The sequence below is a fragment of the Myxocyprinus asiaticus genome, chromosome 48 (assembly GCF_019703515.2).
Source record: "Myxocyprinus asiaticus isolate MX2 ecotype Aquarium Trade chromosome 48, UBuf_Myxa_2, whole genome shotgun sequence".
Lineage (NCBI taxonomy): Eukaryota > Metazoa > Chordata > Actinopteri > Cypriniformes > Catostomidae > Myxocyprinus > Myxocyprinus asiaticus.
Genome location: NC_059391.1, coordinates 28210646 through 28680645, shown reverse-complemented (window position 1 = coordinate 28680645; position 470000 = coordinate 28210646). Strand labels below are relative to the sequence as shown.

Here is a 470000-nt window from a genome sequence, read left to right as displayed (position 1 = left end):
CAGCACAGCAGGCATGTTGTCATGACTATAAATAGATCTGTGCGCTGGAATGAAACGTGCATGTTTTCGCATTATAGTGTGATTCGCGTGACACCGAATCACTGGAATGTTTCGGGTTCAATAAAGCAATAAGAGACTCAAGCAAACGTAACGTGGCGTATTAGAATGTGTTTGTCAGCATTTAACTACGGGCTGTTTGATTCCTGAACATATTTATTTATTTATTTATTGACTAGATTCCAGCCTTGACTTAAAGGGACAGTTCTCCCAAAAATGAAAATTCTCTCATCATTTACTCACTCTCATGCCATCCCAGATGAGTATGACTTTCTTTCTTCTGCAGAACACAAACAAATATATTTAGAAGAATATCTCCGCTCTGTTGGTCCATACAATGCAAGTGAATGGTGACCAGAACTTTGAAGCTCCAAAAAGCACATAAAGGCAGCATAAACGTAATCCATATCTTCTGATATGGTAAGTGTGGGTGAGAAACAGATAAATATTTAAGTCCTTTTCTACTATAAATCTCCACTTTTGACCAGCCCCGACCAGTAGGTGGCTGAATGTGAAAGTGAAAGTGAAAGTGTAGATTTTCAGTAGAAAAGGACTTAAATATTGATCTGTAGCATGATCAATTTTAGATCAAAATTTAAACCTTGGAGCCTAAAACATGTTTGAGCCTGGATATATGGATGCTGGACTTTTTTAGTTTTGTTTTTTTGCAATCTGTTTTTTCTCCCCACTGCCCACACAATAAACAACAGCTGTGATCAATATGACAGTGAGATTTCCCCATTAGCTGATCAACACACCGGTTGACCTAAATGTTTAACATCCACTAACACTGCCTACAACATACAGAAGGATTAATCTATAAATCTTATCATATGGATGTGAACTTTATTTCTTTTGATTTTGATTCTTTCATACCAAACAACAAAACAAATATAAGTTCTAATACAGTCCAATAAAAATAAAAACACACTCCCGAAATCTAAAGCTTTAAAGGGATAGTTCATCCAAAAATGAAAATTCTGTAATCATGTATATTGAAGGTTCATGTTGATCCAAACCCATATAATCAATCTGAGAGCTTTGAGAGCGATTTGAGAGCTACGGTGGAGGGGAAGATTTTCAGTGAATAACACTTTAACTTTGGTCTTTTCCTCACAAAAAAAGCTATCATATGACTTCAGAAGGCTTGGAACATAGCACATGAGTAATATGGACTACATTAATGTTGTTGGTTTTTTTTATATCTTTTTTTTTTTTTTTTGGAACTTGACAGTATAAATCACCTTCACTTTTGTTGTATGGAAAACCGAAGCTTGGACATTCTGCCTAACATCTACTTTTATGTTTCACGTAGGCAAGAAAGTAATTCTGTTTTGCAAAAACACTAGGGTGAGTAATCGATGACAGAATTTTCATTTTTGGGTGAACTTTAATGGTTTAATCCTTTGATATGAGGATGTAAAAGAGTGGTTCACTCACTTCCCTTCCTGATTTTGGTCTGGAGAAGTGAGATTTATGGGAAGAGAGAGTTCTCAGCTCAGTAACGTGACTAGTCTCGGCTCTGATGTTAGATCTTTTTGCTGTGCTCAGAGTCCCACTGTCTGCATGTTTAATGTCCAGTATTGTAGGGATGGTGAGGTCACACTACATTCATTCTTGTATTAACCAGAAATGACAGATCTAAACTGAATAGTGGAGCTTTCACAACACATTATAGCACTGAAATAGTCCTCTGAATGTTTGTCTGACCCGTGAAATGACATAGATAGATATCAAAGCAGTGAGCACCATGTGATTCAGTCAAAGTTTGTTTGTGTGTTGAGGTGGAAATAAATTAAAGGAATATTCCAGGTTCAGTACAAGTTAATAACTACAGTCTAATACAGTCTTTAGCGACTAATAGGCAGGCAGGATCAGAGATGGATCAGGCTGGCTCTGGTACATCTGTGCACATTTCACAAAAAATAAAATAAACGACAAAAAATTCATCAGAAATACTGTAGCATCATGCAACGCTACACCAATCGGATTTGGGTCAGATCACTCCAGCCAGTGGTGATAATCATCTATATTTGGGCACAGAGTCACCATGCCCTGTAATTACAGATGGCCACCAGGAGATGGCACCAAGTACATGGCACAGACTCAATGATGACTCAAATGGCACAGAATGAAACTCATTCTGTGAAATCTCATTACTAAAATCATGTCTGCATGCTATGCGAACCTTTAGTCATTGTTGTGTTTGCATGTGTAATTAGTTCTTATGTACAATTATTATGTTTTATTTGTTTGGAGAGCCTTTTGGACACATGGAGATGTTTTTGGAAACTAGAATAAGTTATATTTGTAAAGCTATAACTTTTGATTGCTCTATTGTATTAACACAGACTTTTACTCAGTTACAGGTGATATTATTGGAAACAAAGCAAAAGCAGTTTTTTGGAGCCACCTTATTTACACATTGAGGTATATAATATAAAATCAGAAAACAATAAGAGAAAAGTACATTTTTGCTCAAGTTTTTAGATTTTTCGGCAGGTTCTTAGGCTGAGAAACGCAGAATTGATCATAATCTATATCATTAAAAATTTAAGCCTTTAATTTTGAGTATGCCACTGAAACGGGAAATCTTTAAACACCTTCAGAGCCTAAAGGGTTAAGCTCAATCGACAGAATTTGTGGTAAATGTTGATTACCACAAAACTTAATTTTGACTCAAAAATCATGGTTACAGCAAGGCGTTTACAATGGACGTCAGTGGGGCCAGTCCATAAACCTTTAAATACTCTCTGTTTCAAAAGTATAGACACAAGATGTAAACAGTGTATATGAAAACTGAAAAAATGTTTTCTTTTTTAAGTAAGCAAGGGACGAGTCAAAATTATTTTCTGTTATGCTACTAATGCTATCAATAGAGCTTAACTTTTTCCTTACCTGTTTGACTTTCTTTCATCTGTGGAATACAAAAGAATAATTTTTTGAAGAATATCCTGGCCTTTATTTTCCATATAATGAAAGTGAATGGGGCTTTTATGCTATAAAATGACAAAAAGCATAACAAAAGGACTCCATTTAACTTGCGCACTACACAGGGATTAGAAACTTGGTTCATTCTGAGTAAAAACTGAATTTTTAGGTTTTTTTTGCTAACACTCCGTGGCCTCCTTTCTAAATAGAAGCCGGTTAGAATGAAAAAATAGAGATGTTAATAACACTCTTTTTTAAATTAAAGTACCCTGTGTTTCTATCAAATAACCATTTCTAATCCCTGCCGATATATTCCAAATATTGTACACTCAAAAAAGTAATATTAAGATTGACACATTTCAATTTCATAACAAAATTCTATACAATGACATTTTTAAAAGCCTAAATAGTTGGGGGCCTTGGTATGTCAGCGAGTAAAGACGCTGACTATCACACCTGGAGTCACGAGTTCGAATCCAGGGTGTGCTGAATGACTCCAACCAGGTCTCCTAAGCAACCAAATTGGCCCGGTTGCTAGGGAGGGTAGAGTCACATGGGGTAACCTCCTTGTGGTCGCTATAATGAGGTTCTCGCTCTCGGTGGGGCGTGTGGTGAGTTGTGCATGGATGCCGCGGAGAATAGCATGAAGCCTCCACACACGCTACGTTTCCACGGTAACGCTCAACAAGCCATGTGAAAAGATGCACGGATTGACGGTCTCAGATGCGGAGGCGACTGAGATTCGGATTGAGGCGAGTCACTACGCCACCACAAGGACTTAGAGCACATTGGGAATTGGGCATTACAAATTGGGGAGAAAAAAACAACTAAATAGTTAAAAAAAAGTTTATTAAAATTGCACAATTAAATTTGATGGGATTTTATTATGAAATTAAAATGCGTAAATCTTAAAAATATGCTAAAACGTTTTTTTTTATTTTAATTTTTTTATGTGAAAAGTCACACAATCGCTTTAATGTGTGGAACAGACTGCAATCTTTTTGGTACTTCAGCAAACCATCTTCTTTTGTGTTCCATAGAAGACAGAAAGTCATATGGGTTTGGAACGACATGAGGGTGAGTAACTGATGACAGAATTTTCATACGCAGTAAAACAAACATTTCCAGCAACAACAGCAAGTGACTAAAGACGTCGTAATCAAGTGAGGACAATATGCGGTTCCCCATTTCATACTCATTGACTTGTGAGGCTATAGAAATTGGTTGCCTTGGAAACCCTGGTAGCAATGGAGGCAATTATCTTGGATCATCTGCGTGAGCATCATGCTCTCTTCTTCTCTTTAGACGTACTGTACGTTATGACTCATCCGCTGATGATGCTGTCTGTGGACCGTCAAGAGGCGTTTATGAACTCAAAATTCCTTGAAGCTGCTAAGATGAAACGTATATCTTCTTTGTCCACACTACAGAGTGATCAATGCTGGTAAAAGTGCACTTAATGAGGACCAGGCGTGCTGTGAGGTGGTAGAGCTCAGGAAGAGACCAGCTGACCCGTCCAGCCCCAGTTACACTCCCACCGGCAGGAGGCGCTCCTCACTGCCCAACGGAGATATTCTGGAAACCATCGAGAGTACGGTGTGTTCCTCTACTTTTACTCTATCTTACTCATTTAAAGAGGAATCATATTTTGCTAGATCTTTGAAGATAAAAGAGTTCATTAAGCAAGCACTAACTTTCAGAACTCAACACTAAACTGCATCGTTCTGAACGAGATGTATACATTAAAACAAGTGTCCACATTTACACATTAACAATACCTATTGTGTAATCAGAAACTCGCCCCGTCCACTGGCAATGAGGTAATAAAGATCAAGCCGGATAGATACTATTACTCCTAAACAGCAGAAGAACTAATGTTAAGAATAAAATGTGGTTGGGGGCCTGGGTAGCTCAGCGAGTATTGACGCTGACTATCACACCTGGAGTCGTGAGTTTGAATCCAGGGCGTGCTGAGTGACACCAGCCAGGTCTCCTAAGCAACCAAATTGGCCCGGTTGCTAGGGAGGGTAGAGTCACATGGGGTAACCTCCTCGTGGTCGCTATAATGTGGTTCTCGCTCTCGGTGGGATGTGTGGTGAGATGTGTGTGGATGCCGCGGAGAATAGCGTGAAGCCTCCACACGCACTACGTCTCCACGGTAACGCGCTCAACAAGCCACGTGATAAGATGCGCGGATTGATGGTCTCAGACGCGGAGGCAAATGAGATTCATCCTCCGCCACCCGGATTGAGGCAAGTCACTACGCCACCATGAGGACTTAGAGCGCATCGGGGAGAAAAGGGGAGAAAAATCCCCCCCAAAAAAAGAATAAAATGTGGTAAAGTCTTGCACTGTTTGTGTCCGTGTGTAGCACCTGCCACTCTGCAGATCCTTCTGAAGAATCCAGAAGTTAGAAATGAGTGGCTGAACATTAAACAACATTGCAATGCATTTAATTAAATTGGCAATATTGTAAATTAAAAAGTAGAAAAGTTTTTTCACAGGTAGAAAAACACTGAAATAATTACTAGTAAGATTTACTTTTCGCAAGTTTTTGCACACATTTTTTTATTTTATTTATTTAAGTAAATTTTAATGGATAAAATTAAGTCAAATCTACTTAACTTCATGAGTTAATGGGTCAATATTGATTAAAGTGAGTATATACATGGTACTTAAATAAACCTTACAAACACGTTTAATCATATACTGTACCACATGACATACAGGGAAGTTTCATGCATGCTACTTAGACTAATTATCACATCCTTGCATTACTGGGGGTTGAAACGAGATACAGAGCTGTACACACACACACACACACACACACACACACACACACACACCTCAACACTTTGCACAAAACACGATGACATCCAGCAGATCATTTTTGATCATGAACGGGCAATTTTGAGTTGAAAATTAACTTCAGACAGCACAAAACAAGATGTTACCAAATGTGACAACAAAATTAACAATATAAATGGTGTAAAAAACCTTAAAAACAGTGAACTGATGCAAGCGCATCAGTAAGATTTACTTGTTTTAATTACCTGTGAAAGTTACTGAAATTAGCAAATAATTATGGCAAGGTGTGACACATGAGGACACACTGTAAAGATAAAAACAATCATAAATAAAATACATTTATAAGCCAGAGCATTATCTTTTACGTTTAAATGTAGTTTACTTAATAATTTCAAGTTCACGTTTAAATTAACTCAGTCGAAAGTACTTAATCTTTTCTGCTATATTTAATTCACCACAGAATAATTTTTTGTGACGTTATTACATCTGATGAAAAATTATTATATATTATAATTTAATAATTATTTTTATTATTATTTTAGTTTGTTGTATTTTTATTTATTTTTTTGAATAAATTGCATGAAGACCAGTTTATTTAAAACATTAATTTATTTTAAAAAAGTACATTTATTTAGTTTTGACATTTATTTAAAAATTAAATAGTCCATTTTGATTTTGTGTTGTCTTTTAAACATATTTTTCGGTAACACTTTACAATAAAGTTCTATTTGTTAACATTTGGAAATGCGTTACACATCATGAACTAAAAATAATTACTTACAACATTTGTTTATCTTAATACAGTGGCATGCAAAAGTTTGGGCACCCCTGGTCAAAATGAATAGTTAAGTGAGTAGAAGATGAACTGATCTCCAAAAGGCTTAAAGTTAAAGATGAAACATACTTTTCAACATTTTAAGCAATATTAGTGTATTATTTTTATTTTGTACAATTTTAGAGTGAAAAAAAGGAAAGGAGCACCATGCAAAAGTTTGGGCACCCCAAGAGATTTGAGCTCCAAAGTCTCAGACCTTAATTAGCTTGTTAGGACTGCGGCTTGTTCACAATCACCGTTTAAGGCCAGGTGATGCAAATTTCAAATCTTCATACAGACTCTGACTCCCAACAATCAGCAGCCATGGGCTCCTCTAAGCAGCTGTCTAGAACTCTGAAAATTAAAACAATTGATGCCCACAGAGCAGGAGAAGACTATAAGAAGATAGCAAAGCATTTTCAGGTAGCCGTTTCCTCAGTTCGTAATGTAATTAAGAAATGGCAGTAAACAGGAACGGTGGAGGTCAAGTTGAGGTCTGGAAGACCAAGAAAACTTTCAGAGAGAACTGCTCGTAGGATTGCTAGAAAGGCAAATCAAAACCCCTGTTTGACTGCAAAAGACCTTCAGGAAGATTTAGCAGACTCTGGTGTACTGGTGCACTGTGACACCTGCACAAATATGACCTTCATGGAAGAGTCATGAGAAGAAAATTTCAGCATCAGAAGTTTGCAAATGAACATCTAAACAAGCCTGATGCATTCTGGAAACAAGTCCTGCAGACTGATGAAGATAAAATATAACTTTTTGGCCGCAATGAGCAAAGGTATGTTTGGAGAATAAAAGGTGCAGAATTTCATGAAAAGAACACCTCTCCAACTGTTGAGCACGGGGGTGGATCAATCATGCTTTGGGCTTGTGTTGATGCCAGTGGCACAGGGGAACATTTCACTGGTAGAGGAAAGAATTAAATTAAATACCAGCAAATTCTGGAAGCAAACATCACACATCTGTAAAAAAGCTGAAGATGAAAAGAGGATTGCTTCTACAACAGGATAATGATCATAAACACACCTCAAAATCCACAATGGACGACCTCAAGAGGCGCAAGCTGAAGGTTTTGCCATGGCCCTCACAGTCCCCCGACCTAAACATCATCGAAAATCTGTGGATAGACCTCAAAAGAGCAGTGCATGCAAGACGGCCCAAGAATCACCAAGAAAATGGGCGAAAATCCCCCAAACAAAAACTGAAAGACACTTAGCTGACTACAAAAAGCATTTACAAGCTGTGATACTTGCCAGGGGGTGTTACTAAGTACTGACCATGCAGGTGCCCAAACTTTTGCTTTTTTGTAAAACTGTAAAAGATTAAAATAAAAAAGTAAAATTGCTTAAAATATTAAAGAAATGTGTCATCTTTAACTTTAAGCCTTTTGGAAATCAGGCCATCTTTTGCATGCCACTGTAAATGTTATTTAGAAAATATGGTAACACTTTATTTTACAGTGTCCATGTTACACTTATTAAATGCTACTGTTGCTAATTACAACAGTAATAACAATAATAATACGTAAGCAGCTCCATAAAATAATAACAGAGTAATTACATGTAGTTAACTAGTAATAACACACAGTAACATAAACAATAAAGTGTGACAACAATATAATTGTTCATGGTTAGTTCATAATGCATTAACTAATGTTAACATTAAGCTGCCAGCTTTTTTTCCTTCTAAATTGCAGTTGTGCATGTTGTTATTTGTATCGGTCTGTGTCTTTAGGAGGTAAAGGAGCTGGACTTCCACTACTGGGCGCTGTTTGACGGTCACGGCGGTTCCGGCGCCGCCATCTTTGCATCCAAGTTTCTCCACCTCCATATCGAGGAGCATCTCCAGGAAGTGTTGGAGATCCTTCAGAATCCGTCCCTGCAGCCGCCCACCTGTCTGGGGGAGGAGAACATCATACACCATCTCCACCCGTCTTCCAGCTGCTCCCAGCGAGGGTTGTCCCGTGCTGTGTCTCTCCGTGGGGCTGCAGGGGCCCCGGGGTCTCCCAATACCATTGCCCCTCGGTTCTTCATAGAGAAGAAAATCAAACAGGAGAGTTTGGTGTTGGGAGCCATCGAGAACGCCTTCAAGGAGATGGTGAGTCTTTTAAGTGGAAGTGTAAATATTTATTCATGGGACTTTAAAGGTGATTTTTGATGTTAAAAGACTTCCTTGTATGTTGCATCCCAGTTTAACGTTGTGAGTCAATACTGTCAGTGCGGGAGAGTAAATACAACATGAGGGAGAGTAAATGATGACAGAATTTTTCAGTTTTGGGTGGACTATTCAGGGTAGAAGTCTTTATTGTAGTACACTCACATGGCCACTAGATGGCAGGCAAAGATTCTATATGGGGGATTTCAGTCATTTATGTGTTTGTTTTACTAGTGTTTATTAATACTAGTGCTTCTGTATGTTTGTGTGACTGCAGGATGCTCATATAGGCAGAGAGAGATCAGTGTATTGTATCTCAGGTGGATGTACAGCTCTAGTGGTGATGTATTTACTCGGTAAACTGTACGTGGCCAACGCTGGTGACAGCAGGTGAGAACCCGCATCTGACATTACACCCATCCACAGGTTCTACAGCGTGACCAGTCTAGTCTGATTCCTGAATTACAGAGTTTCATTCCTTTTGAATCTACAGCGCAATTAGTGTAGTCTGATTGTTGAACAAATAACTCTTATGAGTCGGTTCTTTGAATCTTCGGTGTGACCCAAGTAGTCCAATTCTTGAACAAATGACTCTCATGACTTGGTTCATTTGAATCTACAGCACTACCACTGTAGACCAATTCCCGAACAAATGACTCTTATTAGTCAGTTCTTTTGAATCTTCAGTGTGACCTGTGTAGTCTGATTCTTGAACAAATGACTCTTATTAGTCAGTTCTTTTGAATCTTCAGTGTGACCTGTGTAGTCTGATTCTTGAACAAATGACTCTTATTAGTCAGTTCTTTTGAATCTTCAGTGTGACCTGTGTAGTCTGATTCTTGAACAAATGACTCTTATGAGTCTGTTCTATTGAAACTTCAGTGTAACCTGTTTTGTCCGATTCTTGAACAAATGACTCGTTTGAGTCGGTTCTTTTGAATCTTTAGTGTGACCATTGTAGTCCGATTCTTGAACAAATGACTCTTATGAGTCGATTCTTCTGAATCTACAGCGCGGCTAGTGTTGTCCGATTCTTGAACAAATGACTCTTATGAGTCGGTTCTTCTGAATATTCAGTGTGACCATTATAGTCCGATTCTTGAACAAATGACTCTTATGAGTCGGTTCATTTGAATCTACAGCACTACCACTGTAGACCAATTCCCAAACAAATGACTCTTACAAGTCGGTTCTTTTGAATTTTCAGTGTGACCATTGTAGTCCGATTCTTGAACAAATGACTCTTATGAGTTGTTTCATTTAAATCTACAGCGTGACCAGTCTAGTCTGATTCCAGAACAAATGAGTTTCATTAGTCAGTTCTCTGAATCTACAGCGCGGCTAGTGTTGTCCGATTCTTGAACAAATGACTCTTATGAGTCGGTTCTTCTGAATATTCAGTGTGACCATTATAGTCCGATTCTTGAACAAATGACTCTTATGAGTCGGTTCATTTGAATCTACAGCACTACCACTGTAGACCAATTCCCAAACAAATGACTCTTACAAGTCGGTTCTTTTGAATTTTCAGTGTGACCATTGTAGTCCGATTCTTGAACAAATGACTCTTATGAGTCGGTTCATTTGAATCTACATTGCGACTAGTGTAGTCCGATTCTTGAACAAATGACTCTTATGAGTTGATTCCTTTAAATCTACAACATGACCACTGTAGACCAATTCCCAAACAAATGACTCTTATGAGTTGTTTCATTTAAATCTACAGCGTGACCAGTCTAGTCTGATTCCAGAACAAATGAGTTTCATTAGTCAGTTCTCTGAATCTACAGTGCGACCATTGTAGTCTGATTCTTGAACAAATGACTCTTATGAGTCGGTTCTTCTGAATCTACAGCGCGGCTAGTGTTGTCCGATTCTTGAACAAATGACTCTTATGAGTCAGTTCTTTTGAATCTACAGCACTACCACTGTAGACCAATTCCCAAACAAATGACTCTTACAAGTCGGTTCTTTCGAATTTTCAGTGTGACCATTGTAGTCCGATTCTTGAACAAATGACTCTTATGAGTCGGTTCATTTGAATCTACATTGCGACTAGTGTAGTCCGATTCTTGAACAAATGACTCTAATGAGTCGGTTCATTTGAATCTACATTGCGACTAGTGTAGTCGGATTCTTGAACAAATGACTCTTATGTGTTGATTCCTTTAAATCTACAACATGACCACTGTAGACCAATTCCCAAACAAATGACTCTTATGAGTTGTTTCATTTAAATCTACAGCGTGACCAGTCTAGTCTGATTCCAGAACAAACGAGTTTCATTAGTCAGTTCTCTGAATCTACCGTGCGACCATTGTAGTCTGATTCTTGAACAAATGACTCTTATGAGTCGGTTCTCTGAATCTACCGTGCGACCATTGTAGTCTGATTCTTGAACAAATGACTCTTATGAGTCGGTTCTTCTGAATCTACAGCGCGGCTAGTGTTGTCCGATTCTTGAACAAATTACTCTTATGAGTCGGTTCTTTTGCATTTTCAGTGTGAACTGTGTAGTCCGATTCTTGAACAAATGACTCTTATGAGTCGGTTCTTCTGAATCTACAGTGCGGCTAGTGTAGTCCGATTCTTGAACAAATTACTTTTATGAGTCGGTTCTTCTGAATATTCAGTGTGACCCTTGTAGTCCTATTCTTGAACAAATGACTCTTATGAGTCGGTTCATTTGAATCTACAGCACTACCACTGTAGACCAATTCCCAAACAAATGACTCTTACAAGTCGGTTCTTTCGAATTTTCAGTGTGACCATTGTAGTCCGATTCTTGAACAAATGACTCTTATGTGTTGATTCCTTTAAATCTACAACACGACCACTGTAGACCAATTCCCAAACAAATGACTCTTATGAGTCAGTTCTTTTGAATCTACAGCACTACCACTGTAGACCAATTCCCAAACAAATGACTCTTACAAGTCGGTTCTTTCGAATCTTCAGTGTGACCATTGTAGTCCGATTCTTGAACAAATTACTCTTATGAGTCGGTTCATTTGAATATACATTGTGACCATTGTAGTCCGATTCTTGAACAAATGACTCTTATGAGTCGGTTCATTTGAATCTACATTGCGACTAGTGTAGTCCGATTCTTAAACAAATGACTCTTATGAGTCGGTTCATTTGAATCTACATTGCAACTAGTGTAGTCCGCTTCTTAAACAAATGACTCTTATGAGTCGGTTCATTTGAATCTACATTGCGACTAGTGTAGTCCGCTTCTTAAACAAATGACTCTTATGAGTCGGTTCATTTGAATCTACATTGTGACTAGTGTAGTCCGATTAGTATTAGTTTCATTCTATTCTGAAAGTTCTATTCCGATGAGAGTCATTTGAGATGAACTCTGTATTCGTTTGTGTCAGGGCCATCATCCTCCATGCCGGAGAGATCATTCCCATGTCCAGCTCGTTCACTCCAGAATCAGAGCGTCAGAGACTTCAGTTCCTGGTGAGAGAAACGAACACCAGTGCAAATCTGGATTTTACACACAACTCTGAACCAGTTTATCACAACAAACAAACAATGTTTGTGGTTTTAATTTCTCTCGCAGGCTCACTTGCAGCCTTCCCTGTTAGGAAATGAGTTCACACACTTGGAGTTTCCTAGAAGAGTCACTAAGAAAGAGGTCGGGAAGAGAATGCTGTACAGAGACTTCACTATGGACGGATGGTGAGTTTCTGTCACGTCATTGTTTTTTTATTTGGTGTACTTCCCACTTACACAGGATGAGTCTGATTGACATGTAAAGCGACCAACCACAGTTCCTTTTGATTTTATGTGACTTTTGGGTGGGGGGGTGGCTTCCTGTGAAATAGATGATGCCACAATAATAAAAAAAAACGAAACAAATAATTGTGTTGTAGTTCTGGTCTGTGAACGACTTCATAAAACACACAAAAGCATTGGTGGAAATGTGTTTAGACTGTCTGTCTGCATTGAGATTTGCATTTGAACTGTTTCTGTTGCTGTTTGATGTTTGTTGGTGTTTTACGCAGGGCTTATAAAACCATTCAGGAGGAAGATCTGAAGTTTCCACTCATATATGGAGAAGGAAAAAGGGTAAGACAGCATTGGTCGATGGTCAAGATCGAGCTGTATTCAAGTAGAAACAAACTATAAAGTGGAAATTTATTGGAAACAACAACTGTTGATTGTTGACAACATGAAACCAAAATTGACCTAATTTAATTACTTCATAAAAGTTTGTGTGCGTGTGTGTGTGTGTGTGTGTGTGTGTGTGTGTGTGTGTGTATTATTCATCAGTGCACATTATTCGAAAGAAAAATCATAAATGTAACTTTCTTTATCAATGTCTGTGGCTCGTTTGGAAGGCTGCAGTATACCGAGTGTCCTCCTTTAAACAAGCCTCGTTTAAACGAGACGGCCTTCGTAGGACAAACGGAAACGGAACGTAACATGGTTGCTATGACAGCACGCCACTCTTTAACAAGCGCGAGTGCTTTGAGCGAGACGGTAACAAATTCCCTTTAGAAGGGAATGTATGAGGTACATTTTAGGAGAGTTATAAAGAAGTAAAGAAAATGTCACTTTTAGTCTAATACTTTATTTTAATTATATATTAATATAATTATACATATTATATACTCTGCACCCATCTACTGAGGTACTTCAACTTGGGAATTAACATTACTTGCGTATGAGCATCATATTTACGGGCAAATTGGCGTCATTTTTTTTTAGACATTTCCGTTGAAGCAAAGAATTGTGGGTTATGAGGGCCCACGTAGGATACTCCTCATGCATCCTCCGAATTCCCGTGAAAGAAGGTTGCATTCGAAGTGTCCTACTCGCTTTTCTGAAACAAGACAGCCTCGATGATGTATGCGGCCGACAAATGCGACCTCCGGAGGACACAGCCTTCCAAACGAGACACAGCCACTGAAACATCTTTTCTGCTGATCTCATCAAGGCCTAATGGGCGGAGATAAATCATATTAACCAATGATGTCATAGCACACTCTTAGCTCATGTCCTGATGGGTCATTTCAAATCCCACCCACATTATTTCTCACTATATATTTTGTTTCTTTTGGAAATGGGTCGATGACGTGACGCTCATTTGTTCTTTTTCTTTTGTCTGGATCTAGTAAGTTGTCTACTATGATGAACATGTTTTCAATTTCTGAGTTGAAAGTCATTTTGATATTTTTTTCTGCGGGTTAAAGTAAAACATTTGGTATAACCATCCGAAAACAGTACATATTGATTAATTAATTAATTAATAAAAATCTAATTAAAAGTTGAAATTCTTGAAAAATTAAATGTTGCCATAAGTAGTTTGGACATTTTTTTTATTATTATTTCTTAAATAAAAACTTGCAGAATGTATATATATATATATATATATATATATATATATATAGTATGTATATATTCAATATTTGAAAAACTTTTCTTCACCAAATCAAAGTCAGGTGGTGCAATCAATTTTTTAAAAATGAAAAGGCTCATTTTGTTCAGGTCAGATGAAGTAACCCTTATAAAACCTCTAGATATTTGTGACTCAAAAATTCATTATATTTGTCAAATATTTTTTACCTTGAAAATATATTTGAAAACTTCATGTCTGTAAATGGACAGTTCAAATTCTGTCATTGTTCACTCCATTTTTGGGCGAACTGTCCCTTTAAGAAATAATTACAATGTCAAAACAAACCGTTGTACTGTATGAACGCAGTTTATCACGAGCTGGATTCTGTCTTAAAGACTTTATATCTCTGGACGTTTGGACCCATCTGAGTCTGAGCTTCATTAGATGAGAAAAGGTTAGAAACAAACTTAGATCAAGGCAAGTTCAAATTCCGTCTGATCTCAAATCATCTTCTGATGTTCAGAACTAACTGCTCTGAGATTTAGCGTGTCTTTGTTCTTAAGTAAGGCAGATTGATGGAGAAGGCTTTGCCTGTTCATTTCAGAGCTCACTTTGGTAATGGGTCATTAATTAGGGCCGTTTTTTGACACTAAAATCCACTGAGACTGAGACACCGGCACGAGGACACACCTCTCACATTTCGCCAGAGAATATCTGTAAAAGTCGTCAGTTTAAATCTAGTTCTCTCACTCCTCTCAGAGGTGTTAATGAGTGCTGGCTGTTTAACACTGTACTGAGATCAGTTTGTCTGCTGTCCTCTAATTGGTAAATCCAAGAAACTGAACTCCAATCAGCTCAGTGGAGGTGACAGCTTCACAAGACATCTGTTGAGTGTATCTGCTCGCTTCGTCTCCGGTTTAATTATATTCAGATGAACTCACTTTGATGTTTTAGGGCAGCTTTTATTATTGTTTTAAATTTTAATCTTATATTTTTTTTAATGTGTTTTTATTTTTAATTTATTCTTTTTATTTAGTTGTTTTTAGTTAGTATTTATTTTGACGTATGTTTTCAGTGTTTTCTAGTATCAGTTTAGTTTGTTTTTCAGTATAATAATAAATAAATAACATTTTTTTATTATTATTTTAGTTTTGTTCTAGCATTTTAGGGCTCCATGTGGTGCCTTGATCCTGCAATGGAATAAAAACAGAGGGAATTCTGAATTTTTGAGTTAAGAAATAAAGTTGCAATTGCAAAATATGAGTTGTAATTGCAAAGTACAAAATCACAAATGTGTGATATGATTACAACTGTAATAGAAATAACTGGGACTGTTTCTCACAATTGCAAGTTTATATCACATAATTGCAACTGTTTTTCACAAATATAAGCTTATTTCACACAAGCGATTATTTCTTACAACTGCGAGTTTATATCACGTAAGTGCAACTATTTTTCACTATTGTGAGTTTATATCACGTAAGTGCAAATATATTTCCCTACTGCAAGTTTATATCACGTAAGTGCGACTATTTATCACTATTGTGAGTTTATATCACGTAAGTGCGACTATTTTTCACTATTGCGAGTTTATATCACGTAAGTGCGACTATTTTTCACTATTGCGAGTTTATATCACGTAAGTGCAAATATTTTTCCCTACTGCAAGTTTATATCACGTAAGTGCGACTATTTATCACTATTGTGAGTTTATATCACGTAAGTGCGACTATTTTTCACTATTGCGAGTTTATATCACATAAGTGCGACTATTTATCACTACTGCAAGTTTATATCACGTAAGTGCGACTATTTATCACTATTGCGAGTTTATATCACACAATTGCGACTTTATTTCTCACAATTATGAGTTTATATCACGTTATTGCGACTATTTCTCACAATTGTCAGTTTGTCACAATTACGACATAATTTCTCACATTTACGAGTTTTCATCACACAATTGTGACTATTTCTCATAATTCCAACAATTTACGAGTTTATAATACACAATTGCAACCTAGATCTCACAATTGCAAGTTTATATTATGTAATTGTGACTTTTTCAAAATTGCAAGTTTTACATAATTGCGGCTATTTCTCGTAATTGCAAGTTTATGTTACAGAATTGTGACTGTTTTTTACACCTGTGCGTTCATATCATGTAATTGCGACTATGCCTCACAATTGCGAAAATTTTTATATTTTATATTATGCAGTTGTGACTTTATTTCTCACAGATGCTAGTTTCACATAATTGCGACTATTTCTTACAACTGCAAGTTTATATCATGCAGTTGCTACTTTATTTTTACAACTGTGAGTTTATATCACATAACTGCGACTATTTCTCACAATTACGAGTTTATATGACTTTATTGCGACTATTTTTCACAATTGCCAGTTTATGTAATTGTGACTTTTTTCTCACAGTTGCGAGTTTATATTACGTAATTGTGACTATATCTCACAATCATGAGTTAACATCACCCAATTGCGATTATTTCCCATGACTGCAAGCTTATATTACGTAATTGTGACTATTTCTTACAACTGCAAGTTTATATCATGTTATTGTGACTATTTATAACAATTGCTAGTTTGTCACATAATTGCGACTTTTTTTCTCAGAACTGCAAGTTTATATATATATATATATATATATATATATATATATATATATATATATATATATATATACAGTATATATTTACATTTCCCATGGCCGTCTAGTGTTATCAATATCTGGTGGTATTTTCATGATTAATGTAGGCAGGTTGTAAAGGTTTTAAATAATTGCTTATATACTGTGTATCAAAATCTGAAATGAATTTGTAGCCAATTGAATGTATTGTAGTTAAAGAGTCATAAAAATATCTTTTCATAGTAAAACTTTAATTTTAGTGAATTTCATATAGTTTAGTTTGTTTTCCGATGTTTATGTTTACATTTTATTTCAGTTAACGTAATGTTTTCAGTTAGGTTTTGTTTTATATTTGTTAACTATAATAGCACTGCTTCTGCAGGACTCACGACACACACACAAGAGGAAATATGAAAAATGCCTCAACGGTGAGAAAGAGAGCCACTGACACGAGTCTGAGACAGCAGACGGTTGAGGGCTTGTGTATTATTAAACAGTAACACTATGAACAGTAACTGGCATTCTGGGAAAGATTTTCTCTCTCATACTGTGCACGACTCACTTTTGTGTGCCTGAATTCCCAGTGTACTACAGTGGAGTTTACAAAGAGGAATCCTGCTTTTATATGAAGTGACTCAAAGGAATATAGACTTGTCATGACTTACAGTCAACATGAATTTACAGTTTACTGTTATACATGTTCTTTGTCATATTGTGAATGATTCATCAGTGCATGTTATTCCAACTTATGATTGGGCAATACAGTATTATAAGATAAGTGATGTTAAATTGTGTGTGTGTGTCATGTAGGCACGTATGTTGGCCACCATCGGTATCACACGTGGACTAGGCGATCACGACCTGAAGGTTCACAACTCTGAAATCTCCATCAAACCGTTCCTCTCCTGTTCACCAGAGGTCAGACATCTTTAATTTATTCTGCACAACACCCCAGAAACATTATCATTCATTTATATACTGATATTATATATTATATCACTATATGTTTAAATTAACTTACAACAACGTACCATGAAGTACTGTGGTGTTACCATGTTCTCTTATTTTTTTGGACATGCAGTACCATATTTTTTTAGGCGCACCATGGTAATACAATGTTACCGTTATAATATCATGTTTTTGGATGTAACCATGGTAATACCATGTTTTATGTTCCATGTTAACACCATATTTATTACCATGGTAATACCATGTTTTGAGACATGTACCATGGCAGGCCATGTTCTTTTGCATGTTACTATGGTAATACCATGTTTTTGGACATATTATCATGGTAATACCATATTTTTTCTTTACCATGATTATACTGTGTTTTATGGACATGTTACCATGGCAATACCATGTTTTATGTGGACACGTTACTATGGTTATACCATAATTATTACCATGTAATACCATGTTTTTGGACGTGTTACTACGGTAATACAATTTGTTTTACAAATACCACATTTTATGGACATGTTACCATGGCAATACCATGTTTTATGTGGACACAATACTATGGTTATACCATAATTATTACCTTGTAATACCATGTTTTTGGACGTGTTACTACTGTAATACCATTTTGTTTTACAAATACCACGTTTTATGGACGTTACCATGGTAATACCATTTTTTATGTGGACATGTTACTATGGTTATACCATAATTATTACCATGTAATACCATGTTTTTGGATGTGTTACCATGGTAATACCATTTTTTATGTGGACAAGTTACTATGGTTATACCATAATTATTACCATGTAATACCATGTTTTTGGACGTGTTACTACGGTAATACAATTTGTTTTACAAATACCACGTTTTATGGACATGTTACCATGGTAATACCATTTTTTATGTGGACATGTTACTATGGTTATACCATAATAAATACCATGTTTTTTGGACGTGTTACTATGGTAATAAATTATTTTTTTTTACCATGGTATTACCAAGTTTTTTGGACATATTACTATGATAATACCATGTTTTATGTGGACATGTAACTATGGTAATACCATATTTATATCTATGTAATAGCATGTTTTTGTACATGGTACTATGGTTATAATTTTTTTTGTACCATAGTAATACCACGTTTTATAGACATGTTACCATGGTAATACCATTGGGAAGGGAGAGTATGCCATATAGCTCTATGGCATATTATTAATATGTAGTCATGGAGTAAAAATAATACCTTCACAATACCAAAAAAGTAACATGGTACATGTCCAAAAGACGTTAATACCATGGTGTTTTTATACTTTAAGGATACTTTCTTTTTTGTAAGGACCATGTACACCATGGGATATGCTATTATCACGTGATACATCACTGTACCACTACCGTACTTTTTGCAAGGCTTTCTGGGTGTTGAACTAATGAACTATCCTCCTTTACTTGTTTAGTTCTTCTCATCCTCTCGCTGCCTCTCAGACAGTTTTATCCCCCTCAGAATAAAGTTCTCGTCTTAAAGTAGTACAGATTCCTCCCCCAGTGACACGATCTGCTCCCCTCCTCTCGGCTGCGCACTCAAATCATCTGAAGCGTGCTTGATCTTTAATTCACACACTGTGCAGAGTTCAGCCATGGTTCAGCTTGTTTTTTCCGATTTTCACTCCTCTTTGATGTTGTTCTTAGTCCTCCTCCTCCTCGATGCACTTTTCCCCTGTTATGCGCTTGAGTAACGTGTATAAGTATGTGAAGTATGCATGCAGTGTGGACTCTGTGGCGGGGTCAAGTTGCTTATTTCCTGCTGGTTAAGTAAACACTGGTGACTGGGTGAAAAGTCAAGACCCGGTCACCGAAGAAGTCCTGACGCTTGCATGAAATGAACTCTCCCTCAGTAGATATTTTCATGTTAAATGTTTATTTGAGATTGAATACAACAAATAGTTCTTGCTCTAAAATCTGATTGGATGAGCCATGTTTGAACTTGTTTTTAAATGGCCAATATTCACACTTTTCGGTGGAACACAAAAGGAGACGTTAGGCAGAATGTTAGGAACAAAATCAGTCACTTTTGACCTTCATTGCGTCGAGGATGAACCATGTTGTCATCCAACAGGTGAAGGTGTATGATCTCTCTCAGTACGAACATGGTGTTGATGATGTCATAATCCTGGCTACAGATGGACTGTGGGATGTGCTGTCCAATGAGGAAGTGGCAGAGGCAGTCACTGGTTTCCTTGGAAACTGTGACCCTGATGACCAACACAGGCAAGTTGTTGAGCTTTGACAACCATCTACTTGTGCAACCCTGAAGATTACACACTGCTTTGAAGATGTATCAATATAAGAGTTTGTTTTTGTGCACATTTAAGGAAGACTTCCCCAGCTTAATTTTTTTAATTTTGTTAATACTTTTTCTGGTGAAAGAAATACATAAATGATGATGGAAGCCAAAATATTGCATTGATTTTGGAGCAAAACGACAGGTAAAAAAACAAACAAATCACCTTAGAAAGATGTCAGCATCATATTTCATTTGTACACAGAGATTGTCAGGTCTACTACTACAATCAGTTGACTTTAGCAACTCTTGATGCATTATATGCCAATGGTGTGAGTCCAAAATGGAAAATAACACTTTTTTGTGTTGCTTTTCCAAAGTTGGAGTGCCTATAACTCCAGAAGTCTTAAAGATATCTTAAAATCCTTTTAGATCCTGGTTTAGAACCAACTTTCCTTTTTGTATCTTCATTTTTAAGGCCCTCTATGGTTCAATCCCAGAGATATGGGGCTCTCAATGTCAAATCAACCATATTTCAGTAACTTCACCAGCTGAAATGTTTGGTTTTGTTAATACTTTTCTGGTGAAAGAAATACATAAATGATGATGACTACAAAATATTAAATGTCATGGATCAATATTTACAGAGTAATGCATTATTTTGTAAAGGGGGATCAAAATGAAAATGTTCACTTTTGCTTTTGTAGTAAAACTACATGTAAAAAAAATAACCTTAGAAAGGTGGCAGCGTAATTATTTTATTTTTACACATAGATAGGTAGGTCTGCTACTAAAATCAGTTGACTTTAGCAACTCTTGGTGCATTATATGCCAATGGTGCGAGTCCAAATATAGGAAAAACACTTTTATTGTGTTGTTTTTCCAATGTTCGAATGTCTGTAACTCCAGAAGTATTAAATATATCTTAATATCCTTTTAGATCCTGGTTTAGAACCAACTTTCCTTTTTATATCTTAATTTTTTAAGCCCTCTATGGTTCACTCCCAGAGATATGGGGCTCTCAATGTGGCTTCAGGCATACAGTAAATTTTACCCATATTCAATGTTCGAAAACCAAATGTGGGTCACATACTATGAAGCTATGATTTTTTTAATGTATTTTTTGGTCCAACAAAACAAAGGTCTGAATAACAAGTAATGTTGAAACTAGAAATGAGCCTTTTTATTCGCACAAAATCTCGATTTTCATTATCTCTTCAGTTAGTGCCAAACCTATATCTAGTTTTTGAATTTCAGAAACGTACACCTGCAAAGCTCTGGAATGCATCATTAGGGATCCAAACACCAAAGATGCTAAGACTGTATTTGTACTGATTTCGTCATTATTCTTTTACTGCCCTAAAAATGTCTGGGCGTCAGAGACCGTAAATTGTAGAGATCCCAAACTTGGTGAAATGGTCCCAAATGGGCCCACTAATCAGGCGCTCGTACACACATCCATCCAGTGCTATGTGGCACAATAATTAGCACATTTATGTTTTCGCTTATACAGCGCACAAGTTGTAGACTTGTTGTTAATGACTCATTAACAAATTTTCTGCACAAAAGAAAACCCATCTTCCATCCTCTGTAATTTTTCAGGTACACTATGGTGGCCCAAGACCTGGTCATGAGGGCCAGAGGTGTCCTGAGCGATCGAGGTTGGAGAATCGTTGGAGACAAGCTCGGCTCTGGAGACGACATTTCAGTCTTCATAATTCCTCTAATGCACGCCAACATACAACCTCAACCAAGCTGACCAATCGGGAGGCAGGACACCAACTAAACATGGCCAAATTTGTTCTTCTCTCAATCTTTGGATGGTCATACATTGGCCTGCTGGATTTGGAGAATGCTGCTGTGTGTTTGACCTCATTTGAAGTACAATTCTGTACAAGACTCACTTACTTTGAAGACCCACGCCAACGTTCCCGACCTCTCTGGACTCGTGGATTGGTATGCAAGTTATAACATTGCACAGTGACTATAAGGAGGGTCATTTGGTTCTTTGAGGTTCTCAGCGGACAGATGTAAACCGTCCACAGTTTGTTTATCTGTGTAAAAAACGTCATGGCGGCTCGATGGAACCGATCATATGTTGTTTTTTCTTTCAGGATATTCATTTATCCTCTCAATGTTTACTTTGCGGTTTGTGTTTTTTGCTTTCCCCCCAAATCAAAGCAATTCTGTCCGTAATTTGTATATGCTGTACAGCAGAATGATTCTTAAGTTACTGTATATGGAAAAAAAATCGTTATCATATTTGGTTAGTTTTACCAACGCTTTTTACAGTATTTTTACCTTAGGTACCTACGCTAAACTAAAAACTAATATTATAAGATCTTCCATACCAAGATTATTAAAGTTTTGAAAATGTTGCAATTTTTTTTTATTTAATTTTGTATGTTGACTTTAAATTTAATTTTTCATTTTTATGAGTACGTTTTAAGTTGAAAGTATTTTTTTGTATTTTAGTGCATAAGTATAGTTTTCGTTTTCATTCTTTACCGAAATCCCCTTTTTTTTTTGTCTTACGACAATGTTTCTTCACTGCTAGTTTTCACGTCCTCACCGTTTAGCGGTAACGTTGATCCATACATCTAAGTCCATGTCCAAACTAATACATTTTCGTTTTAAAGCATATTAACTTCGCTACGTTTATACCTCTCGTCATACACACTAGAACGGCACACTAGAGTGTATCAAAACCGCTCTCCATTGCCGCATACTTTGGAAATGATGCCGTTAGGAAACTGAAAATGGACGTCAAACTCGGCTCTGGCCATATCCACTTTAATACGTTTTCATTTGAAAACGAATACATTTTGCTACGTTTACAGCTCTAATCCACATAAGAACAGTGTTTTCCCACGTTTCGAAAATACTCTCCATTATCGCATACTTCTGGACAACGATGACGTAAGGAAACTAAAGTCAGATCAGGTCGCATCCACACTAATACATGTTTGTATAAAAAACATAAATTGTGCTTCGTTTATACCTTTTGTCCACACTAGAATGGTGTTTTCCGCCACCGAAAATGGAGCGTTTTGAAAACGTTCTCCATTATCGCATACTTATCGTTTCCTTGTTTTCTTAAGTATGCAATAATGGACAGTGTTTTCGAAATGCTCCATTTTCGGTGGAGGAAAACGCTGTTCCAGTGTGGATGAGAGGTGTAAATGTAGCAAAATTTATGCGTTTTCCAATGACAGCGTTTTGGTAAGTTTTCAGGTACTTTAAGCAATTTTTGGAAAAATTCTGCGGGCGAAGGCCTGGAAGATGTGGAGTGCGTGTGAAACCAGCAAAAATTTTGAATATTCAGTGTATCTCTGTACGAAGCACCGCCCACACAAAGGTCACCGCCAAACCATGGCGTGGTGAATTCTCCTCTCGAAATTCACCAAACTTGAACACTACGTGAATTCACAATTGGATGGATTCCCATTGAGATGGCTGTATTTCGCCCAGGGAATTTCGCCGTGCGAAGGTAAATTGACTGTGCCTAGGCAAGATCCACACTAATACGTTTTGGTTTGAAAACACATTAATTTTGTTACGTTTTCGTTTCAGAACACGTTAATTTTGCTACATTTACCCCACTGGAACATTGTTTTCCTCCACAAAAAATGAGTGTTTTGAAAATGCTTTCCATCGCTCACCAGGTTCCCTCCCTCCAGAAACTTCTGATGCCCCCGCCCTGACTGACAGTGAAACGATTAACGTTGCCCCCCTCCTTAATATACAAGTGCCCCAGCAAAGATCGCATCCCTGTCCATTCTAAAGATGACGTTAGAAAACATAAAAGCATAGTTTTCAAATGAAAATGATTAGTGCGGATGTGGCCGTAAGATTTTTCGAATAATTTTAGGATGTAACATTGTTGAAGAACAATAAATTACCTCATTTGTCAGAAGAAAAAGTCACATGCGCAGCGACGGTCTTTCTTTTACGCTCCGTTGCGAATTAACACCTACCTGCAATCTGTTCTCCTGAGCTCCTGTGTGGAAGGTTTTTGAGGTCTGACTTACATAAATCATGTTCACAGTGGCACCTTCCTCTTCGACAGCACAAACCCGCTGCGATCATTTGGGGAGGCTTTCGTTTTCACACACATACACAACATACACACACTTCCTCCCCAAGAGAGTGGCCATCTGGTCAGCACAACCTGAGTGCAACCAAAACAAGACTAATTTGGCCATAGATTCAGCAGTGTGTGTGTGTGTGTGTGTGTGTGTGTGTGTGTGTGTGTTGTGGGTTCTTACACACTTTAGTGCAGTCATTTGAGCGGGTGGACAGCACTGCAAGGGCATCACATGCTTACTTAAGGAGAGCTTTCTGGAAAGTGCACAAACATGGACTGCGAAAAAGATCCATAAACTGCTTGTTGAGCTCCATTTATGTTCATTGAAATGCCTCATGGTTTTTACTAATAAAAGCTCATTAAAGATGTTTCATAGTCACGATAAAACACGTTTCTCGACAGATAGTTGCATATTTTGTTTCATGAGCATCCAGCAATGTTGTCTGAAAATAAACAAAGATCCAAGAGAAAAATGTATGTATAAACGACAGTGATTGCGGCCTCAAGTCCCATGATCTTGGTGAGTTGATGTTCAAATATTTCCATGTATTAAATGGATGGTTTAAAGTCAAGGCCATCCAAACAGCTGTGATAATATTCCCAGCCCAGACCACAAAGTTCTGATATCTGAGCAACTGAATCATCTACCTTTGTTCTGAACTTTGCATCTGAAATTAGGCATGTCTATAGAACATGCTTCAATTTATGAACATCAGACGAATAACTACAGATACAGAACTGCATCTCTGGGCCATGCACCCAAAAATACTCATAGATTTACATAAAAGACTTTCAGACGGCGTGCTCCATCAGGATCAGACGAGATTAAATATAGTGCTGGGATATTCAAAGATGAGAAGAAAGAATGAGGTCAGCATATTATCTGTATTAATCATGCATTTCATCTTTGAAATCTTTAACTTTGGCCACATACAACATAAACACCAGATAATAGTCAGATAGATTTATAATCCCGAGTTTCCCACTCACAATTACGAGTTTGTGGTGGCGTTCATGTGCACTCAACTCGTAAATACAATCATTCCAACATGACTTGAATGCACCAAGAATTTGCATTTCTGAGCTTTTTTTTTTTTTTTTTTTAAACAGAGTTTTGGATTAATGAGTAAAATAAGGTCTGTACATTACTTTAAGATACTTGTATGTTTAATACTACAACATAGCACACAGTCATACCTCAAACGTGAATTGTGAAGCCATCGTGTGTTTCAAAAAATGCATGTTGCTAACAAGTTGCTAAATAAGGACTATTAGGGGTTTCCATTTCGGAAGGCAGCTACACTCACATGCTTGTGGTATTTGTAGTCTTTATCAAGCAACTCATTAACAACATGCATTTTTATTTTTTTAAACACAGTTGCTTCACAATTCAAGCTTGAGGTATGACTGTGCAATTTATGTTATAGAATGAAACATCCAAGTATCTTAAGCAATCCCAGCCAAAGGTTACGATAAAATTATCCAACGTAGGGCCTATTTATTACGACAGATGTTGGGGTTTTAATGTTATAAATACGTATTTTCCAAATGTTGCAATGCTGTTTTTATCACGTCCACAAATTACTTCATGTCCTTCAAGGAACCTACTTACCAGATCCAACATGGTAGTTCACGTGCTGTTGTCCACATGTTTTTTTTATTTTTTACCTTACTATGTTATCTTCTAAAGCAAAGGGTGTATGTTTACCACAAACCTTATTTTACTCATAAATCTAAAACTGGCATTATAAAAACCCAAAGGAAACTTTTAAGGGAACCCATGGAGAATTAGCCTTCCGGGTACACACTGACGTCAGGGCTGAACAGACCTACGTCATTCAAATGATCATTTTTACATGCACTTTCCTAAATATTTGAACTATTTGAATCCCAAAACGTTCCGAGAACGTTATGGTATGGTTACAAAAAAATAAAACCTAAAAATAACTTTTCTAGAACATTAGGATAACGTAAAAAAAATATATAACTAAACGGGAACCATTCGCTAACATTATATGTTGGGTTCAATACAATACCGTTAAAATGCTTAAAATTGTCTATTTTTATAATTCATTTGCACTGAGTGGTGTAACATGATGAATGTTATCATAATATCAGACTACAACAGGCTGGAACACGTCAAATCCATTCCTGGTAATGGCGTTAGTACCTCGTGACGTCACGAACGATGGTTCTACCTTAGCGGGGCAGAAAAAGCCACGTCACACCTCTCTTCATAGCAACAGTAATGTGCCATACATGTACTACACACCTCAAGAGCAAAATCAGGTCTCTATTAAAATTAATAACCCCACCCGTCAGGTTCCCGAGGGAAATATATGCATTTCTGCAGTGCTCGACAGAAAAACACAGTTTTTAGAGGGAGACTAGGGCATATGACCAGACTCCATACACTTACTACTCAAATGTTCATTGCAGTAAAATAAAAATAAAAAGTAAAACAGCAATTTGTCTTTAAGCAACATACGTTTATTTCATTTAAATCAGACTTACCATGGAGTACACATTTGCACAGCTCTACAACTCTCAAAATAATGACTTTATCACACACACACATATGAATATATAAAACATAAAGCATCATATTTTCCAGAAGATTTGGATTCCAAAGCGAATGAGAAGAGAGTGACCAGCACTGGCAAGGGAGTAGCTTGCGCAGTCATCTCCATAACGGGCAATGTCGCATCCCAACCAACAGCACAAACTACTACCTCAGCCAGTACACGGCAAAACGGCTTTGAGAAGCCGAAAAAGCGTCCGAAATCGCATCCGAATGAAAAGAACTCCAGGAATCCTCGTGCTTAACTGATGCGCGCAGAGAGTACGAGGTGAATGCATGTAGTACTCTCGTGAGCGCGCTACACTCCCTTTAGCTGCGTCGCTATAGGCTGGGAGAACAGCCAATGGGGTGTCACAGGGACACCGCCCACGTCGCGCACACCCACTTCGAGGCCACGCCCCCAGCTGACACGAGCTTGTGAGCGTGTGAGTTTGAATGAGGCGATTTCTGATTGTCGTATGCGCTGTAGAAACCTACAACCAGGACATTGAGACATTTCTAATCTTAAATAGGAAATCAAGTTGGCATATAACACATTTTAGTTTCTTGACACTAAGAAGAAAGCATGACTCGAAGTTAATTTTAATTAGACGTGTAGCCTAGTGAATTTAAAGGGACAGTTCCCACAAAAATGAAAATTCTCTCATCGTTTAGTCCCAGATGTGTGACTTTCTTTCTTCTGCAGAACACAAATGAAGATTTTTAGAAGAATATCTCAGCTCTGTAGGTCTATATAATGCAAGTGAATGGGTGCCAAAACTTTGAAGCTTCAAAAAGCACATAAAGGCAGCATAAAAGTAATCCAGTGATTAAACCCATGTCTTCTGAAGTGATATGACAGGTGTGGGTGACAAACAGATCAATATTTAAGTCCTTTTTAGCCTCATTAGTCTGCATTCAGCGCTTCAACTTTGATATATTTTCATATTTGAATGTGCATGTAATACTGACCAGCATTGGAGCTATTTGGATGTAGTCAATGCAAAGCAAGATATTTAATTAATAACCAGAGAAGCAATCCGTTTGATGTTTATAGAACTGTACCATTTATTATTGTAAAATGCGACTAAAGATGACATGAAATGTTACAGTAAGATCTTGCATAAAATTCAATGTTGAAAAAATTTCACACTCACTCCCTCCCTCCCTCCCTCACTCACTCCCTCACTCACTCCCTCACACCATGTATTTATTCAAATTTTTTTCCTGTTCACTCATTTTAAATCCCTTTTGGATTTGAACTCATTTTCCATCCAAATGCGGAATTCTTAATTACATCGTTAACACTATCACCAAACACTGTACATGGGGGGGGGCGGGGGGAATGAAAAAACCATAAAAACAACAAACACTGCAAATTTAATGTTGCAGTTAATGCATCGTTAAAGTCGGCCAATAAGAGTCTCCTGTCAGCTCTAGAACGATGGGATCTGGAGCCGTCAGCCGACGGTTACCATGACGTTTGCCTTGGCGATGGGGGTGAATCTCAGTCCTCACACGTGCGTATGAAACAGTCACATTCATGTTTGCGGTGGAATAAAAAACATTCAGTCACGATTCGCCGTTCTGCACTTTGGAGACAGGCGGCTGCATGAAGTCTTTGAAGGGCCCCAGGGCGTCTTTGAGGGCAGAGCTTACTTTAGGAGACGAGCAGGTGATGCATTCCACCAGCGTCGGGTACAGCGCGATCACCTGAGCCCAAACGTTACCGTCCACTAACGACCAGAGAGAGAAATATAGCGAAAATTAGCAAAAACAACACACCATTGGCTGCGTCTCTAAACTTAGTGTGCTTCCTAACTAGACAGAATTATTTGGGCATGATAGGCACATATTTTTTATTCTGCTGTTTAAATGCACCTATGTTGTGCAAAAATACTGTCTAGGTGGGCAGCTTGCTAGATTTGAAGACACAGCGGGTGACTACTTCTGACTGAATATAAATGTCTTAAAGTTGCAAACACGTTTCACGTTTCTTTTATGTAAATGCAAAACTTCATAGCTGTTTTCACACAGCTTCATTTAATCACAGTTCAGGGACAAACACATCTCACCGTTCTCTGGTTGAGTCTTTTTAAGGGAATCCATGAGTGTGCTGATGGCCTTTAACACAAAGATGATCTCAGTCACTTGTTGCCTTGAGGATAAAAAAACAATAAAAAAAAATGAAAACAACTTAGAATCAGTTGATGTAAATGTTTTATCCTTGCATGTATACTCATGACTCATGTACTCACATTCATTAAAAAAAAAAACATCGTTACTGTATTACTGTAATGTGAATTTTGACATATAAGAGGTCATTGTTCTATAACAACAAACTGTAAGTTTCAGAACTGAAAACTTCCTCCTTAATAGAAAAAAGATCATTTATTTAAACCAGGCTGTTGAAACGGAATTTGTGGAACTTGTGACGTCACAAGGACCAAATACATCTGCATATGACTGCTTCTTCAGCAAGACATCAACGCCTATTTTTCGTCATTGCACCTTTGGCCCCGCCCACTTGTGCTCAGACAGTCACACAGGTGAAGAGGAGAGAGGACCGGTCATGAGAGATTCAACTACACTTTTAAGCAGACTTACACAGGACACCTTCATGTGCCTATCTGGATTTAAATGTTTTTTACATAAACATGCACTAGACGAACAGCTTTGACCGTTATCATTAATCTCACGCCGCTTTTAAATTATGCAATGTCAAGTTGGGACTCTAAAAAGGAGACCCCCATCCTGTTTCATCTTGCTGTTGTACTGTTTTGAAGGCATCCTGGACCATTTTTAAACCCATCTGTGCTATTTTTAGTTTTAAGTCTTTTGTGCACATGCACTAGATGGACATCTTTGATCATTTTGATGCATTTCCAGCGATGTATGCTACCATTTAAGAGCGGTACAAGCACGACTTTCTCATTCTGCTGCTGTCAATGACTGTGAAAACAAACACGGAAGATGTGAGATGTCGCTCCGGTGAAGACCAGCATCTTTGCTTTAGCCTGTTGAAGCCGATTGAAACACTCAACATCAGCGTATACTGTATTACATTTGCATATTCAGAAAAGTTTTTGCGTGGATTGTATGTTTTCGTCTGATATCAGAGTGGATTGCTTGTGAACCAGTCACAATATGATTCAAGCTTTGCAAATGAACTGCTATTGAAAGATGTGGCAGTTAAACACTACCAGACCCGTGAGTAAACAGTTTCATTAACAAATGTTTTCAATGTCATAACTGTTTTATATTTGCTGTGCTTGAGTGAACATTTTGATACATTCAGATGAAATGTGTTTGGTGTACGTTATGTGTTAACCCTGAAATTTAGTTTTATAAATTATAATGTGAAGCTTGTTCATTTTCTTCCGATTGCATTTTAAATATAGTTGCATATAAGGGGTTGCACGATGTTAGCCAATCAGAACAGTGGGCGTTTACACTGAAGTCTTAAAGGGCCGGACATCTTAAAACAGAGCATTTCAGACAGTTTTAGTGCAAACAAATAAATATAAATCATTTACTAACATTGATAATAAAATAAAGAGTACAGTATGTAAAGACCCCTTTAATGTCAAGTGGTAAAACCATCAAGTAAATGGTATTAAAATACTTTCCTTCCATACTGAATACACAAGTGTCTGTTAGTCAGTCTATTACAGTAATGTGAATCATCATTGGCAATAATGGCAATTACACGTAACAGTAATGAGAAAGATTTGTCACAACTGACTCATTTAAGAGTGTTTTGGAACATTTGATGAGCAGCGCCCGCGTGTGTTCACCTGGGCAGCGGGCAGCATCCACTGAGTCTCTCGTCCTCCACGTATCGTCGCAGCACGTCCTGCGCTCTCTGTAACAGCACTGATAGCGCCATTCGCGAGATGTAGCCCTCCTGCGGCGTCGATACCTTATTACTGAATGAGAACTGCAGGAGCGTTTCGAAACACACCTTGGAGAACTCCTCTCGCATACGGATGTCCATCTCAGCCTCTGTACGGGGACGAGAGGAGACACAAATTCTTGTTCACATTACTTTTTGTGATCTCTATGTAGGTGGTTCAACAAGATTTGTTAAGTATTGTTAAAACATTATTTGTATCATCTTTCTGGGCAAATACAGTTTAATTTCTTGAGAAACTTGTTAGAATGTTTCATGTTGTCTTTAAACATATATTTAACTAGAGACAAGTGAAATGACATGTCAGGCAACAGTATAATGATATACCACTTCCATAAATACTGTTAAATTGCTTGTAGCTGTACATAAACACACAGACCTCTCAAATTGTAAGAACATGTGTCACACTCCCAAATCAGGTAATGACTTTAATATTTCTTCACTCTGTACCTGTGAATGATGATGACTGGGAGTGTATTGATCCTTTATTGAGCATTCTCATGATCCGACCCACAAAATCTTTGGGAATGAAGTTGGCAAAAGGTAAAATCTCAGTGCTGATCAAATGCACCACCTACAGGACAAAAAAAGAAATTCATTAACGCAAAGGCTCTGCAAACTCTGTAAATAAAGCAGGATGATATATCATTTATTTATACACTAAAAATATATTTTAGTTAGGATCACTACTTTATTTTAAGAATGTGAAATGTCAGAATAATAGTAGAGAGAATGATTTATTTCAGCTTTTATTTCTTTCATCACATTCCCAGTGGGTCAGAAGTTTACATGCACTTTGTTAGTATTTGGTAGCATTGCCTTTAAATTGTTTAACTTGGGTCACACATTTTGGGTAGCCTTCCACAAGCTTCTCACAATAAGTTGCTGGAATTTTGTCCCATTCCTCCAGACAGAACTGGTGTAACTGAGTCAGGTTTGTAGACATCCTCGCTTTTTCAGTTCTGCCCACAAATGTTCTATCGGATTGAGGTCAGGGCTTTGTGATCACCACTCCAATACCTTGACTTTGTTGTCCTTAAGACATTTTGCCACAACTTTGGAGGTATGCTTGGGGTCATCATCCATTTGGAAGACCCATTTGCGACCGAGCTTTAACTTCCTGGCTGATATCTTGAGATGTTGCTTCAATATATCCACATAAATTTCCTTCCTCATGATGCCATCTATTTTGTGAAGTGCACCAGTCCCTCCTGCAGCAAAGCACCCCCACAACATGATGCTGCCACCCCCATGCTTCACGGTTGGGATGATGTTCTTCAGCTTGCAGGCCTCACCATTTTTCCTCCAAACATCTGGCACCAACAATCATCCATGCGATTATCTAATCAGCCAATCATGTAGCAGCAGTGCATCGCTTCAGGTAATGTTCACATCAACCATCAGAATGGGGAAAAATTTGATCTCAGTGATTTGGACCGTGGCATGATTGTTGGTGCCAGATGGGCTGGTTTGAGTATTTCTGGGATTTTCACACACAACAGTCTCTAGAATTTTCTCCGAATGGTGCCAAAAACTAAAAACATCCAGTGAGCGGCAGTTCTGCAGACGGAAACACCTTGTTGATGAGAGAGGTCAACAGAGAATGACCAGACTGGTTTGAAATGACAAAGTCTACCATAACTCAGATAACCGCTCTGTACAATTGGTGCTGTTTTGGCATCATGAGGGGGACCTACAGAATATTAGGCAGGTGCTTTTAATGTTGTAGCTGATCGGTGTATATTTTTGCATTTTTTTTATTTTATTTTTTTATGCATTATGTTAATACATTTTTTGCAAATGTCTTTTATATATTGATTTTACTGTTTTAGCATTGTCCCGGAACCAGGCTTTTAATATTAAACTATGAAAATACATTATAAAAATACAAATTATTGCATGTTTAAACTATTATCATCCAAACAAAGGGTGAAATAGACAGAAACCGTTTCAGTATTTTCTAACTGTATTTTTTAGTTTCGTAAAAGCAGGTTTTAGGACGTTTTTTTTTCCTTCAATTTCTTTCCCCAAAGGTGCTATAAACAAAAAATATTATTTTTATAAACAACTGTATGCATAAAACACAACTGAATGATAGAAAATACGATTGAATGCACATCATTTCTGTATTTAAATAAACATATATTTAAGCACATTTGTACTAAAAATCACCTAAAAATATGTGAAAATGTGCAGAATATGTGCATTATCCATTGACAAAGCTGTCGGTAGATTGGTCGGCCAATTAGGCATATTTATCGTTCGATAATCTCAAAATGGACAAATACCATCGGATTAATCGTCCTGTCTGATGTATCAATTTATAGCTATTTTAAAATCTAGTTTAAACAGCATTTATCAGCAATAATTCTGGATTTCCAATTCTGTATCTATATGAGTTTGTTTCACTATGCAGTAATATCTGAGTATCTAGATGAACATGAAATTACCTCAACATCTACAGCTTCATTCTTCTGGAACTCTTGAATGGACAGATTATCAGGAGGTGTGCTGAGAAACACGAGAGCAAGAGAAATTTAGATTTACAGAGGATATTTTTATGTATCATGACGTCATATTGAGATCTGTAAATGTCGGGCACCTTTTAGTAAACAGGAAGTCCTCAAAGGCGTTCGCCAGCTCTGGCCACATGGTGTCAAATTTGCCTGAGGATGCTTGTTGCCGGGCAACAGGGAGTCCAATGGAAAGCACTTTGAGTAGCGAGGAGACGGCGAGTTTGCAAGTGCTCTCAGCAGGACAGGCGTATTTCAAACCCAGAGGAATCCTCAGAGTCTAAAGAGACAAGGACAGGATTCATTTCTTTGAACAATTAATGTGTTTAATGTGCACTTTCCTCTGCTTTTAAACATGCACTGATAAGCCTGTTGCTTAGCAAACAACAATTCATTGGATGACCGTGATGCTCAAAATGGTGCAAAAACACAAATGGTGGCATGACATAAACATCCATTTTCCCTTAAACATTCATGTAAATTTTAACCAAAAATCTTGATTAAAGCTGTGAATAAATAAAGCTGCCCTTTTATAATTGTTGAGGTTAGTCAGCTTTATAAATGTCATCAACATAGCTGAATACCTTGATAATGTTCTGAAGGACTTTCTCGTTAATAATGGCTTTATGACACGCCGTTTTATGATACAAATCCACAACCACCTCCAAAGATCGCTCCGCAAACGGCACATAGTTTAAGGCAACCCACTCCGCCTGAAATAAAGAGAGAAATAAAGAAAACCTTTAACCACTTCAACACTGATTATTCTTCCATAACATTTTATTGAAATGTTCAAACATAGTCTGATGCTGACCGTATCATTTGATAAATACTGCTGTGAACAGCAATTACAGGAGCCAAATACACAACAACACAAAAGCAACATAAGAGTGAGAACATTTGTTTGGTCACAGCACCCCTAGTGGTGAATTTAGGAAAACAAGTAGAGGGCTACTCAACTTCGGAAAGGTCAAGGGCTGCAAAGCTGGATCCCTGTACCCTTGAGGGCCGCATTCATAATTTTAATGATTATATATATATAGATATTTACAATTATAGGTTAACATTTTTATAGGAAGAATGTTGGAATGATAGTTAACAGGATAGTTCACCTAAAAATGAAAATGTTCTCACCTTCAAGCCATCCCAGATGTGTATAACAATATTTAAGTTCTTGACTTTTTTACTATAAATCTCCACTTTCACTTTCAGATGTAAAAATTGAAACTAAACAGGCACCACGTGTGGCGTACAGATGTGAAAGTGAAAGTGGAGATTTATAGTAAAAAAGGACTTAAATATTGATCTGTTTTTCACCCACTCCTATTATATCACTTCTGAAGACAGAGATTTAACCACTGGAGTCTTATATATTACTTTTATGCTGCCTTTATGTGCTTTTTGGAGCTTCAAAGTTCTGGACACCATTGTATGGACTTGCATTGTATGGACCTACAGAGCTGAGATATTCTTAAAATCTTTATTTGTGTTCTGCAGAAGAAAGAAAGTCATACACATCTGTGATGGCATGAGGGTGAGTAAATAATGAGAGAATTTTCATTCTTGGGTGAACTATCCCTTTTAGTAATTATTTTAATCATAAGAGTTGTAACCGTTCGATTTTCTGATATAGATCAGTTCTGTTGTCACTGTGATGACACCATGAGTGTTCAACATCACATACACCAGAGATGTGTTCAAAAACAAGAGTGATTTATCCAAAATTAGCACCAAAAATCCTTCAGTGAAGTCATAAAGATTTGTTCACCCCCAGTGTTTTGCACCAAAGTAGATCACTAAAAAGCATTCGCGTGAAGGCGTCTCAATGCTGTCACTGCAGGAAAAACTGTTATTTTTTCCTGTAAATACTGTTGTCATGACGAGTACATATCTCTGATGAGCTATTTAAGGGATTGGACAGATTCATGGTGTGTTGTGTAACTCTCAAGTGAGATTGTGAGCGCGCATGTTTGATTGACAGACTGCGTGTGAGCGCACATGTACTGTGTATGAACGTGCGCGCAGACCGACCGCCACTCTCATAACATCAGCCATGTTCAGATATTATTTGTTGTTTTTATGTATCTATTTGTATAACATCCTCTTGCAGTTGAATTCCCTCTCTAACTTGATTCAGCAATGTAGAGAACTAGCGTAAATCCTCATGAAAATGGACACCTCACAATTCATACAGATTTGATAGGCTGCCGATAAACATATTTCTGATGATTATATCATAATACGGGCCGCAAAAGATTGCTCGAGGGCCACGTGTTGAGTAGCGCTGCTCTAAAGGGTCCTTTGCATCACTATGATCAAGGACCGGATCCATTATCAGATTGAAGTCTCCGCCCAAAACCATATCATGAAGGATCCCAGCTGCTTATAAACACAACAATCCCAACTAGCATGCATGCTCACGAGAAATCCAACGGTCCACGCACGCTCACGAGAAATCCAACGGTCCACGCACGCTCACGAGAAATCCAACGGTCCACGCATGCTCATGAGAAATCCAACGGTCCACGCACGCTCACGAGAAATCCAACGGTCCACGCACGCTCACGAGAAATCTATGAGATGGCACCACGAGGCGCCGTTCACCCGCAGAACGCAGGCTTCTGGTGGGCACATAAGTCTGAAGTAGTGAGTTTAGATAGTGGGGTGCAGAGCTAATGGTTGTTCTGTAAGCAAGCATCAATGCCTTGAAGTTAACGTGAGCAACCTCTGGCAGCCAGTGTAATTTGATTAAGAGAGGAGTGACGTGTGCTCTCTTGGGCTCGTTGAAGACCACTCCCGCTGCCACATTCTGGATCAGTTGCAGAGGTTTGACAGTACATTCTGGAAGGCCTGTCAGAAGAACATTGCAATAGTACAGCCAGGATAGAACAAGAGCTTAGACGAGGAGTTGTGTAGCATTCTCCGATAGGAAGGGCCTGATCTTCCTTATGTTATACAAGGCAACTCTGCATGATCGGGCAGTCCTTGCGATGTGGTCTGTGAAGTTCAACTGATCGTCAAACACAACTCAGAGATTTCTGGCTGTCCAGGATGGTGTAATCGTTGACGAGTCTAGCAGAATGGTGAAGTTGTGATGAATTGCTCGGCTCACTGGAAGCACAAGCAGCTCTGTCTTAGCAAGGTTGAGTTGGAGGTGGTGATCTTTCATCCAACACGAAATGTCTGCTAGGCAGGCTGAGACTCGGGCTGCTACCGTCATATCTTCAGGCTAGAATGAGAGGTAGAGTTGTGTGTCATCAGCATAGCAGTGATAGGAAAAGCCATGTGCCTGAATGATGCTCCTAGTGATGATATGTATATGGAGAAGGGGAGCGGTCCAAGCACTGAACCCTGAAGCACCCCGGTAGCTGCATAAATGTTTGGGATCTCCCGAGCTACTTCACGAAGCTCGCTGCCACTATCGACTGGACCTCTGCCATCCTGATCCTGCAAGGCATCCAATGCGTGAGAATATAAGTGCTTTTTAATGTCCCCACAGGCTGACGATTTCGACTTAATGAAGACTATAGCTTGGCGTGGGCATGTAAAAGTCTTGCAACCGTCTTTGATGTCAATTCTCAGCTTAGCAGGAAAAAGCAGTGCGAAGAACACCTTCTGTTGGTGCAGTAATTTCTTACACTCTTCGAATCCGTCCCGCTTCGCTTGAGTCGATCTAGCAAAGTCCAGAAAAACCATGATGTTGTGGTCCTCCCAGCACAACTTGCCTTTATTCCTCGTCGCTCGCAGAACAAAGTCTCTGTCAGCCGACCGCAAGAATCTTGCCAGGATAGATCGGGGTCTGTCACCCGCCTGGGAAGCTGACCAAAAACTCTGTGGGCATGCTCAATTTTGAGCTGGCGGTCCGCTGTGTTGATCAAATTCGGAATAAGCCCGTCCAAAAACTTCACCATATCTTCTTGACCTTCCTTTCCCTCTGGAATTCCAACGAAACAAACATTATTACACCTGTTCCGATTTTCCATATCCTCTCAATTTTCCCACAAGCGTTGGTAGCAGGCGGGTTAGCCTGTAGCTCTCTTTCGTCCGACTCTCTTTCGTTTTTCAACATCGTCCATTCTTGTGATCAGGGTGGAAAGTTTCACCTCCATCGATGTGATCACTCAACATATTTCTGCGAGGCCCTCCAAGTCGGTCGAGATTTTCGTTAGCACTGCATAAATGTTCGAGATATTCCGAAATGTACAAAGTTCTGCGTAATTATGCAAAATGGTTTTGTTGAGATGCAATTTAACCTCAGGTTGAGAGTGCACTGCATTGTAGGATACATCATAGTGCTCATTTTCGCAAAAGTAGAAACTATTCTGTGCTTTCTATAAATACAAAACATTTGTAAGTTGTGCAGAGTATACATATTGTTAAGTGCAACAAAAGTAAGAGTTGTATGCAATTCTGAACACAGAAAAAGCTATAGCACAAAATTCAAAAGTGAAAAATGCTAAAACATATGCAAAAATATGAAACATTGGTGGTGCTAGAGGGTTAGAGATAAAGACCCCAAAATTGGCATTACTGAAGTTTAGACCTACCTCTACATGTGTGCCAAATTTCAAAACTTTACAACATACTGTTCTCGGGTATTTCCATGGAATAACAGCAACAAATAGGTGTTTAATGCAACACTTGAGTGTTGTTTATTTGCCATTTTGAGTCACATTAATTAATGAATGTGGCTGATGGAAAAGAATGGCGAAAAACAGATGAATAAGAATATGAAAGAGAAGTTTGTCTTTAAGAGTTAAGTGGAGCTGAGAGGGAAGTATAGAAAAAGATAGAGGAAACAGTGGAAAACAGTGAGAGTGAGGAGGAACTCACAGTTGGATCTACAGTAGATCCGTATCAAGAACAAGAGAAGACTAATTTCCTCGCCTGATGTAATAAATTAATAAATAAATTATCCAAAGTGTCTAAAGGACTGGTGGGTGATATAAGCAACAACAAAAAAATCAAGATACTCTTAAAAAGTTTGGTCAAAAACTATTTATATTCAAAAATACACATTTATATTGAAAAACAAGATTGGAATGCCCATTCCATACTACGTGGAATAGTTTTCCACTATTATGACCGAAACACATTATTTAAAAATTTCCAATGGTAGAAAAGTGTCTGTTGGTTCATAGTTACAACCAATATATCGTCCACCCATAGTTTAAAACTGTAATTAAAATCGTTAAAATATTTGCCAGAGTAAAAAGAGACAAATACATGAATGAGAAAGGAAACTGTTTTGTCTTAAGTAATTAAACATGACTAAAAGTGTCAAACATCTTCCAAGACATCAGAGAAAGAAGAAATGAGCCACTGAAACTAATTCTAAAGACCAAAACTATTCAAGAAAAGCAACTGAAATATTGTAATCCAAGAACCACAAACAAGACAAGACAAAAGGACAAAAGATACTGCAGTAAACCCAGCAAAACTGAAACAATCTTGGTCAGCAAAGGTCCAAAACACTCCCAACTCCCTGAACAAGCAGATCTGGAGACTGACACACAAATGAATGTTGTGTGATTTTAGGATCAGAAAATGACATTGATCGAGACAAACAGCAGGAAACCAAACCAAACAAAACAAAATCCAAGAGCTTCATATCACAAAATGAAATGACGCTCATCTGAGGTAGAAAACAGAAGAAACTCACCTGGTTGTATTTGGCATTGGCCACATGTTTGGTCTCCATTTTCCCGTACTGAGGAGGTTTACAGGAAAACTCCACGAAGAGCAGTAGCTGTTCAAAGATGACAGGATACATCACCTGTAGATTCTCAGAACCCACACAAATCGCCTGAAATAAAAATGCAGACAAAGTGTCAATTAAGGCCAAAGCATACTTGGGTTGTCAAATGCGTGACACAAATTTTGTAATCAGCACAGTCTGTGCGAACTGTCCGCTTGTGGCCCAGATTTTCTCGACACGCAGGCAGTTTTCGTCTGTGCATATCGTCGGCTTATGTGCATGCCGTTGACTGTAATAAAAGAGTATCACAAAGCTGTCATTGTGCGCATGCTTCTAACGCTTCCGTATTCACTTCTGGTCAAAAGAGTATACTTTGAAAGGCTGAGTGCAGGACTGTTCGCAAGATGACCCGGAACGCAGAAAAACTAAGTACACCAAAGCCTTTAGTCTCTCTAAAGTATCTCTAAAAATGTAACGGGCCTTCTCAACTCAATTCTTAATGCCGTACAATGCCAGTAGCACTTGTTTCACTTCATTTTTAACGCACTACATACCTTCTGTAAGACGTCGAGGGCAGTCAGCACAGCTTCCTGTAGACTAGTGAGCACCGCCTCAGTGTAAGAGGGCAAGATGAACGGCGAAGCGTCAGAGCTTATGGGGACCGACACAGCCCCATGCAGTATCACCCCTAGCTTCTTTAGATCATCCATGCTAAAACCTCCCGCGATGTGCTGGTACAACGCTGGAAAAATCTGTATTAACGCCGTCAGGAAAGGCTGACTGGGTATAAATGCTAGCTTATCAGTTCCACCACTAGGGGGCCGCGTGCACTCTGTGCCTATCAAGTACCACGTGTTCCAGGCTGACCACCAGAGGGCACAGTCATCCTGCTCCTCTCCAGGGGGCGGAAGCTGAAGTTGGGCAACGTAGCGCTGGGCAAGTCGCTCTGCGAGGGAATCAGATCGCACTAGGGGTCTTCCCGGCCCGGTGATTTGGAGAGATTCCAGAAGGACAGGGGGAATGTCCACAGCGCCAAGGGCGTCTGGTTTATCCAAATCTTTAACGGGTGTGACTAGCTGTAGGATCTCCTGGAAGCTCTTGAGGGCTGCAAGGGAAACTTCGTTGTTCTTGCTGAGGGCCGCGGACTGGATGTGATCCAACAGAACTTCCCAGGCTTTGAAGAAGTCACCTGTCAGGGACACATTGGGGGGAAAGCAACAATCTTACATCTAGAACCAAGTTCTGAAATCTGTCTGTGAGAAGTCAAGACTCTAAGATCTGTCAACACATACCCAGATTCTGGAGCAAGTATCTCCTAGTGTTGAAGATCCGAGCTACGCCAGCGAGTGTCAGAACCCACGTCTCCGCCCACTGCTTCTCTGCTGTGTCGCGTGAGTGGTGGATGAGGATGTTGCCGCCCCCTGATTCGATCTTCTCCTTGTCGGCTGTGGTGGAGGACTTCCTTACACAGTCCAGCAGAAGAAAAAGAACCTGCAGAAAGGATTTAGTGTTGCACAACATTTTAGCACAATAAAGCATAAGGGGTCACTCAGATCGAATGTGTTCTACAAACAAAAAGCTAGACACTTGTTGCATTCTCAGCCTTGTTACAAGGGGCACTATACCGGACATTACCGTAAACATTTGATCAGTTTTCTCTGTTAGGTCAACTATTGTCATGGCAGGGCAACAGTTTAAAGAGAATCTTGCTGATCTTTAAACATGTATATAACTAGCTTCCAGTATAGACATCTGTTTTAGTGCCATAAGCATTTTGAACAAACTGATTCAGTCTGATTCACTACCTTCCAAACCACAATGTTCCAGGTTGGTGGTTGTAGCAGCGTTCCATGAGCAGCAATGGTGGAGAACATCGTCTGGCCGGCACTTTTCCTCACGGCCGGGCGCGGGTCAACGCAAAGCTCGCCCAGCTTGGCGTACAGGCACAACCACAGGCAGTCAAAGGGTGGAGCAGGGTGGAACGGTCGGTTCAGAGGTTCACCTTTATCTTGAGCTTGTTTCAAGAGAACAGCTTCCTCTCTCTCCAGCACCTCTGTAATTGTTTCACCTCTTTGGAAGAAGTAGTCTGAGATGTTCCACTGCAGACGGGGAGGGGGAGACTTAAACTATCCACTCATACTTTAATCATTCATCCATACTTCCATCTATCCAATTATCCATCCATAATTATCATTCTTCTATCCATCCATCGAACTATCAACTGTACATCCATCCATCAATTATCCATTCATTCATCCATCCAGTAATCATTTAACCATCCATCCAACGTCCTTCCATCCATTGATCCACCAGTCATCCATCCATCCATCCATCCATCAGTCCAATTATCTATCCATTGACCCACCCATCCACCAATCATCCATCCATCCAACCTTAATTTTACAAATCATCCATCCATCTATCCTTCATTTAACCAATGACCCATCCATCAACCATTCATCCATCCATACCTCAATTCACCAATCATCCATCCATCCACAAATCATCCATCCATCTATCCATCATTCATCCATTCACCCACCTATTCACATATCATCACATAGGCAAAGAGATATACACATACACACATACATATATATATATGTATGATCAGCCATAACATTAAAGCCACCTGCCTAATATTGTGTAGGTTCCCCTTGTGACACCAAAACAGTGCCAACCCGCATCTCAGAATAGGATACTAAAATGATATTCTTCTCAGCACAATTGTACAGAGCGGTTATCTGAGTTACCGTAGACTTTGTCAGTTCGAACCAGTCTGGCCATTCTCTGTTGACCTCTCTCATCAACAAGGCATTTCCGTCCACAGAACTGCTGCTCACTGGATGTTTTTTGTTTTTGGCACCATTCGGAGTAAATTCTAGAGACTGTTGTGTGTGAAAATCCCAGGAGATCAGCAGTTACAGAAATACTCAAACCAGCCCATCTGGCACCAACAATCATGCCATGGTCCAAATCACTGAGATAAAAAATGTTCCTCATTCTGATGGATGATGTGAACATTAACTGAAGCTCCTGACCCATATCTGCTTGATTACATATACATGATTGACTGATTAGATAATCGTATGGATGATTGTTGGTGCCAGACGGGCTGGTAAGAGTATTTCTGTAACTGCTGATCTCCTGGGATTTACACACACAACAGACTCTAGAATTTGCACCGAATGGTGCCAAAAACAAAAAACATCCAGTGAAGGGCAGTTAGTCTACGGTAACTCAGATAAACCGCTCTGTACAATTGTGGTGAGAAGAATACCATCTCAGAATGCTATTATGAATGATATATATATGAAATGAATAAAACCTTCAACATAATTCTATGCCATCATAAATATCGATACATAAACATCTCACCAGCAGGCCTATGGACGTCAGGCTGATATTCAACTCTTGGTTTTGAAGACCAAAGCTTCCGGCTACATCCACCACAATCTGGAGGCACATGCAAGGCATTGTGGGTAGGAAGTCAGTCACCACCAACTGCAGGCACTGGAAAGCTGTTCGGATGAGTGATTCACTAAAGAAGAAAAAGACGAGTTCATGACACATTAGACACTTCAAGGCCAATAAACCAAATGTGAGTTTAAGAATTTACTGAAGGCAGTACATTCAATGTTTCTTTCAAGAACCATTTTAGCGAGTCTGTGTGTCTCACCCCTGGTCATTGCGGATGGCTCCAATGACACCCAGCACCAGAGGCCAGCCCGGGCCGAGACCATCTCCCTGGTTCTGTAGAATTTGAAGGACACACTCCAGTTGTTTCTGTCGTATGTCTGTGTGAAGCACGTTTGAAAGCTCCTTCAGAGGATTCAAAAGCAGCAACTGCAGTCTCTGAAGATGAAAGATGATTGGTTCAATATGTTACAGCACCGTACAATCACTAAGCAAGATTTGTTTCAACTTTAATTCTACGTCAATTAAACTTTTAAGGTGCCTACACATCTGGCATCAATTAACCAATGACAATTTCAGAGAGGCGTGTCAAGTTGGGCTTTCGGAAAATCCAATTCGCTGACCTGGCTCTAGCCACACCCTCAAAATAGATTGCATTCCTATCTGTCAAACACTCTGCCAGAGCTTTCTCCAGTGTGCTGCATGTTTAAGAATAGATTTTAAGGGGGCCTGGGTAGCTCAGCGAGTATTGATGCTGACTACCACCCCTGGAGTCACGAGTTCGAATCCAGGGTGTGCTGAGTGACTCCAGCCAGGTCTCCTAAGCAACCAAATTGGCCCGGTTGCTAGGGAGGGTGTGGGGTACATGGGGTAACCTCCTCGTGGTTGTGATTAGTGGTTCTCGCTCTCAATGGGGCGTGTGGTAAGTTGTGCATGGATCGCGGAGAGTAGCATGAGCCTCCACATGCTGTGAGTCTCCGCGGTGTCATGCACAATGAGTCACGTGATAAGATGCACGGATTGACGGTCTCAGAAGCGGAGGCAACTGAGACTTGTCCTCCGCCACCCGGATTAAGGTGAGTCACTACGCCACACGAAGACCTACTTAGTTGTGGGAATTGGGCATTCCAAACTGGGAGAAAGGGGATAAAATAAAAAATAAAAAAATAAGAACAGATTTTAAAATCACACTACTTTCCGATCAGGTCAGATCAGAATTATTACCTGGTTTTGGGACAGTGGCGGATCATGTTTGTAAGACAGTCCGGCTTTAATCAGAGCTGTGATGGCCTCCGCGCCCCACTCCCTCATACGACTATTTGGATGCTGACAGACCTAAGAAAATAATGTCACAATGCAAAAAAGCCTTAAATATTCCCAAAAATGGACATTATCTTTATGTAAAATATAAATTCTTATTTCTTTCTTTGATTTTGTGGTGAAATATGACCTGGACAAAATGTAAAATCACAAATGGAGGGTGATACATATGATACAAAAGAAAGAAAATAGGCAAAGCAATGCAATACAGAACTAAAAAATACTTATGCAAATTTAAGCATTAAGTATCCATAAATGATGCAAATGTCTCAGCAAAATGTTTCGCACTGATTTGTAAAATCAAAAAGAAGAGACAGTGTTTGTGCTTATTGGAATAGGAATGTGTAGATGACAGATTGGTGTTTTGTATGGATGTAAAAATGAAAACTTTGTAGCAAGACAGCTGGTAACATGACACCAAAATCATGTGGTCATCTTTAATCACAGCTTGAATAAGAGTGACAGGAACATTTGAAATGTTACAAGGACTTGACAATAATGCGTTACATAAAGGGTGGTGGATGAAAAAAGTTAGGAGCCAAAGTTGCTCATCAGAAAGAGATTAATAAAGTTTAGAACTTACCTTCTACAAAACAGACATGTCCCAAGAGACAGAGAAGGGAAAAAAAGACGGATTAAGACAATATGAGGACATGAATACTACTTTAGCAATTACACAACTACAGAAGAAAGTTACAGCAGACAGGGACAGATGAGACTTGAAGCAGGAACAACAAGAAAGGTCAAATAACCTCTTGCATACGTTGCATTAGTTCTACTGATATTAGTAGTATTAAATGAGCTCTAAAGTTAATATTATTTCAGAGGTGAACTTAACACCGTTCTCTCGCTGGTCCAGTTAAACTGTGTACCAGTGTTGTGTTTTTGATGTGGGTTTGGTCTCTGGTCTCACCTCAAGTAAATGAGCCGTCAACGGTCTCCACAGAATCTCGATCCGGTCCATATTGACCAGCCCCGTCTCTAAAAGCTTGGCCACCGCAAACAGAGATGGCTCCTAACCGTATGAGAAGAGACGTCATAATACAGACAACGAAACTTAATCTCACAATATCCAGGAGTGAAGTAAGTACTTGTCTTTTTGTGAGTATATGTAAGTACTTTTTACATTATACCACATACATAAATATCTAAAGGCTGTTTGATAAAGGGTGAACATACCTTGCTGTTTCCGTAGGCCATTTCCATGGCCTCCATAGATAAAGAGCACAAAGCGTTGATCAGGTGATGCAGAGAAACATCATCCAGGTATCTACAAGCACACACACACACAAAAGTAACAATTAACCTATTATAAAAGTGGATTTTTAAAGTGTATAAAGTAATTTCTTAAAGGCACTTGAATTAAACATAGTGAATTCTTACTGTGAGCTCTCAAATAGTCTGGAGAGGATATTTGAAATGACAGGTAGATCAGTCATCACTGCTGTCGTCAAAACCTGACAAAGAGGAGAAATAAACAACGTCAAACCTACAGCGAGATGTTCCAGATTTAATTTATGGAAATGTGTGGCAATGCGAGGTGGACTTTAAGGCTGTGTCTCAAAATCTAGTAAGCAGCATACTAAGACATCACAGGCACCTTTTGTCCACATCATACTGTAGGTGATCTCATTTTAGTGTATTCCAAGACAACAGCATTTAAAGGTAGGGCTGGGTGAAATGACAATATGGTATATGTTGTGCTGACAATATAAAGTGTCTATTGATGTGTAAGTCGCATTAAACATTTAAATGAAATTCAGCGAATTCGATGACATTAATCTCGCATTCGGTACTTCATAAGCACTAAATATGCTGCACACCTGACACGCGCGTCTGTTATTCATGCAAATGTCGCGAGCGCCATTTATGGAGCACGCAAGTGCGCGTGACTCCAGCATGCTTCATTAAAATTGTCAAATAAAGTGCTGCGCAGCAGAACATCACAGATCTGAGGTATTGCTTTAATACATTATTATTATTATTATTATTATTATAATTTAATTACATTAAACGTGATCTTTTTCCCCCATTTCAAGCATCCATTTAAAGCGAGATCTTATTTTGGTGTTTCTGTTTGTTTTTTAGGGAAAGTTTCTCACCTCCAGGTAAGCAGTTTGCTACATGGCCCTGTGTGATTATTAAACCCCAAAAAGCTGTGATTTAATTAAAATAAATATATAGTCTGTATGTGCTGCACACTTCGGAGTGCTCCGCTCACTGATATCTACTACACACACAGATGATCATGATGTGTTTTCAGTGTATGAGCGGCCGGCTTCACACATTCATTTTGAAGCACGCGTCACATGTAGATCATGTATTTATTTAAATCGCAGCCTTTTATGGTTTAATAATTACACTTGGACATATCGAGATTTTTATTTGATTAATTGTGCATTTAAACATTTATTGTCCCAAATATGTCACATTTCATGACATTCATGTATTTGTACATACATACATACACACACACATATACATATATTATATATATATATATATACACATACACATATATATATATATATACATATATATATATATATATATATATATATATATATACACACATACATATACATACATATATATATATATATATATACAGGTGCATCTCAATAAATTAGAATGTCATGGAAAAGTTCATTTATTTCAGTAATTCAACTCAAATTGTGAAACTCGTGTATTAAATAAATTCAATGCACACAGACTGAAGTAGTTTAGGTCTTTGGTTCTTTTAATTGTGATGATTTTGGCTCACATTTAACAAAAACCCACCAATTCACTATCTCAAAAAATTAGAATACATCATAAGACCAATAAGAAAAACATTTTTAGTGAATTGTTGGCCTTCTGGAAAGTATGTTCATTTACTGTATATGTACTCAATACTTGGTAGGGGCTCTTTTTGCTTTAATTACTGCCTCAATTCGGCGTGGCATGGAGGTGATCAGTTTGTGGCACTGCTGAGGTGGTATGGAAGCCCAGGTTTCTTTGACAGTGGCCTTCAGCTCATCTGCATTTTTTGGTCTCTTGTTTCTCATTTTCCTCTTGACAATACCCCATAGATTCTCTATGGGGGTCAGGTCTGGTGAGTTTGCTGGCCAGTCAAGCACACCAACACCATGGTCATTTAACCAACTTTTGGTGCTTTTGGCAGTGTGGGCAGGTGCCAAATCCTGCTGGAAAATGAAATCAGCATCTTTAAAAAGCTGGTCAGCAGAAGGAAGCATGAAGTGCTCCAAAATGTCTTGGTAAACGGGTGCAGTGACTTTGGTTTTCAAAAAACACAATGGACCAACACCAGCAGATGACATTGCACCCCAAATCATCACAGACTGTGGAAACTTAACACTGGACTTCAAGCAACTTGGGCTATGAGCTTCTCCACCCTTCCTCCAGACTCTAGGACCTTGGTTTCCAAATGAAATACAAAACTTGCTCTCATCTGAAAAGAGGACTTTGGAACACTGGGCAACAGTCCAGTTCTTCTTCTCCTTAGCCCAGGTAAGACGCCTCTGACGTTGTCTGTGGTTCAGGAGTGGCTTAACAAGAGGAATACGACAACTGTAGCCAAATTCCTTGACATGTCTGTGTGTGTTTGATGCCTTGACCCCAGCCTCAGTCCATTCCTTGTGAAGTTCACCCAAATTCTTGAATCGATTTTGCTGGACAATCATAAGGCTGCGGTTCTCTCAGTTGGTTGTGCATCTTTTTCTTCCACACTTTTTCCTTCCACTCAACTTTCTGTTAACATGCTTGGATACAGCACTCTGTGAACAGTGTTTGTGGCTTACCCTCCTTGTGAAGGGTGTCAATGATTGTCTTCTTGACAACTGTCAGATCAGCAGTCTTCCCCATGATTGTGTAGCCTAGTGAACCAAACTGAGAGACCATTTTGAAGGCTCAGGAAACCTTTGCAGGTGTTTTGAGTTGATTAGCTGATTGGCATGTCAAAATATTCTAATTTTTTGAGATAGTGAATTGGTGGGTTTTTGTTAAATGTGAGCCAAAATCATCACAATTAAAAGAACCAAAGACTTAAACTACTTCAGTCTGTGTGCATTGAATTTATTTAATACACGAGCTTCACAATTTGAGTTGAATTACTGAAATAAATGAACTTTTCCACGACATTCTAATTTATTGAGATGCACCTGTATATACATATATACACATATACATATATATATATATGTGTATATACATATGTATATATAATGTATATACATATGTATATACACATATATATATATATATATATATATATATATATATATATATATATATATATATATATATATATATATATATATATATATATATATATATATATACACATATATACACATATATATATATACTTATACATATATATACATATATATATATGTGTATACATATGTATATATATATATATATACATACACACATATATACACATATATATATATATATATATATATATATATATATATATATACTATATATATATATATATATATATATATATGTATATACATATATATATATATATATATATATATGTGTATATATATATGTATATACATTATATATACATATACATATATATATATATATATATATATATATATATATATACATACATATATATATATATATATATATACACACATATATATATATATATATATACACATATATATATATATATATATATATATATATACACACATACATACAAATCTGTTATATACAGATAGTGCAAAGGAATGTAATGGCAGAAGAGTTAGGATATGTTTGATAAATATAAATAGACTAAGCTGTGTATTGCACATTAATTATTGCTCAATGGGGCAATTTAACTGTTCATGAGATGGATAGTCTGAGGGAAAAAACTGTTCTTGTGCCTGATGGTTCTGGTGCTCAGAGCTCTGTAGCGTCGGCCAGAAGGCAAGAGTTCAAAAAGGTAGTGGGCAGGGTGTGTGGGGTCCAGAATGATTTTACCAGCCCTTTTCCTCAATCTGGAAGTGTACAATTCTTGAAGGGAGGGCAGGGGGACAACCAATAATCCACTCAGCAGTCCGAACTGTCCTTTGTAGTCTTCTAATGTCCGATTTCGTAGCTGAACCAAACCAGACAGTTATTGAAGTGTAGAGGACAGACTCAGTGACTGCTGAGTAGAACTGTATCAGCAGCGCCTATGGCAGGTTGAACTTCCTCAGCTGGCAAAGGAAGTACAGCCTCTGCTGGGCCTTTTTCACAATGGAGTCATTGTGTGTCTCCCACTTCAGGTCCAGTGAGATGGTAGTGCCCAGGAACCTGAATGTCTCCACTGCTGCCACAGTGCTGTTTAGAATGGTGAGGGGGGTCAGTGTTGGGGTGTGTCTCCTAAAGTCCACAATCATCTCCACCGTTTTGCACGTGTTCAGCTCCAGGTTGTTTTGACTGCACCAGACAGCCAGCTGTTCAACCTCCCTTCTGTATGCAGACTCATCGTCATCTCGGATGAGGCTGATGGCAGTGGTGTCATCTGCAAACTTCAGGAGCTTGACAGAGGGGTCCTTGACAATGCAGTCATTGGTGTAGAGGGAGAAGAGTAGTGGGGAGAGCACACATCCCTGAGGGACACCAGTGCTGATCATAAATGTGCTGGAAGTGAATTTCCCCAGTCTCACTAACTGCTGCCAATCTGTCAGAAAGCTGGTGATCCACTGAGTGATAGAGGTGGGAACAGAGAGTTGGTGTAATTTAGTCTGGAGTATAGCTGGGATGATGGTGTTGAAAGCCAAACTGAAGTCCACAAAAAGGATCCTTGCATATGTCCCTGGTCTGTCCAGATGTTGCAGGATATGATGCAATCCCAAGTTGACTGCATCATCCACAGACCTGTTTGCTTGATAAGCAAATTGAAGGGGATCCAGAAAGGGTCCAGTGATGTTCTTCAGGTGGGCCAACAACAGTCTTTCAAATGACTTCATGACCACAGACATCAGTGACGGGTCTGTAGTCATTAAGTCCTGTGATTTTGGGTTTCATTGGGACAGGGATGATGGTGGAGCCATAGCTTTTTTTTTAACCACTCTAATATCTTTTGTCAGTGTGTTTCTGGCCTGACTGTGCAAGATTTTATACCCACTTCTGTATGCATCCTCTTTGGCCTGACGAAGCTGTCTGAGTTTTGCTGTAAACCATGGTTTGTCATTGTTGAACGTTAAATAAGTCCTAGAAGGAATGCACATATCCTCACAGAAACTGATATACGATGTCACAGTATCTGTGAGCTCGTCCAGATTGATGTCTGCAGTTTCAAAACACTCCAATCAGTACAGTCAAGGCAGGCTTGTAGTTCCAGCTCTGCTTCATTGGTCCTTATTACAGGTTTAACTGATTTTAGTTTCTGCCTGTAGGTCAGAAGAAGATGAACCAGACAGTGATCAGAGAGTCCCAAAGCTGCTCTAGGGACAAAGTGATATGCATCCTTTATTGTTGTGTAGCAATGATCCAGTATATTTCTATCCCTGGTGGGGCATGTAATGTGCTATCTGTATTTTGGCAGTTCACAGGTGAGGTTGGCTTTGTTAAAATCACAGACAATAATAATAAGTAAGTCCGGGTGTTGTTGTCCCGTGTGTGTGATCTGATCAGCCAGCTGCAGTGCTGCGCTCACACACATTTGTGGAGGAATATAAACACTCACCAGAATAAACGAGGAAAACTCCCGCAGTGAGTAGAAAGGCTTACGTTTGATAAAGAGCGCTTCCAAATTAGGACAGCACATCTTCTTTAACATTGTTACATCTGTACATCAACTTTCATTGATTTAAAAGCATGTTCCACCACCACTCATTTTCCACGTTAACTCCGCGATGCAATCCGCTCTGAACAGCTGGAAGCCCGGCAGATGTAACACGCTGTCCGAAAAGGCTTCACTCAGCCAGGTTTCTGTGAAGCACAAGGCAGCAGAGTTTGAAAAGTCCTTGTTTGTACGGGTGAGGACATGTAGTTCGTCCATTTTGTTAGGAAGAGAGCAGAGATTCGCAAGATGAATACTCGTCAGCACTGTTCGAAAGCTGCGCTGGTCAAGCTTCCCTTGCTTGCGTCTCACAGTGAGCTTGAGCAACACAGCCTCGCCTCTGACTAAAATGTCCAGCAAAACGTCAGAATAGTCAAAAAAATGGGAGAAGATTGTCTGGGATGTGCTGCCCGAATGTTCAGCAGTTCATCCCTGGTAAAACTGATTGGAAAAAAATTACTAAACACAGGACAAACAAACAAAAACAACAAAAGAATTGGAGAGCTCCACACTAAGGCTGCCATCCGCAGCGCCATCTTTTATATACACTATATTGCCAAAGGTATTCGCTCACCCATCCAAATAATTGAATTCAGGTGTTCCAATCACTTCCATGGCCACAAGTGTATAAAATGCAGCACCTAGACATGCAGACTGCTTCTACAAACATTTGTGAAAGAATGGGCCGCTCTCAGGAGCTCAGTGAATTCCAGCATGGTACTGTGATAGGATGCCACCTGTGCAACAAGTCCAGTCGTGAAATTTCCTCACTACTAAATATTCCACAGTCAACTGTCAGTGGTATTATAACAAAGTGGAAGCGATTGGGAATGACAGCAACTCAGCCACGTAGTGGTAGGCCACGTAAAATGGTCAGCGGATGCTGTGGTGCATAGTGCGCAGAGGTCGCCAACTTTCTGCAGAGTCAATCGCTACAGACCTCCAAAGTTCATGTGGCCTTCAGATTAGCTCAAGAACAGTGCGTAGAGAGCTTCATGGAATGAGTTTCCATGGCCGAGCAGCTGCATCCAAGCCATACATCACCAAGTGCAATGCAAAGCGTCGGATGCAGTGGTGTAAAGCACGCCGCCACTGGACTCTAGAGCAGTGGAGATGCGTTCTCTGGAGTGACGAATCATGCTTCTCCATCTGGCAATCTGATGGACGAGTCTGGGTTTGGCGGTTGCCAGGAGAACGGTACTTGTCTGACTGCATTGTGCCAACTGTGAAGTTTGGTGGAGGGGGGATTATGGTGTGGGGTTGTTTTTCAGGAGCTGGGCTTGGCCCCTTAGTTCCAGTGAAAGGAACTCTGAATGCTTCAGCATACCAAGAGATTTTGGACAATTCCATGCTCCCAACTTTGTGGGAACAGTTTGGGGATGGCCCTTTCTTTTCCAACATGACTGCGCACCAGTGCACAAAGCAAGGTCCATAAAGACATGGGTGAGCGAGTTTGGTGTGGAAGAACTTGACTGGCCTGCACAGAGTCCTGACCTCAACCCGATAGAGCACCTTTGGGATGAATTAGTGCGAAGACTGCGAGCCAGGCCTTCTCGTCCAACATCAGTGTCTGACCTCACAAATGCGCTTCTGGAAGAATGGTCAAAAATCCCCATAAACACACTCCTAAACCTTGTGGAAAGCCTTCCCAGAAGAGTTGAAGCTGTTATAGCTGCAAAGGGTGGGCCGACATCATATTAAACCCTATGGATTAAGAATGGGATGTCACTTAAGTTCATATGCGTCTAAAGGCAGATGAGCGAATACTTTTGGCAATATAGTGTATAAGCGTACTACGATCGTGGAATTATTGAAAATTATTTTACATACTGAGGTGTAATGGCCGCATCATCACCATGCTACCACCTTTAAAAAGGGTTAGGTACAGAAAACTATATTAATACTTGTACACGTTACAAAAACTATGTAAGCGACACAATCAAACAGTTTTATTATACTAAAATATTTTCTAGGACAAATAATTATTTTCCAGGACATTTAGAAAAATGTAGGCATTATTCTCATTTTCCATGACTTCTTCATGACTGGAAAACTGCAAAATTCCAGGATTTCCAGGACGCGTGGGAACCCTGATTTTAGGTCATCATTTTTGGTACGTTCTAACTCCAAAGTGGCGCATCGATAGCCAAAAATTCAGCTGACTCCAATGATGCCCACAAAATGCTCCTCACTAGGTTTTGAGACAGCCAGAGTGTAAAGTGAGCTGAGAGGGGCTGATATTGTATCTTTCACACCGTGCTGGGACCCTCCACAGCCCGTCCAGGTTTCAGAACTCCACCAACAGCCGGTTTCAGACCCAGAATCCAAACCAGATGCTAAAAGAGACACACATGTGAGGAAACATGGTTCACATCAAATGTCTAAACGATGCCAAATGCTGTAAATAAAAGGTCAAGAAGTGTGTGTGTGTACCTGTAGTGTGGCTAAAACCAGCTGCCAAGAGGTTCCCAGATAAGCACCGTGACAGTGAGCCAAATTCAACAGCGTCCGCATACACTGAATGTTTTTCGCTGTGAGCTGAGAGAAATGAAAGCAGAAAGAGACAGACGTCTTGGATTATTAATCTCGACTAACTTTTCAAAATTCCTCTGAAATTGGCATAAGCCAAAAATCTATTTATATGCACAATGGATTAGGGTTAAATTGTTAAAATAAGTCTATAGTCTGTAAAAATTATGTGTCAGGATGCAATTTACCACCACTGTCCCCTGTGGCTGTGCAGCAAGCGGTTGACCCACTGCCACCACCTGCTGGTGAGACTCACTTGACGGACTGACCATTTGTACACTTTGACCCTGGATAGAGTACACTACACACACACACACACACATACACACACACATTAAATCAACATACACTTAAATGCACACACAGGCTCTTAAGGCTTTCGGCTAGGTTAACATTGAATAACACTGAACAAAAATAAAATAAAATGCATCGCCATTAACGAGAAGCAGCACTTGGTTATACTGGATCTCCCGTGCGAGGGTTACTGTCACATTCACTCTCTGTATTCCATGTGTTCACGCTTGCTCCCACTTACTGAGTAAAGCTTGCCTTCAACTGCCGTATACTGCAAAGTAATGACAGCTAAGGAGCACCCAAGTGGGGAGGTGATTGCCACGAGCAAAGGTTTGTTGTGGAATCTCAAAAGGCATACATCTAAAAACACAATAATGCCTGTTCACATGTGGGAAGAAGATCCAAATGTAATTATTGCATGGCGCTTTGAAATACTAAATTCTGATTGGTCAATGGCGCCATCTAGTGGTCTGATATTTCTGAGTTACAACTGCATATCCGGAAGTTGAGACTTCTCAGTCATCTCTCCAGCTTCTCGGATTACTCTGCGATCTCTACAAGTAAGTTAGTAAAATAATTTGATCTCAAATCAATATTTCATGTCCATTTATTTATTTAATTGGCAAGTAGTCTTGAATAAGAAGATGCATAATGAGAAGTCAGACGGTCTCTAATTACGAAACACAATCCAACAGAACTCAGATGCAATCCCGCGGTGGATCTCAGCTGTTCAGCAATTTATTCTTCTCACATAATTTACATAATTTCAACGCAAATCAATCTTTTATGTCCATATATTTATTTATTTGGTTAGTAGCTTTGTAATAAGAAGGATAAAGTACAGTCAGCCGGTTGTTATCGCAAAATAAATCCCTTCAGAGTACTCCGCTTCGCATCGGGGTCCTGATCACCCTGTCAGGGTTTATTTTACAATAACAACTGGCTGACTCTACTTTATCCCTTATATAATACAAATCTCTCTCTCTCCCCTATTAAAATATTTGAAAAATCATATCATTCTTATTTAATGCATCGCCATCTCAACTGTATCATGTCCTGTATTAAATAGAAATGAACACAGATTTATAGGGCAAGGTTAATTTATAAATTAAATAAAGAAAAGGCAATAATAGTAGTATATATAATATACATATTTCTAATATATATATATATATATATATATTTATATATTGTTTGGTAATTTATTCATTTTATTTTATTTTTTTCGTTTTGGTAATATTTTTGTTTTTGTTTGGTCATTTATTTATTTAATGGTTGTTGTTTTTTGTTTTTGGTAATTTATTAATTTTATTTATTTATTTATTGCTACTATATATATATTTCTTTGTTTGGTAATTTATTTATTGAATTTAAATATTATTTTTATTTTTTTTTGTCATTTATTCATTTGATTTATTTTTTTATTGTTTATTTTTTTGGCAATTTATTTAATAATAATTAAAAAAAGGTAATTTATTCATTTGATTTAATTTATGGTTTTTTTTTTCTTCATTTTGATAAAAAAAAAAAAATCTTTTTTTTTGTAATTTATTTATTTAATTTAAATGTTGTTGTTTGGTAATTTATTAAATCCAGAGAATTTTGCTGACATGTTTCAAAAGTAAGCTATTATAAATAATTTAATATAGACTTTGGATAATGCTAGTGCTCCAATAAAGCACATTGTAGCTTTTCTCCTAGTAGTGTGTTTTTATTTTTCGTATTTATTTTAAAAGCATACTGCAGTAACTTTATAGTGGAATGATAGTTAGGTGCAACTTTTGCCATGGAGTGAACACAGAGTGAGGTTTCTCTTATCAGTGAGTGTCGAGAGGGGAGGGAGCGGGGAGCGGGAAATGGACAACCCGGAGTGGAGCTGGAGCGATTAAATAATACTTTGAGTGCGGAGAGGAAATTGTTGCCGCTCCATTCCACTCACATACTCTGATCCAGACAGAGAACAACAACCATTTTTTAAGTGTCAGTTGGTGTAAAAATGAGTTGAGTCTAGACTGTGCAGCTGATGAGTGTCAATACAACTCAAAGTAGATATCAATGTAAATAAGGTCAGGCCATCGCTTCATGTCATCTTCCCACTCAGGTGAGGCAATTTTACTGATTTAATATGCTAAATCCACTAAAAACAAACAGCAATGCAAATGGAAACACTGACGAAATCAGGCTTCCATTATGAATCAAAAAATAATACTAAAATGCAGTAAAAATGAAACAAAAATTGTCCATTGATGCAAAGGAAATAAAGAATATTAATGAGCTTAGTAAAACTAAATCTCTTTCACTCTCATGTACCTTTATTGGAGAGGTTGGTGGCGTTGCTGCTCAGGATGGTCAGGGCGTAGTGAGGTGGGAGAGACGCTTTACAGATTGCAGTAATAAAAGCATCACGTGGAGTCACCAAACCCAGTCGCCCGCACAATGATGCCATAGACAGCTCCGCCTTCAGGATGTTCTCTGTGGCCGTCTCGTCCGTACTGGCATGAACAAACATCAAATATCATCAATAGAGCCAGCGGATATACAATTCGCTCTTCGGGATAATTAGCTGCGTTAACATAATCGCAACAGTTTCCTTAGCATTACTCTGACTACTTCAGTGTAAAGCTTAATTAAATGCATTGTTTGATGTGAATGGCTTAATATGTTTAAAAACAAAGTGTGTGTGTGTGTGTGTGTAGTACCTGGCATCTAGTAGAAGTGAGAGCGCAGCTAACAGTCCACACCAGCAGGCGTTCACCATCTCTTCCCAAACCTCATGAGCCACTACAACACACAAGCAGATTGTTTACAGGATCAAAACACACAAACAGAGAACTTCACATGACAGGAGCCGAACAATAACTTATGACATAATGAACATGTCCACATAGAAACAACTTCAGCAGAACTACAGAGAAAGCTCAGCAAATTCCTGTAGATTTGAAATGCTGAGTGTTTGTTTTATAAAAGTTTTGGCTCCAGATTTTTTTATTTATTTTTTTAAATCCCTTAAACCAACACCAACATTTCTGACTGTTACTCATCCTAGAGCTTTTAAGCTACTTCCACCAAACTCGGCACAGACCTTCAGACTTGTTCTGACCCAGTTTGCTATTAATTTTCTAACTCATTGGAATGATGGTGCTCGCACAGCGGACGATCAAATACCCCCAAAATCCCATAGACTTACACTAATGGAAAGTTCAAACACCAAATGTAAAAAATTCAAATGTAAACAAACCCACAAAAGACCATAATTGTATTCCTCTCTGTCTCTTTCTCTCTTGCATCTATCTATCTATCATCTGTCTATCACTCATTTCTTTCTATCTATCTATCACTCATTTCTTTCTATCTATCTATCTATCATCTATCACTCATTTCTATCTATCTATCTATCTATCTATCTATCTATCTATCTATCATTTATCTATCTATCACTCATTTCTTTCTATCTATCATCTATCTATCACTCATTTCTTTCTATCTATCTATCTATCATCTATCACTCATTTCTTTCTATCTATCTATCTATCACTCATTTCTTTCTATCTATCTATCTATCTATCACTCATTTCTTTCTATCTATCTATCATCTATCTATCACTCATTTCTTTCTATCTATCATCTATCTATCACTCATTTCTTTCTATCTATCTATCTATCATCTATCACTCATTTCTATCTATCTATCTATCTATCACTCATTTCTTTCTATCTATCTATCTATCTATCACTCATTTCTTTCTATCTATATTTATCTATCTATCACTCATTTCTTTCTATCTATCTATCTATCACTCATTTCTTTCTATCTATCTATCTATCTATCACTCATTTCTTTCTATCTATCTATCTATCTATCTATCACTCATTTCTTTCTATCTATCTATCTATCACTCATTTCTCTTTCTATCTATCTATCTATCTATCACTCATTTCTTTCTATCTATCTATCTATCTATCTATCACTCATTTCTTTCTATCTATCTATCTATCACTCATTTCTTTCTATCTATCTATCTATCATCTATCACTCATTTCTATCTATCTATCATCTATCTATCACTCATTTCTTTCTATCTATCTATCTATCACTCATTTCTTTCTATCATCTATCACTCATTTCTTTCTATCTATCTATCTATCTATCTATCATCTATCACTCATTTCTTTCTATCTATCTATCTATCTATCATCTATCACTCATTTCTTTCTATCTATCTATCTATCTATCACTCATTTCTTTCTATCTATCTATCTATCACTCATTTCTTTCTATCTATCTATCTATCTATCACTCATTTCTTTCTATCTATCTATCTATCTATCATCTATCACTCATTTCTTTCTATCTATCTATCTATCTATCACTCATTTCTTTCTATCTATCTATCTATCACTCATTTCTTTCTATCTATATTTATCTATCTATCACTCATTTCTTTCTATCTATCTATCTATCTATCTATCTATCTATCACTCATTTCTTTCTATCTATCTATCTATCACTCATTTCTTTCTATCTATCTATCTATCTATCTATCACTCATTTCTTTCTATCTATCTATCTATCACTCATTTCTTTCTATCTATCTATCTATCTATCTATCTATCTATCTATCACTCATTTCTTTCTATCTATCTATCTATCACTCATTTCTTTCTATCTATATTTATCTATCTATCACTCATTTCTATCTATCTATCTATCTATCTATCTATCTATCTATCTATCTATCACTCATTTCTTTCTATCATCTATCACTCATTTCTTTCTATCTATCTATCACTCATTTCTTTCTATCTATCTATCTATCATCTATCACTCATTTCTTTCTATCATCTATCACTCATTTCTTTCTATCTATCATCTATCACTCATTTCTTTCTATCTATCATCTATCACTCATTTCTTTCTATCTATCTATCTATCATCTATCACTCATTTCTTTCTATCATCTATCACTCATTTCTTTCTATCTATCTATCACTCATTTCTTTCTATCTATCTATCACTCATTTCTTTCTATCTATCATCTATCACTCATTTCTTTCTATCTATCTATCTATCTATCTATCTATCTATCACTCATTTCTTTCTATCTATCATCTATCACTCATTTCTTTCTATCTATCTATCTATCACTCATTTCTTTCTATCTATCTATCTATCACTCATTTCTTTCTATCTATCTATCTATCACTCACTCATTTCTTTCTATCTATCTATCTATCACTCATTTCTTTCTATCTATCTATCTATCACTCATTTCTTTCTATCTATCTATCTATCACTCATTTCTTTCTATCTATCTATCATCTATCACTCATTTCTATCTATCTATCTATCACTCATTTCTTTCTATCTATCTATCATCTACACTATATTGCCAAAAGTATTCGCTCATCTGTCTTTCTATGCATATCAACTCTAAGTGACATCTCATTTCTTAATCTATCTAGGGTCTAATCTGACGTCAGCTCATTTCTTTGCTATCTATAACTATCTATCAACTCATCTGGGATGGCTTTCTACAAGGTCTAGGAGTCTATCTATCGGAATGTTCGACTCATTTCTTTCATATGCGTATCTATCTAGGTCACTCACTCATGTTGGACTATTCTATCTAGCTCGTAGTCTATCACTCTATTTCATTTCATAGGTGCTCTATCGGTTGAGGTCTATCTATCACTCATTTCTTTCTATCTATCTATCTATCACTCACTCATTTCTTTCTATCTATCTATCTATCACTCATTTCTTTCTATCTATCTATCTATCACTCATTTCTTTCTATCTATCTATCTATCTATCTATCTATCACTCATTTCTTTCTATCTATCTATCTATCTATCACTCACTCATTTCTTTCTATCTATCTATCTATCACTCATTTCTTTCTATCTATATTTATCTATCTATCACTCATTTCTTTCTATCTATCTATCTATCTATCACTCATTTCTTTCTATCTATCTATCTATCACTCATTTCTTTCTATCTAATCTGATGGCTATCATCTATCACTCGATTTCTTTCTATCTATCTGACTCTATCACTCAGTTGTCTATCTATCGTATCTATGCTACCTCATCTATCCACTCATTTCTTTCTATCTATCTATCTAGTCTATCACTTCATTTCTGTGTCTATCTATCTATCTATCACTCATTTCTTTCTATCTATATGTTATCTATCTATCACTGACAGTTGTCTGTTGACTATCTAGTAGCTATCTATCTATCGACTGCATTTCTTTCATATCTATCTATCCTATCACTCATTATCTTTCTGATCTATCTATCTGATCATCCTGATAGCGACTCATTTCTTTCTATCTATCTATCTATCGACTCATTTCTTTCTATGCCTATCTATCTATCATTCTATACACTCATTTCTTTCTATCTATCTGATCTGGATCACCTCATTTCTATCTATCTATCTATCTATCAGCTCATTTCTTTCTATCTATCTATCTAGTCTATCTATCACTCATTTCTTTCTATCTATCATCTATCTATCACTCATTTCTTTCTATCTATCACTCATTTCTTTCTATCTATCTATCACTCATTTCTTTCTATCTATCTATCTATTTATCCATCATCTGTCTGTCACTCATTTCTTTCTATCTAGCTATCTATCTGTCACTCAATTCTTTCTTTCTTTCTATCTGTCTGTCTATCTATCATCTCACTCATTTCTATCCATCCAACCTTTGAGGTAGTGTCAGAAAAGCACTATATAAATGTAACGTTCATCCATCCATAAAATTTTTTATGTCTTGACAAACTTTACCCATCTAGTTCTAATCATTTAATTTTTTTTCTATTCATTTGTTCTTAATCATTTTAAAATATTTGTGTATATACTTAAACTATTTTGGTTCAGCTCACCTAGACAGACAGACAGACAGACAGACAGACAGACAGACAGACAGAGTACTAGTACTCTCAGCACATTTTAGCGTATTTATCATATTTAAACCCGTTCCACAGAGTTCTGCAGATTTTACACCAAAATCAGCGCAGAAAAAAGTATATATATATATTTGGTAATTAAATATGCATTCGACAGTTCCCACAATGTCTGCATAAATTCACAAGCACGATCAAGTCCAACAACTCTTGCAATACCCCGTGTCACTGCTATCAGCACAGATTTAGGACCCATGGAGACAGTCTCCACAAATACTTCCACATTCGAAGTCATCAAACAACTGTTCACTCACTAGATTCCTGTTGGTTGTTTGCTCTCTGTGGAGAGTTCACAGGCTCCGCCTCATCTCTCGTAGCGGTTTCCTGTTTCTCTTTGGCTCTCTCACGATCAATCATCGTCGTGATGCCCCTCACCAGGTCTAACAGAGCGCTGAATGCCACAGACATGGCGTAACCTTCAGGGATTGAGGGCGGCTCCACCTTATCCAACATCTCCAGACTGAGACAAAAATATTACATAAAAAATTTAAAATAATAATAATTGCATTATGCAGTTGTGTTGAGGGTAAAGATGTATTATTATATTTATAATGTGCACGGATGAATTGTGCACAATTTTAATTCATGTTGCCTCTGAAATTTCTATGCATGTGTTTAAGTAATCGTACAGTATGTTAAGTGTGGCTAAATATTTTGTGTGATCACTTACTATGTGGCTTTAGCACTGCCCTGCACACTGACGTTCATGAGGGGGATCCAGGTGCCCCTGTACTCAAACGCTGCCTGTAAGGTCAAACCTCCACCGGGACCTGCGACACCTGGACCTCCCTGACCAGACGCCTGTGAACCCGATACTGACCCAGCTGACAGAGGCAGAGAATTTGACTTTTAAATTAAGTAATCAGTCACAGGTGTACCACACATACTGTACATAACAACAACAATGGCTGCAGCACAATCTGCGTACATTCCATCCTATACAGTATGCAGGATGGTGGATTCTTTGTGAAAGCGTGTGTATCTCTGACCTGCAGTTGTGCTGGTGGATGATGTGCTTCCTGTGTTGGGAAGGTTGAAGAGCGACTGGATGAAGGAGCCCAGAGCGTTGACGATATCTCTGAAGACTTTAGTGGAATGCTGCTTCATATCATACGACTGACAGAAAGACCTGCACGTGCACGCACACACACACACACACACTATAATATACTGTAGTGTTTGTGTAAAATGTGACTGGCTAACTAGCTAACCATCTGTCTAATTGTGTAAGATCTAACTGACTGAATATGTATTTGTGTAAAATTTTACTTACTAACTAAAATTTACTAACTTACTAACCTATCTATCTGTCTGTCACTCATTCTATCTGTCTGTCTGTCTGTCACTCATTCTATCTGTCTGTCTGTCTGTCTGTCTATTTATCTCTCTGTCTATATATCTATGTGTGTCTGTCTGTCTATCTATCTGTCTATCTTTCCATCTATCTATCTGTCTGTCTTTCCATCTATCTATTTATCTGTCTATCTATCTGTGTGTGTGTGTCTGTCTGTCTGTCTATCTATCTGTCTGTCTGTCTATTTATCTCTCTGTCTATATATCTATGTGTGTGTGTCTGTCTATCTATCTGTCTGTCTGTCTATTTATCTCTGTCTATATATCTGTCTGTCTGTCTAACTATCTCTCTGTCTATATATCTGTCTGTCTGTCTGTCTATCTGTCTGTCTATCTTTCCATCTATCTATCTATCTGTCTGTCTGTCTATTTATCTGTGTGTGTCTGTCTGTCTATCTATCTTTCTGTCTGTCTGTCTATTTATCTCTCTGTCTATATATCTGTGTGTGTGTCTGTCTATCTGTCTGTCTATCTATCTATCTGTCTGTCTGTCTATCTTTCCATCTATCTATCTGTCTGTCTGTCTGTCTGTCTATCTATCTTTCTATCTATCTGTCTGTCTATTTATCTCTCTGTCTATATATCTTTGTGTGTGTGTGTCTGTCTGTCTGTCTATCTATCTATCTGTCTATCTTTCCATCTATCTATCTGTCTATATATCTATGTGTGTGTGTGTGTGTGTGTCTATCTATCTATCTGTCTGTCTGTCTATCTTTCTATCTATCTGTCTATATATCTATGTGTGTGTGTGTCTGTCTGTCTATCTATCTGTCTGTCTTTCTATCTGTCTTTATATCTATGTGTGTGTGTCTGTCTGTCTATCTATCTATCTGTCTGCCTGTCTGTCTATCTATCTGTCTGTCTGTATTTCTATCTGTCTGTCTATTTATCTCTCTGTCTTTATATCTATGTGTGTGTGTCTGTCTGTCTGTCTGTCTATCTTTCTATCTATCTGTCTATATATCTATGTGTGTGTGTGTCTGTCTATCTATCTATCTGTCTGTCTATCTTTCCATCTATCTATCTGTCTGTCTGTCTATTTATCTCTCTGTCTATATATTTATGTGTGTGTGTCTGTCTGTCTTTCTATCTGTCTGTCTTTGTATCTGTCTGTCTGTCTATATATCTATGTGTGTGTGTGTGTGTGTCTGTCTGTCTGTCTATCTATCTATCTGTCTGTCTATTTATCTCTCTGTCTTTATATCTATGTGTGTGTGTGTCTGTCTATCTATCTATCTATCTGTCTGTCTGTCTATCTTTCTATCTATCTGTCTATATATCTATGTGTGTGTGTGTGTGTGTGTCTGTCTGTCTGTCTATCTATCTATCTGTCTGTCTATTTTCCATCTATCTATCTGTCTGTCTGTCTATTTATCTCTCTGTCTATATATCTATGTGTGTGTGTCTGTCTGTCTTTCTATCTGTCTGTCTGTCTATATATCTATGTGTGTGTGTGTGTGTATCTGTCTGTCTGTCTATATATCTGTCTGTCTGTCTGTCTATCTATCTATCTGTCTGTCCATCTTTCTATCTATCTACCTGTCTGTCTATTTATCTCTCTGTCTGTATATCTGTGTGTGTGTGTCTGTCTGTCTGTCTGACTATCTATTTATCTATATATCTGTCTATATCTCTCTGTGTGTGTGTGTGTGTGTGTGTGTGTGTGTGTGTGTGTGTTTCTCACCGCAGTAAATGTGGTTGTACACACAATCTGTGCACAGACTCCACAGCTACAGCTCTCAACCACTGTGGCTTCTCTCCATCCAGAAACTTCACCAGCAGAGAGAGGAAGATCTCACACTCTGTCACCTGCAGGACACACACACTCAAATTAGCCAATCATAATAGAGCTCACTGACATCTTCTTAAAGGTACAGCAGCAAAACAGCCCATTTAATTGTAAGGGTCAGTGAGAAGGTAGAAACTGGCTGAGAAAAACTAAATTCGGACTGTTTTGGTGCAAGACACCTTGACTAACATTATAAGTGCACGACAGGGGACAAAAAAAAAAAAAAAAACAGATTAAATAGTTTCTCACCAGGAGGCTGTAAAAGTGTTTAATCAGGACTGAGACTACCCGCAGCAGTCTCATACAGATGGGGAAATAAGGTTTCTCGACGGGCGCTGGAGATGCCGCGCTGCTGCTGCTGCTGCCCTGACGGAACTTGATGTTTGGAGAAAAGAGCTTGATGACCAGCGGACACACGCGCTCCTTCAACAGGAAACTGAACTCCTGGTGCTGCAGAGAGAACATCAACAAGGTCAACAGCTGGATGAGTGCGTAGAGCGGAATGCGTCATCTCCTCTTGATTATTTATCATGCTTATTTTAGGAATATTGTGGAATGTTTAATGAGACAGTGTTGTGTTTACCTGCAGGAAAACTTCCGGAAAGTCGTTTAACACAGACTCCAGCAGCTCCAAACCAAACGTGCGTGTCATCTCTGTCATTCCCACTAACCAGTAGGGGGCGTCAGCGTTCACTAACTGACACAAATCCTGCAGAAAGGGCAACATTTCCCAAACAGAAAACTCTGAAAAACACTTCAGATTCTAATTATACTTTATTTAAACTAATGTCTCAAAATCTAAAATCTGATTGGATGAGCTGTATTTGAAGCCATTGTAAAATAGCCGATACACACACACACACACACACACACACACACACACATATATAACATGGGTGTATTTTAACATACATTGCCATTGCTGCCGTTCTATAAAAGCAACAAGGCTAACTCAAGTAATTTTTTACTATGGTTAACGGTGTTTCTGCCACTCTGCCTCACATCTAATATTGAATGTATCATTTAAAGAACACTTTTTTACTCTTTATCTTCAATCTGATGCATCTACACTTATCTAATTTTTGAACAATACAAGCAATTTTTCTAATCTGGACACTGATTGGCTGTGAGAGAAAGAGGTGTCGCCCCCCCGGTGGTCGCACCTGGAACAGCATGTAGGCGTCTTTAGCGCTGGGTCTCAGGGTGCTAACAGAGCGGCGGTTACTGTTGCCCAGGACAACAGGGGGCTCTTCCGTCAAACCTGCGGTGAAAGAACAGTAATGAACTATAACGCAAAGTGAACATTTTTAACAGACGTTATCATGCAAAAAAGTGACTCTCACCTTTAAATTTCTCATCCTCTGCAACCATTCGTTCGAACACCACGGTAACAACCTGTCTGACGGTTGCAGCCGCCGTGTTGTTGGTGATGTTGTCTTTCGTGAAGTGGAGTCGGAAACACAGAACGATGGCCTGAGATGAACACAAAAGCAGGGCGGTGAGGGAAAAACTGTACATTTCAGATTAAAACTGCAACAACGAGCAACAAGACACTGTGTCACATGCTCTGCCACAGTGCACAGAAATATTCTTTATTTTTTTTGCTACTGTACCTTTAAGAAATTCTGTTTTTTATTTAAAGGTGCACTCAGTAAGATTTTAGCTGGCTCTTACTCATCCCATCGCTCCCAGTCGTAGGTTAATTGTGGTTTTGGACTCTATATTGACACGTATAACGTCAACCCGGATACTGGAAGTTTGTTTACTAAGTGCTCCCGCTTCACACCGAAGATGCAGTAACTCAGTCAACTGCATGACACAGTGTCACGTTCTGTCAACATGGCAGCGCCCATGAGGGGGCGACCCGCTCAATGTAAAATTAAACAGCTTTTATTGGGTATATTTTGCGTGCGTTCCATCTAAACATGCTCTGTTTGTGCGGTACCTTTGACAGAACTTCATCGTGAACTACTGTGTTAGTTGTGAGGAGCACTAGAACCGTCTGCAGTAGTTTGAGCTCCTCCAGTCCGTTCTCCATTAGTTGCCATAACATGTTAATAATGTTCCCTGCTGCTGCCTGCACACACACACCCGCACACACATTAATGCACTAAATATCTTCTATTAAGGCTCTTCGTCACTCATTAAAAAAAAGAGCAAAAACTTATGTAACAATATGTTCAACAATAAAGATCACTGTGTGTATCTGTGCATTTCCTCTCACCTCAGACACGACCTCATGTGACATGAGTCTCTGAATGGCGGCGAGACACATCTGAGTGATTTTGGGTTCTTTGGTTCCGCAGCCCATGAGGAATGGCTGAACCACCTCAGAACTGTTCTCCTTCAGCGCTGGTCACACAGGAAGCAACAAATTAATCAGGGTGATTTTTGATGGCATTTAGTGTTTTGGAGATAAAAACCAAAAGGGTCTTTGGTCTCAGTATCGTAAGCTCCAACCCACGCCTATTAGTCCTAAATAATCAGGACTACTATTTTCTTTTAAATATTCTTTCAAAATCAAAGTCATTATCCACTAAAAATCTTTTGCCGAAGCTCTGAATTTCACATCTGCATTGAGAGAAATAAATGGCCAGGTTTGACGTCAATGAAGGCATCATTCTCATGTGTGACGCAACCGAACGTAAATGAGACATCTAATACAGAGATTGATATCTAATACAGTCTTAGCTCTATTACGAGCTGTGTTTTTCTGTCAATCAGGTCATTGTGTCAGCAATACTCAAGGAAATACACAGCTACAACATTACATGTGCTCACCCGCAAGGATGTCTGTGTTTCTAGCAGCAATAGTTTTGATCTTGACGATGCCGGATTCTGCAGCCTAAAGAGAGAGAACAAACATGTTCGAGATTCTTCAGAGAAAAACTGACATACTGGAAAAGCATCACATGATTCTGTTACTGTATTCATCAAAAAATAACAGTGTGAATTATGTCTAGCTTTATATCTAGCCAAGCATTGGTTTTGCTGCATTACAGTACAATAATTACTGTAATACAATCATTTAAATCAGCAGAAATTACAAACAGTACATACAATATACTACAATACTACAATACATTTTACATTTATTGAAATACTTCTTTCGCATCACAGTAATCAGAATGAGATTTTCCATATTGCAGTAATGAGAGTTTAGGGAGAAAATGTGGATAACTGACATGAAAATAAATGTATAAATGAAATATTTTTTTAGAAATGTATAGAAATGCATGTTGCAGCCTTATGCTAAAATGCTTTAAATTGTTATTTTTCCACATCAGTCTACACTCCATACCCCATAATGACAAAGCAAAAAACTGATTTTTGATAACTTTGCAAATTTATTAAAGAGAAAAAACTGAAATATCACATTGACATAAGTATTCAGACCCTTTTCTATGACACTTGAAATTTAGCTCAGCTGCATCCCATTTCTCTGGATCATCTTTGAGATGTTTCTACACTTTGATTGGAGTCCACCTTTGGCAAATTCAATTGATTGGACATGATTTGGAAAGGCACACACCTGTCTATACAACGTCTCACAGCTGAAAATGCATATCAGAGCAAAAACCAAGCCATGAGGTCAAAGGAACTGCCTGCAGAGCTCAGAGACAGGATTGTGTCGAGGCACAGATCTGGGGAAGGCTACAAAAAAAAAAAAAAAAAAAAAAAAATCTGGCTGCATTGAAGGTTCCCAAGAGCACAATGGCCTCCCTAATTCTTATATGGAAGAAGTTTGGAACAAACAGGACTCTTCCTAGAGCTGGCTGCCCGGTCAAACTGAGCATTCGGGGGAGAAGGGCTTTGGTAAGAGAGGTGACCAAGAACCCAATGGGTGAAACTTGCAGAAGGCCAACCATGACTGCAACACTCCACCGATCTGAGCTTTATGACAGAGTGGCCAGACAGAAGCCTCTCCTCAGTGCAAGACACATAAAAAAGCACCTAAAGGACTCTCAGACTGTGAGAAACAAGATTCTCTGGTCTGATGAAATGAAGATTGAACTGTTTGGCCTTAATTCCAAGAGTCATGTCTGGAGGAAACCAGGCACCGTTCATCACCTGCGCAATACCATCCCAACGGTGAAGCATGGTGGTGGTAGCATCATGCTGTGGGGGTGTTTTTCAGCAGCAGGACTGGGGGACTGGTCAGGGTTGAAGGAAAGCTGAACACAGCAAAATACAGAGATATCCTTAATGAAAACCTGGTCCAGAGTGCTCAGGACCTCAGACTGGGCCCAAGGTTCACCTTCCAACAGCTGACCCTAAGTCCAGCAGCCATATCACCCTGTAGCTCAAGACTGGTTGCCCACTGAAGCTAAGCAGGTTTGAGCCTTGTCAGTACCTGGATGGGAGACCTCCTGGGGAAAACTATGGTTGCTGCTGGAAGAGGTATTAGGGAAGCAGGACACTTCTCGGAAAGTGTAGAGGTGTAGCCCCAGTGTCCTGGCCAAATTCCCCCCATTGGCCCTTATCAATCACGGCCTCCTAATAATCTCCATCCATTAATTGGCTCTATCACTCCACTCTCTCCTCTCCACCAATAGCTGGTGTGTGGTGAGCGTACTGGCGCACTATGGCTGCCGTCGCATCATCCAGGTGGATGCTGCACACTTGTGGTGCTTGAGGAGAGTCCCCTGTTCACTGTGTACAGCGCTTGTCAGAAAAGCGCTATATAAATGTAACATTCATTCATTCACTAGCAGAGACAGGCCACTTCTAGTTAAATGAATGGGAGAAATTGGAACGCCCAACCAAGAATCTATAGCACCTAACGGTCAACGGATGTAGAAAGGAAGTCCCGCCTTACAGTTAAAAGAGCCAATCACCTTTTAGATACAGACATCGCCAGTCAATCAACTTGCTAATGCACATTAGCTATGCAAGTTGGAAAAACTGCGTGTTTTAGCGTAATATGAGGTAAATGCTCCAGAGAGCGTTCCAAAGATGTCCAACAGTGGACTGACTTGCTAGAAAGGCTTTGCCTAAGCACACAGCCAAGACAACACAAGAGTGGTTTAGGGACAACTCTGTGATTGTCCTTGAGAGGCCCAGCCAGAGCCCGGACTTGAACCCAATCGAACATTTCTGGAGAGACTTGAAAATGGCTGTCCACCGACGGTCCTCATCCAACCTGACAGAGCTTGAGAGGATCTGCAGAGAAGAATGGCAGAAAATCCTCAAATCCAGACGTGCAAAACTTGTCGCATCATACCCAAAAAGACTTGAGGCTGTAATCGCTGCCAAAGATGCTTCAACTAAGTACTGAGTTAAGGGTCTGAATACTTATGTCAATGTGATATTTCAGTTTAATATATATATATATATATATAAATTTGCAAAGTTATAAAAAATCTGTTTTTTGCTTTGTCATTATCGGGTATGGAGTATAGATTATAATTTAAATCATTTTACATAACATAACAAAATGTGAACAAATGAAAGGGTCTGAATACTTTCTGAATGCACTAATATATATACAGGTGCATCTCAATAAATTAGAATGTCGTGGAAAAGTTCATTTATTTCAGTAATTCAACTCAAATTGTGAAACTCGTGTATTAAATAAATTCAGTGCACACAGACTGAAGTAGTTTAAGTCTTTGGTTCTTTTAATTGTGATGATTTTGGCTCACATTTAACAAAAACCCACCAATTCACCATCTCAAAAAATTAGAATACATCATAAGACCAATAAAAAAAACATTTTTAGTGAATTGTTGGCCTTCTGGAAAGGATGTTCATTTACTGTATATGTACTCAATACTTGGTAGGGGCTCCTTTTGCTTTAATTACTGCCTCAATTCGGCGTGGCATGGAGGTGATCAGTTTGTGGCACTGCTGAGGTGGTATGGAAGCCCAGGTTTCTTTGACAGTGGCCTTCAGCTCATCTGCATTTTTTGGTCTCTTGTTTCTCATTTTCCTCTTGACAATACCCCACAGATTCTCTATGGGGTTCAGGTCTGGTGAGTTTGCTGGCCAGTCAAGCACACCAACACCATGGTCATTTAACCAACTTTTGGTGCTTTTGGCAGTGTGGGCAGGTGCCAAATCCTGCTGGAAAATGAAATCAGCATCTTTAAAAAGCTGGTCAGCAGAAGGAAGCATGAAGTGCTCCAAAAGTTCTTGGTAAACGGGTGCAGTGACTTTGGTTTTCAAAAAACACAATGGACCTACACCAGCAGATGACATTGCACCCCAAATCATCACAGACTGTGGAAACTTAACACTGGACTTCAAGCAACTTGGGCTATGAGCTTCTCCACCCTTCCTCCAGACTCTAGGACCTTGGTTTCCAAATGAAATACAAAACTTGCTCTCATCTGAAAAGAGGACTTTGGACCACTGGGTAACAGTCCAGTTCTTCTTCTCCTTAGCCCATGTAAGACGCCTTTGATGTTGTCTGTGGTTCAGGAGTGGCTTAACAAGAGGAATACGACAACTGTAGCAAAATTCCTTGACACGTCTGTGTGTGGTGGCTCTTGATGCCTTGACCCCAGCCTCAGTCCATTCCTTGTGAAGTTCACCCAAATTCTTGAATCGATTTTGCTTGACAATCATAAGGCTGCGGTTCTCTCGGTTGGTTGTGCATCTTTTTCTTCCGCACTTTTTCCTTCCACTCAACTTTCTGTTAACATGCTCGGATACAGCACTCTGTGAACAGCCAGCTTCTTTGGCAATGAATGTTTGTGGCTTACCCTCCTTGTGAAGGGTGTCAATGATTGTCTTCTGGACAACTGTCAGATCAGCAGTCTTCCCCATGATTGTGTAGCCTAGTGAACCAAACTGAGAGACCATTTTGAAGGCTCAGGAAAACACTTTGCAGGTGTTTTGAGTTGATTAGCTGATTGGCATGTCACCATATTCTAATTTTTTGAGATAGTGAATTGGTGGGTTTTTGTTAAATGTGAGCTAAAATCATCACAATTAAAAGAACCAAAGACTTAAACTACTTCAGTCTGTGTGCATTGAATTTATTTAATACACAAGTTTCACAATTTGAGTTGAATTACTTAAATAAATGAACTTTTCCACGACATTCTAATTTATTGAGATGCACCTGTATATAAACATTTAAATTATTTCTAAATAAGTATTTCTAAAATTACTTTGTTTCTACATTTTCTTGCATGTCAATTAACCACATTTTCTCCCCAAATAAAAAAACAAAAACAAAAAACATAAAAAGTATATTTCAATAAATAAAAATTCCATTTATAGTTATTTTCCATGTCAATTAACATTTTATCCTTAAATTCTAATTACTGTAAGGCGAAAAAATCTCATTCTATTAAGTGATGCAACAAAAAAATAACAATTGAAATATATATAAATCCCAATTCCAAAAAGGTTGGGACAGTAGGAAAAATGCTAATAAAAACAAAAATGAGTGATTCATAAATACTTTTCACCCTGTACTATATTGAAAGCACTACAACTAGGGTTGCAGCGGTATGAGATTTTCACGGTACGATAACCGTCTCAGAAAATATCACGGTTTCACGGTATACGGTATTACACACTTATTATTATCAGTTACAATGACCCTTAAAGGAGTGAAAACAGAAGAACTATTTTTTTTTGGTTGAACAAATGCTTTATTATAACTGAAACTTTAAACCTTTTCTAGAAAAGTCTCACTAGAACTGAAATTGGTCACATCAGTTTTGAGGTCTGCGCTCCGCAATATGGCACGGGCGCGCCAGAGAGAAGAGCAGATCATGATTGCGAGCTGGTTCCGTTTCACTCGTGCGAAAGTGCAGATGAGAAGCCTTTAGCTGATTGCAAGATTATCATTAACTCTGCCTCGGCAGTCCTAAATAGGCTATCACCGAAATATCTTCAATGGGAGAACCATGACATTGTTCTTTCCCTGCTGTCCGCGACCCAGTCCGAATAGACCTGCGACCCACCAGTTGAGAAACACTGCTCTAACTCACACACACACTCACTTATGTCATACCCCCTCGCCTCGCTTCTCTCTGACATTTTCTCCGCTGCATATGTGTGTGTGTAGCGCAAGTTAACGAGTCTGACAGGCAGTCGAGGATGAAAGGAGATGCGCACGCGCAGGTGAGATTCTCCGTCCGGTTGCATTTTTTTTCTCAATGCCGTAGATAAGCAAATGTACGTGGTATGAAAACCATCAATTTTCATACCGTGGTATACCGTGAAACCGGTATACCACTGCAATCCTAACTACAACAACACATTATTTGACATTTTACCAATTTAATTGTTATATATATATATGGGCAGCCGGTATACAGTTGTGCTCAAAAATTTGCATACCCTTCAATGTTTGGCCTTGTTACAGACACACAAGGTGACAATGGCAATTAAAGGTTAATTTCCCACACCTGTGGCTTTTTAAATTGCACTAAATGTCTGTGTATAAATAGTCAACGAGTTTGTTAGCTCTCACGTGGATGCACTGAGCAGGCTAGATACTGAGCCATGGGGAGCAGAAAAGAACTGTCAAAAGACCTGCGTAACAAGGTAATGGAACTTTATAAAGATGGAAAAGGATATAAAAAGATATCCAAAGCCTTGAAAATGCCAATCAGTACTGTTCAATCACTTATTAAGGAGTGGAAAATTCGGGGTCATTCGGTAATATCATCGAGCCACTCTGCGGAGATCTCAAACATGCGGTTCATGCAAGACGACCAAAGACTTTGCATGACCTGGAGGCATTTTGCCAAGACGAATGGGCAGCTATACCACCTGCAAGAATTTGGGGCCTCATAGACAACTATTACAAAAGACTGCATGCTGTCATTGATGCTAAAGGGGGCAATACACAGTATTAAGAACTAAGGGTATGCAGACTTTTGAACAGGGGTCATTTCATTTTTTTTCTTTGTTGCCATGTTTTGTTTTATGATTGTGCCATTCTGTTATAACCTACAGTTGAATATGAATCCCATAAGAAATAAAAGAAATGTGTTTTGCCTGCTCACTCATGTTTTCTTTAAAAATGGTATATATATTACCAATTCTCCAAGGATATGCAAACATTTAAGCACAACTGTATACACTTTTTTCCAAATCGGATTATTGAAACACACTCCAAAAAAGTTGGGACAGTCGAGTGTTTACCACTGTGAAACATCACCATAAGTTTAGCAAGTGGAATTTTCCCCCTTTCATCCATTATGCAGGTCTTCAGCTGCACAACGGGGGCCTTCGTTGACGTATTTTGCACTTCATAATGCACCACACATTCTCAATTAGAGACAAGTTGTCAACAAGTTATCTTTGTGCATAAAGAGCAAAGCTGAAAACCACTTCTGAATGTGCGTGATCTCCGATCCTTCAGATGCAACTGTCTTAAAAACCGTATTGTGTCTGTAATGGATATCATGACATAGGTTTACTGAAGTATTCCCGAGCCATTCTCAATCAACAACTTTTGTCACTGCATCCACAGATGCAAGTTAAGACTTTACTATGCAAAGGAGAAGCCATACATCAACATTGTCCAGAAGCGCCACTGACTTCTCTGGGCTCGCTCTCATTTGAGGTGGAAAGTAGAACAGTGGAATCATGTTTTGTGGTCCGATGTGTCCACATTTCAAATAGTTTTAGGTAAAAAAAAACAGACGTTGTGTTCTCCGGGCCAAAAAGGAAAAAGAACATCCAAGCTGTTATCAGCGTCAGGTGCAAAAGCCAGTGTCTGTCATGGCATGGGTAACTTGCACATCTGTGAGGGCATCATTAATGCAGTAAGATATGTAAAATTTTTGTAGCAACATATACTGCCATCTAAAGGTAAAACATCAAATACTGTGGTGTTGTAGTGCTTTCAATATAGCACAGGGTGAATATAATTTATACAAATCACTCATTTTTTTTTTATTCGCATTTTCCATACTGTCCCATCTTTTTCTAATTCAGGTTGTATATATACACAGTATGTGTGTGTTTTGCATGACTAATTAGAATGATATATTTGTTTATTAGAATCCCGGTAATGACAATTTGGCGAGAAAAGGTGGTTGGTCAATTGTCGTTAAAATAATGTCTCAATGCAAAAAATAAATATATATACATATATACAGGTGCCGGTCATATAATTAGAATATCATCAAAAAGTTGATTTATTTCACTAATTCCATTCAAAAAGTGAAACTTGTATATTATATTCATTCATTACACACAGACTGATATATTTCAAATGTTTATTTCTTTTAATTTTGATGATTATAACTGACAACTAAGGAAAATCCCAAATTCAGTATCTCAGAAAATTAGATTATTACTTAAGACCAATACAAAGAAAGGATTTTTAGAAATCTTGGCCAACTGAAAAGTATGAACATGAAAAGTATGAGCATGTACAGCACTCAATACTTAGTTGGGGCTCCTTTTGCCTGAATTACTGCAGCAATGCGGCGTGGCATGGAGTCGATCAGTCTGTGGCACTGCTCAGGTGTTATGAGAGCCCAGGTTGCTCTGATAGTGGCCTTCAGCTCTTCTGCATTGTTGGGTCTGGCATATCGCATCTTCCTCTTCACAATACCCCATAGATTTTCTATGGGGTTAAGGTCAGGCGAGTTTGCTGGCCAATTAAGAACAGGGATACCATGGTCCTTAAACCAGATACTGGTTGCTTTGGCACTGTGTGCAGGTGCCAAGTCCTGTTGGAAAATGAAATCTGCATCTCCATAAAGTTGGTCAGCAGCAGGAAGCATGAAGTGCTCTAAAACTTCCTGGTATATGGCTGCGTTGACCTTGGACCTCAGAAAACACAGTGGACCAACACCAGCAGATGACATGGCACCCCAAACCATCACTGACTGTGGAAACTTTACACTGGACCTCAAGCAACATGGATTGTGTGCCTCTCCTCTCTTCCTCCAGACTCTGGGACCCTGATTTCCAAAGGAAATGCAAAATCTACTTTCATCAGAGAACATAACTTTGGACCACTCAGCAGCAGTCCAGTCCTTTTTGTCTTTAGCCCAGGCGAGACGCTTCAGACGCTGTCTGTTGTTCAAGAGTGGCTTGACACAAGGAATGCGACAGCTGAAACCCATGTCTTGCATACGTCTGTGCGTAGTGGTTCTCCCCCACATTTTTGAATGGGTTTTGTTTCACAATCCTCTCCAGGGTACGGTTATCCCTATTGCTTGTACACTTTTTTCTACCACATCTTTTCCTTCCCTTCGCCTCTCTATTAATGTGCTTGGACACAGAGCTCTGTGAACAGCCAGCCTCTTTTGCAATGACCTTTTGTGTCTTGCCCTCCTTGTGCAACGTGTCAATGGTCGTCTTTTGGACAACTGTCAAGTCAGCAGTCTTCCCCATGATTGTGTAGTGTACAGAACTAGACTGAGAGACCATTTAAAGGCCTTTGCAGGTGTTTTGAGTTAATTAGCTGATTAGAGTGTGGCACCAGGTGTCTTCAATATTGAACCTTTTCACAATATTCTAATTTTCTGAGATACTGAATTTGGGATTTTCCTTAGTTGTCAGTTATAATCATCAAAATTAAAAGAAATTAACATTTGAAATATATCAGTCTGTGTGTAATGAATGAATATAATATACAAGTTTCACTTTTTGAATGGAATTAGTGAAATAAATCAACTTTTTGATGATATTCTAATTATATGACCAGCACCTGTATATATATATATATATATATAATTTATCTTAAAATAGGCTTCATTTTCTTTCTGCAAAATATAATTTCTGGACATGTTCTTTACAGGTTTTGTAAGATTAAATAAACCACTGACAGACAGCCTAAAACCTCTAGTGGATTTGTTCAGTGAGTTTCAGATGTTATGAAACAGATGTTCACAAGCATTTTTCTTCAGAAAAGACCTTAAAACCACAAACTTCACAGAAGCCAAACTCCAACACTCTTTTAGACTGGACGTGTATGGTACTTTGATCATAGTGAAAGAAAACAACTTTAAAACTCTTCAAAAGAAAGTGTTGTTGTGGACAGACAGAGTCTAAGATAATACAGAAGTATGGTATAGAAATGTGTCCATGTCGAGCCGTGCAGCCCACTGCGACTCACAAATACACAGAAGGCAAATTCACAGTCTTCAATGACTCCTTTGTCCCACAACAGCAGAGAAACACACACACGCCACTGATGCTCAACTGCTTTTTCTTCTACATTGACCACTGATGTAGAGTGGCTTGAACAGTAGGGGACCGCTGCATTTAGTGCGTTTAAACTGCGTTTAGTTACCACAGTAAACACTGTCAGGGTATTTTAGAACGATGTTCCATCCGCATAGGCGGATGAATGCATGTTCAAGAACCGTTAAAGGTGCTGTAAGTGATTTCAGACGTTCTACTTCTATGAAACTGAGCTGTTGAATTAGCCACGCCCGCTCTTTCCAAAACCCTGCACTCCAAAGATACCAAAATGAGCTTTATTGAGAGAAGAAACGGTGGTTAAAAACAACAGCAGCATAACAGCGCCCTCAACTGACAACTGTAATGAACAACATGGCATAAAAATGGCATTATGCCTCAATAATTTGCTGCAACTACAATACAATGAGAATGTGCAAAATGACTGACAGGTCGAATTGTCAACATGGTTAACATCAACAACAATATATGGGAAGCGTGTGTTTTCTATGTAATTTTATTATTTGTGTTTAGCATTGTTGACCCAATCCAAACAGGCCCATTCTTTAGTCATGACCCACCAGTTGAGAACTACTGCTCTACACTATGTTTAGCCGGTTGATTCAACTCTCTCGATTTCTTCTCGTCACATCTGATCATCTCTCTTCTAACTTCACACACACTCTAGAGATCCTTCAGGCTGTTAAAGACACTGAGACACTGAAATAAAATAAACACACAGCTGTCTGTCTTCTCTGGAGGGGACGGGTTAGACAAATCTGTGTCTGGTGTCCTCATCTGATGAGGTGAAGTGTGTGATGGTTTCTAAGCTCAAGGTGGCATGTTCTGTGAGAAAACCACCTTCTGATGTTTCACCACAGATCTGGGATCTGAATGCTTAAGATTTCAGACAGCAGTTTACCAGTATATCTGCCAGAGGTAGACATGACACGTTTAAACAAACAGTGCAATGTTTTGAAAGTGAATATTCTTTTGAAAGAACACTCTTCTCATGATCCTTATCCCGTTATGATGCCACAATCATGAAGATTTCGGTGGAAGTCATTTTTGCGATTTAGAATGGCATCAAATTATTATCATAAGAGCTTGATCAATTGGAAAAAGCCTCCAAAAATGTCCCTTTAGACTCAAGATTTTGCAGATGTTATCTTTGAATTTACCAACTTGAATTTCAAAGAGTTAAAATCACATCAAATATTTTCAAATATTTCAATTCACATTTAATTTGACGCCATGTTTCAATTAACGGTTTTGACCGGGGAGGCAGTTTTGCGTTGTTGATGTTGGAGTTTGTCTACTCTAGAAAAATGCTGTTTTACATGATATGACATCATCATCCCGGCATCATAGAATCACGTTACTATACCTACATTTTTATCAAATTATCGTTACGCGGCTCATTGTACGCATCTCTGCAGTTTCCTGGTGAAATGAACATTAGAGGCGCTACAATAACAATGACTTTTATTGGGACCTGGGAAGCTCAGCAAGTAAAGACGCTGACTACCACCCCTGAAGTTGCAAGTTTGAATCTAGGGTGTGCTGAGTGACTCCAGTCAGGCTTCCTAAGCAACCAATTGGCCCGGCTGCTAGGGTGGGTATGGGGTAACCTCCTCATGGTCGCTATAATTTGGTTCGCTATCGGGGCGTGTGGTGAGTTGTGCATGGATGCCGCGGAGAATAGCATGAGCCTCCACACGCGTTATGTCTCCGTGGTTACGCGCTCAACAAGCCACATGATAAAATGCGCAGATTGACGGTCTCAGACGTGGAGGCAACTGAGATTCATCCTCCGCCACCGGATTGAGGCGAGTCACTACGCTACCACGAGGACTTAGAGCGCACTGGGAATTCCAAATTGGGAAGAAAAGGACAAAAAAAGACTTTTATTCACTTTCACACAAATCACGAGTAAAATGGCAGATTATCAGTTCATAAACACTTACTTTTCACCCTATTCCTCACACAATGCCATCTTATGACATCTAAACACTCATTTTAATGTTTGCATTACATAACCAACTACATTTACAAGCTTGTTCGGGTGCGATCAAATTGTGCGGTAGCTCGTCTGAAAGACAGGGCTCCAGACTAAAACTGAAACTGATCCAAATGGCTGTTTTAGTCGGCAAATCACTGAATTGCTCATTTTACATTGTTGTTCAGAAACAAGATAGAAAGGTGAAGAAAAAGCAGACAGCTGATAACTCATTAATCGGAGGTTTAATAAACAGTATACATAGATGAGAATATAAGTTTGCATTCCCCTTTTGTCTCATAAATGTTCACACCCCTTTCATAATTTATACAAATATAAGAAATAAAAGATTTATTTATTTATTTAGTACTGCCCTTCAGAATCAGAATCTACTCCAATCTCAATCAATAACTACCAGAAGAACAAAAGTGGAACATATACGGGACTTTTAATTATAAAGAAACACGAAATACACATGGGACTCTTATTTTGAAAAGTCTGCAGTCCCAGTTGTGAACTCACTGATGGATTAGTGTGAAAGTGAATCTGATTCAAACTGCTAACCTGAGCTCCTGAGTTCAAACCTTCAGTTGTTTTCGGGTGATTTATGAAAAAGAGTCATTTGTTCACGACTCTCTCGTGCTGGGTTTGTTGTTGCGTGCAGCGAGCTCGTCACAACATAACGGGTGAAAAGTGGCGTGAGACACACTAGTGCGCGCTCTAAAGATGTATTCAATAACTCACAAGATGATATCTGACGAAACTGCATATGAACGCACACAACCTGACTCATCTGTTTGAGAGAACAATTAACTCGCTTTTAGCGCCACACAGTGGACATTTCACCTCGGAACTGCCACGATACGGGCCATGAACCACATAATGTCGTTCGGCAAAAATGTTGCTTAAATTGAATGATTAAATTGGGCAGGATGACTTTTTTTTTTTTACCCAATTTGGAATGCCCAATTCCCAATGCGCTCTAAGCCCTCGTGGTGGCGTAGTGACTCACCTCAATCCGGGTGGCGGAGAACAAATCCCAGTTGCCTCCACGTCTGAGACCATCAACCCACGCGTCTTATCACGTGGCTTGTTGAGCGCGTTGCCACGGAGACAGCGTGTGTGGAGGCTTCACGCCATCCACCACTAAATCCGCGCTCAACTCACCACGTGCCCCACCGAGAACGAACCACATTATAGCGACCAGAAGGAAGTTACCCCATGTGACTCTACCCTCCCTAGCAACCGGGCCAATTTTGGTTGCTTAGGAGACCTGGCTGGAGTCACTCAGCACGCCCTGGGATTCGAACTAGCGAACTCCAGGGGTGGTAGCCAGCGTCTTTTACCACTGAGCTACCCAGGCCCCCCTGGGCAGGATGACTTATTTAATTTAAAACTGATTCATGATACATGGTATTAAGTATTCAAAAAGACCAACCCATAGGGGTTAACAGCTTGTTTTTGCCATGACCTTTCGTTGTTTATGTACTGTCATTTCTTCAAATGTTTTATCTGAGCAACAGGGGGCTTGCTTGACCTCTTGACCTGCATCGTTGCTTAGCAACAGAAACCTCTTGATTCCTAAATTACAGTGCTGCAGGTTCATTAATCTCGCAGTGATTTCAGCTAATCTTCAAAAACACAATTGCCAGCTTAACTTTTAACTAAAAGCATGAAATAAAGCAAACCCTTCTGGCAGTACAGAGATGTTTGAGATGATAATAAAACAGTGAGTAGACAAAATTTTTGGGTGAAGCATTCCTTCGTTTATTTATTTTTTTCAGTAAGAATATCAATGGTATTTTCATATATACCGTGGTATAAATAGCTACCATACTAAGCCTTACTAGGCCTGTTCACGCCAAATCTGTGACGATTTTGAGAGACAAACTTCCGACGGAAGGTTTACTCACACCGACTCCGTAAAAAATGAAAAAAATATTATTTTACCCTCGTACAGTAGGCGGCACTGTTGCTGTACTACAAACATTTATACCAGTCTCCTGCCCACCCTTCAGCTGTCAATACTAGAGATTAATATATTGAACGCTGTTAAAGCATTTATTTACCTAATCTGGCATAACTGTTTCATTATGTTCTTTCCATGGTGTTGATGTATTTTGAAGAGTATATAATCAGTTTTTTATGGGAGTGAGATGTCATAATCGGACCACTCTCTGTAAAAAAAAAAACTTTGGATTGTTGGCGGACGATTTGTCGGACCCGATGTGAATAGCGCCATAAGAATGCATTGTTGCCACTCAAAAGCTCTTTCGGAAACGAACAATCGCACAGGCCTTAAGCATGTTCAAGCAATATTTCTGGGGCTGTCCTGAATTATGATGACGCACAAGACAATTCACCTGTATTACCAATGTCGTTGCATGTTATTTGCATATGCATCCTGAGATAGTCTAAGATCCTATGCAGCGATCTCATAGACAACACTATTGTTACAAACAGCTCCCAGATGACTGACAGAAAAAAAAGGTGAGAATTCACAATTTGCATGTGTTCCGCAAGACACGATCCCTCACTGCACGAGTGGGCGCCAAAGTGCAAATTAACTTCTGAACACAAACACAAATAAGACACGTGCATCGCCGGCATTTCTTTCATCTGTTCTTCAAAAAATAATCAGGTGTGTGTCTAGCGGCATTTCTTGTTGACAGTGGCGGATATATGTGCAAAAATTACCTGCCACTGCGCATGAATACCCTGGCTGTTAGATTATAAATATTGCGGGGGCGTGACATGTAGTTTACGGCATTAAACAGTTTGATAAGCCTTTTTATAGCTAAACTATTTATTAACCAGCCCTATTACAGACCCACCTACATTTACACATTTATTCCTAGTAGGGCTGCAAGTACTGATTATATTCATAATCGATTAATCTAACAATTATTCTGCGATTATTGCAACGATTAATCGTTAGCTCTTAATCGATTATTCAGCTTGTGCCCCAACTTAAAAGGTTGTATTAAACGTGCTTACTAACAATAAAGAGGACAAAATCATCTTTTAAAAATACCTCTATAAATGACATTCACTGAATTAAAGGGAAAAATACTTTTTATTAAGTTTAATTCAGTAAAGAAATTCACTGCAAAATCCTATTGTTATCAAGTGTTTTTGTCTTGTTTTCCATCCAAAAATCCTTAAAAAATATAAATTTACTTGAGAAGCAACATATAAGATATTTAGACTTGCTTTAAGAGAATGTATCTTAAATATAAGTGTATTTTGTATATAAGTGTATTTTTTCACTTGGTTATATTTCTGCGAGTGCAGTAAAGACAAAATATACTTCTATTCAAGATATATTCTCTAAAAGCAAGTCTAAATATCTTATATGCTGCTTCTCAGGTGAATGCATCATTTTTAAAGGATTTTTAGATATTTTAAAATATTTGTATTTTTAATATTATATTCAACATTCTCAGATAACGATTTTGTCTTCTGCAGTATAGCTGCTAAAGTAAATGTACGTTGTTTTAAAGGAGTTTTAGACATTTATATTGGAAAACAAGCCAAAACAAAAACAAATCAAAAATGTATTTTGTTGCCGTGTATAATGGGGCGAAGACTACCCTATCTCACCTTTCTGTTCACTTCAATCCATCTTTAACTCACAAAAAGCTCTCTCTAATTTTAATTTTTTTTTTTATCCCCTTTTTCTCCCCAATTTGGAATGCCCAATTCCCACTACTTAGTAGGTCTTCGTGGTGGCGCAGATACTCACCTCAATCTGGGTGGTGGAGGACAAGTCTCAGTTGCCTCAGCTTCTGAGACCGTCAATCCGCACATCTTATCACGTGACTCGTTGTGCATGACACCGCGGAGACTCACAGCATGCGGAGGCTCATGCTACTCTCCGTGATCCACCCACAACTTACCACACGCCCCATTGAGAGCGAGAACCACTAATCGTGACCACGAGGAGGTTACCCCATGTAAATCTACCCTCCCTAGCAACTGGGCCATTTTGGTTGCTTAGGAGACCTGGCTGGAGTCACTCAGCACACCCTGGATTCAAACTCGCGACTCCAGGGGTGATAGTCAGCGTCAATACTCGCTGAGATACCCAGGTCCCAAACTCTCTCTTGTTAACAAAGCCGCGTATTGCCAAGTTTTATCACAATAAGAAATGCACAGTGACACATATATTATGATACAATAAGTCATGAGTCATCACGTTATAATCTAGCTGCATTAAGCGTGCGAGCTTGAGGGATGACCATCCCTGTGACAGAGTGTGCATCAGCCAGGTGCAGTTTCAATCTCTCCCCCTTAGATCGGGACATTCGCGCAACTCATAGAAGAGGCGCTGACCACACAGAGAAATGCCAGTTTCAGAGTTTGTAGTTATTTACATGATCTGCTTCCGTATTATTTTAACTTTAATAAAGGATGCATTAAAGATGTAACGCCGGGGTGTTTCCTTTCAAGACGCTGGACACGCAAGTTTTACTTCAGTGGAGCGTCAGCTCCATCTCCACTTATTCCACAATGAGTGTGCTTCTGTATTTACTTAATACAGTATTTTTGCATTATAATTACCTCATACTTCGTGATCTACATCAGCTGAAGCTGTTTGGAAAGTTTAGAGTGCATCTGGACTGTGATCTGTGTAATTCTTCCTCTCCTCAGTCAGTCGTGAACTGCAGTGCTGCTCTCACACGTGATCATTAGTCTATCTGATCTCATGTTACGTTAAATGAGATCAAACGACTATTTGACAATGAACATTTTTGTCGACAATTTTTTTTATTATCGATGTTGTCGATAATGTCGACTAATTGTTTCAGCCCTAATCCCTAGTGATTAGCCTCCACGGTAGCTCACCAGATAGTGCTGGACTTCGGCCTCGGTTTGAGCCTAGCCAAACAAGCCAGCTGGCATGTGAGACGAAAGTGTCAAAGAAGCAACACAAAATTACGTGGTTGCTACAGAAAATTTGCTTTTCACATTTGATTTTAGGACACTACTGGTTAGGTTTAGGTTAACGTTTTAGGTTAGGGAGGTACATTTTACTCCATCTAACATTCACCTTAAAGACCTTGTCTGATTACGACAACATTTCACTTGCTTTTGCCGCCACCCACTGGACATTTTACTTGGAAACTGCAGCCAAACGTGTAATGTCGCACGTAAATTCATTTGGCAAATATATTGCCATAGTCACGTAATGTTCATGAGACCAGGCTGAAACTGACACCTATAAACTCCATCCTGCTTCATAAACTGTATTTAAGGCCACCAAAACTCCTGAATCCTGAGTTTCCCTCCAAGACAATGAAATCCACAAAAATTAGGTGTCTGTTAGAAAAAAAAACTGTTGCTTTTTCTGGGTAGATGAACTAATGTAATGCTGCTAATCGTGAGGGCCCTGTTTATAGCCATACATTTTCAAGGAGAATTCAGTACACAGAAACCACAAAACTATGTCCCGTTATGCCCTCAGAGTGCTTAAAAATGCAACGTTCAAAAATTTGACTCATATAACCAGAGAGACTCCGTCAGCAACCTCAAAACCAAAACACACATTGATGTTATGAACCATCTTTGGACATCTTTGACTATGTTCAGAAGTACAATGCCCTTTAAATCCATGATAGTAGCTTGTTCTCCAATTACAAGGATAGAAATATTTGAAACAGGCAACATAACATCTGCTGAAAAGATTTCCAGATACAACAAAAAGTGGAATTTTTGGAGCAGCAGGCATCTGTGGTGTAAAGTGCTGCCCGAGGCGTAATTCTACAGACACTTAGTGAAGTAGTTGCACACCGAGCTTCGGTTTATAATGGAGCTGAACGTCATCAGATTAACTGTGGATCATGAATACACTTTCGCTTGATGGAAATTCCCATTTAACGTGAACTACTTCAAGACACTGTTAAACAGAGACACAAATTAATGTCTGATATTTTCCTGTTTCCCGAGATAGAGTTATGACTACCATGATAAGTTTGAAGTCAATAAATAAATGAATTATTAGCCCTAAATGCATGGGTGTTTCCCCAAACATACATTACATACTGGGGTCTTTAGCGACCTGGCACATATATCCATCACAAATGGATCTACAAAATGCCCAGATAGTGTCAAATAGAACGGCATATATCCGGACATATTTTGATGTTTTATTTTTCATATATCAAAGAGATGATGCAACAAATCTAGAACAGGATTTATTACTTCCACACTGAAGTTTCATGAGACACAACTGGCTGTCAAACACATATTTAGGTACAAATAAATAACACATAATCTAGTACACACAAATGATAATAGTCAAATCATCCTGTTCATGTGTTAAACTTGCTATAGTTTACTTCCATGTTGCTTCCTTATCAAATATCAATGTCAAATGTAAATCAAATCAATCACTGAAACATCAGCACCACCTTGAGTAAGAAATAGCATGTATAATACGTACAGTACTGTATGTGTACTTGAGGTAGACGATATATAGATTTTACCGATTAATCGGTGCCGATAGTTGCTTTTTGGCACAATCGGTTATCGCCAAAAATCTATTCCGATAGATGCCAATATTTTTTTCCCCTATTTTTTTTTTTTTATCCCTTATCAATAAACATCATCTGGTGACATACGCACATACAAAACTCTTCATCTGATGAGTATATAGGCTATAAAAAGCTTAATTTGGTAAATATTTACATATAGCGCACTGTAACGAAGCCAAGTCTCTGTCATTTCAAAATAAGAGTCCTCTGTGTATTTAGGGCTTGTTTATGGTTAAAAGTCCCGCGTCATGCACCAAAACATAATTTTACTGGTTATTATTGGGATTTTGGTTGCACAATAAACTGCTTTTGGGATTTTACTAATTTTGAACTCTCGTAGCCTCAATGTCTGTGCCCTTCATAGTAAGGAAAGACTAAGATTTTTTTTTTTTATTATTTAAAATCTATCGACCTCTAATATTGGATACTGATAATTCAACACTGTCACTCAGAAAAATCAATGTGATATAGAAGTCATTTGTATAAATATCATAGTCATCTTGCATTAAACAAATAAATATACTGTATATCCTATGATAGTTAACTTATAAAGATATGAAACAATCATAAAAATATGATTTATGGAAGCTAAAAGAAAGCAACACTATTACATATCTAGGGGCTCTAATGACCCTGTAAACTTTTCGTACTCAAGGTATGTTTTTTCCGTGCCAATAATGTGAAATGTTCCAAAGCTTTTTGTAGCCAAGATTTTAAGGTTTGTACCTACGCAGAAATTGACTTTCAAAAACAAAAATAAATACGTTTGACAACTAGCCTCTATCTATTTTACTTACTGTCAGGTTTAGCCATGTAAAGGTATGCATGTCATATCATCAAATTAAGCATGTAAATTACATACAGTTGAAGTCAGAAGTTTACATAAACCTTAGCCAAATACACTTAAACTCAGTTTTTCATAATTCCTGGCATTTAATCATAGAAAATATTCCCTGTCTCAGGTCAGTTAGGATCACTACTTTATTTTAAGAATGTGAAATGTCAGAATAATAGTAGAGAGAATGATTTATTTCAGCTTTTATTTCTTTCATCACATTACCAGTGGGTCAGAAGTTTACATACACTTTGTTAGTATTTGGTAGCATTGCCTTTAAATTCTTTAACTTGGGTCAAACATTTTGTGTATCCTTCCACAATCTTCTCACAATAAGTTGCTGGAATTTTTCCCATTCCTCCAGACAGAACTGGTGTAACTGAGTCAGGTTTGTAGACCTCCTTGCTCGCACATGCTGTTTCAGTTCTGCCCACAAATTTTCTATCGGATTGAGGTCAGGGCTTTGTGATGGCCACTCCAATATCTTGACTTTGTTGTCCTTAAGACATTTTGCCACATCTTCAGAGGTATGCTTGGGATCATTGTGCATTTGGAAGACCCATTTGCGACCGAGCTTTAACTTCATGGTTGATATCTTGAGATGTTGTGTCAATATATCCACATAATTTTCCTTCCTCATGATGCCATCTATTTTGTGAAGTGCACCAGTCCCTCCTGCAGCAAAGCACCCCCACAACATGATGCTGCCACCCACATGCTTCACAGTTGGGATGGTGTTCTTCGGCTTACAAGCCTCACCCTTTTTCCTCCAAACATAACGATGGTCATTATGGCCAAACAGTTCAATTTTTGTTTCATCAGACAAGAGGACATTTCTCCAAAAAGTAAGTTCTTTGTCCCCATGTGCACTTGCAAACTGTAGTCTGGCTTTTTCTATGGCGGTTTTGGAGCAGTGGCTTCTTCCTTGCTGAGCAGCCTTTCAGGTTATGTCGATATAGGACTCGTTTTACTGTGGATATAGATACTTGTTTACCTGTTTCCTCCAGCATCTTCACAAGGTCCTTTGCTGTTGGTCTGGGATTGATTTGCACTTTTCGCACCAAACTACGTTCATCTCTACAAGACAGAATGCGTCTCCTTCCTGAGCGGTATGATGGCTGGGGGTCCCATGGTGTTTATACTTGTGTATTATTGTTAGTACAGATGAACGTGGTACCTTCAGGTGTTTGGAAATTGCTCCCGAGGATGAACCAGACTTGTGGAGGTCCACAATTTGATTTCTGAGGTCTTGGCTGATTTCTTTTGATTTTCGCATGATGTCAATCAAAGAGGCACCGAGTTTGAAGGTAGGCCTTAAAATACATCCACAGGTACACCTCCAATTCAGTACACCTCCTATCAGAAGCTAAATTAGACTTGACATCATTTTCAGGAATTTTCCAAGCTGCTTTAAGTCACAGTTAACTTAGTGTATGTAAACTTCTGACACACTGGAGCTGTGATGTAGTCAATTAAAAGTGAAACAATCTGTCTGTAAACAATTGTTGGAAAAATTACTAAGTAGATGTCCTAAACGACTATAGTTTGCTAATATTAAATCTGTGGAGTGGTTACAAAATGAGTTTCAATGACTTCAAACTAAGTGTATGTAAACTTCTGACTTCAACTGTATGTACATACATGCCTACCTATATATTGATATGTGCAATGCGTGGCACTTAGATCTATATTAGAGTTTAGGCTCTATGTACACACAAACATGCACATGCATGCAAACTGTACATATGCATATGCAGTCCATTCAAGCTCTTGATTGTCATTGTACAGGTACAACGCACAAATGTATGCATACATATACACTCCTACACACTAATATTATATATTAATACACACACGGACACAGAGATGTGTACATATACACATATATAGATGTCAGTACCTCTTTGACTGGAGGGAATTTCTTCTTGCACTCCATAGACAGCGAGCGCAGATCCGTCTGCATGTTCTCCAGGAGTTTCTTCACCGCTTCAGGACTGCTCGTCGACATCTTTACACTCATTCAACACTAATTACACTCTAATTAACGACTAAGAAATGAAACTAAACTGACCGATGCGTCGGCTCCAGCGCGAGACATATAAATAAACCCTCAGTGTCACACACATCAATAAATGTGCCTCTGTTCAGCCGAAAACGCGCTTGTGTGCCATAAATATGATCTTAATCATGCTGATGTATATTATCTATATGATCCTGATGACATATCTGATCTATATGCACGCTTAACGCCGCAGTTTCATAATTTTTCCTTCAGTCCTGGATGCCATAATGCCTGTGCGGAAAATGACACGTCACGCGCACGCGTCACTTCCGTAAACACTAAGCAGGGAGGAGCTGTGGCACCCCCACGTGGCCGTTGAACAACGGTTCATTGATTTAATTGGCTGCGCTCCCATAAACTGGCGAGGTGACAAGAGGCCGTTCTTTTTGAATGAATGTCTATGGAGGAGATGCCTTTGTGAGGAAACAGCTCATCATTTAATGAACTGACCGCCTGTCTGGTAATCTTCAACACGTTTTACATTAAAAAATCCTTTAATAATGAACTATGTGTGGAGTTTACTATAATAAAATTGATGTTTTATAAGAGAATTCACGGACAATTTTGCGACAGGTAGGTGTCAGTTTACGGCTCTCCCTATTCATTTGTATGGTATCCGCAAACGTTGACTCACTGTTGTAACACGCATTACACACATAACACACATATTGTTATAATACATTATATTGTTATGTTATATTATATTATATTATATTATATTATATTATATTATATTATATTATATTATATTATATTATATTGTTATGTTATGTTATATTATATTGTTATATTATGTTATGTTATATTATATTATATTATATTGTTATATTATGTTATATTATATTATATTATATTGTTATGTTATGTTATATTATATTGTTATATTATGTTATGTTATATTATATTATATTATATTGTTATATTATATTATATTATATTGTTATGTTATGTTATATTATGTTAATGTATATTATATTATATTAGGCTCTATTATATTATATTGAATCAAATTTTGTCATTGTGCAACAAAAAGGCAGCTTTCTCATATAAAAAAATTGTCATTACAGACTGAAATCACAATGAATCTTTTACATAAGCTTACAAATAAAATAAAAACACAGAAGGAAAACAAAAACAAAAACAATAAAATAAAAAGGTTATAAGTGTTCTGTTATACAAAAACATTCTTATCTAAGAGAAAATGTAAATATATAGCTTAGGAACTTTTCATAATTTTTAATGCATCAAAATACGGGGACAGCTATATTTTAAAAACATTCAGATGGGGTGTGTTTTTAAGAATATGTATATAAAAATGTAACAAAAGCATCAGATTATTTAAAACTAAATAGAAAAATATCTCCCAATTTATTACACCAAATTTGAAAATATTTCAGGAACTAATAGGTATAACATATTTTTATTTATTTATTTATTTACTTTTTATCCAGCTGTATGCAATTCAACTTTCCAAAAGGTCTCCTCAAAATTACAGTCAAAACAGTTAAACTGTTTCGACATCATTATTACACATTTTTCTTTGTATGAATTAACAACAATAAATCTCACTCTCAGAAATTTGTTTAATGAACATATGTCATTCATAATTTTAAAGTGTATCTCTTTGCATTTGGGAGTGATATGAATTATATTATATTATAGCAGAGATTATTTTATTTATTTAAACCTCCGCGGCTCTATCAGATATGTTAATATAATATAAAGTAACATAACATAACAATATAATATAATAAAATATAATATAACATAACATAATATAATATAACATAACATAACAATATAATTTAACATAATAATATAATATAATATAACATCACATAACAATATAATATAATATAACATAACATAAAATAACAATATAATATAATATAACATAACATAACAACATAACATAATAATATAATATAATATAACATAATATAATATAACATAACATAAAAAATAACATAATATAATATAACATAACATAATAATTATAACATAACATAACAATATAATATAATATAACATAACATAACAATATAATATAATATAACATAACATAACAATATAATATAATAAAATATAATATAACATAACATAAAATTATAACATAACATAATATAATATAATATAACATAACATAATAATAACATAATAATATAATATAATATAATATAACATAACATAACATAACAATATAATATAATATAATATAATATAATATAATATAACATAACATAACATAAAATCATAACATAACATAATATAATATAATATAACATAACATAACATAACATAACATAATAATATAATATAATATAACATAACATAACAATATAATATAATATAATATAATATAACATAACATAACAATATAATATAATAAAATATAATATAATATAACATAACATAAAATCATAACATAACATAACAATATAATATAATATAACATAACATAACATAACATAATATAATATAATATAATATAACAATATAATATAATATAACATAACATAACAATATAATATAATATAATATATAGTAACATAACATAACAATATAATATAATAAAATATAATATAATATAACATAATATAATATAACATAACATAATAATATAATATAATATAACATCACATAACAATATAATATAATATAAAGTAACATAACATAACAATATAATATAATAAAATATAATATAACAACATAAAAATATAATATAACATAACATAACATAACATAACAATATAATATAATATAATATAATAGTAATATAACATAACAATATAATATAATATAACATAATAATATAACATAACATAATATAATATAACATAACATAACAATATAATTTAACATAATATAATATAACATAACATAATAATATAATATAATATAACATCACATAACAATATAATATAATATAACATCACATAACAATATAATATAATATAATATAACATCACATAACATAACAATATAATATAATATAATATAATATAATATAATATAATATAACATAACATAATATAATATAATATAATATAATATAACAACATCACATAACAATATAATATAATATAAAGTAACATAACATAACAATATAATATAATCTAATATAATATAATATAACATAACATAATATAATATAACATAACATAACAATATAATTTAACATAATATATTATAATATAACATAACATAATAATATAATCTAATATAACATCACATAACAATATAATATAATATAACATCACATAACAATATAATATAATATAATATAACATCACATAACATAATAATATAATATAATATAACATCACATAACAATATAATATAATATAACATCACATAACAATATAATATAATATAATATAACATCACATAACATAATAATATAATATAATATAACATCACATAACAATATAATATAATATAAAGTAACATAACATAACAATATAATATAATAAAATATAATATAACAACATAAAAATATAACATAACATAATATAATATAATATAACATAACAATATAATTTAACATAATATAATATAACATAACATAATAATATAATATAATATAACATCACATAACAATATAATATATTATAATATAATATAACATCACATAACAATATAATATAATATAATATAACATCACATAACATAACAATATAATATAATATAATATAACATAACATAACATAACATAATAATATAATATAATATAACATCACATAACAATATAATATAATATAAAGTAACATAACAATATAATATAATAAAATATAATATAACAACATAAAAATATAATATAACATAACAATATAATATAATATAACATCACATAACAATATAGTATAATATAATATAATATAATATAACATCACATAACAATATAATATATTATAATATAATATAACATCACATAACAGTATAATATAATATAATATAATATAACATAACATAACATAATATAACATCACATAACAATATCATATAATATAATATAACATAACATAACATAACAATATAATATAATATAACATCACATAACAATATAATTTAACATAATATAATATAACATCACATAACAATATAATATAATATAATATAATATAACATCACATAACAATATAATATAATATAATATAACATAACAACAATATACTATATTATAATATAATATAATATAATATAACATAACATAACATAACATAACATAACAATATAATATAATATAATATAATATAACATAACATAACAATATAATATAATATAATATAAAGTAACATAACATAACAATATAATATAATAAAATATAATATAATATAACATAAAAATCTAACATAACATAATATAATATAATATAACATAACATAACAATATAATTTAACATAATATAATATAACATAACATAACAATATAATATAATATAATATAATATAATATAATATAACATAACAATATAATATCATATAATACAATTTTATTATATAATATAATGTATTAATTTGGGGTTTTTATACTTTCATTTTTTAAATTGCTTTATTTGTTTATTTATTTATTGCATTGCTTAACATTTAGATTTATTAATTGAGCAGAAATCAAACAAGAGATCAAATAAACTTACATTATCTTCAAAATAACTTAATTATGCAAAGTTTGTGTTGCAACCAATTTATTGCAACAGCTATTTGCTGAGATGATCTGTTCATGGCAACAACAACAACAACAACAACAACAAAATCTGGATTTAATGGATTAATCCATCGTGTAGATAATACTTTTATTATTATTATTTCTTTAATTGATGTAATGTTTATACATGAGCAATATATCTGGCTAAAGAAATGTAACACATTTACAAGTTCACAAAATCCAAACTCAACCGCTCTGTACAAGGTATTTACATATAGATTGCTGGTGGTTCACATACTCAGTACACTTCAACACGTCATACAAGTAATTAAATATGTACCAAAAGTGAGGAAAACAATGAAAAGGAAAAATTGATTGGTCCTCAGTTTGCAATCAAGTTGATTTTCGCAGGTGTTAAAACATGTATACCTCTATACTGTTTGACAGTGAATGCTAGATGACAAACTAACACTGCATTAATAAAGTTTCAATATGACAGTACAAATACAGAATCATGGAATACAGAAATGTATGATTTATATTAGCTGACATCCCAGAATACTGTCAAATGCACAAGAATTATTGATCATTAAGCTAACACTGTTAATTTTTTTTCACCTCAAAACATACAATTCAAACTGATTTCCATTCATTGCCTTTAATACTTATCCCATACTACGATGTGATGAAAGTTCTAACGTTCATAATTTCTAACTAAATCATGTTGATGTGAGTAAAAAAAATCCTACAGATTCTACTGTATTTATGAAGCATATCCATATGGATTCTAAAAACATTCATTTGCTTCCTCAGAAAGCAGATGCATTGATTGTTTTAACCGAAACAGTCGTAAAGACATTCCCATTTCCATTTCTAACACCTAGCTACTATTTCAATTCTGTTCCACTCTGACACCTGCTGGGCAAAGGGTCTGATGGGATGTCCTGCCAAAACAATGCAGACACCCCCTTCTAATTAAACAAGTTTGGCTAATCTAGTCATTTCTGTAAGGTGAAATCTTAATGCTATGACGTACAGTGACATTCTAGACAATATTGTGCTTTCAACTTTGTGGTAATAACTGTTTGTGGAGGCCCTTATCTGTTTTGAGCTGAACATGACGGAAGTCAGATTCAATCAAAAGAACCGACTCATAAGAGTCATTCATTCGGGAATAGCACTACACGGATCATGCTGTAGATTCAAACGAACCGGCTAATAAGAGTCATTTTTTCTGGAAGCAGACTATACTGGCCGCGCGGTATCTTTCGCGCTGTAAATTCAAAAGAATAGACTCAAAATAGTAATTTGTTTGGGAGTCGGACGACACTAGTTGTGCTGTAGATTCAAAGGAACCAGCACATAAGAGTCATTCATTCGGGAACTGAATTCACTGGTCCCGCATTATGTTTTACATTGTAGATTCAAAAGAGTCATTCGTTAGGGAATCGGACTGCACTTGTTGCGGTGTAGATTTAAAAGAACCAGTTCATAAGAGTCATTCGTTAGGGAATCGGACTGCACTTGTCATGGTGTAGATTTAAAAGAACCGGTTCATAAGAGTCATTCCTTAGGGAATCGGACTGCACTGGTCGCGGTGTAGATTTAAAAGAACCGGTTCATAAGAGTCATTCCTTAGGGAATCGGACTGCACTGGTCGCGGTGTAGATTTAAAAGAACTGGTTCATAAGAGTCATTCGTTAAGGAATCAGACTGCACTGGTCACGGTGTAGATTTAAAAGAACTGGTTCATAAGAGTCATTCGTTAAGGAATCGGACTGCACTGGTCGTGGTGTAGATTTAAAAGAACCGGTTCATAAGAGTCATTCGTTAGGGAATCGGACTGCACTGGTCGTGGTGTAGATTTAAAAGAACCGGTTCATAAGAGTCATTCCTTAGGGAATCGGACTGCACTGGTCGCGGTGTAGATTTAAAAGAACCGGTTCATAAGAGTCATTCCTTAGGGAATCGGACTGCACTGGTCGCGGTGTAGATTTAAAAGAACTGGTTCATAAGAGTCATTCGTTAAGGAATCAGACTGCACTGGTCACGGTGTAGATTTAAAAGAACTGGTTCATAAGAGTCATTCGTTAAGGAATCGGACTGCACTGGTCGTGGTGTAGATTTAAAAGAACCGGTTCATAAGAGTCATTCCTTAGGGAATCGGACTGCACTGGTCGCGGTGTAGATTTAAAAGAACTGGTTCATAAGAGTCATTCCTTAGGGAATCGGACTGCACTGGTCGCGGTGTAGATTTAAAAGAACTGGTTCATAAGAGTCATTCGTTAAGGAATCGGACTGCACTGGTCGTGGTGTAGATTTAAAAGAACCGGTTCATAAGAGTCATTCGTTAGGGAATCGGACTGCACTGGTCGTGGTGTAGATTTAAAAGAACCGGTTCATAAGGGTCATTCGTTAAGGAATCGGACTGCACTGGTCGTGGTGTAGATTTAAAAGAACCGGTTCATAAGAGTCATTCGTTAAGGAATCGGACTGCACTGGTCGTGGTGTAGATTTAAAAGAACCGGTTCATAAGAGTCATTCGTTAAGGAATCGGACTGCACTGGTCGTGGTGTAGATTTAAAAGAACCGGTTCATAAGAGTCATTCGTTAGGGAATCGGACTGCACTTGTCGCGGTGTAGATTTAAAAGAACCGGTTCATAAGAGTCATTCGTTAGGGAATCGGACTGCACTGGTCGTGGTGTAGATTTAAAAGAACCGGTTCTAAAGAGTCAATCGTTTGTGAACTGCCCTACACTGGTTGCGCTGTAGAGTCAAAAGAACCAGCTTATAAGAGTCATTCGTTCAAGAATCAGACTACACTGGTCACGTTATGTGTTTCGCACTATAGACCTTGTTCACAGTAGCGACATCTTAAATGTTTGGGTGGGAATGAAAATGAGACTGTGATGGAAAGACTTACAGTTGAGTTGTACTGTTTTTAAAGTGTTTTAGATCTTTCCCATCTTTTTTTTTTTTTTGATTTTCTGCCCAATTTGGAATGCCCAATTCCCAATGTGCTCTAAGTCCTCGTGGTGGCGTAGTGACTCGCCTCAGTCCAGGTGGTGGAGGACGAATCTCAGTTGCCTCCTCGTCTGAGACCGTCAATCCGCGCATCTTATCATGTGGCTTGTTGAGCGCGTTACCGTGGAGACGTAGCGCGTGTGGAGGCTTCACGCTATTCTCTGCAGCATCCATGCACAACTCACCACACGCCCCACCGAGAGCGAGAACCACATTATAGTGACCACAAGGAGGTTACTCCATGTGACTCTACCCTCCCTAGCAACCGGCCAATTTGGTTGCTTAGGAGACCTGGCTGGAGTCACTCAGCACACCCTGGATTCAAACTCGTGACTCCAGGGGTTCCCATTTCCATTTCTTTTTTTTCTTTTTTTTTTGGGGGGGGGGGGATTTTTCCCCTTTTTCTCCCAATTTGGAATGCCCAATTCCCAATGCGCTCTAAGTCCTCGTGGTCGGATAGTGATTCGCCTCAGTCCGGGTGGTGGAGGACGAATCCCAGTTGCCTCCGCGTCTGAGACAGTCAACCCGTGCATCTTATCAAGTGGCTTGTTGAGCGTGTTGCCACGGAGACATAGCGCGTGTGGAGGCTTCACGCCATCCACCGTGGCAACCACGCTCAATTGACCATGCGCCCCACCGAGAACAAACCACATTATAGCGACCACGAGGAGGTTACCCCATGTGACTCTACCCTCCCTAGCAACCGGGCCAATTTGGTTGCTTACGAGACCTGGCTGGAGTCACTCAGCACACCCTGGGATTCGAACTAGCGAACTCCAGGGATGGTAGGCAGCGTATTTTACCACTGAGGTACCCAGGCCCCTCATTTCCATTTCTAACATCTAGCTACAGTACAAACATCTAAAACAGTTGACAAAAAAAACTCTAGAAAACATGAGTTGTGGAAAATTAGATTTGATCTAGGAGCTTTATACAGTGCATGCTATTATCTATCCCTCACAGCCTTGTTATCATTCCTGTCAAAAATCAAAGCGATACTGTGAATAAGGTCTAAAGAAATGGTAGAGATTAAACACTGTCAGAGTATTCTATGGTGTTCCGTCTGCATTGTGGGAAAATGCACGTTCAAGAACCATCAACAGAAGCGAAATTCCTGAAAATCAAACGGTTGTTTTTTATCTTTTTTATTTTTGTTATTTATCCGAATAAGCACCGGTTCTCAGTTCCAAACCCTACCTTTGGAATTAATTGGAACGCCGACACCAAGCCAGGCCCCATCACCCAACATCACTGCCTGATCCCACTTTCTCTAAGCAAAATATAAATTCTCATTTCTTTATTTTTTTCTATTTTTTTTCAGTGAAATATGCAAATATGCATAACATGCTGTGCCTACATTTTTTTCCCCCTTGAATTTACTTTAGAAACGTCACATTACGGAAGTAAAATGGGTTTTGAACATTGTTTCATGTTCACATTCACATTCCATTATCCATAATATTCACACTAACAAACACTTCACACTCTCTTGTCTTACAAGAGCAAACATGAAATCAAAAGAAGCTCTTATAATCCTCTCATAGACCAATGGAGGTCAAACATCACCCTGGCGTCTCTGTATAGTTTATTTGGCTGCCAGTATTGTGAGGTATCATGGGAAGTTTAGAAGGACCACCCTCTGGGAAACACAGAGTGGTCCATCACAGTTCCAGTTCGGGGTGGGGCTAACAGTGTGACTCCTTCTCACTGACGGGGAAGTACCCGTCTTTGGTCGGGGCACTCCGCTGGCGAAGACTGTCGCCATCGGCTGCAAAAATGGCCTGAAGTTTCTCCTGCTCGCGTTTGGTCTTGGCCAGGTCAGGAGAGGGTGTGGTGAGCTCATGGAAACGCTGAGGACAAAATAAAGAACAGAGGGAGAGAAATGGGTATGTTTGGAATAGCATCCTAGCATACTTCCCATTTAATTTTTGCAGTATGCAGAATGTATATTGTGCACAATGCGCTAATTTTCTGTATGCACAGAATACTCGGATTACATTTGCTGAAATGTGCAGAATACAACCAGAGCACATTGTGTAAAATACTGTACCTACAATGCAATGTGCTCGATTTGACCTTTTTTAAACATTTCCTAACTCATTATTTGATTAGACAGTTTTAAACAAAATTGGATAAGAAATGCAAAATAATGGTTTCTGGCATAATGACATAATGGCATGAATAAATAAGGATACATTCAATATATTTATTATTATTATCATTATTAATATTGCTATTATTATCACTAGAGATTTTTACACAAAATTGGATAAGAAATGCAAAATAATGGTTTCTGGCATAATGGCATGTATAATAATAATAATAATAATAATAATTTAATAAATATAATAACAACATTAGTACAAAATTAATTACTATTAATAGTATTTTTTTAGCAACATATTTTTGTATTTTAATATTGGATTAAAATACAAAATGATGGTTTCTAGTAATAATAATATGCATTATTGTTATCATTATTATTATTATTGTTGTTGTTGTTGTTAATTATATACTGTACTGTATAATAATTTATTTTATTTATTTATTTTCAATATTAATAATAATATATGAATAATCCATATTATGTTTTCTGTGGTCTAATAATGTTATAGACTTCTGTCGTACAACAGAAATAAAACTATAATTAAAATCAGTTCTAATTATCAGTTCTTGGAAGTAAGTGACCTTTATTGGTAACACAACAATAAATGGGTTCCTCTAGCTGTGTAACGGGAGCCAGCTGGTACATGATAGCTGTGCAGTGTGTAAACTTCACTCCCCTGGACTCAAGAGGCGCACTAGCGACTGACTGTAGAGGCTGTAGCCTTTAGCCTCCTCGTTACCACGCCCGCCTCCCACGCCGGCTGACGCCGGTTCGAATCCCGCTCTGAGCGGGTCGAGCAGGACAGGTTGCACATGCTGTGGTAATGTTAAGACCAAGGGTTCGATTCCCATGGAACACACAATCTGAGAAAATGCATACCATGAATGCACTTTAAGTGGATTTGGATAAAAGTGTCAGCTAAATGCATAAATATAAATGCATTAAAAAGCATTATCAGTCGGACTCTGCAGTACTGCACAGTATGCAGTAAGCATTATGATAGTTCTGAACACATCCTTATAAAACACTGTTCCACAAACGTGTCAGAAAGTATTAAAATGTGACTTGTTTCTCTGTTACGTCCAGGTTGCCAGATTGAGACAGCGCCACTCACCTCTCTGAGAGAACCTTTGGCTGTACTCATCTTAGAAATGACCCACAGCGGGATACAGACCATCGAGGAGAGAGCGAGCAGCCAGCCAAGAGCGTAACCCCACCATGGGTACACATACTCATTATTGTACTTCAGAGGAGTGTATTTGATCAGGGAGAATGCAAATGTACCCTTCCAAGAGAGAAACAACGGTGAAAATCAGATTAGAGAAGTTTATAATTGAACTAAAAATGTAATCAAATAGTGTTGATCTGTCTTTAAAATGAAATAAACACTTGAAAGCAGCACCGTTTGCATTAGAAACGACAAGCTCTTGTGCAGTTACAGGAGCTATTTATACAATACAAGTACTAATATCTTTACAACTGTAACAACTCAGCTTCTTCAGAAATTTTCTCTTGTTCTTAGTATTCGTCCTTTGGCTCTCCCTAATTTGGCTAGCTTCTACCATGAGACGGATGGAGCTTCGAAGGTAATTAAACACTTACAAAACATGTGGCCGGGGTGAAGAACATCCAGCAGTATTTAATATACGGCCCAGGGCGATAACCGATCATATCCTCGATGTTATCATAGAATCGATTAGCACCTGAAAAATAAAGTTTGATAGGCAATTTGTTTTAAAAAAAAGCACAAATCTGTGTTCCAGTGAGACACTTACTTAATTTTTTGAGGGTTTAAAGGCAGAAATATGAAGCTTATAATTTTATAAAAGCACTTACATTCATTCTTGTGTTAAAACTGGTGTATTATTTGGGCTGTAAAATGCATAAGTAAATCGTAATTTTTACTGTTGTTTTAGGGTTTACGGCGTTACGTCGTCATGACAACAAAGTTGTAAAATTGGATTTAACTTTACACAGATGCGGTTAGTAAGTGATTTTATGACACTAAAATCATGTTAACACACATATTGTTTACGTCTTGTGTTATATTTTAAAGGGACAGTTCACCCAAAAACCAAACATTTTCACTTGCATTGTGAGGACCTACAGAGCTGAGATATTCTCCTAAAAATCTTCATTTGTGTTCTGCAGAAGAAAGAAAGTCACACACATCTGGGATGGCATGAGGGTGAGTAAATGATGAGAGAATTTACATTTTTGGGTGAACGATCACTTTAACATTTACGGATTAGCCCCCATTGACTTCCATTGTAAGTGCCTCACTGTAACCCAGATTCTGGCGTTTTTTTTTTTTTTTTTTTTTTTTTTTTTTAAATAAACAAGGGACAAGTCTAAATGATTTTTGTGGTAATCAAAATTATGCCACAAATGCTGTCGATTGAGCTTAACTTGCATTGAACCCGGAATATTCCTTTAAATGTCCAATAAACCACTCATTTACAGGTGTATGGAGAAACACAAACCAGAACTGACAGTACAGAAAATACAAAGATATAACAAGCACTCCTACCGTATATCCAGGCAATGCAGACTGTCTCAAAAATTGCAACAAAGAGCAAACACATTCCACTCGCTGCGTAGTAATCAAACAGCTGGAAGACATACATTCCACCCTGAGAAAGAGAGAGATGGTTGGAATGGTTTACAGTATGAATCTGTTCAGAAATGGTGAATTAGCCAGTGACGGTCAGTGAGATATGAAGCTAAATAAGTCTTTGAAATGTTTGGATGAGATTAAACTGACAGTATAGTATTCTAAAACATCCATATAGAATGTGACCGTTCTATCTGGCCAGACATTGAGAAATGTACCATGGTATGAAGTTCCTTGCAGTAGCATGTAAATACTGTTCCAGTAGTGTTTTTTAAGGCATGTGTACTACAACAGACCTCAAACACATCCACATGAGTGTAAACAGAGCTGCTGTACCTCTGTGAGCATAATCAGACCCACGAGGAAGGACACGACGGCCACAGCGAGGATGAGTAGTTCTCTGCGGTTCTTTCTGCGGAACACAGACGGGTACATGTCCACCATAGCCGTGACCAGACTCTCCACACACACAAACTGGACCGGGACAAAAAGAAGCAGTTCAGAACTGTTCGTAAACTGTGTGTACTTCAGTAACAACTGTTAAAATATCACACTGTCAAAGGTTAAAATATGATGTAATATTGATACTGGTTCTTGCCTGGCTGTCTAATCCCAACAGAACAATCATTATGAAGAAGAAACAGGCCCACAGCGGTGAGATGGGCATCATAGACACAGCCCGCGGGTATGCAATGAACGCCAAACCAGGACCTGAGAGAGACCAAGCAGAAAACAAAACAGAAACATTACCAATATATTTCTTTCTGTGCAGAATATATTGGAAATACTGTACAGTATATGTTGTAAACAACACTGTTGAAGGAAATATGTATTTTCAAATTGAAAGTATATTTTGGTCCAATTTTCAATATCAAAATATATTACAAAATGTTCAACAGGTGTGAGAAAAACAGTCAAAACATTGCGATGAAGCAACTATTTTGTAACTTGCTCAAGTGTATTTTTCAAAATAAATTTTGGACAATATTTGGGATTATTAAAACAAAACAAAAGGCCACAAATATGTCTGGAAATATAAATATTTATTTTAAAAAATTATATTTTAATTATATACATATGATTAATTTTTTTTTTAATATAAATATATTTTACTATTTATATTGGTAATATATATGGCAATTTTTTTTAAATAATTAAAGATATCAAATATATCATTATTTATTAATTTATAAATATTCATTATTCATTCATTAATTAATTTATGTTGTGTATGGAACAATTGGTGGAAGCAAGTTAGCATTTACTCCTGTCGTGTCATTTTTGCCGTGATATTGACATTTTATATAGAAATTAACATGATGTTCTCTTTACAACTTTATTTGATTGGTTACACACTGATAAAAGTGATAACCTGCAATTGTTACCTCAAGGATCTACAAGTATTTCTACTTGATCTTACCCATAAAAATAATTTTCGTGCAACCTAATTTGTAATTTGTCATTTTTTTTAGGTATACCTCACACAAATTCTTTTTTCAAGTGCCTGTAAATATTTTTAAAATGCATTACTAAATTTGCGAATAAAATACTGCTCATCATATTGCTAGTCTGAAACTTTACAGCTAACCCTTGACCCCACTCACAGTTAGCAATCTATTCTGATTAAAAAGGCCTTGACATGTTTAAAGACATTGGTCATTTACACACAAACTGACCTCGACAAATGTGTAGATTGGGAAAGAGAGAGATCAGTTTGTGTGCTAAAGGTGAATTATCCTGAAAAACCTGATTTGCAAGTTTTTATTGTTCACCAGTGGAACTGCGATGATTCATTTGCAAGGAAAATTACACAACTCAAAATGTAAGACACAAACATATAAAAAATGATCAAGTCAATAAGAAGTCAGTAGATGACATTAAGTCCCTATAAGCATTTTCAGTGTTGATTTTGGGGGAAAATCAGCCGAATAAGTTTACAAATGAACATGCAAGAGCTGTGGGGTCTGTATAATTTTATGAATGATGGAATTTCCAATAAAAAGCTGTTCAATAGCCTTTGCCATAAATTAAACTGCATTTTTTTCTGTTTAGAGACCATGAGTGACCTAGTGCTGAAGTGCAGACAAAGTGTAGGAGCTCATTTTCGGCATTTCAACAACGTGTCCTGTTTATGCAACATCTAAATGGAAAAATGCTGCTGAATTTGCCTTTAATGGAGTTTGAGCCAAAGCAATTACTCAACAACATTGCTTGTAGTATCAAGTGGCGTGGGAGTCGAAAAATCAAGAACTTTATCAAAATTATCTTGATTTAGCTAGCTAGAAAATGCTGCTAATATAAACAGCATTGCCGACACTGTGCATCCAGTTTCAAATAAATCAAGGCCTGACATTTTTCAAACTAGTAGTGGACTACTATATATCCGGCACAGTTTCCGATGTTGTACCTTTACCGGAAAAGTGGTTTGATGTATGAAAGTGGCTGTTGTATCTCTGTGACTGTGACAGTGATTGTCCAAACACATGGGAACGGTGAAGTGCCACCTACCAGATTCTGCAACTTCTGAAATCGGAACGTTTTGCTCGTAAGACATGAAGCCGAGAATTGAGAAGATGGCAAAACCAGCGACAAAACTGGTTCCGCTGTTGAGAAAACACAAGGCCAAAGAATCCCTATATACAAAAAAGAAAACAACTGTGTTAGGAAAAAGCGGTTGGCCATTCAGGAAACATGGAAGTAACATTATGAAATAATGGAAGTCTGAAAGTACAGAGCCATCACTAAAGATATAGACATGATGTATTAATATCGATTGTGTGGTCACAGGTGTATTTGTGAAAGACGCTGTTGAAATCAAATATTATTATTATTACTATTAGAACTTAAGAGTATGAACTATCTGTTTTATCAGAATTAGCACTGGGGAGAGTTGACACTTTTGTTATTGTATATTAACGAATAACAAAATCGCTGAGCATAAGGTAATGTTTAGCTCAATCCGGCCTTTGACTTGGCAAGACTTGGAAATGGGATTGACGTCACTACTCTGTTCTATATGAATGAATGAATGAATGTTACATTTATTTAGCGCTTTTCTGACACTACACACAAAGCGCTTTACACAGTGAACAGGGGACTCTCCTCAACCACCACCAGTGTGCAGCATCCACCTGGATGATGCGACGGCAGCCATAGTGCACCAGTACGCCCACCACACACCAGCTATTGGTGGAGAGGAGAGAGTAGAGTTAAAGAGCCAATTAATGGATGGGGATTATTAGGAGGCCATGATTGATGAGGGCAAATGGGGGGAATCTGACCAGGACACCGGGGTTTTTAATGACCACAGAGAGTCAGGACCTCGGTTTAACGTCTCATCCGAAGGACGGATTACTACTATATATAGAGCTTTCAAAAGGCATATCAAACATGAAAATTAAATGCCACTGGCAAATATGTGAGTTCAAATACTAGGAAGACCCAAAATTAAGATACCAGTTTTGTCTTAATCTGTAACCCCAACATTTACTTCAAAACCTTCTCAGAACTGTGTATCTCTGATGGTTTTGTCACCTGTAGCAGTTGTTGTTGTATTTGTTGTAGCTGCCGAGTGCGGTAAGGCACCCCAGACAGATGGCATATGAGAAAAATATCTGTGTGCCCGCATCCATCCATACCTGAAATGACAAGAAAAGAGATTCCAAGTCCTTCAGCTGAATATTTCATCATTTGTTTTACTTCGCCCTGGGTATACTGTGTGTGTATTGTGAAAACTCTATTGTAAGGCATAGTGTCTGTCATATATTTCTTATTGTTTAATCTGTTTATCTCGATGCATATGTGAAAATCTAATAAACTTTAACAGCTTGTTGTTTTTCAAATTGGTACTGAGTTTTGCCTGTCAGTGGATCAACAATGTAATCATATATCAAATACCTACAGCATTCCTTGTCATGTTTTTTTTTTTTTTTTTCAGCCAAACAATTCAACATGTGCTTAGAGGACATACTGAATAACTAAATAAAATCCCCATGACATTAAAAAGCAACAACACAATGTACACTGTAGTAGACAGTCTCAAATGTTGTGTAAGGTATCTGTGAAGTCTTAAGCTGCATTAACCCACAGTTTTGCTTCAAGGCAAAACAGATGAAAGACGAGATGCTTTTGTAGGATTCCTGAGCTTTTGTAATTGCTGTTTTAGAAGCCTTAAAATGGCTGAAACAGGTTTTTACATGCTCTAGGAAAAACGTGTTTAGCATGTCAATCTAACAGACTGACATGAAACACAGTGGGTTTGTGTTTTCGTAACGTTGGCAGCTCTTGTGTTGCCACGGGTGATGCAGATCTGTCAAAGTTCTTATTAGTCTTAACACAATCACGTATGAAGCCACATGTGACATGCCCACATTAGTGGGGTAACCTTTGCACAATAAAGAAGTTCATTGAAGTAAATTTGAAGAAAATAGTGACCTTATGGACATTCGCATCATAAAACCCTCAAATTTGGTAAATTTGCAGCAAACTTGCCATGTGGTTGCTTAGGTGTTCTGAGTGGTTTAGCATGTTAGCATATTGCTGTGCAGTTATTAGATTGTTCTTGAGTGTTTTTTTAGCATGCTACCATGCTGCTATAATTTACTAAGGTGTTATGAGTGGTTTTAGCATGTTACCATGTTGCTGTGCAGTTGCTAAGGTAGTATGGCTGTTTTTCTACAATGTTAGCATGTTGCTATGCAGTTGAAGAGGTGTTCTGAGTTGTTACCATGTTGCTGTGCAGTTGCTAAGGTAATATTGCTGTTTTTCTACAATGTTAGCATGTTGCTATGCAGTTGAAGAGGTGTTTTAAGTTGTTACCATGTTGCTGTGCAGTTGCTAAGGTAATATGGCTGTTTTTCTACAATGTTAGCATGTTGCTGTGCAGTTGCTAAGGTAGTATGGCTGTTTTTCTACAATGTTAGCTTGTTGTTATGCAGTTGAAGAGGTGTTTTGAGTTGTTACCATGTTGCTGTGCAGTTGCTAGGGTGTTCTGGGTGGTTACTAGTTCGTTCTGAGTGGTTTTTTGTTTTAGCATGTTTGCATGTTGATGTGCATTTTCTAAAGTGTTATGAGTGGTTTTAGCATGTTGGCATGTTGTTATGCTATTGCTATGGTTTTATCACTGTTTTTCTAGAATGTTAGCATGCTGTTATTCAGTTGTACAGGTGTTTTGAGTTGTTACCATGTTGCTGTGCAGTTGCTAAGGTAATATGGCTGTTTTTCTACAATGTTAGCATGTTGTTATGCAGTTGCTAAGGTAGTATGGTTGTTTTTCTACAATGTTAGCATGTTGTTATGCAGTTGAAGAGGTGTTTTCAGTTGTTAACATGTTGCTGTGCAGTTGCTAAGGTAGTATGGCTGTTTTTCTTGAATGTTAGCATGTTGCTATGCAGTTGAAGAGGTGATTTGAGTTGTTACCATGTTGCTGTGCAGTTGCTAGGATGTTCTGCATGGTTACTTGTTCGTTCTGAGAGTTTTTTTTTTAGCATGTTGATATGCGTTTACTAAGGTGTTATGAGTGGTTTTAGCATATTGGCATGCTGCTATGCAGTTGAAGAGGTGTTTTGAGTTGTTACCATGTTGCTGTGCAGTTGCTAAGGTAATATGGCTGTTTTTCTACAATGTTAACATGTTGTTATGCAGTTGCTAAGGTAGTATGGCTGTTTTTCTACAATGTTAGCATGTTGTTATGCAGTTGAAGAGGTGTTTTGAGTTGTTACCATGTTGCTGTGGAGTTGCTAAGGTAATATGGCTGTTTTTCTACAAATTTAGCATGTTGCTATGCAGTTGAAGAGGTGTTTTGAGTTGTTACCATGTTGCTGTGCAGTTGCTAAGGTAATATGGATGTTTTTCTACAATGTTAGCATGTTACTATGCAGTTGAAGAGGTGTTTTGAGTTGTTACGATGTTGCTATGCAGTTGCTAAGGTAATGTGGCTGTTTTTCTACAATGTTAGCATGTTTTTATGCAGTTGAAGAGGTGTTTTGAGTTGTTACCATGTTGCTGTGCAGTTGCTAAGGTAGTATGGCTGTTTTTCTACAATGTTAGCATGTTGTTATGCAGTTGAAGAGGTGTTTTGAGTTGTTAACATGTTGCTGTGCAGTTGCTAAGGTAGTATGGCTGTTTTTCTTGAATATTAGCATGTTGCTATGCAGTTGAAGAGGTGATTTGAGTTGTTACCATGTTGCTGTGCAGTTGCTAGGGTGTTCTGGGTGGTTACTAGTTCATTCTGAGTGGTTTTTTTTTTTAGCATGTTTGCATGTTGATGTGCATTTACTAAAGTGTTATGAGTGGTTTTAGCATGTTGGCATGTTGTTATGCTATTGCTATGGTTTTATCACTGTTTTTCTAGAATGTTAGCATGCTGTTATTCAGTTGTACAGGTGTTTTGAGTTGTTACCATGTTGCTGTGCAGTTGCTAGGGTGCTCTGGGTGGTCTTATGGACATTCGCATCATAAAACCCTCACAAATATATCTAGAGTTACCGCAAACTTGCCGCAAATTCACAACTCATTATTTTCACATGCAAATGAGCTTTGCGGATAGCTTTGTTGCCAAAGGTTTGCTGCAGGTTCACTACTATCGGTAAAGAGCTGCAAACTTCAACAGCAGAGCTCATTAGCATGTGAAAATAATGAGAGGTAAATTTGCAGCAAACTTGCCATGTGGTTGCTTAGGTGTTCTGAGTGGTTTAGCATGTTAGCATATTGCTGTGCAGTTACTAGATTGTTCTTGAGTGTTTTTTTTGGCATGCTACCATGCTGCTATAATTTACTATGGTATTATGAGTGGTTTTAGCATGTTACCATGCTGCTGTTCAGTTGCTAAGGTAGTATGTCTGTTTTTCTACAATGTTAGCATATGTTGTTATGCAGTTGAAGAGGTGTTTTGAGTTGTTACGATGTTGCTGTGCAGCTGCTAAGGTAGTGTGGCTGTTTTTCTATAATGTTAGCATGTTTTATGTAGTTGAAGAGGTGTTTTGAGTTGTTACCATGTTGCTGTGAGTTGCTAAGGTAGTATGGCTGTTTTTCTACAATGTTAGCATATGTTGTTATGCAGTTGAAGAGGTGTTTTGAGTTGTTAACATGTTGCTGTGCAGTTGCTAAGATAATATGGATTTTTTTTCTACAATGTTAGCATGTTACTATGCAGTTGAAGAGGTGTTTTGAGTTGTTAACATGTTGCTGTGCAGTTGCTAAGATAATATGGATTTTTTTTCTACAATGTTAGCATGTTACTATGCAGTTGAAGAGGTGTTTTGAGTTGTTACGATGTTGCTGTGCAGTTGCTAAGGTAGTATGGCTGTTTTTCTACAATGTTAGCTTGTTGTTATGCAGTTGAAGAGGTGATTTGAGTTGTTAACATGTTGCTGTGCAGTTGCTAAGGTAGTATGGCTGTTTTTCTTGAATATTAGCATGTTGCTATGCAGTTGAAGAGGTGATTTGAGTTGTTACCGTGTTGCTGTGCAGTTGCTAGGGTGTTCTGGGTGGTTACTAGTTCGTTCTGAGTGTTTGTTTTTTTTTAGCATGTTTGCATGTTGACGTGCATTTACTAAAATGTCATGAGTGGTTTTAGCATGTTGGCATGTTGTTATGCTATTGCTATTGTTTTATCACTGTTTTTCTAGAATGTTAGCATGCTGTTATTCAGTTGTACAGGTGTTTTGAGTTGTTACCATGTTGCTGTGCAGTTGCTAGGGTGCTCTGGGTGGTTACTAGTTTGTTCTGAGTGTTTTTTTGTTGTTGTTTTTTTTAGCATGTAAGCATGTTAATATGCATTTACTTAGTTGCTATCTGTGGTTTAAACATGTTGGCATGTTGCTATACAGTTGCTTAGGTGTTCTGGGTGTTTTTGAATTTTTGCTTGCAAGCATGCTGCTGTTGCTAATGTTTTATGACTGTTTTTCTAGAATGTTAGCATGTTGCTGTGCAGTTGTAGAGGTGTTTTGAGTTGTTACCACGATGCTGTGCAGTTGCTAGGGTGTTCTGGGTGGTTACTAGGCCATTGTAATAGCACACTTCTACAAGCCGCATAATTTGAGGCATGCATGGTGCAGGACGAGTTGAATACTTGAGTGTTAGGAGTTTGTTCAAATCACTAACTATAAGCAATAATAGCTTACCTTAGCAAACACCACTAATAAATAAATGTAGAATATATATATATATATATATATATATATATATATATATATATATATATATATATATATATATTGTACACAGTATTGCAATATAATTTAAACATCCGGAATGTATTGTGTATTAGAAACAAAAATTGCTGTTTGTTGAAACCGTGTTCTCATGGCTACAACTGGTGTCTTTCTCTGAGAAAATTGTTCACACTTTCACACATCTGTCATCTGAAGTTGAGAGCCACTGACCTTGATTACTGATGTCTGAGTGAGATGCAACATTTTGAGAATTTTACCTGTGATGCTAAAGTTTTTAGAGCATTGCATCCCCGATTTGTCTAACTTGTCTAGTTGTTCACGTAAATGCTGAAGCGCTTATTAAATTGGCCTCATTTTTGTACTTGTAAAATCAAAAGATGCCAACACAGCAAATGTTATTTCTAAAATCCAACCAAAATGCTCTTTCTGTTGAAAAACTGAAAATATTAACTTTATTAATAGATGTTCCTGTTGTAGTTGTGAACGATTCATCAGTGCATATTTTCTTAAGAAAAATGTTTGTCTTTGTAATCTTTCATCAAGTTGCAGTAACTTCCGTCTCTGCAACAATTTCCCTTTTTTGCTGAGGTTACCAAATCATTTTTTAACAACCCATCATAAAGAGACCATACTTACAAAAAATTTAGAGTTCTGGCAGACTTGCTGCAAATTCGCTACTCATTATTTTCACATGCAAATGAGCATGCTGTTCACTGCAAATGTTTGCCAGAAGTTTGCATCTCCTCACCGGGAGTAGTGAACCTGCAGCAAACCTTCAGCAACAATGAAGAGTTTGCCGTCAAGCTCGTTTGTATGTAACAATTATGAGTGGAGAATTTGCGTGAGTTTGCAGCAAGTCTAGATGTTTTGTAAGGATGGGGAGCCCCACTCTCCCCGGTTACGCTTACTGTGTGTGGGGGGTGGAATTTGGACCCCGTCCCGGAATCTTTCACCGCCCATCACTTCTTGATGTGTAAAATCAAGTCCCACCCAGCTTCTCGTTTCCTTTAAAAATGCATCACATTACTTAAGTCAAATGGGTAATGAACAAATTACACACATACAGCTTAAGATTAAACAGAAATTGTTATCTCTCAAATCCAGACAAAATTGCTCTCGTTGACTAGAAAGAGATTTTCCCGAATTAGTTTTACGCAGTTTCATCTATAGTTCAAAATGCTGATATACATCTGGGTGGCCGAGTCAGATCATGTTCTCAGATATCATGTGGGGTGTGTTTCTGACACATCTGTGAAAAGGAGTTCAAAGGAGGGCAGAAAACAGCACTTCCCTGCTGAGCATTCTGCACTGGGTCACGACTAAAGCACCTGGGTAGACAAATCACGTGACCTTTCAACTCAGAACACTATGTTTAAGAAAAAACAATTCCGTTTTGTTCCGAAGGAATTACCAAACTCACGCTTTGAGAAAATATTGTGTCCTTGTTGACTCTACTGTCCCTTTCTAGCCAAGCAAACCATGGTACCACTGTACAGTCATCATATCAGATGGTAGCATAAAAAAAAAATGAAATGGTCTTAGCTGGTTTAAGATGGTCTCCCAGCCTGACTAGCTGAAAAGTGCCCAAAGTGCTTTTAAAACAGGACAATAGACCTGCCTGATCAGGTTTGGAGACCAGCTAAGACCAGCAAACCAGCTTAGGCAGTTTTATTAAGCAGGAAATACCATGGTACTTCTTTGTAAGGGTAGAAGCAAAGCTAGTTAGGAAAGTCACTATTATCCTATTAGTTAGTTACCATACTTTAGTTTAGTTAGGATACCTGTGGATCAGCTAACCTTCCCAGATCGGGATAAAGGTAGAACTGGATCCCACGGGACGCTCCAGGCAGCGTGACCCCTCTGATGAGTAAAATCAACAGCATCACATACGGGAAGGTTGCTGTGAAGTACACCACCTGTTGAGTAACAGGAAAACAGCATGAAGCTACTTGCTAATTGCTAACTATTGTATCTTCAGATATAGTCAGGACGATTCTTGATAGACAGACAGATAGATAGATAGATAGATAGATCATCAGCTATTAAAAACACAAATCATCTGACCACTCTAGATGACAACATGAGGTGATATCGCCCAAACAAACATATTTTGGAGACGTATCATAAATCCAGTTATCTATTTCAAAAGGTATCTACACATGTACCTTGCCAGTGGACTTTACGCCCTTCCAGATACAGAAGTAGCACAAAACCCAGGCCAAGAGCAGACAGAGCACCAGATCCCAGTGTAACGTCCCAATCTCATCAATTCCAGAGGAGATCCTTAAAACTCTTCGTCTGCCATGAGTAGAACACATGTTAGCGGTATCTTGAACATGGATAAGCAAGCAAATTAAAAACTTTGTATATGTAAAAAACAAAACTCAACAAAAATGAAGAAAAAACATGAGGTCACCACCATGCAAGAAAACAGATACCAGCAAGATACTTAAAAAACTCACTCCCAAAATTCAATCACGGGTGATGTTGCGTTTTCCACGTAGTTTTGTTCAACGGATCCATTTCGTCTTTGGAACTCCACGCAAGAATCTAATAAAATAAAAGTAGCGCAATTGGGACATTCAAGACTTTATGTTGCTTTAAGAAACTCTGGTTTTTGAGCAATGAGCAAAACCTTCAAAATGACAATGTAGAGGAGAATATATTAACATTAAACTGTATGGATAGTTAATCAAGACAAACTTTGAAAATGCTTGTTAAAGCCTTGTCTAAAAATCTGAAAGTTTGAAGGCTTTATGTACTTTGAATACTTTAGTAGATATACAGTGGATGGATGGATGGATGGATGGATGGACGGACAGACAGATGGGTGTTTGGGTGGATTGGATGTTTGGGTGGATAAATGTATAATTGTTTGGATGGACGGATGGATGGATGGATGTTGAGGTGTTTGGATGGATGTTTAGATGTTTGGATGGATGGATGAATGCTTGGATGAATTTTTGGATGGATGGATGGATAGATTAGATGGATATTTGTTTAGATGTTGCGTAGATAGATAGATGGATGTTTAGACTGATGAATGTTTAGATTGATGGATGGATGGATGTTTGGGTTTGACTGGATGTTTGAGTGAAAAAATGGATGAATGTTTGCATGGATTAATGGATGGATGGGTGGATGGATAGATAGATGGTTTTTGAGATGTTTGGATGGATGTTTGGATGGATAGATAGATGGTTGTTGAGATGTTTGGATTGATGGATGATAGATAGATGGTTGTTGAGATGTTTGGATGGATGGATGGAAGGATGTTTGGATGGATGGATGTTTGGATGGATGAATGTTTGGGGTTGAAGGATGGATGGATGTTTAGATAGATGGATCTTTAGATTTTTGGATGGGTGGATTTGATGTTTTGGTGAATAGATGGATGGATGGATGGATGTTTGGATGGATGGATCACCTGTATTCCAGGTGTTGTTGCAAGAAGACCATGGGAGGTTCCAGGAGAAAGAGTTGGACAGGTAAAATATTCCCCAGGCCAGAACTATTATATAATAGAAATTCAGCAGAGCCACAATGACCTGTGTTGCATATCCAATACCTACAGAGAGACATCCCATAATCATCGTCATTGTGAGGTACAGCAGAATATCAAAATACTTTGTACTCTTTAAAAGGTTCCAAAAATGGTTGTATAATGAAACTTTAGAACTTCAATAATCTCTAAAGTATAATGAAGCAACTCAAGAACCCCTCAATATACAGCCAAAAATGGTTCTTGATAAGAAGATAGTTGTTTAGTGTAAAGGTTCTGTAAAAACATGTTACGTTTCAGTTATGTTACATTATATTAAGATAAGAAACAATGTTTCACCTTCAAACAGTGGGCTGATCTTTCTCCAACAGGTGACTCCTCCCTCACTTGTGTACTGACCCAGAGCGATCTCCAAAAAGAACACGGGAATACCGCAAGTGAAGAGGAAGATCAGGTATGGGATAAAAAACGCACCTGGAAGAGGGTTATAATATGCAAATGAATGGCAACTTTATCACTGGAAGACAAAAAGAATTAAAGAAATAATAATGTACTGCACTGTGGTCAGTGATGATATCAGATGGTAGTACCATGGTATTTTCATGTATACCATGGTATTACCATCTGATATCATCACTGTACCATGATACAGTTTTTTAAGGATGTTGAAATATACAATGATTTATAGATAAATACATTAAATACCATATTGTTATAGCATGTTATTTATGTGGTACCTTATGGTACTTAAGACAATACCGTGGTATTACCATCATGGAAATGTCCAAAATCATGGTAATTGTAAAGTTTTTTCTATTTTCTGGTTTTACTAGTGCTGTCAGTCGATTACAAATTCTAATCGCAATTAATCCCAGATTTTGAAAGTGCTGGAATTTGACTCTATATATTTATTTTCCTGTCAAAATGCATTTATTTCCTTCTTAGGAAAGAAAACAAGACAATATACTCTGACATGCTGGCTTATGCTTTATTAACGGTTAGTGCGTTAATTGCGATTAAGACAAATTAAACTTCTTAAATTAATGGCATGTGTTAACACGTTAAGATTGATAGCTCTAGTTTTTACACATCTTTCATCTCAGGATCGGAGCACGCAATGACAACAGTGTTGCATTTTGAGTGAAATTTGCACAAATATCTGCAGCAACTTTCAAAGCCTTTCCAAAGGCCTAAAGATCTCTTCTGTATGTCTGTATGGACACATGCCAAGGGCTGATCAAACAACAGCTGTGAACCTTCACCTCGTGAACTGGTTATGCTTTCATCATGCCAACAGTTAGATCAAAAGGTCAGATTCACAGACACATTTGAACACGTGTTCAGATACGCTGAACACACTTGGACCGGGTTAGAAATCTTCGTCTAACTTTTGCTAACTAGCTGATTAACTCTAAACAATAAATTAATTTGTCAGTTATATTCGCAAAATATTATGCTTTGATGTTGGCTATGTTTGCAGTAGCATACTAGCATGCTAGTTTGACTGTTTCTGCAGCATATAGTATGTACACTCTGCACAGTATGTGAATTGTCTGTATGCATGGAATTCCCGGGTGCCAGAATGTGCAGTATGCAACATACATGTAATGATGATGTCATGTGACAACAACTGTTTGAAACAGTAATTGATGCATACTGCATACAGTACTGTTTCGCTTATTATTTTGATTAAAATCTATTCTAAATGAACCCAGAACTAAAAGAACCAGAGTTTAGCCATCGGAAGGTGTCTCGGCCTGTTGACCAGACATAACTCATATTCTCTCTTCAGTCAGGTAAATCAAATCATTGTCGTTCCCTCTGGGGTTTTAGACATTAGTACCAATTCTAATGAGTCAGTTTGTAAATGAGTCCAGTACGAAATTCCTGAAGTTCTGAAGATCGGTCCGGAGTGTTTCCCAGAGCGAGGGCTGGTCTGAAATCCCACAAATATCTGTTCCCACCCTTGTTCCACCTCTGGCTCTCAAGTGGTTTTGGTACACTGGTTAAGCATGCACACTTCAATACTGTTTACCTGCAAAACCCCTTCAGCATGAGTCATAGCAGCTGACAGTGAGATGTTACCCACATCAACTGTAATGCAAATGTTTTAATGATAGAGTGTCTCGAACGGTGTGTGCTACCAATGTCAATAAACAAAATGTCAGATGTTTTATTTGTTCTATTTTCATCTGTTTTATTTGTTTGTTTCTGAACAGTCACTAACGAGAAAGTACCATGGTATTAACAAGTTGTTTTTTTTTAGGCACGTACCTTGGTGTTCCTTTGTTTATTTGGACATGTAGCATGGTTCTACCTTAGTTTATTGTATGTACCATAGTAATACCATGTTTTTGAACTTATATAGCGCGGTATTACCCTGGATTTTTGGACATGGTGCCATAGTAATACAACAGTTATTTGGATATTTACCATAGTATTACTATTTTCTGGACATGTACTAGGGTAGTACCATGTTTACTTGGACAGTTACCATAGTAATGACATCCCTTACAAAAATCGAGAGTTCATGGCAAATTTTTCACATGCAAATGAGCTTTACGGCAAACTTGCAGCAAGCTGTCCATTGTTGCCAAAGGATTGTTGCAGGTTCACCAGTACCAGCGAAGAGCTGCAATCATCTGGCAAACATTTGCGGCGAATCACAAGCTCATTTGCATGTGAAAATAATGGCAAATGTGCAGATTTGTGGCAAGTTTGCGACTGGTTTGCCAGAACTCTAGATTTTTGGTAAGGGATATTCTTTTGGAAATGTACACTGGTAATAAAAATATTTTGGAAATCTACTATGGTAATACCTTGTTTATTTGGACAGTTATCATGGTAATTCCATGTATTTCGTAAATGTACCGTGTTAATATCATGTTTTTTTTTTTTTTGGACAGTTACCACTAATTCCATGTTATTTTTTGGAAATGTACTGTGGTAATACCATGTTTTTGGACATATACTATGGTAATACCTTGTTTATTTGGACAGTTACCATGGTAATACCATGTTTAGTAAATAAACCATGGTAATTCCATGTTTTTTTGGAAAAGTACCGTGATAATACAATGTTTTTGGACAAGTTTTTTGGTAATACCTTGTTTATTTACTATAGTAATATTACTATGATAAAACGACATATACTGTGGTTATATCATGTTTTTTTGGACATGTACAATACCTTGATTATTTGGACAGTTACCATGGTAATGACATATTTGTTTGGAAATGTACCATGGTAATACCATGAGTTTTTTTGGACATGTACTATAGTAATACCTTGATTATTTGGACGGTTACCATGGTAACGACATATTCTTTTGGAAATGTACCATGGTAATGCCATGCTTTTTTTGTTTTTGTTTGGAGATGTTCTACGGTAATACTTTGTTTATTTGGACAGTTACCATGGTAATGACATGTGTTTTTTAAATGTTCAAAAGTAATACCATGTTTTTATTGGAAAAGTACCATGGTAATACTACATTTTTGACAATGTAAAATGGTAAAAATATGCTATTTTTAAAGTACCTTAAAGAACCATATGAATAATCTGTTACATGAGTATTGTAATCAGTTAATACCACAGTATATACAGTAGTAAAGTACCATGGTCCTGCCACAGTATTTTTCAGTAAGGACTGAATCTCCACGCCTTCTCACCTCCACCGTTCTTGTAGCAGAGGTACGGGAAGCGCCAGACATTTCCCAGGCCGATAATCTCTCCAGCGACTGACAGCACAAACTCCAGCTTGTTACCCCACTGTCCTCGGTCCATCATCTTCTCCTCCGTGTTTGGGACAATCTCCAGTGGCCGGTTAGGACCGTTAGATGGGTCCATTTTGGTCGCAATCTCTTTCTCTCCTGCTGAAAAATAAAAGCATGCTGAATACATTACAAAAAAACAAACAAAAGTATTTTTGTCTTGTTTTTCGAGAAAAATATCCAAACATTTCTCAAACAAGATACATTTACTTGAGAAGCAAAATTGTGTAATATAATAAGACTTGTTTTCAGTGAATATATTTTTCTTTCCCATTGGAAAATTGTTTGTTTTAAGCATAAACTTTACAAAAGATTTATGCTTAAAGCAATAGTTTACCATGAGGGAGAGTAAATGATGACAGAACTTTCATTTTTAGTTTCCTTAGAGTACAAAACTCACTAAATTTTGCTTCTCAGGTAAATGTCTCTTGTATAAAACATGACAAGAATGCTGATTAAGAAAATGTTTTATTTTGAATACAGAAGAAAGCAACAACTGCTGTGGTGTGTTCGGTCAAAAGACAAATGATGAAACAAACAGTATGTTCTCTGTTTTCATTCACAATGAAAGAGCCAAAGTCTTTTTCTTGTAACACATAAAGATAGGAAACCGTACACACCCATTCTGAGTTGATGTTTCTATGAAAGGGGCTTATAAACCCACTTGAACACAAGACGACCTGTGTAAATGTGGTGTAATAGTTTTCAGAACATCCACTTTTGTGTTCTACAAAAGAAGGTCATACAGGTTTGCAACAACATGAGGGTAAGTGAATGATTTTTGACTGAACGATCCCTTTAAGCATCTTCTGAAAACAGAAGAGTAACTGTTATTGTGACTTCAAGACCTTCTACACGCAGGTTCTCACGCATGTGAGACAGGGCTTGATGCATCTGTATGCTCTCAGGGCCTCATGCACGTCATGATAGCGACAGATCACACGAGCTTTGTGGGGTACGGCGGTGAAGGGGCCTCTCTCTGTGTGTGGAACAGAAGACCCACTGACTGTGTTCAAATCTGTCAGATTGAATTAATGGGGCGGACCCATCGGTGCATTTCAGAATCCGCAAAATCACAGCAGGAGCACAAATCATAGACATTAAAGGGAAAGTTTACGCTAAAACGGAAAATTCTTTCATCAGTTACTCACACTTATGTCACTCCAAACTCATAAGACTTTCTTTCCTGGTGAAATGAACACTAGAGGCGCTACAGCAACGACTTTTATTCTGATTATGATTAGATTATCTGTTCATAAACACTTACTGTTCACCCTGTTCCTCACACAATGCTATCTTATGACATCTAAACACTTACTAGCGCATGAATCATCTTAATGTTTGCATCACATAACCAACTACATTTACAAGCTTGTTCGAGTGTGATCAAATTGTGCGATAGTTTGACTGAAAGAGTAAAGGAGCGGGGTATGAGTCCTGAAGAGCACGCAAGCCCAAAGTGTTATAGAAGCACCACAAAATGACGTGGTTGTGTTAAACGTTTGCTCAACAAAGGTGAAAACGCTTCCCCTATCTTTTGTTGTTGACGTCAAAGGCCGTGTGTCCAATCAAACTCTACGGTATTTTGCTGCAAATTCAGTAGAAGCTGAAATTAGACCGATGTCAACATGGACAGGTTGTGTGACATGCCCTCATCCTCAAAAAACCAAGAACAAAACTTCATAGCATAAAATAAAATACCACCCAGACTATATTAAACTTAGGTTCAGTTACAGTGAGAATAAACATTGGTTTGCGCCAAACACAATATATTTTGTGCGCTAAATTATTGGTTTCAGAGAGGATGAAACCATCAAAATTCAAGACACATTTACGAACCAAACTTCCCATGACTATGTCATGTTAATAATTATTAACACACTCAACTAAACTGTCCTCTCTCTCATGTAGCTCTGGGAAAACCAGAGCTACATGAGAGAGCGATAGCGCGATTTACATAAATGGTTTAAAAATGGTTTTTGCCAAAGTATAAAATTAGTTACTAAAATTAAAACTACAGTTGATTTGCCATTTACCAACCTGTATTGTTTAAAACATATGAATTTGTTTTCTTAGTTTTTAAAATTACACTTGTTTTCAAATGTTTTGGTTTGTAAACTCATTGATTCATTGACCGTAATCCAGAATTGAGAACTGCGTTTTCCTCCATCGAAAACTGAGACTTTCGAAAACCCTCTCCATAATATACTACACAAAACATTGATGTTAGGAAACTGAAAAAGGAGGTTTCAAACGTCAACGTTTTTATGTGGCATCTGAAGTTTCCATTTGTGGTTGATTTTCTAGTGTGGATGAGAGGCGTAAACGTAGCAAAATGTATACATTTTCAAACGATAATTGATAGTGGCCGCCTTCTTGAATTCATAAGATAACTCAATTCACTTTAAAAGTAGTTACAACTGAAATGGGTAATTCTTAAAAACACTGAACTATTTTTCATCATTTAATGTTTTATTTCACAGACATTTTTGTTTACTTTTGTATGATAAACAATTTGGTATGTGTTTGGCCACCAACTAATGTCCAACGTAAAATCTGGATCTTGAAGAAAACCCATTTGAGACTGCTTCAAGGCCTCAGGCAAAGGGTTCCAGTGCTCAGGGGTCAAAGGTCAGGGGTCACTTTCTCAAGGGAGAAACAACAGTTCCCGCCACATATTTGAAGTTTCAAACAACAAGCATGGTGGACATCCCGCAGTTCCAGAGGCCTTGAGAGTGTGCTCTCTCTCTTCCTTTAACGAAAAACGGCGAACGCCAAAAAGCTCCTCTACCGCCACAGTTGGTCAGGGCAGTAAAAATAGACTCTTACGTTACCAAGCCACTTGAGGGAATGAAAGCCAGTCAGCATGAGGTAGAACAGGCTTCTGGTTTGGAAGCCATTTGTTTAGAAGATGATCTCAGAGCAATGCAGTACGGACACTGTCTGCTTCGGTTTTCACAAGGCCAGAGCTTTGTTCCACAGAGTTGAGCTCAACAAATGAGATCTCTTCAACATCTCAATTGGTTCTCCAAGACACCAGTGAGATTACATGAAGGAAGTCTCTAGCATCTCAGGAAAACACCCCAGTAATCTCATTTGTTTCTCCTCTAGAGTTCTGGAAGAAGTCTCATCAGTGTCTCAAAGTGTGCTCAGATTTATCAACAGTGTTGGGGAAGCTACTTTGAAACCGTTTCTTCACAAGCTAGCAACTCAAAACTAAAAGTAGGTAAACTACAGTCAAGCTACTCTTTTAAAAAAGTAGTTAGTCACACTACAAGCAACTAACAAAATGTAGCTAACTACACTGAAGCTAGTTAAAGAAGAAAATATATAAAACCAACATGACAGATATATATTTAATTAGGGTGATTCCATAACCATGATTTTACTACATAGTTTAACCATGGTATTTGTAGTAAAACCAAAGCAATCACAAAATTAACCTTGATTACTGCAGGCATGGTAAATACAATAGTACTATAGTAAAACCATTTTACTATACGTTTTAAGGGTTAAACTCATAGGGTGACAACATTAAATTGAACATACATAATACTTAATATACATTAATAAACTAGAAAACACCCTATTTTATATAACTGAACTGAAATATAGTGAACAAAAACAACAACAATACAATAAATCATTCGCTTCAAAAAAGATGCACTGTCTCTTTAAGGCTGCACAGTGGGCTCAAGTGAATCAGTGAATCATTTACGTGAACTGGTTATGTAATTTAGATAAATCGTGTGAAAGAACTGACTCGCTAAAATGAATCAGAGATCCCAATGCAAAATATAAGGGAATCGTTTATTTTAACCCGTTTATTTTACCCGATTCACTTAAGTGATTTGGTTTTCCCAGAGCTACATGAGAGAGAGGACAGTTTAGTTGAGTGTGTTTGATTACTCGCTCGGCTTCATTGCAGCGTTTGCGATAAAATATGACAAAAGTAGTGTTTTGTGAATCTAAAGCATCACTCGTTGGAAAATGCCGCTTGTTTCTGGAAAAACGACACTATTGTGAATATAGCTGAGCTACTGTACTGTTACGCTACTGAAAAATATAGTTAAGATAGCGTTGCTACTTTTAGTTAACTACACCCAACACTGTTTGCCAAGATACCAAAGTCTGCCATCAAAAGTCAATATGAACTCAAACATGTCTCATCAAGTTCTTAAAAGACCGAATGATCTGTGTCAACAGCTGTCAACAATATGTCAACAACTGACATCTATTTTTACTCCTCCTAAGAAATTATAGGCAAAACATCCAAGACAGTTGATACTTGAAATTGAGAACGCAAGAAAGCCACAAAGTTTTACTAAGAATCTAAGAAATAGATCTTAAAAGAAATAGAAACATTGTCAGTCATTGTGCAAGATGAATGTAAATGGAGAGAACTGTTAGTGTTTAATCATGTTTTGTTGTTTTGAGACTTTGTTACTATATGTGCTGTTGGAGTTTTGGGGGTTACCATCATTGTGAAGAGTGAAGCTTGAGCTTAGCTTGAGGACAGGTAGCTACATGTTGAGAATGTCTGACCGTACTTCTTTACTTATTGAGCAATTTTTATGCTAATCATAGCATAGTGTTTCCAATTAACATGCAATTAGCATGCTAGCATTCACTCTCCAAGCTAGTCAATCACAGAAAGAAATTCATTTCAGTTAATTTAATGTCTAATTTAGTTAACTAAATTCAAGTAAGTACTTGTATTTTTTTAGTTGAGATTACAAGGTAGTTTGAATTCAATAAAAATAAAAAATAAAAATTTTAAACATGTGGAACCACTGTCCATGATTGAATCAAGTTCAGCCAAAGAGTTACTTTTTTTCAGTGTGCTTCACTTAAAAAAAAAAAAAAAAATCTTTGTATTTACTTTGATTTAACCATGTACATCAGTTCCACGTGAATCACTTAAAAGGATAGTTCACCCAAAAATGAAAATTCTCTCATTTACGCACCCTCATGCCATCCCAGGTGTGCATGACTTTCTTTCTTCTGCTGAACACAATGAAAGATTTTTAGAAGAATATCTCAGCTCTTTAGATCCATACAATGCAAGTGAATGGGTGCCAAAATTTTTAAGCTCCAAAATCTACATAAGGGCAACATAAAAGTACTCCAGACGACTCTAGCAGACGAGTAAAGACGCTGACTACCACCACTGGAGTCATGAGTTCGAATCCAGGGTGTGCTGAGTGACTCCAGCCAGGTCTCCTAAGCAACCAAATTGGCCTGGTTGCTAGGGAGGGTAGAGTCACATGGGATAACCTCCTTGTGGTCGCTATAATGTGGTTCTCACTCTCGGTGGGGCGCGTGGTGAGTTGTGTGTGGATGCTGTGGAGAATAGTGTGAAGCCTCCACACCCGCTATGTCTCCGTGGTAACGCGCTCAACAAGTCACGTGATAAGATGCACGGATTGACGGTATCAGACGCAGAGGCAACTGTGATTCGTCCTCCACCACCTGGATTGAGGCGAGTCACTACGCCACCACGTGGACTTAGAGCACATTGGGAATTGGACATTCCAAATTGGGGAGAAAAAGGATTGTGCTGGCTTAGCACATTTAACAAGCTGCAATCTAGTAGAGTACACATGTTTAAGACTTGTTGCAGGAAGGGGTGAAAAGAGGGCATGTCGCCAGAACCACTACCCGCTTATTAAATCTCTCAATGATATTGTCTTGATGACAAAAAGCTGGAACATGCATACAAATATATCATCAAATACTCCAAAACCACATATTACTGCACACTCAATATAGGGCCAAGTGCTACAAGAGCACCCATAAGTCAAACCTAAATGTCACAATTCTTTGGTTTGGTTGCTCTTGATTTGGATTACTTACAGAATTGACTCGCAAACAAATATTGCTTGGGTGTACTTGCCGAAAGCTTGATTTACAAATTGTAACTAATGAGTTTTTTTGGTGATTGTGCAGTGTATTGTCCAATCATTTGAACAGAACAACACATACAGCGAATAAGGAGATGGTAATGGAAAATTCCCAGAGAAACAAACTGCATAGCTGAAAAAGTCGACATATATCAAACTGTGACAGATTCGTGTAGATGCATGACGAACAGAATTCCTCTTGCGCTGAACTTTAGAAGTTGCATCCATTTTGACAGTACCCATCTACAGTATCTTGACAGTTACTGTATATACAGCTGAGATTATGTAATGAATCAAGCAAAAATTGAAATTGCACTATACACTTTGCACATATAATGAAGGTGCTTTGACTAAAGACTTTTGAGCAATTGATGTTCTACTGGCATGTACAGAATGACAATAATGCAATAAACATGTCAGATAGTTTGATGACATCACAGTAAACAAGATTTATCATAAATCTAGTTGTTGCATGTGCAATAAAGAGTTTCACTGGTAACAATACAAATGTGCAAATCTGTGCAAATCTTTAAACTGATAGAGATAAAACCATATTTAAAGGCATTTTAGGTGATTTTAAGAAAATAAATTAAATGTGACAAGATTGACAAGAAACGTAAGATCTATTTAAAAAAAATCACCAGCTGAAGCAATGAGATTTAATGGCGTGCAAATAGACTAGTTTAAGACTCTGTGTCTCATCTTGAGTTTTAAAAGAGATCTCAAAAAATGTCTCAAAGTTTGCTCAAATTTGTCAAGATACAAAAGTCTGCAGTCAAAAGTTTAAGATCTCGATATGAACTCAAACATATTCAAATGATCTGAGCTATACCATCCACATTCATTTTATAGCTCTATACTTTTACTGTATGTCAAAACATCCACTGACATCATGAATTACATCATTTAGAGGTAATCTAGTCTTGAAACTGGTTTTGATAAGAATCTACTGCATTAAAACTTGCTGTTGCAACTGCATTTTGAATGAAGAATTTGCATTTACTTGAAATAAGTCAAGCACACATGTCAAGAATGTATTTATAATGAATGCATGTATTTTTCTCCAAGCTACAAGGTAAACATTGCGGTGAAAAAAGCAGGAAAATTGTGACACAGCTCACCTTTCATTGAAATGTTGCGGTGTTGCTGACAGCTCCAGTGAAGTGGCTTGTAAATTCTCAGGTTTTGCTCTATAATGTGGAGAGTTTCTGGCTTAGTGGAACCAGTCTGTCAGCCCTGAACGATCCAAGTCCAACTCCTCCCCTCCAGCACCTCCCCCTCGCTCCCATTCACAAAACACTGAAGACCCGTGAGGCTTCCAAGGGGAGATGTTGGATTGCATAACATCGTCACCCAGAGCTCATTCTGCCTGTGAAGTTTTTTTCTCTCTTTGAAGAAGGACGGCAGAGAAAGGAGACATTATGGTTTGGTCTCAAAAGACCACCCTGATCCCACCATCCACTCAGGAGATGAATACATGTGTGATCAGACTTTTGGGATAGACTCTTGAATATTGGTTTCCATGCTTTATAAGAAACATAACCCTTACATTGAGATGAAAACTTGATGATCAACATTTAAGTGGTATTTGTTAAGGCAAGTATCAACATTTAGTGCATAACTCATCCTGCATTGTTTGTGCTATGGAAACGATTGCTCAAATCATGCGGCTTGTTGAGGAAACGTGTGATAATATACTTTTCTAAGCAATCGGACTAACGATTTTCACCTGGCGAACGATAAAAAAATAAAAAATAATAATCCAGTAGACTTACATTGGAGCAGGGTCTCGAGCAGTATTTAAAGACCAGAATATCATACAGACTTGGGGTGGACTCTTTTGACTTGGGCCAATAAGCAACCATCTAGCAACCACAAAACAACACACTTTAAAACCACGCATATTTTCTAAGCCCCTGCTTAGCAAAGCCCTGACCACCGAGAACACCTTCCCAGCCATCCAGCAACTGCAATCACCTAAAAACCCAAGCAAATGCATAGTACAATAAAAAGCAAAAACATTCAGAACACCTGAGCAGCTGCATAGCAACGCCCTAGCAACCATCTAGAACACCCAAGAAATTTTATAACAATGCACTTAAAAACCACTCAGAATACCTTAAAAAACGTTTATCAAAGCCATGGCAACCACCCAGAACACCTTAAAAAGCACCAAGAAACACCATAGCAACCACCTAGAACACCTAAGCAACTGCATAGCAATGCTGTGGCAACCACATAGAACACCTTAGCAACCGCATAGCAATGCCCTAGCAACCCTCTAGAACACCCTAGAAACTTTATAACAATACACTTAAAACCACTTACAATACCTTAGCAACCGTATAACAAAGCCCTGGCAATCACCCAGAACACCTTACCAACCACCAAGTAACATCATAGCAACCACCTAGAACACCCAAGCAAGTAAAGCAACTACATATCTAAAAACCCTAACAACCACAACGCAATGCCCTGTTAACCACCCAGCAATGACCTAGAAACCATCTACAACACCCTAGCAACAGCATTTCTGCATCCTAAAAGCCACTTAGTACACTTTAGCAACCGCATAGCGATGCTCTGTCACCCACCCAGAATACCTTAGCAACCACTTAGCAATGCCATAGCAACCACCTAGAGCACCCTAGCAACCCCACAGCAACACAATAAAAAACACTCAGAAAACCTAAGCAACTGCATAGCAATGCCATGTCAACCACCGTAGAAAAACTCCAGCAAACGCCCTAGCAACCAACTAGATCACCATTTCAACCACACATCAGTGCCCTGGTTACCACCCACAACACCCTAGCAACCATCTAGAACACCCTGGCAACTGCATAGCAACATTCTAGCAAACATTCTTCAGAATGCATAAAAATCTAGTTATTGAAATCCTACGTTTTTCTAGATTTTTTTTTTTTTTTTAATGGTCTGTGAATTCAAACGGTTGCTGATTCATTCCTTTAGTCTCCTCGTTCTTTGTGTCTTCAGTCGTTTCTTGCATACTGATGTTCCAGGAAGAGTCCTTTTTTTCGAAGTCGCTCAGTGATGCCCAGTTAGAGGACTCTATTGAGCGACTGACTAAATAGATGGTGGTCTGTGGTGGTTAATTTGCTGCAGTATTTTCGTCTTGTTTTCAAGTAAAAATCTAAACAACGAGATACATTTTCTTGCAAGTCTTGTTTTCGGAGGAATCTAACATAATTTAGTTATGTTTATGCTTAAAACAACACTCATTTAAATTTTGTTGCTTAGTGGTTGCTTTTTAATTATGCCTTAATTATGTTCTCAACTTTGCTCAATTTAAGTATACACTTTATCTCAGATGTTTCTTTTAAAATTTCATGTAAATAGACACAAGTGAACCAATTGTTGACATACAGTAAGTGTAAAGAGCTATAAAATTAATGTGGATATCGTAGCTCAGATCATTTGGTCTTGGGAGAATCTGATGAGAAATGTTTAAGTACATGTTGAGATATCTGACTTCTGATTGCAGACTTCTTGGCAAATCTTTGCACAGTTTGAGACATTGTTGAGATCTCCTCCAGAATTTTTTTTCCCCCTAGGAGTAATAGCTGAGAAATAGGACACTTACCTGCCCTGTACTGTGCTAAAGGCCAGTAAAAGTACACAAAGTTCTTCAATTCCAGGTGTGTAAAGGCATATTGACATATCGTAAATGGCACATTCCTACAATTCAGTGACATTCCGGCTTTGAAACTTTTGAAAAATAAAATATACTTTTACAAGTTTCTTCATGTTTCATCATTACAGGCACATATTAAAGATTGTATTAGTCATATTGGCCAAGCTAAATGACTAAAAAAATCCAGATGTCCATCCATTTAAATGGGTAGCATCAGGTTGGACAATAACAGGGTGGACATTCAGTGGATAAATTAGCCATTTCATGGTCTGTGATTGATATTTAGCAAAACATACTTGTAAACTTATATTGATGATTTTATATGTTAACATAAATGCTCTAAATTGAACTTTTTAAATTACATTTATTTCCCATTTATCGTCCCATAACACGGTGGACATGTTATGCTTGACCACATATGATTAACACCACAAATGAAGGAAAACATAAATAAAACAAAAGAGTTACAAACTTCAAATAACTCAAAATAATTTAGCAGAACAGCTAATGTCCACCTCTAGTGTGTATGATGTCATTTCATAACATACTGTATATCTTCAATGAAAGGTCATTGTATCATGACATAACAGGGTGTGCAATAAATCAAGGGTCACACAAAAAACCTCCACTATCAGTGTTAAAATTACACATTTACCACAAATCAATATGTTAGTGAGAGGATGTAATACTAATCTTAACGGACACAAAAACACATTCAGTGTGAACGTCCCCTACTAAACTTAAAATGAACAACGCTTTAATAAAACGACCATGAAGAAGAAATAAAGGGAGAGAAAAGGCTGAATATGAAAATGGTGCATTTCTCTTTGGATTAGTATCATTGTTTTGGCAGTAAATAGTGTTTATCCCATGAGAAATGTAAGAAAATCTTCGGTCAAGTGTCCGTGTAAAGCACCAGCCAATATCTCACACAACTCACGCGAAAGGGGTGTGTGTTTCAGGTCAATTTCTCTCAATTTGTGACACATTCTCAGCAGTTTGGGTGTGAGGCGCTAAAATACGGGACGATTCCCGTATTCCCGGACGATTAATTACGGGACGATTCCTTATTTTAAGGGACGTTTGGCAACATATATTTTGCTTATTAATTTGACCTGATACTACTACAGCATTCACTCACCGTCATGAATTCCCTCAATCAATGACAGTGGTGAGCGATTGTCAGGGGAATGGTAGAATTCAAGTGATAATGCACCAATTACAACAAAGAATCGGCAGTTTCAGAAAACACCATCGAATACAGTTAAAGGGAAACTAACGACAATAGATTATGGACTTCTGAAGAAGCAAAACAAGTGGGTGTACTGAGGGTATATGCAAATTTGGATCCTTAGAAGTCGTTATATGCAAACAGCCCTGGAAAAAAGTAAGCATATGGCGTATATGTGTGTATGGTCCCGACTACACCACTGCAGTACATACATATGTATGTATGGGGGGATCTGATAAAACCTGTCAAAAAAATGTCCAAGTCACAGTTCAAGCCAAAAATAATAAAATAAAATAAATGATATCTTTCCTAAAGAAAATTAAGCCTGTTTTAGAACCATTACATCATGGTATATGGTAATATTTGTTATACTGCCTTTATGCTGTTTTAAAAGAAAATCATTGCATTACAGTAAGAATATCGCTGTATTACAGTAAAGAGAATATAATGTGCATCATCATTAACAATAACTCTTATTACAAAAAACATTCATAATCAGAAATACATTCAAAAACTATTGCAGTAACATCATATTTCATGTTACAATAGGTCATTTTTCACCCCAAAACCAAAAGGAATAAAAAAATAAAGAAAAGATTTTATTTCGTGAGTACTGTATCTTTTTATTTATTGTTTTACAATAAAATACACTAATAAATGTTTTTTTAATTTACTTTTATTTTAGTTAAAATATATCAAGGGCAGTACAAAAAATACCTATGGCAAGCCGAATTGACTTTTAATCACATGCAGGATATGAATTGTTAATATCAACAATTCAGTTTTCACTAGTTAAAATGCTAATTCTTGATATCTAATTGCATTTATACAATTATGGATATCTAATATTCCAATTACACATATGAAGAATGCACTTGTACTAGTAAAAATAATCATTCTTGATATCAACAATTGAATTAGTAAAACTAATAGTAAAAACTAGTAAAAAAAAATAATAAGAAGAACTAGTACAAATTGCTAATTTTGTAATTTTTTTCACTAGTGCAATGTTTATTTCTGATATCTGTAATGTGATTGTAATTAGTAAAAAATAAAAACTTTTAAGCTATCTTTAATTACGCTCTAATTTATAGATATCCGAAATCCATTTGCAGAAATCTGAAATATCAAATCTAACATGTTGAAATACATTTACAGGGATCAAAAATGAGCAATTTAACGTATTTAACGTTATTTAGCTTTTTATATCAGGAATGGATATTTGTACTAGTAACAATGTAATTATTGATATATCAAATTATAATTTTTACTATAAAGGAGTGCATTGCCTATATGGGAAATTGGAATTTCAACTAGTAAGAATTAATTTTAGATAGCCTAATATTTAGATTGTATTTTGAACAGGAAATATGCGAAAATATGTAGTGAAAATGCAATTACAGATATCAAGGATTACTGCTTTTACTAGCTGAAATTCCACTTTTTATATCAAGAATGATGTTATGATGTAATTTTTTATATCAAGAATTCATGTTTTTACTGATATCAAAAATTGCCATTTTAACTAGTGAAAATGATTAAACGTCGATTTAGCTTGCCATAAATACCACCATGATTTATACATATTTTACATTGCAGTGAATAAGATTCACTGTAGACTTAATTTTCTTAAGCGACAGATAATTTGTTATTTCTTTATTCTGATTTTAGGCCGAAATATGACACGGACATGTTCTTGACAAATTTAGGAGATTCACCCAAACCAAAACTCAAACATGTAATTTGCACCCTGAATCCATAAGAAACAAACCGAATTTAGATCTTCAGGCAATGCCATGCTTGTTAACATACAGTATATGCCACCCGTAAACTATCTGCACAGCTTCTGTAGCAGCCAGCACATGTTCTGAACAAGAACTAAACGGGGGAGAGAAGAAAAAAAAAGTTCTTATCCAAACTAATTGTTCTACAATGTGATTCTGAAACATTTCAAATAAAAAGCAATGTTTGTCTTGCCCCTTCTCCCAAATGTTGTCTTCATCACTTCCACAGATCACTGGAAGTCGCTCTGTCCCTCTCAGTTAACATCACCTCGTTTTAACCATAACAAAAGCGGCACTAATTATGAGTTTGAACATGCGGTACGAAGAGTCCTGTTGTGCAGTTAACGGTTGTGCTGTGCAACCACAGTCCCATGCTTGTGCAGTTGGAGACTTCTTGCATAAAAGATTTTGGCAGAGAAAAACAGCAACAAATGAGATAGAAAAAAGCAGGTGTGTAGCCTACTTCAGAGTAAATGAAAGAGGAATGTGTCGAAACTGTTAATGTCACTTCTAGTACTAACTGACGCAATGCAATTAAATGAATCTTACTGTAATTTCTATGATCAATACCAGAAATGTCCCATATTTCTGGCAGGTGGCAAAACTAAACATGCTTGTGTTGTATGAAAGAATTTCTGGGCAATGGCATAGCCAAGGGTGGACCGGGGTGGGCCACCCATATTATACCCAGGACCAACCAGAATATTAGAGATGATTCTTTGACTTCAAATATATATTTATAAAATAGTTTACAAATGCATAAATTCTGATTTCTGAAGGTGTGAAAGAACTGTTTGAATGCCCTGCTTCTCTGTTTTTTTTTTTTTCTTGGCCCATCTATTTTTATTGAGGCCCACCCAAAATTAATTTAGAGATGTAATAAATGTAATATAACGTAGTGATTAACTCAACCCCGTCACAGGTTGACAGTGAAAAAATTGACAGGGTTGTGTGACGGAGTTGTGTTTTGTTTTTTTGCTCAAAATGGCCACTGTTCGAGGGGGCCTGGGTAGCTCAGTGGTAAAATACGCTGGCTACCACCCCTGGAGTTCGCTAGTTCGCTAGCTCGTATCCCAGGGCGTGCTGAGTGACTCCAGCCAGGTCTCCTAAGCAACCAAATTGGCCCGGTTGCTAGGGAGGGTAGAGTCACATGGGGTAACCTCCTCGTGGTCGCTATAATGTGGTTTGTTCTCGGTGGGGCGCATGGTGAATTGAGCGTGGCTGCCGCAGTGGATGGCGTGAAGCCTCCACACGCGCTATGTCTCTGTGGCAACGCGCAATGGCATAGCAACGCGTGGCAATGCTCAACAAGCCACGTGATAAGATGTGCGGATTGACTGTCTCAGACGCGGAGGCAACTGGGATTCGTCCTCCGCCACCCGGATTGAGGCGAATCACTATGCGACCACGAGGACTTAGAGCGCATTGGGAATTGGGCATTCCAAATTGGGAGAAAAAGGTTGTCTGTGAGTTGTCAAGCTTGACCATACCCATCTGACAATATTAAACTTCAAAATATGAATACAAATGATGATGTCAGTTTCTACAGATAGGCTGTTGAAGAAAGCTGAATGATGTCACTTCTGGTTTATAATGTCACATATGAGTGGAACCAACATTTTTATGGGCTGAAAATAGTTGGTGTAATGGATTTGAGATCAGTCTGATGGACAAAACTTTATATATTTATTAATTAATTTATTGGTAAAATATCTTCCTCAGCAAAGGAACTCAAATAAATGTTTACTTTAATTACAAAAAGTATAGACCAGAGGTCACGTTTTATTATTTTCTAGGAACAAATTCATTGAAGTGCCTCAGGGACACGACGAAATACTTGGTATAAGATAGAAAGAAGACGTTCTTTTATGATAAAAGTTACTTTAATGCAATAATTCTTTTAATTCATATTTGGACTTTAGCATTTCATTTTAGTGAACCACCACTGCTGAAGAATATACCCTTCAAGAATATACCCTTCTTTAAAACAGATATTTAGATACATGCTCTGTTTAATTTCGGTCTCTTTATTAATTCTTTAGGGGGTTGTCTGACAAGGTTTTTCAACTTGTTTCCAAAGTGTGAAGAATTCCGTACGGACCTTCGTTGGTTTATTTTTGGGTAAGATGGGTGTTTTTATATCATTAGATATGAATATGTACTAACTCAGCTCTCATATCAGTTTTACTGAAAGATACTGTAAATCAAACCCAAGACTTCTCGAGGGGAATTTAAGAGCTCTTTATAGACCTCTAGTGGATCTGATGTCACAGAGCACAGTCTTGCTCCAGACTTTATTCAAGTACAATGTTTCCACCTCTCAGGTCTACATCATGTCTTGAATGATCAAAATATAGACACTATATATCAAACAGTGGCATAGCCAAGGGTGGGCCGAGGCCAACCCCAGTTAGACCCAGACCCATCCAGAATATTAGAGATTGTTCTTTGTTCATTTGTGTTTTTTTCCCCAATTTGGAATGCCCAATTCCCAATGCGCTCTAAGTCCTCGTGGTGGCGTAGTGACTCGCCTCAATTTGGGTGGCGGAGGATGAATCTCAGTTGCCTCCGCGTCTGAGACCGTCAATCCGCGCATCTTATCATGTGGCTTGTTGAGCACGTTATCGCGGAGACCTAGCACGTGTAGAGGCTTCACGCTATTCTCCGCAGCATCCACGCACAACACACCACGTGCCCCACCGAGAGCGAGAACCACATTATAGCGACCACGAGGAGGTTACCCCATGTGACTCTACCCTCCCTAGCAACCAGGCCAATTGGTTGCTTAGGAAGCCTGACTGGAGTCACTCAGCACACCCTATAAATTCTGATTTCTGAAGGTGTGAAAGAGCTGTTTGAATGCCCAGCTTCTCTGATGTTAAGGAAAATTTGGTCAAAAAAAAAAAAACAATTGGGGTGAAAACTTGGCCCATCCATTTTTATTGAGGCCCACCCAAAAGTAATTTCCTGGCTCTGCCCTTGATATCAAATATATAGAATTCGCTGTTAAGGCTCTTGCGTCGAGGCCTTGACTGCCTATGTGATGCTGCCATCACGTGTTATCGGAGTTATCGTAACTATGTGTTTCCCACTCTGAGGTTGCACATGAACGAGCCCTCAAGTCGTAATTACATCTTGAAAATCTATTATATATTTTGATACCCGAGTTTCCGAGTTGGGAGGAGATTTAAACTTTCAACACAGCGGTGGAGAGGACGGTTTCTGTAGTGAATGACAAGTTTTATTCATTTTTTCTAAATGCAGCAAATTGTTAGTGCTTGCCGTTTCGGTCATATTCATTTATGTAGCCTATATCAGCAACCATTTAATGTATGTTGTACATTTTTACACCATGAAAATAGCTTGACCAAAATTCCCCTATCGTCAGCAAGCTAATGGAGTCATTTGTATTATGGTGTCAAAATAAAAGTTCCTTAAGAAATATGTATGAATGAACCTGATGTTGTCCATGTTTCCTGTTCTTTTCGACAACAGAGCACTTGAACGTGTCGTACTTGTAATGACCGCTTCAAAAGTGGAAAGTAGGATCATTCTGATAGCACAAGTAGTCAGCATTATGTAAAGGATAATGTAGGGGTTTATTTTGCGTTAACAACCAGCTGACTGTACATTGTCCCACTTATTACATGGTTACTAACCAAATATATAAATACATGTACATAAAATATTGATTTGCATTGAAATTATGTAATTATGTGACAAGAAATAAACCACTGAACAGCTGAAATCCACCTCCGGTTTGAGTTCTGCTGGAGTGTATTTTATAATTAATGAATGTCTGGCTTCTCATTATGCATCTTATTACAAGACTACTTGCCAAATAAATAAATAAATGCACATGAAACATTGATTTGAGTTGGAATGATTTTATTAGGTTACTTGTAGATATCACACAGTGATCCGAGAAGAAGGAAAGAGATTGCAAATATCCAGATGAGCGGTCTGATACGTGGATGTGCGGTTGTTACTGAGAAATATCAGACCGCTAGATGGCGCCATTGGCCAATCAGAATATTCCAGAGAGCCGTGTAATAATGTGCAATAATGACTGGCTGATTTTACATTATACCTTACTTATTTAACCGTTTCATAATGGTGTACTGTATATTCTTTATAGATTTTTGGAATCTGTTTATGATGGCTAGCTTAAAATTTTGCTATAAAATTTCATAGGCCTTTGTTGCCATGTTTTTTAACATTTACGATGGTAATACCATGTTTTTGGACATTTACCATGGCAATACCATGTTTTTGAACATTTACCATGGCAATACCATGTTTTTGAACATTTACCATGGCAATACCATGTTTTTTTTGGACATGTACCATGGAAATATCATGTTTTTGGACACGTACTATGGCAATTCCATGTTTTTTGCACATTTAACATGGTAATACCATGTTGTTTTGGACATTTACTATGGTTATACCATGTTGTTTTTGGGCATGCACCATGGAAATACCATGTTTTTTAACATTCACAATGGCATTACCATGTTTTTGAACACACATCATGGCAATGCCATGTTTTTTAACATTTACGATGGTAATACCATGTTTTTGGACACACACCATGGCAATGCCATGTTTTTTTGGACATGTACCATGGCATTACCATGTTTTTTTTTGGGACATTTATCATGGCAATACCATGTTGTTATGGACATTTACCATGGCAATACCATGTTTTTGGACATGTACGATGGCAATGCCATGTTTTTGGACACGCACCATGGCAATACCATGTTTTTGAACATTTATTATGGCAATACCATGTTTTTGGACATTTACCATGGCAATACCATGTTTTTGAAAATTTATTATGGCAATACCATGTTTTTTGGACACATACCATGGTAATACCATGTTTTTTTTTTTACATTTACCATGGCAATACCATGTTTTTGGACATGTACCATGGCAATGCCATGTTGTTTTGGACATTTACCATGGCAATACCATGTTTTTGGACATTTACCATGGTAATACCATGTTGTTTTGGACACGTACCATAGCAATAATATGTTTTTTGAACATGTTACTATGGTAATACATTGTTTTTTGTATATGTACCATGAAAATACCATGGTATTCTTTGGAGTATCATGTAAATATGGTATATGAATATGGTAATAATCATTTAGTACCATGATATATACAGTATATTGAAGAACCATGGTATTGTCATGTAATGCAATGTTAAAATTTTGCTATAAAATTTCATAGGCCTTTGTCTGCCATGGTGCCCGATTCTTACATTTAGATTTAGTATGAATTCAGGTAAACGGGGACACATCTTGACAGTCATTTGACATAAAACCTTCAACTTAAAAAGAAAATGTATTTAGTCCTCAACAAATGTTTAGGGAGTCAGCTTGTACACAACATTTGTTCTGCAGTGTTTCCAAAGAGCGCTGTACAGTTGCACCCTCATGAGGAATTTAGAAAACCTTACACAAAACTCAACACAACATAAGACACACTTTTGTTTGGCCACTGATATACCTGTTCAAATTATGACATCACATTCTTACACTTAAAATACCATAAACAGAATTTCCTACTGAAATTAAAAGAGACAGTTTGGATGTGCTTTCAGGGACAATAGTGAGGGTTCATAATAACTAAGAAGCTGCTTTCTGGACATTCAGCTAAACATCATAGAAATCACCTGAGATAAAAATGAATTGCCATGATTGATCTGTTTACATTTGTTTAAAATGGGTAAAAAAATCTTAGACCAAATATTCTATGTCAGCTTTTAATATGTCTGTTCATTCATCCTTTGAAAAGTTAACACAAAATTATTGACCATCTACAGTAGATGACATGAAACAGGTTTTCTAAACAGATTCGCCGATCTGGAAAGTTCAGGTCACTTTATTAAAATCTTTATCTGACCAATTAAAAGTCAGATTGCTGCACTGATCTACGAACAACAGAAGTTTGATAGTTTTTAACAGTTTTCTGAACTGCCTCTGAAATGAGAACAACACCGATCTCTAGAGACAATTCGGTGGAATTGCAGTATTTCCAACCCACATTAAGGGGCTGTTCACACAGGACGCATTATTTGATTCTGTTTGTGATATCTTTTTAATTGTGTGTGTACATATGCATCAGATGGACATTTTTTCTCCATTGCATTGTAGATTGCTATATTTTCAGTGTCTTGTTCCATAAGTGCCACATTTTTAAGATGCCCAATTCATGCTTCAGACTTACTGTAGGGTATAATAGAGTGAACAAGCTTTACTTTTCTTTTTATGACAAATTTCAAAAGCTCCAGAGCTCTGTGAGGGGAGCAGGTCATCAAAATGACAGTATGACGATATGTAGCCTACACTGAAGAAAGTGTAAATTAGTAGTCATCATGAAATGGATACTCAGGGTGGTCACGCCACCTGTTAAAAAAAATGGTTGAATTTAGCTACTAACATACATGAATCACTTGTTGATGTTAATTCAATCTATTGGAAGAAAAGGTTCAAATAGTTTAGAGCAGAAACTCACATCAGAAGTTCCACAAAGCGGACGTTTTTGTTCAGCTTTTCGATGGCGTCCATTTCATCATCCGTAAGTGAAAAATCAAATATCTGCCAAATATAGGAAAATAAAACAAGAGCAATATAGACAGGTCATCAAAGATCCTTATACTGCCTCCCAAACTTCAGAACTAAACTAAGGTACAGCAGAAATGGACAGACCTGGAAGTTGTCTCTTATACGTTGAGGGCTGAAGCTCTTGGGAATGACGACCACTCCTCTCTGGATGTTGAACCTCAGGGACACCTGTGCAGGGCTTTTGTTGTATTTTTCCCCGATGGAGACCAGCACTGTGTCCTCCAACAGCGGAGGAGATTTAAGATTCACCCTAATTATAGAAATATGATGTTCAGATAGTCAACAGACCTGGCTGTAACATTCAACCATTGATCAGCCAACATTTATTAAAAAGAACCATGGTGAAATCATGTTTTTGGACATTTACCATGGCAATACCATGTTTTTTGAATATTTACGATGGCAATACCATGTTTTTTGAATATTTACGATGGCAATACCATGTTTTTTTTTTGTTTTTTTTACATTTACTTTGGTAATACCATGTTTTTTTTTACCATATTCTTGACATGCACCATGGCAATGCCATGTTGTTTTGGAAATTTACAATGGCAATACCATGTTTTTGAACACGCATCATGGCAATACCATGTTTTTTGGACATTTACCATGGTAATACCATGTTGTTTTGGACATTTACGATGGCAATATCATGTTGTTTTGGACATTTACGATGGCAATACCATGTTTTTAGACACGCACCATGGCAATACCATGTTTATGAACATTTACCATGGTAATACCATGTTGTTTTGGACATTTACCATGGCAATACCATGTTTTTTTTGGACATGTACCATGGAAATATCATGTTTTTGGACACGTACCATGGCAATTCCATGTTTTTTGCACATTTACCATGGTAATACCATGTTGTTTTGGACATTTACGATGGCGATACCATGTATTTTTGGACATTTATGATGGCAATACCATGTTTCTGAACATGCACCATGGCAATACCATGTTTTTTTGGACATGTACCGTGGCAATGCCATGTTTTTTTTTTTTGCACATTTACCATGGTAATACCATGTTGTTTTGGACATTTACGATGGTTATACCATGTTTTTTAACATTTACCATGGCAATGCCATGTTTTTTTTGGACATATACCATGGAAATATCATGTTTTTGGACATGTACCATGATAATATTGTTTTTTTGGACATGTACCATGGCAATGCCATGTTGTTTTGGACACGTACCATAACAATAATATGTCTTTTGAACATGTTACTATGGTAATACATTGTTTTTTGTATATGTACCATGAAAATACCATGGTATTCTTTGGAGTATCATGTAAATATGGTATATGAATATGGTAATAATCATTTAGTACCATGATATATACTGTACAGTATATCGAAGAACCATGGTATTGTCATGTGATACCATCACTGCAGCATTGTACCATCACAGTACTTTTTATTAAGACTAATAGAGTTAAGAAGATTATTACATTGTGTTGACATTAAAGAATGTTACACAAATTAGTGGATGAATTTCTGAAAATGATACCAGGATGCATCTCGGGACGTCCCAAGCGGGCTGTAACCCACGATCACAATGTCATTCTGTCGACAGAAGTCCAATAGTTTGGGCTGGCTGAAATATGGGTGGCATTCTACCTGTAAAATATGATATTTAACAAAATCCATCAAGGAATATGTTTCTAAAGACATTTAAAATCCACAGAAATTACACACTTCGCATGACGTGTAATCTCAGATGTCTGCTTGTGCACTAGCATTTGGGCCAAAGGTAAATGTTTGGCACATTATGATACCTGATTGGAAACAGGTTTGTACTTCAGTCCGGGCTTGTTCAAAATCAGCTCAAGCTGTCGTCGATTGAAGTTTGACACACCGAGAGACTTTGTCAATCCTGCATCTTTGCAGGCTTCTAATGCCTGTTAAATATTGAACACATATAACACCAAATGAGCATATATACACACCATTTAATTCCTAATTTTGTTAAATAGGAAGCTAGAACAATGACTAAAGTGTTTGAATCTGAAATTTGTTCATTTAAATTCTAAACGCAAGATTTATTGCAGTATATTTTATAAATATTTTTTTTAAACAGCAGTTTTTTTTATTTTTGAATTTTTCAGAGGTGGAATAAGCTGTAAAAATGCAGATGGTAAAATTACAGGTTAAAATTTTCGGGATCCACTTTATAAGAGGTGTCTTTAACTACTATGTACTTAAGCATTTGATACAATGTACTTATTATGTACATATGTGTTGTTGCATTATACTTGCTTTTAAAGTCCCTGAATTTAATTACATTTGTAATTACACTGTTAATCTTACCCGTAACCCCAACCCTACTCCTTAACCTACCCATACCTCAACCTCAGTAGCAGCAAATGTCAGTCTTGTGAGAATTTTGCAGAACACGTAGTTACACAATAAATACATTGCATTGTATGTATTTTAATGTTAGTACATAGTATTTAAAGACACATAATATAAAATGGATCCAATTTTCAGATTAAGAAGAAATTCAGAACTCCAAAAACAAATATCTCACATACAAATCTCAGAAATTCAGATATGTATGTATGGGGTCAAAGGTTTAGGTCAGCTCACCTCCCATGTGGCGCAGAGGTCATTGTTGTAGAACACAATCTTTTCATTCTCATCTTTAGGATAAAACACATCACCTGGCTGAGACACATTTCAATATTCATTTACCAGGCAAACCTCGTGCTTATTTTCCCCGAAAGGTTTCCCGCACATAAGCCCAAAACGAAAGCTGTAAACGCTACAGTTAAAAACACAAAAGATCATGCAAAGCATCAGTTTTGCATGCAGTTAATGTGGCCAGCGAAACTCAGTTACCTTGAATGCAACTGGAAACTCAATGATGTAGAGATCCACATAGTCCATTCCTGATTCCTTTAGTGTTCGCTCTAATGCGTGTCTGACCAGTTCAGGAGGATGGAACGTGCCCCATAACTGTCAATTAGCAAAACGAAAGAATTAAATGTTAAATTTCAACATTAATTGTATCATATTAAGCTGAATCCTTATATGTGATCATGTGGGCCAATAAAAGTTTTGGGAACAGCACTGAATTCAACATGAAATCCAAATTCTCTTAAATGTGCATGAGGTAAAGAGACCATCTAAAAAACCTTTCCACAGTAGAAGATATCTTCTCTTTTCACAGTTCCATCGGCGATCTTCTCTCTGATGGCTTGTCCAACCTCATGTTCATTGTAGTAGACCAGCGCACAATCAAAGTGTCTGTAACCCACGTCTATGGCGATCTTAACAGACTCGTAGGCTGTTCCTTTAGGAGTCTGCAATACACGGTACATTTAATATCAACTTTGCTTTAAGATATTGTTAGACATTCAAAAACTCCATCAATGCACCATGATACAATGAGGAATCTCACCTTGCGGGGGTCTCCGTACGTCCCCAGGCCAATGATTGGGATTCGGTTTCCATCGCTCAAAGGAATAGAGTGGCTCTCTACACTAAGTGAAGGATTCATGGCTGATTTTGTGACAGGTCTCTCCATTCTTATCAAGTTTATGAGTAACCTATTTGGTACATTCGATCAAAAGTCAACTGGTCTTAATCCAACATGTGTAATGCATTCTGAATCAGGGTGGTTTTTCAGCTACCAAATGACATCTTGTTAGTTGTTTGGTAGTTGGGTCTAGCGATAGACCGAAATGTTGACTGGAGTGATAAACCAGCCGATATTTTGCCATTATGAGATTACTTGACTATAACCAGTGATGGGCACAAATACATGAAAGTGTATTTAAAATACAAAATACCAAATACTGTGTGGAAACAATGTATCAAAATAAAATATAGTATTTTATATCTTGAAAATACACAAAATACATGTAAAATTGGCCATTCAATGAAGTATCACTATTAGGCTGAAATCTATCTGGACCCATTCTGAATGCAAAGGACATTTTGGTACAACTGCTTAGAAACTTTTATTTTCATTTCACCTACCTCTTCAACCAATTAAAGACAATAATATATAAACAGGTACATGACTACAAACTAGTAATAAATGCCAAATAGTGTTGTGATACGTAATACGCTGTGTGCGTATACCGGAAATGTACGTCGCGTGAATTGATGCATGTTGAGTTGTACACAGTAAAGATGTTCTAACAAAACCCCAATGTTGTCCAGTAATACTTCGTGATGGCAGCGGTAAAGAACCGTAACATTATCAGTGGAAGTGTTCATGACCAGTGTTCTCCCATTTTCTCCCCAATTTGGCATGCCCAATTCCCAATGCACTCTAAGTCCTCATGGTGGCGTAGTGACTCGCCTCAATCTGGGTGGCGGAAGATGAATCTCAGTTGCCTTATCACGTGGCTTGTTGAGCACATTACCGCGGAGACGAAGCGTGTGTGGAGGTCCACGCTATTCTCCGTGGCATCCACACACAACTCACCACGTGCCCCACCGAGAGCGAACCACACATTACAGCGACCACGAGGAGGTTACCCCATGTGATTCTACCCTCCCTAGCAACTGGGCCAATTTGGTTGCTTAGGAGTCCTGGCTGGAGTCACTCAGCACACCCTGGATTCAAACTCACGACTCCAGGGGTGGTAGTCAGCATCTTTACATGCTGAGCTACCCAGGCCCCCAGCAACAGCGTATTTTAATGCGAGTACACCAAAGACAAAAACATTAAAATGGCATCACATTTACCAATGATGAACTGGTCTGACCCTGACCTATTTGAAGCAATGTCCTTATTTATACAAAACATTTATCTGTACCTGGAGGATGAAGAAATAACAAATGAAGAAAAACAAGCCAGGAAAATATGTAGATGCATTAGAGATGAAGGACTAAAACGACTCAATGCAAGTGGACTCAATGATGCAGACAAAAGCCTGACACCTTGTGGAATTTCTTTGAAGGACAATTAAAGTTGAATGTGAACTTCTGAATCCACAGGCTCCATCTCATGCAATACAGACAAAAACCAAATGAAAGTATCGACGACTTTGTGTCTAGAGCCAGAACCTTAGCACTGAAATGCCAATTCACTGACGATGAGCTTAATGAATGGCTAGTTGAGCTTATCATTGCCAGTACTCATTTTGACGCTTTCTGAAATGACCTGTACAGCAAGCCTAAAGGCTACCCCATTGCCGACGTACTAACTGAGGGGCGCAAGTATGAAGCTTTAGCAGCTGGTAATGAACAGATACAACAGCTTGGCATGTCATACACCAAAAAGGTCCATGCTGTAATAAGAGGACGAACATGTCAAAACTGTGACACAATCCATAAGCCAAGGCAATGCCTTGCATACAATGATACATGCTCTATGTGTGGTAACATAGGCCACTGGGCAAAATGCTGTAGAAAGAACAGACGACAGAGAGAGCGATCCAGCCACTGCAGGAGAAGTAAGTCATGAACACGTAAGAGATACCTAAGCCACAACAAACCAAGGAAAGACTACAAACACAAAGATGAGCCCAGCATTAATGTTGTAGACAGTACTAAAGATAATGATGAGTACACATACAAAAAACATTTCTACTCCATCACCATCAGTGCAAAATGCATGCACAGCATCCATGTGAAACCACCCAGAGATGAGGCATATACAACTCTAAACGTTAAACCACCTCACCTGCAAGGACATGGATACACACTTTGCCTGAAAATTGACACTGGGGCATCAGGAAATACAATTCCACTGTGTACATTCAAGCAGATGTATGGTGCATCATCACAGAGCATTGAACATTTAAAACCAGCACCCAATGTAAAGCTGACGTCATACAGTGGTGATGTGATTTCCTGTTTTGGAACCATCAACATGCAATGCCAGTACAAAGAGTCCAGATGGATAAATCCTAAATTATATGTCGTTGACGTACCTGGACCAGCTGTAGTTGGACTACCCACAAGCGAGCTACTCAGTCTTGTGACTGTAAATGTTGATGTGATGATTGAAAGAGAAAATAACAGACATAAAAATAAAAATACAAACAAAAGAGACTACTCGACAACACATAAAAAGTATCAAAGAACTGAAAGAGACATATCCAGACCAATTTGATAAAACTGGCAGTTTTGGCAGCACAGCAAAGCTCATTCTGAAGGAAGGTGCCAATTCATGCATCGACCCGCCATGTAAATGTAGTACACACATCAAGGACAAACTTAAAAAGAGCTCAACAGACTTGTTGATCAAGGAGTCCTGCGAAAAGTAGAAGAGCACACAGATTGGTGTTCTAGACTTGCCTTCAGCACAAAGAAAGATGGATCACTTTGAATCTGTTTAGACCCACAGAAACTAAATGCAAGTCTGAAGAGGTGCCCTCACAAAATTCCAACTGTGGAAGAACTCAATCCAAAATTTGCAAATGCAAAAGTGTTCAGCAAACTTGATGCAAAGCTGGATACTGGTCAACACATCTCAACGAGGAGTCACAAATCCTAACAACATTCCATACTCCCTTTGGCAGATACTGCTGGAGATGCTTAACATTTGGCCTCAGTGTGTCCCAGGACCTTTTCCAAGCCAAAATGGACCAAACTCTTGAAGGTCTCCATGGTGTAATCAGTATAGCTGACAACGTTGCAGTATGTGGAGCCGACGAGGATGATCATGACAGAAATCTGATAAGCCTCATGGAAAGAGCAGCAGAAACAGGCCTGGTGTTCAACAGTGACAAATGTATGATCAAGCAGCAGAGCATATCCTTGTTTGGCAATCTGTACACAGACAAAAGAATCAGATCAGACCCAGCCAAAGTCCATGATATACAAAAAATGGCAACACCACAAAGCAAAGATGACCTTCACCGATTCATGGGCATGCTGAACTACCTGTCACCCTACATACCTAGGTTTGCAGATAAAGCCCACAATCTGAGGAGATTGCTGAAAAGTGACATGCAATGGACATGGGACACTGACTATCAGAATTGCTTTGATGATCTAAAGAAAACAGAGACTGTAGATGCCTGTTTGAATTACTACAATCCAGCAGCTATCCTCACACTGGAGGTAGATGCATCGCAAAAAGGCATTGGCGTAGCACTGGTGCAGGACAACAGGCCAATTGCTTTTGGCTCAAAAACACTAACTAAATGTCAATCAAGATACAGCAACATTGAAAGAGAAATGCTTGCTATTGCGTATGGTATGCAGCGATATCACACATACCTGTTTGGCAAATCATTCATTGTAGTAACTGACCACTAACCACTGGTCACCATATGCACAAAGCCTTTGCATGCTGCTCCCCCCACGCTTCAACGTGATCAATGCTGATCAAAACACAGGGGTACAACTACAGCATTTTGTACCGTCCTGGAAGCCAAATGATTCTAGCAGACATTCTCAGCCGACTGCCAAACCCTGAAAACAATGAAGACATTGAGCTGGATGAACGCATTGATGACGTGGATGCAGAATTGGAGGATCCTGAGCATCACACCGTTGCAATTGTAAACTTCTCCCCGAACAAACAGCAGACTCTCAGAACTGACACTGCAAAAGACCCCAAACTCAGTGCATTAAAAGAAATCATCCACCAGGGATGGCCAGAAAATTTCAAGACCTGCCAAAAGACCTACTTTTGACAGGTCTTTCAGAGATGAACTTGCTATAGAAGCAGGAGTTGTATTTAAGGGCAGACAAGTGCTTATTCCAGAGTCTATGACTGATGACATTCTGACACAACTCCATGCAGCCCATCAAAGCACTGAGAAAACACGCAGGTTAGCTCGAGAAAGTGTATATTGGGCAAAGATGAATGACAACATTGAAAAAGTGTGCAGATCCTGCAGTACCTGTGCAGAGCACCAAGATGCGCAACTCCTTATTCAATACAAAACACCCACAAAGCCATGGCAGTATTTGGTGTCTGATTTATTCGAGATCCATGGATATCAGAACCTACTTACCGTGGACAGGTATATCAAGTACACACTGGTTGACAGAATTCCCATACAGCAACCAGCCATGCAGATGCACAAAAGATGCAAATCTACATGTCTTTATTTGGACGACCAGAAGAAATAATGACAGACAACAGACCACAGTTCATGGGACAACCTTTCAAGACATTCATAGCTGGCTGGGGAATAAAACACACCACCAGTGCACCACACTACCCAAAAAGCAATGGATTTATTGAGAGACATGTGAGACACATCAAGTCCATCATCAAGAAAACATTGAAACACAAAGGTGATCTACAGGTGGCACTGTTACAGGTGTGAGCAACACCCATTGACAGTGACCTACCATCCCCTGCAGAATTACTATTTGGTAGACCTATCACTACCCTCTTACCAAGTCATGCAGATAAAAGAAAATCCAGGATGTTGTGATACGTAATACGCTGTGTGTATACAGCAGCCATTTGCATACTTATTTCTAGTGGCGCACTGATCAGGAAATTTGAGGCCTATACCGATCATCGATTTTTTTAACACCTAAGATCGGACGATTCCGATTTTTTTTTTCAGTGCCCTTAGCCACACTTTTGCAAGTTATATTCTGCTGTTATGTTTATGCCCCACATAGTAAAATTACATTAATTGTGAATTGCTAACATTTATTTGTATTGAAAACAGTTATGAATAGTTCTGTTGTCAATATCAAAAGGTCATTGTGACATACTGGCAACCAGTAAAAACCATGAGAGCATCACACACAGCAGAGATACGTTCAAAAATAAGAAAATTGTCTATTACTAGCTCCAAAACTTCTCCTGTGAGGAATCATTAGTATTTATGATTTGTTTACCACCTTTGATGTTTTGTTGCAATACAAATCACTAATAAGCAAATGCTTGAAGACGCCGTGCCGTTATTTAAAGTTAAACAGTTATATCTGTTATTAGTGGCATTGCGACCAATATCAGTCTGATTTAAATTGGGACCCTCAATTAAATTGGGAATAGTGCGGAGATGAGTGACTGATGAGATCTTGAGAGCAAGAGCGGGCATGTTTGATTGACACCGTGAGTCAGCATATTGAAAGGAGTTAAGCTGAAAGTGCTCATGATCACTCAGACAGTCTCTATCATTGCACTCACCGTCAGACTGTCACGACTCACGTTACATCACATATACTCAGATTTGTATTTGCATGTTTATTTGTTGTTTAATTCATTTTTATGCCCGTTTGCAGTCTCTTTATCCTCTCCATGCTCACATTGCAGCGAGTCAGATTTACTACCATACTGACTCTAGAAAACGGGCAGCTTAATATTCATACACATGTTATTCTTACACGTTTTAAAACAAACAGGCATGTTCATCTAAATTACAGCATGTCTGACAGTTTAAATTCGTGAATGCTTAGAATTGCCACCAACTTACCCTCCAGTGGCCACACTGTATGCTTCAAGGGCTGAGCAAGCGCTCATTCATTAGACTAACAGTGTATGCGTGCTGCAAAAAAGATCGGCCCTGAATCTAGGCACGATCGGCCGATTGCGATTATGGATTTAAGATGAAAATTATCCGATTTAGATCGATCGTTGCACCCCTACTTTATTTCTGTCCAGGTTACACTGCAGCCTGCTATTACTTGTGGCGAACGCTATTAAATAAATCATGTGTAAAACAGTGGGTACTTTACACACTTGACTAGCTAGTAAATACAGTTGCTAACACCAACAATCGATTAGCTAGCAAGACTGACTAGCTAGCGCTAATGTCCAGTGCTAGTGCTAACGCTATTTTCCCCTTGCCAATGCTCTTTTACTCCTTCATGTTAACTGAAGGCAAATCTGAATGATGTTCCATTTTAGCTTGCTAGCTAGCGATCTAGCTAACAAAAGCTAGTGAACTTGCTAACGATAGTTAGACTAGCTCATTAGCTGGCTGCTGACTAGTTTTGATTTCCTCACTGTTGACACGCATTGCATTGGCTGCCGAGAAGTATCATAGCTACCTTAATATTTTAACGGAAATTAAATACAGTAACAGTTGCCAGCAATTATTATGTTTTTTGCAACAAGTAGAATCAACCATCACATCCTCACCTTATCTTATGCTGCGTTCCATTCAACGCGGAAAGTCTGATTTTTCAACGTTCTACTAGAAAAAGTGCAATGGAACGCCACTTCAAGTAGGAACTCCAACTGGGAAACTCGTGCGGGAAGTTTCAACACATCCCTTAGAAAAATTGAGAGTTCACTGCAAATTTGACATAAACTTGCAGCAATTTCATCACAGATCATTTTCACATGCAAATGAGCTTTGCTGCAAACTTGCGGCAAACTGTCCATTGTTGCCAAATGTTTGCCGGAGGTTCACCACTACCGGTGAAGAGCTGCAAAGTTCTGGCAAACATTTGTGGTGAATCACAAGCTCATTTGCATGTGAAAATAACGAGCAGCAAATCTGCGGCAAGTTTGCGGCTAGTTTAGATTTTTTGTAAGCGATGTGCCCTTCAAGTGGAGTCGGAAATATCGTAATTCTGAGCACATGAATGATCCCGCAAAGTCGCATTAATGAGTGGGAAACGCAGAATTTTAGATGGTACATGAGTTTCTGAGTTGGGACGTTGGAAGGGGCGTGTCGACGTGAAAGATGATGAAAAGCAATGATTTTGCACAAATATTTAAACTTCCGTAATTTATTTCAATGATTTTAATTTGTTATATATGACAGTCAACTGATGACTCACCCTTCAATGTTTGTTCATTGCGTGATTGTTTAAGTTTGGCCTAAAGACATGCGTGACATGTCATTATAATGAATGCCTGACTTGGAGGTATGAGCTTCCTAGGTGCACTAGAAGGCAGCGTCCGATGTCGCGAGATGCAGGTGCGTGACGTCACAAAAACCTGTCGACACCAGGGGAGATATACAAAGTAAGTGATTCACATTCATTCACGTTTATTAAGTAATATTGATAAATGAGTCAAAGTTCCTGTATGATATTAAAGTTTGTTTAACAAACACCTGCAGAGACAGGTGTATAAAACATGGTATATTATACTCTCTTTTGATAATCGTACCCCTGCAGCACAAATGCTAGCGTTGCAGATTGTTTATTAATTAGGATGCTAGGAAACATCTCTGGTGACAGTCAAACACCTGCTAAACTAACGGGAGCGTTGCAGTTTTGTTTCCTTGCACGTCATCTTCCGAGTATCTGGCAATGGAATGCCTTTATCAAGATATCAAGTAGGAATATCCCACATCCGAGCTGAATGGAACGCAGCATGACTCTGTATTTCCTTGCATGAATGCAGAACATTCGCTCACCCAATACTCGATGGAGCTGCTCTCTGTGACATCTGCAGCTCGCGTGCGTGAAAGTTGCCTGAACTAGTTGATACAGGAAATCAGCAGCCTAATGAAGAGGTTGACTACGAGTCTTTCATCTGAAGTCGAGTCTCAAGTCACTAAACGTTTCATCTTTTATATATATATATATATATATATATATATATATATATATATATATATATATATATATAATTTTTATTATTTATTTTTTAAAATATTTTATTTAAAAATTATAAATGTATGAATCTGGGATACTAATAGGATTCTACCTGAACTTGTTCAAATATTTCAAGTATTTATTTTATTTCATTTTATGATTTCACAGACTTAATTAATTTATCCTGTACGTTTTTGTGTGTGTGTGTGTGTGTGTGTGTGTGTGTGTGTGTGTGTGTGTGTGTGTTTTTTTTTTTTTTGGCTCAGATGTAACATATGCAATGCAATGTAATGCGATATCATTAGGTAGTGCTGGGAAATATAACTGAAAAAAAAAATTAGCACAATATATTTTTCATATCGTTCAATATTGATATGTATCACAATATATACTGTACATTTCATATCATGAATGGGGGCAGAACTGCATCACACATGTTTGTTATACCTCAAGAATTAATTATACATAACATGTTTGTTTACAAGTAAACTCCACAGGGTAAGCTATCTTTAAAGTACACTCAGTTTAGGATTAAACTCTACATAAGGTGTGTGACCTCTTTTTGGAGAAATTTAGCCAATTTCAGTATGGTTGACTCTACTGAAAGACTTTCTTGTGACGTTTCACTATCCATGTCAGTAGGTGGCGGAAATGCACCATAAACTGGATTGCCAACCGGCAATAAACATCATCAGAAGAAAACGTTCTTGCCTGTGGCAGCGCTATGGATCACAAAAAAACACGTTTAACTAATAGTACATAAATAAACTGCTATGGTAATGTCGGAGTTGTTGTTATGTTCAGTCGACAGCTGTTGTAATGCATTGTCATTGCTGGCTTGTTCAGTACACAATGTTATTAAATTACCAAGCCTGATTGGTTTCCATGACAGCAGGGCTGCTCGTTAATACTTCCTAACAGGCTGATTTCATGTCTGTGATTCAGTTAGCTAGTTGTGTGTATTACTTTGCCGAACTGCTTGCGTTTTTAGCGACACGTATCTGTTTCGATCGGATACTCTAGATGTAGAACATAGGCTAAATATAAAATATTATATAAGTGTATCATCGATATTTTTTCCGATAAATATCTATATAGTTTTATCGCCCAGCCCTATCATTATGTATAATTTTGACAAAAACTTGCCATCTGTTTTATGTCCACACAAAACTGTACGCTAGATGCTAAAATACAGGACAAATCTTTCACGGCGGGTTCACACATCCTCCGTGAGCATGGCGTGAGCAAGGCGGTCGCGTTGAACGTTCACTTTAGTCACGTCTCTTCCGTGAGAAACTTTAGTTTCGCTTGATTGTTAGGATAACCATTGACTGCACACATTGTCCGGAAAAATTTTAAGACATCTTACAACATTTAAAAAGCAAGAATCTATCTGCATGACACACAAGCAAGCAATGACCGGCTACACACAAAACGGCAATCAATCGCACTTCCACTAGCCAGCCAGAAATTCCTCCCACGTTGCGAAATACAGTGGAGTCGATGAAAATATTGTGGATAGACATAACATTAACCAATCACGAGCAAGTGTGCTGATAAAGATGAAGTGCACGTGACTGCCCTCTGTTGTCCTTGTGGATAGACAATAACCTCAGCTCATTATGACCTTGTTAAAGAAAAAAATTGGTGTAGGACCCCATAGAAAACGTTCTTTTCTGCGCAGAGGCACTGCTGTTTCTCGCGGAAGAGACGCGGCCAATGTGAACGTCGCCCAACGTGACCACCTGGCTCATGAAGGATGTGTGAACCAGACGTCACACACGCGGGCGTGCAAGCACACATGCACACACACACACACACGGGAGGGAGAGATGGCATCTATGCTACGAAAACATTAATAAAAGCACTATGTTTAAATTGATGCAACCTCTGGTCGCCGTCGGCAATCCTAATGAGTTATGTAGCTACACTACCCAATGTTTGTGACAATATTAGCTAGCTTTGTGTGTTAATGAATGTGACTAATCTTTGAGAATATGTTCTTCCTGAAGTTTCTGCTTCTGAGGGCACAACCAAATGTGAGCACAAATGGCACAGCGGGTGCCGTCATGTTTAATGGGACTCACGTTTCGGGGTTTACGTGGAAATACATCATTGAATTCTATGATAAAGGTCCGTCTCATGTGTTTGAGTAAAATTAACATTTTAGTTTTATTCTATAAAGAACTGACAACATTTCTCCCAATTTCCAAATAAAAATGTTGTCATTTAGAGCATTTATTTGCAGAAAATGACAACTGGTCAAAATAACACAAAAGATGCCGTGTTTTCAGACCTCGAATAATGCAAAGAAAACAAGTTCATATTCATTTATAATCAACACAATACTAATGTTTTAAGAGTTCAGAAATCAATATTTGGTGGAATAATCCTGATTTTCAATCACAGCTTTCATGCGTCTTGGCATGCTCTCTATCAGTCTTTCACATTGCTGTTGGGTGACTTTATGCCACTCCTGGTGCAAAAATTCAAGCATCTCGGCTTTGTTTGATGGCTTGTGTCCATCCATCTTCCTCTTGATCACATTCCAGACGTTTTCAATAGGGTTCAGGTCTGGAGATTGGGCGAGACATGACAGGGTCTTGATCCGGTGGTCCTCCATCCACACCTTGATTGACCTGGCTGTGTGGCATGGAGCACTGTCCTGCTGGAAAAACCAATCCTCAGAATTGGGGAACATTGTCAGAGCAGAAGGAAGCAAGTTTTCTTCCAGGATAACCTTGTACATGACTTGATTCATGCATCCTTCACAAAGACGAATCTGCCCGATTCCAGCCTTGCTGAAGCACCCCCAGATCATCACCGATCCTCCACCAAATTTCAGAGTGGGTGTGAGACACTGTGGCTTGAAGGTCTCTCCAGGTCTCTGTCTAACCATTAGACGATCTGGGGGTGCTTCAGAAAGTCTTACTCAAACATTTTACTCAAGCACATACCTATAAATAGTAAATAGTAATTTTGCAGTGGTCTCTTAATTTTTTCCAGAGCCGTATATTATAATGTATTGACAGGCCTTGAAAGTGGCATTGCCCATCCCTTGTAAGTGTGATCCTTCACCCTTACCCCACATCAGGTCTCTCAGAGGGGGGTTACATCATAGAGCACATCCCCCACCGGGCCCCAGCATGGGTGGAAGTTTACAACCCCACATATGACCGTCTCTCACACCCTACCAGACCTTGGTGACGCATCACAGGTAGGCATCAGCAGCATTGGTATAGGCTATATAGGCTATATATTGGTAACGTGTTAATGTCCAATGTTTTAATTTTTATCAAAAGTACAAATAGGAAAATTGTTTATCATTAAATTGATAAATCATAAAATCAAATCAAACAAAAACAAATAAAATAATAAAATCAGTTAAATCTTTTGCAGAGATGTGACTACACTGATTCAGATGTGAATTCAGTGATCGCTTTGATTCAGTGAGTTTATTCAGTGAAGGGTTCATCAGACTGATTTAAAACAGTCGTGAGTTGGTGAGTCGTTTGGAGTGATTCTTTAAAAGAACCAAATCATAAGAGTTCTTTGTTTGTGAATCGGATCACATAAACTGCTGCCAATGTGTATCTTTAACTACACTGTCATGAAAATCGAGTGTAATGACTGATTTAAGTTTTCACGGATCTGTAGAGTAATTCTTGCTTTATTTCGAGTCACGACGATGATCCTACACAGTAAATTTTTCAGAGTAAAATTTACTCAAATTGAAGAAAATTTTACTCTATGCAAGATAACATTAGGAGTTAATTATGCTCAATTTAGTGATAATATTTTACTCTTTCCTGTGATATTTGACTCTATTTAGTTTTTTTTTAATCAACTCTCGTACAATTTTACTCAGTTCAGAGCTAAAAGAAATTGACTCTGCTATTTTTTAACTCTGTTCAGAGGATCTTCAAATTTACTCTGCCACAATTTACTTCCCCTCCAGAGTTGTTTATCATCAATTATGAGTGAACTACGAAGAATAACTCTATCTAGAGTTATTCTTCTGAATTACAACATTCATGTTTTACCCTCAGAAAGCCCTAAAATATCAATGAAAAACTCGCTTTTCAGTCTGAAAATAAAATCAACAACAAACTGTATACTCATGTCTCACAATTTTATTTTTCAAGCACCTGTTTAAACAATATTACACTTACATTTAATTCACTTGTGATCATAAAAAAATAAAAAATGAAATAATGAAAACAATAATACAAAAAAATAAAAATTGTGATAGTGATAATGTAAGAGAGAAGTCAAAGAAGAATTACATGAAACAATATGGTACAATAAACAAATCAGAGTCACAACCATAAGACATCAGAATGTCAAACAACTTGTGGTGCAAAATATCCTTAATCTCCAAAACAGAAGGTGCTTCTGTGGTATGTGCAACTTTGTAAGCATGGATATGTTCAGCTAAACAAAACGTTTTCAGTGCAGTTGTTACCAAAAGGACCTGCTCATCTTTGATAACAATATTCTGGATTACATGAAATACAGGCATGTCATTCTGAACTTGAACACAAACCGCTAACCCTAACCGATAAGTATTTCCACAGCGCTTGACCCAGTTCACATTTAGGACCTTGGTCCACATAGGCACATTAAGTTTCTCAGCCATCTCAGCACCAACTTCCATTTCATTCAAGGGGGCCATTTTCCCTGGATCTAATTTCATGTCATTTGGATCAGATGTTTGCCAAATGTAAGCCATTTGGCAATGGTGTTTCTTTGCTAATGTTTTCGTTATGTTTTTAAAGCTTTTCAACTGCTTTTTAAAAAAGTTATGCTTCGCTTCGTAACGCATGCACCAACAATGTAGCAGTGGTCCAATTTTCTGCATACAACTGGGGTAATGCACCATAAAATGATGCTTCGCCAACAAGTTCTTATCAGGAAACAAATGCTTAAACAAACTGTGGTGCTCTGCAATCAGGTGTTTCAAATAAATGGTGATACCAGTGGATATAACTGAAGAAAACACTATATTGACTATCTGAAGCAATAAAATGAACAAATACCAGTGCTGATCATTAGGACGCACAAGATCTCCAAACATAATGGGTAGATGACGCAGTAAACACCAGCTCTGAGTGGCATTTAAGCCCTGGTCATTGGAACCCTCTCTTAATGCTACACCAGGAGGTTTGTTGTTTTGTTCCATGAAGCCATAGTTAAAACTCTGAATTCATCTGTGTACTTCTGCTGATGTGGTGCAATTGTCAATCAGGTGCTGAATAAGTAATTTCATCTCATATTGTGCAACCCCCTGTAATATATCATGCATGATATCAACCGAAAAATTTGCAGTGGTGTGGAAATATTGCAAAGAATTTAAAAGGCAAGACTTTTTTACTCCCATTACGTAAGGTAGACTGGGATTGCTCTGCATACTCTGACAGTGTTCGGCATGAAGTTCTTTAGTTCGCTCTGACATCTTTGGACTATCTTCACTGAACTCTGTCTGAAAGTCTTCTTTCTTTAGTAGGCAAAAGCAGCAACAGTACATAGCACTAAACGATTCAACAAAACCAAATAAAGAATGGACACCAAGGTTGTCACCAGTAACTTGGACAATGCTTCCATAAACTGTATGATCAAATAAAGGAATCTGAATTCCATTGGTTTCCAGTGTTGAGATATCCTGGACAAGCGGCCCTAGTATTTTATCAAACCCAGAAGTTTTGATATCTTGTGCATGAAATAAAGTAACTAAATGGATATTTAGTAAACTCGAGTTGTATTTAGGGGAAATATTTCTAAGGGTGAAATAGATAGCTCCTAACTTATGTATTCCTCGTTTTGATCCAAGGGGGTTTGAGCATTCAAATTAATAAAAAAAAAAAAGCTGGATCTGAACTGCATGTCTTTGTTTTGAGAAGAGCGCATGATTCTTAAAGAATTCTCCATCGTGTATGTCATAAAGACAATTTGGTCTTTGTTGTGAGTCTCTCGTCATCATATCTTTAATGTTAGGGTGCTTATAAATGGACTGTAATGTCTCAAGAATTGGTAGATATACAAATTTATCCTTAACAATGGTTTGGGCAAAAGTTCCAGTTGTTCTGTTACGCCGTGTAGCAAATCTTGTTCCGAGAACATATTCAACAGGATCTATTTTTCCCCATTTCTCTGAAAAGTACTGCATTCTCTTGCTCTCAGTGTTTAATGCCACAAAAGGATTTTGCATTTTTTCAAAACACTGATCAATTTGAGACTCAACAGCACTTTTTATGGGCTCCTCTAAAGTTAGGCTGTTTTTCACAGATTCTTGAGTTTGACTATGAACGTCTCCAATCACTTATTCTAGAGCACTAACAACATAGTTAATAGTTGTCTCTGTGACACCAGCAACTTTAAGTTCAGCTACCACTGTTGCACAACTGTTTACTATATTTGTTTTTAGGAGTACAGACTCACAAGGTGAATTTTGGTTTGGTAAAACACCTACATCCCTTAATGAAATGGAGTTGGTGGTGGATGAGCTTACACCGTAATCGGTGCGTGAACTGTCAATTGCACAACACTTGCTGAGATGCTTTCGTAATCCAGAAAAACTATGGTAAACATGTGAACAACCTCTTTCAGCACATTTTAACTTCAGACTTTTTCCTGGACAAAGGCCATGAACTAACTTAAAGTGCCTTATAAGGGCATTGGCACTAGCATGCCCCCTTTTACAAATGAAACAGTTCATCTGCTCACTGGAGCATTCTAGCTCTCAACTCAGCTACTCTGGGATTCACCTTGGTGGTTTCAACATCTATGTCATAGACAGTGGTTTGCAGAAAGCTATACACATTGGTCAATTCCTGACAATATGAGGTGCCAAAGACAAAGTGAGCTTTGAAAAGCTCATCAACACAGGCCAGTGAATTAGAGACCTTACATGGTAGAGCATGTTGGTCAATTACATTAAAACAAGACTGGACCCTACTTCTCTTCGGCCCAACAACAAGTAGATATGGCTGGAGACTCTCTCCAATGCTATCCAAGTGCCCTTGGATTCTGGTACCAGTCTGTAAATGAATGAAAACACATTAGTGCCAATGTGACTTAACAGATAAAGTCAATATACAGCATGAATAAAGATACAGTGATGTCTTCCACCAAAGTTTCTCTATTACATACACTGTAAAAAAAAATCCCGTGAAATCTACGGTAAAAAACTGGCAGCTGTGGTTGCCAGAAATCTACCGTAAAGAATACGGTCGAAATGTTCTTCTGTTTACGGTATACCTAAAAGTGAACTGTAAAATTTACGGTAAAAAAACTGGCAGCTGTGGTTGCCAGAAATCTACCGTAAAGAATACGGTCGAAATGTTCTTCCGTTTACGGTATACCTAAAAGTGAACTGTAAAATGTACGGTAAAAAACTGGCAGCTGTGGTTGCCAGAAATCTACCGTAAAAAATAAGGTCGAAATGTTCTTCCGTTTACGGTATACCTAAAAGTGAACTGTAAAATGTACGGTAAAAAACTGGCAGCTGTGGTTGCCAGAAATCTACCGTAAAAAATACGGTCGAAATGTTCTTCCATTTTCGGTATACCTAAAAGTGAACTGTAAAATTTACGGTAAAAAACTGGCAGCTGTGGTTGCCAGAAATCTAACGTAAAGAATACGGTCGAAATGTTCTTCTGTTTACGGTATACCTAAAAGTGAACTGTAAAATGTACGGTAAAAAACTGGCAGCTGTGGTTGCCAGAAATCTACCGTAAAAAATACGGTCGAAATGTTCTTCCATTTTCGGTATACCTAAAAGTGAACTGTAAAATTTACGGTAAAAAACTGGCAGCTGTGGTTGCCAGAAATCTACCGTAAAAAATACGGTCGAAATGTTCTTCCGTTTACGGTATACCTAAAAGTGAACTAACATTTACGGTAAAAACTTGCAGTTTTGGTTGCCATAAAAAAAAAAAAAAAAAAACATTCAGAACTGGTATGAAAAGCAAATACACTTTTTTTATTTAAATACAACAAACTTTGTAAATACATACTTTGGACAACCATATTCTTCTCCTTAAAACAGCAGTAAAAGAATGTACTCCCTGTTCGCTTCAACTTGCAGAACAAACATTTTGAATAATTGCAATCTTTAGCAGAAAGCCACACATTCAATAACCTGAACAAGACAGCACACCATTATATTAACAGAACGGATTAATCATGAACCAAATGCTTGGAAAGCATTAACATACAGCTTTTTACAATCTCAGATGCACAAAACAAAACTTCCTGTAGGAAAACTTAAATGTATAAATTGAAAGGACAAGAAAAGCATAACTATAATAAATAAATAAATAAAAAAGTGACATTTTATTTTAGGTACACACAATGTTTTGTTGGCTGCTCAAATCATTACTGGTATAGTACCATATGTACCATAAGTACAAAACAGTATACCGTTCTAAGAGGACAGGACTCACATTTAAGTAGTTTTCTACATTCAAAGTTCAAGCATCTTTCAGTGTAAATCCAGATAACACAAAGTTGTAAAACATTCTCAGTGCCAACGTAATCTTCAAACATCTGTCAAAAAGGTTTTGTCCAACCTTAATCTGCTCTCCATTCATGATCAGCAAGGCCTACTATGAGTGTAAGGACTCGGGGGTTCACTGGGAGCTGTTTTTTGTTTTTCCTCGGTTCAACTTTGGTGCCTTTCTCTGGGTTTATGCTGAAGAAGCACCTTAAAAAGAGAACTGAATGACTGAATTTGTTGCTCACAAATATACGCTGATTAAAGGGTTAGTTCACCAAAAAAATGAAAATTATGTCATCATTTACTCACCCTCAATTTGTTCCAAACCTGTATGAATTTCTTTCTTCTGTTGAACATGTGGGTAACCAAACAGTTACTGGTGCCCATTGACTTCCATAGTATGGGAAAAAAAAATTACTATGGAAGTCAATAGGGACTAGAAACTGTCTGGTAACCCATATTTTTCAAAATATCTTTTGTGTTCAGCAGAAGAAACAGGTTTGGAACCTCTTGAGGGTGAGTAAATACCCAGCAACCATTTGGACGTTTAATGACCGTTGAAAAGACGTCCCTCTGACACGTCCCATCATGGTTGAAAAATAGTTCCAAAATGAAAGTTATGAAACGTATCTGAATGCATTTTTAAGAAATGTTCAATGTTACAAATTTTTTATTGATTAATGCCGTCCTACCGCGACTATTTTTGGCCAGGGACACGACGTTGCCGTTGGACCAATGTTTGCTGGGTAATGATAGAATTTTCATTTTTGGGTGAACTATACCTTTAACCACAACAAAACTTTAGTGTACTATTTAGAGAGTACCACTGTAAAGGAAGTCATTTATTAGTCAACTTTTATGCATTGTAACATTCTTTAAAATATATAATTTGTGATCTGCAGAAGTCAGTTTTTAGAATGTCATTATTTTCTCACCATCTAGTCAATGTTCCATTTTTGGGTGAAAATTTGAACAGTTTCTGTAACACTTTACAACAAGTTAACATTAATTACTCACCCTCATGTTGTTCAAAACCCATAAGACTTTAGTTCGTCTTCTGGACACAAATGAAGAATTTAATGAAATCTGAGAACTTTCTCTCCCTCCATTGACAGCTACACAATGACCACTTTCAAGCCCCAGAAAGGTAGTAAAGACACAATTAAAGCAATCATGTGACTCCAGTGGTTTAACTTCAATGTTATGAAGCAACATGAGTGCTTTGTTTGGGCAAAAAACAATTTACCACTTTATTTACAAAAAATATTGATCTGTAACACTTGTTCATGAGAGCATCATGACGCGTGTGTTGTATGGATGCGAGAGCAGACATTGTGTGAACACTTTTGATAATATTTTTTTAAAATAAAGAAGTAAATTATGCTCTTTTGCACAAGCAAAGCAATCGCGATGCTTCATAAATTGAGGTTAATCCACTGGAGTCACATGGATTACTTTAATGATGTTTTTACTACCTTTCTGGACTTTGAAAGTGGTAGTTGCGTAGCTGTCAATGGAGGGACAGAAAGCTCTCAGGTTTCATTAAAAATATCTCCATTTGTTTTCCAAACTTGAACGAAAGTCTTACGGGTTTGGAACGACATGAGGGAGAGTAATTAATGACAATTTACGGAATTTAACTAACCCTTTAACATGAACTAACGTTACTTTCAACATTAATGTACTGTGAACTAACATGAACAAACAATGAACGACTGTATTTTTCTTACAAAAACAAAGATTAAATACTGTTACAAATGTAATTCCCATTGTTAGTTCATGTTAGTTAGTACATTACCTAATGTTAACAAATGAGACCTTACTGTAAAGTGTTACCACAAATTTCATGTAAAAAAAATGGTTTAATGCCTACCTTTGCATGAACTCCAGAGTAGAACCCAGTTCCAAAGAGTAATGAATGTTAAAACAGTAGTAACTGCCAAACATCATGCACAATGCAGAGATCAATGTAGAAATGTGCGGAGTTGTAATCTTTTGGTCGATGCTCAGCATGAATAGTTTTGATGTGTAGCAGGAAGAGCCTACAGACAAAAACAAACAATAAAATGCCTTTGGTTTTAATATATTTTGGAGCTTTAATCTCAGTGTGCTGACATTCACAACCAGCCATTCTGACAATGTAACTGTGAATTAACTGTAACAGTAACTTTCCTATAGTTCACCCAAAAATGAAAATTCTGTCATCATTTACTCACCCTCATGTTGTTCCAAACCTGTATACATTTCTTCCAGGAAAAAAAATACTATGGGAGTCAATGGTGCCCCACAACTGTTTGGTTACAAACATTCTTCAAAATATCTTCCTTTGTGTTCAGCAGAACAAAGACGTTTATACAGGTTTGGAACAAAATGAGGGTGAGTAAATGACAGAATTTTCATTTTTGGGTGAACTATCCCTTTAATTTTTTTGATATGACACTAAATTTTATTCATTCAAACTTACCACAGACAATGATGCAGGGTGTTGCTGGTAACTTGTCTACCTCCACATCTTCGACAAGGCAAGACTCTTCCACATAATGAAACACCACCTTTTCCTTTTCATCAAAGTAGGCAAGCAGAAGAAGCGCCACATCTTTCAAATCTTCACTGCATCCCTCAGTTTGACACCTCGTAACTTCTAGTTTTGCAGCAGCTTGCAGTACTTCTGTCTTCTTTTCTGCGCCAACTGTTTTAAGAAAGTTCAGGAGCCGCTGTCCTTTTTTCAGCAGGAATCTCCTCTGTGTCATATTCTTCTGTTCTGTTGCGTTTTCTGATTTTCGGCACGTTGGGTCTCTTCATATTTTCTGTGCGATTCTGAATCTGCTTGACCAGCGAGTTATACCCTGAACCAGTTATATCACCTTCGATAACATCCTGCAAGGATGCAGGGTATTTGGCCACAATCTTTTTGGCAATGGCTGTAGAGCTTTGTTTACTGGGACAGTCACATACCTTCATCATTTCAGACACGACAATTCTGACCATATCTCGTCGCAATCTTGGATTTGGTCTTTTCTTCCTTTCTAAACATTGAGTCAATACTTCTGGAAACTTCTGCCATGGAATTTTAAAACTGTCGGCCCAGTCCGAAACAACTCTGGAAGCCTTGCCACATGATGGGGATGATGAACATGAAGCACTGCTGCTCTCTCTAGAACTTGACAAGCTATCAGCACTTTGTTCTAAAAAGACAAAGAGGTAAAAATCATAAGATGAAATGTACTTACTGATCTGGCTCCAGGCAGATACAAGTTTTCTGGCCTGAATGGGTCGTAATACTGGCAGGAGATCTGATTCCCGAACATATTGAAAATCTTCAGGTGATGTTACTCCAAGCGAATTCAGTGTCTCCACAACTGATTGCAGCACCGAGGATGAAAGATCTTTGAGTAACTCAGCAATTACACTGGTTACATTGCTTTGCTCTGATTCATCCATGACTAAAACAGAGAAAAATCATCAATTTGGTGTCTCTAAAATGTATTAAAGGTATAGCTGTCCCAAAAATGAAATTTCTGTCATCATTTACACACCATCAAGCTGTTACAAACCTGTTCGAGTTTCTTCTGTTGAGCATAAACGAAGCTATTTTGAAGAATGTAACCAAACAGTTACTGGTGCCCATTGACTTTCACAGTATTTTTTTCATACTATGTTTGGTTACACACATTCTTCAAAATATCTTCTTTTATGTCCAATAGAAGAAAGAAACTCATACAGGTTTTTAACAGCTTGATGGTGTGTAAATTATAACAGAAATTTCATTTTTGGGTCAACTATACCTTCAATATGTGGGGTGTGTTCAGCTGTACAAACAACAAACAGTGAAATGTTATGATGCAAACAATATCACATTTTGGTTTGTATTATTTTAGTTTTAGCATCGATTATCAATACAATCCAGTGTTACAACAATGCAAGACTTGTATTGACCTAATGAGACACTACGCTGTGTTTCAGTGGAACTACCCTACATCCTTGCAACATGTACGACGTCAATGGGTAAAAGTCAGGCAAGTCCTCAATGTTCAGACAGTGAACACTTTCGTTGGTGTTTCTTAGCGAGTACAAATGATACTCAGGAAGAAAATCGTCTATGAGCACCCTGGTCAGCAAATCAACACGCTCCTCTGTGATAAACATGAGCAAAAGTTCACCAAACTCCACTGAAAGGGTGCGAGACAAATTTTTAAAATTCTTCAAATGTCTGGCACATCTTTTGAAGTAACTATGTTTACTTTCAAATCTCATTGTCCATAATCTGATCAACGGACCAAATTTGAGTATCAGACCTGGATAGTGTCGCAGGTAATGATGTTTTGGTTTTAGATTCACTTCTGGAAAAGCTGCTTTTCTAGACTCCAAGTATTCTTGGATAAGAACATCCAAATAAGCAACCTGTGACACCGAGGTTTTCTGAGCACAAATCAGTTCAACAATGTCCTTTAGCTGTAGAGTTAATTGCCAAACCTCATCTGTAGGATCCAGCACTCTATCACCAAGTATAACAGGTAGAAGCCGTAAAAAATTCCAATTTTGAATGGCCTGACCTGCCAGCTTAGGTCCATGTGAACTGACCTCACAAGGTTTTGTGAAAGCATCAGAGCCATTATATTTGAACTGCCTGATTCGGTGGTTAAGAATTGGGTAAGTAAACCACTTCTTCTTAACAAAGTGCTTGATGTAAAGAGCAACATCATAAGACAACACGCCTTCAAAAATATCGTGACCAAGGCAAGGTGGCAAGCCAGGTTGGCACACTTTAAAGTTCTTCAAAGAGTTGAAAACGGAATCAAACTTTATGTCTTGAACTGTTGCATTTTCGGTCTGTAACTGGTTAACAGCAGCACTGTAGCCCTCAACAGTGCGTAGTGGACCACATACATTTGGGTCAACACTCTGGAATTCCTCTTTAGTAATTAGAAGAGGAAAAACCTGTATTTGCATCCAGGTCAGCAGGACATTGCTCAGTTGAAACAGATAGTATCTCTGATGCAGAATGCCGATGTGAATCGCTAATACTGTTTACTGAACAGTTCCTGTGCTTCCTAGACATATGAGAGGTAAAAGAGGACATGATTTGAAAAGCACTTTTGCACCCTCTCACTGGACAGTTAACTGCACGACCTTCCTTCATATGGTTCTTTAAGTGAGCAACAAGACTGGGCACATCCTGGCACTGATGACTACATAGTGAAATACTGCATGTCAAGGCCGTATCAAGCACTGCATGTGCTGTCACAGCAGTGGTAGAGCTGTTATGGCGGCGATAGAAATTACTCTTAAATGCTACGTATTTGGAAAACGACTGTTTGCAATCAACTGCGACACATTTGAAAATGGCGCGAGGTTCGTCGCGATGCAGTCTGCAGTGCAGAACATATTCCCTCAGACTTTGCACTGTTAAACTACAAAAACAGCAAGTGTACATTGTAATGCATATTCAAAACGTACTCATCCTGAACTCAACCAATAACCAATGTGAGATATCGTTTAAACATGAAGTTCGCCTCGCCATGGTTACAGCACGACATACTGCTAAACTGCATTACAAACGTTTCAAATCAAAGAAATCAGAGCGAATTCGTTCATTTCCAATGTGTACGTTTATATATTAAAAGGATAAAACGTTACCATCTAGACAGCCAACAGGTCCACGTTGTTTATGATTTACAATGACATTAAAGATATGAAAATAAAATAAACGCTTTACAACACAAAAGCTGTATTCAAATAACTAAAACAATTATTGAACTTCAACTTTAAAGAATTTTTTGTATTTGTGCTTACCAGACAGATTTCATGTGGAAAAAAAATGCAATTTCAGCAGCTCGCCGTGGTCTGTGCGTTGCTGCTTGCTGTCTGTTCCAGAACAACCGCCAGTTCAAGGACAATTTGGGCAAAAGGCGCGAGCGCACCTGATGCAACGTTTTGAGCGCTGATTGGACAAGTCAAAAGGCAATAACTTTAAAACATAAAATGCTTGTTAAAAATATGGTTTCTTTATATTATGCAGCGTCGTGGCACATATTGGACAACTGAAAAGTCAATAAAAAATAAAGACTGAGCTTCAACACATAAAATTATGCTTTTCAACATTTTATTAATATGATACAATACCATATGCAATACAATGCATATGGGCGATAAAATAAAGACTGGACTTTAAAACATGTCACACATTGCATGTTATATCAATTTAATAATAATTCCATGACACTGCATTAGTTTTTATTTTATTTTATTAGTTTTATTTTATAATAACGAATCTATATATATATAGATAGATATACAGTGGTGAGAAAAAGTGTTTGCCCCCTTCCTGATTTCTTATTTTTTTGCATGTTTGTCACACTTAAATGTTTCAGATCATCAAACAAGTTTAAATATTAGTCAAAGATAACACAAGTAAACACAAAATGCAGTTTTTAAATGAAGGTTGTTATTATTAAGGGAAAACAAAATCCAAACCTACATGGCCCTGTGTGAAAAAGTGCTTGCCCCACCTGTTAAAACATAACTTAACTGTGGTTTATCACACCTGAGTTCAATTTCTCTAGCCACACCCAGGCCTGATTACTGCCACACCTGTTCTCAAACAAGAAATCACTTAAATAGGACTTGCCTGACAAAGTAAAGTAGACCAAAAGATCTTCAAAAGCTAGACATCATGCCAAGATCCAAAGAAATTCAGGAACAAATGAGAAAGAAAGTAATTGAGATCTATCAGTCTGGAAAAGGTTATAAAGCCATTTCTAAAGCTTTGGGACTCCAGAGAACCACAGTGAGAGCCATTATCCACAAATGGCGAAAACATGGAACAGTGGTGAACCTTCCCAGGAGTGGCCGGCCGACCTAAATTACCCCAAGAGCGCAGCGACGACTCATCCAAGAGGTCACAAAAGACCCCACAACAACATCCAAAGAACTGCAGGCCTCACTTGCCTCAGTTAAGGTCAGTGTTCATGACTCCACCATAAGAAAGAGACTGGGCAAAAATGGCCTGCATGGCAGAGTTCCAAGACGAAAACCACTGCTGAGCAAAAAGAACATTAAAGCTCGTCTCATTTTTGCCAGAAAACATCTTGATGATCCCCAAGACTTTTGGGAAAATACTCTGTGGACTGACGAGACAAAAGTTGAACTTTTTGGAAGGTGTGTCCCATTACAGCTGGTGTAAAAGTAACACCGCATTTCAGAAAAAGAACATCATACCAACAGTAAAATATGGTGGTGGTGGTGTGATGGTCTGGGGCTGTTTTGCTGCTTCAGGACCTGAAGACTTGCTGTGATAAATGGAACCATGAATTCTGCTGTCTACCAAAAAATCCTGAAGGAGAATGTCCGGCCATCTGTTCGTGACCTCAAGCTGAAGCGAACTTGGGTTCTGCAGCAGGACAATGATCCAAAACGCACCAGCAAGTCCACTTCTGAATGGCTGAAGAAAAACAAAATGAAGACTTTGGAGTGGCCTAGTCAAAGTCCTGACCTGAATCCTATTGAGATGCTGTGGCATGACCTTAAAAAGGCAGTTCATGCTCGAAAACCCTCCAATGTGGCTGAATTACAACAATTCTGCAAAGATGAGTGAGCCGAAATTCCTCCACAGCGCTGTAAAAGACTCATTGCAAGTTATCGCAAACGCTTGATTGCAGTTGTTGCTGCTAAGGGTGGCCCAACCACTTATTAGGTTTAGGGGCCAATCACTTTTTCACACAGGGCCATGTAGGTTTGGATTTTGTTTTCCCTTAATAATAACAACCTTCATTTAAAAACTGCATTTTGTGTTTACTTGTGTTATCTTTGACTAATATTTAAACTTGTTTGATGATCTGAAACATTTAAGTGTGACAAACATGCAAAAAAATAAGAAATCAGGAAGGGGGCAAACACTTTTTCACACCACTGTATGTAGGAGTCATTGAAATCATGTAATCTAATTAATGGGAGAGACCAGGGCAGGCGTAAAATGGTTTATTTTCATAGAGATACACACATATTCTTGTTGACCATATCATTGTGATTTATTGTTAAAAAACACAAGGGGAAAAACAGTTCTAACAGCATGCATCTGTAGTAAACACGGTGATTTACCGTTTAGTGTTTTTGTGTACTTTACTGTTGTTTTAAGGGTTTTTACGGTAAAATAATGCAGTTTTTACAAAGCAATAATGCAAAAGTTATCAGATTTTCTTGTATTTACATTAACAGTATTTAACTGTTAATTAAACGGTTATTTCATGTTTTATAATTTACAGTTTTTTACCGTTAAAACTACGGACATTTTTTACAGTGTACTTCCAACAGATTGTTACTAAGTATGTGTGAAGTAGAAAAGAATAGCACAAGAACAATAATTTAAAGGACAGGTGATCTTTAAGAACCTGTCTGAGAAGTAAGCAAGTTCAAGGTCACATAGTAACACGACATTATGAACTAGTGTCATTTGATCTGCTTGATCAGTAACTTCACCTTGATGAATTTCACAAGACAATCACATGCTTGTCTAGTTGATATTCTTCCTGGTCTTTGCGGCCTTGACTTGAGGGTGGCAAAAGGTGAACCAGCATCAGAATAGAAGTCATATCGCTGTCCCAACCTGGAGACACAGAAAACAAAATAAACAAAAAAAATAATACAAAAATAGGCTTTTAGGTTTGGTTTTTAGGTAGAAGGGGTTGAACATACCCTCCTACTCATTTTAATTTGACTTAACTTCACTTGGATGATGTGCTGGTATAAACACATTAACCACTCCAGTACTTTAGTTTATACTGCACACAGATTCAGTTTTAACAGCACATTCATGGCCAAGTCTTGATGACAACAGATGTGTGGATGAATTAAGGTGAAACCTCTACAGATACTGAAATGCGGTCATACAGTTAAACTTTATCTACAACATGTCAACCATGCGTCCCAAATGAAAACAATTTCAAACTGTAAATCTGCAACTCCTGTACTAGGCCTTTGAGAAAAGATCAGGGTAGAAATGTTAGAGAAACAGGTAATTATCATTCTGACAGTTTACCCATTGCAAGTCTGTGTTGCATAACTTGCATATGAATCATGCATATCTAATGGGTAAAGTTGTGACCAAAATTGAAACTCTATATATCTGAATAAAGCTATGCTTTTCATGAATACATAACTTCCTCTAAAACAATTTAGGGTATAGCACAATAGTTACCTTCTTCAACTTCAGTGGCTTCAGCATTTTGGATGAGGTCTTGGAGCTCACTAGTCTGTGTGAGGCCACGGCTCTGTGCAATAACCTGTGGTTTTATGTTGGTAGACCACTTCTCCAACAACTTTGCAGAGGTCGCATCACCAAATAGAAGTCCAAAATCTTGATCAATCTGTACAAAATAACATAGATGATTAAAGTAGGTACCACAGTAGGAACTCACTTTGTTTACCTAACGAGTCTGTGTTACTGCAGAACAACAATAGCACTTGATTTCATATTTGTATGTTTGTTTAAAGAATTGAAGTCTCACATACCAAGCCTGGTATATCCGTGAATCGGGGGAAAATGGATAGAATATCAGATGCCTCTTTAGGGTCGTGCAGCATCTTCTGGCGATAGGCCAGTGTTAACCTCATCTTTTCCTTTACCACTGCCTCATCAGCTGTATGCTTCATCAGGGCAATTGCTTCCTGACACTGACGTTCATCATTCAACCAGCTGTCTTCTTTGTAGGGATCCCTGTCAGCAGTTGGCCCACCTGAAAGTGTTTAAGACAATATGAGAACCACATTTGTAGTTCCTTTTCTTTCCAAAGCACAACGTATTCATACAAACACTAGATACATGACAGGAAATAACATGGAAAACATGCATATATCCCAGAGTGACATTTAAATTTGCCCAACGTTGATGATTATGCAAAGCATGTTTGCATTTAAAAAGAACAGCGCTTATATTTTGTAGAGATACTATGTAACACTTGACCTCATTCACAATATGACTTAATGACAGACCAATTTGGAACAAAAGAATACTTCAAAGACAAGTCACAAATGTTAAGATGAGTAAAATAATCAAGTTGTATGTTCATTTGAGTTAATCAAGCCTTGCAGCCAAGCTAATAAAAGCACTGACTAAACATCAAATATTGCACCTGTGGTTGCCGTGGGCGTTTCATCCCTCCCTCTGATCCTTCTTTCTGCAGCGTTTTACTTCACCATGCCAAATATCCACTTCCATTTTCTGCATTGTAATAATGCTCCTATGACCAGAACAATACACAGACCTAGTTGTTATACATTACACGACTAAGGAAATAAATGCCATATCAATTATAATGTAGATAATCTTTACTCTGCAATATACAGAGTATATCCTCAAAAAGATTGAGAGGCAAAAGCTACTTACATAACCAAGTTTGCTCCTGGGGTCAGCCAAGTACTGGAATAGGGAGATGATTCCCTTCGCATATTCTTCCTTCAAATGTCGGGAAGGGCTTGTTCTACACACAAAAACATAAACCAATTACAACCCATAACATCATAAACATCAATTTACAAATTACTGTATGAACAACCTACCCATGTTCATTTATCAAATGTGCTACCAAGATTTTCACCATGTCACGTCTTCTGCCATCTGACAGACTTTTAGTGCGAGCGTATTCATTTATGACCTTCTCGCCTCCAGGGCTGCTCTTTAGGATATCTTCGACCATCTGAAGAGGGGAATGATGTAATATTGAGCAGAGATGAGAAATTAACAGCTGACAAGTGTATATAGTTCCAAATATCTTTACTATTTAAGTAATTCTATATAGATGTAATTCAGAGGCAAGATTGGTGATCCTTACTTGGGCAAGACGACATTCCTCAGCTCGATTTTTTTCAGGAGGACTTCTAATCAACATTGCTGTGTCATCAGACTCTGATGTGCCCCCAGCATCTCCTAATGAGCTTGAGCTTAAAGAATCTTCAATATAAACCATATCAGTGGTCTGATTATCTGTTCATACTACTTTGATAGCATGCTACACAGCTATTAAGAATTAGTCCAATAGACATATTAGCCTGTGCAAATCAGTGAATTGGTGAATATTGCTGAGAATAAACACAAAACTTAATAAGAATGTCAAAGAATTTACCATCAAAACTTGCTGTGCCTGGGATGAAAATTTCTAGGACACCAAGGTCTAGTCGTGTCAGCAGATATTCGAATGCTTCCTCATCAACTTCTGTCTTCGAGTCATCAAAGACTTTAACATCCATTGTAGGAAGTTCAAATTTCTTGGCAACTGAAGGAAGACAAACCATTGACAAATTGACAAAGGACAGCAATGCCAAAAAACACAAACAGTTATTTGTATACCCCATAAGATACAATCATACGCTTTATTACTATTAAAAACGAATTTTTCAGAGGGTAAATTATTAAAGATTTTAACAATGTTAAAGTTTGTTATTTCTCACCACATTCCAAAAAACATCTGAAATGTAAAAGGTGTTGGAGAAAAAATATATTTCTTGCTATCTTTGAACTTCACTCTGACAACATTGTTGGTTTGCATCCTGAAGGAACCAAAAAGACAAAGTTAAACATAAGGCGATTACACTCACGATCAGATGAAAAAAAGAACATTCGGTAATACTTTAGAACACTGTTCCATCATTAATGAATAACTACACAGGAACAAATGAGTAATGCACTATTAACACACTAGTAACTACTATTAACTAACAAGAAATTCTGATTAACGAATTAGAAAGTAATAGCGCTCAGCTGAATGAGGTAGTTCACTATTAGCTAATCAATAACTATTTTTTCATACCTCCCAGAGGACTACTAAGAACTACTGTATACAGGTTCGTAATTAATGTGAATAATATATAATATAAGGTAATGGTAACCCACTAGTAATGACTCAAGTATTACCAAATCCATCTGAAGGAATTACTATTCAAAATCTTACTAAAATCTCAAAAACTTCAGTCATTACTAGGGGGTTATCATGCTTTTCACTTTATAATACTGATCCAAATAATAAGTAGTTCCTTCTGAAGGATGTAGTAGGGTAACACTTGAGTCATTACTATCCAAAACCTTACAAAAGACTCAAAAGTTTACAATGACTTCAGTCAATATTAGGGAGTTATCATGCTTTTCACTTTAGAATACTGATCAAAATAATTAGTAATTCCTTCTGAAGGATTTGGTAATACTTGAGTCATTACTAGTGGGTTACCATTACCTTATATTATACATTATTCACATTAATTACGAACCTGTATACAGTAGTTCTTAGTAGTCCTCTGGGAGGTATGAAAAAATAGTTATTGATTAGCTAATAGTGAACTACCTCATTCAACTGAGCGCTATTACTTTCTAATTCGTTAATCATAATTTCTTGTTAGTTAATAGTAGTTACTAGTGTGTTAATAGTGCATTACTCATTTGTTCCTGTGTTTCCCATTATTCATTAATGACGGAACAGTATTCTAAAGTGTTACCGAACAGGCATTAGTGCACTACACAACATGAATTATCTTTGTTCACTAATGTGTTTTTAATTTGTAATAACTGTCTAATAGTTCTGTTAAGGCATGGTGCTCAATGCTCACCCACATCAAAATTGCCTCCATCAATCCAATTAAGGCTAACATTAACTTAACTCTTTACAGAGTCAAGTACATGTGGTGCACAACTCGAGCCGCTAGTCACAATAGTTTAGTGGACAAACATTTGATAGGCAGCTAGCTAGTTTCACTGTTGTCAATTAATGTTCATGTAATCTATATGTTAGCTTTTTGCTTTCAATATAACTTTGCTTAACTTAGTTCTTGAGGCCAGCTTAAATTAAGGTTAGGCTATGTGTTTGCCTCCACAGTGAAGCTAACATTAAATTAGCTAAAGTAGGTTTTAGTAAAGTTTTGGTGCACCACAGCATGTAACAAGTGATTAATGATTTTTCCTCATTAGCTAGCATTGTGTCGAGCACTAACGTTCACGTTAAACTTCGCATCAAGTTAACATGAGAAAGCTATCTCTATAATATTCAAAAAACGTGGCAAAATGATCTCAAAACAGAGGCGAATATTATAAAAATGAATTTCAAACTTTACTTACTTTAACATCCAGTAGAAGCGCACCTTCTCTTCTAAACCCACAAACGGCAGCAATCGCGATGGCCATGACGAACAGTAATGGCGGATAAACTAAACTTTGGGAGGATAATTTTGGGGAGGAGTTACAGTTATTCTTTAATTTCGCTCCCACTCTACTGACACATTTTACTCTGTACACTCAAAATAGAGCAAAAACAACTATTTTTGAGGGGAAAAAAATTAACTCTGGAAAAACTACTCTGCCATTTTTCCTGTGTGAGTGAGTCAGATGTTAATTCGCCAACTGCTGATTCATTAGGTTTGGAGTCGTTTGGAGTGATTAGTTAAAAGTATCGTCTCACAAGAGTTATTTGTTCGTGAATCGGACCACACTATTCACGTTATTTCCAAACAGAGTAGCGAACACATTGCAACCTAATTACGTGTTGTTTTGGCATTATTTTGTGGTTCACGGTCATTTATCTCATGACATTCAGAGTGCCAATGCACAACCCAGGTAAAATATAATTTCTTTGCCGTGGCGTGGGAGATTCAGTAGTGGATGGTTTTCTAACTAGATGACTTTATCTCAAATAGAGTTGACAGCCATCGGAGAGTGTCAGCGTCACGCTTACAAAAACATTGATAAATCGCTTGACTGCAAATTCTAGCCAGAGCAGCTGGTCACGTGTTATTGTAAGAGTTCAGTCTCTGTTGACGTCTGGTGTGTGAAATTGTTTAGTCTAGACCTCTTTGCGGTGGTTGCACAAGCATTCTGGACTTTTATTTGGGCCGTGATTGCTTCGGAACGCACTGCATGTTTAGATTTCACAAGCAAATGAAAACAAGTCCTGAGTGGTGAAGTGCAGATTCAAACAAGCTGTTGAAGACAAAATTATTTGGTTATGGCAACACTTCAAACTGTGTACTGTGTAGCTAGCAAATGCATGCCATTGTGTCAATTCTATTCATACTGTATAAAATCAATGTAGAAATGTAGTTATTCAAACTGTAATAAAGATGTGCACGTTTTACGGTATGTCTCATTTCTTTGATCATTCTTAAATGTTGCTTTGTTTTTGTGTTTGGATTCATATCTAGTGTTTGAATTGTGTCTGGGCTCTTGGGGGCTGACAGTTATGTCATTATGTGTAGTAAAATTTAAACTTTTAGATAGAAAATCAGTTTCAGAATCTGCAGCTAACAAAGGCAAGTGGGGCACACACAAGTGGAAGTCAAGTAGTGGAAGTCCACTAGTGGGTGCCACAGGATTCAGAACATAAGGGCCCAGAGCCTCCAAAACAAAACCTAACAGACTTCTGAAAGGAATTCTATATACTAATTCTAATACTGGGAATTCTTAGAACCAGCTGGAAGAGAAGTGTGTGTGTGTGTGTGTGTGTGTGTGTGGGTGTGAGTGTGGGTGTGATTGTGTGTGTGTTTGAGAGTGTGTGAGTGTGTGTGTGTGAGTGTGTGTGTGTGTGTGTGTGGGTGTGAGTGTGGGTGTGAGTGTGTGTGTGTTTGAGAGTGTGTGAGTGTGTGTGTGTGAGTGTGGGTGTGTGTGTGTTTGTGTGTGAGTGTGAGTGTGGGTGTGAGTGTGTGTGTGTGGGTGTGTGAGTGGGTGTGTGTGTGAGTGTGTGTGTGTTTGAGAGTGTGTGAGTGTGTGTGTGTGTGTGTGGGTGTGTGTGTGAGTGTGTGTGTGTGAGTGTGGGTGTGTGTGTGTTTGTGTGTGAGTGTGTATATGTTTGAGAGTGTGTGAGTGTGGGTGGGTGTGTGTGTGGGTGTGAGTGGGTGTGGGTGTGTGTGTGAGTGTGTGTGTGTGTGTGTGAGTGAGTGTGTGTGTGTGTGTGTGTTTGGTGGGTGGGGTTGGGTGGTTTACGAGGAAATTCTTTTAGGTTACAAACTGGTAATTACAATGAAATTATGCTATAAATGTGGTTTATGAGGATATTTCTAGTGTACCCATAATTCAAATCTCTTAAAAAACATACTAAACAATGTTTTATTGAAAATGTAAAAATGCAGAAAGTTTTTTGTGAGGGTTAGGTTTAGGGGTAGGGTTAGGGGATAGAATCTATAGTTCTTACAAAATCATTATGTCTATGGAGAGTCCTCATAATGAAAGCTGCACCAACATGTGTGATTGTGTGATTGTGTGAGTGTGTGATTGTGTGTGTATGAGTGAGGGGAGGAGAGACACTAGTCTCAGTTAAGTGATCTAAAGAATTCCATCTGATATGTCCTGGTTATAATCTCACCATCACCAAAGCAACCACCAGTTGTGGGCTAATCTGAGCAGCTTCATAAAAAGACCATCAAGGGACAAAAGGTTGTTTTAGTCTTCATGTTAGATTCATGCAACGTTTTAGTAACATTGTTTGAAACGTTATTTAAATTTGATTACAAGTGGTCAAGTTGGGTAAAATATATGCTTGTGAACTGAAGTTGCGTTCACCTGCGCAGATAAGCATAGCAACAGAAGACAGCTTGCTTACTCTCAGCTAGGATCAGTATTGGCAAAATATACGTATTGGCATTTTTTGTTACATACAGTGTTCCCAACCTTTTTGACCAATTCATTTTCATGACTTTTCCAGTAGTTTGTTATGTCTTTTTTTAAAGATCATTTTGATTCAGACTGATTCGCTAATGAATCATTCAGACTGATTTATGAACTTTTTTTATCATATGTATATACTCAACCTAGTCTCAGAATGCTTACTTATTCTGATGAGATGGGCTTCTGCAGTAGATCACCTGATATAGTGTTGGACTTTGGACTCTGAGGTCTGCAGTTCAAGCCCAGCCAAGTACACAAGCTAACACATGAGACAGAAGTGTCACAGAATATACACAAAATGACGTGGTTGCTTCAGAAAATTTAATTTACATATATAATTCGTCACATTTGCTTTTAGAACACTATCAGTTAGGTTTAGGTGTTGGTTAAGGGTAAGGATGTCTGTTTTGTTCACCTCTTATTTGCTTTTAGGAAACTATTGGTTAGGTTTAGGTTAAAGTTTTAGGTTAGAGAGGTACGTTTTACTCATTAAAACCTCCAATACTCCTAGTCTGATTACGACACCATTTAACTCACTTTTGGCGCCCCCCGCTGGACATTTCACTGGGAAACGGCAGCCAAACGTGTAAAGAAGCATGTCATTTCATTTAGCAAAAATGTTTCCACTGTAATGTACATTTCATGAGATCAGGCTGATACATTTCTGTTCACTATAGAAATTTCCACGACTTTCCCTATGGAAACCAGATCCTGCCACGGAACAAATATAAATAATAAAAAGGTTAATTTCTGACTTTATATCTCACAATTGTGACTTTATTTCTGGCTAAAGTTGCAGTTGTGACTTTATACAGTATCTCACAATCACGAGTTTACATCAGCCAATTACGAATTTATATCTTGCAATTACGAGTTTATATCATACAGTTGCGACTTAATTTTAGCAATTGCAAGTTTTTAATCACAAAATTGAGACTTCATACCTCGCAATTTCAACTATTTCTCACAATGCAAGTTTAGACCATGCAATTCCGACTTTATGTGATGCAATTGTGACTTTATTTCTTGCAATTGTGAGTTTATATCTCACAATTTAGACTATTTTTATACTACTAGTTTATATCACGCAATTGCGACTTCATTTCTTGGAATTGCAAGTTATGAAGTTGCAATTGTGAGAAATAAAGTCAGAACTGAGAGATATAAAGTCAGAATTACCTTCTTTATTTTTTATGCCGTGGCATGATCAAGGCACCGTACTTTCTGAGGCCTCAAAAACTAATGTTTAAAATTTCCTGGTTTTCCATAAATGAAAAAATTTAGGCCACACTTTATTTTACAGTGTTCATGTTTATGTGTATTTAAATGAGTAATTATTGATCCCAATGCATTAAATGTTCTTACTGTGTAATTATTTTGTGGAGCTGTTTGCACTTACATATTCATGTTGTTATTACTATACTAATTAACTATAATACTATAATATATTATTATTATTTATAATCAAATGTGTATAACATGTACACTCTAAAATAAAGTATTACCAAGATTTACATTAAAAAATGTCTTGGGTCAACTTAGCATTTGGTTAACATTCGGGGTGCCAAAAGACAATTTGGGTTGTGTGAGACGAACCTCAATTGCTACTCAAAAATTACCTATTGAAGTTACTTTAAAAGGGATGACCCCACTGAAAGACATCATATTATTCGTTCACTGGCCTTAACTATCATTATACATTCAGTAGCAGACATTGTGCTCAATATTACTGTAATTGCAAATAAAGTTATTACTCAACTTAAGATGTCAGAATAATCTGTTGAAATTGAAAATACATTAAACTCTACTTCAATGGCTCCTTTAAAAGCTGTCTGAGGGGGTCTGCATTGATTGGGGCCCACTGCTGTTTGACACAGATAAAGCAGGACGGACCCATTCTGAGTTCAAAAGAGTGTTGGAGCCCCCTGAAAGATTACAGCCATTTAAGGTGACCTCTGCAGTGGTAATTTCCCTCTAAAAGCTGCAGTTTGGCTCTGCGCTGGTCCTTGTTAAACTCTAAAGAGAGAATGAGACAGAGAAATAAAGATAGCAGAGCGCTGAGCGCTGAGAGCTTGCAATGTCTGCGCTGTGTGCATAAATTGAGTTTTAGAAGTCTCGAGAAGTCACGTGTGCTAAACAGACGTGAATCTGGTCTCCATTATAGGATGTCTGTAGAAACCCATATAAGGTCATGTTTATTCATGCAAATGCAACACAACGTTTTGTGAAAATTGCCTAGATATTGTAAACAAATGATATTAATAAGTTGAACCCCAAACCTAAACCATGATTTTAATAGGAAAATCACTGTTGTATTCCACGGAAGAAAGAAAACATTGGGTTTGGAAACGAGACAAATGAAGTGTATTCCACGTTATCGACATACAGTATATCAGTCATTCATATCGCATAAATAAATAACGAATGAATAACGAATTATGTTCACCGATGTTTCCTTAAAATAAAGTGTTGGATAGGACGCAAGCTAAAATAAAAATTTTTATCGATTTGAAATTCTGTTTGTTGATTGGTTGCTCTCTGTGGGAATAAAAGTAATTCGTTTTTATATAAGCCAAGTCGTACTATATCTTACGATTTTACCATCTCATACGAATTATTACAAGACTATGTTGGCAAGTAATGGTTTAATAGCTGCCTGATCTCATGAACATTATGTGACCATGGCAAAATTTATGCAAAATGAAATTGCGTGCTTCATTACACATTTGGCTGCAGTTTCCTAGTGAAATGTCCAGCGGGGGGCGCCAAAAGTGAGTGAAATGGTGCCATAATCAGACGAAGTTTTTAATGTGAATGTTAGATGGAGGTTTTAATGAGTTAAACGCACTTCCCTAACCTAAAACTTTAAACTAAACCTAACCAATAGTGTCCTAAAAGCAAATGTTACACAAAAGTCACATTTTCAGAAGCAACCACGTTGTTTTGTGTTGCTTCTATAACACTTTCGTCTAGTGTGTCAGTTTGTGTGCATGGCTGGTCTCGAACCACAGTCTTCCGAGGCTAAAGTACAACACTCTAGCAAGTGAGCTACCATGGAAGATAATCTCACTGGAATAAATGTGTAACTGTCAAAGTATGCGTTATAGTTAAAGTGTTTTGATATCATAACATAGCAGAGTGTGAATAATAGTGTGAAAAATAAGTGTTAATAAATTCATAATCAGCGGCTGTAGTCGTGATTTGTGTGAAAGTGAATAAAATGCACAGTTGTTGTTGTAGCGCCTCTAGTGTTCATTTCACTAGGAAACTGTGACGAAACGTAGAATTCAGCACGTAAATGTCAGTTTGCAAAAATGTAGTTTCAGGAATGTTCATCCTATGAGACTAGGTTGTTTAATACAACCTGTTCCTCATGAATACTAAAATGAAGGCATTAACCTCTCAAATAAATGTAAATGTATATAATTGAAACAATTACTTATAGATTACTATTGCTCATACATCAAAACCTCTAACCCTAAGTGTTAAGCCTTGGTGCGTACTTTAACTCAACATGAATGATATCTTGAATCATGCGACTTGTTGAGAAGAGGTACGCATGCTAAGTGATTTTCCTGCATTTTCCACCTGGTTGACAAAACGGGTGAAAAATCCAGTTGGATCACCCAATACACTGTAGCAACCCACACGACAATGCCCTGGCAACCATTTACAACAACATCCTACCATTATGGCAGTGACTTTTACAAGGGCAAGTCACACTCATGAATTCTTAAAGACCTCGTGAAATCAAAATTAAAGCTTTGCTGCTTTTAGTCCATATATATTAGCTTTCTAAAAGTTGACTAAATGCTGTGTCGTTCCAAACAGATTTTCCAGTAAGAATCACTTAAAAATGTAGTTTTAAATGACTGTTATCACTTTTCAGCCATCTGAAGCTCTCACAGTGGAGGGTAATTGTCTTTGAAGGGAATAGGGCACATGGATGATCACTGCTGAATGGGACACGCCAACGCTGGAATTGGATGCGAGGAAACTCGCTGGAGTTTCTTCATACGTTCAGTACCCGGCTGAAAACTGGCTCTTTCTCTGGCACGAGAAGCATCAGGTGTGTGTTTGTTGTGTTGCTTCGCTGCGATGTAAACTAAAGCCTATTGGCTGTTTTTCAAAAAGCCACGGGCTGTTCATCACTCCCGCCCCAACTTCATGTTTCAGTAGGAAATATAGTCAACAGGCTAAAGAAAACTGTTTTTCAGGGCACTTCAGGGGACTTTAAGCAAATGTAAATATCTAGTTATTATCATTGCTATTATCTGGCGGTAGAACCGCCTGGAGCACGATATAGGCTATATTTTTGGTAATTTTTCCAAGGGCATAGGTTTGGTTTGAAAGTTGGTAGGGACATATTGCAAGCTTTTTTAAATCTATTAGTTTAAAGGTTTGCACCCAAGATACAAATGGAAAACTCTCCAGAGAATGTTTAAAAAAGCCCTTATACAGTAATCACAAATGACTGTGATTGGTGCATCTGTCCTGAACAGCGCTAAGAAAAGTAACAGGTGCCACGTGATAACGCCTTTTATGTGCCGCTTCAGAAGACGTCGGACTATAATTTACACATGAATAATGATACTGAGAATTTTTAATAGTCATTTAAATTAGAATAAAATGATAATATAAAGTTGAAGAGTTTTATAAGTGTTAAAATTGCCCAAATGTTGGCTGGGACAATTTTCTGAAAGTTGGTAGGGACATGCCCCTATTATCCCTACCTAAATCTACGCCTATGCATTTTTCTAACCATGAGATGTATACTTTGTGTACAAAATTGTCCCCCATATATCAAATGAATAATATATATATATATATATATATATATATATATATATATATATATATATATACACACACACTGGCGGCCAAATGTTTGGAATGATGTACAGATTTTGCTGTTTCGGAAGGAAATTGGTACTTTAATTCACCAAAGTGTCATTCAGCTGATCACACAGTATAGTCAGGACATTACTGATGTAAAAAAACACCATCACTATTTGAAAAAGGTCATTTTAGATCAAATCTAGACAGCAGCCATCACTCTAACACCTTATCCTTGAGTAATCATGATAAATTGATCATTTGGTACTAGAAAATCACTTGCCATTATATCAAACACAGTTGAAAGCTATTTGGTTCATTAAATGAAGCTTAACATTGTCTTTGTGTTTGTTTTTGAGTTGCCACAGTATGCAATAGACTGGCATGTCTTAAGGTCAATATTAGGTGAAAAATGGCAAAAAAGAAACAGCTTTCTTTAGAAACCCATCAGTCAATCATTGTTTTGAGGAATGAAGGCTATACAATGCTTGAAAAAGATTTCATCCAAAGGTGTACACTACAGTCTTCAAAGACAAAGGACAACTGGCTCTAACAAGGACAGAAAGAGATGTGGAAGACCAGATGTACAACTAAACAAGAGGATAAGTACATCAGAGTCTCTAGTTTGAGAAATAGACGCCTCACATGTCCTCAGCTGACAGCTTCATTGAATTCTACCCGCTCAACACCAGTTTCATGAACAACAGTAAAGAGAAGACTCAGGGGTGCAGGCCTTATGGGAAGAATTGCAAAGAAAAAGCCACTTTTGAAACAGAAAAACAAAAAGAAAAGGTTAGAGTGGGCAAAGAAACACAGACATTGGACAACAGATAATTGGAAAAGAGTGTTCTGGATCTTAACCCCATTGAGCTTTTGTGGGATCAGCTAGACTGTAAGGTGTGTGAGAAGTGCCCGACAAGACAGCCACATCTATGGCAAGTGCTACAGGAAGTGTGGGGTGAAATGTCACCTGAGTATCTGGACAAACTGACAGCTACACTGTTAAACATTTTCCCGTAAAAAAAACAGTAAAGAACTGGCAGCAGGGTTGCCAGCAAGTTACTGTAAAATTAACAGTATCTTGCTGTAGCTGAAATTTACAGTTTGCTACTGTTTTTGCAAATACAGCATAAAGCTGTTATTTTACTACTTTTACAGTAAAATACTAACAAAAGGATTAGCAGTTAATTACTGTTTATTTGCACTTTTTCACAAGAGGTATATTTGCAGGATTTCACTGTAAACTACAGTAAAAATACACTACATGCTACTCTATAAGCTATTGAGTAATGGACTGCTAGCAAAAAGGACTACAATGTGTTTACTTTTTTTCTAAACCTTGTGATTTAATAAATTATTCCTTAGTCTTGCAATAAAAAATACCATGTTTTAATAGTGTATAAATGTAGCCTTTGAAATAGTGACAAACTTTTGAGACAAATAATACAGCTTCAAAGTGTCTTTTCAAAACGTCTCTCTTTATTTGCAAAACCCCATTCTTGCGAAACATCTGTACAAAATTATAAGGCAATTGGAAAAACAAAGCCCAAAGCTGATTTGGGTAAATAAACTTACATTTCAGCCATATAAATAATAAATACATACTATAACAAATAATAACAAATCTCTGTCTGTCCAAACACTGAACTCTGGACACAAACACTCAGTAAATAACTGAGAAAGTGGCTGAAGGAATGACTAAAACAGTGTGTGTGTGTGTCTGAGAAAGTGTTTGTGTGAGTCTGTGTTTGTGTGTGAGTGCGTGTGTGTGTTGAGTGTTTGTGTGTGTGTGTGAGAGTGTTTGTGTGTGTGAGAGAGTGTTTGTGTGTGTGTGTGTGTGTGTGTATGTGTGTTGAGTGTTTGTGTGAGTTTGTGTGTGTGTGTGTCTGAGAAAGTGTTTGTGTGAGTTTGTGTTTGTGTGAGTTTGTGTTTGTGTGTGAGTGTGTGTGTGTGTGTGTTGAGTGTTTGTGTGTGTGTGTGAGTGTGTTGTGTGTGTGTGTGAGAGTGTTTGTGTGTGTGTGTGTGTGTGTGTGAGAGAGTGTTTGTGTGAGTTTGTGTGTATTGAGTGTGTGTGTGTGAGAGAGTGTTTGTGTGTGTGTGAGAGTGCTTGTGTGAGTTTGTGTGTGTTGAATGTGTGTGAGAGAGTGTTTGTGTGAGTTTGTGTGTGTTGAGTGTGTGTGTGTGTGTGTGTGTGTGTGTGTGTGTGAGACAGAAAGAGAGAGTGTTTATGTGAGTTTGTGTGTGTTGAGTGTGTGTGTGTGTGTGAGATAGTGTTCGTATGTGAGTGTTTGTGTGAGTTTGAGTGAATGTGTGTGTGTGTGAGAGAGAGAGTGTTTATGTGAGTTTGTGTGTGTTGAGTGTGTGTGTGTGTGAGAGAGAGAGTGTTTATGTGAGTTTGTGTGTGTTGAGTGTGTGTGTGTGTGAGATAGTGTTCGTATGTGAGTGTTTGTGTGAGTTTGAGTGAGTGTGTGTGTGTGTGTGTGAGAGAGAGAGAGAGAGTGTTTGTGTGAGTTTGTGTGTGTTGAGTGTGTGTGTGTGAGAGAGAGTATGTTTGTGTGAGTTTGTGTGTTGAGTGTTTGTGTGTGTGTGTGAGTGTTTGTGTGTGTGAGAGAGTGTTTGTGTGTGTGTGAGATAGTGTTAGTATGTGAGTGTTTGTGTGAGTTTGAGTGAGTGTGTGTGTGTGTGTGTGAGAGAGAGAGAGAGTGTTTGTGTGAGTTTGTGTGTGTTGAGTGTGTGTGTGTGTGTGAGTGTTTGTGTGTGTGAGTGTTTGTGTGTGTGAGAGAGTGTTTGTGTGTGTGTGTGTGTGTGAGTCTGTGTGTACTGAGTGTGTGTGTGAGAGAGTGTTTGTGTGTGTGTGAGAGTGCTTGTGTGAGTTTGTGTGTGTTGAGTGTGTGTGTGTTTGTGTGTGTGTGAGAGAGAGAGAGTGTTTATGTGAGTTTGTGTGTGTTGAGTGTGTGTGTGTGTGTGTGAGATAGTGTTCGTATGTGAGTGTTTGTGTGAGTTTGAGTGAGTGTGTGTGTGTGTGTGAGAGAGAGAGAGTGTTTATGTGAGTTTGTGTGTGTTGAGTGTGTGTGTGTGTGAGATAGTGTTCGTATGTGAGTGTTTGTGTGAGTTTGAGTGAATGTGTGTGTGTGTGAGAGAGAGAGTGTTTATGTGAGTTTGTGTGTGTTGAGTGTGTGTGTGTGTGAGAGAGAGAGTGTTTATGTGAGTTTGTGTGTGTTGAGTGTGTGTGTGTGTGAGATAGTGTTCGTATGTGAGTGTTTGTGTGAGTTTGAGTGAGTGTGTGTGTGTGTGTGTGTAGAGAGAGAGAGAGAGAGTGTTTGTGTGAGTTTGTGTGTGTTGAGTGTGTGTGTGTGAGAGAGAGTGTGTTTGTGTGAGTTTGTGTGTTGAGTGTTTGTGTGTGTGTGTGAGTGTTTGTGTGTGTGAGAGAGTGTTTGTGTGTGTGTGAGATAGTGTTAGTATGTGAGTGTTTGTGTGAGTTTGAGTGAGTGTGTGTGTGTGTGTGTGTGAGAGAGAGAGAGTGTTTGTGTGAGTTTGTGTGTGTTGAGTGTGTGTGTGTGAGAGAGAGTGTGTTTGTGTGAGTTTGTGTGTTGAGTGTTTGTGTGTGTGTGTGTGAGTGTTTGTGTGTGTGAGAGAGTGTTTGTGTGTGTGTGTGTGTGTGTGTGTGTGTGAGTCTGTGTGTACTGAGTGTGTGTGTGAGAGAGTGTTTGTGTGTGTGTGAGAGTGCTTGTGTGAGTTTGTGTATGTTGAGTGTGTGTGTGTTTGTGTGTGTGTGAGAGAGAGAGAGTGTTTATGTGAGTTTGTGTGTGTTGAGTGTGTGTGTGTGTGTGTGTGAGATAGTGTTCGTATGTGAGTGTTTGTGTGAGTTTGAGTGAGTGTGTGTGTGTGTGTGAGAGAGAGAGAGTGTTTATGTGAGTTTGTGTGTGTTGAGTGTGTGTGTGTGTGAGATAGTGTTTGTGTGAGTTTGAGTGAGTGTGTGTGTGTGTGTGTGTGTGAGAGAGAGAGAGAGAGAGTGTTTATGTGAGTTTGTGTGTGTTGAGTGAGTGTGTGTGTGTGTGTGTGTGAGATAGTGTTAGTATGTGAGTGTTTGTGTGAGTTTGAGTGAGTGTGTGTGTGTGAATGACTGGGTTCACTGACTTATATAAAGTCCCACTCATAGTCCATTAGTTTCTTTAGTAGACTGGAGACACGAGGGTTGACTGATGTCATTTTTTCTGGGCGACTTTCCCCGTACGCTTTTGACAGGACTTTGCCTCGTCCAGCCTTGGTGACTCTCTCAGTATTTATCCCGGTGAAACGCCTGAAAAACAAATGTGTGTATTCATAATTAGTGTCAGGAGAGCTTTCTTAAAGGAATAGATCACTCAAATATAAAAATTCAATCATCATTTACTCACCTTAATGCCATGCCAGATGTGTATGACTTTCTATCATCATCAGAACACAAACGTCATTTCAGCGTGCTACAGAGACAATGGAACATTATTTAAATAAAATTTGCAATGTTGTTTGAAGGCTGCACTTCGCAGAATAAAAAGAAGTTACGTTCTTATGAATCTCACCCTGTAATATGGAAGATCCGTTTCAGAAATCCAGCTGCACTCGGTCACAGTTACAGTTGGTTTCCCACTGAAACAAGTGTTTAAAAAGTTAGATACAATTCCAGTACCACCAATGTTTTCAGATTAAAAGAGAAGGAATATCATGCATCCCTGCATAAAACTTAACATTATCAGCTGTACAGCTGCGTTGTATACTTCGACTTCGTCGTAAGTAGACTGTAGAAAGTATTGTCACCAATGGTTTCTACAACCTATTTAAGCTTACAATGCTTTTGCGATCTGCAGCCCAGATCTGAACGTTAAAGTTGTTAACGTTATCTGACCACACTGACCGCTTGAGTGAGGTGTTTCTGCACTGTTTTGTGTGTCAGCTCAGACTCCAATCTCAAATCTGACATGCAAATTAACCCAAATCCAGTGCATTATTCAACCTGACAACAAATCACTTAAAGAAAACAATTTTAGTAAAAGAAACAAAGATCTTGGGCTTAAAGACAGAAATATAACGTTACAAACAGCTTATTTAGTTGATATTGGGATCTGATGGCAGGTAGGCTACCAAAATCATTATCACAGCACAATATGAGTTGAACATAAATGTAATGTTTTATGGCTATGCTATAAAGCAAAGCAAAAGGGTACTCACCTATTAATTCAGAAGATGAAGATGGGTGAAAAAAATCACCCCTTATACACGTGTGGGCTCACTGTAGTCTTGTGTTCCCAAAATACAATGCAAAAAATACTGTAAAGTACTGTTTTCTTTCCTTTGAGCAATCAATACTGTAAAATACCGTAATATTACATCTAAGTCATTTAACCAACCAAAATTAACAGTAATGTACTGCATTTAAAAATAACAGGATTATACTGCTGATATTTTGAAGTAAATTAATAGCAATTTTTAAGAGTGTAGAATAACAAGGATCTGCAAAGCCGTCATTGATGCACATGGAGGATTTTCTGATGAGAACTCTTTGAAGTAGTTCAAATTGTAATAGTAATTTTTCCTGACTATATATTGTGATCAGTTGAATGCCACTTTGGTATGTGTATATATATGTGTGTGTGTGTGTGTGTGTGTGTGTGTAGTCATTATTATTAGCTTTATATAAGAAAAGTCTATAATATATCTTCATTTAGACTGCTAAAGTGTATGACTGTGTGTGTGTGTGTGTGAGCAGTTCTCCAGCTGCGCTCATGTGGCTTTGATTATTGGTTGCTCTGCCCAGGGGAGCCTGATTGAAACTCCAGACTCTGGCCTGCCAGAAAACTGTTTATTATGTCGTCTGGCAATTATTTTACTCATGCTTTCTAATTTCAGGAAATTAGATTTGTGTGTGGGGTAGACACGGAGTGAGAGAGAAAAGCATGAGTATGTGTGTGTGTGTGTGTGTGCAATGCATGAGGAACCAACTTTTAAAATATCTTTTGTTGTTGACAACAAAGGCTGTGCATTCAATCAAACTTGTTTTTTTACTGGATAATATGGCTAATAATAATACAATATTTGGCCCAGTATTTGTTTCATATACAGTATGCTGTTAAATCACAAATTTATGTTGTTTATGCTTTTACAAAATTGTCAACATAATATTTTTGCATATTGTCGGACTTGTGCAGTTCATGGCTATATTATTTAAATTTTTTGTTCACATTTGTACAATAAACAATTTTGGTATTGTGTTGGGTCGCCACTTGATGTCAGTAATGAGTGAATTTACATGCACATTCTTACACCGATAAGCCGACAATGTGTGTGGTAATGTAAACGCCTTAAGTGACTTTTCTTAGTCGGGGTACGGTCATAAACAGCGTAAGAAAAAAGATCCACACGGGTAGATTTTTGCACATTACCCAATGTTGCATTGCATGTAAACACCTTTACTGGCATTCTTACCAGCTTATCCAATGTACGCAGGTGCTGTGCGCTGTTTACGTTTTGACGTCAAAAGCAAAGAATAACGTGATTATTTTAAAACTCATGGTAAAGCGGTTTTCTTCCTTTGAAGGATTTTTTTAGACAAGCAGATTTTTGGGAGTAATCAGAGTATTGCTGTGCATGTAAACGGGCTTATTAAAATGTAATAAAACTGAGTTTACATGAGATTTTAAAACATTTTAAATCAATGCCACTCGGGCACATTGGATAAGGTTGTAAAACGCTGTTAAAGGTGTTTACATGCAACGTGCTCCAAAAAAAAGGCTGGGAGCTCCAAACTGCCAGTAAAGATATACAGAGCCCTTAACCTAACCATTTCCCTAACCCCAGCTAACCCTAACCATGTGTGTAAGTGTCGCCCTATTTTGGAGCTCAGCCAAGCGCTTCTGGAGTAACTCTGGGACAGGCTTTTTTCTTGAGTAACCCCGCCCCCTTATGGAATTACCCTGCACTCTTTTGGAGATTTTGCCCCATTTGGAGATCTCTGGGCGGCAGCAATACTTACAAAAAATCGATGTGTGCCAAACGGTTTATGCTTAAACCATTTATGACCATGCCGCGATAAAGGAAAGCCATTCAAGGGGTTTACATGACAACACACGTTTTTAACTTTGTTTAGCATAATTGATGTAAGAACGTGTATGCAAACACGGCTCCGGAGGCAAAACCAGTTGTGAAGCACAGCAATAGAAGACAAAATTATGATTGTTGTATCCCGTGCAATGAAAGATCACAAATCTATTTTCCAACCTCCTCGATGAAATTGTCAACAAACTGTAAGAAGCTTATAAAAAAGTCTCCATGCCTCATAAATGCTTCCCCAAAGTCAACGGTTTGGGTTACTGTCTAGAACGATCCTCCGCACGTCTGTGAATCTTCTGTTGGGCCATTTGGTGGAATGAAACCAGAGGTTTACCACAGAGACGTCTGGAAAAATCGAAGAAAATCAATCAGTCACGATTTCAGCAGCCTGATTTACTGCACAAAAGCCTGCATGTGAATTATCCAGAATATTGGGGCTGCATGGACCGATTTCATTCTTGAGATTTCAGAGCATAACATTTCAAACCAACAGTTTGTTGAAATATTTTGTATGTCTGCAGATCAACTGATACTGATACTCTCCAGACGGACTGGGAGGGAAACCAAACCCTCTGTTGATGTTATGACAGAAATGCCTATTATATTTAACCTGTCTGTTAATCAAACTAATCAAGATAAACTGTAATATGACATATCTGAAAACCTACCCTGATAGCACACTACATTACCCAGATGTCTGTTTGATGTGTGTGTTTACATCTGGAAGACATTTTGGTAACACTTTATTTTGATGGTCCCTCTACAGATACTCAACTAACTATAAGTGACTTATCAACTGACTTGCTATAGCTATAAACAGTGTTTCAACAAACATTAAGTAGACTTTCAGTAGCCTGTATATAGATCTTTACTAATGATCTACTTACATTATTGTTGAGAACATCATTTCATTAAAATTGTTGGACAAACAATGACTTCTGTACATTTATATTTCTTTTACATACAGTCTATGTGCTGGTTGCAATGTGGTGCTACTATCCCTGTGTGTTATTATCAGTATTGGTATTTACCATCTGTTGATAGTCTGTTTCAAAAAAGGAGACATGTAGCCATCAGTTAACCATATTCCTTATATGTTCACTTTATTTTGATGGTCCCTAGGTAACTATAGATGAACAGTTGATACTACCTTAAAGTAAAGTGACTCAGTACTGATAGGAAGTTCATATGCAACAAACAGTCAGTAGAGCATTTCCAAAAAACCTTTAGGTAACTAAAGGTGAAATAAGAAAATGAGCAGGTAAGTGTGATGCTCCTGTTCTACCCACTCCGTACGGGACTCGAACCAGTGTCTCTGGCATGGGAGGCGGTTGCGCTAACAAGGAGGCTAAAGGCTTCAGTCTCTAATGCACCTCTTGAGATCAGGAGAGTGAGGTTTATACACATTGCACAGCTATCTATCAGCTGACCACCATTACACTCACCCCCCTAAACCTCACTCCCATCCGGGTCATGTCACCATTGTGATGCTCCTGTTTTACCCGCTCTGTACGGGACTCAAACTGGCGTCTCCGGCATGGGAGGCGGGTGCGCTAACAAGGAGGCTAAAGGTTACAGCATCTAGCGTCAGTCGCTAGTGCACCTTTTGAGATCAGGAGAGTAAGGTTTATACACCTTGCACAGCTATCTACCGTTACATTCACCCCCCTAAACCTCACTCCCATCCGGGTCACGACACCATTGTGATGCTCCTGCTCTACCCACTCTGTACAGGACTCGAACTGGCATCTCTGGCATGGGAGGCGGGTGCGCTAACAAGGAGGCTAAACGCTACAGCCTCTAATGCACCTCTTGAGATCAGGAGAGTGAGGTTTATACACATTGCACAGCTATCTATCAGCTGGCCACCATTACACTCACCCCCCTAAACCTCACTCCCATCCGGGTCACGACACCATTGTGACGCTCCTGTTTTACCCGCTCTGTACGGGACTCGAACTGGCGTTTCTGGCATGGGAGGCGGGTGCGCTAACAAGGAGGCTAAAGGTTACAGCCTCTAGCGTCAGTCGCTAGTGCACCTCTTGAGATCAGGAGAGTGAGGTTTATATACTTAGCACAGCTATCTACCGTTACATTCACCCCCCTAAACCTCACTCCCATCCGGGTCACGGCACCATTGTGATGCTCCTGCTCTACCCACTCTGTACGGGACTCGAACTGGCATCTCCGGCATGGGAGGCAGGTGCGCTAACAAGAAGGCTAAAGGCTTCAGTCTCTAATGCACCTCTTGAGGTCAGGAAAGTGAGGTTTATACACATTGCACAGCTATCTATCAGCTGACCACCATTACACTCACCCCCCCTAAACCTCACTCCCATCCGGGTCACGGCACCATTGTGACGTTCCTGTTTTACCCGCTCCGTACTGGACTCGAACCAGTGTCTCCGGCATGGGAGGCAGGTGCACTAACAAGGAAGCTAAAGGCTCTAGTGTCAGTCGCAGGTGCACCTCTTGAGATCAGGAGAGTGAAGTTTATACACATTGCACAGCTATCTATCAGCTGGCCACCGTTACACTCACCCCCCTAAACCTCACTCCCATCCGGCACCATTGTGACGCTCCTGTTCTACCCACTCTGTACGAGACTCGAACCAGCGTCTCCGGCATGGGAGGCGGGTGCGCTAACAAGAAGGCTAAAGGCTACAGCCTCTAGCGCCAGTCACTAGTGCACCTCTTGAGGTCAGGAGAGTGAGGTTTATACACATTGCACAGCTATATATCAGCTGGCTACCATTACACTCACCCCCCTAAACCTCACTCCCATCCGGGTCATGGCACTATTGTGATGCTCCTGTTCTACCTGCTCTGTACGGGACTCGAACCAGCGTCTCCAGCATGGGAGGCGGGTGCACTAACAAGAAGGCTAAAGGCTACAGCCTCTAGCGCCAGTTGCTAGTGCACCTCTTCAGGTCAGGAGAGTGAGGTTTATACACATTGCACAGCTATCAATCAGCTGGCCACCGTTACATAAGCAAAGAAATGCAAGTAGATCATTAATAAAGATCTATATACAGGCTACAGAAAGTCTACTGAATGTTTGTTGAAACACTGTTTACTAGCTGAATATCTGTAGGGGGACCATCAAAATAAAGTGTTAACCGTATTTTGTTTGACGTGTATAAGAAGTTTCCTGTCTGATGTCTATAAGACGTTCAGCAGATGTCTTCGAGACGTTTATGATTTAGCATGTTTGTAAATCTGATCTTTTTAAGATGTTTAGCAGATTTTAAATTGAATGCGAGGCTTTTCAGATGAAAATATCTAAAGCAGACATCTCGGAGATGTTTGTGTGCTATATGGGCAATTAAGTATCTGTAACGTGTAGGGCTAACTCATATTAAACTATATTAAGCACTTCATGCATCATAGATCATATTAATGCCGCATGTTGCAATGAAACAGTAGTGGCAAGTTAAGGCTATGTACAGTACAGGATATCTGCAGGGTATTCATACCAAATACTAAGACATTTTTCAACTATTTTCCCCCAACTTCACTCAAATATAGGCTACTGATCATATACTTTGTACTGCAAAATGTGTGTTAAATGCAAAATAGATGCATTTTCATGGTCTCAGGCTTATAGACCCCCAACTGTTTATATGTTAATTAATCGTTGTTTGTTTCGTTATGACTTCATCTGATAAGGGACGTTCGTAGGGGCCAAGAAAAAAAAAAGAAGAAAAAAAGAGGCTTGCGTCTTTGTGACTGCGCGCGTGTCCGGCCCCCAGAGCGCGCGCATTGGAGACGCGCTCATTAAAACCTACAATCATCGGTCCCTCACAGCTCATTTAACCAGTCTGCCTCCTCTCGAAGAGCTTTACCGTCACTCACTGTTAAAGTCCGCTCGCCAGAGAACCTTTAACGCGTCGGGAGAGTTTGGATAAATGGGTCCCTTCTGTATTGTGCTTTTCTCTTTGTGCGGGGTCCTGCAGGCACAAGGTGAGTTTAACACCATCTCTGAATCCACGTCAGTGTTGCACTTTTACAGCATTTATTTAGCGTTTGTATGCGATAATTCACTGCAGAACAGCATCTTCTGAATGAAACAATATGGTGATCATTTACATCTCACTTCTGCTCTGTGTACGCATGTGCGCACGCATAGTTTGTGTCTTTTCGTATTTCATAGATCTAATTCTATCATGTATTTATTCCTGAAACTGTGCATAAAGATGTTGAAACCTGTCTAGAATGGAAAATAAGATAAAATGGTATAGTTCAGTAAACAGTCACTTGCAAATCTCTTAATGAAAATAAAAAGTGTAGCATATTTATTGCAAATTAAGTCACTGTTCTCTTAAGGATAGGTATTGTGTAGTATAGGTATGGCATGGTATAGCTACTGTTATATGTAAAGTATAGGACAACACCAGAGTCAAAATTTAAGGGAGGCTCAGGGCAAAAATGCCAATGAAAGTGACAAAAATGGCCCAAACATTCTGCCCCCATTAATTAATTCCTCTATTTAAGCCTATTTATACATATTAATGCATAAAATATGTGTTGATTGAATTGTATGAGGTAATAAATGATCAATTTAATTATTCATACAGACAATTTATGTTAATTGGTTGGTTCAATTCACCTTAAATAAAATGGTATAAAATGCTCTTAAAAATCAAATCCTGGGGGCAAATATTGCCACTTAGTGGAAAGTTCATTTCTGACCCTGTGTAATACAATATAGAATAGGTTATTTCAGTTGAGTATAGTATAGCTTAAGGCAGAGGCTATTTTCACTATGTGTAAAAAGCAACAAAAACATCTTAGATGCTATTTCCACTCTAGTGCAAATAGTGGCAGATACTCTTACACCCCTGTTTAAATATTAACATACAGTATAGTAGGATCACTGCAGCACTGCACCCTACACCAACCCGTACCCCTACCCGTACCCCTACCCCTACCTTACAAAAATTAATCATGGTTTTACTACAGTAACCATAGTATCACCATGATATTTTTCTAGTAAAATCATAATAACCACAAAATTAAACATGGTGACTATTAACTACTATTAACAACATGTTACTGTAGTAACACCGTGGTTAGTACATCAGAACTATACAGTTTCCACCAAAACACATGGTTACTACAATGTTACTACAGTAAAACCATGGTTAATTTTATCCAGATCAAATCCTTCTCTCAACTCCCCGACCTTCACTGTGACCAAATCACTGCGAGGAATCTCTTTTATTTATTACTACAAGTAGTATTATAGGAAATATTAAGAGTAGAGACATGGGGAAAAAGTATGTCAAGGGGTGGGATTCAAACCTGGATCTCCAGCGTGACAACACATACACATACCGTACCATCATTACACCCAGAGCTACTACAGCTGCACATGGGACCGCAGTTTGTCGTAAAAATCCTGTATGTAAACCAGACTACTGGAGCGCAAATAGTCACTTAGTTATCCAATCTCTTAATCCACTAAATGTCTAACCTGTTAACCAGTTTAATGTATCTTGCCCTGATTCATTTGATTAGCAGTTGACCCCAAATAAATCTGTCGTGGATGTCTTGAGTTTGGTCTGAGCAGTGGTGGGCGGAGTCAGTGTAAACAGCCTCTGCCAACAAGATGGGCTACATGCACTTAGTGCAAAATTGTTTAATGTAGTAAATAAAGTTACTTGCAGATATCTTAATGAAAGAGTATACTGTAATATATATGTATAGCAAATTAAATCACTTGCTGATCTCTGATTAAAAAAAAACAAAACAAAAAAACGATAATGTCAGGTATAGTGTATAGAAAAGTAATATGGTATACTGTAGTATAGTACTGTATAGTATAGGATATTCCAGTATATGTATAGTAAATTAAATCACTTACTAATCTGTTAATAAATAGGCTGTACTCCCAAAACTACAATATATTTTATTCCGAATAGGGTGAAGGTAGTATGAATATTCAGATGAAGTGGGCTTGGTCAATAATGACGAGAGTTTGTGGTAGCCAATGAGGTTCTACAATACAAGATACAGCCCCCAACATGTGTTCAGCCCCTGATACAAACCATGTGCTCAGATGTCAAACTGTGAATCTGTGGAGGTTTTTCTTTAAATCTGACCTGGAATCAGTAGGAAAACAATGGCCAGACATCAGGGCAGAGATAGTGTGGCATGGCCAAAAAGCCCCCCATTGATTTCTAGAAGGTGATTTATGCTTTAACACCCAGGCCGGGGTCACCAAGGCATGAGACCACTCACATAAAGCCAATTTTCACAGTGTGTGTGGGGCGTTTTCTCAGGTGAGGTAACAGAGTGCAAAAGTGACCGCCCACTTTTTTCCAAGGTGTTGGTTCTGCAAGTATCTTTCAAACAAGTCTTCAATAAACAATTCTAAGCCTTGAACCAAACCAAGGCTGGTTTCAACCATTGTGAATGGCTGAAAGGAATATTCCGGGTTCAATACGCGTTAAGTTCAATAGACCACTTTTGTGGCATAATGTTGATTACAAAAAAAAAAAAAAAATGTCAACTGATCTCTCGTTTATTTAAAACAAGCTAATTTTGAGGTCACAGTGAATGGAGCCAATCCATAAAAGCTAAAATACTCACCATTTCAAATGTATAGCCACAAGACGTAAACATTGTAAGTATTAAAATGCTTAGTGTCATAAAATATTTTACAACTTTGTTGTCTTGACAACATCATGCCTGTAATGCCAGTAAATCCCTAATTTAATTACACTAAAATCATGTTAATGTGCATATTGTTTATATGCAATATATGCAATGTAATAATTACACAATCAAGTCAAATTAACTATAAGCGTTTGTTCATTATAGCTGTTTTCTCATTAAAAAAAAAAAAGAGTCATGGGGGGCCTGGGTAGCTCAGCGAGTATTGATGCTGACTATCACCCCTGGAGTCGCGAGTTCAAATCCAGGGCGTGCTGAGTGACTCCAGCCAGGTCTCCTAAGCAACCAAATTTGCCCGGTTGCTAGGGAGGGTAGAGTCATATGGGGTAATCTCCTCGTGGTCGCTATAATGTGGTTCTCAATCTCGGTGGGGTGTGTGGTGAGTTGTGTGTGGATGCCACGGAGAATAGTGTGAAGCCTCCACATGCGCTATGTCTCCACAGTAATGTGCTCAACAAGCCACGTGAAAAGATGCGCGGATTGACGGTCTCAGACGTGGAGGCAACTGAGATTCGTCCTCCGCCACCCGGATTGAGGCGAGTCACTACACCACCACGAGGACTTAGAGCGCACTGAGAATTGGGCATTCCAAATTGGGGGAGAAAAAAAAATGAATTGCCATATAATAAAAACAAAAACAAAAAAACGGCTAAACTGTAATTTGCCACATATCTTTTCGTTCACAAAGAAATCTTGAAATATTCTCCAGAAGACTGCAATGCAGGGCTGTTTTAATGTGATCCTGAAGTGTGAAGCTTCTCACTGCGGGCAAGCGAGACGGGAATAATGCAGACTTCTTTTGCCAGTGTGCGGGATATATATATATACACACACACATACACACACAGTATATACATATTGATTTAAAGTCGATGATTATAAGTATAGAAACCATACATTTTAAGTGTATTGCGAAACATCGAGAAACATTTTTAAGTTTGAGGGTTTAGGAAGACTGAATCAATTTATGTTATTCGTAGTGCTTCATATACCTTCAATTAGAGAGTTATAGGGGGCCCCCTTGTGGCCTGAGAGGGAAGGGAGAATGTAACTGCAAGAAGAGAGAGTTGTAGCTAGATGTGACAAAGTGTTTTTCATCATCATGAAGCGCATATACATGTCAGGTTCCATGGGTGATGGGGGGGGGGGAGTAAGATTTCGCTAAGGGCCCCCATATGCTCAGAAACGACCCTGATGGGAGTGGGCAGTCGCTGCAGAGTTCTTTTGTTGCAATATGTTTGGTGTGATTCTCCAGTTGGTGCACCTTAAAAAATTAAGTTGAAAAAACACAGAATGATGACTTGAAGAAATGCTCACATGCTTCAGCTCTGTCTTGAAAGGTGACAGTTACTGAATTATTGTTGAGTTACTGTTAAAAAATCAGTTTCTCTAGAGAGAAAATAAATGGGATTTTTACTTACAGAACTTGACTGTTGCAGTCTATAGAAAACAAGAGGTCACAGGTCACTCTAAGGAACAGTATAATTTCTAGAGGTCTTTTTTCTGAACTGTAGGTGACTTGTGAAAAACTGAAGATATTCATTCTTCACACATTCATGTCATTCAAGTGGCTCGTAGACGCAGGTCATAAATTCAGAGCGAACTAACTGGATCTGTTTTAATCGCGTCAAACTAACCCGGTCAGTTTACCTGCCTAGTAACATGTGAGTGGTGACGTAGTGGACTAAAGCACTGAACTGGTAAACAAAAGGTTGTTGGTTCAAATCCCACAGCCACCACCATTGTGTCCTTGAGCAAGGCACTTAACTCCAGATTGCTCCAGGGGGATTGTCCCTGTAATAAGTGCACTGTAAGTCGTTTTGGATAAAAGTGCTAGAATGTATGACAAGAGTGCTAGAATAAAGGTAGCAGAGATTTATTTTTGCAAGTGGGTGTCTGATGTTTTTTGATGTTTAAGGCAATCAGCCAGGGGAGAAGGACATAGTTTTGGGAGAGCTGTTTTGTTTTATTCTATTCAGCTGTCTCTCTATCATAGTCAAAGAGTCAAAACATCTTTACTGTCATGATTGTCTTATTGAAAAAATTGCCAAAGCATATAAAGTGCTTACTGTACCTCAACTGACAATACAGACTATTAATAATGAGAAATAAATGCAGAAATGAAGGATATGACGGGGGAAAATTAAATAAAGACAGAGGCATAACAATTATATATAAAATAAACCTGGATAAACCCCAAGGGGGGTGCTCGTTCAAGTAATAAGAAAATTCTTGCAAATTTAAAGGATAAAAAAAAACTGTGCTCATGTGGAGAAATTACTGCAAATAAACCCAATTTGGCATTTGGATCTCTGCACAAGCCTGAAGGAGAAAAATCCAGAACATCTCATCTGCCAAAGATATGTCATGTTTTGGCAGATGAAGAAAACCACAATGAAATTAATGATCCAACTGAGTCCTGTTGCGTCGGCTGATGGTTGTTTGGAAATGTTGAAGAGAGGCAGACGTGATTAATGGAGTTGACTAGATGCCCATCAACAAATTCAGCTACTTCACCAACCAGATGCACAACTTTATTCAGCATGATGGAAAAATGCTTGTGGGGGAAAAAAATTAAGAGAGAACCAAAACTTAATAAAGATACAGACCTTTGTCAGACCAACAACAGTATTGTACAGCCAAACTTTTGACTATAAACAAAGTCTAGACTTCATTGTCAGTTTGTTGGAAGTCCTGTGGGTGTATGATCCAATGCTGAGACAAGACTTATAATATATAATAGAATAGAATAGAATAAAATAGAATAGAAATTGTTGAACACAAATGGACTGGTGTTGACCTCAAGTCCCAACAACATGCTTCACATCTTATCTTTCCCTAATAACAAAAGAAATCCTTTCCTGCCGGGCTGCAGGCAGGACTCGGCCCCCTACCGAGCATCCAGGAAGAGTTTTTATCCTTCGCTGCAGGGCTTTAGGGCTTTAGGGCAGTCACGCTTTTTAAACAGGGTTTTTCCATGTGCTGTCTTTCCCTAATTAGACAAACTTCCTGCCATCACTTCGTTCAAAGAGCCTGTGCTGACCTTAATGTGATGCATCAAAGTTAATTTCCATTTAATAAAATAAAAATATATTTTTTTGACATCGTACCATGGTATATACATGGTACTCCATTGTGCTTCCAGGACTGCCATGGTTCTACCAAGGCACATGTACAAAAACCAAAGTAGTTTCATGGTAACATGGCCCAAAAATCAAAAACTTGGTAATACCATGGTAATTCTCTGCACTGTTTTGTAAGTTATGGTATTTACATGTTACTTCCAAGAATCCCATAGTACTACCATAGTGCATGTCCCAAAATCCATGGCATTTAATAAAACAACATTTTGACATTGTAGTATGGTAGTTACATGGTACTCCAAGGTACTTCCATGAATACCATGATACTACCATGGTTAATGTCCAAAAACAATGGCAGTACCATAGTACCGTGTCCGAAAACATGGTAGTACCATGGTACTTTTTGTAAGTGAATTATCAAAGTTAATTTACTTAAAAAATAAATAAAAATTAAATAACAAATTATATATATATAATATATATATATATATTATTACAGTTTACCATGGTATTTACATGGTTCTCCAAAGTTCTTCCAAGCATACCATGGTACATGTCCAATTAACCTATTGCATTACCATAGTAAAGTGTACAAAAACCTGGTAATCCCATTGTACTTCTTGGCACTTTTTTTGAAAGTGATGGTATTTAGATGAAACTCCAAGATACTTCCATAGAATAACATGGTACTACTATGGTAAATGTCCCAGAAACATGGTAGTACCATGGTCATTTTTGTGAGTAAAGCATTAAAGTGTATTTTTTTTTTTTTTACTCTTTTTTTTTTTGACATTGTACCATGGTATTTACATGGTACTCCAAGATACTTCCAAGAATACCATGGTACTACCATGTTACATGTCCAAAAATATAGTAGTGCCATGATGCTCTGTTCAGAAAACATGGTAATACCATGGTACTTCAATTAAGTGATGGTGTTTACATGATACTTCAAGGTATTTCCAAAGAATACCATGTCATTTACAAATAAGTATCAAAAAGTATCATGGCACTACCATGTTTTTTTTGTTTTTGGACATGTGCCATGGTAGTACTGTGGTATTCTTGGAAGTACCTTGGAGTACCATGTAAATACCATGGTACAATGTCAAAAAAAAAAGTACTTTTTGATACTCTTTTGTAAATGAAGTTCATTTACTTTAAATATAACTCTTTTTTGACATTGCACCATGATATTTACAGTACATAGAATGCCAGGTTAATTATTATAATGCCATGGTACATGGTTCTTGTTACTTTTTTGTAAGTAATGATACTGACATGATACTTCCAGTGTAGTACCATGGAACATGTCTAAAAAATGTTTTATTTATATATATATATATATATATATATATATATATATATATATATATATATATATATATATATATATATATATATTTTTTTTTATTTTTTTTTTTTATTTATTTATTTATTTTTTTTGCTTTTTGTAATTTAAGTATTAAAAGTTTCTTTCAATAATTGTTTATATATATATATATATATATATATATAAAGACCAGCTGGAACTGTGCAGATCTCTAGTCTGTGTCTGTTTGTACTTGTCAATAATTTGTGTAGTTTGTCTGAGAGTCTTGTGTGGATTTATTTTACGTAATGTCATTCCTGTTATTTTTCCAGAGGTCACAGATTCGATCTCGCTGGACAAATGCTGTAAAGATGGCAAGGAGAGAGGCCAAGAGTCGCAGGACTGCACGAGTCTTCCACTCATCTCAGAATCCACAACCTGCAGGTCTGCACACTTCTTGCCATCCAAGATCTACACAACTATTACTCTTTAAAGGAATAGATCCACCACAAATGAAAATATTGTAAAATATTGTCTTATTGTAAAATGCGATAAGATAATTTTGTGCGATGAACAGAATGGAATTGAAGTCGTTATTAATTCTAAAATTCTCATATGATTATTAAAGTGCTTAACGCAAATATGGGAGCTACATCAATAACATCAAACTTCATTGGTTCTCATCGCATTTCGTGACGAAACGTGCGACATTACGTCATGACGTTGGGGAAATTGATATCACAGTATTAGATTGAAGTGCTGTCAAGTGGTAACTCATTTTAAATAATTGAACAGTCTCATGAAAAAGTTGGAAAATTTGTAAACTTCATGGTCACAATGATTAAGAATATCCATTTTTCTTGAAACTAAGGGTCTCAAACTAAACTCTTGAATGCTTTTCCAAGAATTGATGCCTCAAACTGCAGAAACTTTGTCAAATCCAACGACTACAGTAGTTCTTCTTCGTAACATTGCAAAAAATCATATTCTTATTAAGTAAAAAAATATGTAAACATTCTTAATAATGACAAGATATTTTGTATCTTTTTTTTCCCAATTTGGAATGGCCAATTCCCAGTGTGCTTTTAAGTCCTCGTGGTCACGTAGTGATTCGCCTCAGTCTGGGTGGCGGAGGACGAATCCCAGTTGCCTCCGCGTCTGAGATTGTCAGCCCGCGCATCTTTGTCACGTGGCTTGTTGAGCGTGTTGCCACGGAGACATAGCGCGTGTGGAGGCTTCACGCCATCCACGCTCAACTCACCACGCACCCCACTGAGAATGAACCACATTATAGCGACCACGAGGAGGTTACCCCATGTGACTCTACCCTCCCTAGCAACCGGGCCAATTTGGTTGCTTAGGAGACCTGTCTGGAGTCACTCAGCACACCCTGGATTTGAACTAGCGAACTCCATGGGTGGTAGCCAGCATCTTTACCACTGAGGTTATTTTTTTTTTAAGAAATCAAACGAAAGTTTGTAACCTTTATGCATATAACAAGACAAAACTATTTGCCAATGGAGTAAGAAAGAAAAAACTTGATTCTAGGGGAAAACGAGTTTATTTTTCTTACCCCATTGGCAAATGTTTTTTTCTTGTTTTAGGCATAAATCACACCAAATTTTGTTAGATTTCTCTGAAAACAAGACTTAATATCTTATGCCATTCTGCTTCTCAAGTAATTTCTTGTTTTAAGAATGTTTCGATTTTTTGCCAGAAAAAAATACAAAATTACACAGTAAGAAAAGTATTATTATTATTATTATTATTATTTTGCATGATCTTGCTCATTGTAGCAGTCTGGGAACTTGTAAACACAAGTTTGTTTCCAACCAAACTGAAAAAAAAATGTCCCAAATGTGACCACAGTCGCTATGACATAAATGAAAAGCGGAGAAAGAAGACTGCCAAGCTCCCAGTGCCAATTAAACCAAATGTGTTACTCCATCGAGCCCTCTGCCATTAAATCTGTTTGTCTTGGCCATCTAAGTGATCCAGAATTTTCTTGAAATTTGAGATTGCAAGAAACGGGTGGTGAAGGGGATTTTTTTTTTTTTGGTAGGGGGCTTACAGAAAAGGACAGCTTCGGCGATGTGAGCCTTTCCAAATCCAGGAAATTCCACTGAGGTGAAACACTAGTCAGACGGAGGGCCAAATAACAGGAAATCTGCAGATTATTGCAGACACCGAAAAGGGGAAAACAAGTCCAGAGAATAATAAGGAGAAATCGCAGAAGTCGTGTGTCTGCTCCCTTAAAAAGATCTTCAGAGGTTTCCTGTAAGGATTGATGGGTTTATTGTGAAAGCGAAGGAGTTTCTCAGTTCTGTCAAACAGTGAGCATCTTACCGTAAACTCAACTCCAAGCGTCAGCGCTGCGGTCCAACATGGACCAAACCCAAACAGTGACGTCCTTTAGTTGAAAGAATATTCAGCGATTCAACTTCTCTTGCTCTCTAACATCTGTCCTGTGGTTATAAATGGGCAGGAAGCAAAAGAAAGGAGAATTAAACAAATAAAAGTGAATTAAAATGCACAATGTAAACAGCCATGGGGGTATTTAAATGATCATCATTTGTACAGTATGAGTTAACTGTGTGTGATGTGTCTTATAGGATAGCCCAAGAACAGTGTTGTGCTGCGGTACTTGAAGACAACACCTGTACCAATGGCATCAACATGGCGAAAGACCAGGGAAGCTGCCACGCCCTCATGTCTGGCAGTACCTGCGAAACGAAGACAGCTAAGGTGTGTGTGTGATTTTCTCAGCACATGTATAAAAAACTGCTTATGATTGGCTTGCATGCACACAGTGGCATTTGGACCCTCAAGTCACTTAAAGTGACAGTTCACTCAAAAATGAAAATTCTCTCATTATTTATGATTTATGAGTTATGATTTAGAGTTTTAAAAAAGTACATATTGATCTTTTTCACACCAAAAGCGATCGTATCACTTTAGAAAACATTCTCTTAACCGCTGGAGTCGTATCGGTGACGTTTATGCCGACTGTCTGTGATTTTTGGAGCTTCAGAAGTCTGATCACCATCCACTTGCATTATAAGGACCTACTGAGCTGAGATATTTTCCTATTTTTCTTCAAATGTGTTCTGCTGAAGAAAGAAAGTCATACACACCTGGGATATCATGAGAGTGAGTAAATAATGAGAGAATTTTAATTTTTGGGCGAACTGTCCCTATAAAATATCTGAATTAGATGTCAACCAATAGAAGATTTTGCAGATACAGATAACTAAGCTGGTGAAAAAGGCAGATCGTTTTTAAAAATCGATTTATTGAAATTCTAAGTCTTTGCTTACAGGCACAGACATGTTTTTGATTCTTATGAGCTGGTTCTTTTAAAACTGCAGTGCAAAACAGCATGACCAGTGTAGTCCGATTCCTAACGAATGATTCTTATGAGCCAGTTCTTTCGGATCTATAGCGTGAAACACACAGTGCGATCAGTGTAGTCCGATTTCTAAACGAATGATTCAGATAAGCCCGTTCTTCCGAATCTATAGCGTGAAACACACGGTGCGACCAGTCCAATTTCCGAACATATGATTCTTACAAGCCGGTTCTTTCGAATCTATAGTGTGAAACATACAGTAAGATCAGTGTAGTCCGATTTCTAAACGAATGATTCAGATAAGTCGGTTCTTTTGAATCTATAGCGTGAAACACACAGCGCGATCAGTGTAGTCTGATTTCTAAATGAATGATTCAGATAAGCCAGTTCTTTCGAATCTATAGCGTGAAACATACAGTAAGATCAGTGTAGTCCAATTTCTAAATGAATGATTCAGATAAGCCGGTTCTTTCGAATCTATAGTGTGAAACATACAGTAAGATCAGTGTAGTCCAATTTCTAAACGAATGATTCAGATAAGCCGGTTCTTTCGAATCTATAGCGTGAAACATACAGTAAGATCAGTGTAGTCCAATTTCTAAACGAATGATTCAGATAAGCCGGTTCTTTCGAATCTATAGCGTGAAACACACGGTGCGACCAGTCCAATTTCCGAACATATGATTCTTACAAGCCGGTTCTTTCGAATCTATTGTGTGAAACATACAGCGCGATCAGTGTTGTCCAATTTCTAAACGAATGATTCAAATAAGCCGGTTCTTTCGAATCTATAGTGTGAAACATACAGTGCGATCAGTGTAGTCCGATTTCTAAATGAATGATTCAGATAAGCCGGTTCTTTCGAATCTATAGCATGAATCACACAGTGTGACCAGTCCAATTCCCGAACATATGATTCTTACAAGCCGGTTCTTTCGAATCTATTGTGTGAAACATACAGCGCGATCAGTGTTGTCCAATTTCTAAACGAATGATTCAAATAAGCCGGTTCTTTCGAATCTATAGTGTGAAACACACAGCACGATCAGTGTAGTCCGATTTCTGACTAAATGATTCTTATGAGCTGGTTCTTTTGAATCTACAGCATGAAACACACAGTGCAACAAATGTAGTCCAATTTCCAAAAAACGAGTCTTATGATCTGGTTCTTTCAAATTCATAATGCAAAACACTTTGTGACTAGTGTAGTCCTAATTAAGAACAAATGATTCTTATAAAAAAAAAAAAAAAAAATTTTATCTGTAGTGTAAAGCACACAGCGCGACTAGTATAGTCCGATTCCCAAACTAATGATTCCTATGAGCCGGTTCCTTTGAATCCATTGTGTGAAACACACAGCTCAACCAGTGTAATGTGGTTCCCGAATGAATGACAGTTACGAGCCGGTTCTTTTTAGAGAATCAAAGACACCTGGATGCTATGACTTCCGTCATGTCCAGCTCCCAATAATAAAAACGCAGCTCAGTGGTAAAAAATGCTGGTTACCACCCCTGGAGTTCGCTAGTTCGCTAGTTTGTATCCCAGGAAGTGCTGAGTGACTCCAGCCAGGTCTAAGCAACCAAATTGGCCCGGTTGCTAGGGAGGGTAGAGTCATATGGGGTAACCTCCTCGTGGTTGCTATAATGTGGTTCGCTCTTGGTGGGGCGCGTGGTGAGTTGAGCGTGGATGCCGTGGCGGATGGCGTGAAGCCTCCACACGCGCTATGTCTCCGTGGCAACGCGCTTAACAAGCCACGCGATAAGATGCGCAGGTTGACCGTCTCAGACGCGGAGGCAGCTGGGATTCGTCCTCCACCACCCGGCTTGCAATGAAATTCACATGTTGTTAAGTGTGACACATGTGTCCAAATACTTTTTAGGCCCACTGCAGGTCAATTTCATATGTGTTTTGTAGAGAAAACTTGTGCACACATGTCTGTGTTTGACAAATCATAATAAGGCAACACATTTCCCAAAGATGGATAGAAAGATATATTTCTCTCAACACTGTTGACATTGAACAGGAGTGAACTTGCCCACATTGGAAAAGTGGAGTGTATTCATGTCAGCCCGCCGTTATAAATTCAGCTCAGATTATAAGCACAGGTGCTCCATAAACCCACAGATGAAGAATGGAGTGTCTACAAGATGTTTAATACACACCTGAGTGGATTTCAACACCAGGTGCCTGCTGTCTTCAAGGAAACATTCATCTTTGGTTGTGAACAGCACTCAGTGGCTGTATAAACATTAAGTGTCTGAAATATTGCGCTACATTTTCGTATGTGTAATGCTAACCACTAGCCTGATGTATTTTAAACATTCTAAGGCAACTATTAGATGATTTTAGACAAGTAGACTCAATGCTGATCTGTTAGTATTTCTTCTAAAAATCTAGAGGAGAGTTTGCGACGGAGTCACCTGAGATGTTAGTTAATGGAAACCTGATTCAATCAGTTTAATCCAATTAAAAGGGATAGTTCACCCAAAAATGAAAATTCTGTCGTTGTTAACTCACCCTCATTTCAAAACTTTTATGATGCCCCTGGGCAATTTTCACAGACACATCTTAGGTCTTAAATACAGAAAGATTTAATGAGGTGATTTATCACTGACAATGTGCAGTTTAGTCCATGACAGGACGTTATCTGTGTCTGGGAAATCAGCCATAATGGTTACCGTAAAGATTTGTGCTGTCTTGACTCATGTCTCTCTAGAGGAACATCCAGTATTTTCTGTGGTTTTAGAGATTTTTTACTCTCTCGTCTCACGAGTGTCTTAGAAAACTCAATTCTGAAGCACTGTGTGGTAAAAAAAGGATTCCTAGTCAAAGAATCCTGCGGTTTGTCACGTATGTGTGAATGTTTTAATTGACTAGCTTCATCAAATCATCAAAGGTTGGGTCTATATAGATACAACACTTCCTTGCTATAAAGCTCTTGAGTTGAAGCATAGCATTGTGCTCTACAATGTAATCGCCAACTCTTTTAAAGCTGAAGTGTGTAAATTCTTCGATGTTTTTTCGTATCCCAGCTATACAATTTTAAGTAAACCATATGCAGGTTTATTATCCTTTTAAAGTGTTTACACTGTCACTCTGTGCTGCTTTCAGAAAAAATTATTTGTTTGTTGACATGGCAATGTTGACTCATTTTGGGGGTGGGACTATCTGTTTGTTGACCAATGGAAGATGGGGAATGTGTTCAGGAAACCTGTTGCAAAACAGTCATTATGTTGGCTTGACTATTATTCAGCAAACTTTGTTTAGGGTTTTTCTAGAATACCTAAATCAAGACCATCATTTCTAACACTAAAGGCTGATTTATACTTCTGCATCGAACCTACGCCGTAGCCTGACGTGCACCTTTTCGAAACTGTAAATGTGCATTGCATTGACGCAGTCCACAAGAGTCGTGATTGGTCCGCTTTGTAACCAGAGACCACCCACAGGATGACAAAAAAGATATCCTGATTTATTTTCTCTCTGTGAGGCAGAGAACATGTATAGTAAATAATATGTACCGAAATCTCAACATGTTTACATACTTTTATGAGCTCGTTTTTAATGCTATAATAGTTTAATTAGGGCTGTCGATTTAATGCGCTAATTTAATGTGATTAATTATATAAAAAAACAAGCCGTTAAAAATGTAACGCAGTTATGTACGTGTACGTAAATTCCATAATAAAAGTACGTATTTTCTTACCATATGAGCAATTCAAGCTTGAAGTACATCTGTTTTTACAAGCTGCGTCAATAGGTGGCATCACGCCTCAACAAACCTCACAAGCAGCACAGAAACAGAATGAGAACCGCTTACTGAGGAAGCACAACAGAATACAGGATCTTGAGATGTGATTTTCAAAGATTGCAGTACTTTAACTTGACACAGCATCCTAAAAATGCAGCGTTTATGACGCTGAATGCCAGTGAGACGCTCCAAACGCGTCCGTCTGATGCACATGAACATAGAGCGACAATTAAAAATAGCGCAAATTAAAAAAGAACGCAAGAACGCGTACTGTGAGAACTGGACACATTGACGAACTCAGTGCAAAACAGATTGCTGTCGACTGTAGGCTTGTTCAGTGATATGAGAATAAAACAAACAATACTGTATATTGAGTCTAATGCCTCTTATTGTGTTGTCTAATCAATGTTTTATTCATCTGCCACAATAATGCGATATATTTCAAACTGAATTTCAATCCGTAATAGATATATTTATTTTAGGCCCAACATGTTATATTTATCAATATTTGAATTATTATGCATTATTCATAGGAATTTTCTTTATTTGGAGGCCTTTCTCAGCAACTAATGATGTACACGATTAATTGCGATTAATTCGATTAATAATATCGATCGGCCACTCATTATTTTTACATGGAAATGAGCTGGCAGCAAACCTTTGGCAACAATGAAAAGTTTACCGCAAAGCTCATTTGCACGTTAAAATAATCATTGCCAAATTTGCGACAAGTTTGCCACAGGGGTTTGCCAGAACTCAGCATTTTTATATCAGGGGGCCTGGGTAGCTCAGCGAGTATTGACACTGACTACCACCCCTGGAGTCGCAAGATCGAATCCAGGGCGTGCTGAGTGACTCCAGCCAGGTCTCCTAAGCAACCAAATTGGCCCGGTTGCTAGGGAGGGTGGAGTCACATGGGGTAACCTCCTCGTGGTCACTATAATGTGGTTCTTGCTCTCGGTGGGGCGTGTGGTGAGTTGTGTTTGGATGCCACGGAGAATAGCGTGAAGCCTCCACACAAAGGCTTCTCCATGGTAACGCACTCAACAAGCCACATGATAAGATGCACAGATTGACGGTCTCAAACAAGGAGGCAACTGAGATTCATCCTCCACCACCCAGATTGAGGCAAGTCACTACGCCACCACGAGGACTTAGAGCGCATTGGGAATTGGGCATTCCAAATTGGGGAGAAAATTAAAAATATATTTTTTTTTTATATCAGGCTAGACTTTGTCAGTTTGTATTTCTTGTTATCTTTGCAATATATTTGCATAAATAGAAAGCCATCTGTAAAACGAACCTCAAATGTAAACCTGTTTTTAATTTCTGCACTGTAATAGCTGTTTTCCTCAGGTTTCATGATTAAACTTATGATCTGTTACATAAGAGTAAAAAAAAAGCCAGTTCCGCCACGTCTCTGACTTTCAGTTCTCCTCATACGCAGATGTGCTGCGAGTGTTGTTTGCTTGGCCGGGCGGCCCAGGAACGGGGTCTGTCATGTGACCTCAGTCTCCCCGTGGGGTATCAGTGTGGTCTGGTGTCCCGAGCATGCTGCGTGGACCGCTCGCCGGACAGTGACGGAAAGTCTACACTGGGTGAGAACAAAACAACTCCAGCCTTTAACTCCAGTTACTCTTTAAAGGAATGTCCCATGTTCAAAACAAATTAAACTTCCATTGTACGTGCATGACTGTTAATACGGCCTGTTTTTACAACAGAAGGAGTTGTCGAAAGAACACACATTCTGTCCATAGAGCTGAAGTTGTACTGATCACAGATTATTGGTGTTTATGTTTAAAAACAAAACTAACATAGAAGTGGCATTTTCTCAGGCATAAGGATTTTTTTTTAAAACACAACAATAGAAGTAAAAATGCCCAAAGCGTCCTCATTTAGGGGCCTCTTGGGTCATTGTATTTACCCTGTTGAGTGCGCCAATTAGTCGGGCAGTTAAAAATGGATTCTGCTGCCCTCTAGTGTACAGCTCAGGAAGTTAAAACTGCTCTTTAATCAGTGATCACTGCACTGCTAATGGGTAGCTGGTCATTTTAACCTTCTTAATGCCATCATTAACAATTATAAAAGAATTACAAATATGCTATATGTTTAATCTAATTTGTTTGTATCAAAGTTATAGATGCAACTTCACAGGGTGCAATACCGATTGCAGAGGACAAGTGCAAAGGTAGCTGCTCATCTACTCTAATACATATTTTATACTTGAGTAATAATTAGCCTAGCTGCTATTTTCAGTACTCACTCATTTGTGTCTGTAGTGTTAATGTTGTTTGTTTGTACTTGAATTGAAGCTGCCAGTTGTGCTCATCGATGTGTTGGTAACGGCACATGCGCTTGTATTGAGGGACACAAGTTGAAAGCCGATGGAAAAACCTGTGAAGGTCAGTAAATATTCAGCAATCACAAACCTCATAAACTCTAGTGAACCTACAGCAAGCAATAACATGACTTTAAAAAGGTTTTGACTTATCCATTGCAACCTTTTCTCTTTTTCTATCTCTCTGCAGACATTAACGAGTGTTTGTTGGGGTCTCATCACTGTCGTGCTGGTGAACGTTGTATCAACACGATGGGCTCCTATCGTTGTCAGCGAGAGGTCAGCTGTGGCACAGGTTACGAACTCACTGACAACAACAAGTGTGAAGGTCAGACGCACATAAATACACATTAATAATTTACAGATGACATGAAAATTTCCTTAATAATGATTATGATAAATGAATCAACAATGAAAAAATTAATCATATCCTGGAAAGACATGATAATGGGAAACACTGTTTGATTTCATGCCTTTACAAAACTAAATGGATAACATGCATATGCCATGGTATTTACATGGTACTCAAAGATACTTCAAAGAATACCATGGTATTACTATGGTATGTGTCCAAAAAATATGCTACTTTTTATTTACGCAATAACATCAGTGTATTAAGATAATCGTTTTAGTCAAAAGCAGTTGTTATTTTCATACTGTACCTGAATATTTACCATGCACAATTTAAACCAGACAATAATGTGCCGTAACAGCATTAGATATAATCTGCACACAGGGTAATTGGTGGTGCCAGTGTAACACTGACTTTGACTGTGTTGTGTGTGATGTTCCAGATATTGATGAATGTGAGACGGGCACACACAACTGCGCTCTAGAACTCCAGTGTCAGAATACTGTCGGGTCGTTCCGATGCCGACCCAAAGTGCAGTGCAGCGCAGGATTCATACAGGACGCACTCGGGAGCTGCATCGGTGAGCCAATAAGTGTGGTTGCTAGGTGTTCTGGGTGGTTGCTAGGTGGAAGTTTAATATTTAGTGTTGGGGTTTATTCAAATCACTATGAGCAATAGTAATAATGATGCTTGCTAATAAGTGTTATTTGTTCCTCTTTGTCTTTGACAGATATAAACGAGTGTTTAAGTGTAACCGGACCATGTCAACCAGGTCAGATGTGTTTTAATACAGTCGGATCGTACACATGCCAGAGAAACACGGTTAACTGTGGCCGTGGATACCACCTGAATGCAGAGGGAACTCGCTGCATTGGTACGCAAAGCATATGGTTTATAATTTAAGCATATTATTTATAATAATTATCAGCATAATATTTAGGGCCCAAGCACTGAAAGTGCAGAGGCCCTATTGTTCTTCTAAGGATTATTATTTGTATTATTATTAGGGCCAAGCACTGAAAGAGCAGAGGCCCTACTGTTCTTCTAAGGATTATTATTATTATTCTTTTTTCAAGGTTTTCGGTACTTTTGGGGTACTTAACATGCATGAAAACTCTTGAAATTTTGCATACACATCAGAGTTGTTGGCCATTAGGGATGGGCAAAGATGCATGCGGGGCTCTGTAGAACCCCCTTGAAAATGGGCATGTAAGGGGGCTCTGTAGCACCCCCATTTTCACCTACAGTGCAACATCATGCCAAGACATTGTAGCTGCTAAATTGCAAATAGATTTTTGATATTTTAAACAGTGTTGCCATGGCAAAGCAATACATTTGTGGTGAAAATGGGAAACAGGAAGTACCTTATATCTTCTGTGTGCATTGTGTGATTTTGATAAAAATTCAGCTGTATGTTTGGGGGCTGATCATATTGATGTGGCTATTATGGGTCACAGTCATAGTGCCACCAACTGGCAGCAGGAAGTATGGCACTTTTAACAGACTTTGAAATAGCCCTCTTATGTTTACATGAATTGCTTCCAAATTCTTTAGAATAAAATAATGCCAAATGCATGTGTCCACCTTGCATTGTTTACTGAAAGCCACCAGGTGGAAATGGACCCATGGTGCTTGGGCCCATCTTCGCTGCTTGCAGCTATATTTATTATTATTATTATTATTTTCAAGGTTTTTGGTACTTTTGGGGTACTTAACATGCGTGAAAACTCTTGAAATTTTGCACACACATCAGAGCCGCCGGCCATTAGGGCTGGGCGAAGTTGCAGTGGGGGGAGGGGGGGGGACATGTAGGATGGGCTCTGTAGTGCCCCCTTGAAAATGGGCATGTAAGGGGGGGGGCTCTGTAGCACATCCATTTTCACCTACAGACACCAAAACTGGTGCGTATATATTTCTCATCAAACTGAACAACTTTCATACTCACAGTCAGTAGCTCCGCCCAACAGGAAGTTGGCCATTTTGGACGGCGTCACCATGGTGTAGTAATAAATTAATGGTGAAAAATGAGAAAAAGGAAGTGTCTCATATCTTCTGTGTGCAATGTGTGATTTAGATCAAAATTGAGATTTATGTTTAGTCTTGGGGGCTAATCACATGGCTGTGACTATTTTGGGTCACAGTCATAGCGCCACCACCTGGCAGCAGGAAGTGTTGCTCTTATAACAGACTTTAAAATAGTACTCTTTTATTTACCCAAATTTCTTCAAAATGTTTAGAATAATGTTAAATGCCAAATGCATGTGTCCACCTAGCGTTGTTTTTTGAAAGCCACCGGCTGGAAATGGACCCATGGTACTTGGGCCCATCATAGCTGCTTGCAGCTATATTTATTATTATTTTTGCATCAAGATCCAATTCTGATTAAATATCTGTCCTAATTTAGTTTTCATTAAACTTAATCTCTCTCTCTCTCTCTCTCTCTCTCTCAGATATTGACGAGTGTGCTGGACCTGATAACGCCTGCGATGGTCACGGCTGCATTAATCTTGTGGGCTCATACCGCTGCGAGTGCCGATCCGGTTACACCTTCAATAGCATCGCCAGAGTCTGTGAAGGTGAGTGATGTGACCCAGTTAAAGAGCTGATAACTGAATTATGTACTCATCTTTATATCGTTCCAAAGCCATGCAATGTTTTATGTAAATTCTTTTTGATAAAAGCATTTATTAAATGACAAATTCTTTAGTTTGTCAGCTGTCAGATTAACAATTCTGCATTTCTGTCTCTTGAACATCAGACATCAATGAATGCAGGAATTATCCTGGACGTCTATGTGCTCATAAGTGTGAGAATGTCCTGGGATCCTACAAATGTAGCTGTACTACTGGCTTCAAGCTAGCCAGTGATGGGAGAAACTGTGATGGTATGAACAAATCAATAAGAATAACTAATTATCAGCTATTTTTTCAAATTTATACTTCAAAAAATTATTCTTGTTTTCCAGTAAAATATCTAAACATCCTTAAAGCAAGATACATTTACTTGAGAGGCAAAATGACCACATTGGCAATTGTTTCTTGTCTTAAGCATAAATCTCCCTAAAGTTTATTACATTTATACTTAAAACAAGAAGAAGAAAAAAAAATCTAACAACATTTGGTGTGGTTTATGCTTAAAACAATTTGCCAATGAGGTAAGAAAAATAAACTTTTTTTCCCTTTGAATCAATTTTTATTTTTTCTCACCCCATTGGCAAATATTTTGTTCTTGTTTTAAGCATAAATGTTACTGAATTTCTTTGAGTTAAGTGAATGTATTTAATTTTAAATATGTTTACATATTTTTACTGGAAAATGCGACAAAAATACAGTTTTTTTGCAGTGTGAACACAAAGACCTGTTTGATATGACATTTTATTATAGCCAGTGTTACCCGGAGCGCTTTCTTTATTCTTAAACATTTTTAAGAAAATATAGAGGTGAATTCATTTATTAATGTAGTGATAAAATATTTTGCCATCATCAACAGAGCCACTCAAGTTTCTGTTTTGCCATCATGAGTGTTCCCATAGCAACAAATAATTTCAGAGTTGAATCTCCAAAATGTCATCTCGTAATTACAGTGATTCCAAAAAGAAGTGAATGCAGCATTAATATTTTATGTAGTCTTGCTTCTCAAGTAAGTTTATTTAGATATATACGGAATATATAAAAGTTTCAGGTGTGGTTTCACTGGAGTGTCATTTAACTCGTAGATCTCAATGAGTGCGAGACGAATCCCTGCAGTCAGGAGTGTGCAAACGTGTATGGATCCTACCAGTGTTACTGTCGCCGTGGTTACCAGCTAAGTGACGTGGATGGAATCACTTGTGAGGGTGAGTGAGACAGACGTATGTTACATTGGAATGGAATACTAGCATTTAATGTATACTATTTTTTAAATAATATGTGAAACTATACATTATGCAATATAAGCAAAATGTTTCATTATAGGATGATGACAGAATGCATTGTACAATTAGATAGGTGAAGTTTGCCAAGACAAACTTTGATGTTGGCTTGACAAAGCTTTGTTCTTAAAACGTTTTAAGTTTGATGGTTATACAGATATTACAGTAAGAAAAACAGCCTGCTAGATAGAGAGATAGATAATCCACAGATTGTCACAGATAGATAGATAGATAGATAGATAGATAGGTAGATAGATAGATAGAAATGAGAGACAGACAGACAGACAGACAGGTAGACAGAAGTGACAGACAGGCAGACAGATAGATAGATAGAAATGAGAGACAGACAGAAATGACAGATAGACAAACAGACAGACAGATAGATAGATAGAAATGAGAGACAGACAGACAGACAGACAGTTAGACAGAAGTGACAGACAGACAGACAGATAGATAGATAAATAGATAGATAGAAATGAGTGACAGATGGATGGACAGACAGACAGACATACAGACAGACAGATAAGAATGAGTGACAGACAGACAGACAGATGGATAGATAAGAATGAGTGACAGACAGACAGATAGATAAGAATGAGTGACAGACAGACAGACAGATAGATAAAAATGATTGACAGACAGACAGACAGACAGACAGATAGATAAGAATGAGTGACAGGCAGGCAGACAGACAGACAGATAGACAGATAGATAGAAATGAGTGACAGATGGATGGACAGATGGACAGACAGACAGATAAGAATGAGTGACAGACAGACAGACAGATAGATAAGAATGAGTGACAGACAGACAGACAGACAGACAGATGGATAGATAAGAATGAGTGACAGGCAGGCAGGCAGGCAGGCAGACAGACAGACAGACAGACAGACAGACAGATAGATAGATAAGAATGAGTGACAGGCAGGCAGGCAGGCAGACAGGCAGGCAGGCAGACAGACAGACAGACAGACAGATAGATAGAAATGAGTGACAGACGGACAATTGTACTGCATTTTTCGACTGCATTACACTCCGTGTTAGGTGTAAAACTCCGTCATTTGTATAATGGAGGAAGTAATTGTCATGTTATCTTATTTCCTCAGATATTGATGAGTGTGCTCTGCCCACTGGTGGACACATCTGCTCTTACCGATGTCACAACACACCGGGAAGCTTCCAGTGCACGTGTCCAGTGACAGGATACACGCTCGCCCCCAATGGACGCAGCTGCCAGGGTCAGATACACATTATTATTAGAATTATTCCATCTTAAAATGAAATAGATTAACTCTATACAGAATGCTTTGATTAAATCAGAATTATAAAACACATTGTTCTGGTCTTAAATTGTCACTGGATGAGCTGTCAATAAGCCACATGACACCGTGCATTAAGCTACAGTGATTTTACCATGGTAAGGAGTGCTTAGGCATGATTCAGTGATCAATAAAAAAACGAATTTAAATATTCTTCCTCCAAGCAAACAGCATATTGCCAAGCAACGCAGCAACTTGATGCATTAATCTAAAATGTGTGCCTTTTTTTACAATGGCTTCAAACACGTCCCTTCTAATCAGAATTTAGAGTCGACCGTGGTAAAATCAAAGTACTGCCCAGCCTCATGGCTTTATTTTAATTAATTTTTTTGCTTTATTTTAATATTTAAATATGGAATAGTTATTAAAACCAATGTTTTTTTTTTCCACATCGGCAGATATCGATGAGTGTGTAACCGGCACACACACCTGTATGGAGTCCGAGAGCTGTTTCAATGTTCAGGGTGGATTCCGGTGCCTGAAATTCGACTGCCCGGCCAACTACAGACGCTCCGGAGAAACGTAAGTGATGCAAATTCAAAGCCTCTTTAAAAAACATAATCAGAAAATACAGAATCGAACGCTCAAACAGCAGCAAAGCTTCAATAAAGTTTAAAGTCAACGTGAAAAAGTCGTTTGCAACCCATTTTACTTCCATAATGTTCCATATTTCCGAGTAGGCGTTAGATACAAGAATGGAAACGGTTGGAGGGGAGGGGCTGAAAAAAGAGGCGGAGGAAGCGATTACATTTTGATGAAAAATTACAAAGAAGATCATGTTTTTAGATTTGGAATATTGTGCAATGATGTATCGTACACAATTAGACCAGGAATGTGCATTAAGACAGTAAATAAGTTCAGTTTGAATTTTATGCTGTCACATTTTACGAACAAATTTATTGTTCACGGCATCCAATTTTTGCAGATTTTGTAGTTAATGCCTCCTGATGTGTCACAAATATAGTTTTAAGTAGCTTTAAGGAGTTTTAAATCAAGCTCAAGAGCCTCAGGTTGGTATTATTAATGCAATAACGTTGGGGTTTCCTAACAAATCTGCAAGTCACAATGTGCATGAACGTTGCATCCAAAATGGCTGCAAATGCAATGCATGAAAGTCCAACACTTTGATTTTTGAGTTTGATTAATCCATGTTTAACATTTTGCAAGTTCTGCAGGTTAATACACCCTGAAATGCACAAAGCACAACTGGAGGTCGATTGATCTGTGATGTCACTCTGAATGCCACACCCCCTTAAGCAAACCCCTCCTCCTTTAAAAATCACACACTTTTCCGCATGTTGTGCACCGCACCATTCTAACACTCCCTCTCTCTCATCTCTTCCTCCCATTTCCCTTTTGCAGTCGCTGCGAACGCTTGCCTTGTAATCAGACTAGCGAGTGTGTCGCCTTGCCTGTGAGAATTACCTACTACCACCTGACATTCCCAACCAAAATTCCCATTCCAACCAACATCTTCCGCATGGGCCCCTCCAACACCGCGGTCGGGGACGACATCGAGGTGGCCATTGTCGACGGCAACCAGGGAGGCTACTTCGCCGCCAAACATCTGGACCACGGCGGCGTCTTGGTGGTCCAGAAACCGATCGTGGTTCCTCAGGACTTTGAAATCTCTTTGGAAATGAAACTTAGGCGATTCGGACACCTTAGCATTTACCTCTTCAAGATTCGCTTGTTTGTGACCCCTGATGAACTGAGCAATGCAATCATCGAATGAAATGGAAAGTCATTTATGAAATCAGTATTTTGTCTTTTTTTCCAGTAAAAATGTCTACAAATCATTAAGACAAGATAATTGTAGTGGCCTGCTGAAAGCAATTTTCCTCAGGAGAGGCCAGATCAGGTGTCTGATGTAAGATATTACCTGAGGTATTGTTGTTGCCTTTCTTCAGGCATTAAAACTGCTGTCAATTAATAACTTTTTTTTTTTTAATAGGTATACTGTAGTCTATGACTGTAGCTAAAAGTAGAAACTACTTTTAGACGTCCACTGACAGCCAAACTGTGATCGCAAACTGTGAAAGCCACTTGCTTTCCAGTGTTGACTCACCTAAAATGTTTTGTGATACTTGAGAAAGTTCTGTAAGTACTGGCCACAAGATGGAGCTTTAAGGCAAAGCAATTCAACAACAGTGAGCTGTTATCGAAATCAATTTATATCCTTTTTTTTTTTATTATTCAGTTAGTCTGTTATTTTCTAATAAAATGTTACTGGCTTTATTAATAATATAAATATCTTTGTGAGGATTTTCCATTGGTGATGGTGGTGGGGAGGGGGGAGTTGGTTCAGGGTTCTCATATTTTTTAAAAAAGGTTTTAACATCTACATTGTTTTGGTGCAAATTCATCTGTCCCTTGGTAGTATGGCTAATATCACTGTTGTTTATGCATTTACAAAATTAGCAATTATTTTAATAATATTGCATGTTGTTGGGCCTATGCAGTTCATGGTAATATAAATATATATTTAATTGTTTGACTTTTAAGGACATTTTCTTTTATTAAAATACAATAAACAATTCTGGTACAGTGTTGCGTCGCCACTCTGGTTTTAAAGTAATATGTGGGTGTTGAAGAAAAACCAGTAGAGTATCACAGCTTTAGCTTGTATTTAAGGCAAATAAGCTACTAATGTACTAATGATTTATATTCTGTGTCTCACTGTAATGTACTGTGTGCACTTGTTTCTCCTATCACCAAAAAAAAAAAAAAAAAAAAAAAATCCTTGCGTACGTGAGAACATGACAATAAAGATCATTCTGATTCTTCTAATGCATGAACTCACACACACACACACACACACACACACACACACACACACACACACACACACACACACACACACACACACACACACACACACACACACACACACACACACACACACAAATTTAGCTGGCACAGCTGTGAAACAGAAAAAATACTCATCCAATGACATCAATCCTTGAGAGGAAAACCACAAGAGAAGTCAGAAAGATGCTAACTGCTAGCTCAGAGTTACAAAAAGGCGTCATGCTAGCGCTAAGACACTCTACATTAAAGCTTTCGGGTTCCAGACACCGCTAGGTGGTGTTTAGTTTGGTTTTCTTCCCTTTCTATCACACACACATGCTTTCTGACAGTGAGTTATGGGGTTCTGGGATTTGGACAGTGGTCTGAACAATTTGTGGTGGAGCTACATCGCCGCTGCGCACCAAGAAATGTTGGACCACAGTGTTTGTGTTGGTGCGTTATCAACACGGCAACTATAAATAATAATTACCAGAGAGTAAAAGAGAACCTTCGCTTGACCAAAAGCATGGTCGTCCAAAAGCGATATTTTTCCCCTTCAAGTCACAAATCGGGATTTGGCGTTTTAGCGTACGTGAGTTTACACAAAATGGATTTTACCTCCTGTGGCGTTTAGAGGGGGGAAATTACCACTTGCCACAAGACCTTAATGCTAGCTTTATAAGGATAATTCGGATATCAGTTTTGTTCATTTACTCACTCATTGGCTGTGTCCAAAATCGTTCACTCATTCACTATTTCCTATACAGTGAATGGCAGTTAGTGCACTATATCTCAGCAGTGAGTGAATGAAAGGAGTGAGTGAATTCGGACGCTGACGTATACACAAAGCGTCAGAACTCTGGGGCTGTCACAGAAACAACATCACATATGAACTTTTAAAATACTTGGGCCTTACTTGTTATTCTTATTAAATAATATATGAATACAATAAATCTTCATTCTGTTTGTCATTTTGAATATATACTGTGTGTTAATATAAAGAGTAAACACATCTGATCAAATAAAGAGTACATTATACATATCTGTATGTTTTGCCTCTCTATATGTTGTTATTTTAATCAAGTAAAGATTTGTCAAAAAGTAATTTAATACATTCAGCATGAAAGAAAACATTGCAGGAGTGAAGGAAGCAGTAAACTCCCAGCTCGTACATCTTCCCCATGGTGGATTGTGGGCAATTAACCGCCCTCGAAGTGTACATCACTCAAAATTATAGTGCATTGTGGGTAATAATGAGTGAACAAAAGTAAGGAAGGAGTGGCTCACTCAGAATTCAGACAATCCTACAAAATGGCAGACACTCAAAATAGTGCACTATATAGTGGATTGGGGGCGGTCACTTTGGAACAATATGAGGGTGAATAAATGATGATAGAATTTAGATTTTTGGTCAAACTAACCCTTCAAAGCTGAAGTGTGTAATTTCTATGCCACTAGCGCCACCAAATGGAATTGCAAATATAAACATTGTTTTCAAAACAGGTCAATACGCCGTCTTACTCGAATCAAACAAACAAATAGTTCCACCCCCAACTCAAGCATTCATATCGTCAGTGTTGTTGTGTGTCATGAGACAGGTTGCTCAAAACAAACAGAACTATCAAACTATAAAACAAATTCTCATAGAGCCACAGTGTTTGCCGTTATCAAGAAAATTACCCTGAATGGCTTACTTATAGTTGTCACTGCATATTTTTTATTTACTATCTTCCCTGAGGTCCACTGATAATGTCAATAAAGTTTTTTGTACCAAAACTGTCAAAGTTTAGTACTAAATGATCATCTTTCACCCTGTCTCTTGCCCTTGGTCTCAAACGCTCGGTTTTGGCACCAGTGTCTCCTTTAAACTTCAACGTAAACGCCCACTGTTCTAATTGGCTAACATCATGCAGCCCCTCAAATTCAGCCATATTTGAAACTCAATCAGAAGAGAATAAACAAACTCTCCACAACATTATAAAACTAAATTTCAGGGTTTACACATAACGCACATCCAACACATTGCATCTAAATATATTAAACTGTTCACTCAAGCTCATCAGCACCATAAATATCAAACAGTCATGACATATGAAATATTCATGAATGAAACTGTTTACTCATGATTTTGCCAAGTGCCAAGTCCAAGAGTTTTAACTGCCTCATTCTTCTTCAATAACAGTTCCTTTGCAACACTTGAATCGTTTTATGACTGGTTCACAAGCAGTCCACACTGATATTCGCACACACACAGTCCATTGCACGATGAACGAGACGCACACACATTGGTGCACTGAGGCGCAGATCGCCAAAAACGCATCCAAACGGTCAAAGATGTCCAGCTAGTGCTTGTTTACATGCACCAACAATTTAAAATAGCTCAGACGGGCACAAGAATAGCAAGCAGAGCAGCTGAATGAAACTGAATGCCATTTCCGTTTCTGAATTGTAACTTGACACCACGTCTTTTAAAAGCGGTGCAATAAGCATGACAATGGTCAAAGACATCTGTGTAATGTATATTATATGCACAAAAAACTTTTAAATAGTCCAGATGGATCTCGTGTCATGTTCAGAAATATTTGGTCACGCTAGGTCTGTCTCTCTCTCTGTTTACAATACGAACTGAACGCCAGTGGGCGGGGCCAAGGGTGCGATGACACATGTTATGGAGCGTGTAAATAGAACTGAGCAATGTGACGTCTCAAACACACCGTTTTCTAAACCTGACATTTCAAACAGGTGGGAACTATAAATACTATTTTTAGACTGGGGAGGAAGTTTTGAGTTCTGAAATGTACAGTATGTTTTTATAGTACAGTTACCTCTTATATGTCTAAATATCAAGGAAAATTAGATTTTCCATTTCACGACCCCTTTAACACCGAAAAAGTTATACATTTCTATGTTAATTAGCAACTTGTTAGTAGCTTGCTGTGTAGCTAACTACTTCAGAACAATAGATTGACTAGTTTATAGTACTAGTTTTCATAAAGTTTTTGATTCAGTTCAATTCTGATACATTTGGTATATTTCAGTTTTAATGTCCATTTTGCTTGCTTATAAAAAAGAAATTCTCTCTAGTTAATGCTGTTTATTACACAAGACCTTCTAATTTGGTACATTATGAACATAAATTTTTTCCCCTCCCATTTTCTCCCCATTGTGGAATGCCTAATTCCCAATGTGCTCTAAGTCCTCGTGGTGGCGTAGTGACTCGCCTCAATCCAGGTGGTGGAGGACGAATCTCAGTTGCCTCTGAGTCTGAGACCGTCAATCCGTGCATCTTATCACGTGGCTTGTTGAGCGTGTTACCGCGGAGACATAGCGTTTGTGGAGGCTTCACGCTATTCTCCGCAGCATCCACGCACAACTCACCACGCACCCCACCGAGAGCGAGAACCACATTATAGCGACCACGAGGAGGTTACCCTATGTGACTCTGCCCTCCCTAGCAACCGGGCCAATTTGGTTGCTTAGGAGACCTGGCTGGAGTCACTCAGCACACCCTGGATTCAAACTTGCGACTCCAGGGGTGGTAGTCAGCGTCAATACTCACTGAGCTACCCAGGCCCCTATGAACATACATTTTAAAAATTTTATCTTTTATAACATAACATTTGATATAAATTTGTTGCATGTTTATTGTTTACATGCTTACAATTTACAAGTATTTACAATGATCTGTAAAACAAGTGCACAAGCAGAACTGTCTCTTTAAGAATAGCGGCAGTTCAGCAAGCATCTCACAGAAGTGTTTTGTTTGAGTGTATATTAATGAGAGTGGAGTTGGTTAAAACTTTTACTCTCAACATGTAGTGAAAATATGGCACTGCAGAACTTCTTTGCCAATATACAGTACAACTTAATCACTGGTGAGTGAAATCGGAAAATTGACCAGCCAGTGGCTAATAACAGACATATTTAGTTGCATATCATGGAATTTGGTTGCAAATGCAAGTGATTTACTCACACTGTCGAGAGTTGCACATAGAGTAAAAGAGTGATCTTGGAATTCTAAGAATCAAAATCAGGATAATTTAAATGAAGATCTTTTAATAAAAAATAAAAAAAATATATATATATATATTTTACCCTGTCCTAGTAGTTTAATAACTTTAAATTATGAGTATCATGTAACTTGGAAAGCTACCATTTCAAAAGTAGCTTCCCCAACACTGACGCAGAGGCCTTTTCGCCTCTGGTCTTTATTTGTGGCATTTGTGTGGCATAGTGAAAGGAGGATTGAGAGTATCTTCCTCTCACTATGCATGTCGTGCACAAGTTGGGTATTAAAAGCAGAAGAACATTTTGTGGCTTTGGCTCAGACCTAAGCAAAACGTGGACACACCCGCTAATTGCTAATTACAGGTCCTTGCCCTTCGATGCCTTGACTTCTTTGTAAGGGGCTTCTCCCCTCACGGAATGAAAAAAAAAAAAAACATCAGTAACCTGATCTGAGCTTTGGGGTTTAGCTGCAGCTCCTGCATTCGATGAAAGAGTGCAGAGGGAGGGATAACTGATCACCGCATGTCTGTAAGTCCTCAGCATTCATTGGCTGAGCGAGGGCCAGTTTATTTGTATGCTAGCCCAAACAGATGCACAGATTTGCAGTCGTGTCTACATTGTTACCCTCGTTTGTAAAAAGTCTTTCAAGTCTTTTGTACTCTTAGCATATGTCAACAATTAAATTGTGTCTAATGAAGTAACAACTTTGTCTCAGACATTCCTCCTAAAACAAAAACAATAAGACATTTGTTGAAGAATTTGCAATATTGCAATATCTGATTTTTGATTGCAGACTTTGGTATCTTGAGCCAAAATCTGAGCCAAATTGTTGAGATTTTTTCTGAAACTCTAGAGGATACACATATGAGATTACTGGGTACTTTCTGGGTACAGGAGAAACATCTGAAGAGACTTAAAGCAAAAGTCTCAATTTGCTCTCCATTTCATCTAATTGCTGCCAAGGAGAAACAATCAAGATATTAAAGCAATGTCATTTGGGATCCAGAGGCGTTCTGATTGCTCAGCTCAATTGCCAAATGCAGCTTTAAATAAAGTCAGTGGAGTTGAGTTGTCTTGTCAGGAAGTCTAGGATTTAGGACCCAAGTGAGATTCTGGAATAAGGAACTGGGAGTCCTCTGCTAAACCACATATTTTTTGGAGAAAATTTTCAATAAATGCTTTGAAAAAAAACTTTCATGCCCAGTATATTTGTGCAAATAATATTTATGTAGTAAAGTTTTCACCCGCCCCGCTGGCTTCTTGGTTTTGTGGTGGTTCTGCTGGAAACCATCCGGTTGTTGGAAACCTTCAACTGTGAAGGAAGATTATTTTTCCCAGTCAACACCAGAGATCATGGCCTGCTTACTCAAGACATCTCACAATGGACCCTACTGTGCCTGGATGGCTTTTGCCTTTTAGCATGCCATCATTGAAATCAGTGCAGAATAGGGGTGTAACGGTTCAAATTTATCACGGTTTTAGGGTCAAAGTTTCGGTACGGTTCGGTATTTGTCATGTTCAGGGGGAAAAAATATTGCAGCCAAATGCAAAGTAAAAATATTCTATTTGGTAACAGACACTTCAAGAGATTTGCCCTCACTACAAATCACCATGGTTTTACTACAGTGAACATAGTTTAAACAATGCATTTGTAGTAAAATCATAGTAACTACAAAATTAACATGGTTACTGTCTTGGTTACTATATGGAAACTACAGTATTACTGTTGTAAAACAATGGCTAATTGTATCAAAACTAAGATTTCTGCTAAAACAAAACATTGTGACAATGGTCCTAGTTATTACAGTCATGGTTACTACAATATTACTATAGTAAAACCATGGTTAATTTTCATAAGGTTCCTTTACATAACAGAAAATGTTCTCTAACTCAACATTTTAACTTAATACCTGCATTATTACGCTACATGCATCAACATAAAGTGTATTTCAAACTCAGCTCAACATATATTCAACATTCAGAAGCTGTACATCACTATAGAAGAAATAAACTTGCTATTAAAATGAATATGAGAACGGATGTCATAACGCGACTCGAGTATTTTAATCATACGTGGAAATCCCACATCTTCATCAACGGATTATGAAGGAACATAACTTTGGCTATGAACACCCCATGCGCATTAGTTCTTGATTCATGTCTGTCCAAGCTTGCCATTTTGCCAACTAATGCATGCGAACTGTGATGTCATCAACTGATTTAACATACTAACAGTTAATAGGACAGCTTCTCTCTGTAGAAAATTGACCCATATGAAACACAGGTGGAGTGTGTCAACAGAGCCATACAGGTGCATTAGCATAGGTTACAACTGCTCATGTCTATTTGCCGCTTTATTTTCTTCGCTAAACATTGTGCTCCAGATGCGTTATTAAACTAGAGATGAACCGCGGAGCAAATGCTTACTGAACCGTGGTTGGCAAACGGTACGGTTCATTTTTTTACAGAGAGTCATTACACCCCTAATACAGAGAGAAATCTAATCCTGGATCATTAACATGTATTCCGAATACTCATTTGGCAGAAGCTGTGTTTTCATCACAAAAGAAACGTACATATTTCTCAGGATAAAGGTCAGCCCTACTGGAAAAAAAACTGCTTAAACCAGCCTAAAGTGGTTAGCTGGTCTTCTAGCTTGTTCAGGCTACTTAGAGTGGTCTGTTTTGATGGTTTTAAAGGGGTTTTGGGCACTTGTGAGCTGGTCAGGCTGAGAGCCAGCAAACTGATTTCGACTGGTTTTTGCTTGGCTGGTACTGTATCAGATGTGTGTTCCCTTTTCTTCCAGCAGGCCAAGGGTCGACCGTGCAGATATCATTCGTTGTGTGAAGTCCTGCCAACCCAATGACATTTCTTGCGTACTCAATCCCATCCTCTCCATTTCCCACACGGCCATCTCGCTCCCCACCTTCAGAGAATTCACCAAACCAGAAGGTATTAGCCATGTTTTCCATATTAATCTCCTATTTTGCCTTTGTCCTCATTCAATTATTGTATTGTATCAGTCTAGAAATATACTTTACTCAAGTACACAAACACAGGAAGAAATACTTGGGCACCTCAATGGGATTGCAATGTAAAAGGAACAACTGAAAATACATTACTTGTGCTCTTGTGCTGCTGTGGCAGTAAAAAAAAAACTCAGTTTTCAAGGGGGTGATAAAGATATCTTCAAATGTTTGAGCCACTAATCTGAACTTATCATTATTCAGGTAGCTATAAACTATAAACACATCAACTTGAGTTAACTTGCGGAGCAACTGTCGCTCTGCCATGACAGTTGTAAGTTGACCTGATAGAGAAAACTGACCATAGAAGAAGAGTTTCCGTTAATACTTGCATTGCAATATGAATTACAGTTCGACACATTTTGGAACAACACCACATGAAATCGAGCTTGCGTGAATTGCGTAGAGTATTTAACACACTTAATTAATTGGACAAGAATTCTCGTCTGTGTTTGCGTAATTGTGATGAGTATGTATCTAGCCTAAGAGGCTAAACATCGATTTACATTATACTGATTAGAGTCTATCCAAGTAGACAAAATAATGACAATTGCTGAGCCAAACATTGGGCCTCAATTTTGATGTTTCTTTGATTGCAGCACCTCAGAACCATACAGTGCTCTCTTAATAAATATATTCTAATAAAATTTGGCTTTTCCCCAAATCAAAGTTTTTTTCGTCAACAGAAATCGTATTCCTGAGATCCCCGACTCCTTCACACTTCCCTCACATGGACTCGCCAGAGATCGTCTATGACATTCTAGAAGGAAACATCCAGAACTCCTTCGACATCGTCAAGCGTCTCGAACATGGCATGATCGTGGGTGAGTGTCACTTTGGCATCTGGCTAACAATGCCACAGCAAAACCTAAGACATCCCTCTCTGGAAATTAAATTGGCATCAAGTGGTTTTCTGACCAAATTTCCCATTACGAAAGATTCTCCTCATTCTTTTTTCTTTAAACAAACCAAATGCACATGTTTTTCTTTGCGGGAGAAGAGAGGGGGACATTAGCGGTAAGCATGAATCTACCAGGAGAAACGTATTCAATCTAACTCATTCCGACAGTGTGATTCCTATCTGGTTGGGCTGATGATAGCCCTGTAGAGTCAACAGCATCTTTTGTGGCCTTCTCAGACTCTTTTGAAGGCAGTTGTCCATGTTTTGTTCATCCCTTTTTGAGGAATGAGGCGGTGTTTTTCCTTCACTGAGCATGTGGACTGGTTTCCCACTTTTGTAGCATAACTGACTTTAATTTGTCTGCTCACTCTGTTTTTCCAGGACACTTTGAAAAGTTCACAAAGAGGTTTTTTGGTGTCCAGATGGTTATTGTTGGTGTGCTTTCACACTAAGTTTATTGGGAAGGGTAACCATGGTCAGTTTAGAAAAGTCAATGCGGCTGAGACTGATGCGAAACACACACTCTTTTGACATTCCCTGACCAAATGAAATTCACACATGGATCATATAAGCTGAAGTGGTGGCTATAACTTTGAGAATAATAATAATAAAAAATAAATATATAAAAAAATAAATGTTCCAAAACCTCTAAAACATTTCTAAGGTGAGCACCACATGACAGGGATTTATCAAAATCAAAAACTCTAAGTATTAATCTGTAGTGCAAAATTCATCCTGCACTATTTGTGCATTATACCTTACATATTGTGGCTTTTGGAGGAGAGGTGTGATACATCTTTTCAAAGCAATCAGACAGATGATAAAATGGGAAAAAACTTGCAATGAAGGAAGAACCTGAGCCATATCTAGGGACCAGAATATCATAGAGACTTGGGGGTGGACACTTTTTTTAGGGCAATTAAGCAATCTCCTAGCAACCACCCAGAACACCCTAGCAACCTCACAGCCATGCTCTGTAAACCATCAAAACAAACATGCAACACAAAAACAATCACTCAGAACACTTTAGCAAACACAAAACCATGGCCTGGTAATCTAACCCACTAAGAACACCTTAGGAATCGCATAGCAACAAAAACAACCACTCAGAACACCTTGACAGCCACAATGCCATGCCCTCATAACCTCTCAAAACACCCTAGCAACATGCAAACAACCACTCAGAACACCTTAGCAACCACATATCAACCAAAACGACCACTCAGAACACATTGACATTCAGAAAGCCACGCCCTGGTAACCACTCAGAACACCCTAGCAATCACATAGCAACATGAAAACAACCTATAAGAAATCCTTAACAACCACACAGACAGACCTTGGTAACCACTCAGAACAGCTTAGCAACCACAAAGCAAAACAAACAACCACTCAGAACACCTTGACAACCACAAATTAAAAACCTGGTAATCACTCAGAGCACTCTAGCAACCACATAACAATATACAAACAACCTCTAAGAACTCCTTAGCAACCACACAGCCACACCATGGTAACCACTCAGGTCATCTTGACAACCACAAAGTAATGGCCCCCCTTACAAAAAATCTAGAGTTTTGGCAAACTAGCAACAAACTTGCCACAAATTTATCACAAATTTGCTACTCATTATTTTCACATGCAAATGAGCTTGTGATTCACCTTAAATGTTTGACATAACTTTGCAGCTCTTCATTGTTATTGGTGAACCTGCAGCAAACCTTTGGCAATAATGGACAATTTACCGCAAATTTGCCGCAAAGCTCATTTGCATGTGAAAATGATCAGTGGCAAATTTGCGGCAAGTTTACGGCAACACTCGATTTTTGTAAGGGTGGTAACCACTATGAACACCCTGGCAACCACATAGCAAAATGCAAACAATGACTTAGAACTCCTTAGCAACCACATAGCCGCACCATGGTAACCACTCAGAACACTTTAGCAACCACATAGCAACACACACACCCACTCAGAACACTTTGACATCACAAAGCCACTCCCTGGCAACCACTTAGAACACTCTAGCAACCACAAAGCACCATGCAAACAACCCCTAAGAACAACTTAGAAACCACAAAGCCATGCCCTGGCAACCATTCAGAACACCCTAGCAACCACATAGGAACACAAACAACCACACAGAACACCTTTATAATCATAAATGCATGTCCTCGTAACCACTCAGAACAACCTAGCAACCACACAGCCACATGTTAGAAACCACAAAGAACAGCCTAGCAACAACATTGCAACCCACAAACAACAATTTACAACACCTTAACAACCAGGTAGTCACACCATGGAAACCACCCAGAACACCTTAGCAACACAAACAACCACTCAGAACACCTTGACGACCATAAAGCCATGCTCCGGTAACCACTCAGAACACCCTAGCAACTACACAGCCACACCTTGTCACGGTCCTGTCACTCTGCCAGTCTGGGTTTTTGTCTGACAGGACCGTGGCATCATTTGCCTATTTTAGTCTCCTAGTGTTTGCTGTCCAGTGCCAGTTCGTCTTGTTTGCAGTCATGTTTTCCAGTTGGTCCTGTGTGTTTTTTTGTTTATCCCAGTCAGTCTGTCGGTTGGTCTAGCTTCCTGTCCTGTTCATCCCTACCCAGTCCGGTCGGTCCTGTTCACTGCTGCCTTCTGCCCCAGCCCTGGACTACCTTTTTTCCCCTACGGGGTAGTTTCCTCTGTCATTCTCTGTATTCCTGACATTACGAACTGGCCAAGACGGACCCAACGGAGATTTTTTTTCAACTGGCCATCAGTGCGCAGTTCTGGATAAGCAGCTTTACGGGCTACGGTAGGATGATAAGTCTGTGTGGGGGTATGCCCTTGAATTTTTAGCATTGTCCTCAGGTCTGGGATACGATCAGACCTACGATCCGAGTGCCAGCATCCTCGGTCATGACAGCCGCACCCACAGCAGTGCTCCCAGCCGCCTAGAAGAGGAGGAGGAGAAGGACACCTGTTCCCCAGTCACTGCCAGCGCTCCGGGCCATGGAGACCATTCTCCAATCGCTGGCAGCGACTGGGGAATGGCCTCTGTGGCCGGGAGCGCTGGCAGCGATTGGAGAATGGTCTCCATGGCCCGGAGGTCGTTCCCCAGTCACTGCCAGCGCTCCCGGCCATGCAGGCTGTTCCCCTGTCACTGTCAGTGCCCCTGGCCACGGAGGCTGTTCCCCTGTCACTGTCTGTGCACACAGCCATGGAGGCTGTTCCTCTGCCACTGCCAGTGCCCACAGAGGTCATTCCCCTTTCACTGCCTGTGCTCACAGCCACCTAGACTGTTCCCCCGTCACTGCCAATGCTCACGACCAAGGAGACCGTTTCCCAGTCTCTGCTGGTGTTCACGGCCACGGAGGCTGTTCCCCTGCCACTGCCAGTGCCCACGACCATGGAGGTCATTCCCTTGTCACTGCCTGTGCTCACAGCCATGAAGGCTTTTTCCTGTTACTGCCAGTGCCCATGACCACAGAAGTCATTCCCCTTTCACTGCCTGTGCTCACAGCCATCTAGACTGTTCCCCTGTCACTGCCAATTCTCACGACCAAGGAGACCGTTTCCCAGTCTCTGCCGGTGTTCACAGCTATGGGAGGCCATTCCCCTGTCATGGACAGTGCTCAAGCCTTTCACAGCTCCGCTCCCTGAGCCATTCCCTCCCGACCCCTGTCCAGTCGCCGCTGCCCAGTTCTCTGACCCCTGTCCAGCGGCCACTGCCCAGTACTCTGACCCTTCTGCCCGGAGGCTGCCTCCCAGACCACCAGACCCTACCTCTGCCCTGAGGTCTCCTACTAGGCCGCCAGACCCAGCCTCTGCCCTGAGGCCTCCTCCCAGGCCACCAGACCCCATCTTTGTCCTGAGGCCTCCTACCAGGTTGATGTTGCCATTTTGGGACACCGGGAGGTACCTCGTGTTGCCTCACTTTGTACGCTCAGGTTCCGTTTAGTGTGAGAATGCATGGCATTGCTTTGTTTGGCATTGCTACACATTCTCTTGTCTTGTTTGTCGGTTGGCATGGCCATTTATTGTCTTGGCGATGTGCGCTCATGCCATTCGGGTGTTTTGTTGTCTTGTGAGAGCACGTGGCTTTGTTTTGTTTCTGTATCACCGCATGTCTCTCTGTCTTACGTCATACCCCGCCTCCTTGTTTGCCCATTATTAGTTTATTAGTCACACCTGCCCTGTCTTGTTAACCTGTTTGATTTCTCTCCCTATTTTAGTCTCCTAGTGTTTGCTGTCCAGTGCCAGTTAGTCTTGTTTCCAGTCTTGTGTGTTCAGTCGCTCCTGTGTGTTTGTTTGTTTATTCCAGTCAGTCTGTCGGTCAGTCTAGCTTTCTGTCCTGTTCATCCCTACCCGGTCTGGTCGGTCCTGTTCCCGCTGCCTTCTGCCCCAGCCCTGGATTACCTTTTTCCCCCTACAGGGTAGTTTATGTTTGTTTTTTGTTTTAATAAATTCCCTGTTTTTCAATTCTGGGTCCTGAGCCTCTGTCATTCTCTGCATTCCTGACACACCTTGGAACCCACAAAGAACAACCTAACAAGAACATTGCAACAGACAAACAACAATTTAGAACACATTAAAACCCCAGAACACCTTAGCAACCACATACTGCAGGTATGTTATGAAAATCAAGCTTACATTTGCTTTAAGTACTTTTATTCAGGGACTAAAAATGGTACAAAGAACGAAAACCGAAAACTGGAACAAAGTGATTTTCAATTGTTCCAGAGTGAAAACTTTATTTTTAAACACTGGAAACCAGTTTTAACCGATTTATTTTGTTCCAATTTTTTTTTCATGAAACCAAATGCCAAAGGGTTATCACAGTACATTTTTGGAACTACATCGCTTCATGTTGCCCGAAAAAAATGAAACATGTGATTTGATCCTGAAGGAAACTGCTGCATTACACATTTATTTGCCTAATTGCCCTTTGTGGATGTTGTATTCTCTGAATGAAGACCTTTTTTAACAACTATGTGTAAATACTACATACAGTATACATGCACGGCTAATCCAGATACAAGGAAAATATTATTAGAGGTAAAAAGTACATTTCTCTGTTGTTTCCAGTTAGATATGATGATTAAATACAGATTTGAGGCTGCCGGGTTTTGACTCAGAAGCAGATCTGTAAATCAAATTATATTTAACTGTTAATTAACTGCTTGTTATGATTTCTATGCCGATAAATCCACCACACAGGAAAAAATGTAAGTGCTTATTTTCGCTTATTTTGGAGAGGCAAGTGGCTTATTTTGGACTTGGTTTTCCAGACCATGATGCTTGTTTCTCTTGAGAGTTATTTCACCCACCCCTTAGCGCAGAGTACTGTCATTTTAAAAAGAACGTTATTAACCGATCTTTTATTTTGTTCTAACAGGTAACCTTTTGGAAAGGAGGCTACTGAACTTCTGAACTGGATTGAAAAATACAGTTTTTGCTCAGAACGAACCAAAATGAAAAACATTTCGTTTTTAGTCCCTGCTTTCATTTACTTTACAATAGGATTTGAACGTTAAAGATCTGTGCAACTAAGTTGAAAGCCATTGTAATGAAATCCTGAAGTGTGTAATGACCATCTTTGTATGAGCAGACCTCATGGGTAGTTCCACTTTCTAACCCAGAGAATAGACTTCCTAAATCACCATAACACAAAAGACCCAAAAACAGCCGGCAATAATGCAGACAGCAGACACTTGTGGTTGTGTGGATTCCTGGCATGATGTCATGAAGTCTGTGTGCATGTGTGTTTGTCAGGCCTGGCACCAAGGCCATTTGTGAGGGTACCACATGAAAGCATATCCTCTTCTCAATGCAAGGAGCAACCACTTTCATGAAATCTAATGTTCTTATGGAGTCGTTTCACTCACACAAATGCTCTGTTTCAAAACCTAGTGAGCTGCATTTTTAAAGCATCACTGTTCCAAAAGGAAGGCTACTTAATTACAATGCCTAATAAGTTACCTATCCAAATGTTTTTTCATAATTTCATAATTTTCTTTCTCAGTATTTTTGTCTTGTTTTCCAGAAAAAAAGGGAACACAAACAAAATACATTTTAAAAACATCCAAAAACTAAGACTATTCAAAATGGTTAAGAAAAGTAAATTTGATTCAAAGGGGAAAAGGGAGGAAAATAATGATTTTAATTACTTCCAAATCTTTGTGTTTGCTGTATTTTTATGTTTATTACAATATTGCTTCATTAGCAAGTTGCATCTCTATAGAGTGCAACAGTGTCCGTCCATTTTTTTTGGCCGTCTTGGTTCCAGAAGTATTTTCCCATATAATCCTTCGTAAAAGAGATAAGCCATGAACCAAACCAGCCAAAACCAAAAAACAAAGGTACAAGACTGTGTACTTCTGAATGACGTAATCAGTATTAAACTATTGATTTAAAGTTGTTAATTCTAAGTATATAAACAAGCGATTTTTAATGCAAAATATTCAGATATATTGCAAATATCAAAACAGTTTAAGAGTGCTGGGACAGCGACTCATTTGCGTCATTCACGGTGAGTCATGGGAGTGGGCGGTCGCTGCAGAGCTCTTTTGATGTGCTTTGTTGGCTACAATTCTCTGAGTGGTTGATCTTTCTCTTCAGAATCATGGGTAGTGCAGTTCCTCACCAGGAATTCTGCAAAGAAACACAACTTTTTAAAAATGAAAATGAAATAACGTGGACTGATGGCTTCAACAACAGAAGCATATACCATCGATAAACACCCTCAGAGCTCACAGTAGGTCTGTTTTTAAAGGTTTATAAGTTATCGTTAAATATAAATTCCCCTATGGAGAAAATGAATGGTATATTTTACTTACGGGACCAGACTGTTTTGCTCTATTGTTAAATGCGAATCAAGTCTCTCATGCTGTTTGTGTGACTTCCAATTTTCTGGTTATGTAGAATTTTCTAAAGCATTCACTTCTGATGTTCCATGATGGTTCGGATGCACTACGCAGACAGTGAAGCAGTTTACTCGGTTTTGAAACAAAACTATAATCTACAAGGGCCTTGGTTCGGGGCCCCACAATACCCTGTTTGTCCCATCTAGTGGCCTCATATCGTGATCAGAAGCTGCTTCAATTAGAACTCAACGGTGGTCTTATGGTCGTCTCAGCATGGGCAGACAGGGCATGAGTCAGACCACGGCTGTGTTTCGAGGACAGCTGGTGTAGATAAATCATGAATGTACAGAACGCAAATGAGTGCAGTGGGTCTTCCATCGCATCTCCCTCAGGCGCTTGGATTAGAATAAAAAGGCTTAATTTGATTTATGACACATGTCACTGTTAAAACAATGTTTGTTGATGCTGTGGTGTGTCTGAGCAACATGGAGACTGTCCAAACAGATCATTGTACGAATCCATTAACCACAATACATCACCACATTTCATTCACTAAAACTTTTATAAATTATACAAGGAAATATTTTCAGATATGGAATTTTTCAAGCATATCGCAAGACCTTTTTACATGTAATCACATGCAGGTTATGAATTGGGGCCTAGATATCTATAATTCGGTTTTCACTAGTTAAAATGCTAATTCTTCATGTAAACAAAGGAGTTTCTACTAGTAAAAATGCTCATTTTTGATATTAGTAATTAGGTTTTCAATTGTAAAAATGTTAATTTTTGATATACTGTATAAAAAGCACAAAGATCTGTCATTTACTCATGTTCAGAACGCAATAATTGTATTACTAATTTTATAATTCGATTTTAATAATTTGTAATTAATAATAACTTATTTTCCAGTAAAAACTTCTACATAAAAAAACAAAAAAAAAAATAAAAAAAAAACATTTATGCTTATAATGAAACTATTTGCCAGTGGGGTTAAAATTAATAATAAAAAAAAAAAAATAAAATAAAAAAAAGCTTGATTCTGGGGGCAAACAAGTTTATTTTTCTTACTCCATTGGCAAGTAGTTTTGTCTTCTAATAAGCATAAACTGTACCAAATTTTGTTAGATTTCTCTGAAAAAAAAAAAGACTTAATATCTATTGCCATTTTTCTTCTCAAGTAATTATTACTTGTTTTAAGGATGTTATGATTTTTTGCAGTTTGATATCAACAATTAGTAAAAATGTTAGTTTTTGATGTCAGTAAAAAAAAAAATTCAACATGTTAGATTTGGCATTTCGGATATCTGGAAATGGTTTTCAGACATGAATAAATGAAGATATTGTAACTCAGGTGTTCTCAACGTGGCAGTACCGCCCCCCAGTGTTTGTTCAAAGGATGCCAAGGGGCACTGAGAGCAATTTAGCAGAGAGGGGGGTGGTAGGTTACAAATGGGGGGCGTTTATCGTCATGTTAATCAAACCTATTGTCAAGTTCCTGTTTGCATTAAAATGTTAATTTAGACTCCATTATATGGGTTAGTATGCATTTATACCATGGTTCATCTGATTCTGAAGTCTAACAACGCATCTGAAGTATTTGGTTTAGCAGCGTCAAATATACAGGTGAAGTCACAACTTCGAGTAATCACCCGTATGGCTTTGTAGATGGATACGGCTCAATGGACAGAGCAGCGCGAGCGCAAAGCAGGTGCGTTTTAAACTCTTAAACGTGCACCTCTAATTACTGCAGCGCTGGGAGAATCAGTGAGAAGCAAGGCGCGAGACGCGGAAACTCAGCACAGGATTCTACATCACCACCCTTGAATTTACTAGAGTAACACTGACTTTAGGCAGAAATAGATTCATAATACATATTATCATATCACTACTTCAGCTCTATTAAATTTGTCATAGGCTACATTAGGGGAGTGAGGGAATATAATACATTTTTGTTACAACTTTTAAATGTTTATATTTTGTATTTATTGTTTGTACATGTGTTTAGAGTAGGCCCACTATTTGTAATTACAAAAATGCCATAATTTACATCTAACCATAGTAGTGACGAAGATACATGCTTCCATGTGCTTACTATGGTCTTGTTACAAATACCACTGTTAAAACTATAAAAAAAATAAAATAAAAAAATAAATAAATACATATACATTTTCGTAAGGGTAAATAAAAAATATTTTTTTTTTTTTTAGATGAACTAGACATGTGTAAATCCTAAAAAAATAGGCTAAAATATTTGTTTGAGTGTAAAAAAATATAACTGATTTTGTTTGCCTTCAGAAATGCCAAGAGATGACTCATTTGAATCAATAAGAACCTGATGAACATTGCAACTAGTGAAAACCAAATTAAAATTAAAGATATAAATCACATAATTTTTACTAGTTGTTATTCCATTGCTAGTAATGGAATGGGCATTTGCACTAATAACAATGTAATTATTAATATAAAACATTATCAAGAATTTAGTAAAATAAAGGGTTAACAGTCTGTGTACCTTCGGATAATTCGTTTTCTCATTTTTGTTTTAAAACGACATAAGCAATAAACCATTCATTTATCACATTTCCGATATCTCTCTTTATCACATCACAACAATTAATGTTGTATCTGCTTGTTTTTCTAATGTAAAAAGAAATAGCCAAAAAACAAGAAAACAAGTTTTTCATTCGTGCATATAAACCGAGATTATAACTTGAATATTTGTTCTGCAAATTTGGGCGGGCCTGACATTCCTGTTTCCACTGATTGGTCAACACACACCATCATCTGTTCTTCCTCAACCCTGTTCGTAGAATAAGAGTTCACCAAGTTCAAGATTGTTTTTGCTGATAGATTTGAATCATTTTAATGAAGTACATTAATATTTCTTCTGCATGACTGCTGCATGTTTATTGCAATCTCTTCAAGTAATGGACACCTGGATATGACAACCATTGAATGCACTAACTCGCTTTTGTTGCAGCGGGATGGGGTGGCAGTGCTTTTTTATTTTTAAAAGGAAAATTATGAATTGGGATGCTGTGCATAGACCTAACTGTAACTAATTAGACTTTGTTATCAGCACATTATTGTTGTATTATTAATGATAATCAAGCCAATAATTGCAGGGGAAACATAAGGGGAAATATAGATGTTTACTGGATGTGAATAAGCCTTGCAGGATATCATCCTGGTTTTGAGGAGTATTAAGGACACAAAATGACCATAGGACTTATTTTGAGGGAAGGGGCTCAGCCCTTATTTTTCATGTATTATTATTTATTTCATTCTCTCATTGATCATCAGTTTTATTAAACTTTTTTTGTATCAAAAAGGTAGATGTATTAAGCCTACACCAAAAGTGTATTAAAAGTGTTTCCCGTTAATCCAACCTGGTCTTAGAGAATCGCATTGCTGGTAGGCTACATCAAGCCATGGAGTATAGGCCTAATATTAATAAACCACAATCAAACTGTGGCTAGAAGACCCTTACTTATGTACAACATATTTTTTACTTAATTCCCATTAAGGTTTAAACACATTCACTGTCCATAAATAATATTTTATTGCGTAATGGTTGATTGCATATAGTAAAGGTAACGTCTTGTCTGAATGCAGATCATATAGTCCAGATGTGAAAGAGAGACAACTGCATAATAGATAAACGTGTCATTTTATTCAATTAGTTCATGGTTAGTTGTTGTGTCTTAAAAATAAAATGAAAAATATTTGTAGCCATTAAAAATGTAAGGTTCATTCTGTTCTGTTTAACACATATCCTACTGTATATTGTGGCAGGGTGAGCAAGAGACAGACACAGTGGGTGTGGCGTCAAGCCTCGGAGAGGCATTATTGGAAACAATAATACATTTAAGTGTCCAAAAGCGGTAATAAAGTGTCCAAGGGGGAATAGTGTTCATAATAAAAGGGGGAATCTGGCATCCCCGCAGTGAATTGGGCTCCGTGAAAGGGGCGGGGTAGTGTCCATAGGATAGCCCAGGCATGGGCTGGGTCAGTCGGCTGCTCACACTCCCCTCCAAAGTCCACAGCACGTGGGGCGGCAGCGTCACTGGCGGCCTGTCTTCCCAGGCCCATGGCAAGCATTAGGGGGAGGCGGCCTGGCATCTAGCCTGTTGGTGGCAACGTGAGCAGTTCACCCCCGGCGACTCATTACAATGTCCGGGGGTCCGAAGAACGGGTCCAGCAGCGCGTCCATTCGTCCGATCCCTCCCAGCTCTGGTCCTGGCCGTGCGAGGATGCCGGTGTGTGCACACATGGAGATTTGAAGCCGGCTCCCCGAGAAGAGGTGCACACTGCATTTTAAAGACAGCGGTGATGAAGCATTATCCCCATCAGGTGTGCTTCATTCACCGCTGACTAAACGAGGCTTATTAATTATGCACCTCTTCTCGCTCTCCTGCCCAACTCCCGTTGTGAGCCTGGCTGAAGGGCGGCCCTAAGAGGCGGGGCGATGATGACAAGCCAGAGGGGCGGATCATTCTGCCATATCTCCCCCCCCCAAGCGTCACCCCGCCGGCACCTCCACCCACGCTCACATCCAATCATGGAATCCAGAGCCGGAGGTGCACACTCTTTAGCCGCCCAGACGGGAATGCTACTTCCTCAACCAGGCCCTACGGTTGGAGTGGACATAAGGGGAATACCTCTCCAGGCCAACACCTCCTCTCACTCACACCCAGGTGGGAACAGAGAAAAAACACGAATTAATATAACAATCTCAGCCAGCTACAGCGTAAATGCTTATTAAGTGCCACTTACCCTTTGCTGCAGCTGGGAGGCCGTCCTCGTGTTTTCTCCGTCCCACTCCAGGCTTTCCATCGAATTGGCGAATGAGAGGAAGAGTGACGTAACTGTTCTTACACAACAACGTTTTCAACTAAAACAGTTGTTGGGGCAGCGGTGCCCAACTGTGCCATCTTTGCCCACAAAAGTGCCTGCATTCTCCACCACTGTGGCAGGGTGAGCAAGAGACAGACACAATGGGTGTGGCATCAAGCCTCGGAGAGGCATTTATTGGAAACAATAATAAACGTAAGTGTCCAAAAGGGGTAATAAAGTGTCCAAGGGGGAATAGTGTTCAATAATAAAAGGGGGAATCTGGCATCCACTCAGTGAATGTGGCTCCGTGAAAGGGGCGGGGTAGTGTCCATAGGATAGCCCAGGCATGGGCTGGGTCAGTCAGCCACTCACGCTCCCCTCCAAAGTCCGTGGCGGCGTCACTGGCGGCCTGTCTTCCCAGGCCCGCGGCAAGTGTGAAGGGAAGGCGGCCCGGCATCTAGCCCGTCGGCGGCAACGTGAGCAGTTCACCCCCGGCGAATCATTACAACGTCCGGGGGTCCAAAGAATGGGTCCGGCAGCGCATCCACTCGTCCGATCCCTCCCAGCTCTGGTCCTGGGCGTGCGAGGATGCCAGTGTGTGCACACATGGAGATTTGAAGCTCCCCGAGAAGAGGTGCGCACTGCGTTTTAAAGACAGCGGTGATGAAGCATTATCCCCATCAGGTTTGCTTCATTCACCGCTGACTAAACGAGGCTTATTAATTATGCACCTCTTCTCGCTCTCCCGCCCAACTCCCATCATAAGCCTGGCTGAAGGGCAGCCCTAAGAGGCGGGGTGACGATGACGAGCCATAGGGGCGGATCATTCCGCCACAATATGGACACTAATTTACACCTCCACCGATATTTCACTTTTAAAAAGATATACAGATAGACATGTTGGGCAAAATAAAGTCCCTAAAAATGGAAAACTTTTTATGTGTTTTGACTGTTCGCTTACATGACAACGGTGTTTTGGGGCCTGAAAACGCAAACTTGAAAACGGGTTTCAAAGAGCAAGTTTTTGAAAACGATGCCGTTATCGTCTCCGTGTAAATATACAAAAATGTGAATTTGTGAAAACGACACGCGTGCACACGCGTATTACCAGTTCAGTCTATAGGCATGTGCGCGAGTACTTTAAAACAGCGCGTGAGACATTCAAAACTACAATGGCAGACTACAGGACTGTGTTTGTGCTGCTCAAGATTTTGAGTTTATTGATGCTTCTCCAGCAAAGTGTAGATTTACTGCATCACTACTACGACCAGCGATCACTATCTTCATTGTTTGTATTCACCGCTCTGTGGAAGAATGCTTATGTGCGCGGGCGCGTAGTGTTTCTTCACAAAGTGACATTGCCAACTACTGGCCTGGCTTGCATAATACAGTGCTTTTAGTCGTTTTCGTGGATCCGTGTGAACGAGGATTGTTTTGACAACGTTGTCGTCTGTACACGAAACTTTTCAAAAACGCAAAGGAAAAGTGTCTCCATTTTTAGTACATCGTTGTCCTGTAAACATACCCTGAGTATAGCCATGGCAATGTGCGCACCTGAAACTGCAACGCGAGCAAAACAAAAAAAAAAATTGTCCTCAATGTAGGCTACGCGATAAACTTGCGGTGATTTTGCGCTCGCCATGTCCCGTGTGAAAAGGCTTTTGAAGAAAAGGAATGAAGAAGGACCGATGACATTGCACGTTTAACCAATCAGAAGAAATCGGCGTGTCACGTTATCCACTTGTGCAAATCAAATAATAAGATTGTATAATTATTTTAAGCACTTGAATGAAAATACGAGAAATCAAGCTGAATTCCTTTGTTTCTTTTTCTTATGTGAAACGAAAAAATTTAAAATAAAGTGTTTTCTCAATTTTGGTCATTTTTGTTTTCCTAGATGAAAAATGAGTAAACGGTCGGTTTATTGGTTAAGTTTTGATGACAAAAATGAAAAAAAAAACAAATTATTCGAAGGTACACGGACCATTAACGTTTTAACTATTAAAAACCGAATTAATTTTCACTAGTAGTGACTCCATTGTTGACACCAAGAATAAGCATTTAATAAGCAATATATTGATGTCTTAAATTATTATATAGATAATATACTGTTATTAAATGTCAAAAGGGCTTGCAATAGTAAAATTCTAAGGTTCAGTGTTTGAGAAACATTAACTTTAAGCAAAAAGCTACTCATAATTTAAAGCAGGTAAAGTTTTGATAGGAGAAGACCTCAATGGTGGAGTTCCTAGTTATTAGGAGCAGTTATCGTTTCTCATCTGTCATCAACATGTTATCCTCAGCAGTTACGACTGAGTGAAAACAATCGTTCGAGCAAAACCAAGTAAAGCTGTGTCTATAGTGACCAAACCAATGCATCAAAATAGCACCGTGCTTGTTTTTAACACCGTTCCAGGTTGGCTGACTCAAAGTGGTGGCTCATTTTCACAAAGTCAACATTTCACAAAGAGATGCGGGCAGAATTACAGTCTTCGTGGAGACTTTGAGTGATCTGGGAAACCCTCAAGGGGGAATTCACAAAGAATGAATTGCTCGCTGATGACCTTGTTTATTTGCACACACTGTCTGCATTGTTTAATAATGTAATGTTAAAGAAATACTGTTACCATGATTGACAGACTTTCCATGTTAAACTGATAGTTCACCCAGAAATGAAAATTCTCTCATCATTTACTCACCCTCATGCCATCCCATCCCAGTGTATGTAACTGTTCCTGGCAAATAACACTTTTGTGAAAAAATACACAATCTATAATCTTAATTTACATAGAAAGGAGGTGTGTTTGCTCTGAAAAGAATAACAGTGAGTGTTTACATGCATAGCAATATGCTGATAACTATCAGCTTATTCTCTGCTTACAACGTCAAAATGTAAACATACGCACAATGAAGTCGTTAAGAACATCAGTAAAGGTGTTTTTATGTAATGCGAAATTGGGGTAATTGGTAAAAACGTATATGTGCCGATCAGTTTTTCTTTTCAGTAATATTTTTTCAATAATAATAATAATTCTCAACATCCTTAAAACAAGAAAAAAATTACTTGAGAAACAAAATGACAGAAGATATTAGGTCGTGTTTTCAGAGAAATCTACTCAAATTTGGTGAATTTTGGAAAAAACTATTTGCCAATTTTTTTTTTCTTTCCCCATTGGCGAATAGTTTTTTTTTCCTGTAAGCATAAATATGACTACATTTTCTTAGATTTCTCTGAAAACAAGACAAAATATTGAGTCATTTTGCTTCTCAAGTAAATTTATCATGTTTTAAGAATGTTTCGATAAAAGAAAATAATTTTTTTTGCAGTGTTGTCAACTTATTGAGTATAATTGGTGAAAGGTTGTGCATGTAAATGCTCTCAATGACTTAATTTAAATATGCATGTTGCAACGTATAAAGAGTGTAGATATCACACAGTTAAACTGGACTGCGATGGTTAATAATATGCAGGTTTGAGTGGAGAAATAGTGAACGCAAAAGTGGCACAACTGTTTTGTGAATTCACCCCAATTTAGGGTACGTTTACAAGACAACGATGTACTAAAAACGGAAAAGTTTTTCCTTTGCATTTTTGAAAAGTTTCGCGTACAGACGACAACGGTGTCAAAATGATCCCCGTTAACACGGATCCGTGAAAACGACTAAAAATGCTGTATTATGCATGCCAGGCCAGTAGTTGGCGATGTCACTTTGTAAAGAAACACTACGCGCCTGCGCACATAAGCATTCTTCCACAGAGCGGTGAATACAAACAATGAAGATGGCGAAAGCACTGAGCAGTTTTGTCTGGACAAAATCTTGAGCAGCACAAACACAGTCCTGTAGTCCGCCACTGTAGTTTTGAATATCTCGCGTGTTGAAGTACTCGCGCGCATGCCTATAGACTGAACACGTAATACGTGTGCGCATGACGTCATCCTTTTCAAAAACGTGCACTTTGAAACCCGTTTTCAAAAGTTTGCGTTTTCAGGCCCCAAAACGCCGTTGTTGTGTAAACGAACAGCCAAAATGCATAAAAAGTTTTCCGTTTTTAGTTGAAAACGTTGTCGTGTAAACGGCCCCTTAGTTTGGTACTTGGTGTTGGTCCTACACTGCTGAAAATCATTTTCTTACTTAGTATTTTTTCCAGAATGTTTTTATTTTATTTTATTTTTTAGTAAAATATCTAAAATCCGTAAACAACATACATTTACTTAAGAAGCAAAAGGACAAACTATTTGACAATGGGATGAGAAAAATAAACCTGTTTTCCTTTTTGAATTACATTTATTTTTATTATTCCATTGGCATTTTATTTTTTAAATCAGATTTCTCTGAAAGCAAGATTTGATATCTTGTGTCATATTGCTTGTTAAGTAAATTGACCTTGTTTTAAGGAAGTTTTTACTGGAAATATAAAAATGATGTTTTGCAGCATGGTACTGGCTGTGTGCAATTTCCTACTTTTATTTGTGGTGCTGCTGAGAAAGTGGTGCTCAATGGACGTGTGTATCGATGTGTGTGTGGTCCAAGCGGGCATGAAGTGTGAGATTACTCTTGTACAGGATGGGCGGCCTTCATGGAGGTACAGTCCATTGCATCAACGCTCTCCGTGTTGACACAGGCTCTACATTGGTGCTCGCATCCTGCTTTGGTGTCCGGGATGAATCCTTGACCTTAGACATCAATGACGTAGTACCAGCCTCAGACGGCACTGCCACAAACTTCACTAACCGTCTGATGCATAATGCACACAAAACTGGAAAACACTATCTTTCTGCGCTAATCTATTTGGTTGGTTTGGCGCCCACGAGTATGGTGCATTGGCTCTTTATGTCTGTCTGCCTGGAAACAAAGTTGTGTTTACCAGGTACAGAGATGATACAACAAGCACTTTTAAGGATGAAATTATAGATGGATTTGACAAAGTTTGCCAGGTTAGTGATATCAAACCTCTTAAAAATATTTGTCGTTTTATTTGAGGCACTTAATAGCATGCAAACTAGATATCCAAGAGCAGAACTGTACGGTTGGCTGCTTGTTTTCTTCGTTATGTCTGTGATACTTGTTTTCTTTACTGCATTAAGAATATTCACTAAAACACGTTTTTCTGTTTGCTCTTTGTACAATTATTCATGAAGACTGCCGTGTGAGCCGTACCATTTATACAAAAATGTAAACTGTCGATTAAATCTCTTTATATTGTTAATTGTGATTAATTTCAATTATTATGCTTTACATTAAAATATTATTTTATGTGGGACAACTGCACGTCATAATTTTTATGTAGTCTATATGTCCAAAACAAGCTGATAACTCTGATTCTGAATCACTTTTGCATTTTTATACACCAGTAAATCAAGACAATGTACTTCTAAACACATCTAAATGGTGAACTGACCCTCTAAGCTCATTCACATTTTTTATAAATTATTTAAAAATAAAAGCAAGCACCAGACTTGTCTGTAATTGGTTAAAATGCTCAACCACTGAAAAATAAAATAAAATAAAATTTGGAGGCAACAGGAGTAGACCTAATTCGACTGCTGTAATTGACACTTTTTACTAATAACTGTAATCTCGATTATTTATTTGATTAATTGTGTAGCCCTGCTGCCATGCTATTATTTAAATATTTTTTTTCCTAGTCTGTGGATAGTTATGGTATAAATTTATCTCAAGTAACCTGACCCTAAAAGACACGTAACAATGTACACATGTAACAAACTGTGATTGGTGGCTTTATTGTGTCAGTCAGATGACTCTTCCTGTCTAAGTAGGTGGTTCTTGGCCAGAATAAGCAGCAATTTGGTCCAGGCTTTTTGCCGTTTAGTCCAAGGTCTGTCTAAACACGAGACTAGCAAATGACGTATTGATATCAGAATTGCAAGCTTGGAAAAGCCCAGAACTGTGGTGACTCCCTTGACTACCACGAGCATGGGGAATGTACCAACATCCGCAGGCGCAAACGGTGGAAAATCAAACGCTGCGGCATCTTCACTTGAGCAGCTCTCAGTTTGGCTACACCTCAGGTTGAATAAAAAAGCGGGATAAAAATTCCACTCGGTTGAAACATCTGGTAGGGTTATGCACCTGTGGTTGGGGCTCCATCCAAGTGATGCGATATTTTAACGCAGGGAAGTTAACGTTACAGTGGAGGTGACTGTAGAGACAGGCCGTCTGTGATCAGGTATGTGATGTTGGCTATGGCTACTGTCCTTCACACAGACCAGAGGAATTTTAGTCAAGCGTGTGAGAAATGTAGACGCTATGGAGGGATGAGGCATTGCTTTGCATCAGCCGCTACCTCAGTAGCATATAGCTTTTCCAACCAGTGTTTGGGAAGCTACTGTAAAACTCTAGTTTGCCGTCATTGAAAACGTAGCTAAACGATTTACTTATTTATTTGTAGCAAGTTGTTGCTCACGATGACATCACAGTGATGTCATTTTGTTGTTTACAAAAAGTCGTACAAGTATGCCAAAAATCGTGCAAACGCCTTTATGCATTTTTAAGTTATGAGCAATCAACCAAAGTGGCCCCTTTTTTTTTTTTTCCTTTGGGCCACCCTGTAAATGATAGCGTACTCTTATCTCACTTTGAGCAAAAACGCATTTACAGTCCATAGTCTTGCTTTTCCAGTCAAAAAAATAGACCAAAAATATTGAACTCACTCGTATTCAATTTTTTTTGCAATAAAAATATTTAAAATAAAAAATCCCCCTACTACCACCTGCCTCTAACTAGCAATTTGAAGTAGCAAATCGTAGTTCATGGCTATGACATAAGCTAAAGGCTAATGGTTATTGGATATTAAAATAAGGGACAAGTCCTTCAATATGTCCTGAACAACTTCCGGTTTTGATAGAAAAATGGTTAATACATGAAAGGAAACTGCACCCATCAAGCGATTTTATTGAGTCTGTAAAGAAATTACATTACGGTGACTCCAACCAGGTCTCCTAAGCAACCAAATTGGCCCGGTTGCTAGGGAGGGTAGAGTCACATGGGGTAACCTCCTCGTGGTTGCTATAATGTGATTCGTTCTCACTGCGGCACATGGTGAGTTGAGCGTAGATGCCGCGGTGGATGGCGTGAAGCCTCCATATGCACTATGTCTCCGTGGCAACACGCTCAACAAGCCACGTGATAAGATGCGCGGGTTGACGGTCTCAGACGCGGAGGTAACTGGGATTCATCCTCCGCCACCCGGATTGAGGCGAATCATTACACGACCACGAGGACTTAAAAGCACATTGGGAATTGGGCATTCCAAATTGGGAGAAAAAAGGGGGAAAAAAATCACACAAAAAAAGTAATTAAATTACAGTCAAGCTACTCTTTCAAAAGGTAAAAGCTACACTACAAGTTAAGAAAAGTAGCTAAGTAATCATCTGGCACAAAAAACCCAATAAAACTATTGAAATTGTTGTTATGAACAGCAGCATTAAAAGAAATATTTAGCCACAAAAAGATGTACAATTCTCAGCAGAGACTCAATGAATTGTTTCTGACATTATGTTAAAGAGAACAGAAGACGAAGTGCCACTTAGTGAGGTTAAGGTTAGTCTTCAACTATTTTACTCGCAACTGAGTAATACTTATGCTTGTCTTTGGAGTGCTCTTTCTCTTATCTGAGAGGACAGAATAGCAGGACAGTGTTTAGCGCACCACACGTTGAAGCCAAGAAGAGTACAGTCTAAAACATTGGCCTCTCGATAGCAACACATCACAGAATGATTCAAAAATGGCATACAATTAGCCATACGATGAGCAGGACCAAACCCACAAAGACTCCTCTGCCTGTCAACTGAGGGATTAGCACTGAAAATTGAACCGTTTCTTTTCTCCTGAGGTGGTCTACGGCCCCCACCGGCACTTTTCACAAACCGACAAAGCTCGGCGAGGGATCCCGGTCATGCATCATGACTGATTCATCATCTAATGTGGCGTATTTAAGGGCAGCGACTGCAAGGAGGCGAAAGGACCTAGGAACTTCTTTGATGCCAGGAGTTGTAAAAGAGAAATATTTTCATCAATTAATCGTCAACATGAAATGGCATTCACAACCCATTTTACTTCCATAATGTTATATACTTCCAAGTAAAACGATACTCAACATGTGTTGTGTAGGGAGGTACTTAATGTAAACCAATTGGAATTTATTGCATGGTGAAAAGTGGGCGTTCCATACCAGAATGGAATCCAAACAATGGCTAAATTCAACTTTATTCAATGGTCTGGATGGACTTGGCGACGTTAATGGAAAAGAAAGTCATTTGAGAGGTGGAGCAAGTTTCTGATGAAAGATTATGAAAACAAAAATAATTTCTTTAGAATAAAACAATGGTTTATTAGCTATTTGGCTATTGGTAAACTATAACTTGCTCCGTCTGACATCACGAATACCTCTTAATTTCAACCGCTCCCCTCCACCCACCCAGCTACATTCTGGTACGCAGCGGCCACTTTTCACAATCCCATCAATTTACAGTGGATAAAATCAAGTTCCGCACTAAATTTATTCTCATTGAATATCCTGTTTTACTAGCAATAGCAGATGGGTATGAAACTTGTTTGAAACAGTTCCATTTTTGCAATTGTATCACCCTGGTGGTGCAGAAACAGTCTGAAATCGAATGTGCAAAGTGATTTTAGATCTTTGTGACTTTAAAAGTCAATCATTCCAGTATCACAAGTCTATATTTGTCAATGTATTGCCTGAAGAAATGTGACATTCTCAGCTAAATTCCCAAAATGCGGGAATTTCTTACTGGATGAACTCAACTTTAACTCCCTGCTATAAAGAATCCAAGCACTCAATTGTAAAACATGACAGTGTGTTTCAGATTTCAATATAGTTCCCACTAAAACAAACATTCCACTTCTATCTGAGCTGTTGACCTCAATGATTCATTGCTAATTGAGCTTGAAACACCGAACCACACACGAGGCCTTTCAAAGATCACTAGTAAAAGTTCTCTTTTTAGTTGTTAAGGGCTGTTTGGATAATGCAACCATGCTTCCCAACAAACAAGTGGCCGGGCTTTTTGTATCCTTGTGTGGTACCGCTTTGGGGGTATTCGCACCAGGCATCCATAAAGTAGATAAACACTGGCATTTTCAACATGTGGGCTGATTGCTTCGCCCTTTCCTGCGTAACCCATAAGCTAGCATGTTATTATCCAATACTGTGGTCGAGAAACTCATTCTGCGCATTTGTAACTAGTGTTAAACCTGCCTATTTTGGATGCTGTCATACATCTGCTCTCAAATCTGGGGTGACCAAAAAACCCGAAATTGCACTGTTTACATGTAAACCTTCAATATCGCAACCCACATTGCCATTTAGCATGACAAATGGGTGCTGACATCGACTTGAATTTGTTTTGTGGCAAGTGTGTACGCTGTTAGCATGCACTTACCTCAAGCTATTTTTTTCTCCTTGCACATTCATGGCATTTTGAAATTTGCATGGGAACATTTTGCGCATCTTAGTGGTTTGGAAGACCACAAACACTTTCAAAAACGTAGGTCTTTTCTTTGAGTGTGTTGTGGTAATGTTCATACAGTATTATGGTAGCATGTGAGCTGATATCTCGCTAGCAGTTTTTGAATGAAAGAATGCGTCATATGTCTCAATACTATACGCCAACAGCAAAGCCAAGAGCACGTGCTATGAGGTAACATAAAACATTCTCTTTCATTGTTTTGAATTTGGACATTTTGAATGGTCGGGACTGCTAAAATCAGCTTCCACCGTTTTAAAAGTGACTAAAAGCAGATGGTTTAGAGTTCTGGTCCCAGAATTTGACCTGTTTTCCAAGGCTTTTATGTGGTGTCATAGCTGGCTGAAGACATGTTTGCAGAGGTTTTAGAGTTTGTTTGTCTTTATCTTTCAATCGTTGACCAGCCTCTGGTTTGCAAAGGTTACAGTGATGTGGTCCACCTCAGTGATCAACATCAAGTGGCATTTGACCATCTGTTGAAGTTCTAGAGCTTTGACAGTCAGTTTCCACGACAATGCTTTCTTTGACTGAAAATCAAGTGTTGAGTGTATCATGTTGGTCCGTGGCGCTGTTATATACAGCACAGACATTTAACCACATAAATGTCATTTAAAGGCAGTATATATGCAAGTTACTCATTATGGTGCCTTTAAGACATGAAATCAAAACTGTCTGAGCTTTGCCAGCTTAAATATGAAAATGTAAATGGACCATTTTTCTTTTTTCTTTTTTTTTTTTACTAAACTTAGTGTTTGGTCTTCAGAATAGTGATCAAATAACCCACTGAGCCCTTGTATAAGTCATTTATTTTTGTGAGTATGAAATATTTGATGATATGTTTAATAATTTTAAATTGCCTATCAAAAAGTGCACTTTTTATGCTAAATGTTTCTTCGATACATCAAGCCCACTAAATACCTACAATTGTGATTCTTTGGTATGAAGAGACCCGTTAGTCACGTGCTCAGTCACGACCCGTTAATGAGGTATTCCAATGGGTTTTTACAATAGTTAAATTCAAATTACGAGTAAATGGTGAAAACTACTTGAAGAGACTTCACGTTTTATTCTATAACATAAATTACACATATTAAAGCTAGGGTGTGCAATCTTTTCCAGATTTTTTTTTTTTTTTTTGTTATACTAAGTCTCTTCACATCCTGATAGCAATCAATAATTTAAGTGGTCTAAATATAAAATATATATATACAGGTGCATCTCAATAAATTAGAATGTCGTGGAAAAGTTCATTTATTTCAGTAATTCAACTCAAATTGTGAAACTCGTGTATTAAATAAATTCAATGCACACAGACTGAAGTAGTTTAAGTCTTTGGTTCTTTTAATTGTGATGATTTTGGCTCACATTTAACAAAAACCCACCAATTCACTATCTCAACAAATTAGAATATGGTGACATGCCAATCAGCTAATCAACTCAAAACACCTGCAAAGGTTTCCTGAGCCTTCAAAATGGTCTCTCAGTTTGGTTCACTAGGCTACACAATCATGGGGAAGACTGCTGATCTGACAGTTGTCCAGAAGACAATCATTGACACCCTTCACAAGGAGGGTAAGCCACAAACATTCATTGCCAAAGAAGCTGGCTGTTCACAGAGTGCTGTATCCAAGTATGTTAACAGAAAGTTGAGTGGAAGGAAAAAGTGTGGAAGATGCACAACCAACCGAGAGAACCGCAGCCTTATGATTGTCAAGCAAAATCGATTCAAGAATTTGGGTGAACTTCACAGAACTGAGGCTGGGGTCAAGGCATCAAGAGCCACCACACACAGACATGTCAAGGAATTTGGCTACAGTTGTCGTATTCCTCTTGTTAAGCCACTCCTGAACCACAGACAACGTCAGAGGCGTCTTACCTGAGCTAAGGAGAAGAAGAACTGGACTGTTGCCCAGTGGTCCAAAGTCCTCTTTTCAGATGAGAGCAAGTTTTGTATTTCATTTGGAAACCAAGGTCCTAGAGTCTGGAGGAAGGGTGGAGAAGCTCATAGCCCAAGTTGCTTGAAGTCCAGTGTTAAGTTTCCACAGTCTGTGATGATTTGGGGTGCAATGTCATCTGCTGGTGTTGGTCCATTGTGTTTTTTGAAAACCAAAGTCACTGCACCCATTTACCAAGCAATTTTGGAGCACTTCATGCTTCCTTCTGCTGACCAGCTTTTTAAAGATGCTGATTTCATTTTCCAGCAGGATTTGGCACCTGCCCACACTGCCAAAAGCACCAAAAGTTGGTTAAATGACCATGGTGTTGGTGTGCTTGACTGGCCAGCAAACTCACCAGACCTGAACCCCATAGAGAATCTATGGGGTATTGTCAAGAGGAAAATGAGAAACAAGAGACCAAAAAATGCAGATGAGCTGAAGGCCACTGTCAAAGAAACCTGGGCTTCCATACCACCTCAGCAGTGCCACAAACTGATCACCTCCATGCCACGCTGAATTGAGGCAGTAATTAAAGCAAAAGGAGCCCCTACCAAGTATTGAGTACATATACAGTAAATGAACATCCTTTCCAGAAGGCCAACAATTCACTAAAAATGTTTTTTTTTATTGGTCTTATGATGTATTCTAATTTGTTGAGATAGTGAATTGGTGGGTTTTTGTTAAATGTGAGCCAAAATCATCACAATTAAAAGAACCAAAGACTTAAACTACTTCAGTCTGTGTGCACTGAATTTATTTAATACACGAGTTTCACAATTTGAGTTGAATTACTGAAATAAATGAACTTTTCCACGACATTCTAATTTATTGAGATGCACCTGTATATATATATATCTTCTGTGGAAGAGACAGGACTAAAAAATGATCGACCAATCATTGCATTCGGTCCAAATGTAATGATAGGATGTCCTTCCTGTCTGTCAATCTATATTTGCATACCGCCACGCAACTTGTTCGTGCAGACAATCACACATCATCAGCGCGGGTTCCTTGACGCTGTGCAGAGCGAGCGCGAGAATGGAAGGCGAACCGCAGCTGCCTTATGTTCCTCCTGAACCACCAGTAAAAGGAAACAAGAAAAGAAAGACCATGTTAGAAACGTACAACGCTTAGACTCTGCTCTGTGTGTGTGTGGTCATGTGTGATAGAGGAGGCGTGGCTTTGGAGACACCTCTGAAGCGAGGGCGGGCTCTATGCTGTCAAAGCTAGCTTGCTATCTGCTAGCCTTTCTGGATTACACACCCTAGCTTTAATACCACAGTTTGGGATTTTGAAGCTGTTGTGTCTTTTAAAAATGCATTTTGCTAACCTGTCGCTAAATAAGGAAAAGCACGTACCTCCCATGCTCATTTTAGCTGTAGTCCATAATTAGCACTGGGATAGCAACATGCATTTTTAAAGAACACAGTAGCTTCAAAATGAACATTTAGGTATGACTGTGTGTAAGTTTTGTACAAAACATAAAAGTCACTTCAAATAATTTTAACCACAGCTGTTTTACTCACATATCTAAAACTGCCATTCCTAAAGCCAATAGGAAATTCCTGAGGGAATCCATGGCTTGAAAATGCTAATTGTGTTTTGTTTTTTTTGGACTAGAACCTCAACAGCTCTGTAAATGCTTTTCTCTCAATAGAGCATCCATAACAAACTTAAGAATGTATTCCGTGACTGACTGAATGCTTTTATTGTAGATAAATCTTTCAGATTGAGACAGTTCAGCCTTTAATGGTGCGGCTGGTCATCTGAATTTTGGCCCGGGAACTGAGACAGTAAAAACCAAATCTTAGTGGTCTAAATCGATTAAAGTCATCCTCAATTTACTCCCATTAAATTTCTTTAAACACACTGTAGCTTATACTGTAACGTTAGCATTGTGTTCTTGTGAATTTACCCACAATGACCACAAGGCTCAGACTGTTATACCTTAAATGTGCGAATCTCACGAATCCTGTCAAGAACATGTCCTGGTTGTATCTCGCCTCAAACACAAAAGAAAGAAACAAGAAATTATATTTTGTATATGAATAAACAACTAAGCCAATTTTTAGTTTTATCACCATTATTTATTTATTTATTTGCACTGTGACATTATTTTTATGACAAAAAATATTGTCATTACTACACTGTGAAAAAGCAATAGTGTATTGTTTAAACTGTAATGTGTACCTCAAGTAATATTTGTTGTACTGCCTTTAACTTACACTGCTTTCAATGATTTAAAACTTTTTTTAAACTATAATACAACATGTGTCATAAAGAAATAATGTCAAACTGTGCAAATCAAACCTAAAAATATTGTTAATTCTCTTTATGTGAAATGTTTTGGGGTGAAATGTGATCTATACATGTTTCATGAGATACACCTGTACAAAACAACCGCATTTTTGTTTCAATGGCCAAAATTGAAATTTAAGTCTTAGGTCACCTCCACAGTAGGCATTAATTTAGCTACATATACGCCTCTCATCGAAACTAGGGCGCCATTTTCATCCACCAAAAACTGAGCATTACGATAACCATTACTTTTGAAATGTATAATGTTAGGAAATTAAAAGTGTGGCCTAGCATGTATTGTGTAAGAATGTAAAGGCATCAATCCTCCCCTTTATCCATAGAAAATACTCAGAACCAAGCTGACTATGACGACAAAATGTAATTTGTGCATGACTGACAGTGTTCATTTACCCTTCGCTAGGCCTACCATAAACAGCGAAGTTCACAATGCTAATATGCTAACATACACTTCTGTGCCACTTCAGCTAGCCTCTCAAAGTTAAACAATAGTTCTGCCAAAACAGAACATTTTGTAGTTGTTTACTCACTCAGCTGGTTTCTGAACTTATTTTGTCCATGCAAATAATGCGAATGGTGACTTACATTGCCAAGCTTCAAAATTCACTTGAGCGCTATATTCGAAGACTTCCGAAGCCACATGATAGTTTTATGTGAGAGTCAGACCAAAACTTTTTGAATTCAAAAATGGTGCTATGACATAAAAAATGACAAACCTGGCTGGCTAGCAGCATGACTCAGTTTGCCCCTGCTGGTAGATGCTGTAACTACACCATTGCGGGACAAAAAGCATCTTTATCCATTGATGGCATTTCAAAAAGAGTTTCAAAAAGTTTGTGTGTGTGAACTATCCCTTTAAAGACTTTTGTATGTGCAGATCTGAGTGCCTAATGTCACCAATTTTCTGGCATGAGATTCAGTCCTGACAGCCTCCATAAACACAGTATTTTCATTCCCTTCTAATCATTTATTCACTTTAAGGTGATTTTCCAGCATTCTTTGCTCATAAGGGTTGGAGCGGGTGTGGTCGACCAGGCTTGTAATGTATGTCTCGTGTCCTTTGAGGAACGCAGTTTTTCTTTGTTTCTGTAACAATGAGTGTCCATGCGACATCCATCACCGCATATAGCGTTTGTACCGCTCCTTTGAGTCACTCCATAATGGTCATGAATTATTGTTATTTTTGTAAACCTTGAGCAAGTTAGTATATCACCAATTATTGGAACGTTATAACCCAGACATAGTTACGACAATGTTTTGTCTCTGTAAATGATAAAAGATTCATAATTTTAAACTTCAGAGACTGCTTTCAACTAACTAATTAAGGACAAAAACATACTTTACGTAAGCATGCAAACGCAGATGGGAAAGTTTGGCCAATTCAGGGCAAACAAAACTCGACGAAGAATCTCCAATGTCAGGTTGCAAAAAACAAATTACAATTTATTTCCACAAATAAAAGAGCTCCAGATCAGATTCAAATGTGATTTTTGTCATTCATACTTTAACAAAATAATAAATAAATACTAAATATAATTGGAAACATTCTTAAAATTAAAAATGTCTTTACCACTATAGTCTTCTAATTGCTAATTTAAGAATATCCTTTCTATCTATATCTAGATACCTTCTTCTGGACTTTTAATCTATACTAGGAACTTTTTATTTATTCAGTCCAGCTCCAGATCTGTCGCATATGAGGTTTTGGGTCACGTTCACTTGTGTTGCGAACGCAGCCTAAATCGCACCTTTAGTACTTTTGTTTTTGTTTTTCTGATTGTATTTTTGTTGTCTTACAGGTGTGGTGAGACAGGTGAAGCCGTTGGTTGGTCCTTTGAGCACCATACTGAAGTTGGCCATGAACTACGTCACAAACGGGGTCGTTTCTCACCGGAACATCATCAACGTTCACATCTATGTGTCTGAATTCTGGTTTTAAAAATGTCCCCCTGAGACTTTCTGTTCTAATACTTTAGGTGTCCATTTATGAAAGTATCAATTCACCTTTGAGTCCCCCAAAACATGTTCTAGCAATGTTCTGAATGATTGCAGTGTAAAAGAAAATGTAAATTCTGTACAGCCTGACAAACAGCTACAATTCAGACAAACTAATTGAAACCTAAAGGAATAATGCACACACAAATTCAAATTTTGCTTTCACTTACCCAAATATTGTTCCAAACCCATGACATATACAGTACATTTAACTATACGTAATCATTTGTGCATTTGGCAGACACATTTATCGAAAGCAACTTAAAATGCATTCAAGGTATAAATATATATATTTTTAATCAGATAGTAGACGATATATATATATATATATATATATATATATATATATACACACACTGGCAGCCAAACGTTTGGAATGATGTTCAGATTTTGCTCTTTCGGAAGAAAACTGGTACTTTAATTCACCAAAGTGGCATTCAACTGATCACATAGTATAGTCAGGACATTACTGATGTAAAAAACAGCACCATCACTATTTGAAAAAAGTCATTTTTGATCAAATCTAGACGGCAGCCATCACTCCAACACCTTATCCTTGAGTAATCATGCTTAATTGATCATTTGATACTAGAAAATCACTTGCCATTATATCAAACACAGCTGAAAGCTATTTGGTTCATTAAATGAAGCTTAACATTGTCTTTGTGTTTGTTTTTGAGTTGCCACAGTATGCAATAGACTGGCATGTCTTAAGGTCAATGTTAGGTAAAAATGGTAAAAAAGAAACAGCTTTCTCTAGAAACTCATCATTCAATCATTGTTTTGAGGAATGAAGGTTATACAATGCTTGAAAAAGATTTCATACAAAGGTGTACACTACAGTCTTCAAAGACAAAGGACAACTGACTCTAACAAGGACAGAAAGAGATGTGGAAGACCAGATGTACAACTAAACAAGAGGATAAGTACATCAGAGTCTCTAGTTTGAGAAATAGACGCCTCACATGTCCTCAGCTGACAGCTTCATTGAATTCTACCCGCTCAACACCAGTTTCATGTACAACAGTAAAGAGAAGACTCAGGGGTGCAGGCCTTATGGGAAGAATTGCAAAGAAAAAGCCACTTTTGAAACAGAAAAACAAAAAGAAAAGGTTCGAGTGGGCAAAGAAACACAGACATTGGACAACAGATAATTGGAAAAGAGTGTTATGGATCTTAACCCCATTGAGCTTTTGTGGGATCAGCTAGACCAGGGGTCGGGAACCTTTTTTCATGAAGGGGCCAATTTTTTAATTTTTGGTTGATGCATTTTTTTCAAAAGAGTCATAGCACAAACTAATAATTTACTATTTTCAACAAAAGTTTTTCAATAAAATAAAATGTTTATTATGCCCATAGACTACTCAAAAACAATCAAATATGCAAAAATGAATAGGTAACATGTTGCAATATGGAACTGAGTACACGTGTTTGTGCGGGTCTCCATAAAATTACTTAATTTTACAATTGATCATGAAAAATTTAACTTACAACTGCAAACTGCAAAAATGCAAACTCACAGCACCTCCTGAGATGATCGGAGATCATTTGCAGCATTCTCATAGACAATATTATTCTTGCAAACAGTTTTCAGTTGAATGAAACAGAGAAAAAGGAGTGATAACTCTTTACATGCACTTGTTCCACGAGACAGGGTCTCGCTGCACGCCTCTGAACAAACAGCGGATCAGACACGAGCATTGACGGCTATTCTGTTCTTATATGATCAAATATAATAAAGTTTCTTCAAGCGCGTGTCTTTGTGACTAACAGCATTTCTTGTCATGTGTCACTCCGAGACGTCTTACAGGTCACCCACCTGTTGCAGGTATGAGCAACATTACTCACACATGAAATACCTGCATATGAGTGAGGAGCTCGCAAACTGGATTGAGCCTCGTCGCATTTTGCAGGTAGTGGGTGCTATTTCACACCCTGGGCGCACATAAACAAATAACGAACATTCATAAAATAGTTATTGGGAAATGAGGCCCAGAACTCTATGCATGTGCGCGTCTTGGAGAAGCGCTTTCATTGCACTTGTGAACAGCAGAGCTCAATGCGCACACATTTCAAATCAGACGTGCATCGGTGGCTTTTCTTTAATCTGTTCTTCAAAATATAATCACACATGTTTCGTCATACACGCGTCTTTGTGTCTAATTTCTTGTAATATATCACTCCAAGAAGTCTTACAGGTCGCCTTCCACAGTGGCATCAGCAAAATACTCCGCATGAAAAATCCACATTTGGCGGGTGTTCATTTCAAACCTTGTTCACCAGGAGTAGGCTGTACGACAAATTCGGGAGAAAGGAAATCAAAACTGTGTCATTGTGTCATTGACTTCAGGCTTTGCAATCGCACCCACACTTTCTGCAGGAAAATGATCTCTAGAAAGTTTTAAACGATCATGTGTTGGTGAAAGAATTGTGAGACACCCGGCGAGCCACTTGATTTTTAACAAAGAGCCACTTGTGGCTCACGAGACATAGGTTCCCGACCCCTGAGGTAGACTGTAAGGTGCGTGAGAAGTGCCCGACAAGACAGCCACATCTATGGCAAGTGCTACAGGAAGTGTGGGGTGAAATGTCACCTGAGTATCTGGACAAACTGACCGCTAGAATAACAAGGATCTGCAAAGCTGTTACTGCTGCACATGGAGGATTTTTTGATGAGAACTCTTTGAAGTAGTTTAAGAAGTTCTGAACATTTTATTCAAATTATAATAGTAATTTTTCACGTTATTAATGTCCTGACTATAAAATGTGATCAGTTGAATGCCACTTTGGTGAATTAAAGTACCAATTTCTTTCCATAAGAGCAAAATCTGTACTTTATTCCAAAATCTATTCCGATAGTTGCCTATTTCAAATATATTCCCTATTTTTATTCCTTATCAATAAATCTGATCTGGTGAAATATATACATACAAAACTCTTCATCTGCTGAAAATATAGGCTTTAAAAAGCTACATTTGGTAAATACTTGCATATTGAGCATTATAACAGACCCAAGTCTCTATCATTTCAAAATAAGAGTCCTTGGTGTGTTTCCGGCTTGTTTATAGTCAAAAGTCCTGCGTTATGCACCATATCTGCTTTTGGTATTTTATATATTTTTCTAGAAATTGATTTTAAAAAACTATTGGCCGATTAATTGGTTATCTGCCATTTCCAACAACTTAGGTATCGGTATCGGCAAAATCAGCTATTGCTCGACCTCTATCAGGTAGTGTGTTCGCTAGGAATTGACCCTAGCATTGGTTTACCAGTTGAGTTACATGAACCCCATTAATTGTGTTTGACAGTATTTAAATGGACACCTAAAATGAATGATTTCCATCTTTTAACCAGCCACACAAGTTTTAAAAGAGGAACATGACAATAGGATATTCAAGAATGTTGCATGCTGGGACTGATGCCCTGCTTTAGATGCCACCCTGTTTAAATCGGTGGGAAGACACAATTTGCTGCTCTAATGCTTTTTATTATAGAATGAAAAAGCATGTTATTTTTTTTCTTATTTTCTACTGGTTTCCTCTTTAGCTGCTTTTAAGAGTTGGACTGAAGGTGTTTCTATGAATTGATGTGAGCTCATCTTTTATAGAGCTGAAGAAATGAATGTGGAGTTGATGACTCGACACTGATTGTATGCTTGTACACACTCTGCATTCCATAATGTATTGTATGCATCACAGACTGTGTCATTAAAATTTTTTTTTAGATTTCTACTCCTAATTTTTCGACTTATAGTAAAGTAAATGAGGTTTGGGGCGTAACAGAATACTTGGAACGGATGTTCACATTGGACGCATTCTCGTGTTCCATCAGCACTGTTTTTTAATTGTTGGTCTATGTAAAAATGCCCTAGAATGTCCTTCGATAGCGATGTGTTTTTAAGATGCTGTCACAAGTTTAAAGTTTGACTTTTAAAAACGCGTCTTGCTGTTTTTGTACACATGAACGTTTCTTGGTAACTGCATTCTATCACAGTTATATTAGAAAAAACTTTTCTGATTGCACTGTGAATTCGGCAACAATAGGTTGAAAGTTTTACTGCTAAAATCAGTCTAATCACTGCCCCTAGTGGCTGAAGCTGGAAGTGTTGTTGAACGCATGGCTACGCGTGAGCTCCGATTTCCTGGGTTAAATGTCCAGAGGGTGGCGCCAAAAACGAGTATTTTTGTTGTAAATGGTGTAATACAGTCAACATGAATGCATATTTTATTAAGTGTACGTCCTAACCCAAACTCTAACCCTAAACATAAAATTTTTATTTTACAGCAAAAATGCAATCTTTGAGGTGCACTCACAATTGTTTATGTAAACAATCACTTCCTGGTTCCCACTGGAATAGAACCTGTGATTTCAGGGGACATGAACTTTCAAAGCAACACCATGTTGCATGTATACAACTTTTAATCTATAACGAAAGAAATATAGTTCTGAGTGGCAGGTAACAAAGCTAACAAATTTAAATTCTAGAAACATTTCCAAAGTTTACATTTCTGTTGTGGATGAAAATGAAAATACAAAGTTTTACATACAGTTGCAATCGAAATTATTCAAAGTCATAGTATGAATATATAACCTAATATTTCTAAATAGCAGGATTTTAATTTTTTATTAAAAATACAGCTATGTTATAATTATTCAACCCCTATTGCATGTAGCTGTTTCTTAAATATTTAAGGCTACACAGGTAATTGTTTTAAAACTAAATTAAGTAATCAATCTGCAAGGGCACTTATTTAAGTTTTAAAATGTAAGTTTAGCGTTGTAAGAAAAACTGGATTTCTTTGCAAAAAATGCAATTAAAAATAAGCTGTCTCAAAAGCTAATAGAGGAGATTATTTCATTACACAAGAAAGATCATGGCTAAAAGTACATTTCCAAGGCACTTCAATTTCCAATAGACAAAGTTGGCAGCACCATTCATACATTTCTTAAATATGGTACAACAGCAACCTTCTTGGGATGTGGAAGAAAGCAAAACTTCACCAAGGGAAATGTTGACTTGAATATTCAAGAAGTAATTAGGAAAGACCCGTGGAGTCCTGGAAGAAGGTTTTATAGATGTATGACACTAAACTGAAAATGAGTTGTAGACCCATTGGTCAGCAGTACGTCTGGAGTAAGATGACAAGGTGATGACAAGAGCGACACCATCCCCACAGTCAAGCATGGAGGTGGGTCAGTCCTGTTATGGGGGTGTTTTGCGGCTATCCTGACTATGTGACTGACACCATGGATTCTTTCAGGTATCAGGCCATTTTGGCATGAAAAATGTGATGCTTTCAGTGTGTAAATTGAAGCTCGGTGATCACTGGACTTTCCAGCAAGACCGTAACACCAAGGATACATCCAAGTTGTCCAAAATCTGGTTCAGGGATAGGTCGTGGAATGTCCTTAAATGCCCCTTTCAGTCCATCATTAAAATCCCATTGCAAACCTTTGTTGGGATTTCAAGGAAGCAGTGGCAGCACAGAAACCAAAGAATGTCAATGAGCTGGAAGCTTTTGCTCATGAGAAATGTGTAAAAATTCTAATAGAGAGGTGTCCGAAGCCTGAGAACACTTACCTGAAACATTTATTTGCTGTTATAAAGGATGCTCCACAAATGATTGACTTTGAGGGTTGAATATTTTTGACATGACATTTGTGGAGGGATGTAGTTATTTTTTATTTTAAAATTTGGGTTAACTGAACTCTTTGTTCTCAAAATCACTCAAATGTGTATTAAAAACTTACTGTGACTGTTTACTGAGGTTTTAGTTGATGTGTTTTAATTCACATCACCAGAATGTAATGCTGGTCAGGGGGGTTGAATAATTTTGATTGCAATTGTATGCCAAATGTGTAGTTACATAATATGTGTAATAGTAGTCATGTGTTCATTGAATTAATTAAATTGTTCATTTATTCAAAATATTAGCAAGGCAACGTGAAAACGGATAATGATTACATTGCAAGAAAAGTGATTCATGTATAGTATCTGAAGTCCAACCTAAACTGAAGCAATATTATCTAAATAGTCCTGAAAATGTTCTCTCAACTTAATTGTAAATTTTGTTATCATCTTAAAACATTTTATGCATAGAAAATTTCAGAGCAAATACATAAATATAACTGAAATATAACAAGATACTGTATATCATTCCACCTACATCGCCCAATAAGTAATTAGTCATTTATCCTGGAATAACTTTTTTAAATAACCTTCCCATCTCTGAGTAAAACCTCCACAAAACTCCCCGTATAGAATTAGCTGGTAAAAATGAGTAATTCAATTATTTCACAAGCTTATAATTTGACCATAATTTGCTCGGGTTGTTTCAAATCATTAGTAAATCAAACTTTCCATGTAACTTGGCTCGTTCATCTGTACAAATGAAAGACTGTTGGTTTTTGCATATTGGTCAATTTAAAAGCGAAACGCATGCCAGCACAAGCCAATCATTCCCACAATCCTCTACTTGGAGTAGCAGACTAGCTACGGTCATGCCATGCATTGATAAATCGCACTAAGTGCTGTACGTTTTCTGCAGTGGAAACTTGGTCACAGCTTTCGGAGGGCTGGGGTGAATGGAGACATTTAAGACCACATCCCTTTTAGCAAGCGGCCACTGAACCAAGACTGTCTTTCCTCAACGTCAGGGGACGTGAAGCAGGCAGCTCCAGCTCATTTCAGCAGATGGAGAGCTGCTTCGTAGTCATAAGCCACTTAAGACCGCTGCGGTTGTGAGCAGCCGCCATCGAGCAGCTTTACAAAGACAATGAAACACAGCGAGGGATTCATTTATCATGGTTTAACATTATTCTTTTGTGCTTAGATTGAGGGTTACTCCTCCAATGATGTCCACAACATCAGAATACCAGCTTTGAAGTCTCAAAAGGTTACTTGAAAAGCATTATAATGCATAAACTGCTTGTGAGACTAAAGGCGAAGTGTAATATAAATATTTTAGGAGACTTAATGTATAATAGCCTAATATGTTGTTCTTCATGTCCATCTTGCTTGTTAACATCACAGAGGTAAGAAAAATCACAAATGAGAACTCAAAGGAGACAAAATGGAGACTTCTGCTTCCAAAATGTTTCTTCTCAGTAATATCACGTGTGCAGTGTTGGGGAAGCTACATTGGAACTATAGTTTGCCAGGCAATCGAAAGTAGCTAAACTACAGTCAAGCTATTATTTGTAGTTAGCTACTTAAGAGGGCAATCTATTTTTTTTTAAATATATGACTAATGATATAATTCATAAATGATTCAGGAAAGCAATGGGATCTGAATGTGATGGTAAATTTAAACTAACATAAAAAATTTAGAACAGGCTGCAATCAAATTTGAGAAAACGGTGTAATAACCAGCAACATTTCATTATTTTGTCACTATTAAAAAGACCTAAAGTAGCCAACTGCGCAAGAGCCAGGGAGTCGAATCAATTTTAGAATCTGTTCATTCACGTGAAATGTGAGAGAGGATTGTTTTCAATCGAATGTCTCAAGCTGTGTCCCAAATGGTGCACTAGACACTATGCACTCAGCCATATAGTGTATGAATATTCTAAGTGTAGTATCCTCTTAAATAGAACAATTAACGTGTTTTAGTACACAGCAGCTGAACAGCTGACGGAAGTGACGTTTTATCCGTGAAGCAATGTGTTGTCGTTAGATTTAGCGAGTTAGCCATATTTAGTTCAACACTTGTATCTCAAACAACGTTCATATTCACACAGCGTGGGGTGATGGTAAAACATTAAACTCACATTTATGAGGTGCAGTCTTCACTGTGGTTTGGCTAGTTGCTGTATTCTCCATTATTTACAACTGTTTTGTTAGACCAGCAACGTAGCCAGCTAACTCCACCCTTTCCGCTACATACAGCAAGCTGCGAGCGCTAAGTGCATGAAGTGTTCAACATTCACACTCGGTTAAAGAAGTGCATCATCCAGGTACTCGTAGTACACTTCTTTTTGTTGCATTTTCAGTGCTGACATAGTACTCGCACTACTTACACTACAAAATGACGTAAAATAGTGCAGATGTGTGCGGTTTGGGATGCACCTTCAGACTTTCCAAGACTACGGGTAAGTCTCATCTCGCTCCCTATGTCGTAAATCAGTATGTCGTGAACACTAATTCGAGCACTGGCAAGGGTGTTTATCCATCGAACATTGGAACACTTATGACTCAAACTACTGCGGCATGGCTGCTGATACCGATACCGAAACAGATATATTGTTTGGTCGCACAACACCGCTACTTGTTTGAAAAAAGTAGCTTGTTACTGTTAAAGCATCTATTTCACGCTGCTGGACAAGTTAGTAGACTTGCTAGCTACTCCCCAGCATTGCATGTGTCTCCTTTAGAGTTTCAAAAGTGACCTCAACAAGGTTTCAACTGCACTCATCAAAATCTCAAAATAAACCCAAACATTTATCATCAAATTCTTCCAAGGCCAAATGATCTAAGCCAGAGGTCGGGAACCTATGTCTCGCGAGCCACAAGTGGCTCTTTGTTAAAAAAAGTGGCTCGCCGGGTGTCTCACCATTCATCACCAACACATGATCGTTTAAAACTTTCTAGAGATAATTTTCCTGCAGAAAGTGTGGGTGCGATTGCAAAGCTTGAAGTCAATGACACAGATTTGATTTCCTTTCTCCCAAATTTGTCGTACAGCCTACACCTGGTGAACAAGGTTTGAAATTAACGGAGTGGCGGGTAATGCGGAGTGGCAGGTAATTTTGCTGATGGACCAGCCACTGTGGAGGGTGACCTGTAAGACTTCTCGGAGAGACATGACAAGAAATTAGACACAAAGACGCGTGTATGACGAAACATGTGTGATTATATTTTGAAGAACAGACGAAAGAAAAGCTGCCGATGCACGTTTGATTTGAAATGTGTGCAATGAAAGCGCTTCTCCAAGACACGCACATGCATAGAGTTCTGAACCTCGTTTCCCAATAACTACTAACCTTAGCGGTTAAGAGCATTATCTACTAGCGATTTTACGAACGTTTGTTATTTTTTTATGTGCGCCCATGGTGTGAAATAGCACCCGCCACCCTCCAAATGCAACGAGGCTCAATCCAGTTTGCGAGCTCCTCACTCATATGCAGGTATTTCATGCGTGAGTAATGTTGCTCATACCCGCAACAGGTGGGTGACCTGTAAGACGTCTCGGAGTGACACATGACAAGAAATGCTGTTAGTCACAAAGACACGCGCTTGAAGAAACTTTATTATATTTGATCATATAAGAACAGAATAGCCATCAGTGCTCGTGTCTGATCCGCTGTTTGTTCAGAGGCGTGCAGCGAGACCCTGTCTCGTGGAACGAGCGCATGTAAAGAGTTATCACTCCTTTTTCTCTGTTTCATTCGACTGAAAACTGTTTGCAAGAATAATGTTGTCTATGAGAATGCTGCAAATGATCTCCAATCATCTCAGGAGGTGCTGTGAGTTTTGCTTTATTTCCACAGAGCAGTTCGCTCTTACGCATTGTGAACGCAACTCTGCAGGTTTAGTAATATATATATATATATATATATATATATATATATATATATATATATATATATATATATATATATATATATATATGTTTATATACACTTAGGTTGAAGTCATTAAAACTTGTTTTTTAACCACTCCACAGATTTCATATTAGCAAACTATAGTTTTGGCAAGTTGTTTAGGACATCTACTTTGTGCATGACACAAGTAATTTTTCCAGCAATTGTTTACAGACCGATTGTTTCACTTTTAATTGACTATATCACAATTTCAGTGGATCAGAAGTTTACATACACTAAGTTAACTGTGCCTTTCAGGTTCTTGGAAAATTCCAGAAAATGATGTCAAGCCTGTAGATAATTAGCCAATTAGCTTCTGATATGAGGTGTACCTGTAGATGTATTTTAAGGCCTACCTTCAAGCTCAGTGCCTCTTTGCTTGACATCATGGAAAAATCAAAAGAAATCAGCCAAGACCTCAGAAAAAATAATTGTAGACCTCCATAAGTCCTGATCATCATTGGGAGTAATTTCCAAATGCCTGAAGGTACGTTCATCTGTACAATACAATAGTACACAAGTATAAACACCATGGGACAGTATATATATATATATATATATTAAACAAAGACAAAAGTGATTTGATCATAAAATAATACAAGACACCTTGAATCTAAAATTGAGTTCTATTTTCTTTTCTTTAGGCAGCATTAACTGTATTACCAAAGCACAATACAAACACATTCGATAAGAACACATTTGGCAGCATTTTTTGGGGGGAACACATGGGAATTTATTAGGCTTATTTATTATGATTATTATTATTATTATCTTTACATTTATAATTGTCTTTAGTTCTTCATTTGTAGGCTATAAGTAATTTTTCACCTGTGTTCGTTGACGAATACTTGCGTGATGGCAAATGGGGCCATTGGAGACGGTTAATGTTTGGATTTGGGGTGGATATATATACCATTTTTTGATCACTTCTTTATTTTAATTGCTTTTTTTGTTTTGTTTAAAGTGCAGTTTGAATTTAGAAATGTCTTTTGTTTAAGTTTTTCTCTGTTTCAATAAATGAATTACATTTTTAAAGCAAAATCAAAAAAGCAAAAATATTCACTGACCCTCGTCAGGGGGGTTGACAATATAATCGGATATATTTTTTAAGGCGATTATCTTTCAAATATTTTTTTTTACATATCGCCCAACCCAAAAGGGAAGTAAACTTTTTCATGATCAATTGTAAAATTAAGTAATTTTATGGAGACCCGCACAAACACGTGTATTCAATTCCATATTCCTACTTGTTGCATATTTGTTTGTTTTTGTGTTTTTGAGTAGTCTATGGGCATAATGAACATTTTATTTGATTGAAAAACTTTTGTTGAAAATAGTAAATTATTAGTTTGTGCTATGGCTCTTTCGAAAAAATGCATCAACCAAAAATTAAAAAATTGGCTCCTTAGTGAAAAAAGGTTCCCAACCCCTGATCTAAGCTATGCTTTCCACATTAATTTTACAGTGCTATACCCTAACTGTATGTCAACATTTGACTCAACAATTGTTTTAGGAGAAACATCATCTTAGGCATTTTTCATCTAATCAGGCTGGGAGACCAGCTGGCAGCTAAGTCTGGTTTAAACTGTTTTAGGATACAATAAAAACACTGGTGTGTGTTTGTGGACTGCATTTTGGTTGGGTGGTGGTCCAGACCCATGGGGAAGGGAGGAGAAAATAGGGTTGAGAGCAGAGAGGAGAGTCTGTCTGGGACGGGGCCCAGCTTTGGGACAAGCACTCGACGGGGTCACATCAAATGCACACACACACAAACACGCTCTCCTCCCCCTCTGCATTTTCCTGGCCGGCACCCCTGCCCTTCACCACAACACGTGTTTTAAGATGTATGTGAGTTCTTTTAATGAAAATGTTGGGGGAATTTCTCCTTGAGACATCGTTTCTCATTATACAGAACAAAAAATGCTTCTTGTCAGAAAAACGTTTGGAAGTATGTAAATATGTGTTATTGGCTCAATGATTTTAAATACAGAGATGTCATTTAAAACCATATAGTTATGCAATTGCTCACTGAAAATCATTCACAACAATGTGCTTACTTTGGCATTGCTTCTTGTTTAAGTTTTTACCAACCCGATCTCATGAAAAGTCGTACATAATTTACAAGTTGGCTATTTCGTATGATCTCGCACGATTTTGTTTGCATAAACTCGTATGACGTTCCAAACCCCTTATCTAAACTTAACAAATCAGTAGAGTGTGTAAACATGATAGGAAGCTGTTGTGCGCGACAGAAGCAAGTAACTGTCGCGTATTAGATGGAAACGATGTGAAGCGACGTCATTGGCTGTAGTGAAAGTCGTAGGAATTCAAACGAGTGCAGTCGCACGATATCATACGAATTAGCCAAATTTAGAAAAGTCGTACGAATCCTGACAATTTCTCTGTGAGAGTGTGTTGGTTTTTACGTTTACATTAATGCACGTGGCAGATAGTTTTATCGAACCTACTAACTCTACCACTCTACTGCTACAGGAACAGGAAGGCAAGGGTATACTTAGTTTTTCGGCATGCTGTTTGGTTTCATGCATGGTCGAGCGCTCAAGGTGACCGCTTCAAAGTGTACTCTTTTGACAGCGAGCCCATAAGGACGTGTGCGGCAAATGCATGCTATGATTGCTTTGTGATACTCTTTTAGCACAGTCAAAGGCAGGCGCATGTACAGACAACGCACAAAGTTATGGACTGTCCGCGTGACGAGTAAAACTAGGCTTCACACGTACAGTCCGTGAATACTTTGCTGATGACGAAATTCGCATCAAGCGAAGTGTGTGCGAGACGTACTGACACTTGGAAAACCAAAGTATACTTTGGCTTTGAGTTTGTAGGATCAGTAAAGCCCACCTTTATTTTCTTAATATGAACTTTTCGAGTGAAACGGGAGAAAACAAATGTAGGATGTGACTAAGAGGGTTTTGTGACATCATTTTTATATCAATTTTGATTTCAGATTGAACCCGATTTCAGCAGGGGGCAATAAGCAAAACTCCAGCCGCATAGATAACGTGGTAGCACTTTACATTAAGGTTCCTTTGATGGTTCATTAATGACTAATAACTCATCTACAATTGCATTAAAAATCATTTATATGCAGCTACAACAACATGAATAAAAAAGGTGACTTTCATGTGATACTTGCCATATAGTGAGCCAATTTAAACTCACATGTAATGAATGCTTAATAAAGGTACTTATTAATACCATAATTCATGATTTATGTCATGATGCAGCAAAAATAGATTATTATATAGAGAATGAAAAGTGTTGTGTTTGTATTTATAACTCTAATGTCTTGGCTCATGTCACTTTGCTTGTCACCACTTGGAGTCACACCATTTATTTTGACATCAAAGTAACAAAGAAAGTTACAAAACACAACACCTTTTAATTTCACTATAGTTGTCTATGTTTGCTGCATCATGCCATAAATCATTCAATTTCATGATTTTGATTAAAGTAAGTATTAATAAGTACCTTTATTAAGCATTTATAACATGTGAGTTTAAATTGGCTCACTATTTGGCAAGTATCGCATGAAAGTCACCCTTTTTAAGCATGTAGTTATAATTGCATATAAATCATTTATAATGCATTTTTTAATGCGTTACTATTCATTTATGAACCCCTTTATAAACCTTTACAAAGGGAACTTTAATGTAAAGTGTTACCGATAACACGCAGATGTACAGTCAACCAACCACCCACATGGAACACAATTCCGAATGCAGGGATCTCGAGCCGTGTTTTTCTCATTTGTAAAGTACATTTAACTTGACACAGTGACCTAAAACACTGATTATAGACACAACGTAACCAAACTGAGATGCTTCAAAAGTGTCCGTCTATCACGTGTGCATTGACGCGTCCTTATAAAAGCCCTTATGATAAATCTACCTCAGTGCAAAATGGATTGCAGTAGACTGTAGGTCAAAGATAGGCTAATGTTCAATAATATGGAAATACACAATATATTCTCTTTTAAGCCCACTTTATGTATTGCCTAATCAATGCTGTACTTGTCTGTTACAATGTCATGCATTTTAATTATATAATTATTATATGTATTGTATACAGTATATTACATTTTTAGCTGTTGTAATAATTGTCATTTATTTCAATAATATTATTTATAATTATTTCATTATTATACTTAGAATAATTTCTCTACAAATTTTGATATATGTGATTAATTCAATTAATGAATTGGCATTTCACGTATTAATTTGATTAAAATTTGTAATCGATTGAGAGCCCAAGTATATTCATTTACAAATGTATTTTTAGAAACCCCAGTCGTCAGTAGTCAATAAAAGTTTGTCTGAAACCAGTTACCTTAAGGGGCCTTCATACTAAAACGTTTTGGACACAGTCCAAATATCAAAATCTTTATCCACAAGTGTCATGACAGCTGATGTTTTACTGTAGCCCAACAGGGGGCAGACATACACAACTCTAGGTCTACTTTCAAACCTCTCTTCCTACTGGGTTGCAGACATAGAACCATGAACTCTGAGACTGAAGCCTTGTATTATTATACTGTATACTGTCAGAAACATCATAGAAGAACCCATTCAAAACGGCCTCTTGCATGATCAATTGGTGTCATTTAGGTTTTGAGGATTTACAAGCAGCCGAGTAATCAGGGGCGCCACCTTCACCTAAAACCAAAGTGCACGATTGAAATGTGTGACTCCCCATAACTTATAGCACCCGTCCAAACCGCCTATAGCCAGAACCGCTCTCAAAACCCAAGCCAGAGTACACACGGGAGATATAGCATACAAAAGTGAGGGCTATTGGGATTTAAGCCACGCTCATGAAAATTCAAAGTTCACAAGGAAAAACCAACAGTTAGCGCTGCTGTCGGAAGATTGCTCAGAAACCTTTGCACAATGCTTTATGACGTCTGTGAGGTCAAACAGGTTGTCCAATGACCAGTGGGTTTTTGTATCCTGAGAGTCCGAAAATAAACCATGACATCAGATTGTAAAAGTTGCTTTTCGTTTGGGGATTTGACGAATGGTTTTAGCATTACTTTTATTTATGACAAGCACATAATTATTTGGCTTTTATGGCTGAGGGTGACATTTAAAACAAATGTGCTCTTCAGAAGAAGAAAAGCACATTGTTTGTTGAAGAAAATAACCACGCACACCAAACGACACACTGGCTGCAACAGAATATTGTGCTTCAGAAGATGAAAGTGAACGAGGCTGTCTGTTGAAACTAACAAACAACATCTTAAGCTTTTTATTCTTTCGTCTTATGGAGATTTACGGCAGCATTTTGCGTGAAATCGCTATGAGTTTGTGCTTGAGTGAAGGTCAAATTTGATGGTGCGTTTATTCGAGAAGTAGCCAAACCAATGTCGTCAATACAAATGGAGAGCAAAATTCGGAAAATGCCTTCAATGACGTTTGAGAAACAGCAGGCAAAGTTCATGGTTTTCTGAGGGCCAACATTTGTTGAGTGCATGAAATAGACAATACCTTGACTTCTTGAATTTTTAAAGAGTGAACAATGTTGGCCTGGTTCTCAGGAACATTTAACACCCACATTGGTTGAATTTTAAGGATTCGTCTCAACTGGACTGACATCACTGAACCTTTGACCCTGAAGTTTGGGACTTCTCAACCTGACAACAAAACAAGGCCGTTGCTTTGTCTGTGTCTGTAAATACACAACTCCAAACAATGAACTCAAGCACACCAGATGAACAGAGTGCAGTAATGCAATGTGTAAATATTTGTGCGATTGATTTCATTGGACTTATTCCAGGTGTAAAATGGCTTTGTGGCTTTGCACCTATCCAGAACACAGTTAACCCAAAAATGGAATGTCTGTCATCATTTACTGGGTGATATTCAACTAATATACAACTACCATCAACGACTGCCAAAGGGCTGTTTCTAATGTCCTCTCCGCGAGGTCTCATTCAATAGGTCAAAAAAAGCCACAGTCATCATCTAGGAATTTACACATTAGACCCCCGGTATTGCATTTAAGCCATGCTCTTTTGTATCCGAGTCCAACCCAGCAGTGGCAAATCACAAATAGTTCATAGCTGTCAAATGGTATAATCGAATGTATAGTTTTATGCAATGCAGTGAAGCTGAGGCCTATGTTTGGCATTTGTGTACGTCATGCTCCCAACTTCTGCTTTTGTTGCCTCTTGATGTTACATGTAAGTCTCAAGAACATTATAGGAATGTGGCACAGCAAGGGAGGCAAGGAGCTGTCTATCCACGATTTCTGAATTCAGGGGCTTTGAAGCCAGCGAAAAGCCATGAATAATCGGCCCACCAAAACAAACCCTTTGCGTGTCACGGCCGATAATTATTAATGCACGCACTTCTCTTTTAAAAATGCAATTCCAGGCTTCTTTTGTTGGGTGGCGGGAGGATATCCATCAGAATTATTTTGTTTTGGTACCAGTTTTCATAGAGTCGGCTTAGTTAATACTTAACGCCATCAAAGAGTCTCTAGGAGGCCTGCTTTATTTCAATACATCCAAGGGACTCGCGGTGGCTTTGACGCAATCGGATTCCTGAATCCTACCAAAGGAACTAAAGCGTGTCGGCCTCATGACCTCTGCTCTGTGTGACCCACGATGCAAGAAATCGTTTTCTTCATCAAGTATTTTTGGCTTGTTTTCAAGTAAAATCCTTAAACAATATGAAATTACATGAGAAGCAGAATGGCATAAGATATTAAGTCTTATTTTAAGAGAAATCAAATCAAACTAGGTGAGGTTTATGCTTAAAACGATAAAAAAAATATTTTCCAATGGTGTATGTTCAAGTAAACTCATTTTAATTTTGAATCAAGTTTTACCCCATTGGCAATTTTCTTCTTCTTCTTGTTTTAAACATGAATGTTATTAAGTTTTGTTAGATTTCTCTGAAAACAAGACAAAACATCTTCTGACATTAAGCTTCCCAAGTAAGTTTATCTTGTTTTAAGAATGTTTAGATATCTTTACTGGAAAAAAGACAAAAAATACTGATTAAGAAAATGATTTTTGCCGTGTAGGGCAGGGGTGGGAATGTGTTATGGATAATAGTCCTAATTGTTCGCATCATAAAATATTTGATGCATCAAGATGATGTTGTAACTTCACTGCAAATTTTTTTTGTCTTTACTGCAGAAAAAAATAATCTTATTTAGTATTTTTTGTCTTGTTTTCCAGTAAAAATATCAAAGCATTTTTAAAACAAAAAATATTTACTTGACAAGCAAAATGGCATAAGATATTTTGTCTTGTTTTCAGAGAAATCTAACAAAACAAAGTAAACTTTATGCTTAAAACAAACTAAAAAAATCTGCAAATGGAGTAAGAAAAATAAACTTTATTTTTGCTTAATAAAAAGTTTATTTTTCTTTTCCTGTTGGCAAATGTTTTTTTATTTTTTATTTTTTTTTTATTTTTTAAGCGTAAACCTCAATAAAGTTAGTTAGATTTCTCTGAAAACAAGACAAAATATATAATGTGTTAAAGCCCTGGGTGTTAGTGCTATTTTGTCCACAAGAGGGCATTGTTTCTTTTCCAGGATGGAGTCTAGGGACAGGTGCAATGAGTTTCCTGATAAGTCCTGGAATGAGAGGCTTATAAAAAGGTCCTTCTCCCCAGTGTTTGCCTCTCCTCTCATCAGCACCTGGATCTGTTTTATGTGTTCTTTTTGGATTTAGTATGTTATTTGTTTTTTATAATTAATAAACATTTATATTTTTGTTCAAATTGTATCCACATGTGGCCTCCCCTTCATGTTACTCTGCCTTGAACCGGGTGGTTTGTAACATATTCCTCCGAGATTGTAGTTGGGATCAGGTAAGTAATGCCCTTAGGAATATTTTTTACAACACATTACGTGAGAGATATTTTGTTAGTGTTGGTTTGAAATATTTGGTAGGTCTGTTTACTAATTGGCAAGTCAATCATTTAATGTTATTTGATTGATTATCAAATCGTAGTGCTTCGTGGATTTGGGTAATGTGATGAGGAAATAATATTTTTTGTTAACTTTAAGAATTGGGTTAAAAATACTTTCTCATTTTCATTTTGGAATTTTTCCTGTGCTGGAGACGGGTACGCCATCGTCCTGAAGTCAAAGTTCCGGTATTTTGAAGGGGTCGAGCTTTTGCTGCACATGATCCATTAAGGTGAGTCCGAGATTGTTACATTTGCTGGAGAAAAGGTTAAGTGTGGTTTAGACCACTAAAGCTATGTAAAACCCAGTGCTAGGCAGTAGAGTGATTAACACTGTTTGTTATTTTAGTTTGTTATTTTAGTTTTTGTTTTTGATGCATCTGAGTAGTATAGATTGATTAGCTGTTGAGCTGCATGTGGGCGTACCGAAGACCAGGGTTGAGATTTAGTTAATTGGTCTATTAGTTTAGATATGGGGCAGCTCCTAAACTTGTGTTTTCTTCCAGCATTGTAGTGCTGTCTGCACTGCTCCACTGGTCGTGCACAGTCAAAGGAATTTGGGTAAGTGGGGATCAGTAATTTGTTTGATTGGGCTCTTTTCAATTGATTTCTAATTGGTAGGAAATTTGGTTGGCTTATTAGAAATTTGGAGTTGTGGTTTTTGAAATTACAAAAATGGATAGTTTGGAGGAGTTTTTTGTTGTACCTATGGAGGAAAGACTTGATTGTCTTGCAAAGGATCAGCTGTGGAGTGTTATTGAACATTACAATTTTGAGGTATCTTTAACTAAAAGTACTAAATTAAAACAACTTAGGAGAGTGGATGAAGAAAAGCTGGTTGAAAGGTTAATATTGACTACGCAGTCTGATGAGGAAGGGCTGTTGCCGAAAGCCACCTCAACCCTGCATACAGTTGCGGGTGTTGAAACTGGTGGGATAACTTTTCAGCAGCAAAAGGAACTCATAAAAATTAGAAGCCAGGTATGTGAACGGGATCGCCAATTAGAATTAGAAAAGGTACGAATTTGAGAACCAGAGTGTGCACATGAACTAAGAATTGAAGAAGCTAAATTGGCACATAAAGCTGAAAATTTTAGATCGATTTGATTTCTGAGGGAAAAATGTCAAGCGGAAGCCCTGATTCCTCAGGTGACCAGTCGAGTTCAAATGTTGGCCGACTATCGAATATCACGAGAATGATTGAATTGTTGCCCAAATTTAACAAAAAAGATCCAGATGTGTTTTTTTCTTTGTTTTGAGAATGTGGCTGATGATAGAGCATAGGATGATGCTGAACGCACTCTTTGAGGGTAAAGCACAAGAGGCTTTTATTGCACTGTCAGTAGCAGATAGAAAGGATACGACCGTAAAAGGTGCTGTTTTACAGGGCCTGGGTAGCTCAGCGAGTATTGACGCTGACTACCACCCCTGGAGTCACGAGTTCGAATCCAGGGTGTGCTGAGTTACTCCAGCCAGGTCTCCTAAGCAACCAAATTGGCCTGGTTGCTAGGGAGGGTAGAGTCACATGGTGTAACCTCCTCGTGGTCACAGTTAGTGGTTCTAGCTCTCAATGGGGTGAATGGTAAGTTGTGAGTGGATCGCGGAGGGTAGCATGAGCCTCCGCATGCTGTGATAAGGTGCGCGGATTGACGGTCTCAGAAGCGGAGGCAACCGAGACTTGTCCTCCACCACCCGGATTGAGGTGAGTAACCACGCCACCATGAGGACCCACTAAGTAGTGGGAATTGGGCATTTCAAACTGGGAGAAAAGGGCAAAAAAAAAATATGCTGTTTTAAAAACATACGAGCTTGTCCCTGAAGCTTACCGTGTTTTAGGGGTTTGAAAAGGGGGGGAAACAAACTCATGTCAAGGTGGCTAGAGAGATTACAGGTCATTTTTCCTGTTGGTGGATGCCTGTTGGTGTAAATTCTTTTGAGAGTCTTTGCGATCTGATAGTGCTGGAACAATTTAAGAAACATTGTTCCTGACCGAATTGCCACATATGTTAACGAATGCAAGGTAAAAACAGCAGCCGAAGTCGCAGGTCTCACAGATGAGTTTGTGTTGACTCGCAGAGGATTACCTGATTATAGTGACTATAACCGCACGGAATATCGAAAATATGAGGGAGGGGGAAGGTCAACTTCATCAAAGTTAGATCAAAGTAAAAAAATAGATCCAAACTCTACCTGTAACTACTGTCTGGAAAAGGGGCATTGGAAAAAAGAATGCCCAGTGCTTAAAGGTAAGCGTAAGTCTGCTACCGCAAGACCTGTAGTTCTCGTTTCCCGGCCTGTGTGCAGTCATGTAAGTACATCTGCAGTACATCGGCATTTCTGGTGAAAAATTGTCAGCTGTTGTGACGGCTGAGATCGCTGAGGGTCAGTGCAGTGCTGACCAATCAGTGTCACAACAAGACTATTGTCCTTTCATCACTACTGGGTTTGTTTCTATGGGGAATTGTTTTAATAAAGTACCTGTTTGAGTATTGCGTGATACGGGGTCCTCAGAATCCTTTATATTGGAGTCGGAATTACTTTTCTATTCTGAGTTGAGTGCAGGGAGTAGTGTTTTGAACCAAGGGATAGGGTTACAAATATTTTCTGCACACATTCATAAAATTCAATTAGAATTTGATCTCATGCAGGGAGAACTTGAAATTGCTCTACAACCTTCTTTATCTGTAGAAGGTGTAGACCTTATTTTGGGAAATTATTTGGCTGGAGGACGCATGTGGTGTGGTGTCCCACCACCTCCTGTTGTCAAAACGATCCAATTTCTCTCAACGGAGTCTGAGTGTGCAAGAATTTCCAGACGTGTTTGTATCTTGTGCTGTAACTTGTGCCATGAACCATGCATCAGGAGACACAAATTTAAATGAGCAAGAAAAATCTCTTGTTAAACCAGCTCTTCCTCCGTCGATCTCCTGTAGTGAGCTAATTTTGGGTCAGGAACAAGATGCCGGTTTGGCAAATTTGTTTGCTAAAATTAGGCCCAACGAAGATCTAGACAGTGTTGCTAGTGGCTGTTTCATGCAAGATGGAGTGTTGGTTTGTAAATGGTCGCTGTGACGAGGTTCTTTCACTCTCTCAAGGAGGAAGCGGGAGACGGTGAATCAAACTCTGAAGGTATCTTTATTTTTGCTCACTCTGTTTTTTGTACAAGCAAATGATGCCCACACACACACACAAGTGCAGGCTCGGCTCTCTCTCTCCCCTTGTCTTGATTGCCCTTTAAATCACTCACTGTTCTCACTGCAAACACAAAACAGCTGTTAGAGGTGATTTCCCCCAGGTGCCAACCCTTACCGCACTCACTCTCTCGGCCTTGCTCTCCACAGACTTCACTCGGCCATGCCCCATCACCACAGTCGCCATGTAATGTCTTGGAACAAGGTTATGTAGTTTCAACCCCTGACTGTAAAAAGTCTACACCACTCTGTCACGTAAATCTGTTGAAACCTTATTACAGCCGTGTGTCCAGTTCAGATGCTCTTGTCCATAGTGCTGAAGTGAAGTCCGTTGCGTTGGTCACAGGAATTGAGTCCATTTCTTTCTTACCTATGGTGACAGCTTGTGTTGAGGAGGAGAGTGTTTCCGAAAACTGTGTTCAACCTTGGCTTTGTAATTCAGAGAAAATGGCAGAGTTGGAAACTATGTTTGGGCATTCTCTGGAGGAAAATCGCATTCAATTTAAGTCTCATCACTCTTTTCGGATACGCCCTTGCGTACTGCTTTAATAAAGCATGATATAGATGTGGGAGATTCTCAGCCTATCCGGCAGAGATTTTACCATGTATCACCAGAAAAACAAAAAATCCTGGAGGCTGAAGTCGAATATCTTTTGGATAATGGCTTGGCGAAACCTTCCCATTCGAGTTGGGCATCACCTTGTCTGTAAGTCATTAGACTGGATAATACCTTATTTTGTACAGACTACAGAAAGGTGAACAATGTTACAAAGTCTGATTCCTTTCTATTTCCATGCATGGAAGATTGTGTGGATTGCGTAGGTTCATCTAGGTTTTTAACAAAGATCGACCTCCTTAAAGGATATTATCAGGTTCCCTTAACCTTGCGTGCTCAGGAGATTTCTGCTTTTATAACACCGTCAGGATTATATTCCTATACCGCGATTGAGTTTCGGTCTTCGGAACGCACCTGCAACCTTCCAGCGCCTGATGAACAGGGAAGTCTCAGGGCTGGAAGGATGTGCTGTTTATCTAGACAACGTGGTAGTGCACAGTCAAACGTGGGAGGAACAACTTTGCAGTTTACGTGCACTATTTTCTTCTGGCAGAAGTAAACCTGAAGGTTAACCTGGTGAAGTGCGAGTTTGCAAATGCCATAGTAACCTGTTTGGGGAAGGTAGTAGGACAAAGGGAAGTGCGTCCTGTGCGTGCCAAAATTTTTGCCATTGACAGATATCCTCCTCCTACATACTAAAGAACTAATGTGATTTTTAGGAATGGTAAGTTACTATCACAATTTGTTTGCTAACTTTTCAATAGTGGTAGCTCAGTTAACTGATCTTCTGAAAACCAAAAACAAATTTGAGTGGTCTCAAAATTGTCAGCGCGCTTTTGAAAACGCAAAAGTGCAGGTGCAGTGTTACTACAGAAAGAGGACAATGGGATTGAGAAACAAGTTTATTTTTAAAGAAATTTAATTCATACCAGTTGAACTACTCAACGATCGAAAAAGAAGCGGTGGCATTGATTTGGGCACTTCAGCATTTTGATGTATATGTTGGTGGAGGTTCTGTGCCTGTGGTGGTATTTTCTGACCACAATCCACTCACATTCTTACATTCTTTGCGAAGCCCAAATCTTTGTTCTTACAGTCGTACAATCTGGAGATCCGTCATATTCGGGGGGTGGACAATGTTATGACCGATACGTTATTCTGTTCCCTGACTGAATGATGTTGCCAGTTTGTCTATTTCTCTCTCTCTCTCTCTCTCTCTCTCCTTGCTTTCCCATGTCCTATTTGTTCGGTATTTTTCAAGGCGCCAGAAAATTGCTGGAGGATGGGGCTGTGGATTGGCAAGCAGTTAGAGCGGACTGTGTTGACGTCAGCTGGTTGAGAGTGTTCTGGCGACTATACAAACACCTTCAAAAAAATTTATTGGATAAGTAGCCTTATTGAATGAATTAAATGTTGTTGTTTTTTATATAATAAGTGTGTATATATATATATTTTTGTATTTTTAAAATTTTTTTTTTTTTTTATGGATATCCAAGGTCACAGAGTCCCTCTTGAGGGGCCTCTGTTTTAAGGGGAGAGGTGTTACAGCCCTGGGTGTTAGTCCTGTTTTGTCCACAAGAGGGAATTGTCTCTTTTCCAGGATGGAGTCTAGGAACAGGTGCAATGAGTTTCCTGATGAGTCCTGGATTGAGAGGCTTATAAAAAGGCCCTTCTTCTCAGTGTGTTTGCCTCTCCTCTAACCAGCACCTGGACCTTTTTTTTGTGTTCTTTTTGGATTTAATACGTTATTTGATTTTTATAATTAATAAACATTTATATTTTTGTTAACAATTGTATCCACGTGTGTCCTCCCCTTCATGTTACTCTGCCTTGAGCTGGGTGGTTTGTAACAAATACCATTTTGTTTGTCATGCAAATGTATTTGTTTTAAGAATGTTTAGATATTTTTACTGAAAAACAAGATAAAAATACTAATTGAGAATGCAAAAAAAAAAAAAAAAAAAAAAAGTGTAAGAGAGAAGTCATGTTAATCAGGAACATCTCATGACACTAAATTACTACATTACGTTTTAATGTGAATTTATGTGTGAGAATTTGACCAAAACAGAATCACTCACTTGTGCAATATGGGAGAGTCACAGAATCGTTTAAAGGCAAAAGAGCAGTGAATAATTCGAGTATAATGTGACAATGATTAGACACAGTAATGGACCACCCAGAGACCATCTCAAGCATCTCAAGCAACTATGAGTCACATCTTAAACATTGTTCTGCCATCTGTGGTGTTTTTTAAGGCATGCATCACTATTACTCTTATTGCTCAATGATTTAAAACAACCTATAACATTTTTTGGAAGTTGTTGATTACAAGTATATAAACAATATAATTTAGGTTTTGTTACAAAATATTCAGATTTGCACAAATAAGTAGTTTGAAATCCCCGCCAATCTTGACACCAAGCACCATCCGTCTGTGGAACACCATCTTATTTTTTTTTATAAACTTTTAGAAGCTTCAACCTTTGACCCTTTTTAAATTAGATCCCAAACACTGTTTCGATAAAGTTATTAGCCCTTCATGATTAACTGACTATTCATTTGAACCAATTCTTTAGCAAATTCGAGTTCTGTAGCGTTGCTCCAAAATCACAGATTAACTACAACCATCTGTTGTCTCAATTAGAACACATGCTTTTATTTGTTTTTCTCCTGTAGATCAGTCTTTTTAAAACAATGCAGAGGGTTTTGGTATTTCTCGAATTCCTGGACAGTGATTCGTCACAGAGTGTTCTGCTTTGCGGCCGAACGGCACTCTCAGACTAGACGTTGTTGCTCCATCTGTCTCAAATGAAAAAATTGATCATTGGTTTTGTTTCCATTATGGATACATAGTTATGGTCTCTGAGACAAAACAAGTTGTGTACGCAGCTTTCTTAAAGGAACAGTTCAGAATGATAAAAAATGATTCAAACTCATGACTTTTTTCTTTCTCTGCAGAACACAAATTTTTTTTTATGAAGGATGCACCGAATTAGGTGTTTTTGTACAATGCAAGTCAATGTGGTCCAAATCTTCTAAGCTCCGGAATAAAGGTTATCCATATGACTGGAGTGGTTTAATCCATGTCTTTGGGTGAGAAACAAAGCAAAAAATGATTTCTTCACTAAAACGCTTCTTCCACCCAGCTCGTCAATGCACGTTCACGAGAGAAGCTCGTTCACATGAGAACTTGGTTGTATAATGTACACGTCAGTTCCAGGTGAACTAGCTTCTCTCTTGAACGTGCATACATTTTTTCTTTGTTTCACACCCAAAGCCATCATATCTCTTCAGAAGACATGGATTAAACAAGTCGAGTCGTATAGACTACCTTTATGTTGCCTTTGTCATTTTTGGAGCTTGAAAGTTTTGGACCCCATTGACTTGCACTGTATAGACAAAAACACATCATACATACTTCAATAATGTTTTGTTTGTGTTCCACAGAAGAAAGTCATACGAGTAAGTGATGACATAATTATATATTTTTTGGGGGTGAACTATTGCTTTAAGAATACATTTACATAAACAGTCTGCCTTCCGACTTAGGATTTGTTGAAAAACAAACTAAGAGTGCATTTACACTGAATGTGTTTGCATCCGTCTGTGCTATTTTTCAGTTGTTTTTCTATACACTAGACGGACGTGAGGCGACATTTTTTCAGCATCTGACACAGGAGCCCCACATTTTTTTTTTAGAGGACATGTCAGGATAAAAAAAAACCTTTAGCTTTTAAAAATGCATCTTTTGACAAGTTAAAGGGCCATTTCTGAATCTGAACACAATTGTGAATGAGATTTCAGAGCATTCTGAAGATTTTTAGTGAACAATTAGCAAACAATTTTGTTTCTCAAGTACGTTTAGTTCGTTTTAAGGATGTGTAGATTTTTTTACTGGATAAAAGGACAAAAATACTGATTATGGAAATGATTTTTTGCAACGTTCAAATATTGTGAGGCTTAGCCATTGCGTGGCATTTCTCAGGGCATGGCTCATCGAGGTGTAAACACTGGCCAGGATAATTACAGGCTAACTTCTCATCTTTTCATAAACTCAGCATATAATGTGGATGTATTTAACATGGCTCCCCCAAAATTACAATTCCTAAACCTGAGAAAATGTCATTGCTATTGGAGCACCACAGAGACTCCAGCCAACGGCCTCAGCTGATCTTGGACCAGTCGAGACCACACACCATCACCTTACACCAGGAACAACCTGCCACAAGTCCACTGGCCTCAGACCAGTGTGGAGAACATTGTGAGAGGTGAAAGTGTACTGGTCACATCTAAACTTCCTGTCCTAGCCTAGGCTAACAACGCTGGCCATGACTGGCTTAAGCAAACTGGGACACACCACGTCAGGATGACGGGAGACCAATGATAAGCTGGAAAAAGACATGTCAGGTACAAGTGAGGTACTTTGCCAAGAGGCAAGTTAGGTACAATTCATTTTGGATTAATGGAGGGCCACCTAGCACAGTGACATTGTAAAAAAGTTGCTTTAATGTTTTAATCCTATGTAATACAACATATGTCAGTTTTAACATGATAAATAAGTGTTTTCACAACATTGCAGGGTCAGAAATGAAGGGGGGCTCAGCGCTAAAACCTCATATACAAAGTGAGAAAAATGCCCATTGCTAGGGAGGGTAGAGTCACATGGGGTAACCTCCTCGTGATCGCTATAATGTGGTTCTCACTCTCGGTGGGGCACGTGGTGAGTTGTGCGTGGATGCCGCGGAGAATAGCGTGAAGCCTCCACACGTGCTATGTCTCAGCGGTAAAGCGTTCAACAAGCCACGTGATAAGATGCACGGAGGCAACTCAGATTCGTCCTCCGCCACCCGGATTGAGGCGAGTCACTACGCCACCATGAGGATTTAGAGCGTATTGGGAATTGGGCATTCCAAATTGGGGAGAAAAAAAATACCCCTTAAAATAAGATATTTTTACTGGAAAACAGGACAGTAATACTCTAAGAAAAACATTTTTCATTGAAACATTAGTACTCAAGGGGGTGATCAAGGTACCTTTAAAAGTCTTTCATCAAACTGGATGTGTTATTATTCAGGTAAAATGCAACAATTATATTGACTCACTGTATATTGAACATATTAACTTACTTGCTCAGCAATATTCTCTTCAAACTGTTGCACCACCATGACAGTAGTTGATTTTAAAGAGAAAACTCACTGTAGAAGCGAACAGTCAGTCACACCAATGATCTCTATAGCACCCCTTGTGGCAACGTTGAGAACAATGGAAAGAAAATTCTTAAGGCGCGGTCACACATACCATCATATGGCGGAATACAGTCATCTCAATAGTAATCCGTGCAATCGTGAATTTCGCGCAATGGACTTCTGGTGGCGAAGAATTTCCTCGCGCTGATTTCACCTCAAGTTCAAGTTTGGTGAACTTTAACAGGCGAAATCGCAATGTCGACCAGTAGGAAGTTGTTTGGTTTGGCAGAGAGCTCCTTGTGGGCAGTGCTTCGTACACAGCTACACTGAATATTCACGATGGACAAGGATGATATTTTAGCAGTGAGTTTCCTTTTTAACTAAAGACTCACTGACTATAAAGTGCAGCGTTAAAAAAGGCTGCTTGACAATTATTTTTTGCTGGTTTCACATGCGCTCAATGTCCGCCCATGCCATCTTCGCCCACGAAAAGGTATGTGTGTCTGCCCTCCCTAGCTGAGTATGGAAAGGAGGAAGCGAGAACTGGCTTAACAACATAAATAATATTTAATGATTAACTAAAACAAAAAGACACAACCAAACACATACAGGTCAGCTGCCTGTAATTCTCTCTCTCTCGAACTGCCATCTCCGGTCGCCCCTATCCCTCTCGGGCTTGATCAGCCTGATTAGAATCACAGGTGTGCAGAATCACGGCCCGGCCCTGCCCTCCGCCCTCCACAGAGACTTAATATGCTATTATGCTTCTCATGTAATTGAAAATATACTCAGTAAGAAAACGGTTTCTTGCACTGAATGCCACATGTACTTGCGCTGAGTTAGGAATTCGTTCCGACACACTTTTTGGAATGCAACAACGCACAAAATAATACACATGCATAGCTAGAAACATCTGCGCTCTGGTACTTGCATAAACTTTGTTTCATCCTATGGCAGCGACTGATTTGGAACGCACTCCAAAGGCGGCAACTTATACGTCATAAAAATAGCACGAAGTGCACAGAAGACGCGACTCATTGATTTCAAAAGAGTTTGCCAATTGCACGTTGCAAAGGTAAAGCCGTGAAACTGTAATCAAGTCTAAAAAATGCAAAGCGCACACAAATATTGGGTTAAATAATTTTAAATCATAAATATTTGTATTGCTATTTTTCTGTACTGGATAAAATACAACTATTATAAATATATATATATATATATATATATATATATATATATATATATATATATATTATTACACATAAAATTATTACACATTGGATATAGAGTATAATATATATAAACGCGTATATATATACACAACAGTTAGTTCCGGTCCTCGAATCTGATTGGACGAGAGACGTTCCTTGAGTACTGATGTCTCAGAACATCAGCACCCGGACACTTCACTGTGTGTAGCACTCCACTTGTGTTCGTGCGATGTTCTAAACTAAATTGTAAGTAAGCAGTGCAGATGTATAAACAGCTAGATGTGTCTCTTTACATTTAGTTTTGTGACATTGCAGATTTTAGCCAGCAGGTGGCGGCAAAAGACCATTTTTATGTGTAAATGAGTCAGCTGAGGTGATGTGCTTCACCAGTCAGTCAGTATTTTCATTCCTCAGCACTCCATGATTTCTCAGATTACTACTGCACTACTAAAGCTGGGAACAACAGCTTTAAACTAACAACTTCAGCGTTAAGGCTCAGACACAACAGACTGATTAATTACACAAACTCAAGGCGCTTACCTCTTACCCGAGTTTCCACATTGGTGAGGACATACTGTTCAAAATGGTGGGGGACATTGTGGTTTCTATAGTGAATGACCCTTTTGCACCGGCTACCGCAATATAGAGAGGAATACTCCACTTGGACGGCTATTTTCCCACAGAGAAAATAGGATGCATTTGACAAAAATGACATTATCTTCAGAAAGCTGACTAACACACTACAACTAACACTCTACAGCATCTTTGCAGGTGATCGCACACGCTCTCTCTCTCTCTCTCTCACTCACACACACACACACACACATCCATCCTTGTTTCTCCAATAACTTGTTAGAAACAGCCCAAGCTGTGATACTAGCTCTAAAGTGACATTTTTGAGAGGCTTGGACGAATCATTTGGTTTGAACCAGCAACGGCAGATTCTGATCCGTCGCGTAAGTAGGTCCATGCACAAATGCGTTTTTTTGTGACCATACTCATTTTTTACACATTTTTGTGTAAATGTACTTGTTCATTCAACTGTTGTATACAGTATAAGCAATATCACACTTGCAATCTTGCTATATGGCCCTAAATCAGCACTGCTGTGATTACCTATGGCACTCGGCCCGCGGTAGGGCCATATCATACTCTTGCTCATGTGAAATTGCTTCAATATATATACACACTTCCATTAGTATGTGTTGTCTTACCACATTATTTTCCTTGAATGGCAGTGCGGAATGGGTTTACATGGGAAATGTCATTAGGAAGCTGTAACTCGGCACTCCTGAAGGGAAAATTTATGAGGTGTTAACTACAGTACGTACACGAGGGGCAGGAGAGCTCCACTTCACCACTCCCTGAATCTCTCAACAAAAGACGCAAAACAAAGGATATCTTCAGGAATATGTGGCTTTTTCTTCCAACGTTGCTGCCAGAACCAGTTTAGATCTTCCAGTCCTGTTAATGACACATTTAAATTAGCTGTGTTCAGCTTTTCTTCACATACACAGTAGATTCATCTGTTCTCCTCGCCCGGCTTCACCTCAGCTTGGTTGAGCTTAGGAGAACCACACGCTAGGGTCACTCCCCTCTCCTCGCCCACCCAGCCAAACCAGACCCATAATTTTGCTTTTGTTTCAGATGCGGCCCCAGTTATGAAGAAGCACTGTGTCCTGGAAAGGGTCTAACAGAGATGGATACCAAAAAAGGGGATTTGAATACGTTAAAATGGTAAAGACCCCATGAAGTCAGAAATGACGTTTTATGGCTTTCAGCCCATGTCTGTTAGCGTGATCCTGACAATATATTATTGTATTGTTTTACAGAAAAAAAAAAAAACTTTATTTTTAAAGCACTTTCAAAACCACTATGTGAAAATATAAACTAATACAACAATACAACACCAGACAACAATTTATAAAACATTTTCAAATGCCAGAGAGAACAAATACTGTAAGTCTTAAGGGCCCTTTGGAGGGCATCCTTAACCCTTTTGTTATTTTGGGTCATTTTTGACCCATGTAAGAGTCAAAAACAGTAATAACGTTAAATAAAATAAAAATATCTTGTATTTGGTCAAAACGCCTTTGGATTCTCCACAACAATGAATAAATTAATAAGTAAAAATGTATACAATTTTTATGATACTTGTATATTTATGCAATATCAAGGTAATTTTGGTGGTTACTAGGGCGTTGCAGTGTGGTTGTTTTTTATTAAAAAAGAATTATACATACATGTGGAATGCCCAATCCCCAATGCGCTCTAAGTCCTCGTGGTGGCGTAGTGACTCGCCTCAATCCGGGTGGCGGAGGATGAATCTCAGTTGCCTCCGCGTCTGAGACCATCAATCCGCGCATCTTATCACGTGACTTGTTGAGCGCGTTACCGCGGAGATGTAGCGCATGTGGAGGCTTCACGCTATTCTCTGCGGCATCCACGCACAACTCACCACATGCCCCACCGAGAGCGAGTACCACATTATAGCGACCACGAGGAGATTACCCCATGTGACTCTACCCTCCCTAGCAACCGGGCCAATTTGGTTGCTTAGGAGACCCGGCTGGAGTCACTCTGGATTTGAACTCATGCTAGGGCATTATTAAATAAAAGAGAAGTCAAAAGAAACCACCCCCAAGTCTCTATTGACATCCTGATCCCTAGATATGGACCTTTTCAATGAATGTCTCTGGGAATTCTCGCTCATTTTTCTTCTGGTGGGTGGACATTAAGATTCTGAAATAAAAATATATTAGAAAATAAAAGATTGCATTTGCTCTAAACAGATAATCAAGAGTTTACTGTATATCTACTGGAAAAGAACAGTACCACAGTTCTTTTCTAGTTGAAAGTTATTAATTATTTTTTCTTGAAAAGTCTTGAAAAAACTATTTGCCATTGCCAATGGGGTAAGAAAAATCTAATTAATTCCCCTTAGAATTACATTTTTATTTTTCTTAATGTATCTTGTTTTAAGGATGTTTACAGATTTCGACTGGACGTTGACGTTGGCACTTACAGTGGAAGTGAATGGGGCCAAAGTTTGGAGGGTTTAAAGGCAGAAATGTGAAGCTTATAATTTTATAAAAGCACTTACATTAATTCTTCTGTAAAAAATGTGTGTATTATTTGAGCTGTAGAGTTGTTTAAATTGACGTTTTTACGGTCATTAAAAGTTTTAGGGATTACGGCATTACGTTGTCATGGCAACAAAGTTGTAAAATTGGATATAACTTTACTCAGAAAAGGTATTAAGTGATTACATCACTCTAAAATCATGTTAACACATATATTTTATGTCTTGCAGCTATACTTTTGAAACAGTGAGTATTTTAACATTTACGGATTGTCTCCTATTTAATTCCATTGTAAGTGTCTCACTGAACCCAGATTTGTGCTTTTTTTTTTTTTAAGAAAGTATATATGTATTTTAAGAGTGTGTGTGTATATATATATATATATATATATATTGGAATCAACATTGTCACAAATGCTGTCAATTAAGCTTAATTTGTATTGAACCCAGAATATCACTATAACCCTCCTATTCTTATCAAGAAGGGCCACTTTGCTGTTCGCGGTCATTTTTGACCGGACACAACAGGTATACCATTTTTTTCCCCTAAAGAAATTATAACATTCTTCATTCTTCTTTTTCCCTGAAGTAAAAACAATAACATTATTATTATTATGATAATTTTTAGATCTTATTTACATATAAATATTTGAATTTCACCATTCATTTGCATATGCAAATTAGTACATGTAAGTAACTTCACTGCCATCTGATGAAAAAAATAACATGACTTTAAAATCATGTTTTGTCAATAATAGCCAGTAGATGGCAGTGTTCTGTGCAGCTGTCTTCTGCATTTAGATATATATTTAGACATTATCAAACTATTATTTGTCAAAGTTTAGCATTTGTTTTTGTTTACTGTTTTGAAGTGTCCGTTTTTGCAGTAATGTCACATTATGCTTACAGTCAAACCTGACCTGGTGTTACAAAGAGAAGACATAGAATAATCATTTTGTTACCAATAATTTATTTCAAACAGAAAAATGTAATAACTTATAGTTAATTAATGATAATGTCAAGAAAATGAACAGTAATAAACAGAAATGAACAGCAATGGACTGTGAAAATTCAATTAGTGTATAAAACAGAAGGGATGTGTGTGTGTTTTTTCATATGTTCGTTTGTTCGTGTTCGTGTTTGCATTCGTGTTTGTTCATATGGCTAGTGGAGAAAAAGTCACCAAGTCTTGTATTGCTCAGATAAACAAAATAATTTTTATTTCATCGGAAGAATTGATTTCGGTCAAAAAAAACACAGAACAGAATAGGAAGGAGTTTTGTATTAATTTTTATACACAATTTACAATCATATTTAATCAAACTACACAATGATGACTCTAAGACTTTAGAGATATTACAGTTTCATTTTCTGTTAATGCATGATCTTCTGTAAAGCTGCTTTGAAACGATGTGTGTTGTGAAAAGCGCTATACAAATAAAAATGACTTGACTTAAAGGTTAAGGCACCAAATGCTGTAAACACCTGTTCAAAGATGCGATTGAGATTTGAGAGCTTTAAAATACTGTCTAGGTAGGCAGCTCACTATGTTTAGGAACAGATCTACCGAATACTGATACAGTTGTGCTCAAAAGTTTGCATACCCTTGGAGAATTGGTAATATATGTACCATTTTTAAAGAAAACATGAGTAAGCAGCCAAAACACATTTCTTTTATTTCTTATGGGATTCATATTCAACTGTAGGTTATAACAGAATGGCACAATCATAAAACAAAACATGGCAACAAAGAAAAAATGAAATGACCCCTGTTCAAAAGTCTGCATACCCTTAGTTCTTAATACTGTGTATTGCCCCCTTTAGCATCAATGACAGCGTGCAGTCTTTTGTAATAGTTGTCTATGAGGCCCCAAATTCTTGCAGGTGGTATAGCTGCCCATTCGTCTTGGCAAAATGCCTCCAGGTCATGCAAAGTCTTTGGTCGTCTTGCATGAACCGCACGTTTGAGATCTCCCCAGAGTGGCTCGATGATATTAAGGTCAGGAGACTGTGATGGCCACTCCAGAACCTTCACCTTTTTCTGCTGTAACCACTGGAGGGTCAACTTGGCCTTGTGCTTAGGGTCATTGTCGTGCTGGAAAGTCCAAGAGCGTCCCATGCGCAGCTTTCATGCAGAAGAATGCAAATTGTCTGCCAGTATTTTCTGATAACATGCTGCATTCATCTTGCCATAAATTTTCACAAGATTCCCTGTGCCTTTAGAGCTCACACCCCCCCAAAACATCAGTGAGCCACCACCATGCTTCACAGTGGGGATGGTATTCTTTTCACTATAGGCCTTGTTGACCCCTCTCCAAACATAGCGCTTATGGTTGTGACCATAAAGCTCTATTTTGGTTTTGTCACTCCAAATTACAGTGTGCCAGAAGCTGTGAGGCGTGTTAAGGTGTTGTCAGGTATATTGTAACTGGGCTTTTTTGTGGCATTGGTGCAGTAAAGGTTTCTTTCTGGCAACTCGACCATGCAGCTCATTTTTGTTCAAGTATCGTCGTATTGTGCTCCTTGAAACAACCACACCGTCTTTTTCCAGAGCAGCCTGTATTTCTCCTGAGGTTACCTGTGGGTTTTTCTTTGTATCCCGAACAATTCTTCTGGCAGTTGTGGCTGAAATCTTTCTTGGTCTATCTGACCTTGGCTTGGTATCAAGAGATCCCCGAATTTTCCACTTCTTAATAAGTGATTGAACAGTACTGACTGGCATTTTCAAGGCTTTGGATTTCTTTTTATATCCTTTTCCATCTTTATAAAGTTCCATTACCTTGTTACGCAGGTCTTTTGACAGTTCTTTTCTGCTCCCCATGGCTCAGTATCTAGCCTGCTCAGTGCATCCACGTGAGAGCTAACAAACTCATTTACTATTTATACACAGACACTAATTGCAATTTTAAAAGCCACAGGTGTGGGAAATTAACCTTTAATTGCCATTTAAACCTGTGTGTGTCACCTTGTGTGTCTGTAACAAGGCCAAACATTCAAGGGTATGTGAACTTTTGATCAGGGCCATTTGGGTGATTTCTGTTATCATTACGATTTAAAAAGGAGGCAAACAACTATCTGATGATATATGGCTTCATATGATCACTATCCTTAAATAAAAGACATTTTTTGCATGATCAGTCATATTTTCTAAATCAATGCCAAAATTTCACAATTTCTGCCAGGGTATGCAAACTTTTGAGCACAAATGTATATGGGAAGGTTTCATTTTCCACAGACTGTAGAACACTCTGGAAGAGTCCACCATAAGGTTCGCTCGTGATGGGATCATGGGAACAGTGATGGGCAATTATGGCCTGTGAAGAGTTCTTCATATTTTCCTCCATGATATGGTTTATGAAGGATGAAAGCGGTCCCTTGTCCTTTTCAATGACTGATGATTATCATTAAGTGTTTACTCAAAAGACATTCCCTAAACTCAAAGGGTGAACAAATTTAATACATCAGAGGACCAAAAAAAAGCCTTTCTCAAGCCCTCAAACTCTTCTAGAATGGAGAAGAAAATGAAAATCAATGAAACCAAACAATTCAAAAATGAACCTAAACAAAGTCTAAATGAATATGCCTTGGCGTATTAGTCAAAAATCTTGTAATTGTTGTGGCAATGGTAAAATGCCTCTTTTGACTGCAGTCTGGCTATAATTTTATGCCCACTATGTAATGTGTTTTGTTCTTCTTTGTGTACACAGGAATTATGGGCAATCTTTAGGACTTTACTGCTCAGACGTTGCTTTTTTTTTTTTTTTTTGTAGCTATAGAAACTTAATGGAGTTCTCATTTGTTTCATTTAAGTATCAACTTTGACTCAGATGTTTCTCCTGAAATAAACAACAGATTAAAGGAGATGCTTGTTGACATCCAGTTAGAGTATAGACCTATGCATTAATTTAGCTCAGATGATGAAGTCTTGGAAGTATTTGATGCTAGAGTTCGTTTTGAGACTTTTGATTGCAGACTTTGGCATCTTATCAAATTTTGAGACATTGCAAAAACCTCTTGTGAAACTCTGTTGGAGACATGTGTGAGATTACTGGAGTCTTTTTCTCAGAAGAAACATCTGAGAAGCAAAAGAACTGTCTAATCGCTCTCAATTTAATCCCATCGCTGTCTACGAGCAACAATTGAAATGTTAAAGATATATCGCAGGTCAGTAAACCACATAATCTAGAAAGAGGCTTTACTCTCAGTAAAATGACATGCTGATTTTATCTCGGGTTTAACAGAAACATCATTAAATGTAACCCCTCCTCAACGCCTGCGTTTGTTCACCTTCTGTTTTCACAAATCTAAGCTTAATTAAAACTAAAGTAATGCAGCTATTTGTGTAAAATGAAAAATCAGCTTTGTAATGCAGAGTTAACAGTGATTCTTATTGTTTTCATTGTAAATGATTATAGGGAATGTAAGACATTTTACAGTTCTGGTTCTTTAACAGTTTCATTAACAATTCTTTACAAATAACTGGCCCTAATGATGTATATACTAAACTACCATACTACTCTTACTATTTTCGTCACATCGAAATAAATAGAAACAGCAGTATGGTAGTATGCAATTCCGAACATAGTAATAGTTCTCGGTTAATTAAACGTTAGTCCTAGTGAAAGAAACATCTGGCGTTCCGACCGATTGAAACCGATAACTCTCGAGTTCAGAATAGTCTTTTTGATCGATTCATTAAAAAGAGCTGGCTCATGGGGGCCTGGGTAGCTCAGCAAGTAAAGATGCTGACTACCACACCTGGAGTCACAAGTTCGAATCCAGGCTGTGCTGAGTGACTCCACTCAGGCTTCCTAAGCAACCAAATTGGCCCAGTTGCTAGGGAGGGTAGAGTCATGTTGGGTTAACTTCCTCATGGTTGCCATAATGTGGTTCTTGCTCTCAGTGGGGCATGTGGTGAGTTGTGCGTGGATGCCATGGAGAATAGTGTGAGCCTCCACATGTGCTAGGTCTCCATGGTAACACACTCAACAAGCCATGTGATAAGATGCATGGAGGCAACTGAGATTTGTCCTCCACCACCTGGATTGAGGCAAGTTGCTACACCACCACAAGGACTTAGAGCACATTGGGAATTGGGCATTCCAAATTGGGGAGAAAAGGGGAGAAAAAAAAAAGAGCCAACTCAAAAGTCATTCATTTACTACTCAAATCACACTGATTGCATTGTGTGTTCAGTCTGATCTCATGAAAATTATGTAAATGTGGCGACATTTTTGCACAATAATATTACGTGGTTCATTACATGTATTATAGCAGTTCCGAGGTGAAATGTCCACTGTGTGGCGCTAAAAGCGAGTTAATTGTTCAAACAGATGAGGTTTAAGGTTAATGAGTTAGAGTTTTAAACAAACATAACCAACCCCCCTACCCTAAACCTTAAACCTCAACCTAACCGATAGTGTCTGAAAAAACAAATGAGAGATTAAAAAAAAACACAACCACATCAACGTTTTACTCGTGATTTGTGTGAAAGTGAATAAAAGTAATTGTTGCTGTAGCGCCTCTAGTGTTCATTTAACCAAGAATCTGCTGCGATACGTACAAAGAGCCACATAAAATCGTTTTGCACAAATTTTAGGTATAGTTACATGATGCAATGAGACCACATTGTCTGTTTGTTGTTGCATGCAATCTGATAGGACAACGTAATGAAAAGACGTGCTGTTTTAGGACGTGTAGCTCTCAGTGTTTCTCTGTCATCACATTCAAATCAGACTACAAACTTCACAGCTCAGATAAAACATAATTTATTTTGCCGTGGCGCTGTATGTTCAGTAACGGTGCAGAAAACACTATCAGAGTATTTAAGTAGTTTAGATAACAGAGTACATTCGAGAACAGTTATTGAAACTGAATGTAAATTCATAAATGTCCAGTTCCAGTATTTACTTAAATGGATCCAGCTTTAAATAAGAACTGTTTCTCAGTTCCCAACCCTATCCACGGTGTTGCTTACGATTGTTGGAAGCTGATAATGCATACGAGTCTGCAAAGAATCCCAACACTCATTGGCATGAGAGGAATATCCAACCCAAACCACCGATCTTAGATTTGTTTGTTTATGTTTTCAGTCTCTTGTACTGTTCCCGAAACCCTCTGGCTCACGGGCCTCACCACCCCCCAAAAACCCTGTAACTATGACTTCTGGAAGCTTGTGGCTATTTCTATTTTGATGGACAACCTGATAGACAACAAGCTCTCCAGTTTTCTGAAAGCTTCAACTCTTCAAAACCGAGCTCTCATCTATGCAGAGCACATTCCCATTGGCTTGTTGTGAATGAGTTGAAAGTCTGTCCAAAACACTAATATGCAATCCAACACAGTGAGTGCTCAGTTTTTGTGTTTATTTCTTTACCCAGGGAAAGTTAATGGGGCATTATTATATCTGTCACTGTGCATACATTACCCGCGGCCCATTGTCTGTCCCAGGACCCAATTTTTCATCTCTATGATAGTCGAGAGTCTACACTTAGTCCGAAAAAATAGACAGATAGATATCTTCCAATCTAACCGTGCGTATCCCATAATTTTGATGTACTGGATCTCTTCAAACCACTTTATACTGTATGGTAAGCTTTTGTAAACATATGTTTGCGCTATGGCCTGCATCAGGAAATTTGATCAGGTTTTACAGGTTTGAAACAAATCGATTATAGTCTGACGCTTGACAACAATGGATGATGCTATCATTGTGATGTAGTTGGCAAACATATTAAAAGTGCTATTAAGCTTGACACAGGTCAATATACAAATGGAGCTTGGTGAATATAAATTAGGATTTTGTGTTTATTCTGTTCACTAAGCTGTATGCATTAGCCACAGTTGGGTTTTGCAGTGTAATAGTTCTGACCTTTGTCCTTGTCAGCACTTTCCCCACAAAACTTTTTTTACTGATGAAACTAGAGACACTGATAAAGCCAATAACATAGGACACACAATTAAAATAATAATAAATTAATAACATTAATAATTATCAATATATTAATAAAATACACATACATAATAATAAATTCAGAAGGCCAACGCTGCAAATAATGATATCAAAAATAAATAAATAGCTGGTTTGCTCATTTTCTATCCCGGTCAAGCTGAACCATCTTAAACCAGCTAAGACCAGCAAACCATTTTAGGCTGGTTTAAATTGTTTTCAACAGGGTAGGCTCTTTGGCGGCCCCCCCAGCAGGTGGCCCCCTAGGCGACCAGCTAGTTCACCTATGCCTAGAAATGGCACTGAGCTAGACCATCTTAAACCAGCTAAGACTGGTTTAAGATAGGGGTTTTTCCAATAGGGAAAATAAACTACCAGTTCCACTTTCCTTTGACAATGCAAACCACGCAGCTTTGAAGTTTGTATTTCTTGTATTTATCCAAAAGGTCAATCTGTGATGTTTAGATCCTTTGTTAAAGACGAAACTTCGTTATGTTCTTGCGTTCTTTTCACTCTCTTGCATGTTTCAAATGTACCCATGGAGTTCCTGTAGCTCAACTGGTAGAGCATGGTGCTAGCAACCCCAAGACCATGGGTTCAATTCCCAGGTAACACAAAAATTGATACAATGTACATCTTGAATGCACTGTTAATTGCTTTGGATAAAAGAGTCTGCCAAATGCATAGATATAATGCCAATATAAACATTTGAGAGGACAGTTTTAAGTTGGCAACAAATTCTTTGGGGCATCTTTTAGACATTAGCTTACACAAATTACAGAAACGTTTACAATTTCTCTTTTCAAAAATATACAGCAGTTATAAAGTCAGTGCAGTGACCACGACCACAATGAATAAAAAGCAACGTTTTCCATTAAAATTATTGTCCAAATGTACAAATGTGTGGACCTAACGAAAAACACTGGTCCATTGCAAGTTATAGAGCCCGGTTTGTTGACATTTTCAGGAGGATCTCTATTTCACAGGATTCATGTGTGACACGTCGTTAAAGATATTTGCGTCTTTACCAGTGTTCCCTCCAAGTCAAACGCTGTTTGTGGTTCCTCCACGTCACTTTCAGGACAGAACAATATTTTCCTTATTAATTAATTTTGACCAGCAGAAGTTCTGTAAAACATATAAATATCAAAAAATGTCTACTTTATTGAAACCACAAGGGATGTTGGTATTGTCCAAGACACACAACCTAACTGGAGAGGTCACTCTAGGAGAACGGCCCTATTTTCTGCTCTGGTGAGCAGGGGAAGGAATGGTGACCATCGGAATGTTCTGGTTTCAGTTGTATGTTTGAGCTTAAGCCTTCCTGATACCCTCTTCCTCAGAAGAGCACCACCTACCAACCAGTCAACCCCCACCAAACTGGTGGCATGAAGCCCTGGCAAATGCTCCCTCTCAATGGCGGGTGTAATCCGTGAAATGACCAATGCATCTGATAAAGACTTGTGTTCTTGGCCAGATTTGCTCTGACCCCCTCACTGTGGAAGTTCTCATCTCTTATGCTCCCCTTGTTCATGCTTCCTTAAAAGCCTATAGGGATAGATTAGCCTACTGGAGATGCTTGCAGTCCAATTAAAACTCCTTGTTTTCCTAATATTCCCTTCAACGGTCATTAAGGCCCAGGAAGGATTCTTTTACAATTAAGCAAACCAGGTCACAAGTTAAAGGTCAGTCCCAGAAGGGGCAGGGATACGCCTAAGCAGGTGTTGACCTGGAAAGTCCTTGCAATCTTAATGATGACCCAAAACCTTGTTTGTCTTCTCAATATCTTCCCCATTCACTCTTCTTGTCTTATGCAACTCATTGGGGAATGTCTGTTTCTTCTAAGCTTAGTTAAGCTAGCTTTGTTTCCTAAAGCCACAGTTTAAGGGGATTAATCAGTGAGCCGAATTTACTGCCGGCTCGTCGCCCGGTAGACGGTTGATTCCTGCACAACAATTAAAATTCCAGCTTTTGGATGGCATTCCACAGGCTCACAGGAAGTGAATGCTACAGGCTGGCACTGACTGGCCAAGCCTGGCATTGGAGCACTGCATAAGGGTATTATTTTAATGGAAACGAGATGGTTATTCACTGCTTCAACACGGACATCAGCAAAAAACAAAAAAGAGATAATGAAGTAAACTAAAAGCTCTCTGGTTGCAGATCCAAAATCCTAGACAATGTCATGGCAAATGTTTACACATAACTGAGAGGTGCTCACACTAAAATAATTTTTTAACATTTTTAAATGACTTTGTGTATAAAATAAGTATTGTAATGTATTAATACAAGTTATGTATTTTAAAATGCAAAAAATAAAATAAAATAAAAAAAATGGCCAAAATATATTGGGGAAAATATATTGCTAATATACTGTATATATATAGTAAAATATTTTATATGACTGTTTTTCAAATATTTTAATTTTTTTTTTTAGGTATATATTTTGGCCATTTTTATATTTTTTAAATCAAAATATAGGAATAAAATACTGTCCAAAAATGTTCCAGCTGCACAAATTTACATTTACACACACACATATATATATATATATATATATATATATATATATATATATATATATATATATATATATATATATATATAATGATTTTTTCTGAAAAATTATTTTCTTGCCCCTATATTCATATTAATATGTATATATATATATATATATAGATATTTTTTCATATATATATATATATATATATATATATATATATATATATATATATATATATATATAATATATATAAAAATCAAAATCTAGAAATAACAAAATTTACAAAAATGTTTTAGTCTTCACAGATTTTCATTAATATAAATACAATGTTTTTATTTTGGTTATTTATTATCCAAATATTCGTATTTATAAGAATGTATTTTTGAAAATATTTTGGTTGGTTATTTATTTTTTTCAGATATGTTTTTGGCCATTTATATATTTTTTATATTTAAAAATAAAAATAAAATGCTGTCCAAAAATGTTCTAGTCCTCACAAATTTGCTTTTAGATGTTTTTTTTTTTTTAGATATTGGAAATGTATTTTGTTGCCACATAGTACATTGCAATACAGTTTTAAATTATTTTTGGGAAAGATTATGATGGTTTAAACAAAATATATTTTTTATACTTTACATATATGTACACTATATACTTTTAGAATATATACTTTCTTTTATATTTTTTATACTTATTTGGAAAAATGTGTTTCAAATATATATTGGACTGAAAAATATATTGGCGTACAGGTAATCATAGAATATTCTTATAGTTAGTGCTGGGCGGTATTTATTTAAAATATAAACCATGTTTTGTTCATTTTCCTGCAAAAATAACTATAATGTGATATATACCGCTATAATGATTTAATTTTAATCATACCTTGATATAAGATTTTGGACATACTGTCCACCTCCAGTTATAGTTACCCTACTTTCTTTTTGGTTTGTCTGTCACACTCAGAAATAGCTATCTGGCCACTGACCAATCCAGCAGGATGTATGTGGCCACCTAAAGTTCCAGTGTTTCCTGTTTACAGCCGTGTGTGTGACATGTTCTTGGTTTGCGTTTTTGAATCGCTTCCAAAATTCTTTGAGAGCACCTCTATTTTATGCTATTACAGCTTAGTACCTTTACAATCTGCAGAGTGTCACAAAATATCAGAGTTTCCCAAAGTCAGTTGGGTGTTTTTTAAGGAAGTGTGCTGGACTGATGAAACCACAGAATGATGCTCTTAAAAAAAGAGAATCAGAAATGTGAAATATGAAACGTGCATTCTCATAGCTAAGAAGAAAACCACAAAGACAGATTAAGTCTTGGTGAATGGGGCGACTCGGGAGTGACAGCCCACATGAACATTTGATTCTTGTTTATAAGGCAAAAGTAGTGTTATTGTTTTTCTGTTCATACAGATTTCTGTACTCTGTGGAAAGTCCATATTTTTCCTTACCAAGAGCAAACCCTGTTGATGACAACAGGACAATATGGCAGCCAGGTTTTCACTCTCAACATCTGACCTTTAGGCAGTTCATCATCAGACGATCAGACATCATCATATGCTAACTTTAATCTGCAACAGAAGCAAGCACACCACATTTGAATTACATTTTGGCCCAAAATATACTCTAAAAATAATGTATATTAAAATACACAAAATAGATTAAATATATCATGAAAAATATATTGCTAATATTTAAAAAATATATTTATACAGGGGGCCTGGGTAGCTCAGTGGTAAAATACGCTGGCTACCACCCCTGGAGTTCGCTAGTTCAAATACCAGGGCATGCTGAGTGACTCCAGCCAGGTCTCCTAAGCAACCAAATTGGCCCGGTTGCTAGGGAGGGTAGAGTCACATGGGGTAACCTCCTCATGATCGCTATAATGTGGTTCGTTCTCGGTGGGGCACGTGGTGAGTTGAGCGTGGTTGCCGCAGTGGATGGCGTGAAGCCTCCACATGCGCTATGTCTCCGTGGCAATGCACTCAACAAGCCACATGATAAGATGCACAGGTTGACGGTCTCAGACGCAGAGACAACTGGGATTCATCCTCCGCCACCCGGACTGAGGCAAATCACTATCACGACCACAAGGATTTAGAGCGCATTGGGAATTGGGCATTCCAAATTGAGAGAAAAACAATATATATATATATATATATATATATATATATATATATATATATATATATATATAAAATTGTCTTTTGCAGATAACATTTATATTTTAAAATATAAATTTGGAAATAAAATATTGTCCAAAATAGTTCATGTCCTCACATATTTGCATTTATATTCTCTACGGAAGTATGTGAACATATGCTTCTAGCTTTGCAAGGTTGATTTGACATTTTACGTGTTCTGAAATTTGTCAGAGCTTAACCCAATGAAATGCTAGTACATATTGCACTCTCACTGTTGCCACAATGGGCGCTATAGCATTCACGTAAACTGTCTATGCTCAGTTGAACTGCTATCATGACGGAGCAACAGTTTAAAGAGAATCTTGCCCTGCGTCTCAATTGGCCTACTTCTACGCCCTTAGAGAAAAGTGCACACTTTTGAGTGTGTAGCTAAAGAGTGTGCAAGTATTGAGACATACCATCACATCTTAAAATTGCATCTTGAAACCACAGACACCTTGGTTGCATAGTCAAATGCATCCTGTGACCACAATGCCCTGTCAATCATCCTGTTACAGTTGTCATGACATACATGTTCCTCATTTCATTTTCACTATCATTCATTCATTATTTAATTTAATTTATGCTACTCCACAAGTGCTGATGAAGATCACAAATCTACTGGAAATAGTAGACCATCCAGGTTACTTTGGAACCCTTTTCTAAACATACTACCATTTGAGACATACTAATTCTTATCTCATATACTATTTAGGGCAGATAGTGTGCACATTGAGATGTAGGGTTGCTGAGCAAGTTAGTTATGATAAATGGTCTACACTTATACAGCACCTTTTTTAACCTTAGTAGTTCCAAAGTGCTTTACACTGTGTCTCATTCACCCATTCATACACACACACACACACCAATGACAGCAGAGCTACCATGCAAGGCACTAGCCTGCCATTGAGGTTCAGTGTCTTGCCCAAGGACACTTCGGCATGTGGAGTCATGTGGGCCAGCAATCGAACTGCTAACCCTGCGATTAGTGGACAACCCACTCTACCATCTGAGCCACAGCCGCACTTGTTAGGTTACACCGTGGACATATTAATAGCTAGCTACCTGAATAGCACTTGCATTTTAATGGCATGGACATCTAAAGGGAACTCTATTGCCCCCTTGACTGCTGAGGTTTGTTACTGCTAGTTCTGCTTAAATGCACATTGCATACACACAACAGGGCCACATGCTTGCAATGTGTTAGCCTAGCATTTTTGCACTTGCATAAAGGATTTTTTGGCTTTATATTTATGCATTTGGCCTATGCTTTGGAAAGAATCTTAAAATGCATTCAAGGTGTACATTTTATCAGTATGTGCTTCTCTAGCACCATTCTCTACCAATTGAGCTACAGGTAAAAAAATATATAAATAATAAGACTTTGTCTTATGCATACTTAAGGCCCAAGCACTCTTACAGTGAAGTTCTTCTTCATTCAGAGGTAAAAAGAAGTTAGAAACAGCTGAACAGCGACATACTGTTTGTGAACCTTCAGACACCAGCCACACTGCTGGGGGAGGCATTTAGAGGAGCATTTACATATGAGGATGCTCAAGATGTAAACCATAAACTGTGACATTAAAGTGTGTTATCAATGACTGCATGCCTCATTCTATGAGTAGAATTCACACAAGATCAGTAAAAGAATCTGTATTGACTACTAATGATGATTTAAAGTAATATAAATGCTGCAGATAATGTGTAATCTGTCATGTTTATTTTCTGCATTCAAGACACTAATCTGCAAATATGCTATACACTGCGATAATATGAGCCGATTACCTTCTGTTATTGTCATTTATGATGACACCAATACTACTGCAAAGATGGGTGTATAAAAGAGTTTTAATGGGTACAATACAGACAAAAAAATTATAATAGGCATATCATACTTTGGGCAGATGTGTGAATGGCTTTCGCTGCAGATGGCACCCGAGTGAATCAGCATATACAACAAAAGAGTGAATGGGTTCTTAAGAGTATTTAAGTAGAGTTGATTCATTTGTAGACTAATTAAACAAAAAATATTGCATGACATGTTCTTGGAAAATGTCTCAACACGAACAAACATACAGATATTGGTAAGTTTGCACCAGCTCGCAAATAACTCTGCATGCCAGTGTGTTCATGTTGACTGATCTTAAAGGTGCTGTAAGCGATTTTTTTCATGGAAAGATGTGCAAAAAAGTGTCCTACTCCCTGAAAGATATCAGTGAAATACTGTAAATGTCCTGAAATATCGCACTGTGACAGCACTAGACTCTATAAACAGCACAATGAAAATGTGTCCGAGGGCCACAGTCTCTGACGCTTTCTGCCTGTCAATCATTTTGTGCATTCTCATGGTGATGTAGTTGAAATGGATCATTGAGGTTTAATGCCATTTTCAGATTCATAATTTTTGTCAGTTGTGGGCGCTATTGTGCTACTGTTGTATTGGACAGCCATGTGAATGCACAATGCTGCTCTACTGCTCAGTTTCGGTCTCAATGTTATCTTTGCAGAGTGGGGCTTTGGAACAGGGGGTGTGGTTAATTCAACAGTTCAGGCTACATCTACATTAATCCGGATACATTTGAAAACGGCATTTTCGTTTCAAAACATTCTCCGTCCACACTAGCGTTTTCAAGCGTTTTCCAAACGTTGCTCATCTACACTGAAACGTCTGAAAATGCTTACGTCCCTGTACTGCGCATGAGTAAAACGTAAGATGCTTCGACATGCATCGTTTATTTACTTTCCGGCTCTTTGAAACGTTGCGGCAATGTCGAGGAAAGAGTTTTTTTAAATGGACGGACATACATACTCGGGACCCAGGTGTAATGTAATAGCTCTGCACACTTCTCTGATTATTTTAGACACAGTTTGTCAGGCTACTCCAAACACATTCGCCTACCTTCATCGCTTTAGTATAGAGTGCATGCAACCTTTGTAACAACATCCACCGGTGATCTCAGTCGTGTTGTCTGGCCTTGAATATGAGGTCATAGAAGTTCACTTAGATGATATAGAGAGTCCCTAGACATCCTAAAGTTCTCAAGCCACTCCTCGGGCACGATAATTTCATGTACAAAATTATCCCTCCACGCAAGGGTGTGTCCAGGTCTCACCCAAAATCTCCGCTTCATGTACGTTCTGAAAACGCAACTGTCCTCGCGTTCCACCACTGAACAACAACTGCAAGTAAACATCCCGTCTCCTTTGAAGAAATGTAAGCTGAAGTATGTACAAACTGACATTAATCTTTAACAACACAATCAAACTGGAGAGTAGCCAAAACAACTGCGATACAACGTCATCCACCATCTTGTTTTGGACTGAATGGGTCACATGACTGCGTCACATGACTAAAAAATGTGTCATAATTTTCAAAAGCCTCCGTTTTCACAGTCCACACTACAACGCGAAAATGGCGTTTTGGAGTGCGTTTACAAAAAGCTCAGTTTTCGTGGACAAAAGCACCATCTCAGTGTGGACGGAAGGCCAAAACGGAGAGAAAAAGATGCGTATTCAGACGAAAACGTATTAGTGTGGACAAGGCCTCAGTCTCATGAAAATTCCAGAATGTTAAAATCACTCACAGCACCTTTAACTGACTCAATGGGAATTAGCTGTCGGCCTCAAAGTAGGTAGAGCTCCAAGTCACTCCTACTGATGACGTGGACCAATGGCAGTAAGAAGGTGTTTAGCAGCCGTAAGAAGTTTTCCTGAAAGTTCGCCTTAACAAGCTGTTATGAACCACCAAATCCAATTCAAAAACACCTTTTTGGCCAGATTTTGTGCTAAATGACATCACAGCCATTTGTTCTTCAATTATTGCAGGATGTGTGCAGGGGTCTTCAGTGTAACATTTATAACATTTATAACATTGCATCAAATTATCTTACAAGTGGACTGTACACCAACTTATGTGGACACATATAATGCCAAGTGGGTTATCTGTGTACACAACCAAAAATGTGTTCAGTTTCAGTGGAAAGGTGGGAGGTACCACAGAGCCACATGGAGACCGAGAGGATTTGTGTTTGTCCCATTCCTACAACACTCTTACCACAGATATTTCAAACATTCATTTCAGAAAGGCTCCTGCCAGCAGTCAGCATCCTTGAATCTTGACATCTTAACATGTAACATACACATACACTTTCCCCTTGAAGACATGGTCCAGGAGTGGGAACTAGGCAAATTTAAGGTTTAACTGACTTCAAAACTAGTTTTATGAGACAATACGCCAATCTTCTTTAATATTCCCCTACAATTCAGCCTATCATCTGAATAAAACTCGACCAAGAGGTTGTAAAATTGTCAAGTGTCACTGTGAGCCAGTGTTTCAAGTTCAGAGAATAAAGAAGACATAGTGAGGCATGGAAATATAGCTGTTTAAGAGCCAAATGCATTTTGTAACTTGCTGAGTGAATGTAGAAGTGAAAATGGAGGGGAAAAGCCACAAATTATGGTTTCTCTTTGTGAGGTAACACAGTGATCCATAGAGATGGAACTGAGTTGGGAAGCTCGTGTTCCTGTCTATGGAGGTGTCACAAAGTTTTTTCACAAATGTAGCTTCAAGTTTTTTGAAGCCTTGCATGAGCAACTATCTTTACATGGTTGATATTGCAACAATTCTATGTGGCTTTCATCTGCTTAAATGCCCTTTTTTACTTGGCAAGGAAACCCTTAATAATATAATATTTCCGTAGGCGTGAGAGAAGGAGCGATTTAATGCCAGCCAGAATCAAGACCCAACTGAAATTGAAAACGAGCCCATTCATATGTCCAATGTACAATTTGCTTCACAGACCTTAATTGGCTTCAAATATGTCGGCTAGCATGTACTTACTGGGTGATCGGTTCTGGTGTGTAGCATGGATGTTCTTCGTGTGGTCAGTGCTGTTTCAGTATCCGGTCGCAGATGTACTTTGGATTCCCAGATGTCTTAGCCTCTGTGGTCAGCCATCATCCAAAGGTGTTCGATGTTCTTGGCCGTCACGGTCAGGCTGCTAGCCTCGTGGCTTCACTGCGCTCCTGGGGTTTGTGTGGCTGCATTTAGATTTGTGGCTATCTGCGCAGGCCCCCCAATCTTTTCTTGGATCCTCACTGCAGTGCATGCTGGCATGGTGGAGATCTCGCTGATGAGAATGGATCCAATCGCTGCCAGGATATAACTGGATCCGAGAGTGATCCTCAGAGACCACTGCAAACAGATTTACATCTCGGAAAGAACAGCTGATTTAAGACTTTCTAGCAATGTTATCAAATGTCATATCAAGGACATGAGGTTTTTGGCATGACCACCATGAACATCTGAACTATGACTTGCAGTGGGTTTCAATTTTCTCTGCAAAACAAAATATATTTGTAGACTAAAGTTACACAAGGTAACCTTGGATGCATAACGCAAAAATTGACGACAGCCACTTGAGTTTGACAAAAATAACTGGTCAATCAAACTTGAAGTCAACATGAAAAGGCATTCACATCATTTACTTCAACATGATCACGCGGGTAATCGACATGTTGCTTCTGAAAGTTCAAGTACCCTGAATTCAATGCTGAATTACTAGCACCATCCATCCCCTCTTCAGACAGTTTTGCAACAGTTCAAGTGTGAACACATTGCCCTCTAGCGCTACTGATAGCATGTTGTGTGAACAACTTTTTGAGGCACAGGTACTGGTCCTGTGAGAACCATATACTCACGTTCATATAATCAATGATTATAGGTTGCATTTTCACTTAAAGATTACATTCTTACTCCACTGATGGTTAGGCTTAAGGTTAGGAAGTAGGGTTAATAAAACATGCATTCCTGTTAGGGATGCACGATCCGATACCTGGATCGGTATCAGCTCCGATACTGACGTTTTTACCTTGATCAGTTATTGGTCCAATGAGCCCCATCCAAATCCAATACCACATGTTAGTTATGGTCATTACCATTAAGCTCAAAGAATGACATAAAATAACCTTTAAAGCACAATTACAGTAGTCCATATAACTCATGCACTTTGTTCAAAGACTCTTGAAGACATATGATAGTTTTGTGAATCACAAAAGGCTGTGTTTAATAAATAAATATACAGTATGCATTCGCAGTGCCCTTCCCTGAATGAGCACCACTCTGTTGACACACACATAAGCGTGCAATATGCAGGCGCTCCACAAAAACTTAATCTCAGATATAGATGCTCAATAGTTTGATTCGCTTATAACACACTTTGAGAACGGCACCAGATGCACATTTCACTAGATGTTGAATTAAAACCGGATTAAACTACTGTGAACTAGCCTACAAACACTCTTCTGGAGTCTTCCTGGAGCGGTCCATCAAACTAAAAGCCCTAAGAAATTAAAACGGTATATTGTATAATGACATTTAATTATTATTAGTATTATTATTATTATTAATTTACAAATTACAATAATAGCAAATTACATTTGTACTTTAACACATTTTTTATATACATAATTTTATATATATATATATATATATATATATAAGTTGACTGGGTTCCAAAAAATGACTATGTGATTGGAAAGTGGACTGATATCCTATTACAGCTAAAGTGAACAAAAAAAAAAGAGATCTGAAACCATTTACAAGTCCAGATGGAAGTTGAAAATGGCTTCTTTTCTACTGACGACTTTCACTGGAATTACTGTTAATTTTGCTGCAGGATCCAGCAGACTGGTTAATAAAAACAAAGTTTTTCTTAATAGGTTGCACATGTTGTATATAATTTATTTATTTATTTATTTTCTCCTATAATAAAATAATGTGTTGTAAGATGTTTTTGTTTCTTTACACATTAAAGAGTCCCAAGCAGTTCCAGTGAATTATAGACGTTCTTTTAATTATTTATTTATTTTAATCCCCTTTTCTCCCAATCTGGAATGCCCAATTCCCACTACTTACTCACCTCAGTCCATTTGGTGGAGGACAAGTCTCAGTTGCCTCCGCTTCTGAGACCAATCAATCTTATCATGTGGCTTGTTGTGCATGACACCGCGGAGACTCACAGCATGTGGAGGCTCATGCTACTCTCCGCGATCCACGCACAACTTACCACACGCCCCATTGAGAGCGAGAACCACTAATCGCAACCACGAGGAGGTTACCCCATGTGACTACCCTCCCTAGCAACCGGGTCAATTTGGTTGCTTAGGAGACCTGGCTGGAGTCATTCAGCACGACCCTGGATTCGAACTCGCGACTCCAGGGGTGGTAGTCAACGTCAATACTCACTGAGCTACCCAGGCCCCGAGAATTATAGATATTTTAACTCATTAAGAAAAAACAGCAACATCGGTATCGGATTGGTATCGGCCGATACTGAGAGTTCAGGTATCGGAATCGGATCGCGAGAGAAAAAAGGTATCGGTGCATCCCTAATTCCCGTTGACTGGATTACACCATTTACAACTAAATATAACTCGCTTTAGGTGCTGCTCTGTTGACATTTCACCCTAAAACTGGAGCTCACACGTGCCTATACGCAGTGGTTGAGTTGTAAAAAAAAAGTTGTCAAATGTTTTTTTTTTTTTGGGTGGGGGGAGTCTAATACCTATAGGCCATTGACAAATAAGAAATCTTTTAAAAATCTAGTTTAAAACACTTGTCAAGTTCTCAGAAATGTAATCTTTGTGTCCAATTTGGTTTCATAAATTTATGAGAAACCTTTATAGCATTTTCTACAAAAAATAGTTACAATTTAAAAATTGTCATGTGGTATAACCATCAAGTAAAAAATATAATAATACTTTCTTTGCATCTTGACTACATGAGAGTATAAACAACTTATTCATAAATTTCCAAACAGTTTTCAAATACATTTTTCAAAGTAATATATATATATACACTATATTGCCAAAAGTATTCGCTCATCTGCCTTTAGACGCATATGAACTTAAGTGACATCCCATTCTTAATCCATAGGGTTTAATATGATGTCGGCCCACCCTTTGCAGCTATAACAGCTTCAACTCTTCTGGGAAGGCTTTCCACAAGGTTTAGGAGTGTGTTTATGGGAATTTTTGACCATTCTTCCAGAAGCGCATTTGTGAGGTCAGACACTGATGTTGGACGAGAAGGCCTGGCTCGCAGTCTTCACTCTAATTCATCCCAAAGGTGCTCTATCGGGTTGAGGGCAGGACTCTGTGCAGGCCAGTCAAGTTCTTCCACACCAAACTCGCTCATCCATGTCTTTATGGACCTTGCTTTGTGCACTGGTGCGCAGTCATGTTGGAACAGGAAGGGGCCATCCCCAAACTGTTCCCACAAAGTTGGGAGCATGGAATTGTCCAAAATCTCTTGGTATGCTGAAGCATTCAGGGTTCCTTTCACTGGAACTAAGGGGCCAAGCCCAGCTCCTGAAAAACAACCCCACACCATAATCCCCCCTCCACCAAACTTCACAGTTGGCACAATGCAGTCAGACAAGTACTGTTCTCCTGGCAACCGCCAAACCCAGACTCGTCCATCAGATTGCCAGATGGAGAAGCGTGATTCATCACTCCAGAGAACGCGTCTCCACTGCTCTAGAGTCCAGTGGTGGCGTGCTTTACACCACTGCATCCGACGCTTTGCATTGCACTTGGTGATGTATGGCTTGGATGCAGCTGCTCGGCCATGGAAACCCATTCCATGAAGCTATCTACACATTGTTCTTGAGCCAATCTGAAGGCCACATGAACTTTGGAGGTCTGTAGCGATTGACTCTGCAGAAAGTTGGCGACCTCTGCGCATTACGCACCTCAGCATCCGCTGACCCCGCTCTGTCATTTTACGTGGCCTACCACTTCATGGCTGAGTTGCTGTCATTCCCAATCGCTTCCACTTGTTATAATACCACTGACAGTTGACTGTGGAATATTTAGTAGCGAGGAAATTTCACGACTGGACTTGTTGCACAGGTGGCATCCTATCACAGTACCATGCTGGAATTCACTGAGCTCCTGAGAGCGACCCATTCTTTCACAAATGTTTGTAGAAGCAGTCTGCATGCCTAGGTGCTTCATTTTATACACCTGTGGCCATGGAAGTGATTGGAACACCTGAATTCAATTATTTGGATGGGTGAGCGAATACTTTTGGCAATATAGTGTATATTATGAATGTTTGAGTTAAAAAATTATAGTTTTCTCAAGGCTACACCACATGACTTGAACTAAATGTGCCTTTTCATGTTTTTAAAACTTCACGCTCAGTCTTGAGGGTCTAAAGGTGTCCGCTCTGTTTTATGGTTTTTATGGTCAACATAAACAACAAAATAACTGCATACATGTTGGTTACACCACGACTTTGTTACGGTGGACAAAAGCATTTTTAAATATGAATCATATTTTAAAACACAATTGTTTCACTGCTTAATATTTTAAGAAATAACAATAAAAAAGATTATTCTGCACTAGTCATGCCAACATTTTTCAGCTTTTAATGAGACTTTAATAATAATTTTTTTACTGTCTCTGGACACCACATGATATGTTTTTACTTTAAGCCCCAGAAAAAATATCAATGTGTCTTGAAAATATGAAAATGTGCTCATCAAAGAGGTCTATTCAAGTAAATGGTTTGTGTGCATTGCATTTTTTTAATGTATTTTTAATTTAATAGATCTGGACAAAAATGCGCGCCACTTCATTGAATCTTAGGACACATGGCCATAATATGCACCTGTTACCCTCTGTTATTGTATTTTATGGAGAATTCTGTGAAAAGGATCCCCGTTATGATCATGAAAAAGTTATTTTGCTAGATCGCTCGCCCACTGTCACAGACACACATTTTTTCTACTCCAATAACTGAAAGTGCGTGAAACTTTCGAAAACTTGCATTACCTTCAGTGGCGTAACTTTCATGTGAACACTAGGAAGGACAAATCAACCCATCGCTAAACTCCGACATACCGGCCAGCGTTTTCAGAAAACCGGCGCCTTTTCGCAGTGGAGAGAGAGCTCGCGTGCTCATGGTTGCCAGAAATCGTGTCTAAAGCGTCACCCTGGCAGAATATTTCCTAACTGTACTAATGACAAGATTTGATAAGGGGATTTCACCTATAGAAATCTGCCAACCTCACACGTCAGCATCTAATTCTGACTGGCAAATCACCATTATTTAAAGTCTGTTATTTATCAAACGTAGAACATTTTATATTTTACTAGCATGATTAGTTCTAAGTAATACATGACACAATTAATCTAAAGGGGATGGTAAGGGGGGATGGTGGTTTTATAAGAGGGGTGCTTTTTGGTATTTCTTGCAACAAGGGGGATGCCATCCCCTCACATCCCCCCTCAACTCGAGCCCTGCCTATACGTCCAACAACACTAATTTTCAAATTTGGGTAAGCACAGACAGATTTCAGAAGCAAAACGTTCGGCCTACTGTTGCCGAATTTACAGTGTTACTTCTATGTGAATTCACCAAGAAAAAAAAAACTGTAGGGCAAGACTTGATTTTACCTATCAGGAATTGATTGGATCGCACCACATTTAAAATGGAGACAGACCTGAATGTGAATTTACTAAAACTACATAACTATTAGTCTGTTTGTTAACATTATACAGTTGCTTGTGCAGTCCTGGTGATGTCTATGGAAAAGGAAAGTCATGTTGGAGGCGGGACTTTTATCCATGGGGAATTGATTAGACATTGCATACCAGAATGGACCAGCGGTGCTAAGTGGGCGTGGCCTCTATATGACAGGTGATTGGAGGGGAGGAGCTGAAAAATAAGAGGGCTTGGTGACATCAGCTTAAAAGGAAAATCGTTTCAGAGTTAGAGAAAGTTATAATATTTCAATGAAAGGGTACAAAGACAAACATTTAACATAAAGTAACTGTTGAGTAGTGCACAATAAGACCAGAAACGTGTATTAAATAAGTTAATCGGGTCAATTTTGATATCATGTTGACACTAATGTTTCACAAATGCATCACAGCACAACCTCTTTGATCATTCAATATGCATGATGAGTTTATTTAAAGACAGTGGTGATCTGATTTATATCAGTTCTCTTACCACATGTTAGAACTGCATTGACGACGAATTTATGGATTAAGCAAATGAGAAGAGTGCACGAATAACTGTATACATGCGTGTGGTTTGTGGGAACATAAATAATTGTTCATATTGCTGTGGTCTCTTTAATGAACTACTGGGTGAATCTCACAAAACTTGTCAAGAACATGTCAAGGTTGCATTTCACCCCAAAATCAAATGAAATAAAAAAGACTTAAATATTTCTATATTTTGCAGAAAATTAAGCATATTTTTAGGAAACATTAAGATTTTTTTGCATTGCAATTATTAGTCATTGTCAGTAATCTTAATGGAGATTTTAATTAGATTCTCATTACTGTAATACATAATTTTCTATTCTGTTCATTTATATTTAATTTTTTTTTTTCCATTAAAAGCAACATAAATAAAAGCAATACAACTAATACCATAAAGTAAATTTAAAACTTATAGGCTTTTATAGATAGATAGAGAGATATCCTTTTTTTATTATGAAATATGATCTAGATATATTCTTTGTAAGTTTTGTGAGATAACCCTGTTTCACAACATATATATCCACAAAAATATTGAGTTAAAAATCAAATGAAAATGACTGGAGTTGTAAAAGCATGTCCACCCGTTATGGACATATGGCACATGTCGTTATTGAATGAAGGGGACGACATCAAGAGGAAAACTACATGGGAATGGTCCTTCCCTGGCCACCATTCTAGAATTCCTGTGGAGTATGGCAAACCGCAAAGGAGGAAAAGACAGTTGCCGTGGTGGTGGGAGTCAGACCAATGACTGCAAAACTACCTTTAGGTAAACAGAAAGAGTGACTCATGACTATTCAAACACATCTTCTCACTTATATGGATCTTTTCTCCATGGACGCACAACTTGCCCACCCTTACCCAATGGCAGCTGATCGTACCACCACACCAAACCAAACCGCGGCGGCTGCTCCACGCACAGGCACATACTAAAAAAGGAAGCCCTAAGCTTTTTCTCATGTGCCCAGACAGACATTAGACATAAGCTGAGTGGAATAAATCACCCGCCGCAGTCTTGGTTGCTCATTCGGGATAGCAGGTTTTCAGTTTGACCAGTTGTCTTTGGCCTGAGCTTGAATTTCTAAGAACTGCCTATGGAAAGACAGCTTGGAAACACGATAGGTCAGCTTATGCTATTAACATTGAGCATGTTTACATGCATACTAGTATGCTGCTAACTACCAAAAATCAGCGTATTCAAAAAACTGACAATGTAAGAAGACTTCTCCTTTTGATTGCACAACACTTGTGCACATAGTATAAGTCAGTAAAAAATGCTGGTAAAGGTGTTTAGATGCGTCGTTTATGACCTTATCCCAATAAAGAAAAGCCATTTCAGCCATTGTCGGCTTATTAAGCATAATCAGTGTAAGATTGCGCATGTAAACGCACTCATTAATAATACACTGAAAAATACAAATGTAGATGATGCAACAGCGCAATGTGGTTTTGAACCATGTGATCATTGCAGATCAACCGATATTGTTTGTTGATGACCAATAAAATACTGATTATTTTTGTGTTTAAGTGTCTGATAACCAGTCTGCATAAGTACATTTTAATTCTTGTTTTATTTCTGCTTTTAGGCACATTAACAACTTAATAATATCACTATTCTCTGGTGAACTGCTTTGCAATTCTAATATTGCACACAGCCTACAAAGAATTAATTTGACTAGTTTTAGTTGTAATATACACTTGTTCAAAGCCTTTTACTTAATTAATATTTTAAAATGTAAAAGTACTTTGGGTCAAACTTTATTGCTAAACCTGATATTAAAGAAATGATAACCGATTAAATGGAAAAGTATAAATATCGGTTAAAATTATCAGTCAAACCGATTATCGGTTTATCTCTAGTGAGCATGTAGAAAAAGGAACACCACTAATGAAATCTTGTTAATGTCTTAATTGCTTCCCCTATACAGCAATAAGTTAAAAAATAATGCAAATAGAGACTTTTGCTTAAGTATCTTGCTTCTCCTAACCCTTTAGTTGTTAGAAAAAGACTCCAGTGATCTCATATGTGTCTCCTCTAGAATATCTCAACAATGACTCAAACTGTGCTCAGATTTGCCAAGATTTCTCCAAATTTGCTATTATACAGCTGTATACACTTACATAAGATGTCTGAATTAACGTTTATGAAATATCATTCAGTGCGAAATTTGTCGCAACCACACCACAAAAACATTCTGAAATGTGATAAACACATCAAACAATGAAATTTAGCATTACGGCATTTTTTTTCCTCTCCTGATGAATCCACAAAACCATAGAGAATTGGGTCTTCGTTGAGCCCTGTCTGGTGACCATCGTCGCATGTGTATGTCTTTGCCACCATTATATGACACCAGTATGACAAAAAATAAATCTGAGGTAGAATCACACTTTCTCCAAGACTATTTTACGATCTAAGCATCATATCACATTGTATTTGGGCTCGTTTTAATCGGGAGCATCCGCTGTTTTTACATTTTGTTTATGTTTAATGATGTTACAAGCGAAAAAGCCACATCTGTTTAAAATTTACAGTATAAACTCGGCAACTGCTTTTTTTCTTTCTCCCCTTTTCTCCCCAATTTGGAATGCCCAATTCCCAATGCGCTCTAAGTACTCGTGGTGGCGTAGTGACTCACCTCAATCCGGGTGGCAGAGGACGAATCTCAGTTGCCTCCGCGTCTGATACAGTCAATCCACGCATCTTATCACGTGGCTTGTTGAGCACGTTACAGCGGAGACCTAGTGTGTGTGGAGGCTCATGCTATTCTCTGCGGCATCCATGCACAACTCACCACACGCCCCACCGAGAGCGAGAACCACATTCTAGCAACCATGAGGAGGTTAACTCAATGTGACTCTACCCTCCCTAGCGGTTGCTTAGGATGCCTGGCTGGAGTCACTCAGTATGCCCTGGATGCGGTAGTCAGCGTCTTTACTTGCTGAGCTACCCAGGCCCCCGACAACTGCTTTTTTCCAATATACTGTATATTTGATATGTGAGTGACACAATATTTGTTGTGTTCTACTCAAGAACACAACAAATATTTGATGAGAAATTTGATGTTTTGACCATATGTTTGACAGTATGATGTACAATAAACAATCATATTTAAAAAATGGAAAACTTCTAATTTGTCAGCAAATATTAATAATAATAAAAATAATGACACCCGTTTTGTATTAGTCAAGCGAGTATTTTTAATTCAATGATTTTCTTTTTAAAGCATGCAGCGTGAAAAGTATGCCAAAATATTTATTTATTATGATTTAAGTGACTCAAGAGCAAGCATACAGTGAATGCCTGATGTATTTCCTCTTTGCATGGTAGACAACATGTCTACATTACATTGCTTTGTATATTTATGAAATGTATAATTAGATCACAAATTAAGACATCTTCTCTCAATACACAAGCATTTTAGCTGTGTGCTCGCAGAATGACGCAGACATACCAACGAAGAACTATAAGTGCAAACCTAGGCAACACGCAAAAGTATAGACTCAGCTAAGTCAAAATAGTCCACCCTTAAGTCTCTCTGATATTCTGGCCTCTAGGTATAGCTTGAGACTTTTCTTCAATGTGAGCCATTGGGATTTTTTCAGCCATTTAACAATCCACCAGGTGAAAAAGTCTGATCGTTTAGTAAAGTAACATCACACCTCTCCTCAACAAGAAACATGATTTAAGGTATCATCCATGTGTGTGGACAAACGTCGCAGGATGATTAACATGCAGTAGTTTTATACTTAATTTCTAAAAGATACATTTATCGAAGTGCCGACTTTGAAATTTCTCATGATAATAAAATCAACTCTTCTGAAGGTCGCTCATCTCAGTGGTGCTGATAAGGCCAGAAGCACTAGATGTCAGTGTTTAACACTCTCACCTCACCAGCTCATTTACACCTTCTCTCCTCGCATTGTTAAGGCAAGCATCACTATTACCATTGCTCATACTGATCTGAACAAACCTCACAGTGATTGATCACAGTCTAAGTCTTTCTAGCAAGTCAGTCCACTGTCGGCCATCTTTGAAACACTCTTGGAAGGCTATTTCCAGTCATGCCAGTGCAGCTCCTATCTACTTGAATGGAGAAGACCAAAATCTCAAAAACAGTTGGTCAAGATTACGATCAAAGAGCATATTTCAAATCACCGATAAAACCTGACAATACCGGAATCATAAATGGTGCTTCTTTACCTCAGATTACGCTAAAACATGCAATTTTTCTGGCTTGTATAGCTAATGCGCATGCATGTTCTAGAGTTGATTGACAGGTGATGTCTGTATCTAAAAGGTGATTGGCTCTTTTAACTGTAAGGCAGGACTTCCTGTCTTCATCCATTGACCATTGGGCGCTCAGAGCTTCTTGGTTGGGCGTTCCAATTTCTCCCATTCATTTTAACAGAAGTGACCCGTCTATGCTAAATAATCTCTGTCACAGTGTAGGAGGTTCTACAGAATGTGTGGAATCTAATCTCTAGGCAGGACTGGAGAACATTATTGGCTTGACCTTATACTGTTTGTCTCTCCAACACACACACAGACATGCACGCACACACACACACACACACACACACACACACACACACACACACAGTTCAGCTGTTCAAATAGCGCATCTGAACAGGGACTAAAACCGAAATGTTTTTCAAACTTTATTTTCTTGTTCTGGTTCTGGCATTTCGCCGCCTCCTTTCAAATTGATAACTGGTTCAAATGAAATTAAAGATCGATTAATAAAGTTCTTTTTTTTTTTTTCTGTGCTAACAGCAGGTGATACACCAATTGCCACATTTCTCAAGGGGAAAAAAAGGAAAAACAAGCTCAAAAATTAAGGACTTGCCTCAACTAAAATAAGTGAAATAAGCAATTAAATCTTTTTCTGATGTGGGGGAATTTTCAGCAGAGAAATCAGAACAAGCAAAGTATACAGTATTTAATTATTTTATTTTAATTATTTGTTTTAATTACAGATCTGCTTCTCAGTCAAAACTCGGCAGCATCAAATCTGTATGAATGCATCATATCTAACAATAATTCACTGAAGACTTGAAAACAACTGAGAAATGTACTTTTTACCTCGATGATTTTCCTAGTATCTGGATTAACCGTGCATATATAGTTGTCTAAAAGGTCTTCAGCATGTCACAGAAGGCTACATCCACAATGTGCATAAAAATGTACTGTTATAAACCACGTAGACTTTAGTTTCATGAAAAAAACAAAATTAGCGGAAACACAATTAACCTGTTATTAACTGGTTACCAACATTAAAAAAATAACGTTATTCAGCGTTATTCAATTTACCACAAGTGCTCACAAGGCAGTTAGTGTGATAAATTATAAATTACCCAAATTCCCATTTTTTATATTAAAAAGTGAGAACTGGGACTTTTCCCGGTGGGCTGGACGTGAAAACGTGCCGAACAACCCCCAAGACACATGCGGCATCAATACGGAAAGATGCGGATTGTCGGTGTGTCTAGAAGAACTGGTCCGCACATACTGTGGCAATGACAAAATTTGCGTCACGTGCACAGTGCAGAAGTCGATTTTCTGCAAAAGCAGTGCATGTTCTAAAAGCAGTCGTAGTGTGCGTGCGTCAAACATGTCCGTACACTTTGAAAGGCTGTTCCAAGATGGAATGGCACATGGGAAAACCTTTAAAAGCCTTTAGTCACCGTTCTCTTAAACTGCATCATTTTAGCAGTGTTGGGGAGTAGCTAACTACAAGTAGCGACGCTACTAACTTCACTACATTTTTCAGTAACTTGACAGTAGCTCAGCTGCTTTTAAAACAGTGTAGCATTTCCAGAAGCTAACTACTTTTTCCAGCAAGTAGCGGTGTAGCTCGACCAAATGCTACATCATGTTGGTCAGATTATAACTAATAGCCTTCTTTATTGCGTAGAAGCCAAACTTCTACTGACAAAACATCAGACGAACTTATGCTGCGTTCCATTCAAATCAGATGTGGGATATTCCTACTTGATATCTCCAATCTCCAACCATAAATGCATTCCATTGCCAGATGCTCGGAAGATGACGTTTAAGGAAACAAAACTGCAACACTCCCATTAGCTTAGCAGATGTTTGTCACCAGAGATGTCTCCTAGCAACCCAATTCATAAACAATTTGCAACACTAGCATTTGTGCTGCAGGTGTACGATTATCAAAAGAGAGTATAATATACCATGTTTTGAACACCTGCTACTCTGCTAACATTTGTTAAACATGCTTTAATATCATATAATGTAGAAACTTTGACTCATTTATCAATATGATTTAATACAAGTGAATGTTTATCACTTATTTTGTTTATCTTCCTGGGTGCAACATGATTGTGTGATGCCACACACCTGCATCTTGGCGAAATCTGAGTTTAAAATTTCCGCACGACTTTCCAAGTTGGAATTACGACTTCAAGTGGCAATCCATTGCAGTTTTCCCAGTAGGAAGTTGGAGAATCCGACTTTCCGAGTTGAATGGATTGCAGCATTACAGTGTATTCTGACTGCTAATCAGAATTAGGCAGTGTCTTTCTTCTTCTTTTCTAATGGCAGTTCACAAACTAAAATAGAGCAGTACCATCATCTACTGGCAGCTTATTAGGGCTCACTTGGATAAGAAGAGATTGTCTAATGGTTATGTAAAGCGACCAACCACAGTTTGTTTACTTTTACAAGACCTACAGGGGTGGGTCAGTTTGAAAATGATAAAAGAACACCATTCTATTCAATGAAACAAAGATTGTTTCAGACATTTTGTTCTTAATAGATAACACAATAGCATATTTAAATAAAATTAAGATGGTTATTTATATCTTCAGCTTTAGTGTGTCAATAGGAAATATAAATGTTAGACTCACAAACATTACTTTTGCAAAATAGAAAAGATTAGAATAGAAGAACAGGGAGCCCTGCAACAGATGTCATGTCCCCCATAAAGCCCCCCACTGATCATCGAGTCAGTCTGAAATTACAAGAAGAGACAGAAGCAATTGAGACAGCCTAAATAGATAGAAGAACTGTGGCGAATTCTCCAAGAAGCTTGGAACATCCTATCTGCCAACAACCAAGAAAAACTGTGTCCAGGTGTACCTAGGAGAATTGAGGCTGTTTTAAAGGCAAAGGTGGTCACACTGAATATTGATTTAGCTTTTTTATGTTTACTGGACTTTGTATGACATTAAGTGATAATATGATAAATGATAATAATAATAATTATCTCGCTGCTCCCAATATATATAATGTTATATTAATATATATATTCATTATTATAATAATTACTATCATGCATAACTATTTGATTTCTCCATTTCTTAGCATTTAATTAACTATTATTTTCATGTAAAATAAATACAATTATTGGAAAAAGAAATCATTTATTATGGCATGTATTATTATGCAACAGTCTAGGGTGACCGTATGTCCTATTGTTTTGGACCTGAACAAAGCGAACAAATATTTGTAGCGCAACATCTGTATGTGACCTGTAAATCGCCATGGTTACTTACGTAACCTCCGTTCCCTGATGGAGGGAACGAGACGTTGTGTCGATGTAGTGACACTAGGGGTCACTCTTGGGAGCCCGAGACACCTCTGGTCTTTGATAAAAGGCCAATGAAAATTGGCGAGTGGTATTTGCATGCCACTCCCCCGGACATACGGGTATAAAAGGAGCTTGTATGCAACCACTCATTCAGGTTTTATGCTGAGGAGCCGAGACAAGGTCCGGCCATTTCTGTGGATAGATCACTCAGGCTAGGGCCCCCTCTACGAGGCGCCTGTATGCCTTTAAGTGGCGTCTGTTCGCTAAGTGGTGTTCTTCCTCGCGGGCCCGTCCATAAGCCGGCGGCTGCGTGCCCGTTGCAAACAGCACCCCAGCCCGTTTTGGAGGCATCTGTCGTGACCACGACGTGCCTAGAGACCTGCTCTAGGGGAACACCTGCCCGTAGAAATGAGAGGTCGGTCCAAGGGCTGAAGAGACGGTGACAGACCGGCGTGATGGCCACGTGATGTGCCCCGTGGCGCCATGCCCGTCTCGGGATTTCAAAGGGGCTGTAAAACCCCTTCTTCATCTCGGACGGAGGGACAGTTTCTATCTCCGTGTGCAAGGTAGCAGTGTTTTCGTCCTTCACCAAGATGAAGTGGATACCGCTGAACCTTGGCGGATGCCTGGCGACCTGAATCGCGTAGCCGAGTCGGATGGTCCAGATCAGCCATCGTGATGGATTGGAAAGCGCAAGCCATGCATCCAAGCTCCATGTGAGGGGGACCAAAGGACGTACCGATGGGTGGGGCCTCTCGGCGGGGCGGACCATGGTGACACACCATGTCGTGGCCATGCTGAGTTCGGGGACATCGAAGTATTTACCTTGCTCCTTGTGACCACCCCCGGAACAGCCTGGGACGGAGGAGGAAGAGGCCTGTCCTCGTGACCCGTGGAGACTGGTCACATCGGGGGCAGATTTGTGCCACAGCTGGGCACTCAGGGGCGGGAAGACCGCTGCTGGAGTGCCAAACCTGCCAAATAGAGTGGTGGACGGTGGTCATGATGACGGCCGTGCACACCGGATACGTGACCCAGGGAACAAGGAAACCACTCTTGCTGAACTCTTGGGTACTGCAGCCACTTGGGCATGCAGCACAATTAAATGCAATGGTAACAAAAGATTCTCCTCCCGGCCCTCGACCGGGGAATGGAGTGGTCTACTTACCAGCTCCAGAGCAGCGGGTTTCGTCGTCCCTGGGTCGCCCGTCTCAAGGGCGCTTTGAAGCCTTTCACGGGTTGTTGGTGGCCGCGAGACGGGTGGCGTCTGCTTCCTGTGGTGGGCTCTACGCTGGGCCGAAGGGTGCGGGCTGTGGCGGAGCCGGTGCAGTCACCGCAGGGGGACGCCCTTGGTGACGAGTAGATGGGGTGCGGGATCTTGAGCCGCACCGGTGCAGGATATGCCGGATAGCCTCCATCTGCTGCTTCACCGTCGAGAACTGGTGGGCAAAGTCCTCGGCGGTGTCGCCGAATTGGCCAGCCTGGGAGATTGGGGCAGCAAGGAACCGTGTCTTGTCGGCCTCACCCATCTCGACCAGGTTGAGCCAAAGGTGGCACTCCTGGACCACTAATGTGGACATAGTCCACCCGAGAGACCGCGCTGTGACCTTCGTCGCTTGGAGAGCGAGGTCGGTCGCCGAGCACAGTTCCTGCATCAATCCCGGGGCGGAACTACCCTCGTGCAGTTCCTTTAGCGCCTTGGCGGACTTGCAGGAGAGCCATGGCGTGCAGGGCAGAGGCGGCTTGTCCAGCGGCACTGTAGGCCTTGGCTGTCAGAGACGACGTAAACCTACAGGCCTTGGATGGGATCTTTGGGCACCCGTGCCAGGTGGCGGCGCTCTGCGGGCATAGGTGCTGAATAGCCCTTGGCCGCCCCACCATCCAGGGTAGTGTGGGCGGGGAAGCTGAAAGATCGGGACCAGGCAGTAAAAAGTGCCTCCCACGACCTTATCAGCTCTTCATGCACTTCCGGGAAGAAAGGAATGTGGGTGGGGCATGGCTTTGAGCGGTGCCACGAGCCCAGGAACCAATCATCGAGCCGTGAGGGTTCAGGGGAGAGCAGAGGGTTCCACTCTAGCCCGACGCTCACGACAAAGCATGTCGTCATCTCCGCATCAGCCTGTGACCGGGCGACCGCACCCGAAGGGAGGAGCCCAGCTGAAGCTTCCACGTCCGACTGGATGAGCCCACTCTCCAATGATGCGCTCGAGAGCTCATCACTTTCGCGGGCTCCGAATAAGAGGTCGAACTCGCCGTGAGACGAGCCGGCGGACTCATCCGGAAGCCCGATCGGGGCAGCCGAGCGTGCTGGGAAATGGGAGGTCCACGGGGGGATACCCATTGGGGTCCCCAAATTCCCCAAAATATTGGCGCTTTAAAAATTGCTCTGTTTGTTTTGAATGACCCGTCCTGCCCAACACAACAACACTGACTCATGATTCAATTGCATGAATTGGGGGCGGGACTATCTGTTCGACCAACAGCAGAAGATGTTTGTTCTGTTTGGTGACGCTAGTGGCGCATACATTACACACTTCAGTTATAATTATTAAAATACACAATATACATTTTAATCTTAATACAACTGGATGTGAGAGATATCCCATGCTTAGTGTATAGGGAGCAGTGAACACTGCGTAGGGACCTTGTGAAATTGAACGCAGCTCATTTCTGTGACACAACTGCTCACTAATGTTCAACGTAAGCATTTTTTGTAGCGATTTGGAACATCTCTCATGTTGGAGCCACATCTGTATTTTGTATTTAAATGCTGCCTGCGTAGGCAGCTCACTAAGTTGTGGAACAGTGCTTTCTAGGCCAACTATTAACTAAAATGTACACATCAAAGAGTAGATCTAGTAGAAGAATGCTGAATTTGCTTTAAAATAATGTTTAAATGAAAATACTGTGTCATGCATTAAAATTACCTTTATTATATAATATTCTAGAATATACAGTATACTATATTCTAAAAAGTAAAAAGAATAAAAATATTCGCAATCAGTACATTTACATGTAACATGTATACATGCTACAATCGCATTATCTGTAAAATAATCTGTACATCCGACCTGGAACGATTTTAGTCAGAATAAAGCGCTTAGTTCACAGTTTAAAGGAGGAAGTTTATAGTTTTAGTCAGACTGAAATCGAACTTTTACGGTGTTTGTAAACATACAGTACTGATAGTAGCATGGTGTGTTTAATTACACAATGACTTTGGGTTGATCCGTGCCCAAAGTTCTAATAGCAATGTGTTAGATGTTGTTTGCAGGAGAACGCTTTGACTAGAGTAAAGTTCATTTTGTCCCAACAACCCTGTCCAGGCACCATGTTCTTCTAAAGCGTTGTCAAACAGGGCAGATTGAACTTGTTGCCAGGGTGAGCTGGAATCTTAGGTGACACTCTCTGGCATGGCTTCAAACTTGACATAATAAACTGCCATTGTGACTTCCTGTATTTAATCTGGGAGATCAATGAATTTAGAGGACTTCATCAAAACTCGCGTAGCGCACACACACGGTAGTCTTTTTGATCTAGCAGTGCCTGTTGAATGGACTGTTTGATATGGGCTAATATCTAACCTGGCGAAGTGACTTTTGTAATTAAAGTGTGCACCTGTGCATGCCAGCGCTGCCTGTCCCATCGGGCTTCATTTTCAAAGCCTCAAGCTGGAGATCCTTGGTTACTAGAAGACAATGCATACTTATGAATAGTTTTCTCTTCAAATTAAAGATCAAATCAAAACTCGATTTTTAAATTTTCTAAAGAACAAATGAGAGCAGGTGTTGGCCCACACAAAGTGCCATGTTAATGGGTGTTATGGGTGGCTGCATTGCTATGTGGTTATTAAGTTCTTCTGAGTGATTACCATGTGTTGCTATACGGTTGCTAGGGTGTTCTTAGAGATTGTTAGTGTGGTGCTATTTGGTTGCTAGGGTGTTCTGATGTTCTGAGTAATTTTTAGCGCATTGCTATGTGGTTGCTATGGTGTTTGTAGTAATGGTTAGCATGTTGCTAAGGTGTTCTGAGTGACTGTTAGCATGCTGCTATGCGGTTGCAAGGGTGTTCTGAGTACTTGTTAGCCTGTTGCAATGCGGTTGCTAGGGTGGATGTTCTAACTGTTAGTGTGTTGCGATGCGATTGCTAGGGTGTTCTGAGTAATTGTTAGCATGTTGCTATGGTGTTTGTAGTAATTGTTAGAGTGTTGCTAAGGTGTTCTGAGTGATTGTTAGCATGTTGCTATGCGGACGCTAGGGTGTTCTGAGTACTTTTTAGCCTGTTGCAATGCAGTTGCAATGGTGTTCTAATTGTTAGTGTGTTGCTATGCGGTTGCTAGGCTGTTCTGAGTAATTGTTAGTGTTTTGCTATGTGATTGTTAGGGTGTTTTAAGTAATTGATAGTGCATTGCTATGTGGTTGCCATGGTGTTTGTACTAATTGTTAGGGTGTTGCTGAGGTGTTCTGGGTGATTGTTAGCCTGTTGTAATGCAGTTGTTAGGGTGGGTGTTGTAATTGTTAGTGTGCTGCAATGCGGTTGCTAGGGTGGGTGTTCTAATTGTTAGTGTGTTGCTATGTAGGTGCTAGGGTGAATTACTTTTTTATATCACGATCATTGGACTTTTTATTCATCACTGAGACCTGGCTGAATCCTGGCGAACAAATGGCCCTGGGGGATCTAACACCACCAGGTTTTGACTTTTTAAATTCCCCACAGACTTCAGGAAGAGGAGGTGGCATTGCCACTGTTTTTAAAAACTCTTTTAAATGCAGAATGCTGCCTATGGACATGTATTCCAGTTTTGAGGTCCAGTTGTTAAAGATTGACATCTTGAGTCCTCTTTCTGTGCACTTGTGTACAGACCTCCCAGATTTAATAAGGACTTCATCCAACAATTTTCGGACTTTCTCTCTGGACTGGTGTCTCATGGTGACAGACTCCTGATTCTTGGGGATTTTAATATTCATGTATGCTGTCCATCAAAACCGCTGGTAAAATTAATTTATCTCCCTCACTGAGTCTTTAAATTTGTATGACATGTCACTGGTGCTACTCACAATATGGGTCATACATTAGATCTGGTGTTATCATATGGTCTTTCTGTGTCCAACTTAGAGGTCTTAGATATTGGCATTTCTGACCATTATTCAATAATATTTGAGTCTGTGTCTATGTGTCCTCTCCTTACTTTTTCTCAGCCCTTATGTCACTCCCGGTCCATTCACTTGTCTACTGCCAATCTTTTTTCAGAATTTTATCTAATGCATTTCACAGATGATGTCTTAGCTGGACTCGACAGTGAATCATTGGTTGAAGCTTTTAATAAATCTTGTACTTTTACACTTGATAATGTTGCTCTGCTCAAGCCAAGGAGAATTAAGGGTGTTTCACAGCCTTGGTTAAATGACGTCACCCGCACTCTCAGACAAGAGTGCAGAAAAGCTGAGCGCAAGTGGAAACGAGACAAGCTTTAGGTCTCTTATGATATTTTAAAGGAGTGTTTAACAAACTATCAGAGAGCTGTAAAGGAAACTAAAGCCAAGTTTATCTCTACATTAATCTCTGATAATGCAAATCGACCAAATGTTTTGTTCAAACAATTGATTCTGTTAAACCCAACTAAAAATGCTTTTCTGGACCCCACCCAAGAGAACTGTGAAACATTTTTAAACTTCTTTACTCACAAAATTGAGCAGATTAATGGTGCGATTGTACCTTCACAATTTGATCAATTACTAATTCCTTTCCTGTCCAGCTCCCTGGCTCTGTTTGAACCAGTTACATCAGAACAGTTAGCAGATGTAGTCTCCAAGATGAAGTGTTCCAGTTTCAAGCTGGATATTCTTTCTCCACACCTTCTTAAAGAAGTTTACATGACTATCAGTTCCAGTGTGACAGCTATAATTAACAGCTCATTAGCAAGTGGAGTTATTCCAAGTATTTTTAAACATGCAATTCTACATCTGTTAAAAAAACCTTTTTTTGGATCTGGCAATACACAACAACTACAGACTAATCTCCAAACTGCTTTTTATTTCCAAGATTTTGGAGAGAGTTGTTTATTTGCAGCTCTACTCCTGTCTAAATACATTTAACATTTTAGATACATTTCAGTCTGGTTTCAGACACTTGCACAGCACTGAATCTATATTGTTGAAGGTCACTAATGATATTTTACTCTCCATGGATTCAGTTTTATTAGATCTTAGTGCCGCGTTCAACACTATCGACCATAATATTCTCCTTAGTCATCAAGAATGTATGGTTGGCATCCAGGGGATGACCCTCCAGTGGTTTTCCTCCTATCTAAAAGAAAAGACATTCTCTGTGAATTTAGGTAATTTTTCTTCTACTTCGGCTCAATTACAGTGTGGTGTCCCTCAAGGGTCAATCTAAGGACCCTTGTTATTTTCACTGTATATGCTTCCTCTGAGCTGTATTTTTTAATAAGTACAGCATATCTTATCACTGTTATGCTGACGATTCCCAATTTTATTTCCCAGTGAGTGTTGACAAGAATTGTTCATCTGAGAACGCCCTAAATTGCTTCAAAGATATTAAACATTGGCTGGCAAACAATTTCTTACAGTTAAATGAAAGCAAAACCGAAGTTCTGATTTTAGGTTCCTCTATGTCCTACTTACCTGGCCTGGTTGCCAAGTTAGGTCCTCTGTCGTCAAATGTACAAGATCATGGGAGGAGTCTTGGAGTGATTTTAGACTCCTCATTACATTTCAATAAGCAGATCAGTGCTGTTGTCAAGGGTAACTTTTTACACCTTAGATCTGTCGCTAAAGTAAAACATTTTCTTTCCCATAAAGATTTGGAAATTGTGATCCACTCACTTATTACATCAAGGTTAGACTATTGCAACTCATTGTACATTGGTCTGCCCCAAACTGCGTTATCCCGCCTACAGCTTGTTCAAAACATGGCAGCTAGGCTTTTAACAGGGTCAAGAATGAGGGATCATATTTCCCCGTTTTTAGCATCTCTACACTGGCTTCCGGTGAAATTCAGGGTCGATTTTAAAATTCAGATTTTTGTCTACAAGGGACTATCTGGTCTCGCACCCCAATATATCAGTGACCTTCTACACCCTTACTCCCCAACCAGAGTGCTCAGGTCTTCTAATCAACTTCAATTGAAGGTTCCTCATTGCCGCTATAGATCTAAAGGTGACGACCATGCCTTTTCTGTGATAGGTCCTAATCTATTGAAAAGTCTCCATTTCCATGTGAGGTCAGCTTCATCATTAGCCATTTTTAAATCTTCTTTAAAAACATTGTGTCTTTTGACTAGATCATTGAATAGGTTGAAATGGATTAATACAGGATGTTGTATTTATTTTAAATGTTTTTATTTTATTTTATTATGTTTTATATTTAACTTTAAATCAATCTGTTTTTATATATTTTGTTTGTTTGATCTGTAAAGCACTTTGGGTCAACTTCTGTTCTTTTTAAATGTGCTCTATAAATAAAGGTTGACTTGACTTGAGTGTTCTAAGTGATTGCTAGTGCATTGCTATGTGGTTGCTAGGCTGTTCTGAGTGATTGCTAGTGTGTTGCTATGTGGTTTCTTGGGTGTTCTGAGTGACTTTTTACATGTTGCTATACGGTTGCAAGGGTGGGTGTTCTGAATGACTGTTAGTGTGTTGCTTTGTGGTTGCTAGGGTGCTCTGAGTGATTGATAGCATGTTGCTATGTGGTTTCTAGGGAGATCTGAGTGAATGTTAGCTTTTTGCTATGTGGTTGCTAGGGTCGGAGTTCTGAGTGATTGATAGCATGTCGCTATGTGGTTGCTATGGTGCATGCTCCGAGTGATTAAGTGTGTTGCTATGTGTTTGCTAGGGTGTTCTGGGCAATTGTTAGTGTGTTGCTATGTGGTTTCTATGGTGCTCTGTGTGATTGTTAGTGTGTTTCTGTGCAGTTGCTAGGGTGAGTGTTCTAAGTGATTGCTAATGTGTTGCTATGTGGTTGCTAGGCTGTTCTGAGTGATTGCTAGTGTGTTGCTATGTGGTTTCTTGGGTGTTCTGAGTGACTTTTTATGTGTTGCTATACAGTTGCTAGGGTGGGTGTTCTGAATGATTGTTAGTGTGCTCTGAGTGATTGATAGCATGTTGCTATGTGGTTGCTAGGGAGACCTGAGTGAATGTTAGCTTTTTGCTAAGTGGTTGCTAGGGTGGGTGTTCTGAGTGATTGATAGCATGTTGCTATGTGATTGCTATGGTGCATGCTCCAAGTGATTAAGTGTGTTGCTATGTGTTTGCTAGGGTGTTCTGAGCAATTGTTAGTGTGTTGCTATGTGGTTTCTAGGGTGCTCTGTGTGATTGTTAGTGTGTTGCTATGCAGTTCCTAGGGAGTTCTGTGTGATTGTAAGAGTGTTGCTATGCGGTTGCTAGGGTGAGTGTTCTAAGTGATTGCTAGTGTGTTGCTTTGTGTTTGATAGGGTGTTCTGAGTGATTGTTAGTGTGTTGCTATGTGGTTTCTAGGGTGTTCTGAGTGGCTGTTAGTGTGTTGCTGTGCGGTTGCTAGGGTGAGTGTTCTGAGTGATTGTTAGTGTGTTGCTATGCAGCTGTTAGGGTGGGTGTTCTGATTCATTTTTAGTGTGTTTCTCTGTGGTTGCTAGGGTGTTCTGAGTGATTGTTAGCATGTTGCTATGCGGTTGCTAGGGTGGGTGTTCTGATTGATTGTTAGTATGTTGCTATGCAGCTGTTAGGGTGGGTGTTCTGATTCAATGTTAGTGTTTCTCTGCAGTTGCTAGGGTGTTCAAAGTGATTATTAACATGTTTTTAGCTTTTGCTAGGGGGTTCTGGGTAGTTGCTTGCAGGCCCACAGTCAAAAGAGCCCACCCTCCAGTCTCTATGATATTACGTCACATCAGAGACTCTTCTCTCTCTAAGTAAGTCTGTTTGCTTTGTTGAAGAGATGCTGAGCTATTGTGTTTGTCTTGTGTAGTGGAAACCTTGCTGTATTTGAGGACACTTCACACCAATGGACCCGACAGCAGGACTCGAGCCTGTGGATTTATGGCTTACTGTTGCTAAGATACGGTAGAACTTAACTGGCCCAGTGGCCCAGTCATACCCTGTGTCTCAATCAGCTCTCTGTGTCGTGAATCAGAATATCGTGAACATGAATTCGGGCACTGGTAAGGATACTGATCCACTGAACATTGGGACACTTATGACCAATCACCTGCGACACGTTAACAAGCTCGCACATTCAAGTGCAGCTGTTATTAATCAGTACCATCGCTGTATAAATGACACTATCGTTCATTTTCGTTGAAGATATTCAAACATACAAAGTTATTATAACAGATAAATGGCATAAATAAAGAAATACAAATATACTGGAGAGTATTTTAAACCTTTTAACAAATTGTTTCACTTTCATGGCAATTATGAATTAAAGACATTACAAACAACATCCCTTTTAAAAAGAAAATAAGGATTGGACTTCATAGTTTTACACTTGTGCTCATCTTCTAACGACTTGAGAGACTTCAGAAGACATGACGACATTTCCGGTAAGGGAACATAGTGAGCAACGATGCTCCCTGGTTTTTACGGTGCATTGTGGGATTTTTTTAGGGAGTGAACGTTTCAGTGCACTGGAACGATTTTGCGAATGAGACAGCCCTAGAAGTGGCCGACTCACTGATCATTGTCCTGACTACTGAACTAGGGAACTGATTGAGATGCACCCAAAGTCTTTCTAACAAGTCAGTCCACTGTCGGCCATCTTTGGAACGCTCCCGGGAGGTTATTTCCAGTCATGACAGTGCAGCTCCTATCTACTTTAATAGGGGAACAACAAATTCTCAAAAACGGTTGGTCAGGATTACGATAAAAGAACATTTTAAATCAGCAGTAAAATCAAACAACACTGGCATCATAAATTGTGCTTCTTTACCTCAGATTATGCTGAAAAACTGATTATTTTACCAGTTTGTTTTGTTACTGCGCATGTGCATTCTCGAGTTGATTCACAGGCGATGTCTGTATCTAAAAGGTGACTGGCTCTTTAACCTGTAAGGTGGGGCATTCTTTCTACATCTGTTGGCGCAAGTTCCTCGGCTGGGCGTTCCAATTTCTCCCATTCATTTAAATAGAAGTGGCCCATCTCTGCTAAATAGTCTCTGGCCCTGTGGAGTAAACACAAACCATAACGAACAGATGTTTTTGATACATATGAGCTGTCGTGTGACTTTAGAACACTTGGAATATAGCACATGAATTGTATAAACACGTGTCCTTTATGGTGCTTGACAGAATACAATTTGGATTGACATGAGAGTGAATAAATAAAGGCTGAATATTAATTTTGGGTGAATTATTCCTTTAACACAGTTCACCTTTTTAGTGAAAACAATTACAGCTCTGTAATTTAAGCACAAACCAGGCAGCTTACAGCAAACGCTCCTCTGTGAGCGGCTGACCAAAATGTGCACCCTCCGTTAGACCTGATGTTTCCAGTCGGCTGCTTGCTACTGCTACTTATCCATTTAGCAGTTTGGCTAATTACAGCGTAATGACTAAACGAGCGCGGTGACTCAGCAGGAAATATTCAATGTGTTTAACATCCCAACAAGCAGCTCTGGCTGCATGAGTCACTGCTTTATTTGGCAACGTGCTTGCGCTGTCAAACTGTGCGCTAACTGAACGTACCACAGGAGGTTTCTCACAGGCAACAGGTGAACAAGTTTGGGAGGATTTCTTGGAGTTTTCGAGTTTATGCAAAGAATGTTTCTTTTGGACTTTTCATGCATTAAATGTGTGTCAGATCTTTAAAAAACTTAAGGCTTGGTTTGCCCAGAAATGTTTGATTTTATCATAGCTGGTGAAAAAATAGCTCCATTCCAGCTAGCATTGTAAGAATAATACTGCATTTCTTTCTTAACTAACCAATTCTCTGCATACTTAAAGGGATAGTTCATCCCAAAATATTCTGTGATATATAAATAAATATATTTCATTACTAAAAAGAATCAACAAAAATAGTTAATTCTAATAAAACAAAAAATATTTGACCCGATATGTGTGTGCACTGTGTTTTTCTCTGCCTAAGCTGGTCTCCTAGCCTAGTCTGTTTGCTGGTTTTTGAGTAGTTTTGGGCACTCGTCATCTGGTCAGGAGTGTTGGGCACTGATTAGGTGGGTCTGTTAGCTGGTTTTCGAGGAGATTTGGCCTTTTGTCAGCTGGTAAGGCTGATCTCTGTGTTGATTTTTGAAGGGTTTTGGGCATTTGTCAGCTGGTCAGGCTGGTCTGTTTGCTGGTTTTCGAGTGTTCTGGGCACTCATTAGGTGGGTCTATTAGCTGGTTTTCGAAGGGATTTGGGCACTTGTCAGCTGGTCAGGCTGGCTTGTTTGCTGGTTTTAGAGCAATTTTAGATACTCGTGATCTGCTAAGGCTGGTCTGTTTGCTGGTTTGCGAGAGTTTTGGGAACTTGTCAGATGGGTCTGTTTGCTGGTTTTCGAGGGTTTTGGGCACTTGTTATGAATGAATGAACGTTACATTTATATAGCGCTTTTCTGACACTACACACAAAGAGCTTTACACAGTGAACAGGGGACTCTCCTCAACCACCACCAGTGTACAGCATCCACCTGGATGATGCGACTGCAGCCATAGTGCTCCAGTACGCTCACCACACACCAGCTATTGGTGGAGAGGAGATAGAGTGATAGAGCCAATTAATGGATGGGGATTATTAGGAAGCCATGATTGATAAGGGCCAATGGGGGGAATTTGGCCAGGACACCAGGGTTACACCCCTTCTTTTTTTAAGAAGTGTCCTGGGATTTTTAATGCCCACAGAGAGTCAGGACCTTGGTTTAACATCTCATCCGAAGGATGGTGCATTTTTTTTTTTTTTTAACAGTATAGTGTCCCCATCACTATACTGGGGCATTAGGACCTACACAGTCCACAGGGAGAGCACCCCCTGCTGGCCTCCCTAATACCTCTTCCAGCAGCAACCTTAGTTTTCCCAGGAGGCCTCCCATCCAGGTACTGACCAGGCTCAGCCCTGCTTAGCTTCAATAGGCAACCAGTCTTGAGCTACAGGGTGATATCGCCAGCAACCATATCAGCCATAGGTGGGCCTGTTTGCTGGTTTTAGAGGGTTTTGGGCACACGTCATCTGTTCAGGCTGGTCTGTGTGCTGGTTTTCGAGGGGTTTTGGCCACTTGTCAGCCAGGCAGGCTGGTCTCTGTGCTGGTTTTCGAAGGGTTTTGGGTACTTGTCAGGCGGGTTTTTTTGCTGGTTTTCGAGGAGATTTGGGCACTTGTCAGCTGGCTGATCCTTTTGCTTGTTTTAGAGGGGTTTTGCGCACTTGTCAGGTGGGCCTGTTTGCTGGTTTTCAAGGTTTTTTTTTTTTCTTCTCCCCATTATGGAATGCCCAATGCGCTCTAAGTCCTCGTGATGGTGTAGTGACTCGCCTCAATCTGGGTGGCGGAGGATGATTCTCAGTTGCTTCCGCGTCTGAGACCGTCAATACACGCATCTTATCACGTGGCTTGTTGAGCACATTACCGCAGAGACATAGCGCATGTGGAAACTTCACGCTATTCTCTGCGGCATCCATGCACAACTCACCACGTGCCCCATCGAGAGCGAGAACCACATTATAGCGACCGCAAGGAGGTTACCCCATGTGACTCTACCCTCCCTAGCAACCGGGCCAATTTGGTTGCTTAGGAGACCTGGCTGGAGTCACTCAGCACACCCTGGATTCGAACTCGCGACTTCAGAGCTACCCAGGCCCCTTTCAAAGGGTTTTTGACAATTGTCAGCTGGCCATGTTGGTCTGTTTGCTGGTTTTCGAGTAGTTTGGCCACTTGTCAGACGGGTATGTTTGCTGGTTTACAATAGGTTTTGGCCATTTGTCAGCTGGTCAGGCTGGTCTCTGTTCTGGTTTTCGAGGGGTTTTGGCCACCCGTCCTGCTGGGAGATCAGCTGGCGGACAAATTAAACTCGCTGAGCACCAGTTAAGCAAATTTTGGAGTACAACTAATCTTAAATCAGCTAAGACCTGCAACCTAGCCTAAAGGAATGTTCCAGGTTCAACACAAGTTAAGCTCAATCGATAACATTTGTGGCATAGCATTGATTGCCACAAAAATTAATTTCAACTTGTGCCTCCTTTTCTTTAAAAAAGCAGAAATCTGTGTCACAGTGAGGCACTTACAATGGAAGTTAATGGGGCCAATTTTTGGAGGGTTTGAAGGCAGAAATGTGACGCTTATAATTTTATAAAAGCACACATTAATTCTGTTAAAACTCATGTATTATTTGAGCTGTAAAGTTGTTTAAATCGCCATTTTAGGGTTTGTTGTCATTATATTTTCATAGAAAGGAAGTTGTAAAATTGGCTATAACTTTATACAGAAAAGGTTAAGTGATTTTATCACATGAAAATCATGTTTACATGCATATCCTTAATGTCTTGTGGTTATACTTTTGAAACTGAGTATTTTAACATTCAAAAATTGACCCCCATTCTCTTCCTTTGTAAGTGCCTCACTGGAACCAAGATTTTAGCTTTTTTTAAAGAAGAGGAGAGATGAGTCAAAATACATTTTTGTGTTAATCAACATTATGCCACAAATGCTGTCGATTCATCTTAACTTGAACTGAAACCGGAACATTCCTTTAAGCTTCTTGTTTCAACCTATTAACACCAGTTTACATAACCTTTCGATGTCCAATTATAATCTGGAAATGCTTGCTTCTGTGCTAAGATACTGGCAGTTTTTTTTTTTTGGGGGGGGGGGGCCTTGTAAACAGAACATGTTGTCTACATCAGGGGCTAGAAAGGAAAGAAGGGATTAGAAAGTCATGAACATGGCGGTGTGAACACATTCATTAAAATAAAGTACATCAAGAAGTGTTTACATTGCCTCATAAAGTTTACAGCATATCAAACCCTTCAGGCGATTTAGCCCTGAGCGGAACGAAGCTTTCGTTTTGGGGGGGGGATGATGGCTCCAGGATTATCTTCTGTGATGTAGCATCACTTATTCATGTCGGAACCTCTGATCTTCTTACGGACGGAGAATACCTAATTGCTGAAGACAGAAGACACCAGCCAACTTCCTCTGAACAATAGCTCCATTTTGGACATTTTGGGGAAGTTCATCACCTATCTGTGTTGATAACTCCTCCCTGCCCTACTCAACAAAGATGGAACGGTGATGAATGGCAGCGTTAAAAAGGTTTTGGACAGACTGTGTATGCTTCAGCGGGGTGTTAAATGCAAGCTAGGACATTTGCCAACCCATTTTCTAAACAAATGACTTCCTTTAGCTAAAGAAGATGAAGTGAACTGAAATACACCTGCTCATGTAGGTGTGCCATGGTGATCTTTTACAAGAAACGTCTTCATCATCAAAAATAAAAGATGTCCGTTAATGTCAGAAGCAGCGTAATCTACGAACGTGGTTCTCATATGATCGGTTGCACCTAAATATGTGTCACAGATCTTTTATTGTCACGGATATAAGGGGACGACAATGCTACATGCAAATGATAAAATGCACCTTAGCATATAATCATCTTAGTCAGGATAGCAAAATAAATGAACTTTAAATACCTTTTAATTTTCAGGGTTACGGCTATCAGTACATCACTCAACGACAGTCGAACATCCTCTTCTATAATGACCATCTCTCACTGAATCAGCATCATGTCGTGTATTTTCCAATCAGTCACACTGCTTGACGCGATGGTCCACACACCTAATCAATGTTACTGTCATTTACAGCATTTATTTCAGCCAACATTTCCAACATTTTCAGCATTTCAACATGACCTTTCTATTGTGTTGTGGCTCAATTTTGTTGTGTTGTGGCGTAATGTCATTGTGTTGTGTATTATTTTTGTTGTGTTGTGGCTTAATTTCATTGTGTTGTGTTTTATTTCCGTTGTGTTGTGTTTTATTTCGATTGTGTTGTGGCTTGATGCCATTGTGTTGTGTTTTATTTCCGTTGTGTTGTGTTTTATTTCCGTTGTGTTGTGGCTTAATGTCATTGTGTTCTGTCTTACTTTTGTTGGGTTGTGGTTTATTTCCATTGTGTTGTGGCGTAATGTCATTGTGTTGTGTTTTATTTCCGGTGTGGCTAAATTTCATTGTGTTGTGTTTTATTTCCATTGTGTTGTGGCTTAATGTCATTGTGTTGTGTTTTATGTTGTGTTGTGTTGTGGCATAATGTTATTGTGTTGTGTTTTATTTCCATTGTGTTGTTTTATTTCTGTTGTGTTGTGTTTTATTTCTGTTGTGTTGTGCCGTAATGTCATTGTGTTGTGTTTTATTTCCATTGTGTTGTTTTATTTCTGTTGTGTTGTGTTTTATTTCTGTTGTGCTGTGTTTTATTTCTGTTGTGTTGTGTTTTATTTCTGTTGTGTTGTGCCGTAATGTCATTGTGTTGTGTTTTATTTCCATTGTGTTGTTTTATTTCTGTTGTGTTGTGTTTTATTTCTGTTGTGCTGTGTTTTATTTCTGTTGTGTTGTGTTTTATTTCTGTTGTGTTGTGCCGTAATGTCATTGTGTTGTGTTTTATTTCCATTGTGTTGTTTTATTTCTGTTGTGTTGTGTTTTATTTCTGTTGTGTTGTGTTTTATTTCTGTTGTGTTGTGTTTTATTTCTGTTGTGCTGTGTTTTATTTCTGTTGTGCTGTGTTTTATTTCTGTTGTGTTGTGTTTTATTTCTGTTGTGTTGTGTTTTATTTCTGTTGTGTTGTGCCGTAATGTCATTGTGTTGTGTTTTATTTCCATTGTGTTGTTTTATTTCTGTTGTGTTGTGTTTTATTTCTGTTGTGTTGTGTTTTATTTCTGTTGTGCTGTGTTTTATTTCTGTTGTGCTGTGTTTTATTTCTGTTGTGTTGTGTTTTATTTCCGTTGTGTTGTGTTTTATTTCCGTTGTGTTGTGTTTTATTTCCGTTGTGCTGTGTTTTATTTCCGTTGTGCTGTGTTTTATTTCCGTTGTGTTGTGTTTTATTTCCGTTGTGTTGTGTTTTATTTCCGTTGTGCTGTGTTTTATTTCCGTTGTGTTGTGTTTTATTTCTGTTGTGCTGTGTTTTATTTCTGTTGTGCTGTGTTTTATTTCTGTTGTGTTGTGTTTTATTTCTGTTGTGCTGTGTTTTATTTCTGTTGTGTTGTGTTTTATTTCCGTTGTGCTGTGTTTTATTTCCGTTGTGTTGTGTTTTATTTCCGTTGTGCTGTGTTTTATTTCCGTTGTGTTGTGTTTTATTTCCGTTGTGTTGTGTTTTATTTCCGTTGTGCTGTGTTTTATTTCCGTTGTGTTGTGTTTTATTTCCGTTGTGTTGTGTTTTATTTCCGTTGTGCTGTGTTTTATTTCCGTTGTGTTGTGTTTTATTTCTGTTGTGTTGTGTTTTATTTCTGTTGTGTTGTGTTTTATTTCTGTTGTGCTGTGTTTTATTTCTGTTGTGCTGTGTTTTATTTCTGTTGTGCTGTGTTTTATTTCCGTTGTGTTGTGTTTTATTTCCGTTGTGTTGTGTTTTATTTCTGTTGTGTTGTGTTTTATTTCTGTTGTGTTGTGTTTTATTTCCATTGTGTTTTGTCTTAATTTGATTGTTTTATAGCTTAATTTATTTGTGCTGTGGTTTATTTGCATTGTTTTTTTAATTTTTGTTTGCTTTGCATTCTTGGGCCACTGTAAGTATTTAATGATTTATTTTAATATTGAAATATTTATTTCATGATTTAGAGTAATTTCAACACAGTTTGCCAATTTTTAATGTTACTTTAATCATTTTGCATATTGTTGTGCCCGTACAGTTCATGGTAATATTAATAAATTGCTAGCAACATTTGATGTTGAGGACATTTTCATTTGCATTTGTACTAGCAACAATTCATGTCCATGTAAACTGAAGTTAAACCAGTTGAGTATCACTGATCTACATGATCTAAACCACATACAGTATAAAAGAACCCAAATGAACAGAGTTAGCATTTACATTGTGTATGATTTGCATGCTCTTTACAATTCATTTCAGACTTTGTTTGGGAAAAGTATTGTTTTCATATTCAATTCAGCCCAATATGAAATGTAGTCTGTTGAATTTTTTGATGCATGTTTGGTCTGACACAAATAATTGCGAGGTTGCGACCTTGGGCTCGCCACTAATGTTTGTACTGGCAGGGTTGGGGGATGCTTTTCCTTGCGAGTTCGCCCTCCACGCCAGACTCAAACGACAGATTTTACATGTGTTTGTTGTTCTGAGGCCTTTTGCCATGTACGTTTTACGATGTTTAGGAAGTTATAATTTTTTCTTAGGTTTGTGGTCCGTTCCATGAGCTTTGCATGATCAAATATTAAGCTTTCACCTTTTGTCCGTCTAAAACGTATCATTAGCAATTAAGCCGATGTTGTTTTCTTGGCAAGCCACGTGAGTCGCTATATTTTACGAAAAAAGTGTGCTTTTCATGACCTCAAGTTTTGTTCTCAGAAGAAAAGCAAATATAGAGTATTGATCTACTACACAGAACGACAGCGCTCTTATTGCCTTTTTCCCATAAATTACTAATTCAAATGCCATGACCCTCGGGGAGCGCTAGTAAATCAAGTTTGCGAAAGATTCATTTCTTGCTCTGTAAATCTGCTGTAAAACTCTCTGTATCCGTTCACGGTGAACCGAATCACCCCGAGCGCATCTGTTGCGGCTGTGACGGTGACCTCTGACCCCTGCGTGGTGTGCCGTGAGAAAAGCGCCCTGGCTGGCGTGGTGAGGTCAGCTCTTCTCTCTGATTGGTGTGAATTTGTTCCTGCGTCCCCGACTGTGGTTTGAGTGCGCTTACTGCAGTCTGTCATGCGTACACGCATGAGAATCCTTTGTCGTGGTTTGGGCCACATGGCAGCACGCAGCTGTTTTGTTTTTATTTTAGAGGATGAATAATTGAGCAACGTCACCTTTCGCCAAAATTTAATTAAAAAAACAAGCATGCTTTTTGAAAGTGCTTTTCCGCCATTAGGATAAACATTTTAGTCGCAAATACAGTATGCATGCCATATTTACTGGTCCGAACGCCAGGAACCGTCCTCGTAAAAATTAAAATGTTATTGTTGTTTACTCACCCTCATGTTATTCCAAACCTGTATGATTTTCCTTTTTCTGTGAGACACAAAAAGAGATGTTTTGAGGAATCTTCACGCAGCTCTTTTCTATACAACCACAGTTAATGGTGACCACATATGTCAAGCTCCAAAATGAACATATAAACAACAAAACAGTTGCCTGTACTACTTGTGCACTACATTCCAAGTCTTCTGAAGCCATACGATAGCTTTATGAAAGGAACAGACCTAAATTTAAGTCATTATTCATTGATAATCTTCCACTACTCCGAAGCTGTCAAATCTAATTTGTGCTTGCGTTAAAAAAATATATAAATAGCGTTAAGGTTGGATGCAACTGACAGCAAATGGAATTGATTATTGGCACGTTCGTTAAAGGCGGTGCAGTGGCTCAGTGGTTAGCACAGGCCTTTCTGTGTGGAGTTTGCATGTTCTCCCCGTGTTCTCGTGGGTTTCCTCTGGGTACTCCGGTACTTTCCCCTACAAGTCCAAAAACATGCAGGCTAAGTGAATTGGAGACTCTAAATTGCCCGGTAGGTGTGAGTGAGAGTCCCCCAGCCACTGGGGGTTGCGTCAGGAAGGGCATCCGGCATAGAACCTGTGCCAAGTCAAATATGGGGATCATGGATGGTCCGCTGTGGCAACCCCTAACGGGAGCAACCGAAAGAAGATATATAATACCGAATTTTCATTTTTGGCTGAACTTTTCCTTTAATGCCAGCAGCAAACTATATACTGTGTATATATATATATATATATATATATATATATATATATATATATATATATATTAACTCATCTAATGTTTCCAAAAAAATCCGTCCTGCTTTGTGGCTAATTTGCACTGTTACATTGTGATTTATATGGAGTGCGATTTCCTCTCTTTGTATATTAGAAAACGTCTTCCAGAAGCACAAAGTTTTCATTGTGAAGTGTTGTCTTGTTTGAGGTTTGTCCGGCTGACCTGATAGTGTTTGTTTGGTGTTTAAACAGTTCATTTTGTTCTGCTTGTGTATGTAAGGTGAAGCCCCGGGTCAGGAGTGGGTAATATTTAACCAGCCGTAACAATTCATCAGGGTTTGGTGAACGTTGTGTTCTCACACTTTGAGTAATGCATACAAATGGGCACACACACATTAATCAGAGCGCCACTCGTCACTGTGTTTTGAAATATCTATAGTATAAGAGTTTGAAATAATAAAATATTAGATTTAAAAGCATTACATTTATTGGAATAGTCACCTAAAGATGTATATTCTGTCATCATTTACTCACCCTCATGCTGTTCCAAACCCCTAACACCATATGACTTTTTCTTAATACTATCCAATGATTAATGCTAATTATCCTATAATTTATTGAGTAATCATACTAATCATCATTTAATTGTTATTGATATTTGTGCAGAAATACACAACAGTGGGGTTCAAAAATTTGAGACCACTAGTGAAAATTATTATATTTTGCTGTAAAAAAGTATAGTTACAAATTTTATCATCAGCATAACAATGAGTATAAAAAAATAAAAATAAAAAAGTGAATTAACGTGAATTTCAGAACTTCTTTGTTTTTGGTATTTCACCCTTTAGCTTTAAAGGGATAGTTCACCCACAAATGAAAATTCTCTCATCATTTATTCACCCTCATGCCATCCCAGATGTGTGTGACTTTCTTTCTTCTGCTGAACACAAATGAAGATTTTTAGAAGAATATTTCAGATCTTCAGATACAATTAAAAAAAAAAAAATCACACAAAGGAAACAATATTTAAGTCCTTTTTTACTCTAAATCTCCACTTTAACTTTCACTTTCAGATGTGAAAGTGAAACTAAACAGACACCACATGTGACTTTCAGATGTAAAAGTGGAAGTAAAAGAGAAGATTTATAGTAATAAATGACTTAAATATTAATCTGTTTCTCACCTCACCTATCATATCACTTCAGAAGACATGGATTAAACCACTGGAGTCTTATGGATTACTTTTATGCTGCCTTTATGTGATTTTTGTAGCTTCAAATTTCTGGTCACCATTCACTTGCATTGTATGGACTTACAAAGCTGAAATATTCTTCTAAAAATCTTCATTTGTGTTCTGCAGAATAAAGAAAGTCAGACACATCTGGGATGACATGAGGGTGAGAAAATGATGAGAGAATTTTCGACTATACAAACAATATATATTTATATATATAAATTTGTGATCAACGTCACAAATTTACTTACATTTGATCAGTGACCCAGAAATACTTTTAACTGCGAGACATTTATTCTAGTTAACATATTCACTCCTTTAAGGGAAGAAAATACAATTATAGGCCTGAACAGTTGCGTTCAGTGACTCATTTGAACTACACATAGTAAAATATGCACATGAATAAATACAGAGAAACTTGCTGACATATTATAAGATAGGCATTAAGTGTCCAATCTGTTTAAATTTTTTTTAATGCAATTTAATTCATTATTCATATTATAATGATGAACATGCCAGAGTTTGTTATACGCATGCGGGTCAGTTTAGGAGGTCAGCTGTGCATAAGAAATGCACGATTTCAGTGTGGTCTCAGATTTTTTAGAACCCGGCAGGATATTTAGTACGGATATTATTTCGTCAGAAATAGTGGCGTGTCTCTTTAAATTCTCACTACAGAGAAAATTTCCAAATGCAGCGGGAGGCAGTCAGGAATGTGAAGGGAGTTGAATATCGATAGAAGATGAATTGATATTCATAAAGAAAAAATGTGTGAGATAAGACTCGAAGGTGTGAACACTGCCAAAAGAAATTATTAAACTCCTCTTAATGTATAGATCTCCTGGGGGTCAAAGGTCAACTCACTTCCAGGGTTTTTAGCCAGTGATGGGTTATGTTCAAAATAGCATTCTACTTCTACTTATTATCTCTGTAACTCTTTCTTGGCTCATTATTAGATTGGTATGTCAATACATTTTTACAAATATTCCAAAATAAATAATTATGTCCAAGACGATAACTAGAAACCATTGAATTAAACATTTTAAACATTAAACAAATGTATTGTTACATAATGCATAAAATAGTTGACAGTATCCTGTGCAGTACGCTAGTATTCAATTTCAAACATTCAACAAGAGAAAAAATGAATTAAGATGAGTCTTATCAAATCACAGATTACATTACAACTTTAATTCAGCAACGTTTTAATAGGAACAAAATGTTCAAGACCAGAAAGTTTGTATAAACACGCCTTATCTGTACATCTATAATATAATTTTACTGGCAATGAGCCTCGAAAGAATGTTGTTTTATTAGCAGTAATTAATTTAGGATTATTTTATATTATTTTTGTGTTGCTAAATATCTCCACCCCAATGTTTTATTTCTATAAAACAGCAATTAAATGAATTTGTTTTGAGTTTTAGGTCACAGGTTGTTTGTGCAACGAAGCCATCAAATGTTTCCTCAAGTCTTTAGAAGAGCAAATGCAATACGTCTTCCGATAAACTGATAACCTCAAAACAAACGTTTGATTAGTCCCGTCCTTTTGTCTGGAAGTCAGCCCGTGTTTTAGAACTGTTCTTAAACTATTCCGACCTCCAATTTAAGAATGCTTTTGTTTTATTGTTTGTTCCAAAAAGCGGATCTATCCTGATTATGTTAGCTGATATTTTAAAGGCTGGTTTTAATGTTTGAAGACCAATCTTCACATGAATGATGTTTCAACAGTGGACGTGACAGCTCATCATCGGTAATTGAAAACGCGGCATTCTGGAGAAAATTGCTGGGAAAGCGTAGTGTGAAATTACTTAATTAAAAGCATCCACTGTCTTCATTCGTCTCTCAGAAGGTGACACACTTCAAAACAGTAAAGCAGACTTGTTAACATTGGTCAAAATTTAGGCTGGCAGTTGTTTATTTGCACATGGGAGTTTTGTAAATGAAGGCGCTGCGATTTAGGAAGTGCACGTTCTGTCGTGATTTTTAGGGAGTATTTGTGCAGAAAAGTTTTCAGCAGGAAGGGTAATTCTGGGAAAACATCTCTTTCATGAAACCGAGCATGAATATTGTGAGGAATCTTGCAAGTTTTGAACAAACGTCTTTCTTTTTGTAGATGAGGTGATGTCATGCAACCTGTCCTTGTTGACATCAGCCTAATTTGACAAGCTGCTACCAAGTGACAGATTCACTTTTGCACCAAAAGACATGGGAAGCATTTATTCCCTTTTAAAAGCTGAAAAGCCTATTTATTATTCTCTTCCAAATATGCATGAGTATATGTTTAGATGCATTTTATTATTTGCATTTGCAACACTTCTAAAACCGTTTTGTGCACAATTAAACTATGGACAGCTGCATGCTTTGTCTCGCATCCTCTGTATCACACTGTTTGACCACTTGACTCGTCATACAAGTCCCGGAAACACACTAACAGTCCTGTTTTAATCAGAACATATCCGTTATAGAAATTTCATGAGGGTTTTATGCATAGTTCTTCCTTCTGATGGTGGAAACCTGGCTTGCGTTTAGCAGCATATGTCTTCAGAGACAACGGCGCTGCCAAGGAAGCCAGTCAGTCTGAGCGTTAAACAAGCCAAAGCCGGGTGCAGACACAAAGATAGTTGTGTATGCATGATTGGCACTTCAAAATGCCGGAAGTGCCCTCGACTAAACTGCATGTTTGGACATATGCCTGGTTATGACGCTCTTCTCCATCATTTGATGAATTACTGCTTCTTTATCAGTAGAAAATGTCCACAAATGACTTGTTTTTAAAAAACACTGTTTACCAACTGCTTTCTGGGAGAGGTAATAGAGCGTATCAGTCAGGTTTCTGAAGTAAACAACCCATTAATACTCTCTATAGACTTAACTAATTTATTTAGTTTAATTAATTTAATATATTGTCGATATAGGACTCGTTTTACTGTGGATATAGATACTTGTTTACCTGTTTCCTCCAGCATCTTCACAAGGTCCTTTGCTGTTGTTCTGGGATTGATTTGCACTTTTCACACCAAACTACGTTCATCTCTAGGAGACAGAATGCGTCTCCTTCCTGAGTGGTATGATCGCTGCGTGGTCCCATGGTGTTTATACTTGCATATTATTGTTTGTTCAGATGAACGTGGTACCTTCAGGCGTTTGGAAATTGCTCCCAAGGATGGACCAGACTTGTGGAGGTCCACACATTTTTTTTCTTAGGTCTTGGCTGATTTCTTTTGATTTTCCCATGATGTCAAGGAAAGAGGCACTGAGTTTGAAGGTAGGCCTTAAAATACATCCACAGGTTATCCAATTCAGTACACCTCCTATCAGAAGCTAATAGGCTAATTGTCTAAATGCTTGATATTATTTTCTGGAATTTTCCAAGCTGCTTAAAGGCACAGTTAACTTAGTGTATGTAAACTTCTGACCCACTGGAATTGTGATATAGTCAATTTAAAGTAAAAACAATCTGTCTGTAAACAATTATTGGGAAAAATTACTCGTGTCATGCACAAAGTAGATGTCCTAAACGACTCGTCAAAACTATAGTTTGCTAATATGAAATCTGTGGAATGGTTAAAAAATGAGGTTTAATGACTTCATCCTCAGTGTATGTAAATTTCTGACTTCAGTTGTAAAATGAACAACTTTAATCAAGGGTTTTATAGTTTTTAATTCAATTACATAATAAGCAATGCTTCATTGGATTGTAGTTCATTCCCTCATTAAAGACGGTAATTATACAGTCTTGTACCTTTTGTCTTTTTGTTTGATATTCAAATGCTTTTTTACTTCATGAAGTTGTGATTCATGTCTCTTTTATGATGGATTTTATGAAAAGCCTATGGAAAAAATGAATGAGAAAAAGCACAATGTTAATTGTGTCAGGCAAAAAGTGCTGACTTTTGTGAATAAGGTGAAATTTACATAGAAAAGAGGCATGTTTACACTGAAGAAAATGGCAATAACTAAATATAAATTAAATACTCAAGACACAGCACTACACCAGCACAGAAAGCACCTGGTTAGGCTGAATTATGCATGGTTAGTGAATAAAACGCAGGTGTTCTGTTCAAATAACACGTGCAAAACTGGCGCAATGGTTTAGTGAATTCGCCCCTGGGTGTCCTCCTCTTCACATTCATCGTTCAAGCAGTAGGGGACACAAAACACATCGAATTAATCCGACTCGTAAAAACAGGTTGTCTGAAAAGGTTTTGAGGAGAATAGGGAAGCTTTTTCACAGTGAAAACACGCTGATTACTGTATTGTTCAGTGGCTTTTGATTCCCACATGAGCTCCGGTGTCTTCGGCCAATGAGGAGCAGGTTTCTTGAGGAGACAGCGGGGATTAAAGCGGCACCTCATCAGAGTTTCGAACCCTCTGTGAATCACGGGAACGGTGGTCTGGCTCTTGAGCGCTTTTGACCGTTGTGCCTCCTGAATGCAGGGTTCACAGTTTGTTGTTCCAAAACAATGTGTGGGGACTGGATGAATGAGGAGTCTTGGAGGACTATTCGGTTTTCTTCCTCTCCACGTTGTTTTGCCCCTCCTTCTCTTCTTGAGCTCCAAGGGAACGCAATTAGAGTGGCGAATTGGACGGGAGGAGGCTGCGGATGGGGGTAGAGAATGAGAAGGCTATTATCCCACTGTTAAAAGTGAATGGAGAGTCCCACTCAGACAGCACAAAAGACAGGGCCTGGGCCCAAGATATTGAGAGGAGGCCCTGTTAAAATGAGAACCGGCCAATATCTCTGCAAATATTCTCAATCTGACCGTCGAGTTTAAACAGTATATTGGAGCTTTTCCCTCCTTTTCTTTAAGCTAAAATCGAGGTTGCAGTGAGGGACTTAAAATGCAAGTCAATGTGGGCCAATTTTAACATTAAAATACTCACTGTTCTACACACTCTCATGGCAAAATTGTCAGGATTCATATGACTTTTCTAAATTTGGCTAATTCGTATGATATCGTGCAACTGCACTCGTTTGAATTCCTGCGACTTTCACTATAGCCAATGACATCGCTTCCATCTAATACTTGCTTCTGTCACACACAACAGCTTCCTATCATGTTTACACACTGTACTGATTGGTTAAGTTTAGATAAGGGGTTTGGGTAAGGGCACAATATTAATAAATATGTCCTCAACGCCTCGTGCGCGGAACTCGCGCTTACTTCCGCATTAGACATCTGGAAATTTGCACGTGATAGTCATACAAGTTTATGCGAACAACATTGTGCGAGACCATACGAAATAGCCAACTCGTAAATTATGTACGACATTTCATGAGATCGGGTTGCACTGTTTCAAAAGTATAGCCACAAGACATAAGCAGCATGTGTGTTAACATGATTTTAGTGTGATAAAGTTATATCTAATTTTACAACTTCATTGCTATGACGATATGATGTCAACAAACCCTAAATTGACTGTAAAAAAATACCATTTAAACAACTTTACGGCTCAAATAATACAAAAGTTTTAGCAGAAGAATTAAATTAAGAGCATTTATAAAATTATAAGCTTCACATTTTTGCCTTTAAACCCTCCAGAAATTGGCCCCATTGACTTCCATTGTAAGTGCCTCACTGGAACCTCCATTTTTGCAGTTTTTTTGAGAAAAGGAAGGACAAAATACATTTTTGTGGTAATCAACATTATGCCACAAATGCTGTCGATTGAGCTTCACTTGATTGGACTAAGATTATTCCTTTAGGCCTTTTTTAGTACCATTAGGATTTTTTAAATTGTGAAATTATTTTTGTGACATTTACGTACATATCCCACCCAATTCTTATTGCCGTAATGCAAAAAAAAATAAAAATAAATAAATAAATAAAAAGCATTTTCTTATGTGACTAATATATGGACTAATACAGATCTCATTTTCATTACAGTTATGCAAAAAATCTAATTTGTTACTTTAAGGAATAAATAAATAAATAAAAAATATTTTTTTTACTGTAAGGTGAAAAAAAACGTATTCTCATTTCTGTGAAACAAAGAAACTCTCATTCTGTGCAACTAAATTCTGTCCAAAAAATTCTATAATAATGTAACATAATTTTTTTTAACCTTACTCAACAAGAATGAGATCTTCACAATACATTCATGAGAATGGGGAGAGAAATGGGCATAATTCTCATGAATATAATGTCGCAATTCAAAGAAACGTTCGATTCATTAACTGGAGTTTGGGGTGAAACATGACACCTCTAACATAAATCTGATACATGGCAATATACGTAAAACACATATGGATACTTGTTTAAGAGCGCTATGCCTTAAAGTTGGCATGAAATGAAAATTCACCCCATCTCTTTTCTAAATGCATGTTATTCATCTTTTTGTGAATGATTCATCCATGCATATGTTTTATTTTTAGTCTTTAATCAAAATGTAATAACTTGATCTTCCGGTGAAACGACAGACTTCTTTCTGGTGACGTATGCAGGACTTCTCCAGTCATTTAGTCTGCTTAAACCCCGCCCCTTTCTTATAAATACCACAACCTTGCGTAGAGTTGAATGAAGCGTCTATCGCATGTTGGTGAAGATGGCGAGGTGTATTTATGTCTGCTTACCTTCAAAACTATCGTTCCTTAACCCAAACTTCCTAGATTACGAGTCAACTGGCTTTAATTTACATTTCGAATGAGGAGGAATAACGGCATATTCGCGGTTGTGTTCAAGACATTTCACATCTGAATTGTTGAGGTGATCACTAATGGATACAATGCTTCGGAAGCCTCTGGAGTTTATTTATATTTTTGAATGCAGTTATCTTGGGATCAGCATGAGAAAGTGTTTTTTCCCTTTATATTTAGTGTATTGTGATTAAAAACATTTTTCAATGGCTACAGCCTCTTCGTAAGCAAAGACCACAATGTGTTCGCTCGTTTATGTTGTCAGTTTGATCATAAATGTGTTGAGATTGCTGCTCAATTTCACCGATAACTGTCTCTGACTCGAGCAGCACGGTGGTAGGGGTGTGTGTCCGGTGCAAACTTGGATTCAGATCTGCCTCCGTTCCGTTATGCAATGCCCATATTTTCACAATCCAATCAACAACCAATGGATAAACTCAAATCCATGCCCTACATTTTTTTCTTGTTTGATAAGATGTTTCACTCGGAAATACATCACAATACGGAAGTTGGTCGCAATTCGGCGTTTCATGCCGACTTTAAGCATGACGCTATGCAATACATTCTAAACGCAAAGTCAGTGCATGACCATAAAGTTCTAATATGAATGTTAATGTATGGATTTCACTGATATAAAAAGTCCCACACTTGTTCATATATGCAACATACTGTATATTTTAATATACTACAAAATGGCAAGTTTTCACATAAATAACATTTATTTAACAGTGGAATTTAAAATATGTTTACATATGCTCAAATTTATGAACTATAATTTGATATAAATGGCCAAATATCAGATGTCTGTTTGGGGAACGGGTGAATATTGGGAGAGAAATAAGGGCTGCGTCTTGCTGATTTTTAAGTTGGCATCATCCAGTCTGGCCCTATAAAGACTGCGTAGTGAAAGTCAGCGCTGTAGATCACTTTTTCTTCCATGCTGCTGGTGGTGAGTGACACACTGGGGAACGTTTCCAAAAACACAGAGAAAAAAGGTCACATCTTACGTACACTCACCGCACACATATCAGGGGGAAAAAAAAAACCTTTCTGTGCGGCCAGCGGGTTAAAAAAAAGAATTTGGAGAAGGAGAGAGAGGGACTTCTCTGTGTACTGAGCAGTGTGGTGAACTTTAAGTGTCAGGCAAGAGTTACAGTGACCAAGCCACAGTTGATTGTTAATTATAGCAGTAAAGCAACCCCAAGTATGAGTGAAAGTAATAGTGACGCTTGCTTTAGTAAGCACTACTAATAAATAAACAAATAAAAGTCAGAAGAAATGGTGAACTGGAGGGCCAAAAAAAAAGGGGGAAAAAAAAAGAAAATCCGAACAGCTAAACAATCAAAATCAGGATCAGTGTCTTTTAGTCTTGGTGGAATCGGTCTAACAGTGCAGTATCATGAAAACCAGCTCTGTTAATAGTTTCCAAACTGGCCAGAAACCACTTCCTAAATGAGGCCTCTGTTCCTGATCCCAACGCCCCTGCCCTGTCTAGGGCAACAGAGCCACAAACAAACTCTGAGCATCTTAATGTATCTAGAGTCTGTAGGCCACCATCCATGCACAGCTTATAACTGCAAAATATATGAAAGAGCAACCTCTGTGCGATCAAGGATAAATGCAAGAAGTTGACAAAACCTCATTGGACTCCAGGTGCTGATGTTTTGTGTTCCATCTCAGGACTGATAGAGTAAAAAGAAGATTTTTTTCTTCTGAAAACTCTCTGAATGGCTATACAACACCCAAACCGCAGCTCTGGGCGATGCAGAATCAGCGGTGGCAAACTTGCATGAAGTGAAGTCGAGCTATGCCGCATAGATTACCCAGGCTGGGGTGGCCAGTGCGCCCTTGATGGTTTAGACCCAGTGGAAGGCCCCTGAAGGGATTTTCTGACCTTAGTTCAAAAATAAAGAGCTTTACGACCGTTTCTCCAGCGGTGTATTTCAGGGTCTGCCGGCTGAGCCGTTCCACCCACAAAAAAAAAAAAAAAAGGCAAGGTTGCGTGAGTCAACATCTCCAAAAGGGAATCACACGCTTTGCTTACAAAACCACAGGGGTCCATAATGACTTTATTGAGAGAGCAAATGCAAAGATAATTCTGTGGATGTTGCTGCTAATCTTTAGCATTATGATAAATCAGGACTAATGGGATGGTATGAATTAAGCATTTGGAACAGATTGTACTTCTAGGTATGAATGCATGTCAAGAAAAAGGACACGAACTGACAAAATCTGTTTTTTGCAGCTAACCTTTGGCATTATGATAAATCAGTTCTGAAAGCAGTGTTCAAATTAAGCATTTGGAACAAACTATGCTTGCATTCATGCACCTATGCATGTAAAGTGAGGAACCAAACTGACAAAGTTTAGTTTTTGCAGCTAATTTTCAGCACTACAATAAATCATGACTGAAAGCAAGATAGGAATGAAGCAATTGAAACAAACTGCATGCATGTAAACACAAACTGACTAAATGTGTTTTTGCAGCAAATCTTTAGCACTTTTATCAATCAAGCATTTGGAATGAATTGCGCTTGCGTGTATGCATCTATGCATGTAAAGAGAGGACCCAAACTCTAGTTTTTGCGGCTAATAATAAGCATTCAAATAATTAGTGTTAAAAGTAGGGTATGAATGAAGCATTTGAAATACATTGCATCTGCATGCATGCATGCATCTCATGCAGGTAAAGGGAGTACAAATAAGACATTTGGAATGGATTGCAGTTGCATGCGTGCATGTATTTATAGTATGTGTAAAAAGAGGATCCAAACTGACAAAATTTATTTTTTGCAGCTAATATTTATCATTATGATAAATCAGGGTTGAAAACAGGGTACGAATGAGGTATTTGGAATGAATTGTGCCTGCATGCATGCATCTTGCATTTACAGAGAGGACACAAAATGTTTTTTGCAGCCAAACTTTAGCATTGCAACAATTCAGGCCAAACAGCAGGGTAAAAATACATGCATGCACGAAAAGAGAGGTCCCAAAGTGACAAAATCAGTTTTTCGCAGCAAATCTTCAGAATTACAATCAGGGCTGAAGGGGGTATAAATGAAGCATTTGGAACAAAATACACTTGCATGCGTGCATGCATGCTTGTGTATATGCAAGTCATGAGGGAGAATCCAAACTGACAAAATTTGTTTTTGCAGCTAATCTTCAGCATTACAATAAATCAGGAATGAAGGCAGTGAACCATTTGGAATACATTGCGCCTGTCAACGTGCATGTATCCATCAATGCATGTGAAGAGAACACCCAAACTTACAAAATCTGTTTTGCTTTGTTGTGTTTTTCAGCAAATCATCACCACTTTGATAAAACTAGTTTAAGTAGCATGTACTGTAGCAAATAATTTGGAATAAAGTGTGCATGCAAGAAATGACCAATACTGACAATATTAGATTTTTGTAGTTAATCTTTAGCATTGTGATATCAGGCCTTAGAACAGATTGCAGCTGCATGCGTATACGTGTATATGCATGTCCAAAGAGAGGACTCCAACTGACAAAATCTGGTTTGCTTTGTGTATTTTCTCTTGCACGTCTTTCTTCCTCTGAGCAACCGCTTTGGCGAGGAAGCAGAGCTCAGCGCCCCGGCTACAGATTGCGTGAGACTTGATCATTGCTAGCTGCTGTATGTGACAGAGGTCGTCAATATAGCATTAATTAGGACCCAAATAAAAAAAAAAAATAAATAAAAAAAAAAAAAAAACAATAAACACCCATCCGCAAAAGCCAGTACTGCCTCGCCGGCCCGATCAGGGTTTAGCCAAAGAAAGTAAATACAGTAATATGTTCAAGATTTGTTTTCCCTCCACCCAGAGAGTGCAGCTCTTTGCAGGGCTTTAAGTGAAATGTGTTATTCAACATATAGTGCAGTACTATTGTCACTGAATGAAATGCCTTTGAAAGGATCATGTTCCTTATAGCATGCTGGCAGCGTTTCCATTGCAGATGTGCAATTTGGCACATTGAGTCATTTCTCAAATAACCACTTTGTTGGTGGGGCACACTTGGTGTGTGTTTCATTTAACTCCAATCAATGATAGACTGCGAATTTCTTTCAACAGGTTACACTTTTTTTTTTTTCAAGGCATAAAGTGTGTTTGCTGTGATAACTGTTAGATATGTCAGACATAAGATTATATTACATAACACAAAATTAACATACCATGATTTCGGCTGACCTCAGATGTCTTGAGCTTCTCAACTTTATCCAGTTAGAATAATATTGCATAATTTTGGCCTGTTCTGTTTAATGATATTCAATTCATTATAGTACAACAATTTTTTGATCACTAATTTTAAAATAAACTTATTAATGACCAAAAATATTCATGTAATATATAGGTGTATCTGACATTTTGTGCACAACCCTGACACCAAATGGCTTTCCCCTATTACCAAAAATTTAACATTCCATGAAATCCTGTCATCGTCAGTTTCTACAACATTTATGTATTTATCAGTGCTCGTGTTGACAGGTAATGACAGACATTACGAGGCATGTCAGTTGAACTTTACAACAATTTAGGGCCTGTTCATTCAACAGTTTGTGCACCACCAGTACAGTTAAACCTTTAAACAACTCAAGCCAAGTTTTCCAAAACACACACTAATCCTAAACCAACACTAAATGGAAACTCGACATCAGCGGATTAAATCAAAAGGTTTTTAGGCAACATTCGATGTGTTTCAGAGCAGAAGATATACAAACGAGACTGTTAGTTGTGGTCGAGTAATGGTAAAAGACATAGTTCTCCCAAAAATGAAAATTCTTTACTTACACCTTTACATGTTGTTGGAGGGGGGGAGGGGGTATCCCTTTAGGATCCCTTTAAAGGAATATTCCGGGTTCAATACAAGTTAAGCTCAATTGACAGCATTTGTGGCACAATATTGATGACCACACACATTTTTTTTTTTGGTTCGTCTTTCCTTTAAAAAAAAAAAAACAAAAAAAAAAAAACACACAAATCTGGTTTATAGTGAAGCACTTACAATGTAAGTCAATGGGGCTAATCTGTAAATGTTAAAATACTCACTGTTTCAAAAGTATAGCCACAAGATGTAAACAATATGCGTGTTGATTTTAGTGTGATAAAAACGATTATATCCAATTTTAAAAATTTGTTGTGATGACAACGTCACGCCGTAAAATCTATAATCGGCCTAGAACTAGTCTGCTGTAAAAAAAGACAATTTAAACAACTTTACAGCTCAAATAATGCATGGGCATAGCCAGGAAATTACTTTTTGGTGGGCCTAAAAAAAAAATGGCTGGACTAAGTTTTCGCATAAATTTTTTTTTTTTTTTTTTTTTTTTAAACAAATTTTTCTTAACAACAGAGAAGCGGCACATTCAAACAGTTCTTTCACACTTATAGAAATCAGAATATATGCATTTTGTTTTTACATTTTATGAATATTTATTTGAACTCAAAGAAAAATCTCTAATATTCTGGGTGGCCCTAGGTCTAATTTGGGTGGGCCTGGGCCCACCCTTGGCTAAGCCACTGAAATAATGCACAAGTTTTAATAGAAGAATTAATGCAAGTACTTTTCTTAAATGATAAGCTTTATATTTCTGCCTTCAAAATCTCCAAAAATTGCCATAAATGCTGTCAGTTTAACTTAACATGTATTGAACCTGGAATATTACTTTTACAATTATATCAAAGTTTATGTTTGGAACCTCATGACTTGCCAAGTCTTTAACCGATGTTCCAGACGGTTCATTATAACGGCTTCTGGCTGTCCCCTGACTTGTCCTTCCACCTTTTCCCATAAGTCCCAGACTCGCTTCTCGGACACGGGTCATCACAGCTATTTTCCGACCCTGTCTCTATGGCCCAGTAACTAATCGTTGAGAATGTTCCTTCAGCCCAGTGTAGAGTGCCAGTCCAAGTCAATGGACTTGTCGAGGAATGCCGTCCTGAGCATTCCAATGGTAATCACCCCTAAGGTTACCGTTTCAGGCAAGTGACCTGTTGAACAATGGCGCACAGGTCAATGGATCCCACGGTGTGAATTAAACTCCTAGAATGCTAAGCCGTCGTTGTGCGGTCACGCTTACCCATTTTCACTCTAAAGAGCGTCTGATTCGATTCAAGAGGTTCCATCCATCTCGCCAACATTCAACAGTGGTTAGAGGTAACCAATCTTGACACTCTTATGCCCGTGAGAAGCATCTCTGACTTGGTCAACAAAGGCCCCAATGTCACCCATCGCCTTGCAGATCTCCTTCCATCAATTCAAACTGAACCCCCCACTGCCCAAACCCTCTTTTCTCCGAAAAGAAACCTACAGATTCACAGCCAACTCTCATTACTTACCTTTGTCAACAAGGACGCAAAGACTTTGTCTCCGACAAGTCTATCAACGACTTGAATTCAGTTAATTTGCCATTCTAGCGACAGTGAAGGCTTTCTTTCAAGGGTAAGAGAGAAAGAAAGATTGACGCTGCACTCCAGAAAATAAGTAATCGGAAAGAGACACAAATCACAAAGAAGGTGCTCCTTATTCAAATGGATAAACAGACATGGGGAAGGTTATATCTCTCTTGCTGTGATTTTGTATGTTAGTTTTAAACAGCTAGTTCAAACCCCTCTTAAATTTGAACTGTTTGTGAATTTTATCCTCCAAATAAAAGTCTAGTATCATGACATTTTAGTAATAGCTGTTGGGTAAAAAAGTGAACGCAATAAAACTACAATAGCATACATTAAGTCAAGGCAAACTGTACAATGACAGCAAATTTGAATAATCACAAGATAAGGGTATTTTTCAAAAACGACAAGTCGAGACCAGTTACAGCCTGATCTTGTAAAAAATTACTTCAGTAAGTTTTTGCACAATGATATTGTGTGGTTCATTACACATATATTTCGAAAATATCCACTGTGTAGCGCTAATAGCGAGTTAAATGTTCTCCCAAACAGATGAGGTTTTTAAAGTTAATGCTCAACAAAACCGACCTCCCTACCCTAAACCTTACACCTAAACCTAACCGATAGTGTCGGAAAAAGCAAACGTGAGATGAAAAACACAAACAAGTCATTTTGTGGTGCTTTTATAACACTTTGGGATGACGGGTCGACTCGCGTGCTCTTCAGGAAGAGCAACGCTCTATCAGTTGAGCAACAACACAGTTTGATTGCACACAAACAAGCTTGTAAATAAAATTGATTATGTAATGCAAACATTAAAAAAAGTAAAGCGCTATAGTAAAAGTGTTTAGATTTCTTAAGATATTGTGTGAGGAACAATTCAAAAACTCCTAATCTACCATTGTACTTGTGATTTGTGTGAAAGTGAATAAAAGTAATTGTTGTTGTAGCACCTCTAGTGTTCATTTCACTGGAAAACTCACGTGATACATACAACAAGCCACGTTAACATCGTTTTGCAAACATTTCGGTATTTTGTTCCATTTATATTGGGGCAACTTGTTACATGTGTTTTAAATGGTATGCGCTTTATGAATAACAATATTTGTTAGCCTGAACAACAGTTGAATCCGGTGGCGGCAATTGAACGATGATGTGTTCTTCGACAGACTGTTAAGCGGTCTCAAGGCAGTCATGTTCCTTCTCAGAGCTAACTGGGCCATCAGTCACCTTCTTTGCCCTGTTTCTAGTGTCATGGAAATTAAAAATCTTTTTTTAATCCCAATATGTTTAGCAGAAATACATGACATGTTGGAAAAACATTTGGACCACAGCGTTGGTTTGCGGTTGACGATTGCACCCAGTGTGGTATATCACTTATGAGGTGATTCAATCACAGACCTGCCAAGTCCCCTGTGTGCACTTAAAAGGAAGACTGAACTATTTTTATTCATATTTTTCAGTATTTCATTTATTATATATAAAATCTGCATTCATATCACTTTGTCTGTCATCTTAGATTTATTTCTTCATCAAACTGTCAGAGTGCATTCTGGGATTGCTTTAGTATTTGGCCAAAATGAGGCATCTTAGAAGTCAGCATAATAATGCTACCTACCTTTTGGAACAGCTTTTGCATCTGGAGCATGCATAAGATGCCTTAAAATTGAGCCTACGTAGGCAGCTCCCTACTGTATGTTACTGAACTGAGCCAATGTCTCGGGTATAGCCGTACAAGCCGGAACAAAGCTAATCAAAGACACAACTTTGATTTGAGGATTTTCCAAACTTTGCATTACGTAACATCCTAATTAGCTCTTCTAGCTATTTTATTGCATCAGTAAACTTTATTAGTATTCAACAAAGAAGAAACTAGCCAATAAGGCATCAAGCTAAAGAAAATCCAACAACATTTTTCCCTTCTATTACAACAAACGGTTTAAGCATTAGATGTTTACTTGAGTATACACTGTAAAAGATTTTCTGATCTGGCACTCAAACAAATTGGAAATCTGTCGCAGTCAATCATGCAAGTTATTGAAGAAATGATTTTAGTGAAAATGTCCCATGAAAACTAACAGTGATAGTTGTGTCTCACATCATAGGCCATCTAGAAGATTTGGAATAGTTGGGGCTAGGGTTGGTTCCCAATTCCTACTGATTTTGGGTTCCTTTGCCAGCTCTCAGAGGCTTCATCTTTCCAAAATCCGCATGAATTTCACAAAACATCTGGAACAAAGCTGCTGCTCAGAGCTCCTTGTGTTCTTCAACTTTCTCTCTCAGTTTAATCACTTTCATTTGCTTTTCACAAAAAATAAATAAATAAAAAATAAAAAAAATGTTCTCAGAGTTGATTCTAGATGACATGAAACTTCAGTAGCAGGTTGAAAACATCTTTTCACATGCTGTGAACCTGTTAAGAACTAAATCTCCTTAAACAAAACAACATTTCACACCAATTTTAAAGGGATAGGTTATTATTTACTCATTTTTATGTTGTTCCCTGTCAAAAGCTACACTTAATGCTGCACTTGATTAAGCGCTTATGGGAATCTTTAGAAATTATCTTTAGGAATATCTTTAGAAGTGACCAGCTGTGAATATGTGTGCAACATGTCAATGAAATTGACTAGAACCTTTATAGCCTCTGTTGGTGACATCATCAGAATGCGCCAATACCAGGGGCTATAAATAGATGTGCCACAGGTGCATCATCAGGTCTTTTGTCTTCAGATCACTCTGTGTTGTGTTTGTGCTTCTACAGCTTCTCAGCTCTCTATTTTTCTTCTGATAGGAGTTAGATTTGTTAGGCAGTGTGCAGAAAACTTTCTCTTTCTCTTTCTCTTTCTCTGTCATTCAAGTGTGGAAAAGACAAAAGAAAGAAAAAAAAATGAGCGATCAACAAAGCAAACAGTGTGTGTTTCCATGCTTATGTCCTATGGCTGAATCGGACACACATCAGTTTTGTTTTGTTTGTTTGGGGGAAAGAGCACGCTGCTCTTGCGTTAGAGCGAGGCGAGTGTGAGCATTGTGAGCTGTTCACAGTGAAGACGCTGCACGCTCGTCTCACTTACTTCCAAAAGCCAGCACCCACCATTCCATCGTGGGGCTCGCGTATGGATCTGGCTGAGGAGTGAGAGACGGGTCCGTCCCTATCGCTCGCTCTCTCTCCAGACCCAGTTTGTTCCTCGTGTGATCTCGAAGCGCGCTTCTTCGGTTCATGAGCGGGACGATGAATCTCTTGGGTCTGCGGACTTTGAGTTGCCTACCTCTGAACGTTCCTCACATGATGACAAAGCGGTTGAGGAATTACTCGAGGTGGTTACCCGTGCGGTGGCCAGATTACAGCTAGACTGGCCACGCGAACAAGAGACCCCCAAACGATCGAAACTAGAAGACATGTTTCTGTCTGGTGGCCAGGGGAAGGGAACACAAAATCAGTCTCTCCCCTTCTTTGAAGACCTCCATGACGAGTTGACTCATTCGTGGGGGCAACCTTATACTTCCCGTATCTTTGTGCCTTCGACGTCGACACATTCGACTATCGTGGGTGCTAAGGCACGGGGTATACGATGATGCCACAGGTAGAAGAGACGCTCGCGGGCTATCTCTCGCCTGGTTCGACATTATTAAAAACACAGACTCTCCCCACAAAGCCGTGTAGAACCACCTCAACGCTTGTGGGGAAAGCTTATCAAGCAGCAAGTTAGGCTGGTGCTGCGCTACATACCATGGTGGTGTTACCGGCATACCAGGCTGATCTGTTGAAGGACCTGAGTATGGGTAGTACAATCGATGAGGAAGCATTCTCAGAGCTTCATCAAGCCACAGATTTATCTCCGTAGCAGACGGCTTGTGCTATCGGCTGTTCAATGGCTGCTTTGGTCAGCACGGAGATGCATCTGTGGCTAAACCTCACGGGCATCAAGGATAAGGACAGAGTATTCCTACTTAATGCCCCAGTCTCACCTTCCAGCCTGTTTGGCGATTCAGTGAATACAGTCGTCACCAGGTATCGGGAGGTGAAAAAACACGAGGAAGCCTTTGTGCAATTCCTTCCTCGCTGCACTCAGGGGGAGGGGCTGCCAGCCACCCAGCCTCGCCCCGGTTCTTCTAGAAGGGATGCTCAAAGTGTGGTGAGTCGCGCTCGCCCTTGTAAAGATTGGGGTCTGTCTCGTCGCCCTCAGCAGCCTCCAAAGCAGGACCTCAGGACCATTATTTCCAAAAAGAAGTCCTGACGGTCTTGCACCCAGCATTGTGGGGTTAGCCCCCTCGGGACGGGGCACGCAAAACATCTACCCGCTCCTTCCCGACACCCCCATGAAACCTCTCCATCCCCACCGCCTCTGGGGTTTCGGGGGCAGCGGTTTCCAATGAAATGTTGAGTGTTCCGATGCTTCCTGTTGTTGCCCAGGACACGGAACATCCAACATCCCCTCAACGGGAAGTATCAAAATCGGTATCCATTTCAGAGAACTGATGAAGCTACTGCCTGATATTTCTATGTAGGTCCTAAAGACCGTAGAAAAGGGCTACAGAATTCAATTCACTCACCATCCTCTGTGTTTCAACGGCATGGTCCCCACTATCGTGAAACCGGAACAAGCACATTTACTGTCACAAGCTGCAATCTCTTCTGGTCAAAGGGGCCATAGAACATGTTCCCCTTCCAGAGAGAGAGTCAGGTTACTACATCAGATACTTCCTGGTTCCCAAGAAGGATGGGGGATTGTGTCTGATTTTAGATCTTCGAGGCTTGAACCGCTCAGTCAAGGTGCTCAAGTTCAAGATGCTAACTGTCAAGACGATCGTGTCACAAATTCAACATCAATATTGGTTAGTCACAATCGATCTCATGGACGCATACTTTCATATAGAAATACTGCCACAGCACAGGAAGTTCCTGAGGTTTGCTTTCGGGGGCTAAGCTTACCAATATCGGGTTTTTCCATTCGGCCTAGCCTTATCACCTCGCACATACACAAAGTGCATGGAGGCAGCATTGGCTCCATTGCGACTCCAGGACATCTGCATTTTGAATTACATAGACGACTGGCTGATATTAGCACGAACTGGCATTACAGCACAGAAATGTTGCCTTAGCTCATCTGGTTTCTCTGGGGTTGAGACTCAATGACAAGAAAAGCATTCTTTTTCCTGCCCAGAGAACGACATATTTAGGGATCGTATGGAATTCGATCACGATGTGGGCACAGCTGTCTCCTGCTCGAATGGAGACCATTCAGAATACCCTGAGCAAAGTCAGGCTAGGCCAAGATCGTACAGTTCTTCAGTATCAATGAATGTTAGGTGTCATGGCATCTGCGTCCTCTGTGATCCCTATGGGCCTTTTGCATATGAGACCATTTCAGTTGTGGCTCAAAGCCAGGGGATTTCATCCAAGGGCCAATCCCCGAAGGCAGATAAGGGTTACGCGCCGTGGGCTACGTACCCTCTCTATGTGGCTCAGACCCCGGTTCCTCGCCTTGGGTCCCACTCTAGGTGCGTCTTGCCATCGCAGATTGTTAACGACAGATGCCTCCCTGTCGGGCTGGGGAGCGGTCTTAAGTGGTCGTCCAGCTCAAGGGGAATGGGAGGGTCATCGGCTCGATTGGCACATCAACTGTCTCGAGTTGATGGCTGTATTTCTTGCCCTGAAGTACTTCCTCCAGCATCTGAGAGGCTGCCATGTCCTGGTGTGGGTGGACAACACAGTGGCAGTCTCTTACATAAATCACCAAGGAGGTCTGTGGTTGCGTCAGCTAAACAGACTAGCGTGGCAGATTTTTCTTTGGGCCCAGGGCAAGCTCCTGTCACTCAAAGCAGTATATATCCCTGGATGCCTGAATATGGGAGCGGATTTACTGTCCAGACAGAAAATACCGACAGGAGAATGGAAACTTCACCCCGAAGTAGTGAAACAAATCTGGTTAAGATTTTACGAAGCAGAGGTGGACCTCTTCGCCTCCCAACAGACAGCGCAATATCCCCTCTACTTCTCTGAGTCACCCAGCCCCCCTGGGTCTGGACTCGATGGCGCATACATGGCCCAAAATACGCCTGTATGCGTTTCCTCTAGTTTCTCTGTTCCCGGGAGTTCTAGCCAGAGTTCGTCAACAAGGATCTTGCCTCTTACTGATAGCGCCACATTGGCCGAACAGGGTATGGTTCTCGGAGATAATATCTCTCCTCGATGGCTCGCCTTGGGCGATACCGGAGAGGAGGGACCTTCTGTCTCAAGCGCAGGGGACAATATTTCATCCCCGGCCCGAGCTGTGGAACGTTAATGTTTGGCCCCTGAAGGGTACCAACTGAGGGACATTTCTGAGACCATTCTGAGTGCTAGGGCTCCTTCCACTAGAAAAAGTTATGCCAATAAATGGGGTGTCTTTGAAAGGTGGTGCACTGCACACAATGCAGATCCAGTTAATTTCCAGATTGCTTCAGTTCTGGACTTCCTGCAGGAAAGATTATCAGTAGGCACATGCCCCACCACTCTCAGGGTTTATGTGGCTGCTCTGTCAGCTTGCCACGCCTTGATTGACGGGGTGCCACTGGGGAAACATCCTTTGCTCTCTCACTTCGTCCATGGGGCCATGCGATTTGAGGCCTCCCGTTAGAACCAGGATCCCTTCATGGAACTTAGCTATAGTCCTTGAGGGTCTGGATGAGACCCCCTTTGAACCTCTACAGTCTGTGTCTGACAAGCTCCTGACTCTAAAGATGGTTTTTCTTATGGCTATCACTTCTTTAAAAAGAATTGGGGATTTGCAGGCTCTGTCTGTCTTGCCATCCTGCTTAGATTTTGCCCCAAGAATGGCAAAAGCGATATTGCATCCTCATCCTGACTACCTGCCTAAGGTTCCTTTCTCGACCGTACATCCGGTCACTCTTGTGGCCTTCTGTCCTCCGCCGTTCACAACACTGGATCAGGAGAGACTTCACAGACTGTGTCTAGTCCGTGCTCTTCAGGGCTACGTCCACCGTACTAGCCGGTGGTGTAAGTCAGGGCAACTATTAGTTTGTCATGGGGGCCATAACAGGGGGGCGGCCGCCACAAAACAGACAGTGTCACATTGGGTGAGGGATGTTATTGCCCTTGACTATGAGGCGCGCAGTCAAGCTTTGCCAGTAGGCATCAGGACTCATTCTACCAGGGGGGTCGCTTCTAAAGCTTTGGCGGGGGGTGCCCCTCTGCAGCATGTTTGTAATGTGGCAGGCTGGTCCTCTCCGCACACATTCATAAGAATTTATAGTTTGGATGTTCATGCCACTCCGGGCTCTCACATCCTTGAGTCAACGTCACAAGCTCATGTCTGAGACCTTTCGCGTTCTTGTGAGCACACACTGCACAACCGTAAGGGGTCCAGACACCCACAGTGCGGCGGCATGGGTATTCTCATTCCCATAAGCGCTTAATCAAGCACAGCATTAAGTGTAGCTTTTGACAGGGAACGTCTCGGGTTACTTGACTGTAACGCTTGTTCCCTGAAAAAGCAGAACAAGATGCAGCACTGAGGATGTCCCAGGACTGCTCTTCAGACAAATATACCTGATGATGCACCTGTGGCACATCTATTTATAGCCCCTGGTACTGGCACATTCTGATGATGTCACCAACAGAGGCTATAAAGGTTCTAGTCAGTTTCATTGTGTTGCACACATTCACAGCTGGTCACTTCTAAAGACATTCCCATAGGCACTTAATCAAGCACATTCCTCTTTTTTTCTTATATTTACATGCATTTGGCAGATGCTTTTATCAAAGTGACTTACAGTGCCCTTATTACAGGGACAATCCCCCTATAGCAACCTGTAGTTAAGTGCCTTGCTCAAGGACACAATGGTGGTGGCTGTGGGGATTGAACCAACAACCTTCTGCTTACCAGTTCAGTGCTTTAATCCACTACGCCACTCCACACCATTCTTTACGCTGCTCTTTCCATTCTGCAACAGTGCATAGCGACCAAACCTGTCAAGCTAAAAAAAAGGACAAAAGCACTATTAAATTAGCATAAATGTATTTCTTGTATGCTATATTCCAAGTGTTCTAAAGCCAAAGTTCACATGCGTATTCAAAAATGGTGCATTGATGTCATTGATGACAAAATGGCATTAGAAGGCGCATGTGTTGTATGCAACAATTTTTCTAGGCAGCGAGGTTCGATTATCAGTAAATTAGGGACTTACCTTACACTGCAATTTAGTTCTATTTTTGTCTTGTTTTCCAGTAAAAGTATCTAAACATTCTTCAAACAATATAAATTTACTTGACAAGCAAACTGGCATAAGATATATGATATGGCGTTTAAGATACAAGTCAAGCCAAGTCATTTTTATTTGTATAGCGCTTTTCACAAAACACATCATTTCAAAGCAGCTTTATAGGAAATCATACATTTATAAAAAATAAAAAATAAATGTATTTAAATTTAATGATTGTAAAATGTGTATAAAAATTAAATAATTAAATAATAATTGTATTTATAACCCCAGTGAGCAAGCTGAAGGCGACTGTGTCAAGGAACACAAAACTCCATAAGATGTTGTTTAATGGAGAAAAATAACCTTGGGAGAAATCGGACTCACTGTGGGGCCAGTTCCCCTCTGACAACATGAATATAATGCCAATATTAGTTATTTATGTGCAGTGCAAGTCATAGTTTAACATTTGTAAATGAAGTAAGCGTAAAGTCTCTAGAATTTACTCAATGGTGCCAAAAACATCCAGTGAGCGGCAGTTCTGTGGATGGAAACACCTTGATGATGGCCAGACTGGTTGGAACTGACAAAGTCTACGGTAACTCAGATAACCACTCTGTACAATTGTGATGAGAAGAATATCATCTCAGAATAGTGAGTTGGCAGTGTTTTGGCAGCACGAGGGGGACCTACACAATATAAGGCAGGTGGTTTTAATAGTGTGTGTGTGTGTGTGTGTGTGTGTGTGTGTGTGTGTATCACTATTTTTGAAACGAGTCATTTTTGATCAAACCTAGACAGGCCCCATTTCCAGCAGCCATCACTCCAACACCTTATCCTTGAGTAATCATGATAAATTGCTAATTTGGTACTAGAAAATCACTTGCCATTATATCAAACACAGTTGAAAGATATTTGGTTCATTAAATGAAGCTTAACATTGTCTTTGTGTTTGTTTTTGAGTTGCCACAGCATGCAATAGACTGGCATGTCTTAAGGTCAATATTAGTTAGAAATATAGATTTCATTCAAAGGTGTACACTACAGTCTTCAAAGACAAAGGACAACTGGCTCTAACAAGGACAGAAAGAGATGTGGAAGACCAGATGTACAACTAAACAAGAGGATAAGTACATCAGAGTCTCTAGTTTGAGAAATAGACGCCTCACATGTCCTCAGCTGACAGCTTCATTGAATTCTACCCGCTCAACACCAGTTTCATGTACAACAGTAAAGAGAAGACTCAGGGGTGCAGGTCTTATGGGAAGAATTGCAAAGAAAAAGCCACTTTTGAAACAGAAAAACAAAAAGAAAAGGTTAGAGTGGCAAAGAAACACAGACATTGGACAACAGATAATTGGAAAAGAGTGTTCTGGATCTTAACCCCATTGAGCTTTTGTGGGATCAGCTAGACTGTAAGGTGTGTGAGAAGTGCCCGACAAGACAGCCACATCTATGGCAAGTGCTACAGGAAGTGTGGGGTGAAATGTCACCTGAGTGTCTGGACAAACTGACAGCTAGAATAACAAGGATCTGCAAAGCTGTCATTGCTGCATGTGGAGGATTTTTTTTATGAGAACTCTTTGAAGTAGTTTAAGAAGTTTTGAACATTTTTTTCAAATTGTAATAGTAATTGTTCATGTTATTAATGTCCTGACTATAAAATATGATCAGTTGAATGCCACTTTGGTGAATAAAAGTACCAATTTCTTTCCATAAGAGCAAAATCTGTACATTTTTCCAGACATTTGGCTGCCAGTGTAGATGTACAGTGTATATACTGTTTATTATTATTATTATAATTTTTTGTCTTATGGTGTGTGTGTGTGTGTGTGTGTGTGTGTGTGTGTATATATAATACTTTTTCTATTCACTTTATTTGTATTCTATTTTATTATCTCTGTCTTGTTGTATTGTTGTACACTGGAAGCTTCTGTCACCAAGACAAATTCCTTGTATGTGTAAGCATACTTGGCAGTAAAGATCAATCTGATTCTGATATTCTGTCTTGGTTTTTAAGGTATTAAACTTAATGTAAACAGTGTATAGAAACAGTAGTGTAACACTTACATAATTTTAAAATGACCTGAGGAGTAAAATGGCATAAGATATTAAGTCTTATTTTCTGAGAAATTTCACAAAATGTGTTTTAATTTTAATTTTTATTTTTTTTCTTACAACAAGAAAAACCGCCAATGGGGGAAGAAATACACTTATTTAAGGGGGGGGGAATATTTCTTACCCCACTGGTAGATTATTACTTTTTTTTTCTTGCGAGAAGGATCATTCTAATTTAATGAATTTTAAACAGTGGTAAATGCTCAAATGCTAATCCAAGCCATAGTTAGCTAAAGCTATGCTTCCATTACCAGTCTATTAACAAATGAATGATTACAATAAATGGAAAACAACACCATCTGTTTTCAAACACAAAGAATTTGTATTAGCCTCTTAGCTAATTCCGTTCTTCATCGGTCTGTATCTTTATGACATGAAATAAACAACAATTGAAATTTTACGACTCAAACAAGTTGTTTAACAGCCTCGTGTGTAATCACTTGTTATATAAATGTGTTTGTGTAATATAAACTGAATATTTAAATACACACTAGCTAAACTTTTAATCGTCGTCTCAAATATCATAGCGGTTGCGCTAGTGTTTATATATTCAAATGGAGCACCTGGTCCAAGCAAAAAAAGTTCTGCCACTTTGCCCTGATTCGCTGTGGGAAGTCTGATGTACTCAGGATCAAGTTGGCGTGGTTCACGCTGCTTTTTCTCTGGTGTAAAGCCTGTAATCTTGAAGATTTATGCCATTCACCGCCCCTGTGTTTAACAACCTTTCTAATATTCCAGGACATAAAAATGCAGTTGGTCCACATATCAGAGCAACAGAAGATATTGGTGTGCTTGTTTCTGACCAGAAACACAAATTGGTAACTATGGAAATGCTCACCACTCATTCAATTTACAAACAGACCGATGGCTCTGGTTTGGCTTTCGTACGCGGGTGGAATCGTCTCAGTGCTATTTTGGCATCTGGTTTGAATTGTGGAATCTGTGTGTCCTGTTCGGGATAACATGCTCATCCTGCAGGATTCTGATGCACCTCGGTGTGTACAGGGTGCTCAACATTAAGAATTATTTATCTTCTTTTAAAGTGATAAATATGACTTGTCCGAGGAGCCCAAAAGGAGATATTAGCAGAATGTTAGTCTCAGTCACCATTCACTTTCATTGCATCTTTTTTCATACAGTGTAGTAGTGGTCGATAAATCAGCCGATATTCTGATTTTTTTTTTTAATTATCGCATCGGCCGATAATTTTTCCCATTTGGCTGTTTCGTTTCTTAAGTCCGTGAGGGTGCCGAGAATCACCTGCTTGCTTGTGAAGGAGCCGCCTGAGACATGTAAATGACTTATCACAGTTCATTTTGTTGTTATTACAATAGACCGGGGTCCGCCTATCAGAGCCACGGCAGACGCATTTGAGCTCAATGTTAAAGTGCTTGCCTGTTTCATTCTCCCTCTCTCTCCTCAACAGTTCCCTGTTTCTCCTAAAAAGGCACATTTTAATCAAACTAATGTTGAATACCATCTGTAGATACCTCGTTTAAACAGATGTAATTCACGAACCTCATGAAAATCCAGCGTTTTAGTGTTGAGCGCTCATCTAATATCTGAAGTGCAAATTCCATTATCCAGTCTAAACTTTCTGTAATTCACAAATCATGACAGTCAGTCCATAACAATCAAAGCAGGAGATCCACAGCATTTAAACTCTCAGTAGATTGCTGCTGCTCTCGCTGGATGCGCACAAACGTGTGAGTGCAACTTCAAGGTAAAAGCGCTTCACGTGTGCTGAGTAAATGTCTTATTCACTATGCACTGTATGTACAATTGGTTTGATTCAGTCTTTTGTGAGAATGCGATTGCTAACGTGGACATGCCATCCATGGCTGCTGGACTACTGTGTGTACTGTTATTTCCTTATATTAATAATTTCTTCATGCAGAAATAAATGACTAAAATTGTATGACTATACAGAAATCTGAAAAATATTATTTTTTAAAGATCATTTTTTACAAAGTTAAATTTTGTGTGAAATTGAGTAAATATAGTGCAACTTTGTTTACGTTATTTACTATATTAAATTGTGATATATATATCGGCATTGTATCAGCCACCCTGCTCTCTGGATATCGGCATCGGCCATTAAAAAATCCCTTTCGGTCGACCAGTGACCGAGGCTGTCAGTCCTTCACACTCTGACTAACATCTCCTCTTGTGTTCCACGGAAGCAAGAAAAACATACAGGTTTTGAACAACATGAGTAAATGATCACAGAATTTTCATTTTAGGGTGAACTGCTCCTTTAAAAGGAATATTTTGGGTTTAACAGGCTACAAGTGAAGCTCAATTGACAACATTGCCACAAAAATGAATTTAGACTCGTCCCTCCTTTTCTTTAAAAAAAAAAAAAAAAGCAAAAATAAAGGTTACAGTGAGGCACTTAAAATAGAAGTGAAAATAATATTTGATATACTGTATATACTGTGTATATATATATTATACACATAATTTTTAAGCATTTTTATTAATGTCAGAATTGTATTTTCTAAGATATTAATTAATATTTTTTTTGTCAAATATATAACATATCTAAATTCCATGATTATAATTTAATATTTAACAATGTATAACTATTATTTTATATTATATATGAATGTAATATTGATATTTTATATTTGTATTAAAATTAATAATATTTATCACTTATTTATCTTTTATTATAATTAATTTTTTTAACAAAAATATTGTAGCATTTTCATTTCAAAAGAAATAAAACAGGGTAGTTCACAAAAAATATAGAATTTATTTGACAATAACTACTGAACTGATTGAGGAATATTTCACTTTTGCTTAGATTATCACATTTTGTAAACTGTAAATAAATTTGATAGACATTTAATATTTTAAGATTAAAAGTCTCTAGGGTAAAACAATCAAATATTAAAGATTTTTATTTATTTTATCCCCTTTTCTCCCAATTCCCACTACTTACTAGGTCCTCGTGGTGGCACGGTTACTCATCTCAATCCGGGTGGCGGAGGACAAGTCTCAGTTGTCTCCGCTTCTGAGACCGTCAATCCGTGCATCTTATCACGTGACTCGTTGTGCATGACACCGCAGAGACTCACAGCATGTGGAGGCTCATGCTACTCTCCACGATCCACACACAACTTACCACATGCCCCATTGAGAGCAAGAACCACTAATCGCGACCACGAGGAGGTTACCCCATGTGACTCTACCCTCCCTAGCAACCGGGCCAATTTGGTTGCTTAGGAGACCTGGCTGGAGTCACTCAGCACGCCCTGGATTCGAACTCATGGCTCCAGGGGTGGTAGTCAGTGTCAATATTCATTGAGATACCAAGGCCCTCAACAATAAAGAAATTTTTAAAAAGTAGGAAATATTAATTTTTTTTCTTTACACAGTATTTTCAAGTCATTTTGAAGTCACCTTCATATAACAAAAAGCAAAAAAGATTTTATAAAATAACAACCCCTGGGACACAAGTGCCCGTAGTTTAAAAAAAACACCCATGCATGTACAGAACGGCCACATGGTTTTACACCATCGGTTGATGAAATGTAAAGATGTGGCGGTCGACTGGTGTTCTGGTTTGGGCTAAAAATGTCTTTTACAGCTGCTGTGGGACCCAGTATGTGTCTTCCACTAATGCATTCATCTATTCATGGATTTTATTATAATGAGACTCCATAAAGTTCTGGAATATCAGACTCTTAATTTACTTTGGACCGATGGAGCAGAGAAAAGATAATTATAAGAAATTATAATTAGACACTTGCTCATTTATTTAATCGGCATGCAGGCCAAATGACAGGACATGTTGTACTGTATCTGTGGTGAAAGGTCTTGGTCTATCAAAGGCAATCATAGAATATTATTTTGGTTTTATGAGGGTAAATAATGATCCTCATGGATGCTGCTTAACTGGGGAGGTTTGGGTTTCTAACTCTTGGAAAAGTGACCTAATAGTTCTTCAAAATGCTCCAATCACTTCAGTTGAGACATTTATTACTCATTAAAGATGTTTGCTTAGGCATTTTGCAATGATTTTCAATCTTTTTCGACTATTCAAATGAGAATCAGTACATTGTGCAAATGTATGCAAGCAGGGGACAAACTGTGTCGCAGAACTTTAGCACTTTAACCTGAATGCACACAGACAGACATATTCCACAGTGAAATAAATCTTCCAAACAACCCATAGGTCCCCATCTGTAACAAATCCACAAATTGAAATTCAGTACAAAATTACGTTCCTTCCCATTTGCCAAACAATTCTTCTCTGTTGTATTCTCTCTCTTTTTTTGACAACAGCTTGCGTGCTGTGTGAGCTAACCAAGATGTTGAAAATGCAAATATTTTCCAAATGTCTGGGGATTTTGTCTATGAAGGATCAAATTTTGTGGTCTCAGCTGCACCGCACATTTATGTTTTATCAATGGCATTCGTATCGTGGCATTTGGAGGCTTGAATGAGTTAGGACACACAAAACGCCTCAGTGTATTTCAAGCTTTAATGAGGAAATGTTTGGGCAAAACTGTCCGTGTTTGAAGTCGGCTTATAACGGCGCCCTGTAGTTTGAACAAGTGGAGCGCCTTTCAGTCAAACAACAGTCGAGTACTGGGCTGTAAATTACGACTTTGTAAAGCCATGGTAACTATTTGTGAGCAAACAGCTTCACAAACAATTCAAATCAGAAGCCCGCAGTCACACTTAACGAGGACTTTCTTCAAAGACGTGTTTGCATGTGCAGTTACAAATGGATATATGTTCATTTTAATACTCGAAACACAAATATGACGAGTTGTATGACCAGACATAGGATTCTTACCACACTGTACATTTTGAAGCTTGGTTAAGACATGTCAATAGCTATGTTAAAAAACCTAGTGAGCTGCCTTGCTGTTTATCGCCTACATAGGCAGCTGTCTTCTAAGGCAGCATCCTAGCTGTCACGACATAAGCTTGATATTAACCTCCTGAAACTGTAAAAAACTACTTTTTACTTTATAATGTATTGTTAATCACCATAAAAATTACAGAAGAGCACAAGATGACATGAAGTTCATCAATAGTGGCTCTTCCAGGAGCATTGACCAATAAACATGTAGAGACAACGCTCAGTGTCACTCACACACTAAACACTATCAGGGTAACACATGTGACATTAAAATAATGCAGGAAACATTAATTAAACTACATCAGATATAACACAGAACACCCCAATGTAGATAAGTGATATTAAAAATAAGAAGAAGCATAACTATTCCCATAAAATATAATGAAATATGATGGGTCATGCAGGGAATTGTGGGAACGCCCGGTTATTGTTTTTTACTGTAATTTTAACAATAATTTACTGTAAAAAGTACATGTACTCTCTTGTTAAACAATGTCATTTTTTACCATTAATTATACAGGAAAATCATAATTATTACATCTAAAAAAATGTAGTTTTTTTACAACATTTTATTGTAAAAACTACTGTATTATCTTTTAAAATATATTACAATTTTATTGTATATTTTACAGTTAATACTCATTAATCATTTATCATTTTTAGTCTTTTACCATTAAAATTACCGACATTTTTTACAGTGATATCATGTAGCTAAGCTAAAATATTATAATTTTAATTAGAACTATTTTTATCAATATATTTCATTTAATATTCATGAAATCTCACAAGTGATTTGGATCACTTTACATAAGAAGCAACTCTGCATGTCACACAAATAGCATTTGACATGATCATGTTGCTAAGCTAATTACATGCAAAATGTGCAAAATAGTCATGATTATTATCAATATATTTCATTTAATAGTGAAAAATATATATTTATAATCGCCGTTTCTCTAGACTCATCCACCATCTTGGAAGAATGCTGTACTGTGTTCAAGCCATGTCAGAATTAACGTAATTACGAGTTGCCGACTAGAAAAAACATCAGTGTCTTTGAGTAGTCTGAGGTCACGTCCACATTAATTTCACTAACTACACTGTTTACGCCTGTCATACCCACTAGAATGCCGTTTTCCTTCACCAAATCCATTGCCGTATACTTTGAAAAACTATGACGTTAGGAAACTGAAAATGTAGGGTTCAAACGAAAATGGATAGCTGTGGGGGTGGCTTGAGACTCAGGTCTCTTAGGCCACATCCACACAAATACGTTTTCTATTGAAAACATACATTTCTCTACGTTTACGCCTCTCATCCTCACTAGAACAGCGTTTTCAACAACTGAAAATGGAACATTTTGAAAATGCTCTCTAGTAGGCTACCGCATACATTAAAAAACAATCACTATTTAGGTCTGGCTTGCCTCCTAGCTAAACCAGTTGAAAAGTACCCAAAATCCCTCTAAAACCAGCCTGACCAGGCTGGGAGTCCAGCTAAGACCAGCAAACCCTCTTAGGCTGGATTAATATGATTGTTCTTTTTTTCAGCAGGGAAGGCAGCATAATATGCCTTTGCATCTGGAGTGCAGATATGACACCTTTAGCATGCTGTCTATGTAGGCAGCTCATTTGGTCACTAGCTAATGTGTCTGGACTTCTGCAAGTACCATTCACGAGTGGCTCATTCACACACACACACACACACTGTTCTTCCCCTGGTTGTCGGGTGTCTCCACCCTCTCAGACTGCTGATGTTGTCGCGGTGTGAGGTTGGAGGGCGGTGCTGTTCACCCATTAACCCCACTCCAGTTTTATGAGCACCGTGGCCTCGTCCACGCCAACATAAATACACATGCTTGCCAAGCACAGGATAATTATTTAGTGTTCAACGGTCTCATCTCTCCCCCTCCCAGTGCGTATATCCACGGCACTATCTGCTGATCTGACGTTATTTACGGTTTACTGTTATTGTCCAGAACAGAAATTTATTAAAGCGCAGTTATTAAACATTCTCGCAGGGGGACGATCTGTCGTAAATCTAACGTTTCCCAGCACCACCGTTCAAGTCCGGCAGATATTAATGGATGGTTACGGTTATCTAGTTGAGTTGTTTGCGCAAAAATGTCGTTCCCCACCAATAAGAGACAGAGAGACGATGTAATCTGGTTTTATAAGAATCATTAACAGTCTTCTAAATGCATTGCAGTAAAGCTGATTTCGATTAAGTGTTTTACATGCAACTGTGTTTTTGAGGCCTCATTTAAACCATCTAGTCAATCTTTAGTGTGTCTTTTCAAGTCCTCAAGTTTAAGAGTATGGGGATGTCAGCAATGCATATAGCATATTTCCATACTACTTATACTATTTTAGAAGTATGCAGTATGTATACTGCACAGTATGCAAATTGTCAGTATGCAATGCACTCAACTTCACATTACATTTCTAGTGAGACAAATAAATCAGAAGAAGTATTGGCTATTATTATTGTTAGTGATTAAATATGAGTAATTTTTGACATCTCAGTATTTGATTGGACTGCCATTTTTGCATCTTTTCTGAAAAAAATAAATCAAACAAGCCATTGCTAGTTTGCTTGTCTTAGCTGGTTTAAGATTTTCTCCCAGCTTGACCAGCTAACAAGTGCTTAAACTGGCAAAGAGACCAGGCTTGAAGACCTAGTGTAACGTTGTTCTGGCACTGCCAATGACGAAGACGTTGAAGTAGGAACCCAAGTGCAGTTTATTTACATAAGTGATATCCAAACAATGACAACGCTACACAAACACAATACCTGACCAAGGACAATGGTAAACATGAGGGCTTAAATACATGGACAAGGGGTAAAACAAAGATGAGCGAACCAATGAACAGACAGAAATGATAAGATCATCAAACAATAAACCAATGAAAGCAAGATACATGAACATGGAGGAAAACAGGAAATCACATGACAAGGGAACCACGTGACATGAAACAGGAACTAGAAATTTCAAAATAAAAGACATGAAAAACATGAATCAACAAAATACACGACACCTAGGACCAGCAAACCATTTTAGGCTGTACAATATATATATATATAAAATACAATAAAAATATTTTATTTAATTAATGCATTTTATATTTATGATTTTTAATAAATAAGTAATTTCATATTTAATATATAAAATTATATTAAAAACAGAAAACATACAATATATTTAATTCAAAATATTTATTTCTGAATTTAAAATGCAACAGTGAGGTCATGCAACAGTGTGTCCAACTGTTTGAAACATTTACAGTCATATACAGCACACAATTTCACATACATTTAGAAAATCATATCCCAGCTTACAGTAAAATATTGCTGAAAATATTGATTTAACGTGATAATTTTATGCGATTAATTATATAAAAATAAAATGTTAAAAAAAATTATGCCTCCCTGTATTTACGTGATAAAAAATTTTTTCTGTAATAAGTGTGTTTCCTATACCATTGAAGAAATTCAAGCTTGAAGTACATGAAATTTAGTATTTGTACAAGCCACATCAGCAGGGGGCAGTCCGCTCGACTCACAGGCAGTGCAGCCACAGAAGAGAGTCGGTGACACAGGACATTCTTGACACCTGGAGGAAGCACAACATAATGCTGGAGACTTGAGACGTGATATTCAATGTTTCCACTACTTTTAAGCCAACAAAGCGTCCCAAAAATGTGCCGTTTATGGTGCTGAAAATAAATTTGATGCTTCAAATGCGGCAGTCTGACAACTGAAAATAACACGCAATGATGGGACGCAAGAATGCATCCAGTGTTATCATATAATAATTATCTTTATTTGGGGGGCTGTCTCAGCAAGTATTGATATAAGCAATTAATTAGTTTAATTATTTGACATTTCATGTAATTAATTTGATTAAAATGTTAATCAATTGACAGCCCTAATTTCGAACATATAAAAAAATAGTTCCAACTCTAAATTCTGATTGGATGAGCCACAATTTGCCAGTGGGGTAAGAAAAATAAATGTAATTCAAGAAATATTCTTTTAAAAATTGTATTTTCTTACACAATTTGTGTGAACGGCTCCTTACTTTTTTCTCTCTCTCTCTTCATCTAGAGGGGTTTGCATTTATCATTGTGTTGTGTCTTTAAGACTCATAGCAGGATAGATCACGGGTTCCTTCTCTTCAGGCTACTCAGTACCCAACTAAAACTTCTCTTGTGCATAGGTGAATTACAGACCGGGCCAATGGGGCCAGTGCCCAGGGGCCCTTGACTATCAGGGTCCCGGGGGTGGCTCTGGGCTGCAAGATCTCGCGTCCCATCAACTTGGAAAACAAATGTTTGTATATGCTTAAATATGTGGGCCCCACAGCTTATACAAGGCCTCCTCAACAGGGCCCTGTGATTACATTTTTTGAGCCACTCTTTAATCTTATAACACCGCCTGGTGAAAGTTTATATGCTCTTCTGGAAGTACAAGACCTTGTAAAATAATTTCCAAAATAGCTACCTTCATATTTTGATGCACTTATCTTTATGTGAAATCTCTGCTGATTTTGAAAAAGTAAAATTAACAATAACATTTATATTGTTACTGATATTTCAAAACTGCATGTTTGCCCTACATTACAAAAAATAACTTGGCTTAGGTGGTTGGGGAAAATAAATGATTGATATTTTACTTTGTGGTTCAGAAGTACTGATTAAACTAGATATGTAAAGTTTTTTGAGACACACTATAATGTTGGTCTGAAAAAACCTTGTCTGAAAGTTTAAACTGTTGTAAATGCTTGAAGTTAGAAATCTTTACAGGTTTAACAGTATGAAAGAAAGAAAGAAGAGAGCATCTTAAAGTAGATTAAAGGTGCTGTAAGCTATTTTTTTTAATTGAAAGGTATGCAAAAAATATTCCTACTCCCTTAAAGATATTAATGAAACAAGTGTCCTGAGATATCTCACCGATCTCTGTGACAGCTCTAGACTTTGTAAACAACAAACACAAATGTGTCTGCGGACATTGACGCTTTTCACCTGTCAATCATTTTGCTCGTTCTCATAGTGTTGTATTTGAAGTGGATCATTGAGGCTATGATTCATTTTGTTTGTCAGTTGAGGGCGCTATTGTGCCACTGAATTTGACAGCCACAGGAACAAACAATGCTCCTCTTTTGCTCGGTTTTGGTCTCAAAATGATCTTTGTAGGGCGGGGTTTTGGAATGAGAGGGCGTGGCTAATACAACAGCTCAGTCGCGTGAAAGTTTCAGAATGCTAAAATCGCTTACAGCACTTCTGAAGGGCTTGTGTGAAAGTTGACAGCTTTTGAAGTTTGAAATTACGATCATCCCAAAACAGACTCGTAGCTCATTTAAACAGTCTGTCAATGTAATGTCGTTTTGGACATTTTAAAAAGGCTTAAATTATGCCTTTGCAGGGCTTTTCGATGGAAGAGTAATAATGGTAGGCAATAACGTTTGTATAATAATGGTAAGAAAATTGGACCCGGGGCCCTTGCTAGTCATAATCCACCCCTGCTCTTGTGCCCTCCAGCATCAGATGAGCTCAGTGTGGTCTGCTCCTTTGAATCAGCCATATGTTCTTCACCACTAATATCAACCAGAAGACAGGGAACCTCACTGTGATTGTCTCTCAGTGAGACAAGCAGTCAAAATAACATAAAGGAGATGATGAGCTGCACCACAAAGCACCACATTTGTCTTCGGAGGCCTCATAGTGAAAATCTGCGTATGATTAATGGAACACAAAAGAAGGCCTCAGTCACCATTCACTTTTATTTTAAGGAGAAAAAAAGATGCAATGAAAGTGAATGGTGACTGAATCTAACATTGTGCCTAAAATTTCCTTTTGTGTTCCACATTATTAAAAAAAAAACAATCACAGAATTTTGGAACAACATGACTGAATAAACGAAGACAGACTTTTCATTTTGGTGTGAACAAAGACTTGTTTTAAGGAATTATATTTATGAATTGTTTATTCTTCTCACCACATTGACAAATTGTTTAAAAGCAGTGAAAAACATACAGCATCCTGACCAAAATATTGCAGCAGAAACTGTCGTGTCTTTATGAATTGGAAACGGAGGCAGAGTTACTGAATATCCATTATGTGATGAAAGACATTTGAACAGCTTGACAGATCAAGTCATTTTTGTTTTGAAACAATGTTCACATAATATTTCCAATCTGGTGGTTAGGCTATACAGCACGACAAATATAAATGACGCTTTTCCTGACCTCTGTTGCTAATATCTGACAGCACAGTAACTGCAAAGACCATTAATCATTGTGAAGAAAATACCACTGGTAAAAAAAAAAAAAATAACTATGCTATTTAGAAAGATATGGATGTGTTCCACTCACCTGATAATGCATTACAAAGTGGACCCCGGAAATTCTGCTCAGTACGTAGGGCACTAAATGGCCTAGGTAGCAAGTGTACACACTCTTTTCAGAGGTTGCACGTGTGGAAGGCCAAATTATCTTTTAATGTTCCCAGCATTACTCGACATAATTGCATTTTTACTAGTAAGAATTTTAATCACAGAGCTCTACAATTGAATATTTACTTGTCATGTGTTTCCATTGGCTCCAGTTCATTTTTAGTTATAGAGCTCTACAATTGAAATTCTTTCTAGTAAAAATTAAAATAGAAATCTTTGTAATTGGAATTCTTACTAGTAGAAAATCTATTGTAGAGCTCACTAATTGATTGATTACTAATTGATCTCTAATTGAATGATTTCTAGTAAAAAAATGCCATTACAACCAGTAAAACTGGGAATATTAAATGTTAAATCGGCTTGCCATAGGGCACAAGCCTCAGTTAAGCCTTGCTCCAGTAAAATTTACAATAAATGCTTGTCTGATGAGGAAGATTATACTGACCTGAGAAAGACTTCCACTGAAAATATCTCAGCGATCACATTGATGTCCAGGAGTTTCTGGTCGGCTGTTTGCAGTTAGAACTAGCGATACCCGATTGCGAATGAATCAGAGTTGTTTCTTTTTTTATTGAATTGGTCAGACAGTTTATCTAAGGATAGCTCGTTCACAGATTGAATCATTTAGAGTGGTTTCACTAATTAAAACAGTATCAGTATATTCAGAACACATATAAAAAAAGCCCTGAAGAATATTGTGTGCCCGTGATGAAAAAGGTCTTTATTAAGTTCAAAACACCTCACCTAATAGCGTGTTGGACTTTGAACTCGCAAGTCTGCGGTTCGAGCCCAGCTAAACACGCAAGCTGACATGTGAGACGAAAGTGTCATAGTAACATGAAATGACGTAGTTGCTTCAGAATATGTGCTTTTCATTTTGCATTTTGTTTTAGGACAATATCGGTTAGGTTTAGGCATTGGTTCAGGGTAAGGATGTCTGTTTTGTTCACCTCTCATTTGATTTTAGATAACTATTGGTTAGGTTTAGGTTGAAGTTTTATATTAGGAAGGTACATTTTACTCATTAAAACTCATTTTACTAATAATATCCTTAAACCTCATCTGATGTCAGAGATGTAGCCTCATGGACAAGTTCTCCTGACATATGGTGCAGTAGCATCATGGGCGACCCAAGTTCGTGTCCTGGCTTGAGGTCCTTTCCTGATTCTGATCTCCTCTTCTCCCAGTCATCTTCTGTCCACTAACCTATTTAATAAAGGTGACCCCAAACAATATATATATATATATATATATATATATATATATATATATATATATATATATATATATATTCACTATATTGCCAAAAGTATTCGCTCACCCATCCAAATAATTGAATTCAGGTGTTCCAATCACTTCCATGGCCACAGGTGTATAAAATGAAGCACCTAGGCATGCAGACTGCTTCTACAAACATTTGTGAAAGAATGGGCCGCTCTCAGGAGCTCAGTGAATTCCAGCGTGGTACTGTGATAGGATGCCACCTGTGCAACAAGTCCAGTCATGAAATTTCCTCGCTACTAAATATTCCACAGTCAACTGTCAGTGGTATTATAACAAAGTGGAAGCGATTGGGAACTCAGCCACGAAGTGGTAGGCCACGTAAAATGACAGAGCGGGGTCAGCGGATGCTGAGGCGCATAGTGCGCAAAGGTCGCCAACTTTCTGCAGAGTCAATCGCTACAGACCTCCAAAGTTCATATGGCCTTCAGATTAGCTCAAGAACAGTGCGTAGAGAGCTTCATGGAATGGGTTTCCATGGCCGAGCAGCTGCATCCAAGCCATACATCACCAAGTGCAATGCAAAGCGTCGGATGCAGTGGTGTAAAGCACGCTGCCACTGGACTCTAGAGCAGTGGAGATGCGTTCTCTGGAGTGACGAATCACGCTTCATCATCTGGCAATCTGATGGATGAGTCTGGGTTTGGCGGTTGCCAGGAGAAGGGTACTTGTCTGACTGCATTGTGCCAACTGTGAAGTTTGGTGGAGGGGGGATTATGGTGTGGGGTTGTTTTTCAGGAGCTGGGCTTGGCTCCTTAGTTCCAGTGAAAGGAACTCTGAATGCTTCAGCATACCAAGAGATTTTGGACAATTCCATGCTCCCAACTTTGTGGGAACAGTTTGGGGATGGCCCCTTCCTGTTCCAACATGACTGCGCACCAGTGCACAAAGCAAGGTCCATAAAGACATGGATGAGCGAGTTTGGTGTGGAAGAACTTGACTGGCCTGCACAGAGTCCTGACCTCAACCCGATAGAGCACCTTTGGGATGAATTAGAGCGAAGACTGCGAGCCAGGCCTTCTCGTCCAACATCAGTGTCTGACCTCACAAATGCGCTTCTGGAAGAATGGTCAAAAATTCCCATAAACACACTCCTAAACCTTGTGGAAAGCCTTCCCAGAAGAGTTGAAGCTGTTATAGCTGCAAAGGGTGGGCCGACGTCATAGTAAACCCTATGGATTAAGAATGGGATGTCACTTAAGTTCATATGCGTCTAAAGGCAGATGAGCGAATACTTTTGGCAATATAGTGTGTGTGTGTGTGTGTGTGTATATATATATATATATATATATATATATATATATATATATATATATATATATATATATATATATAATTAAAACCCTGTCTTATTACGATACCATTTCACTTGCTTTTGACGCCCCCTGCTGGACATTTAACTCGGAAACTGGAGCTTCAAAGTTCTGGCCTCCATTCACTTGCATTGTATGGATCTACAGAGCTGAAATATTCTTCTAAAATCTTAATTTGTGTTCTGCTGAAGAAAGAAAGTCACACACAAATGGGATGGCATGAGGGTGAATAAATGATGAGAGAATTTTCTTTTTTGGGTGAACTATCCTTTTAAGTCTCATGTCGTTGGAGGATGATCTCAAGTGAAAATTATAAAGTCAAACCCCTATTTTCTGCCTTTTAAAAGAGGTTTGGTTTGTAATTATCTTTTATTCCTGATTTGCCAGAAAAGGAAACAATCCTCACATAGCAATCATGTTGTGTGTCATGTAGTTTTTGTGGCTGTTTAGAATTGAGTCACTCTTGAGTCAGTTCTTTTCAATGAATTGGTCATACGGCTTTGTTTGGCTTTGTTTGAAAACAGTCTGAATCGGTTTGCGATTCAGAATCAATCAGACCCTTGATTCGGACAGCTCACAAATGCAGTGAATCACTCAAAGAGTTCTCTCACCAACTAAAACACTGCATGAAATTTCAGAAATTACACACTCATCATTAAACATATTGAAGTTTGGTGATTTGTGTTCATTTTAATATATAATCATATATTTTATAAACATATAGCCTCTACATTTACACTAAGTCAAAAGTTTGAACACACTAGACTGAATTTGTTTTTCAGTAGGGTTAGGGTTAGAAAAAAAAGTTTGATCTAAAAGCTTATGTTAAATGCTTGAAATTAGTATTTTAGACAAATCTAAATTGTTTAAATGTGGATTTCTTTACAAAATTAAAATGTAATATATATATACACACACACACACACACATATATAAATATATATATTTGAGCTTTTTCAACATAACCAGCCTTTGTCTACATACTCTTGGCATTCTTATATATATATATATGTGTGTGTGTGTGTGTGTGTGTGTGTGTGTGTGTGTGTGTGTGTGTAATATATATATTACACACACACACACACGCGCATTATATATATATAAGAATGCCAAGAGTATGTAGACAAAGGCTGGTTATGTTGAAAAAGCTCAAATATATATTTTATATGTTTACAATTATCACTACATACTTCCATTTGTGTTATTGCATGACTTTACTATTACTCTAAAACTTATATAATTTAATATTATTCTAAAGAAATCATTATTAATCAAGAATGAGTTGGCATGTTAAATTTTTGGACTGGTAATGTACAGGCTTATTCGTATTTATTTACACACATACACTCATCGTTCAACACTGTGAATGGACCCTGTGAATCGGAACGCAGCTTATGCCAGAGTGTGATATTACTCATCTCTTTTAGTCTGAACAGGGTCTTGGGTGTCTGTTTTTCGCTGGGGTGGGGTGGTCCGCTATCTTTCACTCCCCCAATATGAAAACAAGACTAACAGACAGACAACATAAAGCATTTCTGTGCACTTTTGGCAATGAAGTCACGTCACACGCTGCCAAAATGATTCTAAGATTCAGAAGCACTGTAGTGTGCTGACATATTCTCCCTTATCGCCCGTCCAGTGCTAGTGGTGAAATAACAAACATGTTAACATTCTGAGTCATGTACCCCCCACCCTGCCCCCGCGGTGCTCAAAAAGGTCCTGAAGTACATCATAATTGATGGCTGATGTTTGAAGGACAACAGTTCCTTTCTATCTTCACCATGAGTCTCTTGAAAGTCTCAAACGTCAGTTGAAAGGATCTCGTTACTCTTTTGTCTTAGCCTCCACCCTCCTTCCATCCCTTTTCCTCGTTTTCTGAAAGCTAATTTATTCTTTACAACTGTCATGTCTCTCCCCCACACAGCTGCATGCTATCTATGCATAGACTCATCCTGTGCTAACAAATTGCTTGGAGATTCACTCCTCTACCAGGTTGGTCTCATGGAATCCCACAGAATGCTGTTTGTAAGCCACGATGAAAAACACACGTGTGAGGGAGAACTCCGCACATCTGTGCTGAGGGGCTTTGTTCAGAATAGTATATTAGCATACTGTTATTACTATCTCTGCAGTAAACAGTAGGCTGTGTATACTGCACAGAATAATGAATAATGTTGCATTGAAGTCCTCCTGGGAAGTTTGTATTTACGAGGTTGGAAGTTGTAAATACGATGTGATGTACGTATGTTCAGGTGATTTAGTCTGAACAAATTGACCCATTTTGCTATTTCATCTTTCTTTTCAAGACAAGAAGCTTTGCTAGCAACAATGCAACAAAATAAAGAGCAAAGCCATGTATTAGGTGTGTATTTAATGCTTTATCTATTTGATCATTCTCGTGCTGCCACATATAATGATGGGAAATGCAATTTTGTTGCACAAGCCTGTTGCCTCAAACCAGCTAAATGAGTCTTATTTTCTGAAACACTTTATCACTATTCTTCATTTACAGTATAATACAAAATCTCCTAAACTGCACCGTCAAAATCTACTAGTAATACTGAATTATTACCAATGCCAATTTGCTTTAATCAACTCAAAGTCAAGGCTTAAAAAAAATCCAGAGTTTCTCACTGGCAATTACGATTTTGTGGCGGCATTCAAATGCACTCAACTCGTAAATAGAGTTGAGCTACTAGTCACGAGTCCAATTATAATGGACTTGGACTTGTCACAGATGCATTTTTACTCAGACTTGGGATTTCTTTCCAAGTCCGGCTGAGTCCATGGCTTTTGTGATGCAATGAAAAACAAACAAAAAAAATAACGTAACGTAGGGTGACCATACGTCCTCATTTCCCCAGACATATCAGTAACGTAAGTACACTTTAAAAAGTACGTTCTCCAATTAATAAAAAGAACACGTTTAATCAGACTCACACTTACTACGCAACATTCTTTAAAATATCTCCTTTTGTGTTCTGCAGTAGGAAGATAGTCTTTGAAACAACATGAGGGTGAGTGAATAATGACAATTTAAATTTTTGGGTGAACTATATAATGTTAAAGGAATGTTCCAGGTTTAATACAGGTTAAACGGCATTTGTGGTAAAATGTCGATTGCCATAAACATTTTTTTCGACTTGTCTCTTGTTTATTAAAAAAACAATGGAAGTGAATGGGGCCAGTCTACTGTATAAATGTTAAAAGCATTGTTTCAGATGTATCGCCACAAGACGTAAAAAAATATGTAAACAGGATTTTATTGTAATAAAAACGCTTACTAACCTTAGTGTGAATTAATATCCAATATTACAACTTTGTTACCATCTTTGTTTACATCTTGTCTATACTTTTGAAACAGTGAGTATTTTAACATTTACGAACTGGCCCCATTGACTTCCATTGTAAATGCCTCACTGTAAAACTGATTTGAGCTTCTTTTAAATAATTGAGGGATGAGCCAAAGTTATTTTCTATGGTAATCAACATTATGCTACAAATGCTGTCGACTGAACTTAACTTGCACTGAACCTGGAATATTCCTTTAAAATGAACTGCGATCCTTTAAACATGCCGTGTTATATGCACTCTCTGTACCAGTTACTGGACTGTTGCTGTCCAGCGTGCCTCTGAATCGCTGTATCTGTGTGAATGAGAGTGCTGGCATTATCCGGCAGAGTGGAACTCACACTGAACAAATGATCTTGACACCTGAACAAAAGCCGCTTTAGAGGACAGCACACACACAGCGCACTCTGTTTTTCTGTCTCATATTTTTTAATGACAAAATGTTTGCCAGAAACAGGTGGATTTATTTTGGGCAATCCGGGGTATAGTCATGGAGCTTAGATGGTTCCGGGCCCCAGGGTTTCAGACGACTAACAAAACACATCTTACTTCTGCTTTGCTGCCCGTCTGTAATGCTTTTCACCCGGCTGCACAGTGACCGGGAGTTTTCCCTCGATCAAACGCACTGCTACAGCCCCCCTCCACCCTTAAAAACGATATCAGAGTATTTTGCATTTTATTTTGACCTTTTCAAGAAAGTGTCCTTATAATTAAACTGCAAATATAATTTTCTTAATTAGTATTTTTGTCTTGTTTTCCAGTAAAAATATATAAATATTCTTAAAGCAATAAATGTTCACTTGACAAGCAAAATGGCATAGGATATTAAGTTTTTGGAGAAATCTGACAAAATTTTGGAAATGGTATGCTTATAACACGTGGAAAAGAAATCTGCCAATGAGGTGAGAAAATAAATTGTTTTCCCTTTGAAATAAGTTTGTTTCTTACACCATTGTAAGAAATGTTTGTTTTAAGCATAAACCTCCCTAAATGTAGTTAGATTTCTCTAAAAACAAGACAAAATATAGCTGCAAGCAGCAATGCGGATTCCTCCTCAAAACTGCAAATTATGTAAAAATTGACATGGTAGAGACATGTACTTCACACATGTACACAACATTTCATTCATTTGTTATTAAACATTGCAAGAGTCTTCATATGAACTGATGATTGAATCAAAGTATCGGTTTTATGACTAGCGGATTTGTAAAGCATTATTTTAGCGTTAGCGATAAATAATAGTAAACTGTAATTCTGTCATCTTTTGACATATCAAGGTGAAATTTTGCACAGTACTTCAGAGTGATGTCATCTTGAAGCCTGTTAGGTTGGAAAAAACATTAGTCAAAATGGCATTAGATATTATGGACATATGGATATTGACATAATGTGGACATTTACATAAATGCGCACCTTTCAGCCAGTTTGTATTGTATTCATTTTTGATAAATATCAAATTGAAAGACATGTATCCTACATATACATACCAAGTTTCAAGTCAATTGGAGCTATGGTTCAGGAGGAGTAGATTTTTTTATTAAATTTGTATTGTACAAGAAAATCCATCATGGTGGACTTTATGGGTTCTAGAGGCTTTTTTGTTCCTCATGAGAAATGAGGCATATAAACTTGGTTTCAGAAATGTTGGACTTATGGGAAATGGCATCACTTTGAAAATGGACAAATTGGGGCGTGGCCTGTAGCACCACCTATAGGCTCACGTACGCCATTTTTGGTGTGGTGGTTACTCGTGGCCGGTAGTATCAATGTGCCAAATTTCAAAACTTTTACCAAGGAGATCTTGAGTTATTGGGTAATTTAGAGCTACAGGAATAATAATAAGAAGAATACTAACAAAAACTCCATTTAAGTCTATCACAGAGTCAGACCGAGTCAACTTAAACCCTCTTGTCTTCTGTGTAATTCCACAGATATCTCCACACATGCCACAATCAAGGGAACAGACCACAGGATATTATAAACATGTGTTTTCCTCCAACTTTAAAAAAAAACCTATATCCGCAAGCTGCTGGATTAAGTATGATTTCTAATGATGTGTTTTCCTCTTCACGCCCCATTAAGAGTAAGAGTGACTGGAACTTCAGAATAGGGCGACAGTTTCCATCCTCTGGGATCGTTGCCTCAAATATGTCTCATAACATCTCACTGACTCAAACAGGGTTCGAAGATATGGAAGTGTTAGCCATCACTGATATACGCAGGAAACTACCACTGCCACCAGTGGAATTCATTTGGTCAGATATAATGTAAAAATGGTGACAAGTCGTTCAAGACTGGAAGCCGGAAAAGTCCTTTATACCAGATCTTTATTTAAAAAAAATAATAATAATTATATATATATATATATATATATATTGGGTGGACATGAAACACTCTGGCACCAACCGAATAAATGTAAATAGTCAAGATATCAAAATAAATAGGCTTATCAACTTTTAAAATTGGGCAGGGTATTGATACAGATTTACCGATTTGATTTGATTCTGATTTAAATTATGATTCATCTGGGTTAATTTCAGTTAGAATGTCCATTTTGTTTCAGCTCATGCTGTAAATTAAAAAATACATCTAAGGAACCTTCTAACTTGGAACAATACAAAAAAAAATAATAATAATAATTGTAAAAATTAACAACAGGGCTCAAACTATGCAGTTCAATTGCTATTTGCTATTAATCAACATGACAAAAGTAAATCTTGGGAATTTAAGAATCAATATTGGTATCGTTTTAATGAAGATTGTGATTAATCTTAAAATCATATTTTAGTGCAAATTCAAAGTCACTTGGCAATACGGCTCAAACTAAGACACTATTTTGGCTCAGTGTTGTTTAATCTGTTACGTTGATAACAAATTGGCTTTTTTTTTAATGTATTTATTTATTTTATCCCCTTTTCTCCCAATAAGGAATGCCCAATTCCCACTATTTAGTAAGTCCTCATGGTGGTGGAGGACAAGTCTCAGTTGCCTCCGCTTCTGAGACTGTCAATCCGCGCATCTTATCACGTGACTCGATGTGCATGACACCGCGGAGACTCACAGCATGTGGAGGCTCATGCTACTCTCCACGATCCACACACAACTTACCACACGCCTCATTGAGAGCGAGAACCACTAATCACGACCACGAGGAGTTTACCCCATGTGACTCTACCCTCCCTAGCAACTGGGCCAATTTGGTTGCTTAGGAGACCTGGCTGGAGTCACTCAGCACATCCTGGATTCGAACTTGCGACTCCAGAGGTGGTACTCGCTGAGCTACCCAGGCCCCCTAACAAATTGGTTTTAAGTGTTTACAAAATGATTAGCTTTGCTATTCAGCCTTTGTCATGTTAATAATTTGGCGTATAGTTGGGCCTATGTTGTTAATGGTAATATTAAAGTCCATTCACAATCCATTTCACTTCTCTAATCCGACATATTTTCGAGCAATTTTATTAATGGGATATTGATTGTATTGTATAAAGTGGGTGTTACATTTTAAAGCAAATAATTGCATTTTGATAAAATTATGAAGAAACTTTTTATCGTGAACAATAATGGGGTCAATTTTTATTTTATGTTGAGTTTAATATATTTCAATGTTTGATTTTAAAGACATTTTGGTCCTGGTACTGTTTGGTTTTCACTTGATGTCCAGTGCAAAATCTGGATCCCAAAGCAAATCAAGTTGCTGTAGACCTCATCTTAGAGTTTTGCTTAGACGCAGAAAGTTCTTTAGTCTGCAATAACATGCCAAATATCAGTCAAATTGATATTTATTTTAGTTTTAATTGCTTTGTATCTGAATAGAAAAAAATATCAGTGCAGCACTCTGTAACATATCCAGAAATATATTGGTTCCACATTTCATGAATGGAGGAAGGATCCTTGATTGAAAAGACTTGTTTATCAATTTTAACCAAAGTTCTATTGAGAACTACAGCTGGATAACAGCAAAGATGAACCAATGTTAACACAAAAATTACAGTGGTATATCAAAGTTAACACATCAATAGCCATTGCAGAAAAATCTGGGCCCATCAATCGCAAGTTTCTACAAAGTCTTTTTTTTTTTCTTGTTTATTTTACACTACAAAATAGTACAAAATAAGACATCATTTCTACCCGTTAGCGCTTCCGTTCCTTAGGAGACTATAACATATATAATAATTTATTTTCAGTGTTCAAACAGACAAGCTCCAGTGTGACTGGATAACTAACATACTCTACCAGGTTCCAGTTGGCAGTTAGGAGGCATATATATATCCTTAATGTGCAGTCCGCACTGTTTTCAGAGCTCCTTCTTAAGTAAAACTCAACATTTTGAGTTCCTTTTTGCTCTTAAACATGCCATTTTGAGATGACACAACATCTTGTGGCTTAATTTGCTTTTCCAAGAAGTTCCATCCAAATATCCAAATCCAAAGAACCTCATTTGAGTCCTCAGAAGAGCTTCCATGAAAAATCAAACAAACAATTAATCCCAGAATGCACCAGGGTCCAGGGCATGGCTGATATCCTGCAGTCCTTTAGCTTAGCAATGTTCGGAGTAGCATACAAGCACACAACTGTTACTATTTCTGCAGTCGATACGGCAGAAATGGTACGAGTAGTATGCTAGAATGCTATTCCGAACATTGCACTTGAGTCGGTGTGGATATATCAGTGCATGTTCCTCTGGTCGAAAACTGGGTTTGTATCTACCGATAGAGTTTAGTATTTTAACTCTTTGTTAAAGCAAATATACATTCTGCTGTGTAAAACAACACCTCAAAGAGCTGATAGATTAAAATTCCCATTCCGATTTCATTCCAAGGGTTTTTCCCGCTCACTCTGTCCGTGTCACATCCCCCGTCCCATCGAACCTTGTCGACGTTCGTTCATTTGCAGGTAAACACTTCCGTTCGCTCGCTACACGTGTTGCATTTCACGAAGCAGCACCATTGGAATTTACAGTTGCATTGCCACACCTTTGTGTACTGGTGTGTGTTGTAGCCCCGCCCACAGCACATGAGGTCACAACCATCCGTGTGCGGCGACGTTCGGTTGCACAGTCGCCCTTGCGTCCCCACGCTGCCAGTTTTGGCATCCTCTTCGCAATAGTTTGGCGAGCGCTCTATGTAGACCAAGTCCGATTCTAAGGGTTTTTGGTATCCGTGTGTCTTCTTCACCTTGAGGAATGTAGGCTGCCGCAGTCGCGTGGCTCGGACCACCTCCACGTGAACCGCTTTGTTGTACTTGTCCTTCAGTACGTAGCCAATCTCACGGAATTTCGGTAGTGTGGTCCAACATGTTTTGATGGTACAGGAGCCCGACACGCCATGACATTTACATTCCAGCTTCATTCGCTCTTCGAGTACCTGCAGGAAACAATATAGAAGGAGGTTTTAATGGATACGACCAATCAGAATCAGCCAATTATCCGAGACTGTTAATGTGACAAGGAAGGTTTTGAAATAAATGAATCTACATTTATCTGAAAAAAAAAGAGATAAATATATACTTAATACAACTAAAACTAGATACAGTTGGTAAAGCTTGTCAGTGTTGGCTCAACAAAACCTTCTCAGAAAGTTATAGATTAAAGACCTTGTTTGGGTTTGTTTACATTTGAATTTTTTGACAGATGGATTTGAATAGGGGATTTTTGATCGTCCGCAATGGGAAAACCATAAGTCTGATCAGTTAGAAAATACATATCAGTCGGAGTCAGCACAGGCTGATGGACTGTGCCAAATTTGGTGGATGTAGGTTGAAAGCTCTAGGATGAGTTACAGTAAGAAAATTTGGTCTTGGTATGGGGATTTAAAAAAAAAAACAACTAAACCAAGTCTGTAGAGTAAATAGTATGTTGGCTTAGAATATAAGTCAATAACAGTAACTCAATATTTCACAATAAAAAATATTGTAAAAATAAATACATTTTGTTGGATTTCTCTAAAAACAAGACTGAATATCTTTTGTCATTATGCTTCCTAGTTACTTTTCTTGTAATTGTCTTAAATCTTGTTTTAAGGATGTGACGCAAATTTCGTCATCTGCACAGTACGCATGCATCCCAGTTTTTCTAGACACGAGGACAGTCCGCGCCTTTGAGCATCGTAGGCAAATGTGCCTTCCTTTGATTGTGCTAAATTGGTATCAAAAAGCAGCCATAGTGTGCATACATTGAACTTGGCTGTATGGGCTCACGTCAGAGACTTTTTATCAGAGACGAGCCGCTTCTATTAAAATGAATGTAAGAAATTGGAACAGCCAATGGATGTAGAAAAGATGTTCCACCTTACAGGGAAAAGAGCCAATCACTTTTTAGATACTGACATCGCCTGTAAATCAACTCGAGAACGCGCATGCGCATTAGCTATACAAGCTGGGAAAATTTAGTAGTAATCTTAGGGTAAAGAATCAGAATTTATGAAACCAGCATTGTCAGATTTTACTGCTAATTTGATAAATGTTCTTTGATCGCAATCTTGACCAACCATTTTGGATATTCCGGTCTTTCCCCATTCAAGTAGATAGGAGCTGGACTAGCATGCCGCTTGTTTACATAGAAAAATATGAGGAGCGTTCCAAAGATGGCCACCGAGTGAACTGACTTTCCTCACATTCAAAAGACTATACTTTGAAAGGCTAGAGCGTTCGACCAAATGTGAGATGGAACGGCACGCATAAACATGAACACTAGCCTTAAGGATTTGTGCGCAATACAATATGACAAAAACAGCAATGCAGTGTTTTGTCGTACTCAACTGTGACTTGTTAGAATAAGTAGCTTGTTTTACAGTTTTGGAAAAAGCGTAACTTCTGTCACTTTGCTGAAAACATTTAGTTTAATAGCGTTGCTACTTTTAGTTAGTTACTCCAACACTAACATTTAGTCACAACAACATCATCAACAATTTTTCAATTTTATTAGTCGTGTTAATGGGATTCATAATAAAAAAAAAATAAATAAAAAAAAAAGCAAAAACAAAGCACATGCTAATGGCTTTCGGAAATCAGCCTTTTTATGGTTTACATTGGGCTGTTTGGAAGTCATGTCATGTGCATTCAGTGGAAAAACCATATGTTGGCATACAAAGATCTAATGTGCTATATAAGATACTTTAGCCCGAAAGGAGCTCTCGTATGCCAGTTTACCCATCAAAACCAGGGGAAATACACCCTTCTGCATTCTTCTACTCTGTAATTTTCTTTATACACCACATCTATGAGCAGGACAAATAAATATAAATCTCATATAACCAAACACTATTTAATGTGAGGTATTTAATGTGTTGCAGATCTTTCATAGCAATGAAGCCGCCAAACGGCCATCAGTCACACTAGAGCAAACTACATTTTTTATTTGGTTTCCTTAGCGGAAGAAACCTGTCTTTGGAATGGTGGTTGGGAAGGCATTTTAAAATGGCTATCGCAAATCAGAAGAGAGATGTTCTTGCTGGTTTTTTATACAGAATGACGTAAGATATTAAGTCTAACAACATTTGGTGGGGTTTGTGCTTAAAGAAAAAAAAAGTTGGCCAGTGGGATAAGAAAATAAACTTGTTTTCCCTTTGAATTAAGTTTTTTTTTTTTTACCCCATTGGCAGATCATTTTTTCTTGTTTTAAGAATAATTGCTGAGTTTTCTCTGAAAACAAGACAAAATATCCTATGTCATTTAGCTTCAAGTAAATTGATCCTGTTTTAAGGCTGTTTATCGATTTTCACTGAACAACAGGACATAAATTCTCATTAAGAAAATTCTTTTTGCAGCGTAGATGTTATAATATAATATAAATACAATATAGTGCGTTCAGAAAGTATTCAGACCCCTTTCACATTTTGTTATGTTGCAGCCTTATGCTAAAATGCTTTAAATTACATTTAAATGTATTTAAATTTGCACATTTATTAAAGAGAAAAAACTGAAATATCACATTGACACAAGTATTCAGACCCATTGCTATAACACTTGAAATTTAGCTCAGGTGCATCCCATTTCTGTGGATCTGATCTGGATGTTTCTACACTTTGATTGGAGTCCACCTATGGCAAATTCAATTGATTGGACATGATTTGGAAAGGCACACACCTGTCTATATAAGGTCTCACAGCTGAAAATGCATATCAGAGAAAAAACCAAGCCATGAGGTCAAAGGAACTGCCTGCAGAGCTCAGAGACAGGATTGTGTCGAGGCACAGATCTGAGGAAGGCTGCAAAAAAATGTCATCTGCATTGAAGGTTCCCAAGAGTGCAGTGGTCTCCATAATTCTTATATGGAAAAATTTTGGAACAACCAGGACTCTTCCTAGAGCTGGCCACCCGGCCAAACTGAGCAATCGGAGGAGAAGGGCCTTGGTAAGAGAGGTGACCAAGAACCCAATGGTCACACTGGTTGCGCTCCAGAGATCATGTGTGGAGATGTGTGAAACAGGCAGAAGAACAACCATCACTGCAACACTCCACCGATCTGAGCTTTATGACAGAGTGGCCAGACAGAAGCCTCTCCTCAGTGCAAGACACACAAAAAAGCACCTAAAGGACTCTCAGACTGTGAGAAACAAGATTCTCTGGTCTGATGAAATGAAGATTGAACTGTTTGGCCTCAATTCCAAGTGTCATGTCTGGAGGAAACCAGGCACCGCTCATCACCTGCGCAATACCATCCCAACGGTGAAGCGTGGTGGTAGCATCATGATGTAGGGGTGTATTTCAGCAGCAGGGACTGGGGGACTGGTCAGGGTTGAAGGAAAGCTGAAGGTCAGAATACTTTCTGAATGCACTGTATATTAGTAATATAATTTATATCTCAACATACTCAATATTAGCAATATATTTTGTAACATCTTTTACATAATAAATATCTTTTATAATTTTGGCCATTTTTGAATATAGTTCAATAAATATTATGCTTTTATTATTTATATTAGAAGGAAGAGAGGCGTTTACATTTGACATGAGTGGCTATATGAATTAAATGTTGCATGAAAAATTCTTTGGCAGAGCACTTTTTCCCCAAACTCATTCCTCTGGCACGACTCCTCAACAAAGCAATTACCATTGCCCTGGAAAACACGTGCAAACGAATTGATTAATCTAGTATAACCATCTTGACCCAAGGTAAGGCCATTGACAGTTAATGCTGATTTGAACATCTCAGTTTCAACAGTGCCTGTGCAATATTGGAGGAAATGTTTTGGCAAGGGATTTAAAAAAGTCTACACTAAAGTTTATTGTCAAAAAAAGAAAAGAAGAAAAAAAGATTATTAGCTGCCCACTTTGCACTTTCTGGCCCTTTTCTGTGATTTACTGTATATAAATGGAAGCCAGTTTTCCATTTTAAGTAAGAAATGGTTCCTAATTGAAAACTGATTGAAGTATACCAACAAATTACAGAATATTAAGCAACATGACCAGAGATTTTACATTTTAAAAATGTAGATCTTAACTCTGTATAAAAACCCAGGGAAAAGGTTCATCCAAGATGGTGGAAAGTAGTAGTAGTTCTAATTACAATATAATTAAATATGGAGTATTTTATCCAATATTTGTGTGTTCTTCATGTTTATTAGTTTATTATGGCATAAGCTTAACAACATATTCTAACTAGATGTCGACCGATAGTGGATTTTGCTGATACTGATAACTAAGGTGGTGCAAAAGGCCGATAACTGATTAATCGGCCAACAGTTTTTTTTTAATCGATTTATAAAACGATTGAAAAAAATCCTTAGTATAAAGAGCACAAACACTGAGGCTCCAAAATGAATAAAATCCCAAAAGCAGTTTATTGTGCAACCAAAATCCCAGTAATAACCTGAAAAAATAACGCCAGACTTTTAACTATAAACAAGCCTGAAATACAGTGGGGACTCTTATTTTGAAATGACAGACTTGGCTCTGTTACAATGCTCTATATACTGTATGTAAGTATAAACTTAATGAAGCTTTTTATAGCTTATATTTTAACTAGATGCAAAGTTTTGTATATATACACATTTCACAAAATGAGATTTATTGATGAGGAATAATAATAATTTAAAAAAAAACTATAAGCAAAAACTGGCAGCGATTTTCACCGATAACCGAGAGTTCTATAACCGATAGTAAAACCAGTATATTGTCTACCTCTAATTCTAACGTCAAACTCTTATTGAGCACAAATGTGAAATATTAAACATTTCAAATCTGTCTTTTATGAAGTTGCATTTCAGTTACGACGCTGCCTTAGAAGGCAGCTGCCTATGTAGGAGGTAGACAGCCAGACAGCTCACCTAGTTTTGGAGTCTTTTTAATTAACCAGGATAATGATTTATTAATTCTGCCATTCATGCAATGAGTCATTTTAATTTCATAACACATAAACTAGATTTCCCTCCATTACTAACCAAATAGCAAATTGTTTCATTGTAAAACATTGATTATCTTAACACTTGTACGCTATTGAAATTAGTTTCACATGGCTTCAATATATCAACACTGATTCTGCGGACAAATACGTTCATGACTAACATTGATTCAACATACATTGAGCCAGTTTTTTGGCCACAGGGAATGGCGTTTCAAAATGAACGATGTGTTACTTCACGAGCCGTCCGAAGGCCCGCAGCGCTGTTTACATTTGCCTGGATACGCTTACATCCACAGTGCTAATGTAGACCAGTTTTTTGGCCAAGCTCGCTCCAACCACACACACGTATGATAGCAATTGAAATTCCATTGTGGCAGCTTCCATATTCTCCCATATTCAGAGTCACATGGTACATCCCACCCCTCGCTCAGCCTATGGCTCCACTATAGCCATTGTGGGTCGTCTATAAAAGACCAGAAAAAACGCCTGACTCAATAGAGCGAGAGCAGTACAGCAGAAAGACTTGCAATAATATCCTGTTACAAGCTTTCGACTTGATGATTTCATGCAGTGGCTTGCCATGGGATTGGCCGGATTCCAACTGGCAACTGCATGCTCGATGCTCAAAAGCGGACTCTGCTCAGACTCTCGTGGGCTTGCACCATACAGCCCAGTGTTATTAATTAGATCCATTTGTCGCTGGAGTGCATGCGTCGCATGCGGTTCTGCATGTTGTTCTGTGTTCTTGGAATGACTAACAGCTATCAAAAACAAACATGGCCAGAGCGGCACTCGGCCAAACCGAGCTCAAGACGACGCCACAGCGCATGAAAACCTGCAGTAATTGGTCGAGGCGAAACAAGCAATAACTGTTGTGGATTAAATGAGCAGATAGATTTGCATGTGCATCCTCGATGTCCCACCTGAAACACCTGTTGTGCATAAGAAGAACAAACTGCGCCACCCACACGCAAGTTGAATGGTTTTGGAGGGCCTTCAAGAGCTATAAAGATGAGCCACACCACATGTCTGCATGGAGCCAATTGCTAAAACGCTAAAATGTTTTCCTTTTCCCTCTCTTTAAACTGAAAAAAAAAAAAAAAGACATTTAAGTCTAAATGCATTTGTCTTTTCAAAGTAAATTAATGGATTTTCCGAAGAATTTGTTATTTGTTTCTTCAAGTAACTGTAGGCCAAAAAGTGTTTCCAAGCTTCAAAGTTCGAAAGCTTCCAATGTCTAAAACAAATTAAGAAACACTGTCTACAGGATCTTTCTACTTTTCTTAGTAGTCAAAACGCTGCATGCATATTTCAGTGAGAAATAATACACTGTTAACATACCTTTTTTAAGCTCCTAAGAAATATAGTCTCATGACAACTGATTAATAATCCATACGAGATGGCAAATCGTAAGAGATCATACGAAAAAATGTGACTTTTATTCCCATACAGACCAAACAATCAACAAATAGAATTCCAAATCGATATAATACAGGCATAAAATTTTAGCTAGCCTCCTTTCCAACACTTTATTTTATGAAGTTAAATGTCTTTGAACAAATTTGGTTACTCATTCCATAATTATTTATGCAATACAAATGACTGATGTCAATAACCTGTAATACGCAAAAAAACAAGTTATTTTCAAATTAAAATCATGGTTAGGTTTTGGTTTGGGAGAACCTTAGGAAAAATAGTAATCACATTGTTTGTTGGTTTGTTTGTTACTTTTTTCATACTTTTTTTTTGTCCACACCAGCTTGTTCGATTTCACCATATTGTACTATTATTGTACAATGCAATAATATACACTTATACACGATCAGCCACAACATTAAAACCACCTGCCTAATATTGTGTAGGTCCCCCTTGTGCTGCCAAAACAGCGCCAACCTGCATCTCAGGATAGCATTCTGAGATGATATTCTTCTCACCACAATTGTACAGAGTGGTTATCTGAGTTACCGTAGACTTTGTCAGTTCAAACCAGTCTGGCCATTCTCTGTTGATCTCTCTCATCAACAAGACAACTCCGTCCGCAGAACTGCTGCTCACTGGATGCTTTTTGTTTTTGGCACTGTGGTGATGTGGCCGTGCGACATCTGTAGAGTGCGAGCTGTTTCAGAATTTCCCACAGGTGTCAATCCTTACTACTTCCTCTCCCGGCCTTGCTCTCCACAGACATCGCTCGGCCACACCCACATCACCACAGGCACCATTCGGAGTAAATTCTAGAGACTGTTGTGTGTGAAAATCCCAGGAGATCAGCAGTTACAGAAATACTCAAACCAGCCCATCTGGCTCCAACAATCATCCATGCGATTATCCACTCAGAATGGTGCCTGTGGTGATGTGGGCATGGCCGAGCGATGTCTGAGGAGAGTGAGGCCGGGAGAGGAAGAGTAGTAAGGATTGACACCTGTGGGAAATTCTCAAACAGCTCGCTCTCCACAGATGTCGCTCTGCCATGCCTGCATCACCACAGTGCCAAAAACAAAAAACATCCAGCCGGAGATGTCTTGTTGATGAGAGAGATCAACAGAGAATGGTCAGACTGGTTTGAACTGACAAAGTCTACGAAAACTCAGATAACCGCTCTGTACAATTGTGGTGTGAAGAATATCATCTCAGAATTATATTCCAAGGTGCAGTTTGGCGCTGTTTTGGCGGCATGAGGGGGACCTACACAATATTAGGCAGGTGGTTTTAATGTTATGGCTGATCGGTGTATATACTTAAAGGAATATTCCTGGTTCAATACAAGTGAAGCTCAATCGACAGTTTTTGTGGCATAATATTGATTACCACAAAAATTTATTTCGACTCGTCCCTCCTTTTCTTTAAAAAAAAGCAAAAATCTTGGTTCCAGTGAGGCACTTACAATAGAAGTGAATGGGGGCCAATTTTTGAATGTTAAAATATTCACTTTTTCAAAAGTATAGACACGAGACATTAAGGATATGCATGTAAACGTGATTTTAGTGTGATAAAATCCCTTAACCTTTTCAGTATAAAGTTATACCCAATTTTACAACTTCATTACCATGACGATTTAATGTCAACAAACCCTAAAACCCTAAAATGATGATTTTACAGCTCAAATAACACGTGAGTTTTAACAGAAGAATTAATGTAAGTGCTTTTATAAAATTATAAGCTTCACATTTCTGCCTTCAAACCCTCCAAAAATGGACCCCATTGACTTCCACTGTAAGTGCCTCACTGTGACACAGATTTCTGCTTTTTTTTAAAGAAAAGGAGGAACGAGTCGAAATTAACATTTAACGTTATGCCACAAATGCTGTTGATTGAGCTTAACTTGAATTTAACCCGGAACATTTCTTTAATATATACTCTGTCCATTTAAGCACTTTGTAAACACTGTTATAAATAAAGCTTTAATTATTTACTATTGTTGCGACTTGTAATGAGACCATGTTAAACCAAAATTAGGTGCTTCGCGCTAATCTTACCTTTCGCCCGGCTTCATTATTGTGAAGGTTCATCAATCGGCGAGCATTTTTTTTAATCTCGCGGGCATCCACAAACTTCCGGGAGAACTCAATGCCATATTTGATGTCGGCAGAGCACCCGCCCCACTTCCATCCCTCCTCCTGGTTGTAGTAGCCCTGTTTTTCCCGGTCACAGCCACAGTGGCTCATGTTGCCCTGGCTGCATGCGGCCGTCACGGCATGGGCGACCCCAGCGGCGGTGATGGCGTAGGTGAATGCCACCTCCCTGCTGCCTGGGGGGAAGAGGGAACAGGCTATGATATCTGCTCAACAGGATGCAATCTAACATTTGCCACAACAAATTTGCATACATTCTTTGGGTTAAACAAACCCCTTTTTCTAAGTATTAAACTTTGGCACGTAACTCATCCCACATTATAAGTGCTACTGACATGAATGATACTTCAAATCATGTGGCCTGTTGAGGGGAGGTGTGCTGTTACTTTACCAAGCAATCAGACTTATGATTTTTGAACAAGCTAAGGATAACTTGTGAAAAGCATGCGTCACCTTACCAACTGCTTAGCAATTCATTAGCAACCACCCAGAACACCCTAGCAACAGCATAGCAATGCACTAAAAACACCCATAACACCTCAGTAATCACATAGCACACCTCAGTAATGACACAGAACACCCTAGCAATCACATTAAAATGCGCTTTCAAAAAAAACATAACGCTCTAGCAACTGCAAAACAATGGCCTAACAACCACCCAGAACACCCTAGCATCCACATTTCATGTGCTAAAAACACCTGTAACATCTTAGCAGCCACATAGTAATGTTCTAGCAACCACCAAGAACATACAACCCAAAACACCTTAGCAACTGCATAGCAACATCTTTGCAACCACACAGAACACCCTAGCAACCACAGAGTAATGCACTAAAAAACACCCATAACACCTTAACAACTGCATTGATACACTCTAGAAACCCCCCAGAACACCCTAGCAATTGCATAGCAATGGCCTAGCAACCATCAGAACACCCTAGCAACAATGTGCTAAAGAACACACTTAACACCTTAGTAACTGTAGCAATGCAACCACCCACAAAACCCCAACAACCACATAGCAGTGATCTAAAAAACACCCATGAAACCTTAGCAACCACATAGCAATGCCCTAGTAACTACCCAGAACACATTAGTACCCATATAGCAATGTGCTAATAAACAACCCATAACACCTTAGCAACTGTAGCAACCCCCTGCAACAACTCACAACTCCCAAGCCACCACTTAGCAATGCGCTAAAAACACCCATTTTACCTTAGCAACTGCATAGCAATGCCTTAGCAACCACCAAGAACACCCTAGCAACCGCATAGCAATGTGCTAATAAAAAACCCAAAACACTTTAGCAACCGCAAAGCAATGCGATAAAAACACTAAGAACACCTTTGCAACTGCATCGCAATGCCTGGCAACCACCCACAATCCCATGGCAACCACCCACAACCCTATAGCAACCACAAAGCAATTCGCTAAAAATACCCATAACCCTAACATTGTTGTAGCAACTTTTGCATGGGAAATCGCAACACACAGAAATAAAATACTCTACTGTAGTTATCTATACTGTAAGAAACATATAATTGGAGATTACCAAGATTATTAGATTACTATGAGTAACAAATTCAGTTGATGATGTGTTCCAGATATTTAATTAATAAAGCATGAAAATGAATTATTTGGGTATGGAATTCAAAAACGTGAATGTAAGAAAAGAGTGTAGTGTTGAACAATACTTTCAAACGAGACTTTGAACATGCAGTTATAATTTGGACAGATTTGCATGATGATGAGAAATTAGAGTTCTTTTCAAAATGTTTCCATCCCAGTTAATAAAGTAACTGTTAAACAGTGTTTCCTTGCACCTTTGTTGGAATGACTGCAGCTCTTAAACAACGGCTGCAGATGTTGAGCTCTGGATTTCTCGGAGTGTGAGAAAGAAAGCCAAGGTGCTGTCCAAAGTGCTGAATTCTCCTGCCGGTGCACCTTACAAAACCGACCACAGGAAACACAGCGAGGTCGCTCTGTCCATCTGTTGCTGCCATGGAAGGCGTGCTCTAAACACAGACGTTCTGGAGCTTTATTTGAAGTGCAGTGTGGAGCAACGACATGAGGACATTTACCGGATATCAGCTGACCAGTCAGGGGTGAGCAAAGATTTAAATGAGGGATTTCTTAGTACAGTTTTTGTAAGGCAACACTGTAATGATACGCCTCAAACAGTCTGGTTAAGGTTTGTTTTAACACCAAAAGGGATAGTTCATGCAACAATTAAAATTCTGTCATTTACTCACCCTCTTATTGTTTTAAACCTGTATGACCTTCTTTCTTACATGGAAAACAAATGAGATGGTGACTTAAAGGCTGAGTAAATGGTGTCAGAATCTTCATTTTTGGGTGAACTGACCTTTTAAACTTCTGCAATGAATTTAGCATGAACTTAGACTCCATCCACACTTATTGTGGATACAGTAATTATAGTTTTTGGTGCTCACTATTTTTGCTTTACTTGTAAACTTTAAATGTAAAATTGATTTAATAAAGTTGTTTCACATAGAATTTTCACCTACTTGTACAACACATAACACCTTAGCAACCATATTGATACACTCTAGAAACCACCCAAAACACCCTTGCAATTGCATAGCAATGGCCTAGCAACCACCAGAACACCCTAGCAACAATGTGCTAAAAAACACGCTTAACACCTTAGCAACTGTAGCCATGCAACCACCCAAAATTCTGTCTATGTGAAACAAAAAAATACATACAATCTTCCTTTTCTTTATAAATGAATGGAATGTTGCTCTTTGTGAGATATGACGTTCTTGACAGGCTTTGTGAGATTCACCAACTAAATTAATTTTTTTGTTATTTGAAATGTCACACAGAGACATATTCTCTTCTTGTCTAGATCTTGTTTGTTTTTTTATTATTGGGCTTTTAATTACAACACATCACACTGTGCCATTCTAGTGGCCATGACATTTGTGAAAGAAAAGAAAACCCCGACACACACACACTTAGTGGCAGTGCAATGGCAAAAGCAGAAATAGATGTTTGCCAGTAGGAAAAGCAGCAGCCATGCACCAGCGTTTATATGCAACACACAAAAACACGCAAACTCTTCCAAGAAAACTGAAGAGGAAAATGAAGGGGTGCTGATGGACTGTCACTCCCTGTTGCGACTGGAATTGTGACGGCTGCTAATGAGAGAAGTCTGTCCAGCAGTTTCCTCTAGTACAGAGAGACTTGATGTCTTTACAGCAAAAAATTACATTTACACACAAAAAACAACAAACAGAAAACTTAGTGATGCATAATATTCAGCATGCATTCGTTGTGAAAGCAGTACAACAAATACTACCATAATGAATAAATACTTTTTATTAAAATAGGCTAACATACCTTTTTTGTATTACAGAACTTCCGTTAATTCTTCTGTTAAAACTTGTGTAATTTTTGAGCATTGAAGTTGTTTTAATCATTGTTTTTACAGTCACTTTAGGGGTTTATTAGTTTTGTCATGGCAACTAAGTTGCAAAATCTGACATAACTTTACACAGAAAAGGTTAGTAAGCGATTTTATCACTCTAAAATCACGTCTTTTGACTATACTTGTGAAATACAGAGTATTTTAATGTTTACAGATTGGCTCCGTTGTAAGTGCCTTTTCATTGTAACCTTGATTTGTGCTTTTTTTTTTTTTTTTCAATATGGAATGCCCAATTCCCAATGTGCTTTTAAGTCCTCATGGTGGTGTAGTGATTTGCCTCAATCCGGGAGGCGGAGGACAGATCTCAGTCTGAGACCGTCAACCCGCGCAACTTATCACGTGGCTTGTTGAGCGTGTTACCGCGGAGACATAGCGCGTGTGGAGGCTTCACGCCACCCACCGCGGCATCCACGCTCAACTCTCCACGCACCCCACTGAGAGCGGACCACTTTATAGCGACCACGAGGAGATTACCCCATGTGACTCTACCCTCCCTAGCAACCGGGCCAATTTGGTTGCTTAGGAGACCTGGCTGGAGTCACTCAGCACACCCTGGGATTCGAACTAGCGAACTAACGAATTCCAGGGGTGGTCGCCAGCGTATTTTACCACTGAGCTACCCAGGCCCCCCGATTTTTGCTTTTTTTTAAAGAAAAGGAGGGATGAGTCAGTTCATTTGTGGTAATCAATAATATACCACAAATGCTGTCGATTGAGCTCAACTTGTACTGAACCCGGAATATTCCTTCATGTGCAAATAAAATGAGATTTTAGTAGCATGTAACATAGCTTCAAACAAAAGACATCGCTAAATCCTTTCTAAAGTGAGAAACAAACTAATTAACAAAAGACTCAAAAGCTTCTCATTTCCAAAAATGTAGCTAAAATGCAGTCTTCCAAGCCTAGCAACTGTTACTATGAACAGAGTGCAAAAGTCTGGTTCTGGAAGTAAAAATCCAACGATAACTTAAAAACCTTTAAAGACAGACCTATCAATATTTAAGTACTTTTTAAAGCATCGCTGCATGCACGTGTAATTGCGTTGGCATGTTCACGTGAGAACTGACGCACGTGCGTCACAGCCGGATGCTGTTTACAACTGAGTAGGAGGAACGCTGTACAGAAGCTTTGTTAGTTTTGGTTTAGATCTGTATTTATCTGTTTCTATACTCACAATGGTGCGTTTGTGTGCTTATCCTAGATGTCTCAACCGAGAGAAAAACATGAGGTTTCGTCCGTAACGTGCCAACGCGAATACATCACACGAGAGACCGCGTGAACTCATCGCTCTCGTGAATGCATATACTGCTGCTGATGATGATTTATAGTTAAAAAGTACTTAAATATTGATCTTTTTCACCCCAAAAGCGATCGTATCACTTTAGAGGTCATTAATTTAACCGCTGGAGTTATACAGATATCGTTTATGCTGACTGTCTGTGATTTTCGGAGCTTCAAATGTCTGATCACAATTCACTTGCATTTTAAGGACCTACTGAGCTGAGACATTTTTCTATTTTTCTTCAAATGTGTTCTGCTGAAGAAAGAAAGTCATACACATCTGGGATATCATGAGGGTGAGTAAATAAATGAGTAAATCCCTTTAATTAAAAAAAATCATGTTTAATAGCGGAAGTCCTGGTGATGGTTTTTCATTATTTTTAATTTGTTTACATCATTCGCAATGCTTCATGGGATTGTAGTTCATTTCCTCATTAAAGACGTTAAGTACACACTCTTTTACCTTTGTCTTTTTGTCTGATTTTCAATACTTCTGGAAATAAGACGGCTGGAAAAGGGACAGACTCTATTACGCTCCATGGAGCAATCAGTATCCAATCATGTATTCAAGTCCACATTGGGTTAACGGTACAAATGGGCCTGCCTCAGAAACTCTGAAGCGAATAAACCCTGAGAAGGCCAGACCCAAAACCCTGAATCAACTCCAACAGGAAGTGTCCTGGGATAGCCTCCTACCCTGCCAGTGGAAAACTGGACTAACCAGAAAACCCTCAAAAAACTTGGAAAGGTCTGCCGAGAAGAGCACAGGAATATTAAAACAGATGTCTAATAGAGTTTAGAGGCAAGTGTCTGTGGCAGGATCCAAGATCACTGTAGAAGAGTTCCACTATGTCTCTGTTTACCTCATTTTATTTATATATATAATATATATATATATATATACTCCGACCACACCGTAATATGAAGGTGGGTGGAAGACTTTGTTTGTCATGACGGCTGACCGCTTTAGCTCGGACGGAGAAGAGCGAACCACTAAACAAATCACGTTTGACACGGCTGAGGAGATTTACGGCCCTTTCGAGAGAACGAACAATCCGGTTGAACCCTGGGATTGCCTGGGATGCCCCAGATGGGCCATTAATGCCGCTGACAGGAAGTTGAGGGTTTGAAGGACGCTACACTGACCTGGAGAACACTTTGAAGCCAGAGAATACGGCCAAGTGCTTCCATATATGAGCTATCTGGATGCTTGTTTTCAATGTAAATCTTTTGGGGTCAGCGAGAGCATTGGTAAGGGTTACTGTAAAGTAACAGCGATCAAATGGAGATGAATGAGATACTCGCATCGCTATTACTCATATTCACACTTAGGGTTTCGAATTTGAACAATCCCTAACTCTAAGTCAGGGCTGTATGCTTGCTTTTGTTAGGTGTTAGCATTGGTGCTAGTGAACTTAAAAAATTCATAAGCACAAATTAAAATTTATTAGCACACAGAAGAGTATGGTCAAAATTGTTTTATTGTTATTTTTTGAATTCCTTATTATTATTTTTTTCATTTACCACAATTTACTACTACTACTAATACTACTACTAATACTAATATCTATATCTATCTATATCTCTATCTATTGGTTTCATACAATTTTCAAAAACACAAAAAACAAAAAACAAATACAAAACAGAGCTTTTTATTTTGAAGTGTAGCTGTGTGTTTTTGATGGTAGCTTCTCACTTCTATCAAGCCGGTTGCATACAATGTGATTATTAAACCGCAAAAGGCTGCTATTTATTTAAGTATGTAGTCTGTTGGGGCCTGGGAAGCGCAGTGAGTAAAGACGCTGAAAACCACACCTGGAGTCGTGAATCCAGGGCGTGCTGAGTGACTCCAGCCAGGTCTCCTAAGCAACCAAATTGGGCCCGGTTGCTAGAAAGGGTAGAGTCACATGGAGTAACCTCCTCGTGGTCACTATAATGTTGTTCTCGCTCTCGGTGGGGCACGTGGTGAGTTGTGCGTGGATGCTGTGGAGAATAGCGTGAAGCCTCCACACGCGCTACGTCTCCCCGGTAACGCACTCAACAAGACACGTGATAAGATGTGCAGATTGACGCTCTCAGACGTGGAGGCAACTGAGATTCGTCCTCCGCCACCCGGATTGAGGAGTCACTATGCCACCATGAGGACTTAGAGCGCACTGGGAATTGGGCATTCCAAATTGGGGAGAAAATCCCTCCCCCCCACCAAAAAAAAGTATGTAGTCCATACGTGCCACGTGCTACAAAATGAATGATCGCTCTGCTCGCTGTCATCTGCTACAAACAGAATGATGCTGTTTTCCGTGTGTGAGCAGCCAGTATCAGCACAAGACCGGCTCCACACATTCACAAGTGCTCACATTTGAAGCGCGCAGCACATGCAAACTACATATTTATCTCTTTAAATCGCAGCCTTTGCGGTTTAATAATCACACCTGGACATATCTTGGTTTTAATTGATGCGCTGAATGTTTACGGAATGACATTTGTACATCAGATGGTGGCAGTTTTTGGTATCGGAGCACTTTTGGGCATGAGTACATGAGTACGAGCGTGGTATCGGATCCGATTCCAGTTTCGGTATCTGGACATCCCTAGTCAAGAATATCAAGGAGTTACTCAGGGTCACACCATATGATCTGAACAAAATGTGCCTTTTCATTAAAATGTCAAAATATTAGCTATTGTTTTAAACTTCACACTTGGTGAACAAAAAAATGTGTTCATATATCAGTGCGATTTATTATATAAAAAAGAATGCGTTAAGCAAATTAAAGCAATTAACCATTACCCCCGACCGAAATAAGGAATATTTTTGCCATCTGAGCAATTCAAGCTTGTAGTACCACCTGTTTCCAGCAGGGCGCAATAAGCAATACTCCAGCAATTAGAGAACAAACCACACTCAGGCTTGCACACTAATGACAGCACAAGATGAGGATGCATTCTTGCGTTCAAACACAGGATGGAGCTTAATTCTGAATACAAGGATCGTTTAACGTTTTAACTTGACACAGCAACCTAAAAACGCTGTGTTTATGACGCGACGCAACCAAAGCACTCAAAGCATCCGTCTGACGCATGTGTGCATTGACACGTCCTTAGAAAAGCCCTTATTATAAATATTCTGAATCTCTGACAGATTGACGAATTCATTTGCAAAATGGATTGCTGTGGACAGTAGGCAAATGATAGGCTTATGTTCAATAATAAGGAAATAAATATTGCCTTCTAAAGCCATTTTTTGTCTTATCAATGCTTTACTCAACTGCCACAATAATGAAATTCATTTTAATAATCAAAATTATTATTTTTATAATATATATAAGTTTTTATAATTATTTTAATTTAACTATTTATAATTAATTGATCATTATATATTTAATTATTGTCATTTAAGGGGCATTCTCGGCAAATATTTATATATGATTAGTTGCAAGAAATTTAATTAATCGCCATATCATGTAATTAATTCGATTTAAAATGTAAACCGATTGACAGCCCTAATTTAAACACAACATTTAGTTTTTCAAGAGTTTCGGCTTTTGATGAGGCTTTGATTTATTATTTTTACAGTCCAAGAATGGTTACACCACATGACATTATTTTCATTTTAGCCCTGGAAAAAAATATCAAAATGACTTTGAACTCAGAAATTAAAAACTGTTCATCATAGTAGAGCGGCCCCTCCACTTTTAGACTACACCACAACTGAACTTTGGCTGACATAAAAATATGTGCACTTCCGGTGCACGCATTAATAGTAGTATAACATGGAAATTGACTGAAAAGGAGTGACTACTAGCCGCTTTGAATCTTTGCTTTCTTGTTCTTGATAGATAACAATGATCAAACTGATGTCTTGCTCAAGCAATTAATAGGTCAGGTTTCAGCTAATTTAAACATGTGACTTGCACTTAAGAAACTCGCTTCGTAAAGCTTTGAAATCTTAAGGATTCACTTGTTTTCAATCAGTGATTCTGAGCGTCTATCACACTAGCCAAATCATGTGAGTTCACAAGTTGGTATCACCAGTATGTGCCATTTCAAGCGCTTCAACGTTCCAGATCTTTTATCAAAATGAATAGATTCATTTGATTCAAAGCTCCAAAGTATTTAATGTGAACCTTCAATACCTCAAACAGTATCACACCTAACTCAAAGGAACACTAATCTCACCCAGGGTAAGTAATAAACATAAACCCATGTCATAACATAAAACGACATAATTAACATTAAACGGAACTCAAAACATAACTATAACCCCCAATAACTTTTAATGTTAATTAATAACTCCCCCAAACAGGCCCCAAAACCTGCACAGATGTACCTCATTAATTATGCAATGACATCAGACAATATCAAGTCCTCAAGTATTAATAACATCAGACGTTAAAGTATATTTCCTGGTAAGGACTATAATTCGATGTAGTTTTAGCATCTGATATTTATTTAAATAGGTAAACGTGCCATTTTGCTTTTGCACCAAGAAAAGTGAAACAATGCTGATGTCTGATCGATCCATCAAACCACTGATCTACAAAAGCCCCGGAACATGAATACAACAAGCCAGAAATGAATGAAAGTTGATGAGGGCGTGCTGGCTTGCTGTCACTGCCATTCTGTGTTCTATATAGACTCATGTTGAACCATAAGGAAACTCATAAAAAAAAGGGACCCATACACAAGAACATGCAGCTGAATTAATATAGATTTCAGTGGTGCAGAAACAGATATGAATCTCTTTAATTAGATTATGTCAGCATTCAAACTGTATGTTGATAAATAACTAGTCAGTCACCATGATTTGACAATGCTGGAAGCTTGTCTGGTATAAACTGGCCATATTCATTATTTTATATACATTTTAATTTATGGGTAGTATGGGTTGGTTCCTGGGTAGTAAGTGTTATTTCCTAATTGTTTATGTCTCAAAAGTATAGAAAATGGCTATTATTCCACACAAACTTTGCTTTTGTGACCAGGACAGTGATATTTTGAAATGTACCTAGTTTCCAGAACATTCCTGATAGATTAAGTGCTGAGTAAACTTGGAGTAACTTCTAGAACGTTCTAGAACTTTCCAGTAATATAAATAGTAGTATAAATACAGGGGCCTTAAGCCCACCAGTTCAGTTTAGTTCCAGCTGCCTAAGTGGATACATATCTGCATTTTTCTGAGATGGCATCAAGAGGCTGCAAGCATCCGGCAGATGCATTTTGCTATGTCTGCGGCCAATTTATCAAGACAAGAGTGAGAGAGTACTCCGTGGAAGCATCTGCTAAGATGTGTGAGGCCTACAAGGCATATTTCGGCATGCCTGTCGGGGATCAAGACAAACCCTGGGCACCTCATTTCACCTGCGAGCACTGCAAAAAAACTCTGGAAGGTAAGATGGACTCTCTCCTCCGGAGAGAGAGCAGCCGTCTTTAGAAGAGGGCAGCAAGTCAGAGAGCGAGGAAGATGTTGTTGATCCAAATGACAATTTCAGAGGTGGAGCTAAGGAGAGAAACCCATACTACCCCAACCAAAAAGACCTCAACGACTTGATTAGAGATCTTGGTCTCACCAAGTACAATGCCGAGCTTTTGACGTCTAGACTCAAGGAGTGGAACTTGTTGGATGAAAGTGTGCAAGTCGCAGATCAGAGGAAGCATCACCAACATTTTTCCAGCTTCTTCACTCGTCAAGATGAAGCTCTGCTTCTGCAACAATGTGACCAGTCTGTTCGAGGCAATCAGATTCGCCTGTAACCAGAATGACCGGCGCCTCTTCATTGACAGCTCATCCAGGAGCCTCAAAGCCGTGCTGGTCCATAATGGTAACAAGTACCCGTCTCTTCCCTTGGCTCATTCGGTGCACCTCAAAGAGGATTACAACAGCATCAAGACCTTGCTGGACACCTTGAAGTATGATGAATACATTTGGGGGCTGATTCGTGAAAGTGATTTACAGTATAATCGTAAGTCTCGAAAAACTACTCACTTCTAAATCTTTTGTAGTCATTTTTGTATTACTTTAGTAGAAATACATGTTAATTTGGATTCATATGTTGTTTTTTTTCTGACTTTATGTGAACGAAAAGACACAAATTCTCATTGGAAATAGGTACATTTCAAAATATCACTGTCCTGGTCACAAAAGCAAAGTTTGTGGGGAATAATAGCCATTTTCAATACTTTAGGAGGCATAAGCAATTAGGAAATAACATTTACTACCCAGGAACAAAAATTGTGTTACATAGTGTAATTATTATTTTATAAATTGGCCATATTGACTGCAGAATGTTGTTGTGATGTCATCACAACCAGTCCAGGTTGCTGCCCCGCCCCCACTTCAAAACTCGTTCCAGCGTAGGTGAACAGGCTGATTGCGACTGTAGCTCGAATATACAGTAACTGCATGTAAACGAACTGACTGTCGGTGGTTCTTGACCAGAATAAGCAGCAACGTGGATGAGACTTTACGTCGATAGTCAAGATACAAAACACAACAGAAAATGCATCTGAAAACCACAAGATTACACGTCACACCGCCCAAAATTCATCTGACAAAAAGAGAGGAGACAATTGTTCCCGCTGAAAACTGAGCAGCTCATTTCTGGATATGATGAACAACAAGGAATGACTCATTGCACTGAAATCCAATACCTTTTTGATGTTGTTTTCATACTGGGGGTTTGAATTGCTTTTCAACTTAGCAGACACATTTAGACCCAAAATGACTTCTAATAGAAGAAAGCTGTCAAGCCATAAGGAAACAACAATCACAAAACAGATCTCCTTAACCATCTCCAAACCAGCAATGAGATTCAATAGGGATTTTGCTGCTTCTCAGATGGTTTTCCTTAGAAGATGCCTGCAGTTTCACCAGGCCTGGCTCCAGCTCTAAGATGTAAGGTGGTCCATAGGACCCGCCGGGTGGGCCGAACAGTTGGAGGGGTGGGTGTAGGTGTAGTTCTCAAGGTGGGCCAAGTTCATGACTGGGTGGGCCAAGCCGGGCCTGAGTTTCACACGATATAGTCGTATTTAGTAGTTTTATTTAGTACATTGATTTGAATGTACCTACATTTATCCATTTGAGTTTGATGCTGTCTCCCTAATTGAGAGATCCTTGTTGCTTATTGCCAGATAAATACAGCTTGGGTTGCAGAGTTAAATTATATCATCATCAAACCTCTGTGGTACAGATACTCTCCGCATGGCTGGTTTCTGTCGTGTTTTATGTGCCGTAGCTAACTGTGAACACGGCCAGCGAATTACAGGAAAACGGTTCATTGTTTTATTCATGACTTACAGCAAGAGGGTTGGGAGAATGTGGAGGCTTAGCTATAATTTGGTGTTTGTTTACTTTATATATGATGCATCAAAAGTATTAATAAGTAGGGCTTTTTTTGCTAAATGATTTTGCATGGCTCATTATACGTATCGCGGCAGTTTCCTGGTGAAATAAACACTAGAGGCACTACAACAATGACTTTTATTAACTTTCACTCAATTCACGAATAAAACGGCAGGTTATCAGTTCACAAACACTTACTTTTCGCCGTTTTCCTAACACAATGCTGACTTGTGACCCAAATGGGGTCTTTTAGACGACGATCTGTCCTGTGACAGATGGGTCAGATTCAGAGAAAACGCTGTGAAAATACCAGGAACTCCAAAACCACCAAGGTTTGCTCACATAAATTGTTTAATTCACACAATGAGCAATGTATTCAAGTGTTGTATTTTTCATGTTTGTAACATTTTATTTTTCCCTCTAAAGTCCACTTATAATGGTGCACTGCAAAGAACATTTTCTTACGGAGTATTTTTTTGTCATTTTTACTGAAACATATCTTAACATTCTTAAAAGAACAGACATTTCTTTGAGAAGCAGTGTCATATTCTACATGTTTTTCTTTGTGAGTAAATGATGACAGAATGTTTATTTTTGGGGTGAACTAACCATTTAAAGACTTCCTCAATGCAGTAAAAGTCCTGTTCTGTGTGCTTGGAAATGCTTCAGTAGATTGATGCTCCAGATCTCTCTGCCCACAACCGGCTGTATTTCTACATCATTCTCATTGTATGTAAAACAAGTCTTTAATCATGACCAAAATCCAGATAAGCGCTCATAAAACCGTACTCTTGTGCTATTGTTCAAACCCGGTCACATTTGAATGCTCTTTTAGATCACAGATCAAAGATATCAGCCAACCGCGACAGATCATTTATTAAACTTCGGCAAACATAAAAATGTAAAACTATTTCTATTCAAAGCACCTATGATAAGGGGTCAATGCCTCCCACACCTGTCCAATCACAGTGAAGCACAGTTCCGCCCTGCATCCAATCAGATTAAAAGAATGATCTGATTGTGAGAGATTTAATCGGATGTCTTTACATCCTGTTTCTACAGAGACAGACACGCTAGCTCTGCTGCATCAGCATTATCTTCTGTTCACATTTACACACGGGCACCACTTCACCACCACACACAACCGGCTCTTTGCAATTTATTAAGAAACATTCCAGGTGTTTCTTCATCCCCCCCCACCAACAAAATGTTTATAGAAAACATGTTTTCCTTGCATAGTTTTTTCCTGCATCCTCAGTATAATTTTCCATCCTGTTAGTCTCTTGTAATATGCCTTTAAAAGAATGTCGAAGTGTGTCATCTCTACGCAACTCGTGCAATCAAACAGAATAGCAAAAACAATTCTTAATTAGTATTTTTGTCTTTTCTTCTAGTAAAACTATCTAAACATTCTTAAAACAATATATATATTTACTTGATATGCAAAATAGCATCTTAAATCTTGTTTTTGGAGAATTCTGACAAAAATTTTAAAACTTTATGCTTAAAACAAGAAGAAAACAAAATCTGCCAATAGGGTAAGAAATATAAACGTGTTTTCCCTTTGAATACAATTTTTCTCTCTCCATTGGAAAATAATTTTTTCTTGTTTTAACCATAAACCTCACCAAATTTTGTTCCATTCTGCTTCTCGCTAATTTTTTTCATTTTAGATATTTTTACTGCAAAAATACGACAAATATTGTCAATAAGATTATTTTGTGCAGTGTAGTTTGCCCCTCCTGGTAGATGCTGTAACTACACCATTCTGCAGGCAAAACGCATGTTTCTCCATTGGTGGCCATTCAAATGTAGCTGAATAAACATTTGTGAAGCAGCATACAAATTTCAAATAATTAATCATGTTATAGTACATGTTGTACATCCTCATATTAGCTAATTGCTAACTTCAGCACTTTCCATCCTGTCCATCCTGTGTGGAATCTTGTTAACTTTCTTGCTATTGTGTAAATAATCAAGTTGTATTTAATAAAGTTGTAAGCTGTCAGAAAATCTCTTTCAAGGCAAGTCAGTCCACTTGGCGGCCATCTTTGGAACACTCGCGGGCAGCTATTTTCAATGTAAACAAGAGGCATAAAAGTGCAGCTCCTATCTACTCGAATGGGGAAAGAGCGAAATCTCAAACGGTTGGTCAAGATTACGATCAAAGAACATATTTCAAATCAGCAGTAAAATCTGACAACAATGTGCTTACTCGGATCACGCTAAAAACGCTATTTTTCAGGCTGGTTCAGCTAATGTGCATGTGCACTTTCGAGTTGACTGACAGGCGATCTCTGTATCTAAAAGGTGATTGGCTCCTTAAACTGTAAGGCGGGACCTCCTTTTCTACATCTGTTGATGGTTGGGCGTTCAAATTTCTCACATTCATTGTAATACCAGTGGTCTGTCTCTGCTAAACTGTCTCTGCTGTCAGTTCTTAACACACTGAAAAAAATGAAGAATATATATATATATATATATATTAGGCCAGAAGTTTGGAATGATATACAGATTTTGCTGTTTCGGAAGGAAATTGGTACTTTAATTCACCAAAGTGGCATTCAACTGATCACACAGTATAGTCAGGACATTACTGATGTAAAAAACATCATCACTATTTGAAAAAAGTCATTTTTTATCAAATCTAGACAGCAGCCATCACTCCAACAACTTATCCTTGAGTAATCATGATAAATTGATCATTTGGCACTAGAAAATCACTTGCCATTATATTAAACACTGCTGAAAGCTATTTGGTTCATTAAATGAAGCTTAACATTGTCTTTGTGTTTGTTTTTGAGTTGCCACAGTATGCAATAGACATGTCTTAAGGTCAATATTAGGTCAAAAATGGCAAAAAAGAAACAGATTTCTCTAGAAACTCATCAGTCAATCATTGTTTTGAGGAATGAAGGATATACAATGCTTGAAAAAGATTTCATCGAAAGGTGTACACTACAGTCTTCAAAGACAAAGGACAACTGGCTCTAACAAGGACAGAAAGAGATGTGGAAGGCCAGATGTACAACTAAACAAGAGGATAAGTACATCAGAGTCTCTAGTTTGAGAAATAGACGCCTCACATGTCCTCAGCTGACAGCTTCATTGAATTCTACCCGCTCAACACCAGTTTCATGTACAACAGTAAAGAGAAGACTCAGGGGTGCAGGCCTTATGGGAAGAATTGCAAAGAAAAAGCCACTTTTGAAACAGAAAATCAAAAAGAAAAGGTTAGAGTGGGCAAAGAAACACAGACATTGGACAGCAGATAATTGGAAAAGAGTGTTCTGGATCTTAACCCCATTGAGCTTTTGTGGGATCAGCTAGACTGTAAGGTGCGTGAGAAGTGCCCGACAAGACAGACACATCTATGGCAAGTGCTACAGGAAGTGTGGGGTGAAATGTCACCTGAGTATCTGGACAAACTGACAGCTAGAATAACAAGGATCTGCAAAGCTGTCATTGCTGCATGTGGAGGATTGTTTTGATGAGAACTCTTTGAAGTAGTTTAAGAAGTTCTGAACATTTTATTCAAATTGTAATAGTAATTTTTCACATTATTAATGTCCTGACTATAAAATATGATCAGTTGAATGCCACTTTGGTGAATAAAAGTACCAATTTCTTTCCATAAGAGCAAAATCTGTACATTATCACAAACTTTTGGCCACCTGTGTGCGTGTGTGTGTGTGTGTGTGTGTGTGTGTGTGTATTTTCTTCCTTACCCCATTGGCAAAACATTACTAAACTTTGTTAGATTTCTCTGAAAATCTAGACAAAATATTCTATGTCATTATGCGTCTCAAATTAATCTATCTTGTTTTAAGAATGTTTAGACATTTTTAATAAAATAAATTTAAAAAAAAAAAAAAAAACACTCAGTAAGATTGTTCCTTTAGTGTTCCACACAGTGAAGTCATATGGGTTTGGAACAATGTTGGGGTGACTAAACTGTCTTAACTATTTCTTTAAAAGAGATGGTGAATGATTAAGGACACACTTTGTGCACAAAGATATTCTAAAATCTTAATGTTAAATAAAACTCTATTTTAAAAAAAAAGCCTCCTGTCTCTCTCCATTTTCCTGCTTTCCTTTTTTATCGTGTCTGTCCTCACCCAATCACTGATGAGGACATTTCATCCCTGACCTGCAATAAACAGACACATTTCCATACTGATAATCTCAACGTCCCACTCAAATCAGGATCAGCGATTCATTGAACACGAATACCAGCAGATGAGATGTGTATCTTTATCCTGTGGCTTCAGGATAATTTGACTACTCTCCTCTTTATCTGTGAAAGACGACCAAAATTTCAAAGTGTCAGACAAGAATACCTGCCCGGACATCAGTTTGACCTTGAGCTGAGCGGTATGATGGTATATACCATGTGACGGGAGACATGCATCAACCGGTAGAAGTTTTGCTATAGTGTTTATACTGCGGTAGAATATTTCAAGGCATTAATATATTCCATGCTTTGCATTCTATACACAAAGAAAGAGAGTAATGTGAAAATATGTGCATCAGGTTTCTGAAACAAGTTGAAGCAAGGAAGATATTGTAATAAAGGGCCGTTTGTAAGGCATAAAGCAAAGCAGAGTTAAGTTGTTTATGGTTGTTGAGCAGCATTGCAACTTGCCGCATTAATAGAATTAACAGTCGGAACTATCCGTTTTTTAAATTATGTTGGCTTTACAATGCCAATACACTGTTATTCTTTAGGTTTTTCTTTGTTAACCAACAAAGTTTGTTTTATAACCATAAAAGGATGAATGACAGAAGGCTGAAGTTTCCATCAAAATGACCCTGAAAACTCTGAATGCAAGTCGTTATTTTACGCTAACCATAGAGAATCAGAGAGAGTTAAGAACATAGTTTTTTATGTGCTGGCTCAATAATGCTATTTTGATCTTTTCTAAAAAAATAAATAAATAAATAAAAAAAAATGTTTTAGTCTTCCATAGTGTAGCTTTAAAGTGTGTAAAATGCTATTTTAGTGCGTACATTTTTTAAAATGTTTTAATGTTAATGCTTCCTCCTGTCCAATTTGTTATATTTACTGGAAGAGGATAAAATGTTGTTGAAAGCAGCGAAGTAAACGCAAATTGCATTCTATAAAACATTTGATTGGAGTAATTCAGTCTGGTCAAAAGCATCTAGTACATGCAAAAATTAGACCTCATTGTTTGCCTTTCTGTAAGAAAGTTTTAGTATACTGCTAATTTGCAATTAGGTCCAGATTTTACAGAATTCTTCCTTTTGCATTCCAGGCGGGTTTGATTTCACCACAAATAGAGAGTGTGAGAGATGTCCGTTTATCTTAAACGAAAATGTAGAAGTCAGCTCTCCTTCTGCGCTGGCAAGCGATGCAGAGAAACAACAATAAGCATTGAAATGGTAGAACCCGAGAAATATCCAACAGCACTTTTAAACAGAACTTCATACTGTAAACATGAGCTCGGAGATGCACAGAATATTGTAATTTATCAAAGTTCTCAGTTATGTGTCCGAAGCTTGTTTTGAGTTCTCAGGGGAACATAGAACCCTTCATTATTCCAAGACCATCCAAAACAACCTTGAGTTTTCACTGTGGTCTGATATTCAATACTGAAATTTAGGATAAATAAAAGAATGCTGATGCCTGACATTTTTTGCTTAGACAGACTGTAATGAACAAATAATTAAAATGAAAGTAAAAGCAGAACTCTGAACATAATCGTAGGCTGACCCATCAATTTGTATTTCTGCAATAATAAGGTGACATGCCTTCTGCTTGATCTACATTTGAGTCGTTCTATATACAGTTGAAGTCAGAAATTTACATACACCTTAGACAAATACATTTAAACTCAGTTTTTCACAATTTCTGACATTTACTTGTAGAAAACATTTCCTGTCTCAGGTCAGTTAGGATCACTATTTTATTTTAAGAATGTGAAATGTCAGAATAATAGTAGAGAGAATGATTTATTTCAGCTTTTATTTCTTTCATCACATTCCCAGTGGGTCAGAAGTTTACATACACTTTGTTAGTATTTGGTAGCATTGCCTTAAATTGTTTAACTTGGGTCACACATTTTGGGTAGCCTTCCACAAGCTTCTCACAATAAGTTGCTGGAATTTTGTCCCATTCCTCCAGACAGAACTGGTTTAACTGAGCCAGGTTTGTAGACCTCCTTGCTCGCACACACTTTTTCAGTTCTGCCCACAAATGTTCTATCGGATTGAGGTCAGGGCTTTGTGATGGCCACTCCAATATCTTGACTTTGTTGTCCTTTAGACATTTTACCACAACTTTGGAGGTATGCTTGGGGTCTTTGTACATTTGGAAGACCCATTTGCGACCGAGCTTTAACTTCCTGGTTGATATCTTGAGATGTTGTGTCAATATATCCACATAATTTTCCTTCCTCATGATGCCATCTATTTTGTGAAGTGCACCAGAAAAGCACCCCCACAACATGATGCTGCCACCCCCATGCTTCACGGTTGGGATGGTGTTCTTCAGCTTGCAGGCCTCACCCTTTTTCCTCCAAACATAACGATGGTCATTATGGCCAAAATGTTTCATTTTTGTTTCATCAGACCAGAGGAAATTTCTCCAAAAATTAAGATCTTTGTCCCCATGTGCACTTACAAACTGTAGTCTGGCTGTTTTATGGTGGTTTTGGAGCATTGGCTTCTTCCTTGCTGAGCAGCCTTTCAGGTTGTGTTGATATATGACTTGCTTTACTGTGGATATAGATACTTGTCTACCTGTTTCCTCCAGCATCTTCACAAGGTCCTTTACTGTTGTTCTGGGATTGATTTGCACTTTTTGCACCAAACTATGTTCATCTCTAGGATACAGAATGCGTCTCCTTCCTGAGCGGTATGATGGCTGCGTGTTCCCATGGTGTTTATACTTGTGTATTATTTTTTGTACAGATGAACGTGGTATCTCCAGTTGTTTGGAAATTGCTCCCAAGGATGAACCAGACTTGTGGAGGTCCACAATTGTTTTTCTGAAGTCTTGGCTGAATTCTTTTGATTTTTCCATGATGTCAATCAAAGAGGCACCGAGTTTGAAGGTAGGCCTTAAAATACATCCACAGGTACACCTCCAATTCAGTACACCTCCTATCAGAAGCTAAATTAGGCTTGACATCATTTTCTGTAATTTTCCAAGCTGTTTAAAGGCACAGTTAACTTAGTGTATGTAAACTTCTGACCCACTGGAATTGTGATGTAGTCAATTAAAAGTGAAACAATCTGTCTGTAAACAATTGTTGAAAAAATTACTCATGTCATGCACAAAGTTGATGTCCTAAATGACTTGCCAAAACTATAGTTTGCTAATATTAAATCTGTGGAGTGGTTAAAAAATTAGTTTTAATGACTTAAACCTAAGTGTATGTAAACTTCTGACTTCAACTGTAATCCTTAAAACATGCCAAGTTAACTTGAGAAGTTCTCAATTGGCAAGTATTTTTTTTTTTTTTTTAAGCTTAATCTTCACTAAATGTGGTTTTATGCGATTGATAGTACTTTAATTTGGTCTCGGAAGAATATTTACTTGACAAGCAAAATAGCATAAGAAATTAAGTCTTGTTTTTGGAGAAATCTAACACAATTTTGTAAACTTTATGCTTAAAACAAGAAAAGAGATCTGCTAAAAGGGTAAGAAAAATAAACTTGTTTTACTTTTGAATTAAGTTTATTTTTCTTACCCCAGTTTTATCTTGTTTTAAGTTTAAAATCTCATATTTTGTTAGGTTTCTCTAAAAAGCAAGTAATATATTATTTCATTTTGCTTGTCAAGTAAAAGTGGCTTATTTTAAGGGTGTAAAAAAAGGCTCAAGTATATGATTTTATTTATTTATTTATTTGCAGTGCTAATGAGCAACCTGTGAGTAAATGCAATTTTACATTTCATTTTATTTATGCATCTGGCATATGCTTTTATCCAAAGTATTTTACAATGCATTCAAGCCATATTTTATTTGTATATGTTTTGTGTACATGTATATCTTTTATCTGATAGATTTAGAGTTGTTTCTCCAGTGTGTGTAAAACTATCGTTGTTTTTAGTGTGCCTATAAACAGTGCTCCACTTGTTTTTGATTATTATTTATTGTTAAAGTTTAGCATAGTTTGTTTGCGGTGTACTGAAGTCGCTTTGTTCCCGTGCTTGTCACTTTGCGTGACCCTTAGTTTTGGTTGCCCATGTAACTAGCTTTGTTGTGCTAACTAGCATTAAGGCGTGTCCAGCTTTTTTCACTTAAAGGAATAGTTCACCCAAAAATGAAAATTTGCTGATAATTTACTCACCCTCAGGCCATCCAAGATGTATTTCTTTCTTCATCAAAACAGAATTTAAGACTTTTAGGATTTCTTTTCAGGCCTCCTCTACCAACGAGCTTACATCATTCCTCTCATTAGCGCATGTCACATAGATGTATGGAAGTGAACCTTTTGTAGTTCAAAAGTATATAAGTATTTTTTGTTTCTAAAAAATAATCAATCGTTTGCATTCAGAAGAACTTTCCTTGTCGACTGGAGTCATGTGGATTATTTTGATGCATCCTAAATATGCATTTTGGACCGTCAAAAAATGGAGTACATTCACTTGCATTGTTTAGAGGAGGAGGCCTGAAATGAAATCCTAAAAGTCTTAAGTTCTGTTCTGATGAAGAAAGAAACTCAGATACATCTTGGATGGCCTGAGGGTGAGAAAATTCAGCAAATTTTCATTTTTGGGTGAACTATTCCTTTAACGACTCCTTAGCACCGTGTATATAATTGAAGTGAACGCTGACGCGGAAGTGGCAGCGAAAGTGGTTGCCCTTGTGGAAAGCCCTCCTCGTGTGAAGACATACTTGCGTAAAGATCAGTGAGTCTACCTGTGCGAGTCACCGAGCAAGGACACCGACAAGGGCGCCACTCACCATAGCACATAGCGCCTGCTCCGCTCTCTTTCTCAGTGGGACTCTGGAACTGCCAGTCAGCTGTGAACAAAGCTGACTTCATTCCAGCCTTCACCACACAATCCACCCTCAGCATCCTTGCACTGACAGAAACATGGATACGTCCAGAGGATACAGCAACACCCGCTGCTCTCTCCAATAACTTTTCCTTCTCTCACACCCCTCGACACATTGGTAGGGGTGGGGGAACAGGTTTGCTCATTCAAAACAACTGGACATTTTCACCACACTTCTCTCTATGTAACAATACTTCTTTTGAATTCCATGCTATTACTGCAATGCAACCCACAAAAATTAATGTTGTTGTCATCTATCGCCCTCCAGGTCAGCTGGCATACTTTCTCGAGGGGTTGGATGTCCGGCTGTCCTCCTTCCTGGAAGATGGTAGGCCACTTGTGGTTCTTGGAGATTTCAACATACACCAAGACAAGCCCCAGGCCACCGAACTTCATGCTCTTCTGGCCTCGTTTGACTTGGGAAGACTAAGAACTACAGCAACTCACAGATCAGGCAACCAGCTGGACCTCATTTTTACATGTAATTGTACCAACTCAAATATTCTTGTTACTCCTTTACATGTCTCTGATCACTACTTTGTTCAATTCAACATGACTCTCCCATCTATATTAAAACAGACTCCACCTTTAGTTTCCTTTCACTATAACCTCCATTCTCTTTCACCCTCGCCCACCCCACCACCTGTTCCCTTGACCCCATTCCTTCCCACCTTCTCCAGGCCATCTCTCCCTCTATCCTATCTGCACTCACACACATAATTAACACATCTCTACTTACAGGCATTTTTCCCACTACATTTAAGCAGGCTCGAGTAACCCTGCTGCTGAAAAAACCTGCACTTAACCCCACACAAGTAGAACACTACAGACCAGTCTCTCTCATCCCATTCATGGCGAAAACACTTGAAAGGGCAGTTTTCAATCAGATCTCTGCCTATCTCTCACAGAACAAGCTGCTGGATGACAATCAGTCAGGCTTCAAAAGTGGACACTCCACCAAGACTGTCCTTCTGTCTGTCACTGAGTCACTGAGACAGGCAAAAGCTGGATCCAGATCATCCGTCCTGATTCTACTGGACCTTTCTGCAGCCTTTGACACAGTCAACCATCAGATCCTACTCTCCAACCTCTCTACTCTGGGCATTACAGGAACTGTGCTTGACTGGTTTAATTCCTATCTCTCAGGTAGGTCCTTCAAGGTAGCCTGGAGAGGTGAGGTGTCCAAGTCACATCAGCTACTTACTGGGGTACCTCAGGGCTCAGTGCATGGGCCACTTCTCTTCTCTTTATACACAACATCACTGGGACCCATCATTCAGGCACATGGTTTCTCTTACCACTGCTATGTCGATGACACACAGTTCTACTTGTCTTTCCAGCCCAGTGACACCACGGTGACTGCTCAAATCTCTGCCTGTTTGTCATACATCTCGGCCTGGATTAAGGAACACCACCTTCAATTTATTAAAGCCAAGACTGAACTCCTTGTCTTTCCAACCAACCCTGCTGCTGAACACAACTGCAGCTGGGTTCAACTACAGTAACGCCTTCCAAAATGGTCAGAAATCTAGAGGTAATCAATGATAACCAACTAAGTTTCACAGACCACATCTCAAAAACAACACGATCATGTAGATTTACACACTACAATTTCAGGAAGATAGGACCCTTCCTCTCTGAACATGCCACACAACTTCTTGTTCAGTCACTTGTCATAACTAGACTGGACTACTGTAACGCTCTCATTGCAGGCCTCCCTGCATGCACAATTAGACCCCTGAAAATGATCCAGAATGCAGCAGCATGTCAGGTCTTTAATGAACCAAAGAGAGCGCATGTTTCACCACTCCTTGTCTCTCTTCACTGGCTGCGAGCTGACACACGTATCAAATTTAAGGCTCTGATGCTGGCATACAGAACAGTCACTGGGTCTGCTACAGCATACCTAAAATCATTTCTACCGAGCTACGTTCCCACCAGAAGCCTGCAGTCGGCTAAGGAACGGCCCCTTGTTGTACCAACACAAAGAGGCACCAAAACACTTTCAGTTTCATCGTACCATGCTGGTGGAATGACCTTCCCAACTCCATCCATGAAGCTGACTCTCTTTCTGTCTTCAAAATACGGCTAAAGACGCATCTTTTCCATGAGCACTTAACCAGTCATAAAATTAAAAAACATTCTTGTTGCACTTTAATCTGTCTTGAATACTACTATTCTGATTCTAGTGAAACTTTGTAATACAGCACTTTTCGTACCACTGTCTCCTTAAGATGATTAGTTTATAATGTATTCCTCTTTTGTTAGTCGCTTTGGATAAAAGCGTCTGCCAAATGAATAAGTGTAAATGTAAATTTGGGAATGAGGGCTGACACAGTTTAATCCAAATCATGCTCTTCTCCAGATTTATTTAAAAGATTATTAAAAAAAAATAACAAATTACAAATGACCCGACAACAATGTTTTTTTACATGATAAATTGATAAAATCCCACTTAAAAGTACTCAAACACACATTACTCCCATAGGCTCTCATTAGAAAATAGCAAATGCATGTCAGAGTACTGGCGGCAGGGCAACAGTTGCTAAGACAGGATTGGTCAGAAGCATTTTTAAGACAGGGCTTAGTGAAGGGGTCAGTTAGTATTTTTCTCTTATTTTCCAGTAAAAATATCAAAATAGCCATAAAACAAGAAATATTTACTTGACAAGCAAAATGGCATAAGATATTAAGTCTTGTTTTCAATTAAATCTGACATTGTAATAATCTTTATGCTTTAAACAAGAAAAATTATCTGCTATTTCCTTTAAGTTTATTTCCTTACCCAGTCGGCAAATAGTTTTTTCTTATTTTAAGCATAAACATCACTAAATTTAGTTAGATTTCTCTGAAAACAAGACAAAATGTCTTATGCAATTTTGCTTTTCAAGTAAATTTATCTTGATTAAGAATATTTTTTACTGGAAAACAAAAATACAAATTAAGAAAATGATTATTTGCAGTATACCTACAGGAGTAGTAAAGGAACTACCTGCGACCTGCAACAACCGACCCCTTGTTTATGTCTGAGAGAGCCGCAGATACAAATATGGAGGAAGAAAGCAAGTGTAAATTGTCTGCTGCCGTCTGCATGCTCTGACGGGCTACATTAATCTCCTCCAGGGCTTTTAGTGTGGTTTGGGGAGGGACAGAAAATTCTTCACACGGTTAAGAAGCTCACCTGCCTGAGAGCAAAGTGTGTTTGAAATGAGGAAGTGCAGGAGTGGTTGACCTCTGCTAATATTTCTCTGAAACCGGCGACAAACTCCTTTCATGCGAACACTATGAATCACCTAGATGACACACCAGCCGTGAGAGGAAAAGGTACGTGAGCGAGTGCGTGAGCACTTCTGTCAGCACCTTTAAATGCACATACAAATGCTATCTTCACTGTGTACACACTCAACAGTTAAGCCCACTAAAAGCAAACAGATATTCTCGGCTTTTACCTCTCAAAACAACATGTGTGACTGTGATCTTATTTAAATGGGAAATAATTATGAATCCGCACTCAAAATAGGAAAATATTACATCAATTTATTTCTACAGAGACCCCAACAAAGCAAAATGTTTTCGGGATCACCTGACTGATATTTGGCGCAGCATTGTTTGTTACATTGCTGATCTTATTTAGATACAATTAGATTCACAAGACAAACAAATCTGGTTCCAAACCTGTGTGACTGTCTTTCTTCCGTGGAACACAGAATAAGACATGAATTTCTGAGCTGCTCATTCGCATTTAAACAAAGCATGCTGTGAGCGGGGCTCTAAAAATAACACAAAAAAAACACTTTTAAAGTATGATAAAAGTAGTCCTGTATTAGACGAGACATCCCATATTTTGGATGAAATGAAGATGTCGGTCAGACAGCAAAATGTCCGGTATTGGCATTGTTTACCATATTGAAGTGGCGAAATGTTTTTGCAGAAAAGTTGGCAACCCTGGCGATAACCAATCACACAGTATGCTAGCATCTTTTATTTTCCAAACTATGCGGTACTATAGAGCATTTTCTAAAACGAAGGAAAACGCTTTTCCAATGTGGATGAGAGGCGTAAACATGGCTAAATTAATGCACTTTCAAACTAAAACATTGTGTGGACATGGTTAACACCCTGTAGACGCAAATGGCGTGACGCATCCAGTCAAAAGCAAATCGCTCCCATTGGAATCACACAAAAAAAAAAGCACAAACAAATACTCTGTCTGTTCCAAAACTTAGTGAGCTGCCTTGCTGTCTCTTTCCTTCATTGGCAGATGTCTTCTATGGCAGCACCCTAACCAAAACTGAACCTCATAAAAGACCGATTTGGAACAGTCTACATTGGTGGCGACTCCATGGGCACCATTTTAAGAGCACTAGCTTTAAGCGCAGTGCTATGCCATAAGTTATAAGTGCAAAGTCAATGGGTACTGCACTAAGTCTAGGCACAAGTAGGTTTGGAGAAATCGCCTGTGCTATGTGCAAATGGGCTGGATCAAATGAAATTTCATTCTGAAGTTTTCTCCGGTTATTGCACCATCTATGTCCAATTATATAGTCCATTCCCTCCAAGCATCAGCGATATAAGACAGCACATCCATAAGAAGTTGGTAGTGTAAATGGACTGTATGCAATGAATTAGAAGAATTGAAATTATGTTCTTTTGTGCATTAACTGTGTTCTTGATGATTTTTGGGCATATTTCTATGACAGTGACCCGCTCCTTTTATAAGCATGTAAAATGTTATTCTCATCAGAATTTATATGTAGACTATGTATTATTAATCATTTTTAGATTAACAGTGATTGTTGTCAGGTGGGGGTGCGGATTCAGACGCAAACAGATGGCCAATGCAACAGTCTTTATTAAAAGGAAAAAAAACTCAGTCAAGGCAAAATCTAGCAAAGTACTTAGGATAGTAACCACAAGTGTGATGGTAAGGGCTGAAGAGAACCAAATGAGCAGAGATCTGGGGAATGGGGAAAGCCAAGCAGATGAACTTGAGAGGGAAATCCAAAACCTAGTCAAAGCAGCAAGGTTCAAAACCAGTAGGAACAAACTTTGCAGGACTAACAGGGCAGGCTGAGCTGACTCAGGCAAACTCAGAACAAACTAGCAGAGAACAGAGAGAAAGACTCCAACGTTGCTGGCCATGTGGAACCTGAAAAACAACAACAAAACAAACACACAGGGAGAAAACATAAAAGACACGCAAACAAAGAAAGAGAGAGGGAAAAAACTGGCTAAAAATAAGCCCGGAGTCCTGACAGTACCCTCCCCCTTAGGGACACCTCCTGACGTTCTTGATGGGAGGTTGTGGTTGCCTGTGGTGAAACTCTGTAATCAGAGACCGATCTAGAATGTCCCAGGCTGGGACCCAGCATCTCTCCTCAGGCCTGAAGCCCTTCCAATCAACTAGATATTGGAACCCATGCCCTCTGCGTCTGACTTCCAGCAGCTACTTAACAGTGTATGCAGGGCACCGTCAATAAGATGAGGGGTAGAGAGGACTGGAGGTGGGGGACACAGTGAACTGCGACAGAGGCTTGATCCGAGATACATGGAACACTGGGTGTACTCTGCTTAGAGGTGGTGAAAGCTTAAGGCGGATGGCCACAGGGCGGATTATTTTGATGATGGGGTAAGGGCCTATGAATCTGGGGGCTAGTTTGCGAGAAGGCAACTTTAAGGGCAAATCCTTGGAAGATAGCCAAACTTTCTGTCCACAGGTGTAGAGCGGGGCCTGAGATCAATGTCGGTCTGCAATGGACTTGGTGTAATCCCTGGATTTGTTAAGGGTCCTGCAGACCAGCCTCCAAGTGCTGCGGCAACGGCTGATGAAAGCTTGGGCAGAAGGGATGCAGCATCCAACTTCTGAGAAGAAAAGAGTGGGGGTTGGTATCCCAGGGAGCATTGAAAAGGGGAGGAAACTGGCAGAGAGTTGTGGGCATACTCCGCCCATGCCAGTTGTTGACTCCAGGAGGAGGGGTTGTGTGAGGCCAGGTAGCATAACATCCATTCCAGATCTTGGTTGGCCCACTCCGTTTGCCCATTAGACTGGGTATGGAAGCCCAATGACAAATTGACTGATGTGCCGAGCAGATGACAGAAATGGGAAATTAACTGGGGCCCCCTATCAGATACCACATTCCAAGGAAGGCCATGAATCTTGTAGAAATGATCGATCATGACTTGAGCAGTTTCTTAGGCAGAGGGAAACTTGGGGAGCAGGATGAAATGGACGCTTTAGAGAAATGATCCATCACAGTCAGTATTGTGCTGTATCCCTTGGAGAGAGGGAGACCTGTTATGAAGTCAAAGGCGATGTGTGACCAGGGGTGCTCGGGGATCAGCAGAGGTTGTAGAAGACCATCAGGAGGACGGCTGGAAGTCTTGTTCTGGGCACAGACAGAGCAAGCTGAGATGAAGCTACTGACATCCTTGGCCATGGACGACCACCAAAAATGCTGACAGATGAATGCTAAAGACCTCCTAACTCCTGGGTGACACACCAGTCTGGAAGAGTGGCCCCACTGAAGAACTGCTGAGCAGACTGGTCTGGGAACAAACAGTCTCCCCTGTGGACAGCTTTCAGGAGCATGGATGCTGCAGAGTGCCCTTCTGTGCCCTTCCCACAAGACTGATGCCAGCAGGCACCCAGCAGGCAGGATGGGTTCTGGGACAGCCTCTTCCTCAGAACCTCTGAACTGACGTGAAAGGGCATCTGGCTTGACATTTTTGGAACCTGGGCGATAAGACAGATGGAAGTTAAACCACCCAAAAAACAAGGTCCACTGAGCCTGCCGCGAGTTCAGACATTTTCCTGTTCTGATATGTTCCAGGTTTATGTGGCCTGTCTGGCACTTCTGCTCCTTCCAGCCAATGCCGCCACTCCTCCAGGGCCATCTTAATGGCAAGTAACTCCCTGTTCCCAATGTCGTAGTTACATTCAGTCTGGGACAGCCAATGGGAGAAGAATGAACATGGATGGAAAAATGGTCCAAAACTTTGTGAAAATTGTCACTCTCTGCAACAAATCAAAGGCACATGTCATTAATGGTATCGGACACCTGTTCTTTATGGTGATCTCATTGAGGCCTCGATAGTCAATGCAGGGGTGCAACAAACCATCCTTCTCCACAAAGAAGATCCCACACCGGCCGGATACGAGAAAAGGCAGATGAGACCAGCTGCTAGAGAATCCTTGATATACCTTTCCATGGCTTCATTCTCTGGAGCAGACAGGGAGTAATGGTGCCCACTATGCGGAGAAGTGCCCAGCAGCAAGTCTATAGCACAGTCATTTGGTTGATGGGGAGGGAGAGATGTGGATCGGGACTTACAGAAGACTTTGCGTAGATCAAGATAGTCAGGAGGGATCGAGCTTAGTTCACCACATTCTTGCTGTGGGACAGAGAGAGGAGAAACAACAGATACAGTGGAACCAAGACAATGCTCATGGCAGAACTGACTCCAACCCATTACCAAATTTCTTGCCCAGTCTATGGGAGGGTTGTGCTGAACTAACCAGGGGTGACCAAGCATAATGGGGACAAAAGGAGTCAACAGATAAAAAAAACTATTTCTTCTTTGTGATTCCCCGCGGAAGGAGGAGACTCACCGGTTTGGTGGCTTGGGAAATGCTGGCCAGTGGCTGCCCATTGAGAGTGCTTGCTTCAAGGAAACACTGGAGGTTGGACACAGGAACACCCCAATCAGCAGCAAGTTGCTGGAGTCCACCAGTACAGAACACTGGTGAATATAACCCCAAAACTGGACTGATGCTGGGAGAATAGTGCAAAGCACAGGGGAGTTATTGACCTGAGTTACGCTCACCAGTGCTCCCTGGCCTACTGGTGAGCGTTGGCTTTTAGTGGGCAAGACGTTGCCATATGTGAGTTGGCATTGTTTCTCTTGTGAGGAAAGGCGAGTACAACCAATCTGCATAGACTCTGGGTTAGGCAGAGGATCAGACTCACGTTGAGGGGATATATCTTGCAGCTGACTTTCCTTCTGCCAATGAGAAATTCGGGCACTCTGGCCCCGGCACCACTGAGAGAGTCTGTTGTCAACTCGGATGGCCATGTTCACAAAAGCATCGAACTCAGATGGTAGGTTGTGAGTGTATACCTCATCTTTAATGTCCTCAGGGAGTCCATGCAAAAATGCGACTGTCCCAGAAAGGGGGGAAAAAACAGGCTAAAAATAAGCCTGGAGTCCTGACAATTGTATTGGCATGCATTTCACTTCTACCAGTCGATTTTGATTTTGAAAAATGTAATTAATTTATTGTAACACAAAAAAATTAAACCAACATTTCTAAATTTAAATTACACTTCAAACGAAGCGAAAATATAATAAAAATAATGAAGTGGTCAAAAAATAATTTTACATTAAAATTTAAAAACATTTTACTCTCTCCAACTTCTTCCACCAGCCCATTTTGCAGTGACTTAAAAATCACTCTAGGACAACAGGTAGAAAAATACTAATATAAATTAGATCATAAACACAATTGTAAATATAAACGTAATAATATTAATTGAAAATAAACTTTGACCTATAGATAGTTGAACACAAATCTCATACATTTTTGTTACATAAAACAGCTACAACTCTGTTCGTCATGGGCATTTCATGTTCCACTATATTTTCAGAGTTTAGACATGAACTTTATTACCACCTGCTGGTGGAATCTCCAAATTGCAAATGCAGGAACTGAGTTTGGCTCCTGAAACGTTTTAGCGCAATGACCTATTTTGCAAACTGTGCTTTGCGCCACTTCATTACCATACATTCATTTGCGTGCATACTCCCACCCACGCCGACTTGCGCTTAGCACTGGTACGAAACTTGCGATTAAAATTAGTGCTCTCATGAAAGTTGGATAAGACGTTGCGCAAGGTCGTTGCATGTAGCGCTGCACTTTGCACACTCACGAAAATAGAGCCCACGAAAATAGAGCCCCATCTGTTATTCAAATAGTGCTTCTCACACGCAAAGCACGAGACTGATTTCAATACAGGTGATGCAAGAGGAACGACTCAATACTTTAATGAGCATAAAAACGCATTGCACACACACATTTTAGGTCAAGAAAGGTCAGTTTTCTATTATATTAAACTATATTTATTGATACTTTTTAGTATTGAATGGATTTCGAAGTATATTTATAATAAAAAATTGCTTTCGCATCATTTGCCATCTTGGATTTATTTTTCCACCAAGCTCATCACTGCATTTTGGGTTCGCCTACCCGGGGAATGACACATACGATGCTAACTTTGAATTTGGCCAAAATGAGTTATCTTAGGAGACAGCATGATTAAGATACCTAGCTTTTAGAACTGCCTTCACGTCGGGAGAGAGCCTATGTGCCTTAAAAAGCTGCCTTTTGGAGGAAGCTCACTAGGTTTTGGAACAGATCCATTATGTGATATAGTCCGTTTTAATTAGATTTAACTATTTTTATCAAAACGTTTTGGTATTGAATGAAATAAGTATATTTACAATCAATATTTCTTTCACTTTGTCCACCATCTTGGATGAATTTGAGTTTTTCGGGATTGCCTTCTCTGCAAAGGATACATGACAATACTGCTTTAGAATACGGCCAAAATAATTTTCTACTTTTTGAGACCGCTTTTGTGGGATTGCACCTTTGATGCCTTACAGCAATACTTTAACCAAAAATGAAAATTCTACCTTTCTTCTTGCAACAAAGCCCATTTCGGTCATCTCCACATTCATCTGTTCTGCTAGCATTTAAGACGAGCCCTTTCTGTGTTCTGTAGATATTTCTTCACCGAACTTTTCTGAAAATGATGATCCCATTTGGCCTGTTTTTTCACTGAAATAGAATCCTTCTTCGAATCAATTCTTCAGACGCTCTGAAATACTCAATAACCCGGCTATTAATGTGCGCCATAGAGAACAGCCAGACGTTCTATAGCCAAACGTATCCAAACTGACCAGAGAGAGAGAGAGAGAATTAACTCTGTGGTTTGGTGATCATCATCTCTTCGAAAACAACAGAATCTACTGGCCGCTCCGAAGCTTGTAGTCGGGGTCCTTACGAGCAGGAATAAGTTAGTGGTTACAATTTGGAAGATTTACAATACTGGAGTCTCCGGGCATGAGGAGTTTCATACAGTACATTATGAATGGATTAAAATATTCCTGGAATAGATTTAGCTTCTGAGGAGAGCCTAAACTTTGGTTTTAATGTGATTTACCACTAGACCATACAAAACTAACTTTCAAAAACTTTTAATCGCAAAAACGCTCCACATCACAAACAAGCAATAGCAAAAACCAAGCCAAAACCACGTCAATATACAACATAGATTCCAATACTATATCCATTTTACTTGCTTTCAAAAGGAGTAGTTCACCCAAAATCATCATTATTTACTCACCCCTCATGTTGTTTTAAACCTGTATAAATTGACTTCTGTGGAACACTAAATGTGTTTTATTTAAAAGTACCATGTTTTTTAAACAATGTCAAGAACTTAAACAGTTAAAAACGCATCTCAAAGCACCTGCATTCTGCTCCATTCATTGCGCTACGTATAGATTTGTTTGTGCATATACGTGTTTGATGTGAATATAGTCATATAGGTTTGGAACAACATGATGACAGAATTTTAATTTTGGGGGGAACTATTCCTTTAATAATGGCATTAGATATTACACATTTACAATGTAAAACAAGCTAATATTATACTTTTTCTAAATCCATTAAAAGAAGTTCACAAACATGTCAAAATGACAATTTCATCCCTCACTATTGTTTTTATTACTTGGATGACAGTAAACAAACCAGTTAGCAAAGTTTAAAGATTCACCACAGAAGTGTAAAATTTTATACAAACTGTTAAGTTTTTTGTGAAAGCCAGAGGAATGAATGTTTACAGAGTACTTGGTTTCACGTCGCAGCCTGACCGCATTTTAACAGCGACAAAACATTTTTAAATGAGAGGAAATGTATAAATGACAGCGCAAAAGAGCAGCACACCCTGCAACCTACTTAGGAATGCCACTTCATACAAAAGCCATGAAAATGTAAATGTTTGCCCAGTTGTAGCTCATTTTGACTGTATAAATAGGATGGAGAGAGTAAGATAGAGCCAGAGATAGAGAGAATAGAACTGTTGTGCAATGGACTTGTGTTGCTATAAGATGGTCAGTGTTATCACAATTTCATTTTAAGTAGTATTTGCTAACCTAAGCATCATTATTACTATTGCTTTTATTTAGGGTTAGGGATTTGAAAAAACCCCAAACCTGAAATATCAAATGTCGTACTTAAAACGATCACTGCAGTAATATGCTAACAACAACTCAGAACACCTCAAAAACTGCAGACTAAAGGCCAAAGTATACTTCAGGTGCGTGCGTTGCGGAGTGCTTCGCTCACAGTATGTGTGACGCAAATAGCGTCATCTGCGCATGCGCTGGCCATTGACTGTCCTAAAAGAGTGTCACAAAGCAGTTGTAGTGCACATGTGTCGAACATGTTGCTATTCGTTCACTGTCAGATAAGTATACTCACAAAGGCAACGCATTCGACCAGGCACGAGGCGATCCGGAACATGCAAAAACGAAGTATACCTGGGCATTAAAATGCTAACAACCACTCAGAATGCCTCAGAAACTGCAGTTACATGCTAACAACCACTCAGAACGCCTCAGAAACTGCAGTTACATGCTAACATCTTAAAACGCTTCAGAAACTGCAAACTAACATGCTAACAACCACTCAGAATGCATCAGAAACTGCAGTTACATGCTAACAACCACTCAGAATGCCTCAGAAACTGCAGTTACATGCTAACAATATCTCAGAACGCCTCAGAAACTGCAGTTACATGCTAACATCTCAAAACGCTTCAGAAACTGCAAACTAACATGCTAACAACCACTCAGAATGCATCAGAAACTGCAGTTACATGCTAACAACCACTCAGAATGCCTCAGAAACTGCAGTTACATGCTAACAATATCTCAGAACGCCTCAGAAACTGTAAACTAACATGCTAACAACCACTCAGAACGCCTCAGAAACTACAGTTACATGCTAACATCTCAAAACACTTAAGAAACTGCAAACTAACATGCTAACAACCATTCAGAATGCATCAGAAACTGCAGTTACATGCTAACAACCACTCAGAACGCCTCAGAAACTGCAGTGTAACATGCTAACAATCACTCAGAATGCCTCAGAAACTGTGGAGTTAAATGCTAATGACCACTTAAAACAGCTTAGGAACTGTAGAGTCACACACTAAAAACTACTCAGAAAACCTTATCAAATGCAAAGTAATATGCTAACAACCACCCAGAACATCCTAGCAAAACACTAACAACCACTCAAAACATTTTAGTAAACTACAAACATTGCCTATGATATCAAGATTGTTTTTGCAGCAAACTGTAGCTGATAGCATGTTAACATATGTGTGCAGTTAATTTGTGATCAAAGTAACAGGGCTGTATTCGGCAAACACAGCAGGCCATCACTTAGACTAGTTAATCAACGCTACATCAATCAAAACACCAATACAAACATGCTTTTGCAATCCGCTGAGGGTCAAGTGTGTGAGAGCGTGATCTGTGTGGCATGTCGTGTGTAACCAGGGTTTGGTTTGTGTTCACCCACAGCACAGAGAGAGAATTGTCTTTCATATCACTACGTCTGCCCATTTCTGAAAAGAATTCAGTGCTTTTGTCACAGTAAGAAGTCTAAATCCTGTGTAATCAGAGCACTATTTACATGAGACACATATCTTCTGTAGCACAACTCTGTTTCTAGATGAGTTCATTCAGAACTGTAGTCATAAAAAAAAAAAAATTAAATAAAAAAAAAATAGACCATGGCATTCATGCAAATAAACCACTTGAAGGCAGCACTAAACTTTATACTGACAACATTTTGGTTACCAATGCCATTGTACAAATTTGCTACTCATAGGCATATTTACCACCTTTGATTATTTCATCTGCAACCGGATGTTGTCCAGACATATCAACATCACTACCCCTGAAACAAAGCAACTGTGCCAAAGAATTTTGCCAACGACTGACCTACTCGCAGCTCTTGCCCAAAGACTGTGCGTTCGCCCAGCGCTGAACAGTTCCAGCGGCCGTATCGGAACTGGTACTGGCATTCGTTGATGCCCAGTTGTGCCCCCTCTCCAATCACGATGATGGCGTCAGGTCGACTCTGACAGATGGCGCGCTGACGGGGGGCAAGACCGGGGATCTTATTGCAGATGATGTTGGCACCGAGGGCCACCACAGAGGAAAGAGCCCTGGTAGACAGAAAAGAAACAAACTAGTAAAGACAGTTGACTCTGTAAACTGATGTGATATGATCAAATAAACATGACTTGACTTTACAGAGTGTGGCGAATGGTTTATGACTTAAGTGTGTAAACATTTAAGTGTGTAAATTACTGTCATTACTTTAATGATGACAGTACCAAAAGGAAAGACAAACACTGAGATTTTTTTAATATCTCAACTGATTCTCCTAGACAACAATGAGATTAAATGGAGAGCAAATGGAGACAGAATTGTGTCATTTCTGCCCCCCAGAAAAGACTTGATTACTTCCAAGTATTGTCACTGCTGCTACTAAGATCTGACCACTACAGATAATAGAATAGAATAGAATAGAATATCAGAAAAGAATAGAATAGTACGTGAACATAATAGAATTGTATAAATAGAATAGACCGACATATAACTAGAGTAAAATTGTATGGAACATAATTAAATACAACAGAATAAAACAGAACAACATAACTGAACATGAATAGAATAGAATAGAATAGAATAGAATAGAATAGAATAGAATAGAATAGAATGACAGAAAATAATGGACTAGAATAGAATAGCTGGACATAATGGAATAGGATAGAACTGAATAGAACATGATTACAATACAATAGAATTGTATAAACTGAACAGACCAACATATAGAACTGATTTGAATACAACAGAATAAATAGAATAAAACAGAACAATGTAACTGAACAAGAATAGAATAAAATAAAATAGAATAGAATGAAATAGAATAACAGGAAAATAATTGAATAGAATAAAATAAAATAGAAATAAAATGAATAGAATAGAATTAAAATCAACAGAATAAATCTAATAGTACAAAACAATATAACTGAACATGCATAGAATAGAATATAAGAAAAGAATAGAATAACTGGACATATTGATATAGAATAGAATAGTATGGAATAGAATAAAATAGAATAGAACACAATGGGAACATAAAAGATTTGTATAAACATAACAGAATTAAATACAACAGAATAAATAGAATAGTACAGAACAATGTAATTTAATGTGAATAGAATAATGGAAAATAATGGAATAGAATTGAATAACTGGAAAAAATAGAATGAACAGAAACAAATACAACAGAATAAATGAAATAGTACAAAACAATAACATTGAAAATGATTAAAATGGAATAATGAAAAATATAACAAATAACAGAATAACTGGGTATAATGGAATAGAATAGAATATGAATATAATAGAATTGTATAAATAGAACAGAATAAAGCACAACAGAAAAAACAGAAAAGTATAGAACAATATAATTGAATGTGCATAGATTAGAATTAAGTATAATAGAATAATGGAATACAACTGAATAGCTGGATATAATGGAATAGAATAGAATTAACAGAATAAATTGAAACAGGGTAAATACAATATTACAGGACAATATACAGTGCATTAATTGAACATTAATAAAACAGAATAGAATGTGAACATAATAGAATTGTATAAACAGAACAAACCAACACATAGCTGTAGTCTAGAATATAGTAGCACTAGGAATTAAATTCAGAACAGAATTAAATCTAAGAGAATAAATAGAATGGAACAGAACAACAAAACAGAATGTGAATTAAATAGAACAAAAGGAACAGATTAGAAAAGCGTTGATTTAAATAGTATGACAGAACCAAGCAACACCGAACTGCAGAGTAGAATAAAATGAAATCAACTGAATTGCATTAAACAGACCAACATAACTGAATAGAATAGGCCATAACATTACTAATAATAATTAAGTAGAATACAACAGAACGACATAACTGAACATGATAGAATAAAACAGACACGAATGATCTTACTGATAATAAAGATCTTGCACGCTCCATGTAGCTTTTGTTGTCTTGCCATATTTTCATGCAACTGTGACCACACAAACTCTGTCATATAAGCACACATCTCTCATCATATGGCTTTCTGTGTTGATACAGCACTTGACAATTCCTTTAACATGCACGCTGAGTATTTTCGGCTCTCTGTGTTTGTACAAACCCGCGCTGCTAAACAAGAGGGCTTCTATGTTTCCGAGCATTGAACCCGCTCAGTTATGTGTCTTTTAAACATGTCAGAGACAGCAAAAGCGCGGGGAGACGCATGCCAACTTTGAAGAATGACGTCGTCCGACCACGGACGACTCTACCGCAGGGCAGGCGAGTCACAACAGGCAATGTGTGTATCAGCATAAAAAAGGCACAGGGGTTGGTGTCGTGGGGAGAATAGTTGCAACTCCTGGATACCCTTTAAGAAACTGTGTGGGACAAAACGCAGAATATTAATTGGAAATCGGATCCGGTTTGATTCTTGTCTGGTTGTGTTTCCATGTCCACAAAGGCTTAAGAATTACTCTTAAATACAAAACCACATGTGCAACGGAGACCTCTCTCTCTCTTGCTCTGTGTTTAAGAAACATCTCTTGTTTCTGCATATAATCGAGGGTACTGTTTCTGTTTGCAAGGGGCTAGCAGCTAAAAGTGTATGTTTATTTGAAACCTTCAACAAAGACAAACTAACACTCAGCCACACTTTAATAGAAAGGCACAACTCTGTGTTTCCAAAAGCCGAACCTTGTGTTAGGGCATTAGGTGAGCCGCAGTCATGATGGTAAAGCTGACTTTTTGAGGAATGACATCAGGACACTGATGTTTTGCTGCCAAATCACTGGCTCCGTTCCGAAATCAATTGGGCTGCCTACCTAAACAGCAGATAGAGACCTCATTTTGGCCAAATTCTTAGGCCACATCCCTAATCCATTTTCATTTTGAAAACGCATCGATTTCGCAACGTTTATGCCTCTCATTCACACTGGAACAGCATTTACCTCCACCGAAAATGGAGCCTTTTGAAAACGCTCTGCATAGCCGCATACTTTGAAAAAACGCTGACATTATAAAACTGAAAAGGCTTAGTGTAGATGTGGCCGACAGTTTCACATGTATCTCACATATGTGCATAAATACATGCACAAACGACCAAGACAATCTTGCTGCTTGTGTAGTGTAAATATGAAACACTTGCAAATGTTTTTTTCATGCCTACACAGATTGTGTGTTACAGAACATGCTCTTCTCTAGAAACAACTGAAATGTTCCAGCCTTTTTTTTATTCATTTGGACTTTTAAAAACATCTTATTATGGCAGTCTTGCTCATCCACAGTCGTAAAGAACCAAATTATGTTGTTTCTCGTTAAACAAGCGAAGGCTTTGGTTAAAAAAGCTGAATATGGACCCTATTCTTTGGAGCATGTTATAGTGTTGTAAAGTGCAAGTTAATAATGGTCTGTAGGAAAGAAAAATCACAAATAAGATCTCCTCAATATCTCAATTGTTTTTCATAGACGGCAATGACATTAAATGGAAAGTGTCTTCTCAAGAGTTTCAGCCGAGAACGCAAAGTCTCAAACAGTCCTCAGATTTGCTCAAGATACCAAAATTGGCAAACAAAAGATCTCAGTGTGAACTCAAACATTTATCATCAAATTCTTCCGAGAACAAATGATCTGAGCTATACTTTGCACATTAATTTTATATCTCAGTACTGTATCTGTGTGTCAATGGAAGTCTGATTTGTGCCTGTTAACAAATTTTAGAGACTAACTCGATACTTATATTCTGGGAATATACTGTAATAAAGGAATAGGAGTATTCTGCGTTCAATTCATGTTAAGCTCAATCGACAGCATTTGTGGCATAATGTTGATTACCACAATTATTTCGACTTGTCCCTTCTTTTCTTCCAAAAAAAGCAAAAATCAAGATTACAGTGAGGCACTTACAATGGAAGTCAATGGGGCCAATTTTTGGAGGGTTTAAAGGCAGAAATGTGATGCTTATAATTTTATAAAAGCACTTACATTAATTCTTCTGTTAAAACTCATGTATTATTTGAGCTGTAATGTTGTTTAAATTGTTTTTTAAAAGTTGTTTTAGGGTTTTAGGGTTTACAGTGTTCGGTCATCATGGCAACAAAGTTGTAAAATTGTCTATAACTTTACAAAGCAATTTTTTTCACACTAAAATCATGTTAATGCAAATTGTGACTTTCGTTTTGAAACGGCGAGTATTTTAACGTTTACGGATTGTCCCCATTGACTTCCATTGTAAGTGTCTCACTGGAACACAGATTTGTGCTTTTTTTAAAGAAAAGAAGGGACGAGTAGAATTTTTTTGTGATAATCAACATTATGCTACAAATGCTGTCGAATGAGCTTCACTTGTATTGAACCCGGAATATTCCTTTAAATGAGACATCAGAGAACTCCATCTGAGCAATAAAGAGAGCAGTAGTGTGAGAGTAGCGCAGCGAAATCCAAATCATTAAGTGTATCGGTTCGTTTAGGATCATTTATGTAAATCAACCAATTAAAATAAATGATTCCCCTATATTAAAGGATTAGTTCACCCAAAATTCACCCTCATGATATCCCAGATGTGTATGACTTTCTTTCTTCAGCAGAACACATTTGAAGAAAAATAGAAAAATGTCTCAGCTCAGCAGGTCCTTAAAATGCAAGTGGATGGTGATCAGACATTTGAAGCTCCGAAAATGACAGCCAGTCAGTATGAACGTCATCCATACGACTCCAGCGGTTAAATTAATGTCTTCTAAAGCGACATGACCACTTTTGGTGTGTAAAAGATCAATATTTAAGTACTTTTTAACTCTAAATCATGCTTCCGGTAAGCTTCACGAGAGCACTGAGTTCACGCGGTCTCTCGCGTGACATATTCACGTTGCCATGATACAGACGTAATCTCATGTTCTCCACATGGTTGAGACATCCAGGATAAGCACACAAACGCACCATTGTGAGTAAAGAAACAGATCAATACAGATCTAAACCAAAACTAACAAAGCTTCTGTACAGTGTTCCTCCTACTCACTTGTAAACAGCACTGCTCTTCCAGCTGTGTCGCACGTGCGCCAGTTCTCATGTGTTTCAAATGCCAACACGATTACATCACACATGCATACTGCTTCTAACTAGAAGCATGATTTATAGTAAAAAAAAAAAGTACTTAAATATTGATCTTTTTCACACCAAACGCAATCGTGTCACTTTAGAAAACATTAATTTAATGAGTCCTGTCGATGACGTTTATGCCGACTGTCTGTGATTTTTGGAGCTTCAAAGGTCTGATCACCATCCACTTGCATTATAAGGACCTACTGAGCTGTACTGCACCTGGAACAATCATTTAAAGGGACTTTGCCTTCTTTTTTGAAGATAAATATTTAGTTAATTCTCACTGTTTATCACTATATTTCAATTCAGTTATATAAAATAGGAAGTTTTCAAGTTTTATTAGGTGTATTTTAATAATAATGTATGTTCAATTTAATGTCACGCTATTTGTTTAATCCTTTCGAAAATTACCCTTAGTTTTACTATAGTAAAATAGCAAGCATGGTTTTAATACAAGGTTAAACTATGGTTACTGTAGTAAAAGAATGGCTAATTTTCATGAGGGAATCTCAACCTAATTCAGGTGATATTAGTGAATTATGCAATCAGAACTGATGTCTAACTTTCTTTAAAGTGTAGCTTGACTGTAGTTTAACTACTTTAAGTTATGAGTACTTTCAGAGTAGCTGCTCCAACACAGTTGACCACACAGGTAATGCAACTAATGTAAAACATGTACCATATTTTCACCCAGCAACTGTACACTTATAGCTCCAAATGTAAGTTTAATTGTGGTCCATATAAAATATGACGAATCAGTTCAGTCCCGAAACGAAGATTTCAAACATGAGTAGGACTTCCTGGTAAATGAGGAATAAATAATCCGCAGGATGGGTAAAGGCACTCTACTTTTAAACACAAGAAAATAAATGTTGGCTCCAAGCATCACCCGGTCCATTCTTAAAACAAATCCTGCTAAAACAAACTCCAAACTACCAACATGGCCGAACTGGCACCAGGAGCTTGACGAAAATAAGAGGAAATGTGGCTTTTATGGACCCATTTTTACCTGTAAACGTGCTTTTATTGAGACTAGATCTCTTTATAAAATTGCTCAGATGTTGCACTTTACTCAGGAGACTTACTGGAGTTTTCAAATCTTTCATTTACTTGTTTGAACTATTTTTTCGCATTCAGTTCGTGGTAAGAAATAAAAATATACACAAATGACACAACTATTGACATACGAGTATATAAAATCAATGTGGATAGCACAGATCAGGTCATTTGCTCCTGGAAGCATTTGATGAGAAATATTTGAGTTCATATTGAGCCCTTTGGCTTCGGTATCTTGGCAAATCTGAGCACAGTTTGAGACATTATTGAGATCTCTTTTGTAACTCTAGAGGAGACGCATGTGAGATTACTGGGCTCTTTTTCTCAGGAGAAACATCTGGGAAGTAGACGACTTACGCAAATGTCTCAATTTGCTCTATTTAATCTAGTTGCTGTCTGTAGAAGAAACAATAGAGATATTAAGAGATCTTATTTGTGTTTGTCTTTTAAATATGGGTTATTGAATTGATATGCTTCATAAAAATAACTAGTTTATCATTGTTTAAAATGAACAAAGAGTGTCAGTGGTTAAATATTTATATTGCTATTTTGAGGCTTTTGTTCGAAAAAGCATTTTAATATGGTTTAACTTTGCACTACAAATGATGCTGCTCTGTCTCTGGCTTTAACAAGCGTCAAATTTCATTTTTTTAATGATATATTTGAGGAAATTGGGAGGGGGACCTAATATAAAACTTAAAGATTGCATATTAATCAGCCACTATTCTAAATATGGGTTACAACCACTGCATTTCAGTGTTACAAACCAAACTTTCCTTCTAAATAACAGTTCAAATGGGAAAAACAACAGATTTGCAAACCAAGAATTGTCCAAATGAGGAAGATTTCCTTAATTCTTCATCACGTAAAATGACCTTCACTTTATTCCACTCAAACATGTCCATATATATGAAGAATAAACCACGTCCTTCCTTTTTATACTCCATTTAAAAGACTTTAATTCAACAAAAGATGGTTTAAAATGTAAAACCAAATGGTGTCGTTTGTGATGTGCAAACCAACGCTAAACATAGTCTTTCCCACTTAAACGGCAACAAAAACCCACATCTATTTTAAAAGCTGAGCTCGGGGTATCTAACTGCCAAATTAAGAACTTGGTCTGGAGGTCATTTAACGAAGAGACGCAACAAGGGTTTTTAGAGAAATTATTAGGGAAATTATTTTAAGACTAGTTTAGATCCTAAATTTGTCACTGTCAGTCAAAGGTGTTGCACTTTGGTGTGTTTACTTTGATTCAAGTTCACTTTGGATAGGATGCAAATACAAATGGTCACACTTTATATTACAGTGTACAATATACTATGGTTTATTTATATGAATAATGAGTATTACTAATGAACTACATGTACTTAATGGAATATTCCAGGTTCAATACAAGTTGAGCTCAGTCGACAGCATTTGTGGCATAATGTTGACCAGAAAAAAAATTATTATTTTGACTCGTCCCTCCTTTTCTTTAAAAAAAAAACCACAAATTTGTGTTCCAGTGAGACACTTACAATGGAAGTCAATGGGGTCAATCTGTAAATGTATTCAAAAGTATAGACACAAGGCATAAACAATATGTGTGTAAATATGATTTTAGTGTGATGAAATCACTTACCGCATCTGTGTAAAGTTATTGCCAGTTTTACAACTTTGTTGCCATGACGACGTATCTCCGTAAACCCTAAAACGACCGTACAAATGAAGAACTTTACAGCTCAAATAATACGCAAGTTTTAACAGAAGAATTAATGTAAGTGCTTTTATAAAATTATAAACTTCACATTTCTGCCTTTAAACCCTCCAAAAATTGACCCCATTGACTTCCATTGTAAGTGCCTCACTGGAACCTCCATTTCTGCTTTTTATAAAGAGGAGGAGGAGGGGCGAGTCGAAATTATTTTTTGTGGTAATCAACATCACGCCACAAATGCTGTCGATTGAGCTACACTTGTATTGAACCTTGCTTTAAGTGTGTGCATTTTGTGGTGCTCCTGTGGACGGCTGGGGCAAGTTGTCACAAGGACAATATTTTATTCACTATAAGGTTTCCAGACAAAAGTCCACTTACACAAATGTGTGTTTTCTCGAGCAGTGCTTTTGTATGTTCTTTTCATGTATTAAATTAGAATAATTGCATGTCTTCCAAACTAAAATTCCAATATTGTAATGTTGTTAGCTGTGGGGTAAACAAGTGAACACAATAAAACCACCTTGGCATACATTCAGACAAGCGTCAGCTATGCAACAGTAATAAGGTAGATTTTAACCATTCTCTCAGGACAAGGGTATCTTTTCATAAATTTCAGGTTGGGGTAAATTGCAGTTTGGTTTTACACTGGTAATTCATTTCAACTGATCCACCTGTTCTTAACACTGGCAAGAATTTGTATGGTGCATTTTGTTACATGATTTTTGCATGTAATTGTAATAAATTATGTGTCTTCTAAAACAAAAAATATAGGGGAGACCAGGGCTAGTTGTCACTCTATAAACCTACTATATACATGTTTGCTAAATTATTTTTTTCTTGGCTCATTGTACATATCGCTTTGGATTCCTGGTGAAATGAACACTAATGGCGCTGCAATGACAACTACTTTTATTCACTTGCACACAAATCACAAGTAAAACTGCACATTATCAGTTCATAAACAAGTCAAGTCAACCTTTATATATAGAGCACATTTAAAAACAACAGAAGTTGACCCAAAGTGCTTTACAGATCAAACAAATAAATATACTATAACAGGCTATATATATATTTATATATATATAACTCTGTCATTGTTTATTTATTTGTTATATGTAATAAACTTCTGATATTCTATGATATACATCATTTTTAACTGTTGCATAATTATTTTACTGTTAACATTTTGCTGTAAATCCTATAACAGGCTGCTTAAAGGCAGGTTCCATTGTGACAACTTACCCCATGTTCTGTTATTGGGTCAGTGTGTGTTAAATAAACTGCATCTTTAAACCTGGTCAATAATGGTGGGAATGTTCAATAGCGTTTTGTATTCAACACTTTAAGGTGTGCGTCTATAAATTGACTTTCAGAAATAAAGTAAGTGTTTATGAACTGATAATCTGCAGTTTTACTCGTGATTTGTGTGCAAGTGAATTAAAGTCGTTTTCGCTGCAGCGCCTTTAGTGTTCATTTCACCAGGAAACATAAAAAATAATTTTGCAAACATGTATATAGTAGGTTTATAAAGTGGTGACTAGCCCTGGTCTCCCCTATATTTTTTGTTTTAGAAGACACATAATTAATTACAATTACATGCAAAATCTTTTTTGCATGTAATTGTGTTTAGAACAGGTGGAAAGGTTGAAAGGAATTACCGGTGTAAAACCAAAGTACTGCAACCCATGATTTAACACACAAACTGTTTATAAGAGTCTAACTGAACTTCTCTGCCACTCAGTGGCCAAATGAAATTCTCTTCCATTCAGCTTTAACACAGAACACTTTTTACAGATTTACAATGAAAGATCCTCTATGCCACTATAAATAATAATAACACAAATAAAAACATGTGAAGAGCTATTTTTATTTGGCCTGACCCTAAAAAATCACTTCCATTGGTGTAACCTAATAGTCTGGTTGACTTTGGTTTAATTCAAGTCAAAACTATGATTTAATATGACAGTCCACTTAGATGTTACCATACGAAGCACATTTTTAAATCATCTGACAAAACATTTTTAACAGGGCTGTAGCTTTATGGACATTTCAGCCTTTAAATTGTCCAAAAGCCTCTAACACTGGATCAGATCATCTAATGACATCTAATTACAAGAATCAAATGAATCTCGCGTATGATCCAAACAACAACGTGCACAACAAATGAAGGTTTCTTAACGTCCCATTCACAATATCAGTATGACTACATTCATAAAACTTCAGTATTCTAGATCATATTTACAGAGTTCAGATTGTGCATTAAATGTATCCAGTAAAATGCATTCAATATTTGCAGAACAAATGCATAATTTCCTTTAATAAGACTTTAATCCATGTAGGCGATCAGTCAAAAGTTTGGACACACTTTCCCATTCTCAATAATGACTATTTACCACATTTTTGAATACAAGTCTTTAAAGCTAGAAAATAACACAAATTAACTATAGGAGTTATGTAGCGACCAAAAACAATCTTATATGTGAGCTTCTTTTAAGTTTTTTTTTTTTTAGCATAATTTGCAACCAATCCTAAAGAATCCAAACAGGAATTTTCTTAAAGCATTCCAACATCACACACAGCAAAACTTCCCAACTTTCCCAATAGGAAACACTTTAAAAAGCATTCAGTGGAAATGTTAAAACCCCTGTAGCTGTGATTTCCATGATGTGTCCAGTAGCAATACAAGCAGAGTGCGGATAAAAGTGAATTCCCTCTTTTCAATGGACTGGTTCCAAATTATGACAGAAATTCCAAAAGGAATGCACACCTAAGGATTTTAGGAATGCATCCTGGGATGCTTTTTAAACAGTATTAAGGAGTTCCCATGCATGCGGGACACTTGTTGGCTAGTTTTCCTCCACTTTACACTCCAACTTATCCATTGCAAATATAATAATTACAATTAGGTTGTTGTAAAGATATTCATACATAAGCACAATGAATGTATCTACATTTTTACAAAATAAAAATAAAAATAAAAATTTGTGATCATAAGAAACAGTGCCTAAAATGAGTCTCACGGATTTGGAAACTTACAGGTAGCTCCCGCTCGTGAGGATGAGGAAGATCTGCGGATAATACACAGACAGCAGCACGCTACGCGATGAGAAGAGTATCATGGTGACATGTGGAGCGAACGGGCGCTTTTCTGACGGACTGAGAGAAAGATACGCGTTTAGGTCCCGTTGCACGTCCGTGAGCTTCTTTTACGCGGCGCGTAACTCCCAGACGCGTGTGTGCGCTCTGGAGACGCGGTGTGTCATCGCGCAGTTCTTTTAGTCGGTGTGGTCGGAGCGGCTTGATGGATTTGGGGATGGAAAGAGAAGTGGCTCTCTCCTCTCTCCGGAGACTCGGGGCTGCCATTGGGCAGAGGACGGCACCACCACACCACCATCCGCCCACTTTTGGTGCACACCAGGATATAGGGGCCACCAGGGGCCACATGACAGACCGTCTGTGCCCGCGGGAGCGAATTGACGGACGAGTTTAGCTTATAAAAGAACTAGTTTTGAAGGTCAATCTTAAGCCTGTTTTATTATTCAACTGATTATTTACTTTTTTTTTTTCTTTTAGCAGTGTTTGACAATTTATGACTCTTTAAAAGGACTTTTTTTTTTGGCGCGCGATCTGTTAAAGGTTCGTCTCGCAAACAACATTGTCTTTCGCGCCTCCCAAAGTTAACCAATCGCTAGCTGAACGTCATATTTAAGTTCTAATTTCTAAAACTGGATGTGCTAATCGACGATAAAGTGACAATGATGACAGTATTATTTGTATTTTGTGTTGTTTATGTGGGAAAGCACTGGAGCGGTCTGCTGTTGCTATGGTTACACGAAGGCGAACGCGATTTTTTAATTTTTTTAATTTTTTAACATAGACAAAGAAGGTCAGCAGATCGCACATACAGAAAGCCCATCCCTCAAAATCATTGTATAATTCGCATATTGAATATTTGTAACAGAAAGCGCTCGGTGGTCTGTTGCCATGGTTACCTCTGCAGCAAAAGCCAGTTTTATTTACAGTACAAGCATGTATTTAACATCAGGTGAAAATACATGCCCTTACGAACTTATATTCAGACTTTTGTTGTTGCTAAAACATCTTTTAACCTAGCCTATATAATGTCGACAAGACACTTTTCAGGGTGTTATATATATATATATATATATACAGGGCCGTATTAAGGTGCTCCGGGGCCCCGGGGCTTTACGTTTCGCTGGGCCTCTGTCAGCCATCAGAGCGGGGGGCTACACGGACAGATTTAACCATTGCACACCTTCTCTGTGTTTACATCAGCATCTCCCGCTGAATGAGTTTTAATGCACGCTGAGAACGTCGACGGGGAGAATACGGTGGAGGATGCCGCAACTGGCCCCCCCTAAGAGAGGAAACATGAAGTTAGAATCACTCTGGACCCCACACACCCTGCCCATCCCCTTTTTGAACTGTTTCCCTCTGGCCGGCGCTACAGAGCACTGAGCGCCAGGACATCCAGGCACAAGAACAGTTTTTACCCTCGGGCCATTTTCCACATGAACGATTAAACTGCCTCAGGACTCCCCCATAGTGCAATAATGTAAATACATACCTCATGTACATATGTAAATTCACATATTTAATTCAATAACTGTACATACCCCTACCTTGCACATACATTAACACTTGCAAATGTACATACGCCATTCTATGTTATATGTCCAATTATTTGTATGTCTATTTATACTCTTGTTTTATATTCTGTGTCTCACTGTAATGTTCTGTGTGCACTTGTTTCTCCAGTCACCTAAAAAAATTCCTTGTGTACGTGAGAACACTTGGCAATAAAGCTCATTCTGATTCTGATATATATATATATATATATATATATATATATTCTACAAGCGCCACATTATGTGCTTTTTAGCTTCCTTAAAAACCATGTTTTCAAAGTGCAGGTGTAAAGAACCCCAATAAAAAGAAGCCTTTCAGCAAAAACAGTTCTTTAGGCAGAGGTTGCTCCAGATTCGACTATTAATATACAGTAGTTAAAGAACCATTAAGGAACCTTTTTATAGTTGATATAAACAAAGTAAGGATAACCCATACATTTGTTGGCCAACTTTATTAATGCACTGAGTGAAATGCAGTGCTTGTACCAGCATGTGCTGTATGTCATCATTGAGAAAGAAGGTAAAGGGGGTATAGTGACAGGTATCCTGAGGCTGAGGAAATCAGGTTTGACCTAACGGGACCCTACGTTATCTAGAGATCTCCAAGCATGCTATTTGTCATATGAGGTCTTTTGAGCCATCTTAAGTGTCTGAAGATTGCAAGATTGATATTAGGGCTTTGGCAGAATGATAAATGAGATAGCAAGAGTCCCAAAACGAGAGAAAAAAAGTGACTAGTGTTGTGTTTTTTCTATATACTGTATATTTGCTAAACATACAGTGGCATGAATAGATATCAGCTTCAAAAGGATGATTAAACTACGATCTGTTCATGCATGCAACAGGGCATGTGTAGATCTAGATATGATGTACTGATTTTATAAAGTGCATATTGCAAACTTGCATATTTTAGAGTATAACTTCTCAAAAGTCTGTGCCTTTGTCAAATATAAAGCATGAAAGCATAAATTTGAAATAAACCAGAGTACGGAGTGAAATATATTGCATAAAAAATGGACTGACTAGATGACAGGGAATACGAACAAATTCGTGAAGAATTCAGGTGAGGTCTTGCAAAGCTGGCGGGTTAAGGAATGTGGAAATACAACTCGGCGTGCTGTTATTACTGAGGGTACAGAGAGGTGAACGAGAGAGCCAAAAACAGCAGTGTGGGTCATCTTTTAAACTAGTTAACTAGAACAAAATTGCATTGGAAAGCAGTCGTAAAGACTAAATGAAGACATTAAACTCATGTTTGAAACATGCGAAAGCTGTTATTCAGTGAAGCAGGTACACAGATCTGTCTCTTTCATTATACACTGAACAATTGCATGCATTTATAATTGCAATAAATGCAATGCAATCATAGGGCATCGACGAATGCAATGGAAAAAGTTGGAAGTTGGGTACAGGGGCAGGATACAACACAACAAATGTGCAAAAATAAATAAATAATGTCTGCACACTCAAGTTATTCCTCTGAAATTTTTATGCGAGAAATGCAACATTTTGAGATTCTAGATTTCAGGAGTTTCGTTAAATATTTATATTAATGTATAAGGCAAAAAAGTAGATTTTAGGTCCTGTAATTGGTCATGCTTTCTTTAAAGAATTAAATCATTTAAAGGAATAATCCGGGTTTAATTCAAGTTCAGCTCAATCGACAGCATATTCGGCATAATGTTAATCACCACAAAAATGCATTTCGAATCGTCCTTTTGTTTTTTTTAAAAAAGCTAACTTGTATTAAACCCAGAATATTCCTTTAAATGGTCCTGCAGTGTGACAAATGCATTTTTAGGAGTACAAATATTCCAAAATGCTGTTTAAAAAGATTTAGATGACATATACCATGTCAGTTCCCCAAAAGGAACTACCCAGATGCAGACAGATAAACTTCCAGAACAAAAAAAATCAAGTGTTATGTTGTAGACCTCACCCAAGTCTGGAATATATGATGCCGAAACACAGGAGGACGTTAAAAATCCACAGTCGTAGGGGTCTGATCATGATGTCCATTCGGTGAAGAAAATCCCACCTCACATCGGCCACTCCGTCCCACCTGTGCAGGTAAACACGCCGTGTCTGTTTCTCCAACGTGTCTTCTCCAACGTGCTTTTCAGAAACCTTAGAGCCATAGTCAGCATTCAGATGCAACCGAAGGATGCTTTGCCGTCTCGTTCTCGGGTTTAAAAGCAAAAGGTTTTGAAGATTGAGGCTTACAAACCCTGTGTTTTCAAGGAGGAGCAAGTCGACTGTTTTCAGGTGAACCTGTTGTGAGTATAAAGTTCCGCCTTCTTCTCTCTCTCTGGTGGAATGCCGATGGTTTTCAGTTCTAGAGCTCATGCACTACTGCTGCTGGTTTGTGAAATTCTTTCCATTTCTTTGCAGGTGAAAGTCTAGGCCAGGTAACACAAGCCCTTATCCACGCCCCCTCGGTTTTACACTTACAGATGAGAGTATTTTACAGACATGGCACACGTGCTTGCACTGCAAAGACTGCAAATGAAAGGCATGAATGATCTGCCCTCCCTTTTCATAATGAAATTAGCTGTAAGCCTGTTGCACAATCGAGCAACCAAGTGATCATTACATGCATACACGTCTCATGGTTGATATTTCATAAATTGGGCTACAAGGGGAGGGCTAAGAGGGAAGATTCTTACATAAGTTGAAGCCAAGTCCTTGCTTGCATGTTTGCCTTTCTCTACATTCAACGTTCCACCATAAAGCTTCTGCATGTCACAAGTTTAGTGGGTGCAAACATGGTATATCAGATGTTTTTATGGTACTGTATATCAGTCAATGCACTGTGCATTTGCACATATAATCCCATTTGAGATATCTTTATTATCTCAATCGTTTGTTGTAGGCATCATCAGTTATATTAAATAGAGAGCAAATGGGTCCCATATTAATGGAGGGACTATATGGAATATTTGTACTTTATTTCAGATTTTTGATTACCACAAAAATAATTTCAACTCGTCCCTCGTTTATTTAAAAAAAAGCAAAAATTGAAGTTACATTGAGGCACTTTAGTGAGGCACTAAAATCATGTTAACACATTTAATGTTAAATTCCTGTGGCTATACTTAGTGTGTTTTTAAATGTTTATTTTCTAGCCCCATTTACTTGCATTGCAAATGCCTTACTGTAACCGTGATTTTTCCTTTTTTTTTTTTTTTTTTTTACTTATTATTTTGTATTAATCAACATTATGTCACAAATGCTGTCGGGTGAGCTTAACTTGTATCGCACCTGGAACATTCCTGAAAGTGAACTGCGCAAAAGCTAAAAGGTCATTTAAAATGGTAAACAAAATAATAAATAAATAAATAACAATTGAAATAGAAATGGTAAGCAGTTACAGCACATAAAATATACACCTTCACCCATATAAATACTGTATATAACCCATTTAACCCAAAGGTCCATTTTATTTGTCAACTACCCACATTTAGTTTTCTCTGCAGGTCAGAAATAGACCTTATGCTTAAGCAATCAGAAATAAAAAAAAAAAAAAAACACTCCCTCTTGTGGCGAAAAGCATCCCTGACTGCAACCACCCATGATTACGCAGATGATTCCACTGGATTATATGGAGTATATTTAATAAGCATATTCTGAACAGCTAATACTGTAAAGCTTAGATTCAACACTCAGCATTCTGAGTAGAATAACACTGCCATGGCAACACAAGAAATATACTATTCCACGTGTGCAAACTGGTTTTAGGTGGTACTGTGTGTGTGCTGTACAGGTGGCAGTGCTTGTCTTAGGTTAATAATACCATACGGTATGCCTACAACTCATGATAACCAACAATAGAATTAAGAGTTAACAACAAGTTATAGATTTATGATTTAGTCTAAAACTACTGTAATCCAAGTAATGCATAGTATTTTTTTATTTTTTATTTTTTTATTTTTTTGCCATACAGAGCTTCGTTTGAAATCATAATTCAAACAAAATGACTGTTATGCAATATACAATCAGTCTGAAAAAAAAAAAAAAAAAAAAACTTGATCTGGTCAGTCCTTATTAATAAACAGGCATAAAACTAAACTAAACCTACAGGCCATATTGAACATCTGGAACTGAAAATGTAATTTCAATCTGGAAATGGACATAAAGTTTTAGGATGTTGAAACAAAAAATGTCATTGCATAAATCAGCAGTTATTTGTAGTTATTTGTATGTAACGTTTAAATGTACACTTGGATAAGATGCTGAAACATACAATATGGATGTATTGACAGCATCTAAAATGACACCATTCGAGATATTCTCGAATTTATCATAAATATATTTACAGTACATAATTACATGTTTCACAAAATCTTAACCCTTGTGTGACCTTCGGGACATTTTTGTCTTTTCATTTCATTTTTTCAATCATTTTGGCTGTGTTAATGCCAACGGCATAAATTTAGCCAAAGGTGTGTATTTTGGGGGGAATCTTGATATTTCAACCTCAGTTCCAATAATACATCTATAATACACTGTGTACACATAATAGTTACACTCAGGACCTTCAGGACAAAAATGTCCCCATTGAAATCCATTAAAACAATATTTGATCCCAGTGCCATTAAAGCATAAATTCATGAATTCTATGATATTATGCTTTCATTCCAGAGCCCTGGCTTCAAAATTTACATTTTTAATATTTTCCACCAGATGGTGCCATTTTTCTCATGTTTAGCCTATGGAGCAAATACAAGCTTTTTCCCTATTTTCTGTTTGCTGTATTATAGAGCACTGCAGGACAATTAAATAAATGATGCAGCTAAAATTGTGTGTGTGTGTGTTGGTATGGATGTCACAGTGTGTTTTGTATGTGTGTATTGAGAAATTTGTGTGTGTGTGTGTAAAAAACAACAATGGCATTATGTAAACAAACTGGCATTTAAAGGGTTAAAATCCTGAAAATGAATGAATATTTGGTAGTTATGATCAGGACTGATGCTGGTTAAAAAAATTAACTCATTGAAAGTGGAAAATAATATTAATATATAATACTATTATGGCAGTTTTTTGATGTGGACATTTTTGTCAATTAAAGCAATTAGGTGTGTGACATACAGTTCAGGAGATATGGCCAAAAAAAGTGTGATTTACTTGTTCTGTGCATTGTAGCGCCCCCGATTGATCAATCGGGACGAGTCCTTGTGCCCGAGTAGCGGGCAATAGTACTACCATTCCACCAAATTTCACGTCTATAGACCTTATGGTTTGAGCTCCACGATCAGTTTTAGCTGAGAATAATAATAATAATAAAAGTGAAACCCTACCATTACAATAGGGTTCCAGTGTTTTGCACTTGAACACCTAATGATTACGTAATGATTAAACGATTACAGAATTTTTATTAATTTTAACATTTTAAAGTTTAGCCTTGGATAAAGTGATGGAATCCTTTTAAATTAGTTGAATACGGCACCAGAAATCACACAGAACTGAATGAATCCGGTTAATGTGTCAGTTGTGTTAAATAAAAGTCATGGCATTAAACATGTAATTATTGTATCGAATTTATTATAAATACAATAAATTTAACCTATTTATTCCATGAATCTAATACTTACTACATCTGTACATCTCTAAAGTTAGATGCTGTCAATATGTCAATATTATACAGTTTACAGGGTTGTTTTTCTCATGAGAACAATCTGATTTAAAAGAATGTTCTGGATTCAATACAAATTAAGCTCAATCGACAGTATTTTTGGAATAATGTTGATTACCACAAAAAATTTATTTAGACTCATCCCTCCTTTTCTTAAAAAAAGTGAGGTTACAGTGAGGCACTTACAGTGGAAGTCAATGAGGCCAATCTGTAAACGTTAAAATACTCACTGTTTCAAAAGTATAGTCACAAGACATAAATAATATGCGTGTTAACATGTTGTAACATGCGTGTTACATTGTAAACCATAAAATGACCATAAAAATTATGAATTGAACAACTTCAGCTCAAATAATACACAAGTTTTAACAGCATAATTAACGTAAGTGCTTTTATAAAATTAAAAGCTTCCCATTTCTGCCTTTTAAACCCTCTAAAAATTGGCCCCATTGATTTTCCCAAGTCCCTCACTGTAACCTCAACTTTTGCTTTTGTTTTTAAAGCAAATGCAGGACGATTTGAAATAATTTTGTTGTGGTTATCAACATGCCACAAATGCTGTCAATTGGGTTTAACTTGTACTGAACCCGGAAAATTCCTTTTAAGCAGAAGTCTCAGTTGGCTTTCCATTTAATCTCACTGCTTCCTATGAGAAACACGGCCTTGATCAGGGATTTTGTAACGAATGTAAACGTGGCGGGCACAAAATTGGACACACACTTAAAATGAAGTAATGATTCAAGAGCAACTTCCTGTTAATGGAATTAGTATGTCTGTAAAGATGGTTCATTTTTGTTGACATAGAGAAACCAACAAACCACAGGAATGCTTTGTTCATAGACATCACTTCTTTTACAGTTTCTAAGAGCTCACTTCAAAACAAGCTCACTATTACACCAGATGGGTGCTTGATAGATTGAACCTCAATATAAAGTAGCACATGTGGCGATTGTTGCGGCATGGCCGTATTTGAAGTGTCCCTATAAAACGGTGGTCTTGTTTGTCACCGTGAGCTTAATTTTTTGATTTAGGTTTGCTAAAATGTTTAAAGGACTACCAGTCTGCTGGTTTTATGGTATCCAATTGTCAGGACAGTATGCGTCGGTATATTTTCACGCCACATGAAAAGCATGTCCCACATGTTTGTGTGCGTGCAGACAGTTTTGTGCTTTATTCAGATGAAATGCATTTCCAAGAGGACTTCAAAAAAGACAAAGGATGATGTCATATAAATACAAACAGGCATGCAGGTCGAATTTGCACAAATGGCTTCTCCATAATGTATTAAACAGCAATGTTTAGCTTAGCTTATTGTAGACCCAATAGTTAATTCATTCATTCAATCAAAACTAGAAGATTTCTTATAATGAAAGATGAAAATATATATATACTGAAAAAATAGATACAAATACATATAAATTGAAGATACTTAGTCAACCCTAACCAACTTTTCAGCGGTCTTGGTTCTGGAAGTATTTTTCCCAAGTTCTAAGTTTTAAGCCATGTACCAAATCAAGCAACTCTGGGGTGAATTACAACATTACAAACTTTGATTTGAAGCAACAACAAAAAAAGTATTTGAATATCGGACAAAAAGACAAGGGTACAAGAATGTGTACTTCCTTAATAAGGGAATGGATTACAATCCCATGAAGCATTGTGACAGACATAATCAAATTAAAAATAATAGAAAAATATAAAACTGTTGATTTTAAGTTGTTGATTAATAAGTATAAAATCTGTATATTTAAAGTATATTGCAAAATGTTCAAATATATATAAATACATAAGTGGTTTAATTCTTAGTAGCCCCTCCACCGCATTGTCCCGTCGACGTTCTCGGCTCGCATGAACACACGTTCAGCGGGAGACGCTGATGTAAACACAGAGAAGGTGTGCAACGGTTAAATCCATGGTGATTGAGTGCGAACGACCCATCCCTCGCCCCCCAGCTGACAGAGGCCCAGCGAAACGTTAAGCCCCAGAGCCCATTAATATGGCCCTGGTGGTAGAAATAGTAACCCAACCGTTCTCGATTTGGTTGGGTTGTTGAAGATATGCTGCCTGTCTCTTTAAATATTATGAAGTACTCTTGACCAATGGTTAAATAGAAGAAGCCAGTGGGTATGCCCGTGTTTGTGTAGGAATTGATTCAGCTGGAAGCCCCTCTCACTGCCAGGGAAATAGAGTTGTCCAGCGTGCCAAACCGAAGAACGGTATCTGGGTCTGCCACATGTACATTCAAACTCAGTTTTTCGTAGTCTATGGTTCGAGACCACAAAGGCCTCCTACACAAGCCCATGGAGTGCCTCAGGGTGCGTGCAGTTACTTACAAAGTTTTCACAAACGTTTATGTTATACAAGCATCTGTACAAATCAGCACGTGAAATGTTTGAGGCCTTCTACCTTTTCATATCCTCTTGTCAAATTTGGATTGTGGAAATAATTTAATGGATACAAAATTGTCACCTATTTTTTTCACCTACTTGCAAAGGCAAGCATCACTATTAATATTGCTCATACTTAATGTAAGTGTTTTGTTAAAATCCCTAACACAAAGTATTAAACTTTGTTGGGCTCTTTTGACTTAAGTAACCACTTTAAGTTAGTAACCACTGAGCAACCACCTAATATATCTCAATAATCAACAAGAAACGCCTCAGTAACCACCCTGAACATCCTTCTGTATCTACTGCATAGCAATGCACTAAGAACTACTATGAAACCTATAGCAACTGCAAAGCAACACCCTGGAAACCACCTCGAACACTCTACCAACCACCTACAAACACCCTATCAACCACCCAGGACACCGTAGCAACCACCTACAAATGCCCTAGCAGCCAACCAGAACACGCTAGTAACTGCATAGCAATACAATAAGGAACACTCAACTGAATAGCATCATCCTGGAAACCACGCAGGACACCCTAAAAACTGCGTAGCAACATGCTAACCATAAAGAAGGCTTAGCCACTACATAGCAATGCCCTGGCAACCACTCAGGACACCATAGCAGAAACTTTACCAACTGCATAGCAATGCCCTAGCAACCATAAACAAATGCACAAGCAACCACCCAGAACACCCTAAACACTGAATAGCAACACATTAAAATCGCAAAGAAACCTTAGCTACTGTATAGCAATATCCTGACAACCACTCAGGACACCCTAGCTGAAAATGTAGCAAATTGATAGCAATTCCCTGGCAACCACCTTCGAACACCCTAGCAACCACCCAGAACACCCTAGACACTGAATAGCAACACACAAAGAATTACAAAGAAACCTTAGCCACTGTATAGTAATGCCCTGGCAACAACTCAGGACACCCTAGCAGAAACTTTTATGACTGCATAGCAAATCCCTGGCAACCACCTTCGAACACCCTAGCAACATCCAACAAATGCCCTAGCAACCATCCACACATTCACCCTAGCATTGTGGTAGTGAGATTCACATGGCCAAGCACAACCATATAGTAGTGACATTCACTTTTTGAAAAAATGCTAATGTAGTTTTTGTAGGTTATTGTAGTACTGTGAAACTCTTTGAAATCAAAGCTACTGTAATAGAAAAACGTTTAGTCAGACATGGCCGACCTCAAATTAGACCATTTACATGACCTTTACCTAGAGTCGCTAATTTACACAACATAAAAATGGCCACAGTCCTGGACAGACATAAATCCGGAACTTTCTTCCAGTCAAGCACAACTTAGTATCGCTAATGAATGCCGACTCATGACCGTTTTCAATCCAGGACTCTCGGGGCAAGAGTATATGCGTAATCCACAGACTTGCTTGTGTTTTTAGCATGATTATGGTGAATTTGGATGCTGGGACATGTCTTCTAAATGAAAAGCAGTTTTTCTGAGGTTGTGGCACTGGTCTTCAAAGCCCGAATGCCACATTTTGAGTGCTTGGATAAGGATCCGATAGAAGTCAATAAGGAATTGTGTTCCCCTCATGTTAAAACCTTCAAAAATGTGATCTGCTATGTAAAGGCTGACTTTGCATCAGGAGCCTTAGCCAACTATGCTTTTTTTTTCTTTTTAGGCAACCTCAAGGACAGACCAGAATGTCTATCCATTTACAACTCTGTGACAGGATTGTTAGCATCTAGTCAAAGGCAACTCAGATATATCGATTAAAACAATACTGTGGTCAGAGAAGTGAAAAGGTACAACTTTGAACTTTACCCTTTTTTCTCTTACAGCGCTCATATACTTGTGCTTATAACAATGCTCCAATAGTGACGTACGAATGTCATTCCATAAACATTCAGCACAAAAATTAAAATCATGTTATGTCCAGGTATGATTATTAAACCGCAAAGGCTGCGATTTAAAGAGATAAATATGTAGTTTGCATGTGCTGTGCGCTTCAAATGTGAGCACTTGTGAATGCGTAAAGCCGGTGTTGTGCTGAGGCTGGTTGCTCATACATAGAAAACAGCATCATGAGCATTTGCATTTGCAATACAATTTGTAGCAGATGACAGCGAGCAGAGCGATCATTCACTTTGTAGCGCGTGGCACATACAGACTACATATTTATTTAATTAAATAGCAGCCTTTTGCGGTTTAATAATCACTGTATAAAAGCACTTCATTTGATAAAATTAATATCATGTTGAACAATTATGCTGAAAATTTATTTTTATTTTCATTTGATTAAGATTTTAATGAATTCAATTATTTAGACACCTGTGACGAGGAGGAGGGCGTGGCCGGGCCATGATGGAGCACGGCCGGCGCTGAATCAGCTGATCAGCGGTAGAGCGAGATAAGGGGCAGCCGGAGATGCCGGTTGGAGAGAGAAAGATGCAAGTGGCCGCATTGTATGTGTGTCTGTGTCCTTATGTTTTATGTTGTTTTTAGTTTATTTATATCATTAAAGTTTATGTTTACTGTTCAGCCGGTTCCCGCCTCCTCCTTGCCTGTCCTTTAACTGTTACAGTGGTGCTGAAACACGAGAGGGAGAAGGGATGTGCTGTCGCTGAGTCCTCGCCGCTGCCATCCGCCAGGGGAGCAGCCGCGGCTGTCTACCTGGGGATGGAAGGGTCGCTGCCGGCCGCCGAGAGCCAGAGGATCGTTGCCGAGAAGGGGAGGAGCGGTTCCATCCGCCAGGGGCTGGAGGACTCGCTGCCATCTGCCGGGGGAGGAGCGAGCTGGCGTCCGCCAGAGGATGGAGAAGCAGTTGAGGACCAGTCGACAGCGCGTCAGGGAGCCAGCGAGCAAGTTCTTCTCTCTCTCTCTCTCTCTCTGTGTGTCTCCGCTCACCCTTTCCCTCTCCCCACGCCTCCCCTCGTCTCTCCCCCAGGTTCACAGGAGGCGGGGTGGACCACTGGCTGACAGAACAGCCGGAAGTGCAGCGTCTCTCCCAGAGATGGGGTGGGGGGGGGGGGGGGATTAGTTAGTCAGACCGGTGGTGCCCCGGCATGAATCGGGCGGGAGAGGAGTGTGACGATGAGGAGAGTGTGGCCAGGCCGTGATGGAGCAGTGATGGATTTTTAAAGGTAGTGTATTGGGAGCAGTGGACACTCCGTAGTTACCCTGTGAATTGGAATATAGTTTTGGTTCGGTGAGCATGGTGCATTGAATCAGATCCAAAATAAGATATGCCTATATACAGTGGCCCCAAATATATTTGGTTACTTAAGCCACACTTAAAATATATGAATGTTATCATCACAAAAAAAATCTCTCTCAAACACACACACTTCATTATTCATTATTGTTTATACAAGATTAAATATTTCAGCTTTACACTCAAGTGTAAAATTTACTCTAAATCTAGATGTGTGTATTAAATTGTGGCTGGGAATTTTTGGTCAGCACACAAATTTCAATCAAAACAGGCAACAAGTTCATTGTCAGTCGGCCTGGCAGAAATTTTAATGCATTGTGTGAAATGTAAATTTCGCCGGTAACCTTGTGTCATTCATTATTATGGCCAGAAGTGCAATGTTGTTTTAACATGTGAATAATAGAAGTGTTTCTGGTGGTTTTATGGGATTATTCACACCCCATGGTTTGGGCATGTGTGTCGGGACACTTGAAATTGATCTAGCTAGCGCTAGCAGTTGTTAGCTTTTCCATTAAGACACAAACAACTCACTCACTCAATCAGGTTGCGTTCATATTAAATGTTTTTTTTCATAAGAATGTTTTTTATTTATTTTTATTTTATTTATTTTTTTGCTTCTGCCAGTTTACAGAAAAGCATTCTTTTTCTAAGGTCATCTTTCAAAGGTGCTCTTGTCTTATCAGAATCAGCTTTATTGCCAGGTATGCTTACACATACAAGGAATCTGTCTTGGTGACAGGAGCTTCCAGTGAACAACAATACGATACAGCAACAAGACAGAGATAATAATAATAATAATAATATATATATATATATATATATATATATATATATATATATATATATATATATTTAAATACAATAAAACATTTAATAAAATAAAAATGTAATAGAAAATAAAGTATATATAGAATACATAAGACAATATATATATATATGTATGTATATACACACATACACACACACACACACACACACACACACACGCATATACACACACACACATACATACATATACATACACACGTACACATACATAGTGCAAATTTGTTATATACAGTGCAAGGGAATGGAATGTCAGAAGATGTTGGATGTGTTTGATAAATATAAATAGACTAAGCTGTGTATTGCACATTCATTACTGCTCAATGGGGCAATTTAACTGTTCATGAGATGGATAGCCTGAGGGAAAAAACTGTTCCTGTGCCTGACGGTTCTGGTGCTCAGAGCTCTGAAGCGTCGGCCAGAAGGCAACAGTTCAAAAAGGTAATGGGCAGGGTGAGTGGGGTCCAGTTTTCCAGTGATTTTTCCAGCCAATAATCCTCTCAGCAGTCCGAACTGTCCTTTGTAGTCTTCTGATTTCGTACCTGAACCAAACCAGACAGTTATTGAAGTGCAGAGGACAGACTCAATGACAGCTGTGTAGAACTGTATCAGCAGCGCCTGTGGCAGGTTGAACTTCCTCAGCTGGCGAAGGAAGTTCAACCTCTGCTGGACCTTTTTCACAATGGAGTCAATGTGTGTCTCCCACTTCAGGTCCAGTGAGATGGTAGTGCCCAGGAACCTGAATGACTCCACTGCTGCCACAGTGCTGTTTAGAATGGTGACAGAGAGCTTGACAGAGGGGTCCTTGGCAATGCAGTCATTTGTGAACAGGGAGAAGAGTAGTGGGGAGAGCACACATTATGTTTACTGAAAAGACTGCAAGACTAAAGAGACAACAGTTTACAGTGTGTGTGTGTGTTTGTAGTCTGGAACTCATCTTTAAGTAGACGCTATGACCTCATCGTCAACATGGATCACAATGGCATTCTCACACCTTTTAATAAAGTTTTTTTTCAGATTCTAGTGTTTCATTTTCCATGTTCGGTTGTTTTTATTCGGCATATGCAAAATGAGCTCAACTCTCAATTCAAACTCAGGACAGGAGTGGGTGACGGATTATAAACAATTCCAAGCTGACTGGTGAAAGACATTAGCTGCTGCAGAAACTGTTCTGACGAATATTGAGTGACAGATGACAGTTGTGCTCCATTTAGGACAATCTGTAAAAGATGTTTTGTAAACAGAAATCCACATTGAACTTGTGTCATAAAACAGAGTCACTAAATTGCATGTGCAAACAATTGTAATGTGTTATAAATACATGGTTAATGAGGCCCATCTGCTACCAAATGATAATTTGGTATATCATATTATGCCATTTATTCCTATAGCGACAATAGCTTTGCTTCATATTCAAATACAGCATGAATTAATTGTGTTGTGCAACAGATGCATATGCAAGGGGATTTTTAGACACTTTATATTTTTTGTTCAGCTTGCACATACTTATTTATTTTCACTGGATTTGTTTTCTTTTGGTCAAAATTAATCTCTAAAACTGGTAAAAAAAAAGACACCCTAAAGTTTTCTGTTGACCAAAGGTTGTGTTTTCCCATCATGAAAATTAAAAATCATCTCTCGTGCTTAAGGGAACTTAATTAAATCTCTCCAGAAATCAACCAACAGTTCTGTGAACAATTGAGTCCTGTTATAAAATAATATACTTAAATTGCATTTAGCTTGTTTGGGACTAAAACCATGATATTACAGGCCCAAAGGCCAAATCAAAAAGAAAAATAACTTGATTTGTAGTTTATTAAATGGAGCAATGTTGGGAAAATATAATTCATCACCAACCTGTCATTTTCTAAAAAGTCCTAAAAAGATGGTGCCGCAGATGGCTGGTGTGGAGCTCTCTAGCATTTTTGTAACTTTTGTTTGTTTGTCATGTTTTTTTTTTTTTGTCACTCTTTCCCAGTCATTTTCTCCAGGGATGAACTGCTGAATATTCGGCAGAGCATCCCTGATCATTTTTTGCCGGTGTTTGATTATTCTGACGTTTTATTAGACATCTTAGTTGGAGGCGCAGCGGTGCTCTACAAGCGATCCAAAAGACGAATGCGAGGGAAGCAAGCCGGCACACTTGTGAAGCTTTAGGACTCGGCAGCTGAGTATTCATCTGGCGAATGTCCGCTCCCTCGCAAACAAAATGGACAAACTGCTTCTGCTCACTCAAACAAATAAGGACTTTTCTAACTCCGCTGCTCTGTGTTTCACTGAAACCAGGCTGAGTGAAGCCATCCCGGACAGCACATCTGCCGGGCTTTCAGCTGTTCAGACCAGATCGCATTGTGGAGTTAACGGGGAAAACGAGAGGCGGTGGAACATGCTTTTACATCAGCGAAAGTTGGTGTACAGATGGAACAGCATTGAAGAAGATGTGCTGTCCTAATTTAGAAGCGCTCTTCATCAACTGTAAGCCTTTCTACTCACCACGGGAGTTTTCCTCGTTCATTCTGGTGAGTGTTTATATCCTGCCACAAGCATGTGTGAACGCAGCGTTGCAACAGCTGGCTGATCACATCACAGACACGGAGCAACAACACCCAGACTCTCTTATCATTATTCTGGGAGATTTTAATAAAGCTAACCTCACCCGTGAACTGCCAAAATACAAACAACTCCTCTCATGCCCCACCAGAGAAAGAAATATATTGGACTACTGCAACACCACTGTAAAGTATGCATATCGCTCTGTCCCACTTTCAGATTTAGGGTTCTCTGATCACTGTCTGGTTCATCTTCTCCCGACCTACAAGCAAAAACTAAAATCAGCTAAGCCTGTAGTAAAGACTGTAAAGAGATGGACCAATGAATCAGAGCTGGAACTACAAGCCTGCTTTGACTGCACTGATTGGAGTGTTTTTGTGGTTGCAACCACCGAACTGGACGAGCTCACAGATAATGTGACATCATATATCAGTTTCTGTGAGATATGTGCATCCCTACTAGGACATTTTTATCATTCAATAACAATAAACTATGGTTTACAGGAAAACTCAGCTTCATCATGCCAAAGAGGATGCTAACAGAAGTGGGGATAAAACATTGTACAACCAGGCCAGGAACTAAAAGAAGCTACTCTGAAAAGCTGAAAAAACAGTTTTCAGCCAACGATCCTGCACCTGTGTGGAAAGGCCTAAAAAGCATCACCAAGTACAAGACACCTCCCCCTCGCTCTGTAGAGAGTTAACTAATGGCTGATGAACTGAATGTGTTTTACTGCATGTTTGAAAAGGCCAGTCTCACACCCCTCCCCCTCCTGCTGCTCAATCTCCACTTATGATCTGTGAGGAGGATGTGTGCCGGGTCTTTCGGAAACAAAAGACTAGGAAAGCTTCAGGCCGAGATGGTGTTTCATTTGCCTGTCTGAAAGTCTGCACTGACCAACTGGCCCCCATCTTCATCTTCAATAGATCACTGGAGCAATGTGAAGTTCCCTGCTGCTTCAAATGCTCCACCATCATTCCGGTCCCCAAAAAAACAAAATCACAGGACTTAATGACTACAGACCTGTCGCTCTCACGTCTGTGGTCATGAAGTTGTTTGAGAGACTGATTTTGGCCTACCTGAAGGACTTCACTGGACCCCTGCTGGACCTTCTTCAGTTTGCTTACCGAGCAAACAGGTCTATAGATGATGCTGTCAATATTGGACTGCACTATATCCTGCAACACCTCGACAGTCCTGGGACTTATGCAAGGATCCTATTTGTGGACTTCTGTTCAGCCTTCAATACCATCATGCCTGATCTGCTCTCAACCAAATTGACACAGCTCTCCGTGTGCACCCCAATCTGTCAATGGATCACCAGCTTTCTGACAGATAGGCAACAGCTAGTGAGACTGGGGAAACTCACATCTGGGACTCTCACTATAAGCACTTGTGCTCCTCAGGGATGCATTATCTCTCCACTGCTCTTCTCCCTGAATACGAATGACTGCACTGCAAAAGACCCCACTGTCAAGCTCCTGAAGTTTGCAGACAACACCACGGTCATCAGCCTCATCCACAACGGTGACGCGTCTGCATACAGATGGGAGGTTGATCAGCTGGCTGTCTTGTGTGGTCACAACAACATTGAGCAGAACACACACAAAACAGTGAAAATCCCCCCACACACCCTGCCCATCCCCTTTTTGAACTGTTTCCCTCTGGCCGGCGCTACAGAGCACTGAGCGCCAGGACATCCAGGCACAAGAACAGTTTTTACCCTCAGGCCATTTTCCTTATGAACAATTAAACTGCCCCAGGACTCCCCCATAGTGCAATAATGTAAATACATATCTCATGTACATATGTAAATTCACGTATTTAATTCAGTAACAATGGCATGACTTTTGAATATATGCATACCCCTACCTTACACATACATTACCACTTGCACATGTACATACGCCAATCAGTTATATGTCCTATTATTGTATGTCTATTTATACTCTTACTTTGTTTTATATGCTGTGTCTCACTGTAATGTTCTGTGTGCACTTGTTTCTCCTATCACCAAAAAAAAAAAAAAAAGAACCTTGTGTACATGAGAACACTTGGCAAGAAAGCTCATTCTGATTCTGATACTGATTAATTGTAGTTTTTGAAACAGCAGCGAGATACATTCCTCTAATTTATCTCAGATATATTATGCTGTAGGAAGATAAAAATTTGGTATCTATATGTGGAAAAGCATGATGTTTTTGCTCCCCAAAATGAAGATTTATCAGCCAGCATGGAGTTTTTTTACACTACATACATCACAATGGAATGATGCAGTAAACAACACTGCCAGTAGATGTCGCCAGAAGTGTTCATATTTTACATGACTGCAGCTGAGGTTTCCCATCATGAATTCAAACGGTTAAAACTAGCCTGCTCTCACAGCTTGGTCAAGCTGGTTAGGCTTGTCTGTTTGGCTGGTTTCAGAGGGTTTTTCGTGGGTCACTAGCCAGCTAGCCAGGCAGGCAGACCAGCTAAAGCAGCTAAGACTGGCAAACCAAACTTATTTTTCCTCAGCAGCGAAACTGGAGCTATGTCTATGAACTTTGAGGCCATATATTTGCTATTGTACTACATTGAACAGTTGACAAAATAAACTAAATCGAAAGCAGACATGCCACAATTCTCAAGAACGTCCGCAACCTCCTGACAACCACTAGAGGGCGCCGTACGTCTAAAGATATGCTAAATATGCTAATTAGCTTTTTTATTTTTTTATTTTTATTTTTATTTTTTTTGCTACTGCCAGTTCATTTGTGTATATCATACTCTAATCGAGCTCTTCATTCACTTTTGTACTGATAAACATTTTTTATCTTACCCAATGTGGTAAGAAAAAAATATCTATATTCAAAGAGCTTACCTCATTGGCAAATCTGAAAACAAGACTTAAAGGGATAGTTCACTCAATAATGAAAATTCTCTAATCATTTATTCGCCCTCATGCCATCCCAGATGTGTGTGACTTTCTTTCTTCTGCAGAACACAAATTAAGATTTTTAGAAGAATATTTCAGCTCTGTTGGTCCATACAATGCAAATGAATGGGTGCCAAAATTTTGAAGCTCCAAAAAGCACATTAAGGTGTCATAAAAGTAATCCATACAACTCCAGTGGTTTAATCCATGTCTTCTGAAGCTAAATGCTAGGTGTGTGTGGAAGAAAAATATCAAAACGTAAAACTTTTTTAACTATAAATCTTCACTTCCGGCCACCTGTTGAGTGCACGTTCATGAGAGAGTCGAGTGCAAGCTGCCTCTTGCGTGACGTTAATGCGTTGGCAAGTTCACGCGAGAATTGATACCCTATCTAGACTGCGCGCATACACTGATGCAACGTGACAGCTTGAGACCGTCTACACTGGACACGTCGACACGAACATTTTAAACCACTTATTTGTGTAGTAGTGGCAAAGCGTGCAGTGCAAAATGGAACGGGACACCCATTTACTGCCGGCGTGTGTGCAGCAACGGAAACTTCCAGCTTAGACAGCATCATTGATTATAATGGGTTCTATTGCTTTTGACACCCATTGAGTCACACAAAATATCGAGGTTCCTCTTCCAATTTCAGACCAGCCGAGGGATCCGACAGTGTTGACATGCCAATGCACTTATGTCAGGTGAGAGGCATCATTAACTCAACCCTCTCGTGAACGTGCATACGACAGCTGCCCAGAAGTGAAGATTTATTGTTAAAAAAGTTTTAAATATTGACCTTTTCTTAAACGCACCTAGTGTTTCGCTCCAGAAGACATTCATTAATCCACTGGAGTCATGTGGGTTACTTTTATTATGGCTTAATGTGTTTTTTGGAGTTTCAAAATGTTGGTACCCATTCCCTTGCATTGTATGGACCTACAGAGCTGAAATATTCTTCTAAAAATCTTCATTTGTGTTCTGCAGAAGAAAGAAAGTCAGACACATCTGGGATGGCATGAAGGTGAGTAAATAATGAAAGTATTTTCATTTTTGCCATTCTGCTTCTCGAGTCATTTTTAAGGATGCATAGATATTTTTACCAGACAATATATATACTGACAAAAATACCTGCATTGCAAGACGTTGAAAAAATAAAGTCAAGCTCTTATAAAAGTAATGTTTCTATACTCGTGTTGGTTTCATACGTTTTTGTAAAACTCTGACAAATGATGACTGACAATAGCATTTCTCTCCAGCAGGTGTCTCAGTATGACATAAAATCAATGGAGTAACCTCACAAACCTGGCAGAAAACCTCATGTGGTGTTGCATGGGGTTATGAGTGACCTGTCTTTCTCTCGTCCCCCGTTTATTCGCATTTTAATTAGGTAAGACAGGCTTCCTTGATGAGCTGATGAAAACAGACAGCGGTGGAAAGGCTGAATTAGGGGCATACAAAGAGCTCAAAATCATAAGAAAATAAAAAGCGTTGTGCGTTTTGAGGGATAATTAAAGAAAGTTTACGCTGCTTTTCAGTACAATGATACCATTCAGTCACCATGGGCTGTCAATTCTTAAAGGCATAAAAAGCACCATAAGTAGTTTACATATGATTTGCATCCATTATTCCTTGCCTTACAATACAATAGACATCTAAGTAATTCCTAACAAATTGCTAATTCTCTAAAATCAAATAGCTTTTCTGATTACATAATTGAAAAGGTAATCACATTACTCATTTCTGCAAGTCACTTTCTAAAACACTTCACAGAAAGTTTAGTTTTTCCGCAGAACCAATTCAAAATAATGTCTCGTTCATCTGGTTCTGGAAGTAAAACTCCCATTAATTTATCCCATAGACGAATTGATTTTCAACAATAACTTAAAAACCTTTAAAGGCAGACCAACCATGAGCTCTGAGGTTGTTCATCAATGGTTTATGCTTCTGTTAAAGCCATCAGTCTGTGTTATATTAATTTCAGTGTTTAAAAATCATGTTTAATAGGGGAGTTCCTGGTGAACAACTACATTACCTATGGTCCAGCAGAGAAAGCTTCACCAGTCAGAGAACTGCAGCCAACAAAGCCCGCGAAACTAGCCCAGAAACGATCGCCCACTCCCATGACGCAACCGAGTCGGTCATCCTTCACCCATTTACTACTTTTATATTTGTACATATCGGAATATTTTGCAATAAACCTAAATATATTCTTTCTATACTTATAATAAATAACCTAAAATTAATCGTTTTATATATTCTCATTGTTTCTTATTTAATTGCATCATTCGCAAAGCTTCATGGGATTGTAGATTGTAGATGGCAAGTACACGATCTTGTACCTTTGTGTTTTTGTTCGTTTTCATTTTTGCCAACAAAACAAAGTTTGTAATGTTGTGATTCACCTCGGAGCTGGTTGCTTTGGTTCATGGCTTACAACTCTTTTATGGAGGATTTTATGAAAAGCATACGCAAAAAATGAATGGGAAAAATACTTCCGAAACCCAGACAGCTGAAAAAGTGGGCGGGCACTGTTAGGACTCTTTAGGGGGCACACACCCTTCAGCAGTAACAGAAACGCACACAGACATACTTATGAACATAATTCATGTTTTAAATGTATCCTACATGATCAATATTATTTAAGAAAATGTGTAACCTAAGAAATGTACTTAAAAGTAAAATTAACTTGATAGTCAGAAACTGTAATCTGATTACAAGAATATAAAATGTAGGGGTCTGGGTAGCTCAGCGAGTATTGACGCTGACTACCACCCCTGGAGTCGCGGGTTTGAACCCAGGGCGTGCTGAGTGACTCCAGCCAAGTCTCCTAAGCAACCAAATTGGCCCGGTTGCTAGGGAGGGTAGAGTCACATGGGGTAACCTCCTCGTGGTTGTGATTAGTGGTTCTCGCTCTCAATGGGGCGTGTGGTAAGTTGTGCGTGGATCGTGGAGAGTAGCATGAGCCTCCACATGCTGTGAGTCTCCACAGTGTCATGCACAGCGAGTCACGTGATAAGATGCGTGGATTGACGGTCTCAGAAGTGGAGGCAACTGAGACTTGTCCTCCGCCACCCGGATTGAGGTGAGTAACTGCGCCACCATGTGGTAGTGGGAACTGGGCATTCCAAATTGGGAGAAAAGGGGATTAAAAAATAAATAATAAAAAAAAAATATATAAAATGTAATGTATTACACTACTTTTTTTTACTGAAATGTAATTAGATTACAGTAACAAATTCATTTGTAATTAGATTACACCCAACACTAGTGGGGAACAGACCTAAATTAAAGTTTGTTAAAAAAATAATCTTCTGTAAAGCTCACAAATTCAAATCACCTTGTTCCAATCGGTTACAAAACATGCAACAGTTACTGAAATGCCATTTGCCAGCATTGATGTCACATTTGGAAATCTTGAATCTTATGTGTGCTAACGTTCAATTTAAATACAGCAATTGAAATTTAAAGGCATTGTTTGTTGATAATCTTCCCTTCTGGCACAGCTCTCAAATCTCATTTGCGCTCACGTTCAATTCAGATTTGACTAATCTAGAAATGTGATATGTAACTGATGTCAAACCTGACGCAACGTGTCTTTGCGCGCATGCACGATGACTTTGAGAGTTACGATTTTTAGCAAATAACGACAGTGATTTTCTCACACACAACTATCGTATGGCTTCAGAACACATGGAATATAGCACACAAATTGTACAGACTACTTTATGGTATCTTTAAACAATTTTTAACACCACAGTAAGTGGAAATAAACTAAACGCTGTGGTTCAATAAAGCACAGCAGACGAAAAGCAGGTTTGCCGATTTGTATACAACATTTTTCTGACCAATCCGAAAGCGAGAGAGGATTCTTCCATTCATCCGACACAACATATACTTCATATACAACAGCCAGCGAATCTCTCAAATCTCTGTCAGCAGTCTGTAAACCTGCCCTTTTCATACATCTGATTGTGCAGGACGTGCCAACCTTGAAAATCCTCCCATAGTCCTGCAGAGCGAGTGGAGGGCTGGTCGAGGGCCTGAAGAAATAAATTCAAAGGTGTTTTAACAGTAAAACATCCAGCAGTCACCTCCATGCGTGCAGTGTGGGTTTCGGATCAGCTGTTAGATTGTTTATCATCACTTTGGCGGCAATGAGACGCAGATGTTGTATGTCTATGATGGTTCGTGTAATAAAAGGAGAAACAGATAGTGTATGAAAACCTGACCACACAACTTTAAGAAGAGAAAAAGAGATAAAGAGAGAGTGCAGTAGCAATTGTGCCTCCAAGATCTGCTGAAGTGTAGAGCAGTTTTTGCTTCAGAACTCAAGTGGCGAACACAGCACCAAAGTTGTTTATCATTCAAAAGTAACTAAAAATGTCTTTAAACACTGCAATTGGTGCAACTGTATCCCAGTTATGGTCATCATATGACCAGCTGAACATTACTCGCTTTATCGCAATAATCCCCTGTGATTGGATGCTTTCACTCGCGGAATAAATTAATCATGGCTGGCTGCGAATAGCGCATTTCTACGATGACATCGGTAACTAAGAACTGTTTTCATGTAATGCTCCATCTACGTCGCTTGGTGTCAGTGCAACATAAATGCAAATATTACAAGTGCACATTTATCCCAAGTTTGTGGAAAAATGTCTTAACTTTAACAATAATGAGGAGATGTTGAAAGTTACGGCTGATATTGCTTCGGATGCGTCACACTAAAAAATGGAATTTCAAGTCGAGTGTGACTTGACACATCATGTGACACATTATGTGGGGCCTCATGCAACTGCATGGCTTGTGTGGTGGTTAAACCCGCTACTGCACAAATGTACTGTAGTATCCTCCAGGATTTCCATGCACACAAAACACTGCATAATGCATACATACTAATGTAACACGGTTAAAATGGGAAAGGAGGACGTGGGAACCGGCTGAACGGTCAAAATAATATTTAATGAAACAAAAAGACAGACAAACGTGCACACACAGCAGCTGCGTGTGGCTCTTTCTCTCTCGAACTGCTCGAGAGAACGCCCCTCCGCATTTTGGCGGCCGGTAGGGAGCCCCTCCACCCCTGGCAGCGGCTCCACTGCTCCAGGAGGCCAGCAGCGAGCCCCTCCTCCCCTTGCGGACGGCGGCCGTTCCTCCACGTCCAGGTGGACGGCAGCGACTCCGTCCCCCGGCGGACGGCCATGGCTGCTCCTTTGGGGGATGGCAGTGGCGAGGACTCCACAACAGTGCATTCCCGGGCTTCGGCACCAATGTAACAAGGTTAAAGTGGGAAAGGAGGAGGCAGGAACCGGATGAACAGTCAAAATAATATTTAATTTAAACAAAAAGACACAAAACATAAATGCACACACGGCAGCTGCGTGTGGATCTCTCTCTCTTGAACTGCCACATCCTGCTGCACTTATCCCTCTCCTCGGCTGATTAGCCCGATTTAACCCTCCTCCTCGTCACAACTAAGTATACATTTTATATACTGCAGAAATAGTAAGAGTAGTATGCTATTCTGAACATAGCCCACACAGTACAGTACTTTATACTTCTATTTTTTTTTAAGTAGCATGTGCAACAGCATCCATTATGCAACGATGAAAGTAAATAAACTGTATGTTACTTTGTTGTCATTAACCGCATCGCATTATGTATACTTGCCGATTGGCATGCATTTGTCGTTTTTTATGCAATGTGCTCTGTGTTATTCAGCACATTTTGTCAAATGCATGTTATCTGGGTTTCCAAGCATACAAACTGGCATACTGGGCACAGAATACATACTGCATAGGGTACTACAGAAATAGCAGGAGTAGTATGTTAGTATGCTATTCCAAACACAAGTTGTTTCTGATGAAGTCATACTTCAGGATGTCAACTGATCCCAGATCAGCATACAAACCCAATTAAGCATTAACCTCATGTGATCCGGTCACATGATGGCTGGCAGAGTTATGACATAATCTCCTGCACGTCACACTGTGCTGATCGAATTAGGCCCGTCCGCGAAAGTTTTTACTGGGTCATCGGGGCTGATCGTCCTTATTTGTGTGCAAACACACCTGACACGTGAGACATTCACAGGTGAAAATCCTACTGAGGGCACGTGAGAGTTCACGTCGGGACAGACACACCGTGTGAACTCGAGCTGCAGCGGCATGTTTGTTTATGAGTGTTGGAGGAGGAGTGACAGCTGTGATTGCGGGAGTTTTGAAGTACTCCTGATTGGTCGAATTTCTCGGGACAGAGCCAAAGATCCAAGTCATCATAGAGAGAGACAGGCCTGTCTATCTGTCATCCACTTGAAACACAGCTGTCAGGATACACACATTTAATGAATAAAAAGCATCGATATAAAAGTCAGAGTTTGGGTCAGTAAACCAAAAAAGACAGTATAAATTACAAAGGGGAGAGAGGTGTTTTTATTTATTTATTTACCTTTCATCTATTAATTAATATCTCTATTAATATCTCAAAATTTACAATTTGTGTACAATGTACAGTATATTTTATAAAATATTAAGTGTACTAATAATATATTTTATTTTTTAATATAACATATTTTGCATTCTTTTCTTATCGTCATTATTATTATTACTGTCCTGAAAGAAATGCATTGACAATAACAGAATTACCTCATTTGCAAGTAACCCTTACATATAGGTTGTAAAATTTGAAATATTTAATGCAGCTAAAAAGAGCTTTATTTTGAATAATTTTTAAAAACATTTTCAAGATTTATTTTTTATTTTTTATTTTATTTTTTTGTGGATTCCTGAAGGTGGATCCAATGCTGGGTAACACTTCATTATACATTTCAACATTTTACATATATATATATCATGTGTGTGCATATATGTAATATATGTATATATAGTGTATATGTGTGTGTATATACAGTCACATCATTAAAATCACCTGCCTAATATCATGTAGGTCCCCCTCGTGCCGCCAAAACAGTTCTGCCCTGTTGAGGCATGGACTCCACAAGTCCTCTGAAGGTGTGCTGTGGTATCTGGCACCAAGACGTTAGTAGAAGCAGATCCTTTAAGTCCTGTAAGTTGCGAGGTGTGGCCTCCATGGATCAGACTTGTTGGTCCAGCACATCCCATAGATTCTCAATCGGATTGGGATCTGGGGAATTAGGAGGACAAGTCAACACCTTGAACTCTTTGTATGTTCCTCAAACCATTCCTGAACCATTTTTACAGTGTGGCATGGCGCATTATCCTGCTGAAAGAGGCCAAAGTCATCAGGGAATACCATTGCCATGAAGGGGTGTATGTGGTCTGCATCAATCTTTAGGTAGGTGGTACCGGCCTGCCTTCTTCCCATTGTGCATCCTGCTGCCATCACTTCCCCAGGTAAATGACGCACACGCACCCGGCCGTCCACATGATCTAAAAGAAAATGTGATTCATCAGACCAGGCCACCTTCTTCCATTGCTCCATGGTCCAGTTCTGACGCTCACGTGCCCATTGTAGGCACTTTCGGTGGTGGACAGGGGTCAACATGGGCACTCTGACCGGTCAGCGACTACGCAGCTCCAAACGCAGCAAGCATATTCTGTGTGTTCTGACACCTTTCTATCATGGCCAGCATTACGTTTTTCAGTAATTTGTGCTACAGTAGCTCTTCTGTGGGATCGGACCAGACAGGCTAGCCTTCGCTCCCCAAGTGCATCAGTGAGCCTTGGGTGCCCATGACCCTGTCATCGGTTCACCGGTTGTCCTTCCTTGGACCACTTTTGGTAGGTACTAACCACTGCATACTGGGAACACCCCACAAGACCTGCCATTTTGGAGATGCTCTGACCCAGTCGTCTAGCCATCTCAATCTGGCCCTTGTCAAAGTCGCTCAGATCCTTACGCTTGCCCATTTTTCCTGCTTCCAACACATGAAATTCAAGAATGGACTGTTCATTTGCTGCCTAATATATCCCACCCCTTGACCGGCGCCATTGTAACGAGATAATAAATGTTATTCACTTCACCTGTCAGTGGTTTAAATGATGTGGCTGAACAGTATGTATACACCAATCAGCCACAACATTAAAACCACCTACCTAATATTGTGTAGGTCCCCCTCGTGCCCCCAAAACTGCGCCAGTTGTACAGAGCGGTTATCTGAGTTACCGTAGACTTTGTCAGTTTGAACCAGTCTGGCCATTCTCTGTTGATCTCTCTCTCATCAACAAGGCATCTCCATCCGCAGAACTGCTGCTCACCGGATGTTTTTTGTTTTTGGCACCATTCGGAGTAAACTCTAGAGACTGTTATGTGTGAAAATCCCAGGAGATCAGCAGTTACACAAATACTCAAACCAGCCCGTCTGGCACCAACAATCATGCTACGCTCCAAATCATTGAGATCACATTTTTTCCCCATTCTTATGGTTGATGTGAACATTAACTGAAGCTCCTGACCCGTATATGCGTGATTTTATGCACTGCACTGCTGCCACACGATTGGCTGATTAGATAATCACATGGATGATTGTTGGTGCCAGATGGGCTGGTTTGAGTATTTCTGGGATTTTCACACACAACAGTCTCTAGAATTTACTCAGAATGGTGCCAAAAACAAAAAAACATCCAGTGAGGGGCAGTTCTGTGGATGGAGTTGTCTTGTTGATGAGAGAGATCAACAGAGAATGGCCAGACTGGTTCGAACTGACAAAGTCTACGGTAACTCAGATAACCGCTCTGTACAATTGTGTTGAGAAGAATATCATCTCAGAATGCTATCCTGAGAAGCGGGCTGGCGCTGTTTTGGCAGCACGAGGGGGACCTACACAATATTAGGCAGGTGGCTTTAATGTTGTGGCTGATCAGTGTGTGTATGTGTGTATATATATATATATATATATATATATATATATATATATATATATATATATATATATATATGTGTGTGTGTGTGTGTGTGTGTGTGTGTGTGTGTGTATATATATGTATATATGTATGCTTATGTGTGTATTTTTATATATGTATATACTGTATATATATATATAAAGTGTGTGTGTGTGTGCACGCGTGTGTGTGCGTGTGTAAAAATCACCAATGAAAGTTATTTTTTTAGAGTCATGTCGTGTAGAAACAGTATTAAAAACCGTCTAAAACTGCATTTATGTTTACATTTAACAGTGTATTGCATTATACACACAGATAATCATTAATAATTATTATTACTCCATACATTCAAATAACAAGAAATGTAATTGTATTGTAATAAAATGAACTTTAGTTCATATGTCTTCATGCATTCTTATTTGAATGTTGAACTTCTCATCCAAGCATTATATAATGTTTGCTTATGGATGTAATTTGAAAGATGTACCAAATGTTGCATGCAGTAAATATGGAAAATAAGAGATAAAAGTGTTTCCGGAGAGATACAGGTAAGCTAGCAGTGTTTTCTGTTTACGAGCTCAAACTAATCCTTGTGCTTATTTATACTCACCCTCAGCTTACACATGTCCTCTCACTTTATACACTGAACGTTTTACGCCAAGATTGTCCCCTCGGCAAGAGAAAGAAAATGGGCGTTGATGGACAAATAGACGCGAAACTCCAAATTGTCAAAGCTCCAAATCGCTCTATTCGATTTGTTACTATTCGATACTATTGACAAGTATGTTAACTTGTACCCTATTTGAACATTCCTGACAGTTTTTCCCCCCCGTCTTAGCTCGTGTAAATAAAATAGTGTAAAACAAAATGCGGCTGTGAATCTAGTGCGTAACTGCGCGTGACAGACGCGACACGATGCGCAAAGACGCGCAACACAGATGTGATCAAAAGCTTACGGGGAGTTTAAGAGGTATAAGTCTCTGTTTGTCCCACAGCACAACAATCCCTCATCAGGACGCCCTCAAGTTTAATGGGACATTGAAGGAGCTGAATGGAATTACAGCGTCCTCTTTATAAGGTATGTGCGACTGTTCTAGAACAATAATGGAAGAAATGGTGCAAAAAGTACAAAACAGACTTACAGATTTTGTGTAGCTGTATTTGCAATATTTGTATTGATTATGGCAACTGTTTGTACATTATGTATCACATGTAAATTGGTAGTTGACGTGCTGTGGTGTGATATGGTTCTTAATTATTGTGCATGCAGCTTTTATGTCCTCTCATGGAATATTTACACTTATACAAAAGTCATTTTTCACACCGCAGGGAAGTAATGAAGGTAAAAAGGATTTTAAATGGTGGTAATGGCAGCACTTATAAAATATGCATTTCCTTATACATTCATAAATTTAGCCTAAGCTAAAATGAATTGACATATAATGTGCTGAATTTACAATATTATATCTACAGTGGTAGGCGTATTTACAATTTGCAGCATGCATTTTACACATGTTAGGGTGTAAATAAGCTATAATGAAATGGCAAATAATAATGTATCTATATAGTATGTCAGCATAAATGACTCTGTAATGCAGTCAGTGATTTTTACATTTGCAGAACTGTAATACATCTGTCCATTTTTACAGTACGTTTACAAATTGCTATATTTGTAGCTGTATTTAAGATACTGTTTTTACAATGGTGCCCATATTTGCAATAGTTACACTTTACAGCATCAATGTTATACAGTACAAATTAGATGTAAATATAATAAATTACAATAGCCATAGCAATGTATGTTGTAAACAGGACATCAAGTAATTATTTAATGCCGTCAGTGTTTAATTAATAGAGCAGAATTCCTAATCACCTAATTTATGGTCCAAGTACATGTACAGTAGTTCATTGAAATATGCAGGATACTCAGTGTTTTAGCAAAAAAAGGTGGAGATTGTGTAATGTTCTTCTTCTTCCAAAAAAACCCCTTTAATGTCATATTCAAATTGACAGAAGCCCACATTAAATTTCCTTATTTTGCAGTTATATCAGAATACTAATTTAACTGTGTATGCCTTTAAATTTATGAATTACACACACACACACACACACACACACACACACATTCACTTTCTGCACATGAAATGCTTTCTCATGTCACCCCGATATTGTATATTTGAACTTATTTAAAAGATGTTTTTTTTTATTTATTTTTGGACAATAAATGAAGATCAGGGTTCGACTGAAATGGGTCTTTCAAAAACAGACATATTTTAACAGAAATATTATTTAGACATATTTGTTTTCAAGTAATCGTAAATGACGTGTAATTCTAAAAATGATGATGTCGTAGTTTAGTGTTTGATCAAAATGGGGTTTTCAATTACAGATTCTTAAAAATGCACCTTTCATTCCCTAATATGACATTTTTTGACATTCTTGTTTTCAATTAATAGTAAATAACTTGACATTCTAATAATGTTGGCATTATTTGTGTGGGATATTTTGCTTTTTACATTTTTATTTATTTGGCAGACGCTTCTATCCAAAGCGACAAACAGTGCACTTATTACAGGGACAGTCCCTCCGGAGCAACCCGGAGTTAAGTGCCTTGCTCAAGGACACAATGGTGGTGGCTGTTGTCGAACCGGCAACCTTGTGCTCACAAGTTCTATGCTTTAGCCCAGAACGCCACCACCACTCCACTCATTTTCTTTTTTCTTTATTATAGCTAATGTCTTACAAACCAACCAATAATATTTCAATTGTGTGAGGTTTTCTTCTTGTTTTCAAGTAATCTTAAATGACGTCGTTTGAAGATTAGTGTTCAATCAAAATGGGGTTTTCAATGACAGATTTTTAAAAATGTACCTTTCATTCCCCAATATTGAAAAATGTTCACATTCTTGTTTTAAAGAAATAGGCTAGTAAATAATTTTGACATTGCTTGTGCGGGATTTTTATCTTTCTTTATTATAGCTAATGTCTTACACATCTACCAATAATCTTTCAGTTGTGCGGTGTTTATTTGTTGTTTCAATTAATGACATTTCTGAAAATTTTACTTGTAGTTCCCCAATATTGAAAATTTGGACATCCTTGTTTAATTGTAAATTAATCATAAATCACTTAAATGTATTTCTGGTTATTTTTACATTGTTTGAAGATCAGGGTTTGACTGAAATGGGTTTTTCAATGACAGATTCTTAACATTGTTCCTTTAGCCCCCTAATACTAAATATTTGGATATGCTTGTTTTCAAGTAACTCCCAGTGACTTGAAATTCTAATAATGTTGATGTCTTTTGAAGATTAGAGATACAACATTTATTTATTCTAAAGGAGGGCTTTTAAAATGCACAATGAATAGCTAAAAGTTCATTTAAAATCACCGCAGAGTCTTAAAACTAAAACTGCAATAATAAGTAAGCAAGCCGTGTTCCCTTCCAAAGCATATAATCAGTTATAGAACAACCTCAGGACACTTGGAACGAGTTCGGGATGCAGGACAGAGAATTTTATGCTGCACAATCTGTTGAATACAGTCGAGTCAGGCGCAGCTGCAACAAGCCAACATACTGTTGGCTGCAATGAGATTGTGAGTTTGGAGAGTGTTAGCATTGTATCATCACAAGTTTTGGAGGGAAAAATTCCTGGTCTTGTTGTTGAGATGTTTGTTCATGGTTTTGGTTGCGTTATTCGACTGTTTGCTTTGGTTTGTTTACCTCTTTGGAGTCATCTGAAAAATGACCCAGTTCTGCAAGCAAGCAGAGATTCTGCCGTGTAGTGCTTTGTGCATGTGCCCATCCCCTCCCCCAGTGTTTCTTTGTACGAGTCACAGAGCACTTCGAGAGTTCATTCGAGGACAGGGAAGCGCTTTCTTTTACATCGTGAATCATGGCGGAAAAATGAACCCCTGGAACTAGTTGCCCCCTTCATTTTGGCACATTCCTTCCCTTTACTTTATTGTCTGTTTTGGCTGAACTTGCATTTCTTCCTTTTGCTGCCAAGAAAACTTCAGGTCCTTTAAAGATACAGCGAGCGAAAGCTAGTCCCTGCCTCCAAAAGCGAATGAAAATAAATCTTGTCAGGATTGGGGCATTTCATTCCTGTTTGGTTATGAATTGTGTCAGAACTCCGTCCTGTTCGGGATTTATCCCTTATTGAGATAGACAGTTTGAAGAGTTCTTCTCTATGTGATATATATCACCCTGTAAAGTGAATTAACAACGTGATCTCACTAATATTTGTATGTATTTGCGAGTGTAGTAGTGTAGTTCTAGCATACGTGCATTTTCTTATATTTGGAGGCCCATTAAAATATACAATTGAAGTCCTTATTTGTGAAATTTAGCCATGAAATTGAATTTGTTTCTGAACACTGTCCTTTTCTGCATATCGCGGCGCCGTTTTGTGGCCTGTTCGGCATAACACGGCAGCTCAATTTAGCTTATCGTGGCACATTTCGGCCCGTTTCAAAGCCGGCCCACCGGCCCGCCCGGTTCTCCCGATGGCCATTCCGTCCCTGATCGGCCCAAAAGTGCATTGGCCCACCGGGAAAATGCCCGGTATGCAAGATTACCAATCCAGCCCTATGTCCTAAAAGCAAATGCCACATGAAAAACACTTTTTCTTAACAGCCACGTCATTTTGTGTCGCTTCTATGACACTTTTATCTCACCTATTGATATCAAAACATGTGTTTGTGAGTCTCTGTGGGTGTAAAAGTCTTCGTATGTATCCGTTTTTGTATAAGCCAATTTGAACTATTATTACAACTTGTCATGAGACCAGATTGTAAGAATTGGAATTAGAACAAAGTCATTTTATGATACATTTATGTTATGTTTTGGTCACTGTGAACTGTAATTGTATGGAAAAGAGCATAAAGATTTTCTCCGGTTGCTAATATTTTTCAAAAATACAACCTTTGGCTTCTATTAATGTTATTTAAAGCCTCAAGGTGCTAAAAACGCAGTTAAAATCAAAATGCACACTAGAAAAGATCATTTTAGGGATTCACTCCTGCATTTAAAAGCTGATGTTTCTGCAAAAACCTTTACATTTTTCTTATGTTTACTGAAACTGATTTGCGTGCTTGGGTGTCCTAGAAATTCATATTCACATGCCTGAAGAAACACACATTTTAGCCTGAATCACCAAAGCAAACTCTTAATTTGTTCAGCCGAGCTGCCTCCATGTTGTAACAGTTCTAAAGCTTGAAACTTTAGCCATTATTAGAAAATGAACCAAGCTGGGCTTCAGTGGGGGGCCAAGGACAACTGTACCTTCGGTTGACTCATGGTTGGCCATTTTAAACATCCGCTGTGCTGTTTTGTAGGCGAACATGTGAGTCAAACTTTTGGAGGACTAGAAAGAGACACCAGAGAGAGAGAAAGAGATTGTTTTCTACAAACCCAATTCAAAAAAAGTTGGGACAGTATGAAAAATGCTAATACAAACAAAAATGTGTGATTTGTAAATTATAATCACCCTTTGCTCTATTGAAAGCTCTACGACTACACATTATATGATGTTTGACCCTGTGAATTTCATTGTTTTTTTAGTTTTTTTTTTTTTTTTTTAGTTTTTTTTTTTTTTATGTACAGTAATTTCAAATCAGATGATTGCAACACGCTCCAAAAAAGTTGGGACAGTCGAGCGTTTACCACTGTGAAACATCACCATTTCTTCTAATAATACTTATTAAGCATTTGCGCACTGAAGACACAAGTTTAAATTTAGAAAGTGGAATTTTCCCCCATTCATCCATTATGTAGGTCTTTAGCTGAACAACTGTCTTCGTTGCCATATGGTGTGCTTCATAGTGTGCCACACATTCTCAATTGGAGATGGTCAGGACTGCAGGCAGGCCAATCTAGCACCCACACTCTCTGCTCACACAGCCATGCACTTGTAATCCAGGCAGTATGTGGTTTGAAGTTGTCCTGCTGGAAAATGCAGGGATGTCCCTGGAAAAGACGGTGCTGGATGGCAGTATATGTTGCTCCAAAATTTGTACATATCTGTCTGTATTCATGGTGTTCTCACAGATGTGCAAGTTAACAATGCCATGGGCACTGACGCACCCCTGGCCCATACAGACACTGGCTATTGGACCAAATGCTGATAACAGTTTGGATGGTCCTTTTCCTCTTTGGCCCTGATAACACGTCGACTGTGTTTTTCAAAGACTTTTTTAAATGTTGACTCTTCGGACCAAAAAACGCAATTCCACTATTCTACTTTCCATCTAAGATGAGACCGAGCCCAGAGAAGTCGGCAGTGTTGATGTATGGCTTCTCCTTTACATAGTAAAGTCTTAACTTGCATCTGTGGATGCAGCGGCGAATGGTGTTGACTAACAAAAGTTTACTAAAGTAATCCCAAGCCCATGTTCATGATATCCATTACAGATGAATGATGTTTTTTAAGACAGTGACGTCTGAAGGATCAGAGATCACAGGCATTCAGAAGTGGTTTTCGTCTTGCCCTTTACGCACTGAGATTTGACCAGATTCCTTGAATCTTTTAACTATATTGTGCACTGTAGAGGGTGAAATGCACAAAATCCTTCCAATTTGTCTTTGGGGAACATTGTTCTCAAAGTGCTGGATTATTTGCTGAAGCATCTGTTGACAAATCTCGAATGATCCTAGCTCTTGAAGGACTAGGCTGTTTTTGGAGGCTCCTTATATACTATGACATAATTGCCTCACCTGTTTAACATCTCCTGTTTCACATCACCTTGTTATTTTAACTCGTCAAATTGTTATTAGTCTTAAATTGCCCGTCTCAACTTTTTTTGGAGCATTGCAAATTACTATACATTTTCAAAAAAACAATACAATTCACAAGGCAAAACATCATTTGATGTGTAGTTGTGGTGCTTTCAATATAGCAAAGGGTGAATATAATTGACAAATCACTCCTTTTTGTTTTTAATAGCATTTTTCATACTGTCCCAACTTTATCGAAATTGGGGTTGGGTTGTACCACGCTTTTTTAGCAGGTGTTCTGATGGTTTAATTGCCTTTGATTGAGGAACCTCTGAGTTAGGACAGACTCAGGGATGACAAACGGCCTAATTAGAATGAATTACATTGCTGTTGGTGTTCCTCAAACTTGTGATCAGCTCATGCAAGGAAACGGTACTGGGGCGCAGCCTTCCTATTGGCTGGATAACATACTGGGTGCAGTGGGTAAAAGATATTTTGATTGGTGTGCTAGTGGTGCATCTCTGCAGCATTTGGTTATCATGCCATTGCTAAATCAAGGAGCATGTGTGGTCTTTATCTATTAGATAGATTTAAGCATTTTTTTATGTTCCTGTAATTATAAGTTGAATTCCCAAGGCACACACACACTCATAAGATGCACATCAATGTAAGTCACTTTAGACATAAGCGTCTAGCAAACGCAAAAAATGTACATGTTTCCTGATTCCATGGTGCTAAAAAACATGTTCAGCAGCCATTTATTTTATCAGTTTGATTCACAGCCTATATTTGGTATCACTCACAAATTTCTCTTGAGGTAATTTCTGTTTAGCGGCTTAGTGATCACAGTTATCAGCCGATGCCAGTAACTGCAAAATGCCCAGATATCAGCCAATTAATCGGCCTGGCCAATGTATCGAGTTTACGAAGATAAAAAATGTAAGACAAACCGATGAATTGCATATGATAAGACCAGAAATACAAATTAAAGTAAACAACAAAAAAAAATTGAGCCAGTTGGAATGGAGGTTGAAAAATAAAAATCCATCTGAGACGTGAGCTGAGAAGTTCTCTTAGTGGTGTAGCAAGGCATAACATTTTGATAAACATAACAAAGACAAACATTTAAAGACAAACTGATGAAAACAGTAAATACATGTAATTTCATGATAACTTTAAGGACCAAAAGAAATAAATAATTTGTGAAGTAATTTTTTGCTCACATCTGTACAACTAAGAAATGAAAAATAACTCCCATCTGCTTGTGGCTAAAAATGCCATGTAACCTCAGAGGCCCATTAGTGCCCTCCCTGCTAAAAGAGAGTGGCTAATTTCATGTTACACTCTCTGCTTTATGTCATTTTAATCACTGTAGATTTTGCACCGGGATCATTTGGAGAATGTGTATTTCTCCCATATTGCCACATTATTAGCGGTTAGCTTCAATAGCAAACCCCTACAGCAGTTCTAGCAGTTTCTATTTATAAGCTAACTGCTAATGGCAAAAACATGTGCTAAGCTAATTTTATGAACACTTTTAATGCGGCAGGATAAAGTTATATCAGAAAAAGCCACTAAAGAGAGGCTTTGAAATGAAAGCTGAACTTCAGCAATAGACTTTTCGGCCAGTTTTCTCTGTGTTTGTTCCATAAGCTATATAGCAGAGGGAATTTAGATGGACACGGCCCAGAAATCAACCGTTATGGCCTGGTTTCGGAGGAGGTGTGTTGAGAGCAAATGGCTTTGCTTTGGTTCTTTGCTGAATTCAGCACTTTTTTTTTGCATTCGCCCCAGTAATCCAACATAAAAATCTTTTGGTTATCTTGCTAACAAAAAAGTACCATGGGATTGCCATATCTTTCAATCTATCTATCTATCTGTCTGTCTGTCTGTCTGTCAGTCTGTTTGTCTCTCTGTCTCACTCTCTGTCTGTCTCTGTCTTTTATGTCTGTCTGTCTTTCTCTCTGTCTTTCTGTCTGTCTGCCAGTCTGTTTGTCTCTCTGTCTGTCTGTCTGCCAGTCTGTTTGTCTCTCTGTCTGTCTATCAGACTCTCTGTCTGTCTGGCGGTTGGTTGCGGCCAATCTTGGACCTGCGAGTTCTGAACCGGGCCTTGCACAGACTCCCGTTCAAGATGCTGATGCCAAAGCACATTTTGGCGTGCGTCCGGCATCAAGATTGGTTCACGGCGGTAGACCTGAAGGACATGTACTTTCATGTCTCGGTTTTACCTCGACACAGACCCTTCCTACGGTTTGCTTTAGACGGCCAGGCGTATCAGTACAAGGTCCTCCCCTTCGGCCTGTCCCTGTCCCCTCACGTCTTCAGGAAATTTGCAGAGGCAGCCCTTGCCCCGTTAAGGGAAGTGGGTGTCTGCATACTACCTCGACGACTGGCTGATTCTAGCTCACTCTCAAGAGTTGCTACGTGCTCAGGCACCTCAACCGGCTAAGGCTTTGGGTCAACTGGGAAAAGAGCAAGCTCTCCCCGGTTCAGAGCATCTCTTTTCTTGGCATGGAGTTAGACTCAGTCTCGATGATAGCGCGCCTCACGAGCGAGTGTTCACGGTCGGTGCTGAACTGCCTGAAGTCATTCAAGTAGAGAACACTGGTTCCACTGAAACACTTTCAGAGGCTCCTGGGCCATATGGCATCCCCGGCGCCGGTCACGCCACTAGGGTTGATGCATATGAGACCGCTTCAGCACTGGCTTCAAACTCGAGTCCCGAGACGGGCATGGCACTGCGGCACATATTGCGTGGCCATCACGCCGATCTGCGGCCACTTGTTCAGCACTTGGACAGACGTTGCATTTCTACGGGCAGGAGTTCCCCTACAGCAAGTGTCCAGGTGCATCGTCATTACGACAGTCCAAGCGAGGATGGGGCACCGTGTGCAACGGGCATGCAGCCACTGGCTCCTGGACAGTACCGTGACTGTGTTGGCACATCAACTGCCTTGAGTTGCTGGCAGTATTGCTCGCCCTGCGGAGGCTTTTGCCATTGATCTGGGGCAAGCATGTGTTGGTCCGGACGGACAACACAGCAACAGTAGCATATATAAATCGCCAAGGCGGCTTACGCTCACGTCGCATGTCGCAACTCGCCCACCATCTCCTCCTATGGAGTCAGCGGCGACTGAGGTCACTGCGGGCCACTCACATCCCAGGCAACCTCAACGCCTCAGCGGACGCACTGTTGTGGCAGGTGACGCTCAGGGGAGAGTGGAGACTCCACCCCCAGGTGGTCCAGCTGATTTGGAGTCGGTTCGGCAAAGCACAAGTAGACCTATTTGCCTCCCGAGAAACCTCCCACTGCCCGCTCTGGTATTCTCCGACGGGGGCCCCACTCGGCCGAGACGCGCTGGCACACGGCTGGCTCCGGGGGCTGCGCAAGTATGTGTTCCCCCCAGTAAGCCTACTTGCACAGACCCTGTGCAAGGTCAGGGAGGACGAGGAGCAGGTCACCCTCGTGGCCCTGTATTGGCCCACACAGACTCGGTTCTCAGACCTCACGCTCCTCACGACAGCCCCTCCCTGGCGAATTCCCCTGAGGAAGGACCTTCTTTCTCAGGGATGGGGCGCCATCTGGCACCCGCGCCCAGACCTCTGGAACCTCCACATCTGGCCCTTGGACGGGACGCAGAAGACCTAAGTGGCCTACCACCAGCAGTAGTAGACATGATCACTCAGGCCAGAGCTCCCTCCACGAGGCAGCTTTATACCCTGAAGTGGCGTCGGTTCGCAAATTGGTGTTCTTCACAAGCTGAAGACCCTCAGAGATGCGCAGTCGGGTCAGTGCTTTCCTTCCTGCAGGAGAGGCTGGAGGAACGGCTGTCCCCCTCCACCTTGATGGTGTATGTGGCCGCCATAGCGGCACACCATGATACAGTGGATGGTAAGTCCTTAGGGAAGCACAACCTGATCATCAGGTTCCTGAGAGGAACCCGGAGGCTGAATCCTCCTTGGTCACACCTGTTCCCCTCATGGAATCTCTCTGTGGTCCTCCTGGGCCTCACAGAGCCACCTTAGAGCTGCTAGAGTCAGTCGAGTTGAAAATCCTCTCCTTGAAGACGGCCCTCCTGATTGCGCTCACCTCCATCAAGAGGGTCGGGGACCTGCAAGCGTTCTCTGTCAGCGATACCTGCCTGGAGTTCGGTCCAGGTGACTCTCACATAATCCTGAGACCCCAGCTGGGCTATGTGCACAAGGTTCCCACAACCCCCTTCAGGGATCAGGTGGTGAACCTGCAAGCGCTGGCCCAGCAGGAGGCAGACCCAGCCCTGTCGTTGCTGTTTCCGGTGCGTACCTTGCGTATCTACTTGGATCGCACGCAGAGCTTTAGACGCTCTGAGCAGCTCTTTGTCTGCTTTGGCGGACAGCGGAAAGGGAACGCTGTCTCCAAACAGAGGCTTGCCCACTGGATCATGGATGCCATCACTATGGCATACCAGGCCCAGGCTATGCCCGCCCCTTCGGGAATACGAGCACACTTCACAAGGAGTCTGGCATCCTCGTGGGCACTGGCCCATGGGTCCTCTCTAGCAGACATCTGCAGGGCAGCGAGCTGGGCAACACCTAATACCTTCGCAAGATTTTACAATCTCCGGGTTGAGCCAGTTTCGTCCCGTGTTCTGTCAGGTATGAACAGGTAAGTTCGGGAATACAGACAGTTGGCCGGGTGTATTGCTTGCGTATAGCGCCTTTCCCCTCCAAAGAGGCAAAGATGTGTGCTTCTTTTCCCATGCGAGTTCATGAACCTGTGAACCCTGGATGTCCTTCCTCCCTAGCCCTGTGGCTCGCGAATTCAGCGGAGGAATTCACAGCCGGAACCAGTACATGTGCTAATATGCCCTTACTGAGGTAGGTGCTCCACAGGTGCCGGTTACTCCAGTAACCCCCTGTGATGTGTTTTCCACAGTACGGTCTCCCTGTCGGCAGACCTGCGTCGCCCTTCGACAGAGCCCTCTCTGTCCCGGTCACCGTGTTTGTAGAGCTCCTCCCCTTTCAGGCAGGACCTACCACCGTGCCTCTTCCATGTGCGGCTCTGAGCCCACATGACATGCTTGCCACATGTTACCTCCCCTCCGGGCAGGATGTGGTCTCCGCGGGGTCTTTTCCCCCTGAAAGAATAGGATTGGAAGAGAACACCTTCCCCAGCACATATATTGAGCGTTAAAATGGCCCCAGCTGAATAACTGAATGCTCTGTGGAGAGAAAACATAGAGAGAAAATGCAGTGGCTGGCGCACCTGCTACTACGCATGCAGCAGCTTGCTTGCACCTGCACCGGCAGTCCACGTAACACAGTTCAGCTAGTTGTGGCATTTCGTATAGGGACCCCTAGTGTCACTACATCGACACAACGTCAAGTGAGTGACAGAAGGGGAACGTCTCGGTTACTGTCATAACATCCGTTCGCTGATGGAAGGAACGAGACTTTGTGTCCCCACTGCCACAACACTGTATTACCCGTTGAAATGGCCGGGACCTGTCTCGGCTCCTCAGCACAAAACTTGAATGAGTGGTTGCGAGCCAGTTCCTTTTATACCCGTATGTCCGGGGGAGTGGCATGCAAATTCCACTCGCCAACTCTCATTGGCCTTTTCTCAAAGATCTGAGGTGTTTGGGTCTCCCAAGGGCGACCCCTAGTGTCACTACATCGACACAACGTCTTGTTCCCTCCATCAGGGAACGGAGGTTACGATAGTAACCGAGACGTTTCTAATGCTCTCATATTTACTGCACTCAGTGAGGAATTTTAGTCCCAGGATTCATAATTCAGTTTATATTTGGGGCCCCAGATTTCGCTGCCATACATAAGTATGGGCTTAATGACACTGTCAAACAATTTCAGCCACAGTTTAATTGGGAGGTTCGATTTAAATAGTGATTGTCTTATCCTATAATATGGCTGCCGAGCCTTGTCTCTTAGGTCTTTTATTGCCAAGTCAAATTGTCCAGAAGCCGAGATAGTCAGACCTAAATAACTGTAACTGGTGACATGGTTAAGAATTGTTCCCCTAAGTGTAAAAACATATTTTTTGTCTTGAAGATGATTTTTATTTTGAAAAATGGTGACTTTTGACTTGGTAATGCCCAATTACTGCAGTATTTTTTCTAGAATTGAAAGGTTTTCACGTAATCCCTCTTCAGTAGATGAGAGCAGCAGCAGGTTGTCTGTTCACAGAAGACATTTAATTTCTCTGTCCTCTAGATTGAGTCCAGTCTAGATTGAGCTACATGAGTTTTGAAGCATTGTGGCCAGTTCATTGATATAAATACAGTATTAAATAAAGTTGGGCTTAGGCTGCAGCCTCATCTGTTGTTTATTTTAATGCAGCATTTGTTGTCTTAGAACTTGGCCTTTTTAAAATCATAGACCTTTCCTCCTAATCCACTCTGAATCAGTTTTAGGAGCAATCCATCATGCCAAACTAAATCAAAGGCTTTTTTTAAAATCTATATAGCAACGAAATATTTGTGCTTGCTTTGTTTGGTTGACATGTTTGTGTATAAGTGTGTTCAGTGTGTAGACGTGATCGGTTGTTCTCTGTTTTGGCGTGAATCCAATTTGACAGTTGTGTAAAGTCTTGGTTTTTTGGAGATATTGGGTTAATCTCTCATTTATAATGCAACAGAATAGTTTGCCAAGGTTGCTGCTCATTGAAATGCCCCTGTAGTTGTTCGGGTTAAATGTGTCACCTTGTTTGAAGACTGGAGTGATTTGATTTTCTTTCCAATTCTCAGGAAAGTGTCCTGAATAATTTGAGAATGGCCTCATTTCAGTTTGGGGCTGCCATGTTTCAACATCTCATTGCATTTTCCATCTGAGCCGCAAGACTTTTTATTTTTGAGGGATTCGATTTCCTTCAGTGATATGGAGTTGTCCAAATGATTTAACTGAGCCTTTGTTGTGCATTACAGATTATGTAGTTGGGAGTTCAGAATTTTTTGGGTGGAGTTTTGTTCATTTTGTGTATAAAGGTTTCCAAATATTCTGTCCAGGTGTTTGGGTCACAGATGGGAATATGATCTTCTTTTTTTGGACTGATTTAAAATTGTTTCATAACTTGAATTATTAACTGCTTCTTCTATTTTCTTGAGCTTTGTTGTCATATGTTGGGCTCTTTTGCTTTTTAGTAGTGACTTGTACTTTTTAAGCATTTGTTTAAGCACGTTGACAAAAGCACTAACGTTAATTCTTCTGTTAACTAGTTGTTAGCTGACAAAATAATTAATCTGTCACTTGGTAATATGACTAATACTAATGCAATATTTGTTTTATTGTTTGTGTCATGTGTTAGGTTGGTTAATAACATTTATGCTGTTGTTTATGTGTTTACAAAGTTACTTTTGTAAACAAACAAATCACGTCGTTAAAAAGTAACCACATTACTAACTGCTTTACTTTTAAGTTGCTTTCAAACACTTCTCAGAAATGTTTGTTTTCCAGCGCAGCCATTTTCAAATAATTTAAATAATGTTGTTCATTGTCGTACACCATTCAGCAGTCACAGAAACGCAAACATACGTATGAATTCATATTTTGAATGTTTTAGAATATTATTTTAGAAATATATGCAACCCACGTAATGTACTTAAAAGTAACTACCTTGACTGAAAGTTAGTAACTGTAATCTGATTACAAATATTTAAAATGAAAACTACTTTTTGACTAAAGTCATTAGATTTCAGTAACTAATTACTCTGGAATCAGATTACACCCAACACTGGTCTTTAATAATAATAATTTTGCATATTGTTCGGCCAACGCAGTTTTGGCCTATGCATCGTAATTTCAGTGTTTGATTTTAAGGAAAATCAAACACATTTGTTTACTTTTCTATGATAAATAATGTTAACACTTTTGGGTCACCAGTTGATGTTCATTGTAAAATCTTGGTGCTAAAGCAAAACCAATTAAGAACAACTGATGTATGCAATATTTGCAATAATATTAGCTTATAAAAATAATATTTTTATGAGCTAATATTAATTGAGAGACTACATAGAATGTTTTGTACATTTAAAAGTTATTTTGTCACACTGCAGGACTATTTATATTAACAGCAAAAAAAGGTAAAAGGTGTTTAAAAATGGTTAGAAATGTAAAAACAATGGTTACAGTAAAAAAGTTACAGTATCTAAAATGTACACTTGTTTTATTTTTAGGTTTTATTTATTCAGGTTTATGTTTATTGATTAGTTCAATTATTTTTCATAGCTAATACATAGAAAAAAACAAAACAAACAACAACATCATACATTCATGGACAGTTAAACCTTAAATTGTGATGTTGGCATACAAAAAGTATGTTATTTGTAACTACTCATATACACAGAATTTAGAGGCTAAAATCTTCATTGACATTTTACTAAAGATTTTGTGGATATTTTACATTTAACATTTTATATATTAAAATTAAATATTGTATTTAACACACACACACACATATATATATATATATGCATATAAATAAATTTTATCTGTTTGTGTTTTATATAAAAAAGATTTATTTTTTTATTTTTTATTTTTTTTGCATGAGGATTTTTGCCAACATCAGTATTAAAAAAAAAAAATTTTTTAAATTTTTTTTTAAAAAATCTTAAATTAAGTACATTTTTGTTACACCATAGGCAAATTGTGTTTGTCTTGGTAGGCATAAATCTCACTAAATATGTTTATATTACTTAAAACAAGAAAACAAATTGCCAATGACATTAAAAATCAATATGAATTAATCAAATATCAATAAATCAAGATGTATGAAAACTTCCTATCTTATATTCATTGTCTTATTATCTTGAACA

General features: G+C 38.5%; 6 protein-coding genes and 5 long non-coding RNA genes across 15 annotated transcripts in view; 6 read left to right on the top strand and 5 right to left on the bottom strand.

The window, feature by feature from the left end:
• LOC127437118 (protein phosphatase 1H-like) overlaps positions 1 to 22556 on the top strand; it is a 23177-nt gene extending 621 nt beyond the window's left edge. Inside the window, exons 2-10 of the mRNA XM_051691817.1 lie at positions 4419 to 4584; positions 8351 to 8713; positions 9048 to 9160; positions 12154 to 12238; positions 12342 to 12460; positions 12787 to 12850; positions 17578 to 17685; positions 19847 to 19998; positions 21614 to 22556. Coding sequence (XP_051547777.1) covers positions 4419 to 4584; positions 8351 to 8713; positions 9048 to 9160; positions 12154 to 12238; positions 12342 to 12460; positions 12787 to 12850; positions 17578 to 17685; positions 19847 to 19998; positions 21614 to 21770 — 1327 coding nt within the window. The 3' untranslated portion in view covers positions 21771 to 22556. The remainder of the gene's footprint in view (positions 1 to 4418; positions 4585 to 8350; positions 8714 to 9047; positions 9161 to 12153; positions 12239 to 12341; positions 12461 to 12786; positions 12851 to 17577; positions 17686 to 19846; positions 19999 to 21613) is intronic.
• A 3996-nt stretch (positions 22557 to 26552) lies between these two features.
• Positions 26553 to 87048, bottom strand: LOC127437098 (protein MON2 homolog). The gene is made up of 34 exons (XM_051691763.1): positions 86628 to 87048; positions 66028 to 66091; positions 65471 to 65598; positions 65192 to 65323; positions 64590 to 64719; positions 64410 to 64507; positions 63830 to 63955; positions 63496 to 63696; positions 63142 to 63266; positions 61094 to 61233; positions 60775 to 60928; positions 60359 to 60564; positions 55823 to 55904; positions 55434 to 55615; positions 53018 to 53130; positions 52734 to 52838; positions 52556 to 52636; positions 44903 to 44976; positions 44699 to 44789; positions 44433 to 44534; positions 43424 to 43534; positions 42462 to 42637; positions 42161 to 42323; positions 40588 to 40881; positions 40075 to 40273; positions 39337 to 39971; positions 38747 to 38890; positions 33669 to 33797; positions 33174 to 33364; positions 33022 to 33082; positions 31022 to 31145; positions 30456 to 30663; positions 28734 to 28816; positions 26553 to 28394 (listed from the first exon to the last, which is right to left on the bottom strand). The coding sequence occupies exons 1-34, from the start codon at positions 86745 to 86747 to the stop codon at positions 28231 to 28233; spliced, it is 5136 nt and encodes a 1711-aa protein (XP_051547723.1). The 5' UTR covers positions 86748 to 87048; the 3' UTR covers positions 26553 to 28230.
• A 4495-nt stretch (positions 87049 to 91543) lies between these two features.
• Positions 91544 to 121756, bottom strand: LOC127437112 (sodium- and chloride-dependent GABA transporter 2-like). 2 transcript variants are annotated; one of them, XM_051691801.1, is made up of 15 exons: positions 121654 to 121756; positions 114528 to 114728; positions 111195 to 111329; positions 110781 to 110921; positions 109816 to 109903; positions 109519 to 109651; positions 109135 to 109269; positions 102714 to 102817; positions 101688 to 101812; positions 99778 to 99890; positions 99516 to 99653; positions 99096 to 99198; positions 98168 to 98268; positions 97680 to 97850; positions 91544 to 96308 (listed from the first exon to the last, which is right to left on the bottom strand). In XM_051691801.1, the coding sequence occupies exons 1-15, from the start codon at positions 121658 to 121660 to the stop codon at positions 96144 to 96146; spliced, it is 1860 nt and encodes a 619-aa protein (XP_051547761.1). In that variant the 5' UTR covers positions 121661 to 121756; the 3' UTR covers positions 91544 to 96143. The 2 variants fall into 2 exon arrangements, with proteins under 2 accessions (XP_051547761.1, XP_051547760.1); XM_051691800.1 differs by having other exon boundaries at positions 114528 to 114731; positions 121654 to 121727.
• On the top strand, positions 110865 to 114623 carry LOC127437144 (uncharacterized). The gene is made up of 3 exons (XR_007896533.1): positions 110865 to 110958; positions 111227 to 111309; positions 114490 to 114623. It is a non-coding gene; the product is annotated as an uncharacterized LOC127437144 (long non-coding RNA).
• An 11214-nt stretch (positions 121757 to 132970) lies between the features above and the next one.
• Positions 132971 to 137418, bottom strand: LOC127437128 (aldo-keto reductase family 1 member D1-like). The gene is made up of 9 exons (XM_051691831.1): positions 137264 to 137418; positions 136998 to 137165; positions 136702 to 136818; positions 136450 to 136527; positions 135639 to 135761; positions 135371 to 135480; positions 133931 to 134096; positions 133737 to 133819; positions 132971 to 133627 (listed from the first exon to the last, which is right to left on the bottom strand). The coding sequence occupies exons 1-9, from the start codon at positions 137387 to 137389 to the stop codon at positions 133585 to 133587; spliced, it is 1014 nt and encodes a 337-aa protein (XP_051547791.1). The 5' UTR covers positions 137390 to 137418; the 3' UTR covers positions 132971 to 133584.
• A 12028-nt stretch (positions 137419 to 149446) lies between these two features.
• LOC127437143 (uncharacterized) lies at positions 149447 to 155787 on the bottom strand. The gene is made up of 3 exons (XR_007896532.1): positions 155664 to 155787; positions 153864 to 153997; positions 149447 to 152330 (listed from the first exon to the last, which is right to left on the bottom strand). It is a non-coding gene; the product is annotated as an uncharacterized LOC127437143 (long non-coding RNA).
• An 18688-nt stretch (positions 155788 to 174475) lies between these two features.
• LOC127437139 (uncharacterized) lies at positions 174476 to 396908 on the top strand. The gene is made up of 3 exons (XR_007896527.1): positions 174476 to 174654; positions 246341 to 246455; positions 396288 to 396908. It is a non-coding gene; the product is annotated as an uncharacterized LOC127437139 (long non-coding RNA).
• LOC127437109 (fibulin-1-like) lies at positions 185112 to 249350 on the top strand. 3 transcript variants are annotated; one of them, XM_051691784.1, is made up of 17 exons: positions 185112 to 185309; positions 192752 to 192863; positions 195032 to 195164; positions 200967 to 201117; positions 201654 to 201707; positions 201832 to 201921; positions 202048 to 202185; positions 202652 to 202789; positions 202940 to 203083; positions 204660 to 204785; positions 204968 to 205093; positions 205925 to 206044; positions 207226 to 207357; positions 207837 to 207960; positions 217046 to 217188; positions 217949 to 218086; positions 245430 to 246285. In XM_051691784.1, the coding sequence occupies exons 1-17, from the start codon at positions 185255 to 185257 to the stop codon at positions 245567 to 245569; spliced, it is 2064 nt and encodes a 687-aa protein (XP_051547744.1). In that variant the 5' UTR covers positions 185112 to 185254; the 3' UTR covers positions 245570 to 246285. The 3 variants fall into 3 exon arrangements, with proteins under 3 accessions (XP_051547744.1, XP_051547743.1, XP_051547745.1); XM_051691783.1 differs by having other exon boundaries at positions 185113 to 185309; positions 217043 to 217188; positions 245430 to 249350; XM_051691785.1 differs by lacking the exons at positions 217046 to 217188; positions 217949 to 218086; positions 245430 to 246285 and adding an exon at positions 208801 to 210347 and having other exon boundaries at positions 185116 to 185309.
• Positions 370979 to 430546, bottom strand: LOC127437122 (protein Wnt-7b-like). Of its 2 annotated transcripts, none has more exons than XM_051691823.1 (4): positions 430034 to 430546; positions 415445 to 415671; positions 381164 to 381435; positions 370979 to 372711 (listed from the first exon to the last, which is right to left on the bottom strand). In XM_051691823.1, the coding sequence occupies exons 1-4, from the start codon at positions 430438 to 430440 to the stop codon at positions 372232 to 372234; spliced, it is 1386 nt and encodes a 461-aa protein (XP_051547783.1). In that variant the 5' UTR covers positions 430441 to 430546; the 3' UTR covers positions 370979 to 372231. The 2 variants fall into 2 exon arrangements, with proteins under 2 accessions (XP_051547783.1, XP_051547784.1); XM_051691824.1 differs by lacking the exon at positions 430034 to 430546 and adding an exon at positions 426482 to 426762 and having other exon boundaries at positions 370984 to 372711.
• On the top strand, positions 405582 to 439096 carry LOC127437141 (uncharacterized). Its single transcript, XR_007896530.1, has 3 exons — positions 405582 to 405688; positions 437787 to 437910; positions 438433 to 439096. It is a non-coding gene; the product is annotated as an uncharacterized LOC127437141 (long non-coding RNA).
• A 16335-nt stretch (positions 439097 to 455431) lies between these two features.
• LOC127437138 (uncharacterized) overlaps positions 455432 to 470000 on the top strand; it is a 51520-nt gene continuing 36951 nt past the window's right edge. The window contains exon 1 of the long non-coding RNA XR_007896526.1: positions 455432 to 455553. This is a non-coding gene — a long non-coding RNA (uncharacterized LOC127437138). The remainder of the gene's footprint in view (positions 455554 to 470000) is intronic.

Excerpts from the sequence above, each read along its gene's own strand:
- LOC127437109 (XM_051691783.1), top strand. The coding sequence starts at position 185,255 with ATGGGTCCCTTCTGTATTGTGCTTTTCTCTTTGTGCGGGGTCCTGCAG. Across the intron at positions 195,165-200,966 it reads GCGAAACGAAGACAGCTAAG|ATGTGCTGCGAGTGTTGTTT; the intron begins GTGTGTGTGTGA and ends CCTCATACGCAG. Across the intron at positions 217,189-217,948 it reads AGAATTCACCAAACCAGAAG|AAATCGTATTCCTGAGATCC; the intron begins GTATTAGCCATG and ends TTTCGTCAACAG.
- LOC127437112 (XM_051691800.1), bottom strand. Across the intron at positions 109,904-110,780 it reads CAACAACACCTGGAATACAG|ATTCTTGCGTGGAGTTCCAA; the intron begins GTGATCCATCCA and ends TTATTTTATTAG. Across the intron at positions 102,818-109,134 it reads GAAGGTTAGCTGATCCACAG|GTATGGATGGATGCGGGCAC; the intron begins GTATCCTAACTA and ends TTGTCATTTCAG.
- LOC127437122 (XM_051691823.1), bottom strand. The coding sequence starts at position 430,440 with ATGAGCTCTAGAACTGAAAACCATCGGCATTCCACCAGAGAGAGAGAA. Across the intron at positions 415,672-430,033 it reads ATCATATATTCCAGACTTGG|GGCTCTTTCCTCTGTGGTGG; the intron begins GTGAGGTCTACA and ends TCTGTCTACCAG. Across the intron at positions 372,712-381,163 it reads ATAATGAAGCCGGGCGAAAG|GTACTCGAAGAGCGAATGAA; the intron begins GTAAGATTAGCG and ends TGTTTCCTGCAG.
- LOC127437098 (XM_051691763.1), bottom strand. The coding sequence starts at position 86,747 with ATGAGTGTAAAGATGTCGACGAGCAGTCCTGAAGCGGTGAAGAAACTC. Across the intron at positions 55,905-60,358 it reads AAACAACCAACAGGAATCTA|TGGCTCATGAGGTTTGGGAA; the intron begins GTGAGTGAACAG and ends TGTGTGTTGTAG. Across the intron at positions 42,638-43,423 it reads CGCCACTGTCCCAAAACCAG|AGACTGCAGTTGCTGCTTTT; the intron begins GTAATAATTCTG and ends TTTCATCTTCAG.
- LOC127437128 (XM_051691831.1), bottom strand. The coding sequence starts at position 137,389 with ATGGAGAGACCTGTCACAAAATCAGCCATGAATCCTTCACTTAGTGTA. Across the intron at positions 136,528-136,701 it reads AGTTTCCAGTTGCATTCAAG|CCAGGTGATGTGTTTTATCC; the intron begins GTAACTGAGTTT and ends AATGTGTCTCAG. Across the intron at positions 135,762-136,449 it reads ACCTCTGCGCCACATGGGAG|GCATTAGAAGCCTGCAAAGA; the intron begins GTGAGCTGACCT and ends AATATTTAACAG.